General features: G+C 45.0%; 2 protein-coding genes and 1 long non-coding RNA gene across 7 annotated transcripts; 1 reads left to right on the forward strand and 2 right to left on the reverse strand.

The window, feature by feature from the left end:
• Window positions 1-67,020: 67,020 nt before the first annotated feature.
• LOC115898598 lies at window positions 67,021-87,216 on the reverse strand. Its single transcript, XR_004058280.1, has 4 exons — window positions 87,178-87,216; window positions 80,204-80,315; window positions 69,652-69,828; window positions 67,021-67,474 (listed from the first exon to the last, which is right to left on the reverse strand). It is a non-coding gene; the product is annotated as an uncharacterized LOC115898598 (long non-coding RNA).
• Window positions 87,217-224,938: 137,722 nt separating this feature from the next.
• On the forward strand, window positions 224,939-483,421 carry TBL1X (transducin beta like 1 X-linked). Of its 5 annotated transcripts, none has more exons than XM_030933627.1 (18): window positions 224,939-225,105; window positions 264,046-264,109; window positions 401,519-401,606; window positions 414,764-414,908; window positions 415,430-415,537; window positions 447,946-448,091; window positions 451,858-452,110; window positions 455,753-455,885; window positions 456,284-456,425; window positions 457,335-457,398; window positions 457,508-457,605; window positions 461,506-461,566; window positions 468,972-469,093; window positions 472,950-473,024; window positions 473,335-473,462; window positions 475,286-475,451; window positions 478,596-478,697; window positions 479,898-483,359. In XM_030933627.1, the coding sequence occupies exons 4-18, from the start codon at window positions 414,806-414,808 to the stop codon at window positions 479,922-479,924; spliced, it is 1,728 nt and encodes a 575-aa protein (XP_030789487.1). In that variant the 5' UTR covers window positions 224,939-225,105; window positions 264,046-264,109; window positions 401,519-401,606; window positions 414,764-414,805; the 3' UTR covers window positions 479,925-483,359. The 5 variants fall into 5 exon arrangements, with proteins under 5 accessions (XP_030789487.1, XP_010351162.1, XP_030789486.1 ...); XM_030933626.1 differs by lacking the exon at window positions 224,939-225,105 and adding an exon at window positions 226,632-227,083 and having other exon boundaries at window positions 479,898-483,421; XM_010352860.2 differs by lacking the exon at window positions 414,764-414,908.
• A 5,684-nt stretch (window positions 483,422-489,105) lies between these two features.
• On the reverse strand, window positions 489,106-530,917 carry GPR143 (G protein-coupled receptor 143). Its single transcript, XM_010352861.2, has 9 exons — window positions 530,527-530,917; window positions 525,566-525,675; window positions 524,188-524,282; window positions 512,741-512,833; window positions 510,195-510,304; window positions 507,704-507,812; window positions 505,552-505,669; window positions 503,680-503,923; window positions 489,106-489,534 (listed from the first exon to the last, which is right to left on the reverse strand). The coding sequence occupies exons 1-9, from the start codon at window positions 530,774-530,776 to the stop codon at window positions 489,440-489,442; spliced, it is 1,224 nt and encodes a 407-aa protein (XP_010351163.2). The 5' UTR covers window positions 530,777-530,917; the 3' UTR covers window positions 489,106-489,439.
• Between the last annotated feature and the right edge of the window lie 7,813 nt (window positions 530,918-538,730).

Consider the following 538,730-nt stretch of genomic DNA (forward strand, 5'->3'; position numbering starts at 1 on the left):
AACATTAACTGAAAGCCTGCTCTACAACCCACCACAAATGAATTTTCCTCAAAAAGTATTCTTTTCAGTGTGTCAGTCTTGTGTTCCAATTACTAGGGTATGTAACAAATTATCCCAAATTTGTTTGCAAATCTGCAACCTGGACAGGGCTTGTCAGAGATAAGTTGCTTCTGTTCCTCTCCATCTTAGCTGAGAGAATTTGAAGGCCAAGGCTAGAATCCTCTGAAGACTCACATGTCTGGATGTTGATATTGGCTGGCTGTTGGCTGAGATCTTTGCTAAGGCTGTTGGTTGAACAACTTATACATGGCCTCTTTATGTAGTGTGGGCTTCCTCACAACATGGTGGCTGTGTCCCAAGAGCCAATGTTCAGGGAAGAGGTAGAAGCCATGTTGAATTTTATGACCTAGCCTAGAAAGACACATAGCATCACATTTGCCACACTCTATTTGTTAGGATGGTCATGAAGCCTCACTCAGGTTTAAGGAGATAAGAAATAGACGCCACCTTCTGATGAGAAATAGCAAGATGCTAGAAGAGACATGTGGGACTAGAAAGCTTACAATAATTCATGGTCTCCACTCTGGCAACTCACAGGGTGATGATCTATGATACATTCTATTGCATCTTCTAAGACACAAGTGCTTGTGACAATTGTGGAGCCATAAAAAGAGATGTAACCACCACCCAAAGTTCCCTTAGCACCCACAGATCATGAGATTAAAATAGCCTCATGAGAAAAAAATGAGTTATTATTTCTTTATCCACTCATAGCATTAGTACAAGGCAGCTCATTCTGAAACTCATTAGAAATCGTAACATAACAACAGATATTATTATCTGAGAAGATATATCCACTATCCTTGACCAAAAGAATTTAAATGGAAATTGCAGCATTTCTACAAACCAGTATTTCCTTTCTAGCATGCTGGCTTCAACAGCAGAGCAGTGATTTTCAATTTGTTATGTGCTAAATATTTTAATTACATTTTGAAGTAAGCAGCATTCCAGAAAAGACAAATAGTCCAAAAAGAGGTAATTAATTCTTGAAGGTAACCATACTAATATATGCATCTTTCATAGCAGAAATTAATTATTCTCAAGACAACTGTCTTTTCCCCTTGTAAATTAGGACATTTCTCCTCTAATTAGTTGAAAATGCCTGTAGGACATTATCACCACTGAGCTATGGAATTTCCTTCAGCAGGTGATTCCAGTTAGAATTGAGAGGTGTTTTAAATTGAAAGCAGAGTTTTAGGCTTCAGCTTGTTTCTGCTCAGTGGGGTGCAGAATCACAAATATAAAACCATTTACGATTATGAAGGGCCATTCGTCCTGTATGCATGGGTAAGTAAGTGTTTAGTAGGGCGACCTAGACAAGGTACCAGTGGAAGTATCTCTTTCTCATTTATACTGTCATCTTTTATCTTGCAAAAACAGCTCAGGCTAAGAATGCAGGAATGTTTTCCCTGTGGGTCAAGCTGCATGTCATGCTGAGATCCCAACCAAGAAAGAAAGGGCAATGTGTTCACTACTGCATTGTGCCACTTAGGGTGTTACTCAGGTAAAGTTCAATCTAGAACTATCTACCAGTGCTTCTTTCTGCTCCTCGAGGAACAACAGCACTTCTCCTCCTTGCCCCCCAACCCAGTGAGAGCAGTAGAACGAACAAGGCAGCTTCAGCCCATCGGAAAAAAAAGAAAAAAAAAAAAAGAACGCTTCGCTTGTGTGTTCTCAGCCTCAATCATCATTTAGCATGAACTCTGCAGCCCCCTGAGTTGTTGGTGAACTCAGAATTGGTCAATTCAAGGGAAGGAGAACCAGGCCAATTCACTGGCATAAGGCAACATCCTTGAGAGCTGGACACACACATTCCCAGCTAGACCCAGCCCAATTCCCAGTGCATAACATCATCATCATAATAATTAGTAAGTGTTTAGTGAATTTGTAATTAATGAATAAATTATGGCAACTGTCCGGTTTTTTATTCTTTAACAATTGTTTTAGAATTATTCACCAACCATGTACTAGGTCATTATATGGTAGTCAATAAAGGAAGCATCATCTCTGCCTCATGGGACATATATTTCCGTAGAATTATGTTTATTCCACTCAAAGTTATTTGTATAAATAGAGATCAAGTGCACAACCATTTATTCAAACCAACTGGCAGAATTGTCTCCTCAGTTGGTTTTAATGCAAACACCCAGAGACCACTGGAGTTAGTGTCAGTTTTTTAAAAACCTTATAAAATATCTATTTTTAACAAGATATAATCTCCTGCAAAGCAAGGTGCGGAAAGCTATAACACCTGCAAGCTGTCCTCCTACATCAATCTTGTTCCAAGATAACAGAAGAAGATGAAGCTTTCGGATCCAAGATTTACCCACTGGGGCTGTACCAGGTTAAATGAATATAGATAAGACATAATGTGGAACAAACAGAGCCACAAGAACAGTATGTACTGTAGGAGTCTGATCATGTGAGGTTCAAAAACAGACAATGCTAATTCATGGTGATAAAAATCAGAATAATAGTTACCCTGGTTGTAGGGGAGGATGGTGACTGAGAAAAAGCATGAGAGAATGTTCCAGGACACCAGCAATGTTTCTCATTATCAACTGAATGGTGTTTACAGATGTAAGTATATGAAAAAAAATCATCAAGCTGTATAGTTAAGATGTGTGTGCTCAGCTGAGTGTGGTGGCTCATGCCTGTAATCTCGGCACTTTGTGGGGCCAAGGCAGGAGGATTGCTTGACCCCAAGGAGTTCAAGACCACCCTAGTCAACATGGTGAGACCTCGTCTCTACATTAAAAAACTTAGCTGGGCATGGTGGCATGCATCTGTGGTCCCAGCTACTCACGGAAGCTGAGGAGAGAGCATGGGATGGCTTGAGCCCAGGAGGTCAAGGGTGCAGTGAATGGTGATTGCACCACTGCACGCCAGCCTGGGAGACAGAGCTTTTTTTAAAATTAAAAAAAGATATGTGTGCTTTATTATATGAAAGTTACACCTCAGTAGGAAAAAAATAAAAGTGTAGAATGGAAAAGATCTTTATGAACTGAAATTTCCAGGACATATTGTTCAGTGGAAAAAAAAAACAAAGCACAAAGTAATATCTTTATAATATGCTATCCTTCATGTAAGAATGAAGGAGATATAAGAAAATAGTCATGTATTTGTTCTTTCGTGCAAAATAAACAGGAGAGCTGAATCAGAAGTGAATGCAGCTGGTTACTTAGAGGGGTGGGTGAGAATGAAGAAGGAATGAGAAAATGGGAGTGGGGGATCACAGATGGAGGGGTGGAGAGCAGGACCTCTCTGTGTATGTGTTTTGTATGATGTTGACTTTTAGAACTATATTATGTTTCCCTTACTCAAAAAGTAATAACTAATTAAAATCAGCCAGGACAGTGGTGGTGGCAGTAGAGCAGGGACCCAAAAAGGAATTTAAAGAGTAACAAATGAGCCCAACTCTACTACAAATGAATAACACAGACATGCTAAAAGAAGAAAATAACTGATCTAAATAACTTTGAAAAACAACATTTTGACTACATACTAGAAGACTTAGAAGACAAAAAGAAATGTGCATGTATACTATGTTCTAGTTAATACATGTTCTTTTCAAGTGGTATGTGAGTTAGCAATTTGGGGACTGTAAATATGCATACAAATATATGTTAGAGCTGAGTGAATTCATAAATATGTTGAGGGTAATGAGGGACAGATACTTTACTGTTGAAGAATTACAAATGCAGGGGAAGGCTAGAATGAGCACGGTGATGTTAGACTGGAATCAGTGACAGTATAACCTCATGGTCCTTAATATATAAACATAAAGGTATATACACATAGGTGTAGATGGTTATATGTGTATGTCTGTGTATTCTTAGATATACTGGGAAACAGCCCTGTTCTTTAAGAGAGTTAAGAAGAACTGACACCACAGTAGCAATGAGCATGCCAAGCTCCCAGATCTTGTTTTCTAAATTCCTTCCTCAATACAAGGAATGGGGGCTCCTAGGAAACTGTTTATTCCCAGACTGAGGCAAGGGAAATATAAAATGTTCCAGCAATATCATATGGTGCCTAAAATTAAGGAAGTATTTAGAAAATGATGGGGCCATGTCAAAAGGAATTGACAGTTAAAGGATCTCCCTATGGGCAAATCTGGGGACAGTTGCAGCAATAGCAGAAATAGCAAAAAATACTAATACTAGTGAATTATAACCCACAGAATAAAATGATTATCCATGAATTCATTACTACGAAATCAAAGGAGAAGGTGTAACTCTTTCTTATCATAGAACTCCCATTATTCAATGTAAAAGAAATGAAAGAAATAGAATACCACCCTTTGCATGTATCACAGTAATAACTGTTCTTGAAGAAGCCATTACTGACTGTTAACATTAGCTGGTGAAAAAAAAAGTGACAAAAAAACAGGACATTTGTATACTGTCAAAGTATCTCCTCACAATACTTTTTTTATTTCAAAGGAAAAATAGTAACTTTACAGTGGAGAATCCTGGCAGACACAGCTTTAGCCAAATGATCAAGGTTAATATCGCCAGTAATAAAACACAGTGACATCATGTGTCCTCCTGATAAGATGCAGAGAAGGACACAATATCAATTCCTTGGCATTCTTGCAAAAAAAACCATATAACCTAAATTTAATAATGAGGAAACACCAGGAAAACCCAAACTGAGGGGCATTCTACTAAAAAACTTGCTAGTGCTCTTTGTAAATGTCAAGAATACAAAGAACAAAGAAAGACTCAAATTGGAGGAATTAGGGAGACGACACCTAAATGCAATGTGAAGTCTTGCATGCACTCCTGGACCAGAAAAAAACAAAAACCTGAAGAAAATCTGCAGGCTAACTAATAGTATTATACTCATGTTACTGTCTTAGTTTTCATCATCATACAATGGCTACATAAGATACATTTTTTAAAGTTGGGTGAAGGGTATATGTACTATATAAAGGTAATTACTTTGCACTAAAATGTTTGGCAACAATTTTATAAGTCTCAAATTCTTTCAAACTGAGAGGTAAGAAAATTTATTTTTGCTTTATGCACATATTTAACAGTTTTTGGAGAGGTAAGTAGTGTATCTGAATGGCACCTCTCAAAGTCAAATCCTGTGACTTCAAGGTAATTGATACCACGTGACTTCAAGGTAATTGTTTACATCCTCTATCCCTGATTTAATTCTCCATCTGTGCAGTATTTATCATAATTCCCATTTTACAGATGAGAAAGGTGAAGCAGTGTACATGAAGTGGCCACCATTGGGTATATGATGTTATTATTATTAGAATAATGGATCAGGGAATGTAATAATGCAAGTGAAATCATCCATTTCAATTATTTTTTACTAAGAACTTCCTCGCCCTATGAAGAATGAAAGGAAGAAGCCAGGGACACAGTGAGTGGGAAAGTAAAGGAAGAAAGAAGATGGAAGAAGAAGGGAGGGAGGCTCAAGAGAGGGAAGGAGGAGTCAAAGAATAAAGACTGCCTCCTAACTGTGATAAATGTGATCTTCAGTATCATCAACATTAAGCCTTCGAACAAAAAAAATTATGTAAGGACTACATCCCTTTATTCATTCCTTTCTATACCAGGGTTCTCAAAAAGTATATCTTCACACTCATACAGTTAACAGAATAATTGCTAATTAAAGTTTTAATTCACCATGTTACTTAAACACTGTTTCCTCATTACATCAATCACAGTAATTGATCATGATGATAACAAATCCATTTCCTTCAGGAAGCAACCCCAATCTTAACCTCTTTTCTAATACTGTTTATAGAATCACCTTGCCCAAATTTGTGTTTTCTATCTGAAACCTAATTTAGATAGATAGATAAAATGCATAGATGGATGATGGATAAACAGATATGGATGGATGGATGGATGGATGGATGCATAGACAGATGAAATGGATAGATGGATGGATGGATGGATGGATCGATGGATGGATGGATGGATGGATAGATAGAGATGGATTACCGTCAGATGTATACATGCATACTATCATTGGAAGAGTCAAAGAAAATTCTTGGGTGGAGTGACACCCCGCTAATATGAGTATGACATGCCACCAAAATCAAAACTACTGTACTCAGGAATATATCTATGCATTCATTTGTTTATCTACAGTATATATATTATTATATATATTATTATATATTTTATATATATATATAATTTTTTTTCTTTTGAGACAGGATCTTGCTGTGTCACCCAGGCTGGAGTGCAGTGCTGATCATAGCTCACCGAATCCTGGAATTCGTGGGCTCAAGCAATCTCCCTGCCTCAGCCTCCTAAGTAACTGGGAATATAGGCATGCACCACTGCGCCCAGCTAACTTTTTGTAGTTTTTGTAGATACGGGGTTTTGCCGTGTTTCCCATATTGGTCTCTAACTCCTGGCCTGAAGTGATCCTGGCCAAAAGTAACCAGGCATGGTGTCACACACCTGTAATCCCAGCTAACCTGCGAGGCAGAGGTTGCAGGCAACAGAGTGAGACCCTGTCTCAAAAAGAAAAAAAAAAAAAAAAGTGTGATAAGAGGAGAGGGATCTCAGAGAGGAGCCACATGGGAGTGAGTGAGGTTAGGAAAGGTCTCTCGAGAGAATAAAGACCTGTATGATTATCTTGGGGAAAATGGTGATAAGTCAAGAAACTGCAAGTGCAAGACTTGGAGATTGGACTGACTGTGGCAGCCTGAGGAGCAGAGAGAAAGGCAGACTGCTTGCTCAAAGGGAGAGAAGGAGTGGGCAGCATATGAAAGGGAGACAGCAGCCACATCATTTGGGATCTTGTAACCCATGAGACCCCATATATATCACCATTGGATGTACACATGCACACCATCATTGCAAGACTCCAATACAATTCTTGGCTAGGATTACACAGGAACTTGCAAAAACCCATGGGAAAACAGTCTCCTGTTTTATCTCTGGAGTCCACAGGTTCCTAAAACCCATGGCAGCCTGGAAACAGGAGTTACACAGAGCTGGAAACCTTGGCAGAGAGAAAAGCCTTCAGTTGAGCGAGACTCCAGGGCGAGGCAGACTTTTTTTTTTTCCCTCCTTGTTTTTGTTGCTTTTCACATTTGACTTTCTTGTGTTGCTTTCAGACCATCCGTCTATGTTTGCGTAAAAGGGTCAGGGCTACATAGCATGGAAAAATGTAGCTTTCTCTGCTTATTTATAGGCCCAGGCCTTTTAAGGTACGGATGCCCGAAGATCTTCATCCTTACCTGGAAGTGGCAAAAGGCAATGATAGTGGAGCCAAGCCAGCCTCCCAGAGTGTCCAAACCTTATTTAAAGCTATTTTGGAGCCAAGGACATTTCCCTGAATCTGTTCCAAACTAGAATGAAGATGCTGGTGAATGATATTTTTGCAAAATCTGCCGGCTCAGGAATTGACAGTCTTGACATTTACGTCAAATATGAAGAACCATTTACGAATCCTTGTTGCAGAAGGCTGCTGTCAGCAAGCCAAAAATATAGCATAAAGAATAATAATAAAACAAAGCTGGCACAAAACCTTGTTTCCTCTTGAAAAGGCCAATTTTTAGTTTGATGGCAGTGACTCCTAGAACCCAAAAGGAAAACAAATTTCTACCCACACGGTCTGTGCTGCTCTTCTCTTCATGTTAATTTTATCTCACATCTCAAATACATAGTGTTTTTTTCCTATTGAAACTGAAAGGTGTTCTTCCTATTGAAACTGAACGGTGTTCATTCTAAAAATAAGTTGTCTGTATTTAATTCCATAAATGGTTTCTTCCTGGTGAGTGCTATTTTTCAAGAATGTTGCTTGACTGAAGTTATAATAATGACTTAGATACAGTCTCTTGAAAAATTCTTTTGAGATACAGAGTCTTCATGATGTGGAAACTAATTGCCCATTAGCTTTGTTCACATACATAATAAAATATTTCCATGAAGTTAACAATCATCAAACTTCTTTGCTTCATGCTGTTCGAGAGCTAGAAATTCCTTTTCTACCCCCAGTCAAGGGCTATGCACAATGAAAACTCATCAAATGCAAGAGCCACTCAAATCAGCTAGTATTTTTAAAACCTAGCCTGCAAATATAAATTCACCTGATATTTAACTGAAAAACATGTACCTAACATTTTCTAAACACTTCGTTAATTTTAGGCACCATACAATATTGCTGGAACATCTTGGATTTCCCTTGCCTCAGTCCCAGAATAAGCAGTCTCCAAGGACCCCTGGTTCCTTCTATTAGAGAAGGGATTTAGAAACCAAGATCTGTGAGCTTAGTATGCTCACTGCTACTGTGATGTCAATTCTTCTTTCAACTGATAACATTCATCTTCACTCCCACAGTGGGCAGAACATTCTAACAAGTGCTTCTCACTCTTTTAAGTAGGCAACATCCTGCTAGATTTTTTTTTCTCCCTGTCTTCTTGCCCAAAAAAGATGGAGAAGGGGGCACCAACAGGGTGTGCCAGAGGCAGGTGGCAGCTTCCCTGGACCAATTAGCCATTCATTGGTCAGATACTACTCTGCCCATAAAACCACCTCTCACCCAACCTTTCTTTAGCTGCTTTAAAAGTTCTTCCTCTAGATTTCTAAACAAAGACATTGTTCATATCTTCCAAGAATTTTATAGTTTTAGCTCTTACATTTAGGTCTTAGATTCATTCTGGGTTAATTATTGTATATGGTGTGAAGTAGGGATCCAGCTTCAATCTTTTGCATGTTGAGTATCCAGTCGTCCCAGCACTATTCTTTTAAAAGTCTATTCTCTCCCCAACATAATTGTATTGACTCCCTTGTTTAAAATTAATTGACTACAAATGTGAGGGTTTATTGCTAAGACTCTTAATTCTATTCAGTTGATCTACATATTTACCCTCTTACCACTGCCACATTGCCTTTATTACTATAATAAGTTTTGACTGTAAGTTTTATAGAGGGTTTAGAAATCAGGAAGTGTGACTCCTCCATTTTGATCTTCCTTTTCAATATCGTTTTGGTTATTCTGGGTTTGTTGTATTTCCAGATGAATGATAGGTTCTGCTTGTCTACTTCTGCAAAAAAGCCAACTGGATTCTGATAGACCTTGCACTGAGTCTATAGATCTATTTGGGAAGTACTGCCATCTTAACATTATTAAGTCTTCCAATCCATGAACATAGACATGGGATGCATTTTCATTTATTTAGGTCTTCTTTAATCTCTTTCAACAATGTTTTATAGTTTTCAGAGCATACATTTTACACTTCTTCCACAAGATTCAAAAATGCTACAAAGAGGAAATCAGCAAGAAATCAAGTGGTTACTGGATGGCCATGGGGTGGTGGAGAGTTAATGGGACAGAGTTCAAATGTGACTAACTCACAGCTTTCTGACTTGAGAGAATGCAAGGATGGTGGTCCCATTAGCTACACCAGGTGTTTTGTGAATGAAGAAGGGTGAAGTGGGTGTCAGAAATACTGAGTTTCAGGAAGTGCCTACTGTGGGTTGTAGTGTCCGCTAGAGTGGCTTTGGTATAGAATTTGAGTATACATGTTCAAGGCGAAGCCTTGGATGTGGCTGAGATCACCTGGAAAAATGAGAAAACCACAGCAGGACAAACATGCACAGAGAGACATGAATCAGTGGAGAGGCTACACAGGATTAATGAGCAAGACAGGAGCAAAATCCAGTGGGCTTTTTGTCAGTGTAGTTAAAATAAGAGAACATGTCAAGATGGGGTGTCAAGAGGACCCTCAGGAAGGCCAGCAGGAACCAGGCTGCATATGGGGGCCCAAGTAAGCAGGCTGCTATCTGGTCTTTTTGCCAGTCTGTGAACACCAAGAAGACAACTACAAAAGTAGCCCATCTTTACAGCAAGTCTTCACACAGCATGGAGGGAAAGGAGCTGAGTCAGTGGACACATTGCAAGGACATTCAGTGAGTCCTGGCCCAACAAGAAGCAGATGTCCATGTGGGATTAAGAAAATCAAGATGGTTTCAGAGAGAACACCTCTCTAAAAGAAGGGGCAATGCAAGTCTGCCCCCACTTGAAGGATAAAGGGAGGGAAGGTTGGAACATTCTTGACTGATACACAGACTAAGACAGGTTCCAGGCAACCCCAGGGGTGTTCTCAAGCCAATGTCAGTCATATTGGGTCGCTGGTTGGGATTAGTCAGTGAGAAACATGGCCTCTGCACTCCTGCACCAACATTGCAAGGGACAGCAGAGCACAGTAGCTGGGGCCCTTGATCAGTTACGTGCCCTGCACTTGGAGTCTGCCAGATTCCGATTCAAGGCTACCACATACATCAATATCTGGTGTGGGTTTTCCTGTGTTGCTGGAGAACTCACTAGTAGACTAGAGGTCCCTGTGTACCCTGGAACAATTGAGAGAAGCTGAGGAAAGACCCAAGAGATGACAACAAACAAAAGCCAAGAATAAAGAAAGAAAATTATGTTTGGAAAGTAATGGAGCCTTCATACATGCCTTTCTTTCCTCAGAATTTTTTATTTATTTATTTATTTATTTTTTCTGAGACAGAGTTTTGCTCTTGTTGCCCAGTTGGAGTGCAATGGCACGATCTCAGCTCACTGCAACCTCCGCCTCCCTGGTTCAAGTGATTCTCCTGCCTCAGCCTCCAGAGTAGCTGGGATTACAGGCGCACACCACCATGCCAGGCTAGTTTTTTGTATTTTTAGTAGAGTTGAGGTTTGGCCATGTTGGCCAGGCTGGTCTCAAACTCCTGATGTCAGGTGATCCACCCACCTCAGCCTCCTAAAGTAGAAAATTACATTTTATACCTCCTAGACCAAACACCATGAAACTAATATAATTGATTTTTTTTCTCCTGGTAGACTTGAACAATGAGCTTGGGCTTAAATTATCTCTCCAACAAAATGCACACAATAAAATGAGAAGAGGGGGAAAATTGCACCTGATTCTTTCTAGTGCATATCCTATCAGCCGCAGCTAATTAACTAAAGGCCCAATTACCTACTGCTCAAAAACTGTAAAGGAGCAGAGAAGCCTATTCTATGCAGAAAATCTTCATCATAATGAAATCATTAGCTTCAAGAGGAAAAAGAGTTGTACTTCAAACTTGGGAAGCGAGAAGTGTCTGATGGCTTGTCGAATTACAAGTTTCTATTCTACTTGCGGAAAAAAATATTCTGTTAATGTGTTTTATGTGTCAGATGAAAATTGTATCACCTAGCACAGCCTGTCTTACATTCTGGAAATTAATGTTTTAGAGCAGGGGGATTTTTTTTCAACCCAGAGCATAATGTATGCTTTGACAAATGAGCTCTCGCTTTTGTCAATAATATTCAAAAAGTAAGTAGCAATAGGACAGAGGCAGTTCTATCCATGAGAGAAGAGCCAGGTATGTTTTATTGCAGAGAAAGAAAGGGAAAACAGAATAATATTCTGTACAACAAAATTAAGTTTCAAAAGATTCAAATGTAATGTGTCAAGAAACTCTTATTTACAAGTGGAATTTAAAAGGAAACCAAACAAAAGGATCGATACATGTTTCAGCCTCATAAGAGGACATTCCCTTCTCCTCTTTCCTTATAAACAGTATTGATCCGGGCCCACTGCTACAACCATCAGACTTCCATCACAGTCAGCATTTGTGTTTGAAAGTTCTGTTTCATCTTCCCCACACCCTGACCCTCCAAAAAGTTCAGTAAGAAATCATCCTGGGATCAGGAGAGCATCAATAGTCGCTGCTCCTGGTGGTTCCAGCCACTCCCCACCTCCTGTGCAAACAGGCTCCAGAGCTTTGAGTTCGTCACTCCCCGGGGCCCTCTCTCTCCATCAAAACCTCACAGCTTTACATCCCGTCCCATAAAGACCAAATTCCAGCTCTGATATAATTAGCTCCAGCCACAGAATAGTATGCCATAAGTTACACAAAGATCATAGCTGTATACAAACCACATGGAAATGTCTTCCATACATTTTAAAGATCTTTTCCACATAGCACAGCCTTCTTGCAGATAGTATAATTTACTTATTTGTTATTATCACATATTGTCTCTTCCTCTGCTAGCATGCAGATCCATGGTCCTGGGGGAGCTCTGTATGCTTTATTTGATGATCTATCTATCCCACGCCTTCAAGCAGTGCCTGGGAATTTCTGGCAACAGGTGCTCCATAAATACATGTTCAATCAACATGCTGAGTGAGTGTGCTTAAGGCTTTCCATTTTTACTGTACAGATTTTTTAGTAGTTTTGTTTATAACCAACATATATTTGTGCACCCATAGGGAATTCTGACAGTTAAGATTTTTAAAAGGAAATAAGAGAAATAAAAGGTCTGCTAATGAAAGTGAGATAATCTATTATCCTCTATCAATATGACAATAAGTGACAAAGTGAAAATAGTCAATCCGGATCTCAAGGACAGAATGTAGGATTTCCAGATCTTGTCTATGTCCATGCAGAAGATGTTTGGGGTCAAGTGGAGCCTTTGCTCAACTCCGTAGATGTGGCTTTGCCTGGCATGATCCTCTGGAGAAGTCTCGATTTCAGCCCCTCCCCATTCTTTGGGTTTCAAGACAATAACCTTCTTGACTTAATAGGACGCGGCTCATATTGGGAGCACTGCCAACAACATAGAAGCAAAATAGATTAAACAATGGTGTACTGCCCTCAGGCTTCTGAAACTCAGATCTAACGAGGACATTTTTGTCTTCACACCCTTAATGACCTCTTGTCGCCCACGAGACAAACGCCAGTTTTTCAGTTTTCATGGTAAACTTCCATGGCTCTCCAGAACATTCTCCAGCCATTCATCTCCATATCGGAGTTTTCAGATAACAAATCCTTCCTACCTCGCTTCCTTGGGTCACTATTCCTCATGCTCTTCCCCTTCTTCGTGAAAAAGAGTCACACATATGTCATTCAGTTTGTCATAACCCCTAAGGTCACTCTTTGACCAAAAGTCATTCATTGAAAATAAAAAAATGGCAACAGCTATGTACTAGGCACCAGGTAGAAAACAAACAAACAAACTTTCACCTGAATTATTTCATTGCAATCCTCCAAAAAATTCTGTCCACATGATTGTCAGAGTACATTTAGAAGGAAACTGATGTTCAAAATGTAGTAAGTGTGCTTCACTCAAAGACAGATGAAGATGGCAAATAAACGCAGGAAAAGATGTTCACCATCTTTAGCCATTAGGGAATTGCAAATTAAAAATCACAGTGAAATACCACTATCTGCCTATTAAATGGGTAAATTTAGAAAAAACATAAAAGAACAATAACAATGATGTGGAGCAACCAGACTTCCATATATTGCTGGTAGGAATGTAAAATAGCACCGCTGCTTCGCAAAACAGTTGAGCAGTTTTTTTATAAAGGTGAACACACACTTGCCATATGCAGCAATCACACTCCTAGAGATGCATTTATACAAGAGAAATGAGAACGTATGTCCACATAAAGACTCAACTGCAAATGTGTACAATGACTTTATTTGTAATCACCAAAACCTGGAAACAACCCTGTGTCCTTCCACTGAGAAGTGGACAAACATTCAACAGGAAGTACATCCATACAAGGGAATCTAGCCAGCAATAAAAAAGAAAGGCTGGCAGGGTACAGTGGCTCAAGTCTATAATCCCAGCACTTTGGGAGGCCAGGGCAGGAGGACTGCTTGAGGTCAGGAGTTTGAGACCAGCCTGGGCAACATAGCAAGACCTTGTTTCTACAAATCAATTGAAAATTAGCCAGGGATGGTGGCACGTGTCTGTAGTCTCAGCTACTCAGGAGGCTAAGGTGGGAAGATCACTTGAGCCTAGGAAGTCAAGCTGCAGTACGCTATGATCACACCACTGCACTCCAGCCTGGACAACAGAGCAAGACCCTGTCTCTTTTAAACAAAAGGAGAGAGAAAGGCCTACTGACTCATGCAACAACATGGATAAACCTCAACGACACTGTGCCTAAGTGAAAGAAGCCAGACATGAAAGCCTCATACTGTCTGACTGGTTTTATATGAGATTTTGGGAAAAGTAAAACTATGAACAGAAATCAGATCAGTGGTTGCCAGAGGCCAGGATGGGGGCAAGGACAGACGACAAAGGAATATGAGAGAATTCGGGGAGGTAGGGGGATGACGGAACTGTTCCAGATCATGATTGTGATGATGATTGCACGATTATACTGGCTTGTCAAAGCTCACCAAACTATATCCCTCAAACAGATGCATTTTACTGGATATAAGTTATGCATCAATAAAACTTAGTGTAAAAAATAATCAATCAATCGGAAGAAATACAAGCACTTCATCATAGGCTATAAGGCTTCTGAATGGTCAGGCTGGAGCTTGCTCTTGCAATGTGTCTATTTATCTATTTACAAATTACCTGCAAGTGCTAACATCAGTAATATCTCAAAGCACATGTATGAGGCTAGGAAAATAGCTATCATTAATGAACTTGGCCATAAAACTGCATTTCAAATAGTCTCTTGATCATTTTGATTTTTTTTCTGGTCAGCTTCTTGCCAGACCTGATGAAGACAATTTTTGGACCTCTCAATACAGTAAAGAACTCACATCAGGAATACAAATTGACCCCTTTCTTGTGGTCACTTGTGCTTGGAGTATTACTCTTGCCTTTAGCAGGTTGCACATCTTCAAAAGTCTTTTTAAGCTGTTCACCTACGCTGTGAAGGTAGGTTTTACATAAACTCAATGTCATCTCTGGGTTCACATGACCATACCTGGGTAAGGCAGGATACATGCCAATATGTGGGATAATGTGGGATACTGTGGGGTTCCCCACTCTGCCCTTGGATTACTTCTCATTTCATTTCTGACTCGGGACATTTGGCACATGCCTGGGTGTGAGCACCAGTATTGCTCTGTATAAACATTAATAATGCCAAAGATAAAGACTTAACATTTATTCTTTTTTTTTTTCTTGAGACAGTCTAACTCTGTCACCCAGGCTGGAGTACAGTAACATAATCACAGCTCACTGCAGCCTCCACCTCCTGGGCTCAAGCAGTCCTCCCACCTAAGCCTCCCAAGTAGATGGGACTATTTGGGAGGCACACCCCACCATGCATGGCTAATTTTTTACTTTTTTATTTTCATTTTTAGAGATGGGGGGGCCTCACTATGTTGCTCAGGCTGGTCTTGAACTCCTGACCTCAGGCAATACTCCTGCCTTGGCCTCAATTCTTTTTTTTTTTTTTTCAGATGGAGTCTCGCTCTGACGCCCTGGCTGAAATGCAATGGCGTGATCTCAGCTCACTGCAACCTCCACCTCCCAGGTTCAAGCGATTCTCCTGCCTCAGCCTCTCGAGTAGCTGGGATTACAGGCTTGTGCCACCACACCCATTTAGTTTTAATATTTTTAGAAGAGATGAGGTTTTACCATGTTGGCCAGGCTGGTCACAAACTCCTGACCTCAAGTGATCCACCCGCCTCAGCCTCCCAAAGTGCTGGGATTACAGGCCTGAGCCAACACGTCTGGCCTCAATTCTTTATTCTTAAAAATGTTCTAATATTTTCTTCCCACATGCAACAAATTGCTACCAACACCCCCCAAATTATATTCACTCACTATGGAGGCCTCTACTCCTATTAGCCTCCTCTCCCTGATGCAGTTATAAGACCTTTCACAGACTTGAGTCCTGTGGCAAGTCTTATATATCATACTGGATCCATCAGATCTGACATTTGTTGGTCACTACCTTTTCTCAATTATCCTTCCATTTATTGAAAGTAATCTTTTTTTTTCCTGCTATTGTCATTTTAGGACATTTCTTCAAGAATGACATTTCTAGAACATTTCCTTAAGAATAACGTTCAGAAGAAAAATCTATAGTATAGGTTTTTTTGTGGACTTCTAGAAGCAAGTGCAAACAGTAGGCAAATCTCTTCAAGGTTACTGATGTCCTCAATCCTACCTTTCAAGGCTGGCAGTCCTGCAGTTTCCTTTCCTAAAACTAAATGGAGTGTGGAGGTTGTCTCTCTACCTGTAGTTTCATGCCCTTCAATGTGTCTTGCTCATTAAAATCCAGGGACCTGTGGTTCATACATGTAACCTCAAAACTGTGGGAGGTCAAGGAAGGAGGATCGCTTGTACCCAGGGGTTTGAGACCAACATGGGCAACATAGGGAGACTCCATCTCTACAAAAATCTAAAAACTTAGCTGGGCATGGTGGCACTCTCCTGTAGTCCTAGCTACTCTGGAGGCTGAGGTGAGAGGATCACTTGAGCCCAGGAGGTTGAAGCTGCAGTGAAGCGTGATCACGCCACTGGACTCCAACTTGGGCAAGAGAGTGAGACGACTTTGTCTGAAAAAAAAAAAAAAAAAAAAAAAAACCTCAGGGATCCACCCACAGTCACCTCCTAGGTCAGGCCTATTTGCGGTTTCCCACTGCTGTGTTTAGACCTTGACATTTTCTGTTTACTTTTTAAGATGCTGGGTGTATGCCTAAGCCTACAATGATAAAATAGGATTGCTCAACTTAGCACTATTGACATTTGGGCAAGGTGATTCTCTGTGAAGGGATACCTCCTCTCCACTGCAGGATGATGAGCAGCACCTCAGCCTCTACCCACCCCATACCAGGAGCACCCTCTACCCATTTGTGACAACTGAAAATGTCTCCAGACATTACTAAATGTCCCATGCCATAAAGTTACCTGCTTTACTTACAAGAAGCACCAAGGTCCTAACAACTTGGGCTGCTATAACCAGAGAATAACTACCCTATTGAATTTGTCAACAAATTGCAAGTAACCCCCTGAGGACAAAAATTTCTTAGTGTAAGGGAAGTACTCATTTTCCTAGAGAAGATGAGAAATTCTTCCTTCCTCATAAGAAAAGGAAAAAAGACCACTGCAGGCATATGTTCTGCTTCTCTCAAGAAGCGCCTCTGAGGCAGAGGTTGCAGTGAGTCGAGACCACACCACTGCACTCCAGCCTGGGTGACAGTGAGACCCTGTCTCAAAAAGAAAAAAAAAAAAAGAAGAAGAAGAAAAAGAAAAAGCACCTCCTAAAGCCCTCTGTTCCTTCTTTGCCAACATTCCTCCCAGAGATGACAGCTCCTTCTTGCCTCCATGTACAGGGAACAGGTGGGCCACACCCAAAAAATCCTTCCATCTTCACCCCATCTGAACAGTGGAGATAATACTGCTAAATGCCAGCCAGGCACAGGAGCTCATGCCTGCAATCCCAGCACTTTGGAAGCCTGAGGTGGGTGGATCACTTGAGGCCAGGAGTTCAAGACCAGCCTGGGCAACATAGTGAGACCCCATCTCTACAAAAATAAATGAATAAATAAATAAAAATAATATTTTTCAAAAATGCTAGTGCCTACCCAGGCATGTAACAAGGATTACACGAGTCATTATATTACAGCATTTGTAAAAGCACTATTACATATAAATATAATAGGGTAACACCTTTATGGCCAGAAACTACCAGGACTCAATGACTCTATCACACTCTGGCTTTACATCCACCAGAATTTACTAAGCACCTGCACCATGCAGACACTGTGCTAAACCAGTGTCATTGCATTCAAGAAGGTTCTAGTCTATAAGGAGACAGGGATTATGAAAGTGTAGACAAGGTGCAAAGACATTGGTGGGAGGTGGCGCCCAAACTTTTCTGGAAGCGTCAGGGAGGGCTTCCCATAGGAGGCAGTGGTTAAACTGAGACCTGAATGACAAGAGGGAATTTTCCAGGAGCCAAGGAGGATGAAGAGCATTTCATTCAGAGGTAAAAACAACGGTGAAAGTCCAAGGGCAGAAGGTAACATGATATTTTTAGGAAATTAAATTTCCAAATCACCATCAACCAAAAATATAATCAGGGCAGTTACAGAAGAGAAGGCCGAAGAACAAGTTGGGGCCAGCTGACATGCAGGAGAGGCAAGATCAACCAAAACCATGGGAAATGCTAGGTCAAACCTAAAGGAGTTTAAAGTGTCAAAAGTAGTGGTGAGTTTTCAAAAGGAAAGATCATAAGCAGCAGTTCTCAAATGTAGGTGATGATCTCGGAAGTCCAATGTTCAGGGTTCTGAAAGGGATCCGGGTTGGGAAACACTGCTGAGAGAATGACAGGTCATTAAAGACTGATTAGATAAAGGAATTTCATCACCAGGTGTGCACGTGAGAAATGACACTCTGACCTGACCAGCATGGACGGACTGGACGGGATAGGCCCTGAGGCATGGAAAACACTTTCCCAGGAAGGGAAAGGCTAAACCCAGGCACGGCCATGGGTGGTGGGCATGGAGGGGCTGGAATGCCTCAGAGAGACAGAGACGGAGAGGAACAGAGACACCACATTTCCACCTTAAGCAGCAGGTGAGATGGTGGAACCATCCAGAGGGAGAAATCGTAGGAAGAAACTGGTTTGAGGAGGAAGACAAGGATTTCTAGTTAAGTGCATAGAGTTTAAGGTGCAAGTGAACTATCATGAGTATGTGGGGGTGGAGGCTCCAGAGACTTGGACTTTAGATATAAATTTAGGAGTCAGTGATCAAGAACTGGGCAGAAACTATTGGCATCAAGTGGTTCTCAGGATCACCTGGAGGGCTGCTTACGACCCCGAGCTTCTGAGTCATGGGGTCCCAGGTGATGCTGATGCTGCTCATCTGGGGACCCTACTTTGAGAACCACAGCTCTAGATAAAGGAATCCTGCCCTTTCTCCTCTACTTTGGATAGAAATGGTAGGTAAGGAAAGCATAAATGTTTCATCTTTTTCTCTCTCTGGCCCTTGAACTCCAGAAGATCAGAGTACTTAGTTTGACTGCATTCTTATTCCAACTTCAGGAGTCCAAATCTACCACAATTTGCCAAATGTGAGAGGAGTATGGACTGTAAGACACACCTGTAATTTAAGTAATGCTAAGAAGGAGAAACGGATACCAATAATTATGAGATGTGGCTGATTGAAAGAAGCATTCTGATTTTCGAAATAGGAAAGGCTGAAAAATGTGCATTTTAGAATTGACCAAAAGTGGTCATTCCTGTCCTCTGGGGCCACCCTGGAAAAGTCCAAGCTGAAGCCTGTGCACCAGCAGGAGCCAGGATCCTGAATCTTCCTGCTCTTTGCCTGTGGTATATACCACCACATCCACAGGAACCTGCCACACACAAGGGCTTTGCTCCCCATAAGATCTCCCAGCAGCAGGGTCCTTCACCCAAACCTTCCAAAAGTGCCTCATCCCACATTCCCCAGAGAGCTGCAGAAGCTCTCAAAACTCAAATGCAAACATGCAAGGACATTTAATAACAACTCCTGCATTTCCCACTTTCACCCACGACTACAAGTAGTCATACCCAGGATGATCTTGCTCAGAGAGCCTACTACAGAAAAGACCCAACTAGGAAACACCATTGGCCAGACGCAGTGCCTCACGACTGTAATCCCAGCACTTCGGGAGGCAGAAGCAGGCAGATCACTTGAGGCCAGGAGTTGGAGACCAGCCTGGCCAACATGGTGAAACCCCGTCTCTACCAAAAATACAAAAATTAGCTAGGTGTGGTGGCACACGCCTGTAATCCCAGCTACTCGGGAGGCTAAGGCACGAGAATCACTTGAGCTTGGGAGGTAGAGGTTGCAGTGAGCTGAGATCATGCGACTGCACTCCAGCCTGCGTGACACACTGAGATTCTGTCTCAACAAAAAAAAAAAAAAAAAAAAAAAAAAAAGAAGAAGGAAGGAAGGAAGGAAAGAAAGAAAAAGGGAAAGGAAAAGAAAAAAGAAACACCACTGCCAAAACCAGCAAAAGATTAGAGGAAGCAAACATCCTCATTCTATTTCTCCTCTTATGCAGGAGAAATCCCCTGAGTTGCACATATTAACCCACAGTGTCTTTTTTTTCTTTCCAAATTTTTAGTTTCAGGGGTACATGTGCAGGTATGTTATATAGGTAAATTGTGTGTCATGGGGGTTTGCTGTACAGATGATTTCATCATCCAGGTAGTCAGCATAGTACCCAGTAGATAGTTTTTCAATTCTCACCCTCCTCCCGCCCTCCACCCTCATGTAGGCCCTAGTATCCATTGTCCCCTTCTTTGTGCCCATGTGTGCTCAATGTTTAGCTCCCACTTATAAGTGAGAACATGCAGTATTTAGTTTTCTGCTCCCTAGCCTGACACTGCCCAATGTCCACAGCCAAAATCCTTAGGCAAAGCAAAAAGCACAAGTGGCCTTTGCACCTAAAAAACAGTGTCTTCCACTCCAGTCTAAAAGAAACTCCCTGGAAAAATTGGAGCAAAATAGCTCTGTCCTTCCCAGGGTCTCAGAGGCCTCCTCTGTCTTTGGAGAGTATTCTGCTTGTCTCCCTGGGCTCCCCTTTGGTCTCAGAAGTATAAGTTGAAGGCAATCTCTCAAACTTCAAGGAGTATCCCAAAGTCAAGCATCTCTGTTGTTGTCAGGCTGCAATAAATAATCATGCTTTCATCTCCAACATACCCTTGTAAGAAGAACACTTTACATATGTTTTACAAAACGTAAAAATGGCTATGTGGAGGTCTAGCAGATCAGAAACAGCAGAGGCCAAGAGCCTACGTGTCGAGATCCTTTCTGGCTCTAACCCCAAGGCCACGCTTCCTCCCAGAGGACCCACACCTATATGTAGCTACTGCTAAAATGCTCTCAACCCGGCAGCTCCTGACAGAGAGGCCCAATTCATGACATGCCATTAACACAGCAGAAGAAATTTCAACCAAAACAAATCTGTTATGCAAACAGTTACCAACTAACTTAGGAGGATATTCTGAAATGACAGGCGGGGAAACCTGATCCCTACCTGAATATCCCAGGAGGATGTCCAGTAGTAGCAAATCCTCCAAGAGGGTCAAAATTGCCTGCTATTTTTAAAACCTGAAACTTTAAATAATTCCAGACCCCCTCCGCCACATGTTGAGCAATCTGCCAGATAAGTTATACACATGGAGTTGATTCCAACAATCTGCCAAAGAAGGGGATCTCCCAAATCTGGCCACTTCTCATTTCCATATGGGAAGAATTACCATGACTGGGCAGAGATGGAGGGAGAGGGGAAGAGGAGGCGGGAGAGGTGGTGATGATTCCAAGGAGCTGATGCCTGTTATACCATGACATGTGCAGCATCGAACATCGTCACTGTAATCATCATTTCACATATTTAAAGGAAGACTTCAGGAAAAGTTAGTTTTATTCTTTTAAAGATAGTTAATACATTCATTGGAGTTTTTGTGGTTGGTCTTAGTCTTGTTCTCATTCTGTACATAAGAGTTTTGGGGGGGTTTTTGTGTTTGTTTGTTTGCAAATCTGAGAGTAATTAGTCCTTTGCATTCAAGCTCTGGTATTTGGAAAATTCAGCATTCTTAATAGGTTGACTTTGAGCTACCTTTGGAAATTCAGCTCCCCAACATGCAGGAAAATTCTGACATAACATCTGTTTTCCAGTAAGACCCTGTTTTGACACAATCTGATACTCATTTGCATTGCCCCACATGTTAGAAGGTCAAGCAATAGATTCAAGGTCACACTGAAAATGAGGCTCCCTTTTAATTTCCTGGATTCCTCCTGAATGGTTTCAAGAGTAAATGGGTTCCAGGAAACCTGAGGAGAAAGAATGAAATCACTGCAAGAATATCCAAGCTTCCCCATGTTTGGTTTGGTTAGAAGACATTTTTAAATAAAGCATCATTCACACGGTCTTCTTCTGAATTTAGATACCACTTTTCAGGTTCTCTCTGGAATTCCGTAAAATTTTGCAGCTCATCAGAATCATGAACCAGTCTCCCCTTGTTCGGTGCAATTGCCAAATCTATTTATAAAAAGCACATGCTATCTAAACACTTGCTACTCGAAGTACGGTCTATGAAAAAGCACCATCAGCACTTGCTGGGCACTTATTCAAAAAGCAGAATCCCCCTTCCCCAACCCCTGACATATGATGTCATAAAACTGTTCCCGAAGTAATTGGGATGCACTGATTAAGCCAGGGGACAACACGCTGCGAGCCTACAGGCCAAATCTGGCCACTGCTTGTTCTTGTAAATAAAGATTTATTGAAACATAGCCAGAGGCATTAATTTGTCTATGCTTACTTTTGCTGTAATGGCAGAATTGAGATGTTTCAACAGAGAAAGGGTGGCCCACAAACCTAAAACTATGAATTATCTGGTTCTTAACCAAAAATCTTCACTGACACTGATCTAAACCTTTATTCTACAGGGAGGAAGAGGAAGGATGAAGAAAAGGAAGAAGGAGGAAGAAGGGAGGAAAGAGGAAGCAGGAAGGAGGAAGAAGGAGGCAGGAAGGAGGAAGAAGGAAGCAGGAAGGAGGAAGAAGGAAAAAGGAAGTAGGAAAAAGGAAGAAGGAGGTAGAAAGAAGGAAAGAGGAAGGAGAAAAGAAGAAAGAGGAAGGAAGAAGCAGGAAAGAGGAAGAAGGAAGGAAGAAAAAGGAAGCAGGAATGAGGAAGGAGGAAGGAGGAAGGAAGATGAAGAAAAAGAAAAGAGGAAAGAGGAAGAAGGAAGCTGAGGAAGGGTACGTGAAGAAGTACGTGAGAAGGAGATTAAGAGGAGGACAGAGATGAGGGAGGAGAGAGGAGGAAGGAAGAAGAAGGCAGGAAGGAGAAGGAAGAAGGAAAGAGGGAGGAGGAAGAAAGAAGTAGGAAGAAGGAAGACAGAAGGAAGAAAAAGGAAGAAGGAAGGAGGAAATATGAAGGAGGGAGGAGGAAGAAAGAAGTAAGAAGGAGGAAAAAGGAAGAAGGAAGAAGAAGGCAGTAGAAAGGAGGAAGGAGGGAGGAGGAAGAAGGAAGTAGGAAAGAGAACAGGAAGAAGGAAGTAGGAAGAATGAAGGAGGAAGGAGGGAAAAGGAAGAAGAAAAAAGGAAGACAGAAGGAGGAAGTAGAAAGGAGGAAGAAGGAAGCAGGAAGGAGGAAGAAGGAAGGAGGAAGAAGGGGGGAAGAAGAGGAAGAGGAAGGAGGAGGATACACTTTTTACACAGAGTTCTGCTAATTTAACCCTTATGTGAAACAGTTAAATAAAAACCCCTAGTGAGACAGCAGGTGGAAAGATTTGAAGGGAAGCTGTTACTGCCACAAGGGAGGTTTGATGGCAGGACTTGGAGTGTGTATGCATGATGTACTAATTAAAGTATTAGTACAGCTTTTTTGGGGGGAGTCAGATAAGTGTAGAGGAACTCCCTACTCTCCACCTTTGTCTAGGGCAATGTCTGCATCAGAGACTGGTGCCAGCGTACTAATCAGTCTCATAGAAAGTTGGATTCAGAGTCTGGAAAGATGGAAGATAAAATCTTTACAGCCTATGGATAGACCCTCCTTTCCAGACCTTAGCATTTGGAATATTAGTACAGTTTCTATATCAAAGGTGCTTGCCAAATGAAACTCTAGATTTACAACAAATTGTGTTTTGAAAAATATTGTATTCACCAGGCATGGCGGCTCATGCCTGTAATCCCAGCACTTTGGGAGGCCAAGGCGGGTGGATTACGAGGTCAAGAGTTCAAAACCAGCCTGACCAGGATGGAGAAACCCCTTCTCTACTAAAAATACAAAAACTAGCCAGGCGTGGTGGCAGGCACCTGTAATCCCAGCTACTTGGGAGGCTGAGGCAGGAGAATCGCTTGAACTCGCAGGGTAGAGGTTGCAGTGAGCAGAGATCGTGCCACTGCACTCCAGCCTGGGCGACAGAGTGAGACTCTGTCAAAAAGAGAAACAAAGAAGAAAGAAAAGAAAGAAAGAAGAAAGAAAGAAAAAGAAAGGAAGGAAGGAAGAGGGAGGGAAGGAAGGAAGGAAGGAGAGTGAGAGAGAGAAAGAAAAAGAAAGAAAGAAAGAAAAGAAAGAAAGAAAGAAAGAAAGAAAGAAAGAAAGAAAGAAAGAAAGAAAGAAAGAAAGAAAGAAAGAAAGAAAGAAAGAAAGAGAGGAAGGAAGAAGGGAGGGAGGGAGGGAGGGAGGGAAGGAAGGAAGGAAGGAAGGAAGGAAGGAAGGAAGGAAGGAAGGAAGGAAGGAAGGAAGGAAGGAAGGAAGGAAGGAATTTAAGTTGCCCGTTCAAATAAGCCGGTAATAAGCCAAACCACCTGTCTCATAGAGAGCTGGAGAGAGAGAAGGGTCAGGAAGGGAAATGATAAAATAAACAAATCATTGCTATGAAAATTTATATGGCTCACCCCGCCTCTGAAATGAGAGTTCAAAATAGAAATGCTTGCTCCTTAACACTGGTTATCATAACAAGATGCATTTAATACATGAGTTTGCTGGATACCATGATTCAGTCGTGCTGTATTTTTTTTCCATGATAGATTTGAAACATCCATCGCTTCATTTGCTGCCTCTTTCCACAAAGCAGATACTGGAGAGCAAATCTCATGCAGATGATGTTTTGTCTAGAGGCAGCAAACTGTTTTATAATAAGGCAGATGTAGGGATGCAATTTCAAACACACACCCGAAAGCACAGGGCTCACTACCTGTAACTGAGAAAATGAGGCAGAGATGGATGCCCTGTTTGCATTCATGCAGGACACATGCAGAAAGTTCTGTCTACCAGCTATAGGAGGAATATACAAAGCACCTCCCACAAAGCACAGGTGGAATGGCAGAGGAGGGGGCGGTGGCAGCAGTCCTACCTCTATGCACAGAGTTCCATCTTCACAAGTAGGAACTCAAGCAGTTGAAGACCAGCAGCAAGCTGGCCATGCAGCCGCAGTGTAAAAATGGACGGCCTCTCCGCACACTATAGACAAGTCCCGCCTTGAGCAAAAAAAACAATGTACATGATCCTTTCCAACCTGCAGAACCTGCCATTCCAAGGGGGCCAAAAATAACCAACCAACAAAAATAAACAGCAAAAACAAGTCAACAAAAACTTTAGTGCCTTAGAACATCTTCATTTGCCTTTATTTTTCCTCTGCTTTTCATTTAACAGTGCTCTTTTTTTTTTTTAGAAAAATAATTAGTGACAAAAACTTGGTATACTTTAAAATTGTATTTTAAAGGAAAAGGACACCCCAAATGGATTCTGGCCTTCTTTAATTCTGACTTTTCTTAAAATGAACTCATTGCAATTTAGGGGGAAAAAACGTAGATTTTTCCATCTTTCACTACAGAGCATGATGCTGTGCTGATGACGGTGGTGTTTTATATATATATATATATATATATTTGTAAATCTAGAAAAGTTTGATGCATTCCTAAAGAATACCAAGAATATAATTTTTAAAAAAATAGAATTAAGGGCCTAGCACAATGACTCACGCCTGTAACCCCAACATTTTGGCAGGACAAAGTAGGAAGATCGCTTGAGCCTGGGTGCTCAAGAACAGCCTAGGCAATACAGCAACACCCCGTCTCTACAAAAATAAAACTAGCCATGCGTGCTGGCATGTCTATAGGTCTATAGTCCCAGCTATTCAAGAGGCTGAGACAGGAGGATCACTTGAGCCTAGGAATGCAAGGCTACAGTGAGCTATGATCACGCCACTGCACTCCAGCCTGACACAGCAAGACCCCATCTCAAAAAAAAAAAAAAGTAGAATTAAGGGATCTTCCTGCCTGGTTAATTTTTTCCAGATGTCTCCTGCCTTTGCCTCTCCTTGGCTGGCTATAAACTTTAAAGCAAAGAAAAACTAATTCTAGAAGAAAATTCCAGGAGAAATTTCAAACAAAATAACATGTAGAAATATTATATTCAAGAGCTAATGCGGAGCTGTACACAAATAGATAACGATTTGAAAATCATTACAAATCAAGAAGAATCCTGAATTCTCTTACAAAAGAATCACATTCTTGAAACTTACCAACAATACCATCACACTATTCCTATTAAAATATGTACACAACTCCCTTTGTCATTATATTCGTTTTCTGGGGTTGCTGTAACAAAGTGTCACAAACTGGGTGGCTTTAAAAGCCAGAATTGTTATTCTCCCACTATTCTGGCGGCCAAAAGTCTGAAATCTAGGTGTCCAACAGGATTGGTTCCTTTTTGTCCTTTTTATGATACAATAGGATTGATTTTTGTTTGTCGTTTTTTGTTTTTGTTTTGTTTGTTTATTTGTTTGTTTGTTGGAGACAGGGCCTCACTCTGCCAATCAGGCTGGAGTGCAGGGGTGCCATCGTAGCTCACTGCAGACTCCAACTCCTGAGTTTAAGCAATCCCCCCACCTTAGCTCCGGGAGCAGCTGGGACTCCGGGGTGGCGCCACCACGCCTGGCTAGGGTTGGTTTCTATTGAGGGCTGGGTCGGAGAATCTGTCCCGGGCCTCTCTTCTTGCTTCTGGTAGCCTCAGGCTACCTTTGGCTTGTAGACATCTTCCCCCTGTGTGTTCACCTCGTCTTCCCTCTGTGTCTGTCCGTCTCTGTGTCCAAATTTCCCCTTCGTAGAGGGACACCAGTCATATTGGACTAGAGCCCACCCTAATGACCTCATTTTAACTTGATTACCTCTGGAAAGACACTATTTCCAAATAAAGTCACATTCTAAGGTCCTGGGGGTTAGGATTTCAACCTATCTTTTACAGGGTAACGCACTTGCACACATATAATCACTATATGCCTCTATTCTGTGTATTCTAAGACTAAAAAATAGATTATGCTCTAAGCTGCAGTAAGTTCATGTTGGAAGAAGTCAAAGGATGACTCTCCTCAAGGAATAGATCCATTGATGATGACCAAAATGCACATACATCATCATTCGCCATTGAATGCATTTGCAAAGTACCCCAGGATCTCTCCACTGGCAGCCTCTCCTTCTTGTAGTGTTTAGAAACCCACTTTGAAAAAAAAAAAAAATGCTTTTTCCTCCCCCATGAGCCAGTTTATAAAAGCTCTCAACTAATTTACATCTTCAAAAGTAGATCACGTCAGACACTACCAGGCTTTCCGTGCCTCCCCACTGGGATCTGGCCCTAGCCTCGCACAGCTGTCTTACAGGTGGCGCTTGCTGGGCCCTGCCACCCCACATCCCCTCCAGCCATACTATGCTCTTTGCTGGCTTTACCTCAAATGTGCCTTGCCTTTCCATGGCCCTGAGCCTGTGTTCAAGCTGCTCCCTGGCCTTGACATTTTCGACTTTTTTTCTTTACCTGTTAGAATCCTTCAAAGTCCCGCCAGGCCCCGTGGCTCACTCCTGTAATCCCGGCACTTTGGGAGGTCGAGGTGGGCAGATCACTTGAGGTCAGGAGTTTGTGACCAGCTTGGGCAACACGGTGAGACCCTGTCTCTATTAAAAATACAAAAATTAGCTGGGTGTGGTGGTGCATACCTGTAGTCCTAGCTACTCAGGAGGCTGAGGCAGGAGAATCGCTTGAACCTGGGAGGCGGAGGCTGCAGTGAGCTAAGATCGCACCGCTGCACTCCAGCCTGGGCGACAGAGTGAGACTCTGTTTCAAATAAAATAAATAAAAAATAAATGAATACAATAAAAATAAAATCCTTCAAAGTAATTTCCAAGGCTCTGTCCTCTGCAGAGACCTTTCTCAGCCACCTGGTTATGATTCTTCTCTCCTTTTTCTGTTTTCTGCTTTCCTTTCCGCCAAGGAAGCATTTCGATTTCTCTGCCCATGTTATGTCAGCCTCCTACCATCTGCCATCCTGACCACAACATCGTAGCCTCCCTCTTGCCATGTCTCCATAACCCCATACAACCCAGCACACAGCAAGACCTCAAGCAAGCACTACTGGCTGATGGAATGAGTCAAGAGATAGGGGTTGTGGGGCAGAGCCCAGTAGAGTTATCCAGCTGGCTGAAAATCCCAGGTTTTCCAAGGAAAAGGTTTGGGATTTATTTTCCTTAGTTCATGGTCTGTGCTTTGAGGATTCAGCAGAACACATCAGCAGATTAGTAAGTGGGCACCTGATATCCAGATGGGAAGAAATCACACTGCTCACAATGACTATGGACTCGAAACTGCATTTTCAGGATAACTGTGTTCTGGACTGTGTACTCTCATGAAAACACAAGCTCACTTAGCAACAACCAGAGTAGTTGGAGGAAGAATGTGAAAAGATGGCAGAATTCATCTACAATTCCTCTGATACAAAAGAGTAACTAGCCAGTTTTCAGAATTTGTAAATATCACCCCTCTGAAATGCTGAATGAGGAAGGCAATGATCCCAAGCTTTTTCTGTTTCTCTCTGCCAGCACTGGCTTCCCTATTCTTCCTTATCTGGTAAAAGCCAAGATGTCTCAAATTGCAGCTCTCTTCCTGAACCATCCAGCCTGGAGTATCCCCTTCCCTGGGCCAAACTATTTTTGAGTGCCTAGGGGCTACTCCCCTAATTCACTGTCTGCAATTCTTAGTTATATTTTTCCTATAATTCTGTTTAAATGGCTTAACTTGACTAAGAGTTCCTTGAAGACAGGGACAACATAATGTGTCTTTGCATCTTTCGTGTATCTAAAATGTCTCTAACTTCAGCTGAAATTGAAAGTAGAAACCCAAAGCTTTCAACAGTGTTGAAACATCTTCTCCTGCCCCTATATGCTTCCAGAACTGCTGAGTAAATTAAACTGCACATCTGAGAAGGCAGCTCCATTTCTCCATGTCCAGCACAGCTAGCTAGTCAAGGTCGATAGCAGGAAAGAAAAAACATTGTGATAAACACTATTAAATGTCCAGGCTGAAATGTGCCACTAAAGCAAAGAAAAGCTTTCCAATTACAAACTTACTTTGAACTCCTATTTTCATTTCCAACATGTAATTATTACTAAATAAACCAGGCTGAGTGAATTAACACTTTTTTGGAATGTAGTCAAGAAAAACTGTAAGTACTGTATTTCAGTAAATTATTTACAAGAATGGGAAAGGGGCACATCAAGCATTTTGCTCTAGTATAATGTATTGGAAAATTAGTTACAGTGTCTATTAGATTCAAATGTGGAGAAGATTACATGTATACATATAGGTATAGATATATGCATATATACATGTGTATATACACACACGTGTGTATGTGCTTGTTCATTTTGGATCAAGTTTTCATTTGGGTATAATTACTGGAGTTTTGGCAGTGGTCTCTTGTCTCACCTTCAGCTATAAATACTGAACATGGAGTCCTGTGAGGAACTCCAGTTGGGCTTTCTATATTTGAACCTCTCACCCCCGTAGTTTTACAAAGTGTCAGGTAACTTTAATATTTGGAGCCGTCTCTGCCCTCACACTCTTAGATCACATCCCTCCCTTACAGACAGCAAGGGGTCAATCCCACCCTCCAGTTGGTTTCATCTCTCCGTGTCCCGTGGCCTCAAAGTCACAGCCAGGGGAAGGGCAGTGGGCAGTGGGCCCAGCCTGCATTTGACCTCCATGTCTTCATGTCCCCCTGCCCAGCCCAGGGTGGTAGCCTCTCTCTGGCATTTTCAGGCAATGGCTAAGAGCTGCAAGTCCTGAAGGGCTCGTGTGTTTGCTTCTCCTCCCCATCCCAGCCTTGGGCTTCAGTATCAATGCTCTTGGTGGAATTCACTTCAAGAAACTTAGGGGAGCAACACTACAGCTCACAAATGGCCTTCTAGAAAAAAATGTCCACATATTTGTTTGACCTACCAGACAAATGCAAAAATGCTAGTAGTGACACTTTCACAACTATATCAAAGAGCCAATAGTGTCTGGTGGTGTGACAAGGTAAAGCAATGCCTCCAAACAATGCAAAAGATAGCTATGAACACTCAGAGTGCAAGAGCTGGAGATGTCTTCTGAAGGGCAAGGACCATATCTGACCAAGGAAAAGGTTATCTTTAGGCAGACAACCTTGAATTACAAGAGGCAGCTATGTACCCTTCCTTCCCGTACACAAAACAAACCCTAGCTGGCATCAACAAGAACTCAAACTACCGTTCATTTTTTTTTTATTGTACCTGTAAATCCTGTCTTGAATGCTTTCCAGTAGACAAGCATGGTGAACTCAGGTTGTAAAGTCAGGAATACTTCCTCCCAAATGCATTTAACTTCAAATGGCTTCCTCATTTCTCTAGAATAGAGACATGCAAATCTTCCATTTGGATGCACAAGTATCCAGACGAGACTTGTACTCCAGATGCACAGGCCTCATCTTATGGCTTCTGTGCTGTGAGGAGAATTGGCATCTCCGGTGCCCCAGATGGCTCACCATCCTAAGGGCCTGAAACCTAGGAAAATGCACAGGCGATGTATACACACTAACTTCCAGTGTGGGAGCTCAGTGTCCAAGCTCAGCCCCTGTATGCTTAAGCTAAAGTTCCCTGGCTCTCTGGCTTGACTGGGCTTCTACATTGCATTTCCCCAAGGTCGGTTCCTGCACCAATTGCTTGGCAAGCCATTTTGAGCCACTCTCATCTCATCCTGGACAGGATTTTGGTATCCACTCGCCAGCATCATCCAGCATAACCACAGCTGAGGAACATTCAGTCCTCTGCCAGTCCCGTCCCGAAAGGCCTGTCCATGTGGGACCAATTTTTGGGCAGATGGAAACATACATTCTGCAGCTGCACAAGGGTAAATCTTAATTACAGCCCTCAGTCTGGAGTGATCGGCAACCAGTGTGGTCACCTTTTCAGACTTCCGCCTATATAAGCTCTGCTAAAATCTTAGAGCACATAAGCCTTGCTGTTCAGCATGAACCCAGGAGGCGGAGCTTGCAGTGAGCCGAGATCACGCCACTGCACTCCAGCCTGGGCGACAGAGTGAGACTCCATCTCAAAAAAAAAAAAGAAAAAAGAAAGACAACATGAGGGCAACATATACATGAGTGTGTGTGTGTGTGTGTGTGTGTGTGTGTGTGCATGTGCATACTAGGTTTCCCTTTCTACCTAACTCCCAGAAATGCATGGAAGCCCCTCTGCATCCAGACATGAAAGATGTGGATTTATATTCTATTTCAGTATGCTGGACCTTCCGTGTGATTCTGAGTTGCAGCAGCTTAATAGGTTACAGGAGGAGTTTTCGAATTGTGCCCTTAGTAGGCAAGTAGACAGCTCCACTGTGGGGCACAGAAGCAAGTGTCTCTGAAGTCCTGGACATGCTGAAAAGAATTCTGTGAAGAAATCACAATTCATCTCTTGTGACACTACACACAGCTGTACGCACAGCCCCTTTTGTGTCAGGAAGCCCCAGGACTTCTGAGTAAACAGTTGAAGAGTGCAGGTAACAAGAGACCATTCGTCGCTTGTAACAATTTAAAATACCTTGAAGTATGCTTTAGAAAGTAATTTTTTTTCATTTTTGAATTTAAATATGAGAGTGGCAATCTTCTCAAATCACTAACTTCAAAATCAATTTGTATCTTTCAGAATCACTCCCTAAACGAAACAAACAAAAATGCATAATTTACATGAATGTTCATAGCAGCATTATTCATAATAGCCAAAAGGTGGAAGAAACTCAAGTGTCCATCAGAGGATGAATGAATTCACAAATTGTGGTTCATCCCTATAATGGGGTACTATTCAGCCATAAAAACGAATGCAGTGCTGATGTACGCTGCATCATGGATGAGCCTGGAAGTAATATGTTAAGTGAAAGAAGCCAGACACAAAGGGATGAATATTATATGATTCCATTTACATGAAGTATTCAAAATAGCGAAATCCACAGACGCAGAAAGCAGGTTTCTGGTTGCCAGGGGTTGAGGGAAGGAGAGAATGGAGAGGGACTGCTTAACGAGCACGGGGTTTTCTTTGGGGGTGATGAAAGTGTTGAGGAACTAGACAGAGGCAGTGGTTTCACAACACTGAACATACGAAGTGCCACTTCATTGTTCACTTGAAAATGGTTAATTTTATTTTATGTAAAATTCACCTCTGTTTTTCAAAATGCATGATTGAAAATGTATGAAAAACATTTTGCTAAGTAATCTGTAAAGTCTTTATTCCAAAGGGTTTAGGTTTTTTTTTTTTTTTGGAAGAATCCGTTTAAGATACCTCTAAAGTCTTATATTAATGTCACTTTTTTAAATGCCTCTTAGTGGATTCTCAGAATAAGTGGTTCTAAAAAACAAACCAATGGCCGGGCGCGGTGGCCCAAGCCTGTAATCCCAGCACTTTGGGAGGCCGAGACGGGCGGATCACGAGGTCAGGAGATCGAGACCATCCTGGCTAACATGGTGAAACCCCGTCTCTACTAAAAAATACAAAAAACTAGCCGGGCGAGGTGGCGGGCGCCTGTAGTCCCAGCTGCTTGGGCGGCTGAGGCAGGAGAATGGCGTAAACCCAGGAGGCGGAGCTTGCAGTGAGCTGAGACCCGGCCACTGCACTCCAGCCTGGGCGGCAGAGCGAGACTCTGTCTCAAAAAAAACAAAAACAAAAACAAAAACAAAAACAAACAAACCAAAAAAAAAAAAAAAAAAACAACTCTACCCTATGGAGCTGGCAACTGAAAGGCAAAAACGGTGCAGTTTATCTACCCAAAATCAAATAAAGTAAGCAGAGATTAAGACACATAGCTGGGCCATTATATGTGGATTAATGCAAGGACTCTGACATTTTTCCAGGTAAAGAAATTGAGACATCGACATCAGTATAGCCCCAGGCTTCTTAAAGCATGGTCCATGGACCACCAGCCTTGGCATCACCCCAGAGCTTCTTAAAAATGGAGGGTCTCCATCCACGCTAGAACTGCTGAATCACAGTCTGCATTTTGACAAGGTCCCCAGGGCATCCTCATTATAGCTACAGAAAAAGTCAACTGGCCCCTCTCCCTGAAGGTGTATGATTTTGCCTTCAACAAAATGCCTCTACAGGGTCTCTAAAATGCATGTTCCACAAACATGACTGCCCAAAGCTTCCCACCTCCCCTCCAAGGCCCCTAAGACTGTTCTATCCTCCACCTACTCCTGCCCCACCAGACACCTACAATGATCAAGACTGTCAACCCCTGCTGCATTACTTAGAAACCCATCAGAACCTTCTAACCCAGTTTTTACCAACCAAGACTTTGCCTTCGTCCTGGAAAGTAAGTCCTTCCTCCATCCTTCCCCAGCTGGTAAAAAATATCCAGTTGGTTCTATGTCAGGACATCTGTTTTTCACAATGCTCAGACACTACCAATCTCTTTATCTCTTTCCAATTTTTTTTATTTCTTTTTTGAGACGGAGTCTTGCCCTGTCTCCCAGGCTGGAGTACAATGGCGTGATCTCGGCTCACTGCAACCTCTGCCTCTCAGGTTCAAGCAATTCTCCCTCCTCAGTCTCTTAAGTAGCTGGAATCATAGGCACCCGCCATCATGCCTGGCTAATTTTTGTATTTTTGTAGAGGTGGGATTTCACCACGTTGACCACGCTGGTCTTGAATTCCTGGCCTCAGGTGATCCACCTACCCTGGCTTCCCAAAGTGCTGGGATTATAGGCGTGAGCCACCGTGCCCAGACTCTTTCCAACTTTTATTGGCCACAAAGAATCACCTCTAATGACTGGCAATAGGCAAAAAAGCAGGGTTCCGGGTAGCTGAAGAGGAAAGATAAGGTGGCTCAGATGTGTGTACTAGAGGTATTGCCAATCCTCATAGACTGGAGTGGGCTGGAGAGAAAAACAGACTGAAGAAGGACTCCAAGATGGGCCCGAGCTACAAGAAGGAGGGAGATTCCCATCCCTAAGATGAGAAAGGAAGTAGGAAGGGCAAGTTTGGTGAGAAATTCAAAGCATGCTAAAAAATGCTAGAAACAGGCCAGGTACAGTGGCTCAAACCTATAATCCTGGTGCTTTGGGAGGCCCAGGCAGGAAGACTGCTTGAGACCAGGAACTCAAGATCAGCCTGGGGCACAGGCCCCCTGCGGTGCCAGGCTGGAGGAAGTTCTAGAAGGTGAGCAGCTAGGACCAGCCAGAGGTCTTGAGCGAGGTGAGTGATTTGGGATGCCAGACACACTACGGGTGAGCATGAGGAATGGGAGTCAGCTCCCCCCCAGAACCATTTTGTGAAGTATATCTTATCTTCACAAGCCAAACCTGTATTTGCCAAAGCAGGATAACTGCTGGAACAAACAGCCTTAGTGGTTCAGCACAGTGAATGCTTACAGACAGTCCTGACTTAAACGATGGCTTGACTTACAAATGTTCAACTTTATTATGGTGTGAAAACAATATATATTCAGTAGAAATCATGCTTCTCTCTCAATGCTGGGCAGCAGCAATGAGCCACAGCTCCCACTCAGCTACACATTTTTGGCATAATGATATTTTCAACTTATGATGGGTTGATCAAGATGTGACTACATGGAAAGTCAGGGAGCGTCTGTATTTCTTGTTCACATAACATTCCAATGGGCAAGTTCCTGCTCTGACGGTGCTCCTGGGCACCTTTCCTGCTTCTGACTTTTGGACCTGCCACATTCTAGGATTATAAAGGATTCGCCTTCCAGGCATACCAAGAGGGAAAGAGCCAGCATGGAGCATTGCTCAGAAGACTGTTTGGGGCTGGGCCTGCAGCCAGCATAGGTCAATTCAGCCATATCCCACTGGACAGAGCCCAGGCATATGGCTACATAGAAGTGTCAGAGAAACCGGGAAGTGTGGTGTAGCCATGAGCCCAGGAGGAGAAGGACACAAATGTGGTGAGTAACGAGGCAGCTTCTGTCACAAGGCACCAAGTAGTGACCACAAAGACAAGGAAATCGGGCAGATAACTGTCATAGTGGAAAGAGCTTTTTAGAAATGGTTTACCCGATACAAGGAAAGTCTTTAGAACTACCACCGCTCTCTTCACCCGAACTTAAATCATAAAGAATAATAACAACATGATAATAACAATAATAATAAGGTTGGGGGAATGCACTTAAAAGAAATGGCTAAATCCACACTAGAGAGGATATGCAATGAATTAGAAATTATGTTATAGTTGCAGTGTTGGCCATCAAACCCATCAATAACAAACATATAAGAGCAAACGTTAGTTCAAGTCTCCCTGCCTTGGTGGAAATTCGACCCGCATTGTCTTTCCATGTCCTGGTTCTTCTAGCTCTGCTATAATTCCAAGCCAGTGGACAGCAAACCACAGCCTGAGGTCACATCCCACCTACCTACTGTTCTTGCATGGCCTGCAAGACAAGAATGGTTCTGGCATGTTCAAATAATTGCACAAGGTCAGGTGCAGTGGCTCACACCTATAATACCAACACTTTGGAAGGCTGGGGTGGAAGGATTGCTTGAGGCCAGAGTTCAAGACCAGCCTGGGCAACATAGCAAGACCCTGTCTTTACAAAATTTTAAAAATCAGCCAGGCCTGGTAGTGTTCGTCTGTAGTCCCAGCTACTCCAGAGGCTTAGGTGGGAGGATCGCTTGAGCCTAGGAGTTCAAGGTTGCAGTGAGCTGTGTCTGCGCCACTGCACTCCAGGTTGGGTGACAGAGTGAGACCCTGACTCAAAAAAATTTTTTTTAATTTAATTTAAAAAATAAAAAATAAGAGTTTGTCAACCCCAGGTCTAAGCCTGATTGCTTCTACTATTAAAAACTGGTTAAATCCACTGTTTGGACTTCTCAAGGTACAGTCTATTTGATGTTCAAGCTTTTCATTGTCTCTACTTAAACAGAACAACAGGTGAGCAACTCTTCCTGGACCTCCCTTGCTCTTGCTGTTCCTACTGCATCAATTCATACAGCATGGAAACCTCCATAAATACAGCATCTACTGACGTGGGATGCCCCTTTTGTTTTTGATATCTGAACCAGGAAGATTTTACAAAACTTCAAAAGTCTTAAGCAGAAGAATAAATATTTAGGTTTGTGCATGATGTGGAAGGTTTCCCACCATTTCTTTAAAGGGCTTCCCTATAGGTTTTAAAAGGCTTCCCTCTATTTTCTATGTCCCATTTATAAACACCACCACTCCCGGCTATAGCAGTTGGAATTCAAAACTACTTCCTCCGCTGGTGATTTATCATTTCACTAGTTTATACTCACCCTGCATCCATTCCCTAGGGTGGCCATAACAAAGTCAAAGCCAAGATTTACTCAAGTCTGAATTCAAAGCCCAAAATAATTCCATCCCATTAGCTCATTTTCCCAGCACTTTCTCTACCCCAGGATAAAATGCCATGAATCTGTTTACTATCCCCACAGCCCTTATACAGATCCACTGATTTCATGTGACATTTTCTGACCTATGGGTCCTTTTTCTCTGCCTGAAACAAAATATCTACTTAATCTTTCTACTTCAGTCTTCATCAAGTACTTCATCAAGTACTTTAATTCCTAAATTCAACAATGTGACTCCTTTACTCTCCTCTGTAGCTAACAGAATTACACAGACCAATCCTGCAATTAATAATAGCCATGAACACCTTTTTACACCTGTGTAGAGTTTTGTCATTTATTTTATATAAATATATATGTCCCACTGGTTTTAACCCACAGTGAACCTGCCTTGAAATACAGCCTCCCAAAGACCCCTCCAGGTTGGCTACACTACCTGGGCTCACTTCCACGGGCCCACCTTGCTGTGCTCAGGCCAACACACCTTCCGGAGCCTACTGGCAACTCAGCTTCCCACATCACACTGGTTACATAATTCTGCCTCTGGCAACTTTTATTGTCATTTGTAAGTGGCTACTACTGGAGGAAGCCACACATTTTTCCTGAATTTTAGGTCCTTTTTGCCCTCCCAGACACAATTTCCATTTGGACTACCAACAAGTAATTGTTTACCTCCACAAGTTTCCATCATGCCATACACTAACGGCCAACTAGTTATGTAATCATTAAACAAAATCCTCAAAGCTTCAAGGTATTTCAAAAAAATATTTTTATTATAAAGCGATGGATAACCCTTAGCTAAGTTATGAGCCAATTCCTATTTTGTAAAGTTGTGAATTCTATTACACAATGGTTACTTTTCATGCGAGAAAAGACAGAGTAATATTCGCGTCCAAATGCAGAACCTGGAAGCAATGCAAACTACCAAATTGTCTTCAGCTAAAACAAAAGCCAAACATTTCATAATTGAGCCAAGACCCTAATCCAACTCATAACAGTAAATCAGTGGCACAGATGGTAGCCATGGCGACCTTATTTTGGCTCTATATAATCTACATGTCAGATGTCGCACAGGTGAGGTGGGATGTTAGAGTATTACTAAAACAGTGAACAATTAACTCACTTCAGATTTCCAGATTCCTTGACCTTAAATTTAAACTACCCTTTTAAATCGATCTGAAAATATTCAAGACAGCACTCAGGCTTCCTGATTTATGCTAACAATTTGATCGTCCTTCCCTTCTTTTAGCAAAGCTTACCACATTTGAATACACTGAATATTTAACCACCTCAACACATTTCTGATCAAAGCAAGTGTGAAATAATTCCTCCTGCTTTGTACAGCAAAATTCTTTCTGCAAGTAAGTAAGAGGAGATAATGCAATTCAAAAGGCGTGAAGACTGGGCTTACATTATAGAAGATGTATTTGCTAATATAATCATATGAAATTGTTTCTTTTGTTTTCTTAAGCCTCAGTCGGGAGACAGGGGCAACTGAAACGGTGTTCTCACATTGTAGCCTGATCTTCAAGATGCTTTACAAATGAAATTACTTTCTGATAATGAAATCCACTAGACTGTGGGAGAGCCTATTAGGAGAAGCCCATGATTCCCCTCGCTGCTTTGGGCCATTTCAAAGCCGATGCTCAGGGGCCCTTCCCTGACTCTGGAAGGAAAGCCAGCGAGCAGATCCTGCATGGAGAGAGGGAACGCGGGAGCCCTGTCTCCTGGCCTTGTGCTTTAACATCCAATTCTCATTATTTGGGCCTCCAGGGGCAAGGAGCTCGCAGCATCAGGGAGGTGAAACACCATCTGAAATGCAGGAAAATTCTGGGGTTTGTCGTAAAGTTTTAAAATCTGCATCCTTTCTATAGAATTGTCTAAGCTTCAACTTTTTCAGAAGAAAGGTTCTTATCAGGAATAATCTTAGTGTAACTGCACAAGTCTTTACCAAAGCGGGCGGGCAATCTGAACACTCTCTTGCCTGTGCCCTACTCTCCCACGAGTCCTTGGAGTTTAACTTGCATTTTCTGTCCCGTTCAATTCCCTTGGTCCTGGGTTGAGTGGATCTTGTGAGAGAAAAGGACACGGTCCCAGAATCTGCAGAGGGTGTAGAGCTTTCCTTGGAGCAATGAGTCCCATACTTTAGCAGCAAGTATATCAGGATCCCTTGGAGGTATTTTTTCTTTTTCTTTTTCTTTTCTTTTTTTTTTTTTTTTAGACAGGGTCTCACTCTGACAACCAGGCTGGAGTGCAATGGCACAGTCTCGGCTCACTGCAACCTCAATCTCCTGGGCTTGAGCAATCCACCTGCCTCAGCTTCCTGAGTAGCTGGAACTACAGGAGCACACCACCAAGCCCAGCTAATTTTTGTATTTTTTGTAGAGACAGGGTCTCACTACGTTGCCTGGTCTGGTCTTGAACCCCTGGACTCAAGTGATCTGCCTGCTTCAGCCTCCTAAAGTGCTGCAATTACAGGCATAAGCCACCATGCCCGGCCTGGAAGTGTTGTTGGAAAGGGCCGCCCACCCAGGAGTTCCTGATTCAGTAGGTCTAGGTCGGGCCCAAGAATGTGCATTTCTAATAAGCTCCCCAGTGAGGCAGATGTGGCCATGGCGAGCACCACCCTTCCAGAACCGCTAACTTGGAGTTTAATTAAATACGCCGTGGGGAGGATGTGAAAAGCTCTTTGCAAGCTCATTCGCAGAAGCTGCCACTTGATTGGCACATACTGTTTTGTCGCGACATGTTTTCTTTAATACCTGTCTGATTGCACACATTTTCTATTTGGAGAGAAGCCACACTGCCCAGGTTAGAATCACAGCTTCCTGCAAGTGTGTGGTCTGAAGGAAGTCTCTGAATGTCCTGGGGGTCTTAGTAAGGACGTCAGAAGGGGGCAAAGAATGAACTGGGGCAAGTGGAGCAAAGCAGTCAGACTGCCCGGTGTGTGAGACAGCCCAGAAATGCAGTGATTTTTATTCTTATTTTTACCAGCCTCGGATATGAAAGCTATAACATGACCGACTCTGATAAATCAACACCAGTGGGTCGTAATTCCATATAGCATTCATGTGCAGCCCCTACAAGTGTTAAGTGGTTTAGTGTCTCCTTGGCCTAGATGGTACTAAGCGGAAGTAAGAGTATGTTGTGCTATTATGTTTAAGAAGATGACTTGGGCCAGTCACGGTGGCTCGCGTTTGTAATCCCAGTACTTTAGGAGGCTGAGGTGGGAGGATAGATTGAGGCCAGGAGTTTGAGATCAACCTGGGCAAGATAGTGCGAGCCCCATCTCTACAAATAAGAAATTTAAAAAGTAGCTGGTGTGATGGCATGCACTTGTGGTCCTAGCTACTTGGGAGACTGACATGGGAGGATCCCTTGAGCCTAGGAGGTCAAGGCTGCATTGAGCCATGATGGCACCACTGCACTCCAGACTGGGCAACAAGGTGAGACCCTGTCTCCAAAAAAACAAGACGACTTATTTAAAAATTGGGGGGAGATATGGCAATAAATATAAGAAAGCTTAAGGAGGAAATATTATGTCCATAGGAAAAGCATGGTTATATATGAAGGTAAATACTGTGCCCGGTTCTCATCTGATTATTGTGAAGGTTGTCAAAGAAGGAAAGTGATTTTATAATCACTAGAATTTTTTCAAAGAAGGGAGGGAGGAGGGAAAGAGGAGAGAGAGAAGAACCTGAAAGGAAAAGGGAAATGAAAAGAAAAGGAAGTAAAGGGAAAAGAAATCTCTCAAAACATCAGGTGTGTCTTTGTTTAGCTGAGTATAGACTGTCTATGGTGGCTTGGTGTCATGGCGTTTTAACTGCACAATGCACCAATATGATGCTGCACATGCAGTCTAAACAGCTAACTGAAACCAGAGTACCAAATGAATACACACAAGTCTCCTCAGAAGCCGCCTCAACCTGGGCAGCTGCTGCCCTTCAAGGAGCCCTGGAACATCTTTTGTTACCTGAGCCCTTAACACTTGTCTCCAGGCAACCGACGCTCCCTCCCCCCTCATCTAGAGTGGGAGGCGCCGGCCCCCAGCAGGGCTGTGGCTCTCCAGTTTCATCCCACAGGTCCACATTGCTGAGGAGTTATGTTTAAATAACGTCTCTATTCCGTAATCAGTATGCTCCTCCTGACCCATTAATACAACGAAACTGCAGCCTCATATTTGGGGCCTCAAAATCATTTCTGATTGCAGGGTGGGAAAACAAACCACCACCAAAGTTACAGGTTATACACAAAACCCAGACAGAGGCCCACAAAGAGATGTGTATACCTGTATGTGCACACAAACATGCACACAGTACACATGCACGCACATACATGTGTGCATGCAAACACACATGTGCGTATATACACATAAACACACAAATGCACACACAAACATGTAAACGCCATGTATGCAATTGCATACACACATGCACATGTAGGCAGTATCATGTCTGTACACACATGCACACCTATTGTGCATATGGGTATGTGTGCATACACGTATGTATACACAGACACACATACCCATATACACACATGCACATGCATATACACCCACACATATTAATATGGTGAGTTGTGTTTTTCAATGGAGAGACTGAATAAAGTAGGGACGTTTTAAGGCCTTTCCTCAAAGAGGTTCATTGCTTAAAATTGTAGGCCAGGGCAACAACATTCTAAAGACTCGAGGCTTGGAACTCGCACCTCCAGTATTCCAGTCTCTGCTGTGTGCTGCGTCGGGCCCTTCCTTCTCAGAGCACAGGAACAATTAGCCTTGGAGTTCTGGGTGGACCCCTATGGGTTCTCTCTCTTATCGCAATGATGGCTTGCCCCGGGGCCTACCTAGCCACCTCCAACTCCTACGAAGCACAACGAAGCTTTCCATAACAGGAGACCAAGTCAAAGAAAGGCAATGGCCACTGCCTTTCCCATATTGATCTTCCGCTAACAGGCAGATCATAATTGAGCACATCAACCCAAACCTAATGTATTCCGGGGCTTACTCCTTGGCAAAGTGGACCAGCCCTGTTCTCCCTGAGCCAAGGCAAGAAAACTATGTAGAAAGTAGAACATGATAAATCAATCTGATAAAATGAGACCAACTCAGAGAACAGTAAACAGTGACCTCTCTCCCTCAGTCACCTGTCTGCTCTCCAGATTAGGAACTAGGTCTTCCTAGCAGGTAGGCAGGTGCCAGGTGGGGCCCAGGTGTGGATGGCAGTGGGAAGGGGAGAGGAGAACCCACCCTATACACCGCATTCCCTCCTGCAGACCAGTCAGCGGCACTTTGGTCGCTGGATGCGGGGAGCCAAGAACAATTCATTAAAGGCTTTCAGGATGAAAATCCTCACAACAAATTGCCTTTCTCCTCTCCCTCTGAGTCTTCACTCTTATGTAAATGTATTCAAAAAACCACCACTGTGCTTTCAGTGAAATGACACCGCAAAGCTACCAAAGGTCTCCGGGCTGTCTGGGTGCTTGGCAAATGTCTCTAACATCCCTATTAAAACACAGCCCGGATCTGCAGCATTCAAACAGAGGGAGATTAGCCGCGAGGCAGGGCGCCTTCGGACGGAGCTAAGCTGAGCCTTCCGAAGCGTCTCTCCTCTGATCTCTATCAGGCAATTGTACGTAATCAGAAAAAATCAGCTTGCAAATGAAACCTAAACCTCAGAGTCAAAAGTTGAAAATGGAAAGTTTTTTTTGTTTGTTAATGGGTATGGTTTTAATCCAACAGAACACATAGTTATATCCATCAAGTCCTGATTTTGTGAAGAGTTTCCAGTCAATTTTAATGCCAGCTTTTGTTCCAATCTTCAAAAGTCGATAAGATGAACAGTAGGGATGTTCATTAGAGGGTCAAGTTAAATTGCCAGGCTGCCATCAGTAGAAAGAAAAAAGGAGGCCAGCGAGCGTGTGCAAGCACTGCAGTTTCCAAATCGTTTCTATACCTTATCATTTCAGGGATGACAGGAAACATTGTATTTCACATAAGCCCTATCTTCCCCTCAAACAATTTCTTATATAACCATATATTATAACCATAATCAGTTAAATACAACAATGAAATACTTTGTGGTAATTGTCCAAGGTAGAAATTCAGAGTAATATTAGAGTATTAACCCATTTTTGTTTTATTCATGTCTAGTTCATACACAAGCTTACTTGTTGTGACTGGATTCCTCAAGTATCACTCGAATATCATCAGACTGAGAAGGGACAGTCCTTGCTTGCTGGGCAGGGTGTGCTGTTTGATCTGTCCATTATAAGCACCTTTATGATTGAAACCTAATGCCATTTAACTGTGTATCATAAACATGACAAAAAGAGAATGGAAAGGAGGAAGCACCAGTCAATTAACTCATCGAACCCCCGCAAGAACTATCTACCCCCTACTTCACAAAGGAGCAAACAGATTCATAGATGATGAGTAACCTGCCCCAGGCCCCCCTACGCCGGGGACACAGGCTTCAGACCCTGATGCGTCATCACTCACCCGCCTCACCCACACAGACGCACCTGCAGAGCCTTCACTGCCTACAGATGAAAACACACCATCTCTCACCTAATCCATGTGCAGCTCCATTTTGGCTCCTGAGCAGGGATCTAATATCTTTGCAAGCATAAAAGAAAGAAATCTCACCCTCATAAGTATTAATACACAACAGGATGAAGGAGTCTCGATACTCAATTCCAGCAGCCTCCACAGCTGCCCAAAAAACAGCAGCATATCACACCCACACAGGGTCTCAGATGAATTCAGCAAGGAAATGTCTGCTTCCCTGATTTTCCCTAGAGCTGGGATTCTCAATGTTTTAAAGTCAATTCCATTTTTATATCAATTAGATTTTTAAATAGTATTATACTTTATTTTAAATTCTCACAGGGCCGGGCACAGTGGCTCACACCTGCAATTCCAGTGCTTTGGGAGGCCAAGGTGGAAGGATGACTTGAAACCCGGAGTGCAAGATCACCCTGGGCAACATAGTGATACCTCATCTCTACAAAACATTAAAAAATAAAACTTACCCAGATGTTGTGGTGCATTCCTGTAGTCCCAGCTACAGGGGAGTCTGAGCAGGGAGGATTGTTTGAGCCCAGGAGTTTGAGACCACCTGGGCAACATGGAGAAATCCCATCTCTACAAAAAATTAGCTGGGCATGGTGGCGTGAGCCTGTGGTCCCGGCTACTCAGGGAGCTGAGATGGGGGGATCACCTGAGCCCAGGAGGTGGAGGCTGCAGTGAGCTGAGATCACCCCACTGGACTCCAGCCTGAATGACAGAGCAAGATCCTGTCTCAAAAAAAAAAAGAAAAAAAGAAAAAGAAAGAAAAGAAAAAGAAAGAAAGAAAAGAAAAAAGAAAAATGAGGAATTGATGGAAACAAATGATACCATGTCCCCCCATTAGACATACACAAAGTAAAATCTTAAATAAATGTTGCTAAGAAACCTTTCACTTCATGTGGCAGATACTCAGCACCCCAGATTCCATGCTCCCTTATGGTCTTATAAAGAGAAGGATAATTCTGTTTCCCATCATACAATCCTCTATTAAAATATGATCTTCCCAGAATCCATCAAAGCTGCAGATAGCTATACAATATAGTTCGAGCAGATAAGACATAAGTAGAGGTCTTCCAGACATTTCTGGGAAAGAATTTGCTTTCCTGATAGAGACCTCTTGCTTCCCTTCTTTCCTCTTTCTTTCCTTCCTCCCTTCCTTTCTTCCTTCCTCCTTTCTTCTTTCTTTTCTTCCCTCCTCCCTCCCTTCCTTCCGTCTTTCATTTCTTCCTTCCTACCTCCTTTCTTCTTTAGAACACACACTTTGGGTAAGCTATCTTGCAGAAACGAAGCACTAAGCATGATGATTAAGGATACAAGCTGAGGACAAGAGTGGGAAGGAGACAGAGCGTGGGATGCTGGTGAGAACACTGGGTCACAGCACCAGCCCTGCCTGGACTGTGTTTATCTGGATCATTTTCATTATGAGAAGAAGAAATTACAGCAATCTTTGAACAACACAGGTCTGAAATGCACTAGTCCACTTATACGTGATTTTTCTTCGGCCTCTGTCACCCCTGAAACAGCAAGACCAGCCCCTCCTCTTCCTCCTCCTCTTCAGCCTACTCAACATGAAGATAACGAAGGTGAAGACCTTCGGGATGATCCACGTCCACTTCATGAATACTAAGTATATTTTCTCTTCCTTAAGATTTTCTTAATGACAATTTCTTTTCTCTGGTTTACTGTATTGTAAGAATACAGTGTATATAATTTGTAAAACATACAAAATATGCATTAGTTTACTTTTCTGTCTGTTTTTGAGACAGGGTCTGGCTCTGTTGCCCAGTCTGGAGTGCAGGGCACAACCTCAGCTCACTGCAACATCTGCCTCCCAGGCTCAAGTGATCCTCCCATTTCAGCCTCCTGAGTAGCTGAGGCTACAGGCACCCACCACCAGGCCTGGTTAATTTTTGTATTTTTTGTAGAGATGGGGGTTTCACCATGTTGCCCAAGCTGGTCTCAAACTCCTAAGCTCAAGTAATCTACCCACCTTGGCCTCCCAAAAGTGCTGAGATTACAGGCGTGAGCCACTAGGCCCAGCCCTCATTAGTCAACTGTTTCTGTTATTGGTAAGGTTTCTGGTCAACAGTAGACTATTAGTAGTTAAGTTTGTGGGGAGTAAAAAGTTATCCGTGGATTTTCAGTTGTAAGGAGTCCAGGCCCCCTGAGTTGTTCAAGGGTCAACTGTAATTCTTGCTTGGTCAAGACTATGAGCCTAACCCTAGCGTGATTGATATTAGCCCAGTATTGCCCAGACTTATTTGGATGCACAAGCTCTTTTTCCTAGTAGGCTCTATTAACAACATCTCACAAAACTAGTTCTGCTGATCATATTTTTTGAAAAATTGACCATATTTATTTAAATAAAGGGAGCGGAGAGTTCTTCTACTTTGACATTTTAATAGCCCATGCTATTGCTCTTTGGGGGTTGGCGGGGTGAGTTTTAATGAAATGTTACCATAGTGGAAAATAACTCAAAGAATAAAACTCAGAAATCCTGGAAGCATTATGTCAAAAGTGTATTAGTCACCTTTATCTCCAGAGCACAAACATTTTAAATATTATGTTCTACTGCAAAATTTATAACCTAGTTTTTATTACTGATTTGCATTACTTGGACGGGAGTTATCATTTAAACCATCTTCCATGAACAAAATATACACCACAGCTGCTTGCTACTCTGCCTTCTTCTACCTACAGTAATTCAAAATAAGCACCAGTTCTTTCTTGTTCCTATTTTACACATTCCAACACGCAGGTCTGGAAGGCAGCGTGGAGTTGCTGAGATGGGAACTGGAGTAGGACTGAAGGGCTGTCCTGGAGCCGGGCCTTCTGAGAGGGCAGTCACCGGGCGCAGCTAGCTGTTCCACACCGGAAACGTGGCTAGACTGCATGGAGATGCACCATAAGTGTAAAACATACACAAGATTTCCAAGATCCCGTATGAATAAAGAACATAAAATAGCCATTAATAATTGATATATTAATTATGGCTTGAAATCATAATATTTTTGACATATTAGGTTGGCCACATATATTATTAAAATTAATTTCATCTGCTTATTTTTCATAATGGGGCTGCTAGAAAATTTAGAATTACAAATATGGCTTGGATCTGTGACTGGCATTATATTTCTACTAGACAGTGAGTTCTAGACACTTGTTGTTGTTGTTGTTGTTGTTGTTGTTGTTGTTGTTGAGACAGGGTCTCGCTCTGTCACCCAGGCTGGAGTGCAGTGGCACAATGTCGGCTCACTGCAACCTCCGCCTCCCAGGTTCAAGTGATCCTCTTATCTCAGCCTCTTGAGTAGCTGAGACTACAGGCATGTGCCATCATGCTAGACTAATTTTTGCAACTTTTGTAGAGATGGCGTTTTGCCATGTTGCTCAGGCTGGTCTCAAACTCCTGGACTTAAGCGATCCACCTACCTCAGCCTACCAAAGTACTGGGATTATAGGCGTGAGCCACTTTTTTCTCATTATTATGTTGCGACTTGTTAGGAAAATCTTTGGGCCTCAGTTTCCCCTAACCATAGAATGCGGTGCTTGGAACATGTTTTTCCCAGCTTCAGACTTGTGGATTGTAAAACTTGTGCATTTCCTCTTTCCTTTCCCTGTCTCCTAAGAAAAACAGTCCTTTAACATCTTCCTGGGAAGAACACTGAGCTTACAGTCAGAAAGTCTGGTGTGAATCCTGTTTCTGCCACTCCATGGCCAAGTAAGTGACTTTAGAAAGGTCACTGATTTTTTTATTATCAGTTTTGCTGAGAGAAACCCATGTTTAAAATGTTTTTTTGTTGTTGTTTTTTGTTTTTTGTTTTTTTTGAGACGGAGTCTCGCTCTGTCGCCCAGGCTGGAGTGCAGTGGCCGGATCTCAGCTCACGGCAAGCTCTGCCTCCCGGGTTTACGCCATTCTCCTGCCTCAGCCTCCCGAGTAGCTGGGATTACAGGCGCCGCCACCTTGCCCGGCTAGATTTTTGTATTTTTTAGTAGAGAAGGGGTTTCACCGTGTTAGCCAGGATGGTCTCGATCTCCTGACCTCGTGATCCGCCCGTCTCGGCCTCCCAAAGTGCTGGGATTACAGGCTTGAGCCACCGCGCCCGGCTAAAATGTTTTAAATAAAGTCCTCCCCAAATGTTAGGCTGGCTCTGAGTAGACATGTGGTTGTCTTCAAAGAGTGTGTTTATTCACAGAGCCAGAAAACAGTATGTAGGAAAAGTCTTTTGAATAATGGAGGAACGTCTTCCCAGGAGCTTGCAGCCTAAAGCCTAAAATGCAGAATCACAAAAAATGCCTCCCACAACTGCCTTTATGAGTTACTTTCAATCATCCTTCTGAAGACTGCAGCAATTAGCACTTGGGTTCCCAAGGGGAAGTGAATCTAATAAGACAACAAATATGTAGCAGATACTCTTCCAAGTACTCAGAATACAGCAAGAAAACAAAAATTCTGGCATGGCTTCTCCTGCTTTTGGAGATTATGTTCCTGAGATTCCAGAAGTTACAGCATTGCAAAGACCTGTGCAGGAGGAATTAGGAACAAAAGTAGCTAGCACAAAAGACATGCAGGTGGAAAAGGTTCTATAAACATGACAGAAAGTGCCCCTCTATTAAAGTTGGAACTTTAGAGAAATTACACACAAATTGCCTCAGAATTTTGCAGTGAATTGATCTCCTGTGACATAAGTAGGTGACAAATCAGAGATAGGTAACTATAGAATGACCAAGAAGATGAAGTAGAACAGACACCCCTAGTGATGCTAGAAGCCAAATGAGAGGAGACACTGAGGATCCAAAGCAGAAGGGCACAGGCAGGGCTTGGGGCAATTTCCTGAAGTTCAACTTTAGAGTGGGTTTCTCAGACCATGGGCAGCAATTTGCCCAACGTTCAATTTGCAGGTTTAGGAACCAACGAATCACTTCAGAAGCCACTCTATATGTATAATTGGATATTTTTCCTAAAACTTTCTATATTTTGATGCCTTAACTGTTATTAAATCATATGCAATGTATTCACTGTCGTAATCCATGTCACTCAAGGACTCACTGTCTTGGATTTACCCAGAATCAAGTTAAAATAATATATTAAGATATTTTACAGGCCAGGCGTAGTGGCTCATGCCTGTAATCCCAACCCTTTGGGAGGCTGAGGTAGGAGAATAGCTTGAGCCCAGCAGTTCAAGACCAGCCTGGGTAGCACAGGGAGACCTCATCCTACGAATCTAAAAAAATTACCCAGTGTGGTGGCCTACACCCATGGTCCCAGCTACTCAGGAGGCTGAGGTGGGAGGATCACATGAGCCCAGGAGGTGGAGGTTGCAGCGAGCTATGATCATGCCACTCCACTCCAGCCTGGGCAACAGAGCAAGACCCAGTCTCAAAATAAAAGAAAAAAAAAAGATATTTTACAGAATACTAGCTCATGGTGGCCTCAGACCTTCAGGATCAGAATTTGCTCTGCAACAAGATACCCTAGTGATCCATGAACACATGTAACCACCACTGATTTAAGCTCTTTCTCCTCTTTTTGATAAAGTCCTTATTCCAATGACTTCAAATATCATCTGTGTTGATGACTCCCATTATAAGACTGTGTTCATGCCATTATTATACCAAACTGCTGCAACTTCCTACTTATCTTTTTTTTTTTTTTTTTTTTAAGATAAAGTCTCACTCTGTCACCCAGGCTGTAGTGCAGTGGTGTGATCATGGCTCACTGCAACCTCGACCTCCAGGGTTTAGGCAATCTTCTTGCCTCAGGCTCTCGAGTAGCTGAGACTACAGGCATGTGCCACCATGCTCAGTTAATTTTTTTTCTTTTTTTTTTTTTTTGTAGAGATGAGGTCTTACTATGTTGCCCAGGCTGCTCTCAAACTGCTGGGCTCAAGGAGTCCTCCCACCTTAGAGTCCCAAAGTTCTGGGATTACACGCATAAGCCACCATGCCTGGAGTCCTCCTTATTCTGATTTTGGTAGCTGTGTTTTTTTTTTTTTTTTTTTTTTTTGAGATGGAGTCTCGCTCTGTCGCCCAGGCTGGAGTGCTGGAGTGCTGGAGTGCAGTGGTGCAATCTCAGCTCACTGCAACCTCTGCCTCCTTGGTTCAAGCTATTCTCATGCCTCAGCCTCCTGAGTAGCTGGGGTTACAGGTACCCACTACCACACCCAGCTAATTTTTTTGAATTTTTACTAGAGACAGGGGTTTTGCCATGTTGGCCAGGTTGGTCTCAACTCCTGGCCTCAAGTGATCCACTTGCCTCAGCCTCCAAAAATGCTGGGATTACATGTGTGAGCCACTGCGCCTGGCCTGTTAGTTGTGCTTTTAATGTAGAGTTTACAAGTGGTCTCTGTTTCCTGGAGTCACTGACAGTGTGGCTCGGAGGTTGCCATTCTCCTTGGAGCTCTGTATGGTTCCTGGGAGAAGGCAATGCAGAATTAAGCTGCCACCATGTTTCTATCAGAACCAGAAATTGTATTCTCGGACACTTTTGAAATGATTTCTTCTTTATTCTGTTTTTCAGTTTTCTTTTTTGTTTTCTCTTCCTGGAACTGCTATGTTCAGCTACTGGACCTGCTGGCATGGTCCTGTAGTTTTCTCTTTTGTTATCCATTGCTTCTTGGTCTTTTTGTTCTACTTCCTAGGAGATCTCCTCAACTTCATCTCAGGAAGTGAGCCCTGTCTGTACACACCCAGATCCAGCTGTCATGTACATGTATGTCTGTCAGCCTGTCTTCCAACTGCCGACACCAACAACTCTTGGCTTGGGGACTTTCTGTGGTAACCAGATTCCACTCCACTCTTGAGGGTGGCAAGCTGTGAAGAGGGGGGAATTATTCTACTGTGAAGCAGTTCTCAACTAATGACTGACTGGCTTCACTCACTCAGCACGGCTCCCTGGAGATCTGTCGAGTTACTGCCTGCATCAGTGATTTGTTCCTTTCATGGCTGAGTAGTGCTCCACAGCACAGACGTACCACAGTTTCTTTACCACCCATCTGTTAAGGAACATTGGGAGCTGTTTATAGTTTGGGACCGTTATGAATAAAGCTGCTATGAATATTCAGATGCAGGTCTTTATGAGAACATAAATTTAATTTCTCTGCAACAAATGCCCAAGGGGGCAATTGCTGGATGGTATAGTATTTGCATATTTTACAGTGGCAGGATTTTGAAGAATCATCAATGCCAAGCTAGAGGAGTTTGGATTTCAAATAATAGCATGAAAAGTGTTCACAAACCTTTGGGTAGACGGGAAGTGATCAGAGTAGTCACACATGAAAAGTAAGAATCCCTTGCAATACGGAGACTAAATTGGGCAGGAAGAGTCTGGGCCACAGTAATCAAAGGTAGGACAAGGTACATGAACTCAGATGGGCTCACTGAGGGAGGACAAGGGAAAAGGACCCAGGGGCAAGGTTCTTTGAGATCTTAGGGAGTTAATTCCACAGCTGGAAAAAAGATATCCTTGTAAATATGCCTATCTGGACTTCTTCAGCCCTCAGGAAGATGTTCGAGGAGAAATATAAACAAAGCAAAGCAAAATAGAAACTAGTTGTGGTTAAATGTATTTTTAATTAATGTGTCCATCTAACATTAAAAATGATTCCTATAAACAAAAACTATGGCTTCAATAATAGCTGAGAGAAGATTTTCCCCCTCATTTTTTCCAGTCTGCAGCCTCCGAGTACTGCTTTTAATAAAATAAAACACAATGTGCTTCTGTGGGTAAATTATGATTTTCCCCTAATATATTCTAATTCAAACTATTTTCAGAGCCTGATCTGAAAATTGCTCCCATATCTATAAAAAGCACATGTATTTTGAGAAATAAAAGATGAGAAACAAGACGAAAAAGATACTAAAAAAAAAAAAGTTGCAGCCTGTCTGGTTACAACTTGAGCCAAGAATCTGAGAAAGAAAATGTCCTGAGAAAATCGTTCTCTCCAACAGTTTCAAAAAAGAAAGAGCCCAGACAAAAATAAGCCTCTGGCAAATGGAGCCTGTACAAGAATCCATCCAAAAAATCTAATTTAAAAAATATAGTATCTTACTTGCACATCATATTTTGGATACCTGAAAGATAAATTATTACTAAATTTTTTTAAAGAATGATCCCAACTTTATCACAGCCCCCTATCTCTTTGTAGTTTCTTATAATAGGGTTAAAGTTGGCTGGTTTGTTTATTTGGTTTTTTATTTTATTTTGTTTTGTTTTGTTTGTAAAGTTGTTTTTCACAAAACCTTAGAAGTAGAAAGCAAACCTACCATACAATGTTTCAAAGCTGGCTGGTCAGGAAAGCCAGTTTCAGCAAAGAAGAAAAGCCATGCAAAACAAACAAAGAAATAGAAGGCTTGCAAAGATGGATTTGGACTTGGTTTTCTTCAGCCAAAGGGATAGCACAGTTGTTGCAATTTCATTAGATAAAACAACTATGAACAACTCCAGTCAAAGAGACTAGGGGATCCTGAATCCAAACACTGCTTTCCCTAGACTCACATGTTTCTCTAATAGTCTCTTTCTCCAGCCTATTCCTGCATTCTGCTATACAAGGAACACACAGTTCTTGCTCCAAGAGTGTATTTAATGAGACATCAGGCAATGTTTCAGTTGTAGAGCCACCCCCAGAACTCTGAAGCTGATTCTCATAAGGATGTATGAGGTGCATCTCCTAACACTCTGAAGTGGGCAGGTGAGTTTTCTCTGCCATATTTACAAATATCTGCACTCGTCTTCAGAGGCTGCCAAGGGTAGAGAGATTTTATAAAATCTGACACACCAGAATTTTGTAACTAGCTTGCAAATCCGGAATATCCCAGATTTTCTCCCATGTGAATGTGTTCCCTATCAAACCATAGCACATACAAATGTGCTCTGTATCCAATACATTTAGATAAACGTGACCTGTTTACTTGAATTACCATTACAGTTAGTTGTTCGGTGTGCGAGTATACATGACTTGTAGCCAAGCGAAGGGGAAGAGCATAATTCAAACTTAAGTACGATTCCATCTAAAAAGCTTTTAAATCTTTTATCCATTACACAAGGACGTGGCTTTAAAACCACTCTTTTGTTCAAAAGCTGATCACATTCATGATTCCTGAATGGGTGGTTTCTGAACTCACTTTTTTAAAACCTTAATTCTTTTGTGCCATATGCTTATGTATGTCCTGCCCACTAGATTGTGGGGAAATCAGTATATTTACTAAGCACGTTCTCAAATGTAGGTAACAGCATGTGACTGACGCCTACACATGAGGGTAGCCAGCCTCCAATGTGACCCTCAATGATCTTTACCAACTGAAATTCATGCCCTTGAGTTGTCCACTCCCACATCAACCAGGACTGGTCTCACACATCCAGTAGAAACAACAGCGTTTGATTTCCAAGGCTAAGTCCTAAAAGGCATCAACAGTCTCACCTTGGCTTTTGGATCACCCACTCTGAAAATGCTGGCTGCCATGTTGTGAGAACACTCAAGCAGCAGGGGGAGAGGTCCACATAAAAAGAAAAGCTCGCCAGTCACAGAGGGATCCACTGTGGAGGCACTTGGAAGCAGATCCTCCAGTCCCAGTCAAGCCTTCAGATGAACACAGCCTAGGATGATGACTGACTGCAACCTCCTGAGACACTCAGAACCAGAACCACTCCACTAAGTCACTTCCAAATACCTGACCCTCACAATCCCTGAGAGATAAGAAATGACTGCCTTTGTTTTCTCTTAAGCCACTATATTTTGGGATGATTTGTTATACAGCCATTGTAACTGGAATGCACACATACATGTATACACCAAACACAGATTACCCAAAAAAAGACTCAACTCTACTATGAACAAATTTTGCTGAGGTCTCAGCCCTTCCAGCAGATTATTCAGTGGATCAAATAAAATAATGTTTTATTCAAGGTCTTTAAAGGATTCAAACATTGTGAATATTTTGCATGTTAACTATATTTTTCATCTTAGAGCCAATGAATCTCCTCCTATAACGTTCCTCTTTCTTTTTTTTTTTTTTTTTTTTTTGAGGCGGAGTCTCGCTCTGTCGCCCGGGCTGGAGTGCAGTGGCCGGATCTCAGCTCACTGCAAGCTCCGCCTCCCGGGTTTACGCCATTCTCCTGCCTCAGCCTCCCGAGTAGCTGGGACTACAGGCGCCCGCCACCTCGCCCGGCTAGATTTTTTGTATTTTTAGTAGAGACGGGGTTTCACCGTGTTAGCCAGGATGGTCTCGATCTCCTGACCTCGTGATCCGCCCGTCTCGGCCTCCCAAAGTGCTGGGATTACAGGCTTGAGCCACCGCGCCCGGCCTAACGTTCCTCTTTCTATTTATATTCTGATGAAGGGTATGGAGATAGTCTGAATGCCTCTCCAAATTTTTCCTTAACTGTCTACATATGACTGTCCACAACTCATGCGGGTTATGAAATTACGTGATATATCATCTAACTGACGAAAAGTAGAAATCAAATTGACAAGGTATAGAACATGATTCAGTTTTTTTTTTTTTTTTTTTTTTTTTTTTTTTTTACAAAAGCCAGCTTGGCCGGGTGCAGTGGCTCATGCCTTTAATCCCAGAACTTTGGGAGGCCAAGGCGGGAGAATTACTTGAGGCCAGGAGTTTGAGACCAACCTGACCAACATGGCAAAACCCTGTCTCTACTAAAAATACAAAAATTAGCTGGGCATGGTGGTGCACACCTGTAATCCCAGCTACTCAGGAAGCTGTGGCGGAAGAATTGGTGAACCCAGGAGGTGGAGGTTGCAGTGAGCTGAGATTGTGCCACTGCACTCCAGGCTGGGTGAAAGAGCAAGACTCTGTCTCTTAAAAAACGAAGGAAAGAAGGAAGGAAGGAAGGAAGGAAGGAAGGAAGGAAGGAAGGAAGGAAGGAAGGGAGGGAGGGAGGGAGGGAGGGAGGGAGGGAGGGAAAAGCAAGCTTAATAACTTAATAGAGTTTGGGGAAAATGAGATAAAATTTTAAGTATTCTATCAAATACTTACATTGAAATAAAATTAACCTCAAGGTTTTTTGTTTGTTTATTTGTTTTACTGTATGCATGCAATGGACTGAACATTAGCTGTATTAGATGCTACATTGTGGACAAGACTATACTGGATATGCCAAGCCCTTTTTAAATTTTTTTCTTTTCTTTTTTTTTTTTTTTTTTGAGACTGGGTCTCACTCTGTGCCCAGGCTGGAGTGCAGTGGTGCAATCACAGCTCACTGCAGCCTCGACTTCTCCAAAGCCCTTTGTTTTTAAGAAACAATTTCTCTGTATACAATGAGATTCCTATAAACCAGGTTTGCTGCATTTGTTATGTGTTTTCTATCTTGCTACACCTATACCAAGATGAAATTCTTATCATGTTAGCCAAAGTCTCTTTCAGTCAAATACATCCCAAATTATATTCATAAAATCAAATGTATGAGATTTGCTCACAGATAAGTGGAATAACTCAGTTCATGTGAAATTATATGAGCAAACCCAATATCCAGAAGACCCCTAAAGAGAATCCAGCCTGTCATGCACAATAAAATCTAAAACAAAAATTAAGAAGGTTCTCTCACCGTAGCAGGGAGTTTCTCAAGCACAGAAAACTGTCTTCTATATTCTGAGTAATTACCCAAATAAAATGTCTACTCGTCCCTCCTTCAGCCAGATGTTTCTCCAACCGCAGTGCCACCTCCTCTTTGAAAAGTCTACCCTCTAATCCCACAAGGAAACATCTTGTAAAAATAAGGAAAAAATTTTAGTAAGTGACTATCCTGCTTTCTTGTGTATCTGGATTTAATTTTTCATTGTTTACATCAAGGGAAAAGAAACATGGCACAAAGTTTCTTTTGTGTACCTTAAAAAAATTTTTTTTTGTTGACCATTTCCTATGGCCAGACAATGGTTCTAAGCATTCAATTATCCAACTAGGATTGCTCATGCAATGCTATGTTGGGATTAGTACTGTTATCCACCTTTTCACAATAAGGAAACTGAGGCTCAGAGACAGGAAATTTCAGCCAGTTCATACAGCTAGTATGAAGCAGGATAAGAGTTTGAACCTGGGAAGTCTGATCCCAAAGCCTACACCCTTAACCATTATTCTATGCCCCTGGTCATCTGAACTCATAAAATCAGCCTCCAAGGGCATCTGTACTTAGTGGCTTTAAAACAAGCTTTTTATCATCTATCCCACGGTGCAGAACAGAATGGAATTCCTAAGAAATCTGGGAGTCCCCTGTACAGGTGTTGCATACTTTCTACAAGTCCCTCACACCTTCCAGAAGCCTCTCAAAGATGCCGGTGATGCTGCTTCATATTACCAATGTACAAAGCAATGCACTGAAAGGGGTTTTCCTGACTTATAAGACTATCATTGAAAAACCAAGTGCTTCTAATTCAAATACTACAAGAAATTCCAAAAACAGAGTGCGTTTTAAGGAAATGTTTATAGTCAAGGATTAGGGTTGGTGGCTTGGTGTCAAGTCAAGCAGCATCAAGAAAGATTTAATTGTTGTTCTAGTCCTGTGTTCTAGCATTATGTAGTATTCTGTACGTGTTTTGTGTTTTTTTGTTTGTTTATTTGTTTTGTTTTTTGTTTGTTTGGTTTTTTTGGAGACAGGGTCTCACCCTGTTGCCCAGGCTGGAGTAAAGCTCCAGCTCACTGCAGCCTCAACCTCCTGAGCTCAAGCAATCCTCCCACCTCAGCCTTCCAAGTAGCTGAGACTGCATACATGCAATGGACAGATGCATGGCACCACACCCAACTAATTTTTGTATTTTTTGTAGAGATGGGGTTTCACCATATTACCCAGGCTTGTCTCTAGTTCCTGAGCTCAAGCCATCCGCCCACCTCAGCCTCCCAACATGCTAGGATTATAGGCATGAGCCACCACGCCAGGCCTGTACATGTTCTTGGCCAGTTTTAAGATGAGAAACACAACAGTGGCCAACACAAAATCAAAATAAACTTATAAAACATAGTTAATCTAGGGAAATTGATAATTAATATGTAATTAAGGAGAACATAGCAACTGGTGTATTGGAAAGTAACTTGACTTTGCTAATGGCAAGCTGTTTGCTAGAAACACAGACACACAGACACACAAGGTTGTGAAAGGGTAAACAATAAGTGTGGTTCCTTTTGTTACAGGGACTCAATAATTCACTACTAGGAAGTTTTCTAAAAACTCACCCTACAGAGAAAAGAATTTGAATTAATGTAAAGTGTTAAGGCAGTTGATGGATGAGGAATTGTCATATTATCAAAATGCCACGTGATGATGGTATCTGAGTGAGACTGACACCGCTAACCATAAAATAGGTGAGCCCTGCAACAGCTTGACAAGGTTAAGCACCTTAGGAAAGCAATGATAGTAAAGATGAAATAGTAATTAAAATATCATCTTGAGTTTACGCACTCTCCTTGGAAAAAAATACCAAGAAATCATCACTGGATACTATCTAACTATAATATAGCACTATGAGAGATTACTGACTTGTGTTTTTTTCTTTGAGGTGTTCAGTTCAACGAACAATAATTTAATTTAGAATCATTCAAAAGTGTTAGAGCTGAAAGAATCTTTAAAGAGCATGAATGCAATTACTTTGTTTTTAAATGGTGACTCTAAAGCTTGGACAAGCCGACTGAATTACCCCAGATCCTATCTTTATTTCATTTGTGTTTCCGTTCCCTCATTCAGCACACAAAGCGTAAACCAGCAACCACGCCGAGCCAGGGTGATGTTGAGCCTGCACAACCTGTGCCACCACCAGGCAGTACAAAGCTAATGTCAGATCCAGACTTCCTGACTTCTGGCCAAAGATGCACAGAGAAAGCACAAAGGCACCTATGTCTACTGTCGGAGTGAAAAGTCTAGCAATAAAGACAATTATTTATTTATTTATTTATTTATTTTTTGAGAGAGTCTCTTTTTGTCACGCAGGCTGGAGTGCAGTGGCACGATCTAGGCTCACTGCAAGCTCCGCCTCCTGGGTTCACGCCATTCTCCTGCCTCAGCCTCCCCAGCAGCTGGGACCACAGGCACCTGCCACCACACCCAGTTAATGTTTTGTGCTTTTTAGTAGAGACAGGTTTCACCGTGTTAGCCAGGATGGTCTCGATCTCCTGACCTCGTGATTCGCCCACCTCGGCCTCCCAAAGTGCTGGGATTACAGGCGTGAGCCACTGCGCCTGGCCAGGAGACACTATTAATACTGAATGGTGATGTATATGGCAAAAGCACCAACACCGTAGCCATCTCCACAGCGGCCTAAATGATTCTGACAGCCATGGGCCAGTCCATTAATTCCAGAAACACTTATGAGTGAGTTCTGGAAAAGTAAAAGCAATGCCCCATTTTCTTCGAATGTACAGCATGCGGCAAAGCAGTCCACTGTAGAGACCAGAGTACGTGATCACCAAAGATTGCTTGACTGAGCCTAGCAAGTTGCGTTAGAGGGCTTCTGCTGCCATTGTATGTCGCTTCTTGGGCACTTTTCTCATCTTTTTTGATACTGACCTTTAGGAAGAAAGAGGGGAAATTAGGCTAATTGTGGGGAAAAGAAAAGGTAAAATGGCCAATGGTCAGAGAGACTTGCAACTGCCCGAAAACAGACAAGTAAGCACTCTTGTTAAAACAGAGCCACGATGGTGGAGTTAGGGATATCAGCCGATAAAAGCCAAAAGCTAACAGTAAAAGAGAAACACACATGAATGCCTTCATCACAGAAGCTGCTGATCTCTACACACCAGGAGCTTACAAACTGAAAGGGTTAGACCAGCATAGACACAGAAAGTGGATGCCAAAGGAAACAACTGGCACACTCATCCCGGCTGGGATTCAGGGCCTCACTACTCATCACTGGCATCCGCGTTAAAGACACAAAGGAAGAAACTAGAAGAAATGAAGCTACAAGATAGCCTTCACCACAATCATTAACACATGGAATATGCATAGTGTTCATGTGTAGTGTTAAAGCATTATTTGCCCTTCGTTAGCACAAGGCATGCCTTCATTCCTTCATTTGTCACCGGCTGTTTTTTTTTTCTTTTTTTTTTTTTTTTTTTTTTTTTGCATCCCTTTTCTGTGTATCTGTGTTGGTTTAACTCTTTTCATTGGTAAGCCCCTAATGAGTAGAGATCAGCAACATCTATGAATTGAAACTAATGCTGAAAAGTACAAAAAAAAAAAGTGGATGGAAAAAAATAAACATCTTGGGGAGGAAAAGAGCCACTGAAATTTTAAACATGATAGACAGAATCTACTCTAAGCTGGCTGAGCATAGCCAAGAAAAGAAATCATGATTAGCAGGCTGAATCACAAAATCTGGCCAGAACAGACAAACAGTTACAAATTGGTTTAATCAAAGAAATATTGAGGAACTCCAATCCATATCAACCTAAAGTTCCAATCAAAGAGAATGAAAATAGTCCGGGCATAGTGGCTCACTCCTGTAATACCAGCACTTTGGGAGGCCGGGACGGATGGATCACTTGAGGTCAGGAGTTCAAGACCAGCCTGGCCAACATGAAGAAATCCCATCTCTACAAAAAAAAATTAGCTGAACCTTGTGGTGTGCGCCTCTAATCCCAGCTACACCGGAGGCTGAGGTAGGAGAATCACTTGAACGGAGGAGGCAGAGGTTGCAGTGAGCCAAGATCATGCCACTGCACTCCAGCCTGGGCAACAGAGCGAGAGTCCGCCAAAAAAAAAAAAAAGAAGAAGAAGAAGAAGATAATGAAAATGAAAAGATGGAGAAAGTCTTCAATAGCCCACAACATCAGGCCTGAATCACCCTGGAAACTCTTCAATGCTTAACAAATGTCTTGCACTGCATAAACAGGGAGTTTATAAGTGTGGGGATCCATGTTTCTTGCCTTTTTTTTTTTTGAGACGGGATCTCACTCTGTCAACCGGGCAACAGTGCAGTGGTGCAATATAGCCTACTGCAGCCTCAACGTTCCAGGCTCAAGGGATCCTCCCACCTCAACCTCCCAAATAGCTAGGACTACAGATGCACACCACAATGCCCAGATAACTTTTGTATTTTTTTGTACAGACAGGGTTTCGCCATGTAGCCCATTCTGGTCTCAAACTCCTGGGCTCAAAAGATCCATCCACCTCAGCCTACCAAAGTGCTGGGATTACAGGCATGAGCCACCACATCCGGCCACACTTTTCCAAATGACCAACCTCTATATAACTCCTTAGAATTTACAAATCTTTCTTCACTTAGTCCTCTCTTAGCAGCTTTGTGACATGGGTATCATTGTTTATAAAATTTATTTTTACTTTTAATTTTTTATAGAGACAGGGTCTCACTCTGTTACCCAGGCTGGAGTGCAGTGGTGCGATCATAGCTCACTGCAGCCTCAAACTCCCACCTCAGCTTCCCAAAGTGCTGGCATTACAAGTGTGAGCCACCATGCCCAGCCATGGGTATTATTAAACTTATTTCTCACATGAGAAAACTAAACCTCACAAGGAATGTAGATACTTGCTCATCATCCCACAGCTAGAGGAAAATGAGCCATATTTAAATGGTTTTTAAATATGTCCAATATCTTTGACAGTTCTCCTTTCAAAACATGGAGCCCAATTGTTCTTCTTTGAGTGTGGGCTGTATTTAGTGACTTGCTTCCAACAAATAGAATAAGGGTGAAATAAAGGTATAAGACTTCCAAGACTAAGTCATAGAAGGCACTGTGTCTTCCATCTGGCTCTCTCTTGAATCACTCACTCTGAGGGAAGCTAGCCGCCATGTTGTGAGGACACTCAAGCAGCCCATTGGACAGGTCTACTTGCTGCGAATGAGAATGACAATCAAAAGCCAAAGAAGAATTGATGCCTCCTACCAAAAGCCATGTGGGTGAGCCATCTTGGAAGCAGATCCTCCAGCCCCAATTAAGGCTTTAGCTGATTTCAGTCAGGGCTGAAGTCTTAACTGCAATCTCATGAGAGATCCTGAGCAACCCAACTAAGTTGCTCCCAAATTCCTACGCCTAGAAACTATGTGATAATTAACATTTGTTGTAAACTGCAAGGGAGTGACTTGTTACATGGCAATAGGTAATATGCCAGGAATTAAATCCAAAGGTCTCAACCCCAAAGGCTGTGCTTTTTCGTTTAACAACACTACCTTTTCCATGACGTCTTGTGTAAAATCAAAATATTTTGACCATCTCAACTTACATTTCCCTGTCAGTTCAATTTTTGCCAATTATGTCACCTTATTCTGTGTCTAATTATAGGACTTCTTGCATTTCTGAAACACTAATCTCTTCTTCTGAATAATAACGGCCATGAGAACAGGTGATAGAGTAGTTTTGGTCAACATAGCATCCCCAGGATCAAATTTACTGCTCAGTAAGTAATAAGCACTGGGTGTATATTTTTGGATGAATGAATGAATGATGGCTAAAATACATATGACACAACTAGTCTACCACAGGGCTTTGTTCTCGTTTTATGCTGACACAAAAGGGAATAAATTCTATATCTAAGAAGAAACTAGGAAATATGTTGGAGTTGTGATTTTGATTGATCTGAGCTTCCCAGAAGAAGTTTGTTTTATTCAGAAAATACTTTTAAGGGCAAGAAGTATGACTTTTTTCAATAACATGCAAAAATCCCCAGGGCATGCAAAAATAAGAATAATTTCCTAACCTAAAGTGTCTTGTTCAGTCCTCCAAGTGTTCTTCCGCTCCCTGTTCTAGGCCCACTAGAGATTTTGGGCAGCAGGCCCTCAGGCAGGAGTGGTCTGGCCTGCTGATGACCTCATCTCACCCCAGCCCACTTCCAGCTGCAGAGAGGAGTTGTGAGCACTGGGTTAAGGCAGAGTTTTTCTGGGCAAGTTATTTATGCTCACATGAGCCGTAAATCAACATTCAGTCCTAAGTTGCAATGGCTTTTCACTTGGTGGGAAATGCCTAAACATCCAGATTTTTATTCCACAGGCAGGAAAAAAACAACGTGTGAGAGAAACAAAATGCAGAAGCACCTATCAGACATGACTGAAATAAAAATCCCGAGGAACGAGAAATGTTACTATAGTGATGCAGCTTTGATCACGGACCAAACATTTTTCTAGTAACCACTAAAACAGTACATGTCACATGTACATTTTTCATACAGTCCACCCTCCTTCGGCGTTTTACCATCTCGTCCTCTGCCGCCCACTAAATTTCTGTGATGATGGAAATGTTCTGTGCAGCCTAACAGAGTAGCCACTAGCCACTTGTGGTCACTGAGCACTTAAAATGTGGCTAGCATAACTGAGAATTGAATCTTATTAGTAATTTAATTATTAATCAATTATTAATTACTAAATTGATTTTAGTTCAATTAAATTTAAATAGCCGCATGCGGCTAGAAGATATATTGTATTGGACTGAACCATTTCCCACAGAGTTCTGGGCACATTCAAACGCTTGGAGTAATTTAGATCGAAGATAGGCTGGGAATTACAAGCTTTTGCCAAAGATGGATAGAAAGGTACTCAAAACTCCAAAATCTCAAGCTATTTTTCAAAACAATGAGGGAACCCTATGGGTCTACTATTTTCTGGAGTTTCTTAAAATCAACACCTAATCTGAGAGGAGAGATAAGAAAGAGAGGAGACAGTACAGCTAAGGTCTTCAACTCAAGTCCCATCAAGGAAAGAAGGTTCTGTGTGATCTACTATACGAGAACCAACATGCACCTTTGGGGTGAAATGGGGCTGCAACGGGAAGCAGAGGCTGCTTAGAATACAAATCGGATTCCATGGCTGGGTGCAGTGACTCACAGCTGTAATATCAACACTTTGGGAGGCTTAAGCAGGGGGATCGCTTGGGCCCAGGAGTTTGAGACCACCTAAGCAACATAGGAAGATCCCATCTCTACAAACAAATTAAAAATGAGCTGGGCATAGTGAAGCATACCTATGGTCCCAACACTTTGGGAGGCTGAAGCAGGAGGATCACTTGAGCTCAAGAGGTCGAGGCTGCAGTGAGCTATGATCATGCCACTGCACTCCAGCCTGGGTGATGGATGGGAGGAAAGAAGGGAAGGAGGGAGAGAAGGAAGGAAGGGAAGGAAGGGAAGGGAGGGAGGGAAGGAAATGAAGGAAGGAGGGAAGGAGGGAAGGAAGGAAGAAGGAAGGAAGGAAGGAAGGAAGGAAGGAAGGAAGGAAGGAAGGAAGGAAGGAAGAAAGGGAGGGAGGAAGGGAGGGAAGGAGGGAAGAGAGGGAAGAGAGGGAAAGGAGAGAAAGAAGGGAAGGAAGGAGGAAAATAATCAGGTTCCGAAGCCCTTGGAGTATCCAAGTAAATTATAAAGCTGTAAACTGCTTAGGGGTGAGTTCGAACTCTGCAAGCTGCAAGGAAGCACCCACCTGGCCCTGCCCACCTCCTGAGACCCAGCCACCTTATTTCTCTTGGCTCCCCAAGGTGGCCCTGACATGGGCTCCGGGGAGCTGGGTCTCTAAACCCAGGCTGGCACTTTCTTTCCTGCTCTCTGTATGGCTTCCTGACTCTATACCCATCAAGCTCTCTGTGGAGCAACTGGAACCTCGCCCCCTCCTGGTCGGAGTGTGAACTGCTGCCACTACTTAGGGACTGTCTACTACTCTGGAGCATACAACCCACAGAAATTTGCATATATGATCACCCTAAGACATGCATTTGCATACCCATAGCAACAGACTCTTCAAAGTGTCTATCACGAAACATCCCAAATTCCAACAACAATAGAATGGATTAATGTGATATACGTTTACAGGGAAATACTACCAGCAATGAAACAAATGACCTGCACCCCCACGTAACAGTGATATATCCCACAAGCGTGATGATGAGGTAAACGAGCTAAATAGAGCATGGCTCGGTGTAGAGAAAGCACACAAATGGGTACCATGCATTCACACTGCTCAGAGAGGTGGTGAGTGGTAATGGGAAGTGAATGGGGGCAGAAGGTTCCAGGGTGCTGGCAGTGTTATTTTGTTGATATGGCTGCTGGTTAGGTGTGTGTGCTCTGTTGTCAAAAGTTAGCAATGGGCAGGGTCCAGTGACTCACGCCTGTAATTCCAGCACTTTAGGAGGCTGATGTGGGAGGATCACTTGAGGCCAGGAGTTCAAGACCAGCTGGGCAACACAGTAAAACCCCATCTTTACAAAAAATTGAAAAAATAATAATAATAATTAGCCAGGTCTGGTGATGCACACCTGTAGTCCCAGCTACTTGGAAAGCTGAGGTGAAAGGATTGCTTGAGCCCAGGAGGTCAACACTGCAGTGAGCCATGAGCACATCACTGCACTCTAGCCTGGGTGACACAGCAAGACTCTATCAAAAAAAAAAAAAAAAAAAGAAAGAAAAAAGTTAGTAATGCATACCCTTAACAATAAACACACACTTTACTTCAGTAGTTTTCTTTTAAGAATGTTTTATCCATTCTCAGAGTACAGCTGAAAACTCACCACTTGATTCTCATGCCTCAGACTCCCAATTAGCTGGGACTTCAGGCATGAGCCACCACGTTCGGCTAATTTTTTTTTTTTTTTTTTAAGTAGAGATGGGGTTTTACCATGTTTTCCAGGCTGGTCTCGAACTCCTGACCTCAGGTAATCCACCCACCTCGGCCTGCCAAAGTGCCGGGATTACAGGTGTATCTATCAGAATTTAAACACTGTAATTTTTTTTTTTTTTTTTTTTTTTTTTTGAGACGGAGTCTTGCTCTGTCACCCAGGCTGGAGTGCAGTGGCGTGATCTCGGCTCACTGCAAGCAAACTCCGCCTCCCGGGTTCACGCCATTCTCCTGACTCAGCCTCCCGAGTAGCTGGGACTACAGGTGCCCACCACCACGCCTGGCTACATTTTTTTGTATTCTTAGTAGAGACAGGGTTTCACCGTGTTAGCCAGGATGGTCTCGATCTCCTGACCTTGTGATCTGCCCGCCTCGGCCTCCCAAAGTGCTGGGATTACAGGTGTGAGCCACTGTGCCCGGCCAACACTGTGATTTTTAAACCTCTTGGTGTTGAGCCAAGTATTGTTCACAAAACGCATACTTCATAAACTCTTTTAAACCAACCACAGCTTTTCTATTACTAAAACTTGCTTAAATGACAAAAGACAGGTATTATCTCACAGTCTCTGTGAATTTTCAAACAGCGGAGTTCAGTTAAGCACACAGTTCCCTGCACATATAAAAAATGGAAAATATTGCAACAAAAAAAGATCTGGAATTTTCCATCCACACAGCTGTTGCTGCGTGGCATCTGTGGTGTAACCTTCACTTGATGGAACTAACTCCCATAATCCCACGCAAGAGAAATGATCCCATTCCATTACAGTCCTGTCACTATACAGGGCAATAGCATCAGAAATGATTAAGAAAAGAAGAAAAGACACCGCTCTCAAAAAAAAATGTGATGAAAAGTGTTACAGTGCACTAGATCAAGAATTTGAAAACTCATAGTAATTTCTATATTTGTGGGTTTCCAAATGACAGGTGATTACTTAGTATGCCCATTCTATTTATGTATCTATGTATGTATGTATTTATTTATTTATTTTTCGAAACGGAGTTTCACTCTTGTTGCCCAGGCTGGAGTGCAATGGCACGATCTTGGCTCACTGCAACCTCCGCCTCCCTGTTTCAAGCCATTCTCCTGCCTCAGCCTCCCGAGTAGCTGGGGTTACAAGTATGCACCATCATGCCCGGCTAATTTTGTATTTTTAGTAGAGATGGGGTTTCTCCATGTTGGTCAGGCTGGTCTTGAACTCCTGACTTCAGGTGATCCACCAGTCTCAGCCTCCCAAAGTGCTGGGATTACAGGCTTAAGCCACCACGCCCGGCCACCCATTCTTTTGCTCATAAATTATGAGAACAGAGAACAAGAGATATATGACTTCATCAGCTAGTCCTAAATTATGTTAGTCACTTATAGGAGACCTCACCGAGACCCCCACACATACATAATAGGGAGGATTTTCCTCGACAAACGTGGCCAATTCAGATTCATCAGTAGACAACTCTTTCTTTCACATCATATTCCTCACTTCTTTCCTGCTAGTCAAACGCTGCGCACAAAGAGGCTGCTTCTTGAAATGTTCTTATATTTTGCTTGGTTTCAACAGCCCTGCAGAAAGTGGTGGGGAAGTAATCTCCAATCTGCAGAAATGACAGAAGCCAGGAGGCTGTGGGTCTCCTTAAAACTTTCACCTCCGCTCTAAATACCCAGGCTGCCAATCTCCCCATCCCTAGAGTTTAATGGGGGAAGTTCAATGTCATTGCACGTAGCGTCATCTGACATGTTTATAAACACACAGAGGGAAAGCAGAACAGAACATCCGCAGTGTGTTCCTTAAAAAGACTCTTCTCAAACTTCCACAAAGTCACACAAGCCGCATATGAATGTAAAAGAATCCACGAAATCCTGGAACCAGCCTGCCCAGCTAAAGCTGTTTGGAGCGCCATGTGTTAGGCTGACCCAAGACTTTTCACTCGGTAGGAGCTACATAATTGCTTGGTTAATATACACTTGGATTAAAGAAATTCTCAGAATAGTCAAATTTGTCACCTCAGTTCTAAGGAGTGAACTAAAAGCAAAAACTTAAAACACAGATACTTCCTCCCTTTTTCTACCTCGATCCCTCCACCTCTCTCTCTCCTCTCTCTCTCTCTGTCTCTCTCTCTCTTCTTTCTTTCTCTCCCTTTCTCTCTGTCACTCACTCAATCTCAGACATTCACTACCCTGAAGCCCCCTCGGTCCTGCCTCAGGGAAAAGGACTCATGAGGCCAAGGGGATGTAGGGGATGCGCCAAGCTGAAGCCTTCCGCTTCCAGACCGTGCCTGTAGGCCCTAGCACCTCTTCCCTACATGGGGACAAGTGTGAGGGCCCCCTAGGGTATACTGATGGAGGATCTGTACCAGGGTGTGAAGACCTCCCACCACAAAGGTCAGAGCCTGAGGGAGTAGCAGAAAACCCGGGCGTAGCCCAGGGCTGTGCGCTGTGCATCACTTTGTATCTGCATTGCCAGGGAGGCCAAGGAAGCTGCAACCAACCCTGGCTGTCTGAAGTATGGCCTGGAAGGTAGCAGGTTAGAAGAGATTATCTTCAGCAGGTGGTTAGCTTGATTTACGGCTCATGGTGTACACCCAAGGCAAGTGGGGGTCTGTTTGTGCCCCAGCCCTGGACCCTCAGCAACGTTGGAAAGGGCCTGCAGGCCACACCCCAGGTAGCAGGAGAGACAGAAGACAACAGAAAATGCAAAACCAACCAGGCAGAGAACAGCTCAAAGAGGCGCGCATGGGAAAGCCCGAGACACAGCTGCACAGACAGAAGCTTGACCTGGGCGCGTGGAGAGTGAGGGCCCAGCAGTGCCCAAGAAACTGGCCCCACCCAGCCAAGGATTTCACAAGGAACATTCCAAATGCCCTGCTTGTCACCCAATGCCCAGTTGCACACGCTAAATTATTGCACATCTCTGAGCTTCCTATTATAATATTATAACCACTGCCTGCTGTTATCACACTCTTTTGAGCTAGATTGCACCCAACAGAGCGTTTCATTGCTCTTGTCCTGTCTCAGGCTGTTCTTCAGGTGACAGAATTAAAATAAAGAGGTGAGTGTGTGTGTGCATGCATGCAGTATACACCACATGCACACAAACATAAAGATGGACCACCAGGCCAGGCGTGGTGCCTCACACCTGTAATGCCAGCACTTTGGGAGGCTGAGGCGGGCGGATCACTTGAGCTCAGGAGTTTGAGACCAGCCTGGGCAACATGGCGAAACCTCACCTCTACAAAAAAAAAAAACAAAAATTAACCAGGCATGGTGGTGGGCACCTGTAGTCTCTCTCGGTGCTCTCTGAGGGCGCCTCACTGCCCTGGACTTCCCCCTCTGTCACCGGTCCTTTCTTCTAGGTCCCCTGGGGTCCTCTCCCGCCTGGGATGGTGGTGTTTCCCCAGGAGCTCCCCTGCTCCCCTTCTTGTGACCCATTCCTCAGTTTCCCTGGGCCCCTTGACATTCACGGATGACTTCCAGTCTGCAGCTCTATACTGGGGCTTCCTCCAAGCTCTGGACTTTGAATGAACCAGAAATATCTCAAAGTCAATATGTTGGGCATTGGAGTCACTATGGCTCCTTCCTGGCACTCTATTCCATTCCAGTATTATTATATTTCCCCTAGGAGGCAGAAGGGCAGAATTGGTGACTTCCAGGGAGGATGGAGGGACATAGATGATTCGTAAGTTTCAAGCATGCATGACAAATCAAACTTGATGACAAATCGTTCAGCAAGACTTGACTAGTACAGATTACTGATTTTGTTGGCTATACACCCACAGGAAGATGCACTTCCCCAGAGTTTGGGTCACAATGGGGTCTCCTGTCACATTGCAGATACCCAATGAGTATTCAGTGAAAAAACAGATGAGTGAGAATTGATTAATAGACTTAGAAATGACGAGGCAGGTTCCGTTTGCAAAGGACTGAGTCATATTATAAAATCCTCAATTGCAGCATAACTGGATAAGGTGTTTCTGTAATTCCCTGAGTGTTATATAATGGGTAGCGATTAGGGCTCATTTAGTTGCAAATAACAGAAACCAGCACTCTAACCAACTTCTACACTCAAGGTAAGGTAGTAGGCCCTGTAACAGAGAGGCCCAGCAGGAAGGCTAAAGAGAGGCAAGACTTGAACTGGTCTCAGAAAATCATCAGGACCAAGATCAGGTTCTTTGCAGTTCTCAGCTCTGCCCTGTCAGCCTGAGTTTTCCTTCCAGGTGGGGTCTCCCTCGCAGGCCCCCGATGAGTGCAAGCCATTCCGGCTGCTTCCTGCCTCTGGTCCAACAGACAAGAGTCTTTTCTGGCAGCACCCAGGAACGAATAAGGCCTTCCTTTCCCGTTGTCTTTGCGGCAGGTGTCGGTCTCTGGATGCATGAACAGGACCAGCAGGGATGGAAGAGGCTTTGGCTGGGATCCAGCTAATTCACATGTCAGATACAAAAATGGGAGAGAATGAATTCCCCAGCAGGGAATCAGGGTTCTGTCGAGCAGAGTAGTGGGAAATCTCTGCAGAAAATGCGAACTCTAAATGTAAAATCTGCCGTGTATACGTAATGACTGCAAATGTCAAAAACCTAAAGTCAGTGTTAAACATTGAGCAAAATTTTACTTTTCTAAGATCATTTCTTATCTCAAATTGTAACTCTGTCAATTTTTAAGGACAATGGAAATTTTTGATGTCTTGATTGTGGTAGTAACTGCATGACTGTTTGAATTGGTCAAAATTCGTAGAACTTCAGCAAAGTCTAGAGACTTTACGTAAAGGTCTAGATAATAAATATTTTTGAGATTGAGGGCCAATACTGTTGCAATTACTCCAGCTTGCAGTTGCAGCAGCAAGCAAAGCAGCCATACACAAAATGTAAATGAACAGAAATGGTTACATTACCAGAAAACTTATTTTTTTAAAAAAAAGGTCAATAGGCTGAATGGGATCCCTGAGTTGTATGCAGCCTGAGGAGCCCTGAACTTAAAAAAAATATGAATTTTATTGCAGTTAATTAAACCTCAAGAAAAAAACAGAATAAAGGAAGACAAAGGAAAAATAAATGCTCTAGGGGAGAAAACTGTAATTCCTTCAACTTAACCTGAAGTGAAATGTCATCAAAAAAAAGAGAGGGGCTGAGTGAAATAAGTTCATGCCTGTAATCCCATAACGTTGGGAGGTTAAGGCAGGAAGATCACTTGAGGTCAGGAATTCCAGGATCCAGTGATCCGTGATCACACCATTGCACTCCAGCCTGGGCAACAGAGCAAGACCGTGTCTCTAAAAAATAAATACATAAATAAATAATAAAAGACAACAGAGGTACAGTACTCCCCCTTTATCTGCTGTTTTGCCTTCTGAGTTTTCAGTTACCTGAAATCAACCATAGCCCAAAAATATTCCATGTAAAGTTCCAGAAATAAACAATCCCTAAGTTGTAAATTGCCTGCCATTCAGAGTAAGGTGATGAAATCTCTCATCATCCTGCTCCATCTTGCCTTGGATGTGAATCCCCTCTTTGTCCAGTTGGTGATCCGACCAGCTGTCTCAGTGTCACGGTGCTTATTTTACCTAATAATGACCCCAAAGCACAAGAGGAGTGATGTTGTCCATTTGGATATGGACAGCATAAGAGAAGCCATAACGTGCCCCCTTTAAGTGAAAAGGTAAAAGTTCTCGACTTCATAAGAAAAGAAAAAAAAAATCTTATGCCAGACTTGCTAAGATCTACAGTAAGAGCAAACCTTCCATTGGTAAAATTGTGAAGAAGGAAAAAAAATTCATGCCAGTTTTGCTGCCACATCTCAAACTGCAAAGGTTGTGGCCACAGTGTGTGATAAGTGCTTAGTTAAGATGCAAAAGGCATTAAATTTGTGGGTGGAAGACCCGAACAAAAATGTGTTACAGGCCGGGTGTGGTGGATCACGCCTGTAATCCCAGCACTTTGGGAGGCCAAGGCAGGAGGATAGCCCGAGCCCAGGATTTTGCGACCAGCCTGAGTAACACACTGAGACTCCTATCTGAAATATACACATATTGAAAAAAAAAAATTTTTTTGAGATGGAGTCTCACTCCGTCACCCAGGCTGGAGTGTAATGGTGCGATCTTGGCTGACTGAAACCTCCGCCTCCCAGTTCAAGCGATTCTCCTGCCTCAGCCTCCTGAGTAAATGGGATTGCAGGCATGTGCCACCATGCCTGGCTAATTTTTTGTATTTTTAGTAGAGACAGGGTTTCACCATGTTGTCCAGGCTGGTCTTGAACTCCTGATCTCAGATGCTGTGCCCACCTCGGCCTCCCAAAGTGCTGGGATTACAGGCGTGAGTCACTGTGCCTGGCCCATATTGTTTTTAATTTAAAAAATAGTAAGAAGGACGTGTTCTGATTGATAGCAATCTGGTCCAGTGCTATCAGCGGTTTCAGGCATCCAGTGGGGGTTTCAGAATGTACCCCCTGCAGATAAAGGGGCACTGAGAGGGATTTCCTGATGGTCGTTGTGCAAAGGCTGAGCCAGAAGATTTACAAAAGTTAAACAAAGAATGTTTAACTTGGCTTTTGAAGACATTTTATTGACTCACTTGGTAAACTTACTAAGAAGTCGAGTACCCACCTCTGTTCTTGACAAAGGCATCTATCTGCAGCAGGCTGTGTTCACATCACCACTCCAAAACTGAGTTTCGTTAGGTTTTTTGTTCGATTGTTTTTTTCCAGCGGGATGACTTTGACAGTCATTATCTTGTGCTTCTGGTTCTTTATTGTTTGCTCCTTTACAGCATGGCAATCTTCACTGGACAGAGATTGTGAAGGAGAACCAGTCATTTATTCCCTTACTACAAATAATGGCATGAACAACGCAGCTCCAAGGCCATGAGTCCATCCAAACTGAATGGAAAGTCAAACTTTGGGGACCCAGAAAGTGAATGCTCTCAAGAAGGAAAGTAGGGCCAGGCACGGTGGCTCACGCCTGTAATCCCAGCACTCTGGGAGGCCGAGGCAGGCGGATCACTTGAAGCCAGGAGTTCCAGACCAGCCTGACCAACATGGTTAAACCTGGTCTCTACAAAAATTAGCCGAGCATGATGGCAGGTACCTGTAATCCCACCTACTCAGGAGGCTGAGGTGGGAGAATCGCTTGAACCTGGGAGGCGGAGGTTTCAATGAGCCGAGATGGCACCACTGCACTCCAGCCTGGGCAACAGAGCGAGACTCCATCTCCAAAAAGAGGAAGAGGAAGAGGAAGAGGAAGAGGAAGAAGAAGAAGAAGAAGAAGAAGAAGAAGAAGAAGAAGAAGAAGAAGAAGAAGAAGAAGAAGAAGAAGAAGAAGAAGAAGAGGAAGAGGAAGAAGAAGGAGGAGGAAAGGGGTGGTGTGGGGTGGGGGAGGAACGGGAGAAGGAAAAGCAGGAGAGTTCAAAATCAGAGCTCATCAGGCGGCATTCAAACACCCAAATTGACGTACACAAAGTGATACAGGGGTGTTACTGTGCGTGCGGAAATGCAGGTTTTATACAAGATTCACAATCAACCTCTATCATCTGGATTTTTTAAGCTGAAGAACAGATAAAGAATCAAGGTGTTCACCTCATCTTTAAGTAGAAGAAATAGATTTTTAAATCAATCAAAGGTAGCTGATGTGCAGCTCGATCAGCTGGAATTTTCCATGATGTTCCTTCCCCCACACAAATATCAAGCCCTCGGAGCACGTATATTAAGGAGCAACAGTCATGTTAGGCATGGCTCCAGGAAGACAAATAAGACATGATCTACCCTTAAATAACTGAGAGTCCGGTTGGGAAGACAGATGCATACACAAATATTTAAGAAAATCTGTGTTCTAACAGAGTCTCTCTAAATACTTTAGCAACTCTAAGCCAATTTAATTTATAAGAGGTAGGCAGGGCACAGTGGCTCACGCCTGTAATCCCAACACTTTGGGAGGCCGAGACAGGTGGATCACCTGAACTCAGGAGTTTAAGATCTGCCTGGCCAACATGGTGAAACCCCATCTCTACTAAAAATACAAAAACTTAGCCAGGCATGGTGGTGGTGCCTGTAATCCCAGCTACTCAGGAGGCTGAGGCAGGAGAATTGCTTGAACCCGGCAGGCGGAGATTGCAGTGAGCCGAGATCGTGCCACTGCACTCCAGCCTGGGCAACAGAGTGAGACTCCATCTCAAAAACAACAACAATAATAATAATATATAAGAGACGATGTTAAACATGAAAGTAATAGTTCCCTTTGAATCAATACCACTAACAAATATAAGAAGAATTGTGCAAGAACAAAACTGATATATCATTCATTTCCCCCCTCATAAACCTCATGCTTCTAAGGATAGGGGTGCAGAATTTTCTTTCTTTAAAAAATGCTAATAAAGCAGAAGGGGTATTTTAGTTGTTTTGTTTTGTTTTGAGACAGGATCTCACTCTCACTTTGTTGCTCTGGATGGCACTAACATGGCTCACTGCAGCCTCGACCTCCCAGGCTCAAGTGATCCTCCTGCCTCAGCCCCATCAAGTAGTTGACACTACAGGCATGCACCACCATGCCCAGCTAATTTTTAATTTTTTTGTAGAGACGAGGTTTTGCCATGTTGCCCAGGCTGATCGCCAACTCCTGAACTCAAATGATCCTCCCGCCTAGGCCTCCCAAATTGCTGGGATTACAGGCGTTAGCCACCGCACCTGGCCCAGAAGGTTTATTTTAGCCTGATTGCTTTTTGTGTGTTTCTTTGGATTTTACTAAGGAACTTGAAGCTTATATTATTAAGAGGGATTAGAAATAAAGTTAAGCTAAAACAGATCATCAGAGTTAACTTTAGTCACAATCCTGGTCTTAGCAACTACAGAAAGTTTTAAAGACAAAATTGTGATATGGTTGAGATGACCAAACCATGAAGCTAAACTTAGGTTGAAAGCAGAAGGTCACTTTTTCCATTGAGTCATTCCCTAGAATCAGACATAAATATCCCCGACACTCTTTGCACTGGACACAAAATGGTAAGTCAAGAATAGCTCCTACAATTGATTACACTCCCTGCAAGTTTATTTTGGAATGTGCCACCTCATATAAGGAGTTTTCAAATTGTAAAGACACCTCGGAATGATCACCAGGGGTGTTTGTTTCCTAGGTACCACCTCGTAGAGAGCTTGGTTCAGGAGACTAGCATGGGCCCAGGAATTCACTCATCCCACAAAGTGTATCACATTCCTACTGTCACCAGGAGGGAACCATGAGCTACAGAGGCAGTAACCAGCATGTGTAACCAATATGCCAGATGAAGTTAAATTTCATCAATACTATGGCTGCTTTTCCATTAATTTTGTCACTGACTAAGATTTTATTTCCTTAAAGTGACAGCCATTTCTATTTATCTGAAGTTAATGGTTTTCCCTCATCAGCGAAGGAACTATATCAGCATTTCTTTTTCTTTGCACCTGGTACAAAATAGAATCCTGTACCCCCAGCATGAGGCATTTCTAAGGTCCCTCTCACTACAGCCATCTGTAGTGTCTTTTGACAAAAGAAGGAATCTCAAACCCAACTACCTAGAAGGGAACAGACTTTATATGCAATCACACAACCACTTTTTATTTTATTTATTTTTTATTTTATTTATTGATTTTTTTTGAGATGGAATCTCCCTCCGTCGCCCAGGCTGGAGTACAGTGGAGCCATCTCGGCTCACTGCAAGCTCCGCCTCCTGGGTTCACGCCAGCCATTCTCCTGCCTCAGCCTCCTGAGTAGCTGGGATTACAAGCGTGCACCACCACACCCAGCTAATTGTTTTATTTTTTATTTTATTTTTTATTTTTAGTAGAGACGGGGTTTCACCATGTTAGCCAGGATGGTCTCGATCTCCTGACCTCATGATCCACCCACCTCAGCCTTCCAAAGTGCTGGGATTACAGGCGTGAGCCACTGTGCCCAGTCAAGAGATGGAGCCTCACTCTGTCACCCAGGCTGGAGTGCAGTGCCGTGATCTCGACTCACTGCAACCTCCTACTCCTGGGTTCAAGTGATCCTCCTGTCTCAGCCTCTACAGATGTGCGCCACCACGCCCAGCTAAATTTTGTAGTTTTAGTAGAGACAGGGTTTTGCCATGCTGGCTAGGATGGTCTCAAACTCCTGACCTCAGGTGATCTGCCTGCCTTGGCCGCCCAAAGTGCTGGGATTATAGGCGTGAGCCACCACATCCGGCCACACAATCACATTATTTGTTGAGTCCAAGTATGCCAACATCTATTTACGGCTAGCCAGTAACTGATTGGGGCCCATTTGATTTTGCAATGGCAATTACACTGTTTGTTGCTTATCCCTAAGTAAATGACACAGCTGTGCCTAAGTAAACTGGCTGAACGGGAGATTTGGTGATTGTCTAATCCGGGATTGGACAATTACAGACTGATTTATGGTTTTGTGAAAATAAAGTTTTATTAGAACTCAGACACATCCATTCATTTGCATATTGTCAAATGCAACATAGAAGCAGGTTTCTGTCACTTACACTTAAAAGAGCCCTACATAGAAAAGAACAGAAAAACATAGGAGAATAAATATGAAGGACTCTAAATATCCAGGGAGGGAAATGTTCAACCTTTCTAGTAACTAAAGGAATACACATTCTCTTTTTAAAATGGGACTTCAAAAAAATTCGGTGGCATCTCTACCATGTATTTGTGTATGTGTCCTCTGAACTAAAATTTTCTACCTCAAAGTAGTGATACCATAAGCATTTTTACTTCTCTTAATTATACTTTTCTGTATTTTCTAAATTCTTACTAATGAGAATCTGTGATTTCTATATATTTAAAATTTTAATTTTCCTTTTCCCTTTTTTATTTTTATTTATTTTTATTTATTTATTTTATTTTATTTTATTTTAGACAGAGACTCGCTCTGTCACCCAGGCCGGTGTGTGGTGGCATGATCTCGGCTCACTGCAACCTCTGCCTCCCGGGTTCAAACGATTCTCGTGCCTCAGCCTCCAGAGTAGCTGGGGTTACAGGTGCCTGCCACCACGCCCAGCTAATTTTTGTATTTTTAGTAGAGATGGTGTTTTACCATGTTGTCCAGGTTGGTCTCGAAATCCTGACCTCACATGGTCCACCCGCTTTGGCCTCCCAAAGTGCTGGGATTACAGGCATGAGTCACCATGCCTGGCCATTCTTTTTTGTTTCGTTGTTTGTTTGCTTTGTTTGTTTTTTTATTAGATAAACTCATAATACATCAGGTGTGAAACATGTAGGACCTGGAGAGTAAGATATTTTCAAAGAATTCCAAGTATTTGATCACTCATAGGGGGAAGATGAGTGAAGCCTCAATGGTGACTTCATGGTTCAGAGAATATTTTGTTCAGCTTCTCAGCACACCCTGACTGTAGCATATTTATTATTGCTGCAGATTTAATAGCAGTACCAGTATCGTGATTGCATCATATATTTAAGATACTTTAATTTATTAGATCCTGATTTGAGTGTGGTAGCGGTAGTATGCTCACCAATATCCAAGGACCTTCCCTGAAGAAGGACTAAACATCTGCATGGTTGAACTCAGCTGTGGCCGCGTGACTTGTTTTCCCCAATGGAAGATGATAATTAAGACATTTTAGTGGGATACTTCATGAGCCACATTGTGGCTGTCATTTTCCCCCATCTCCATCAGCCTCAGTCCCTACATGACTACAAAAAGCAGAGTCCCCCAGCCAAGTTAGCAACACATAGTTGTAAGACATTGAGCTTATTCGTTCCTGCGCCGTAACAAAGCCTATCCTCACTAACACAAGGGAATCCAGGAAGAGACACCATTGGGGAATCTCTGGAAAGGTAAGCAGGATTGCATGAACTGTGTTGCAAAACGTATCTCAACAATGTGACCTAATGTTCTTTTTTCTTGTTATTTTTACATGCCGTAATTATTATTCTTGATATTTTACTAACTTAGCAAAAGGTTCTAGTGCTTTTTGAGCCTTAAACAAGCAATCTGAGGGGAAACCTTGGCTGTATCAGAAGCTTTAACATTCACAGCACAACTCACACGATGCACTGAATTCCACTGCCATCATCGGAGTAAACCACACGCAAGCCCACATTCTGTAATGTATTACCCAACCCGCGACTCCCTCAGCCCCCAGGCTCAGGAAGGGAAGAGGCTGTAACAAGAACCACACAAGCAGCTATTAGTAATTCTTCCCAGATCTGTTTTATTCCCATTCTAAGCATGAGTTTTGACCCAAGATTGTTGTCTTGTGGAAGCTAATTTAAATCATTTCATTAAATTCAGGCTCAGCTTGTGAAATGTGCATATCGGGGGGAGAGTGTCTTTGTGTTGCATGAGGGATGTGCAAATAGAAAGAAACCATCCTTCACAGCACAGTAAAGGAAGAACGCGTTTCAATATAAATTTAAATATTAATTGCCGGCAATTACCTCCAGCGACCTTGCCTATGAAGGATATATAAGGAAGAGTGAAATTACTTTTTTTTTTTTTTTTTTTTGAGATGGAGTCGCGCTCTGTCGCCCAGGCTGGAGAGCCATGGCCGGATCTCAGCTCACTGCCAGCTTCGCCTCCCAGGTTTACGCCATTCTCCTGCCTCAGCCTCCCAAGTAGCCGGGACTACAGGCACCCGCCACCACGCCCAGCTAGTTTTTTTGTTTTTGTTTTTTTTTTGTTGTTGTTGTTTGTTTGTTTTTTTAGTAGAGACGGGGTTTCACCGTGTTAGCCAGGATGGTCTCGATCTCCTGACCTCGTGATCCGCCCGTCTCGGCCTCCCAAAGTGCTGGGATTACAGGCTTGAGCCACTGCGCCTGGCCGAAATTACTTTTTAAAAATAGATTATCATCATACAGAAGTCAAAGAGTCCCATGGTCCAAACGTTTGTGTCCCCCCAAAATTTCTAACCCCCAAGGTGAGAGTATTAGGAGGCTGGGCCTTTGGCAGGTGATGAGGTCATGAGGGTGGAGCCTCAGGACTGGGATCACTGCCCTTATCAAAGGGACCCCAGAGAGCTCCCTCACCCCTTCCACCATGTGAGGACACAGCGAGAAGTCAGGAAGCCCTTACAAGACACCAACTCTACCAGTGCCTTGATCTTGGAATTCCAGCCTCCAGAACTGTGAGCAATAAATGCCCGTTGTTAATAAGCCACCCAATTAATGGTATTTTGTTACATCAACACAAATGGACTAAACAAATAGCTTCTCACAAGTTAAACTGCCTCATAATAAAGGAATGCACACACACACAGGCACAAACACCACCTACAATGGAGTAATCCATTTATACACACACACACACACACACACACACACACACACCACATGCCATCTTCCATGAGGCAATGCACATGTGCTTATACACAGGCACATATGCCATCCACAGTGGATCAAAGCACACACACAGAGGCCAATGTGCTATCCAAAACGGAACACGTGCACATGCGCAGCCACACACACGGGGACGTGCAGGGACACATACAGAGAAACAGACACATGCACAAAGGCACACACACCATCTGCAATGGACAACAGCACATGCATGCATACACAAATGCACACATACAAGAGATACCATAAGAAGTATTTGCATCACATTTAAAATGAAATTTCTACATTACCAGGGCTTTTCAAAAAAATGCCTGTCTTCCCAAACCACATCACTAAGAGTTTGGGCTGTATCTTGCATGCTGATGTAAAAACTTTCTTGGTTGGTTGTCAGGGAATTTCTACTGTCATAACATTTTCACCATGCTTGACTGTTGACTCAACGAGGTAAACCACAATGTGTTATGAAAATACAATTTCCCTTTGGCCTGGGGCAGGCAAGGTCACCTAGCATAGCAATGCTGTTCAATGCCAAGATTGCCTGAGATGTTACTCTTTGGCAAATTAAACAGCATACATTCTGGCTGAGGCAAGAGATTAGGTAAAACAGAGTGATATCAAAAATATCAGAGCCACGTTTGTGTGTGTGTGTGTGTGTGTGTGTGTGTTTTGCCATGTCATGTGTAGAAGGTTCAAAAGAAACTCTGCCTTTTAAGAGTGATAGCAGCCACAGGGACTCTCATGGGTGAATGTGGGGATAATTTCAGCATTAAAAAAGTAATAAAACAATAGTGATGGTAATTCTTATGCCACGTATAACAAAAAAGAAGCCAGGAATCAAGAGTGATACTCAAAAGCTGAGAGTACAGAAATAAAGCTCTTCTTCATGGAAAGATTTCAACCAAGAACTTTAGAAGAAATGACAGCATTAGCAATGCACCAACTTGTAACCACCAATGGACTACCTCAATAAGGAAGGGATTATGAACAGAACACAGTCTCAAATATCACGCCCAATTGTCTAATTCCTTACACAGGAAAGAAGGTATCTGCACAAGGGCGAGATCGGGTGGACACAACCCTCACCAACAGATCCAACTCAGCAAAAGCAATGCAAGAACAACTTGACCATCTGACCCCTATGAAACTCAATGAAAAGGACATACCAAGTCTTCTTGCCAAAGATGTCCAACCCAAATCAAAACATGAGGACGCAATCTGACAAATATGGATCATGGGACGTTAAAGACAGCTGGCATTCGGGCATGGTGGCTCACGCCTGTAATCCCAGCACTTTGGGAGGCCGAGGCAGGAGGATCACTTGAGCTCAGGAGTTTGAGACCAGCCTGGGTAACATGGTGAAACCCCGTCTCCACAAAAAATACAAAAATTAGAGGGCATGGTGGTGTGCACCTGTGGTCCCAGCTACTCGGGAGGGTGAGGTGGGAAGATCGCTTGAGCCTGGAAGGCTGCGGTTGCAGTGAGCCATGATGGCACCACTACACTCCAGCCTAGGTGACAGAGAGAGACCCTGTCTCAAGTTAATTAATTCATTAATTAATTAAAAGACAGCTGGGATGGACTTTTCCCAAAAAGGTCACTTCCACACAATAAAAACTAAAGGCAGGCAGACTGTTTTAGATTTTTCTTTTAAATACAGTCATAGCCACATGCAGTGCATGACGCTTAACTGGATTTCAGATGTTTCTAAGGCTGTGAAAGGACATCTTGTGCTGACACAGAAAGCCCTGGCAGCCACCCAGTGGACACAGGTGTCCAGATAGGTGTGGCAGTCACTTTTTGCTCCGGAGAGTGCTCAAGTTGGAGGTGCGTGGTGCAGGTTTGTGAGCCCCTGCCTTGGTGACAGCATTTGGGCAAGGCTGAGACCCAAGCTGTCAGGTTAAGGCCAGGTAGGGGGTGCCGGGCACTCCAGGCGTGCCCCTGGTGACAGGTACAGGCAGCTCGCCCAGACGCCCTGGGGCTGAGACATCAAGCACCAGGGTCCTCACAACTATCATTTCATTTTATGTTATTATTTGTATACATTGATGGAGTACAACTGTAATTTTATTACACAGCTTTTAGTGCAGCCATCACCTGAATAATGTACATTGTACCCCTTAAGTAATGTTTTATTGTCCACTTCTCTGCCACTCCCCAACCTTCCAAGTTTCCATCGTCTGTCATTCCACACTCTATGCTCACTGACTACGGTTTTGATGCAGAAGTCCCTGGAAGAACTTAACACAGTTTCCTCTATCGAACCCTGGCATCCTTTTGCTAGTGACACCATTTTTAAAAAGGAAAGAAAAGATCCCAGCAACAATTTCGAAAAGGGAAAAGACAATTTAGAAAGTCTTAGGCTAATATTTGAACACTATCAGACTGATCATTTGTGCCTCAATTTATATCACTTGGAAAGACATCGTAATGATATATAGTTTAGAGAATTAAATTGAATCCATTTAAACTTTGTATTTATATATTAGTTCACATTACTAAGGATTTTGTACTTTTCACATTACTAAGGATTTTGAATTTTAGCACTATTCAAAGGGTAATTTTCAGGATGAAATCATATATGTAACGTGCTGAACTAAGTGCCTACCACACTGTAAGTATACACTGCATTTGCTTACTTTTCTTCCAGTAGAGTATCTAGACTTGTGACAATTTAATGAAGAGTGAGATTGGGGGAAGAGATGTCCCTGAATCTGCACTCGTGTGAGCAAAGCTACTCATGGCAATCCTCCAAGGTTGTAAACTTTTACATTTGAAACGTGCACCCCGACACCAGCCCTAATCTAATCCCACAGGACTTCCCAGCTACTTAAGCAATTACATCAGTTGCAGTGAAATTAAGTTTACACACTGACACTGAAAGGAAAGATAACAACAAAAATTGAAACTCAACTTCAACAATGACAACTGGGCATGATTCATAGACTGCAAAGCCGAAGGGACACGAATTATCTCCAGCTCTTCTCAGCACTGAAGAGAAGAGCATGAAAAGGGCTATAAATCAAACTTTAATTTAGAAATTTCCTGGGATTTCACTTTCATTTATGATCATCTTATTCCTAAAGGACTTCTAAGTCACTCTCATCAGTAAAAGAAACAGATAAGCACCTCACTTAAGTACAAATCATGGCTGATGTGTCTCAATTCCCTAGCTCACCTCGCAAAAATATGTCTGTGCCTGTCATTTATTTTTTTTTTAAATGTGATCCCGAATAAATTTTACATTTCAGGATATGTTCCAATCTGATGAAAATCAATTCTAAATTACATCATGGGCTAGGCACGGTGGCTCACGCCTATAATCTTAACACTTTGTAAGGCCGAGGCGGGAGGATTGTTTGAGACCAGGAGTTTGAGACCAGCCTGGGCAACATAGTAAGACCCCGTCTCTACAAGTTTTTTTAATTAAAAAATAAAATAAGATAAGTTACATCATGCCATACTCTTAGTAGATAAAACGTTTTAATTTGGTAAGGAAAGGGTTTTAGCACAGCAGTTCTTTGTAAAAATTATTTTCCCTTTACCCAAGACCCAAGCCTCCCCATTGCTGTAATTTCATCTTTTTTTGTTTGCTCATTTGAGACAGGGTCTCACTCTGTGGCCCAGGCTGGAGTGCAGTGGCACAATCATGGCTCACTGCAGCCTCAAACTCCTGGGCTCAAGCAATCCTCCCATCTCAGCTTCCCAAAGCACTGGGATGACAGGCACAAGCTCCTGCGCGGCCTCATCTCTTGAACCTGTTAGATGGTGCCACTATGTTTTCAATGCAGTGTGTATTCAGTGTGCCCTCCACCTCTATAGGACTCAGGACAAAACATTACCTCCTGGATTCTCTTTGCCTCTTCATGATGGACGGCAATCCACCCCATCCAGGAGGCTCTGATACAGTAAGGACCCACATGCTAGCAGCCATATGCATGCTTTTTCTTCTCTCTTATTCAAAAAAAAAAAAAAAAAAAAATCAAGATCTTACCAACACTTTTCTATGTAGTACCTGAACCATGTTGCAAAGGGTAAATTATCCATTTAACAATTATTTCTCACTCTGTCCAAATCAATAAGGCTTGGAGACACAAAGATATGCCATTTAAAAATTACACACAAAAAAGCCTACAGAATCTCTAACGCAGGGGTCAAGAAATACACCTGCAAGCAAAATAAGGCTTTATAAATAAAGACTAATTAGCATTCAGCCACGCTCATGTGTTTATATATTGTCTATGGCTGGAGACAACTGAGTTAAACAGTTAAGACAGTGACCCTATCTGCCACAAAACCTACGAGATTTGCTACTGGTCCTTTACAGAAAGTCCACTAATCCCAGCTCTAACAGAAATGAAGTGCAGGTAGCATGTGCAACTTTAAAGCTCTCAGTAGCCATATTAAATCAGGAAAAAGAAGCAGGGGAAGTTAATTTTAATGACACATGTTAGCCCAATATATGCAAAATAGGATCATTTTAACACATAAGGAATATTAAGTTATTAATGAGAAATGTTCTATTTTTTCCATAAAAAGACTTGGAAGTCTGGTGTGTTTTACACTGATCAGATGTCATTTCGATTCAGACTAGCCTCAGTTCAAGTGCTCCCTAGCCACTGGTGACTAGCGGCCACCACACTGGTCCTTATACATCTGAAGAGCATGCCAAGTGAGAAGAGAAAAAGATGAAAAAGAACGCAGTTTCCACTCAAGGCTGCAGCTTCAGACAAGTCCAATTACACAGTGATTGTGAGAATGTACACTTTCTGCTCATCTAAGTAGATCCCAAGTAATATTTGGGACATACACTAAAGCATCATTCGTTGCATTGAATGAGATTCACACACAACCCAGTGTCCTGTATTTTATCTGGCTCCTAAGCCTCTGTCCCTGAACCCTCCTGCTTGTCAGTAAAAACTCAAGTGAGGGGTAGCAAGCAGAGGCCAGGCCTGCTGAGATGCCTCCCCTACCGTAAGCTCTGCCAAAGATGCCGCCAGAAGTCTTTGCTTGGCTCGTGCAGGCATTTAATTCTTTCTGAAAATTGTTCACAGGAGTATACCCACTGGCCTTGTAAATCAATTAAAAATACATTCACCCGGGTACAGTGGCTCACGCCTGTAATCCTAGCACTTTGGGAGGGCGAGGCAGGCGGATCACTCGAGTCCAGGAGTTTAAGGCCAGCCTAGACAACATGGCAAAACCCTGTCTCTACTGAAAATACAAAAATTAGCCAGGCATGGTGGCGCACACCTGTAATCCCAGCTACTCAGGAAGCTGAGGCAGGAGAATCGCTTGAACCTGGGAGGTGGAGGTTGCAGTGAGCCGAGATCGCACCACTGCACTCCAGCCTGGGGGATAGAGCGAGGTTCTGTCAGGAAGGAAGGAAGGAAGGAAGGAAGGAGGGAGGGAGGGAGGGAGGGAGGGAGGGAGGGAGGGAGGGAGAGAAGGAAGGAAGGAAGGAAGGAAGGAAGGAAGGAAGGAAGGAAGGAAGGAAGGAGAAAAGAAGGAAGAAAAGAAAGGAAGAAAGGAAAGGAAAGGAAGGAAAGAAAGAAGAGAAGAAAAGAAGGAAGGAAGGAAAGAAAGAGAAAGAGAGGAAAGAAAGAAAAGAAAAGAAAAAAGAAAGAAAAAGAAAGGAAGGAAGGAAGGAAGGAAGGAAGGAAGGAAGGAAAGAAAAGAAAAGAAAGAAAGAACAGCCAAAAGAAAAGAAAAAATCAGATACATTAAGGATACATTCATCCAGCCCAAGGGCTGCTGGGTGTCATGCAGAAGCCCCTGCCTGCACCCTCTGAAGATGGGTCATAAATGTCATCACCAACAAATGAGTCTGCTAGTCGAAACACAGAAGCCATCTCCCTCTTAAGCAGAATTGCTTAGAGGAAAAAAAAAAAAAAAAAAAGAGTTTTGTCTCACCCAGACTCTAGGAACACTTTACAAAGAATATAAAGGACTGACAGAATCAAGAGTCTACAATAAGAGTTGACTATATGGCCAGGTGCGGTGGCTCACACCTATAATCCCAGCACTTTGGTAGGCCAAGGTGTGCGGATCACCTGAGATCAGCAGTTCAAGAGCAGCCTGGCCAACATGATGAAACCCCATCACTACTAAAAATACATAAGTTAGCTGGGTGTGGTGGCACACACCTGTAATCTCAGCTACTCGGGAGGCTGAAGCTGGAGGATTGCTTGAGCCAGGGAGTTGGAGGCTGCAGTGAGCTATCATCACACCACTGCACTCCAGCCTAAGCAACAGAGTGAGACTCTGTCCCAAAAAAAAAAAATTTTTTTTAAAAAGAGTGACTACAAATAACTTTTCTTATTGCTGTGGAAAAAAATGATAATCACCAATGTCTCCTTTTTGCGTCGAGGGACTATAGGCCAGCCCTTTTAGAATCAGTCAAAATGAAGAGCTTGGGAATAGACAATGAGATGTCCAAAGAGTAATTTTAGAACGTGAGAGCTGTCTGAGAACCCACATACAAATCCAAGTTGTAAAAAGCAGAGCTTGTGTGTTCTGTTTCCCATATCCGAGAAATCAGTGACACAGCTCAATATTTCTCCAACACAGAGCCTTCCAAATGTGGTTTCTTCCTAAGGCCACTGTAACAGAATTGAAAGCACAGGGTGAAAATTGGATTGTGTGGAACAGAGGACTGTCAGGTGAGAGAGCAGTTGGGGTCTGTGGTCGGGGGACACTTTGCAGATGAGTGAATCGGTGGGCAATTGTGGCATAATCAAAGTTGTCTACATGATTCGAATAAGTAAGAACAGACTCCCAAAATGAAGGAAAAGATCTAGTGACAGCCACAATTATGCACTTTTCCTTTTACTCATCTTGAAAAACTATTTGGGAGAAAATTTCTCACAGAAAGAACAGAGAAGATTTATGTCATGCTTTTGCAAGTTAATTTCCATGTGGAGTCAAATTTCTCATCATCAATCCATTAGTTAATGATTGTTCAGAAGACATTTCCATGCAGAATGAGGGTTATCTTTCAGTTGGAACAAATTTTTTTAAAACTCTGTGCACATTAGTGAGGTCAAATGAACATTACAACCTAGAAGACTAAAATAATCCCACTCCCAAACCAGAATGTTTTCTTTTCAGTGTTTCCCTTATCATTTCACCGTATAGTCTCAGCTACAAGTGAGGCATTGGGAGGGCTTGTCAAGTGTCCAGAATTCTGGGGCTATGCATTCAGTTCTCACGAGCTCTGCATTTGTGGCGGTAGCATCTTTTCCTCTTATTTTGCTGACAGCCTGCCCACCTCGTCTTGAGATACGTTTGTCCTACAAACCAGAATGCTCACTCCAAAACAGAAAGCATAAAATGCTCTGCAAAAACAACAGCCCGCATGGTATCAGTAGGCTTCTAAAGGAGTTGTTTCCTTCTCCCTATACCAGAAGAACATAGCCCATCAAATTCTCAAATTTCTCATTGGGCAGAAAGATTTAGTTTTGGCCAGGCGTAGTGGCTCATGCCTGTAATCTCAGCACTTTGGGAGGTCAAGGTGGGAGGATCACTTGAGCCCAGGAGGTTGAGGGTGCAGTGAGCGGTGATCATGCCACTACACTCCAGCCTGGGCAACAGAGCAAGATGCTGTCTCAAAAGAAAAAAACAAAAAAGCAAACGCTTGGCAGTCTATTTTTTTAAAATCTATGACAGAAAGAAATATTTTGTTTGTTTGTTTGTTTGAGACAGAGTCTCACTCTGTTGCCTGGGCTGGAGTGTAGTGGCGCCATCACAGCTCACTGCAACCTCCGCCTCCCAGGTTCAAGTAATTCTGCTGCGTCAGCCTCCCGAGTAGCTGGGATTTATGCTTAGTAGAGACGGGGTTTTGCCAAGTTAGCCAGGCTGGCCTCAAACTCCTGGACTCAAGTGATCCGCCTTCTTCGGCCTCCCAAAGTGCTGGGATTACAAGGGTGAGCTACTGAGTCAAGCCAACAGTCTGCATTTTTTACTTCACTAGAAGTTATCTTGTTCTATGTCCAATCTAGAATTCATTAATAAGAGGAAATAAAATGATGAATGCACTTAATGCCACTGACTTGTGCACTCAAAAAATGGTTACAATAGCAAACTTTATGTTATGTATATTTTACCACAATAAAAAAAACTAAAAGTGAAATAAAGCCAAATAACCATAAAAGGCCACCCTCAACACCAGGTTTATGGAGAGTCTTATTCTTGTGTTCCCAGCACCCAACGGATGCCAAACTCTGCTTTTCTCCCATGAGCTGGAGTTCTGGAAATTCATCTCCCCACTAAGCAGCACATTGTTTGGTCATCCTGGCCATTCAGTCCTGTCTGGGAATGTGGCCATAATTTAAATATGCTGTTAAAATGCAGAGCTATCTATTCACAGCATAGTCTACTTATTTAGCCATAGGGTGTAGACAAACAGAATTCTGTTTAAATATTTCCGCAATATCCAGTTACATCTCCAAATTCGATGACCACAGCTCATGTTTCCCCTTCCTTATTGACAATCATAAGCAATTTCTGGGCAAAGGGAAATGGTGGCTATTTTCATAAGCAATCACATTCTTTAATGAGGTTTTTTTTTCCTTTTTTGTTTTTGTCTACTTGCAGGTAATTTATGAGTAGGTGTATTTTGACTTTTTTTTTTTTTTTTTGAGATTAAGCTTTCCTAATATAATCCCACTCTCCAATCTGCTGTGCTGGTTGACTTTGGGGATGGTTGTCAGTGACTTGGTTTTGTGGCCTCTTGACTGTCTACACAGGGCACTCCATGGACTTGGAGGAAGATGGGAGAGTCCAGAGGTAAGGAGGATATTGCAGGGCTGGGACTAAATAACAAAGAAAAGGCCAGAGAGACTCCGGGAGAGCAAGATCAGTTCACACAGAAGAACGAAGTATATGGCAGGCGCGTGGGGCCAGGAGACCATGCAGCTGTGGCTGCAAAAGGTCAGTTCAGGAAGGGCCTATATTCCTGGCTAAGGAGTTTAGATTATACCCTACAGGGAAACGGGAGACCAGGGAAGGGTTTTCAGCAAGAGGGTATATGGTGAGCTGAATAGCAACTCCCAAAACATACATCTAAGTTTGAACTCCCAGAACCTCAGAATGTGACCTTATTTAGAATTAGGGTTTCTGCAGGTGTAATTACAAGAATCTCAAGGTGCGAACACACTGGGTTTAGGATGGTCCCCAAGTCAAATGACTGGTGTCCTTATAAGAGAAAGGAGAGGGAGATTAGAGACAGGGACAAAAGCACCATGTGAAGACAGAGGCAGAGACTGGAGTGACAGTGAGTCTGCAAACCAAGGAGCACCAAGGATTGCTGGCTCCCCCCACCCCTGGAAGCTAAGACAGCTGAATGGGATGGAGTCTCCCCCAGAAACTTCCAGAAGGGACCAGCCCTGCCGACACCTTGATCTCAGGCCTGTGGCCTCCAGAACTGTGACAAAAGCATTTCTGCTGTTGTAAGCCACCCCCAGTTCGTGGTGATTTGCTACAGCCGCCCCAGGAAATGAACACAGATTCACATTGTCAGATGTGCATTTCAGAAACATTACTGTGGCTTCTGTAGAGGAATATAGCTTGAACCAAAAGAGGCAAGCGTTAAAGGGAGACCAATCGGGACAACTAACGCAATAATTCAGATGAGAATTGAAAACATCCGGTTCCACACAGGGACAATGAAGATGAGGTTTAAGGCAAAGGACTTGCACAGACATCGTCAGATTGTCCCACGTAGGGAAGGGAGAGCAAAAGGACAAGGATAGGAGGTACTAGAGGGGTGCAGGGCACAAGTGCGGGTGACCTGGAAAAAACGGGACCACTGGGCCCTGGAACGGCAGGCATGAAGGGCATGGATGTAGATAAGGTTCCTTGCTGCTAAGTTAAGAAATGAAAGAACTTCCTGCCCAATGACCTCTATAAAGAGGCAAAGCCATCTTCTGAGAACGTGCAGGGAAGGAGTTGGGGGAAGCACTGATCATTTAACAAAGGATGGAAGACAGGGCTAAAGAGGAATGCATAGAATCGCTTGCTCTCAGGAGGGCCCAGCTGGGGTTGAAGATCACAATGCTGTAGTAACACATATTTGCTCAGTTATGCAATTTTTCCTTAGCAGCCATCAACTGCTTGGATGTGGACCAAGGAAGGCAGATGGCTGGGCTGATTCAAGACTGGGCTTCTGCACAGAGTGATGCACATTTCAGTTTGTTTCCAATACGAGCTCTGTTGCACTGATCGACTTCAATAAATTCTCTACAGAAACATCCAGTACACAAGGTACTCTCTAATGGATACATCATGTACTGTCATACGTGGGATGCTATGATAGCATTGAGAATGAATGAGCTATAGTGACAGCCGATAGGAACATTGCACATACAATGTTGGTGACAGATGCAAGACCCCAGAAGATACATGCTGTATGATTCCATTAATACAAAATTAATTCTTTTTGAGGATGTGTACATAGACAAACTGATTTAAAAAAAAAAAAAAGCAAGGAGATGATTTCCCCAAAAGCCCAAATAATGGTAGCTTCCAATGGTGACAGACTCCTAGTAAGATGGTAATCATAGGAGGCCCCTGAGCAAATGGCAGTGTTCTGTCTCTTCACTTGGGAAATCACTGATTCAATAACATGTATATGTCTCTGGAATGCTCTTTAACACTTATAGGTCATAAGTCACAATAAAAAATGAAAGGGAAGGAGGAAAATTCTCTGTGGCTCCAACAGCATCATTCATATATATACATATATATATATATATATATATATATATATATATATATATATACACACACACACACACACACACACACATTTTATTACCTTTTTTGGAGACAGAGTTTTGCTCTTGTTGCCCAGGTTGGCGTGCAATGGTGCGATCTCGGCTCACCGCAACTCCTTCCCGGATTCAAGCCATTCTCCTGCCTCAGCCTCCTGAGTAGCTGGGATTACAGGCATGTGCCACCATGCCCGGCTAATTTTGTATTTTTAATAGAGACGGGGTTTCTCCATGTTGGTCAGGCTGATCTCAAACTCCCAACCTCAAGTGATCCACCCGCCTCGGCCTCCCAAAGTGCTGGGATTACAGGCGTGAGCCTTCGTGCCCAGCCTATAATTTTAATACTCAACAAAATAGAGGTTAGTATTTCAATAAGCCAAGAACCTTTTCCAGTGACAAGCATTCGAAACTAAAGTCAAATGGGGCTACAAGAAAGAAAAAAGGAGGGAAAAAAGGAGGGGAGGGGAGGGGAGGGGAGGGGAGGGGAGGGGAGGGGAGGGGAGGGGAGGGGAGGGAAGGGAAGGGAAGGGAAGGGAAGGGAAGGGAAGGGAAGGGAAGGGAAGGGAAGGAGAAAAGAGAAGAAAGGAAAAAAGAAAAGAAACACATTGGTTCACATAACTGCAAATGTCATGTGTGGCCTTCAGGCGTGGCTAGATTCAGGTATTCCCAAGCTATCCAGGGAGGTCTCACCCCTTAGCTCCATATTCCTCAGTACCATTTTTGGTCTCAAGGAGTGATAAAAATGATGTGTTTTTTTTTTTTTTTTTTTCATCACTGGGTTTACTGGTACCTCTTTAGCAACCCTAGCAAAAAGAACAAACAAACAAACAAAAACAAAATAAACCAAAAAAAACCTTTGTCAAGAATTCTAATAGAAGCCCAGATCTGGCTGTCTCTGGGTCACGATGGGTCAAAGAAGTCGCCGTGGCCAAGGAATATGAGATGCCGTTTGGCCAGACCTGGGCCCCCAGCGCTGGAGCTCTGTATCTCAGGGACTGAGAATAACAGCCTGTGTTCCCCAGAGAAAATGTGAGTTGTTTTAACCGAAAGATAGAGGCCAAACACGGAGTCAGACCAAAACTACCAATGTCCACTACACATATTTTCACCTTCCTTTGGTGCTATCACCAAGCAGCAAATTTCTGTTCATTTCTCACTCGTATATTTCAAACACCTTCCTTCGCTTCCAACCCTCCCTGACTTAAGAAGCTAAGGCAAACAAAATAAAATACACACAAAAGAAGCAAGAGTTTAGAAGAAGGAAACAAAAGGCATGAAAAAAATGAGTGAATGATTATATTTCCCCTGCCTTTGGTCTCTAGTGAATCACCTACTAGAAATTTGTGCAAAAGGTCTGCATTCACTCAGGTACAGAATTCTTAGGAACCCTGATAGAGATTCCTGCTGGCACAGTTCAGTAGAAGAGAAGACTTGGAGCCTCCAGGGACGCTCAGCTGTTCCTTAAAGAGAGAGGTGAGCTTGAATAAAGGGGGAAAGATCGTGAATGGCCCGAAGGACTCCGGAGTGAATGACCCGAAGGACTCCGGAGTGTCCCGGACAAAGTGGATTTCCCCCAGAGGGAAAGGACGAACTCTGCCTACAGCTGACCAAGCCAGACGGCTCCCCAGGGCTTTGCAGGAAAATCACCACCAAAAATGTCTCCACCATCATGTCTGTGGTTCCTTGAATCCTTTATGCTTCTGCTGAAACTGCCAAGGCAGGACTTGAAGGCTTCGCTGTGCAAATTCAAAAGCATTCTGAGATCATCAACTCTCTGGAGTCACCACCATTTGGAACCAAACCTTAAAAAAGCCACCGAGACGAAGCTCCAATACACTTTCGCCTCTAGTCATCTCCTTTCCGAGAAAATCCATGATATCAGATCATCCACAACTTTGATATTTCTCCCCACATTTCTGAGTCTTTCGGCGGCCAAGAAGACTCCCTCTGTTTCTTAATAATTACTGATAATCGTTTCACCACAAAAGATACTACTTTGGATGAACAAGCTTTGTGGTTTCTGTCAAGTACAAACAACGAAGATTAAATTAACATCTTGAAAACCCACAGGGTGAGCTTGCTCCTCCCCTCCTTTAGTCTACAAAATTACCTGGAGCTCCTTCCCAGGTGCCAAGCACACAGATGTGAGCAAGACACTGAGACACCACTGCTGCCCTGCGCTATCACTCGGGAATCCTGTGTCCCTAGCAGCTTATCCAGCTGGCTCTCAGGCTACAGTGAAACTGCAATACAGAAGGAATATTCCAAAAGAGAATTGAAAATGCAGCTCTCATATGGGCAACAGGCCCAAGTCTAGCAGTTAACAGCTACCCTGCCCCCACCCCTCCCACTTCCCTGGGAGCAGCCCTGCTCTCCAGTCTGCAAACCCAGGGGCTGACGGGCCAGGGGCATCCCAAGGCCTGGGTGCCCAAGGGGTGCAAGCTCCTTCCCCACCCTCTCTGCTTCCCTTATCAAGTCTCTGAAGTGTTCTCCCCATCCCATAATGGGGAATAATCCCTAAAATTCAAAGGCTGAAGCTCTAATCCCCACTACCTTTTGGAATGTGACCGTATTTGGAAAGAGGATCTCTAAGGAGGTAATTAAATTAAAATGAGGTCATTAGGGTGGGCCCTGATCCAGTAGGACTGGAGTCCTTACAAGAGGAGGCAATGAGGACACAGGCACACACAGAGGGACAACCACGGGAACGCACAGGCCGTCTACAAGCCACCGCGAGGGGCTGTGGGAGAAAGCAGCCCTGTGACACCCGGGTTTCAAACATGTGGCCTCCAGAATGTGAGGGAATCCATGGCTGCTACTCTGGCATGGCAGCCCTAGCCGGCTCATACGGGCCCATCCCCCACTCACCATCTCAATGTGGAGACCCTACAGGAACTCATGGCCCAGGGATACCTTTTGGTCCCTTCACCCCCATTTTCAAAGCCCACACAGTTAGAATGCAGGGGGGGCTTCTTGCTCTTAAGACTGAAATGGTGCAACTCCCGAGACCAGTCTGTGTCCACGGCCATCCCCCCGTACAGCAAGCTTACATGCGACACCCAGATCCCCTCTCAGATCCCCCTTCCCCCTTCCCCCTTCCCCCTTCCCCCTTCTACAGACACATCCCCAAACCCTTTTAAGATGTTGCATAACCTGGCTCCGGAAGCCAATAGACTTTTTACTGAATCTGGCTTCACATAATGGCAACAGATTGTGAACTAGACATTTGCCAACTTTTCCCCCGTGCCAGACCATTTTTAAGTTATGTGTGCACAGAATGGCATTTAAAGGCCTTAAATAACTCTCCAGGGGAAGAAAAGAGCAGAAAATAGCCCACAAGGCTCCCATAACAGGGGCAGGAACAGCAGAAGCAGAGTTTGGGGCGAGTGTTCCGCTTGTTTTTAGTTGGGGTGGGAGGGGCTTTCCTATTAGGTTGTGTTTTTGTTGTTTTTGCTTTGGGGGTGAAAAAGGGGGACAGAGAACAGAAAGGAACCTAGTTTATAGTGACAGTTACTTAGGAAAGTCATTTCTAGATTAGAGGGGAGAGCCCCTAGTCTAGATTCCACTCCTTGGGGTTGGAGGGGCCGGGTGAGCAGGCTTTGGGGAGTGCCTGCGTGACTACCCCAACCCTGCCTCAACCGCACCCCCTCCCTGTGCACCGACAAATAAATGGTGGCTGTTAAAAAAAAAAAAAAGAATTTTTTTTTAAGCAGTGCTTCCTGTTATGTTCAAGGGAGACTAGGGCCGTTTTATTATTAAGCAATTTTCTCTTTTTAAGTAAACACACACAGGACCACATTGCTACAAGGCTAAAATCTCTTGCCTTACTCAAGCATCGACATTTGCAATCTTCTATTTTCTTAAGCCCTCAATGAAGCCTTCCAAGAGCTTGCCTATGTTTCATTTGCATTCCGAAACAGAAAATCTAATGTGTTTTAACATTGTCTGCTTCAGCTGAAAAGGAAACTGTAAATTTATACAGTCTGGTTTAAAAAAAAAATTGGCCATTGCATCTAAATGAGTCTCCTCCGGAAAAAGGCTGGGTGGCGCCCCTCCCCCTCCTCCCTCTTTCACTTCCCCTCCCCCTCCTCCCTCTTTCACTTCCCTTCCCCCTCGTCCCTTTTTCACTTCCCCTCGTCCTCCCTCTCTCTCACCTCCCATCCCCCTTCCTCCTCCCCTCCCCCTCCCCCTGCCCCTCTGTTTTTCACTCCCTCCCTTCTCCTCCCCTCCCCCTCTGCTTTTTACCCTCCCCCTCCTTCTTCTCCCTTCCACCTCTTCCCTCCCCATCCTCCCCTGCTTTTCACCCCCTCCGTCCTCCCGCCTCCTCCTCCTCCGGTTTGCCTCCCTGCCTCCTCCTTCTCCTCCCTTCCCCCTCCTCTGCTTTTCATCCCCTCTCTGTCCCTCCCTTCCCCCTCCTAGCCTCCTCTCCCTGCATTGGGGTTTAGGCTACAACCTACCTCCTCCCACTTCGTCTTCCAGCCTCCTCCCCTCCCCTCACCTCTCTTCTCCTCCCCTCCCCCAGGATCAGACTCTTGGGGCAGGTCTGTGCCAGCGCCCTACATGGACCGGGAAAGAATTACCGACGACCTTAGAAGAGCTGCGCACTCTCAGCGCCCCGCCCCCACGCCGCCGGCCGCCTGCGCGGGTGTCTCCCTGTGCTCCCAAAACAGGGCTCAGTCTCGCCGGTTCCTCCCCGGGGATCTCAGGGCTGTTGAGGGGGCTGTGGTTTCCAGAACCCCGCGACACTCCGAAACAGGAAAGGGGACGGCAGAGGGGTCCTGCAGCGGGGGAGCCCTTGAGAAGGCCTGGGGAGAGAGGGACTCGGGGACAGAGGTAAAGAAGAGAGTCTCTGAGGGTGGGGAAGTGCCTGGGAAGAGCACGAGGAGGAGTTGGGGAAGGAAAAATCAGGCCCAAAGTTTTAGGGCTCTGTCTCTACTGAAGGTCAAAAAGGGTTCCTGCAGGACAGTGGGAGACCTGCTCCTAACGACCCCGCCCTATAATTAAATCTCTGAGTGAGAACACTCCAGAGTTGGGGCCCAGTAGCTGCTGTGTGCTCCTGCGCATCAGATGCCCCCTAAGCGTACCCCTGGGAGCCTCTGATTCTGTGTCATCAGGGCAGTAGGGGATTCGAGGAGTTATGGAAGACGCCAGGATGGCATTCCTAAGCCATCTGATGGGTGAAGGGGCTTCTTCACTTCGCTGTGACTTCACTACTTACATGTTAAAGCGTCTTCTCTTCCTAATAAAAAGCAAAGTGTAGCCACTTTTCTGTCCAAGAAAATAAAAATTCCCAGAGAAAACCAACGTTGACGTTTGCATTCATGACGTGCCTGGCGTTTTCCTCTGTGTGGAAGAATTTTCCCATCCAAAAATGGGAGTTGAGGGTGGAGGGGAGGTAAATAATAAAATCGGGCTCACTCTGTATAAATAGTTTAGCATTCCGATTTGGTTACCTAGTCTTAAGAAATACATATTTTTCTAGGTCACTAAATATTTTTCAAAATTATACTTTAAATGAGGGCTTAAATTCCACCTCGTGGAATTGTATATGCCAGAATGTAGGAACCATTTCCCTCTTGCACAGCATTCCTCTTGTTTAACGTTTAAGGACGGTATCCTAAGTTATTCCCCATTGTGTAATCACATAAGTCACCTTGTTCTTCACTAGCTTCAGTGCAGGAAATGAATACAGTTTCTTCTGCACCATGGGTCTGTCTGTTGCCATTGCCTGCACTGGGGTTGTTTGGAATTCCTGCTTGAAACTTTCTAGAGTTAAAGGCAGAAAACACTGGCCAAGTTTCCAAGCCCAAAGCTCATTCTTGACCTTAATTAGACCTTATATCAGAAAAGAGGGTGACAACTACTTGGAAAGCTGAGGTGGGAGAACTGGTTGAGGCTGCAGTAAGCCATGATCGTGCCACCGTGCTCCCGCTCGGGTGACAAAGCAAGACCCTATCTCAACAAAAAAAAAAAAAAAAAAGAAAAAGAAAAAGAAAAGAAAAGAGGGTAAGCAAAACAGGTGAGTGGGGGGTGCTCCAGGTGTCTGGGGGGCATCGCCAATATCCCAATATCCCAGAGCCTTGGGAGGAGCCCTCTCTGCCAAAGCATTGCCCTCTGCGTTCTAGGGATGTCCTGCAAAACCTAAATATTGACGGTGGTGAGTGGAAATGTTCCCTTCTGTTATATTCTCTATTAGAATGTTTTGTATATTGATATATATACATATGTGCATTTTAGCAGGATAGTGGATTTTATTTTTTCTTATTTTTGAGATGGAGTCTCGCTCTATTCCCCAGGCTGGAGTGCAGTGGCACAATCTCAGCTCACTGCAACCTCCACCTTCCGGGTTCAGGTGATTCTACTGCCTCAGCCTCCTGAGTGGCTGGGATTACAGGCGCACACCACCACGCCTGGCTAATTTTTGTATTTTTAGTAGAGATGGTGTTTCACCATGTTAGTCAGGCTGGTCTTGAACTCCTGACCTCAAGTGATCCGCCTGCCTCAGCCTCCCAAAGTGCTGGGATTACAGGCGTGAGCCACCACATCCGAACCTGAGATTTTTTTTTTTCTTTATGATGGAGTCTTGCTCTGTCACCAGGCTGGAGTGCAGTGGCACCATCTCAGTTTACTGCAACCTCCAACTCCCTGTTTCAAGGGATTCTCCTGCCTCAGTCTCCCGAGTAGCTGGGATTACAGGCAGCACCACCACGCCCAGCTAATTTTTGTATTTTTAGTAGAAACGGAGTTTCACTATGAAGGCCAGGATGGTCTCGTGATCCATCCACCTCGGGCAGTGAGCCGAGATGGCACCACTGAACTCCAGCCTGGGAGACCCAGCAAGACTCTGTCTTTAAAATAATAATAATAATAATAATAATAATAATACCACCAATCCATCAATTTATGTCACTGGCGATGGATGAGGTTAAGCCCTGCCTCCTTAGGCTTTCCTTGAACTAACCTCATCTGACTCGCATGAGCTCTTTGGTGGTTCCTTCTCCCCCAGGAAACTCCCATCCACAGTAAGAAGTACATTTCCCACAGAAACACAAGACCCACATACACATACATGTGACCAAAATGTGACACGATGCTCGTGAACTTATCCTTTCCCTTGCCATGGACCCATTCTATAATTTTCTGGGCTATCCACTTCCATTTCATGCTTTCAGTGCTAGTCACCACCCACTCAACTGAATGTACAACCAACTAATTTTTGAGATAAGCACCTCAGCAATTTAAAAAGCATTGGTCTAGACCAGTGGCCCTCAGCCAGCAGGCACTTTGCCCCACAAGGGATATTAGGCAATGTCTGCAGACTTTTTGAGTTGTCTCAAACAGATGCAGGGGGTACTCTTGGTATCCCATGGGTGGAGGCCAGGGATGCTCATCAACCCCCTACCATGCACAGGACGGCCCCACCACAGAGCACACTCCAGTCCCAAATGTTCACAGTGCTGATGTGGAGAAACTGTGGTCTCAACTACAGAAAAGGCTCCAGTCTCGGCCCGGTGCAGTGGCTCACCCCTACAATCCCAGCACTATGGGAGGCCAAGGCAGGCAGATTGTTTGAGCTCAAGAGTTCGAGACCAGCCTGGGCAACATAGTGAGACCCTATCTTTACAAAAAATACAAAAATTAGCCAGGGGTGGCCAACCGTGGTGACTCAAGCCTGTAATCCCAACACTTTGGGAGGTCGAGGAAGGCGGATCACTTGAGGTCAGGAGTTCAAGACCAGCCTGGCCAACATGGTGAAACCCCATCTCTACTAAAAATACAAAAATCAGCCAGGTGTCATGGCGGGCCTGACGCCTGTAATCCCAGGTACTCAGGAGGCTGAGGCAGGAGAATCACTTGAACACAGAAGGCAGAGGTTGCAGTGAGCCAAGATGGCACCACTCCACTCAACCTGGGCAATAGAGCGAGCCTCTGCCAAAAAAAAAAAAACAAAAAAAAACATTAACCAGGCATGCATGGTATCAGGTGCCTGTAGTCCCAGCTACTCGGGAGGCTGAGGCAGGAGGATTGCTTGAGCCCAGGAGGCAGAGGTTGCAGTGAGCTGAGACCACACCATTGCACTCCAGCCTAGGGGATAGAGTGAGACCCTGTCTCAAAAAAACAAAAAAACAAAAACAAAAAAAAAAGAAAAGGCTCCAGTCACTTCATTGACTAAACAGATCTTGTAGTTAACTCTAAAATAAGTTGAAAGGAGAATTCTCAGTAATGAATAAAAGAGAACTTGTTCCTGCCTCTCCTTCCCCCTTCTCGCCAATATCTCCGTGCTTGATGTTATTAATCCCATGTGTGCCATGGAGACCCCAGTCAACATTGGATCCCAGCCACAGTGTCTGACTGTACAGTCGTTATTTAAATGAGGGCTGATTCGCAGTGGATTTGCACAGGCTTCCGTTGCCTTAGCTTATGTGGAGGGGTATTGTTCCTATCCCTTCGTCACTGCCTCCTGCAGCGCTAACCCCGCTCACCCCACATCTAACCATGCGTCCTGTGATGCTCCAGTCTGGCCCCACAATGGAGACACTCTGGGAGCTTCAAACACTCCCACGACCCAGGTCCCACTGACAGAGACTGGGGTTTCATTCGTCTGGGGTGTGGCCTACACAACCAAATTCTTGAAAGCTGCCTGGCGGCTTTCAATTTTTTGCCTTTTTGTACTGGCAAGGTTGGAGCTTGGTGATACACCCCTTCCAACACTCCCAAGGTAGGCTGCATGCCTCCACTTTGCTCCCATTGTGAACATTCTCAGACTGCACGTTCCTCTCTATTTTATGATAGAGACAAACCCATAATCGCCTTTTGGGAGGCATTCTCCTATAAGTTAATATTCTGAATTCTGGTTCATGGAAGCTTCTCTTGGGGAAGAAATAATGCTAGATTATTGCTGGGGAATGGAAATGAATAACACTTCTAAAAATAGAATTGTTTATGTAAGTCAGTCCCGGCACCATTGGCATTTGGGACTGGATAATTCTGTTGTGGGGGCTGCTCTGTGCATCGTAAGATGTTTGGCAACATCCCTGGTGTCCACCACTAGATGCCAGGAGCACCCCCCGTTGTGACAACCAAAATTGTCTCCAGACGTTGCCAAATGTCCCCTGGGATGGGAGGAGCAAAATTGCCCCCAGTTGAGAATCACTGACTTAAGAGTATACAGAAATATATTTCTAATTTGCTGATTTTTAACTACATGAAAACATATATATATTTTCTCAAAATATTTTCCAACCAATTATGTAATACCAGAAGTGCTGTGTTTTGTTGAGGTGGGAGAAAGAACCATGCCTATTTGCTGAGGTTACATGGATAACTGCTTTAGAAGATCCATTGGTAGACTGAGTTCTGCAAGTAAATAAAACATTTCTAAATTTTAAAAAAAGAAGAAGAAGACCCACTGTAAGAATAACTGGAAAAAAGACACAATTCCATTCGCAGCAGAGCATAGTAATGAGCTCTATGAAATCAGCAAAGACCAGGGATCTGGCCAGTCCTTGTTCCTGCTGCTGGCTATCGACCAGTCCCTGGGGCACCTCCTGAGTGCCATTCTGCCTTCTCACTAGGCAAATGCACATTCCTGTCTTTGGGGAAATCATGGGATCTCTTCCCTTGCTGAAGTTATCCCTTCCAACACCTGGAGAGTAGCCCGCCTATGAGGAACAAGACCTGGCAGGTTGGGGACAGTGTGTCACTTCTGCATTACAGGGAGCTATTGGGCATGATTCCATCCAACTGCTTGTCCCTGCACAGAGCTGCACTGGGGAAAAAAGTAATGCATAACTATTTTAAAAAATAAACAGAGCATCCATGGATTTTTAAAATTTAATCTGCAACACTTATAGAACTATGTTAGGAATTATCAACTATGTCAGGTGAGCAATTGGCCATCTGAATTCTTTCCCTGTGAATTGTTTGTGTGGGAATGAGTCATCCTTTTCCCCTTTCTTGGACCTGCATCCATTATCCTCCAGTGGAGCAATGTGTTCATATATGACTTACACATGGGACCAGCTGCATGATTTGTGGGGCACAGCGCAAAATGTAAATTTGGGGTCCTTTTTTCAAAAGCAGAAAAGATTTTTCCTTCCCCCTCCCCAGTCGTTCTGGACCTGTCATGGTGTTTTTCACTTATTATTATTATTATTAGAGACAGGTTCTTGCTCTGTGGCCCAGGCTAGAATACAATGCCACAATCATAGGTCACTGCAGCTTTGACATCCTGGACTCAAGCAATCCTCCCGCCTCAGCCTCCCAAGTAGCTGGAACTAGAGGCACACACTACTGCACCTGGCTTTTGCTTTTTACTTTTAATGCAGCACTTTTTTGGGCATAGGGATACTCAGAGGGCCAATGTGGACTCTCACAGGCTCCTGGGGTCCCACCCACGACTTGGCAAGTGGGGCACATGCCTGCTGACCTGAACCTCTCCACGCCTGCCAGAGGGCGGAGGGTAGCCGCATCGTTGGATGGGGGCAGGGAAGCAGAGCACAGAGAGTCCATCCTAGGAGGCAGGGAGGTGGCACCTCCAAGCCCTGGGCTCGTGCTCCACTGTCCCGTCAGACCGTTGCTTTCAAAATACAAACTCGAAGACAACATGATGAGGCATTGCAATATGGAGGTTGCAGAACATTAAACCAGTCCATGTGGGACTGTCACAAGACAGCGAAGTTGGCCCTGCTTACACGTAAAATACTAGCTAATCTCTATATAATCAGGGAAAGGATACATTTGAATGTTTTCCAAATCACAAGGATGATACTATAACCAGCTACCCAAAACATTCATACTTTTAGGTTAAAATTTACATTTTAGTCTCCTTGACGTCTGGATATTTGGAAAAAAAGAAAAAAAAATTAACGTTTTAGGCACTTCCATTTTCCTCGAGAGCCAAAAATTTCCTTTTGTTTTCATTATTAATGTCTACACAATGCAAACATGCATCGTACATTTTTACAATCGACTTCCCTTTTGCTGTTTTTGTAAAACAGCCAAAAAGAAGTGAGGAGTGGTAGCTTATGCTATGACCAAAAAATATACATTTCACAAAATTAAGTTGTCCCACGCTTGAAAATAAAATAAAATCACTTGCCAGTGACTTTGAATGTGGCTAAGCAGTATGGGTTGCCAATGGTGAAGTGTGATGGTAAAGGATTGTCACGCTAAACTTGTCTTCTTTCATTTGATATCAGTTTCTCAGAGTAGGGACCTTGAACCACCTGTACTGAACTTGGAACCACCTCAACCTGCCCAGCTCTGTGGATCCCAGCTCCAGCATGAGATCTTAGGCGACTGCCTTTGTAACACACACCACAGGTGGCTGAAACACACTCGCAGTTTGAGACTCACTGGTCTAACATCACTCTGTCCCCGGAATGTTTTTTTTTTTTTTTTGAGAACGAGTTTCACTCTTGTTGCCCAGGCTGGAATGCAGTGGCGCGATCTCGGCTCACCGCAACCTCCACCTCCCAGGTTCAAGCGATTCTCCCACCTCAGCCTCCCAAGTAGCTGGGATTACAGGCATGCGCCACCATGCCTGGCTAATTTTGTATTTTTAGTAGAGATGGGGTTTCTCCATGTTGGTCAGGCTGGTCTTGAACCCCTGACCTCAGGTGATCCGCCCGCCTCGGTCTCCCAAAGTGTTGGGATTACAGGAGTGAGCCATTGCACCCAGCCTTGTACCCGGAAATTGAGAACAACATAAGCCCCTCCCGGAAACACTACACATCCTCTCTTGTTGTGGCTGCTGAGCTTATTCTGACACATTCCTTGGCTGAAATACCAGCAAGCCACAGACACACCTTGCTTAAAGGCGTCCATACCACCACTGATGGGAGCAGTCACACAGCAAAATTTTGCGGCCACGGGATCCACCTGCTGGCCCACAACTCATGTCTGTGGCCGCTTGGGTTCCAGGTGCACTCAGGAGTGAATCACACACCCTTTCTTCTTGGCTTCTCTCCTCTCCTGAGCCAGGTATTACAAACACAAACACCCATTTCCTTCTCTGTGTTTATGCTTTCTTGGCACAATTCCTACTCGCAAGGTAGGAACAAAAATTCAAAATGCAAATACCCTCAGCTCAGGAATCACATTCCTATCTTTTCTTAGGAGCTGACTTTTTTTAACTTTAAAAAATCTCAACATAAAAAAATGCTTTTGTTACATTCTTGAGACAGAAATCTGCTAACTTGGCAATTTTTAAAAAAGTGTATTTCTTTCATTGTGGTCGCACACACCTTCCTTTTCTAGGGGCAGTAATACTTTGCATTAGATACGATGCACATTTGCTTTCATTTCTCAGTGTCTAAAATACCATCTTCTTGTCACTTCTCTTTATCAAGCCATGCACCTAACAATGACTTGCTCGCTCCAGGAGACTCAGGAAAAGGAGCTGCTGGTCCTTGTTTTACCTGCACATTTCTTGAAGGATCCCATCCAGCAAAATCTCACCTGCCTTCCCTGGAATTTTAATTTTGCCCCAGGTTGTGTGTTGGTTTTATTATTTAAACACATTTTAAATTACAAGAGCACAAGGAGCCCTAGACGCAAAAGAAATTATACAGATGACTGCTTAGAAGCTTTCGTGAATTCTGCAAGGTGGTGATAACTGTTGATGACTCGGCAGGTTTTTCAGAGAAATGTACAGGAAGCGAAACCCACTGTGTGTCTAACGGGTCCAGTATGTCATTGTGCAATGTCCCACAGGCCTTTGATGTCCTCAGAGTTATTTTGTGACCTACACACTGCATGGAGATGCCCCACCTGCTTTGATCGCACCCTCTAGCAAAAGAGATTTCCCTGCAGCTTGAATGGGGCAAAGTAAGTTCTTTGAAACAACAACCAAAAAAGATGCGGGTTGGGGAGAGAAGCTTGACTCTTTCCCCAGACTCTCCGGGTAGCGCGGCTTTCCTTTTTTCTATCCTCCTGGCTTTTTGTTCTCCATCCTTACTCTGAGTCAGCAAGGAAGAAATGGCAAGGGACTCCGGAGAAACATGAGTGATAGGGTGCCTGAGCAAAAGGCAACATCTCATCAGTTCTTTTTATGAATCAATCTTTGATTTGGGGATGCACTGTCCAAAGTGAAAGACTCCTTGGAGACTTGCCTGGTAAGAGAGAGACATGTAGTAAACCAATTCAAGGTCAGGCAGATTGGGCTTGCGTTGCATAGGTTTTTGCAGCCCAGCTCCCAGGCTCTCCACTCACTCTGCAGCACGTATTAGCTGCATGTCTCTTTGCATAGAGTCACTTTTCACAAGGATCCTAAGGTGCAGGGGAGCAGCAGCCAAGGACAGCTGCCCAAAGTAGCCTACTCCCAGGACTGCAGAGAAGTGGAAAGACCAGCATGAAAGGATCCAGTCATAGCCTGGCACAGTGGCTCACACCTGTAATCCCAGCACTTTGAGAGGCCAAGGCAGCCGGACCACTTGAGGTCAGGAGTTTGAGACCAGCCTGGTGAACATGGTGAAACCCTGTCTCTACTAAAAAATACAAAAATTAGCCAGGCGTAGTGGCACGCACCTGTAATCCCAGCTACTCGGGAAGCTGAGACAGGAGAATCGCTTGACCCCGGGAGGCAGAGGTTGCAGTGGGCCAAGATGACAGAGTGAGACTCTATTTAAAAAAAAAAAAAAGAAGGAAAGAAAAGAGTACCCAGTCACACCAACTAACCCATCGATGTCCAACAGGGGGCTACGCTTGGTTACAAAACACATACCTGCATGTTGAGAACCATACAAATAGAAGCATCTGAGCCAGGCACGATGGCTCATGCCTGTAATCCCAGCACTTTGGGAGGCCAAGGCGGGCGGATCACCTAAGGTCAGGAGTTCGAGACCAACGTAGCCAACATGGCAAAATCCCATCTCTACTAAAAATACAAAAATTAGCCAAGCATGGTGGCAGGTGCCTCTAATCCCAGCTCCTCAGGAGGCTAAGGCAGGAGAATAGCTTCAACCTGGGAGGCGGAGGTTGCAGTGAGCTGAGATCGCGCCACTGCACTCCAGCCTGAGTGACAGAGCGAGTCTCGGTCTCAAAACAAACAAACAAAAAACAATTAGAAGTGTCTGTGCAATACTAGCTAATATTCCGCCTGCATTTCCAGCCCTGCTGACTCTTGTACAGGACCCAAGGTCAACAGTTCTTGGGCTCTGAGGAACTTTGCTTCTCTTACTGGCCTCAGCTCCACAGGCTCCACGATCCCAGGTCTAGGGATCTAGTTCACTCAAAGGGACTACAAAATCAAGCTAAGCCACTCAGTATTCTTATCTTATCCTCCTCCAAAAGCAACAAGATGTATGCTCAAGAAATAAGAAGACTCTAGCAAGCAGACCAGAGTGTGTCTGGCATAACTCTTTTTGGAATAAAGTAAGCGCCTTCTAATTAATGGTATTGCTCATGTAGGTTTTCAAGTTTTATTTAATTGAATAACCACTTACGTGGCGAAGCTCTATGCTAGCATTAAGAGAAGAGAGACAGGGATCCTACCATTGAGTGGGTGGCTTTGTAAAAGGATTTGCAATCAGTGAGAGGAATTTACAAACAGCCAGAGCATTCACAAAGCAAAGGAAGAAATTTACAAATATCGGTATCTAAGTAGGTGAGACCACAGGGGCTCAAGATCCCCTTGCATCGGGGATTGGTCAGGGCTTCAGGGGAATCCTTTGGAATCCCATCTCATTAAGGGGTGCTCAGAGCTCTGCCCCAGACATCCTAAGATCCAGTTCTTGAGGAAGTCATCCATCAGTGCCCAGGCAAGACAGGTAAGGGTGGGAGGTCATGCGTGCGGAGTGCCATGACTAGGCCGTGAAGTGCAGCAGCTGTGTAAGGGGGTGATCCACAGTGAGGTGAGCTTCACAGTCATCCTTGGATGTGCACAGAGTGGTGAAAGCCTTTGAAGTTGCTCAACATGCATGTTCCCAGCTGAGGTCAAACGAGGAGACCCTCTGCCTTCCTGTTTCAGCTCTCATTGCTGTAAACCAGTGTCTTTTTCACAGCCTACCTCGTGCCATGTTTTTTGCATGTTTGTACTTCTAACTGATGATTTCACTTATTAATATGGTCCCCAAGTGTAGAGCTGAAGTCCTGTCTTCTGTTCCTAAAACAAGTAGGCTGTGATGTGCCTTATAGAGAAAATACACATTCGACACCTGTTATTCAGGTATGAGTTACAGTGCCGTTGGCTGTGAGTTCAACCTTAATGGATCAATAACATATATTAAATGAGGTGTCTTCAGCAGAACACACACAAAACACGATTATGTATTGATCAGTTGACAAAAATGTTTGACAAGAGGCTCCAAGACCCCGACTTGTGTGTTTCTTCTAGGAGCAGAAGTTTAGTATTTGCTAATTTGGTGTGCATGGAGTCTTTAGAGAACATCGCTACTTTGAATAATGAGAATTGACGGTATTTGTTAAATGAATTAAAGGAAATGTGTCAGAAGAGGGATGAGGAAAATGTTCTGGGTGTTCAGAGATCACTACCAATGGAGGGAACCATGGAGAGCCCACTGGAGGGGACACATGTAAGCTGCGTCTTGCAGAGTGGGTCAGACGTGGATAAAGATAGGTCATGTACGCCCTAAACGGTGGAACGGCATGAGCACAATCCCGGTGCGGGAAACCTTGGCACTTGTACATAGAGCTTGCCCCAAGCTCAGACCCTTTGAGTCTTGATGGCAGTTCTATGACTCACAGGATGTGTGACCTTGAGGAAGTCACTCAGCTTCCGGCGAAGTGGGGTTAGCAATATCACCTATCTCCTGAGATTGCTATGAGGAACAAAATAGATTACATCTTAACCAAGAGCATGGTTGGTGCATTGCTAAACGTTCAAAACCATTCAGTTATTTTTATTGTCATTATTATTCATATTACCGGGTCGCTACATATTTCCATTTGGCTCAATCATAAGGAGTTCGAGGAAAAATTGTGGGAAATAGGGCTGTAAATACGGGATGAAGTCAAGTCCCAGCAGACCTTGGAGTCTAGGTTAAGAAACTGAGGGCTTTTTTTACACCATAGTTCTGGGCAGCAAGAGAGGGTTTTTGAACAAGAGACAGACATGATAGAGTTGTGTTCTAGTCTGAAACTGACAGTGAGAACAGATGGGGAGAAGCGCTGACGGGACTGAGGGACAAAGGAGAAGAGGGCCCAGGAAGCATGAGGGCTCCAGGATAAAGGGGAAAGGAGGACATCAACTCAAAAGAGGCAGAAGGGCGTGCAGGGCGCTGGCAGTGTTCCGCGTCTTCACCTGGTGCTGCTTCCAGGGAAGCATTCTGTTTATGAGATTTGGGGAGCTGTTGACCTATCATAGGTCTGCTTCTCTGTATGTAGATGGACTTTGGTTAATTTGTTAAAAGGTGATGGAAAGGTTTCAGGCAGGATGAGTTAGAGGAGGGAGCGATTTAAGGAAACAAGATGGAAGAGGGACAGAGCTGCGTGGGGAAGACACTGAGTTCAGTTTGCAGCAAGTTGAGGCGGTTTGGATGGAAAGCCGATGGCACCATGCTGGGAAAAGGCACCATGTCAAATCCACCATCTCAGAATCAAGAATCTGGAAGTAGGGTTATAATTCTCATGGTTCTTAAGTGAAGCACAAAAAGGAAGGGAAGGAAGAAGGAAGGAAGGAAAAACTGGCCTTATTAGGTAGCAAAACTCAGGATATTCATTAATAGTCGGGCCAACATTCCTGTCTTCTCACATATGAAGAAATACAGGTTTCTGGGTCCTGTAAAAATCTGGTTCCCAGTTTTTCCTATGAAACAGGGATGTACGGCAGCCTGACTAAAATTCTAACGGAATGCCAAGAAGTTTTGCCAGTGTCTTACTTAGCTTTTACTGATAACCACCACCTGTCCAGGAAGGGAGAAATAGATGTCCACAAAGAAGCTTTTAAATGTCTTCATTCTTCCTGTTAATCAGACTCATCTCACTTTGGGAATTAGGCTAAAGTGGAAGTGGAAGGTGAAAGTAAAAAAGCAAATTCTGGCCGGGAGCAGTGGATCACGCCTGTAATCCCAGCACTGAGGCCAAAGCAGGCAGATCACTTGAGGCCAGGAGTTCAAAACCAGCCTGGGCAACATGGTGAAACCCCATCTCTACTAAAAATACAAAAATTAGCTGGGTGTGGTGGTGCATGCCTGTGATCCCAGCTACTCAGGAGGCTGAGGTGGGAGGATTGTTTGCGCCCAGGAGGTCGAGGTTGCAGTGAGCTGAGATTGCACCACTGCACTCCAGCCTGGGTGACAGAGCAAGATCCTATCTCAAAAAAAAAAGTGAAATCCTATTTGTCATCCAAAACCAAGCCTGTTTTCTGTTTTCACATGCTTAAGCAAGTCATCAGAGATGGCAACTATGTCTGGTGTCCTGGTCTTAGTTAACCTGTGTGTACTCGCAAATAGCAGGGGGTACATGGGGCACTTATTTCAATGAAAACAATTAAACATGCACATTTTGTCTGTTCAGCATTAATGATTCCCTGTTGACAGAGCTGCACACTGGATGCTTCTTGAGTTTCAAAGCAAGCTTATTAAATAGAAACGACTGTGAAGTCTTGTAATTTGGGTAACTGCCAAACAGACCAAGGATGAAGGCAGAAAAAGAAGAAAATAAAGACTGATTACCTGTAGCACTTCTTGTTTTCACTATCAGAAAAATTACGCTGGAGACCCCAATGCTTATCTGCTTTCCCCATACAGCTTCCACGAGGGAAGGCCTCCTGCATACCCAAGTGGGACCATCTGAGCTTCTCTCTAAGCCTGAACATTGTTTCTAAGCTACCTCCAGGGTACCAAGGCCAGGAGGAAGGGTTAATTAGGGCAAATAAATTCAGAGGAAGCACTCTATTTGCATTATCGCCCTTATTCTAGAGCTGAAGGAGTTTGTGAATCCACCGAACTTCCCACCATACCATTTGGGGATCTGTATTTGATTTTCATAGTCTCACTAAAAAAAGATAGCATTCACCATAAACTCAAAAAATATTTACAAATACAGGTTGAAGCTAGGCACGGTGGTGCACACCTGTAATCCCAGTGATTTGGGAGGCTGAGGCAGGAGGATCACTCGAACCCAGGAGTTCAAGGCTGTGGTTAGCTAAGATCGTGCCACTGCACCCCAGCCTGGGTGACACAGTGAGACTCTGTCTCTAACAATATAAAATAAGGTAAAATATAGGTTGAGCAACCCTAACCCAAAAATCTGAAATCTGAAATGCTCCAAAATCCAAAGCTTTTGGGGTGCAAATACGATGCCACAAGTGGGAAATTTCACTCCTAACCTCATGGGAGGGGTCACAGTTAAAATGTGGTTAAGACTTTGTTTTATGCACGAAATTATTAAAAATATTATATAGGCTGGGTGTGGTGGCTCACTCCTGTAATCCCAACAGTTTGGGAGGCCTAGGCAGGAGGATCACTTGAGCCCAAAAGTGCAAGGTCAGCCCGGGCAACAACAGTGAGATCCTGTTTCTACAAAAAATTGTTTAAAAATTAGCTGGGTGTGGTGGCACATGCCCATAGTCTCAGCTACTTGGGAGGTTGAGGCGGGAGATTGCTTCAGCCCAGGAGGTTGAGGCTGCAGTAAGCTATGATTGTGCCACTGCACTCCCGAGTGGGACACAGAGTGAGACCCTGTCTCAAAAATATATCTATATATTTTATGCCATATGCAAAATATACATATGGTATAAAATTCCCTTCAAGCTCTGTGTATGAGGTGTATATGAAACAGAAATGAGTTTCATGTTGAGACTTGGGTCCCATCCCCAAGATATCTCATAAGTACATGAAAATATTCCAAAGTCCAGAAAAGAAATCTGAAATCTGAAACACTTGTGGGCCAAAGCATTTAGGATTAGGGATACTCAACCTGCACTCTATATGCTCAATGAGTCGAACACGTCTCAATCAAAATTGTTTTCCAAAGTCTGATTCCAAGAAAGGACTCACTGTTGATGAAGATGGGTGAGACTTAATTGAAAATGTAACTTCCAGAGTGCATATTGGGGCCATTACATAGAAATCACCCTTAAATTAAAGTGGAGGGCTTGTTAGCCCAGCTGAACGCTGGTCCCAGGGCAATGTAGGATCCCTGTCCAAGGAAGATTAAATGAAGTCCAGCATGCCTAACTTGCTGCAGGAGGGAGGAGGACTGAACTTTTTTTTTTTTTTTAGAGTGTTGCAACAAGGCAGTATCTAAGAGTCTTTTGATGAAACTCGGAAGCCAGAAAATTAACTTCAATTCCACAATCCACCCCCCAAGGCTTAACTGTGCTTTAAAACCTAAAACTGTGTCTTTATCATGTGAAAGATGGATCTGACTAAAAACTAAACAATAAGAAAAAATATAAATAAAATATTCCAAATTGTATTTAACAAGAATTATCATTTGATGAACAGGAAGTCAACAGTCTCCTGCAATTTCTGTTTACCCTCCTGTGAATGGGCCACCCTCAACCTGGCAAACTAGGATCTGGTTTTTGTCTGTGGGTATGAAACCAGTTGGTTTGGGGGCTCTGAATGGGCATCAGTTACCAACATGCCTAACAGAGATAATAGCCTTTGAGCCACGGACTGTTTACTTGGCCGTTGACACCAACACGTGGATCTGTTTATTGCAGGGGTGCTCACAGAGCACAACTGACATTTGGTTCCAGATAAAATAGCTGAGCATGGCGGTGTGCACCTGTGGTCCAAGCTACTCATAGGAAGCTGAGGTGGGAGGAGTGCTTGAGTCCGGGAGGTTGAGGCTGCAGTGAATGGTGATCGCACCACTGCACTCCAGCCTGAGTGACAAAGCGAGACATTGTCTCAAAGAAAAAAAAAAAAGCCAGTCATAACGTTGCACCACACAATCATGCATCCATTTGCCATTCCCCACTACCAGGTTCACAGATCCCTGCCTCTAACTCTAATCCTCGGGGTTTGGACTTCCTCACAAGACTGGTTGGAGCACACACTCAGTTTTCTTCCAGTTCCTCTTCTGTGGGATCTCCAAAGGGAGGAAATACTCCAGCAAATAGCCCAGGAACTCAGAACCTTGCCAACAAGCCCCTTCTCCACCCACAATCAAGGCAAAGGAATTCAATGACCACCATGGAGTCTTTCTTCCCTTACCCTAAGGATGACATAGCAAAGGAATCTGCAAGTTGGCCAACGGACCCACCATATTTCGTTTCTCATTCTGTCATCAGTTGCCTTGAGCAACTCTCTTTATTTCAGCTAAGAAATAAACAATAAAGGCCTGGCGTGGTGGCTCATGCCTGTAATCCCAGCACTTTGGGAGGCCAAGGTGGGTGAATCACCTGAGGTCAGGAGTTTGAGACCAATCTGGCCAATATCATGAAACCCCATCTCTACTAAAAGTACAAAAATTAGCCAGGCATGATGGCAGGCACCCGTAATCCCAGTTACTCTGGAGGCTGAGGCAGGAGAATCGCTTGAACCCAGGAGGCAGAGTTTGCAGTGAGCCGAGATCATGGCACTGCACTCCAGCCTGGGTGACAAAGCAAGACTCTGTCTCAAAAAATAACAATAATAAAAACAAAAAAGAAATAAACAATAAAGGGTTAATGCTTATCATCAGAACCCAGTAACAAATAAGTGTTTGATATGGTTTGGCTATTTGTCCCTGCCCAAATCTCATGTTAAAGTGTAATCCCCAATGCTGGAGGTGGGTCCTGGTGGGAGGCGTTTGGGTCATAGGGGAGGATCCCTCATGGCTTGGTGCTGTCCTTTCAGTGGTTCTGGCGAGATCTCGTTGTGAAGTGTGGCCCTTCCCCCGACTCTTTCTCTTGCTGCTGCTCCTGCTCCTGCCCTGTGAGACTCCTGCTCCCCCTTTACCTTCTGCCATGATTAGAAGATCCCTGAGGCCTCCCTAAAAGTAGATGTCAACACTGTGCTTCTTCTACATCCTGCAGAACCGTGAGCCAATTAAACTTATTTTCTTATAAATTACCCAGTCTCAGGTGTTTCGTTATAGCACTGCAACAGTGGCCTAATACAGTATTTATTCAAAGAGAAGCAGGAGGCTGGGTGTGGTGGCTTGTGCCCGTAATACCAGCACTTTGGGAGGCTGAGGCAGGAGGATCTCTTGAGGCCAGGAGTTCAACCCCAGCCTGGGCAACATAGCAAGACCCCATTTCTTTAAAACATTAAATAAATTTAAAAATCAAAAAATTAGCTGGGCATGGTGGCATGTACCTGTAGTACTACCTCCTTGGGAAGCTGAGGCAGGAGGATTGTTTGAGCCCAGGAGGTTGAGGCTGCAGTGAGCTATGATGGTGCCACTGTACTCTAGCCTGGGTGACAGTGAGACCCTGTCTCTAAAACAAATTAAAAATTAAGAATTAAAAATATAAAAACAAAACGAAGCAGGGCCAGTGAGGACCTGTAGTCAGAGAAGTTTCCAGAGAAGAGAGGAGACCTGAGAGTGACTTTGAAGTATAGGCAGCACACAAGTCCTCAGATGTTTCAGAGAATATGAAAGCAGTAAAATTCCTGGCTCTAGGGGTTTCTAATCTCATATCAAGCTGGCTGTTGCTGATGCCAGTCAGAGAAATTAAAACTCCTCCAGTTACCAATCCATCCTCCTCCTTGCCAGCTGGATTCCCCAGACACGCCTGATTTCTGCCTTCTTCCCACTATCATTTATTCAGCAAGCACTTACCGAGCTGCTGCTTTCTGCCAGAGCCTGAGCTTGGCACAGGGAGTATATGCCTGAACCAAAATGATGGGCTCCTCGAAGCCCTGCAGCTTGCGACCTGGAGGGAGGACAGGCCCACAGAAGTCACGCGGCTACTCGCCAAGTGCATCCCGCAGTGTGCACGCTGATGGAACAGGACGGGATCCAGGGAGAGTGAAGAACGGCAGGAAGGCGGCCTATGCACGTTGTGTGGTTTGGGAAGTTGCCTCTCTCAGAAGAAGGAATATTAAAACTGGAACGTGAAGGATGAAAGGAAACCTGCCAAGCATAGCAAGAGGGGAAGGACATGCTCAAGACATGGAAATCACATGCAAAGGCCCTGAGGCAGGGAGGAGCTGAGGCCATGGGAAGACCTCAAAGAAACTCAGGGTGACTGAGATTTAGAGAATGAAGAGAAAGCATAGCATGAATTTGAAGAGCTGGGAAGGGCCGAGATGGTGCGAGGACTTCTCAGCCCTGGCGAGGGAGTTGGGTTTGCGCTAAATGCACTGAGAAGTCATAAATTTTGTTTGTTTGTTTGTTTGTTTGTTTGAGACAGGGTCTCGCTCTGTTGCCCAGGCTGAAGTGCAGTGGTGCAATCATAGCTAACTGCAGCCTCAAACACCTGGGTTCAAGCGATCCTCCTGCCTCAGCCTCCCAAGTAGCTGGGCCTACAGGTGCACACCACCATGCCCAGCTAATTTTTTAATTTTTTGTGGAGATGGAGCCTTAGTATGTTGCCCAGGCTGGTCTTGACCTCCTGGCTTCAAGCAATCCTCCTGTCTCGGCCTCCTAAAGTGCTGGAATTACAGGTATTAGCCACCAGGCTGGGCCTAAGACTTTTACCTTCAAAGAAAGTAAAATGCAGGTTCCAGGGATTTGGATGTGAACATATCTTTTGAGGGGCCTCCATTTAACCCAGTACACTGACACATAGTGGGGTCATTATTGTGTGTTCTTGTCCTGGCTCCTGCCTAGACTGTGGGTTAATGGTGAACAGGCACCCTCAGTGGTCTGACGGGGTAATCAATGGGCCCAGGATAACCACTGTCTAATTGGGGTACAGGGGCCAGTTGGACTCTCTTTTCCATCCAGAAGCTCTGACCTTACAAAATTAATATGAAAATAGTTCCCACACATCCAGGTTGCTCAGGACATTGGGGTCAGGTGAATATGTCAAGTAGGAGTCACCCAGATGTCAAACGCCTTGCTAAGCACCTACCCTGTTACTACTGCTTTCTCCTGGGTATCCCTTAATTTAAAAACACTGTTTTCACCGGGCGTAATGGCTCACACCTGTAATCTCAGCACTTGAGGAGGCCAAAGCGGGTGGATCACTTGAGGTCAGGCATTTGAGATCAGCCTGATCAACATGGTGGAACCCAGTCTCTACTAAAAACACAAAAATTAGACGGGCGTGCTGGTATGCACCTGTAATCCCGGCTACTTGGGAGACTGAGGCAGGAGAATCGCTTGAACCTGGGAGGCAGAGGCTGCAGTGAGCCAAGATCGCAACACTGCACTCCAGCCTGGGCGACAGAGCCAGACTCCATCTCAAAAAATAAAAATAAAAACTAAATAAATAAATAAAAATAAATAAAAAGACGCTGTTCTTAATGGCTCTTTTCAAAGAATGATTCCACTGCATTTCAATTATGAGTTTTTGAATTCTGAAACAATTGTAAACTCACTGAAATGTTGCTAGGAGGGCACAAATGACTTATTTCTGAACCTTTTGAGATGAAGCTGCTGACTCAGTCAGCTACAAATACCCGAGTGTGTATTTCCCTCAACTAAAGGTATCCTCCTGCATAAACTCACTACAACCACCAGAAGGGAGGCCTCACTCTGAAAGATGCCTACCACCTAACCCTCAGGCTCCACTCCAGGTTCATCAAGTGTCCCTAGAGCATCATTTACAGCTACAGGGCCCAGTTCGGCACCACAAACTGTCATTGTTATCATGTCTTTTGTTTGTTACTTTAGAGACAATCTCACTCTGTTGCCCGGGCTGGAATGCAGTGGTGTGATCTCAAGTCACTGCAGCCTTCGCCTCCCAGGTTGAAGCGATTCTCGTGCCTCAGCCTCCCTCAGCTGGGACTGCAGGTGCCCACCACCACGCCCAGCCAATTTTTGTATTTTTAGTAGAGATGGGGTTCCACCGTGTTGGCCAGGCTGGTCTGGCCAGGCTGGTCTCAAACTCCTGACCTCAGGTGATCTGCCCACCTCGGTCTCCCAAAGTACTGGGATTACAGGCATGAGCCACCACGCCCAGCCTGTTATCATGTCTTCTCAGTATCTTCCCATCTTGAACATTCCCTCAGTCTTTCCCTGACTTTCTTAACCTTGGCACTTAGAAAAACAAACTGTGGCCAGGCGTGGAGGTTCACACCTATAATCCCAGCACTGTAGGAGGCCAAGGCAGGAGGATTGCTTGAGGCCAGGAGTTCAAGACCAGCCTGGGCAACATAACAAGACCCCATCTCTACAAAATTAAAAATTAAAAATAATTAGCTGGGCCTGGTGCCATACACCTGTAGTCCCAGCTACTTGGGAGGCTGAGACAGGAGGATCGCTTGAGCTCAGAAATTGAAGTTACAGTGAACTAGGATGCACTGCTGCACTTCAGTCTGGGCCACAGAGAAAGAGCTTGTGTCTGAAAAAACAGAAAAGAAAAGAAAAAACCTGTGGTAAAGCATATATCCCATAACATTTGCCATTTTAAAACTTTTAAGTGTACCATTCAGTGACATCAAATACATTCATATTATCATGCAACCATCACCACCATCTACCTCCAGAACATTTTCATCTTCCTAAACTTAAAATTCAGACCCACAAAACACTCTTCATTCTCCTGTCCCCCAGCCCCTGGCAACCACCATTCGGCTTTCTGTCTCTATGGATTTGACTTCTCTGGGTACCTCTTAGAAGTGAAACCATACAGTATTTGTCTTTTCATGACTGGTTTCTTTCACTTAGCATAATATCTTCAAGGTTCATCCATGTTGCAGCCTGTGTCAGAATTTCCTTCCTTTCTAAGGTCGAATCATATTACATTATATGGATGGACCACATTCGGTTCATACATCTGTCTGTCCACAGGCATTTGGGCTGGCTCACCTTTCATCTATTGTAAATAATGCCCTAGGAACACGGGTGTATCAGCCCTGATACTTTTGAAGAAGACAGGCCAGACATTTCCCTCATCCGGGGTTTGTCTGATGTTTCCTCGTAATTACATTCACATTATGCATCTTCCCAAGGACATCACTGAAGTGATGCTGTATTCTTCTCATTGCATCCTATCAGGTGACACACAATTCAATTTGCCCCAGGCCTGAAAAGTGTTCACTTTGATCCCTGCTTCAGATGGAGCCTGCCAGGATTCTCCACAGCAAAGTTACTCTATTTCCCTTTGAAACCATTATGAATTTCCTGCAGAGGTCATTTGAAACTGTATAAAGATCTCCTGCCTCATCATACCACTGTTTTGTAAAGCACCCCCAGTCAGTAGTAGTGCGATCCTTTGAGGGTTGCTCAATACAGTGTGCTGGCTGACTCCTCAGAGCTCCAACAAGTCTGGAAAGGTCTGGAAAGGATCCACAGCCTCCTTTTCTTTTCCTGAACTCGGCTCCAGATCAGAGCAGAGATGCCCTTGAAGGGAATGCTGTCATTCCGGAGTCACTGGCCCAAGGGCTTTTGAAGACAAAATCTGAGTAACTAGAGTTCCCTGAAAAACAGGAAGGGAAGTACAACCACACACCAAGTTTCTTTTAGGGCGTTCATACAAACTTGGCCAGGATGGCACAACTCTGTTACATCCACCCCCTTGTTTGGCGAAATGGGTGGCGATAAGCAGAGTCCTCTAGGATGCTATCCACCATCCATGCCAACAGCTTCAGGGAGGAACGTAGCATCTTCATGAGCCTCCCACTGCAGCCATATTTGCTTATGAAGGAAATCAAAATATTTCACCCCAAAATATGACTCCCTGGTACAATGAGTATTTTGAATTAAAAACCCTTAGAGATCAACACTGGAAGAGACTTTTCCCCTATCTACATAAGGATAAGACTGACCCACCAAGGAGAACAATTGTTCTTGTTCCCTTCCCTGTTCTCTTGTTAGCCATTACAGGAAAGAAGACCTAGACATAACTACACCTGAACAGACCCTTTTTCCAGATGATGACTGTCTCCAAGGATCACTTACATTCTAAATAGAACTATTTACAAGTTAATTTCTGTTCCCTAGTAACCATGTATTGTCCCTCAGTAGAATTCCTCTTCTCCCACTCCCATAACCGGTTTTAGCAGAACCCAAGCCCCATTCTTTCTATAACCTCAGGATAGTGCATAAGCTTCTGGAGCTCCCTGGGAAGTTGGACCATCATTCTGAAGGCATCAGTGTATACACATTAAATACATTTGTATGCCTTTTCTCCTATGAATCCGTCTGCTTCATGTCTATGATTTTCAGCAAATCTTTCTAGGACCGAGAGCTCCTGCAAGACTCATCTATGGTGTATGGAGGTCTTACTCTGAAGCATAGCGTTTGTCCTCATGCCTTCAAAGACCTTATGTCAAAGATTCTAAGCTAGTATAATGCTACACAAGAAGTGAATGTGGTAGATAGGTAGACAAGTAGTTAGGTAGACAGATATTCCCCTACAAACACAAGATGATTCATTTTGTTGAAAATCATAAGAAAACATTATTTTCCTACAAAATAATCAGTTGCTTATAGTATGCATTCAAAAAAGTCTATGGCTGGGTATCTGAGATTACAGACTCAATCTTGTTTCAAACCCGAGGCAGGTGGATCACTTGAGCCCAGGAGCTCAAGACCAGCCAGGGCAATATAGCAAGACCCCATCTTTACAAAAACATAAAAACAAAAATAGACAAGTGTGGTAGCACATGCCTATAGCCCAGCTACTTGGAAGGCTGAGGTAGGAGAATCTCTTGATCCCAGGAGGTCGAGGCTGCAGTGAGGCATGATCATGCCACTGTACTCCAGGCCAGGCAACAGAGCAAGAACGTGTCTAAAGAAAAAAAAATCCTTGTGTACTTATTCATTGCATCACCCCTTGGAACAGAAGACCCATTCAGTCAGAGATCTTGTCTGACAGTTAATAATTGTGTTTTCTGCACCTAGAAGAGTGTCTGAAATATCACTGATAATAAATATTTATTGAATGAAATAATTTACTTCTCAAAACATTACATCAATCAGTATTAATTAAGCATGTCTTGCCAGTTCAGTGGTGGTTTAAGCAGAATGAACTAATGGCTCAATCAAGGATTCCTTGATAAAGGGATAGCTCTCCAGTGACAAGGAGGCAATCAAGTTCATATTTAAGGCTGTGGTCAGCAGCACTCTAAGATGGTCCCCAACATTCCTGATCCTTGAGTTTCAAACCCCTTCTCCAAGTTATTCCATCAAACACCCATTGAGGGGCTCCAGTGAAGGGGATTTTGCAGATGTAATTAAGTCTCAGATTAACTGCCTTTAGGAAAGGGGTATCGACCTCAGTGGGTCTGAGCTAATCACCAGAACCTTGAAAGAGGGGAGAGTTTTCCTGGAATGAGACTGGAAGCATGAGAGGGCTATTCTCCGCCACTGATTTTGAAGATGAAGGGAGTCCTGTGGCCTCTAGGAGCTGAAAAACCCCAGCTGACAGTCAGGAAACAGGGCCCTCAGCCCTATGACTGCAAGGAACTGAATTCTACCCCAGTCACCTGAGCTAGGAGAAGAACCTGACCTCCAGATGAGAACACAAGCAGCCACCACAGCCCTGGTCAACAGCTTGACTGTAGCCTGGTGAGACCCTGAGCAGGGAGCTTGGCCACACTGTACCTGGACTTCTGGCCCGTAGAACTGTGAGCTAATACGTGGGTGTTGTTTTAAGCCAATACGTTTGTGATAATTTGTGATGTGGCAATAGGAAAACTAATACAGAGTTCAAAACAACACAGTAATTCAATAAGTGGACCACAGAGTTCACTTTCACATTAACGGAAAAAGGTTTTGGATCACGTCTAACCAAGTGCCTTAGAAATGCATTCAGCCTCACACTTAGTGTGGTATTATTTTCCAACTCTCCCACCAAGCAGAAAGAGCCTTTATCCCTCAGCTATCAGTCCGAAAGTTTTGTTATGTTAATGACGGTTAAGAGCAACACCACCAGGAAAGTGACAGATGTATGTAAGACAAAGACCAAAAAGAGGGAGAAAGTGGGCAGATAGAAATGACCAGGACAGGGTAGAGAAAGGAGACTAGGGTGCAGTGCTGGGCAAACTGGAGAGAGGCTAGGGGGTGAGAAAGGAGAGACTTTGGGGGCATTTACCATTTGTATGTGATAATAAGAAAGAGATCTGGGAGGCCGGGGCAAGAGGATCACTTCAGACCAGGAGTTCGAGACCAGCTTAGGCCACATAAAGAGACACTATCTCTACAAAATTAAAAACGTCAGCCGGGGATGGTGGCATGCACTTGTAGTCCCAGCTACTCAGGAGACTGAGGTAAGAGGATCGCTTGAGCCCAGGAGGTCGAGGCTGCAGTGAGCTATGATCGCACTGCTGCACTCCAGCCTGGGTGACAGAGCAATACCTTGTCTCCATAAAAAGACAGAGAGAGAAGGAAGAAAGAGATTTTAACAAGTCCCACCACAGTGAACTATGAATGAACCCCTAGTTTGGGCATTTTCTCAGTGCAGTACAGATTCAAGTCACCTTAAGTTATTTTTTGGATGCCAGGCTGATGTTTTCTTTTAAAGTGATCTCACAGGGAAAAGGCACTGCCAGTGGTCACAAAAGGTGCACCTTTACACAGGTCCCACCAGTATTCCCAGACTCCACTGGGGGAAGCTGAAAACTGGTTCAGTTTTCCCATCCTTCTCTTTTTTCTCGGTTCTTCCTTACTCCCAACTTGAGGACCCAGATCTGGGAAAATTTCCTGCAGATCCATATACACAGGACAACATAAAAAATGCCTGACTCCATCTAGCAGCTTGCTGTTTGGGGGATCACACCTTCCCTGGGAGCATAGAGGAGAATAGAGAACTGAGGACTCTAAGAGAGGCAGATATGTTCATGCTTCTGTGTAAAGCTTTGTGGCTGAAATGACTACTTGCCCCAATTCTTCCAGCCTCTTTCTTTCATAGCAGTGATGGTGAATGGGGGGTGATTATACCCCCCAGGGAACATTCAGCAATATCTGGAGATGTTTTTAGTTGTCATCCCTGGAGGAAGAGGGTTGCTACCAGCATCTGGTGACTTGAGGCCTAGTATGCTGCTAAACCCACACTGCCCAGGACAGCCCCATAGCAAAGAATGATGGAACCCCAAATGTCAATAGTGTTGCGATGGAGAAATCCTGGTGTGCCGCCCTCTGTGGGTAAGGACCGCAGACCAAAGGCTCCGAAAGAAAGTGAGGGAAGCCAAACTCATCAGCTCCCATGGGCAGGTTCTTATGTTTTGTACATTTGATGCTTTTTCTGGGAAAAGAAAAAAAAAAAGAAAAAATAATTATTTCTCGGGGTAGAGAATATTACGGAAATGCAAACCACATAATGACAGAGTTATCTTGTTTAGCCGGCCAACGAGAAGCCATACAGCAACAGAAAGCTGCCAGCTGGTCTGGGAAGCCTTAGTAAGGCTGCCAGGCGGTGAGATGATTCTCAATGACTCTGCCCGGGAGTCTGCACATCTCACTGGCCTGGTTTGTGCTTGCAGGAGGCCCAGATGGCTATGCCCCTCTGAGAGGTGGGGTGTGTGGGCTTGGGCCCCAGAATTGGGCACCAAAAAGAAAGCTGTGAGCTCTCCTTCTAGGAGGTTCTACGAGAAGGAGAGATGTCATCAGTGGGGACATGGGGAAGAAGGGCTGCCAGAAGACAGAGGACACATAGGCCCACCATGAATGAGGTTCCAGCCAAAACCTGTCTACCTAAGTGGCTTCAAAGCCCCTGAGACGCCGGCGAGAGGAGCCGAGGGATTCATTTTTGGAGGTGCTCTTGAGCCGACGGGTGAGCCTCTCACTGTCTCAACACCCACAGCAGGGACGAGTTTCAGAACAAGGGAAAGCTGAGGGTTCTCTCCATCTCTAAGCCAGGAAATCATGCCCTGCAGAGTCTCAAGAGGGGAGTGGGCAACTGCTCCTAAGACACACACAGAGACACCTCGAGAGATGCAGGAGATGCACAGCCACACGGAGTCAGAGAGACTCAGTGGCAGAGGATGGCCGGGGTCTCTTTCCAGGTGAGAAACAGGAAATGAAAGCGACTACCATAATCAGAGAAAACAACCTTCATGGCACAAAAAAGAAATTCCCTCTGTGTGCTTTCCTTGTTCCCTGCTTTCTTTATGAATGCATACATCTGAAATTTCTGTATGACAGGACTGATATGAGCATATAAAGAGGCAGATAAAGAGTCATTAATTTCATCTTGTCTATTCCTTCTGTTGTGACAGAAGCAACCAGCCTTTCGACAGATCCCCAGAAACTGAAGGCTCCCAAGGCACTCATTCCTTCCGCATTTGCATGCCCCAGTGCTTATAGCCACAGTTCCTTTCTTGGCAGGCATTTGCATAGCTTACTAATGCTCTGAATGCAACCGCACTTCTTAAAGGCCAAAATAAGTCTTTTCTTTTTCTTAATGTTTGTTCAATACCCATAATTTTATACTAATCCTACAATAGAAGCAAATTTATTTCCAGAAATGTATTACAACCATTCACAGATGATTTTGAGCTTTCATATGCCTCTCTATTTTTTATTTTAAGACGGAGTCTCTCTCTGTCACCCAGGCTGGAGTGTAGTGGTGCAATCTCAGCTCACTGCAACCTCCGCCTCTCAAGTTCAAGCAATTCCCATGCCTCAGCCTCCCGAGGAGCTGGGATTACAGGCAAGTGCCACCATGCCCGGCAAATTTTTTGTGTTTTAGTGGAGACAGGGTTTCCCTATGTTGCCTAGGCTGGTCTCGAACTCCTGAGCTCAGGCAATCCACCACCTCAGCTTCCCAAAGTGCTAGGATTACAGGTATGAGCCACTGCACTCAGCCTCTTTTTAATAAAACTCAATGAAACTTAACACTTACTGTGTTCTTGCTGTACCAAGCTCGGTGCTGGGTTATGGGAGTTGGGGTCAGGCATAAAGATGAACCAAATAAACATCTGCCCTGGAAGAACTTTTTAAATTTGTTTTTCTCTCTGCTGAATTCATTCATTAAATGAAATCAATGAATTTTTTTCATTAAGCAAATAAGGCTGGGCATGGTGGCTCACACCTATAATCCCAGTGCTTTGGGAGGCCAAGGTGGGAGGACCACTTGAAGCCAGGAGTTTGAGACCAGCCTGGGCAACATAATAAGGCCCCTGTCTGTACAAAAATAAAAATAAAATAAGAAAATTAGGCCAGGCATGGTGGCTCACTCCTGTAATCCCAGCACTTTGGGAGGCTGAGGTGGGCAGATCACTTGAGGTCAGGAGTTCAAGACCAGCCTGGTCTACATGGCAAAACCTATCTCTATTAAAAATACAAACATTAGGCCGGGGCGGTGGCTCACACCTGTAACCCCAGCACTTTGGTAGGCTGAGGCAGGCAGATCACCTGAGGTCAGGAGTTGAAGACCAGCCCGGCCAACACGTTGAAACCCCGTCTTTACTAAAAATACGAAAATTAGCTGGGCGTGGTGGCAGGCACCTGTATGGAAGACTGACACAGGAGAATCACTTGAACCTGAGAGGCAGAGGTTGCAGCGAGCCAAGATCGCACCACTGCACTCCAGCCTGGGAGACAGAGCAAGACTCTGTCAAAAAAAAAAAAAAAGAAAAGAAAAGAAAAGAAAAGAAAAAAGGAAGGAAGGAAGAAAGGAAGAAAGGAAAGGAAAGAAAAGGAAAGAAGCTGGGCATGGTGACACATGCCTGTGGTCCTAGCTACTCAGGAGGCTGATGTGGGAGGATTGCTGGAGCCCAGGAGTTTGAGGCTGCAGTAAACGGTGATCCAGCCACCGCACTCCAGCCTGGATGACAGAGTGACACCTGTCTCAAAAAAATAAATAAATAAAATATACTGAGTGCCTACTATGATCTGAAACGGTAGTCAAGCCCATGCAGAAGACAAAAACAATTGAGAAAATAGGAGAGGAAACACAACAAAACCATCAGTACCCAGAATTCATCCTATCGGCTCTATCTGCTTGTTAGGGAAAGGCCCTATATTTGGCCTCAAGTTTCCCAACAGCCTATGTAAAAAGTGAATCATGATCACCCATGTGTCCACAATATAAAAAAACAAAAACAAAAACAAAAACAGAGCAAGCACTTGAGAACAAATTCTGCTCTTCTTCCTGACAGAGTGTTCTCTCCCTTTTTCTCTAACATGGACGTCTCCGTGGTGTGGAGCTGTGTAGCCAGAACGCAAACAAGAAACAAAGTTCAGTACCCGTGAATAGAAACCCGCGGGTGCAAGGGTAACATGCGTACAAACAGATAGGAGAGCAGTGGAAAGAGGCCTCGGGAGACCTTGCGGAAAAGGCCCTGAGGGTTGGGTGAGATTTCCAAGGAGAGAAAAAGAATGATGCTCCAAGCAGAGGGCACAGCCTGGAAAAGACATGCAGTTAGAAGGCAACAAAACATCTTTTGATACAGGCACCTTGCAGAGGTGGCTGGAGTGTAGGTCTCATGGGAGCAAGTAAAGGAAGATAGGTTGGAAAAGGCAGATTGGAAAATTTCCTGAAGTCAGGCTGAGGAGGTGAGGCATTATTTTATGAGCTATGTTCTGGATCAAGCAGGGAGGCATGGGGGGTTTATGATGAAAGCAGGGAACCCTGGGGTTGAGGTATGGGGAGAGGAGGAGGTGGAAGACCAGACCCACGGCTGGGGAGTAGTAGTCTACAGATGCCAAGATGAAGTGGGGCGGCAGGCGGAGGAAACGAATATGCATGAAAGAGCTCTGGAGAAGGGGCACTGACAAGCTTTGGAAAATGACTCAATCCCTGGCATGGAGCCTCAGCTTTGAATACAGGCGCTGGAGAAGTTTGCGGGATGAGGAATTACGTGTTGAAGATGGGGGAGAGGTAACACACACACACACACACACACACACACAAAGGCTTTGTACTTTAGAACCTGAGCAGCCAGGAGGAGCCCAGTGCATTAACCAGAATAGGGAAGACAGATGCAGAATCTATCAGACACATTGAGTACGAAATGTTTTTACCACATGCTGTTGGGGTCCAGATTGGTGGCTGCCTGAAGGGCATTGACTGCGAAGGGAGAGAAGAGGTGATGGAAATGTCTCATATCTTGACTGGGATGGTGGGCAGACAAATATGGACCTTTGTCCAAATCCACCCAAGGGCACACCTAAGAGCTATGCATTTTATTACACATAAATTACATACTTCCTTAAGTTGGGATTTTTTTTAAAGGAAGATTCTAGCAGACAAACAAAGGTAAAGAGATGTTGGCCTGCCCTAAAGGAGTTTACACAAGCAAATAAATACAAAGGAACCCAACAAGAAGGGGGAATATAAGGTGCAGAATAAACAAGGCGGAGCTGAGTCCTGGTTGGAGTTTGGAGAAAGCTTCTCACAGGCAGTGATACTTGAGATGGACGTTGAAGAATCAATATATTGGAAATAAAACTGTCAAAAAAAAAAGCAGGAACTCTAATTTTCAGATGACTCATTGCATTAAAAGTTCAAACACATTCATTGCAATGCATTTTAAGGCATTATACAAATATACACAAGTATATTCCTATGAAAGAGACAGCATCCAGCTGTATGGAAGAATTTGGGCTTTGGAATGGGACAGTTCTTGGAGATTTAAAAAAATTTTAACAGTAAATTATTTTGTTATTATTATTATTTTGAGACAAGGTCTGCCTCTGTTGTCCAGGCTGGAGTGCAGTGGCACAATCTCAGCTCACTGCAACCTCCACCTCTTCAGCTCAAGCCATCCTCCCACCTCAGCCTCCTGACTAGCTGGGACTACAGGCATGTGCCACTATGCCTAGGTAATTTTTATAGAGACGGGGTTTCTCCATGTTGCTCAGGCTGGTCTCAAACTCCTGGGCTCAAGTGATCAACCCGCCTCAGCCTCTCAACGTGCTGGGATTATAGGCATGTGCCATGGCACGTGGCCAGTTCTTGGGGATTGTTATTGGTTATGTTGCAATGGGCAAGTTCTGTGATCTTTCTGTGAGTACATACACTAATATCTATATTATCTGGTAATATCCATACTACGTGGTATTTGTGAGAGTTAGATGAGTCAATGAACGTGAAGCTGTTAGTTCACAGTAAGTGTCCCTAAGTATAAACTCATGATTTTACTACATAACAAGGGTGTATGTTTAGTATTAAAATGACTGCTAAAATAACACTAAATGCTACCCACACAGATATATGCTTTTTTCAAAGATTTCAGGTGTAAATGTTTTAAGGTTGGTTTTCTCAGCTGTGAACCCCTGGGAAACTCCTGAATTTAATTTAGGACCCTCCATAGTGTCTTATATTAAATCTAAGCGTATTAAACATTTATCACGGCAATGTGTATCTAAGACAGAAAACATTCTAACCATGTGTGTGGAGTGCGTGTGTACATCATGTGTGCTGTGGGGTTTTTTCCCCTCTTCTGTTAAAAGAACACACATGGAGATCATATGTCCTCGCTGATTGTGTGGGAGGAACATTGCATATTCCAGAGAAATCCTGTTCCCCTCTCTGGGTCTGGAAGGCAAGAAAAATCACAGACATAAGAATCTGTTGGTTTAAACCATTTCTTCCAAAAATGATTAAGCCCCTGATAGGTCTCACCAATAGCATGGACAAGACTGATTTTTCCTCAACCTGATTTCTTGAATCAAGGAAGCCATCTTCCACTCTGTCCCTGGACCACTTAGCAACTCCAGCATCCAAATGATACTTCCAGGGGAACTTTCATCCTGCATCTATTGTATGTCTAGTGAGCTGTGCCTGACCCAGCTTGTCAGAACAATTACTGGGAAATAGAAGTAAATGGTGAGAGAGTGATTCAAGTGATGAATGCTTCTTAAAATGATGATATATTTAGAATACCCAGGCCCGCCCGGTGACTCACACCTATAATCCCAGCACTTTGGGAGGTCGATGTGGGAGGATCGCTTGAGGCCAGGAGTTCAAGACCAGCCTAGGCAACATAGTGAGACCCTGTCTCTACAAAAAATTTAAAATACATATAGAATAGTCCACCTCCCCAGCTTCCAGAATCCTTGGGAAGACTGTGAGATTCCCACATTCATTGTGGGCAGGTATTGGTTTACTCTATTAATTTTTAAAGCTGATGGGTTGTTCTTATCTTTCTCTTGTTATATGGGTGTGGGGGCAGAGAAGGTGGTATCTTCTTGTTTCTATATTGTCTATTAATGATTGTAATGGCAAGAACCGCCTGGTAAGTGGAAATTGCAAATGTGTCCAAGAGCTAGTGAGGGGACAGGTCTACCTCAGTAAAGGTCAAATTCAAGTGGAAGATGAAACCTGAAAATCTTATTTGAGGCAACATAAATAAATGGAATCAGAACTATTTCTGAGTCTGGGAAGTACGCTCTGCAGAGAGGAGAAGTATATGTCAGACTTGAACTATTTATCCCTACGTACTGGGAGGCCGTCTGTAGAAGGAAGTATTCTAATAGGAAGTCATGATGTCTTCTACCAGAGACATCCTCAAAGTGTTGCTGCAATTCTCTAACTGTATTAGTCCATTCGCACATTGCTATGAAGAAATACCCCCAAGCCTGGCTAATTTGTAAGAAAAGATGTTTCATTGGCTTCACAGTTCTACAGCTGTGTAAGACACATAGTGGCATCTGCTTCTAGGGAGGCCTCAGGAAGCTTCCAATCATAGTGGAAGGCAAAGGAGGAGCAGTCACGTCACATGGCAGAAGCAGGAGCAAGAGAGAGAGAGAGAGAGACAGGGGAGGTGCTACACACTTTTAAATGACCAGATCTCACGAAAACTCACTCCTGTGGCAAGGACAGTACCAAGAGGGATGGTGCTAAGCCATTCATGAGAAATCTGCCCCCATGATCCAATCATCTCCCACCAGGCCCCACCTACAACATTGAGGATTACATTCCAATGTGAGATTGGGGTGGGGACACACATCCAAACTATATCACTAAACTTGGGTTTGAAACTTTCAGCATCTTAAGCTGGAGATAACCTTTCAATATTCCTTATCTATTTCAGATCTACCATGCATGGACTACCCAGCATCATTCAACTCCTCTTACCAGCTCCTCAGTCTTCGTCGTCACTCATGCAGCAGTGTCGTATAGGACTCCACTGGGTTAGAGGGCAGCCCATCGCAGTGCAAGCTCAAGCGCTACTATTTAGTACTGCATGCCATCTCTAGTACTAAAGAGAGGCTGTGTATTCATTATTAGCAGCTGCATGATAAATCATTATGAAATTTAGTGGCTTTTTTAAACTATTATTTTAGGTTTAGGGGTACATGTGCAGGTTTGTTATATAGGTAAACTGATGTCACAGGAGTTTGTTGTACAGATTATTCCATCACCCAAGTACTAAGCCTAGTACCCAATAGTTACTTTTTCTGCTCCTCTCCCTCCTCCCACCCCTCACCCTCAGGTAGATCCCAGTGTCTCTTGTTCCCTTCTTTATGTTCGTGAGTTCTCATCATTTAGTTCCCTCTTATAAGTGAGAACACGCAGTATTTGGTTTTATGTTCCTGCATTAGTCTGCTAAGGATAATGGCCTCCAGCTCCATCCATGTTCCTGCAAAAGAGATGATCTCATTCTTTTTTATGGCTGCATAGTATTCCATGGTGTACATGTACCACATTGTCTTTGTCCAACCTGTTATTGATGGACATTTAGATTGATTCCACGTCTTTGCTATTGTGAATAATGCTGCAGTGAACATTTGCATACATGTATCTTTATAATAGAATGATTCATATTCCTCTGAGTATATACCCAGTAATGGGATTGCTGGGTGGAATGGTTGTTCTGTTTTTAGTTCTTTGAGGAATCGCCATACTGCTTTCCATAATGGTTGAACTAATTTGCATTCTCACCAACAGTGTATAAGTGTTCCCTTTTCTCCACAACCTTGCCAGCATCTGTTATTTTTTGACTTTTTAGTAATAGCCATTTTGACTGATATGAGATGGTATCTCATTGTGCTTTTCATTTGCATTTCTCTAATGATCAGTGATACTGAACTTCTTTTATGTAAGCTTTTTGGTCACGTGTATGTCTTCTTTTGAAAAGTGTCTATGTCCTTTGCATACTTTTTAATGGGCTTGTTTGTTTTTCTCTTGTAAATTTGTTTAAGTTCCTTAATAGATGCTGGATATTAGACCTTTGTCAGATGCATGGTTTGCAAATATTTTCTCCCATTCTGTAGGTTGTCTGTTTATTCTGTTGATAGTTTCTTTTGTTGTGCAGAAGCTCTTATAATTGTATCCCATTTGTCAATGTTTACTTTTGTTGCAACGTTTTTGGCATCTTTGTCATGAAAATTTTGCCCGAATTTACCAAATTAAGAGGCTGGAAGCATCTGAAGACTTGATATGCTGGAGGATCCAGGGCTGGTAAGCTGGTATTGGCTGTTGGAGGAAGACCTTTGTTCCTGTGGGCCCCTCTGTAGGACTGCTTGGGCATCCTCACAACATAGTAGCTGATTCTCCCAGATGAGTGATACAAGACACCAAAGAGGAACCTGAAATGCCTGTGATGGCCTCGGAAGTCACTCACCATCATGTTCTTAATATTCTATTGGTCACAAAGGTCAACTATATTCAACATGGGAGGAGACTATGAAAGAGTGTTGTCTTAGTCTGCTCAGGCTGCCAAAACAAAATACCATAAACTGGATGGCTTATAGCTCACAGTGCTGGGGGCTGGGAATTCCAAGATCAAGATGTCAGCCAATTCATTTCCTGGTGAGGGCTCTCTTCCTGGTTTGCAGAGGGCTACCTTCTTACAGAATTCTCACATGACACAGAGATAAAGGAGAGAGTGCTGCTCTCTTCTTCTTCTCATAAGCACATTAAACCTGTCAGAGGGCTCTACCCTCATGAACTCATCTATCCTTTATTATTTCCCAAAGCCCCACCTTCAAATACCATCACATTATGGATTAGGGGTTCAACATATGAATGTAAGGGGCCTACAAACTTTTAGTTCATAACAGATGTGAATACAGGAGGTGAGGATCATTGGAGACTATCTTGAACACTTGCTACCATAGGCAACAAAACATAGCAAAGAGTCTTTTGGCATAGTGGTATGGCATGGCAGGTATAGTATAGTACAGGGTAGTACTGTGTAACATACGTTGTGAAACCACATCATTTGGGTTCACATCCAAGCCACTCATTTACTCTGCAGCCTAAAGCAAATTGCTCAATCCCTTTGTGTGCTCCAGTTTCAACATATTTAAAATATAGTAGATTAGATCATTGTTAGGCAAGTACTCATTCCTGACACTACTTCCTCCCAACCTTCATAGAAGGAGTATACTTCCCCACTCCATCTGTGTTGGCTTGACACTATAACTTGCTTCAAACTCATGTTGGGCAGAGTGTACATCCCCATCTCTTTATTTGAGACTCAGCAATGTGCCTCACTTTGGCCAATGTGAGAAAATGAGACACAAGTGGAAGCTTGAAATGAATTGTGCAGTTTTGCTTGCCCTCTTGAACATCTCCCATGACTATGGGAAAGAAACAGCTGCAGTTGGCCTGCTAGTTTAAGAAGAAAGAGAGATGCCTGGAGCAAACCCAAATCCAATGTGCAGCTCGGAACTACGTGCAGATAAGCTCAGACTAAATCTTGCTGGCTCTCAGCCAAGCTGTGGCCACTCTGGGGAGATTAAATGATTGCTGTGTTCAGCCACAGAAATTGTTTGGAGATGCTTGTTATATGGCATTATTAAGACACTAGCTGACTGACATAGATATCAATGATAGAACCTATCCCATAGGGTTGTAAGAATTGCGTGAGATAATGTATGTAGCACATTTAAAGCACTGTCTGGTGCTGGAGCTTGTTCACAGAGCCTTTGAACTACCTCTCAGAATATACAGTTGCCCCTCCAAGCCTCCTCTGCAGGGCCCCTTTCCCTGGCCCATGCACTCCACAATGTTCCAGACTTCCTTGTCCTTCACTGTACTCAGCTTCATCCTCTCATGCCTTTCCACACCTTTCCAGGTGTTAAGTAGCTGATCTAATTCATCCATGTTAGCACAATAGTGGGAAAATGCTACTTCCACCTTACTGCCTCCCACCCTTCCTGAAAACAAGTGATTTGTTACTTTTGTTTGTTTTAAACATTTATTGGAGTCAAAGGCTCCTTTTGTCTCACCCTGGGGAATGAGTCATGATGAACAATTCAGACAAGGGATGAGGGGATGGGCAGGTTGTTACAAGTTGGGTAGCAGAGGAAGGCTGCTGTGAAAGGGAGAACAGTTTCTCTGAAAAACCTGGTAGAGCTTTGAGGCAACCCAGACCCTCAGAGCATGCAGGGGTCATTCAAATCACCCACAGCCCAGCTCTCCACCTGTGCTCAAAGCCAACCCCATCATTCCCTGTGCACGCAGGTGGTCATCGTTGAGAACACTAACTGATAACCCAAACATCCGAGGAGCCACAGGAAAACTCTTATAAAAGGGCCAAGGGAATGGAAGATGCTGCACTGGCCTGAGCTACAGAAGCCTCCAACCTCGTGATCAGAGGAGGCAGCAGGGGCGGGATACCTCAGGTGTGGCTCACATGGAGACCAGCCAGGACAGGATTTATCACCCTTGGCACTGCAGACACTGGGGGCCAGCTTACTATTTGCTGTGAGGGCTGTCCTGTGCATGTAGGATGTTGAGCAGCATCCTTGACTCCATCCTCTACATGCCAGTAGTACCTCCCCTACTCCCCACAGTTGTGACAATCAGTGATGTCTACAGATATTGTTGAGTATCCTCTGAGGGACGAGGGTCAAAATCCCCCCCAGTTGAGAACCACTGAGCTAGAGGCATGGAGCCAGAACTGAGATCACAAGTATTCTGTCAACAAACACTTCCTAAGCACCTATCATTTGCTAAGCCCTGTGCTAGAATCTGAGAGTACAGGGATGACTAAGGAAAAAAGACCTGTAAATAATGAATAGTAATATCATGTGGTTACTCTCCCATAATCAAGTGGGAGGCGGGCAAGGATTCAGTCTGCTTGGGACAGAAAGAGTCAGGAACCACAGTCAGAGTGGGCACAGACACCCTAACATGCTTCCCTTCATACCTTCCTCTGGCAGCACTGCACACTGGGAAATACCTGCTCCCTCCTCCTCCTCTACAGCAATTTATGCATAATCAGAGCCCCTCACTTCAGAAGATCCCAGATATACAGTCAAGTAATCCTGTGTGGGGTATGAGATCTGTGCCCCAGTTTTTGAATCATTGCTGGAAGTGTTCCTCCCACTCTAGGATTTCATGTCTACTTGCCCTTTTTGCCCCTACATCTCTCTGATGCCTTTAAAAACATGACTTTGGGGCCAGGCACGGTGGCTCACACCTGTAATCCCAGCACTTTGGGAGGCCTACGTGGGCAGATCACCTGAGGTCAGGAGTTCAAGACCAGCCTGGCCAACATGGTGAAATCCCATCTCTAGTACAAATATTTAAAAGAAAATAAAAGAAAACATAAAGAAAATTAGCCACATGTGGCGGTGCGTGCCCGCAGTTCCAGCTACTCGGGAGGCTGAGGCAGGAAGATCCCTTGAACCTGGGAGTGGGAGGTTGCTGTGAGCCGAGATCACGCTACCGCACCCCAGCCTGGGCTACAGAGTGAGCTCTGTCTCAAAAAATAAATAAATAAAAATAAAAACATGACTTTGTCTAATTTGTCCATTTTGTTCCAGTTGTAGAAGCTGTGGCCTGCCCCTAACCCAAAGCAGAAATCAATGTTTTTCCATCTCCCTGGCTGATTCTCATAGGCAACCAGTGTTGTGAAGCTCTGTTTAAGGAAATGCATGGGTCAGGGACTCTCCAAATGTGGCTCCCATCCAGCAAGTCAGCCTTACCTACAAACTTATTAGAAATGCAAATTCCTAGGCCCCACCCCAGATCTACTGCAATGAGAAGCACTAAGAGTGGAGCCCAGTGATCTCTGTTTGAAAAAGGCTTTCAGGTGATTGTGATACATGTTCAAGTTTTTCATTGGCAGCCAGGTGCAGTGGGTCACGTCTGTAATCCCAACACTTTGGGAGGCTGAGGTGGGTGGGTCATGAGGTCAAGAGATCGAGACCATCCTGGCCAACGTGGTGAAACCCCGTATCTACAAAAAATACAAAATTAGCTGGGCGTGGTGGCTTGCGCCTATAGTCCTAGCTACTCGGGAGGCTGAGGCAGGAGAATCGCTTGAATCCGGGAGGCGGAGGTTGCAGTGAGCTGGAGATCTCGCCACTGCACTCCAGCCTGGTGACAGAGCAAGACTCTCAAAAAAAAAAAAAAAAAAAAACACTTTGATTGGCTGCTAGAGGGGCTGTTCTCTGGCTCTATTCAGTTATCACAGGCTCTGCTTACCTCTGCTCTAAGCCCAAGCCTGCCTGTGTTCAACCCACTTACCCATGGCTCTTGAACGGTCTTGCTAAGCGGGAATGCATGCATCCTTGGAAAGCTCTGGCCTCCCAGGTGCAACCGCCTCACTGTGATCTTGGCCCACTTCCCTCTCATAGCCCAGGTTCGATGTCTAGGCTCCCACTTGGTTTTCTATTTTGTACTCAAGTTCTGGATGTGGGAGTTGCCCAACACAGACACTCTGGTGATATCTTCCGGCGTTGTCTCCCTGAGTCTGGATGGGTCCCAACCAAAGTCCAGGGCCACCAACACCCAGAGAAGCTCAAACACCTTGGATGCTACTGGAACTGGAGACATCTACACCCTTGCACACCTACATCGTGCTACTTGCCTCACCCTCTGAGGGACCAGCCCCGGAGTCTGTCTAAATCCAATCCCCTGATGTAGTGCTGGGCCCAGCGCCCCCTCCCCCAGGCAGCCAGATGCCTGGGCAGGACCGAATCATTACTCAGACCAACCTGCCTCCCTCTTCAGCCCTCCTGCTCTTCTGCTTCCTATAGAATTCATGAAGCAGCTTCCTGTGCATTCTTTAGAGAGCACTCTCCTGCCACCCAGAAAAAAAAAAAAATTGAGGGTTGAAGGAATTTAAGCCAGTGGCAAGGATGGAAAAGAAAGATACAGCAAGAGGAAAAGCAGATAAAATTAAGTGGGGAAGAGGTCAGGCCAAAAGAAAAAGAAGGCAGAGAGACAAGGGGAAAAAACTGAATCGCCACGGTAGAAAGGAAAGGAAGAGACATGTGGACATGTGGAGGGAATTACGCATGGATTTTATTTGAAAGTGAGAGGCTAGGAAAGCATAAATAAATATATAGAGATTCAGGTGGAATTTTGATTTCTACAAACCTTCCCACTAGTCCTACAAGGAAAAAAAGAAAAAGAGAATCAAGACAGAATTTAAACCGATAAACTCGTGTGGAAATTAGCATGTTCTCATGGGTTCCAAGCATGGGAATTTGCCTTTTTGAGTTACTCCTACAATATTTGCCTGGCTTCTTAACCCAAGGAACAAAAGACCAAGGTTTTCAAAAGGGATCCTGGATGAATCTTAATGAGGCCAATTGTATTAGTCTGGTGTCCTGGTCGTAAACAATAGTACTTAACTCTAGCTAATCTAAACAGAAAATGAATTTATTAAGGAATAATTAGTAGTTCACAGAATCTCCAAGAGGATACATCAGACATGAAGGCAGCGAGGTTAGGAATGATGTGGCAACATCACAAAACAGCTCCAGCAAAGACCAGACTGAGGTCAAACCTGAAAATGACACCATAGCTTGACCTTGAACAAGAGAGTAGGGTTTGCCTAGTAGACACAAGAAAAAGAATGTGTTTTCCAGGCAAGAGATGGTGTTAAGATGTATCTCTGAATATCCATCCTCCCCTCTTGCCTTAGCAGTGGTTCTCAGCTTGGTTTGATTTTACCCCCAGGGGACATAGGGCAATGTCCGAAGGCATTTTTTTTGTCAGAACTGGGGGTGGGGGGATGCTTCTGGCATCTAGTGTGTGGAGGTCAAGGATGTGGCTACCCACCCTGCAAGGTGCAAGATAGTGTCCCACAGCAAAGAAGTAACTGAACCAGAATGTCAGTAGTGCTATGGTGGAGAAACACCACTCTGCAGCAATAAAACCTGCAATTTTTAGCTGAGTCCCTGGCCACCTACAGTCTGCATCACATTTCCCAGTCTCATTTGCAGCTACATGCATCCATATGAGTAAGCTCTCACCACTGGGATATGGACAGAAATGATGTGTGCCACTCAGAGGAAAGAAGCATGCCCTCCTGTCTTCATCGGTTCAGCTGCTCAGACTACCATGGACTGCGGGGCTTAGACAACTGACATTTATTTCTCCCCATTCTGGAGGCTGGGAGGTCCAAAATCAAGGTGTCAGCAGGTGCAATGTCTGCCGAGGGCTGGCTTCGCTGTCTTCTCATTGTTTCCTTACTTGATGGAGATGAGAGACAGAAGCAGAAGCTCTCTGGTTTCTCCTCTTATAAGGGCACTAATCCCATTGAGAGGTCCACAACCTCATAACCTTATCACGTCCCAAAGGCTTCATCTCCTGACACCATCCCATTGGAAGTTAGAGTTTCAACATATGAATTTGGGCATGACTCAAGCATGTAGTCCATAATAGCTCCTCTTTCTCCTTTTCTCCTCTGGATTACGATGTTATGATTGGACACGGAATAGCGGTCTTAGACCACAAGTTGGACACTGCCGAACCAAGAAAGAGCCACCCAGTAGAGACAGCCTGGCTCACCGCTGGGTGCGGTGGCTCACGCCTGTAATCCCAGCACTTTGGGAGGCCGAAGCGGGCAGATCACCAGGTCAGGAGATCTAGACCATCCTGGCTAACGCGATGAAACCCCGTCTCTACTAAAACACAAAAAATTAGCCGGGCGTGGTGGCGGGCGCCTGTAGTCCCAGCTACTTGGGAGGCTGAGGCAGGAGAATGGCGTGATCCCGGGAGGCAGAGCTTGCGGTGAGCCGAGATCGCGCCACTGCACTCCAGCCTGGGCAACAGAGCCAGACTCAGTCTCAAAAAAAAAAAAAAAAAGAAAAGAAAAGATAAAGAGAGAGCTTGACTCTCTGCTGCTTGCCAGAACGTTGCAGCAGCTCTGAACCCTGCCCCAACTTTAACCTGAGAGAGAAATGAACTTCTGCCTGGCTTGTGCAAATTTGGGACCTCTTGTGTCTTGCAGCCAAAATGAATCAATTTCACTGTATTTACAGGAACCCAAGTTCACTTGCCTGACCTGAGAAGAGGGCACTCGGCACAGGTGAGGAAAAAAGGATGAGGCTGCCTGCGGAAGGGGGCTGAAGCAGGGCTGTCTTCCTGACTGCGGTGGCAGAACCTTGACCTCTGAAAGGAATTGGGCCCCAAACCTTCAGATGTCTCCAGGTTTACAAATGTCTCCAAAGCATAATGTCTTTCCCCTTGCAATGCAAGACAGTATGACTTCTCAAGACTTGACTGCATTTGTGACAAGAGAAGGAGCGCAAAGTCAAGTTGCAATAGTGGTGCCCACGCATGGCTGGTCTCAGTCATCTGCTGAGTGGCTCACTGCAGCACACTGTCCCATTGTACCCGCAATATAACTGACTGCAGCAAAAACAACACTTCAGCTGCTTGGAACCCAGGACCACTCCCAGATTATTGATTCTTCAATCACTACATCCATAAATGCTGTGGATCTCCGATTCCAGGGGTCAGTAAACTGCAGCCTGGGGCCCAAATTCTAGTCCACTGTCTGTTTTTGTACAGCTTAAGAGCTCTGAGTTATTTTCACGTTTTTTAAATTAAATTAAATTATTATTATTTTTTCAGGCAGTGTCTCACTCTGTTGCCCCGGTTGCAGTGCAGTGGTTTGATCATGGCTCACTGCAGCCTCGACCTCCTGGGCTCAAGTAATCCTCCTGCTTCAGCCTACTGAGTAGCTGGAACTATAGGCATGAGCCACCACGCCCAGCTAATTTATTATTATTATTTTTTTTTGTAGAGATGAGGTCTCCCTATGTTGCCCAGGCTGGTCTCAAACTCCTGGGCTCAAGAGATCTTCCTGCCTTGGCCTCCCAAAGTGCTGGGATTCCAAGTGTGAGCCACTGCACCTGGCCTTTTTTAAAAGGGTTAAAAGTCAGAAGAAGAATACTATTTCATGGCACAGGAAAATTTTCTGAAATTCAATTTTCAGCATCTATAAATAAAGTTCTATGGGAATGCAACCATGCTGGCTTGTTTAGGTCTTATCTCTGGACAGAGGCCATCTGGTTCTCAAAACCTAACATATTTACTACCTGGTGCTTGACAGAACAGGTCTGCTGACCCCGTCCTATACCATCAAAACATTCACAAGTCAGAGTATCTCAATTCCCAGGTTGAGCACAGTTAGCATCTTCCAACTCGATTAACTGTCTCACTAAACCATAGCACAAATCTTGATAATGTATCCAATAAATAGGGCCAGCTCTGTGGGCCACTACAGTTGCACAGGCCATGGGTACACTCAATGGACAACTTGGTGGGTGTGGCAAGGCTGAGCATTTCCCCTACCCTGATCCAGATACCTCACACTTTTTCTTGCTTTTGGAACAAGAAACCTTTCTTTAGTGTTTTGCACTGGACTCTGCAGTTACACAGCCAGCCTTGCCAATAAATACTCATTTTTTCATTTGCTATTATTGAAAGGCACTCCAGTTTTATGCCTCTGTGTCATTCTTCAATTGGTCATCTTTGTCCGGAAAGAACCACAAGGAAGTATTTCGTTCCTAGGGCATCTATGCAGAACAGTCTGGTAGTGCTGTGTAGTAACTGATGCTATTGAGTCCTATCCGTGTTATGTTGCCCCCAACCTTGACACACAAAGGAACATGCCTATCTGTGTGCAAGACAAGCCACAAGGGCTGAAAAGTTGGGCTCCTGGAAACAGCACTCAATAAATGACCCTTGGCAGTGAGGGTATAAAAACCTAGGTCCCTTGCCTCTCAGGTGGGATGACTCTGAGGCATGTTCTACATTGTCCCCAGAGGTCTCCAGCAGATTGGGCTTCTGTTGCCAGCAGTGGTCACAGGCTTGGGAATCCCTCTTCATTGGCTGTATTCCCTTCCCTGTCTCACTTCCTGACTCCCTTATGGGTGTCTCCTGGGATTAGCTGAAACATATACTACTTGCACGCAAATCCTGTCTCTGGTCTGCTTTTGGGAAAGCCTAAATCTAGACAGTATCAAACTAAGAGCCCAGCTGAGGCATAAAGAAAACTTGCATAGATTAATATTTTAAAATAATGATAATTCAGCAAGACAAAGTGTGGGCATTTTTGCTCATTACTGCAGAATGTAATAGACTTTTTTCTCTTATGGTCTAAAAAGACGGTGCAGCTTTGACAAGCACAGAGAAACTCTAGATGGTAAAATACAGGCACCGAAGTAGATATAATTAAGGTGTATTTTTTTCCTATTTGGTTCATAAATGTAACATGTGAAAGCTAAATCAATTGCTCTACAAAACAGCAATCTGACCCTTCTGAAAATAATATCTTTGTGGAAAAAAACTGAGAGAAGAGAAGGGAATGGGCATAGGACAGCATATCACAGTCTTGATTACCTAGCTAACTGGATCAGAGTTCTCAAGCAGAAAAGATTAAATATCGATCCTCAGTCTGGGCAGGGAGAGAACCCTGTGCTTTTCTGCTTCCCTTTTCCCTGAATCTGCATTTTTATCCTCTATATAGGGGGAATTTTCAACTCCCCTGCCATGTCCATGACAACTTTCCATCTCTTACAGAATAAATGATTTTTAGAAAAACCATCCTACTGAGATCATTTGCCTTAATTGACACTGAAAAAAAATTACCATGGCCCCCCTGCAGAGAAAATATATCTTTACATAAGTGCAAATGAAATGTGAATGTCAGGATTATCAGCTGTTAGCATTAAAACTTAATGCACATGTTCAGAGTTGAAATGACTTTTATAATCTCTTGTCGTCTCAGGTGGATTTTTTTTTAAACATGATTTGTGTCTATTGTAACAGATGGGGAAGTCACTATTATATATATTAGATAAATGTTAAAAATAAAATCAGCTAGATTTTAAAAGGTACTTCAAAAATGTGCTTCTCATTATGCTTTTCTTCTGAGTGTTCAGGCAGATAATTTTCATTTTTAACAAGGAAGCATATCCATTTCTTGTTATGACTTCTTAAAATATAAAATAGGCAATGGTGGTTCATTTCAGCCATTTTAATCTTTCTATTCACTTTTGTTAAGTAATTGTCAAACCCTGATCCATATTCATACTAAAAAATATAGATTTTTGTACTGAAGTTGAGGGTGATGTTTTCAGCATCATCAGATGCTTCCTGCAATAATGTTAGCTCCTGGCATGAATTTCCACAGGGATTTTTTTTTTTTTTTTTTTTTTTTTTTACATATTTGCAGAAGTATATCAAGCTTTCTTTACTGTTAATCATAAATTCAAAGGAGGACAAAGCAGCTAACTTTTATTATCAGGAGACTTTCCAATCCTACTTTATAGAAGAAGCCAAGTTGAAAAGAGATTCCTTTTTAAGACAGACAGTATGGCATTGGAGAGGAGAATAAAGTTAACATCTTGATTTCTGCCTTTTAGTCATGCCTATTTGAGATTATAATGAAGTCTGCATCCCTCTTGAAAATGAAAAATAATCCAGAACCTTGACCATTTACTGGGTGCCATAGCTGCTGCTAATGGCATGGTTTGTAACTCAGTCAGCACAAGGAAGAAAGTAACTGCTAATGCAGAACTGAGCTCAGCCAAGGTCAGAAGAGCCACCTGGCTGAGCCCAGCCCAAACTGCTGACCCACAGAATTACAAGCTAAATAAAGGTGACTGTTTTGCATCATAAAATTTTGGAACCATTTGTTTAAAAAGCAAGAGCTGACTGATGCAAATACTTTTTAAAAATTTTAATTTTGGCCGGGCGCGGTGGCTCAAGCCTGTAATCCCAGCACTTTGGGAGGCCGAGACGGGCGGATCACGAGGTCAGGAGATCGAAACCATCCTGGCTAACACAGTGAAAACCCCTTCTCACTAAAATACAAAAAACTAGCCGGCGAGGTGGCGGCGCCTGTAGTCCCAGCTACTCGGGAGGCTGAGGCAGGAGAATGGCGTGAACCTGGGAGGCGAGCTGCAGTGAGCTGAGATCTGGCCACTGCACTCCAGCCTAGGTGACAGAGCAAGACTCCGTCTCAAAAAAAAAAAAAAAAAAAAAAAATTTTAATTTTACTATGTATTCAAGAATGGTGCTCCGAAAATTATTTCTCAACTACTCAAAACCAGTAGCATTTTTAATTTAAAAAAATTTAATCAGCTGGGCGTGGTGGCTCATGCCTATAATCCCAGTACTTTGGGAGGCTGAGGCGGGTGGATCACCTGAGGTCAGGTGTTCAAGACCAGCCTGGCCAACATGGCAAAACCCCATCTCTACTAAAAATACAAAACTTAGTTTGGCATGGTGGCATGTGCCTACAATCCCAGCTACTCTGGAGGCTGAGGCAGGAGAATCACTCAAACCCAGGAGGCAGGGGTTGCAGTAAGCCAAGATTGCACCACTGAACTCCAGCCTGGATGACAGAACAAGACTCTGTCTCAAAAAAAAAAAAAAAAAAAAAAACCTTAAAAACAATTTCTTAAAGATTAAATGATCATAGAGGAGAAAAAGAAAGGAATACTATCAAATAGCACCATCTGAAAGGTAATCAGAGGCCCTGAAGGGTTCAATTGTTACATGGATCTAACCTTAAGATACCAGGTATTTATATAAATCACTTTCTCATTTAGAAGTGGCATGATTGCTTTATTTTTTTTCCTTTTTTGGGGGGGTGGGGGGAGGGGACAGGGTCTGGCTCTATTGCTCAGGCTGGAGTGCAGTAGCATCATCTCAGCTCACTACAACTTCCACTTCCCAGGCTCAAGCCATCTTCCCACCTCAGCCTCCCAAGTAGCTAGGACTACAGGTGCATGCCACCTTGCCTGGCTAATTATCGTATGTTTTGTGGAAATGGGGTTTTGCCATGTTGCCCAGGCTGGTCTCAAACTCGTGAGTTCAAGTAATCTGCCCACCTTGGCCTCCCAAAGGATTTTCTTTTTTTTTGCATTTTAAAAATTGATGTTTAGGCCGGGTGCGGTGGCTCACACCTCTAATCCCAGCACTTTGGGAGGCCGAGGTGGGTGGTCACCTGAGGTCAGGAGTTCAAGACCAGCCTGGCCAACATGGCAAAACCCCGTCTCTACCAAAAATACAAAAATTAGCCAGGCGTGGTGGCACATGCCTGTGGTCCCAGCTACTCAGGAGGCTGAGGCAAGAGAATCGCTTGAACGCGGGAGGGGGAGGCTGCAGTGAGCTGAGATCGCGCCACTGCACTCCAGCCTTGGTGACAGAGCGAGACTCTGTCTCAAAAATTAAAAATAAAAATAAATATAAAATCAAATTAAAAAGTTGAGGTTTAGTTTACCTATGGTAAAATGCATATGTGCAAATGGACATTTGGGCTGGGCACAGTGGCTCATGCCTATAATCTTAGCACTTTGGGAGGCAAAGGCAGGAGAATTGCTTGAACCTGAGAGTTCAAGACCAGCCTGAACAATACAGTAAAATTTCATCTCTACAATAAATAAATAAATGGACACTTGGATCAGTTTTGACAATGTGTACACCCACATAACCCACACTTCCACCAAAACAGAACATTTCCATCACCCAGACAGTTCTCCTGTACCCTTTTCTAGTCAATCCTCTACCCAGAAGCAACCACTGATCTGCCTTCTGTCACGAAACATTTTTTCCCAGAATTTCATATAATCACATTGTGTATACTATTTTGTGATTGCCTTCTTTCACTCAGCAAGAAGCTTTGGAAATCTATCCTTGTGTGTCATTGCATGTATAGATAGATTATTCCTTTTTATTGCTGAGTGATATTCCACTCTATGGCTGATGTCACCATTCTCCTATTGGTAGACCACCTGGACTGCTTCCAGCTTCTGGTGACTATGAATAAAACTGCTATTAACATGCTTTCCTCAGGCTGTTCTAGCCATATACTTTAATTTCTCTTAGGTAATTACCCAGGGGTAAAATTTTGGGGCATAGGATTGATGTACGTAAAACTTTTAACATACTTCCAGTTTTCCAGTGTGATTGCACTCTATACATTCCTTCTGCAGTGTATGTGAATTCTGGTTCTTCCACCTCTTGGCCTTCCTTGGGCATGGTCAGTAACATCAGCCAGGCCATGCATGTGTAGTGGTATTTCACTACGGTCTGAAAAAGTCATTTTAAAGGTGTTTCTTGCACATAAGGGCTAAGTAACACTCATTTCACCAAACAACTAATGATTTTGGATAAATAATTGTCAGGATAAATAATTGTTTGGCTTGTAATTGTCAGGCTGGTCTTGAACTCCTGGCCTCAAGCTATCCTCCCACCTCAGCCTCCCAAAGTGCTGGGATTACAGGCATGAACCACCACATCCAGCTGAGAATCTAGTTCTTAACACAAGTGTGCATCTAACCACATCACATTTTTAAATAGTTATGTGGCAAACCTGTACATCTTGTCTCAGTGCAACATGGCTTCTAAGTATTCCAGCACAAGACTAAGCACCACTGGGACATGTATAAATAAAAAATAGAAATGGGGATGTTGGGGAGGGGGAGGAGGAGTAAAGACCAGAAACTAGGTCACTGATTAGTCAGTGTACATTAATCCAGGATTAAATGTGTGTTAAGCCTCTTCATCTTCTACTGTTTTGCTTTAGTCATGGGGTGATGGTTGCACCTGGTAATTTAGTTCATTCAAACATTTATTAAGCCCTTACCTTGTGCTGTCAATTGGGAATATGGTGACCAATAAGGCAGATACTGTTCCTGCCTTCATAGAGGTTACAGTTTAGTGGGAGAAACAGGACAAATAGTAAGGAATTCCAGGACAGTGCAGTGGAGGCTGTGATCAGGGCAGTGCAAAGGGGGACCTATGTGGGACATTAGGGGTCAGAAGTGGCTTCCTAGAGAGAATCCAAGAGGGCGAGTGGCTTAGGTGAAAAAATATAGTGTTCCGTAGGGAGAAGACAGCATATAAGCCAAGTGAGAGGGTGTGGTGTAACAATGCATAAGCATAACAACAGTTCCATCACATAGGCCAGTGTTTCCATGAGACTCTAATAGTATATTTTACTACATCTTTTCTATGTTTAGCTACATTTAGATTCACAAATACTCACCATTGTGTTGCAGTTGCCTACGGTGTTCAGTACAGTCACATGCTGTCCAGGTTACTAGCCTAGGAGCAACAGGCTAGATCAGAGAGCCTAGGTGTGCAGTAGGCCCTACCAACTAGGTTTGTCTAAGTCCACTCTGATGTTCACACAATGACGAGATCGCCCAGTGACTCATTTCTCAGAACATATCCTCATCATTAAGTGACACATGGCTGTATTACATTAGGAGCAAGGAGGACCATATCTGTGGTGGGCAGGGCTGATCTTGAAGATCTTGTCAGACGTGTTAAAAACCCGGACATTACCCAGAGAACAATGGGAAGCCATTGTTTGGATTTACGAAAGAATGTGAGTGGTATCATAAAATGGTACAGCTGCTCTGGAAAACAGTTTGGCAGTTTCTTGATTTGTTAAACATAGAATTACCATATCACCCAGGAATTCCACTCCTGGGTATGTACCCAAAAGAGCACGAGTACTCAAACAAATATGGATACACAAATGTTTGTAGCAGCACTATCTACAATAGCCCCAAATGGGAAACAACCCAAATGTCCATCAGTAGGTGAACAGATAAACACAATGTGGTGTTACAATGGAATATTATCCTGGTATAAAAGGAATAAAGTACTGAGATATGCTACAATGTGGATAAACCTCAAAAATATTATGCTAAGTAAAAGAAGCCACACTAGAAAACACATTGCAAAATTCCATTTATGTAAACTATTCAGTCAGCAAATCTATGGAGACAGAAAAGTGGATTCGTGGTCGCCAGGGGCTGCGGGTGGAGGGCAACAGGGAGTGACTTTTTAATGGGGATGGCATTCCCTTTGGAGGTGATGAAAATATTCTGGAAACAGACAATTGATGCTAGCACAACGTTGGGAATGTACTAAATGTCACTGACAGTTTTCTGTTGTGTATGTTGCACCACAATTTTTAAATGAGATTTGTGTTTTTACATCACAGGGAATTAGGGGCTATAAGACTAGAGTCAGAAAGCACACAGTTAAGACCATTTAATTCTGGGGAAAACAATAGTAGAATAGTAGTTAGTGGTGGGAGGAAGTTCACAATTGGAAGTAACATTTAGAAGTTATGACAGGGCTTAGTTACTGGGTATGGTGGTGTGTCCCTGTAGTCCCAGCTACTTGGGAGGCTGAAGTGGGAGGATCACTTGAGCCCAGGAAGTCGAGGCTGCAGCGAGCTGTGGTAATGCCACTGAACTCCAGCCTGGGCAACAGAGTGAGATCCTGTCTCTAGAAAAAGAAAAAGAAATGATTTTGCTTTTCTCACATCTCTTTTCCCTCTTTAAACTGGCAAGTGTGCATCTTACTCTTGGGCAGTGTAGATTTCCACTTTATACTTCACTGTGTATCCCAAGAACTCTGGCTTTCTGCTGATGGAGACAGGGGCTGAGTCCATATGGAAAAACTCGTATCAACCAGTCCAAAAAGCTGGGCTACCCTTTGGGTAACCCTCACCCCATGCTGACACAAACTGAACTTTTCCAGGACTACACATGTTTAGAATTGTAATTTTCAGTGAAAGTTACAATTTTTCCATATGTTTAAAATCCATCTTGCGGGACACAGTCATATCATAATATCGACCAAAGTGCCCCATGATTCACTCTGTGTCAGATCCCACGGTAAGCGCTTTACAGCAGTTAGCCCACAGGACACGCCAACAATCTAGTGGAGAAGGGAGAAGTCTTAACGTTTGATCAGCTGAGGAAACCAAAGGGTTCAGATACACCCACAGCGAATAAGAGCCAGGGTGGGAGTTGGAGCGTACTTCTGACTCCAAAGCTCGTATTCATGACCTCCTTGTTCCGCTGGGTAGAAGACAGGTTAGACCCACCTGAATTGCAGGAGCAGATTTCTGCTTGATCAGATCCTAATCTCAAATTTTCAGAGGCCCAGAGCTGACCAGGTGTGGTGGCTCATGCCTGTAATCCCAACACTTTGGGAGGCTGAGGTGGAAAGATCACTCGAGCCCAGGAGTTGGAGACCAACCTAGACAACATAGTGAGACCCCGTCTCTACAAATAATAAAAATTTAAAAATTTGGTTGGGTGCGGTGACTCAAGCCTGTAATCCCAACACTTTGGGAGGCTGAGGCAGGTGGATCACCTGAGGTCAGGAGTTCCAGACCAGCCTGGCCAACATGGTGAAACCCCGTGTCTACTAAAAATACAAAAATTAGTCGGATGTGGTGGCGCACATCTGTAGTCCCAGCACACGGAGGCTGAAGCAGAGAATCCTTGAACCCGGAGGCAGAGGTTGCAGTGAGCCAAGATTGTGCCACTGCACTCCAGCCTGGGTGACAGAGCAAGACTCCATCTCAAAATAAATGAATAAATAAACACAAATAAATAAATAAGCCAGGAGTGGTGGTGTGCCTGTAGTCTCAGGAGGCTACTCAGGAGGCTGAGGTGGGAGGATCGCTGAGCCCAGGAGTTCAAGGCTGCAGTGAGCCATGATCACACCAGTGCACTCCAGCCTGGGCAACATAGTGAGGCCCTATCTCTTAAAAAATTAATAAAAATTTTTAAAAAGGGCCAGAACCCTGTAAGGAATTATCATCTTTTGTTTATTTATTTCTCTTCCCTCACTCCTCTCCCTAAGGTAAACAAGAGCTGAGAGAAAAGCCCCATTCAACCTGGAGGCTCTCCAGAGGTTAATAAAGTCCCAAGTCAGGGAGCTGCAAACCTGTTCTGTAAAGGACCAGAGAATAAACATTTTAGGCTTTGCTGTCCATGCAGTCTCTGTTGCAACTACCCAATTTTGTCATTGTAGCCGAAAGCAACCACAGACAATGTTACAAGAATGGGTGTGGGTATGTGTCAATAACATTTTATTTACAAAAATAGGCAGCGAGCTGGATTTGACCCATGGGCAGTGGCTAGCCAACCTCTTCTAAACCAAGGGTTTGGGATCATGTTTTGATTTTTTAAAATTTAATTTTCTTTTCTTTTCCTTTTTTTTTTTTCTTTTGAGACAGAGTCTCGCTCTGTCCACCAGGCTGGAGTCCAGTGGCGCGATCTTGGCTCACTGCAAGCTCTGCCTCCTGGGTTCACACCATTCTCCTGCCTTAGCCTCCCGAGTAGCTGGGACTACAGTTGCCCGCCACCACGCCTGGCTCATTTTTTTGCATTTTTAGTAGAGACGGGGTTTCACTGTGTTAGCCAGGATGGTCTCAATCTCCTGACCTCATGATCCGCCCACCTCAGCCTCCCAAAGTGCTGGGATTACAAGCGTGAGCCACCACACCCGGCTTAAAATTTTATTTTATTTTCTTAGAGGCAACTTCTCACTCTGTCACCCAGGCTAGAGTGCAGTGGCATGATCACAGCTCACTGCTGCCTTAACTTCTGGGCTCAAGCAATTTTTCCACCTCAGCCTCCTGAGTAGCTGGGACTACAGACACATGCCACCACGCCCAGCTAATTTTAAAACTTCTGTAGAGTTGAGATCTCACTATGTTGTCCAGGCTGGTCTTGAACTCCTGGACTCAAGTGATCCACCTGCCTTGGCCTTCCAAAGTGTTGGGATTACAGGCGTGAGCCACCGTGCATGGAGGGATTTTATTCATCAGTGATCTGCTTGGTCCTCACTACCAACATTATCCAGGAGCACTGAGTGGTTGCTGAGGAAGTAGCTGTGGGTCGGGGCCGACATCGCAATCCCTGCTTTGCTCCACAGCAGCGTCATGATCATGACTGTCCTGTCATTAAGTGATCAGATATCACTGAGGAACCAGCCTGGTTAGAGGCTGCTCACTTATGTTCCAGACAACAGTGTGCAGCCCCTGCCTCCAGGCAAAGGAGAAGAAAGGAAAACCATTCAACAAATTAATTCTTTGGTCCTCAGCAATTATACCAGCCAGGACTTGTGAATTATTTAAAACTAGAAATTAATTATTCAATGAGAGTTCGCCAGAAGCATTTCTGGCCATACAGAGGAAAGCAGGCCAAGCTATTGCCGTGGAATTCAGATGCAAAAAAGCAAGTATCCGAGCTTCCTAATGCTGGTCAGGCCTGGGAATGAGCCTGGAGAGTGGGGCACACTCAACCACTGCGTGTTTCCAGAGAGAAAGGGGGTGAATAGAAAAGATAGAAAATTCATCAACTATGTGAGTGTAAATGCCCCTTGCTGTTTGCAGACCAAGACTCTGAGTGATCAAGCCTTCATTGTACATTTGGCTTTCCTCTGTTATAATGGAGGCTTTGAGAAAATGCAATTTTTATTTTATTTGTTTATTTTTTGGGACAGGGCCTCATCCTGTCACCCAGACTGGAATGCAGTGGTTTGAACACGGCTTACTGCAGCCTCAACCTCTGGGCTCAAGCAATCTTCCTGCCTCAGCCTCCGGAGTAGTTGGGACTACAGGTGTGCACCACCATGCCTGGCTAATTTTTTCATTTTTGGTAGAGACAGGTGTCTTACTTTGTTGCCCAGGCTGGTCTTCAGCTCCTGGCTTCAAGCAATCCTCCCGCCCCAGCCACCCAGAGTGCTGAGATTACAGGCATGAGCCACCATGCCCAGCCAGAAAACGCAATTTTTAGACAAATCTACATTAAGCACTGGCTTATCTTAATATGGCCTGCTGAACCTTTTTCTGATAAGCTGGAAGGAGCAGAAAATGATACCCACTGCCCGGTAAACTTTTTTTTTCCTTTTTTTTTTTTTTTGAGATAGAGACTTGCTCTTGTCTCTCAGGCTGGAGTGCAATGGCATGGCCTCGCTCACTGCAGCCTCCGCCTTCTGGGTTCAAGCGATTCTCCTGACTCAACCTCCCGAGTAGCTGGGATTACAGGTGCCCGCCACCACATGTGGCTAATTTTTTTGTATTTTTTAGTAGAGACGGGGTTTCACTATGTTGACCAGGCTGGTCTTGAACTCCTGATCGCAGGTGATCTGCCTGCCTCGGCCTCCAAAAGTGCTGGGATTACAGGCCTGAGCCACTGCACCCAGCCCCGGGTAAAGTTTTTGCAGAGCACATCTATGAACTTATTCAATGAATCTCTTTGATGATTTCCTTAGGAGTCAATGTTTTTCTACCAAATTTTTAAAAACTTTTCATTTTGAAATAATTATAGACTCATAGGAAGTTGCAAAAAATCGTACAGAGAAGCCTCCTGTCCTGTGCCCATCACCCAACTTCCTGCAATGGTGGTATCTCATAACCATAGGGCATTTCGAACCCAGGAAATCAACAAAGGCTTAATACAATTAGTCTACAGACATCATATGGATTTCACGTCTTTTCATACACTCATGATATGCATATGTCTTTGTGTACAATTTTATGAAATGACACTGCAGATACAGATTCATATAATCCCCCACCACTATCAAGACACAGAACCAATCCCAGCACTTTGGGAGGCTGAAGCAGGTGGATCACTTGAGGTCAGGAGTTTGAGACCAGCCTGGCCAACATGGTGAAACCCCGTCTCTACTAAAAATACAAAAATTAGCTGGGCGTGGTGGCGTGCGACTGTAGTCCCAGCCACTCGGGAGACTGAGGCAGGAGAATCACTTGAACCCAGGAGGCGGAGGTTGCAGTGACCTGAGATCCCACCACTGAACTCCAGCCTGGGCAACAGAGCAAGACTCCGTCTCAAAAAAAAAAAAAAAAAAAAAGGACATAGAACCATTTTATAACCACAAGGGAAACCTCCCATGTCACCTCTTATGGTCCCACACTCCCTGTCTTTTCCCAACCCCAGACAATCAACGATCTGTTCTCCATCTCTATAATTTTGTTATTTCAAGGATGTTATATAAATTGACTCATAAAATATATGACCTTTGAGGAGACTGGCTTTTTATACTCAGTGTAATTCCCTGGCGATTCATCCAAGGTTGTATGTAAAAATAAATAGTATGTTTCTTTTTCACGCTGCAAATGCACCATCATTTGCCCATGGAAGGACATCAGGGCTGGTGGCATTTTTTGCTATTAAAACTTTGGCTGCTATGGACATTCATGGGCAGGAGTTCATGTTAACCTAAGTGTTCATTTCTCTACTATAAATGCCCAAGTGTGACTTCCGGGTCACAGTGCTGTTTTCCAGGTTTCCAAAGAAGTTGTAACTAACTTTTAACAGCTTTATTTTTATCCCTCTATTTCAGTTCCAGAGAAAACTATATTTGCACACCTACTATTTGGGATTCTGATGAGATGTATCAGCAGCCTCAAAAATCTTGGAACACCTTGACTTAAGTGATAGAACATTAAGCAATTCATTTATTCTACACAGAAATCCTGGATTAGAAATAATAGGTGATTGGTGCAAGAAAGAGAGAGAAAAAGAGCGAGCGAGCAAGAGAGAGAGAACTTCTAAGAGGTATTTGTCAAGAGTCAAAGAAGTCCAGAAAACAATGTGAGCTTTCATTTGGCAGAGCTCTGGTGAGCAAGAATTTCCCAAGCAGGCATGGATAAGGTGTGACTGGATGCCTTTGTTTATGGGATTTCTTTGCAGTGCCTGCTGGAACTCAGAATCACTAATGAGAACCAACATTTGTATAGACAGCAGTGTTTCCTGTCCAATCTCTTTATGTTGGCCTCAGATCTGAGACTTGTGGCTTGGGCTGTGGCATCTGTTAAGACTGGCCAAAGTGCGTGGCTCACTCCCTCCCAGCTCCTCTCTCTCATGACCCTTAGTCACATTTGCTTGAGTTGTTTCGCTTTTTGTTTTTCTTAGAGACAGGGTCTCTCCTGTTGCCCAGGCTGGAGTGCAGTGGTGTGGTCATAGCTCGCTGCAGCCTCCAAACTCCTGGGCTCAAGGGATCCTCCCTGCCTCAGACTTCTGAGTAGCTGGAACTACAGGTATGCACCACCACACCAGTAATGCACACCACACACGTAATTTTGTATGTGTATTTTTTGCAGAGACGGGGTCTCGCTATGTTGCCCAGGCTGGTCTCAAACTCCTGGACTCAAGTGATCCTCCCACCTTGGCCTTCCAAAGTGCTGGGATTACAGGCGAGTCACTGCACCCAGCCTTGCTTGGGTTCTTTTGACATCAACTCTTCCTTCATGATGAGTAGGGGGAAAAAAGTGCGGGTACTGCCTTCAAGGTTAATTTTGCACTATGTTTTGATTCATTGTTGGTTTTCATTGCCTGCAGTAGAAATTTAGCAACGATTTTTACACACCAGGGGGAAAACAATGCTGAGTAAGAAAGAGTGCTTTTAATGACTTGCTTCTTGCTAGCAAGAAATATTGTGTCCCATGCTCCTGGAGGCAGGAGGGAGATTATCCTGGTCTGTGTAATTGCTGTGTGCATCTCCCCAGCAAGAAGTCTGGTGAGGAGCAGGACAGGGCGCAGCAGAAACAACACTCACCACATTCTCCATTTCCCCACCCGAATGGGTAGAAACATATCGAGGGCCCTGTTTTCAGTGCCCAACAGGCACGATTTCATTTTTTCTCTCAAATGCAGAGAACAAGAACTCTGTTTTGATTATGCTGTAGCCCCATGTACAAGAAAGTCACTGTTAAGGCCAGGCACGGTGGTTCACACCTGTAATCCCAGCACTTTGGGAGGCCGAGGAGCGTGGATCACAAGGTCAGGAGTTCAAGACCAGCCTGGCCAAGATGGTGAAACCCCATCTCTACTAAAGATACAAAAGTTAGCCGGGCATGGTGGCGGGTGCCTGTAATCCACGCTCTCAGGAGGCTGAGGCAGAGAATTGCTGAAACCAGGAGGGCGAACTGGTTCAGTGAGCCAAGATCGCAACACTGCCTTCAGCCATGTAAACAAGCAAGGGGACAAGAGGGAAAGAAAAGAAAGAAGAAAGGGAGAAAGAGAGAGAGGGAGAGGAGAGAGGGGGAGAGAGAGTGAGAGAGGAAGAGGAAGGAGGGAGCCAGGAGAGGGAGGACAGGGAGGAGGGAAGGGAGGAGGAGAGGGAAGGGAGGGAGGAGGATGAAGGGAGGGAGGGAGGGAAGTGAGGTATTTCTTCACAGTAAATTAAGGAAGGAAGGAATTCCTTAACGACCCTAAAGCTCACCTCTTATAAATCGACCGAGAGACATACGAGAGAAGAAGGACGGGAGTTGCTTTCGTCTTTCTTTCTTGTCTTATAATTGATGTCTGCTTCGTTCATTTTCTTTATTTCTTTCCTCCTTCATTCCTCTCATTACTCCTTCCTTCCTCCTCTTCCTTCCTTCCTTCCCCTCCCTCCCTCTTCCTTATCCTTCCCTCCATCCCATCTCCCGCTCTACCCTCCCTCTGCTCCTCTCGCTTTTTATCTTTCTTCCTCCTTTCTTTCTTTCTTCCCTTTCCGTCCTGCCTTCCATTCATTCCTTCCTTCATTCCTTCCTTCCCCTTAGCTTCCTTCCTTCCCTCCCTCCCTCCCTCACTTACCTTCTCCTCCTTAGGCAGTAAGTCCGGAAGAGGAAGTAAGGAGAAGGACGGACATGAAGTGACTTAATGACTGGATAAGTGTATTTAGGGTCTGGGTGCAGTGGTTCACGCCTATAATCCTAGCACTTTGGGAGGCCAAGGTGGGCGGATCACGAGGTCAGGAGATAGAGACCATCCTGGCTAACACGGTGAAACCCTGTCTCTACTAAAAATACAAAAAAATTAGCTGGGTGTGGTGGTGGGAGCCTGTAGTCCCAGCTGCTCGGAAGACTGAGGCAGGAGAATGGCATGAACCCAGGAGATGGAGCTTGCAGTGAGCCGAGATCGTGCCACTGCACTCCAGCCTGGGCAACAGAGTGAGACTCCGCCTCAAAAAAAAAAAAAAGAAAGTCACTGTTACATAGTAGGTGTTCAATAAATATTTGTGGAATGCATTCTGCAGTCATTTGACAACAAAAAATATAATGATCTCACAGATCTTTGTCACTCTGCCATTCACCTTATCAGTGTGGTGAAATGGTTATGAGCACAGAACGGAGGGATGAAACTAACTGGGTCCAAAGACATCTCTACCACATACTAGCTGCTTAGGCTCTTGCACTATAACTTCCTAACAGCAAATCAGGGATATGAACAGGACCTTCTCTACTCGGTTAAATTGGATCCCTTCCAAAAATATGTTACATCCAAGTCCCAACCCCCAGTACCTATGAATGTACCTTTATTTGCCAAAAAGGGTCTTTGCCAATAGAATGAAATGCAGGTGATGTTGTACTGGATTAGAGTGGGCCCTCATCCTATGGCTGGTATCCTTATAAGAAGAAGGAAATTTGGACACAGAAACAGAGGAGCCAGACATACACACAGGGAGTGAAGACAGAGACAGAGATGTAAGCTATGCTGTCACAGGCCAAGGAATGCCCAGAAGCGTCAGAACATAGGAAGAGGCAAGGAAGGGTTCTGCACAGAGTGTGGCCCTGGATTTTGGACTTCTATCCTCCAGAATTGTGAGAAAATAAGTTTTTGGTTTGTGGTAATGTTACAGCAGTCACAAGAAATGAACACGCAGTCCTCGTGGGATTATTGCGAGGATGGAATTCACTGCTATTATGTCCAGCTGAGCAGACCTTGTTGCCACCCCCAACTCCCATCTCCCCCCTCAACGCTGCTCCCCAGGCTGGCAGGACCCTGACTGTACTCAGGGGCCCACTCCGTCTCATCATGGGTCAAAGGATGCCAAGTCAACCCGCAGCTCAACGTGGTCCCAGTCACTCATAACAGTCCCATTTCCTTTGCTTATGATTGACTTAAACGTGAGCCCATGACTCAGTTCTGACCTTGAAGCTGGGAAGGGATGTTGGCTGGGGGGCTTCTGGAAAAAGCCTCCTGTCTATTAAGAAGAAAACAGAAAAAAACATAGTCCCTCTTCTGTCCTGGGACTTAACAATGTCTGGATGCAACAACCAGAACAGCTTTGGAAATCCGGCACCATGCAGGGAGCCCGCCCAGAAAGCAGAGCCAAGCCACAAAGAAGGGCAGATAGGAGAGATGGAAAGGGTCTGGATCCTTGATTGGCACCATTGGTGGTGCCTACACCCACCTTCCTCTAGGCTTACAAGAGTAGACCTGCCATATGTATCTAAACCACAGCATAGTGCTCTAGTTATAGAAAAGTACCATTGTTCAAGCCAGTATGGATTGGGTTTCTGTCATTAACACTCAAAAGCATCCTAAGTGATACAAAAATCATTCACACAAAAATGGAACAATGATACAAAATGACACAATACATGGCCCAGAGTAAATGTCAGTCAGTGCTTTAAAAAAAATGACAAGCCAAACAGGGCACAGTGGCTCATGCCTGTAATCCCAGCACTCTGAGGGGCCGAGGAGGGAGGATCACCTGAGTTCAGGAGTTCAAGACAAGCCTGGCCAACATGGCAAAACCCCGTCTCTACTAAAAATACAAAAATTAGCCAGGCGTGGTGATGTGCGCCTGTAATCCCAGCTACTCGGGAAGCTGAGGCAGGAGAATCACTTGAACCCGGGAGGCGGAGGTTGCAGTGAGCAGAGATCAAGCCATTGCACTCCAGCCTGGGAGACAAGAGCAAAACTCCGTCTCAATAATAGTAATAATAATAATAGCAAGCCAGTCATGATGGCTCACACCTGTAATCCCAGAGCTTTGGGAGGCCAAGGTGGGAGGATCACTTGAGTCCAAGAGTTCCAGACCAACCTGCACAACCTAGTGAGACCCTGTCTCTATAAAAAAAATTTAAAACAGCCAGATGTGGTGGTGTGCACTTGTAGGCCCAGCTGCAGGGAAGGCTGAGGCAGGAGGATTGCTTGAGCCTGGCAGGTCAAGGCTGCAGTGAGCTATGTTCACCCCATTGCACTCTAGCCTGGGCAACAGAGTGAGACCCTGTCTCTAAAAAAAGTAAAATCAAATAAAAACAATAACAGGCAAAGATCCCAGATGGTAGACAGTAAGATAGTGCCCACCACATGGAGGCAAGCCAAGTACTGGGCAGATGGGGAGAGAGCCGTGGAGTAGAATCAAGATGTTCTTGTTGCACACAGTTTCTCTCTGTTTCCCTTTAAAAAAATTTGGTTTCAAATGCCACTCCATCTCAGCCATGTTATGGGTGCTGTGGGATATTAGCGAAAGGTCCATGCTTCTATTGTTGGCCAGAGTGTCTCTTAGGCCTTGTGGATGGGGCAACAGTATCCAGTGAAAAATCCCCAAGGGGAAGGTAAATGCCAATGATGCAAACCCAGGAACATATTTGGCAATATCTGAGAACAGTTTAAAGCTTATACTCCTCTGCTCCAACTATCCTTCTTTGAGAATCCTCCTGCAGTAATACCTATGTGCAAAATAACGCACATGTAGAGACATTCATTATGCCATTGTTTGAGTAACAAAAGGCAAGAAATAAAGGAAATGTCCACCAATAAGGGACCGGGTGAGCTGAGCAGTGCAATGCAGCAGCTATAGAGTGAAAACCCCTTAAATACACTGATACCAAACCCTCGCCAAACTTGTTCTAATAGGCAGAAAACAGTTATGCAATAAAAACAAAACAGTGCTGCTGGGCATGGTGGGGCACGCCTGTGGTCCCAGCTATCAGGAGGCTGAGGTGGGAGAATCACTTGAGCCCAGGGGTTCTGGGCTGTAGCATGCTATGTCAATCAAGTGCCTGCACTAAGTTTGGTACCAACATGGTGATTTTGGCCTGATGCAGTGGCTCACGCCTGTAATCCCAGCACTTTAGGAGGCAAAGGCACACAGATCACCTGAGGTCAGGAGTTCGTGACCAGTCAGGTCAACATGGCAAAACCCCATCTCTACAAAAAATAGAAAAATTAGCCTGACGTGGTGGCAGGTGCCTGTAATCACAGCTACTTAGGAGGCTGAGGCAGGAGAATCACTTGAACTCAGGAGGTGGAGGTTGCAGTGAGCTGACATGATGCCACTGAACTCCAGCCTGGGAGACAAGAGTGAAACTCCAACTCAAAAAAATAAATAAATAAAAGATAGATAGAGAAAGAGCGACCTGCCGGGAGCAGGGAATCATCAGGTTCCCTAAGGAGGGGTGAACTGCCCCAGGATGGAAATGAAACAGATCAAAACTCCTGTGTTGATCAATAGTGGGAGAGTACCTATGAATAAACACTGCACTCCAGCCTGGGCAACATAGTGAGACCCCAGCTCTAAAAATGTTAATTAATAATAATAATGAAAGGATTATGCATAACAGTAAAATTCAGAAAGATTTTTGAAAGAGGTGATATGATTATCAGCAAAAGCATTTACATTGGGAAAAGCGTAGGATTACAAACTTAAGATTTTAGTCATTGTTCTCCTGAGATGGGAAAAAGCTGTGATTCTTCATCTGAAGAGTCTTATCTTGGGTACTACTTGCCATAAATGACGAACTATTTAAATTTGAGGACGAGCGAACTGAATTACATTGTTCTACATGAACTGAGGCAGGTTAGACTGAAAGGATTGTTGACAAAACGAAAAATTAAAAAGGGCAGACAGAGTAGTTGGTTCAGTGAAAAGGCTACAACAGCAAGGACGACACTTGGGAACCAGAGCAGCACCTGATGAACTGTAAGGAATACATCCACGACTTCAACAGACACCACACGGAAAGGCAGAAAGAGAGCACACTGACCAGAACAAACAGTTCCACTCCCAACAATGCTAGGAAACAAATCTCCAGATCCACAAACAGCAGCTTTTCTAAGACCTCTCCTAAGGCACCAGTGATTGGGAGAGACCACGAATCCAAAAGCAGCCAGCTGTTTGCTGCCAGCCAGCAGTTCAGGAAGAACACAGCTCCGTCTCTCTGCAGCCAGACAAAAATGGACCTAGTGAAATCAGGTATCAAGATCCTCATGTCTAAGAGCCCCATTAAGCAGGATGCACTGGATGGCTTTCAGAGCGAGAGCCCCAAAAAACTGGACTCCGAAGACAAGGGTCAGGAGGAATCGTAGTGCCCAAAGTGGCAGTGGAAAAGCCAGACAAAGCTTTATTGGGCCCTGGTGCTGAGCAGGCCAGGATGGGGAGCAAGCTTGGATACACCTGCTAGTGCCTCAGGTGCATGGCCCCGTGACTGCAGCCATGGCCACAGGCCTAGTTGCTAACAGGAAAGGTACATCTACATTCATGGATGCATTAACAGCCAGTGGGACAACCAACATACAGACATCTGCTACAGGAGTGAGTGTCAGCAAAAGGAAATTTATTGACAACAGAAGAGAACAGCCTTTTAACAAACGATTGCATTTCAGTGTGAGGCAAACAGAAAGTGCCTACATATACAGAGTAATTGTGCTCGGGACACAAGATGGCCTCACCACATCTTCTTATTCACTAGATAAACAGGGAATAACTCAGTACATACAGCTGTAATGAAAAAAGTCTACCAGCTCTGAGAACGGCCACTGCCGATTACAGCAAACTTGTACTGTTAAGCACCTTTAACAGCGTCTTCTGTTGTGGACTTGACTTTGTTAATTTTATATGGTGTTAAACAGATGACAGAAAAAGAGAAAGGAGTGAAATGGTAGAAGCTAACAGAAACTTCGTGAATAATCTATGGCCATACCACTCTGAAAGAGACAGAAAAAAAGAAAGGGTTAAATAGGAAGAAGCTAACAGAAACTTCGTGAAAAATGCATGGCCATATCACCCAGAACTCGCTGAGTCTCTTCAGATATCACAGAAGCTAAGCAGGATCGGCCCTGTTTAGGGCTTCGACATAAGAAACTTTGTGAATACTATTGTTGAGATGAAACAGCCTGTTACTGAAGTGAAAAAAGTTGCCAAAAACATCGTGAATAATCTACGACCATGCGACCTTGAACGTGACGGAAAAAGAGAAGGCATTAAAATGGCAGAAACTACTAGAAACATAGTGAATAATCGACAGCAACACCACTGCGAACGCTACCAATCTCGTCCGCTCTGTGAACTACAGAGTAGAGAAGATAAGGCCCAGGTCTGGCCTGCTCCGTACATGGAATGGGGGAACGTTGTAAATGCAATCACGCAGCGTAAGCCACCTATAAAGAAGGAGTCAATGGTTCAGACATTCGACAAACAGCATCTGTATTACCTGGTTGTGATATGGTTTGCCTTAATGAAAACGGGTGGTTTCCAACACCCTCTAATACCTCCACACAGATTCCAGATAGCTGATCTAGCATTACATTTCCCCAGATAATGGGAACACCAGCTGCAAGTGAGTGCCTGCTCAGTGGGTTTCAGCTCATCACACAGGACGCATTTGGCAACGGCCTTTTCTACCAGGGGTTTGGGTCCTGGACCTTCACTCAGGACGCTGGTGACTCAGATTAAGAAGCATATCTCATATAATGCAGTAGTGCTGAGAGAATGTAAATGCTTGGTGTGCAGCAATATGAAGAATGATCTGAAACAGGCCAGTGAGAGAACGTGTGAAGTACTGAAGAAAATCTGGGCTCTGCCCAAGAGTTGGACTCCATGTGAAAGCATTTACACAGGAACATGAATGAGTGTCCAGTGTCAGGCTGCCCACCGTCCACACCAGGGTCTGGCTGAGAAGAACACCACTAGTCCCAGTTGTCCTTATCCACTCTCAGACCCTGAAACAAGCTCACTGGTAGCTTATGCTTGGAAGCAAGACTGGGAACATTCATGCTATTTATTCGGGGTACTGACTCCAGAAAGTACAGCAAGCTTGTACAGCTCAGCGCCATTGGTAGGGTCTGCTGTTGCGGACTTGACCTGATTTAGTTTTTACGACAGCTGACAGAGGACAGAAAGAGAGCAAGCAATAAAACGGCAGAACCTACCACAAACGTCGTAAATAATCTACAGCCGTACCTCCGTGAATGCTCCCAAACTCGTCTGGTCTCTGAAGTACAGAGTAGATGAGAGGAGGCCCAGGGTCGGGCCTCCTCTGTACTTGGAAGGGAGGAATATCGTGAATACACTCAGTCAACTTAAGCAGCCTATCCAGAAGCAGTCAATGGTCCAGACAATCGACGAGGAGCATCCATAATTCCCCTTTGTGATATGGGTCCGGCAAATGAAGAGGCTTGGTTTCCAACACCTTCTTCTACCTGCAGACAGATTCCAGATAGCTGAAATAGCATTACATTTCTGAAGATGATGGGACGACCAGCTACAAGTGAGAGGCTGCTAAGTGGGTTTCAGCTGATCACACTGGAGGCATTTGAGAACGGCCTTGTCTCCCAGGTGTTTGGGTCCCGGACCTTCACTCAGGAAACTGGTGACTCAGATGAAGAAACCTGTCTCATATAAGCCAGTAGTGCTGAAAGAATGCAAAGCCTTGCTGTGCTGCAATATGAAGAATGATCTGAAACAGGCCAGTGAGAGAACGTGTGAAGTACTGAGGAAAACCTGGGGCTCTGCCCGAGACTTGGACTCTATGTGAAAGCATTTAAACAGGAACATGAATGACTGTCCAGTGTCAGGCTGCCCACCGTCCACACCAGGGTCTGGCTGAGAAGAACACCACTAGTCCCAGTTGTCCTTATCCATCCTCACACCTTAAAACAAGCAAACTGGTAGCTTATGCTTCGAAGCAGGACTGGGAATATTCACGCTACTTATTCGGGATACTGACTCCAGAAAGTACAGCAAGATTGTACTGCTCAGCACCATTGGAAGGGTCCTCTGTTGTGGACTTGACCTGATTTATTTTTTATGACAGCTGACAGAGGACAGAAAGAGAGCAAGCAATAAAATGTCAGAAGTTATCACAAACGTCGTGTATAATCTACAGCCGTGCCACCACGAATGCTCCCAATCCCGTCTGGTCTCTAAAGTAAGAGTAGACGAGAAGAGGCCCAGGGTCCGGCCTGCTCCGTACTTGGACGGGAGGAACGTCGTGAATGCAATCAGTCAGCTTAAGCTGCCCATTAAGAAGCAGTCAATGGTCCAGACGATCGACTAGGAGCATCCATATTGCCACTTTGTGATATGGGCTGGACAAATGAAAAGGCGTGGTTTCAAACACCCTCTACTACCTCCAGACAGATTCCAGATAGCTGATCTAGCATTACATTTCTGAAGATGATGGGAAGACCAGCTGCAAGTGAGTGCCTGCTCAGTGGGTTTCAGCTCATCACACAGGAGGCATTTGAGAACGGCCTTGTCTCCCAGGTGTTTGAGTACTGAACCTTCACTCAGGAACCTGGTGGCTCAGATGAAGAAACCTGTCTCATATGAGCCAGTAGTGCTGAAAGAATGCAAAGCCTTGCTGTGCTGCAATATGAAGAATGATCTGAAACAGGCCAGTGAGAGAACGTGTGAAGTACTGAGGAGAATCTGGGGCTCTGCCCGCGAGTTGGACTCTATGTGAAAGCATTTACACAGCAAGATGAACGAGTGTTCAGAGTCAGGCTGCCCACCGTCCACACCAGGGTCTGGCTGAGAAGAACACCACTAGTCCCAGGTGTCCTTATCCATTCTCACACCCTGAAACAAGCAAAGTGGTAGCTAAGCTTGGAAGCAGGACTGGGAATATTCACGCTATTCAGGGTACTGACTCCAGAAAGTACAGCAAGCTTGTACTGCTCAGCGCCATTGGTAGGGTCTTCTGTGGTGGACTTGACCTGATTTAGTTTTTACGACAGCTGACAGAGGACAGAAAGAGAGCAAGCAATAAAACGGCAGAACCTACCACAAACGTCGTGTATAATCTACAGCCGTACCTCCGTGAATGCTCCCAAACTCGTCTGGTCTCTGAAGTACAGAGTAGATGAGATGAGGCCCCGGGTCCGGCCTGCTCTATACTTGGACGGGAGGAACATCGTGAATGCACTCAGTCAACTTAAGCTGCCTATTCAGAAGCAGTCAATGGTCCAGACAAGCGACGAGGAGCATCCATAATTCCCCTTTGTGATATGGGTCCGGCAAATGAAGAGGCTTGGTTTCCAACACCTTCTTCTACCTGCAGACAGATTCCAGATAGCTGATCCAGCATTAGATTTCCGAAGATGATGGGACGACCAGCTGCAAGTGAGAGGCTGCTCAGTGGGTTTCAGCTCATCACACAGGAGGCATTTGGCAACGGCCTTTTCTACCAGGGGTTTGGGTCCCGGACCTTCACTCAGGAGGCTGGTGGCTCAGATTAAGAAGCTTATCTCACATAACGCAGTAGTGCTGAAAGAATGTAAATCCTTGGTGTGCAGGAATATGAAGAATGATCTGAAACAGGCCAGTGAGAGAACGTGTGAAGTACTGAAGAAAATCTGGGCTCTGCCCAAGAGTTGGACTCCATGTGAAAGCATTTACACAGGAACATGAATGACTGTCCAGTGTCAGGCTGCCCACCGTCCACACCAGGGTCTGGCTGAGAAGAACACCACTAGTCCCAGTTGTCCTTATCCACTCTCACACCCTGAAACAAGCTCACTGGTAGCTTATGCCTGGAAGCAGGACTGGGAACATTCATGCTATGTATTCAGGGTACTGACTCCAGAAAGTACAGCAAGCTTGTACAGCTCAGCGCCACTGGTAGGGTCTTCTGTTGCGGACGTGACCTGATTTATTTTTTACGACAGCTGACAGAGGACAGAAAGAGAGCAAGCACTAAAGTGGCAGAAGTTACCAGAAACGTCGTGTATAGTCTACAGCCGTACCACCGGGAATGCTCCCAATCTCGTCTGGTTTCTGAAGTAAGAGTAGACGAGCTGAGGCCCAGGGTCCGGCCTGCTCCGTACTGGACGGGAGGAACGTCGTGAATGCAATCAGTCAGCTTAAGCTGCCTATTAAGAAGAGGTCAATGGTCCAGGCGATCAACTAGGAGCATCCATATTGCCACTTTGTGATATGGGTTGGGCAAATGAAAAGGCTTGGTTTCAGACACCCTCTACTACCTCCAGAGAGATTCCTGATAGCTGATCCAGCATTACATTTCTGAAGATGATGGCACGACCAGCTGCAAGTGAGTGCTTGCTCAGTGGGTTTCAGCTCATCACACAGGAGGCATTTGAGAACGGCCTTGTCTCCCAGGTGTTTGGGTTCTGGACCTTCACTCAGGAAACTGGTGGCTCAGATGAAGCAACATGTCCCATATAAGCCAGTAGTGCTGAAAGAATGCAAAGCCTTGCTGTGCTGCAATATGAAGAATGATCTGAAACAGGCCAGTGAGAGAACGTGTGAAGTACTGAGGAAAATCTGGGGCTCTGCCCGAGAGTTGGACTCTATGTGAAAGCATTTAAACAGGAACATGAATGACTGTCCAGTGTCAGGCTACCCACCGTCCACACCAGGGTCTGGCTGAGAAGAACACCACTAGTCCCAGTTGTCCTTATCCATCCTCACACCTTAAAACAAGCAAACTGGTAGCTTATGCTTGGAAGCAGGACTGGGAAAATTCACGCTACTTATTCGGGGTACTGACTCCAGAAAGTACAGGAAGCTTGTATACCTCAGCGCCATTGGTAGGGTCCTCTGTTGGGGACTTGACCTGATTTAGTTTTTACGACAGCTGACAGAGGACAGAAAGAGAGCAAGCAATAAACTGGCAGAAGTTACCACAAACGTCGTGTATAATCTACAGCCGTGCCACCACGAATGCTCCCAATCCCGTCGGGTCTCTAAAGTAAGAGTAGACGAGAAGAGGCCCAGGGTCCGGCCTGCTCCGTACTTGGACGGGAGGAACGTCGTGAACGCAATCAGTCAGCTTAAGCTGTCCATTAAGAAGCAGTCAATAGTCCAGACGATCGATTGGAGCATCCATATTGCCACTTTGTGATATGGGCTGGACAAATGAAAAGGCGTGGTTTCAAACACCCTCTACTACCTCCAGACAGATTCCAGATAGCTGATCTAGCATTACATTTCTGAAGATGATGGGAAGACCAGCTGCAAGTGAGTGCCTGCTCAGTGGGTTTCAGCTCATCACACAGGAGGCATTTGAGAACGGCCTTGTCTCCCAGGTGTTTGAGTACTGAACCTTCACTCAGGAACCTGGTGGCTCAGATGAAGAAACCTGTCTCATATAAGCCAGTAGTGCTGAAAGAATGCAAAGCCTTGCTGTGCTGCAATATGAAAAATGATCTGAAACAGGCCAGTGAGAGAACGTGTGAAGTACTGAGGAGAATCTGGGGCTCTGCCCGAGAGTTGGACTCTATGTGAAAGCATTTAAACAGGAACATGAATGACTGTCCAGTGTCAGGCTGCCCACCGTCCACACCAGGGTCTGGCTGAGAAGAACACCACTAGTCCCAGTTGTCCTTATCCATCCTCACACCTCAAAACAAGCAAACTGGTAGCTTATGCTTGGAAGCAGGACTGGGAATATTCACGCTACTTATTCGGGGTACTGACTCCAGAAAGTACAGCAAGCTTGTATACCTCAGCGCCATTGGTAGGGTCTTCTGTTGTGGACTTGACGTGTTTTATTTTTTATGACAGCTGACAGGACAGAAAGAGAGCAAGCAATAAAATCGGAGAAGCTACCATAAACGTCGTGTATAATCTACAGCCGTAGCACTGGGAATGCTCCCAATCTCGTCTGGTCGTCTTGTGTCTGAAGTACAGAGTAGACGACATGAGGCCCAAGGTCGGGCCTGCTCGTACTTGGATGGGAGGAATACCATGAATGCAATCAGTCAGCTAAAGCCGCCTATTAAGAAGCAGTCAATGGTCCAGACAATCGACTAGAAGCATCCATATTTCCCGTTTGCGATATGGGTTGGGCAATTGAAGAGGCTTGCTTTCCAACAACCTCTACTACCTCCAGACAGATTCCAGATAGCTGAAATAGCATTACATTTCCGAAGATGATGGGATGACCAGCTGCAAGTGAGAGGCTGCTCAGTGGGTTTCAGCTCATCACACAGGAGGCATTTGGCAACGGCCTTTTCTCCCAGGTGTTTGTGCCCTGGACCTTAACTCAGGACACGGGTGGCTCAGATTAAGAAGCTTGTCCCATATATCCCAGTAGTGCTGAAAGAATGCAAATCCTTACTGTGCTGCAATATGAAGAATGATCTGAAACAGGCCAGTGAGAGAACGTGTGAAGTACTGAGGAAAATCTGGGGCTCTGCCCAAGAGTTGGACTCCACGTCAAAGCCTTTACACAGGAACACGAACGAGTGTCCAATGTCAGGCTGCCCACCGTCCACAGTGCGTTCGGACTGAGAAGAACACCATTGGTTCCAGTTGTCCTTCTCCATTGTCACACCCTGAAACAAGCTCACTGGTAACTTATGCTTGGAAGCAGGACTGGGAATATTCACGCTATTTATTCAGGGTACTGACTCCAGAAAGTACAGCAAGCTTGTACTGCTCAGCACCATTGGTAGGGTCTTCTGTGGTGGACTTGACCTGATTTAGTTTTTACGACAGCTGACAGAGGACAGAAAGAGAGCAAGCAATAAAACGGCAGAACCTACCACAAACGTCGTGTATAATCTACAGCCGTACCTCCGTGAATGCTCCCAAACTCGTCTGGTCTCTGAAGTACAGAGTAGATGAGATGAGGCCCCGGGTCCGGCCTGCTCTGTACTTGGACGGGAAGAACATCGTGAATGCACTCAGTCAACTTAAGCTGCCTATTCAGAAGCAGTCAATGGTCCAGACAATCGACGAGGAGCATCCATAATTCCCCTTTGTGATATGGGTCCGGCAAATGAAGAGGCTTGGTTTCCAACACCTTCTTCTACCTGCAGACAGATTCCAGATAGCTGATCCAGCATTAGATTTCCGAAGATGATGGGACGACCAGCTGCAAGTGAGAGGCTGCTCAGTGGGTTTCAGCTCATCACACAGGAGGCATTTGGCAACGGCCTTTTCTACCAGGGGTTTGGGTCCCGGACCTTCACTCAGGAGGCTGGTGGCTCAGATTAAGAAGCTTATCTCACATAACGCAGTAGTGCTGAAAGAATGTAAATCCTTGGTGTGCAGGAATATGAAGAATGATCTGAAACAGGCCAGTGAGAGAACGTGTGAAGTACTGAAGAAAATCTGGGCTCTGCCCGAGAGTTGAACTCTATGTGAAAGCATTTAAACAGGAACATGAATGAGTGTCCAGTGTCAGGCTGCCCACCGTCCACACCAGGGTCTGGCTGAGAAGAACACCGCTAGTTGCAGTTGTCCTTATCCACTCTCACACCCTGAAACAAGCTCACTGGTAGCTTATGCCTGGAAGCAGGACTGGGAACATTCATGCTATGTATTCAGGGTACTGACTCCAGAAAGTACAGGAAGCTTGTATACCTCAGCGCCATTGGTAGGGTCCTCTGTTGTGGACTTGACCTGATTTAGTTTTTACGACAGCTGACAGAGGACAGAAAGAGAGCAAGCAATAAAATGGCAGAAGTTACCACAAACGTCGTGTATAATCTACAGCCGTGGCACCACGAATGCTCCCAATCCCGTCTGGTCTGTAAAGTAAGAGTAGACGAGAAGAGGCCCGGGGTCCGGCCTGCTCTGTACTTGGACGGGAGGAACGTCGTGAACGCAATCAGTCAGCTTAAGCTGCCCATTAAGAAGCAGTCAATGGTCCAGACGATCGACTAGGAGCATCCATATTGCCACTTTGTGATATGGGCTGGACAAATGAAAAGGCGTGGTTTCAAACACCCTCTACTACCTCCAGACAGATTCCAGATAGCTGATCTAGCATTACATTTCTGAAGATGATGGGAAGACCACCTGCAAGTGAGTGCCTGCTCATTGGGTTTCAGCTCATCACACAGGAGGCATTTGAGAACGGCCTTGTCTCCCAGGTGTTTGAGTACTGAACCTTCACTCAGGAACCTGGTGGCTCAGATGAAGAAAACTGTCTCATATAAGCCAGAAGTGCTGAAAGAATGCAAAGCCTTGCTGTGCTGCAATATGAAGAATGATCTGAAACAGGCCAGTGAGAGAACGTGTGAAGTACTGAAGAAAATCTGGGGCTCTGCCCGAGAGTTGAACTCTATGTGAAAGCATTTAAACAGGAACATGAATGAGTGTCCAGTGTCAGGCTGCCCACCGTCCACACCAGGGTCTGGCTGAGAAGAACACCACTAGTCCCAGTTGTCCTTATCCACTCTCACACCCTGAAACAAGCTCACTGGTAGCTTATGCCTGGAAGCAGGACTGGGAACATTCATGCTATGTATTCAGGGTACTGACTCCAGAAAGTACAGCAAGCTTGTACAGCTCAGCGCCACTGGTAGGGTCTTCTGTTGCGGACGTGACCTGATTTATTTTTTACGACAGCTGACAGAGGACAGAAGGAGAGCAAGCACTAAAGTGGCAGAAGTTACCAGAAACGTCGTGTATAGTCTACAGCCGTACCACCGGGAATGCTCCCAATCTCGTCTGGTTTCTGAAGTAAGAGTAGACGAGCTGAGGCCCAGGGTCCGGCCTGCTCCGTACTGGACGGGAGGAACGTCGTGAATGCAATCAGTCAGCTTAAGCTGCCTATTAAGAAGAGGTCAATGGTCCAGGCGATCAACTAGGAGCATCCATATTGCCACTTTGTGATATGGGTTGGGCAAATGAAAAGGCTTGGTTTCAAACACCCTCTACTACCTCCAGAGAGATTCCTGATAGCTGATCCAGCATTACATTTCTGAAGATGATGGCACGACCAGCTGCAAGTGAGTGCTTGCTCAGTGGGTTTCAGCTCATCACACAGGAGGCATTTGAGAACGGCCTTGTCTCCCAGGTGTTTGGGTTCTGGACCTTCACTCAGGAAACTGGTGGCTCAGATGAAGCAACATGTCCCATATAAGCCAGTAGTGCTGAAAGAATGCAAAGCCTTGCTGTGCTGCAATATGAAGAATGATCTGAAACAGGCCAGTGAGAGAACGTGTGAAGTACTGAGGAAAATCTGGGGCTCTGCCCGAGAGTTGGACTCTATGTGAAAGCATTTAAACAGGAACATGAATGACTGTCCAGTGTCAGGCTGCCCACCGTCCACACCAGGGTCTGGCTGAGAAGAACACCACTAGTCCCAGTTGTCCTTATCCATCCTCACACCTTAAAACAAGCAAACTGGTAGCTTATGCTTGGAAGCAGGACTGGGAATGTTCACGCTACTTATTCGGGGTACTGACTCCAGAAAGTACAGGAAGCTTGTATACCTCAGCGCCATTGGTAGGGTCCTCTGTTGTGGACTTGACCTGATTTAGTTTTTACGACAGCTGACAGAGGACAGAAAGAGAGCAAGCAATAAAATGGCAGAAGTTACCACAAACGTCGTGTATAATCTACAGCCGTGCCACCACGAATGCTCCCAATCCCGTCTGGTCTCTAAAGTAAGAGTAGACGAGAAGAGGCCCAGGGTCCGCCCTGCTCCGTACTTGGACGGGAGGAACGCCGTGAACGCAATCAGTCAGCTTAAGCTGCCCATTAAGAAGCAGTCAATAGTCCAGACGATCGACTAGGAGCATCCATATTGCCACTTTGTGATATGGGCTGGACAAATGAAAAGGCGTGGTTTCAAACACCCTCTACTACCTCCAGACAGATTCCAGATAGCTGATCTAGCATTATATTTCTGAAGATGATGGGAAGACCAGCTGCAAGTGAGTGCCTGCTCAGTGGGTTTCAGCTCATCACACAGGAGGCATTTGAGAACGGCCTTGTCTCCCAGGTGTTTGAGTACTGAACCTTCACTCAGGAACCTGGTGGCTCAGATGAAGAAACCTGTCTCATATAAGCCAGTAGTGCTGAAAGAATGCAAAGCCTTCCTGTGCTGCAATATGAAGAATGATCTGAAACAGGCCAGTGAGAGAACGTGTGAAGTACTGAGGAAAATCTGGGGCTCTGCCCGAGAGTTGGACTCTATGTGAAAGCATTTAAACAGGAACATGAATGACTGTCCAGTGTCAGGCTGCCCACCGTCCACACCAGGGTCTGGCTGAGAAGAACACCACTAGTCCCAGTTGTCCTTATCCATCCTCACACCTCAAAACAAGCAAACTGGTAGCTTATGCTTGGAAGCAGGACTGGGAATATTCACGCTACTTATTCGGGGTACTGACTCCAGAAAGTACAGCAAGCTTGTATACCTCAGCGCCATTGGTAGGGTCTTCTGTTGTGGACTTGACGTTTTTTATTTTTTATGACAGCTGACAGGACAGAAAGAGAGCAAGCAATAAAATCGGAGAAGCTACCATAAACGTCGTGTATAATCTACAGCCGTAGCACTGGGAATGCTCCCAATCTCGTCTGGTCGTCTGGTGTCTGAAGTACAGAGTAGACGACATGAGGCCCAAGGTCGGGCCTGCTCCGTACTTGGATGGGAGGAATACCATGAATGCAATCAGTCAGCTACAGCCGCCTATTAAGAAGCAGTCAATGGTCCAGACAATCGACTAGAAGCATCCATATTTCCCGTTTGCGATATGGGTTGGGCAATTGAAAAGGCTTGCTTTCCAACAACCTCTACTACCTCCAGACAGATTCCAGATAGCTGAAATAGCATTACATTTCCGAAGATGATGGGATGACCAGTTGCAAGTGAGAGGCTGCTCAGTGGGTTTCAGCTCATCACACAGGAGGCATTTGGCAACGGCCTTTTCTCCCAGGTGTTTGTGTCCTGGACCTTAACTCAGGACACGGGTGGCTTAGATTAAGAAGCTTGTCCCATATATCCCAGTAGTGCTGAAAGAATGCAAATCCTTGCTGTGCTGCAATATGAAGAATGATCTGAAACAGGCCAGTGAGAGAACGTGTGAAGTACTGAGGAAAATCTGGGGCTCTGCCCAAGAGTTGGACTCCACGTCAAAGCCTTTACACAGGAACACGAACGAGTGTCCAATGTCAGGCTGCCCACCGTCCACAGTGCGTTCGGACTGAGAAGAACACCATTGGTTCCAGTTGTCCTTCTCCATTGTCACACCCTGAAACAAGCTCACTGGTAACTTATGCTTGGAAGCAGGACTGGGAATATTCACGCTATTTATTCAGGGTACTGACTCCAGAAAGTACAGCAAGCTTGTACTGCTCAGCACCATTGGAAGGGTCTTCTGTTGTGGACTTGACCTAATTTATTTTTTACGACAGCTGACAGGACAGAAAGAGAGCAAGCAATAAAATGGCAGAAGCTACCACAAACGTCCTGTATAATCTACAGCCGTACCACCGGGAATGCTCCCAATCTCGTCTGGTCTCTGAAGTACAGAGTAGACGAGATGAGGCCCAAGGTCGGGCCTGCTCCATACTTGGATGAGAAGAATACCATGAATGCAATCAGTCAGCTAAAGCTGCCTATTAAGAAGCAGTCAATGGTCCAGGCAATCAACTAGGAGCATCCATATTGCCACTTTGTGATATGGGTTGGGCAAATGAAAAGGCTTGGTTTCAAACACCCTCTACTACCTCCAGAGAGATTCCTGATAGCTGATCCAGCATTACATTTCTGAAGATGATGGCACGACCAGCTGCAAGTGAGTGCTTGCTCAGTGGGTTTCAGCTCATCACACAGGAGGCATTTGAGAACGGCCTTGTCTCCCAGGTGTTTGGGTTCTGGACCTTCACTCAGGAAACTGGTGGCTCAGATGAAGCAACATGTCCCATATAAGCCAGTAGTGCTGAAAGAATGCAAAGCCTTGCTGTGCTGCAATATGAAGAATGATCTGAAACAGGCCAGTGAGAGAACGTGTGAAGTACTGAGGAAAATCTGGGGCTCTGCCCGAGAGTTGGACTCTATGCGAAAGCATTTCAACAGGAACATGAATGACTGTCCAGTGTCAGGCTGCCCACCGTCCACACCAGGGTCTGGCTGAGAAGAACACCACTAGTCCCAGTTGTCCTTATCCATCCTCACACCTTAAAACAAGCAAACTGGTAGCTTATGCTTGGAAGCAGGACTGGGAATATTCACGCTACTTATTCAGGGTACTGACTCCAGAAAGTACAGGAAGCTTGTATACCTCAGCGCCATTGGTAGGGTCCTCTGTTGTGGACTTGACCTGATTTAGTTTTTACGACAGCTGACAGAGGACAGAAAGAGAGCAAGCAATAAAATGGCAGAAGTTACCACAAACGTCGTGTATAATCTACAGCCGTGGCACCACGAATGCTCCCAATCCCGTCTGGTCTCTAAAGTAAGAGTAGACGAGAAGAGGCCCGGGGTCCGGCCTGCTCTGTACTTGGACGGGAGGAACGTCGTGAACGCAATCAGTCAGCTTAAGCTGCCCATTAAGAAGCAGTCAATGGTCCAGACGATCGACTAGGAGCATCCATATTGCCACTTTGTGATATGGGCTGGACAAATGAAAAGGCGTGGTTTCAAACACCCTCTACTACCTCCAGACAGATTCCAGATAGCTGATCTAGCATTACATTTCTGAAGATGATGGGAAGACCACCTGCAAGTGAGTGCCTGCTCATTGGGTTTCAGCTCATCACACAGGAGGCATTTGAGAACGGCCTTGTCTCCCAGGTGTTTGAGTACTGAACCTTCACTCAGGAACCTGGTGGCTCAGATGAAGAAATCTGTCTCATATAAGCCAGAAGTGCTGAAAGAATGCAAAGCCTTGCTGTGCTGCAATATGAAGAATGATCTGAAACAGGCCAGTGAGAGAACGTGTGAAGTACTGAAGAAAATCTGGGCTCTGCCCGAGAGTTGAACTCTATGTGAAAGCATTTAAACAGGAACATGAATGAGTGTCCAGTGTCAGGCTACCCACCGTCCACACCAGGGTCTGGCTGAGAAGAACACCGCTAGTTGCAGTTGTCCTTATCCACTCTCACACCCTGAAACAAGCTCACTGGTAGCTTATGCCTGGAAGCAGGACTGGGAACATTCATGCTATGTATTCAGGGTACTGACTCCAGAAAGTACAGCAAGCTTGTACAGCTCAGCGCCACTGGTAGGGTCTTCTTTTGCGGACGTGACCTGATTTATTTTTTACGACAGCTGACAGAGGACAGAAAGAGAGCAAGCACTAAAGTGGCAGAAGTTACCAGAAACGTCGTGTATAGTCTACAGCCGTACCACCGTGAATGCTCCCAATCTCGTCTGGTTTCTGAACTAAGAGTAGACGAGCTGAGGCCCAGGGTCCGGCCTGCTCCGTACTGGATGGGAGGAACGTCGTGAATGCAATCAGTCAGCTTAAGCTGCCTATTAAGAAGAGGTCAATGGTCCAGGCGATCAACTAGGAGCATCCATATTGCCACTTTGTGATATGGGTTGGGCAAATGAAAAGGCTTGGTTTCAAACACCCTCTACTACCTCCAGAGAAATTCCCGATAGCTGATCCAGCATTACATTTCTGAAGATGATGGCACGACCAGCTGCAAGTGAGTGCTTGCTCAGTGGGTTTCAGCTCATCACACAGGAGGCATTTGAGAACGGCCTTGTCTCCCAGGTGTTTGGGTTCTGGACCTTCACTCAGGAAACTGGTGGCTCAGATGAAGCAACAGGTCCCATATAAGCCAGTAGTGCTGAAAGAATGCAAAGCCTTGCTGTGCTGCAATATGAAGAATGATCTGAAACAGGCCAGTGAGAGAACGTGTGAAGTACTGAGGAAAATCTGGGGCTCTGCCCGAGAGTTGGACTCTATGTGAAAGCATTTAAACAGGAACATGAATGACGGTCCAGTGTCAGGCTGCCCACCGTCCACACCAGGGTCTGGCTGAGAAGAACACCACTAGTCCCAGTTGTCCTTATCCATCCTCACACCTTAAAACAAGCAAACTGGTAGCTTATGCTTGGAAGCAGGACTGGGAATATTCACGCTACTTATTCGGGGTACTGACTCCAGAAAGTACAGGAAGCTTGTATACCTCAGCGCCATTGGTAGGGTCCTCTGTTGTGGACTTGACCTGATTTAGTTTTTACGACAGCTGACAGAGGACAGAAAGAGAGCAAGCAGTAAAGTGGCAGAAGTTACCAGAAACGTCGTGTATAGTCTACAGCCGTACCACCGGGAATGCTCCCAATCTCGTCTGGTTTCTGAAGTAAGAGTAGACGAGCTGAGGCCCAGGGTCCTGCCTGCTCCGTACTGGACGGGAGGAACGTCGTGAATGCAATCAGTCAGCTTAAGCTGCCTATTAAGAAGAGGTCAATGGTCCAGGCGATCAACTAGGAGCATCCATATTGCCACTTTGTGATATGGGTTGGGCAAATGAAAAGGCTTGGTTTCAAACACCCTCTACTACCTCCAGAGAGATTCCCGATAGCTGATCCAGCATTACATTTCTGAAGATGATGGCACGACCAGCTGCAAGTGAGTGCTTGCTCAGTGGGTTTCAGCTCATCACACAGGAGGCATTTGAGAACGGCCTTGTCTCCCAGGTGTTTGGGTTCTGGACCTTCACTCAGGAAACTGGTGGCTCAGATGAAGCAACAGGTCCCATATAAGCCAGTAGTGCTGAAAGAATGCAAAGCCTTGCTGTGCTGCAATATGAAGAATGATCTGAAACAGGCCAGTGAGAGAACGTGTGAAGTACTGAGGAAAATCTGGGGCTCTGCCCGAGAGTTGGACTCTATGTGAAAGCATTTAAACAGGAACATGAATGACTGTCCAGTGTCAGGCTGCCCACCGTCCACACCAGGGTCTGGCTGAGAAGAACACCACTAGTCCCAGTTGTCCTTATCCATCCTCACACCTTAAAACAAGCAAACTGGTAGCTTATGCTTGGAAGCAGGACTGGGAATATTCACGCTACTTATTCGGGGTACTGACTCCAGAAAGTACAGGAAGCTTGTATACCTCAGCGCCATTGGTAGGGTCCTCTGTTGTGGACTTGACCTGATTTAGTTTTTACGACAGCTGACAGAGGACAGAAAGAGAGCAAGCAGTAAAGTGGCAGAAGTTACCAGAAACGTCGTGTATAGTCTACAGCCGTACCACCGGGAATGCTCCCAATCTCGTCTGGTTTCTGAAGTAAGAGTAGACGAGCTGAGGCCCAGGGTCCTGCCTGCTCCGTACTGGACGGGAGGAACGTCGTGAATGCAATCAGTCAGCTTAAGCTGCCTATTAAGAAGAGGTCAATGGTCCAGGCGATCAACTAGGAGCATCCATATTGCCACTTTGTGATATGGGTTGGGCAAATGAAAAGGCTTGGTTTCAAACACCCTCTACTACCTCCAGAGAGATTCCTGATAGCTGATCCAGCATTACATTTCTGAAGATGATGGCACGACCAGCTGCAAGTGAGTGCTTGCTCAGTGGGTTTCAGCTCATCACACAGGAGGCATTTGAGAACGGCCTTGTCTCCCAGGTGTTTGTGTTCTGGACCTTCACTCAGGAAACTGGTGGCTCAGATGAAGCAACATGTCCCATATAAGCCAGTAGTGCTGAAAGAATGCAAAGCCTTGCTGTGCTGCAATATGAAGAATGATCTGAAACAGGCCAGTGAGAGAACGTGTGAAGTACTGAGGAGAATCTGGGGCTCTGCCCGCGAGTTGGACTCTATGTGAAAGCATTTACACAGCAAGATGAACGAGTGTTCAGAGTCAGGCTGCCCACCGTCCACACCAGGGTCTGGCTGAGAAGAACACCACTAGTCCCAGTTGTCCTTTTCCATTCTCACACCCTGAAACAAGCAAAGTGGTAGCTAAGCTTGGAAGCAGGAATGGGAATATTCACGCTATTCAGGGTACTGACTCCAGAAAGTACAGCAAGCTTGTACAGCTCAGCGCCATTGGTAGGGTCTTCTGTGGTGGACTTGACCTGATTTAGTTTTTACGACAGCTGACAGAGGACAGAAAGAGAGCAAGCAATAAAACGGCAGAACCTACCACAAACGTCGTGTATAATCTACAGCCGTACCTCCGTGAATGCTCCCAAACTCGTCTGGTCTCTGAAGTACAGAGTAGATGAGATGAGGCCCCGGGTCCGGCCTGCTCTGTTCTTGGACGGGAGGAACATCGTGAATGCACTCAGTCAAGTTAAGCTGCCTATTCAGAAGCAGTCAATGGTCCAGACAATCGACGAGGAGCATCCATAATTCCCCTTTGTGATATGGGTCCGGCAAATGAAGAGGCTTGGTTTCCAACACCTTCTTCTACCTGCAGACAGATTCCAGATAGCTGATCCAGCATTAGATTTCCGAAGATGATGGGACGACCAGCTGCAAGTGACAGGCTGCTCAGTGGGTTTCAGCTCATCACACAGGAGGCATTTGGCAACGGCCTTTTCTACCAGGGGTTTGGGTCCCGGACCTTCACTCAGGAGGCTGGTGGCTCAGATTAAGAAGCTTATCTCACATAACGCAGTAGTGCTGAAAGAATGTAAATCCTTGGTGTGCAGGAATATGAAGAATGATCTGAAACAGGCCAGTGAGAGAACGTGTGAAGTACTGAAGAAAATCTGGGCTCTGCACAAGAGTTGGACTCCATGTGAAAGCATTTACACAGGAACATGAATGAGTGTCCAGTGTCAGGCTGCCCACCGTCCACACCAGGGTCTGGCTGAGAAGAACACCACTAGTCCCAGTTGTCCTTATCCACTCTCACACCCTGAAACAAGCTCACTGGTAGCTTATGCCTGGAAGCAGGACTGGGAACATTCATGCTATGTATTCAGGGTACTGACTCCAGAAAGTACAGCAAGCTTGTACAGCTCAGCGCCACTGGTAGGCTCTTCTGTTGCGGACGTGACCTGATTTATTTTTTACGACAGCTGACAGAGGACAGAAAGAGAGCAAGCACTAAAGTGGCAGAAGTTACCAGAAACGTCGTGTATAGTCTACAGCCGTACCACCAGGAATGCTCCCAATCTCGTCTGGTTTCTGAAGTAAGAGTAGACGAGCTGAGGCCCAGGGTCCGGCCTGCTCCGTACTGGACGGGAGGAACGTCGTGAATGCAATCAGTCAGCTTAAGCTGCCTATTAAAGAGGTCAATGGTCCAGGCGATCAACTAGGAGCATCCATATTGCCACTTTGTGATATGGGTTGGGCAAATGAAAAGGCTTGGTTTCAAACACCCTCTACTACCTCCAGAGAGATTCCCGATAGCTGATCTAGCATTACATTTCTGAAGATGATGGCACGACCAGCTGCAAGTGAGTGCTTGCTCAGTGGGTTTCAGCTCATCACACAGGAGGCATTTGAGAACGGCCTTGTCTCCCAGGTGTTTGGGTTCTGGACCTTCACTCAGGAAACTGGTGGCTCAGATGAAGCAACATGTCCCATATAAGCCAGTAGTGCTGAAAGAATGCAAAGCCTTGCTGTGCTGCAATATGAAGAATGATCTGAAACAGGCCAGTGAGAGAACGAGTGAAGTACTGAGGAAAATCTGGGGCTCTGCCCGAGAGTTGGACTCTATGTGAAAGCATTTCAACAGGAACATGAATGACTGTCCAGTGTCAGGCTGCCCACCGTCCACACCAGGGTCTGGCTGAGAAGAACACCGCTAGTTGCAGTTGTCCTTATCCACTCTCACACCCTGAAACAAGCTCACTGGTAGCTTATGCCTGGAAGCAGGACTGGGAACATTCATGCTATGTATTCAGGGTACTGACTCCAGAAAGTACAGGAAGCTTGTATACCTCAGCGCCATTGGTAGGGTCCTCTGTTGTGGACTTGACCTGATTTAGTTTTTACGACAGCTGACAGAGGACAGAAAGAGAGCAAGCAATAAAATGGCAGAAGTTACCACAAACGTCGTGTATAATCTACAGCCGTGGCACCACGAATGCTCCCAATCCCGTCTGGTCTGTAAAGTAAGAGTAGACGAGAAGAGGCCCGGGGTCCGGCCTGCTCTGTACTTGGACGGGAGGAACGTCGTGAACGCAATCAGTCAGCTTAAGCTGCCCATTAAGAAGCAGTCAATGGTCCAGACGATCGACTAGGAGCATCCATATTGCCACTTTGTGATATGGGCTGGACAAATGAAAAGGCGTGGTTTCAAACACCCTCTACTACCTCCAGACAGATTCCAGATAGCTGATCTAGCATTACATTTCTGAAGATGATGGGAAGACCAGCTGCAAGTGAGTGCCTGCTCAGTGGGTTTCAGTTCATCACACAGGAGGCATTTGAGAACGGCCTTGTCTCCCAGGTGTTTGAGTACTGAACCTTCACTCAGGAACCTGGTGGCTCAGATGAAGAAACCTGTCTCATATAAGCCAGTAGTGCTGAAAGAATGCAAAGCCTTGCTGTGCTGCAATATGAAGAATGATCTGAAACAGGCCAGTGAGAGAACGTGTGAAGTACTGAGGAGAATCTGGGGCTCTGCCCGAGAGTTGGACTCTATGTGAAAGCATTTACACAGCAAGATGAACGAGTGTTCAGAGTCAGGCTGCCCACCGTCCACACCGGGGTCTGGCTGAGAAGAACACCACTAGTCCCAGTTGTCCTTATCCATTCTCACACCCTGAAACAAGCAAAGTGGTAGCTAAGCTTGGAAGCAGGACTGGGAATATTCACGCTATTCAGGGTACTGACTCCAGAAAGTACAGCAAGCTTGTACAGCTCAGCGCCATTGGTAGGGTCTTCTGTGGTGGACTTGACCTGATTTAGTTTTTACGACAGCTGACAGAGGACAGAAAGAGAGCAAGCAATAAAACGGCAGAACCTACCACAAACGTCGTGTATAATCTACAGCCGTACCTCCGTGAATGCTCCCAAACTCGTCTGGTCTCTGAAGTACAGAGTAGATGAGATGAGGCCCCGGGTCCGGCCTGCTCTGTTCTTGGAAGGGAGGAACATCGTGAATGCACTCAGTCAACTTAAGCTGCCTATTCAGAAGCAGTCAATGGTCCAGACAATCGACGAGGAGCATCCATAATTCCCCTTTGTGATATGGGTCCGGCAAATGAAGAGGCTTGGTTTCCAACACCTTCTTCTACCTGCAGACAGATTCCAGATAGCTGATCCAGCATTAGATTTCCGAAGATGATGGGACGACCAGCTGCAAGTGAGAGGCTGCTCAGTGGGTTTCCGCTCATCACACAGGAGGCATTTGGCAACGGCCTTTTCTACCAGGGGTTTGGGTCCCGGACCTTCACTCAGGAGGCTGGTGGCTCAGATTAAGAAGCTTATCTCACATAACGCAGTAGTGCTGAAAGAATGTAAATCCTTGGTGTGCAGGAATATGAAGAATGATCTGAAACAGGCCAGTGAGAGAACGTGTGAAGTACTGAAGAAAATCTGGGCTCTGCCCAAGAGTTGGACTCCATGTGAAAGCATTTACACAGGAACATGAATGAGTGTCCAGTGTGAGGCTGCCCACCTTCTACACCGGGGTCTGGCTGAGAAGAACACCACTAGTCCCAGTTGTCCTTATCCACTCTCACACCTCAAAACAAGCAAACTGGTAGCTTATGCTTGGAAGCAGGACTGGGAATATTCACGCTACTTATTCGGGGTACTGACTCCAGAAAGTACAGCAAGCTTGTATACCTCAGCGCCATTGGTAGGGTCTTCTGTTGTGGACTTGACGTGTTTTATTTTTTATGACAGCTGACAGGACAGAAAGAGAGCAAGCAATAAAATCGGAGAAGCTACCATAAACGTCGTGTATAATCTACAGCGGTAGCACTGGGAATGCTCCCAATCTCGTCTGGTCGTCTGGTGTCTGAAGTACAGAGTAGACGACATGAGGCCCAAGGTCGGGCCTGCTCCGTACTTGGATGGGAGGAATACCATGAATGCAATCAGTCAGCTAAAGCCGCCTATTAAGAAGCAGTCAATGGTCCAGACAATCGACTAGAAGCATCCATATTTCCCGTTTGCGATATGGGTTGGGCAATTGAAAAGGCTTGCTTTCCAACAACCTCTACTACCTCCAGACAGATTCCAGATAGCTGAAATAGCATTACATTTCCGAAGATGATGGGAAGACCAGCTGCAAGTGAGAGGCTGCTCAGTGGGTTTCAGCTCATCACACAGGAGGCATTTGGCAACGGCCTTTTCTCCCAGGTGTTTGTGTCCTGGACCTTAACTCAGGACACGGGTGGCTTAGATTAAGAAGCTTGTCCCATATATCCCAGTAGTGCTGAAAGAATGCAAATCCTTGCTGTGCTGCAATATGAAGAATGATCTGAAACAGGCCAGTGAGAGAACGTGTGAAGTACTGAGGAAAATCTGGGGCTCTGCCCAAGAGTTGGACTCCACGTCAAAGCCTTTACACAGGAACACGAACGAGTGTCCAATGTCAGGCTGCCCACCGTCCACAGTGCGTTCGGACTGAGAAGAACACCATTGGTTCCAGTTGTCCTTCTCCATTGTCACACCCTGAAACAAGCTCACTGGTAACTTATGCTTGGAAGCAGGACTGGGAATATTCACGCTATTTATTCAGGGTACTGACTCCAGAAAGTACAGCAAGCTTGTACTGCTCAGCACCATTGGAAGGGTCTTCTGTTGTGGACTTGACCTAATTTATTTTTTACGACAGCTGACAGGACAGAAAGAGAGCAAGCAATAAAATGGCAGAAGCTACCACAAACGTCGTGTAGAATCTATAGCCGTACCACCGGGAATGCTCCCAATCTCGTCTGGTCTCTGAAGTAAGAGTAGACGAGCTGAGGCCCAGGGTCCGGCCTGCTCCGTACTGGACGGGAGGAACGTCGTGAATGCAATCAGTCAGCTTAAGCTGCCTATTAAGAAGAGGTCAATGGTCCAGGCGATCAACTAGGAGCATCCATATTGCCACTTTGTGATATGGGCTGGACAAATGAAAAGGCGTGGTTTCAAACACCCTCTACTACCTCCAGACAGATTCCAGATAGCTGATCTAGCATTATATTTCTGAAGATGATGGGAAGACCAGCTGCAAGTGAGTGCCTGCTCAGTGGGTTTCAGCTCATCACACAGGAGGCATTTGAGAACGGCCTTGTCTCCCAGGTGTTTGAGTACTGAACCTTCACTCAGGAACCTGGTGGCTCAGATGAAGAAACCTGTCTCATATAAGCCAGTAGTGCTGAAAGAATGCAAAGCCTTCCTGTGCTGCAATATGAAGAATGATCTGAAACAGGCCAGTGAGAGAACGTGTGAAGTACTGAGGAAAATCTGGGGCTCTGCCCGAGAGTTGGACTCTATGTGAAAGCATTTCAACAGGAACATGAATGACTGTCCAGTGTCAGGCTGCCCACCGTCCACACCAGGGTCTGGCTGAGAAGAACACCACTAGTCCCAGTTGTCCTTATCCATCCTCACACCTCAAAACAAGCAAACTGGTAGCTTATGCTTGGAAGCAGGACTGGGAATATTCACGCTACTTATTCGGGGTACTGACTCCAGAAAGTACAGGAAGCTTGTATACCTCAGCGCCATTGGTAGGGTCCTCTGTTGGGGACTTGACCTGATTTAGTTTTTACGACAGCTGACAGAGGACAGAAAGAGAGCAAGCAGTAAAATGGCAGAAGTTACCACAAACGTCGTGTATAATCTACAGCCGTGCCACCACGAATGCTCCCAATCCCATCTGGTCTCTAAAGTAAGAGTAGACGAGAAGAGGCCCAGGGTCCGGCCTGCTCCGTACTTGGACGGGAGGAACGTCGTGAATGCAATCAGTCAGCTTAAGCTGCCCATTAAGAAGCAGTCAATGGTCCAGACGATCGACTAGGAGCATCCATATTGCCACTTTGTGATATGGGCTGGACAAATGAAAAGGCGTGGTTTCAAACACCCTCTACTACCTCCAGACAGATTCCAGATAGCTGATCTAGCATTACATTTCTGAAGATGATGGGAAGACCAGCTGCAAGTGAGTGCCTGCTCAGTGGGTTTCAGTTCATCACACAGGAGGCATTTGAGAACGGCCTTGTCTCCCAGGTGTTTGAGTACTGAACCTTCACTCAGGAACCTGGTGGCTCAGATGAAGAAACCTGTCTCATATAAGCCAGTAGTGCTGAAAGAATGCAAAGCCTTGCTGTGCTGCAATATGAAGAATGATCTGAAACAGGCCAGTGAGAGAACGTGTGAAGTACTGAGGAGAATCTGGGGCTCTGCCCGAGAGTTGGACTCTATGTGAAAGCATTTACACAGCAAGATGAACGAGTGTTCAGAGTCAGGCTGCCCACCGTCCACACCGGGGTCTGGCTGAGAAGAACACCACTAGTCCCAGTTGTCCTTATCCATTCTCACACCCTGAAACAAGCAAAGTGGTAGCTAAGCTTGGAAGCAGGACTGGGAATATTCACGCTATTCAGGGTACTGACTCCAGAAAGTACAGCAAGCTTGTACAGCTCAGCGCCATTGGTAGGGTCTTCTGTGGTGGACTTGACCTGATTTAGTTTTTACGACAGCTGACAGAGGACAGAAAGAGAGCAAGCAATAAAACGGCAGAACCTACCACAAACGTCGTGTATAATCTACAGCCGTACCTCCGTGAATGCTCCCAAACTCGTCTGGTCTCTGAAGTACAGAGTAGATGAGATGAGGCCCCGGGTCCGGCCTGCTCTGTACTTGGACGGGAGGAACATCGTGAATGCACTCAGTCAACTTAAGCTGCCTATTCAGAAGCAGTCAATGATCCAGACAATCAACGAGGAGCATCCATAATTCCCCTTTGTGATATGGGTCCGGCAAATGAAGAGGCTTGGTTTCCAACACCTTCTTCTACCTGCAGACAGATTCCAGATAGCTGATCCAGCATTAGATTTCCGAAGATGATGGGACGACCAGCTGCAAGTGAGAGGCTGCTCAGTGGGTTTCAGCTCATCACACAGGAGGCATTTGGCAACGGCCTTTTCTACCAGGGGTTTGGGTCCCGGACCTTCACTCAGGAGGCTGGTGGCTCAGATTAAGAAGCTTATCTCACATAACGCAGTAGTGCTGAAAGAATGTAAATCCTTGGTGTGCAGGAATATGAAGAATGATCTGATACAGGCCAGTGAGAGAACGTGTGAAGTACTGAAGAAAATCTGGGCTCTGCCCAAGAGTTGGACTCCATGTGAAAGCATTTACACAGGAACATGAATGACTGTCCAGTGTCAGGCTGCCCACCGTCCACACCAGGGTCTGGCTGAGAAGAACACCACTAGTCCCAGTTGTCCTTATCCATCCTCACACCTTAAAACAAGCAAACTGGTAGCTTATGCGTGGAAGCAGGACTGGGAATATTCACGCTACTTATTCGGGGTACTGACTCCAGAAAGTACAGCAAGCTTGTATACCTCAGCGCCATTGGTAGGGTCTTCTGTTGTGGACTTGACGCGTTTTATTTTTTATGACAGCTGACAGGACAGAAAGAGAGCAAGCAATAAAATCGGAGAAGCTACCATAAACGTCGTGTATAATCTACAGCCGTAGCACCGGGAATGCTCCCAATCTCGTCTGGTCGTCTGGTGTCTGAAGTACAATGTAGACGACATGAGGCCCAAGGTCGGGCCTGCTCCGTACTTGGATGGGAGGAATACCATGAATGCAATCAGTCAGCTAAAGCCGCCTATTAAGAAGCAGTCAATGGTCCAGACAATCGACTAGAAGCATCCATACTTCCCGTTTGCGATATGGGTTGGGCAATTGAAAAGGCTTGCTTTCCAACAGCCTCTACTACCTCCAGACAGATTCCAGATAGCTGAAATAGCATTACATTTCCGAAGATGATGGGATGACCAGCTGCAAGTGAGAGGCTGCTCAGTGGGTTTCAGCTCATCACACAGGAGGCATTTGGCAACGGCCTTTTCTCCCAGGTGTTTGTGCCCTGGACCTTAACTCAGGACACGGGTGGCTCAGATTAAGAAGCTTGTCCCATATATCCCAGTAGTGCTGAAAGAATGCAAATCCTTGCTGTGCTGCAATATGAAGAATGATCTGAAACAGGCCAGTGAGAGAACGTGTGAAGTACTGAGGAAAATCTGGGGCTCTGCCCAAGAGTTGGACTCCACGTCAAAGCCTTTACACAGGAACACAAACGAGTGTCCAATGTCAGGCTGCCCACCGTCCACAGTGCGTTCGGACTGAGAAGAACACCATTGGTTCCAGTTGTCCTTCTCCATTGTCACACCCTGAAACAAGCTCACTGGTAACTTATGTTTGGAAGCAGGACTGGGAATATTCACCCTATTTATTCAGGGTACTGACTCCAGAAAGTACAGCAAGCTTGTACTGCTCAGCACCATTGGAAGGGTCTTCTGTTGTGGACTTGACCTAATTTATTTTTTACGACAGCTGACAGGACAGAAAGAGAGCAAGCAATAAAATGGCAGAAGCTACCACAAACGTCGTGTATAATCTACAGCCGTACCACCGGGAATGCTCCCAATCTCGTCTGGTCTCTGAAGTACAGAGTAGACGAGATGAGGCCCAAGGTCGGGCCTGCTCCATACTTGGATGAGAAGAATACCATGAATGCAATCAGTCAGCTAAAGCTGCCTATTAAGAAGCAGTCAATGGTCCAGGCAATCAACTAGGAGCATCCATATTGCCACTTTGTGATATGGGTTGGGCAAATGAAAAGGCTTGGTTTCCAACAGCCTCTACTACCTCCAGACAGATTCCAGATAGCTGAAATAGCATTACATTTCCGAAGATGATGGCACGACCAGCTGCAAGTGAGAGGCTGCTCAGTGGGTTTCAGCTCATCACACAGGAGGCATTTGAGAACGGCCTTGTCTCCCAGGTGTTTGGGTTCTGGACCTTCACTCAGGAAACTCTTGGCTCAGATTAAGAAACCTGTCTCATATAAGCCAGTAGTGCTGAAAGAATGCAAAGCCTTGCTGTGCTGCAATATGAAGAATGATCTGAAACAGGCCAGTGAGAGAACGTGTGAAGTACTGAGGAAAATCTGGCGCTCTGCCCGAGAGTTGGACTCTATGTGAAAGCATTTACACAGGAAGATGAATGAGTGTCCAGTGTCAAGGTGCCCACCGTCCACACTGCATTCGGACTGAGAAGAACACCATTGGTTCCAGTTTTCCTTATCCATTCTCACACCCTGAAACAATTTCCCTGGTAGCTTTCATGTGGAAGCTGTACTGAGAAAATCCACTCTGTTTACTATCAAGTAGTTTGAAAGTACTGTAGCTTTCAAATAAAATAAAATGAAATGGAATGAAATAAAATAAAATAAAGTTAAATAAAATAAAATAGTACTATGCTTATTTGTCTAAGCATCAGTACTTTATACTTATATAGACACAGTGTAAAAGTATAATGATGAGCTGAAGAATGCTCTTAGAAGCTCTAATTTCTGTTGTCTTTGGCTAGTTTCATATAAAACCAGAGGTGTGTTTTATTGATTTTGGTGACAGAAAAATCTTGAATAATGTCTGTTTTCCTCATGTTTTCTTTCTAGAACAGAGAATCTAACGGGGTATTAGCCCACCTCCCCTTCCCTGGCCTACATAGAGATAGAGTGAGCTGAGGCATTGGCTTTTTCTCCAAGTAGGCACAGATACCTGAGATTCAGGTAATTCCAAATCAAAAGTAAGACTTAGCTTCTATGAGAAATACTTCTGATGAAAAATTCACTGAGGAGCGTACTCCTAAACCAGACATATGTTTAAGAGTCATGCTGAGATATCAGTTTGTTTCCCTTTCTTTTTAAAATACATCCAGTTCTTACCCAGTTAATATAAGGAAGCCAATATCTCTAGAAGAAAGCTTGCTTTGCACTATTAGTGAATCATTGAATAGCTTAAGTTTGAATATCTAATTTACAAGTTATTCTTTAGCGGGTTTTAAACAGTTTTTTGACCCTTTTGAAAAGTAACTACATCAGTGCTTCTTGTTGCTGAGTGAGAAATGCTACTTTATATACACTTTTGGTTTTCTTTTTGCAGATATGATTGATGTATGACAGCAAAACAAAGTATTTTTATGTTTATATAGTGTAATTTTTGGTTCACTTAGAGTACATTTTATTTAATAAGTTAAAATTCTTTTGGTACCCTATTAAATGCAAAATCTCCTTTGCAAACAAAAAAGAACTACCTTATATTCTTCATTGAATGTTCTTGGTCTGTGCTTTTATGTTTATATAATATAGTGAATTCAGTATGGTGTCCAAGTTTCCCTGCATGGATCGACACGTGCATTCCTTCCAGGAGGCGGTACTGACTCCAGACTCCACACCTCTCCTTCTAGTTAGGCTTCTGAGTTTGCAATCATATTGAATGTATGATGAGCAAAATAAAATCAAAACCTTCTTTTTGTACATTTTTGAAGTATATACTTAGAACTGACCACCTCCCTGGCCACATGAAGAGCTGTACAGTGTGTAAATCCGCCTTTACCTTGGATTGAGTCATACAGTGTGTTTGCATCTGTGGGACCTACCTTTTCACTCATTAGTTTGAACTATATATCAACTGTACAACCTGTAAAGTTTTTATAGAATAAATATTCACCTGTGAAAACTAGTTAAATAAAACTAATATTTCTTACCCATGCACACACCAAAAAGCATTCCACAATGAGCGTGACAAAAAGTCCCTCTTTCAGAAAGATGCTTCTGAAGTAGAAGGTGGCTACATTAATGCAATGACATGGCCAGTTCTGACCCCCTAACTTGTTTGGGATGCTTCTGCTACATTTTCAAATGACTTCAGTCAGTGGTTCCCACAAATGCAATATTTGCCAGACAAGATGTTGTTGCATTTCTGTGGCTTTTACATTTATTAAACAATTGTTTCCTCCTCCCAGGGTAATAGCCTCCAATCTCCCCACTTTTTCAAAACATTATTGACAATTCTTCTACCATATGTTGACACTGTGTTTCAATTCTTGTATCATTTATTTCCTAGGGCACAATTGGTTCTGCTATGACAATCTCCAGGGTAAGAATTCAATTGTACAAGGTTATGTGAGCTTGCAAATGAAGGAGACAGAGAGAGAGAGAGAAAAAAAAAAAAGAGGTGGAGGAGGGAAGGAGGGGACAAGACGGGGAGAAAGAGAAACTACAAATGGGAGACCTTAATTCTAGCCATTAAAAATGGTGGTTCTAAAAATCCACCACACGGTCAGAACCCAGCTCTTTACATGTGTTCACATCCATACAGAAAAGACATGTTTTGTTTTTTTCCTAGTGAATTCGTGGCAAATACTGTCAGTTGTGAAATACAAGATGGGGAACTCTTTCTCTGAAAACATAGCTGGGGGAAAAATGATGCAATTAGGTGGAGAAATAGCTGCCTTGAAGAATAAGTTTCCTTGAGTTGATGAAACACTAAAGGAGAGAAGAGGTCCCCTTGCATGTCTTCCCCAACTCTGTGTTTATTTGCTGATCCAAACTGATTCCCGTTAAAATATGCATGCCAGCATTTCATTTTCAACAAATGCTACTCCAAGTATTCATTAGCGTCTTATCCACTGTCTCTAAAATAATCTACGGTGACCTGAATAGTTGTGGAATGACAGGAGAAAGATTGCAAGGAGGAGACGTGCATGGGGGGCCCCGAGGGAAAGGCACAGCTTGCTGGCTCTGTGGTAAGGGGTGAGTATCTGGCATCAGCCCCTCAGCAGAGAGGGCAGGACTGAGTGTAGCAAGCAGCTCACAGAAAATGCATCAACTCATTGAAATGTCACCAGAATTGAATTGAAATATCACCGAAGAAGCTCATGGGGGAGAAATTGCCATGTACTTTAAAAAATAATTATTATTTAATCCAACTAAAGTATGTACATAATTGAATCAAAGGTACTAGCAATCCTTGCTCCATCTTTCCTCACCCCCATCCTCCACCCCAGGAGCAACAACTTTCATTCCATTCTGTTCCTTCTAGAATTTTCCTCTATATTTCCAAATAATTTGCGTATACTGTTACTTCTCAATTTATTAATTTTAGTCATTTTTATCAACTTCTGTTATGATACTGGAGGGTTTTTCTGGCCTAACTACCCCAGTTTGCCTTCACCCATCCCCTCAATTTAGATACTATCAGTTAAAAAAAAGTTAATAGTCTTTTTTTTTTTTTTTTTTTTTTTAAAGACAGGGTCTCGCTCCATTTCCCAGGCTGAAGTACAGTGGCACAATCACGGCTCACTGCAGCTTCAACCTCCTGGGCTCAAGTGATCCTCCCACCTCAGCCTCCCAAGTAGCTAGGACTAAAGACACACTCCACCACACTCAGCTAATTTTTAAAACTTTGTAGAGAAGGGGTCTCACTTTGTTGCCCAATTTGGTCTGGAACTCCTGGCCTCAAGCAATCCTCACACCTAGGCTCCCAAAGCACTAGGATTACAGGCATGACCCACCACGCCTGGCCCCTAATAGAGTCTTTCTATTATTATAGCTTCATATGCTCTCTGTTGATCCACGTGGCAAACTATGACTGCATTTCCTTTCGTGTACAACTCTGAGTATTTTCTGGGATTAATAACTGTCTCATGTAATTGCTTAGTTTTCTAGAGATGTTCTCTGATTTTTTTTCCAAATGCTTTCCAATGCCTCGTGATGCTTTCCCCAAATGCTCACACACATTAAATAACCTCACTCGCCCATGTCTCCACCCAAACACTGCCACTGAGAGCCATGTGTCCTCCTGCTCTGCGATATACCAGTTTAGCTTTAAACCCAGCACACAGCTAGTGTCCTAAAATACCCCAACCTCTTTCCAGCATGGGATCTTGTGTCCTGGTTTCCTCGTCTTCCTCCCTTCTTGATTTACTATTTTGTGTTGCTAAAATATATCCTCTAGTAGCTCCTGCAGAGACATGCACATGAGAGATATATTTTTCATCCTTGCACGTTTAACAACCTGTTAACTTTGCCCTCGTCACTCTGCCTGAGTGAGTGCTCTCTGAACTGCACCTTCCTCAGAAATTTACTATTGCTCCACTTCCCCCGCAGTATTAGCCCTAAGGAACCTGCCGCCTTTGAACTGTCAGGTGTGGCCTGTTTTCCTCTGTAGAAACTTTTAGCCTAGTGCTGACCAAAGCCAATTGCAATTTTCCTTCTTTCTTTTTTTAACTTAAAATTTGTCTTTAATTTCCATGTTTCCCCAACTTATTTTTTCTTTGTGTGTGTGTGTGAAGTAGGATCTCACTCTGTTACCCAGGCTGGAGTGCAGTGATGCAATCACGGCTCACTGCAGCCTCCACCTCCTGGGTTCAAGTGATCCTCCCACCTCAGTCTCCTGGGTAGTGGGGACTGCAGGTGCATGCCATCACATCTAGCTAATTAAAAAAGAATTTTTGTTGTTGTTGTTGCCCAGGCTGGTCTGAAATTCCTGGGCTCAAGTGATCCTTTCCGATCAGTCTCTCAAAGTGCTGGGATTACAGGCGTGAGCCACCGCACCCGTCCTCAATTTTTCTTTTTTTTTTTTTTTAGACGGAGTCTCACTCTGTCACCCAGGCTGGAGTGCAATGGTGCAATCTCAGCTCACTGCAAACTCCGCCTCCCGGGTTCATGCCATTCTCCTGCCTCAGCCTCCCAAGTAGCTGGGACTATAGGCGCCTGCCACCACGCCCAGCTAATTCTTTGTATTTTTTAGTAAAGAAGGTGTTTCACCGTGTTAGCCAGGATGGTCTCGATCTCCTGACCTTGTGATCCGCCTGCCTCAGCCTCCCAAAGTGCTGGGATTACAGGCGTGAGCCACTGCGCCAGGCCCCGTCCTCAATTTTCTTTTTTTTTTTTTTTTTTTTTTTTTTTTTTTTTTTTTTTTTTTTTTTTTTGAGACAGAGTCTCGCTCTGTCGCCCAGGCTGGAGTGCAGTGGCCAGACCTCAGCTCACTGCAAGCTCCGCCTCCCAGGTTCATGCCATTCTCCTGCCTCAGCCTCCCGGGTAGCTGGGACTACAGGCGCCCGCCACCTCGCCCGGCTAGTTTTTGTATTTTTAGTAGAGACGGGGTTTCACCGTGTTAGCCAGGATGGTCTCGATCTCCTGACCTCGTGATCCACCCGTCTCGGCCTCCCAAAGTGCTGGGATTACAGGCTTGAGCCACCGCGCCCGGCCTCAATTTTCTAATAGACATAATTTAAATGGTAAAAAGAAAGAAGTGGAATTAGTTTTAATAATGCATCTTATTTAATCCAGTATATCAAAAAATGCTATCATTTCAAGCTGTAATCAATATCAAAATTTTCAGCGAGACATTTTACTACGCCTTGCTATCGTGAGTGTATTTTACAGCTGCTGCATGCCTGTGTAGTTCTAGAGCCTTCTGTCCATCCCTGGTGCTCTGAGGTCCCCACAGTGGTCCTCATTGGCATTTAATCTCTGTGCTTGTGCTTGTGCTGTGTCCCTCCAGAATCTTTCCATAATCACGCCTCCTATGCCGTCATTGCTAAAGTCCCCCTCTGGGACCAGAGCTCCTCCTGGTGAGGCCACGGCTTCTGAACGCCATGGGCATTTGGGGTTCCCGCACACCTTGTTGCACCTAAAGCTGCAAGAGTCCTGGTGCTCAAGTGCTCAAGCGCAGAGGAGGGACTTAAAGACTGCAGCCAGCCAACCTTCCCAGCAGGTGTCGGTCACTCCGGGTCATGTCACTGCTGAGGATTTCTGTTCCCCAGGGCATGGCCTGAGATTCTTGGAATCCTGCAGGATTTCTTAGGGTTTCAACATTTCCTGCTAAAGAACCAACAATTCCTGGAAGGGGCGACACTTCAGCCTTTATTGAGCAATGTGCAGAAAGAAAACTCGTGGGCCGGGCGCAGTGGCATGCCTGTAATCCCAGCACTTTGGGAGGCCTAGGCGGGAGGACTGCTTGAGCCCTTAGCGTATGAGACCAGCGTGGGCAACATAGTGAGACCCTGTCTCTACAAAATATAAATAAATAAGAAGACTGGCTTACAGCCAGCAGAGACAAGACCTTGCCTCACTGGGCCTCAGGCGTGGGGAACTGGGCTCAGGCAGGGAGAGGGATTGGAGAGACAGAGGGTGAGGAGGGAGGAATACAGGGCACACCTTGTCTCTTTCCCATGTCGCTGAAGACATCAAGGACTCTCTCTCTTTCTGTCTCTCTCTCTCTCCTCACACCCCTCCTTCCCTTCATCCCCCTCTCCCACCAACGTCTCTCTCCTCCAGGTTCCCAGGAGGCTTAAGGAGAATATAATCCCTTTACGTCCACTTAAGAGGCAAAAGATTCCTCCCTCATATTTGTCATCTTAAAACAACAGCCAAGAGCATGCCCTCTGTGCATCTGTCAAATAGCGTCTGCCATCAGCTGGACACTTCCACACCCTTCTACAAGAATGACCTCATTGATCCCCATAACAAGCCTAAAGAAGACATTGTTTCTGTCCCTATTTTACAGATGAGGAAACTGAGGCCCAGGGAAGGTCAGGGGGTAGCCCGGGTGTGTCCCTGGGGGTGGCTCCAAACTTCATGCTCTCACCATGAGTGGCAGCTTCCTGTCTCTGTGGGGTGCCTACACAATTGGAGGCAGAGTCAGACATGTTTGGGTGTTTTGCCATGAAATGGTTTACTCTGAAAATAAAGAAAGCCTGTGGGTGTTGGAGTGAATTTTGCAGAGTGGATTTAAATCCAGACTTTTGCAGAGTGGATTTAAACCAGAGATTGAGAGCAAGTTCTTAGTTCTAAATGATCCTGCCAGCTTCCATCCTGACCAGAAATGAAAGGCTGGTGCTGAGACCAGCCCCTAGCCCCCTGCTGCAATCACCCTGAGTCTGGTTCCCTTCACTCACCCCGACCCTGCCAGGAACCCCAGGGAAAGTCAACCAAAGGCAGGAGAACATATCTAACCTCTGTCTGGTAACACCTTCGAATGTGAAACTCCCGCTTAACTATGTTGCCATTACATTTTAGTCCATCCTGTTTTTCAACTGTGAACACATTTTATGTTTTCCTTCCTGCCTTATTCAACTTTCCTGCTTTCAGGGTTTGAATTTCAAACCCATGCAAGTTTTTTGCTAGGTGTCAGTAAGCTCATAATTAATGAGATCTAAGGAATTTGGACTCCACTAATTTGCATTAGGGGATGGTTTTGACAGAAGCTGGCAATATCGAACCTTTGCTGCACGAAGAAAAGGCTTGCTAATCATTTCAATGGCGTCAACATGGCAGGTCATGGAGCCATGTGATTGTTTACATACACGTAAACAGTTCGTGCTGTTTTCTACTTGCTCTTTTTACACGATATCTGCTCTTCAGTTTTCAGGACTCTCAGTGTAGCTACCTCATCCTTGGGTAACTTGAGTGTCCTTTTGCTTTTTGCTTTGCTGTTACATTTGCATTTGACCTGTCATTGTGTCCCAGAAAGCATCTTGTAGGCCACGCCAACATGAGAATGGGTAAAAATGTCCTGTTTTCGTCTCTTAAAACCCTACGCGTCTGGCATTTCAGAAGCTCTGCGATGTTAGATCCTTTATGCAACAACCAACCCTAGGTGGAGAGACTGCTAAAACAGGAAAAAGGTTTTCTGAATCAAGGAGCAAAACCTTGCTGTGAATTTCCTAAAGATGGCACAGACAAGATAAATACAGACTCCCAACTTGGAAACAGGGACATTTGAGGCAAAGCCTCCAGCGCTAGGAATACATATTCCAGTCAGAGGAAAAGAACTGGTAATTGCCAATCTGTACATGAGCTGTGAGGGGAGTCCCCATGCAATGACACTGCAATTACCTTTGAACTAATTGGCAGGAAATAAACAAATACAGGAATGTGGCTTTAGAGTTTTAGTATAATGTTTCAATAACCATCTATGAATAATTAGCTGATTCGGGACAGGTGTTTTCAAAAGTGTATTAAAATATAGCTCTGATCAATTAATTGGCACAAATTCTCCTTCAACAAAGCTAATGAATTGTTTTTCATGCATTAGTAAATATTACATAACTAGAAATTGTGTTTTCCCTTATTGTGGTGCTGATATTGTTAGCATGCATCCAAAAATGTGACCTTGAATATTCCAGATATATTCTTGGATTCTAGCATAGTAATTAGTATCTCATTTTACTGGGTTGTTTTTTTTCCTCCAAGCTTCCCCCAAAAAGTGCTATACTAATTAGGAATTATTCTCATTTGTTCATTAAAGCAAGCCCTCAAAAGATATCCTTAAGATGACGATTTATTAACCTAAACCAGATTATTATATGTTCCCAGCTTAATAAAGGTACAATTGGGCCAGGAGCATTGGCTTACACCTATAATCCCAACACTCTGAGAGGCCGAGGAGGGTGGATTGCTCAAGCCCAGGAGTTGAGGACCAGCCTGGGGAACATAGCAAAACCCCACCTCTACTAAAAATAAAAAAAATTAGCCAAGCATGGTAGAGCACCTGTAGTCCCAACTACTCAGGAGACTGAGGTAGGAGGATTGCCTGAGTCCAGGAGTTCGAGACCAGCATGGGCAACATAGCAAGACCCCCATCTCTTCAAAAAAATTTAAAAATTAGGTCAGGCCCAGTGGCTCATTCCTGTAATCCCAGCACTTTGGGAGGCTGAGGTAGACAGATTACTTGAGGACAGGAGTTTGAGACTCCTTAAGGCTGCGGTGAGCTGTGATTGCACCACTGCATTCCAGCCTGGGTGACACAGCAAGACCCTGTCTCAAAACAAACAAACAAACAAAACTACAATTGTTCTTTAAATATTTTATTTATTTATTTATTGAGACAGGGTCTTGCTCTGTCACCCAGGCTGGAGTGCAGTGGTGCAATCACAGCTCACTGCAGCCTCAACCTCCCAGGACCTAGAGATCCTCCACCTCAGCCTCCTGTATAGGTAAGACTACAGCTATGTGCCACCACACTCAGCTAATTATTTATTTATTTATTTATTTGTAGATACGGGGTCTTGCTATGTTGCCCATGCTGTTCTCGATCTCCTGGGCTCAAGCAACCCTCCTGCTTCAGCCTCCCAAAGCGTTGGTATTACAGGTATGAGCCATCACACCTAGTCATTCTCTATTTTTCTGAATTTTTGTATTGTGGTAAAATATATATAACATAAAAATTGCCCTTTTGGCCATTTCTAAATGTTCAGTTCATGATGTTAATCACATTCATGATGTTGTACAATTATCACCACCATCTGTCTCCAGAACTTTCTCCTTTTCCCAAACTGAAACTCTGTCCCCGTGAAGCAATAACTCCTCATGCCTTCCTCCCCCCAGCCTCTGGTAACCTCTAATGCATTTTCTGTCTCTGATTCTGCCCATTCTAGATATTTCATAGAAGTGCAATCTTATACTATCTGCCCTTTTGGTCTGGCTTATTTCACCTAACCCAATACTTTCAAAGTTCATCCACGTTGCAATATGACTCAGAACATCATTCTTTTTTAAGGTTGAATAATATTCCATTGTATGGATGTGCCACCTTTTGTTTATCCATTCACTTGGGCTGCCTCTACCTTTTGGCTATGGTAAACGACCCTGCAATGAACACTGGTGTGTAAGTATGTGTTTGGGTTCTTGCGTTCAATTCCTGCAGTGTATACCTCAAAGACGAATTGCTGGATCACTTGGTAATTCTATGTTTAACACCTTGAGGAACTGCCCAGCTCTTTCAGCAGCTGCTGCACTGTGTTACATAGCAATTGACCACGTGCGAGTGTTCCGATTTCTCCACATCCTCACCAATACTTGTTATTTTCTGTTGGTTGTTTGGTTGGTTGTTTAATTTTAGCCATCCTAGTAGGAGTGAGCAACACTCACTCTTGATAGAAAAACACACTGAAGACCTAATTTGGGTGCTGCAGAGAACAGGGGGACTGAGTGATTAGGAAGCAAAAGAAGCCTCTGGGAAGGAGGAGTAGAGAAGTGAGGGGTGGGAAGAAAAATGACATGGGACAGGGATCATAAGCTGTGTACTGGGTTTATGTTATCATTAGCCTTTCCAGAATATGGCAGCCTGGCCTATATCCCTCAACCAGGGTCTATACACCAACAGGAAGAAATGCACATGTGGATCTCTTTCACCTTACAATGATCTGAGTAGAGCAAGATAACTCAGAGGGAAAAAGGCTATTTTCTGCTTAACTGACATTACTATCTGATGAGCCCTAGTCTCTGAGCAACACAGGGGGCCATAAATTCACTGGGAATACTGTTCCTACAATCTTGTTCAACCTGTAGCCAGAAACATCCAATGTAAAAACAAAAAAATGGGGTAGTATACTGCATAGCATGTTGTGTATCAGATGTAGTCACCATTGAGGATATTTACCTAGTGGTCTTTTTCCTTTGTTACTACAATAGACAATTAAATGATAAACAATTTTATATCTTTAAGACATATAAATAGAAAAAAATTAAGGGGATTTGGGTGTTTTTCATTATCTTTGTGTGTCTATGATAAAAAACACATAACTGGGCCAGGCATAGTGGCCGATCTGGGAAGATGGCTTGAGCTCAGGAGTTAGAGACAAGCCTAGGCAACATAGGGAGATCCCATCTCTACAAAACAACTTAAAAATTAGCTGAGCATGATGATGCATGCTTGTAGTCCCAGCTACTTGGGAGCCTGCGGTGGGAGGATTGCTTGAGTCCAGGAGTTCAAGACCAGGACAACATGGCAAAACTCCATCTTTACAAAAACTACAAAATTAGTCAGGTATGGTGGCAGAGGCCTGGAATCTAAGCTACTCAGGAGGCTGAGGTGAGAGGATCGCTTGAGCCCAGGAGGCTGAGGCTGCAGTGAGCTGTGATCGTGCCACTGCCCTCTAGCCTGGACAGAACAAAACCCTGTCTTAAACAAACAAAAGTCACCCAGGGGGTAAATATCAGAGCCTGATCTTTAAAAAAATATATTGTGTGGTTGAAATGTTAAAAACCAACCACACCAAGTGTTGGTGAGGATGTGGGGAAACTGGAAATCTCATACACAGTTAGTACAAATGTAAAATGATACAACCATTTTATTGTTTTTTTTTTTTTATCACTTCACAAAGTTTGTTTCTGAAAGAGTTAAACATATATCTATAATAGGATTCAGCCTTTCCAGTTCTAGATACTTATCCAAGATAAATAGCATAGTTCCATACAAAAACTGATAAGCAAATGCTCATAGCAGTTCTATTTGTAATAGCTAAAAACTGTAAAAACCATAAACAATCCAAATGTCCATCAGTAGATGAATAGAGAAAGAAACCATAATGCAACATACAATGGAACACTACTCAGCAATAAAAAGGAATCAATGACTGACACATGAAACAGCATGAATGAATCTCAAAATTATCACCCTTAGTGAAAGAAAAAATCCAGACAAAAAAGAATACAGACTGTCTAATTCCATTCATATAAACTCAAGATAATGTGGCAGGAAGCAGACCAGTGGTTACTTGGGAAGAGAAGAATGGAGAAGGGCTGGAGGGAGGAGTTACAAAGGGTTTGAGGAAATGTTTAGAAGTGATGAGAACAGTAATGGACAGAATCATTGTCCCCCAAAGACTTCCATGTCCTAATCCCCAGAACCTGTAATATGTTACTTTACATGACAAAGGGGAGTTAAGGATGTAGATGGAATAAGGTTGCTAGCCAGCTGACTTTAAGATTATCTTAAATTATCTGGCTGGGCCAATGTAATGACAAAAGTCCTTAAAAATGGAAGAGGGAGACAGAAGCATTCAGAGTTAGAAGGAAGTATGACTACGGAAGAATGGTGTCTTGGTCAATATTGAGTTACTGTAACAGAATACCTGAGGCTAGGTAGTTTATAAAGAAAAGAGTTTTATTTGGCTTATGATTCTGTGGCTAGAAATTCCAAAATTGGGCAACTGCATCTGGTGAGGGCCTCAGTCTGCTTCCACTCATGGTGGAAAACAGAAAGATAGTGGGTGTGTGCAAAGAGACCCCATAGTGAGAAAGGAAGCAGGAGAGAAACCGAGGAAGCCAGACTCTCTTTAACAACCTGCTCTCTCAGAGATCGAGACCATCCTGGCTAACATGGTGAAACCCTGTCTCTACTAAAAAATACAAAAAACTAGCCAGGCGAGGTGGCAGGCGCCTGTAGGCCCAGCTACTCGGGAGGCTGAGGCAGGAGAATGGCGTGAACCCGGGAGGCGGAGCTTGCAGTGAGCTGAGATCCGGCCACTGCACTCCAGCCTGGGCGACAGAGCGAGACTCCGTCTCAAAAAAACAAAACAAACAAACAAAAAAAAAAACCCTGCTCTCTCAGGAACTAATCCATTCCATTCCAGTGAGAGCAAGAACTCACTCACCCCTGAGGGACAGCATTAATCTAATCTATTTATGAGGGATCTTCCCCCATGACCTAAACACCTCCCACTAGCCCCCACCTCCCACACAGCCACATTGAAGATCAACTCACAACATAAGTTTTGGGCTGGGACAAAGCATGTGCAAACCATAGCAAATGATCAGAGAGATGCAACCCTGCTGGTTTTGAAGATGGAGGAAGGAGCCATGAGCCAAAGAATACAAGAAACCTCTTGCAGCTGGAAAAGGCAAGGAAATAGATTCTCCCCTGAAGTCTCCAGAAAGGAGTACAGCCCTGCTGATATCTTGATTTTGGCCCTCCAAGACCCCTTGCAGACTTCTGACCTTCAGAACTGTAAGATGATAAAATTGTGTCATTTCAGCTGGGTGAGGTGGGACGCACATGTAATCCTAGCTACTTGGGAGGCTTGCTTAAGGCCAGGAGTTTAAGACCAACCTGGACAACATATCAAGACTATCTCTTCAAAAATAAACAGGCCGGGCGTGGTGGCTTATGCCTATAATCCCAGCACTTTGGGAGGCCAAGGTGGGCAGATCACTTGAGGTCAGGAGTTCGAGACCAGCCTAGCCAACATAGTGAAACCCCGTCTCTACTAAAAAGCAAAAATTAGCAGGGTGTGGTGGTGGGCACCTGTAATCCCAGCTACTTGGGAGGCTGAGGCAGGAGAATCAGTTGGACCTGGGAGGCAGAGGCTGCAGTGAGCCGAGATCGCACCACTACACTCCAGCCTGGGTGACAAAGTGAGACTCTGTCTAAATAAATAAACAAATATAAAAATAAAAAATAAAAACAATTAACCAAACATGGTGGTGCACACCTGAGCCCAGGAATTTGAGGCTGTAGTGATTTCAGGGCGAGTGACAGAGCAAGGCTCTGTCTTAAAAAAATAATAATAAAATAAAATAAAATTATGTTGTTTTAAGCCACTAAGTTTGTGGTAATTTGTTATAGCAGTCACAGGGAACTTATACTGCTCCACTCATTATTTCTAATGTGGTGATGGTTTCACAGATATATACATATGGCAAAACTTATCAAATTATAATTGTCCATATGCACGGTTTATTTTATGTCAATGGATATCTCATTAAAGCTGTTTTATTTTTATTTTTTATTTTTTTATTTTTTTTGAGACAGAGTCTCATTCTGTCACCCAGGCTGAAGTACAGTGGCACGATCTTGGCTCACTCAGCTCACCTCCGCCTCCCGGGTTCGGCTCATTGCAACCTCAGCGTCCCGAGTAACTAGGATTATAGGTATGTGCAACCACTCCCAGCTGATTTTTGTATTTTTAGTAGTGACGGGATTTCACCCTGTTGGCCAGGGTGGTCTCAAACTCCTGGCCTCAAGAGATCCGCCTGCCTTGGCCTCACAAAGTGTTGGGATTACAGGTGTAAGCCATCAAGCCTGGTCTCAATAAAACTGTTTAAAAAACACTTTTCGTGGCCAGGTGCAGTGGTTCACACCTGTAATCCCAGCACTTTGGGAGGCCAAGGCGGGTGGATCACCTGAGGTCAGGAATTCAAGACCAGCCTGGTGGTCTCCAACATGGTGAAACCCTGTCTCTATTTAAAATACAACAAACTTAGATAGGCGTGGTGGTGACGCCTGTAATCGCAGCTACTTGGGAGGCTGAGGCAGAAGAATTGCTTGAACCGGAGAGGCAGAAGTTGCAGTGAGCCGAGATTGCGCCACTGCACGCCAGCCTGGCCAACAGTCTCACTCTGTCACCCAGGCTGGAGTGTGGTGGCGTGATCTCAGCTCACTGCAACCTCTGCCTCCCAGGTTCAAGCGATTCTCCTGCCTCAGCCTCCCAAGTAGCTGGGACTACAGGCACATGCCACCATGCCTGGCTAATTTTGTCTCCATAAAAAAAAAAAACAAAAAAAAACACTTTTTGCAAAACAGATCTTTGTGATTTCTTTTTTCAATTATCACATGCAGAAATACATAAGAAAATCACCCATGTCAATTCAATGGACATTATGAACAGCATGCATTACATATCACTATATCTCTCATAAGTCTATAAGCTTTACTGTCACTTGTACCTGAGGGATATTATAGGCTGGCTCGATATGTTTGACATTGGATTACTTATAAGAAATTAATCCAGCTTAATAACATAAATATTCATCTGTAATTCTTCTCACTTCTTTGGTATTAAAATAACTAAGTTATCAAATTATATCACAAACTGAACTAAAAATTATCATAAAGATTATAACTAAAGCCAAAGATTATCAACCACACTAAAAATCTAAGTGCACTTACAGTATAAACAAGAGCTCTTCACAGTGAAATAATTATTTCCGTGTGCACTCATGTTCATTATAGATATACTTCATTAGAGTAAAGTGGAGGTCTACCTATAATAAATTGTTAGCTGAGTAAATACAGCCTTCGAATTAAGAGTCAAAGAAGTAGGCAGACCCCAATGTGTACTCAGGTGGGATTCAGTCCTGGTGTATCAGGTAGGGTCCCTGCAGGAAGCAGATGGCATGCCACAGATGGGTTAAGAAAAGACAGTTAAATGCAGAAGCTATTTACAGAGAAAGGTGGATGGAGTTAAGGGAACCCAACTAGAAGCTGGAGGGGAAGGGAGCTAGGTCTGGAAGACTGTACTGTTTGTTCTCAATTGACCTATTCCTCCCAGCCAATGTCATGTGCTCCTGTAGGCAGAATATACTTCCTTGCCCCTTTGACCTTGAGCTTAGCCATATGACTTGCTTTGGTCAATGGAATGCGAGCAGATGTGACAAACACCACTTCTAAGCAGAACTTGAAATGCACTGGTGTGGTTGGCATGCACCTGAGTGTCTGCTTTTGGCCTTGAGAAGAGCAGGTGCCAGATAGGATCTGGCTCCAGGTATGGGAAGAGTGCATGGAACTGAGCCAAGTCCAGTCTGTTAGAACTCAGCAAAGGCAAAGCTGATGCACAGCCTCAATGCCTTATGAACAAGAACTAAATGTTTTCTGCAGGAGCAAACGCTCACCAGATAAACCGGATGGTGCAGGCTGCAGGGACCAGCCTCCATGACACACAGCAGGGCAAAGAAGAGCCGAGAATGGATGTGGGAGCAAACTGAGAAGAGCCATGCAGGAGAACATGGAAGGAGAAATGCAGGGAGATTCATTTCCACGAAGGGCTGAGGACAACAGACTTCAAGCTGTGTGGCTAAGAGGCAAACACCACAAGCTGAATGAGGGGAGAGGAGTGAAGAGAGGGCTCCGAACAGAGAGAGCATCATGCTGACACTTGAATTTGTCTCCTAACCAGGTTTTTCACTGGATCCATATTCTGGTGCCATAAGGAAAGGAGAAACGACAGGGGATCACATGAAGGACTCAGAAATATTCTGGGATACATTGCCAAGCCGGGGCAACGTGGTCCCCTTCTAGCAGGCCACACATACAAGACCACCCTCAGCTTTGACTTGTGAGGGCTTGCAGTATAGCTGGGGTAGTGCCCAAGGAGGCAGACAGAACAGTGGTGCCCTGCATGTTACAGTGGTGCCCCCAGGAGGTCTGTCCTTACAAGCCTGAGGACATTCCTCAACCCCTCTGTGAATTTCTCAAAGTCAGGAACCCACCCTCCCACTCTGCATATATGCGTAGCGCACACTTTAAGAAATATACACCAGTAAATACTTACAGCTGTGTGTGCAAGTGGCTCCTCCCCCAAGAGATTCAATAAATACATGAAATACGGGGGATGGGAATGGAGGATGACTGGGACCTTTTCCAGGCAAAGCCATTTACCTATCACCTTGTTGGAGTCTCTGCAGTTTATGTTGGACAGTGGCAAGAAAATGGATTTTCTCATTTGTCTTGGTGGCAGTCTGACCTCACCTTTGTTTTTTCTTTGAGATAAAATCTTACCGAGAAATTTGATTTTCTAACATTTTAAATTAGGATCCTATATGGGAGAAATACAGAGTCTTAAACAGGAGGAGCTAGACTAACACACAGAGTAAGGGAAGGCTTTGCTGGCGAAGAAATATACACATAGATAGGTAGATAGATGATCGATAGATAATAGACAGAGAGAGACAGAGACAGACACACACAGAGAGATAGAGAGAGAGAGAGAGAAAGAGAGGTGGTCTTGTTCGATTGCCCAGGCTGCACCGAAGTGGTGCAATCATAACTCACGGCAGCTTTGAACTCCTAGGTTCAAGCAGTCCTCTCACCTTGGTCTCCCAAGTAGCTGGGACTATAGGTGCATGTCACCACACCTGGCTAATTTTCTTTTTTTAGAGATAGGATCTTGCTATGTTGCCCAGACTGGTCTCAAACTCCTGGGCTCAAGTGATCCTGCTGCCTGGGCCTCTCAAATTGCTGGAATTACAGGCATGAACCACCACGCCCAGCCAGGGGAAGCAAGAGCAAAGGTGAGATTTAACAGGTTGACACAAGCAAACAGAGCACTGGAAAAGCATTGTAGGCAGGAGGAAACAAGTATACGTAATTCCTGAGAGAAGATGGAGAAAGGTTCCCAGCCTCAGAGGGTAAAGGGATTCAGGAAAAATGTCCTGTGAGGCCATTTTGTCATGTCACACGTGGACTGCACCCACCAAGAAGTGAGGGAAAAAGTAGGCACTGCCCTCAAAATCAGAGAATCCTGCAGAACCTGATGACACACTCTGAGCTTTAAAAGCAAGTGCATCGGCCGGGCGCGGTGGCTCAACCCTGTAATCCCAGCACTTTGGGAGGCCGAGACGGGCGGATCACGAGGTCAGGAGATAGAGACCATCCTGGCTAACACGGTGAAACCCCCTCTCTACTAAAAAATACAAAAAACTAGCCGGGCGAGTTGGCGGGCACCTGTAGTCCCAGCTACTCGGGACGCTGAGGCAGGAGAATGGCGTAAACCCGGGAGGCGGAGCTTGCAGTGAGCTGAGATCTGGCCACTGCACTCCAGCCTGCGCGACAGAGCCAGACTCCGTCTCAAAAAAAAAAAAAAAAAAAAAAAAGCAAGTGCATCCTGGGTCCCACCCCCAGCAACACAAATTTGATTCATTGTCCTGGGATGGGACCTGGGCTTTGGGGATTTTTTTTTTTTTTTTTTTTCCTCTTGTTGCCCAGGCTGGAGTGCAATGGCACAATCTCGGCTCACTGCAACCTCTGCCTCCCGGGTTCAAGCAATTCTCCTGCCTTAGCCTCCTGAGTAGCTGGGATTACAGGCATGCGCCACCACACCTGGCTAATTTTGCATTTTTAGTAGAGACAGGGTTCACCATGTTGCTCAGACTGGTCTCGAACTCCTGACCTTAGGTGATCTGCCTGCCTCGGCCTCCCAAAGTGCTGGGATTACAGGCATGAGCCACTGCACCCGGCTGGGCTTTTGGGATTTTTAATCCCAACACTTTGGGAGGCAGAGGTGGATGGATCGGTTGAGGCCAACAGTTCAAGATCAGCCTGGCCAACATGGTAACACTCCATCTCTACAAAAAATACAAAAATTAGCCTGGTGCAGTGGCACAGGCCTGTAGCCCCAGCTACCCAGGAGGTGAGGTTGCAGTGAGTCGAGATCGTGCCACTGCCTGGACAACAGAGCGAGACTCTGTCTCAAAAAAAATAAAAATAAAGCCGTGGTTCTCAAACTTCAGCATGGATCAGTAGCACCTGGAGGGCTTGTTACAATATGAATGGTGGGGACCCACTCCCAGAATTCCTGATTCAGGAGGTCTGAGGTGGGGCTCAATAATGTACAGTTCTAACAGTTTCTCAGGTGTTGCTAGGGCTGCTGATCCCAGGACCACACTGTGAGAGCCATTCAAAGAATCGAGGCAGGAGATGTTTGAGAAAGATCCAGCTGTAGGAGTCATGGGACAGGGCCTACAGGTAGATAAAAGGTGGTAATTCTGGGAAACTTGCAGGATTAGGGGTAAGGAGGGCAGGGGCAGGGAAGAATTCAATATGGCACTAGAGGGTAGGCATCCCTGAAGTGTGTATACCCTAGCAACTGGAAGCCATTCTTGGTAGGGCGAGGTGGCTCATGTCTGTCATCCCAGTGCTTTGGGGGGCTGAGGCGGGAGGATTGCTCGAGCCCAGGAGTTTGAGGCTGCAGTGAGTTATGATTGCACCCTGCCCTCCAGTTTCAGTGACAGGAAGGAAGGAAGGGAGGGAGGAAGAGGAAGGGAAGACAGGAGGGGTGGGTCATTTTTGCCAGAAGTCCAAGCAAGTAGCCAGGAACAGAGACACCCTTCTGAAAGAAGATCCATCCCTGGGCTGTGTCCCCATCCCTGGAGGCCAGAGACAAGCCTGTCCCTGAGAGACAAGGACAAAGAGAACCCTGCATGGATCTAGTCATTGGGCAGGGGCAGAAGAAGGGGACGAGGCATCAGGAAGAAGGAGAGGTAGAGTTGGTAGAACCCCGCTGGCAGGCAGATGTTGGGGCCAGCAGGAAAGGAGCTGTAAAGTTTGGAGTCCCCAAAACTCATTGAGGGGAAGTCCAATCACCATCCATTGAGACTTTGATTAGGGGCTCAGGAGTCGGTATAATTAATCCATGTGCCTCTCCTCTTCCAGTCTAGGTGGTCTAGATTTGATAACACTGCTGCGGGAGGGGATGCAAAGGGGGCAATGTGGAGGTGAAAGCGATGTGGTGGGAGGAATCTGGAAAGAGTGTGTGGGAAGAATGCTAATACAGCCCAAAGGTGCTCACCCCCGGTGTACATGCCCCATATAATCCCGTCCACTTGAGTGTGGGCAGGACCCGTGAACATTATGAGATGCCATTCCCATGATTAGAGGACTGATTGGTTGTGTTTGAGTCAACCAAACGGGAGATTATCCTGGGTGAGTCTGACCTAATCAGGTGAGCCCTTAAAAAACACAGAGACTCTTCCGCTGGCTTCAGAGATGAAGTAAACAGCCATAGTGTGAACTGCCTGTGGAAAGGAACAGCCTCTAGGAGTGGAGGGGTCGCAGCCCTTCAACAACAAAAAACTGAATTCTGCCAAAATTTGATGAGCTGGAAAAAGAACTCCAAGCCTGGGATGAGATCTCAGACCCAACTGACACCTTGATTTCATCCTGGTGAACCCTGAGCAGAGGATCTGGTTGTGCTGTGCCCAGAATTCTGACCAAGGTAAAGTATAAGATAGTAAATGTGTGAAGCTTCTAAGTTCATATATAATATATATTATATATCATAGTCATATGTATGATTTATTATTCGTTATAAAGAATTGGTTTATGTGATTATAGAGGCTGAGAAATCCCAAGAACTGCAGTTAGCAAGATGGACACCCAGGAGAGCCAACAGTATAAGTTCCAGGTGAGTCCAAAGTCCTGAGAACCAGGAGAACCATTGGCGTTAAGTTCCAGTTGGAAAGTCAGCAGGGTGCTGATGTTTCAGCTCAATTCCTAAGGCAGGAAGACTGATGTCAGCTCAAGCAGTCAGGCAGCAGGAGCTCCCTCTTACTCAGCCTTTGTGTTCTATTTAAGGCTTCAACTGATTGGACAAGGCCCACCTGTACTGGGAGGGTAATCTGCTTCACTCAGTGTACAATGCAAATGTGATCTCATCCAAAATCACCCTCGCACACACCCAGAACGTCTGACAAAATGTCTGGGCACTCTGTGGCTCAGTCAAATGGACAAATAACATTAACTGTCACACCAGTCCACCAAGGTAAACTTCCTCAGTCTGTCACCATTTTAATATATTTTCACAAACTTTATTTATTTATTTATTTATTTATTTATTTATTTTGAGATGGAGTTTCACTCTTGTTGCCCAGGCTGGAGTGTAATCAGACTGTAACGAGTGCTGTAACAGGTGGGCAGAGGGGCCTGGGGGCTCTCAGAGCAGGGACCCTGCCCTTCCTGGGAATAAGGAGCTGCTGTGCTTCCCCGATCTCAGGGAGTGCAGGGGGCCCCAGAAATCTGGGGTTGGAATTCAGGTGCCTGAAAACCTTGCAGTGAACTTCATAACTCTTAAAATAAAACAGCCACCTCATTATGCTAGAAAGTAATATTAAAGGCCTTCCTCCAGGACATTGAGTTCTCTTTAGCCAATCCCCGCTTCATTGAAGTCACACAAATAACTACAAAGTGTCTGGGTGTGGTAGCTCATGCCTGTAATCCCAGCACTTTGTGGGGTGGAGGCAGGCAGATGGTTTGTGGCCAGGAGTATCTGGCCTTCAGTAACCTTCAACTGATTGCACGAGGCCTACTCACAATAGAGAGGGCAATCTGCTTCACTCACTCTACTGTGCAAATGTGAATCTAATCCAAGATCACCCTCCAGGCTGGGCGCAGTGGCTCGTGCCTATAATCCCAGCACTTTGGGAGGCTGAGATGGGAGGATCCCTTGAGACTAGGAGTTCAAGACTAGCCTGGGCAACATGGTCTACAAAAATTAGCCAGGAGTGGTGGTGCATGCCTGTGGTTGCAGCTACTCAGGAGACTGAGATGGGAGAATCACTCGAGCCCAGGAGGCCGAAGCTGCAGTAAGCTGTGATCACACCACTGCACTCCAGCCTCTGAGTGACAGAGTGAGATCCTGTCTCAAAAAAACCAAAAAAGCCCCCAAAAAACTACAAAAGGAGTGTGACCCAACTGTTCTTTTCATGCTAGCAATTTTTTTCAGGGATGGGGGTATGCCAAAACTTTATTGAAAAAAAAGTGCAATGAGATTTGACAACAGCTTAAAAGAAAGAGGAAACTTAGATACCTCCCCTCAAGCACAGGACCAAAGGCAGACTGGACTCTTTCTGTAGTCAGACAGGGTGTGTCCATCTTCCACATGCTAGCAATTTTTAAAAGTTTGTAAAAGGCTGGGCGTGGTGGCTCACGCCTGTAATCCCAGCACTTTGGGAGGCTGAGGCAGGCAGACCACTTGAGCCCAGGAATTCCAGGCCAGCCTGGCCAACATAGTGAAACCCCATCTCTACAAAAAAAATACAAAAATTCGCTGGGTGTGGTGGCATGTGCCTGTCATCCCAGCTACTCGGGAGGCTGAGGCAGGAGAATCACTTGAACCTGGGAGGCGGAGGTTGCAGGGGGCTGAATCATGCCACTGCACTCCAGCCTGGCAACAGAGTGAGACTCTGTCTCAAAAAAAAAAAAAAAAAAGAAATGCGGATACTTGGGTCTCCCTCACACCTGCTGAATCAGAAGCTCAATGATTGGGGCCCAGCCACCTGGGTTCCATAACCCCTCCGGAAGGTTCTGATGTGTGTGCAAGTCGGAGAGTTACTGCTCTAGCCTAATGGTTTGTATTTGGGGGCAGTCAGCCCCTTCATAATTCCCAGGTCTCTTCCCCCCAATTTTTTGGTAGTTGTTTTAGTCCGTATTTTGCACTGAATTCTGCAAAGTCATGTAAGTAATGTTGTGCCTGCTCACATTTGTACTAATTGAGATCCATGTTTCAGTGAATCATCATAGCTTCAATGTGTTGAGCAAACACTGTATACCAAGCCTAGTATTGAATACAGAAATTATCTTGCCCTCAAATCCATCCCGTGAGACAGGTAATGCTAGCCCCAGTTCTCAGAGGCAGAATCCGAACACAGCTGTTTAAGTGACGTGTGTATGTTCCCACAGCAGGTCATGCTACACTTGCAACTCAAAATCACCCTCACACAAACCCAGAACGTCTGACCAAATGTCTAGGCACCCCGTGGCCTAGTCAAGTGGATAAATAACATTAACCATCACACCAGTCCACCAAGGGAAAGCATCCTCAGTCTGTCACCATTTTAATATATTTTTACAAACTTTTAAAAATTGCTAGGAGGTGGAAGATGGACACACCCTGTCTGATTACAATATCCAGAAAGAGTCCAGTCTGCCTTTGGTCCTATGCTTGAGGGGAGGTATCTAAGTTTCCTCTTTCTTTTAAACTGTTGACAAATCTCATTGAACTTTGTTTTCAATAAAGTTGTGGCATTCCCCCCGCCCCCCAACAAAAAATTGCTAGCATGAAAGAACAGTTAGGACACATTCCCTTTGTATTTTTGGGAGGGGTCGTTTGTTTGTTTAAGACAGGATCTCGCTCTCTCACCCAGGCTGGAGTGTCTTGCTTCAAAGTTGGTGTTTGTGACCCCAGACTAAATAGTCTTGGACCCTTAGACTCTGTCTTACAACAGGCACCAATCTCTTAGGGCATCCAAGTATTTTGCAACAAAAAGCAGCTTGATGGAGCTAGCATGAAGTGCCACCAGTCAAGGTTGGAAGAGCAACAAATGGGTTCTTCTTGCTGAATTGTTTAACCATGAAATGTGTTTGTCCTGCAAGCTTATTTGCAAAGCGTACTCTTTTGTTCTGGGGGAAGACCCACGCCTCTTTAAGGAACAGAGCAGACCATGCCAAAAGCACTTCAAGGCCTTCCTTATCTGTGTCAATCTGCCACCCTGTGAAAGCTGCAGGGCCTTTCTACTCAGCTGCAAGTTCCCTGCTCCATCCAGCTGGTCCTGGAATCGGCTTTCTCCGTCTGCCTTCGTGTCACCCTCTCCTACCTGAACTCCCTCCCCAGAGCCTTCCAAGCCCAGCCTTCTCTTCCACTCTAGCCTCCATAGCATTTCAGGCACCCATTGACCATCTCTCTGACATTGGGTGTGGCACCATGATCATGTTTGGGGGTCCCTAAGCAAACCCTGACACATACATGGGCCATTCTGCCTCCTGCCTCCTAGTCCTCACTGATAGACATTGTCACCCAATGCCTGAGCACCATGAAAACTGAGAGAAAGGGGAAGAACTGCATCCTCCTCCCCCTCAGAGGTCTCCGCTGGGGACTGGCTGATTCCTTTAGGGCCTTAAAACATTTCCATTTACAGAATGACCCTAATAAAATGGAGAAGTAAAGCTATAAATCCTTACCGTATTATTTTCAGAGCAAGAAAGATGGTTACAGATGGGCGGGAGATGGGTAGCGATGGACGAAATCAGTCGATGGATAGTAAGAATAGGTCCTGTAGAAATAAAACACAAACATTTGTATATTAATTACTGTATTAAGTCTGTTTAGACTGCTATGACAAAGTAGCATAGACGGGTGGCTTAAACAACATTGATTTATTATCCGACAGTCCTGGAGGCTGGAAGTCCAAGATCAAGGTGTGGGCAGTGCTGGTTCCTACTGGGACCTCTCCTTGGCCTGTAGATGTTGTCTTCTCCCTGCGTCCTCACATGGTTGTCCCTCTATGTGTGTCTATGTCCTCATCTACTCTTCTTATAAGAATTCTAGTCGTATTGGTTTAGGGCCCACCCTAGTGATTTCATTTTATCTTAATTGCCTCTTTGGAAATCCTATTTCCAAATACATTCACATTCTGAAGTACCAGGGCTTAGGGCTTCAATATATGCATTTGTGGGGGGAGCAAAATTCAGTCCTTAACACTTGCCCATTGCCGAGTAACAAACTGCCACAAACGCAGTGGCTTAAAACAACACACATTTGTTATCTCAGAATCTCCATGGGTTGGGAATTTGAGCTCAGCTTAACTGTGCCTTCTGCTCAGGGTTTCACAAGGCTGTAGTCAATGTGTCAGCAGAACTGCATTCTCATCTAGAGGCTTGGATGGAAAAGAATCCACTGTCAAGATCCCTCAGGCTGGGTGTGGTGACTCATGCCTGTAATCCCAACACTTTGGGAGGCTGAGGCAGGAGGATCCCTTGAGCCCATGAGTTTGAGACCAGCCTGGGCAACATAGTGAGACCCCCATCCCTAGAAAAAATTTAAAACTTTGAAAAATTAGCCAGGTATGGTGATGTGCACCTGTAATCCAAGCTACTCTGGAGGCTAAGGTGGGAGGATCACTTGGGCCCTGGAGGTTGAGGCTGCAGTAAGCTGTGATTGCACCACTGTACTCCTGCTTGGATAACAGAGTGAGACTCTGTCTCAAAAAAAAAAAAAAAAAATGGTTTCATGACTCAGGGCACTGGTTTCTTGCAGGCTGCTGGCTGGGGAGCTGTCCTGCGGGGGCTGCCCTTGGTTCCTTGCCACATGGCTGCTTGCTTCTTCAAGAGCGTGCATCAGGGAACCTCGTCATTGGAGTGGCATCCCATCTCCTCTGCCATATTCTCCTGGTTAGAAGCAAAACAGGCCAGGCATGGTGGCTCACACCTGTAATCCCAGCACTTTGGGAGGCCAAGGTAGGTGGATCACTTGAAGTCAGGAGTTCGAGACCAGCCTGGCCAACATGGTGAAACCCTGTCTCTATTAAAAATGCAAAAAAATTAGCCGAGCGTGGTGGCACACGCCTTTAGTCCCAGCTACTTGGGAGCCTGAGGCAGGAGAATCTCTTGAACCCAGGAGGCAGAGGCTGCAGTGAGCAGAGATCACTCCACTGCATCCAGCCTGAGTGAGACAGAATGAGACTCGGTCAAAAAAAAAAAAAAAAAAGCAGCAGCAGCAGCAAAACATAGGTCCTACCCACACTTAAGAGGCCAGAAGGCCAGAATCCCACAAAAGAACAAGGATCATGAAGACCCCCCCGCCCCCCGCCCTGCCGAAAGCAAAGTTTGTTCCACACACCTTGCGGGTAGGAGAAATGAGAGAAAAAATAGTAATAGAAAGCCAGCAGCACAGGGTAAATTTTGCCCCTTCACAAGTTTGCCTGAGGTTGGGCCACATTCACTCACCCATCCCCAAGGTTATCTGTTTAGACCATCCACCCCAACAACCTGGAGCAGTCACTGTTTTGCAAGAGCTTTAGATGAAGACCGAAATGAAACAAGATCAAGGGAAAGATTGGTTTTAAGTATCACTTACTCATCTTCCTCCACCTGCAATTTTCAGCCCCAAAATAACTTGGAGGAAAAAAACCCAAGATTTTTTTTTTTTTCCTGGTTATTTACATTTGCTCTCTATTTTTAACCACTCTTCTGTTTAAAACATTTAATATCTTCTGAAGCCCCATTAGAGGCTATTTAACCTGTAGCAAGATATCATATTTATTTTTGCAGCTATTTTCATCTGCTTAGGGAACTTTTTGTTTTCATCTGAGCTTTCAGAAGGAAGTTAAGCAAGGTCAACAGGCCTGGCTGACTTGTCAACTGGTTGTGCTGGGTTCTTAATCATAAAATGGAGCTAAATTCAGAGCAACTTATCATGCATCTCTTTTTATGTGGCTCAGTTTTTCCATTACTTGAAGTTCCCAAACATTAATAAACCTAAATGCACTATTTTTGGTGGGAATGAATGCATTATGCTTTTCAGAGTTGATGTTTTTTACATAACTAAATCATGTTGGCAAGAGGGAGGCGAAACCACCCTTTGTAGGGCATATATGAGTTGGATTTTTTCCTACTGATCTAGAGCTGTTGAAGCAGGGAATGGAGGAGGGGGAAGAAAGGGGAATTCGGTACAGGGAAAATACACCCACAGATTCTGTTCACCATTTTTACTTGGTATTTTTTGTGCTACAGGTTGCTTTTGCAACCACTAAGCAAACATTTTCAAGAGGCTTTAATGAAAAAGATATGTTTGGAAGAAAGCAAAATGACTCTACAAGACTCTAACAGAAAATACACTTGTAATTCTTTGAGCTGTAGTTAGGATAAACATTTGATCCTAGAGACAATCTAGTCACGTGAAACCAAAAGCCTGTAATCCCAACTACTAGGGAGGCTGAGGCAGGAGTATCACTTGAACCCGGGAGGCAGAGGTTGCAGTGAGCCGAGATTGTGCCACTGCACTCCAGCTTGGGCGACAGAGAAAGACTCCGTCTCAAAAATAAGTAAATAAATAAATAAATAAATAAAATAAAATAAAGACAAAAACCCAATCTGGCCCAAGGCCGGTGTAGTAGACACTGCAACGGAATATAAAATGAGTGATTAAAACTCAACAAGAACCATTCAGGAGACCCATGAGCTGGAATATTCTGTTTTACCCTCTTCCTTCTCTTCCCCACCCCACCACACCTTTGCCCTCCAAGGGTTATTTTTGCTGCACGTTACTTTATTCCTTTTCAACCAGCTTTGGCACAAAAATGTAGTGTTTAAGTGTTTAATATTACATTATTCATATTTCCCTCTTGATGTGTTCTAATTCCACCCTTCAATGTTGGACAAAGACATACAAATTGTATTTCTACACTTTGATCTTGCTTGACAGGTTCTTGTAGCTAACAGCCACTGACCAGAATTTCTGTAGATGGTAGAATCTATAGATCAATACAGCTTTCGATATGTTTCAAATCTGGTATTGCTTATCCTTTTTCTATGAGCTAAGCTGTTATCATTGACTGCCTCTACGAAGGAAGAAAACAGTTATTTGCCCAATGAAGCCCAAGCAATCAACATCCTGGTTTCAATATAGATGGCTGAGGAATCAATGCTGGGAAATATGTGAGGGGACTGAACCTACACTAATATGTATATTTGCAGTAGGTTCTGATTGCAGGTGTTTCTTTTTGCTACTTCTGAAATAAAAACTTGGCCAAACATCAAGTAGAAGGGTCTTTTGTGCTTCTGCAGTCCAGTGGGGAAATGGTTTCTGGTTACTTTATCGTGTATTAAATTAATCTTATTTTGAAAAAAGTTTTACAAAAGTTTTTCCTGTGTTTTTAGTTGAGATGAAATTCACATAACGAAATTAGCCACTTTAATGTGTTCAATTCAGTGGCATTTAGCACATTTACAGACTTGTGCAACTTTCACTCCTGTCTAGAGCCAAAACATTTTCACCAGCCTCCCCAAAAGCCCCATACCCATTCAATAGTCACTCCCCATCCCATCACCTTCTTCCAGCACCTGGTAACCACTAATCTACTTTCTGTCTCTATGGATTTACCTATTCTGGATATTTCATATAAACGAAATCATGTGATATGTGATCTTTTGTGCCTGGCTTCTTTCACTCGGCATAATGTTTTGAGGTTCTTCCACATTGTAGCATGTGTCAGTAATTCATTGAATTTATTTTTAAATGAAAGTAATATTCAAGGGCACTTTCCTGTGTTCAACTAATTATTGATCACCTGTGTGCAAGGCACTGTACTATACATAACATGATGTAAAGGTTGGCATTCTCTGTGAAATAATTGTAGGACACAAGCATATGAGTCTCCTGCCCACAGCACCCCACTCCCAGGCTTCAGTCTCTGACATAAAACTACTAGAGGTGGCTGGTTCCCAAAGTAGCCAATTTCTTGTGACTCACAGGCTTTTCCACCCTCCCTTCTCCCCTTCTTAGACAAGATCCGTTTCCCCCAAGACCACACAAGCCATTTTAGAATTGTCGTTTGAACTCATGATATGTCAATTAACAGAAAGCATAGCACTGTGACTGTCATAAAGAACAGTCAGCCCTCAGGAGAGGCCCAGCTTGCAGGGTAGAAACGCAAAATGCAGACAGCAATGGGAACTGATGACACAGACTACATGGCTTCCTCCAGTATAGAGGGTGGCCCCCAAGGCTCAGGGCTGTGAAAGGCCCCGGAGGCCTCACAGAAGCAGTGAGACTTGGAGGAAGGGGGGACGGGGTGGGGGGGGCAGGCTTGGAGAGGCAGGGTGATGGCCTTCATGGACAAAGGGAATATTTGAACAAAGACTTGGCCGCGAGAATACACGTGGGATTTTAAAAAGACGAGACACAGGCCATTTTGTTTAGAAATATTTGTTTGGAAACGAACATGCGGTGATGTCAACATTGGCTCACTTGAAAGGGAAGGAAACCGGAAAATAACATCCCACTTTCCTTCAGCCCCCGCCCACAACCCCCGCCTTGTACCTGATCTTCTCCAGCCCAGGAGCAACCATAGTAGACCACTAAGACGTCTCCCCGCGTCTTTCCATCATATCTTTCTTCCCAGCCCGCCCTAACGGAACCCACGTAGTTCCTTCAACGGGTCCCATGCGGCGGGGGACGGCGGGGGGGGGGGGGGAGGGGGGACTAACTTTGGGCATTCTTTCTCTCCGTAGTATGGTTCCCATCATGCCCCTCTCCCAAGGTCCTGTCATGGCCCCTCTCTCAACGCAGTTTTCCATTATGCCCCTCTCCCAAGTGAGTTTCCCACCATGGCTGCGTCCCAAAACAGTTTCCAGTGGGCCAGGAGCGGTGGCTCAGGCCTGTAACCCCAGCACTTTGCGAGGCTGACGGGGGCGGATCATGAGGTCAGGAGATGGAGACCATCCTGGCTAACACGGTGAAACCCCATCTCTACTAAAAATACAAAAAAAAAAAAAAAAAATTTAGCTGGGCGTGGTCGTGCACGCTTGTAATCCGAGCTTCTCTGGAGGCTGAGGCCGGAGAATGGCGAACCCGGAAGGCGGAGCTTGCAGTGAGCCGAGATCGCACCACTGCACTCCAGCCTGGGCGACAGAGCCAGACTCCATCTCAAAAAATAAAAATGAAAAAAAAAAAAAAAACCAACAAAACACAGTTTCCAGTCGTGCCCCCTTTCCAAGGAAGTTTACCGTCATGTCTCTCTTCCTTGCCCCTCCCCATTTTTCCTTTATTTATTTATTTATTTATTTATTTATTTATTTAAGACAGAGTCTTGCTCTGTCGCCCAGGCTGGAGTGCATTGGGGGAGAATATGGCTCACTGCAGTTTCAGTCTCCGAGTTCAAGCGATCCTCCCACCTCAGCCTCCCTAGTAGCTGGGACGACAGGGCATGCCACCACGCCCAGCTAATTTTTGTAGTTTTTGTAGAGACGGGATTTCACTGTGTCGGCCAGGTTGGTCTGGAACTCCTGGGCTCAAGTGATCTGCCCACCTCGGCCTCCGAAAGTGCTGGGATTTACAGGGTGAACCATGGCACCGGACCCCTCCCCACTCTTCAAAACCCTCCGCTCCAGCTCGGAAGCAGAGCTCCTCCCTCCTTTGTATTCTCACTTACTGTATCATACTCTTGGAATAACTACTCAACCAATCAAAGAAAGGACATTTTTCCCCACCCAGGTATACCTTGGGCATCACAAATGATGCGGGGACATCATGGACCTTACAACTCAAGCAGAATGAGGTGTAAAGTGAAAGCTTCAGCTGGGATATAAGGCAGGATGTGCTAAGTTCCCTATGGTTGGTAGAGGCCCCAAGCGCTCCCCGATATTCAGAAAAGACAGGAATAGCTGAGCGCCACTGGAAAAGCAGGCGGGAAGTGAAGTAGGTGGGGAGGAGCAGGAGATTGTTACGGATGCATGAGCCACCCGCGAGAACAAAGACGCACCACGGTTAAAGCTGGCTAAAGGCAGAGGGGATTCAGAGACTGTCAGAAGAATCCAGTTATGGTGAAAGAGGTCCTTAGCAGGGGCAGTGGGGCTGGAAGGAAAGGGCAGGTGATACGGGTGGCAAAGGCAGGAGGAGCTGGACGGGAAGCTTGTGGGGACTTCTTGGGGCTGGTGGGGAGAAGTAGTTACAGAAGGTTTCAAGGCTAAGGTTCGGGTAACTTGGAGAAGGTTGTCTACCTGACAAAAGTTGGAAATTCGGTAACAGGAACAGAGTTTCCTTGTTGGGTGAAGGGTGAGATCTGGGCCAGATCATCACTGGGAGTCCACAGATACGACCCCAAGCCCCAGGGGTGGAGTCGCACTCCTTCCATAGAGGAAAAGGAGACAGCAACAGGACGCACAGAAGAATCATAACCTGCTACTAGGCATGACGTGGGACCCCCGTCACATTTGTTTATGGAACACTTAGCTCTTTGGGGTTCCCAGGGACTAAAGTGTGTGCCTCAAAACACCCTAACGGCTGGGTGCGGTAGCTCATGCCTGTAATCCCAGCACTTTGGGAGGCCGAGAGGGGCAGATTACCAGATCAGAAGATGGATAACATCCTGGCTAACATGGTGAAACCCTGTGTCTACTAAAAATACAAAAAATTAACCGGGCGTGGTGGCACGCGCCTGTAGTCCCAGCGTGGGAGGCTGAGGCAGGAGAATCACTTGAACGGGGGAGGCGGAGCTTGCAGTGAGCCTAGATGGCGCCAATGCACTCCAGCCTGGGCGACAGAGCAAGACTGTCTCAAAAAAAAAAAAAAGAAAAAAACAGAAAAACACACCTTAAGATGCTGCCTGTTTCTCTAAACAGGCTAAATGACGCATTAGCTTCAGCCGAATCATTCTCACTAGTGGAAATGGTGACCTACTTCTAGTGACCCACCCTGTGTGCAGAGCTGCTTGGCTTCTCAGCAAGGCCACAGCCTCTCGGCATCCTCAATGGCCGTGGCAGTGGGAACAAAGATGTGAGCGCTGGTGTCCTTGGTCCTCCCTGCCTACTCTCTCCAACCCGATGGCCAGAAATAGTCTCATACCTGCTTTGGTTTTTGGAGAAGGCCAGGGACTGAGTAAGTGCTGGTAGTTATGGTGAAAGAGGTCCTGAGCAGGGGCAGTGGGGTTGGAAGGAAAGGGCAGGTGATAATGAGTGGCAAAGGCAGGAGAAGCTGGACTGAAAACTTGTGGGGACTTGTTGGGGTTGGTGGGGAGGAGAAGTAGTTACAGAAGGTTTCAAGGCTAAGGTTTGGGTAACTTGGAGAAGGTTGCCGTGAGCACATGTCAGACATTCCCCACTATAATCTCCCAGAAATCTAGTCAGCAGATGAAAGCAGGTGAAAGGAAAGGAAGTGATAGAAAGAGTTCCTGCCAGAGAACAGGTGTGTGCTGTTTTGAGTTTTCCAGGCCCGCACTGCAATGGAGATTGTGGAATTTGCAGGCCTCAACATGTTGGTGAACACGGTTTCTTCAATTATCCTCAGTAATTTATGGTGGAATATCATGAAGTCACACTGGATGTGCCTTTCAAAATTAGATGGTTTTCTCCTTTCATTTTAATATTTCTGCATTTCATTGAATAAAATTATAAATAGGGCAATTTCAAAAAGAAAGGAATACAGAATAGCAAACTTTTAGAACACACACTAGGCAAAGTCCAAACTTAGAAAAATAGATATGTAAATCCTTGTCAGATGATTAACCTTCACCCCAAACACACACCCTCATTTCTACTATTTATCACTCACAACTTTTATGAGAGTTAAGAGTTTCTCCTAAGACTCAGGGATCATTTCTATAGTTTATTACTAGAGAAGTTTCTCTGGATGTGTAGAGCACCATAAAATAGAAGGAAAAAGAAAAAAGAATAAAAACTTGAAAAAAAGGGCTTGTCTCCTAAGAGATTATAAGTTTCTAGAAGATAAGGCTGTGTCTTTTATTTTTTTCCCCCACAAATCCATAAAATGTACTCAGTGAATGTTTGTTTGATCAGAATTAAATTTATATTACTAAAAGGGTTTTTGTTTTCAGCTTGTTTATTTTTGCTAGAGGAGCCACTAAGTTGCTATTTTAAGAATAGCTTTGAATCATTACTTAGGAAGTCAGAATTGTGTTAAATGAAGTAGTACCTAAAAACTTCCAGATCCATTAGAAATTATAACTAATGCAATTTGAAAAGAGTTGGATCATTCATTTTATACAAGTCTCTGTTTTCAATGACTTTAGTATAAATGAACCCTAACAAAAATTTTTACCTATTTTTTATTAACTTATCCAATGGTGTTTCCCCTCTAAAATATTTTACATGGCAAATAAAATATACAATTTGGGCCAGGCACTGTGGCTCATGCCTGTAATCCCAGCACTTTGGGAGGCCGAGGCGGGCGGATCACCTGAGGTCAGGAGTTTGAGACCAGCCTGGCCAACATGGGGAAACCCCCGTCTGTACTAAAAATACAAAAAAATTAGCTGGGCATGATGGCGGGCACCTGTAATCCCAGCTACTCGGGAGGCTGAAGCAGAAGAATCGCTTAAACTCAGGAGGCAGAGGTTTCAGTGAGCCGAGATTGCGCCATTGCATTCTAGCCTGGGCAACAAGACCGAAATTCCATCTCAAAAAAACAAAAAGCAAAACAAAACAAAAAAAAAACTTTATGCTTGTAACTACATTTCTGTCATATTTATATAACTTCTGAAATTTGTGCATAGGTTCTGGCAAAATTTTTTTTTTTTTATACCAAGTGAACTTAAAAGAATAGTATTTAAACCTGAATGATTTCTGAGGTTGTAGCAGAAGGATCTCCCAAAGAAGGAAAAAAAAACCCCTTACCTTCTCCTTATGTGCAGTCTCTTTCACAAATACATAATTTAATGAGGATATGTGTAAATTTACCTTGTATATTTTTTAGCTAAATTAGTTTTACATATAATATCTAATGCAATTTTCTCACGAAAGTGGGAAGGTACTATTATTAGTAGTATTCCTTCCTTATTTACAAACAGCTTGGAATTCAGAAGGATGAAGTTGCATAATTTGCTCCATCCACACAACTACTAAGTGGCAAAGCCAGGTGTCTGGATTCCAACGTTCACGGTCTGGTCCAGTGTAAAACATTTAAACTTGGATCCCTTACAAGTCTATAAGTGCTTTATTGAGTATGCTTAAGTAGAAAAATAATTCCTGAAAACTCAGTTCAAAATTAAATCCTTGGAGCTTACACAGTAAAATTCAACATTCACTTTTGTGGGCCAAGAACTCCTGCTTAGGTGCCCTGGAACAGGAACCCCAGTGCCTTGCTGACAAATGGTTTTCACAGAACACAAATGGCCCTTAGTGATGCTAGAACCAATTGTATCACTTGTGTGTATCTTTGTGTGTATCTGAGAAACACAAGGCAGTTCTCCAATCCTGACAGACCAGTCGAGATTCAACCAGAGAACTGGAACCAGTAGAAGATACATGCTAGGAGATTTATTGCAAGGAATTGGCTTATGTCATTGGGTGGGGCTGGACAGGCAGGCCTGAAATTTGTAGGGAAGACAGTTAAGAAGGTAGACTGGAACGCTCTTGGGCACTGGCTGTCCACAGGGGGAATTTCTTCTTCTTTAGGGAAGCCTCAGTCCTGCTCTAGAGGCCTTTCACCTCATTATCCAAGATAATCTCTCCCTAGGCTTAAAGTCAACTGATTATGGACCTTATTTACATCTCAAAACAGCCTGGAAGCAACACTTAGATTAGTGTTTGTAGTGGGTTGGGTTGTGTATCCTTAAAAGGATAAATTCAAGTTCTAACCCCTGGTACCTATGAATGGGGCTTTATTTGTAAATGAGGTCTTTGCTGATGTGATCAAGTTGAATCAAGGCTATATTGAATTAAGGGGGGTGGTAAATCTCTTAACTGGACAATGTATGTCTTTGTAAGAGAAAGAAGAGGGAGATTTGGACACACACACACACGGAGGGAGAAGGCCATGTGAAGATGGCGGCAGAGATTGGAGTGATGCAGCTACTAAGCAAGGAACACCAAGGACTGCCAGCTGCCATCCGGAGCTGGAGGAGATAGGGAAGGATCCTCCCCTAAAGCCTTCAGAGGGAACATGACCCTGCCAACATTCTGGCCTTCAGAAATCTGACAGAATAAATTTGTGCTGTTTTAAGCCATCTAGTTTGTGGTTCCCTGTTTGAGCAGCCCTAGAGAATGAAAACGGTATTTGATGAAATAACTGAGGGCTGTGGCCTAGGCAGTGGACACATCGAAAGACCATCACCCCTCCATTCCCTTCTCTTCTCCTTTCCCTTTCCCGTTCCCTTCCATCCCCTTCCCTTCCATCTCCTCCCCTTCCATCCCCTCCCCTTCCCTCCATCTCAACCCTCTTCACGTCCACTGAGCTCATATTCTGGTTGGGGGAACAGACAATTAAAACTAATGAGCAAGCCAGGCGCAGTGGCTAATGGCTGTAATCCTAGCACTTTGGGAGGCTGAGGCAGGAAGATCGCTTGAGGCCTGGAGATCAAAACAAGCCTGGGCAACATGGCAAACCCCATCTTTACAAGAAAAATGCAAAAATTAGCCGGCCATGGTTGCGCTCGTTTGTAAACCCAGCTACTCAGGAGGCTGAAGTGGGAAGATGGCTTGAGCCTGGGAGGCCAAGCTTGCAGTGAGCCATGGTCACACCACTGCACTCCAGCCTAGGAGACAGAGCCAGACCCTGTCTCAAGAAACAAAAACAAAAAACTAATGAGCAAATGAACATGAACATGTTAGCCCATGAAAGAAAGACTGGTGAAGAGGGAGGGAGAGGGCACCCATCAGAGCAGAGACCGAAATGCTCCGAGAAGCCTAGGGTCCCTCCTGGAGGAGACGTCCCCACAGAAGAAGCACTGGGTGCAGGTGACAAGAAGAAGCTGCAAACATTCAGGGAACAGCATGAGCATAGTAAGGAGTGGGTGGGCAGGGAAGAAAGAAGACCAGGGAAAATGGGAGGAGATGGAGTCTTCTACCACTGTTCTTTTGTTGTTTTTATAAGACAGGGTCTTGCTCTGTCACCCGAGCTGGAGTGCAGTGATGCGATCATAGCTCACTGCAGCCTTGACCTCCTGGTCTCGAGTGATCCCACCTCAGCTTCCCAAGTAGCTGGGAACCACAGGTGCACCACCACACCCTGATAATTTGTTAAAAATTGTTTTTGTAGAGATGGAGTCTCACTATGTTGCCCAGGATGGTCTTGAACTTCTGGACTCAATAGGTCCTCCCACCTCAGCCTCCCAAAGTGCTTGGATTATAGGCATGAGCCACCACACCCAGCTCCTACCATCTGTTGGTTTTTAATTTGCGTAGTGACACCTTTTCTCAAAAAAAAAGCAATTGTACATGTGTGTACGTATAGAAATTTTGTATGTTTCAAAATAATTATCTTTCTTTTTTTTTTTTTGAGGCCGAGTCTTGCTCTGTCGCCCAGGCTGGAGTGCAGTGGCACGATCTCGGCTCGCTGCAAGCTCCGCCTCCCGGGTTCACGCCATTCTCCTGCCTCAGCCTCCTGAGTAGCTGGGACTACAGGCGCCCGCCACCACGCCCAGCTAATTTTTTGTATTTTTAGTAGAGACGGGGTTTCACCGTGTTAGCCAAGATGGTCTCGATCTCCTGACCTCGTGATCCGCCCGGCTCGGCCTCCCAAAGTGCTGGAATTACAGGCGTGAGCCACCGTGCCCGGCCTTCAAAATAATTATCTTTCAAATCAGCTGCAGTGGAGCATTCTAATTTTTTAAGCAAACTTGTAAAATATTAGAATAGTTTTAGTTACAGAAAGATAAGATTGAGAGTTCCTGTGTATAATTCAGTTTCTCCATTGTTAAAGCCTTATGCCGCCATAGTACTTTTGTTACACCTATGAAGCTGATCTTGGTACATAACTAATAACTCAATGCCCAGTTTTTCCATGTATGTCCTTTTTCTGTCCCAGGGCCCCATCCAGGATTGTACACTGCATTAAGTCATCGTATCACCTTGGGCTTCTCTGGGCTGTGACTGGCTTACCATGCTTCCTTGTCTTTGATGCCCTCGACAGCTTGGAGCAGTGCTGATCGGGTATTTTGTAGAATCTCCTTCATTTTAGCTTTGTATGATGCCTTCTCATGATTGGACTGGGGTTATGGATGTTTGGACATTCTTAGGTTTTTATTTACAACATTTCATTGCATACCTAATGTTTCGACAAACATTAATTTATCTTAAAAATAGAATCACGTATTTAATGCAGTTATTGTAATGTCTATCTTTGTCCCCTTTATACAAAAATACAGAAAACTGGGAGAGAGGCAGCCACCATTTCATATTCTTAGCTCATACGTGAAACCTTTCCATTTTAAATTTCTGGGAAGAACTGTAACATTAAAAATTCAGACCACTTTGAAATTATGTAGTCAACTGAAAAAGTTTATTTTAGTCATCTAAAGGGACCTGTGCAAAGGAAAAACTACCATTTTAGAAGCATACTTTTTTTTTTTTGAAACGGCATTTCACTCTTGTTGCCCAGGCTGGAGTGCAATGGCACGAACTCGGCTCACCGCAACCTCTGCCTCCCGGATTCAAGTGATTTTCTCTCCTGCCTCAGCCTCCCGAGTAGCTGGGATTACAGGCATGCACCACCACGCCTGGCTAATTTTGTATTTTTAGTAGAGATGGGGTTTCTCCATGTTGGTCAGGCTGGTCTCAAACTCCCGATCTCAAGTGATCTGCCCGTGTTGGCCTCCCAAAGTGTTGGGATTACAGGCATGAGCCACCGTGCCCAGCCAAAAGCATACTTATTTTTCTCCCATTCCAGAAAACATTCCTTGCCTGGTGCCCTGACCATTGCTGAAACCATTCCTCGAAACATCTCTACCTGCTGATGTCAACCTGCCCAACACCCATGCAGTTGGATAGCTGTGTGCTGCTGCAGCCTTTTGTGAGTGGGGAGAATTTTATTTTAAATAGTTATCTCTGGCTGGGCGTGGTGGCTCATGCTTGTTATCCCAGCACATTGGGAGGTCGAGGTGGGTGGATCACTTGAAGTCAGCAGTTCGAGACCAACCTGGCCAACACGGTGAAACTCCATCTCTACTGAAAATACAAAAATCAGCCAGGCATGGTGGTGCATGCCTGTAATCCCAGCTACTTGGGAAGCTGAAGCGCAAGAATCGCTTGAACCTGGAAGGTGGTGGTTGCAGTGAGCCGAGATTGCATCACTGTACCCCAGCCTGGGCTACAGAGCGAGCCTCCATCTCAAATAAATAAATAAATAAATAAATAAACAAACAAATAAATAGTTATCTCTAAAAACGTGATCGATTCTCACCATTATATCAGAAGTAAACTAAAATGTTCTTTCCCTTCCCTCCCTCCCCTCAGGAACATTTCAAGATCTCTACAAGACCTGTATCTGGACTTATCAAATGGCTGTGCTCTAGTGAAAATAACCACAAGCCATAAAGGCTTCCTTACACAGGTACTGGGGAAAAGGTTGGGCTCTAATTCCACGTAGCTTTACTGTGCCTTTCTCAAATTTGCTAAAATTAATGCTTTTAGAGTACAGTTGGCCCTCTGTATCCATGGCTTCCACATGTATGAATTCAGCCAACTTCAAATCAAAAATATTTAGAAAAAAAATGGATGGTTGCATCTGCACTGAGAATGTACAGACTTTTATTCTTATTATTATTCCCTAAACAATACACTATAACAACTATTTGCACAACGCTTACACTGTAGTAGGTATTATAACTAATCTAGAGATTATCTAAATTATACAAGAGGCTGAATGAGGTGGCTCATGCTGTCATCCCAGCACTTTAGGGGAGGCCGAGGCAGGAGGATCACTTGAGGCCAAGAGTTTGAGACCAGCCTGGGAAACATAGCAAGACCCTGTTTCTAAAAAAAATACAAAAATTCGCTTGGGTGTGGTGGCGCATACCTGTAGTCCCAGCTACTCAGGAGGCTGAGGTGGGAGGATGGCTTGAGCCAGGAGTTCAAGGCTACAGTGACCTATGATTGCAACACTGTACTTCAGCCTGGGCAATGGAGCAAGACCCTGTCTATCAATATAATATGTCAACATGGCCGGGCACAGTGGCTCATGCCTGTAATCCCAGCACTTTGGGAGGCCTAGGCGGGCAGATCACGAGGTCAGGAGATCGAGACCATCCTGGCTAACACGGTGAAACCCCCATCTCCACTAAAAATACAAAACTTAGCTGGGCGTGGTGGCGTGCACCTGTAGTCCCAGCTACCCAGGAGGTTGAGGAAGGAGAATCGCTGGAACCCAGGAGGCAGAAGCTGTAGTGAGCCGAGATCGCGCCACTGCGCTCCAGCCTGGGTGATAGAGCAAGACTCCGTCTCAAAAAAAAAAAAAAAAAAAAATACATTAATTAACTAAATAAAATAAAAATAAATTATACAGGAAGATGTGCACAGGTTATATGCAAATACTGTGCCATTTTATATCAGGGATGAGCATCCATGGATTTTCGTATCTACAGAGGGTTCTGCAACCAATCCCCTGTGGATACTGAGAGATGACTATACAGTTCTATGAGTTTTGACTAACATTGACAGTTGTGCAACCAGCACTACCATCAAGATACAGAACAGCTCAGTCCCTCAAAAATATTCCCCCATGACCCTTTGTAGTCAACCTTTTCCCCAACCTACTCTCAATCCCAACAATGAAGGATCTTTCTGTCCCAGTAGTTTTGCCTGTTCCAGAATGCCATACGAAACCATGGAATATGGCTGAGTGTGGTGGCGCACATCTGTAATCCCAGCACTTTGGGAGGCCGAGGCGGAAGGATTGCTTGATCCCAGGAGTTCAAGACCAGCTTTGGCAAGATAGCAAGACTCTGTCTCTACAAAACAGAAACAAAACACAAAACCATGGAAGATGTCACCTTTGAATCTTCACTCAGCCATTTACATTTGAGATTCATCCATGCTGTTGCACAGATCAATAGCTTCCTCCTTTTCAGTGTTCATGAGTGAACACTGAAAAGTGTATATCCATATAAGGGGATATATCCATATCCATATCCATGTCCCCTTGTATGGATATACTGCAATTTATTTATCCCTTCACTGGTTGAAGGACACCTGGATTGTTTCCAGGTTTTGGCAACTGTGAATAAAGATTTCTGCATACGGTTTTTGCAGGAAGTCAAGCTTTCACTTCTCTTGGGTGTACATGTAGAAGAAGGATTGTCAGGGTATATTATACATGATGTGTGTCCCATCTTATCAAGTGGCTGCTGATTTTGTAAAAGTAATAACATCAAAGAGGCCTTGTGACGAAGGCGCTGGAGAAAAATGCCACGTTCCACTCCCATTGAGTTTCACTAGTGCTTTTCTTAAAGAAATTTATTTTATTTTTTTTTTGAGATGGAGTCTCACTCTGTCACCCAGGCTGGAGTGTGGTGGTGTGATCTCAGCTCACTGCAACCTCTGCCTCCCGGGTTCAAGCGATTCTTCTGCCTCAGCCTCCCAAGTAGCTGGGACTACAGGCACGTGCCACCATGCCCGGCTGATTTTTGTATTTTTTGTAGAGACAGGGTTTCACCATGTTGGCCAGGCTGGTCTTGAATTCCTGACCTCAGGTGATCCACCTGCCTCGGGGATTTTCTTTGTCAATGTGGTGTGGAGCTTGACTGTGTGGGAGATAATTTTTGTGAAGAAACTGTCTATAAAATCCTCCTGTCTCCCATACTTGTTCTCTACAGCCAGTGTTAAAAGTTAAGCATGAAATGCAGAAGTGTGGTTGGGCGTGGTGGCTCCTGCCTGTAATCCCAACACTTTGGGAGGCCGAGGTAGGGGGATCACAAGGTCAGGAGTTCGAGACCAGCCTGACCAACATGATGAATCCCCGTCTCTACTAAAAATACAAAAATTAGCCAGGCGTGGTGGTGTGCGCCCATAACCCCAGCTATTCGGGAGGCTGAAACAGGAGAATTGCTTGAACCCGGGAGGCGGAGGTTGCAGTGAGCTGAGATTGTGCCACTACACTCCAGCCTGGGCAACAGAGTGAGACTCTGTCTCAAAAAAAATAAAATAAAATAAAAAATAAAAAAGAAAGAAAAAAAGAAATGCAGAAGTGGAAACAAATGGTGGGGGCGGGGGGAAGTACATAACTTCTTTCTTTTCTTTTTTTTTTTTTGAGACCGAGTCCGTTCTGTCACCCAGGCTGGAGTGTAGTGGCACAATCTCTGCTCACTGCACTCACTGCAACCTCTGCCTCCCAGGTTCAAGCGATTCTCCTGTCTCGACCTCCCGAGTAGCTGGGATTACAGCTGCCTGCCGCCACACCTGGCTAATTTTTATATTTTTAGTAGAGACAGAGTTTCACCATGCTGGCCAGGCTGTTCTTGAACTCCTGACCTCAAGTGATCCGCCTGCCTTGGCCTCCCAAAGTGCTGGGATTACAGGCCCATAACTTCCTTGAAGGAAATATGGTTACCAAAAGAAAGGGGGGAAGGGGAGGAAACCCTTGAAAAGGATAATGTCTCTTATTTTGTAGCTATAACAGCTGAGTGTTATTTGGGTGAAATTGCAACTCTTGCCTGCCATGTGCTCTTTGAGTAAACACAGGCAGCACTTTGTATTTATTTGATTTTTGGTTTGTTTTCCATTTTGGTCAAAGAGTGGGCTCTGAACATATTCACCCCTTGAGAGACACCAAGGTTGGTGTGGGGTGGGCTGTGGGTTTTGGAATCAGAGGAGCTGGATTTGTACGTGTTCTGCCCCCTTTTAGTGGGAGACATTCTACAAGGCCACTGTGGAAGGCAGAATGTGGTCCCTTGAAATTGTCCATGCTGGGATCCCTGGGAACCTGTGATGACATCACCTTCCATCACAAAAGGGACTGCAGATGTGACTAACATGAAGAGCTTTACAATGGAGAGATTATTCTGGATTTTACAGGCTATAAATCCTGGGTTATACAGGATCTTTACAAATAGAGGAAGGTAGAAGAAGAGGAGGCCAGAATAATGCTGTGTAAGAGGGACTTGACCTTCTGTTGCTGGCTTGAAGTTGGAGGAAGGAGGTCCACTGTCAAGCAATGCCTGCAGTCTCTAGACACTGGGCACAGTCAGGAAACAGATTTTCCCCTAGAGCCACAGAAAGAATTTCTTTTCTTCCTTTTCTTTCCTTTTCTTTTGTTTTCTTTTCTTTTCTCTTTTCTTTTCCCTTCCCTTCCCTTCTCCCTTCTTCTTCTTCTTCTTCCTCCTCTTCCTCCTCCTCCTCTCCTCCTTCTTCTCTTCCTTCTTCTCCTTCTTGTTCTTCCCCTTATTCATCCCCTTCTCCTCTTCCTCTTTCTTTCTTTCTTTCTTTCTTTCTTTCTTTCTTTCTTTCTTTCTTTCTTTCTTTCTTTCTTTCTTTCTTTCTTTCTCTCCTCCTCCTTTCTCCTTCTCTCTTTTTTTTTGATATAGAGTCTCATTCTGACCCCATGCTAGAGTGCAATGGCTCACTGCCCCCTCGACCTCCTGGACTCCAGCAGTCCTCCCACCTCAGCCTCCCAAGTACCTGGGAGTATAGGCACATGCCACCATGCCTGGCTAATTGTTTTCATTTTCTTAAAGATGGAGTCTTCTTATGTTGACCAGGGTGGTCTCAAGCTCCTGGGCTCAAGCGACCCTCTTGCCTTAGCCTCCCAAAGTGCTGGCATTGCAGGCATGAACCACCATGCCCAGTCATGGAATACAGTTTTGCTGACACCTTGATATTACCCAATGTGTTAGTCAGGGTTCTCCAGAGAAACAGAACCAATATTATATATATGTGTGTATATATATATGTGTGTGTGTGTATATAAAGAGATTTATTATTAAGGTATTGGCTCATGAGATTATAGAGGCTGAGAAGCCTGTAATCTGCTATCTGCAAGCTGCAAGGATAGTGGCATAGTTTAAAAGCCTGAGAGCTAAAGGGCCAATGGTGTAGACTCCAATTTGGGTCTGAAGGCCTGAGCACCCGAAGTATAGAGGGCACATCAATGTCTCAGCTCAACAGTCAGGCAAAGGGAGGGCAAATCCAGCCATCCTCTGCCTTTGTGTTCTGTTCAGGCCCTCAGTGGGTCGGAGGGTGCCCACCCGCATTGGGGAGGGTGATCTGCTTTACCCAGTTCAGCGATTCAAATGCTAAATTTCATCTGGGAACATCCTGAAAGACACATCCAGAAATAATGTTTAATAAGTTTTGTGGACATCCTGAGGCCTAGTCAAGTTGACATGTAGAATTAACCATTACCCCCAGTGACACCCATTTGGGATTTTTGACCTCCAGAACCATCAGATAATACATGTGTGCTGTTTTAAACCAGTAAGTGTGTGGCAATTTGTTAGAGCAGTGACAGGAAACTAACCCAGCCACTAACCTCTCTGAGAGTCAACTTTTCTCCCTTGTAAAATGAATATGATCATGACAATATTTCCCCAACCACTTCATACGTTACTATGACAATCAGTGACAGAATGTTTGAAAATGTTTCGAAACTATAAAAGCTTTGCCAGATCGAAAACAAAATCTGCTGCTCCCTTTGATCTAGTACTTTTCCTACCCACTCAGCTCTTCCTTTGCTGGCCGGCTTCTGCATCTCCTAGGGTACATTTGATTTGGCCAATCTTTCCAATGACCTTTACCTTTTCTAAATGGGCGGCTGGGCCCGAGGCATTGACCATTTCTGCTTTTTAGAATCCATCATCGTCACCAAACAGAATGAGCTTTATATAACATTTTGGTATTTTGTTCGCAATGGAGTTTTTGCATCATTTTTGAGTTTTAAAATATGGCATTGTAATATTATGTATTTTGATGACTGCATTTAGAGATGACAACCTCATCTCTATAAAAAATAAAAAATTAGGCCTGGTGCAGCGGCTCACGCCTATAATCTCAGCACTGTGGGAGGCCAAGGCGGGCAGATCACCTGGGGTCAGGAGTTCCAGACCAGCCTGGGCAACAGGGTGAAACCCTGTCTCTACTAAAAATACAAAAATTGGCCAGGCATGGTGGCACGTGCCTGTAATCCCAGCTACTTGGGAGGCTGAGGCAGGAGAATTGCTTGAACCCAGAAGGTGGAGGTTGCAGTGAGTCGAGATCACACCACTGCACTCCAGTCTGGGCAACAGAGCGAGACTCCATCTCAAAAATAAATAAATAAATAAATAAATAAATAAATAAATAAATAAATAAAATAAAAAATTAGCCGGGCATGGTAGCACATGCTTGTAGTCTCAGCTACTCGGGAGGCTGAGGCAAGAGGATGGCTTGAGCCCGGTGGGGGTTGGTGGCTGCAGTGAGCTGTGATTGTGCCACTGTACTCCAGTTTGGGTGACAGAGTGAGACCCTGTCTCAAAGAAAAGAAAAGAAAGAAATCTGATGTATGTTCCAAGCAGGTTGCTATGGAAGCGGATTTTGTTTGGTCTCATCACTACTTTGAAATGATGGAACTTATTAGAATCACCTCTAGAATTTGAATTTAATGTATTGAAAAAGCAGCGCATATATTGCTATATTAGAATTTTTAACAATATTGGATGACTATGTTTTAACACAATTGGGTTTCTTTGTAATCCTATGTATTATCTGATGTATCAATGCATTATTTTACGCATTCAATATTCACTAAATTGCTGAAGGAGGTCTGAGGCACAGACACATTATGATTCTTTCCCTCAATTTTTTTTTAATTTTCTACTTCCAATTTATTTATTTTATTTATTTATTTTGAGACAGGTTCTCACTCTGTCATCCAGGCTGGAGTGCAGTGGTATGATTTCAGCTCACTGCAACCTCCACTTCCCAGGCTCAAGTGACACTCCCACCTCAACCTCCTGAGTAGCTGGGGCTACAGGCATGCGCCACCACATCCAGCTATTTTTTGTATTTTTGTAGAGATGGGGTTTTGCCACATTGCCCAGGCTGGTCTGGAACTCCTGGGCTCAAGCAATGCACCTGCCTCAGCCTCCCAAAGTGCTGGGATTACAGGTGTGAGCCACTGTGCTCGGCCTTTCCCTCAATTCTTTAACCTTTTGAGTTCAATTTTATCATCTGAATATTGGGTCTCCAGGGAGGATCTGGAAGAATCAAATATGATTTGATTCTTGAACACCTCCATGCCAAATGCAAAGTGTTTTCAGGATTCAAATGATAACTACATACAAAATTTGAAATGAAGAAAGAAGAATAGCAACAGCTCACATGCATTGGTTTGCTGGGTCTGCTGTAATAGAGTGGGTTGCTTAAACACCACCCATTTATTTTCTCACAGTCCTGGAGGATCAAATCCAAGGTCAAGGTGTCAGCAGGGTTGGGTTATTCTCAGGCCTCTCTCCTTGGCTTATAGATGACTGATTTCTCCCTGTGCGTGTCTGTGTCCTAATCTCCTTTTCTTAAAAGGACTCCAGTCAGATTGGATTAGAGCCTAGCCAAATGACCTCGTTTTACCTTAATTACCTTCTTAAAGGCCCTATCTCCAAATACAGTCACATTCTAAGATAGTGGGGATCAGGACTTCAACCAACAAATTTTTGTGAGGAAACTATTCATCCTGGCCCATAACATCAGGGAAAACAAACAAAACAAAACAGAAAACAACAAAAAAGTATTGGGTGGCTACCTAGGTCAAGGGATACAAAAGGGGTTTTCATCCACCTTATCTCAGCTCCATGACAGGTGATAGGTCTTTTTATCTTCACTCCTCTTTGTATACTTCTCTAAGTACGACCTCACATAATGCCACCTGTACAAGTAGCTTCCTTCATAGTTTTGGTTCTAGTCTCTCTAAGGAAAATTAGAAGCAAAATTCAAAAGCAAAGAAAGATCAGAGGTTTGTAAATGAAGTTGGAAAGTCCTTCCCCCTTCCTCATCTCATATGGGAAGCTCATGGTGGGCCCTTGTTCAGAGAAAAGTCATCTTCTATAAACATCAAGGAAAGATCATCACTTCCAGCATGCCTTCAATTTCAATATCTTGGGAGAGCAAGAACGGACTTTTGTGCAGCCTACACATATATCTGGAGGTTGCCAAATAACACTTCCATGAGTTTCCCACACTAAATTAGTTCAGGAAACAGATATGAATAATTTGCTTTATCATGAATGGTTCTTTATGCAGAGCAGCTACTGAATACCATTGTCATTTAAAGCAAACTTGGACTTTGCTTTGACTTTTAATTTGTACCTAGGGACCTATTTGCACTGTCTGGTCTTTCTTTTGAGTCATATAACATGAAAAGTTAGGGATATTATTTGGCCTCTCTCCTCTCTAAACAGATGATGATAAGATCTACCTAAACTTTGATTAAAAAAAATGGAGTAGAAGGCCGGGTGTGGTGGCTCATGCCTGTAATCCTAACACTTTGGGAGGTCGAGAAGGGTGGACCCCTGAGGTCAAGAGTTAGAGACCAGCCTGGGCAATATGGTGAAACCCTGTCTCTACTAAAAATACAAAAATTAGCTGGTCATGGTCGTGGGCGCCTGTAATCCCAGTTACTTGGGAGGCTGAGGCAGGAGAATCGCTTGAACCGGGAGGTGGAGATTGCAGTGAGCCGAGATTGTGCCATTGCACTCACTCCAGCCTGGGCCACAGAGCAAGACTCTGTCTCAAAAAAAAAAAAAAAAAAAAAAAAAAAAAAAAAAAAAAGAGTAGGAAAGGGACAGGCATGAAGACTGTAATTTAACAGCGAGGCAAGTGGATCCCAGGAATTTGGGTCAATCCTTGGAAGATCAGGGATTTCTGACTACGCCAGTCATGGAAGCAAGTATTGGCCCATGTGTCAAGAGTCTTTGAAAATTAGATGGGCCTGGGGGCAGTTAGACACTAGAGTCAGTGAAAACCAGGCAGTAAGTCATGAGAATTTTAATATCTCTCCCTCCTGTCTTTTTTTCTTTTGCCCTTTTCTTTTCTTTTCTTTCTTTCTTTCTCCTTTTTGTTTTTATTTTTTATTTATTATTATTATTATTTTAAGAGACAGAGTCTTGCTCTGTCACCTAGGCTGGAGTGCAGTGGCACGGTTATAGCTCACTGCAGCCTTGAACTCCTGGGCTCAACTGATCCTCCTGCCTCAGCCTCCCAAGTAAGTAGCTGGGACTACAGGCTCAGATCACCATATCCAGCTAACTTTTTATTTTGTTTTTTGTAGAGATGGGGTCTCACTATGTTGCCCAAGCTGGTCTTGAACTCCTGGGCTCAAGTGATTCTCCTGCCTCAGCCTTCTAAAATGCTAGGATTACAGGTGTGAGCCACAGCACTTGGCCTGTGTTTCTTTTTTTAAAAAAAATTATTAATAGACTATTTTTTTAGAAGAACTTTAGATTTGCAGAACAACTGAGCTGATAGTGCAGAGTTACAGTGCTTCTTTCCCCAGCTTCCAGTGTTATTAACATCTTAAGTTAGTGTGGTACATTTGTAGTGACTAAGGAGCCAGTGTTGATACATTATTATTAATTAAAGTCCATAGTTACATGAGGGTTTCCTCTTTGTGTTGTACATTCTGTGAATTTTGAGGAATATATATATACACACACACACTTATATGTATAATAACGTGTATCCACCATCACAGTATTACGCAGAATAGTTTCACCACTGTAAAAATCCACTGTGTTCCACCCATTCATCCCTTCCTCCTCCTTGAACCCCTGGCAACTTAGTTGGGTAAATACCCAGGGGCACAACTGCTGACCGTATGGTAAGACTATGTTTGGTTTTGTAGGAAATTGCTGAACTGTCTTCTGAAGTAGCTGTATAATTGTGCATTCCCAGTAGCAACAAATGAGAGTTCCTGTTGTTCTGTATCCTGTCAGCATCTGGGATTGTCAGTTTTCTGAATTTTAGCCATTCTAATGTATGTAGTAGTATCTCATTGTTATTTTAATTTGCAATTCCCTAATGATATATGATGTTCAGCATCTTTTCATATGCTTATTTGCCATCTGTATATCTCTTTGATGAGATTTTTTTCTGATTGTTTGCTCTTTGATTCAGTTGTTTATTTTCTCATCGTGGAGTTTTAAGAATTATATATATACACACACACATATACACATATGTACATATATATGTACACACACACACATACACACACACACACTTGAAAAAATTAGAGACAAGTTCTTCTCTGTTGCCCAGGCTGGAGTGCAGTGGTGAGATCATAGCTCACAACAGCCTCCAACTCTTGGCCTCAAGCAGAGTTTTACAGGTGTGAGCCACTAGGCTGGCCTGAATATTTTAAATACAATCCTTAATCAGATATGGAATTTGCAAATATTTTCTCCCATTCTGTGACTTGTCTTCTCATTCTCTTAACAGTGTCTTTTGTAGACTTTTCAAATTTTAGTGATGCCCAACTTATTGTTTTTTTTCTTTTATGCATCATGCTTTTGGTGTTCTAGCTCCACACTCATTGCCAAACCCAAGGTCATCTAGATTTTCTCCTATGTTATCTTCTAAGAGTTTTTATAGTTTTACCTTTTATGTTAGGGAGTATGTTCTATTTTAAGTTAATTTTTGTGAAAGATATAAAGCCTATGTCTAGAATTTTTTTTTTTTTTTGGCATATGGGTGTCCAGTTGTTCCAGCACCACTTGTTAAAAAGGATGAATTGCCTTCGCTCCTTTGTGAAAGTAGTTGAGTATATTTGTGTGAATTCCTACTGCCTTTTAATTAAAATTTTGGGTATTGTATATGGGGAATGCTGGTGGCATTTGTTGCAAGCAGATTCTTGTTTTCCCCTCCCTCCAGTCAATAACTGAAAATAAGTGTTTGCAACACACACACACACACACACGCACACACGCACATGGCTAGTGCAGTGGGTATCTGTGTACATCATTGTGGACCCCTCGCCCTGTTATCCTTCAGCTTTCTCAGAATACACTAGCTCCTTCCGGCTCTACTTTATTTCCTTGTTTTCTCCCACTTTATAGGACTGCACGTTTGAAAAATCGTTGAAACAGATTAAATAACACAGTCTAATTATCACCTACCTACAGCCCATCTAGCATTTCAAAAAGAGGAATTTTGGTGATTTCATGATCAATGCAGACGTTCTCTCTTCCTGTCTTAGGTCTTACAGTGTCCTTTGGGGCCCTGTGAGTCTATGATAAAAGATATTGACTCTTTATGGGTAATAAGGCCGGTGGGATTATTGGGCTATTACCAAAGAGTCAAGATGAATTCCGAGCTCTTTTGCTTTGTCAATTACAGGAGATCAGCTATAAATCCTGGCCACACAGTGCTCCAGTTTGAGAGTGATGATTTCCACCACTTTCCCATACTTTAAAAGATTGGCATCTGCCAAGTGATCAAAACACACAAAGAGGCCTTTTAACCAAGTTTAGCTTGGAATTTCCAGTTGCTAACCACAAGCAGGTCTGGCAAGCTAGGAGGCCGGTTGGCTGCGCAGCTACTCCAGAGTGTGCGGTAGCCGAGGGCTGCGTCCGCGTAAAGCCCAGAGCTGTAATGATGTCAACTTGTTATTTACTTTCCAAATCTGAATGACTGAGCAAGGCGAAAGGAGAATCAATCAACCACAATGTGACCCTACAGGCGGAAAAAACGCAGCGCTCCCACCAGCAGGCGGTGGGGGAAGGGAAGCACGTGTAGCCAGGGCAGGGTTGCATCATGAGCTCGTTCGCTCGGGTTTTCTATTGCACCCTTCGTTTTTCGATTGCATGTAATACTCAGCATCAGTCTGCACAAGCCCAGGGAGCCCGGGAGCAACGAAGGGCAGGCTCAAGGGAAGGCCCCACCAAGTCCTTCTGGGGGGCCTTGAATGGCAGCTGATACGTAATAAGACACAATCTATTCTGCTGATTCACAATTATGGAGACTGTGTAAGTGTGTATTTTTTTATTGATGTCCTCTAATGATGGTGTAGCAACAGTCGTTTTGCATCATTGACGTTTTACGGCAATATTTTGCAGGGTAATTTTGAGGTCTGCCTTTTTGATGGATGACCGGCCTCTTAAAAACTCACCTCCGGCCGGGCGCGGTGGCTCACGCCTGTAATCCCAGCACTTTGGGAGGCCGAGGCCGGCGAATTGCTTGAGGTCAGGAGTTCGAGACCAGTCTGGCCAATATGGTGCAACTAAAACTACTAAAACTACAAAAAAATTAGCTGGGCGTGGTGGCGTGCGCCTGTAATCCCAGCTACTCGGGAGGCTGAGGCAGGGGAATTGCTTGAACCAGGGAGGTAGGTGGAGGTTGCAGTGAGTCGATATCGCGCCACAGCACTCCAGCTTGGGCAACTGAGCGAGACTCTGTCTCAGAAAAACAAAAACTAAAACCTCACCTCGGGTCCCCCTCCCCCCACAACCAGAACAACAAATGGTCTAGTGTTCGAGGAAGAGCAAGTGAGGTTATAGTTTAGATTGCTGAGTGAACCGGACTCTTAGCACGAAGCTCATTATATAGTAAAGGAAGGGGCAAGAATATTTGAAAAATATTCAACAAGGCTGACCCCAGAGGTGCTGGGGAGGGGGAGTGGAGATCTGTTTAACTGAGTTAAGGCCGCGAGTGGTGGGGAGTAGCCTACGTGGAGGGGAGGAAGGAGTGCTGGGGACTTAAGTGCACCGGGGCCAGGCCGTGTAAGCCATTGCAACATTAAGCGCTTTGCAAGGGCCAGAGGGCTGAAGCCTGGGGGTTGGGGTGGGAGTGCTGAGGCTCGAGGGCCCAGGTCCCCCTAACCTCCTCAGCCCCCACACCCGAGCTCCTGGCGCCTATGCTTCTGTGTCTGAGTTTGTCCCTAAGCGTTTCTGGCTCTTCCTGGGAGGTGTTTTGCAAAGGTCGAGGCTCCGCCGGAGCCCCCACTTTTTGAGGTGGGGTAAAGACTACTGGGGTGTCTTCTAAGACGCCTATTTTGAGGGAGATTCACCATTGGGCAGGTGGCAGTGGGTTCTCTTGGGGCAGCTGGGTGGCTTCCTTATTGGGGTGGGGGAGGGTAACACTTTAGCAGGGACCGAGGTTCCCCTGCCCCCCAGAAACAGAGGGGGTGGCCGAGGTTCCCGTCCCCTCGAGGCAGTCGTGGAAAGGCTGGGTTTGGGATGTGATGGGGGTAGCCCTGGGGACCTCTCAGTCCCACGGAGGCCACGGGGAAGGGACCGGGACCGGAGCAACTGGGGAAAGGCTTGGGTTCCCCTCACCCACCCTAGGCGTGGAGGAGCGGGGCGGGCTTGGTAGGGACGCTGGTTCCCCGACTGTGGGGCAGGGGCTGGGTTGGGACGCGGGTCCCCTCTAGGAGCCGCGGGGGAGGGGCAGAGCCGGAGTCCCTACCCTCGTGGGGGAGGGGCTGGTTCGGGACGCGGCTCCCCCGGGGCTCAGGGGCGGAGCCGGGTGGGACGCCGGGTGCCCTCCCACGGCCGTGAGGGAGGGGCCGGCGGAGGGGGCGGACCCCTGGCGGTCCTCCCGGTTGGGGTCCGCGCGCTCGCGACCGCTCCCAGCGGAGGTCACTGCCCGTGCCAGTCCCTCCCGCTGTTCCGCCCTCTCCCGCCGCCACCGCCGCCGCCGCCGCCGCGCCCGGCTCAGCGCCCCCACTCCGCGCTCGGGAGCGAGGAGTCGCCAGCGCCCCCGCCGCGCCGCCGCCGCAGCGCCCTCCGGCCGCCATTCGCCACCGAAACTTTCCAGCGCCCGCGCCCTCTCCGGGACTCGGCGGCGGCGAGGTGGGGGCGGCCCGGGGGCGGCGCGCGGCTGCTCCGGGGCGCCGGGCCCTCTTCGGCCGCCGCACGGCCGGGGCTCGGAGGCTGCCGGCCGGAGGGAGGTTCGGAGCGCGGACGGGCGCGCGGCGCCGCCACAAGTTGCGCTGTTCGTCGCGAGGTGAGTGCGCGGGGCTCGGCGGGCCGGGCGCAGGGTCCGCAAACTTCTGCGGGGAGGCGGTTCCCGCGCTGACCCTCCAGGGTCTGGCCGGCGACTCGGGGCGCCCGGACGCTCCACCCGCCCCTGGAACTACTGGAGGCGCAGGTCGCCAACTGTCCCCGCGGCGCTCGGACTGGGGTGCGGCGCGCTCCCAGGAGGCTGAACAATACCCCGAGGTGGCCGCTCCCCAAAGTGCCGGCGCGCCTTGAGGGGAGAGACGGAGGTCGGCGGGGGGCTCCTTTGTTTTGGGGAGGGGTAGGTGGCCGGTAAGTTTATGGAAGCGCTCGGCTTTTCCTCTGGTGCCCCTTTGTCTGCCGATCTTGGGGCTTGCTGGGCAAACCTGCGCCACCGCGGGCTCGGGGGACCGGGGTGGAGGGCGGTGGCGGGATTTCCCCGCTGTTGGGAAGAGGAGCCCCATTCATCCCCGGGACGCGGGCCGTCCCGCCCGGACCCTGGTGGAAGCGCAGCCTTACGAAGTGAGGCAAGCGGCGGGCGAGGTGGCGCGGGCCCCGCGTCTGCTCAGTTTCTGAGGCGCAGAAACTGTCAAGGAAGTCAGAAGCCCCAGTCCTCCGCCCGTCTCCCCAGCCCAAGCGCACAGCTGGGCTGGGGGCACCCCTAGCCGGTCGAGGGTCTGCAGAGCGCCGCCCGGAGAGAGCGCAGACCTGTTGCTGCTCCTGGGCTCTGGCGGGGCGGGTGGGGTGGGTCTCGCAGATCCTGGGCCCCGGCTTTGCTACCCAGGGGGACCTTCCCTAAGGATGGGACCGGTGTTCGGAGTGGGGTATGGGGAGTGCGCCTTCGGAAGCCAGCGCTGGCCGGCTATGTGACAACTGTGGGTCGCTGGAGGCCCGCCTGCGCTGGGATAGGGCCTGGACTTCACGTGCGTCGCCTGTGCTCAGTCAGACCGGGGCCAGGACTCGCTCCCTGCAAGGCCTCGTGTTCCCCCAGCCAGCTGCGTTGGACGTTCCACAAAGGTAGGGACTGACGTTTATTTTCCAGTCAGTGATGTTCTGGAGCAAAACCTGAAAAGAAACAAAAACCTATCCTCTATTGTATTTGCGACTGTTTCTGCTTTGCATTGTCATGTGTGACTTGACCTGCCTTCTGGATGTTTTCCTCTCCTGACACATTCGCCGAGTTCCTGGTTTAACCTGGAAGGCGAGGGGGAAGGAAGGCAACCTCCTTGCTAAGGTCCCAGGCAGTGGCTTTGGTGTCGGAAGTGGCACTTGAGGATTTTGTGAAAAGTTTACAAGTCCTTCCTAGAAAAGATGTAATTAGGAAAAATAAAATACAGAAGAATGTTCAGTATGACGCGTTTATTTTAAAGGGTAGTCATGTCTCAAATGTGCTGCACATTTTTGTGGAAAGCCACCAAGCTGGGTAACTAATACCAACAACAAAAGTTTTTCACCACTGGATCACGGGTCCTTAAGGCGATTCCAGCACTTAATAGAACACACACCTGTAGGGCAAAAATGGAGATTTGTGGTGTAGTGCTGCCACCCTCGCTCCCCCACCCAGGCATTTTGCCCCTTTACTGGGCTCAGAGAACTTCTCTCTGCCAGTGGTTTTAAAGAGGAAACAGTTTGCAAAAATAATTTTATTGTAGACATACTTAGAAGTGAATGTTTCAATTTCTGGAGTTTTCCCATCAATTATATCAGTACCACTGGTTCTGTACAACATCATCTTAGTTAGAATATTATTTTTCATCTTTTAAGGTGAGGAACAGAGGCGGGAAAATGGTCCCTGCATAGGGAGGCCATCTCCAGCAGTTCCCAAGTGTCAGGAATTCAGATTTTCCGATATACTCCTGCTGGATAGGAGAACACCTCCTCTAGAACCTGAGCCTGGCCCCCTCCCAGTTTTCTGCAGGGCGTCCAGATTCCGGTGCTCTGCCCCGCAGCAAGTGCCCTGTGGGCCTCCTGGTTTAGCTGATCATCACAGCTTCTCTGCCCAGCGAGGCAGGACCATCCTCGCACTGCTTTCCTGATGCCTTGGATTTGCCTTTTTTCCTCCCTTAGGAAAAACAAAAAAAACCTGGTATGTTACATCTGAGAAGTTGTTAATCTTTCACTGCCGCATGCATTGAAAAATCAGTTCCAACCAGGAAGCAACACTAAAGGCATACTGTAAACACTTTTTTTTTTTTTTTGAGTTGGAAAGATAAACTTTTTTCCCCCTTAACTATTTTTAGTGAGCGGGAGACTGGACTCAAGTTTTTCCCTCTGGTCTTGCCCTCTCCACTCACTTTCTGTGGGGTTGGAACACATGTACCATGCTGGCCAGACTGGCAAACAGAAAGCAAAGCTGGATGTGGGAAGGGGCTGAAGAAGTCCACATGTTTCTAAAGGGCAAAGAGAGCCTAGGCTGAGGAGAGGCGTTTCAGATCTCCAGGGGAGAAAGACAGCCGTTAAGGAGTCCGCTGGGCTGCTGCCTGCCTGGCCAGCGGGAGCCTGACTTCAGATGGATGCGCCTCCCAAGCTGGCCCCCTCCCATACAGCCATCGCCATCCAATATTTACGGAGAATCCACTGCATGCCTGAAAGTTGCAGAAGTGAATTGGAAACCGTTGCAAATGGAATTTGAACAAATTTAAAGTTAAGATGGAAAAGAGAATATGTTGAGTTTTCAGAGGAAGTCGGGTACTGTTTCCTTGTCTCGTGTAGGTTTGTTCTTGGCCAATGGGATCAGAGAGATTGAGATGGGACATGATAGGCGGCAGGTTCAGGAGAAAGGGAAGCTTTAGAAATGAAGGTAGAAAAGATGCTTGCTTATTGGAACAGTATTTTCAACATTGAGCTCTGGAATGTTGCAGCCAACTAATGGTTCTCACTTGGGACAGTTTTGTCCCCCAATTTTGAAGGGGGCATTTGCTAATGTCTGGAGACATTTCCCTTCCTGCAACTGTTAAATTAGCAAGCAGGTTGAGCCAGCTGGGTGTGGACCTGCATTTTCCTCGTGGAGGCCCTCTTCCAAGTGTCATAGGAAAAGGGCTCCCCAAGTGTTGAGATTACAGGTGTGAGCCACTTTACTCAGTCGAAGGAGATAGAATTATTATAATGCTTGGAGCCTAACATGCCTTTTTTGTTTGTTTGTTTGTTTGTTTGTTTGTTTTTTTGAGACGAAGTCTCTCTCACAGTCCAAGCTGGAGTGCAGTGGTGCGATCTCGGCTCACTCCACCCCCGGGGTTCAAGCGATTCTCCTGCCTCAGCCTCCTGAGTAGCTGGGATTACAGGGACTCCCCACCATACCCGGCTGATTTTTTTATTTTTAGTAGGGGTGGGGTTTCACCATGTTGGCCAGGCTGGGCTCGAACTTCTGATCTCAGGTGATCCTCCCTCCTTGGCCTCCCAAAGTGCTGGGCTTACGGGCATGAGCCACCATGCCCAGCTAGCCTAACATGCTTATAGTTTCCTGTTTTCTGAAGTTGGGAATTGGGTCTGGAAAGGTATCACCATCAGTCACGATGGTGTCTGGTAGTTTGCTTGCTTTTTTCCCTTATATTTTTCCTCTTACATTTTAGGGCTGTATCTATATAATTTTATTATTTAAATTACCATATACTAAATTTGGTTCTTTGGGTGTATTATGAGTCTTGACACATGCATAGATTGGTGTGACCACCATCATAAGAGAGAGAACAATTTCCTCAGCCCAGAGATGTTTGTGGCTCTGTCTCCCACAGTTCCTCCACAGTCACCCCCCCCAGCCCCGAATCTGGGGCACCTGCCCATCTGCTGTGCTCTGGAAGTCTTGGGGATCCCATCTGAATGTAACACATGGTGGAATGCCTTAGGTGAATCCATCCACTCTTCCAGCACCACCTTTGCCTCCTCTCTCTGATGACACACAAACTTCATGCCTTTGTATGCTTTGGCCAACCTGCTTTTCTTAGAACAGCACATTTTGCACTGTAGATGTTACCACAAGCAAGGAAAAGAACAGCTTTGCTCCTTAATGTAAGAAACCACAGTGGAAAAAAATCAGGTGTGTTGTTGAGGCTGCTAAAGCTTTGCTCCTTTTTAAATTTTTAAATTTTTCTGGATATGTAGGTGTATATATTTATGGGGTACATTAGATATTTTGATACAGTCGTGCAATGTGTAATCACATCATGGAGAATGGGGGTATCCATTCCCTCAAGCACTTACTCTTTGCGTTACAAACAATCCAATTATACTCTTTTAGTTATATGCTCTTTTTTCTTTTCTTTTTTTTTTTTTATTTTGAGACAGAATCTCACTATGTCATCCAGGGTGGAGTCCAGTGGCGCGATCTCGGTGCACAAGTTCAAGCAATTCTCCTCCTCAGCCTCCGGAGAAGCTGCGATTAGAGGCGTGTGCCACCACGCCCAGCTAATTTTTTTGTATTTTTAGTAGAAATGGGGTTTCACCATGTTGGTCAGGCTGGTCTTGAACTCCTGACCTCAGGTGACCCACCTGCTCAACCTCCCAAACGGCTGGGATTACAGGTGTAAGCCAACGCGCTCGGCCTATTTGCTCTTTGTTCTATGCCAGTTAGTTCTTACTGCCTCATTGGTTCAGATGGGACATTTTCTAATGTCGTATTTTTGTTTTTGTTATTTTGAGATGGAGTTTCGTTCTTGTTGCCCAGGCTGGAGTGCAGTGGCATGATCTCTGCTCACTGCAACTTCTGCTTCCCAGGATCAAGCAATTCTCCTGCCTCAGTCTCCCAAGTACCTGGGATTACAGGCATGCACCACCACTCCCGGCTAATTTTGTATTTTTAGTAGAGGTGGGGTTTCACCATGTTGGTCAGGCTGGTCTTGAACTCCTGACCTCAGATGATCCAGCTGCCTCAGCCTCCCAAAGTGCTGGAATTACAGGTGTGAGCAACCACGCCTGGACTCTGATGTCCTTTTAGAGGATGTTACCCTCACCTTTATTGCACATTCCTACCAAAAGGTACTTCATATGTAATATGTATCAGAAGGTTATAGTCATGGCTTTAGTTTAAAAACAGGATACATGTTCATTGAGAACCTTTGCCGTTTCCCCAGTGGGTTAATCACGTAAATATAAAATAGGCTAAAAATATAAAGTTGTTTTTGCATTTGTTGTAGAAATAAAAAAATGAATTCCTACATCTGTGGTTCTATGGAGCTGCTAACCTGTATTTTACTTTGGGCCATAATGTCGCTTTCTGTGACCTCATGAAGTGGCATGTTTTCTAATATAATCCTTGTCCTGGCGTTTTGGTGACTTTTGTCCTGCCTGAGGTGGTCTGCCTGGTTGTGTGAAGTCACAGAACCTGTGCATGTTCTACCGTGTAGAGTTAAAGGGCTGAATGAGTGGCCTCAAGTGTTCTTCTCCCTCCCAGGTGTGAAGATTTGGTTTGGAAGATGGACCGTGCTTCAAGGTCTGGGAGGCCATGTTTTTTTCAGACTGGTTAAGGATGATGGTTTTATGTTAACTAAACATTGGGATAAAGTGACAGTTGTTTATGACCCGTGCCTAGAGTATCAGTTTTCCCATGATTAAAATAAGCAGTATTTTGGTAAACATTGATAAGTTAGTTGCGCATTTTAGTTTAGAAACCACAGCGAGTCAGAAGGCGCTTTGTGCTGCTGGGTGCCTCTGAGTGATTCCTGGGAGTGTGGCAGTTCTCCAGTCCCAGGAGATCCTGTGAAAGAAGCACAAACAATGCTCACGGCAAAACTCACAGTGTTTATTCTTGACCTGAGTGTCTGCCTTGAATTCTTGTCATTTTTCCTATCGTGGTGGATGTAGCCGGAATGCTTTAAAGAAAACATGAGAGTTTTCTCTGCTTGTTTCCCTTGAGCCTGGAACCGAGATTATGACCCCAGATAGCCTGCACAGGGCTCTTTCCTTTCTGGAACACCTGCCCAGGCTAGAATACGGGAGTAGGGAGGAGGTGAGGCTCTCTCCTGCCCGGTAACCTTCCCAGCCAGCTCTCCAAGACGTCGAAACCTTCCTTCAGGTCTGTTGAAATTGTATCCCCAGCACCATCATGTCGGAGCAAGAAGAGAAGGGCATGTGTCCCCTTTAGGGAAGCTTGACTCATTCCAATTAGGGACCTGCCTGTTGTTAGGCTTTAGAGTCCATGTGAATGTGCAGTATTGTTCAGTGCTGCAAGCATTTCTGCTTGTCTGAATTTCCTGATAGATGGGAATTTGGACAAAAAGAAGCTCATTGTACACGATGCCATTTTATTTCTTGAATCAGTAATAACAAATACTTTATTTATTTATTTATTTATTTATTTATTTATTTATTTATCTTTAGAGATGGGGTCTTGCTCTGTTGCCCTGATCATAGCTCACTGCAGCCTCGGCTTTCTGGGCTCAAGTGTTGCTTCTGCCTTAGCCTCCCAAGTAGCTGGGCCTACAGGCACAGGTCAGCATGCCCAGCTTTTTTTTTCCTTTCTTTTTTTTTTTTTAATTTTCAATTGTTTTCTAGAGATAGAGTCTTGCTGTGTTGCCCAGGATGGTCTCGAGCACCTGGAGTCAAGCAATCTTCCTGCATTGGCCTCCCAAAGTGCTGTGATTACAGTTGTGAGCTACTGTTCCTGGCCAACATATACTTTAATATGGCAAGACCACATAAAATCATTTTAAGAGGCTGGGCATGGTGGCTCACGCCTGTAATCCCAGCACTTTGGGAGGCCGAGGAGGGCAGATCACGAGGTCAGGAGATTGAGACCATCCTGGCTAACATGGTGAAACCCCTGTCTCTACTGAAAATACAAAAAATTATCCAGGCATGGTGGCGGGCGTCTATAGTCCCAGCTGCTTGGGAGGCTGAGGCAGGAGAATGGCCTGAACCCGGGAGGCGTAGCTTGCAGTGAGCCGAGATTGCGCCACTGCACTCCAGCCTGGGCGACGGAGACTCCATCTCAAAAAAAAAAAAAAAATCATTTTCAGAGCTGGAGGAAAATTCAGCAGGACTGAGTCATGATTTCAGTTTCTAGTGCACTGTGGGTAATTGTCTCAACCTGGACGCTTGTGCTCCTTCAGTTGTCCCTGTTATCTTGTCATCTATGTAAAGATGAGAAATGAAGTTGAGTGGAGAACTGTCGCCAAAGTCTGCCATGTAAAAATCGGTAGTGCCAGTATGCAAAGGTAATTCCCAGCTGCTATAAAAGTCCAGGTGGCTTCACAGTTTCAGGTTGTATTTCCCAAAAGCATAGGGAGTTGGTGTCCCTGAATAGGAAATTGATGTCCCTGCCATTTGGTTCATTTGGGGAACGGAATAATCTTGTGTCCTTGCCTTCAGTTCTTTTTTCAACAGAATCTTATCAAGCATTTGAATCCTACACAACTGTAATGCCAGCTCCATATTGATAAAAACTCAAGAAATCAAAATTATAAACTTGAAAACAGCAATTGCCAACTTCTGACAGTAGCAGGACAGTCTGGAGGACCCTGTTCAGAGCAAGTCGGATACTGTTTTCCTTTTCTTGTCTAGGTTTGTTCTTGTCCGATGGGATCAGAGAGATTGAGATGGGGCACGATAGGTGCTGGGTTCAGGAGAAAGGGAAGCTTTAGACATGAAGGTAGAAAAGATGCTTGCGGCCGGGCAAGCATCTTTTCTAATCTCTAATACTTGTAAAAAATACGTCTTGTGGCTCAAGCCTGTAATCCCAGCACTTTGGGAAGCCGAGACGGGTGGATCACGAGGTCAGGAGATCAAGACCATCCTGGCAAACATGGGGAAACTCCGTCTCTACTAAAAAATACAAAAAACTAGCCGGGCGAGGTGGCGGGCGCCTGTAGTCCCAGCTACTCAGGAGGCTGAGGCAGGAGAATGGCGTAAACCCAGGAGGCGGAACTTGCAGTGAGCTGAGATCCGGCCACTGCACTCCAGCCTGGGCCACAGAGTGAGACTCCGTCTCAAAAAAAAAAAAAAAAAAGAAAAGAAAAGATGCTTGCTTATTGGAACAGTATTTTCAACATTGAGCTCTGGACTGTTGCAGCCAACTGATGGTTCTCATTTGGGACAGTTTTGTCCCCCACCTTTGAAGGGGGTTTGGTTTAATTCCCAATTTGATTATGAAGGAAATGTCAGATTCAGCTTGCATTTTCAAGACATGGTAGTTCTATGTCAGCTTCAGCCATTTCCAGGGATCTGTCTTAGGATACTTCAAAAAGCCTAACCTTTGAGAAGCACTCAGTTCAGAAGTTCATGAAAATAAGAATGAATGATTTTCCCTGTCCAGTACATGACAGAAATTATTGTAGACCAGATGAGAACGAGGAGAGATGCTTGTGTATATTACATGTCACAGGATGCTCTGATTAATTTTATGGGACTGTGAGTGTAATTCCTTTAAGCCAGTAGTCTCTAAATTTGGGGGAGGGACAGGGGACAGAAATGACTTGTTTCAGATTTTAATTCCCAAAAGGATCTTAGTGAGTTTCATGCCCTCTGGCAGGTGCACAGCAAGATTTATTGGGATGCAGGAAGAAATTATGAAAATGTCCATTAAAAAAATCTCTAATACTTGTAAAAAATATATTTCTTGTCCATGAAATGCATGTTACTTGAGTATTTTATATATTTAATAAATACGTTACATGAGTTAGGAGCACCTTCTGAAAACTTTTTTACTGAAAAGGATATATGATGAAAAAAGCCATTTATGATGTAGGTCCCCAAAGGCTGGAAGAGGGGGTGATACTAACGTCCCTGCATGCAGGCAGGACACAGTTGTACTCCCCTTTCCTCTGGCTTCAGCTACTAAGGTATGTGTGCGCTTGCACGCACATGTATGTGCATTAAGTAACTTTGAGATCCACCAGCTTAAGGATTGGACATTGCTCTAGAGGTACAGATATTAGTGATTTGGCTTAGGGAAGAAAGAATATGCAATAACGGGGAACCATGCACATACTGGATCTCTTATTGTATTTTGCGTGTTGTTTTTAAAGCTGAAAAAATACCCATGTTTCGGAACTAAATGACAGTACCTCGTTTGCAGGTGCATGAGGAAACCTTGGAACAATGCTATGCTTTTTAAGCATTTTATGACTGCAGTGTTTTAATAATCACTGAATTCTGTTTATAAATCAGCCGATTTCATCAGACGGATGCCCTCAGGGCTCTGGAGAATTAGACGTTTTGCTGCAGAAATTGTTCAGAATTTCAAAGACATCAACATGAGATTGTACCGGAATTGAGTTGTGATAAAAGTCCTAGGGTGCTTTAAATCTTTAAATCTGGTTATTTGTTTGTTTGTTTTTTTGAGATGGAGTCTCACTCTGTCGTCCCGACTAGAGTGCAGTGGCGTGATCTCAGCTCACTGCAATCTCTGCCTCCTGGGTTCAAGCGATTCTCCTGCCTCAGACTCCCAAGTTGCTGGGATTACAGGCATCTACCACTACACCTGGCTAAGTTTTGTATTTTTAGTAGAGACGGGGTTTTGCCATGTTGGCCAGGCTGGTCTCGAACTCCTGACGTCAGGTGATCCACCCACCTTGGCCTCCCAAAGTGCTGGGGATTACAGGCGTGAGCCACCGCGCCCGGCTGTTTTTGTCTTTGTTTTTGAGACATATTTCATCTATCATGGTTATTAAGTGTTTTGGTTTTTGCTTTTCTCATAATTTTTTGTTTTGTTTTGTTTTTTGAGATGGAGTCTGGCTCTGTTGCCCAGGCTGGAGTGCAGTGGTACGATCTTGGCTCACTGCAACGTCTGCCTCCCAGGTTCACGCAGTTCTCCTGCCTCAGCATCCCAAGTAGCTGGGATTACAGGTGCCCACCACCAGCACGCCTGGCTAATTTTTGTATTTTTAGTAGAGATGGGGTTTCACCATGTTGGCCACGCTGGTTTCGAACTCCTGACCTCAAGTGATCTGCCTGCCTTGGCCTCCCAAAGTGCTGGAGTTACAGGCGTGAGGCACCACGCCTGGCCTCAGTAGGTTTTTTTTTTTTCTGAGTTGCTGCTACACTACTGGTGTTTACAGAGTGAATAAACATAACAATTATATTCACAACTCAGACCACATTGTGGGCTGTGGAGGTGAGAAATAGGAATCATCTCTAAATGTAAGGTCTTCTGGCTGAGCTCGTTTGCTTAGAATGGCTGAAAATTTGGTTTGCATGAGATGAAATGCCAACCTCAAGTAGTTCTGGGTTTCCAGACCAGTTATTAGTTTGTTTAACTCCAGATAATTGATATGTCAGCTTTAGTTTTTGTGTGTAATTTTTGGTGTTTGCATCTATTTTCTCCTTTGTGAATATTGAATTCACAACATAACTTTGTTATATGAAATGATGCTCATACACTTGTGCAGTGCATTAAAAAGCCTGCCGGGAGCAGTACTTGTAGATTTCTGTGTACCAACAGGATACCTAATGCCGACCATGATTAATGCTTATCAGAATCTATATAGACCTCCATTTGTCCTTTGATAAACTGAAATATTTATGTCCACTTTTTTAAAAACCTGTTGCTTCTCTTTATAGTAATACTCAGAAGGCGCTCACTGTGAAGAGAGGAGAAACAGGAAGTAGAATTTTTTATTGTCTAGATTGATGCACCTGTCTCCACTCTCCGGAGACCAATGCATTTAGACCCCAGTAAGAAATTTAGTTATAATGAACTATAAAGCAGATGCAGAGTATATTTGGGAATATACCTTATCTGACTCCACAGCCCAACCCCTGTAAGAGGAAAGAGATGGCAGAATGTCTTTTGCTTTTAGCCAGATGCTTTGAGCCTTAGACTGGTCTTTACTTCATATTGGAAGCAGGTCGGTGAGAAACCACTGAATTGCTTCAGCTGTGAGCTGGAATCCTCTCCTGTCTTCGTTGTTGAGTGATGGCACTCTTAATTATTCAGTTGCTTATTTGCTGTCCAAATCACCCTATATAATATCTCAGAAATGTATCTCAGAGAATGACCCTAAGTGGGCTGACCTCTGCAGCCTGCACCAGAGTTGACTTTATTTCCTAAGTGCACACTTTCTGTGCTTTTGAGGGGCAGCTGTCTAGGTTTAGTTTCTGGGAGTTTGAGGCACAGAGGTATGTAGGGGAATGGGAAGGCCTAATGGTAAAAGCCTCTGGGACATGGGAGTAAACTAGACATGAGTAAACTAACCTTGAAAGAGACTATGAAAACAAACTTTAGAGCATTGTTGAAGCACCATCTACATAATTTATATCAATGAAGGCAGTAACTTCTTATTAGGAAGATAGGATTATTAAAATTAGCAGTTTTCATCTTTCTACAAAAATAAAAGGCAAATCAATTTTAGTTCAGATAATTGTATGTGAAGCTTTATAATTGAAAATTTGAAGTTAGCAATATTATATAACCTTAGTTAATTATATTAGTGTACTCAGACTAAATATAGAATAAGATTAGCTCATGGAAACATTTCGTTTTTATCTCAGTCAGTACTGTTCATATCCACCCAGTAGTTAGTTTCTAGTTATGTTTTGTAATTTTTTGAATATCCTGGACATGTTTTTAGAAAAGTTAGTTGAAACAAGATATTGTATGTTTCCATTATTTCCCAGTTCATCTTTAAGCATAATAAAAACACAGAGTATGTTGTCCTTTTTGAATTTTCTTTCCTTTATAGTATGTGTCTGGCACAACAGAGGACCAAGCCTGGGGATCATTAATCCCATTTTTCTGCATGGCGTTTGCTGTGAGAGAAGTTTGGGCTGGATTCGTAGTTTGCTATCTAAAAGTAAATGTTCAACCTTCTCTAATTTCCTGTTTTGTTTGCTTTTCCATTCAATGTTCTGTATTTGGACAAATATATTTTTCTGTATGGGTTTCTGGTGGCCCAGATGTTCATTGGAGTGGAAATTCTTTGGGTCCACACCACTGGGTTGGGCAGTTGCTGGTGTTTGGCTTTCTCTATCTCCTGGAGTTGACTTAGATACATTGTGTATTCAGGTTGGGCACTCATCCCCTTTGCAAGCTCTGTGTTACTTTGTTCCACTTGGCTTTGCCATAAATGTTTGCCCTTGGCCTGCTAAGATGTCAGCTTGTGGTGATATGTCATTTAACTTAGAACTCTTGAGTCTGCCTTAAAATTAAGTCAGTTTTCTTAAACATTGTTATTGAGGTATAAATGACATGCCATAAAAGTCACCTCTTTGAGGTGTATCATTCAGTGATTTTTAGTAAATTTACTGGGTTGTATAGACATCACCATGATCCAGTTTTAGAACATTTTCAATTCCCAATAATATCACTGCTGCTTGATTGTCACCCATTTCTACTCCCACCTCCCAGCCAGGGGCCACCACAAATATCCTTCCTGTCTCTATTATAGATTCCCCTTTTGTGGATATTTTAGAGTTGTATTTCCAAGAATGAGTATCTCTGTGCTTGGTCGAACTTCCCGGATGGTGAGACCTGATTTAGTGACTTTGCCTTCCCCTGCTTCCTCCCCAGGAGAGGAAGGTGGGGAAAGGGGAAAGACGGCAAGTATAGTAGAATAACAGTCATTGTGCCTCAGTTTCCTCATCTGTAAAATCAGGATAACCGTGGACTTGTTGCAGGCTCTAAATGTGAAACCCTGTAGCAAGTAATTAGCTGGGAATCTGGCATACAGGAGGAGCTCATTGTTTGCGTGTTAACAGTGGGAAATAGTAAAGGAGGTGGGAAAAGAGCTACCTGTAGAAAGGTGGCCTAAGTCCCTGGAGAGCTGAGCACAGGATCCCAGGGCGCACACTCCCTTATGCTTCCCCTGTCTTTCATCTTGAAAGCACCTGCCTGTGAACCTCAGGCTTGGAGGGAAGCTGGATGTTTTCCCAGGATCTACCTCTGCTCTATGGTCCTCAATCCAAGGTAGTTTTGAAACCGCCTTTGCAAAAATTTTATCAGTGAGAAAATTATAGCAGTAAGTTAAGCTAACCCATTCCCCATCTTGCTTTTCCTGTAATATTCCTCTGCTATTGGGCCAGGTGAACTTTGGAGGACTTTTAGGCTGCAGTTTAAATGATAACAGGCCTTGTCCCAAACTCAAAACTTGCCCCCAAACTGTAATGCTAATGGGAGGCCATCAGGATGGGCCATCAGGATAGGGGAGGAGAGGAGCCTGATTCCTGCTAAAGCAAAGACATGAACCATTGCCAGATTGTCAAATACGCAAATTCCCAGTTACTCCTGCAGATAACATCACTGTTGTAGAACCTAAGATTGGCCTTTTGAGATATCTTTTCAGGTTTTTACAATTTTCTTTTCGCCGAACTACCTTTGGGGAGATTCTAGATCTTTTAAAAATTGCTTACCAGCTCTTCAGAGAGATACCTCTATACGTTCGTGGTTAATCCATCCCCTTAGTTAAGGCTTATTGATTTCACATAGGAAATTCCCTTTAGTAAAAGGTTCAAAAGCCAGAAATATCCTGGCTGAAATCCAGTAAAAAGAGATCTTAAAATGATTTTTCTTTTCAGAGCTCTGTAGTTAGAAATCGACTTAATTAAAGCTGATATGTGTACAGATACTGTTTTAAAGCCCCTGTTCTCCCTCTAAATGCTTCTATCAATGGACTTCTGTCTTGATTCTTCATTTCTGTCTGTGTATTCGTCTCTGTTACGTAGTGTTTATATAAAACAGCTCTAAATAATTGACTTAGGCCAGGTGGGGTGGTTCATGCCTATAATCCCAGGACTTTGGAAGGCCAAGGCGAGGTCAGGAGTTCGAGACCAGCCTGACCAACATGGTGAAACCCCATCTCTACTAAAAATACAAAAATTAGCTGGGTGTAGTGGCACGTGCCTGTAATCCCAGCTACTCAGGAGGCTGAGGCAAGAGAATTGCTTGAACCTGAGAGGCGGAGGTTGCAGTGAGCTGAGATCACACCACTGCACTCCAGTCTGGGCAACTGAGTGAGACTCTTGTCTCAAAAATGAAATAAAATTGGCTTAAAGAAAAATAAGCACTTAAACATTGTCAGAATATGGAAACTTTAATGGCTTTACATCACATGACTCTGATCTTTCAAAAATAAAGACAGTTTAAAGATTATTTGTAGGCCGGGCGCGGTGGCTCAAGCCTGTAATCCCCGCATTTTGGGAGGCTGAGACGGGCAGATCACGAGGTCAGGAGATTGAGACCATCCTGGCTAACACGGTGAAACCCCATCTCTACTAAAAAATAAAATAAAAAAAAAACTAGGTGGGCGCCTGTAGTCCCAGCTACTCAGGAGGCTGAGGCAGGAGAATGGCGTAAACCCGGAAGGCAGAGCTTGCAGTAAGCTGAGATCCGGTCACTGCACTCCTGGCTGGGCGACATAGCGAGACTCCGTCTCAAAAAAACAAAACAAAACAAACAAAAAGATTATTTGTAAAGTAGAATAAAAATGTCTTCAAAGTTCACACATTTTATCTAAATTAGGCACGTCAGATATTCTTTGCTGGATGTTTTAAGGTCATAAACTGCTTCTGTGACTTTTAATAATTCTTTGACTTGTCTGTCTTACAGCCATTAGATTCTAGGTGAGGCCTGGGGACACATGGAGTTAGCCACCCCCTGGCTAGGCTGGGAAGAATCATGGGTTCTGCAGTTTTATACGTGGTTAAAATTGCTTATTTACCAGGTTTTTCACCAAAAATAAAAGTTGCTGAAAGTTAAGATTGTAACATGTATATTTGAGACTACTGGAGAAAGAGTTTTACATGCAAGGTGTAGAAGGAAAGTAGAATGTGTGTGTGCATGTGTGTGTGTGTGTGTGTGTGTGTGTGTGTGTGTGTGTGTGTGTTTGAGATGGAGTTTCGCTCTTGTTGCCCAGGCTGGAGTGCAATGGTATGATCTCGGCTCACCACAACCTCTGCCTCCCGGGTTCAAGCGAGTCTCCTGCTTCAGCCTCCCCCCGCGTAGCTGTGATTACAGGCATGTGCCACCACCCCCAGCTAATTTTGTATTTTTAGGAGAGGTGAGGTTTCTCCATGTTGGTCAGGCTGGTCTCAAACTCCTGACCTCAGGTGATCCACCTGCCTCGGCCTCGCAAAGTGCTGGGATTATAGGCGTGAGCCACCGCACCTGGTGGGAAACTAGAATGTGTTTTGTGGGAGGCTGTAAGAAGGCATGGGAAAATGGTTTTTGTAAAAGGGAATATAATTTTGTCTGGTTCAGAGGATTTTAAGGATCATCTTAAAAGAGTGATGGGACAAAACGAAGTTTAAGCAAGTCAAAAAGGTTTGTAAAGGATTAATGTTGTAAAGGAAGTTCTGTGGGTATGAGCAAGTTGGCTAAGATTTGAAGGGGATTATTTAGTTTTTCTGTAGGTTGAATATTTTTTGTTTTGACTTTTGAATGAATCACAGAAAAACGAGGAGAGAGGAGCCTCATGCTGTCTTTATTTTGTCCTGTTTGCAAAGTTGAGTTTCCCCTCTATCAGTGAGTGAAGATTTTTGCCTTTTAAAAATTCTTGAGTTATTATGGCTAAATAAATGACTTCTAGTAACCTGGGATTTTATTTTGTAGTATCAAGCGTTTAAACCTTTGATATTTGACAAACCTTCCCAAAGTCAAAATCTAAATTAAGCCCCCCGCTTTTTTCATCTGGTTAACCTTCCAGATACTAAATACTCTAAAGTCCAAAAGAGACATATTTGGCTTATTTGATGTACTAAAACTGTAACAGTAAGCATTGTCAGGTACGCAATAGTGTTTGGCTTTCTTTGGACTGTATTTGTAGGAATGTGTTGCTAGTATGTGTTTCAGAATTGTGTAACATTTCCTGCAATTCTGATATGTCTTAGTATATGTTATCAGTAATAATTATGATTTTATGTTAAATTATTGTATGCCACAGAGATGACCAGACCTTAACTGTGGCTGTTCTGAAACTTTTGTCATCCACAGTTGTTTTACTTTGGTTATTTTCAAGGTGATTTTATAATCAGCTATAGGACTGTGACAGTTTTCTGATAACTTTGGAGTTTGTGACTTTAAAATACAGGAAAAAGCTTCCAAGGCTCCCATTAAGAGCTGATGTGTTCATGGATATTGAGCAGAACAGGAGTTAATTACATGGACTGAACTAATGGAAGACCAAAATAATCTTTTTGTGGCTTTTCATTTGAAACATTGCTAATTCTTTTGTTTTTCAGACTCCAAAAAACCTTTTTTTCTTTTGAGCTATTTATCGCTTTTAACAATTGGATAAAGTATGCTCTTGTGAACAAAATCTGAAGCACATTTCTCTCTCTACCTGATTTCTCTAGAATTTGAAACCTGTTTGCAAGTATACTTAATTTATGATGTTATATTTGTTTGTTAAATACAAATCTGTTCAGTCTTTTGTAGCAGGACACAATTGGAGACACTGGTTATTTTACCAAACCTTTGATTGGAATGGCAGACTTTCAGATTGCTTTAAGGAATCAAAGTTGACTTACAGAGCCAATAAAAGCCCCTTGGGTAAGCTGGCCTCATACCTTGTCTACACAGTCCCTGGACAGGTTCCTGAGTAAAGAATGTCACTTTCTGACAGGTCAGGGAACCCCAAATTATCTTGAGCTCTTGAGGTGAGGCATTCACCCAATTAATAGAAGTAGTTGCAGGCACAGATAAATCTGTGGCTGGGCTAAATGCTTTGAAGTCTAATCTGAGATTTCTTAGGGAATAAAGTTGCAGCAAAGCCAATTTTAAAAAGGAGCCTATATGGCAAATGATTGTTCCTGCTGACTTTATGCAAACACTTGGGCCAAGTATAGTAAGAATAGAACTTATTTTTGCACATAAATTAGTCCTAATGTGATTTGTCTTTAGTAAAAATAGGGACTGGAAAGATAAATTATGTTTCAGAAAAAAACTATAGAACACCTGTTGTTAGAATCTAGTCTTGTTCACTATTTTTGAATTTTTATTGTTTTCTGTCATTTGGACTGAAGCCCAAATTCTTTCTGGACTACAAGTCCCCAAACTAATGCTTTCAAATTTTTCTTTCATTTCTAACTTGCCTTAATAATTGTACTACCTCTTTCCTGAGGTCCTACAAGCTGAAGCTTATTATAAGAGAAAAACATGTCAGATTGCCACCACCTTCCTCCTCTGTAACTAAAGATGTTTTGAGTCTAATGTCTGGATAAATTGTGCCCAATGTTAATCTTTGTTTTTCTTCCGTGTCTATGGAAATGCCTCTTACAGAGGCTTAGCCTATCTGCAGTGCCACCTCCTGATATGGGAAATAGCTGTTTAACTGCTCTAGTCTTAAGACTTGGACACTGACTAAAAAGATATGGGACAGTATATTTAAATTTACTCTTTCCTGTTTATCCCAGTCTCTCTTTCTAACAACCTGTAGTCTACTGTTGACTTAAGTGTTGTACTAGAACCGTGAGTAAGAACATTAACATCTTTGTCATACACCCGTGAGTACATGCAGGTAGCTGCAAAGTGGTGAGTTCACTCCTATTCCCCTGGGACCAGCCCCTGCAACTGTGCCCCCTGTCAGCAGGAAGAAGCCAGAGTGATCGTCACCCTTTTTCTATCTCTATAGCCAGCACCTTAAGATAAGATGTATGAAAGCCAGAGGGAGGATTGAAACCACCTTTGCAAAAGTTGTATCAGTGAGAGAATGATGACAGTGAAAGAGATCTGAACTAACCCACCCCCCATCTTACCTTTCTTTTGATTATTCATTTCCCTTAATTATTGCCTTTCCCTTAGTTATTCCATCTCCCATGTGGTGTGGCTGGCCTTGTGTCTGTTAAACTCTTTCTCTACTAAAATGCCATGTTCTTCATGCAGCCGGCAGGAAGAAGCCCTCAGGCGGTTAGAGTTTTGCTCCCAGGGAACAGTTTTGGTTGTTATAAATGAGGAAAGTGTACTCTTGGTATCCAGTGGGTAGAGGCCAGGGATGGCCTCCTGCAGTGCGGAGGAAGGTCCCTTCCTCTTTCAAGAGAGTCATCCAGCCCCAAAAGGTCAGCATTGCAGAAATTAAGAAACCCTGCCTTAGAAGCTTGGCACCTGGTGATAGCTGTAAATGAGGTATTTACATCCTCTATGAAGATGTAATGAAGTTGAAGGAATAAAAATCCCATGGGGCTTTGAAAGCAATACAAGCATCTTTTAGTTTTCATACATTCCATGGAAATAGGGATTTTTTTCTGAAGCAAAAAGACCAACAAGACTTTGGAGCTCAGTTGAGAAGAAAAAAGTGACTTTCAAACCCTTCAGAAGTATTCGTTTACAAATGAACAATGAAATGACCGTGTAGATGGAGAAACCGCGAGTGCCCCTTGGCTTTGATCTGGTGGTCATGTTCATCCGTGTCTGTTCCCTGAAGAACCAGTGCCCACATTTTCCTGCCTTCTTTACCTAACTCCCCCCAACAAGAGCTGACCCTCCTCCCATCTTCTTGCCTGGTTGGGCTTTTTCCTCCCTCCCCCTGAAGCCTGCCGGGCTCTGCTTTCCACCCTCCAACAAGCCCTGATCTGTGCTCTTAACAAACTCCTATGCGGGTCTCTTTGAAGTCTTTTTGCCTGCCCCTAAGTGCATCCCTCCCACCCCACCCAGGTGATACTGAATCTATGTGAATTTCAAAGAACCCAAGCAGTGTGGAGTTCTCCCTTCCTTCCCCTCTGGCAGGGGATTCAGTCTAGAGTGCAACATTATAGATGTGTTTCTAGCACTTTCAGCTGTCCATATGCTAATAGGTAGTCTTGGGTCTTTATCCGAATGGACTCCTATTATATTTGTTTCACACTATCTGCTTTCCTTATTTTTGTATCTTTACTGAGGTATATCGAAGTACAGTAAGCTAGACTTGTATGCAGTGTGCAGTTTTAATCTGTTTTTTCTTTTTTATTTCTTTATTTACATACATTTTTTAGAGACAAGGTCTCACTATGTTACCCAGGCTGGTCTCAATCTCCTAGGCTCAAGCAATCTTCCTGCCTCAGCCTCCTGAGTAGTTGGGACTGTAGGCACATGCCACCACTCCTGGATGATTTTTTAATTTTTTGTAGAGATGAGGGTTCCCTATGTTGCCCAGGCTGGTCTCAGACTGCTGGGTTCAAGTGATCCTCCTGCCTTGGCCTTCCAAAGTGCTAGGATTACAAGTGTGAGCCACCGTGCCTGGCTCGTTTTTTCATACACACACACACACACATATCCATATTTGTGAAACCAGCACCACAATCAAAATAAAGAATATTTCCATCACTCTCCAAAGTTTACTCGTGCTTTTTTGTAATGTCTCTCCCCCTGCCTATACTCCTTTCCCCAGGCAGCCTTTGGTGGGCGGTCTGTGACTATTGCATTTTCTAGCAATTTGTATTACTGAAATCACATGGTATGTACTCATTATTTTTGCCTGGTGTCTTTCCCTCAGCATCATGGTTTTGGGGCTTCATGTTGCACGTGTCACTAACTCATTCCTCTCTATCGCTGGGTAGGATTCCATCCTGTATGAATGCACTGTGGTTTGTGTATCCGTTCACCAGTTGTTGAATATTTGGGTTGTTTCCTTGTTTTTTATTGTGACAGTTATGAATAATGCTGCTGTAAATGTTTACATGGCTGTACAGTGGTTCTCAAACTTCATCATGTATTAGAACCACCTGCAGAGTTAAAACACAGAGAGCATCCAGGCACAGTGGCTCATGCCTGGAATTCCAGCGCTTTGGAAGGCTGAGGCAGGAGGATAGCTTGAACTGAGAAGTTCGAGACCAGCCTGGGCAACGTAGGGCGACCCTGGCACTACAAAAAAAAAAAAAAAAAAGCCAGGTGTTGTGTGCACTTGTAGTCCAGCTTCTCGAGAGGCTGCAGTGGGAGAATCATTTAAGTCCAGGAGTTCGAGGCTGCAGTGAGCTGTGATTGCCCTTGTGTGATAGAGCACAAGACCCTGTTGCATAAATACTCCCCTCAAACCCCAGAAAATCCAACACACAGAGTGGCAGATCCCATCCCCAGAGTTTGTGATTCATTGAATGAGGGGCTAGGTTAAGACTGTCTTTCTAATGGGCTCCCAGCTGATGCTGGTGCCCATGGTTCAAGGACCATACAGACTTCGAGGGCTGCTGCCTTAAAGGAAGTCTTTGTAACTTATGATAATTAATCGTTTGTTAGTTGTTCCAGGTATTTCTCTTCTAGACCATTCCTTGCCATGTAATGTTGCTTGTGGTTTGAAGCATCAAGCTCCCATGTTTGTGTAATCGAATGTGTCAGTCTTCTTTGGGCTTCTGGGCATGGCTTCGTTATGGCAAGGGGCGGATACCAAGAATAACTTGGAGTGAGGCAGGTTCTGATGTTAGCAAAACACAAACCATGACACTCCCCCAAATGGGAGTCTGCTCTCATTGGGCCTAATTGTGCCCTCTGCTGCAGATGCTGGGATGGCCTTCTGATGGGATGGCAGGGCTGTGTTGTCAGCACCCGCCCACATGGGGTGAGTTTGTAGCTGTGCCTGGTGCCAAGAGCTCTGAGGTGCTACTATGCCCCCTGCAACCTTTGGGCAAAGCGTAGCTAGTCATCAAGCTTGCCTTTCACAAGCAAACAAAATCCATCCTTTCTTCATCCCCCTACCCTGCCAAAATCAACCAGTCTCAAATCAGTTCACAAAAGGGGGCCAATTTGCCTTTTGGGTGTCTGATCTAACAAGCCTTGGAGCAGCTAGAAAGTTACCAGAAGATGTGTATGATCGATGTATTTGTTACTTACTTTATTTTATTTTTTAAGTTTGGAGAAAGGTAATACTTCTGGTCAACCATCTGAATGGACTCCGTCCTCTAGGCCAGGGCACTCCATAGTTAACCTGAAAAACTGGTTCAGGCCGTGACAGGAAGGGGGTTTGAACATGCTTCATTATGCCTTCCTCCCTTTTGGAATTCATGAACAGCCAACAGCATTTAACATCAACACAGACCTTGAGTCTGATAAGAAACAGTTACAATCTATTTTCTCTGAAGCCTACTACCTGGAGGTATCATCTGCATGGTAAAACCTAGGTCTCTGCAACCCCTTGTGGTACCCAGACATTTTTTTTTCTATTGATAATAGCTTTTTTTTTTTTTTTTTTTGTATTACTGAGACAAGGTCTGTTGCCCAGGTTGGAGTGTGATGGCATTGTCACAGCTCACTGTAGCCTTGACCTCCTGGGCTCAAGCGATCCTCCCACCTCCGCCTCCCTAGCCGCTAGGACTACAGGTGTGTGCCACCACACCTGGTTAGTTTTTGTATTTTTTGTAGAGACGGAGTTTTGCCATGTTGCCTAGGCTGGTTTCGAGGTCCTAGACTGAAGCAATCTGCCTGCCTTGGCCTCTCAGAGTACTGCGATTATAGGCATGAGCTACCAGGCCTTGCCGATAATAACTCTTTCAACCAATTGCCAATCAGAAGAATTTTGTCCTAGAACCGCACCCCCCCCACCCCCAACAGCCTCAAGTCGTCCCACCTTTCTGGACCAAACCAATCTATATCTTAAATGTATTTGATATCTCATATCTCCCTAAAATGTATAAAACCAAGCTATGCCCCAACCGCCTTGGGTACATGTTCTCAGGATCCCCTGAGGGCCGTGTCACGGGCCATGGTCACTCATATTCAGCTCAGAATAAATCTCTTCAAATGTTTTACAGTTTGACTTTTTTCATTGACGGAGAGCAGCTTTAAATTACTGTGGACTCTTTGTTGCAAAAGCATCTTCTTGAATTTGATGATAAAGCCCTGCTCTTCCACTTTGTCCCTGAGTGCATTCTGCAGGTACTTCTGGTCACCGCTCCTTACGTTTGCTGTTGACCTCAGTTCATTCCTTTCAGATTCTTCACTCAGGAGAAGTGGTGGAACAGATTCCTGGAGGATTCCAGGCTCTGTAAGGAGGCTTATCTCCTTAGGATGGTTAAATTTTGGATTTGCAGTGACTTGTAATCATTGGCTAATATCCTAGTTTCTTCTTTTCTTGTTTAATGACCGCTTTACTGAGCATACACGCAACTCATTCCTCTAAAGTATATAATTCAGGAATTTCCTAGTGTATTTACAAAGTTGCACAACCATCACCACTGTCTAATTTTCGAACATTTTCATCACTCCCAAATGAGACCTTGTACCTGTTAAGACATACTGCCCCTTCCCCTTCTCCCCAGCCCCCCGGCAACCCTGAATCTGGTTTCTGCCTCTATGGATTTATCTATTCTGGACATTTCATAGATACAGAATCGTGTGATGTGTTACCTTTTGCGCCCGGATTCTTACTTCATATTTCTGAGTTTCATCCATGTTGTAGTATGTGTTGTTCTAGTTTCTTGCAAATGTTCTGTCAAAACCCCAGGTGATTAAGGAAGGTGGAAGAATGTTCTGAGATAAGTCAGCCAGAGACACAGGCTGCTCCTCCCTCCAATTACATTTAAAATGGAAAATCGTTCACAAATGGAACATTGTTCATAAAATTGTTTATAGTTCAGCTTCTATTCTAGCATGAACTGTAATTTTCTCCCTTCCCATTTGCTGTAGTTTCTCCACATTTCTCCGGCTTTCCTGTACCTAAAGGTCAATGTAGAAAACAATTTTCATCAGCTAGAACTGGGCCTGCAGGTCTCTTTTGTGTTGCATCTTTTGGGTGGAGTCAGAAGGTCCTTTCTTGGCATAAGAGTTAGGAAGCTTGCGTTTCCCAAAGGGGTTGTGTGATGTTCCTTCCAGAGCTGAGGTCGTGGGATTCCAAGCAGCAAGACTTAGGCTGTTTTCTACGGCGTCCCCAATGTCACAACCCTGACTGACCCAGGAACAGAATCATAAGGTTGTTTACTTTTCTGAATTTATCAAACCTTTTGTCTGTGTGTGACCAAAATTACTTTTCCCGGGTTGGGTTGGAGAATATGGAGGGTGATTTTCTAAAACCATTCATGGGACATGATTTTCTGGGGCATCTGTACCTGCAATGAAGGACTTACTGATAAGACTGAAGGCCATCGTACTTTACTGGTTGGTGTTATAATTGATCACATTCGTTTCTTGTCACTGCTGTGACAAGTGACTGCATTTACTGGCTTAAGCAAAAACTATTATCTTATGGTTCTGAAGGCCAGAAGTCTGAAATGGGTCTCACCGTGCTAAAATCAAGGTTTAGCAAGGCCACAACTTTCCTGGAAGCTCTAGGGGAGAATTGGCTTCCTTGCCTTTTCCAGCTCCTGGAGACTGGCCACACTCCCGAGCTTGTGGCCCCTTCCTTCATCTGCAGAGGAGCAGCGTAGCACCTCTCTGACTGTCCTTTCATAGGCATATCTCTCTCAGACCATGGCTGGGAAAGGCTGTCCACTTTTATGGGCTCCTGTGATTACATTGGGGCCCACCCGGAAGATCCGAATAATCCCCACATCTCAATATATTTAATTTAATCACATTGTAAAGTCCCCTTTACCATATAAGGAAGCATATTCTCAGGTCCCAGGGATTCGGGCATGAGCATCTTTGGGGGCCATTATTCTGCCTACTACATTGTCAGTCTTCAAGGAGAGCCTTACTTCCTTTGTTTCTGTCTCTTAATTTGCTCCTCTGAAGCCTGCAAGATTCATAGGCTTATTTAACATTTGTGTTTTGTCCCTTGAATAATTGAGAAATCTGGTACTGTTGAGTCATTTGGTTTGTATTGCTCACTCACTGAGTCTTGATTGATTGGTTGGTTGATTGTGAGTGATTAATAGAGACAGAGTCTCACTTACCTAGGCTGGTCTCAAACTCCTGGTCTCAAGCGATCCTCCCTCCTTGGCCTCCCAAAGTGCTGGGATTACAGGTTTGAGCCACCATGCTTGCCGTCAGTGTTGATTCCCTCTGAATGAGCCGGGATTTGCTTTCCATTTTGGAGAGCCCCGAGATTGCTGAACAGTTCAGAGACACACTTGTGTGTTGAGGTCCTCTTTCCTTCCCAAGAACCCCCTGCTCTGGGCCCTGCCACTCTCGGTTTGGGACTTTATCAGGGACTCTGCCAGAGCTACTTTTCTGGACTTGGAGTCTCAGAGTCTGTGTCAGCTGTGGATAAGGAATGAGACCACCATGAAGCAAGCAGAGGTGGCAGGTGGGGCCTGGCTCCCAGGACTTTGCAGATGCTGTGTGTGGATTTCTGGGGCCTGGATCAAGAGCCCCTGGGTTTGTGGCTTCACAAAATGGTGGAGGAAGACTGGTGGAGTTAGGGACAGAAGACTCAACAATAATTAGCTTGTTAATCAGCATTTTGGCCCACAAATAGTTTGGGAGTGTACTGGTCAGCTTTCTGCCATGCTGATGTTGCATAACAAACAGCCCCCAAATTCAGTGGCTTAAATCATTTCTTGCTCACTAGTCAGTGGTTAGCTGTGTCTCTCCTGGGCTTATATGGGAATAGGAAGGCCTGGTCAGGTTCTGGGCTAGTCTTAGGGTTGAAATGATGTGTCTCCTTATCAGGGGACCCTGGGACATGTTTGTGCCTCTCCCATCAGGTATAGGAAACCAAGATAAATCATGCAGGCACTTTTAAAGTCTTTGTCACTACCCTAACATCCCATTGACCAAAACAAGTCCCATGGTGAGGTCCAGCCTCCACGGGTTGGCGAGGGCTATTCTAGTCTGAAATCCCTGAAAAATCACATGGCAAAGGGAGCAGCCATAGACTTCCATTATGGGAGAATGGAAGAGTTAGCATTGCAGTGCCTCTGCTATGTTTGTGGGTGGAAGGGAAGATGATCCCTGTGGAAGAGACTGTGAATGCATCCAGTGCTACCCTAGAAAATCAGCTCTGTTGGCGGATTTTTGAAGCACTGTGTGCTTGTTATCTTTTTATTATTGCTTTATTTTTGAGACAGGATCTCACTCTGTCACTCAAACTGGAGTGCAGTGGTGAGATCATGGCTCACTGGAGCCTCATCCTTCTGGGCTCAAGTGTCCTCCCGCCTCAGCCTCCTGAGTAGCTGGGAATACAGGTGCACACTCACCTCACTCAGCTAATATTTAAACTTTTTTTTTTTTTTTTTTTTTTTAGTAGAGACAGAGTCTCATCATGTTGTCCAGGCTAGTCTTGAACTCCTGGGCTCAAGCAATCCTCCCACCTCGGCCTCCCAAAGTGCGGGGATTACAGGTGTGAGCCACTGCACCTAGCCAGGGTGCTTGTTAAACCTGTAGCTTTGCTGATTCCATCTTAGAGCCCTGTTCTTGTCTGGAAACATTTTTGCCTTTCACAGCTGGGTGGGGGTTGCTCCTGGCATCTAGTGGGCAGACGCCAGGGGTTCCACTAAACACTCTAACGTGCACAGGACAACCCCCCTCAAAGAATTATCTGGCCCAACAAATGTCAGTTGTGCTGAGGCCAAGAAACCCTGCATAAACAGGCAATTTTCAGGTGATTTTCATGCACTTTGTAGTTTGAGAACCATGTCCTGCAAGACTTTCAACTGGGAAGGGGAATTGGTGATTCTTTCCATGTAAGTAGGCACAGACACATCTAGGAAGGAAGGTTTAATATCTCGCAGATAGTTGTGTGGAGAGACGAATTCAAACCCAAGGGTCTTAGCTAGATCTATTACTTCTGTAATTAAAAAATATCTTCTGCTTGTCTTGTATTAATTCTTTGTTGTATTAAGTATTTGCTCTTGCTGTTTATTAGTAGCTTAATAAATGGGCCATTTATTTGGTGTGGGAAAAATCTGTGTTTTATTAGATTTCTATTATGAGCTTTTTTTTTTCTAAGTGGCCTTTTGCCAGCTGTTTCTTCTGTCCTTTTATTCCTGCTCACCAGCAAGATTGTAAATTCTTTAAAAAATTTTTTAATTTTTTTTTTTTTTTTTTTTGAGAAGGGATCTCACTCTATCACCCAGGCTGGAGTGCAGTGGCTCAATCATAGCTCATTGTAGCCTTAAACTTCTGGGCTAAAGCAATCCTCCTGCCTCAGCCTCTTGAATAACTTGGGGCTATAGGTGCATGCCACCATGCTCTGCTGGTTTTTAAATTGTTTTTGTAGAGATGGAGTCTCACTATTATTGCCCAGGCTGGTCTTGAACTCTTGGGCTCGAGCAGTCCGCCTGTCTAGGCCTCCCAAAGTACTGGGATACAGGTGTGTGCCACTGTACCACTGCATCACTGCACTTGGTCAGTATATGTGTGTGTGTGTGTGTGTATATATATATATATATATATATATATATATATTTTTTTTTTTTTTTTTTTTTTTTTTTTCCTTTGAGACAGACTCACTCTGTCACCCAGGCTGGAGTGTAGTGGCATGATCTCGGCTCACTGCAGCCTCGACCTCCCAGGCTCAAATGATTCTCCCGCCTCAGCCTCCCTAGTAGCTGAGACTACAGATGCATACCACCACACCCAGCTAGTGGCCAGTAAGTTCATAATCGCAATGATCATGCTTTATATTTTGTTTCTACTCTGCACAGTACTCAGCACACGATAATGATCAGTCAGTTGCTAATGGTATCAATTGCAATGTGAGTTGTGCTCTGTGCTCTGTGGTTAAAGACTCATTTATCAAGTATGCGTGGACCAGCTTTTTATACCTTGCTATAAATCCTGTTTTCTAGGCTTTTGGGGCTGAATGGTTGGCATATTGATGCTCGGTTTCTGTGTGGCAATTAGGAGAAAAGGGCCTTGTCATTGGCAAGCTGACAGCCTCCTTTCTTCTCCTACCCTCAAGTTGTTTTGGTGATTGAAATGTTTCAGATATTAAAAAAAAAAAAAACCAGGAATTGCTTGCTGATAGGACAACAGAAGTACAGTTCAGGGAGTTAAAGCCTCTCCATTCCCCACCTCAATTGTACACAGCAAGCAAGGACAGATTTCCTTTTAGAAAGTGTGCGGCAAGCATTTCTATGGAGGATGCTGTGTTACCTGAAATTTGCTATGCTCAGATCAGCCAAGTATTGCCTCTGGGGGCTATACCAGCAAGTTACAGAAATAACTTTGTTATAAAACACTTTTTTAAGGGAGTGTTAGTATTGATTCACTGAAGTGGTTCTCCTTGTGTACATGGAGTAGTTGTGAGAGCAAGGCTTCTGTTCTTCCTTGATCCCCATGTGGGAAGGACAGTTAGTGGTTTGTGGGATGCAGGGAGAGGAACAGAGTCCATCTTTCCGTTGCTCTTTTTACTATTTTATTAACTTGCCTCTCATCCCTTGGCTGTTAAGACACTAAGCTGGTGTGTCTCACAAGCAGATGACCTAGAAATTCACGCGTAGTAAAAGAGAAGATGAAAATAGAAGTATGTGAACTAAATGAAGAAGAGGACTTGGCTTCATTAAAACAATGAGAAAGCCATGTTGCGCTTTTTTTAACTGCCACTTTTCCAAGTGCAGGACTAACAGTTTCAGATGTCATTATGCTGCCAGTCTTGGTCATTTCTAATCATGTTTTGTCTAAAGAAACTGTACATTAAAATGAGCCAGCCTCTTGAAAGTCAGATTTTAGTAGTGAGAAAACCAGTGTCCGTTTTTGGAAAGGGAGCCCTCACCTCAGCTGGTGTGAGCATTTTGTGGCGGCCTGCGGTGTTTGTGACTTGTGCCAGAGGCCTTGAGCTAGAGGCAACATATGAAGGAATCAAACTTCCCTTTCTGTTCTGTATGCCTCTGTACCAAGACGTTTTGTTGATTGATTCATAGCACGGTGATACAAAGTGCATGGTATCAGATGCAGGGAGTGGAATATTGTTGAGATTGGGGCTAGAGGGTGTGTGTGTGTGTGTGAAGGGGAGGAAGGAATGGAAGGATGAAATCATTTGGGAATGTGCTTGAAGACATGCTTTTGAGGACAAGCAATGCGATTTTGGCATTGGCTGGGTTTCTGAGCCAGTGATGAATGTAGTGCATTACTATGTGACTGGGAGTGTGATAGAGAGAGATTCTGCCGGTCATTTCCCTCCACCTGCTTCTTATCAGTGCCATAGGGCAGAGTCTCAATTCCACTTGCCAGAATGCTTTCTAGGAACTCTTTATGCTCAATGGAGGTGATGTTTTCCCACTTGCTACGCTGTGCCTTAGGGAAAAGGAACTGGCATTATCACATAAGCAATCTCTAAGTCCCTTGGAAGATTGTCTCATTCATCAAGAGGGAGAGGATTCTGATTTTCCTGCCTGGCTCCTCTAGGAAGTCTAACTTCTGCGGGGAACCTGTTCTCACGGCCCCCTTGTACAGCATGTATACAAGGAAATGAAGACTTTTGGGGATTAGTTGATTCATTTCTTTGGAAATTGGGGTTATTTAAGCCCGATTTGAGTTCCAGGACTCATCTATGATTGCCTGGATTAAATCAAGGGAGACCCATGTAGCCTGGACATGATGGCTCATGCCTATAACCCAAGCACTTTGGGAAGCTGAGGCAGGCAGATTGCTTGGACCTATGTGTTGGAGACCAGCCTGGGCAAGATGGTGACATTCCATCTCTACTAAAAATACAGAAAATTAGCCAGGAGTGGTGGTATGTGCCTGGTCGCAGCTACTTGGGAGGCTGGGGTGGGAGGATCACCTGAGCCTGGGAAGTTGAGGCTGTAGTGAGCTGAGATCCTGAGATCATGCCACTGCACTTCAGCCTGGGCAACTGGAGTAAGACCTTGTCTCAAAAAAAAAAAAACAAAAAACCCGTGTAATTGTAGATTTTTGTTGTTGTTTGATATACTGGCTATTTTCTTGGAAGGAACCCTCTCATGGGAGCAGAAATGTTGAGTTTAGTCCTGATGCTGTCCCTAACCACCCCTGTGACACTGGTCCCAGGAAAATATAGGAATAGTCTCTTTTTTTCTGTCATATCAGGGCTTGGGACAAACGTTCTCTGAGGTTGTTTTAGCACCGTACTGTGATTCATCTTCGAGACTGTTCACAGCCCTTGATCTGAATTGATGGAGCTATGGGTGATCATGCCCCCACTGCCAGCGCTGAGAGCTGCATGTGGTGTGGTCCAGTGGCTACAGCGTTGTCTTTGGGATCTTCACTTGGCATCACAGCGGATTTGTATAATTATTATGTTGACTGGAAGTTAGAGTGACTCAACTGCCTTGAACAGGAACCAAGAAAGAAAGGAACCAAATTCCAGAAGAGAATTTGCCAGAACACTCCAGCGTATTCCATACTCTAGGGTTATCTTATAGGGTCTGAGGGTACTTCTTGGTTATCTGCTCATGTGCGTCTGACATAATTAAAAGCCGACTTAGACCCTATCGGAGAAAATCAAGTTCAAACACTTAGTCTAAATGGAAGTAAGGAATACGATTACCTTTATCTCATTATCTTAGTTCTCTTTGGAAGATATACAAGCTCAAACCATGGTGACAGGTGTTGCCTTTAAGCATGGTGATAGGTGTTTTCCTTTAAAGTCCTTGGAGAATCAACTCATAGTCTTCTTCAACTTAAAAAAAAAGTTCTAAAAAAATTTAAAAAATATTTAACTTGAGAATCTTCATTGAAAATTGGTCATCTTTTGTGAATTTGCTTAAGCAGTCTTTGATCTCTTTTTAAAGGATTCCTTCCTGCCTGATACATTTGGTCCTTTTAGAATTCGGGCTAGAACAGTTCTCCATGAAGGTGAACGTGTTAAAACCTATTTGGTTCATTGTTAGGATCACTCACATTACAAGAGAAATTTCGGTCTTGAGTCTTTGTTTTTGCTCATTTGCTTTCTTGGAAACGTTTCCACATCAGGTCTTAGAGGAGTTGTACAACAGGAAGGAGGAGTTGACATGCTGTTTCATAACCAACGCTTGCTTCTCGCCCTGAGTACTACATTTTTTCCATCCATTTCCCGCGTAAAACATGGAGACAAACACCAGAGCTGCTCCTGAGAGATGCTGAGTCATGGGAATTGAAGGGGGCTGTTGGGGCCTCATGTGCGGGATAAGCTCAAGAGCTATCAGTCTACAGAGGGAAAGGTTCATCTCTGCCCCTCATTGCCTGCAGTTTCTCCTTGGCCCTGGCACCTGCCCTTGACTTGACATTCATTTTAATCAAATTTCACCTACATAAAAGGGCTATGGGCAGAGAGGCTTCTCTGATGGAGCGTGGCTATCCTACAAGTATGTAGCCCTGATTTAGTAGAGAAGAGGCAGGAACCATCGAGGGTGGAGGAGCAGGAGAAACAGTGCATAAGGGAGGGGATAGTGACGGGTCATTCAGGGATGTCTACGGAATGTGAAAATGCGGCAAGATGGGTTTCGGTTTCTTTTTTTTAGGTCCGACAGATTACTGGGATAGCTACATCTTCATGTTGTACACGCGCACGCTTGATTCCCATTATTCACGGGAGCTATGTTCTGTAAAGTCGCTGAGACTTTATAGAAAGCATCCCCCCTAGGGAAAATACACAGTGAGGCTTCTGTGAACCTCTGGTCACAATGTTGTCAAGCAATCAGTGCATAACTTTGTTGTATGTGTTTCCATTGTGTGTTTCTGCTGGTTCCTTTACATTGCACTCACGCCAGCAGCACTGTGACTCACGCCTGGACGAACCTCATCTGACGCACGTATTTTCCCCCTAAGACGCATCCCAGCCTTGTGCTTCAGAACATGAGACAGCACTGCAGCATCTGGGGGCCATTTTAAGCAGCAAAGTCACCCAGAAACTACAACATTTCAAAAAACTGGCACTGTGAATAGACTGCGAAAAGGACACTTGTTCACAGAGTGAGAGCCTCGTTCACCCTCAGCTGGGAACACGTGCATTTGGTGACACAGCCGCTCTCTGCATGTTTGAGAATGACTATGAAAGTGCTGCAGGTACTGATTTTGGAGCTACAAATAAATGTTAGCTAATAGGCAAATTCACAGACACGGAATCCGTAAATAACAAGGCTTGGCTGTGTGTGTATACGTAGTGTAGTGTTGATAGTGTGTGTACACAATACACATTGATATTTTGGGAGAGATTTTGAAGGAGTCACCATGAAAGCCAGTGTGTCACTTTGGCCCTCTGGAAAGCATGCAGTGAGGAGGAGTTGGGGTACAACTGTTTAAATTGAGGACATGGCCTGAGGAGATGAGAGAGGTGGGGACTGACTAGGGAAAGCCCCACACTGCAATGCATAACGGATAAGGTTTTGGCCAACAAGCCAGGGAACCCTAGAGCAAAGAGTGCCCCTTGCTTACAGCCAGAGGGCCTTGCTCTGTGATTACAGGGGGCTGGGAGTGGGGAGGCATCTCCGAAGGAGCACGGTGGATTTGCAACTCTAACTCTGTCTTTCTGGAAAGGATAGGAGAGTCTTGCCCTCTCCCCCAGGGCTGACACAGTTGGAAACCAAACTTTTGACTTCAGTTGTACATACCAATTATTTTGCACCCACGTTAGATTGAACCAAATGACACTGGCTCTTTTAAATTAAAAGTGGTCAAATGCAAATGCTGGCAGCCTCTTAGGGTTCAATTCAATGGAATCTTTTAAAGGTGCAATAATGCTGTTTGAAATGAGGAGAACTCCTGTGTGTTGCTTGCTGAGAAAAATCCACTATCTCTTATTCAGAAGATGATTACACCCATAATGGAAGCCAGTCAGTGGCATGAGGAATCATGGAGATGATTCTCACCTGGTTGATGGGATCAGCCATTCCTACCCTAAATGAGGGTGGAAAGGGAACCAAGAGATGAAGTGGATTGTTGGGTTTATGAGAGGACGGTGGTTATCTGTAGTTAAGGTTGTTTAAACTCATGACCATGAGAGGACGCTGGTTGTCTGTCTGTGGTTAAGGTTGTTTAAACTCATGACCATGAGAATGACCTTTTTCTGGACAACTCTTTCCTTTTCCTTCTAATTTTGAGAGTGCTGAAAACTCAAGTCCCGTATTTAAAAATTCCATCGTTGAAAACATGTTCCAAGGACAGATGACACACTTATGATTACAGCGTCTAAAGTGATGAGCATATTAAATAAACTTTGGTTGGACATGTAACCATCAGGGCTGCAAAGTAAATAAGTCTCCACTTGGTCTTAAGACCAAACGCACACAGTTCTTGTCATTAAAGATATCCATGGCCTGGCACAGTGGCTCACGCCCGTAATCCTAACACTTTGGAAAGCCGAGGTGGGGGGATCACTTGAACCTGGGGTTTGAGACCAGCCTGGGCAACATGGCAACACCCTGTCTCTACAAAAAAATACAAAAATTAGCTGGGTGTGGTGGTGTGTGCCTGTACTCCCAGCTACTAGGGAGGCTGAGGCAGGAGAATCACTTGAACCCAGGAGGTGGAGGTTGCAGTCAGGCAACATCCTGCCATTGCACTCCAGCCTGGGAGACACAGCCAGACTCGGTCTCAAAAAAAAAAAAAAAAAAAAAAAAAAAAAAAAAAAAAAAAAAAAAAGACTTACACAGAGAAAGCCTGAAAGCCCACAAAAGCAGTTAGCAAAAGGAACCCTAACATAACAAATACGGTGATGTCCAAAGACATCAGCAGCCAGGTAGTTAAGCTCAGGGGGAGCTACGTTTCATAAACTTGAAAGCTACATTGGCTACGAGTAACACAAATGTAGGTGCTAATCACAGATAGTTGGTGGGTATTTCAAACTTTCTCTTCATATCTGTGGATACCCAAAACAGTGTGCTTCCATTGGGAGGCTGAGACAGGAGGATTGCTTGAGCCCAGGAGATCGAGATTAGCGTGTTCCTCCCTTCCTGCCTCCCTCCCTCCCTCCCTCCCTCCCTCCCTTTCTCCCTCTTTCTCTCTCTCTCCTTCTTTCCTCCCTCCCTCCCCTCCCCTCTCTTCCCCTCCCCTTCCTTCCCTTCCCTCCTTTCTTTTCTTTTTCTTTTCTTTCTCTCTTTTTCTCTCTCTTCCTCTCCTTCCCTCCCCTCCCCTCCCCTTCCTTCCTTCCCTCCCTCCTTTCTTTCTCTCTTTTTCTCTCTCTTTCTCTCCATCCTTCCCCTCCCCTCTTCCCCTCCCCTCCCCTTCCTTCCCTTCCCTTCTTTCTTTTCTTTTTTTCTTTTCTTTCTTTTCTTTCTTTTTCTCTCTCTCTTTCTCTCCCTCCCTCCCTTCCTCCCTCTTTCTCTCTCCTTCCTTCCTTTCTTCCTTCCTTCTTTTTCTTTTTCTTTTCTTTTTTCTTTTCTCTCTCTCTGTCTTTCTCTCCCTCCCTCCCTCTCTCCCTCCCTCTCCCTCTCTCTCTCCCTCCCTCCCTCCCTTCCTCCCTCCTCCTCTCTTTCTTCTCTTTCTTTTGAGATGGGGTCTCCCTAAGTTTCCCGGGCTGGTCTGGAACTCCTGGGCTCAAGTGATCCTCTTGCTCCGGCCTCCCAAAGTGCTGGGATTACAAGCATGCATGAGCCACTGTGCCCGGCCTATTTTTCCTTTCCTGCTCTTTACTCCCAGCTAATGCGTTTCTAAAATTTGATACAAATTAATTTTTCTTTTTTTGTCTTTTGTTCAAATAATGATTTGATTTCTGTTCTCTGTCTGGGTCGTTTCAATAACGTGGATACCTACACATAGTTTTATCAGTAAAAGTCATTGACATAATCAGTGTGTTACGAGAACAAAGATAGGCCCTCATTTAAGTTGCTCCGTCACTCATTTTATAAGGCAAAGAAGGAAGAGGACAGCGTCCTGTGTTTTCAGATGGCTGTTGAAGTGAGTGAGAGTGACGGTGAGCAGCATGCATTGAATTCTAGCTGGAAAGAGGGTTTTTACGCCTGCCTTTGAGCCTGCCCTGAACTAATAAGGTTGGAAACCTATAGGCCCTAGAGAATTGGAATGAGGAATCTGCTTTCCCTGACAGCTCCTTGATAAACAAACTAATGGATGTGCAGCATGCAGTCCTGAGCAAAGGCCTGGCAGCTCTGTGGCTGAGCCCTGGAGGGCTGAGCTGGGCCGGGGCTCCCAGCAGTTTGTTCAGGAGCACCGAGAGCCACAGCAGGTGCTGATCCAGCCCTTGCCTTCTTTGCGTGTATCTGACAAGTCTGCAGAGACCACAGGAGACTGGCTGCCCCTTGAGGTCACTGTCTTGGAGCAAGCCTGTGGGGGAATCACATTGCCCCCTGCTCTACTGCCCTTTGGGGACATGGAGGCAGGAGTTTCCCGATTTGCAGTTAGGGTTTGCGTGCTGTCTGCGAGCTGGGTTTCCTCTTCGGGTTGCACAGTGCTGAGATCTGAGCCCAAGGCAGTTGGGACATTAATGATGAGATAGAGGAGGCTTTGCTGTGTTCCACATCTATCAGGCCGCTTTGCCCGGGGAGATGCCCCCCTTGCTTGAGGTCTTGGGCTTGGGTAGGGGTTCTGGAATGTCTCCCCTCCAGCAGGCGCTGCTTCCTTGGCTCCCCTGATGCAGAGAGCAGCGCGGTGGCTTTGTTGAGGAGCAGTCCCTGCGGAGGCGCTCATGGGTGACAGGCTGTCACTGAATGGTGGACAGCCCTGGTCGCCAACATTAACATGGTGCAATAGAGCCTTCTTATGTGTTCCTTGGTTCCCACTGCCCTTTCTCATGATCGGGTGTCCTGATTGTCTGTGGCTAGACTGTGCCAGTGTGATCAGTGCCCTTCCCAGAACCCCTGAAAGAGGGTCATAGATTGAGATGTTTGTCACCACTCCTGTCCATTGCAGAGTCACATACATGCTAGAGACCAGCTTGCCCTTGATGTGACCTGAGGACCTCACCCACTAGTCATTACAGGGAGGGAAAGGACAATGAAAAGATGAAAGAGAGTGCTGTCCCTGGTAATGGAAGTTACTCAGCATTGTACCAGTGGGCAGCCACATAGGTCGGAGGAGAAAGGGGAAAGAGTGAATAAAAAACACTGATGTTTGTGAGGCTGAGAGAGGAACAGAACTATTACTGCTGGTCAAGGGGGCCATCCAGTTAAAATGTTCGCATCCTGTTTCAGTCACAAGCTGGCCAAGATCATCACATAAAGGGACAAACGTCAGCCCCAGAAAGAACTCATGATCATCTTGAGTCAGGGCTGTCTCATTTGATGTCAGAATTCTTAAGAGCTGCTCTGGCAAGGTGCAGTGGCTCATGCCTGTAATTCCAGCACTTTGGTAGGCCGAGGCGGGTGGATCACCTGAGGTCAGGAGTTCGAGACCAGCCTGGCCAACATGGTGAAACCCTGTCTCTACTAAAAATACAAAAATTAGCCAGGCGTGTTGGCAGGCGACTATAACCCCAGCTACTTGGGAGACTGAGGCAGGCAGGAGAATCTCATTGGAACCTGGGAGGCAGAAGTTGCAGTGAGCTGAGATCAGGCCATTGCACTCTAGCCTGGGCAACAAGAGCAAAACCCTGTCTCAAAAAATAAAAAAATAAAAAAAGGAGCTGCTCTTGGCTGAGTGTGGTGTCTCACACCTGTGATCCCAGTGCTTTGGGAGGCTGAGACAGGAAGATAGCTTTGAGCCCAGGAGTTCAAGATTAGCATGGGCAACATAACAAGACCCCATCTCTTTTTAGCCGGACATGGTGGTGTATGCCTGTGGTCCCAGCAACATGGGAGGCTGAAGAAGGAGGATCACTTGAGCTCAGGAGTTGGAGGCTGCAGCGAGCCATGATGGCACCACTGCACTACAGCCTGGACAGCAAAGGAAGACCCTGTCTCAAAAAAAAAAAAAAAAAAAAAAAAAATCCGGTGCGGTGGCTCATGCCTGTAATGCCAGCACTGGGAGGCCGAGGCAGGCAGATCACTTGAAAGTGGTCAGGAGTTCGAGACCAACCTGGCCAACATGATGAAACCCCATCTCTACTAAAAACACAAAATATTAGCCGGGCGTGGTGGCAGGTACCTGTAATCCCAGCTACTCGGGAGGCTGAGGCAGGAGAATCTCTCAAACCCAGGAGGTGGAGGTTGCAGTGAGCCGAGACTGCGCCATTGCACTCCAGCCTGAGCAACAAGAGCAAGACTCTGTCTCAAAAAAAAAAAAAAAAAAAAAAAAACAAAAACAAAAACTACTCTCCAAACAGAACCTGCACCTACCCAATTGTGGTGGGTGCCCCTCCTGGGGCTCCTGCAGTAGCGGTGGTGTGGGAATTGAGAATCTTGCAAGTGCTGTGAGGGAGCTGAGACAGTGTGGCAGGGCCCTGTGCCCAGAGCATGCACAACCCATCCTAATGTCTGCCGGGGAAGGTGGGGGATGTCTGTGCATTGCTTTTCAATCAGAAAGGTAATTTTTGTTCCCCGGGGACACTCGGCAATGTCTAGAGACGGTTTTGGTTGTCGCACTGGGTTAAGGAGTGCTACTGTCATCTAATGGATGGAGAGCAGGGGTACTGCTGAGCATCCCACAGTGCACAGGGCAGCCCCACAGCAGCCAAGACCATCTGGCCATCAGTGTCAGAGGGGCTGGCAGCCAGAAGCTCTGTGAGTCTGTGGGAAGCCCTAGATGCCCCAGTCCTCATTCATTTTCTTCTCACCACATAGGACAGTGTAGCTGGACAGTACACAGGACTCTTTCAGGGGATCATGAGTGGAGACCTCATAGCATAAGGGGGGTCAAGTACAAGGACTTTGCAGTCAGACTGACCTGTATTTCAGTCCCCACCCATCCTAATGGTGTGACCGAGAGCAAGTTGGGCATAGTAACATCTGTCTTGATTGACTTTGGAGTTTGACAGGCAATACATGCAAAGCTCTCTTTTCCCATGTCACTCAGAGTGAGTGTGCAAAAGATACCATTGTTGGCATCCATCGTCATAACAAGAGTTACTGTGAACATGGATGAGCCCAGCACCTTGTGGCCCTGGACTGTGGTGAGGGACTCAGACAGCTTGATGATTGAGTTTGGGCCTCAGTGAGATGGCAAAGCTATGCTTCTCTTGCTCCTTGGACCATGGTGATCTGTGATGACCCCTGGGGGCTGCCTTCTCCACTGTTGCAGTTCAGGGAGCTAATGCCAAAGGCTACTGTGATGGTGGACTCTGGGGTCTCCCTGGTGAAAAGGAAGGGACCTTGAGCTTTGGAATGCCCTGGGCCAAGTCTTGCCGCCTGCAAGTTTGTTAACCTCATCATGCCTTGTTGTTAGCACAACAAAATGGGATAATACTGACTTTATTATTGATGTACTATTAGGCTCTTGTCAGGTATGTGACACTGCTATTTTACTGTTTCTCCCAGATTTCCGTGAGGGTGGAGGAAATCATATCAGATGCCTCGCAGAGCACCAGGCCCACCGTGAAAGGTACAGCAAATTATACTTCCCTCTTCTTGCCCTGTTGGAAATTCTTTCCTGTGAGATTTTCTCCTCTCCGCCCTCCGCCCCTTCTCCCATAGCCTACAGCCTCCTCTGGGAGTTCCTTGGATTATTTTGTTGCCATGTAGCTTTGCAATTTCTAGTATGGTAGCCATGGGCCACATGTGGCTGTGGAGTGCTTGAAATGTGGCCAGTCTAGATTGAGATGCCTTGTAGAAGTATAAAATACACACTGGATTTCAAAGACTTAGTTCAAAAAGAAAAAGTGCAAGATATCTTATTGATAATGTAATACGGTTTACATGTTGATATGATCACTTGGATACATGGAGTAAAATAGAACATATTATTAAATGTAACTTCACCTGTTTTCTTTTGACATTTTCTTGTGGACCTAGAACATTGATAGACAGGTGGGTCTCCTTCACAGTTACACACTTATCTTGCTCAAGACCAGCCCTGCTTCCTCACTGGCTGCTCAGTCAAATGCCTCCTCCAGTTCAAGCTGTCTATCACGGGGCCACCCATTATGTATCCATCTCATATTCTCTGCTTAGTGCCTGTGCAGGCAGCTGGTGTTTCTGTCCTCCCGCCCAGCTTTGCTTATGATGCTAGTCTTGAGTGCAGGCTGCTGAGCTTCTCACCTTTCTTCCCATACACGTAGAACCTCCCCTCCAGAAACATGGGTTACTTACCAGCTGGCAGGGAGCAGAGCTGGGGTTCACATTCATTTCTGTCTTGCTCCAAACCCATGTCCCTAATAGACTACTCTCTCCAATTGCTTTGTGGATGTGAACACATAGTAAGTTCCTAGAAGGCAGGGACCATTTTTCTTTCTTTCATCTCTGCTGTTCAAGGCCTAAAGCTTTTTTGAAAGAATGAAGATTTCTAGTCTCTTGCCCTTCCACTTTCTGCTATGTGAAGACACAGTGTTCCTCCCCTTTGCCCTCTGGATGATACAGCGACAAGGTGCCATGTTGGAAGGAAGCAGAGAACATCCCTCACCAAATAATCAATCCTGCTGGTGCCTTAATCGTGAACTTCTCAGCCTGCAGAACTCATGAAGGTCATCACCATATGTAGGCTGATTGATCTTGGACTTCCAAGCCTCCAGGACTCAAATCAGTGAATTTGAAAACATTTTATGGAGGACGGGGCCAAGATGGTCAACTAGAAGCCACGGTGTTCAGAGGCTCCCATCAGAAAAATCCTTAATAAGCATGTGAATCCTTCACCAGCAACCAAGGTATCCAGGTTCTCTCATCAAAACTGACTAGAAGGCTGGCGTGACCCCCAGAGAGAAGGAAGAACAGTGTGGTGTGGCGGCCCACCTGAGGGCCACACGGGGAAGGGGAACCCCCTCACCCCAGCCGAGGCAGGCAGTGAGTGAGCACACTACCCAGCTCAGGGAACTGTAAGACCCATGGATTGGAAGATCCCACTTGTGAACCCATGCCACCGGGACCTAGCATCCCAACCCCGGAACATGCAGATTCTTACAGCCTCTCAGCTGGAATCTGCTTAAGTTTACGGAACTCCTTGGGGAGGGGTGACCAGTACCGGCTGCAGCTGCCTGCTGTCTAAGCCCTTTGAGCTCCTGTGGGGAGTGGTAGCAGGCAGCACTGGCACTGGCAACTGCCTAATATGCTAAGCTCCCTGGACGGGGGAAAGGGTGGCACCCATTTCTATAGCCACAGGCTATGCTTTTTCCCTCCTAGAGCCAGGGAGGCTGGACAACTTGGCCCCAAGACTTGTCCCCACAGCCCAACACACCGACTGTGGCAGTCTGCGGCCAGAGTGCCTCTTCAGGCCCAATCCCTACCCATCCTTCCTTAGTTGGGGTGGGGGGGGGGCTTCCCTGCAGGATCTCCAATAACTCCAGCCAAAGGCTGAGGGACAGAATTCGGATCTCCTGGGCCTCAGCCCGTAGGGGAGGGGTGGCCGCAGTCTCTGCTGACCAGCAGACTTAGCTTTTCCTCCTGGTAGTTCCAAGGAATCTGCCAGCCCAGACAAGTGGGTTTCCCCCAAGCAAAACACACCCTCTCCACCAAGGGGCAGAGTACTCCATGAAACTGGTCCTGCTCCCTTTGCCACCTAACTGGGTGAGACCCTTCAACAGGGCTTGTCAGGTACCCTGTGCCGGAGCGATCCTGCTGGCATCAGGTTGGTGCCCCTTGAGGGCAGAGGTCCCAGAAGAAGGAGTAGGCACCCATCTTTGCTGCCCTCCAGCATCCTTGAATGACATCTCCAGGCACGGGAGCAAATCAGATGAATAAGGACTGAAGGTGAACCACCAGCAAACTGTAGCAGCCTTACAGAAGAGGGACTAGACTATTGAAAGAAAAGCAAGCAGAAAGTGACAACAGCATCAACAACAACAATAAAATAAAAGGTCCCCACAAAAATCTCATCCAAGGGTAGTAGCCTCAAAGACTGAAACTAGACAAACTCACGAAGATGAGAAAGAATCAATGAAAAAATGCTGAAAACCCAAAAGACCAGAGTGCCTCTTCTCCTCCAAATGATTGCAACATCTCTGCATCAAGGGCACGGAACTGGACGGAGGATCAGATGGACGAACTGACAGAAGTAGGCTTCAGAAGAAGGGTTATAAAAAAACTACAATGAGGTAAAGGAGCATGTTCTAACCCAATGCAAAGAAGCTAAGAACCTCGATAAAAGGTTAGAGGAATTGCTAACTAGAATAACCAGTTTAGAGAGGAACATAAGCAACCTGGTGGAGCTGAAAAACAGCACGAGAACTTCGTGAAGCATATACAAGTATCGTGAAGCACAAACAAGTATCAACAGCTGAATCGACCAAGCGGCAGGAAGGATATCAGAGTTTGAAGACCACCTTACTGAAATAAGACATGCAGACAAGAATAGAGAAAAAAGAATGAACAAAGCCTCCAAGAAATATGGAACTTCATAAAAAGACCGAACCCACGATTGAGTGGAGTACCAGAAGGAGATGGGGAGAATGGAAACAAGCTGAAAAACACACTTAAGGATATTATCCAGGAGAACTTCCCCAAACTACCAAGACAGGCCAACCTGCAAATTCAGGAAATACTGAGAACACCATTAAGATACTCTATGAGACGATCAACCCCAAGACACATAATCATCAGATTCTCCAGGGTCAAAATGAAGGAAAAACTAAGGGCAGCTAGAGCGAGAAAGGCTAGGTCATGACCTACAAAGGGAGGCCCATCAGACTAACAATGGACTTCTCAGCAGAAACTCTACAAGCCAGAAGAGATTGGGGGCCAATATTCAACATTCTTAAAGAAAAGAATTTTCATCCCAGAATTTTATATCCAGCCAAATTAAGCTTCGTAAGCGAAGGAGAAATAAAATCCTTTCCAGACAAGCAAATGCTGAGCGATTTCGTTACCACCAGGCCTGCCCTGCAATATCTCCTGAAAGTAGCACTAAATATAGTAAGGAAAAACCGGTACTAGCCACTGCAAAAACACACGAAAATATAAAGACCAATGACACTACAAAGAAACTGCATCAACTAGTGTACAGAATAACCAAATAACATCATTATGACAGGATCAAATTCACACATAACAATATTAACCTTAAATGTAAATGGACTAAATGCCCCATTAAAAGACAGACTGGCAAATTGGATAAGGAGTGAAGACCCATTGGTATCGTGTATTCAGGAGACCCATCTTACATGCAAAGACACACACAGGCTCAAAATAAAGGGATGGAGGGAAATTTACCAAGCAAATGGAAAGCAAAAAGAAGAAAAAAGAAAAAAAAGCAGGGGTTGCAATCCTAGTCTCTGACAAAACAGAGTTTAAAGCAATAAAAATAAAAACAGACAAAGAAGGGCATTTACATAATGGTAAAGGGAACAATTCAACAAGAAGAACTAACTATTCTAAATACATATATGTACCCAATACAGGAGCACCCAGATTCATAAAATAAGTTCTTAGAGACCTGCAAAGAGACTTAGACTCCCACACAATAATAGGGGGAGACTTTAACACCCCACTGTCAGTATTAGATCAATGAGACAGAAAATTAACAAGGATATTCAGGACTTGAACTCAGCTCTGGATTAAGTGGACTTAGTAGAAGTCTGCAGAATTCTGTACCCCAAATCAGCAGAATATACATTCTTCTTGGTGCCACATGGCACTTATTCTAAAATCAACCACACAATTGGAAAGAAAACACTCCTCAGCAAATGCAAAAGAACTGAAATCATGACAGGCAGTCTTTCAGACCACAGTGCAATCACAGTAGAACTCAGGATTAAGAAACTCATTCAAAACCACATAATTTCATGGAAATTGAACAACCTGTTCCTGAATGACTCTTGGGTAAATAATGAAATTAAGGCAGAAATCTAGTAGTTCTTTGAAACCAATGAGAACAAAGAGACAATGTACCAGAATCTCTGGGACACAGCTAAAGCAGTGTTAAGAGGGAAATTTATAGCACCAAATGTCCACATCAGAAAGCTAGAAAGATCTCAAATCAACACCCTAACATCACAATTAAAAGAGCTAGATAGGTAAGAGCGAACTAATCCAAAAGCTAGCGGAAGGTAAGAAATAACTAAGATCAGAGAAGAATTGAAGGAGATAGAGACATTAAAAAACCCTCCAAAAAACCAACAAATCCAGGAGCTGATTTTTTGAAAAAATTAACAAAATAGACCGCTAGCTAGACTAATAAGAGAAGAATCAAATAGACACAATAAAAAATGATAAAGGGGATATTACCACAGACCCCACAGAAATACAAACTACCATCAGAGAATACTATAAACACCTCTATGCAAATAAACTAGAAAATCTAGAAGAAATGAATAAATTTCTGCACGCATACACCCTACCAAGACTAAACCAGGAAGAAGTTGATTCCCTGAATAGACCAATAAGCTCTGAAATTGAGGCAGTGATTAATAGCCTACCAACCAAAAAAAGCCCAGGACCAAATGGATTCACAGCTGAATTCTACCAGAAATACAGAGGAGCTGGTACCATTCCTTCAGAAACTATTTCAAACATTTGAAAAGGAGGGACTCCTCCCTAACTCATTTTATGAAGCCAGCATCATCCCAATACCAAAACCTGGAAGAGACACAGCCAATGTCATACTGAATGGGTGAAAGCTGGAAGCATCCCTTTGAAAACTGGTACAAAACAAGGATGCCCTATGTCACCACTCCTATTCCACATAGTATTGGAAGTTCTGGCCAGGACAATCAGGCAAGAGAAATAAATAAAGGGTATTTAAATAGGAAGAGAGGAAGTCAAGTTATCTCTGTTTGCATACGACATGATTTTGTGTTTAGAAAACCCTATCATCTCAGCCCAAAAACTTGTTGAACTGACAAGCAACTTCAGTGAAGTCTCAGCATACAAAATCAGTGTGCAAAAATCACAGGCATTCCTTTACACCAACAGTAGGCAAGCAGAGAGCCAAATCATGAGTGAACTCCCATTCACAATTGCTACAAAGAGAATAAAATACCTAGGAATACAAGTAACAAGGGATGTGAAGGACCTCTTCAAGGAGAACTACAAATCACTGCTCAAGGAAATAAGAGAGGACACAAACAAATGGAAAAACATTCCATCCTCATGGATAGGAAGAATCAATATCATGAAAAGAGCCATATTGCCCAAAGTAACTTATAGATTCAGTGCTGTTCCCATCAAACTACCATTGACATTCTTCACAGAATTAGAAAAACCTGTTTTAAATTTCATATGGAATCAAAGAAGACCCCTTGTAGCTAAGACAATCCTAAGCAAAAAGAACAAAGCTGGAGGCATCACGCTACCTGACTTCAAACTACTACAAGGTTACAGTAACCAAAACAGCATGGTACGGGTACCAAAACAGGCATATAGACCAGTGGACCAGAACAGAGACCTCAGAAATAACACCACACATCTGCAACCCATCTGATCTTCGACAAATCTGCCAAAAACAAGCAATGGGGAAAGGATCTCCTTATTCAGTAAATGTTGCTGGGAAAACTGGCTAGCCATATGCTGAAAACTGAAACTGGACCCCTTCCTTACAGCTTATACAAAAATTAACTCAAGATAGATTAAAGACTTAAATGTAAAGCCCAAAACCATAAAAACCCTGGAAGATAACCTAAGCAATACTATTCATGACATAGGCATGGGCAAAGACTTCATGACTAAAACACCAAAAGCAATTGCAGCAAAAGCCAAAATTGACAAATGGGATCTAATTCAACTAAAGAGCTTCTGCACAGCAAAAGAAATCATCAGAGTGAACAAGTGACCTACAGAGTGAGAGAAAACCATCTCACGCCAGTCAGAATGGCGATGATTGAAAAGTCAGGAAATAATAGATGCTGGCGAGGCTGTGGGGAAGTAAGAACACTTTTACACTGTTGGTGGGAACGTAAATTAGTTCACCCGTTGTGGAAGACAGTATGGCGATTCCTCAAGGATCTAGAACCAGAAATACCATTTGACCCAGCAATCCCATTACTGGGTATATACCCAAAGGAATATAAAACATTCTACTATAAAGATACATGCACGCATATGTTTCTTATAGCACTATTTACAATAGCAAAGACATGGAACCAACCCAAATGCCCATCACTGATAGATTGGATAAAGAAAATGTGGCACATGTACACCATGGAATACTATGCAGCCATAAAAAGGAATGAGACCATGTCCATTGCAGGGACGTGGATGAAGCAGGAAGCCATCATCCACAGCAAACTAGCACAGGAATAGAAAACCAAACACCACATGTTCTCACTTATAAGTGGGAGTTGAACATTGAGAACACGTGGACACAGAGAGGGGAGCAACACACACCAGGGCCTGTTCGGGAGTGGGGATGAGGGGAGGGAACTTAGAGGACGGGTCAATAGGTACAGCAAACCACCATGACACACATATACCTATGTAACTAACCTGCACATTCTGCACATGTATCCTGTTTTTTTTTTTTTTTTTTTTTTTTTCTCTAAGAAAAAAAAAAAAATCTCTAGTGGATTGCCTAAAAGAACCCTTGGATGAAGTCAGACACATGGGTAGTACAAGACCCCAGATGGCATTATTTTATATGTATAGGATCGCTTTTTTTTTTTGAGACGGGGTCTCACTCTGTCACCCAGGCTGGAGTGTAGTTACGTGATCATGGCTCACTGGAGCCTTGATCTCTTGGGCTCAAGTGATCCTCTTGCCTCAGCCTCCCGAGTAGCTGGGACTACAGGCACACGCCACCAGACCTGGCTAATTTTTGTATTTTTTGTAGAGATGGGGTTTTACCATGTTGCCCAGGCTGGTCTCGAACTCCTGGGCTCACGCAGTTGGCCCACCTCGGCCTTTCAAGGTGCTGGGTTTACAGGTATAAGCCACTGTGCCTGGCCTAGAATTGCTTTTAGTGGATGATTTTTTGCTGTCACCGTTATGGCGTGCATTTTCTGAGTTACCAGAGATGGCCCTGCATGCTGTGAGGCTGTGTTGACTATACTGTTGCTGTGTGTGTGGAGGGCAGGAAAGTGCTGTCCTTGCTGTAAGTTGTGTTATTAATGGTATGGACACTGTGAGTTGCTTCTAGAGAGCTACACCCTCACTTCTGTGTCAGCAAATGAAGGCCCAGGAACTGACAACGTTCCCTCTAGCTTTAATTGCGGTATAATCACCACACCCCAATATTCTCCTGTTTCACCTTTGGCAACATCTAGAGAGTTTGGTTATCACAGCTGATGGGGTGGGGGTGCTACTGACATTGGGTGGGTAGAGGCCAGGGGTGCTGCTGGGCATCCTACACTGCCCAGGACAGGCCCCCAAATTATCTAGCCCTACATGTCTACAGTGCCACAGGTAAGAAATCCTGGACTGTAGGGTAGACAGATTTGACTGGAGTGGAGAAATTGTATCCTGGGGTAAGTGGGATTTGGATTGCAGTTAGTGCAGAGCTTGTGTGTGTGGAACTCCTTGGACACTGGACTAATCCAAGAAGTTGGGTGGGGAGGAGGGAGCTTTTTCCTTAGGTCCTGGAAATCATTAAAAACCTTTGAAAAGGTGCTTTAGAAAGACACAACTGGCATCTGTGTGAAGGATGGATTACAACAGGCACCAGCAGACTGTGGCCGACGGGGCCGTGTCCAGACTTGGCACACAACCACGCCCATTCATTCATGGGTTGTCTGACTGCTGTGATGGTTAACTTCATCTGTCAACTTGGCCAGGCCACAGTTTTCAGATATTTGGTCAGGTACTTGGGAATGTTGTTGTGAAGGTATTTTTTAGATGAAATAAACACATCAGTAGACTTTGAGTAAGGCAGATGACCTCCATAATGTGGATGGACCTCATCCAATCAGTTGAAGGCATTACGAAAAAGACTGAGGTCCGCCAAAGAGGAGGGAATTCTACCAGTATCCTGCCTTTGGATTTGAGACTGTGACATCTGCGCTTCCCTGGGTCTCTGGCCTGCTCTGGAAAGTTTGGACTTGCCAGCCTCCACAATTGTGTGAGCCAATTCCTTAGAATCTGTCCATCTGTCCGTCCATCCATCCATGCACACACACACGAACAAACCCTATTGGCACTGTTTCTTTGGACAGCCCTGACTAACATCACTGCTTTCTTGCCACAGCAGCCAAGTTGAGTATATATTTGTTGTAAGTACAGGGATCGTGTGGCCCACAAAGTAGAAAATATTTACTCTCTGGCCCTTTACAGAAAAAAGGCCAAGCATTGGATTTGATAAGTGAAGTCCTTCCATGGAACTGAGAAGTGCTGAGTCAGTACTCACTGGAGTTAAAACAGAAACTGTGAAAGCAAGAGGGCTCAGGATGGTGATATCATGGTCTTTCATTCTTTTCTCCTCTGCACATTTGACCCACTGGCATGCAGGAAATTTAATCTCTAATCCAGAATGTGTTTTAGGGAATGCTTGCCTGGCTTGTGGGTTGAAATGTTCTCTCCTCAGATGTGGCTCCTGCAGTATCATCTCACCTGATGACAAGAAGTGGAAGCCATGTGACCACCTGAGACGCAAGTTAATTAGGGTTTATTAGAAAGACAACCTTAACCCCTGTGGGATGTGCTGTGGGGGAAGATAAGACACCAGTATTCTATGATTCCAAATAGGTGATTTTAAAATTTCTACCCCGGGAGGATGGATTGGCATTTGTCTTCCAAACATACGTTAACTAACGTTTTATTTCTGACCGTTTTGTACACATTTTAATCATTTTCCAGCTCACAATTACAGTTGGTACTTCTCAATTCTCAGTGAGTTGTGTAGTGAAATTGTTTGCAACATTATACTTTGGAAATGACATTGGCAATTAAAGTTTTGGTCCAAGTTTAATAATGAAGACTGTTTGAAAGGCCAAAACTTATGGATGCTTTTGAGATGAAATAGACATTTGGGAAGCAAATGAGGGCAGGTTGTCCACTTCTTAACATTTATCTGGTTGTTTTTTTTTTTTTTTTTGACAGGGTCTTGCTCTGTTGCCTGGGCTGGTATGCAGTGGCACGATCTCAGGTCACTGCAGCCTCAACCTGTGGGGCTCAAGTGATTCTCCCACCTCAGCCTCCCAAGTAGTTGGGATTACAGATACATGCCACCTCGCCCAGCTAGTTTTTAAAATTTTTTTGTAGTGATGGGGTCTCCCTATGTTGCCCAGGCTTCTCTTTAACTCCTGGTCTCAAGTGATCCTCCTGCCTCAGCCTCCCAAAGTGTTGAGACTACAGACATGAGCCACCTTGGATTACAGGCGTGAGCCACCACGCCTGGCCTTAACATTTATCTTGATGCCAGTGAAATCATTGATGTGTGCCAGGGGGTTCCTTTTCCTAAATGGAAGCTCACTGTTTTGGGTATCCATGACTTCATCATAGATATGAAGAGAAAGTTTGAAATGCCCACCAGCTGTCTGTGTTAGCACCTGCATTTGTGTTACTCATGACCAATGTAGCTTTTGAGTTTGTGACACGTAGCGCACCCCCTGAGCTTAACTATCTGGTTGCTAATGTCTTTGGACATCACCGTATTTGTTATGTCAGGGTTCCTTTTACGAATTGCTCTTGTGGGCTTTCAGGCTTTCTCTGTGTAAGTGGTTTTTTTTTTTTTGGAGATGGAGTCTGTTGCCCAGGCTGGAATACAGTGGCGCCATCTTGGCTCACTGCAACCTTCGCCTCCCGGGTTCAAGTGTTTCTCCTGCCTCAGTGTCCCTAGTAGCTGGGACTACAGGCATGCGCCACCACGCCTGGCAAATTTTTTGTAGTTTTAGTAGAGATGGGGTTTCACCATGTTGGCCAAGCTGGTCTCAAACTCCTGACCTCAGGTGATCCTCCTGCCTCAGCCTCCCAAAGTGCTGGGATTACAGGCATGAGCCACCGCACCCAGCCAGTGTCTTTTGAAACACAGACACCTAGTACCTCTCCCGTGAGTCTTTCAGGGAAAAGATTGAGTTCCGTGTCAGGTTGGAGTTTCTGTTCAAGCGACTAGACTGCTTCCTAGCCCCCTTTATTCGAAAAACCAGCGTGGTCTTCACTTTTCCCTTGAGCCTACAACCACAGGGTACCTGTTCATGTGTTTCCAGGACCTTGTGCGGCTCCTTTGCTTTGCTTATTCCGAGAACCAAGCCTTGGGACTGTGCATTTTGAATACAAATGAAGGCCCCTGGAGGAAGTCCCCAGAGTCTCAGCACAGTTGAGGAAACGAACAAAGCATGCTACACGTGCAGGAAGATGCCTCATTAATTCCTATGATGACCTCTCTGCTTTTTTATTTTTTAAGTTAAAAGGAGTCAACGCTTTGGGTTTTGTTAGACTGGACAAGGTAGCAAGTCATATTAAACTAACCCAGGTTGTTGCTTGAGTTTTCATTGAACTTAGAGTCTACTGACGAGTATAGTGAAGCAGAAATTCCCCTCACTAGGTGGCCTGATGGTGCACTCCAGTGAGGGGTGCAGAACGTTTAAAGGGATCTGCTTCCTGACTGGGTCAAGTTAACCTCTTTCTGCCTTAGTTACCTCTTTGCACGTCCTAAAAGCACCTGCTTCTCAGATCCTTGGGAGGATTCACTGAATTTGTCCACTTGGAATCCACATGGAAGGCTGCCTGGCATGTAGGAGGTACCCAGTAAATTTTAGGCTTCTGTTGTTTTTGCCAGTTGGATTCAACAGATGTTTGTTCCCTGGACTAGTGTTTCTCACCTGGGGGTGATCTGCACCTAGGGGACATTTGGCAAAGTCTGGAGACATTTTGGGTTGTCACAACTTGGGGAGGGAGTGTTACTGGCATCCAGTGAATAGAAACCAGGTATATTAGTTTTCTGTTGCTGTAAAGGAATACCCGAGACTGGGTAATTTAGAGGTTTATTTGGCACACAGTTCTACAGGCTGTACAAGCACAGTGCCAGCATCTGCTTGGTTTCTTGGGAGGCCTCGGAGCTTTTGCTCATAGCAGAAGGCAAAGGGAGAGCAGGTGTCTCACATGGCAAGAGAAGGGAGCAAGAGACAGAGGAAGGGCTAGGCTATTTTAAACAACTAGCTCTTGCATGAACTGAGGGAACTCATTCAGTACCAGGGGGAGGGCACCAAGCCATGGTTCCTCCATGAACCAAATACCTCCCACCAAGGCCCCACCTCCAGCAGTGAGGATTACCCCACAACATTTCAGTGTGAGATTTGGAAATGACAGACATCCAAACTATGTCACCAAAGATGCTGCTAAGCATCCTACAGTGCACAGAGCAGCCCCCATAACAGGGTTACCTGGCCCCAGAGTGTCAGTAGTGTTCAAGTTAGGCTACACTGTAGTTCACTTGCTTGTTGTGTGTAGGAGGACCAGAGGCCAGTTACCTGGTAACGACAACAACAGCAACAACAACAACAACAAAACCCCCTCAAACCCGAAACAAAAAAACCCCACATGACACTGTGACATTTTTTTTAATTTGCAGGAGATTTAGTCTCAATCCAGTAGAAGGCCTTTATTTCCTTGCTAGTTATAGAGAGGCTTTTCCGGGTTCCTTGCCTGTGTTTGTTGCAATTAGTTTTTATTTACCTTTCTAGGGTTCATGTGTGCCCCTTGGGTTTGCCATGTTTTGTTCTCCAAAGCCCCAGGAGGATTCCCCAGTAACAGAGACTGTGTTCGATTTTTAACATTTTGTTTTAAATGATTTCTTTTGATTAATTACAGACTCACACTGCATTGCAAACACAGTGCTGTCAGATCCCAGTACTGTGTCCTTTACCGGCTTTCCCCAAGGGTAGTGGCATCTCACAGGATCATAGAGCAGGAAAACCCGGGAAATCCCCGTTGGTGCAACACAGTTACCTAGTCTTGGAGCCCTTACTTGAATTGCACCCTTTTTGCTTGTACTCATTTGTGAATTGCATGTTAAAGATGAGAGTCAGTAATATATTTCCAAATGTCAACAGAACATAGATTGAGCAGAAGAGTTTATAATGAGATGGAGGACGGAGCAGAAGAGCTCATAGCGAGCCAGGGCCGACAACCTGGCGAGGAGCTCCTTGACTTCATCTTGGAGGCCGAGGTGGGAGCGTTGGTGACAGCCTCCAGGAAGGCAGATGTTATCGGGAGTTAAAATGAGATGTGTGTACTGCTCATGTGCGTATGGGGTGTGCCCCTTTTGTTTTTGATGCTGAAATGAGACAAATCATTTCCCTTTCAAGCTCCAGGCAGACTGATAGAGTGGGGAAACAACACCCAACTTCCTGCAACCTGAAATCCTTTGCCTTGGCTCCTCTTACTTACTAAGTTCCTATAGTCCTTATTTTGTGAACTGGTAAAACAACTTTTCTCCCTCAAGTGATGATCATCTTGTGTTTTATGTTAATTAACCCCATAAAGACCTCCCTTTGGAATTCCTTCTTCTAATCTGCTTGGCCGGTTTGCCAGTTAGTCGCCTTACTAGGAGAATCAAAATGTAAACTCATAATAGACACGAACCAAACATCATCAGCACAGGATGTGGCAGAATGATTTTTCTTTCCCACCTCTTGCTGAGAAGGTGATGAGATTGGAAATGGTGAACACCCCAGAGTTCTGTAACTCTGAGTATGGAGGAGGAGGTGACAGCCCTTGACCTCAGTAGCGGAGCCACATCATCGAACATCCCTGTCCAGGAATCTGGACATGCACTGGTCAAGAATTCAGCACAGTTGCCTTTGGTCTGGGAATTGGGAATCTCTTTTTGTAAGTGAGGCACGGAGTGAAATTGCAGAAGCCTGTGTGACTTGTAGAAACTGAAGCCAGGCTTGTTTACTGCCTTGCACAATGAAGATATGATAAGACTGGGAACTTATTTGTGAGTGTCGTCGATGCCAAGGAACCTGTCCAACATTTATAGAGGCGTTTGGGCTAAATGAAAAAAGGTTTAATCTGTCTGTGGAGACAGAAAGTAGATGAGTGGTTGCCTATGACTGGGGCTTTAGGCGGATAAGAGGTTGTCACTGCTAAAGGGTACAGGGTTAATGGAAATTCTTGAAATTGATTGTGCTGATGGTGGCTGCACAACTCTGCAGGTACTAAAAGTTGTTGAGTTGTACTAGAAATGGGTGCATTGTATGGCATGTGGTTTATATCTCAATAAACCTGTCAAAAAAGGGTTCAGGACCACTGTTTTTGTACATGTCCTCAAAATACTTCCTGTAATCTAGTGTGGTCACAGCTGGTTCATGTGCACAGACATAGTGTCAGTGTCATTGTGGAGATAGCAGTTTCAGATTGACTGGTTCCAGAAAATGTGTCCCTGCCTGTTATCTCCACATTGCCACAATTAGGAACCAAGGGTCCATAACAAGCAGTGAAACCATGGTTGATATCAGAGGAAGTGGGGCGGTGTCATCTCTTTTGTATTTTTCTCTTTTCTCTTCCCCGCTGTCTTTGCCCGCTTCCTTCTCCAAAATAAAACAAAAGAGAGAAAGCAAGAGATAAGTGGCTGAGCTGAATGTGTTCCAGCCCTTTAGAAGAGGGGAGTACACATACCAGAGGGAAGATAAGCGAAAATGCAGCCTTTCTCAAGGGCCAGCATGGATAGAGATAAAGAGAGAGCCACAGGCACACTGGCCAAGCGTCAGCTCCTAAAGTATCCATCTCACTATTCAGGGTGGGGAAATATTTGATACCTCAAGTCCTCTTTATCATTGCTGATGAAACTGACATAGGTGATTTCCTTTAGGAGCATTTAGGGAGAATGCAAGGGAAATTGACAACACACTTGGTGCAGTTGGGTAACCAGTCTTTGTGTTGCCCTCCAATGACTCTTGCTTGGAAATGATTGGAAGCCCATCGTTTTAAATCTTTGGAATGACTGTCCCCTTCATAAAGCATGATGTAGCAAAATGAAAAACATGCTTCTGGTGAAAAGTGTTTTTCAAAAAAGCTTACGACATTGAGGAGGTCATTTCATATTTCCTGATATTCAGCAATTTTGCTGTGAGCTTTGTAGAATTGGCCTGGTGCTTAGTTCAAATAAGAAAGGGATTACTGAAATTGCACATTAAGTTAAAAACCATCAGGGTTTTGGGTCCTGAGACATGTTATCTAAACATCTGTCTTGCTATTTTGTTACAGAACAAAGTAGGAATTGTAAAACATCTTCGTTATAAACTGAGTACTACACAGTCTCTGGGACAGCAGAAGAAACGTGGTAGGAAGGAACCACCCAGGGTGGGTAATGACAGAGTACAGATAGGGCCAGAGACAAGGCCAGGAAAGGCGAGAGGAAGAGCCTGCAGGAACGAGTTTCTTGCAGGTTTGAGAGCTGGACCTGCCAAGAGGGTAAGGCCGATATCTGTGTGTGTTCTTTGAGGAAACCCGAGTAGCCTGCCCTGCCTTTGACCCTCTGCTCTTTGAACTATGGATTCCTTCCCATGCACCTGTGCGTTCTCAGTGCTGTGGTCGATCCCCAAACAGACACCAAACCCTGACCTCTGAGGCCCAGGCAGAGATGTAACCCAGCCCCAAGGGGAGATAAAGACAGAAATAATCAGTATTATAGCAGGGACCTTTTTCAGGAATCTGCCTTCTGCAGGGCAGTGCCGTATGTGCATTCGAGCTAGCATAGCAAATCCACATCACTAGAAAGACTCTTCCCATTTTACAACTTGGGAAACTAAGGCCAGGGCAGTGACAAGTGCCAGGTCCCCAAACTGAACTGCAGATCTGCATGCTGAATGGTGGCAGGTGGGCCAGTGTGATTTTAAAGCCATGTGCTTTTCAGGGCACCCTGGTGTTTCTCCAAATGCCAGAAGGGTTTCTCCAATAATTCATAGCACTCTTCAGTCAGGATTCTGCAGTAAAGTGCGTTGGGGAGTGCATGAGTGGATGGTTCTGTGGGTAGAAGCCACGAACTGAAGATAGTTTTACATGTTTAAAGAGGAAAGAGACTGGGAATGGTGGCTCATGCCTGTAATCCCAACACTTTGGGAGGCCGAAGTGGGAGGATTACTTGAGCCCAAGGAGTTCAAGACCAGCCTAGGCAACATACCAAGACCTTTCTCTAAGAAGAGAATAGAATAGAATAGAATAGACCAGACCAGACCAGACCAGGCATGGTGGCAGTGCTCCTGTAGCCCCAGCTATGCAGGAGGATTGCTTGAGCCCAGGAGTTCGAGGCTGCAGTGAGCCATGTTCGTGCTGCTGCACTCCAGCCTGGGCAACAGAGCCAGATCCTGTCTCAAAAAAACAAAACAAAACAAAACAAAACAAAAAAAAAAAACAGTACCTTGTTGATACATGGAAATGGTGTGACATTCAGATAAAGTTTTACTGGAGCTCTGCCATGCCCATTCATGGACATATTTTCTATGGTTGCTTTTTCACTACAAGCGGTGTTGCAACCATGGCAACAGACACTGTCTGTCTAGCGAAGCCTAAGATATTTGCTCTCTGGTCCTCTGCAGAACTAGCATGTAGTTCTGAGTGCTTGAAGGCACCACCTCGGTGGTGTGACTTGGCCTTTCACCTGTCCTGATGCCTTCTTCGTTTCCACCCTGTTCTCATCTCGCCTTGCTTGCAGAAGCCTGGAATTTTACAATTCGAGAGTCATTTGCTTGATGTGAAGTCTCTTCCCAGTTAAAGTGCCAATAGTCCTGGGAGAGGTAATACATTGAACCTTGTCAGTTATTTATGCCTCAGGATTAGAAGGGATTGTTGCTGGCTTTGTCCTGTAACAGCTGTGACCAGAAGACAGAGCCCAAGGACTGTTGCATGAAATGAGGGAGGTGTGGGTCACCTCTGTGCAGGGCATGAGAAGAGAGGAGGCTGGGTCATCTGAAAGATTACCTTTGTTCATGGCCTTTTTCTGCATCCTCCTCAGTCACCCAGAAATTGGGATTGTTGGTGACAATCTTTTGGGAATTGGTGTTAGCTTCTGAGAGCCACTTAGCCTGAAGACCCTCCTTACCCCGTTACCATAGAACCAGAGTGGTGGCCACATGTGCAGACTGTCCGTGCTGACATGTAAGGCAGGGCCCATAGGTAGGAGGTGGTGGAGCTGGGATTTTACATGGACAGCCTTCTGCTCCCCTGGTGCTTAGCTACATTCTAGTGTCTTCTGTGCAATGCCAGCTTAGCATACATACGAAGGGTACTGACCCATTTCCTGCTTTTGCATTCACTGTTCTAGATGGTTGTGTCTCCTTGAGCCTGGGCTAGGGAGATAACACGTGAAGGCGGATGCCACGTGGTTTCTGTCTTGTCCATGGTACATGGAACACATTCCCCTCAGTAACATTATGGTTGAGACACGGAATGCCACAATGTACAGTTGCCACCATATGGTATACTACATATATATATATATATATATACACACATATATTTTTTAATTTCATTTTAATTTTTTTAGAGACAGAGTCTTGCTCTGGTGCCTAGGCTGGAGTACAGTGGTGCAATCATAGTTCACTGCAGCCTCGAACTCCTGGGCTCGGTGATCCTCCCACTGCATTGTCCCAAAGTGCTTGGATTACAGGTGTAAGCCACTGGGCCCAGCCTACTTGTATATTTTTCATTGCAAATGCACATTTCATTTATGTCCTGGGCTTTAAAAAGCCTTTCTAGGCTAGTTGGGAATTTGACCCTATTTTTTGCAGCATAGTTTCTAGGAGAAAAACATTTCTGAGGAAGTAACCAAAGACTTGGGCTGTATCCCATTTGTAATTTAGAGACCACTCTCATTTCAAAATTTCTTCTCTCAACATGTTTGCTTTTTGAGACATGAAGTAGGCAGGCAGGATCTTTTTTACAGTGGCTGTGGTGTCTTTGGGAAGCGGCTTCCTTGGTTTGCCTCTCCGCGTTTTCTTTCTTGACTTCTCCAGGCATTCAGCTGCAGGCATGTACCTCCGCTGCTGGGGGAGTGGCAAGGAGAGGGGGTTGGAGGAACGGGGATAAAAATTAGCTAGAATTCAAAAGCAGCCGTGACAGCCCAGATGATTTTTCATGCTAACCTACTTTAAAAGCTGCCAGAATAATTGTGGAGTGGGAAATCTCTCATTTCTCCTGTCCTACTCTGACAAGATCTAAAAATAACTTTGAGGAGATGGGCATGTGGCCCTTTGATCTCCTTGGCCTGGAGTATTTCTTGGTAGGAGCAGAGCTTACAGGAAGGTGTTCTTCAATGAGTGTTCTGGCAGTCGGAGTTGTGGGTGGGGCTGATTACTGTAATCTTCCTTCACCATTGAACGATTTCATCTGCCCCTGGTTTCCATTACTTGCTGCTCTAAATATTCCTCTCCCCGCACCTTCCTTTTATGTAGCCACAAACTGGAATATGTGCATGGAAAACCCAAAGGAGGCAAATCACACTTACACTCTAGAACTTCGGTGCTGGATTTAGCGGCTGTTTACCAAGCACCTCCTCTACCAGAATAAGTAGCACAGATCTTTGACCCCCCCCCCCGCCCCCCAGGGACTGTGGTCTAGTTGGAAGACACAAGGCAGAGGTGTAAAAAGGGAGCTCTGGAGATAGGAATTTGAAATGGGGCTGAGAGCTGATGAGATGGTCTGGGGCTAGAGGCCAGGGAGATGGGAGGAGGAGTTCTTGGAAGAGTGTGCCCCTGAGAGATCCTGAAGAGTGAGCAGAGATTGACAAGAGAGGTGAGAGGAGACCTAGAGTTATCAGGGCTGCAGAGGTGTCCTTGGCACATAGAGGCCATAGTATCCACGCTGGCTTCCAGGGTAGGGGCAGTGCATCTGCAGCTGGTTGAAGATGGAATAAATGGGATAGTGGCTAAAAAGATGGTGGTATTGGGGATACACCTCTCCTTGGAGTGGTCCTCCTTGCAGATAAGGGGAGACGTAGAACAGCACTTGACAGGGAAGCTGGTGTGGGGGAAGAATTTTTTTATACTAGGGGAGACTTGTGGTTGAGTTAAACAGGTTCTAGAGGGCCGGGCATGGTGGCTCATGCCTGTAATCCCAGCGCTTTGGGAGGCCAAGTTAGGAGGATTGCTCGAGCCCAGGAGTCGGAGACCAGCCTGGGTAGCAGCAGCATAGAGAGACCCTGTTTTTACAAAAAATACAAAAATTAGCTGGACATGGTAGCACGCACCTGTAATCCCAGCTACTCGGGAGGCTGAGGTGAGAGGATTACTTGACCCCAGGAGTTGGAGGATGCAGTGAGCTGCAGTTGTGCCACTGTGCACCAGCCTGGGTGACAGAGGGAGACCCTGTTTCTAAGGAACAAAAATGAAGTTCAAGAGATAAGATAAAGAATGAGGGGAGGGGACGTATTTTTTGCAGGAGGGAAATTTTGAGGGTTTAACCTTGGGAAAGGAGCAGAACAGATGGGAAGGTCGTAAACGTGGAACCTTTGGAAGCAGAAAGGAAGATGATTTCTCTTAAAAGTTTTGCCTAGAGATGACTAATGTGAAGGTCTTGGTGTTCTAAGGGAGCAGGGAAAGCCGGAGGTGGTGGGTCCGGTGGATGCAGGAACTGACCCAGGCTTTCAGATTGTACATTGGGGAGCAGAGAGTACGTGCTTGGGGGTGGGGAGACTGCTGGCCAGGGCCGACCTCCCTCCTCCCATGACCCCTGCCTAGAATCAGAGTAGCCTCATTTAGTGTATTTGAGTCAAGGCTTTCTGTTTAAGAACTTATTTGAACTCATTACAGTCATCGCTTGGTATTCTTGGCGGTTTGGTTCCAGGACCTCCTGCGGATACCCAAATGTGTGCACACTCAAATCCTGCAGTCCACTCTACAAAACCTGCTGATAGGAAAAGTCAGCCCTCTGTGTCTGTGGGTTTTGCATCCCCAGATACTGTATTTTCCATCTGAATTTGGTTGTGAATGCAGAACCTGCCCATAAGGACGGCCGATTGTATTTATTGAAAAAAATCCATGTTGTTCAAGGGTCAGTTATAGTTTGAACTACCAAAAGCAAGCAGCCAAAAACCCTGAAAACCAAAGCTTTCATTGGTTAAGTCAGAGCAGACTGAAAAGGACGACATGCCCAGTGGAACTTTCTGTATAGTCTGGTAGCCATGTCTGGCTATGAAGCACCTGAAATGTGGCTCATGCAACAGAGGAATTGAATTTTAAATTTTATTCCTTTTAAATATATATTTTTGTCTTTCTTCTTTTGTCGCGCTTTGTCGCCCAGGCTGAAGTGCAGGGTCGCAATCACGGCTCACTGCAGCCTTGACATCTTGGGCTCAAGTGATCCTCCTACTTCAGCCTCCCAAGTAGCTGGGGCCACAGGCGTGAGCTACCTTGCCCAGCTAATTTTTTAACTTTTGTAGAGATGGAGTCTCACCATGTTGCCCAGGCTGGTCTCAAACTCTTGGTCTCAAGCAATGCTTCCACCTTGGCCTCCCAAAGTGCTAGGATTACAGGTGTTGAGCCACAGCACCCAGCCTAAATATGTATTTCAGTAGCCCCATATGGGGAGATGTCTTGGATAGAGCAGGTTAGCCCATGAGACTGTCTGGTCCCTGAGTGAGAAGGAAGGATGAGGGCTCGCAGATGATCCCAGTGGGCTGGTTCCAGAAGCGAAACCTGCAGGCCCCTTGGCTTAGGGAAGGCTGACCGTAGCAGGTGGGAGTTCTCTGAAGACCAGGGCTGAGCACTGGCGGAGGAGAACAGGGCCGGTGCTCACGTATCCCACACCCCAGAACTTGGTGTGCTGGATTCCAGCCCTGTGTGTTTCTCATTATAACTATGTAAACGCCAGCAGGGTTGGGACTGTGTGATTTCTCTTCTTGTTTGGATGCTCTGGAGTTCTTCGTTAATTAGTGAAGGAAAGCCGGCTCTAAGGAGAAGCAGTTGTAGTGCAGTTCATTGTCCCCACTTCTCTGCAGCAGAAATGCCTTGTCCCTCCTGCCTCAGTCGAACTCACTTTCTCAGGCTCCCACCTTTGAATGGAGGCTGTTACCAGGCTCTCCATCCCCAGTGGCTCTGTTGACATGTCCCCATGGGAAAGGAAAAGACCATCTGAAAGTTTCCATCTGTGCACAAGGTTTTCTGAACGTGTTGACAACGTGGGTTTAATTTTGTGAGGTCAGCAAGAGTTCTTGTGGTTTGGGATTTAGTAAAAACTGTAGGCTTTTTATGGGAAGAAAGTCTCTCTCACCTCTGTCTTCTATTCTTCATTCTCTACACACTCTCCACTTGTCTTTAGCGCTAAAAACACAAACAAAGCATTAAGTTTAAAAAAAAAAAAACCAAACCCCAAGTCTAGTAGCTGATTGCCCTGCTTTGACTTTTCTCCCTCGTCATCATTCTTCAAAGAAAGACTCCACTCCTTTCAGCTGTCACCCTTTCACCCTTCACTGCATGCCGTCTGGCCTCTGCCCCCACTTGAAAGAAGCACTCTTCCCAGGGCACCTGGGAACTCGGAACTGGGAACCCCCAGAGTCTGCCCAGCCCCTCTGTCCCTGCCTTTCGAGCAACAGCGACTGGTGCTGTGACCTGGGGTCCCCCTTTCCCTGGGCAGCATTACCCACACCGGGCCACAGTGGGCCAAGTCACCCACCCCAGGCCACACTGGGCCAGGTCACCCACACTGGACCGTATGAGGCCACGTCACTCACAGTGAGTCATGTCACCCACCCCAGGCCACACTGGGCCATGTCACCCACACTTGGCAGGGTCCTGTCTTTCTCTACTCTGGTGCCTCCTTTATCTTGATGCTCAAGACTCTCTCAAAACACCCACCAGTGGCTCAGCACAGTGTGGGGACAGAGACTTCAGCGAGGCGCCGCCAGCCCCACCCTTGAGGGGAAGTAAGCGCAAACTCCTTGTACCTGAGACTCAAAGGGTCATGTGCCTTTATTGGGCCCCTTGCTTCACATCAGTGTGCTTAACCTTTCTGTCTGTACGCGTGGCTCTCTGTAGTCATCAAGTGAAGCCGCAGAGGTCTCAGAATCACATTCTAAAATAAAAGTAGAATCACAAAGGAAGGGATTAAAAGTGCAATTGTCAAAATATCAAAAACATGATTTGTTGAATAGTGCTTTTCTCTTTTCTTTCTATTGGTAAAATACATGTAATATAAAATTTTGTCATTTTAAACTTTTCTTTTTTTTTAGACGAAGTCTCACTCTGTTGCTCAGGCTGGAGTGCAGTGGCACGATCTTGACTCACTGCAGCCTCCACCTCCCAGGTTCAAGCAATTCTCCTGCCTCAGCCTCCTGAGTAGCTGGGATTACAGGCACGTGCCACCACACCCAGCTAATTTTTGTATTTTTAGTAGAGACGGGGTTTCACCATGTTGGCCAGGCTGGTCTCAAACTCCTGACCTCAGGTGATCCGCCCGCCTTGGCCTCCCAAAGTGCTGGGATTATAGGCGTGAGCCACTGTGCGCAGCCTGTTTAAACCATTTTTAAGTGTACAGTTCAGTAACAGCAAGCACATTCACACTCTTGCGCAGCCAACCTCCAGAACTCCTTTTGTCTCGTAGTCCTGAAACTCCATGCGTAACTGCCCACTCATTTCCCCATCCCCAGCCCCTAGCACCCACCACCTTTCTGTTTCTGTGTGCTTCACAGCTCTGGGGCCTCAGATAAGTGGAATCCTACACTATGTGTCATTTTGTGACCGGCTTATTTCACTCAGCGTAGTGTCCTCCAGGTTCGTCCACATGGTGGTAGCATGTGTCAGAATGTCTTTCGTTTTTAAGGCTGAGTGCTGTTCCATCGTATGGATAGGTCACTTTATTCCTATAACTGTAGATGGATACCTGGGTTGCTTCCAGCTTTGTACTGTTGTGAATAATGCTGCTACAAACTTGCCTGCGCAAATATTTCCTTAAGATCCTGCTTTCAGTTCTTTGATGTGTGCTTTCTAAACCTTTTTTTTTCCCTTTTGTTTTGAGATGAGGTTTCACTCTGTCCCCCAGGCTAGAGTGTAGTGGCACGATCATGACTCACTGTAGCCTTGATCTCCTGGGCTCAAGCGATCCTCCTGCCTCAGTCTATCAAGTAGCTTGGACTACAGGCACATACCACCATGCCCAGCTAATTTTTGTATTTTTGGTGGAGATGAGGTCTTGGTATGTTGCTCTCAGGCTGGTCTTGAACTCCTGGGCTCCAACAATCACCTGGCCTTGGAGGGAGTTGGCAAGGGAAGTGGGTTGGCTGTTGGAGCCCATTAGAATATTCCAGAGGGATGATGACTCCTTGGACCAGGGTGTGGTCCAGGAGCTGGAGAGATGGGAGTCAATTACAGACAAGACAGTGGGATTTATTGGGATTCTTGATTTCCCTCAGTGAGAAATTTCCTCTTTCCACACACCTTCCATGGAAACCCGGAACACCATAGGTCCCCTGTAGGCAGTCTTAAGAGGACGGCTGTTTTTGTTCTCCTTCCAAATTCCCATTAGACTTGAGGTCAGAGTCACACTTACTTGTTTTGAATATTTAAAGTAGTATACCTAATAGCTGAATAGACTGTATGCTTTTATTTTTATTTTTTGATCTCACATTCCTAGGTATTTGGACAAATTTCTCCATAAGAGAAGTGAACACATAACTCTAACTTGTAATAGCAAATACCGCAGGAACACTGGGAGCCACATACTAAGATGTTATTAGACCTTCCCTGGAGTATCCAAATGGTCTATAATTGCTTAATAAGGAGACATTTTTGCTGAGATTTACATGATAGAGATTTGCTTTTTTAAAAGAAATTATCCAAATTTGAATGGAAAAATTACGTAGTCTCCTGAGTGTTGTTTTGCCTTTGATTCTGTACTGTTTAAGAACTGATTATGAGCAGGAGGAAATAACTCACTTCAGCTGTAATATAAATGTGCCTTGGTATTTAAGCATCTGTGACACATAAAACAATACCAACTTGGCCAGCATTTAAATGTTTATGTGAATTACATTTTTGGACAGGCACTTTCCTCTCTTTATTATTGTGCAGAGAAAATAATTTTTTCCCAAAGAGATTTTGTGTTAAAAAAAATCCCTAATACTAGTATTAGGAGTGTTAGATACCTTCAATGTGGTTTTCCTCTTTTGGCCTGAAAGACTTGAGTGCTGAAGCATCTAGTGGTATTCTTGTGTCTGGGAACGTTCCTGCCTCATTTTTGTTTCTAGTCCTGTTTCTTCCTGTGTCGGAAATAAGACTCATGGGTGCAGCTGCACCTATAGTTCAAGATGAAGGAGTGTGTGTGAGAATGTCTGTGCATGTGTGTATGTGTGTATGTGTGTGAGAGAGAGATGGGCATGGGGGGAGAGAGAGAGACAGACAGACAGACAGACAGTGAGGGAGAGAGAGAACAAAAACAAGAACAAAAACACAGCCTCTTTGTGATACCTGGTTGACTCAGTGAAGTCTGGCTCTCTGAGCTTTACTGAATTCCTCCTTACTTATTTTGGGGCTGGAGGTGGAGATGAGTTCAAAAGCAGATAAAATTTGCCTGTCACCTAAACGAGCAGAATAGATTGCACGTAATCTTTCCTAGATGAAGCCTGTGTTTTTGACATTCTGCTCTCAAGTCCTCTCTGAGCTGATCTGAGAGTGAACTGGAGTGTTAAGTTGAGAGAGATGTTGATGACTCTGGTGTGGTCTTTTCTTTTCGGAGAAGTGGAGATGAAACGACTTGCCCGGGGTCCCTGGGAGGCAGAGCTTGTGCCAAGATGTAATTTTCCGGTTCTAAGCCCTGTGGTCTTTCTTCTACAGCAAGGTGGGTACCCTTTTTCTGTAAGGGACCAGAGAGTATGGATTTTAGGCTTTTGGGGCCAGTCTTGGCAACTATTCACCTCTGCAACTCAGCCACATTGTGAGAAGGCAGCCCCTGCACATTGTATAAATAAACAAATGTGGCTATATTCCACTAAAACTCCATTTATGGCCACTGACTTTGGAATTTCATAGACTATTCTGTAAGCGTGTGTCGGCAGCTTCCTCTGTGCGGGCCCATGCTCGGAGGTAGTCGCGTTGGGGAAAGTTGCTTTCTGCCCTCCTGGAATTGGATAGACTTGCAGGGAGGCAGATACTGGAAAGCAGCCACAGACACACTGAAGGGGGAGTCCCCAGTCATGGGAATCGTGATGGGGAGCAGCCCTTCCCTGTGCGTTTAGAAAGGCTCCGCCATACAGAACCATTGGGAAGCTGAGGCTCGGAGATTGTGTGGGATTTGAGATGAGCCAGGCGTGGGCAGGGAGATCACACAGGGGAAAGGAGGATCGCCGTGGATCACACAGGAGAAAGGAGGTCCTGACCTGTCCACCCCCCAAGCCCTTTGCTTCCCTTGCCTTGTTGGTGTGGGGTGGACCCAGAGAGGCCGCAGTGTGAGGAGTGACTGTAGCTGCACTCAGTGACTCAACATCGCCTCGGGGGGAAACCAGCCTTCTCTACTTGCTACGGGAGTTTATTTCCAGTGTGGGAGAGGGACTATCGAGAGAGAAGGACAAGAGGCAGGTTTGCCCTACAGATTCCTTTGGGGAAAATTACTATAGGGGTCTCGTCTCTGTTGTACTTATTGTAGCACGACCTTTTTTTAAGTGATTCACCATAATCTCTCTAGGCCGTATTTAGGCACTGACCCTAAATGTGCATTAAAAAAAAAAAAGGTTTGGGATATTTTGGTTTATTTATTTGTGTGTATGTGTATAGTTGTTAAATTGGTGTCCTTGGGGTGGGGGTCGATCAATGGAACCTTCTCTTCTGCTGTCTTGCTCCGCCCCATATTTTGGTTTGTTTTTGTTAGGGGTCAGTAAACCTTTTGTTGTTGATGGCCAGATAATCAATACTTCGTGGTTTTAGAGCCCTGTAGTCTCTGGGTGTTGTATGGCAGAAACAGCCATTGACAACATGTGAGTGACTGAGCGTGTTTATTTATGGGCACTGAGGTGCTGGGATCTCCTATTCACACTGTTCCACCGCCATCACCGCCATTCATAACTCCAAAACTTTTTCTTTTTCTTGGCGGGGGAGTGGAGCAGGGTCTCGCTTTGTTGCCCAGGCCGGAGTGCATCATGGCTCCCTACAGTCTTAACGATCCTCCTATGTCAGCCTCCCAAGTAGCTGGGACCACAGGTGCGCATCACCATGCCCGGCTAATCTTTTAACTTTCTGTAGCGACGTGGTCTCCTTAGGTTGCCCAGGCTGGCATCAAACTCCTGGCCTCAAGCGTTCCACCCATTCCCGCCTCCCAAAGTGTTGGGATTACAGGTGGGAGCCACCGTGCCCAGTCTCAGAACTTTTTCATTATCCCATCCTGAAACCCTGTCCCCATGAAACAGGAGCTCCCCATTCTCCCTTCCCCCGCAGCCCCTGGCACCCACCGTTCTATTTGCTGTGTCTGTGGATTTGACTAGTCTGAGGTGCCTGCCTCATGTCAGTAGTCATGCTGTGTTTGTCCTTTTGTGTCTGGTTTTTTTCACTTAGCATAATGTCCCTGAGGTTCTCCCATGTTGTAGCCTGTGTCAGGACATTGCAGCTCAGTTCATTTCCAGGGAATTGTCCTACATGCAGGGGGTCTTAGGAACACAGGTAACTTCACTTCTCATTTGAAGAGCGAGGATTTCTCCTGAGGTCCTGAACAGAAAGAGATTGTGAGGCATTGGCGTTTGGAAGGAAGTGTCTCTGAATTAGAAATGACTGTCAGATGAAGAGGGACAGTTCAATGTGGTACCCGGGCCTGCCTTTCCAGAGATCCCCAGCCTCTTTGCCTAGTTCCCACTCTGGGCCCCTGGGCAGGTGACCCACAGCTGCACATGGGTTTCCTGGGAAGCCACAGTGCTGAGGATCTTGGGAGAGAGGCTCAGGATCAGAGCCTGGGGAGTGCAGGAGCTGGGGGGGTGGGGGGGATGCTGCTTTGGGGATTGGGAGGAGTGGGCTGGGGCAGGATCACAGAGTCTTTAGCTGAACCCAGGGGTGCTCTGGGTCTGGGCTTGTCCTGACTCAAGTCAAGGGGCCCAGGCCTTTGTAAAGGTCCACATTGCCCATTCACTGGGGCCTGGCTTTGGGTGAGGGTGGCAGTTGGAGATCGGGGGGAAGCCCTGAGGGGGGATCTTGGCCACACATTGCTGCATCTGCAACACCAAATTCTATCCCACCTGTTGTTGGCTGTTCTGGAAACCAGCACTGAAAAATACGGGAGTGGAAAAGTTTTCAAATTTTTTTTCCTGCTTTGTTTGGGTTTTTTGGAAAACAATTTCAAAATTAGCATATGGCTTGTTAAAATTAAATTACAAAGGAAGTGCCTATGGTAACGTTTTGATCAGGCTCTAGGTCTGTGTGAACCACAGCTCATATTTGAAAATCCAGCTTTATTGGGACATAGCCGTGCCCATTGTTTTCTGTGTCCTCTGTGGCTGCTTTAGCGTGCCACCAGGGCAGACTTGGGTGGGTTGCAGCCAAGATGGCATGGCCCTTCAAGGTCCAAGATGTTTACTCTTTTGCCGGTCCTCTGTCATCTCTGGTCTTTGTGGTTGCCACAGCTTTCTTGGATCCATGAGTTAAAGGCAGTCCTGAGGGGTGATGGCTTCATCTCCGCAGTTGCCTGGAATACTGAATTTCAGACATGCTAAAGGAGGGGTCGCAGACATTGTGTGGAATGCATTCAAACCCCGGATGTGGGTGTAGGAAGGCAGTGTGGACACCTCCCATGTGCCTGCCACACTGGGCATGGCATAGCCAGGTAGAGACTGGTTTCCAGGCCCAAAAGGCCTTCAGCAGCTGTGTGCCTTGTTTCTGATGTCGTTTGGGAGTAAGAATAATGTAGACATGGGGGGTCATGAGGCTCAGGGTAAAAACTTCAGTGAAACCTCCATGGCATGGTCGGGTGCAGTGACTCACGCCTGTAATCCCAGCACTGTGGAATGCCAAGGTGGAAGGATCGCTTGAGGCCAAGAGTTGGAGATCAGCCTGGGCAGCATAAGGAGACCCTGTCTCTACAAAAAAGAAAAAAAAAAAAAAAAAAAAAAAAGACCGGGTTTGGTGGTGCACTCCTGTGGTCCCAGCTACTCAGGAGGCTGAGGCGGGAGCCCGGGAGGTTGAGGCTGCAGTGAGCCGTGATTGCACCATGGCACTCCAGCCTGGACCACAGAGCAAGACCCTGTCTGAAAGAAGAGAGAGAGACAGAGAGAGAGAGAGAAAGAGAGAAAAAGAGACCTCCATGGCAGATGCATGGGGGAGTGGGTTAACATCTAGAAATAACGCTGAGTTGTGGAGTAAAGAAAACCCACAAAAGAATAGAATACCTGATGAATGTGGGGAAAGCACTTGTGAGCTCCTCTAGTTTTAGAAGGCCTAAAAAGGCGATTTAAAAAAACGAACAGGAGAGCCCTTTTATTGTTGATGTCTTCCAAAAAGAACGTGCATTTATAAGCCAGGTGGTATTTTAATGTCACGAGGGGGTCCATTCTCCCATCTGTCTCCTTTGCTTTTGTTAGAGTCAGTAGCTCCTGGGTCTGCTTGACATTGGAGAGGATACTGAATGCAGAAAATTTTGTTTAATTATAATGATTTGATTTTTTCCTTCTGTATTCAAGTTTGCCTGCTTCTAATGAATTGGCAGAAATGAAGAGCTTTCTCAGATTTTGCCAGGACCATTTAAAAGCAATTAAAATCAATTTAGTTATTAAATTTGAAATTATTGTCTGGCTAAATGATAGTTTAAAATTCAGTTTATACTGGCACTTACTTTTTAATGAACAGACCACGTCACACGTTTTTATGTTCTCAAATTATCTGTGGCTTTAAAGCTGTAAAAAAAAAAAGGTGCTCTTTTTAAAAAGCCCTGCATGTTTCCTTTTTCCTCTCTACTTCCGCTAAAATATTTACATGTTTCTTTTAAAATAAGGTGAGAAAATCCCCTTGACTTCTCAATTTTAAGAAACTATACTTATCTTTTCATCACAAATGTTCATTTATCTGTGTTGAAGTCAACCCAAGAAATCTTAAAATATAACGGAAAGAAAATGTTTCTGGATTTTTTCCCTAGAATACATATACTTTTAAATGGCACGTTTTACCCATTGGCCTTCATTCCTCCCTCCCTCCATTACATTTTTAGATGTGTTCAATGAAACGTAGTCCTCCCCCTTTAAAAAAATGGACCGAGCATCACGTGTGAGGCTGCAAAAGAGGCTCCCTGCCAAAGCATCTTATCTGCCGCTGGTAAAGCCCCGCCCCTCCGTCAGCAGCTAACCCTTGAGCGGGATGTGTGCTTGTGCCGGGTGCATTGCATTAAGAGAATGCAACTGAATAGAGAAGGATCAGGACCTTTTGTGCAGAGGTGGGGAGTGTTAAAAAGGGGGAGGCCTGGGTGGGAGGGTGGAGTTAGTGGGAGATGGGTATGCTTAGTGCTTAAATTCCCTGCATTCCCTAACATGAATTTAAGAAACTCACACAGTAAATGAGTCAGGGAGAGAGAGACAGGGAGAGAGGGAGGGGAGAGGGAGAGTTCCTTTCATTCATGACACGATGAACTTTGCATGCGTCAGAACAATTTACATTTTTCCTTATTTCTAGGTACTTTTTTGAACTAAGAACCTGGAGGGTGTGTGTGTGTTGGTGTCTGTGTGTGTGTTGGTATGTGTTGGTGTGTGTTGGTGGTGGGGATTTTTTGCCTTATATTTCATAAATACTTCTTGGTTGATTAAATGTCAATAATCTCATTTTTGGTTTGTAAAGCTGTTACCTGATCCTTGAATACCACGAATATTTTGTACATTCAAAATAATTGAGAGAAAATAAAGAACGACAACAACAAAAAAGACACAAAATAATAAGCATCTCCAGTTATTTAAGAAGAGTAGATCTCTGCTGGGTGCTGTGGCCCATGTATGTAATACCAGCACTTTGGGAGGCCGAGGTGGGAGGATCCCTTGAGTCCAGGAGTTCGAGATCAGCCTGGGCAAAATAATGAGAGCCTGTCTCTTATTTTTTTCTTTTTGAGACACGGTCTCACTCTGTCACCCAGACTGGAGTGCAGTGGTGCTGTCTCAGCTCACCGCAACCTCCACCTCCCGGGTTCAAGTGATTCTCCTGCCTCAGTCCCCCGAGTAGCTGGGATTACAGGCGTGCACCACTACTGCCCAGCTAATTTTTGTATTTTTAGTAGAGACGGGGTTTCACCACGTTGGCCAGGCTGGTCTCGAACTCCTGACCTTAAATGATCCACACCCCCTTTGGCCTTCCAAAGTGTTGGGATTACAGGTGTGAGCCACTGCGCCGGGGTGTGAGAGCTCTCACACCCCGTCTTTTAAAATAAGTGCTGTCTGTGGAGTGGGAGGAGAGGAGAAGTAGATCCCTGGCCATGCTGAAAGGTTCATGCGGCAGCCTCCTGAGCTGCGCACATGCTTCTGGAGCTTTGGGTGGACATTCAGTCTGTATGTGGATCTCTGTCCAAGCCTGCACTGGGAGGCCCTGCCCCAGGAAGCGAAGGCTGCATTTCTTTTATGTCAGTTAATGGATTTCTGTCCCACCCTGGACATCTGAGCATTAATTGATTTGTAAGGGAGGGTTGAGGGAGGGTAAAATTACAATTCTGTATCTTAACATTGGGGGTGAAGCATTTTTACCCTAGAGGAATTCTATCCAAACTCATTAAACACTTTTAATAAGGGACAAAGGGTTGGGACTCAGCGGTTAGGGGGCAAGCCCCTGAGCCTCACTCCTTCTCCTCTCTCTCCAGGAATTGAAGAGGGAATCCTTTTGCTCAGCATTCCCACGCCGCCCACGGACCTGGCACTGAGCCCGCAGGCTTGCCTTAGTCTCCTGGGCTGCCCTAACGCAGCACCACGTGCCAGGCGGCTTAAACAGCAGCCAGTAATTCTCCCACAGTCCTGGAGGTTCTAAGTCCCAGATCGAGGGGTCGACAGGGTTGGTTCCTCCCTAGGCCTCTCTCCTGGGCTTGTAGACACCATCTTCTCCCTGGGTCCTAACGAGGTCATCCCTCTGTGTGTCTGTGTTCTCATCTCTAGTCCTGTTGGATCAGGGCCCATCCTAATGACCTCGTTTTACCTTAATCACCTCTTGAATGGTCCTAACTCCAAATGAACAGTCACATTCTGAGGTCCTGGGGCTTAGGGCTTCAGCATATGAGTTGGGAGTGGGGATGTAACGTGACTCATGTCCACAACAGGAAAACCCATAGAGGCAGAAAGTGGGCTCCTGCTTGCCAGGGCTGGGGATGGGCAGTGTGGGGTGACTGCCAGCCAGCACATGGTTTCTTCTGGAAGTGATGAAAATGTTCTGGAATTAGACAGCAGTTGCACAACTCCGAATATATTAAAAACCACTGAATTGTACATTTTGAAAGAGTGAATTTCATGGTATGTGAATTGTGTCTCAGTAAAGTTGTTATAAACAAAAACTGTGAGGGTGAGAGGTAAAAGGAAGGGAGTTGAAAGCAGCATCAGGTGTGAACAGCCCATAATTCAGCCCATAGACAAGCGCGAACTCCTAGCACAACTGTATGTTGAAGATGTGTGTGAATGCTTGCTTTCCTCACCCTTCGGCCTGGTTTTCTCTACTTTCCAATTTCATCATACATTCTCTTCCTTCCTCCCCCTCCCCACTTTTTCAAAACGTTTCTTCTAGTCCTTACCTGTGTCTACACAAAATTCCATAAACATAATGCCACAGTTCAAAGAAGTGTTCTGATGTTAGGGAGATAACTTAGGAAAATATTTGACCTTTGGGGAAGTTTTGGTTTACTTCTGAGTGAAAACCCTCCATGAAAGAGAAACTTAAATACAGTTTTCAAATGCTCCTGAGACATTCCCAGCTGCTGCTTTGGGGAGAAGTGAAGGCAAGACAATTTCCAAGGCAAAGAAGGACCTATTGCAGACAGCAGACCCCAAGTAAAGAAAGGCACAGTGATGGTGGGTATTTGTGCAGTGTTTTGAAAATGTGGAGGTCAGGGATGCTAGCTTACCAGGCCAGCATGATCGAGTTATGAGAACTGGAGACCAGGACACTGCCTCTGCTGGGTGTGCTGCTCCGGGCTCCTTCGAAAGGGGATTCAACTGGTGGACTTACTTGGGCTGTGGTTAAATTGGGCTCCCGTAGGTGCTATGAAGGCTCTGCAGAGCCAGGGATGCTTGTACCCTGGAGAGACCTTGCTCCAGGAGCTCAGGAGCTGGTAGGGGCAGTGACAGTGAAGCACTGGCTTGCCGTGCCCAGTGCTTGGGCAATGCTAAGCTCAGAGGGAGGAACCCAGAATCATGCGGGAGCAAGGGAGGGAGGCAGGTGAGGAGAAGGGTTGCCCAGGAGCCTGCAGGCTGGGTCGGTGTTTTATCAAATTGTCTTTTCCTGCTTTGCTGTCTGATCCCACTAAAGACTAGCCAGAGAGATGCAGAGGTGAAAAATGGTGGACAGCCATTTTTCTCCCTTTCACTGTGACTACAATGTCTGTTTCATATCAACAGCAACATCTGTGCAGGCATCCTAATGAGTATAAATAAGGTTTTCAGAAAACTGGGTTTGTGAGGCTCCTGTCATCTGAATTTTTTTATCATTTAAGTGTGATTCTTTACTTATTGACATTCAGTTGTTATTTAGTGGCCACATATTATTCATATAGGGTTCTTTATGTGCTTTCTGTGTACATTTGTTTTCGTGCTCATCGTATTTCAGTGTGACTTACATATAATAAGATGCACCCATTCTTAGCTATTGTGGACTTTTTTTTAAAAAAAAAAAGGTTTATAGAGATATGATTCACATACCAGATACCCATTTAAGTGCCTAATTCAACAGTTCTTAATACCTTAATTAATAAAAAACAATACAGCGTTGAGTATTTTCCTTTTCTCCTTTCTCACTAAAGTGGACTCAGGATTGGGGGTAACTGTCAGTCCCTTGGTGTGATTCTTGGCTGCCAGTGTTTACTGGGGACAGGTGTTGGTACCTCCCTTAATAGGATATTGTTAGAGTATTTTACAAATTCTGGTTAAAAAAAATCCCACATGAGATCTCCACTCTTCCCCCCTCTCTGAGTGTAGGCATTGTCAGCTGCAGTTGTCCAGCATCTCCAGGACTCTTTTCATTTGCAGGATGGAAACAATGTACCCTCTGAACAACTCCTCCCTGTTTCTCCTCCCTTCAGCTCCAGGCAACCACTGTTCCACTCCCTGCTTCTTTGAATTTCACAACTTGAGGTAGCTTGTGTAAGTGGAATTATTTTAAAAGCTGGTTCATGTTAAAGTGCTTAGAACAGAGCTTGGTGAGCATCCGGTCAACAGTAAGTACTTTTATTATTCTTTTTATATTACTCTTTACAAAAAAAAAAAAAAAAAAAAAAAAAGAGGCCAGACACATGGGCTTCTGTCTTTTCACAGCTTGGGATCTATGCAGACCCAGGCTTCCAGAGGCCATCCCACTTGAATTCTTACTCCCTTTTCCCGTAAAAGAAGCTCTGAAATCCTAATTGTCAAGAAGGCTTTGCCTGCTGTGCATGCCTGAGTAATGTTATTTTTGTCATTATTTGAGAGACAGGGAGGAAGCTTCCAGTCCCCTGTAAGGAAACGAAATCATTGTGCACAGATGTGGTTCTGTTTATAGAGGGAAGGAAATGGAGGTGAAGAGTGTGTGTGGCTTGCAGCCAGGCTTGCGAGTGTGCAGCGGAATAAACGTTTTTGCCTCCTGAGTTTTAACCGGAAACGTGTCCGAATTCTACCTTCTGGGCACACTGGCCTGAGGTCTCCCCTGCATACCTGATCGTGAAGGTCTTCGGGTGTGTTTGTGAACACGTAGCCCCCCTTATGTGAGAGTCAGCACAAACTTCTAAAGATGCGATGATGAATTCTATCAGAGAAGTCTTTCTGGTTTTGTGAAAATAACCTTGCACTCTTTAATTATATCCAAATGATCGAATCTAGCTCTGATGTCTTGTTAAAATTAATGTTAAAGGACAGTGCCCTTTATATTTCACTTGTCTGGGTATAAACATCCTAGTCTTTAAAGTTGAGTATGTAGGACTACCTCTCTACTTGATTACTCTGAAAAGAGTATGTAGCGTGAGTTTTTAAAATGGGATTAGTGGGCATACGAGGATCAGAGTGACATTTAACAAATTCTTCAATAGATAGTGCTGGTATGAGGATTGGTGAAACTAGAGGTGGGGAATGAGCATTTTTGGTCCTATATCATATTCCCAAGACATTTTCGAATGATTCACCCTTTGCCTCCATCAGAATGGTTTGAAATCGATCAGCCTGAATCCACTAATGTGGGTTGCAGCACATGAATTTTAATACTAGAAGCACACAGTTGTGCTGTGTTTCAAATGAACTCTGGCCATTTGAAGTGAACAGGCATAGGCAGTCTTCTGTCCTGTGATAACCTCAGTACATATCCTTCCTGTTTTTTAAAGTACCTTACAAGCTGCTGCATTACAGTCGTTATTATTGGGCCATTACAAAAAGCTATCCAATTTTAAGTGTCTTGGATAATTCTTGTTTGCCCTAGCATCAGAATTGAGGATTTTTTTTTTTTTTTTTTTTTTTTTTTAAAAGATGGAGTCTTGCTCTGTCACCAGGTTGGAGTGCAGTGGCACGATCTCGGCTCACTGCAACCTCCACTTCCCAGGTTCAAGCGATTCTCCTGCCTCAGCCTCCTGAGTAACTGGGACTACAGGTGCACGCCACCATGCCCAGCTAATTTTTGTATTTTTTAGTAGAGACGAGGTTTCACCGTGTGGGCCAGGATGGTCTTGATCTCTTGACCTCATGATCTACCTGCCTTGGCCTCCCAAAGTGCTGGGATTACAGGAGTGAGCCACTGTGCCTGGCCAAAATTGAGCACTTTTATCATGTAGTATTCATGTCTTATTGGCAATGCCCTGTAAAGTTAATAAGTTACATTTGTTGTGCACAGGTAATAATTGTGAGGTAATTTCTATAGAATCCAAGTGCCTCATTGACTTAGCTATAAAATCAAAGCAGAGCTAATTCTGATAAGACTAGACACATGTTACTCTTAAAATGGGCTGTCTGCTGGCCACTGTTGTGCATTTAACCTCAGCAGAAGGGGAACTGGGCTGCAGAGTGAAATTACCCGGAGGTCAAATACTGCTAATTTGACTTTTATCATAGAGACATTTTCTCCTCTTGCACCAAGGCAGTGGCTTTAATCCCTCTTCCAGTGGTGAGACAAGAAGTGCAAAGCATTTACAAAAGGCTTTGTCTTATTTTGAATGCGCCGAGAAAGATTTTGAGGCCGTTAAGTTACCAATCCTTCTTTTTAAGTCTTGAAGCAATTACTGTAAGGTCAATCCACTAATTTCCTTTCAGAGTTACCAAAGACCTCTCGTGTAATCATTTGGTACTTGTTGCCATGTAGCCAGTATCATTGAGTGCTTTTACTGTGAGCAAAGCACAATGCGTTGGGCAGGGAGGGATCCAAAGGGATCTTGATTTTTACCTTTGAGCCATCTGTGGTCTTGAGTGATCTACATGATCTACAAGAGCAATTAAAAGGTCCTGATACTCTCGTTTGGGCATATTGAAAAATTTGCTCTTACAGGTAGGTTTCCTCTCTCTACCCCCTACCCCAAGTTTTTTTATTGTGGTAAAATACATATAACAGAATTTGCCATCATAACCATTTCCAAGTACGCTGTTCAATGGCATTAAATAGTCATAACATTGTGCAATCCTCACCACGATCCATCTGCAGAAGTTTTTCATCATACCAAATAGAAAACTGCCCCATTAAACACAAACTCCCTGTTCTCCCCTCCCCACAGCCCCAGCAACCACTGTTCTACTTTCTGTCTTTACGATGTTGACACTCTAGGGATCTCTTATACGTGGGATCATATGGTATTTGTCCTTTTGTGTCTGGCTTGGCACAATGTCCTCAATTTTCATCCATGTCATAGCATCTGTCAGAATTTCCTTCCTTTTTAAAGCTGTATAATATTCCAGTGTATTGGATGGACTACACTCTGTTTATCCATTCATCTGTCAGAGGACACGTGGGTGGCTTTCACCTTTTGGCTGTTGTGGATAATGCTGCTATATGAGCATTGGCATATGTTTGCTTCTCATTGATTTAAGTTTACATAGCCATGTGTGGCTAGTGGCTGCTGTATTGGACAGGACAACCCTAGGCTTGATAGCCCTGAGGACCTAGTTTGGGTGGGAAGGCAGGGGTGGCCTGCAGTGAGTTGTGGGCTGGGGGCCTTGGTGAGAGCCAGATCTGGGTTGTGAGGCCACTCGAGGCAGGGGGAATGGTGTGGCGTGAAGTGAGGGCCAAAATGAGAATTTCAGAGTTGAAAGCTTTGGAAGTAACATGATGCTCTATGACTGTGACCAGACTCAGACTGCACCAGCGTGTATCTGAGATCAGGTCATTGGCGTTGAGGGCCTGGTGGGGGCGCCAACTCCAGTGAGCATTATGAAATGCTCACTGCTTGGGACGTTTGCACTGTGCTTGATGTCTGGAGGTTCCATTAATGTTAAAATAGCAATTATGGGACTGAACATTAGGTTTAATGTCTGGGTTTTTTCCACTGTCTTCAAAAGCCCAGGTCTTAATAGTAACCGTGCTGCTCTCCGTTTTAATAATTTCAGCCTGGTTTATGTTGCTCAATAGCAGAAAAGCCGTTCAAATTTCCCTTGGATATCATGGGCCATGTTTGCCCAGGTATCCTTTATTATTGGGAGCTATGACATAGTTAACACAGATTTCTCCAAGGGCATCGACTGGGAAATTAGTTTACCAAAGATAAATTTGGTAAAAGGAAAGTTTTTATGTGTGCTATCCTTAAACTAAGACACATCTGTTGAAATACTAGGACGTGTCCAGCCTCCCATCCTCTGCTGAAACTTTAGACTGTATGTCCTTCAGATATCTTCTCTTTGGTGCTTTGTTTGTGAACAGATTAGCCTCATACTTCCTCACTTGTAAAACTGCTATCCTATCTCTTGCTCAATGCTTTTCTTGTACCGAAGGGTGAGGGGGAGGTTCCAGCTCTGTTTTCTGTATCAGTTTCCTGGGTGATGTTTGTTTGAGGGTGCCTTGTGTCCAGAGCCCCAGAGGGTGTTTCCGTTCTCTGATGAGCCTGAAGTCCGCATGCTTTGCCTTTGGTAGGGAAAGGCAGCTGGGGAAAGGTTGCATGACCCAGTGCCAGGGTGCCAGAGTGCATGTGCACCTGCTGGGGAGAAGCCTGCTGGGGCCCCTCCTCTCAGGACAAGATAAGGCCTCAGGCAGTGCAGCAGATGGAGGGCTTAGCTGTCCTTGCCAGCAAAAGCTGCTGGGAACGTGGCGCTCAGATAACAGTACGGTTGAGAAGCGGTGAGTTAGGGTTACTCTGATGGGAGATACTGAGAGGAGGGGACGACAATCTTGATTTCTGTTCCCTTTGTGAATCTTTTGGTGGCCAAAATGAGGAAAAGGATACATTGTGTTTGGGGATGACAAGGAACATCTAGGCACATTGCATACTTGATTAAATGCACAAAGAGCTTCTTGTGACCTTTATCACAAGAGTGTGGTTCCATGAAGGTCGTAGGTACAATAGAAATTGTGTTGGTCTGAGAGTTACTCAGATTAGGGTGCATTGTGTCACCACCATTTTGCATAGCTGTGGCACCTTGTCAAGTTAACCTTTTCCTGCTTGGTTTCCTAATCGGAAGAATGAAGTTGACCATATATCCTCCATAAGGTTGTTGTGTGAGGTCAATGAGATTGCATAGGCAAAATCTTGGTGCAGGGGCACTTGGTAAAGTTTAGTTTCTGTTATAAATGTGGGGTATTCTGTGATGGTTCCTACTCCCCTTTTCTCCTCATGGCTAAGGTCTACTTATTCTTTGACGGGGCTCAGATATCACCTTCCTCAGGAAGCCCCATTTCCCACCCAGATGGCTTTGTACTACCCATCAGTGTTCTGTAAAATGCTGAGAATATTTTTTATAGCACTTCTGGGTTGTTTTGTGATAGTCTTTTGAGATATCTGTCTCCTCACCAAACTGTTGTTTGTGTCATGGGCAGGCCCACGCCATCCTTTTCTTTGTAGTCCTGCACCTGGCACAGAGCCTGGCACATAGCTCAAACAGGTAAAGACTGGGTTATTACGTCTTCCCACTCCAACCCCTTCATTATCAAGTTGTGGGCAGGGCATGTCCCACCAAATGCAAACCCTACTAGACAGTACAGCTGAGACTTGGAACTAGACTAACCAAGTGACTCAGGAATGTGCCACAGGACATACTTGGCTCTAGATGGAGTCTTAAAAGACATTCATAGTTGCAGGCAGAACAGGATATCCAGAATAGGTGCAGAATAACCTGTATGTACACAGTAGGTGGTAGTTGCAATGCAGGAAGAATTTGGCGCAAGAAGTGTTACAGTTTAAAATGAAGTTGTGGGCCCTATCCACACTGGGGACAGAGATAATAGTAACTAATCATCATCATCGTCATCACTTGCCCATTGTCAGAGGTAGCACTGAACACTTATGCACTAGCCAAGATTCAGGTTCTAGAGGGTCTAGTGTAATAGGTGGGTTACCAAGACAAAGATGCAGGCATGGGGTGCAAGTTAACAAAGGTTATACGCTAGGTGGCAGCTGACTCACAGCAGCAAGGCATGCAGAGCCTGGTTATTGCAGAGGATGTGGCCAGAGCCAGACAGGTGTTCTGATGCCCCTCAACTGTGTTGAAATTTGTTTGAGGCCAATCAAGTCAGCTGGCGAGGGGGAAGGCAAGCCAGAGAGAAATTGTGAACCAGAAAGGCCCACCTCTGGCGGTGGCTCTTCCATTGGAGATGAAGTCTTCCTGCCCTGATTTTCTCTTTATAAAGTGAGCCATTTCACAAGGGAAGTTAAATTAAACTGCGCTTGTTAGCACGGAGCTGGGGCAGCCGAGGGGAGTGATGCCAAAGGCAATTGTTGGTCTTTCCTTCAAATATGTGCTGACTTAGGAAGAGCAAAATGTTTTATATTAACAGTTAACAAAAGACTGAGTCTTCCATCACAAACAAGTCTAAATTCAGTGGTTAGGTCAGGATTATATTTTCCTATAGTTTTAAATAAGATGCTTATGTACTCACTAGTGCTTTGGATGTTCTTTGGGAAAATGTCCAATTTAGTGACAAGCCCCAGGAAATGTTACTGTTAGTTGGTCCAGCATCCTATATTGTTTGTGAAATCCTCTTTTATTGTCTTTTAAAGGTTGTAAAATGCTTTTTCTGTCAATAATCAGAGAAGGATGCCATATTCATATTACCCCAGTTTCTAACTCAAACCTCTCCTTTCTAATTGAAAACAAAAGTCAGAATTCACTTTTTGTTATGAGGCGTTAAGTAGTAAACAAAGAGAGATTTCACTCACCAGGGGAAAGAAGGAGCCTGCAAATCAGACAATATAAAAACATAACCAAACCATACAAAAACACAAAAATGTTGCTTGACAGAATTTAACTATAATTAATTGTACTAATTTAATATTGTAGACACAAATGATCAGAAAGCCATATAGTATAATCTTTTTGTTCATGAATTTCTTATTCATCAAATGTTAGGTACGTAATGTGGGAAAGTCAGTATGTTGGGCTTCATGCTACCAGGGCTAGAGTTGACCAGTTCAGCTCTGTTTCTCCAGCGACCAAAAAAAAAAAAAAGATATATGCCTTGCACATGAAAACACTGGATGGTTAGATTGGATTTAGCCAACAACAAGCAGCAGAAATGGGTTCTGGCTAACTGAAGCTCGCAGGGTTTATTAGAGTTGTTGGAGCTCGTGGGAACTGATGGAGGGCAGGGAGGCTGTCATGCAGGAGCAGCAGGAACCAAGGAAGCTTTGCAGAGATGAGAAACAAAAAAACAGGGAACGCAGCAACATTTGCTATGGCAGGAATGACTGCCACTGGTGGCCTGGACACCATCACAGCCGCAGAAGGTAGTTAAGACACATTTCTGTTCTAGTGTTGGTAATTCAAGATTCAAAGTATGTGTGAAAGTGAGTGTGTGTGCCTAGGCATAGTAAGCTAATTGGTTGAGTTGGGGTCCATGTGCCCACCTCCAGGTTGGACCAGGGAACAAGCCATGCAGCCTTTTGGTCACCCCTCACTTGGCAGTATTCCCACCAGGAATGACCCTCACTCGGATTCGAGGGGCCTGGAGTCACTGCTTACTAATTTTCTTAAAAGTTGACAACCATCACAAACTTCATGGTCTGGGAAAATGTGAATTAATTGCCTGATCCACCTCCATATCTTTTTCTTTTTTCTTTCTTTCTTTTCTTTTCTTTTTTTTTTTTTAAACAAAAATCTGTGTATTCATAGATTGTCTCTTCCTCTGCTAGTGGTTTTGCAGTAGCATTTTCAGGTGAGGAAGCAGCAAGAGAGTTTAGGGTCCAGTTTTGTCATTGCCATTGTTGTAGCAATTTACAAGTTGTTACTGGTAGTATGAACTTTTGCCTAGTTAAATTTTGGAAACTTGCCTGTAATTGCATTTGATGGATGATAAAAATTGATAAATGACTTGATAAGTGATAAAAATTCTACGGAAGAATTTTCCACGGACTGGCTTCTGGCTTTGATCCTTTCCAACTGTGCTTCTCCTACCCTCAGGCTGCCCCTATCATGCTGTGCTTGTCTGGCCCCACTCACCCTGTCCTGACACTGGATGATTTATTTCCAAATGAATTGCTCCTGGAAGCCATTCCAACACCATTACCGCCGGCAGCAACACAGCTGTCTTGGATACTCCTGGACCATATAGATAGATGTAACCACAGCATTTCGGTAGCTCCACTTCCCCAGCATTTTCTTTTAGAATGGGGGCATCAGAATTGAAGGAGGAGGGGCCACCATGATAACTGTGGATAGTGTGTCTTGTCTTTGGAAATTTTTGTCATGATCTGAGCTTGTGAACACGCTGCCTTGGCCCCGCCTCGCACTTTGGAAGAGACTGGAGCAGGAGCGGGCAGCATTGCATTCGCAGCATGGTAACTTCTCTCAGCGCTATTTGTAAGGCAGAATGGGAAAGGAAACTCCCCAGAGGGAGACTGGGACCCTGTTAGGTAGGGCTAGCAAGAGGTGGTTAAAACATAAGTATCCGCTGCACCAGACTGGATTCTCCACGACTGTATGTTTTTTGTTGTTCACAAGAGCCCCGAATTGCAATGAGTGCGATTTCCCCGGACGCTGCAGTGTATGGAGAAGCTGTCACTTGTCACATGACAGCTCAGTCATTCGATCCCTGGGTGCTGCAGAGAGGGAAGAATTGCCTCGCAGTGGAAGTGAGTGCCAGCCCGTGGCCTGTCCCCTGCCACGTGTCACCATACCGAACGTTTGTGTTTGCTCTGTGTGTTTTCAAAACACCTTCATGTCACCTGCCCTGGACTCATCCCTGTGAGCGAGGAAGGGTGGGTGTTAACCATCCCTTCAGACCAACAAGGAGAGAACAGCTTGAGACCCTCGGGGTGGCTTCCCCGTGGCAGCAGAGGCATAGAAAGTGGAGGCATGGGATGCGAATCTGTGTGCTCGGATTCTGGCCGCCTGTGCCTGCCGATCACCCTCAGTGCCTCCCTGGATTTGATTCTGTGGCTCTTCTGGGTGTGCATGTGAATGTGTTGTGGGTAAGTCTGTTGTCGAGGGGAAGGAACGGGAATCAGCCGGCCAGGAATCTTTGTGGGGAGGTCGGCCTGAGTTGGCCATATCCAAGCTCTGCGTGTGTCTCACTTTTCAGAGTAGCAGGAAGGCCGGGTGACTTTGAAATCAGATGGGTATTTTCCTGATTCCAAGAGACTTGGCTCCTTCCCCCGCCCCTCCTTCTCCCTCCTCCCCCCTCCTCCCCCTTGCCGGCTCACAAACTGAGTGGGGCATCCCAGCCCACCCGTGAGAGGCCAGGAGAAAGTGGAGGCAGAGCTGTCAGAGTGTGGCCCTTTGTCTTGGGGGTATGCAGGTGACCGCTCCTGCCCCTTGATGGCTCTCCTGTGTTGGGTATAAGGGATGTTGTCCAAACCATGTATGGGACTCTCTGTTGACAATTGTTTTTAAATTGCCTATTTGATTGAGCTTCTCTAAAGTCTTCTTTGTGCCAAGTATCGGGACAGGTGATAGAAAATTCGACACAAATCAAAAATTCCAGTATCAAAAATGACACCAATGTACCCTTGCCCCTTAACACAGCCAAGAAACAGGGGTGAAGGATTACTCTCCACATATGGAGCAGGCCACCACCCTTGAGAGACAGTAGCCGAACACAGAACATTCTCTGCAGATGTCACTGAGGCTTAAACTCATTATGTTTTAAAAGGATAATCTGCTATTCTTAAGAAAACAAAAAACAATCACAAATCTCCCTGCCCTCCCCACCCCTGCCCCCACTTAGATCCTGGTAGGGTCTGGCAGGGGGAGTTTTGCAAGGAGTTGGGGCAAATTACTCCAACAGATACTTCCACCCAGCATCCCAAGAAATGTGTGTAAATGCTGTTGTGAATTATTTAAAAGTATTCCACTTTGGGAGGCCGAGACGGGCGGATCACGAGGTCAGGAGATCGAGACCATCCTGACTAACACGGTGAAACCCTGTCTCTACTAAAAAATACAAAAAGCTAGCTGGGCGAGGTGGCGGGCGCCTGTAGTCCCAGCTACACAGGAGGCTGAGGCAGGAGAATGGCGTAAACCTGGGTGGCGGAGCTTGCAGTGAGCTGAGATCCGGCCACTGCACTCCAGCCCGGGCGACAGAGCAAGAATCCATCTCAAAAAAAAAAAAAAAGGATTCCGAACTCCTACTAATTATGTGTTTGCTCAAGTCAAGATCAGGAGAAATACAGGCATTACTATCCCATGGGGTCTGTGAAACTCTGGTGAGGTGTCCTAGTCGAAGAACTTGGGGCCCCATGGTGTCTGGAAAGCGGGCTCCACTGGAGATTCTGGCTGTTTTCAGCTTGATGCGTGCAGGGTTCCCTGGAGAATGCCAGGCCCGCCCAAATGTGCAGAGGTGAGGGATCCTCATGCCTGCCCAGCACGTGTGTGACTGGGAGACTCCAGACAGACATGCAGAAGTGTGCTGTTAACTAGACAGCATGGCACAAATGCAAAGTGAGTGGCGTTTTTTTTTTTCTTAAATGACATTAAACATTTATTTCAGTATTTATTTTGCTTATTTTAATATTTTACTCAATATTTATTTATTTTTATTTTTATTTTTTTGAGACGGAGTTTCGTTCTTATTGCCCAGGCTGGAGTGCAGTGGTGCGATCTCTGCTCACTGCAACCTCTGTCTCCCGAGTTCAAGCGATTCTCCTGCCTCAGCCTCCCAAGTAGCTGGGATCACAGGCATGCCCCACCACCCCCAGCTAATTTTTTTGTAATTTTTTGTAGAGATACGGTTTCTCCGTGTTTTTGTAGAGACAGGGTTTCTCCATGTTGGTCAGGCTGGTCTCGAACTCCTGACCTCAGGTGATCCGCCTGCCTTGACCTCCCAAAGTGCTGGGATTACAGGCGTGAGCCACTGTAACTGGCCTCAATATTTATTTCAATACAGAAACTGACTTAATTGGGTATTTTGTTGAAGGCAAGTAGTAGCAAAGTGGGACTGGTGTGAGGCAGTGGAATAACTTAGTTAAATCCAAGGTTTATGTAGTTATTTTCCCTTTAATTTATTTTTTATTTTTTATTTTTTTGAGATGGAGTCTCGCCCTCTTGGCTGAGGCTGCAGTGTGGTGGCACGATATCGGCTCACTGCAACCTCTGCCTCCCTGATTCAATCGATTCTCCTGCCTCAGCCTCCTTAGTAGCTGGAATTACAGGTGCCCGCCACCACGCCAGGCTAATTTTTGTATTTTTAGTAGCGATGGGGTTTTGCCATGTTGGCCAGGCTGATCACTCCATTTTTCTAGTTTGAAAAATTTTGAACACTGGCTGGGTGTGGTGGCTCATGCCTATAATCCCAGCACTTTGGGGGACTGAGGCAGAAGGATCGTTTGAAGCCAGGAGTTCGAGACCAGCCTGGACAAATAGCAAAAAAAAAAAAAAGAAAAGAAAAAAGAAAAATTAGCCAGGTGTGGTGGTGCACATCTGTAGTCCTACTACTTGAGAGGCTGAGGTGGGAGGATCACTTGAGCCCAAGAGTTCAAGGCTTGTAAGCCTTGATTGTGCCACTGCACTCCATCCTGGGTGACAAGGTGAGACCCTGTCTCAAGAAAAAAAAAAAAAAAAAAAATTCAAACCCTCAGAAAAGCTGAAAGAATAGATTCATGGATCGTTAAACGTTTTTCCCAAATGTACCTTTTCTCTTATTACTCTGAGGTTTCTCCCTTTCCCCCCTCACTTTCCTCTTCTCCTTCCTTTCACCCCATGGATGTGTAGGACATTCTCCTACAAAACCATAGTACTTACATTCTTGGGGTTGTCACACTTCATAATTAAACATATGATGTTTTTATTAAGTATGCTGTCACATGTAAATTTCTCCCGTTGTTTGCTCCAAGTTGTACTCATGGATAGTGTATTGTATTTGATTTTACGTCTCTTTAGTCTCCTGTATTCTAGAGGAGTCCCCCAACCTTCTTCTATGACATAGGAGTTTGAGGATTTGTCTGTTTCCCAATGTGATTAGAGTGACGTTGAACAGTTTTGGCAGGAACGCTGCACAGCTGATGATTATACTTCGCATTGCATCCCCTCAGGAGCTCGGAATCTCGTTCTCCATCCTTGATGAAGGTGTATCCACCAGATGGCTCCCTGTTGAAGCTCCCTTCTCTCTGTAACCAATGAGTAATCTGTGTTATGATACAGTGAGATGGTATGATTATTCTGTTCCTCACGATGGTTTTCCTTTGGTGGTTTTAGTATCCATTGATTACCATAAATGGCAAACTATGGCTTGCCACGGTGACTCGCGCCTGTAATCCCAGCACTTTGGGAGGCCGAGGTGGGTGGATCAGAAGGTCAGGAGATTGAGACCATCTTGGCTAACACAGTGAAACCTCATCTCTACTAAAAGTACAAAAAATTAGCCGGGCGTGGTGGCAGGTGTCTGTGGTCCCGGCTACTCAGGAGGCTGAGGCAAGAGAGTAGCATGAACCTGGGAGGTGGAACTTGCAGTGATCGGAGATCGCACCCCTGCACTCCAGCCTGGGTGAGTAAGCAAGACCCCGTCTCAAAAACAGAAAAAAAAAAAAAAAAAAGAAAACTCCACCAAGTCTGTTCACTTATGTGTTGTCTGTTAACGGTTGCTTTTGCACTACAACAGCAGAATTGAGTTGGGACAGAGACCAGATAGCCAAAAATATTTACTATTTAACTGAATCCCGATCTAGTACATTTTTGGTCAAAAAATGATGCACTTCTAATTCTTCTATTTTTCATTTATTAGTTGGCATTCTTAAAGAAGAGCTTTCTGTTTTGACCTTTAAAAATCACTATGAACTCATTTATTCTTAATGTTTAAAAATGTGTCATACATTGTTGTCATTACATTATTCTTTTAGATGCACAGTGTTGCCCTAAATTTGTTCAATGGGAACCCCTTCAGGATGGGCACTGTGTTCTTCTGTCATGCCCCCTTCAGGATGGGGCCTGGGTTATTTTGTTATGCTCCTATTATAAGGGCCCTTTAATCTATGTATGTCCTTTCATGTTTTTTGTTTGTTTGTTTTTGTTTTTGTTTTGAGACAGGGTCTCACTCTGTCACCCAGGCTGGAGTGCAATGGCGCGATCTTGACTCACTGCAACCTCCACCTCCTGGGTTCAGGCGATTCTCCTGCCTCAGCCTCCCAAGTAGCTGGGACTACAGATGTATGCCAGCACACCCAGCTAATTTTTGTATTTTTTATAGAGACGCGGTTTCACCACATTGGCCAGGCTGGTCTCAAACTCCTGACCTCAAGTGATCCACCCGTCTCGGCCTCCCAAAGTGCTGGGATTACGAGCGTGAGCCGCAGCGCCCAGCCTCATATCTGTGTCCTTTCTTTCTGTGACTGGAAGAGGTTTCAGGTTCCCAGTGGAAATTCCCTGCCCCTCACCCTGAATCAGCCTTTGGCCAAAGAGCCTTGGAGAATGATACTTAATATTTTAAAACTGAGAACTGAGTGTGCTCATTGCTATGGGGATATCATTGCTCCTGGGCTCCTTGGGTGCAGAGACCCAGGGAAATAGATGTTTCTATGTATGCTTTCACACTGTCCCTCCCTCTCAAGCCCAACTCCACAGGATGCTTCCTCACCTTCCTCTTGCCATCTAGTATCACGCTTCTGTAGTGAGAATCGGCTGCCTACAGCAACAACATATTGACACATCCATTCTCTTCTATAAGACACAAAAAAAGGTTTCAGATTCATGCTGCCACCACCACTGCTACCAAAACAATGAAGTAAAGTTCAAGATTCCTTGAAATTCTCTTGTCCTTAGGACGTATCTCACTGTGGGTGTACAGACAATATGCAAAAGTTACTTAATTTTTCTCTGATGTTTGTATTACTGATTTGATACATAGGTTAAATTATTCATCTTTACTGAATTTTAAGATATGCGTATGTTATCCTCTTTGAGTTAAGTATTTTTCAAATATAGAAAACATTTACGTGGTCCAAAGTCAAAACTCCATTAATAGGTTTGCTCAGAGTTCTCAGCTCCCATCCTTATCCCACTACCCCGTTTTCACTCACCTCTTCAGTTCATTGCCCTTACTTTTTGCTTTATCTTTTTTTGTTTCTTTTTGCATCTACTTAGTGCTTTTAAGCCGCCCATTTAAAGGTCTAATGCTGCGTCTTACATGTATACCAGCAAAAATGTCACCTTTTTAAGTAGACTTTTGTGACCAAAACCTTATTATCAAAACGTGAAAGTTGAGACCGTCTAGGGAGTTTTCATCACGGTGGTTAGACAGTGTGTGGAATTGAAATGTGTTCAGCATTTGTACATGCAGGTCAGTTACTGAGAGAACTGATCCGAAACCATGACGACTGCCAATAAAATATACTTTACCAAATATCTGCTCAAAATGCCCATGTCTCCTTAATGTCAATACCTAACACATGGGTGCATCCAGTTTTAGTCTAAAATGTTTTAAGATTTATTAAGCTTAGTTTGTAGGAGTTTAGTGTTTTTGGAATTAGAAGGGTTTCTCTAGTGATGTGCTGAGAAGAGATAAACCTGGGACCTTTTGTGTTTTCTTGATACTCACATTCATGTTGTGTGCAACACAGGAATTGTCAGGAACCTGCAATGCAGTCTTTCTTGATTTAAAATCTTGCAAAATGTGGAATAAAAAGTAAAGCGCAAAGTTTAAGTGGTAAGCGTTATCATTCATGTGAACAATATGATGCTTTTTCTCATGCTTACTTGAAGACAGCAACTGGCCCTTGAGTTCAGTCTCTTAGTGCAGACAGCCTCCAAAGAAAGTGCATTGCACTAGGGAAGCCCTTTTCATCTCATAAAGGGCAAAGTCTGGATTGCCCCTCCTTTCTCTGTTATCTTTGCCTGTTGCTCCCTGGACCCCAGCCAGTCTCCCCAGGCCTGGAGGTGGGTCAGCTGGGTCTGTGGCCAAGAGGTGGGGGTCCACATCCACTGTGCTCCTCAGTGGCAGGTTCTGCAAACTGCAGCCATGGGTCAGACTCCACCTTCAGCCTGAGTGAGGCCATCCAGCTAAGAATGGCTTTGACATTTTAAATGGCCAGGGTAAAAACTCTAAAAGAGGATTATGTCATAACACATGAAAATGATGTAAAATGAAAGTTTCGACTGTCATACATTTTGATTTTTGTCAGAGTTTCAGAGAGATTTATTTTCTCTTGATTTTGCCTTCTGCTCACTGAAGCTAAAGTATTTACTGTCTGGCCCTTCCAGAAAGAGTCTGCCGACGCGCACCCCCCACCACCGTGGTGGAATGAGAGCTTCCAAACAGATGCAGAAGACTGTGCATCCCAAGCAGTTGTAAAAGCCACTCACTTTCTTAGGTTTAATGACTGAAAAGAAAGGGCGCTTGTTCCCTCCCTTCCTTCCCGGGCAGGCCTCTTTGTGGAATGGAGTTTCGTTATACAGAAAGTTGTTCTCACTGTGCAGAATTCTGCGATGCCTTCACTTGATGGCTGTTTCTTTGGGGATGGGAGGGCTGGGGGTCACAATCTGATCTGACGTGAATGGTTCAGAGTCTGGACTTAGTAGCTCAGAGCAGTTCACTGATTTAGGATCTCTGGAGGAAAAGAGTACTGAGTCGCTGGCACCTTCTGCTCAGCTCCTGACAGCAGTGTAAAGGATGCTTTCATGACACCCAGCCTTCAGCCCAGGAGGGTGGTGGCAGATCAGACAGTTCTGGAAATGCAGGGTACAATGTGCAGAGGGGGTACACCACAACAGCAGTCACTCGGTGCCTGCCTGGAGCACTGCTCTCATTTCCAGAGTCCCTGTATTTCTGATCTTGGCTGCTTTAAAAAGGAGGTGTGGGCCTGGGATCCCAGAAATATTCCTCTGTGATTCTGCACCATGGCTTTACCTTAATTGGGGGTGTAGGGGGTGGGGAGAAAGAGGCAGACAGATAAAAGCAGGGAAATCTTTCTTGGAGTCATAGTTAAAAGGATAAAACAAGAGCTTTAATGTAGCCTCTGTTTCCAGCAGTCCATTTTATTCTTTGTCCACAAGCTGAATGAAAATAAACAGTCATTCAAAAATGATATTTATGTAACCTACAAAAATCTCAATCAACCAAAGAAAAGATGTAATGGGGCTTGATACAATATAGGGCTGTCTCCGGAGTTCCCTCCCTTAATTACAGGCCTTTGGTGTAAAGCTCCCGAAAGAAAACAACTTTGATTTTTATTAGACTCTTCAAAATCATCTCGGTAAAATATTGACCTTTTTTGTGTGTGTGGAAAAATGACTTCCACAGAATTCTCTTGTAAGAGTGTACATTTTGGTCGTTTTTATGGAATGTAGGAAAAAAATGTGATGTACCCTTTGTTACATTTTTAAGACCTTCCAAAGAAGATAATTCTGATTGTAACTCATTATAATCTGGGAAAGTAGATTGTTCTGGTTTCAAGGACTGCGTATGCTTTAAATAATCGCAGGCTGCTCTCAGACTTGGGAACTTTTGGTAGATTACAGCAGTGGTTCTCAACCAGGGCAGTTGTGTTCCTTGGGGGACATTTAGCAGTGTCTGGAGACATTTTGGGTTGTCACGTTTTGGGGAAATGGGTGGTGCTCCTGGCATCTAGTGGGTAGAGACCCAGGATGCTGCCAAACATCCTACACTGTGCAGGACAGCCCCTGCAACCAAGAATGATTTAGCCCCAGATGTTCATAGTGCCAGAGGTGGAGGAACTGCCTTGGGGGATGTGTAGGAGCCTTACTTTATGGGTTTTTAATGTAAAATGTATGTATAGACACATACACGCATACACGTGTACATACACACGTAGATGACTCTGCTCAGCACACACGTGAAGTATGCAGTGCACCTGTCCCCTGGGATCTGGTTATACGATGGGTGTCCAGCCTGTGCCCAGGGGATCAGTTTCCTTTGTGCTGCTGCAGTACCTTGTCAGCATGGGGAGGGGGAGGTCAGTTATGAGGAGGCCCTTTTGGGGTAGAGTGGAGGAATGGTGCCGCTGGTCAAGGCCTCTCATGGGGTAGTGTTCTTTGTACAGTGCTAGGTGAGGCAGTGAGCACATTCCCATGCATTCTTCATGGTGGTGGTGACGCTGATGTTAAGATCAAGGGGTGTCTCTTGTTCTGCTGAAGGTTCCAAGTAGAGTAGGTTTTCTATTTTCAAAATGTAGTTCACAGTGTCCCAATTTTTAGTGCAGCATATTTCAACAAAATGTCCTTTTGCACATATAAATGGCTTCTGTTGCGAGGTCTGCCTCAGCTTCCCGGTGTGGAATCAGTGGTGGGTAAAGGCAGAGAGGCTCTCAGGCTGGTATATACTCCCTGTGAAGATGGGGGAAGAACTGTGTTGGCCCATGGCTGTTTGGGGAAACACTTGTGTTCCTAGGTATTTGTGGAGAAGATACGCGATGTTTTTCCATGTTGGGCTTCAGATACGAAGTTTAAGGAAGGAAAATGGAGTCCTGGTGCACACCTCTCATAAGCACACGCATGACAGCCACTCTGCTGGCTCCAGAGTCGTCCAGAGCATCGAGCATAGTTTCTCCCCGGGAGACTCTCCAATCTGGTCAGATAGGGAGGCTGCGAGTCTGGTGACCCCCACTGCAGGGGGCAGAGCTGGTGCAGGTGGTGCTGAGCTGACCAGGAAAAGAAGGGCCTGCAGGACCGGCTGCAAAGCCTTTAGGGGGAGGGAGGAGGTGAGGAGTTTGGTTTCCTAAACGGGTGGGCCGAGAGAGGCCAGGTTCATCCCTGTGCAGTGAGCGGGCACTGGAAGGAGGGAGTCCCAGATGGGCTACCCTTTGGGGCTATAAGTCTGGTGGTTATATTTCTCTTGCCTTCAAAATAACATTTCTAGTTTGGGTGTTTGGGGATGACGAGGTTGGGGTGTTTGGGGATTGAGGTGGCCACGTAGGCATTGGGGAAGACACTGGTGCTTCGTTTGGTCAAAGGGGAGTGGTGTGGAACTCAGATCCTAGCTCTGATCCTGTGTGGTCTTGGGCGATCATCCACCATCAGTCTATTTATTTGTGACTTGGGGGTAACAGTACATGTGAGCGTGAAATAAGATAAGAGTATAAATTGCATCAATGTTTGTGTGTCAAGGTTGCCTGAGGAGGAGTTGGCCGGGCTTGCACTGACGCCTGCTTCTTTGTATCACTTCAACCTAAACCACGACACTTCCAAGGCGGAGTCTAAAGCCTGTCCTCTCACAGTCTTCTACAGATGAGTAGGAGGCCGTAGACCTTGTGAATACAGAGTCCTAAAAGAAGGCGGAAATGTGTGAATCTGCCCAAAGTAAAAAAAGGGTGCTACTACTGGTCAAAAGAGTTGCAAGAATGCTGGCTTTTACCACTCCTGTTTCTGCTGCTGTCACCTGGTGCTTGTGTCTTGTTTCCTGGGCTCCAAATCATTTTCACATTTCTCAAAATGGTCCTTGGTAGCTGTGGTAGATGGAATAATGGCCCTCAAGGTGTTATCTCCATCTTAATCCTGGAACCTGTGAATAGGTAGTTCTACATAGCAAAATGGACTTTGTGGATGTGATTTAAGGATCTCAAGGCCAGGTGCAGGGGCTCACGCCTGTAATCCCAGCACTGGAGGAGGCTGAGTTGGAAGGGTTATTTGAGCCCAGGAGTTCAAGGCCAGCCTGGGCAACAGAGAGAGACCCTGTCTGTAGAAAAAATTTAAAAATTAGCTGGGCATGATGGCATGCGCCTGTAGTCCCAGCTACTCAGGATGCTGAGGTGGGAGGATTAGTTAAGTCCGGGAGGTTGAGGCTGTAGTGAGCCATGTTCGCGCCACTGCACTCTAGCCTGGGCAACAGAGCAAGACACTGTCTCAAAAAAACAAAGACACAAGGATATCGAGATGAGGTTGGGGAGGCTGTCTGGGTGGGCCCAGAGCAATCGCAGAGGTGCTTCTCAGTGGAATAGGGAAGCTGGGGGAACAGAATCCCAGAGGAGATAGGAGGATGGGCACAGAGGCCCCAGTGATGTGGGCCCAGGAGCTGAGGGATGCTGGTGGCCTCTAGAAGCTGGACAAGGCAAGGAATCGGATTCTCCCCTGAAGGCTTTAAAAAAGGACACAGCCCTGTGACCCATTTTAGACACTTCACATCCAGAACCTAAGAGAGTGTATCTATGTTGCTTATGGTAGCCGAGCTGGAGATTCTCTGTGACAGCAGCAACAGGAAACGCAGACAGTGGGTGAGCACCAGATGGTAGACTCGAGTTTAATACACTGGAGCAAGGAGGGTCAGCTAATCACTGGCAGAAGATCAGGGCCTGGGACTTTTGCTAACTGTTTCTATGGATTCCTCCTTCCTCTTAGAATGAGAAAGGACAACCTCGTGGTGAAATTTGTTAGCTGTTTATCATTTTCATTGATCTGATTCTACTAGTGTGATTTATGCTAAGCATAAATGACCAAAGTTGACTGTGGTTTGTTGAAGAACATTGGAAAATAAACCTATAAAATTCTGTTTTTATAATAATGGTTCAGTCCAAAATAAAGGAATATATACATAGAAATTAGCTAAAATTATAGAGGATGAGTTACATACATCTTCTTCTTAAAGGTGCTGGTACTAATACTGGAAGAAGCTGTACAACTGGGCAGGTTGTTTTTTGTTTTCTTGTTTTTGTTTTGAGACTAGGTGTCACTGTCACCTCAACCTCCCCAAGCTCAGGAGATCCTCCCACCTCAGCCTCCTGGGAGTAGCTGCTACTACAGGTGTGCACCTCCACACCCGGCTAATTTTTTGTATTTTTTGTCGAGATGGAGTTTCACCATGTTGTCCATGGATGAAGAGCCCAGGTCTTCAACTCCTGGGCTCAAGCGATCCAGATGCCTTGGCCTCCCAAAGTGCTGGGATTACGGGCATGAACTACAGTGCCCGGTCTCAGTTTCTAAAAATATATTTTACCATCACTTTCCAAGCCTTTTGTCCTATGTGAGAACAGAAAATTGAATTTCTTAATCCACTTACATTGAATTTAAAATCCACTTAGGAAAGCGGGCTTCAGGTATTAGAATTATTAACTCCAAATAAGCAGATATTCTAGCATATTTTGTCTTCCAGATTGTGTTGTGATTGTAACAAGACACATTTTATGCATTTCAGTTTTCATCACAAACTGGCTGAAAATCGTGTTATGTACAAATATGACTTGATTCAATACAATTTATTGTTTGGGTATAATTTGAATTAGAAAGCCATTTGTGTACCTCTTACTAACTTACATTATGCTATTATGCTTTTGACATCAGAGGAAATACACTTACTTAAAATCCTCGCAGATCCCAGAGCAAATGAAGAGTTTTTGTTCTTTCAAAAATTGGAAGTAGTTTAGTTTTCTGATTGTATAGTAACAATGTAATATATATTGTCTTTATCATTTATACACACATACATAGATCATCTTTCCTTCAAAGATCTCAAATCACTTTTCTAAAAAACAGCTTTACTGAGGTATAATTTACATACCATAAAATTCCCCTATTGTAAATGTACAGGTTCAGTGAATTTTAGTAAATTTATAGAGTTGTACAGACGTCAACACAGCATAATTTTAGAACATTGTCATCACCCCAGGAAGCGTCCCTGTAACCACTAGCAGTCACGCCCTCCCCAGCCCCTGGCGGCCACTGATCCATTTTATGTCTCTGGATTTGCATATTCTGGACATTAGATATAAATCCAATCATATAACATGTGGTCTTTTATGTCTGGCCTCTTTCATTTAGTTTTCAAGGTTTATCCATGTTGTAGCATGGATTGATCCTTCACTTTTTATTTTATTTTGTGTTTTTTAGAAACAGGGTCTTGCTCTGTTGCCCAGGCTGGAATGTAGTGGTAGGATCATAGCTCGGTGCAGCCTCAAACTTCTGGGCTCAATCAGTCCTCCCACCTCAGCCTCCCAAATAGCTGGGACTGCAGGCAGACAACACCACGCCTGGCTAATTTGTTTTTAGTTTTGTAGAGTGTCTTGTTATGTTTCCTAGGCTGGTCTTGAACTCCTGGGCTCAAGTGATCCTCCTGCTTCAGGCTCCCAAGGTCTTGGGATTACAAGTTGAAACCACCACACCTGGCCTGTTTTTTATTGTTAGATAATATTCCCTTGTTATGAATATCCCACATTTTTAGATTGATTCATCAGTTGATGGACATTTGGTTGTTTCCATTTTTTTTTGCTGTTATAAATAAAACTGCGGTGAGCCCTCGTGTACAGGTGCTTACATGCACATATGCTTTTATTCTTCTGGGGTAGATTTCTAGGAGTGGAATTGCTGAGTCATATGGCAACACTATGTTGAACTTTTCGAGGACTGTTAGGCTGCTTTCTATAGCGGCTGCAGCATTTCACATTCGCACGCAAATGTATGAGGGTTCCAGTTTCTCTACATCCTCACCAACACTTGTTATTCTCTCTCAGAGAACTTTCTGAATCTCTCTTATAATGCCTAGAGGGTTCCTTGTTGAAGATGAAATTAGGGACTACCATGAACTACTTTAGGAAACCTGGAAGAAAGGAGTCAGGCCCCTCTTTCATATCTATGTGGTGTAACCGGCCTCTCAGAAAGATTGATTGGAGTAGATGGGAGAATACAGAAACGAATGGGTTGGGTGCAGTAGCTTACACTTGGAATCCCAGCACTTTGGGAGGCTGAGGTGGGAAGATCACTGATCCCAGGAGTTCGAGATCAGCCTGGGCAACATGGCAAAACCTCATCTCCACAAAAAAATACAAAAATTAGCTGGGCATGGTGGCACATACCTGTGTTCCAGCTACTTGAGAGGCTGAGGTGGGAGGATTATTTGAGCCTGGGAGTTAGAGGCTGCAGTGAGCTGTGATTGTGCCACTGTATTCCAGCCTAGTTGCCAGTGAGACTGTGTCTAAAAAACAAACAAACAAAAAAAGTACAAAGTGTTCAGTGCTGTCAGATGTTCTGAATATAGTACAATGAGAATGCAGTGGTGGGGGAGAAGGTGGATTAGTTTCTGTGGCTGCTGTAACAAACTACCACAAACCTAGATGCTTAAAACTGCATGTGTTTACTATCTTAACAGTTCTGGGCTGGGTATGGTAGCTCATGCCTGTCATCTGAGCACTTCAGGAGGCTGAGGTGCAAGAACTGCTTCAGCTCAGGAGTTCAAGACCAGCCTGGGCAACATGGCAAGACCCTGTCTCTAAAAAAAAAAAAAAAAAAAAAAAAAAAAAGCCAGGCATGGTGGTGCACACCTGTAGTCCTAGCTACTTGGAGGCTGAGGCAGGAGGATCACTTGAGTCCAAGAGGTCAAGACCGCAGTGAGCCATGTGGGTGCCCCAGCCTAGATGACAGAGCAAAACCTTGTCTCTTTTAAAAAGAAACTGGAAAAAAAAAAAAAAAAAAAAGTAGTTCTAGAGGTCATAAGTTCCAAATGGATCTTACTCTGCTAAAATTGAGGCATCTGCAGGGTGGTGCCTGAAGGCTCCACCTGAAGGCTCAAGGGTTAAGTGTCTGGGTTTTGTTTTTGTTTGTTTGTTTTTTTGCCTTTCTCAGTTTCTAGAGGCTGCCCACATTCCTTAGCTCATGGCTCCTTCCTCCATCTTTAAAGCCAGCACTGCTTGTTCGAGTCTTTTTCACATTGCGTTTCCCCTTTTACATTGAAAGAACTCTTCTGATGAACCACTTCTGTTAAAAGCACTCTTAGGATCCAAGATAATTTGCTTTTTTTAAAGACAAACTGATTAGCAGCCTGAATTTCATCTGTAGCCTTCATTCCTCCCTGTCATGCAACTTAACTTGTTCGTGGTTTCTGGGAATCAGGATGTGGACACCTTGGATGGGGATGGACCTTAACTCTGGCTGCCACCGATGGCGCCTGGTCAAAGTATTCTATAGGATTTATTCTTGGAAAGGGCATTAGCCCCAAGACCCTACTTTGCTGGCTGTGTAGGAAGCACGAGGTCAGTGAGGCAGTAAGAGGAGCATGGACTTGTTTTCTGAAACAGCGACACAATCCGTTACATATTTTTGAATGACGAGATGAGATCAGACTTATGCTTTAGGAAGAGTCACAAGGTTTTGTGGATTTGCAGGGGAAACAGGCAGGCAGAGGGAGTTCTGTGTTACCGTCCAAAGGCCAGGGTGCCAAGGAGGGCAGTGGCAGTGCACTTAGAGAGATGCAATGGGGCTGCTTTGGGGCTGTGGCGACAGGACTGGGGTCTGATTGATGGAATACCAGGAGGGGGATGGGAGAGGGAAAGAGATGAGTCCAAGATGACAGTTGGAAAGTCTTGGACTTCGGAGTAAAGGGTAGCGATTGAGGAGTTAAAGGGTAGAATCAGGCTAGGGAGAGCAAATTTACTTTCGAAATAGTGACCTTTGGATGCTGGACAGGGAGATATGAAGCAAGCAGAGGAACTATGGGCGTGAAATAGAGCTTTAGCATTTTCTGCAAAATAGAGCTTTAGCATTTTCTGCAAAGAAGCCACCACATTCGGTGACATGACAAGGGAGTGATGCCAGAGGGAAGAGAGGTACAAGGGCAGAACGCTGGGGAAATGCCTGTGTTTAATGGGCATGGAGAACCCGCTTAATAAATAATCAGAATGTATTGCTGGACTGAAACAAAAGTCCTCATTAGCTCATTAAATTTTTCCTGGAATTCTCAGTCAAATCTGTGAAACAATTTTAATGCTAGATGTTTTATAAGTATTTCTCCAGAAATCTGGAAATTTGTCCACAGACACACTAGGCATTGTTTATAAACTGAAGTCAGTTGACTCAAGTATTTTGCAAATGTCTATAGACCCTAGTGTGATTAATAGAAACACAAATTATTTTAAAGGTGTCACTCAATTTACAGTCATTCTGTATTTTTGCCATATGGTATTTTTTCCTGAAACATTACATAATAAGAGTGCAGCATGCTTGCTTTATGTAGGTGATCTGTGAAACTTTTTGACACTTAAAAATTGGTTTTTGGCCAGGCACAGTGGCTCACACCTGTAATCCCAGCACTTTGGGAGGCCGGGGAGGGCAGATCACCCAAGGTAAGGAGTTTGAGACTAGCCTGGCCAACATGGTGAAACCCCGCCTCTACTAAAAATACAAAATTAGCTGGACGTAGTGGCGCACACCTGTAATCCCAGCTACTTGGGAAGGTGAGGCAGGAGAATTGCTTGAACCTGGGAGGTGGAGGCTGCAGTGAGCCGAGATCTTGCTGTTGCACTCCAGCCTGGGCGACAAGAGCGAAACTCCATCTTAAAAAAAAAGAAAGGAAAAATATATATATATACACGTATATACATATATGCATATACATATATATGTATATGAAAATTGGTTTTTGCTTTTTGTTGCAGTATCACTTGCAGTTACAAAGAGGTGAACATAGTGGTTACAGATTGGGTAGTAAGGCAGGACCTGGCCATATGATGGGTTACTAAGCACCTGTTAAAAATAGTACTGTGGAATGGTATATTTATTGGCATGTCCATGTGTTTACAATATATTACAGTGGTGTTACTGTAATCCCCAGGAGACCAGCAGCCCAGTTGGGACTCTGAGATCTCTAAGATGTGTCCTTGGAGTAAACCAAGCTGCAAGGAGGTCTGTACACTTCTGTGTTGTTTATGCACTCATAAATTTGATTTACATAGCTGGACTTTTGTGTCGTACAGTTATCTCATATTGAGGGTTATTTTAAGAAGTGTCCCAAGGAACTGTGTCGTGTGTTTACTGAGGATAGTGTTGTATGTAGTCCACAGTTTCCTCTTTCTGGGAGAAATTTTGCACATGTGTCAGAAGTCTGGGTGCTGTGTTTCTGATATTTGTATCTTCTTTACTGTTTAGATACTGTGAATCCAGCATCTAACTATAATTCCTTCTTTGAGGTCTAGGAAACTTAGAATTGGATTGACAATTCCCTTACATGTGATTTCAGGTTGTATCCATCTGCAAACTGGGTACCGCCTTCCCCTCTCAGCTTCATCTCCTTTGTCCTGTCATGATCTTCTCTTGGCCCCAGTTTACCCAGTGAATTACTTTATTTCTGCTATTTTGTATGTGTTTTTGGAAGCCACCCCCAGTTTTTTCTCTTCCTTTCCTGGGTGGGGAGTTAGAAGTGTTGCAGTGGATAATAGTGCTGTGGCTTTTTGGAGGTTGTTGGTTTGCAGTAGCTTTTGAATTCTGGTGTGTTAGTGGCATCTTATTCTAATCTAACTGCTTCCTTTTGAAGTACATCAAGACGAAGTATATTTCTCAATTTATTATGATGAATACTCTTATCAAAAGCAGCTGGTGCTTAGGCCCTAGGTAGAGTTTTAAGATAAAGTTCTTTAATACCAATTTAGAAAAAGAAAGATTCTTAATGATTAATGGAGCTCCTGCATCACTGAATTTTGCTGGAATCAAAAAAAATTATTGGGCTTAAAGTTACATTGAATGTAGTGGAAATTCTTTTTCTTATCTCCATTACTGTTGGGGAACAGTTTCCTCTAAACCCATTGAAAACTGGGCCTCATCGCCTTCAATATACTTCATAACATTTGTTGGAAAGCAGAAAATGAAAACGAAGTATTTGAAGTAAAAGTTCCTAAATGTGTCCCAAGAAATGAGGATTACTGTGGAAAGAATGGTTAGTTATTTCTCGAATTATAAGAAGGAAATATCTGCAGCCTTTCTTGCATCGGTGCAGCAGCCCTGGTTGTTCTGTTAATCATGGCTGGTAATAATGCCCTCCGGTTTATAGTTTTGATGAGCCAGGAGCTAGGCTACGTGTTTTACATATAGTATCTCTGTTCCATCAGCTGCCTAACTTAGGTATCCTTCACCCCATTTTTATGAGACTCATGGATTCTTGTCTGGGACCATGCACCTAGTAACTGACAAGATTGCAAACTAGTTCTGTCACCTGTGGAGTTCCACGACAAAGGCAGTTCTAGGCAATGTTTATGTAGTGTTCCTTGCATGCCAGGGGAGTTCTGTGCTCTTTCCATGTGTGAATGATAGCATCCACCTGCTAACTTTGTTGGGAGGGTTCAGTTATCCTCTCTGTACAGGTGAGAACAGGAGGTACTGAGGACATCTGGCCCAAGGATACTACTGCTGGCACGGGGTGGACGATGATTCGCCCTCAGTCCTTCTGGCCCAGCATCTGTGCTGTTTGTTGCCAGGCCAGCTGCGTCCCAGATAGAGTGACAGGATCTGTTCGCGTCACAACCAGAAAAGGCTCTGAGGCCAAGCTCCCTGCGTTGCTTCTCACTTTCACTCTGGAATCAGAGGTGTGTGCCTGGAAGACTTAACCGCTGCATGGACAGCTGGTAAGGTGTCACAGAGGGTGAGGTGGGCCATTGTAGCAGAGAGTTGTTAAGAGTTGGTTATGTGGGTTTTCTCGCAGGGTACAAGGCTGGGGAATGGGAAACCAGTTAGGAGACCTTGTTAATAGCGTGGACCAAAGATGGGGAGTAGGTCCAGACAGATTCCGCAGTGTTCATGAAGCAGGTGTAGATAGATTGCAGAGCTGTTCATGAAGCTGATTTGCCGGGGCTTTTTAGGGATGGAAAACCCCTTTTCTGTGTTCATTCTACCTCCTGTTGTTGACAGATGACACCTACACAATCAGGTCCTCCCAACTCCTTCCACCACCCAAAGTGAAATACGCAAGTCCCAGAGAACTGTCATTCTTACCAAGGTGGCTGATGTAGGATGTCAGAAACATCTCCCACCCCAAGTTGTGACAACCTGAAACATCCCCAGACGTTGCCAACTGCCTCTTGGAGGGGGCACAGTCACCCGCAATTGGGAACACAGGCCTAAAAGCTTGGAGCCAGGGCTGACTGTCTGTGTAGGCTAGAACAGAATTCCCGACGACGACCCATCCCCGTGACATTTGACACTCCAACCAGCCCCCCCCCCCCCCCCCCCCCCGGGACCACCACCTTTTAAAAATTTCCATTTTTGGAAAAGGCTGGGGCTTAGAAGTCATTATGAAGGCACCCATTTCCAGAAGGGTAAGAATCAGAAAGTTGGCTAATTCGGGTCTCTGCCTTGTAGGAGTTCCGCAGTGTCTTTCAGTAGAGTGAAGCACCAGTATTTGTATGAGTGTTGAGGTTGTTTGGTGGTGCGGGGTAATGCAGGAGGAGAGAATTGGGAAACTGTTAACCACCACCCAAACAGGCTGTGGAGAAGAATGCCAGGAGACTTGACTATGATGGAGACAGGAGCACTGAGGTTGGAAAAGCGATATCTGGGTTCTCTGTAAGTTCTGATTTCTTCTGCTAGGATGAGTATAGAAACATGTTCTCTGGGGTGAAAGTGAAGCCTTGTGAAATTCATACGGGTGAAGCTGCTGAACTTTATGGCCTGAATATGGAGGTGGCGGTTGAAGCAAGTTTGGTTTGTAAATAGAAATACACATGTTCATATGTATGTGTGCACGTATGTGTTTGTGCATGTGTATGCTTTAGGACCCAGTCCTTGAATTAGCTGATTATTTCTTTCCCTCTCTATAGACATTGGTGACCTAGGTTTTGAGATACTTATGTAAGTGAATGGTTGAATTTGTTTGAGCATATTTAATTGCTTTCCTGAAGGGATTTGCTGGCTGTTTTGTTAAATGAAATTGAAGACAGTACTGTTGACCTTTCCAGGTGAGGAGGGAGTCAGATGTGTTTTGCACATGATGGAAACTGAAACGTGAGTACCAGGACCATATGGTGTTCAGAAACTTTTATCATAACTACAGTGAATAAATAAAGTGCTTGACAATTAGATTTAAAATTAAGCTTCATCCTCATTGCAAAATGTGGAGACAGTGCTTTGGGACAAGAGGAATAGATTAATTAGGATTCTTTTCTACCTCATGATGCACTATGTGAACAAAAAGCTGATTGGTATTACGTGAGGATTATCTTCATAAAGTTCAGAGTTGTATCTATGGGGAGAGATTTGAATTGCTGTTAATTGACAATTTGCTGAATTGGAAAGATCATATTACCTTAATACTTTAATGTATCATCTTTAAATGTGATTCTTTTTCTTTCTCTCTCTAAAGATTAGTTTCATGCCACTAAATAAAATTTAATCTTTCACTGTAATTTAAATAATAATAAGTGCTTATAAGCATATTATCCAGCTGATAGCTTGTTAAAATTTCCTCTGGGCTTGTTTTTTGTTTAGAAGTACTGATTTTGCCAGTTGTACAAGCATGAAATATTGTTTATCAAGCCTCATAAAACATTAAAGAGGAAATCAAGTTTGTGTGACTTTAGTGTCTCTTTTTTTCCTTATTTCAGTGGCTCGTACTCTTACCCTGAACTTGTAAAATCTACAAGCTTAATAAGATTCCATATTTTATAGGAACTAATGAATATTCGATGCCTTACCTGAAGAGTAAACTAAGAAAATGTGTTTCTCCATGAATCTTTACATAGAAAAATGAACGATTTTCCCTGAATATTTCTCAATATATACAGCATTAGTATGTCTGTTTTTCTTCAAAGTAGAAAAAAAATTAGTGATTGCCTTTGGGTTTTGATCTTGCTCTATATTTAAGTATACACCTATTACATGCCCACTGTATTCTAGGCACTAAGCTCGAATGAAAAGTGGTTTCCAGTCTCATTCGAATGGAATAGGAGGCTCGTGCTTTGGAGTGGGTATACAGAACTTTTGCAGTTTGGTTTTATTCTACTTTCTGTCTATGTCCTTGGCACTAGAATGCCTGGACAACAGTTTGTTGTATCTGTGGTATTTATGGAATGAGTGAAACATGCAAAGAGAAGGCCCTGGCTGCCGTTCTGGCTTCTGTTCTACCCAGAGTATCCAGTATACAGAAGCAGCGTTTCTTACCGCAACGTGCGAAAAAGACGTGGAATAGTTGGCTTGCCATATAAGGAAGTTGCCTTCAGTGGCCTTGTTCATTTTAGGTGTTTTTTAATACTTGCTTCTCTTATAATACATGTTACTGTTTCGTGAGGAGGCCTCAGTAGCTCCCTTAAGGGGAAAAAAGGAGGAGTACTTGAAGGAGCACTGTTTATACTTCAGGGGCAATAAAACCCATGTTTATGCACAAAGGGACCTTTCTACTTGTATGGTAACCATTCTACAAGGCCCTTGAGTTCCTGTGAGGAAGGAAACGCCATAAGGAATGAAATCACAGAACCTTATTATGAAAATAGTAATGGTGGGATTTGGAAATTATACTCAGTTCTTTTCTTCTGAAAACAAATTGAGTATCACCAGAGAGTTGGTGCTAAGGCCCTGATTTTCGTATTTTAAAAAATTTTTGGCATAGTCTTTGGATTTATGCTGTCCTAATATTGTAGCCGCCAGCTATGAGTATTTAAGCTTAACTAAAATTAAGTAAAATGTAAAATTCAGTTTGTCTCTCGCACTAGCCACATTTTGAGTGCTCAGTAGCCACATGTGGCCAGTGGATACCTTATTAGACAAGGAAGATAGAGTGCAGAGAGTTTTATTGGACGGAAGAACAATGGTTATTCAGATATTTGCCTAGTGGGAATTCCAGGGAAGAAAGGCAAAACTGAAATCTGAAGAAGAAAAATTTTATACCAAGGGACTAGAGAGCAGTGCAAAAAAATTAACCACATCAAAACAATTTACTACATCAAAGCTCATTCTCATGACGTATTAGAACCTTAGGATAAAGGAAGTATCTACGCACTTTCCCGGGTTAAAAAAAAAGTCACATGAAGGATCTTGGAATCAGAATGACATTGGATTTCTTAACAGCAACACATGAAGTTAGAAAACAGACTGAACATAGACTATTTTGAAAATAATTTTCCCTCAGAATTTTGAAGGTGTTCCTCCACTAATTATTAATTAAAGGTAGAATAACGATGTTTGGGCCGGGCGTGGTGGCTCACGCCTGTAATCCCAGCACTTTGGGAGTCCCAGGCAGGCGGATCACTTGAGGTCAGGAGTTCAAGACCAGCCTGGCCGACACGGTGAAACCTCGTTTCTACTAAAAATACTTTCACATGTCACTTCTAGGAAACTTGTGGAGAATATGTCCCACCAAAGTGAGGGAGTAAACCAAGAACGGGGGAGGTTTGGGATCTCGGAAACAGAAAGAAGCAGAAGGAATTCTCAAACAAAGGTGTTTTCAGGGCAGTGACTCTTGTAGTACAGACTAGAGCAGGAGACAAGAAATTTTAGGAGGAGGCCAGGCACGGTGGCTCACTCCTGTAATCCCAGCACTTTGGGAGTCCCAGGCAGGTGGATCACAAGATCAAGAGATTGAGACCATCCTGGCCAACATGGTAAAACCTCGTCTCTACTAAAAATACAAAAATTAGCTGGGCGTGGTGACACGTGCCTGTAGTCCCAGCTACTTGGGAGGCTGAGGTAGGAGAGTCGCTGGAACCCAGGAGGCAGAGCTTGCAGTGAGCCGAGATCACACCACTGCACTCCAGCCTGGCAACAGAGCAAGACTCCATCTCAAAAAAAAAAAAAAAAGAAAAAAGAAAAATTTTAGGAGAGAGTTTGGTGTTAGTGTATTGGTTGAAGGTGGGAGGGAAGGGGGTGGGTGCTGGGGGAGGAAGGGCATGGAACTGACAAATTATCCAAGAGTTTTGATCCTGTAAAAAATGTGATAGACTGTTGGAGAGTGTTGGAAGGATTATCAAAGAGTACAAAGAAAACCGAAATGAAAACAGAGGCAAATAATTCTAGGAGAACACAAACAGTGTACTAAAAAAAACTCATAATCATACTATACTGGCCACTCAGCAGTGTCCATTCCATTGTCACAGTAATATATGTGAAATATAGATTTAGCCGAAAAAAAAGTTATGTGAGCTATTGAAAACGTGGAAGGGTCAGTACAAGATTGGTGGTGTGTGAAAATCTTACCTATGTGTGTGAAAATCAGTAAGTGATATCTAAACTTGATTTATTGATTAGAGTATCATAAACAGACTATTTAGAAACATGGAAGTCTGGCCAGGCTTGGTGGCTTATGCCTGTAATTACAACACTTTGGGAGGCCGAAGTGGGAACATCACTAGAGCCCTGGAGTTTGAGACCAGCCTGGGCAGCATAGCGTGACCCTGTCTCTGCAAAAAATTTAAAACAGTAGCCAGGCATGGTGGTGTGCACCTGTGGTCCCAGCCACTGGAGAGGCTGAGACAGGAGGATCACTTGAGCCCTGGAGGTTAAGGCTGCAGTGAGTCGTGATGGTACCACTGCACTCCAGCCTAGGTGACAGACCCTGTCCCCAAAACAAACAAACAGAAAAACAAACTTGGAAGTCAGTATGCAGGGAACAGCACCAATAACAGAAACAGCTCCGAGAAGGTGGTTGCTTTGGGAAGTAGATTTGGGGACAGATGGTGCTAAAAGGCATGTAATTAATAAAAGGAGCCTTTTGCCTCACCTATATTTTTTAAAAAATTTTGTACATGTATGATTTTGTAAAGACTAAAAGTGGTTTGGAAAATGAAAGTATAGGATACACTATCTGTAGAATTACAGACATTTTGGCATAGTTACAAGCAGGGTTTCACAACCTTGGCATTGATTGACATTTGTGTCAAATAATTCTCTTTGTTAAGAGGACCTGTCCTGTGTGTTGTGGGATGTTCCGCAGCATCTCTGGCCTCCACCCACTGGATGCCAGTGACATTCCTTCCCCAGTCCTGACAAATAAAAATATCTCTAGACATTGCCCAGCGTTTCCTGGGGATCAAAATTAACTGTGAGAACCACTGGTTTTGAAGGATTTTTAAATATGTCATTGAATAAACCTCAGTATATAAACCTGCTGTTTGATATTGGTAATACAGGAAACAACAGCTTCCTTACGCAGACCTTGAACCTTGGAGCAAATGAAGCAGTTTGGAATCCTCTGGCACTGGAGCACCCGCGATGCTCATGCCGGTGCATGTATTAGTCAGAGTCTGGCTCTTGGCCCGGTTAATTCAGAGCTCACTAAAAACAGAAAAGGGATCAGGAGGAAACTGCAGCTTTTCTGTCATGCTTAGTGGCTTCTGAAAACATATTTTAGATTTTTCATGTTGCTTTCATGATGGTACAACTTGAATTTCTCTGGAGTTGAAATGTTAATCATTATGGCAAAAATATTGCACCCTTTGGATGCATTCCAGTGCTCAGTTGGCTGCAGGACAGATCCTCTATCTCCTTCCCTCCACAATTCTTTTGCAAGTTCTTAGTTAAGTTATTGTCAAGTGTTTTTTCCCTGGAATTGACACAGGAAGTCAACAGGAAAATGGTATCCCAGATTTTTTGATGTGGATGAAACCTCATAGTTTAAAACCCTCATTTCACAGCTGAGGAAACTCTGGTCCAGAGAGGGTTTTTTACAATTAATTGGGAGCACAATGGGGCCTGAAACTCTGTTCTTCTGTTTTACTCTTTCTTTTTAAAATACAGCATGTGTGCCCAGTAGTGCTGGAGGAGGATGATAGAATGGGCTGGGGAAGGGCTAGGGCATCTGGCGGGTCATGGGAGTTTGTCAGGATTTTCACACTGTTAGAAGTTCTCAGCATCCTCTGTCAGGGGTATGTGCCCTTAGTAAGCTTAGAGAAAATGGCACAGAGAGGCAGAGAGTGTAGTTTCCATGATCTTTCCAGGAGGTGCTCCTGTATCTCAGTTCCTGATGGCCCAGAACTGGGTGGGGAGTGTAGGCTGGTGCATCGGCGTGTCTGACAGGGAAGACCCTGGCCTGCTTGTCTTGCGGCTCTTGCTGCCAGGGCACTCACAGAGCCAGCGTGCACCGCCACTGCAGCTGTTCTTGAAAAAGTGGCCGAAGAGTGCAATTGGCCCATTCTGGAAGGGTGTGGAGCTGCTGCTCTGTGGGTCCCTGCATGACTGCCCTGTTCCTTCCCCTGGGATCGATCTTGCTCACCCCACATGGTTCAGCAGATGAGGGTTAAGTCTGCCCCAGCTTGGGGGACGCTGGTGTCCCACTCAAACCGTTTGTCCAGTATTTTGGTGCTGCGCCGGGAGAGTGCCATCTGCAGTCTGCAGGGCTGTCTTGCCCAGGTGGCCCCTTCTTCCCTCGGCTGGATGGGGCATGCTGTTCTGACCACCACGTCTCCTTCCAGGCCACATCCTCTTTCCTGAGCACTGTGAGAGCATCACCCCACAGTTTTAGAAACCTCAGCGCCCCTCTCTTGCCCCCATCCATTGCCTTTGGCACCACTTAAACTACAGTCTCATTCTGTTCCTCCTCGCCTGAGTTCTCCAGCCAACTCAAGTACTGCCTCCTCCATGAAGCCCCTGTAGGTTTCCTCCACTGGAACAAGGACGCACAGAGATGAAAGGTAGAGAAGTCCAGCCCTGGGACTTCCAGGCAGTCAGTTCAATCCTTTGAGCCTCTGTCTCCTCCTCTGCACAGTGGGGCAGTTCAGCTCCCCCTTAGTGCCTTGGCACAGTGTGCTGATTGGCCTGGGCACTGTTGCAGATGCCCAGTCAGTGCAAGTTCTCTGTCTCCCTCCTGGTTCTTGTCCTACTCCCTGCTCCCTGTTAACAGCCTGGAAGTGGTTGGATGGTTTCCCCTGGGAGTCTTGAGAACCCCAAGGAGGCCATGCATTCTCTTGTCCTCTTTTTGTGGCATGTTGTGTGTTGTGTGTGTGTATCTGTGCAACGTGCTGTGGCATTATGTGTGTCTGTGTTTGTGGCGTGTTGTGGTGTTGCATGTGTCTGTGTGTGTTGTGTGGGTCTGTGCCCGTGCTGTGTGTGTTGTATCTGTGTGACGTGCTGTGTATGTTGTATGTGTCTCTGGTGGGCTGTGTATGTTGTGTGTGTCTCTGGTGGGCTGTGTATGTTGTGTGTGTCTCTGGTGGGCTGTGTATGTTGTGTGTGTGCACATGCTGTGCAGCGTGCTGTGTATGTGTATGTTGTATATGTCTCTGACGGGCTGTGTATGTTGTGTGTGTCTATCTGTGGTGTGCTGTGTATGTTGTGTGTGACTGTGTGTTTTGTGTGTCTGTGTGGCTATATGTGGCGTGCTGTGCATGTCGTGTCTATCTGTGCACCATGGTTTGTGTGTTGTGTCTGTCCGCGTGGTGCACTGTGTATGCTGTGTCTGTGCAGTGTGTCTGTGTGGTGTGCTGTGTGTGTGTGTCTGTATGTGCAGCGTGCTGTGTGTATGTGTGGTGTGTGCTCTGTGTATGTTGTGTCTATCTGTGCAGTGTGTGTGTGTGTGAGATGTACTGTGTGTCTGTGCAGGGTGCTATGTGTATGTCTGTGTATGTTGTGTCTGTGCAGTGTGCTGTGTGTGGCGTGCCGTGTGTGTTGTGTCTATCTGTAGTGTGCTCTGTGTGTGTGAGGTGTGCTGTATGTGTGTGTCTGTCTGTGCTGTGTGTATGTGTGGTGTGCTGTGTGTGGCGTGCTGTGTGTTGTGTCTATCTGCAGTGTGCTCTGTGTGTGTGTGGTGTGCTGTTTGTGTTGTGTCTATCTGTGCAGTATACTGTGTGTGTGTGTGGTGTCTGTGCAGTGTGCTGTGTGTGTGTGGTGTGGTGTGTGTGTGTGCAGTATCTGTACAGTGTGCTGTGTTGTGTCTGTGCAGTGTGCTGTGTGTGTGTGGTGTGCTGTGTGTGTGTGTGCAGTATCTGTACAGTGTGCTGTGTTGTGTCTGTGCAGTGTGCTGTGTGTGTTTGTGGTGTGCTGTGTGTGATGTACTGTGTGTGTGTTGCATGTCCTGAGCTCGTGCCTTCTGTTTTCCCATTTGAATGTGATTATCCTTTTCGAGGCCTGAGTAACAGGAACAGGGCTGGGCCTGCTGACTCAGGCCTGTAGTCCCAGCACTTGGGGATCATTTGAGCCCAGGAGTTGGAGGCCGCAGTGAGTTGTGATCGAGCCACTGCACTCCAGCCCAGGTGACAGAGTGAGACCCTGTCTCAAGAAACAAGACCAAACAAAACAGGAATGGGTGGCCAGTTCTGCCACTTCCTTTTTATTTGTGAAATCTGAGCACACACATAATCCAGGTAGTTGTCACCAAAAGGGGCCATAACTCAAGAGAAGTGGTGTCCTGGAGCCTAAAGACTTTCCCATTAGGATAAATTAGAACTGGAAATTGTCATAAAGACAATGCAGGGTTTGTGGATTTCAGCTGGATGAGTAAAGACCAGCCTGGGCGTGAAAGATTTTCATAGTCAGCTGCTAAAGGTGGTGCCTCAGGAAGGCTATTTGGCAGGCGTGGGGTGGGATGGGGCTGGAGGTGCTGCTAATCTATCTTATTAAAACCCGGGAAGCTTCACAGGCGCCTTCCAAACCACAGCTCGTTGATTTAAAGATGTGAATTCCACGTGTGTAAGCCAACAGAACAATTACATTTTGTGGTCTCTGGCTGATGAAAAGTGCCTGATGAAGTGCTGTTTGATAAAACGATTCCTCTTCATTTTCCTCCCTTCCAATCTGTGGTTCACATTTATTCAACGTTCTTTTCTTTCAAACAGCAGTTGTGCGTAGTAGCCAACACACATGCATGGAGTGCTGCGAAATCTCTGTGCGTTATGTGGAAACCTGCTTTCTCCAGAAAAGCTGGCTATCCACTTCCTGTGCTCTCAAGCCCAGGAGACAGGAATGGGACGTAGGGAGCATATACCCTCTCCTCAATGAACAGGTTGAAAATCCAGTGGATTTCTTTATGATGGAATTTGAATCACTTGGATATTCATTAGAATATTTGGGCAGGATTAAGCCCTTAAAACTAGCTCTAGATTATGTATGGTTGTAAAATGGCCTCAAAGGGCCCTGAAACTAATGAAAGAATTCTTCCATTTCTGACATGGTTCACTCCCTCTGGCTCTTATCCCAAATCAAAGAATGTTGGTCTTTTTAGTGTTTCCTTTATAAACAAGGATGGTTCCCAAAATTTTCTCTTTTTTTTGAGATGGAGTTTTGCTCTGTCACCCAGGCTGGAGTGCAGTGGTGCCATCTCGGCTCACTGTAAGCTCCGCCTCCCGGGTTCACACCATTCTCCTGCCTCAGCCTCCCAAGTAGCTGGGACTACAGGCGCCCGCCACCACACCCGGCTAATTTTTTGTAGTTTTAGTAGAGATGGGGTTTCACCGTCTTAGCCAGCATGGTCTTGATCTCCTGACTTCGTGATCTGCCTGCCTCGGCCTCCCAAAGTGCTGGGATTACAGGCGTGAGCCACCGTGCCCGGCCCAAAGTGACTCTTCTACTCCATTATAATTATGAATTTGGAAAACAGTAAGGATATTATATTAGTCTGCTCAGGCTACTGTAACCAGAGACCATAGGCTGTGTGGCTTAAACAATAGAAATTTCTTTTCTGACAATTTTGGAGGCTGAAAGTCCAAGATCAAGGTGCCGGGAAACTCATTTTCTGGGGAGGCCTCTCTTCCTGGCTTGCAGATGGCCGCCTTCTTGCTGTGTCCTTACACGGCCTTTCCTTGGAGCTTGTGTGTATGGGTGGGGTGGGGGGTAAGCGCAGAGAGCTTGCGCACTTTGACAATATGACCATCTATCATAGGCATCAATTTAACTTCATTTCATTTACAGGGTATTCACAAGGAAAATCATCTGCATAATTTGAGCTTTTTCATAGTGAGTAATTCTGACTCTAATTATTTTTAGTTATTACGGAATTCTCTGGATATCCCACCTTAAGATAGCCATATGCACAATTAGTCATTTCTTAAGGGAGCCCCCAGTGTGAAAAGAATTTCCCAAGAAAAGACTACCTGAAAGATCTTGGCCTTTACATAAGTCAAGTGTACACAGAATTATTTTTATTGTGGTAAAATATACATAACGTAAAACTTACCATCTTACACAGTTTAACTGTACAGTTCAGTGGCATTAAGTACACTCACGTTACTGTGCAGCCATCATCACCATCCTTCTCTAGAACTTTCCCAGCTTCCCAAGCTGAAACTCTGTCCTCATTAAACATGAGCCTTCCATTCCTTCTCTCCCCACCAACCACCTGGCACCCACCGTTCTACTTTCTGTCTCTCTGAACTTGATGACTCTGGATACCTCCCATAAGTGGAATCCTATAGAATTTGTCCCTTTTGTAACTGGCTTATTTCACTTAGTAGAATGTCCTCAAGATTCATCTGTATTGTAGCATGCGACAGAATTTCCTTCCTTTTTAAAGCTGAGTAATATTCCCTTGTGTGTATAGACTACATTTTGTTTATCCATTCATGCCTCAATGGACAGTTGGGTTGTTGACAAGGAATTATTTTAAAGTTGAATCCAGGGTGACTGGCTTGTGACTACTATTTAGATGCGGACAGTGATTCCAGGTGGTGCGTGGTGAAATCATGTCACACTCCCATGGAAAACTGCAGCTTTCCTCATGTGCCCTTTTGATCACTTCTCTGCTGCTTTAGGAACTACTTTTCTTCTGAGGTGACCTCTTTCTGTTCCCTTCAGTTTTTTAAAAAAAGAATAGTAGAAGTATTAAAAGCAGCAGCAGAAGTCCAAATGGTACCCTGTGCCAGCCCACATCCACCTGTGATCTCTGGCAGTGGGGTCTCCTCTGCCAGCTTCTCCCAAGCTTCCTGCCAGAACCCTGTAGCTGGCCTTCACCGTGTCCCTGAATTTGCTTTCCTTTTTCCACCCTCTACAACCTTCCTTTCCTGCAGAAGTATAAACTTTCACTCCGTGTGTATAAACTTTGGGGACACTTCGCAATCAGCATGATGAAGTTTTATTTTTATGTGAAAACTCTTGATGATTCTGAAATTGTGGTGTCTGTAACTTAAACATCATCTACAAAATCACTGCTCTATCTTTGGATGTGAGTTAGTTCTAGCATGTTATCACAGTACCGAATTCCAAAGAAACTGCTGTTTACTTACCAAGGGTAGCTTTCAACTCAGATGAGTTTATGACTTTATTTACATGGAATAGTCAAAATGGACTTCTGACATTTGCTGCAAAGTAGGACAACATAATTGATATTCATGGAACTACTCATTTATTCAGCAGATAACGAAGGCCTTCCGATTGCAGGTGTTGTGGAGAGAGCAGGATATTCATTTGCTAGGGTTGCCATAACAAAGTTTGATTGGATTTTTGGTTGGGGATGGAAACTGTGTAGGAGGCAAGCATGGAGCTTGATGTGAGCTCCTTGAAATAATGAAAAACCAGTTACAAAATCTGTATTACCCGTAGCAGTACACATTCTCCCAAGGCATTCTGTTGGCATTTTAAAGTCCTTTAAAACACACAGCTGCTTTCTGTTACTTCAAACTAAATAAGGTATTATCTTCACCTTTCCTTTTGTTAACCTAAAGAAAAACCTTCATTTGTAAAGCAAATCGCCACCGCAGGAGGATTTTCTTGTTTATGCACTAGGGTGCATTTAATCTTTATTTTACACTGCTGATTAACTTTAAGTATGATTCAAATTTTAACTTATAGTTTCTTTTTAAATTAATTACATTATTGGGTGCTTTCGTGATTTTTGCTAAAAACCTTCCTGTTGGATGCACTACAATTGACAGTGATGGACTGACTTTCAATATTTTTTTGCTATGTGACCACAGTGTTTGGTTTATAAAAATTTTTCTCTAAAACACCAACTTTTTGCTGCAAAAACCACCTTTTCACTTGGGTTCTTTTAACAGTGTTTATTTACTCTGGGATATTGTCACTTTGCACCCTGTAGCTATTTGTCTTTGTCAGCAAATGTAGGTAAAATATTAATCTTGTATGAAATTCAGATAAGCAGGCAACAGATGGATTTATGGTGCTTGAAACCTCTGAACTCTGCAGCTGTGGCGAGTTGTTGAACTGTGAATAAAGAAATTTTGGACGGTGGCTAGCAGGGGCTGGCATGACCTTATTTGCTTCACAGTACCTCACCGTGCTAGGGATGCGTTTCTTGCCCTGTGCCGCCTCTGGTTTGGTCCTAGTGCTGTGGGGTCGCAGAGTGGAGCTGGGCTCCCTTTGAGGAAGGCACCAGTGCTGAGAGCCCTCCTCACGGGTGAGAGTCCAGTGGGATGTGTCTGAGCAGCCCATGCTGGGCATGGGCCGGGGCACGTTGTGTCCCAAGCATGCTTTAGGGGTCCCAGTGGCAAAAGCACATTTGTGGTTGCTTAATCTCTGGAGGTGGAAGATAGCCCCAGCTCCTGGGTCAGTCAGCTGGGGGAACAGGGTAGGCCAGGAGAGACAGCACTCCACCCTGCTGGGCATCTTATTAAATGCCGCCCAGTACATTCAATGCCAGCATCACTACTTCATGGGAAAGGATACAGCACTTACAGCAGGTAGTGGGGTAGAGTGGCCGTTTGGGGATTTCAAAATGGAGGCTTAAGCGATGCACTTTGGACTCGCTGGAAAGTGCCTGGACCTCTGGTGAGTTCAGCCTGGGAGGTCAGAGCACCACAGAATTTGCTTGCTGTGGCTGGGTGCAGTGGCTCACGCCTGTAGTCCCAGCAGGAGCTCAGGAGTCCAAACTCAGGAGTCCAAGACCAGCCTGGGCAACATCCTGTCTCCACCAAAACAAAACCAAACTGGCTTGGTGTGGTGGTGCGTGCCTATAGTCCCGGCTACTCAGGAGGCTGAGGGGGGAGGATTGCTTAAGCCTAAGAGGTCGAGGCTACAATGAGCCATGATCATACTACTGCACCTCAGCCTGGGTGACAAAGTGAGATCCTGTCTCAAATGAAAAAAAAAGTGCTTATTGCCTGGCCACAGGAAGGTCTGTGTGTTGGTTTGTTTGCCTTCCCAAACCTTTGTTGGAGAGACTTTTTATGCCTCCATAAGCCCCAGATTCACTAACAAGAAGGAAGTATTCTATTCTGTGTAGGATGTGCAGAAAACAGCCTTGAAAATGTTACCAGTCACTGACCTTCTGAAACAAGCTTCTGTGGATATTGGGAAAGCACTCAGACACCATTCCCCTCACTTCTGTTTCTGCTCCTCCCCAGGGTGGAACTGGCCTGTGCTTGATGGTGCCAGTTGTCGTAAAGAAGTCATTGAGCATCCCTGCATTTCCACTGTGTACCCAGCACCATGGAGTGATAGCTGCTTTAGCCAAAGCAGGTTTTCAGCTTTATTGAGATGTAATTTACATACCTTCGGACTCCCCCCGAGAGTGGTTTTTTATTGTGTATTCCCACAGTTGTGCAATCATCACTACTGAGTTTAGAACATGTTCAATACCCCATGCCCACTGTATTAGTCTGTTTTCACGCTCTCATAAGGAACTACCTGAGACTGGATAATTGATAAAGAAAAGAGGTTGAATTGACTCTCAGTTCTGCATGGCCAGGGAGGCCTCAGGAAACTTGCAGTCATGGTAGAAGGCAAAGGGGAAGCAAGACATATCCTACCACAGCAAGGCAGGAGAGAGAGTGAGGGGGGAAGCACCACACTTCTAAACAATTAGATCTCGTGAGAACGAACTCGCCATCACAAGAACAGCATGGGAGAAACCCGCCCCCGTGATCCGATCACCTCCTCCAGGTCTCTCCCCTGACATGTGGGGATTACAGTTCGACCTGAGATTTGGGTGGGGATTCAGAGCCAAACCATATCACCCATCAGCAGTCGCTTCCCATTCTTCCCTCCCTGCCCCAACCGGTGCAACCAGCCATTTACTTTCTGCCCCATGCATTTCCCTATTCTGACATTTCAGGTACATAGATCTCACAACATAGGGACTTTTGTGTCCTCATTTCACTGAGCATTGTGTTTTCAGGGTTCACTCATGTTGTTCCCCGTGTCGGTGCTTCATTCCTTTTCATAGCCAGATTATACTATCCGTTCATCAGTTGGTGGGCATTTGGGCAGCCTCCACTGTTTGGCGATTGTGAATAGTGTTGCTGTGAACATTCAGGCACACGTTTTTGTGTGGATGTATGCAAAGTCACTTTTTTTGACAGCCTCTTACTACACGATTGGCTAACTTCCATCAGAGAAATGTTGTTTGGTGGAGTTAAAAACAGATTATCTGTGTACTATATTAAGTTGGGTGAGGAATGATGAAGTGTAAATTATACTTACATAAATATTGTAATGCTATGCAGAAACTCTCAAGCTATCATTCTTTTAGAAGATGAATTTTATGAGCTTGGGACCTTTTCGTTGACCAATCCGAGAAAAGTCTATTGTCATTGTGGACGTATTTTACCTTTAAATGGAGGAGGGGAGAGAATCTTTCAAAAACATTAATATCAGTGAGATTAATACCGATCTGTCAAGATGACCCAGTGAACAGTTGGCTCTCAAAGTAAGAAGGTTTTTAAAAGGAAAGTGTCTATTTTTAAAGATCTTGAGTAAATTATGCTTTTAAGTATGTTTTGATATTGCCCCCCTCCTCCCAAAGTGTAGCATGCCCCGGCACTGTCATGTTTAGGAAGTGATGGGTTGGGGTTAGAGGGTGATTGACTGTTAGCGAAGTGGATTGGGATGAACAAGTGCACATGAGTATGCGCTGCACAGTGTAGGCATCAGGCCACGTCGGTGTGTCTCCGCATTTGGGCAGATGCCAGGACTGTTGCAGGCAGCGTAATGTCTAGGAGCAGGTTTATGGATGAACCTGGGCAACTCTCGGAGCACAAACCCAGACCACACACCCATCGGGAGAGAGGGACCTGAGTGATGAGCTAATGCATATCATTGAGATGGGGCCAGATATCTTGCTTAGATGAATAATTGGAGTTCATGTCAACCGTCTGTCCTTTCCCATAATTTAAAGCCAACTTCTATATTTTCCAGGTTCATAGTTTTTTTTCATTAATTGCATGTAAAGTTGGGGTGAACACCTTCTTTCTTGACTTCATGTTTAAAAAAATTACAGTTCTTAAAATTATAAGCTTATTCAGGATGGAGTGGTCAGTTTGTAGAAAAACTAGTTCTTTAGATCTTTTAAAAGCACTACATTAAAAAACAAAAGAGGTCGGACGTGGTGGGTCACACGTGTAATCCCAGCACTTTGGGAGTCCAAGGTGGGAGGCTCGCTTGAGCCCAAGAGTTTGAGACCAGCCTGGGCAACATGGTGAGGCCCCATTTCTACATAAAATTTTAAAAATTAGCTGGGAGTGGTGGAGTGCACCTGTAGTCTTAACTACTTGTGAGGCTGAGGTGGGAGGATCGCTTGAGCCTGGGAGGTCAAGGTTGCAGTAAGCCGTAATTGCAACATTGCACTCCACCCTGGGTGACAGAGCGAGACCCTGCCTCAAAAAACAAACAAACAAAAACAAACCCAAAGAAACTCAAAAACCAAAAAAGAGGTATCCTTATTTTCCCAGGCCTCAATCATGAAATGTGCCCAGTGTTCATTTGAATGTGCCCATCAGTTAGTCTTTTCCTGATAATCTCAGAGAAGCATGCATACTGTACGGAATGTCTTGGGTGACCTAGAGTGGTGCCCCAATAGGACTGCCCTGTGAACATGGCCCCACATTCAGCTCTTGGGCACTTGAAAGGTGTGGCCATTGTGACTGAGAAACCGAATTGTGAATGTTACTTAATTTTCACGTGTTTAAGATGTGGCCAGAGCAGACAGATGAACAGTCTGGCTTGGTGGATGACTGCAGGGAGTTTCACGATGCTGGTAGGAGGCACAGTGAGCTTCTGGAAGAGCTGGCCCCACCTGGGCCTGATTTTGGTGGCTGCTCAAAGCTGCTGGTACTGAATTCCTTTAGAATAGTGCTTCTCAAAGCGGGTGACTTGTATCCTCCCCACCCCCCAGGGGCCATCTCAGGCATCTCACAATGTCTGCAGACATTTTTGGTGGTGACAGTGGGTGCTTCTGGCATCTGGTGAGTAGAGGCCAGGGGCACTGCTCAGCATCCCACAGTGCACAGGATGGCCTTATAACAAGGAATTGTCTAGCCCTATATGCGCCGCAGTGGAGGAGCCCTGCTTTCTGTTCCCAAGACCAGCAATCCTAAGATACAATGTGGACAGCGCAGGCCCAGTTTTCTAAGTGAAGAGATAAGGCTTGAGCAGGCAGCAGCCTGGCAGTGCCAAGGCCAGGACAGTTAGCTAGGTGTCTGACTCCATAGAGCTTCTCAGGCAGTGTTCTCTTTTCTCTTCTGCTATTCCAGTTTATATGAAGTGTAAGAATATGAAGTTGATGTTTGTCATGAGTCAAAACGGTGACACAGCAGCAGTCTTTCGTGCTTTGGTCTAATAGCTTTATTGTTAAAGGAGAGAAACAGAAAACTCGTCTTTGCCTCTGCAGTTTTCTCTGAAATTGAATTTAGGAAAAGCAGACCCTAGACCATGTGTGCCCTTTCCACCAGCATCGCTTGTGGTTTCCACTCGTGGGAGATCGATAAGGAAGTGGGGATGGCCACGATGCACGGAAGTGTTCTCATCGCTTTTGCACTTGCTTATTTAACCCATGATTGTTAGAAAGCATTTAGAAAGTTGGTCTTTGCAAACCAACCTTGTTAAGTGCTGAAATGAAATTCTTAACTTTTTTTTTTTCCTTCTTAGAGATAAGGCATCACTCTGTCTCCCATACAGGAGTGCAGTGGCACAATCAAAGCTGACTGCAGCCTCCACCTCCTGGACTCAAGCAGTCCCCCCACCTCAGCCTCCCAAATTCTTAAACATGCTAACAGTAACCCTCACACACAAAAAGTGCTGCCATTAGAGATGGCACTGGTATTGAGAAGCACGTGCTATCAGTGTCACAATTGGTAATGCACACCACGCTTGGGCGTAGAAATTGGAAATCCAACTGCGCCAAGCTGGAGCCTGCAGAAAAGAGCACGAGGAGACAGGGAACAGCAATGGAGCTCTGTCGACAGCATTAAGTAGAACCAGACGCTGCAATAAGACAAGTGTCCCCCTGTGCTCAGTACAAATGGGTCGCCTGTGACAGATGCAGGGGTGGCTTTGGCAGGGAGATGGCTCCTGGCATCATGGAATTGAATTGGCTGTTTCTTTTAAAGATACTGCAAATTGCTGCAGCATTTATCATCCTAAGGAAGCCCGCGCAGCTTGCCAAACAGATATTGATGGTGATAACAACAATGATAAAAGGAAACCATGATGCCTCTATTCAATGAACATCATTTTTATCCTATTTGCAAAAATCAGAGGTAGGACAGATGTGTCAGCATCTTATTAAGACAGTTATTCAAGGAGTTAAATTTCGAAGTTATTCACATACCCAAAATAAGCTATTTGGCAAACCTGAAGACCCAGGGGCCTTTGGATCTATCTTAGTGTAAAATTTCTTGAAGCAGAGACCTAGTAGGCACTCTCTTGCTTATGGTTCCAGGCAATTTATTGTTTTTTCTTCCCCCTAAATATTTGTGAATGTGTGAAGTACCCTGTGTGCCAAAGATGGAAAGTAAAACCACAGGAGCGGGGTGGGGGGAGATGTCAGCCAAATTCCTTTTCAGCAGAGTTGAAGCATCTTGTTGTAGGAGTCTAGCTCCACAACAATGGGATGCAGGAAACTGTAACAGCTGAAATACCCAACAGATGTTTTCACCATCAGTGCATTGGGAAACCCTCTCAGAAGTGTCATCACAAATGATGATCTTAACTTTTGTATGACAGGATCTTTAGGTCACCCAACAGTAGGTGCACGGTTTCTGTGATTTCAATTTTTCCACTCCTGGGGACTTTTCTTCCCATTTCTTATATCAGTGCCTTACTGATGGAGTTGGAAATTGGAACCAAAATAATTAGATTGGCTCTCCAGATCCCTTACATGAGCCAGGAAAGGATTCAAGAGCATGCCCTGTTTCCTTCTTGACAGGCTGGGAGAGGAAGTGACCGGGAAGTGAATTGCTAAGATGTGGTCGTCATTTTCCTTCACAGTACAGAGCCTCTGCGTTTGGGAACTGCAGGTTCATCCGAGGCAATGTCAGAAGTGCCGTATGTCTACTGTAGTGAAGATCCTCTGTTTCCTTCGGGTCCTGTGGGAAACAGCACTGCTTGTTGGGTGGTTTGAGGGTGAATGCCATTTTACAACTTGTGTCCCCCTTGACACACTACCTTTTAATTTTAGCATGGAGCACAGAGCCGTTTCTCTCCTGTGCTGGATTTTGAATGTTCTTTCAACCACCATGATAGAAAGTCCAAGAAAGGAACAAAAGAAGAGGCAACTAAGGGAATCTTTCAGTGGGTTCATAAACCATGCTGCTCCTGGCTTTGGCAGGAGTTCAAATCATAGGTATACCTAAACCACTGTCATTATTAGAGTTGCTGTTACTGTCGACAAAAAGAGTCAAACTCTGTAAAATATTTGAAGAGATTTATTCTGAGCCAACTCTGAGTGGCCATGGCCTGTGACACAGCCCTCAGGAGATCCTGAGAACATGTGCCCAAGGTGGTGGGGGCGCGACTTGGTTTTATACATTTTAGGGAGAACACAGCTTGGTTTTATGTGTGAACCCCCAAAATCTGAGACAGGTCTCAGTCAATTTAGGAAGCTTATTTTGCCAAAGTTAAGGGTGTGCACCCGTGACACAACCTCAGGAGGTCCTGACGATGTGCCCAAGGTGGTCCAAGCACAGCTTGGTTTTATACATTTTAGGGAGACATGAAACATCAATCAATATATGTAAGATGAACATTGGTTTGGTCTGGAAAGGTGGGACAACTCAAAGTGGGGAGGGGGCTTCCAGGTCGTCATAGGTAGACAAGGGACAAATAGTTGTATTCTTATGAGTTTCTGATTAGCCTCTCCAAAGGAGGCCATCAGATATGCATCTGTATCAGTGAGCGGAGGCTATGTCTTTGAATAGAAGGGGAGGCAGGTTTGCCCTAAGCAGTTCCCAGCTGGATTTTCCCTTTAACTTAGTGATTTGGGAACCCCAAGATTTATTTTCCTTTCACATACACATTTTCGGGAGACATGAGACATTGATCAAATACATTTAAGGTAGACATTGGTTCAGTCCAGAAAGGTGGGACAACTTGAAGCAAGGGTGCAGGGGGAAGGGGAGGTGCTTTCAGGTTATAGGTAGATTAAAAAATTTTTTTGATTGGCCATTGGTTGAAAGAGTTATTACCAATAGAAAGGAATGTCTGGGCTACCTTAAGAGGTTGTGGTGACTAATGTTTTATCCTGCAAATGTAGCCTCCAGGTAGCAGGCTTCAGAGAGAATAGATTGTAAATGTTTATTGTCAGATTTGAGGTCTGTGATGATGTTCATGCTGGAGGGACATAATGAGGCATGCCTGACCCCCACTTCCCAGCAGTCATGGCCTGGTCCAGTCTTTCAGGATGAATTTAGTTGGCCCTGGCCCAGAGGAGGAAGTCCATTCAGGTGGTTGGGGGCTTTCGAATGTTATTGTTGGTTTACATTATGATTGTCATTGTTATTAAAAAAACTAAGGGCTGTAGAGAAATGGTTGCAGCATCCATCACGTGTCCCTAGAAATTGCACATAGCTAAGTGAGAACCTCACAGAACCCTTTTCACATGCAGCCCAATGCTGTCATTATTCATAAACAATTGTATTTTACCTTCCTGAAAGGCCATCTGAGTTCCATTAAACTTGCATGCTTCTGTATCTATACATTCTTTCCTCATGGTCTCTCTGTGGATGCTTTGTTTTACCATTTGTTGTCCATCAGCTTGAATGATAGGGGGAAGAGTTCACACTCTGCCCCCCGTGTAGCAGAATAGCCCACAGTTCAGGCATGGCTCTCCAGTAAGGAGCTTTCTAGGGCTCTGATGCTCACCAGTGGGGGGATTGGGCACCCCTCCGCAACCGCCAGGGGAAGTGGACAATATCTGGAGACATTTTGGGTTGTCTCAGTAGGTGTGTGCGGGATGCTGTTGGCTAGTGGGTGGAGCCCAGGGATGCTGCTAACATCCTACCATGCATAGTATGGCCCCAACAGCCAAGAGTGATAGCTCACAAATGCCGACCTTATAAACCCATTCTAGGGTACCTTTCATTTGCTCAGTGCCACGGGAAGGTTTATCTGCCAAAAGATCATCATCTTGGAGAGGGCCAAGATCCTGTACTGGACCGATACGCAGGCATTCAAATTCTGAAACACCCTTGGAAACATGAGGCTTGGATCACAGAAGCCTCCTGTACGTAGAGCAAATGAGAGCTGGAGGCCTGCTGCCCAGCCCAGCTGAGTCCTGTTTCTTATTTCGATTTTCCTTTAGATTCCACGGAGGTTTCTCTGAAGGATGCTGACTCAGGTTGCCCCTCTTATTCCATTTCTTTACAGGGCAGTTTAGATGAAGCTGGAACACAATGTTCCCTGAGGAAGCATTATGACAATTAAGCCCTGCCTTTGCTAAATGAATGTATCAAGAACCTTCAACCTCTTGACAAGAAGCGGGATAACCATTTTGCAGAGTACTGTGCTTTGTAGTAGTGCATGGCTTCTGTTACACAGTTTCAGTGTTGCAAAGGTCCCCAGCCAGTACAGTCCCACCCTTAATTACTGCTTCAGAACTGCCAGTTAACGTTTAAAGTGTTTTCACAGTAGCTTGAAGTGTGATCTCCCATATTACGGTCATATCCTTGGACTTGGCCCATGTTACATAAATTAGACCTTTATAAGCAGCACACTTCTTTGCAAGCAATTTGCTTCCCTTTGGGAATCTGATTCCATAGAAAACAGTAGTATTTTAAACATGTTGATTCTAGTACTTACAGTTCTATTCATGTGCTCCTGGTGTAGTACATCTAATAAGAAAGAATCCCTTATTTTTACTTTTATCCAAATGCATGTATGTTCTTTCAGCTTGAGATATAATTTGTCTGACCAAGTATATAGGGAGATGAGATTGACAATTAAGATTTGTTCCAAGAGATGAGATTAAGAATTAAGATGTATTTCAAGAAACTCAATTGCATGGTTGTTCGCATAAGCTGCTATGCAGTGGCAGCTTTAATGAATGGGGTTCCAGTGTCTTCCTTACTGTTTTCAAGAAGGTAGTGAATAAAATTAGATGTTAAAGTGAATTGCATTGTGTGAAGATTGGGACAGATGCCACATAAATAGTTCAGATGCTTGTCTGCCAGTCCCTGAGATACACTCTTAGCTTGTTAATATGGAAATTGTCAAACATAGTCAGAGGTATACAAACTATCTTGGTATATTCCTGTGTACTTTTCACTCACCTCCAGCCGCTGTTAGCGTGTCACAAGCTTGTCTCATCATCCCCTCGCTGTTTTTTCTTTAGAGTAATTTAAAGCAGATCTCAGACGTCATATGATTTTACCTATAAACATTTCAAGTTGTATCCCTAACATAGAAGAATTTTTAAAATGATACTATTATCATTCTGTAATTGTTTCCTGTTTGCCATAACGAATGGCCACAGACTAGGTGGCTTAACATAGCAGAGATGTATTGTGTCATTGTTGAGAAGGTCAGCAGGGTGGTCAGGCGGCAGCAGGGCGGCTTCCTTTTGGCGGCTCTAAGGGAGAGCCCCTTCTATGTCTCTCCTCCAGGTTCTGGTGCCTGCAGGTGCCCCTTGGCCTGTGGCTGCATAATTCCCATCTCTGTCTGTTAGGAGGACACTGTGTTTAGAGCCCATGCAGTAACCCAGAACGCCTCATCTCAGAATTCTTAATTTAATCACATCTGCAGTGACCCTTTTTTCCAAATGAGGTCACATTCAGTCTTTTACTATATAAGATCATGTTCACAGATTCCAGGGATCAGGTTGTGGACTTAATCCTGTTGCTTTCGTGCTCATGGGAATGTGTGAGTTAGGGGAATACAGATTGTGTTTTGGGGTTTTCTTAAGATTATAATGATGTATTGAAAAAGAAGGTCAATGGCATATAAAGGAAAATGTCATTGATAAATATAAAAAGAAATGCAAGTTTTTTAGGCCAAGCAGAATGCTTATAGGAACCAGTGTCTTAGATTAAAATTATATGTGAACCTCAAGTGTTATCTATAAAGTTAAGGTAGCCATGAATTGCCTCTTAGATTGTTGTGAAGATAAAAATGAATACAGCATTAACACAGTATATAAATGCTAAGCATTTAGTAATTATAATTTGCCTCTTTTTTTTTCTGGAGGCTCAGAGTTGGTTGTAAATGTCAAACCAAGAAATAATACTAGATTCTAGCAACATGTAATGCAAAGGAATGATTCCTGTGATACATGAAGAACTCCTCTGAAGCACTAAGGAAGATGACCAGCAGCAGGCCATGAGGAAAATGAAAAAAGACATGAACAGTTTTCTTAAAGGAAAATAATGAATAGCTCTAACATGTATGGAATGAAGCCCAATCTCCCTCATGACATGAGGAATGCAGATGAAAAGTGTAAGGTACCATTTCAGCTTTCCCATTAGCAGAGGTCAGAGGCGTGACAGTGTTCCGCTGACAGGAGCTCAAAGAAAAGCGGGTGTTGTCTCTGGCAGGCATTGCAAGAGGTCAAGCCTCTTTGGGGAGCAGATTGGCAAAATGTATCAGACCTAGAATTGTCACTTCTTGGGATTTAGCTCGTGGACATAGTGTAAATACGTGCAAAGAAGTACTCACATGATATTCACCAAAGGCATTGTTTGTAAAAGCAGAAGGATGAAAGCAACCACCCACAGTGAACTTGTTAGATTATAATAAAGGCATAGAATCTATCAAACAATAGGGAAAAAAAGCATAATTCTGTATATGGAATGAACTCCACATGATGCTCTTGCACGTAAAAAGCAAGACAGATACCTAATTGTGAGTAGAGTTTAATACTAAAGTTCTATGTCAAAGTGGGAGGAGCTATATGGGCTGGTCTAGGTAGAATATGTCTGGAAGGAAATACCAAAAATCAGACCTCCCTGTTGGGGAGAGGTGGATTTTAGAGATGGGGCAGTAGTGGCTTCTCAAAAACCAAGAGAAAGCTTCGCATTTACAATGGGATTATTGGAAGCAATAGGAGACACCCATTTTTGTAAAATCTGTGAGAATGTGTATACTTGGTAAAAGTATAGATATTCAGCCATTAAAAGGAATGAAATATTCATATATGCTACATTGTGAGAATTGAAGACATGCTACATTGAAAGAAACCAGCCACAAAAGACCGTATAAGGTTCCATTTGTCGAAAATACTCAGAAAACCTTGGGGGAAGAGGGGACAGGAAGTGACTGTTTAGTGGGTACTAGATCTCCTTTTGGGGAGAGGAAAATTTTTTGGAATTAGATACAGAGGTTGGCGGCAATTGTACAACATTGTGAATGCCCCCAAATGCCACTAAATTGTACACTTGAAAATGGTTAATTTTATGTCGTGAGCGTCACTTCAATTTTTTTAAAAAATCCAACTGCAATGGAGAGAAGACTCTCTACGGAATGGCTTGTCAAAGCATCCATGTCAAAGGGACCATTTAAAAATTTCCAGTCTGAGATGGGTGCCTTTGTAAAAAGCAATTAAAATGTATAACTAGAAGAGCAATCATGTCTCAGACACCAACGCAAGCACAACTTGCCCTAAGTTTTCTAAGCACTTCTTACCTCATTCATTCATCACCAGCGACAGACAGTTCCCAAGCCAGAATCCGCACCTGGATGCAGCTTTTTAATACATGGATCTAGAGTTGTGTTCTTCCAGCTCTAGAGGAGCTCCATGCCTGCCCCACCCTCCACCAAAGCTTGTAAGAAATGCAGATCCCAGGCTGCCTCTAGGTCTGTTGAATGAGAATTTGCATTTTAATAAGCTGCCTAGGCAGCTCAGAAGCACATTAAAGTTTGAGAGGGTAATTTGGGGACAGTAAAGTGCAGTCGGAGGAGGATGGTTTTGTGGCCCTTTGGACTGGCCACTTAATGATGGTGACCCTGGGCAAGGGACTGGGTTCATTCCCTAGGCTCCTGTAACAGAGTGCCACAGACTGGTGGCATACGGGATAGAAACATATGCTCTGCAGCTCCAGGGGCCACAGGTCTGAAACCGTGGTGTTGTGGGGTTGGCACCTGTCCCAGGCCTCTCTTCTTGGCTTGTAGAAGGCTGTCTTCATGTTCACATGACCTTCTCCCTGTGTGCAGTTCTGTGTCCAAATTCCCCATCTTAATGACGTCATCTTCACTAATCACATGTGCAGCGACCTTATTTCCAAGTAAGGTCACATTCTGAGGTACTGGGCGCTAGGACTTTAACATGTGAATTTTAGGGGAACACAGTTGAACCCGTAGCAGTTTCAATCCTTTCTAATCCTCAATTTCATCATCTTAAAAATGAGTAAACTACACATTAAGGTGGGTACCATCAAAAAACCCAAAATCAAAAACCAACCTAAAAAATAGTAAGTGTTGGCAAGGATGTGGGGACATTGGAACTCTTATGCACTGTTGGAAGGAGCATAAACAGGTAAACACTATAGAATATAGTTCAGCAGTTTCTTAAAACTAAAATTATCGGATGATCCAGGAAATCCACTTTTGGGTATACATCCAAAAGAATTGAAATCGGAATCTCAAGAGACACGTGCACACTCAGGTTTAGAGCAGCATTATTTATAATAACCAAGAGGTGGAAACAGCTCACATGTCCCTCAGCAGATGACTGGATAAACAAAATGTGGCCTGTCCACACAATGGAATAGTATTCCGCCTTGAAAAGGAAGGAAATCCTGTCACATGGCGCAATGTGGATGAAACTTGTGGACATTATGTTAAGTGAAATAAGCCAGTCACAGAAGAGAAATACTGTAATCCCACTTTCATGAGGTATCTGAAGTACACAAATTCATAGAGACAGAAAGTGGAATGGCAGTTGCCAGGGTCTGGGGGAGGTGAAATGGGGAATTGTTGAATGGGCATAGAGTTTTAGTTTTGCAAGATAAAGAGAATTCTGGAGATTGGTTGCACAGCATTGTGAATTTAACACTGTTGAACTGTGTACTTAAAAATGGTTAAGAGGCTGGATGTTTTGGTTCACACCTGTAGTTCCAGGGCTATGGGAGGCTCAGGTGGGAGGATGACTTGAGGCCAGGAATTCAAGACCAGCCTGGGCAACATAGTGAGACCCCATCTTTTACAAAAAATAAAAATTAGCTGGGCGTGGTTCTGCATGCCTTTAGTGCCCAGCTACTTGAGAGGCTAAGGTTCGGGAGGATCATTTGAGCCCAGGAGGTCAAGGCTGCAGTGAGCTATGATCACACAGTTGCACTCCAGCCTGGGTGACAGAGCAAGATTCTATCTCAAAAAAAAAAAAAAAAAAAAAAAAAAAGATGGAGAGGAGCATTATTTTTTGTGTGCAGGAACGATTGCTGACTGCAGAAGCTGGCTGGCTAAAATTAGATTTGCCTTGTCAGTATAATAGTTGTAGGCATTTTTGGAGGGGAGGATGCCTGGAGCCTCGCTGGGTTATTTCCGCCCTTGGAGTGAGCCAGGGCAGCTTAGAGGGCCACCCGCGTGCAGCCCCAGAAGGTACCGAAGGAGCCCTGGAGGCACGGAGCACTGGAGGCCTCATCCCTGAACGGCTTGCCCTCTTTCTGGTCGGATGGCAGGGCAGAACCCGTCTGTGTCGAGAGTGAGAGCTGTTGGCTGTCCACGGCTTGCCCTTGGAACTTTTCCTGCAGTCCAGTGAGAGCAGAAGAGGCCAGTGACTTCCATGGAAACACCCCCAGTGGTGGGGAGGGAGGTGGCATCCCTTGGAGGTAGGGTTGGGGCCCCTGCTGTGGCCCATTAGAGGCAAGGAAGGGCTTGGAAGTTTCATTTCGCCTTACATGAGTGAGTTCACATTATTTGCTCATTTGTGTTTGTTTTTATGTAATCATAAGGACATCAGTTTCCATTGATAAACTGTAAGGAAGATGTGCCATGTTTACCAGGGCCAGAGTGAAGAGACTGAGGCGCTTGCTTTGGGAGAAAAATTTGAGGGGGTGACAAATACCACAGACATGAAGATAAATTATCTATGTGTATTTTAATAGCTTTATCGAGATACGGTGCACAGCCATACAATTCACGCATTTAAAGTGCGCAGTTCAGTGGTTTTTACTATATTCACAGAGGCGTGCAACCGTCACCACAGCCCAGTTGAGAACATTTTCATCACCTGGGGAAGAGACACCCACCCAGTGGCAGTCACTTGCCACCCCACCTCCACCCCTGCCGCCGTGCATTCTGCTGTCTGTAGATGAATGCGTTTGTCTACTCTAGGAACCTCATACAAGCAGAGTCATGCAGTGTCTGTCCTTTTGTGTCTGACTTCTTTCACTCTGCATGTGTTCGTGCTTCATTCATGTGGTAGCACGTGCCAGACATTCCTTTCTGTTGCACAGTACTGTATGTATCGTATATGTACACAGCCGGCTGTTCATATCCACGAATTCTGCTTCTATGGATGCAACCAACCGTGGATTGGAAGTATTTGGGAAAAATAATAATGCAACAATAAAGAAATACAAGTTTAAAAGTGAATAGAGCATAACAAATATTTACATGACATTGACATTGTATTGGGTATGATACATAATCCAGAGGTGATTTAAAGTGTAAGGGAGGATGAGCGGTTATATGCTGATGCTACTCCCTTTTATCTAAGGGACTGAAGGACCCTCAGATTTTGGTATCCTCAGGGGTCCTGGACCCATCCCCTGTGGATGCTGGGGGGCGGCTGTACCACATTTGATCTATGTGTTCATCTGTCAGTAGATGTTTGGGTTGTTTCCATTCATTTTTTGGCTAATTGAATAATATTTTAATGCAATATTTTAAAAATTAAAATGAATGCAAAAAATTCCATGAGGAACAAAATATTAATTTTAAGCAAAGACCACAGGACCAGTATTTCTGAAGTTTCCTTTTGCCTCAGGATCTGGTATGGCTCCATACATTACTGATCCTGTCTCTCTCTCGAACATGTTGACATTTTGTCATGTACTTTTTGCATTCATTTTGATTTTTTTTTTTTGAGACAGTCTCTCTCTTGCCCAGGCTGGAGTGCAGTGGTGCAATCTTGGCTCACTGCAACTACCGCCTTCCAGGTTCACGGGGTTTCACCATGTTGGCCAGGCTGGTCTCAAACTCCTGACCTCAGGTGATCCACCTGCCTCGACCTCCCAAAGTGCTGGGATTACAGGTGTGAGCCACCGCTCCCGGCCTCATTTTGATTTTTAAAGATAATATATTACAATATTGTTTCTTTTGATGGTTGAATTTTCTGGCATCCCCTTCAATTTTACACCAGAGGTAAATGATCCTAATCCCTGCCCTGACATTTTACACTGTGCTGTGAATACCCCAGGGCATGAGGAATAAAGTTTGAAAGTATATTTCAGTGAGCTAACTTGCCTGGACAGAATACCCATGGGTTATCCTCACCAGTGGTGCCATATTTATGCCTTTCAACGATGCTGTGATGAAACTCGAGTCCAGTAAAATTATCATTATTCTATATTAGTTTTGTAGAACTTCTGTAACAAATTTCCACAAACTGAATGTCTTGGCTTAAAACACCAGAAGTATATCTCCTCTCACGGTTCTGGAGTCTAGAAGTCCAAAGTCAAGATGAAGGCAGTGTTGTTTGCATCTGGAGCCTCTATGGGAGGATCCTTCCTGCCTCCTCCAGCTCTTGGTGGCTCCAGGCTCCAGTTCCCTTGTAGATGCTACAAGGGAACTTTTGTTTATAGTCGGGATAAAAATTACACAAAACCCAGTCTTGATTGAGGACACCTTTTGGAGTACTGGCAAGTTGCCATGTGGACTGAGCCTTCCGATCGGAGTTGGCTGTCTTGCCGATGATCTGCCTGTATGCCGGTGCACGCACTGATCCTTGAACACACTCAGCATTGTGCTTGCTGTTGTTTAACTTTTCATCCATGATCGAACTTAGGAGTTCTTTTTTTTTTTTTTTTAATGGCCATTTTTAAAGATTTCTTTTTGGGAGTTTTTTCTTCTGAAAAGAATACCCATAAAGCAAACTATTTAAATTATAGACTGAGAGACATATGTTCATTCTTGTATCCATAACATTTAAGACCATTACCTATTACTAGCATAGGCACAAGTGTCTCCTCTAAGACATTCGTTAATTACAAAAGGGATGAAAGTAGTGACATGTGGGGAAGAAACCCAGCAGATACCACCTAGGTGGTCAAAGTCAACATCATCACTAAGAAGACATATCGACATCTTGTGACAATCTGAGAAGGACTCAGCACCACTCCTGTGGCGTTCCTGCCAAAAATGCATGAGAGTCTAATCACAAGAAAAATTAGACAAACCCAAATTGAGAGGCATTCTGCAGAACACCTCTCCTGCTCCTCCAAAGCAGTAGGAGTGACAAGGGAAGAGCGGGGAACCGTTACAGGTCGAAGTGGGGATGTGCTGACTGTAGGAATGTGGGCTCCTGGGAGAGAGAAAGGGCGGAAGGAGAAACTGGTGAAATTGGAATAAGTCTGTAGTTCACTTAGTTGTGCTGTGCCAGGTCTTAACGTTTTTATATTTTGCTAATTGCTATGTTTGTGTAAGATGTCAACATAAGTGGAAGCTGGGTGGCAGTTATATGCAACTCTGTGCTATTTCTGCAACTTATTGTAAGTCTAAAAATATTTTCAGGATTAAAAGTTTTTTTTTAAAGTCACTCAGATGAAAACACGAGTAAGAATAAGTAAAAAAAAAAAAAAAAAACATAGAAAGAGAGAAGAAAGGAGCCATTTATATGATTAACTTTTTGGTTGGGATCGCCATAAGTTTTTTCAGTTCAGATTCTTAGTAAAGGATGTGGATCAAAACAACTCTTCATAGTAAAATATCAGCAGAGACCTTATTTCATTTGAACAAAATATCATGAAGTCAGGATTCATTTTGCATTTGATTCTTGAACATTTAAGTTTTTTAGGAAATTTGTGGTGTTCTCCTTGAAAGGAAGCCCACATATGTTCAAAATACAGTATCTTTTAAATGCATTTGAAGTTTTCAAAGTTTTGGTGTTTGTCGTTTTTGTTTGTTTATTGCTTTTATTTTTCATGAGCAGTGCTGTTCAGGGGTACTGTGATTGTCAGTTTTAAATCACTGCTGCAACACACTCCATTTGATCTTGAGACTTGCCATCAGTCTTATTGTGGGGGTGGGGAGGAAGGGGAAAGAAACCAGTGAGTATGAGTTGACATGTCCCACAGAACAGTGGGTGGACACTTCAGGGGGCTGTGCCTTTCTCAGAGACTCAAGGGCTATGCCCAAATCATTATGCAGTGTGTATGTGTGGGGGTGATAGTGGGGGTGGGGGGACAGGTATGGGGAGAGAAATAATCTACCAGGGACGACCCAGGACAGATCCCAGAGCCAGGAGTGAGGGTTGGATCTTGGGCAAGGCCATCTCTGCCATGACTGCTTGTGGGAATTCCTGCTTACTCCCTGTGACCTTGAGCAAAAACCTCCAAGTTTGAAGCCTCAACTTTATGCTCTGTCAAAGAAACTAGTGTTTCATCCTCCACCGGAGGATGGAGCATCATTCTACACGTGAAGCACTCAGCACAGTGCCTGTCCCCTCTGCAGACACGATGCCAGTCTGTGATGATGTTCTCTTCTGTCAGCATTTGACAAAGCAGATGAGATCGTTCACTTGCACAGCCTGCTGTCGACCTTTCTTTTCTCAGATGCCTTGCTGTAGATCCCAGTCGACTGCTTTTCCTTGACCAGCCGATTCATGCGGTCTCTTTTGCTTACTTAATACTGTTGATATATTTAAATTATTGTTTAATAAATACTTATTATTCTAGAGTGTATTTGTTCATGCAAGGATGGTTTACTACTGCTTGCTTTGTGCTGGTTATAGCAGGTAAGGGGGTGGGTGTGTGTGCAGAGAATCAGCTGGTCATCAGCCATCTTGTGGGAATGTCCAGTGGGAGGAACAGCAAAGCCTACCCCTTCTATGGAGTGTGAGGGAGGTGGGGTTGGGCAGAGGCAGGACTGCACCAGCCTTCCAGAGCTCAGAGAGGTGATGCCTGAGCCAAGTGACACACACATGATAAAGAGGAGGTTTCTGGAGTCCAGAGGAGGAAGGCATCCTTGGCTAAGAGGGCAGCATGAACTCATAGGGTACCTCCAGGAATTATTCCCCTGGGCAGTAGGGGCAGAGAAAGGTACCCCAGGGCAGGGGACAAGGACTGGCATGGAGCATGGGCTCAGTATCAGCCTGCTGATTTTAATGAAAGCCGTTTGGTCACCTGAAGAACAGCTTTGATTTTACTTCTGTGATCTAAACTCTTTTGAATTGGAATATGAAATTCAATGTTCCATGTGACAAAGGGGTTTTTTAATTGGTCATTCCCTTAAACATCTTTACATTTTCGTATCTGTTGATGTCATTTTTTTCCCCATTGCTGACTCCTGTTCCTGTCTTCTATTTCTGCTCTTGACTTAATAGTTCTTGGCTTCTTGACGTTTATCATTGCCGACTGCTCTGTATCCTCATCTTCCCTTCATTTATTTCCATTTGTCCGCTCTGTTTACTGCCTGAGATGTTGACCTTTTTTCCAAGCATGCACTAAACGGCATTTTAAAGAAGCAGTGTCATGTCATAGCTCCTGGTAGTGTGGCTGGGGCTTTTCATCTTGGGGCTTCCTTATCTACCTTGGTTGTAGGTAGTTAAGAAAATGTTAACCCTTGGGTCATTATTTCTACAGTGGGTCAAAGAGATGACCACGTTACTAAAACTTTCATATCTAGTTGCATATTCTATTTTTTATTGTGGTAAGATACACATTATACATTTGTAAGTGTACGATTCAGTAGCATTAAAAACATTCACAATGTTGTGTAACCACCCTCTTACACCTAAACATTTTTACATTATCTTTCTCCAAGACTCTGTGCTCATTATACAATAACTGGCCCTACCGCACTTCCCTCCCCATACTCAGTCCCTGGTGACTTCTCTTTTTTCTCTTTATTTGCCTATTCAAGGTACCTCATAGAAGAGGAATCATGTAACATTTATCCTTCTGCATCTGGCTTATTTCCCTAAGCATAATGTTTGCAAAGTCCATCCATGTTGTAGCATATATCGAAATGTCATTGTTTTTTTGTGGCCGAATACTAATCCATTGTAGGGTCACTCACACGCACACACGTAGAACAGTGGTGAGTGCAGTGCCCAGATTGGTAGAGAGAGGCCACAATGCTCACGAGCCTGTCCATTTTACATGCTGTACCATGTGCTGCATGGGAAAGATATGGCTTCTGTGAGTTTTCATGTACATTGCTTGTTTTGTTTTCAGACTTCTAAAGGGATGGTTGTGGGGATGTGGTGCTGTGTCTCAGGTATACTCTGCTTATAAAATAGCGGGTGTGATGGAAGGATGGAGAAAGGGAGTTGGATAATAATGTCCACCTGGGGTCAGGTGCGGTGGCTCAGGCCTGTAATCCCAGCACTTTGGGAGGCCGAGGCAGGCAGATCACCTGAGGTCAGGGGTTCAAGACCAGCCTGGCCAGTGTATTGAAACTCCGTCTCTACTAAAAATACAAAAATTAGCCAGGTGTGATGGTGGGCGACTGTAATCCCAGCTACTCAGGAGGCTGAGGCAGGAGAATCGCTTGAACCCGGGAGGCAGGGGTTGCAGTGAGCTGATATCACACCACTGCACTCCAGCCTGTGCAACAAGAGCGAGACTCCATCTTAAATAATAATCATGTTCGCCTGGTTGAAATGGCCTCTGTATTGAAGAACACCACCAGGTGAAGTTTGCTTAGCAGATCTGAGCTTCCTGTTACCCAACACCGCCAGCCTTGACCTACCTCTGAAAGCCAGTGGGGTGAGGTCTAGGGCCAGGTGGGAACCTTGGGAAAGGCATGTCCTACTGTTTGAACAGGGGGATGAGGAGGCTGGGTACTCCAGTGATGGAGACCCTTTCCCCACCTTTTCTCTCACCTCTTCTCCACCCAGTGCCCCTTCACCTTTCCTTTCCAACCGCACACCCATCCTTCCACCCCACTTCCCTCTGCTCTTTCATTTCCATGCCCCGCTGCCTCCCAAGCCCTGCCCTCAAGCTTCCCCTCCCTTTTCTCCCATGCCCATTGCCTACCTGGATCTCCTCTCCCTCGTCAGGCCCACTTCCCTCCACCCTTGGGATCCTGGTCACCCCCTCCACTGCAAGGGGGAAAAGGGCTGCACTGTGTGGTGGGTTCTCCCTACCTTGGCTGTGTTCTGGGGATTTCCCACCAGCCCTTGTGCTGCACTGGTGATGCCCGATGTAGCTGAAACTCTGCCCCACTCGGGGTTACTGGCCTGGGATCAGCATAGGAGATGGGTTTAAAACAGGATGCAGGGAGGCTGCTGGCAGGCAGTTATTTGAGGAAATGCATTTCTTAGGATATAGCTTTCAAAAAGGTGCTGTTATTGTGCCTCACATATAGGGTGGCCTTAATGCGCCAGGGCAAATGAAAATTGTGTTTATAAAATATAGGGTACCTTGTCAAGATTAACTTGTGTGAAATTCCCAAGAATATACCTCAGACAGTTTTTTTGTCAGTGCATCATGGTGTAGTAACTCTCCTAGTTCTAGATATCTTTATTTTAAAAGGGATACTTGTGTGCAGACACATTTTTAGGTGGAGGTTAGTATGTTTTAGTTCTCAGGAATTTCTAGGAGAATAAATAGCCGGAACTTGATAGGATTGGTATGAATAGTACTTGGTCTTGGGAAGTTTTCTTTATGAAAATGTTTCATGTTGACGTTTTGCTCCCTCCCATCTTGGTTTTATACTCATTCTTCACAGAACTGTCATTTATAGGAACTTTATCCCCGGCCATCTCTATCGGTGTCTTTCTTGCCCAGATAAGGTGAGAATCATTTTGGAAACCAACTTCTTGAGAATCCACAAGAAATGGGTCTTAGCCACAAGGGATCATTGCGTTACATTCTATAAGATGAGAGCTTCTAGAAGAAAAAATTCTGGAGTCAGATATTTTAGGGAAGACAGGGGGCTGACAAGTGAATTGTTGTTTTAAATGGTTTTCATTTCCCCTCATCCTGATTTAGAAGAGGAGAAAAAACTCTCCTTAGAATCAGTGGGTAGTCCTGACTTGAATGGGTTTATTTTCTTTTTCTCTCCTGAATTACCGGTGTATACCTGTGTCTTTCTTGGTTTATCCTTCATCCCCATCCCTCCGGATACCCCTATTTGCATTTAATCTGTTTGGTCGCAAAACCTCTCAGGTAGCGATCTTGGAGGTTTCAAAAGTTCACATTTCATTTTCCCCGCTGGGCCAGCTACCAGTCTGGAAGCACCACTGTTTCCAAGGTTAGGTTACAGTGAAGGCACTGGCTGTTCCTGTCTCCTGCAGAGCCAGCGTCACTGTGCAGTGGGGTGTGGACCCCGGCGCCTCCCCAGGCTCCCAGGCCTGCAGCTGGCACAGGGGTCCCCAGAACCTGTGAGGGGACCTTCCCTCCGCCCCCCGAGGGACTTGGTGATTCTTAGTCCTCTCTAACAGAGGGAGAAGACGCTGTCAAAAATGTGGTGTACCCAAGCCCACATAGAACTGGGAAAGGGGCCAGTGACTCAAAAAGCGGAGATTTCCTGGCCAACAATCAGGTTGCATCAGTGCACTCCATGTGGATTCCACTGGGTGCCGGCCTGGTGACTGACCCTGCCTTTAGAGGGAACTCATTATTGTGTATTTGAAGTGTAAACACCTCTTTGCCCAGATGTTAATCTTGTTTCAGATTTTCGATGGAGAGGGTTCACATAATAAATAATTCCCTCCCGAACCTGCTTGCGTGGCTCCTGAGAGCCGCTGGTCAGGGCCCCTTCTGGTCGCTGTCTCACTGTCTTTTAGCAAAATGGAGACAAAGATGAAAGGGAAACTTTAATTATAGCTTGAATCGTTAGGGTGGACTAAGCACTCAAAGTCTTCCGTGCAAAGCAGTGTGTCTTATAAATTGGAGGTATTTTTCTTTTTAAGTGGACCAGCACCCGAATTGGTTTGTCACCAGCAAAAGAATTTAACACAGTGCCCGATTTGCACAGCTGAGATTTTGGCAACAGTATCTTACACATCTGAATGGGTGGAGTAAGATGGAGCATCATTCTATGTTCAAAATACTATACCCTGAAATGATGCAGTAAGTGTTGGAGATATTTTCCAGAAGTCTTAGGTAATTTGTTCTCATGTTTAAATTGTTTCCACAAAGGCATTCTCTTCAACATAAGGAGAGCTAAAAATCAAATGCACAGAAATTTTGTAAGTGTGTTGTCTTTTTCTTTTCCTGTTTAGACTTTATAACATTACACCATTTACCTGGGCTAAACAAAATAAATTATTTTGTACATAAAACCACAAGGAGATTGTTTAGCCTGCTATGGGACCAAACTGTTGTATTAGCCAGTGTGGGAGAATATTGCAGAGACGTGTGGCTTCATCAATGAAGATTAGATGTAAAGTCTTTTCAAAATGTATGAAAATGTTGAACTAAAGATGATTCAGATGGGACTCTTCGCGAGTCGCTTGAGTGTAGAAGGCAAAATAAGAAATGTTTGTAATTGTTACATAGGCCAGCCTTCCAAAATCCCAGCTATCCATAGAAAACAAGGGGTCAGCAAAATTGACCTTCTGCCTAGACTGGTAGGTTGTATGGCTCTGAACTAGAGGCAGTTTTTCCCCAGGGGACATTTGGCAATATCTAGAGACATTTTTGGTGTCACCTTGGAGGAGGGGTCGTGGCATCTGGTGGGTGGAGACCAGGGATGCTGCTCAATATCCTACAATGCAGCGGTCACTGACAGCCCGCCCTTCCCCGCCACAGCCAAGAATGATCCACCCAGTAGAAGCACCACCCCTCTTCCACTGGTGACATCCAAACATGTCTACAGACACTGCCTAATGCCTAATGCCTCTTGGGGGGCATAATCACCCCCAGTTGAAAACCACTGCCCTAAACTGAGACTCTGAAATCAATCATTTAATCTCCTTCCCTCTGAGCTCAGGAAAGAGATGTGACTCCTGCGAATTGCCTTGGCTTTTTGTAGGGGCACAGGTAGAAGCCATCCCCTGACACAGTGCCCTGGGTTCTGTGGTGGTCTCTGAGAACCCACGAGTAAGGATCCCAGGGAAACCTTTCTAGGTCATGCTACTTTAATATTATTTTAGATGCCGATTTAAAGTCATAAAGGAAGAAGAGCTAGAACTATGCTGGAGGACCCTAAAGCCCATGGCCCATGGTTTCCTATAATGCTAACCATGCCTGGAGTATCCAGTTATAAATAATTGTGCTGAGGCCATAAATGTTTGACATTGGTTCTCAAATATTCCTAAGAAAAAAGTCATGAAAGCCCCTGATGGTAAAAGGAAGAGAGTTGAGACTAAGTGGATAGAAGACGCAGGAAAAAGCAAGTTAGAAATACAGTTCAACCCCCACAGAAGAGGATAAAATGGGTCCAAAAGACTTGGGCTTTAGGCACAGCTACCTAAGGACAAAAAAGTAGAGAAAAGATCAAATGTTGAGAAAAGATTGAGCCATGCGGAGAACGGGCAGGCCGTTCAAGTACCTGCTGCTCTCCTTAAACCCAGCATGCTATTCACTGCTTTATTTTAGAGAGTGGGTGTAGTGGTCTGTTTCAGAAGACTCAAGTCTACACCGCCTCTGCCACTGAAGTTCCTTTTGACTCTGCAGAAGTCTTTGCCTTTCATCTCCTTTCTGAAATGCTGTGAGCATTTTTCCTCCCAGAGGCATTAATTGGGAACAGCAGTAAATGCCCAGTTCCTTGCAGTCCTTTGGCCCACACGCATTTCCAGCTGCCCACTGGCCAGACTGGATTCTAAATGCCAAAAGCTACAGGCACTGACAGAGTGCTTTTGAAAAGAAAGAAATGCATGAAATGCCCCACGTTTATGGGAAATATTTATACCCAGCAGTCCTTGAGCCATGCGTGTCCTTTAGGAATGATGCTGCCAGACAGCCGTTGGCATGGCCTTGCTCCTGGTAGTGCAGGCTCTGATGTTCTACTGATGTGAGCCCAAGAGAGGAATGACCAGGCAGCCTGTAACCCCAGCTCCAGTGTTGTTAATGAGTGGCACTGATCAGGTTTCAGACATTAGTCAGTGTCCCGGCTCCAGTGTTATTAATGATGGCCACTGATGCGGCTTCACACGTTCGTCAGTGTCCCGGCTCCAGTGTTAATGATGGCCGCGGATTGGGCTTCATGCATTAGTCAGTGTCTCTGTTATGAGCTGAATTGGCTCCCTGCGAAAGAGATGTATTTAAGTCCCAACCCCTTGCATCTCAGAATGTGAGCTTATTTGGAGGTAGGATCTTAACTGAGTATGACTGGCATCCTTAGAAAAAGAGGAAATTTGGACACACTCATACAGGGAAAAGGCTGTGTGAACAGCCACCTCCAAGCCAAAGAGACAGGCTCAGAACAGATTCTCCCTCACAGCCCTCAGAAGCAACCAACCCTGCTGACGCCTTGATGTCTCTGAATTCTGCACTCTAGAACCGTGAGAGAGTCAGTTTCTGTGAAGCCACTCGGCTTGTGGTACTTTGTTATGGTGGGCCTATGAAATTCATCTACTGTTACTAACCTTTCCCAAATATTTCAGTCCATGAAATGCACCCAGCATGGCAACTCCTCAACTTACAGAAATGGAAAAGAGAAAGAATATTGTGCTTCAGCTAATTTTCTCAATACCCAGAAAAGAAAAGGCCTGACCTCTGAAACCTTGAGGAGTCTGTTTTTAAGATGCCAGAGCCTGTACTTCTGCCTGATCCAGGCAGGGTTTGCTCGCTACCCTGAGCATCACTTCTTACTGCCCAGGTAGCACTGGATGATGTCCAAGACTGGCCAGATCTGGATGGATTCCATAAGTAGCTCGTGCTGTTTCTGGTCAGTGAAGAAAGAGGAAGGCAAAGCCGTGTGCATAAGTTTGTTGTGGCTGCCATAACAAAGTGCTGCTGGAGTGGCTAAAACAATAAACATTTTTTGTATCCCAGTTCTGGAGGCCAGAAGTCCAAAATCAAGATGTCAGCAGGGTTCTTCCTCCTGAGGGCTTGAGGCAGGATCTGTCCTGTGCCCGTCTTCCAGCTTCTGGTGGCTGCTGGCAGTCTTTGGTGTCCCTTGGCTTGTAGCTGCATCACCCAGATACGTGCCTTCATTTGCACATGGCCTTCTCCCTGTGTCCAAATTTCCACCCCCCTACTTTTTTTTTTTTTTTTTTTTTTGGAGACGGAGTCTCCCTCTGTCACCCAGGCTGGAGTGCAGTGGCACGATCTTGGCTCACTGCAACCTCCGCCCCCTGGATTCAAGCAATTCTTCTGCCTCAGCCTCCCGAGTAGCTGGGATTACAGGCATGTGCCGCCATACCCGGCTAATTTTTGTATTTTTAGTGGAGACGGGGTTTCACCATGTTGGCCAGGCTGGTCTCGAACTCCTGACCTCAGGTGACCCGCCCACCTCAGCCTCCCAAAGTGCTAAGATTATAGGCGTGAGCCACTGCGACTGGCCAAATTTCCACTTTTTATAAGGACGCCAGTCACATTGGCTTACAGCTCTATCCTGATGAGTTCACATCTGCAAAGACCCTGTTTCCCAATAAGGAGTCACTCCCCGGTACCAGGTGTTAGGGCTTCAACATACGCCTTGGGAGGGGCAGTCTTGAACCCATAACACCGTCAATTAAAAGGTTCTGCTTTCATTGCCGCCAGCTTGGGAAAAGTTTACCAGGGTGGGCTTGCTGGAGGAGGGTTTCTCAGCAGGGCAGGGTCATTACAGTGAAAAGGAGAGAGAAACAGACACACAGAAGCAGATAGATTCCCTTGGCAGAAGTGGCCAGCCTAGAGTCTCTGAGTTTTGTAGAGAGATCAGTTGATTACTTCTAGAAATGTCCTCTTCAAAGTCTCTGATTTTCTCTTCCACTTGCTCATACAAAGCTTCAGCCATATTACTACTTCTAGCACAATCGATTCAATGACTTTGGCATGTAGGTTTCCCCAAAGCTAAAGCTTTAAAAAAAAAAAAAAAATTCATGAATATGCCACAAACTTTGCCCATAGATAAGACTTTGTGATTTACAAGCAAAATCTGATTGGAAAATAAAATACATTATATGTTAGAATACCAGGAAACTTCTTTTTGGGGAGCGTCTTTATGAAATGAAGTGATGCTAATCTTGCTGCGACTATTCATCAGAATGTGCTCCACCCCAAAGTCTAGGAGAGGGCAGGACAGCCAGTGACTCTCTTCTGTCAGTAGACACACTAAACCTGAATCCAGGATGGGAAATCAATGTTTGACACAGCTGTATCTCTTTCCATTGGATCAATAACACTCACTAGGACTTCGTTTGCTTTTAACTGCCTACGATGAAAACCTGGCAAGACGTCTTGGTCTGATCGGGCTGCTGTAACAAAATACCGTAGACTGAGTGGCTTATAAAAGATGAAATGTATTGCTCATAGCTCTGGAGACTGGGAAGTCCAGGATCAAGGCACTGGCAGTTTTGGTTTCTGGTGAGGTCTGCTTTCTCACAGACAGCATCTTTTTGCTGTGTTCTTATATGGTGGAAGGGGTGAGAGAGCTCTCTGGGGTCCCTTTGATAAGGCACTAATCCCATTCTTGAGGTCCCACCCTCATGACCGCATCACCTCCCAGAGGCTTTACCTCCCAACACCATCACATTGGAGGTTAGGTTTCAACATGGGAATTGGGGGTGGGGATGGTCCACAAATGTCCGGACCATAGAATAGGACATTACAGCTTGGAAAAGCACCAGAGAGAATGACGTTGTTCCTTTGTAACACAGAAAAGCACTCACCTCTCAATTTAGCTGAGCCATTTTGACCCCAGTTGGTTCTGGAAATCCTTGTTGACAAACAAAATTGGAGAGGACCATAGCCTGCCTGCTTTTCCCTAGGCCCGGGGAAAGCTTTTTCATATGGTGTTATTATAATGTTAGGTGTAACAATAAATGAAAGTTTTTTTACGGTCTGATTGGGTAGGACAGGCCTGAACACAGCCAAACCCGTCTGCACAGCATGCTCAATTTAGTCAGTGTACAAACCCTGTGTCATGGGAGCAGAGAGAAGGGTCTGCTTCCATTCCAGAGGATGACAGAGGCTTAAGGACGGTGCTGGCATTTCAGCTGAGCCTTTAAGAAGTGGAATTTTATCCAGAGGTGATCTTCTTGGAATAGAGAGAACAAACAGGTCAGGGCATGCAGACTTGATTACAGGTGCTCTGGGGACCACTGGAATTTTTGTTGAACGGAAGATGATGAAATAAATCAGTGTTTTAGTGTGTTACCTTTGGGCAGTGGCGAGGTCAGAGTCTCCATAGTGAGCAAATCAGTGCACAGACCAGGGCACAAACGCAGGGGAGCATTTGGGGCCTGGAGGGTGGTACCCAGGCCAACACTGTCCCCTTTTTCCAACTCATGTCTGTCCATACAATTGGGCCAGTGTAGACATCTGGGTCATATAGAGAGGGATTCCGGTGACCCCGTGTGGTTTCTGTGGAGATCTTCAGGAAGGGGTTTTGGGGTGAGAGTTTGTACCTTGTGACAAGGACACACTCCCTGGGCTAGGTACATATGGGTGGTTTCCTTGTCCTACGAGTTGCAAAGATACAGGGGTAGCTGTTCAGCCCTGGGCAGCCTCTGTGGAGACAGAATGTGTATCTGCTTGCCTGCTCCTGGAAGCCAGTCACTGAGGCAGACCCCTTTACTCATCCAGAAGCATGACTTGGGGATGATTATAGTTCAAGGACATGAGGCCTAGTGGTATCTTCCATCAGCGCCCCCCATTTTACATTTCTGGGATCCCGCTTTCTCTTTTACTCTGATCTGGGCTCCCTTCCACCCCTCTGGCCACTCAGGTGAGGAGGTGCCAGATCCCAGGTGGGCGGGAAGGAATCCCATTGAATGAGATCTTTGGAATTGCAGCGTAGCCTGGAGCTGTGTGTTCATTTTAGATAGAAATAGTGACACTATCAACACTATTTGGCTGGGCACAGTGGCTCACACCTGTAATCCCAGCACTGTGGGAGGCAAATCACTTTGAGGCCAGGAGTTCGAGACCAGCCTGGCCAACATGGCGAAACCCTGTCTCTACTAAAAATACAAAAAAATTAGCTGGGCGTGGTGGCACACATCTGTAATCCCAGCTACTCAGGAGGCTGAGGCACAAGAATCCTTTGAACCCAGGAGGTGGAGGTTGCAGTGAGCCAAGACTGCGCCACTGCACTCCAGCCTGGGCGACAGGTCAAGACTGTGTTTCGAAAAACCAAAAAGAAAGAAATATTGACACTATCTGTCCACAAAAGGTCAAAGGCATAATTATAGTATGATTTTGTTTCCATTTTTTTCTTATTATTTCATGCAAATGCTGTCTTTTTGAAAGAAGTGGTTATAAGCACAGCGATATTCTATGCTATGTACAGTTCTCATATATAGAACTGTCTAGAATGGCTCATGTTACCATTAAGTCTCAGTTAGGTGACATCAGGGTTATAATATGTAAAATGAATGATCATTAAGTAGAAATCCTGGCTGTGTCTTCCAAGTTCCTTTTTTTTTTTGGAGATAGGGACTATCTGCATTTCAGCTTAGCTTGCCACCAGTGTTCTGGTTTCTTGACCACGCTGAGTAGTTTTCAGCCACACTTTGTATCCCTTAGAAGCCCTTCTTGATTCTGAGATATGGGGCTCAGAAAACTTTGTCGTGGGAGGTTATGAATTGGGAAATATGAAAATCAGAACAACAGTGGCTGGTCCTGACTGCAGGGCTCATCTGCCTGGCGTAGCTTGAAGTTGAATGTTAATATATACTTTATGTATATATAAATTGCAGTTGCTTAATTAGGTAAAGTGCACAGGTGACTTTCTCACACTAAATGGATGATGAGTATTGGGAAGAGTTGACTAAAATTTCTCTATCTTTTGCCCATATACAAACTCAGTGAATTTTAACTCTTATGAGATATGTGCTATTTAATAAATGATGTGGCTGAGTTTTCTCCCTTTTGGAAATGTCAGGAAAGTCTCAATGATTTTAAGTATCTTTTATTTTATAATAGCAATAGAATCTAGAATTTCTAAAATCAAACTGAGTTCTTGATTAAATATTGAAATGATTGTCTCCATCCACCTGGGAGCAGTCGTTGTGAACGAGAAGCCCCAGTGCATGAATCATTGAATGATACATTGGAGAAGTCTTGGAGTAAAGGAAGATTTGTTTACTTTTCAGACATCCTGGAAGGTGAACATCAAAGCAGGTGAATGGCTGGCTCTTGGATTCAAGCTTCCTTGATCCTCTCCAGAAATGTATCCTTCTCCTTTAAGAGAAGTCATGGCAGAATTTTTAATTAATTCTTCAGGAGGACTCATTACTGGGAAGGAAGAAAGAACTCATTATAGTAATGGTTTCACATCCATTCTGTGGTTTGGTGACACAGGTCCCTCGGGTCCAGGCTAAGCCGTTGTTCCGGGATCTCTTTTATTGATCTGAAACCCACCCACCACCTTTGTTTTTAGAATAATTAGCTAGTGATGTCACACACAATAACAATTGTACTGTTTTAAAAGATCTGTAAATGCATGTATGGCCGCTTGTATATTTAACAGTTGCATACACAGATGTACTTATTTATAGGTATACATTTGTGGACAAGAGTTGGTTATCACTAAAATATCAAGTCTATGATTTTGGATCTTGTACACTCTCACAGAACACGGAGGGACACGGTAGATGCACGCTGGACCCAGGCCGAGCTTGGTAACCATCTGGAAGGGACTGCAGAGGTTGACACCCAGGGTCAGAGCTCAGCAGAGGGGCCGTTTCCTACCTGCAGTTTCCTTGGAAGAGGAGGGTTGAAGCTTACCATGTTGGTGGTGGTTTGTTTCCTGGGGCTGCTGTAGCAGCCTGCCACCAACTGACTGGCTTAAAACCTGTATGGTCTCCCAGTTCTGGAGGCCAGAAATGCAGAATCAAGGCGTCCGCAGGGCCCAGCTACCTCTGAGGCCTCCAGGGGAGGATGCTTCCTGCATCCCCTTGCTACTTCTGGTGTTGCTGGCAGTCCTTGGCTTGTGGGCACATCGCTTCCCTCTCTGCCTCGGTGACTACATGACCTCCCTGGGTGTCTCTGTCTTCTTGCAAGGACACCAGTCATGTTAGACTATGGCTCCACCCTGCTGCGATTTGACCTCATTTTACTTTTAACTAACTATCTGCAATGACCCTTTCTCCAAGTGAGGTTCTGAGGTGCTGCACATTAGGACTTTAGCATGTTATTTTTGTGGACTCAGGTCACCCCGTAACAGTGGTTATGCCCTACCCCATTCCACTCCACCCTTCTCCTGATTCCCCTGGTGTACTCCAGGGTGGCTCTGTGGCCACACGTGACCCAGGCCCACTGGCCATTAGACACTTTGGCAGGGTGGCCAAAGAAATTCTTTGTGCTGAATAAAATTAATGTGTAAATGCAGCAGTGCTCCAAGGGCAGTGTTGCGTGAAAGGGCAGTAGAACCATGGCTGCTGATAAACAGAAGCCTGTTAAGCAGCAAGGTCAAAAGCCAGACGCCGAAGTCAGAATTAGCCGGGTAGACTTTTTATTTCACTTCCCCCCTCCCGCCTTTTTTTTTTTTTTTTTTGCCAGTGGACTGCCAACTATCCTCTTAGCAGAAGGGCAGTTTTTGAGTAAATGAAGCAGGACTTGATCTGGGTTGTCATAAATTGTCTCTCCCTCAAGAGGTAACTTCTTGTGTTTGCCGGTTCAGAGGTGTAGGGAGATGTCTCTGATGTGTAGAGGTCCTAGTTTGGGGTGCAGGGTGGCTTTGGGTCTGAGAGCCTGCTCTTGGCCACTTGCTGCGCGTGGGCTTTTCCACGTGACAAGACGGGAATGCTGTGAAGGAGGCCGCTGTTCCGCTTGGGATGTTGGCCGAGCGCTGCTGGCCTGTGTCCCTGGAATCCTCTCTGATTCAACCATTGAACATTAACTCTGCAAGGTCACGGCCACCAGCGGGGCTTCTGAGTCCGGCCCTGTTCTGGCTGTAGAGGGTCAGGAAGAGAAGACATTTCACCCTTGGATTTTCTGTGTTTGGAATCCAAGGCCTTTCCCGTGGAGTCTTGTGAGGTTTTCTCGGGAAGAAATGATCCTGTGGGAGAGGCTCGGGTGCAAAGTGAGACATGTTTCAAGACTCTGTGGCTCTTTTCAGGGAAGTGCTAAGCCAAGCAAATGTCCGCTCAGAAATGTTCTGTATTTGGAAGTCTCAGAGTGTTAAGGGAAGCCTTGACCCTGGAATGTCCTCTCCTGGTGGTGGCAGCGTCACGTGGTAAGCAGGAGGTAACTTGGGTGCCATGTCACCCAGGTGACATGACTCAGGGCCACGAGGATCAGCTTCCAGTGGTAGCTGTGAAGATAGGGGATACGATTGCACATCCTCATTAGAGCCTGCAGATGAGATCCAGCTTTATAATTGGAGTCCCAGATAATAAGCATGTGAACATCCGTCAGTTCCGCCTATTCTGGGTATGATGTCACACTCATAAACAAGCTAAGCACACAAACTGGAATTTTACTTTGGAGGAAAACAATCCCAATTCTGTTAGGAGATAATACAAGTAGTTTAAAGCCACAGAGGGTCTCTTTCATTCAGGTAAATCTGTTCTTCTGTGTTCATGCAATATGATGGAACAGCTTCTTGCATCTTTATGTCAAGAATTTGCTAAAATAAATCAGACAAGTTTAGGATTTACCTCATAGTAAATCAAGAACTTTAAGCAGGGGCTTTTCTTCTGATTAAAAATGTCATGTATACCATTTAGACATGGAAATGCTTAGGTAAGTGGAGCAAATTATTCTCTGGGGATTTAGAACAAAGAAAATCAGTCTGGTTTCTGTGGCTGCATGAATCTGGAAGGTAAATTATTAACCCAGTAGAGTAAGATTTTACTAAAAACAGACTAATTTGTGGTGGCAAGACAGATCCAGTCTGTTTGCTAGGGCTTTTGTTTGCATGCTTGCTTGAAGGCAGACAAGTCAAATTAAACAATAATTATTGGCTTGGAGGGGGAGCAGATGTTTTGGATTAGTTTCTGTGCCATATTCTCTCATTTCCACCAGTGCACTCCAGTTTCAGCCCTTGTATCAGTTATCTATTGATTGCTGTGTAACAAATGACCCCAAAACTCAGCAGGTGAGAACTGCAAACATTAATGATCTCACATGGGTTCTGAGTGTCATGAATCCAGGTGCAGCATAGCCAGGTGGTTCTGGCTCAGGGTCTCTCGTGAGGTTGCAGCCTGTGCTGCAGCCTTTGAGACCTTGTGTGGGGCTGGAGGGGCAATTCCAAGCTCACTTAGGGTGTGGCTGCAGCAGAAGGCATGCACCGTCATGTGCAGCAATTCTCTTGGTCCTGTGGATCAACCTGGCTAATGTGGGACAGGCCCATACTGGAGTGTGAGTGCCAGGGCTCACAGGCACCGTCTGAGAAGCTGCCTATCATGTACGTCCGTCTTTGTCTTTTACACCCATGGGTGGACACCTTGGTCAGAGAATAACTCCTTTTGAGTCCATAATTGTCTATCAGAAAATGCTGGGAAAATTACTTGTTGATTTAGCCACGTTCATGGCCTATGTTTGGAGCCATCAGAGCCCACAAATGGAGACTCTCAACAGCTTAGCAGTCAGTTCATTAGAAAGTATTACTACTGTAGCCTGGGCAACATAGTGAGACTCTGTCTCTACAAAAACACAAAAATTAGCCAGGTGTGGTGGTGCATGCCTGTAGTTCCTGGAACTCGGGCAGCTGAGGTGGGAGAATCACTTGAGCCCAGGAGGTAGAGGCTGCAGTGAGCCATGATGGCATCACTGCACTGCAGCCTAGGTGACAGAGCAAGACCGTGTCCCAAAAATAAATAATAAAGAATCACATACCTATTTTTTTTTTGTTCTTAATTGTGTTTTTGAACAGAAAAACAGTTTTCCCTGCAATCAAATGCAGACAGTTCCTGAACCCCTAATGGACAAGCCTCCTCAGCTCCTACCTGCACCATAAATTTGTGTTAATCTTCCAGTTAACTTCAGAACTGCTGCTGTCTCTCTGTGCTCCTGCCTCAAGACATATAGGAAATGTCAGCCTTTCCCTTTCAAAAGAACAAAACAATTGAATAACCTACTACAGTCTTCTGTGCAAAGTTACCTTCAAATATTATTGAGAATTTTTTCTCCAAACAAATGTTCACAACGTTTACAGAGTTTTCCCTTTTACTCAGGATTTCAGCCCCTTTGTCGCTCTTGGCTCTCACAGCACTAAGATCGTCTGTCCACTCATTCATTGGGCAGATGTTGGGCCCTGCAGTCAGGGCCGTAAAGACAGAGCACAGTCCTAAGGGCAAACAGCTTTCTCAACAGGGATGTGAGGCCCGTGAGGTTTGAACAAATGAGCCTCGTGAGTGCCAGTTCTGGACATTCGGCCTGACTTACTGGACATTTCACAGGTTCCTAAGATTTTAGAATTGGGAGAGAATCTTTGAGATTCACTTGTAGCCCTTACGTTTTCTAGACAAGGCAGAAGTCCAGTGGGATGAGGCAGTGCTGGTGCTGGCACCGCCTCACCCCGGCACTTGCATCACCTGGAAATAAGGCAGAGCCCACTAGGGCCCCCGGGGTCCAAAGCCTCCAGCTACATTGCTGAATTCTAGCGTTGGAGTTGCCACTCCCACGCTTGCCAATTGCTTTGGCATGAAGCTTGGTGGCACCAGTGTGTTTCTGTCTTCTCAGCTCGTGGCCCTGGCCCTGAGACCTGAGGCTTGGATGGCACTCCCACTTCTTGCTTTATTTCTTCCCTGGAGAGTTCTCACCTTCCCTGCTTCCCAAGTCCAGCTGAGATGGGCAACTGAAATTTCCCAAGGGAGAAAACAGCTGAAAATAGTAGAATGTGAAAGATGATGGCTTTTCTTTTTTCTTTGTTCCTTTTATTTTTTTAGATTGATTAATTAATTAATTTATTTATTTATTTAAGATGAGGTCTTCACTCTGTCACCCAGGCTAGAGTGCAGTGGTGTGATCATAGCTAACTACAGCCTCAACCTCCTGGGCTCAAGCAGTCCTCCCACCTCAGCCGCTCAAGTAGCTGGGGCCACAGGCGCACATCACCTTGCCTGGAATTTTTTTTTTTTTTCTCCGTATTTTGTAGAGACAGGGTGTCAGTGTGTTGTCCAGGCCATTCTCAAACTAACTGATCCTCCTGCCTTGGACTCCCAAAGTGCTAGGATTACAGGCATGAGCCATGTGCCTGGCCGAGAATGTTCTCCGATTTGGGCTTGTTCAGTGTTTTTCACATGATTAGACTGGGGTGGTAGGTTTTGAGGAAGAAGACCCCCGAGGTGAAGCACCCTTCTCACCACATCATATCAAGGGTACGTACTACCAACCTGACTCATCACTGTTGCTGTTGACCTTGACCACTTGGTTAAGGTCATGGGTGTTGGGTTTCAATTAATGTTTTTCCATTTCCATGCGGTATTCTTTCAAATTCCCCACTCAAGTGGAGGATGGGTGTTAAGCATCTCTTCCTGGAGGTTGTTTGTTTCGGTTTTATGTTAAAAGATATCATTGCAGATCTACTCACCCATCTCTTGATAGAGGGAATAGGATTTTTCTTGGGACGGGGATACTTAATTCCTAGTTTGGAGTCAGCTTTCCCCATTCTCGATGGTGCAGCCTCTACAATGTTTGTCTCTTTGAAGTGGAGTGGGAATTTAAAGAGATTTATGAAACCATCTCGGTAGAGAATCTAGGATTTTTTTTTTCTTTTCCCAAATCCGTTGAGGCGATCTGTCTTGGTTAAGTCTCTTAAAAAGCAGTCAAAGTGGTTTTTGTAGAAAAAATAATTTGGGGGTACTCCTAGTTCACCATTTTATATAATATTTAATTACTTTTCATAAATGCAGTAACGAGGCCAACTGACATAAGTGAATTTGAGGCAGTCAGCAGTTTGGGTGTTTCAGACTCAGGTAGGCAGCTCAGGCGGGAGATTGCAGGGGAAGCTCAGCGGGCAGCTGCCCGCCTTGGTCAGTTCAGCCAGGTTCAGTGGAGGCCTTGCTAAGAGAGTTTCTCCTCTGAGTGTTTTTAGAAGCAGCAAATATCAGCTATAAATATTTAATGTTGTGTTTATAAACTTTAGCATCATAAAAATACAAAAAGGTGACTGGACGGGGGTTGGTCAGTATATACCTAGGGGAGAAAAGAACTTCCTCAACACATCCCACTGCATAAGGAAACCCGTCTTAAACGTTCTTAGAAGAAAAGTCAGTAGGTAAACAACTATTGTGTAATCTGATGAATACCCACCAGAGGAAGCATTAGTCTTTGCTTGCCAGGGTTTTCATAATTCTTTTCCAGTTATGAAAATTAATATGCTGTAAGCAGTTTTAAAAAATAAAATTAAGCATGAAAAGAAAAACATCTATAAACCCACCCCTAGAAGTTTTGCCCCAGCATTTTGGTGTGTTTTCTTCCAGGTGTGTGTGTGTGTGTCCTGCTGTACTCTGAGCTTTGTAGTAAGCATTTGATCATCCAGCAACATCGATTGAAAATGTTTGTATGCATCCCTTTCATCAAGTACATGTTCCATCATCTACATCACATGTGTTGCTGGAGATTTCGATTGCTTCCATTTTCCTTTAGGATAGATTGCTGGAAATAGAACTGGAGGGCTCTTGAGACCGATTACCATATTGCTTTCCTGAGAGGTTGTGCGGGTTGCATGGCAGTGAGGACGGACGGGGGTAGGTGGAGGGGCTGGGGCACAGGCCTCTCCAGCACTTCATGTGAACATGGTCAGCTGAGCCGGGAGTGCATGACATCTTTATTTTTCCCCCTGCATTTCTTTAATTAATTCCTAATGAGGTGGAATATTTGATCACATTTGTCAGCTATTTGCATTTCTTTTTCCATGTATTAGACCTAAGCCGCTTTGAAAGGTGTATCTCAGGTTCTTTCCAATATTGCACTTTGTGAGTTTCTCTTGAATCCCAGTTATTTTAAGGATTGCTGTGTTGGAGTTTCAGCTGAAGGGGCCATTTCTGATGTTTGCTGGTCCATTAGCCTCCTGACCTGAGCCAAACCGTGCATCTTCGTGTTAGAGTTGCATATGAAACAAGAGCTAAGTCCAGAAAGCAAGAACAAGCTAGCAGATTGATTTTCCGAGACGGAGCATACCAGGGCACTTCTGTTGTTGACTGTACCACTCTCTCCTGAAGGACCCTGGTTGTGTACCGCAGTTGGGACTGCTGATGCGTTGGGGTGTTACAAGAGCATGCTGAGGCTGCTCCTCTCCTGTTTCCTGGTGTGCTGGTCAAACTTAGAGAATGACAGTTGTAGGAAAAGCACAGATTCTTACGTTAGCCAATAACAGATTATTTTTTAATGTTATTATAAATTGGCAAGCTTACTAATTTGTTTCTACTTGTCATTAGCCAAAGTTCAGTGTTTCCCAAGGATACATGTGAATGTGTGTCTGTATGTGACATCTGTTGTATTTTTCACATGAATTAATTGAGTATCTATTATGTGGCAAGCTGTGTGCTGTCTTTGAAGCACTGAGCTGTCTTATAAATACACACAGGATGAGGAGAGGATTGTTTTCTGTATTTCTGTGAAGTCCTTTTTCAAATTCCCATTCTTTTGCTGCTTCTGTATCTCCTTTGACTGCTTTAGGGCATTGCGGGTAGAAAGCTTACCTAATGTCAACTCCAGTTCTTCCTTTTGTAGTCTTCGTTTTAAGCATGATTTCTGGGGTTTTTTTTCCCCCTCAAAGAGAGCTTCTCAAACTTTGAAATGAAAACAAATGAAAAGAGAGGGAAAAGATTCAGAAATTATTGATAGGTTGCTAAAAACAAATGCTATGATAATTTTGGGTTGGAGCATCTGTCGTTTTACAGCACAACAGATTTAGCTTCTTAATGATGTTTGTGTATTTTTCCTCAAAAGTATATTGACTAGGTAGGAGTTGAGCCAAGCCTTGAATGAATCATTTCCTGCCAAATTCAATAGACTGAGCAAATCCTCGGAGAAATGGCCATATTTCTCTAACACTGGGTTCTTTTCAGGGCTCAAGGTTCCATTTTCTCTTAGTACTTTGCTCCTGCAGACTAGGAGTCCTGTTCGTGCTACGGTGTGCAGTGTGCATGGAAACTGTGAATGGAGGAGCAGCCGTTCTTGCTGCCAAGTTTCTTTCAGAAGGTGGCTCCTGGTGGATGACTTTCAGTCTGAACTCAGTGTCGCTGGGCGTGTGTGTGCCCACACATTGCCAGTTTAAGCTGTGGACAAACAGAACGGATATTCTCTGACTGAAATAAACATACAAGCAAAACACTCTGTCTTCATTCAGCATCATTTGTGTCCTATAAAATAATGACTTCTCCTTAATGCCCACCTTTCTTATGGGTGGTTCTTAATTAGTTCCAAACAGAACTTAACTGGCCGTAATATTCCACTTGCTAAAACAAGGGCAGTCAAGTGTTCGATTTGCCGTCATGGATTAGATGCATGCAGTCACCCAGTGCTGTTTGCCCAAGCATCTGTAGGCGTGGATTCCCCAGTGCTTGTAAGGGGCAGGACTTAATTAAATCTTAAAGTGACAGCTGAAAATTTAAGGGTCAGGAAGTCATGTCTAAAAGGGGATTTAGTATAACAATAATAACAGCAGTGACTAAGACTAATCCTGGCTCAGTCATTTTGTTTGGGGTCACCTGGTCTTAATTAGCAGCACTCTGGGATTTGAGTGGAGCTGTGCTGTTGCCCACAAAGCCCATCAGTGGCACCATTGCCTGTGTCCTTCGGGGCAGTCTGTTAGGGAGGGTGGCACAGGTGTTGGCACGGTCATCTCCATTTTATAAGTGAGGGAACCTCAGCCAGGCAGTATCCTTGCCCAGATGCTCTGTGGGGAGCCCCGTGAGTTTGTAACCCTCCGTGCAGCCTGCCAGGTCAGCGGCCCCAAAATGGAGAGATATGGAGGGCCACCGAAGTGTAAGGCGGGGCGTTGGCTAGTGACACAAGCCGCCTTTCTATCGCCTGGGCGTTCTGAAGCCCACAAACATTCGCCTGGACCTTGGTCAGGTGTCTCACAGAACCTACAGTAAATCACTCTGTCAAGAATAACTTCAAACAGAAAATTGCTTTTTGTTTCCTAGAGAAGGCTAGTCTTCAACTACAACAACTTGTGATTTTTCGTCTGTTTCACGCTGGTCGAGGGAAAAAGAAAAGATGTTATGGGCGTGTAATTAAAAATTTGTCGGCAGATACAATTACAGGAAGAATCATGTGGCCTAAAACACTGAAAGCCTCCATATGCCTCTTCATCTTGCCAGCTACAGTCCACAAATTGTAGAGCCTGCGGGCACTGTGGAAGCCAGCTAGATTTGCCCTATCCAGTAGCAACAGATTGGGAGCCATACATGGAATTTATACTTTTCTAGCAGCCACAGGAAAAGAGTACAAAGAAGCAGGTAAAATTTATATTGCAACATCTATTTTACTGTGTATTAATATTGCAATACCTGTTTTAATATATAATAATGCCATAATATATCTTATTTAACCCAGCATATCCAAAATAGCATCATTTCTACAAGCGATTCCTATTTTAAAAATTATCCGCAAGATATTTTTTATGTTCTTTCTTTTTTGTACGAAGTCTGCAAAATCTGGTGTGTTCTTTGGTCAGTGACATCTGAGATCCCAAGCTCCGATGTCTGTCTGAAATTATGAAAATCAAGTCATAATGTGAAAAATAATTTTTAAGCTGAAAGTTACACTGTGTTTCTAGGAGTTTTAAACTAGGATAGTTTGTGGTTATTAATCTGTTCGGAATTAGTCCAGAAAAAAATGCTGTGGATCAGTAACTTGAAAATGTGCTTGTGGACCACTTAAAGAGGAATCGTGTGGCTAAATAGTCCCTGTTACCTCTCCACCCTGCAGACTCCAATGGGAGAATTTCAGCTGCTGCAGACTCTCCTTGGTGGCCAAGCTGCCTAGCGCTCTCCCATCCCACCAATGGTGTGGCTCCTATCACTGAGGAACAGACCTTACCATTTCATTTCCTTTTAATTAATTTAAATTTAAAAAGCAATACTTCCTTGGTTACTGGAATGTTGGGAACCATGTGGGAATGTGCATCTGTATTTTCCAGGGTCTGTTTTATTACCTATATTACCAGTTTTGTATTTCCAGTGAAAATGTAACTTGTGAATTGAGATATAGTAAAAGTATAAAATACATACACTGTGATGATTGGGGAAATTTAGTAGGAAAAAGGAATGTAAAAGATCTCAGTAATTTTTAAAACAGAATACAAGTTGAAATGATACTATTTTGGATACACTGAGTAAATTAAAATATATCAAGAAAATTAAATTAAATTAAATTACAGGCTCACACCTGTAATCCCAGCACTTTGAGAGGCCGAGGCAGGCGGATCACCTGAGGTCAGGAGTTCAAGACCAGCCTGGCCAACGTGGTGAAACCCTGTCTCTACTAAAAATACAAAAATTAGCCAGGTGTGGTGGGGCATGCTTGTAGTCCCAGCTACTCGGGAGGCTGAGGCAGGAGAATAGCTTGAACTCGGGAGGCAGAGATTGCAGTGAGCTGAGATCACACCACTGCACTCCAGCCTGGGCGACAGAGTGAGACTCCATCTCAAAAAAAAAAAGGAGAAGAAAAGAAAAAGAAAATTAATTTAGAATTACACGTAAGGCTTGCCTTAGATTTCTGTTGGGTTGTGCAGATCTAGACCACAGTTGTCATGTAATAAAGGAAGGAGAGTTTGAAATTACAGGCTCACAGTTAATGATAAAATTCCGACTTGAGGCCGGGCGCGGTGGCTCAAGCCTGTAATCCCAGCACTTTGGGAGGCCGAGACGGGTGGATCACGAGGTCAGGAGATCGAGACCATCCTGGCTAACACGGTGAAACCCCATCTCTACTAAAAAATACAAAAAACTAGCCGGGCGAGGTGGCGGGCGCCTGTAGTCCCAGCTACTCGGGAGGCTGAGGCAGGAGAATGGCGTGAACCCAGGAGGCGGGGCTTGCAGTGAGCTGAGATCCGGCCACTGCACTCCAGCCTGGGCGATAGAGCGAGACTCCGTCTCAAAAAAAAAAAAAAAAAAAAATTCCGACTTGAGCCCAAGACCAGATATTCCAAACACTCAAGTAAGTCAGTCTGATGATTTGTAAGCCTTAATGTTGAGCCATCTTCAAATGTGATGACCTCATCTTAACTCTTTTCCAAGCTCCCACTTTGGGTGTATCAAGAGGCTAAGTGTAGTAGCTCACATCTGTAATCTCAGCACTTTGGGAGGCTGAGGCAGGAGGATTACTTGAGGCCAGTCATTTGAGACCAGCCTGGGCAACACAGCAAGACCCCATCTCTACAATTTTTTTTTTTTTTTTAAATTAGCCGGATGTGGTGATGCATACCTGTAGTCCTGGCTACTGATGAGGCTTGGGTTGGAGGATCATTGAGCCCAGGAATTTGAGGCTGCAATGAGCCAGGATCATGCGACTGCACTCTAGCCAGGGAGACAGAGCAAAACAAAACAAAAAAATGAATTGGCCAAGAGAAGTCAAGGCTCTTCTGGCTTGGAAGGGAGCCAGGTCCTCAGTCTATCCTGTTTTTCTCATCCTGGCAGCATCCCCATGAGATAAAAATGATTATTCCTATTGTACACTTAAGGTAAAAGGTCTGAAACAGATGAAATAATTGCACCATGACTATTGAAACTAGTGAGAGTCAGCACCTGGAATTAAGCCCAGGGCTGTCTCCTTTGACACTGGCCAAAAAGCAGAAACCTCCTTTGATGAAGGGGCTTACTTCAAGCTTTGTTTATTTGGTGAAAACACCCCAGGGCTCCAGAAACTTAACATTTGGCTCCACATCCAGAAAAGTAAATTTACAAAATGGTACTACAAGTGATGATCCTCGTTCACCTGGGATTGCTAGGGTATAAGCATTCTGGCAATACCTGGGTTTCTGATCAGGATGTCATTCACAGCTGTAGATGGTGATACTCAGTCACCTGGACTCTGGGAACACCTGGGTTCCTGACCAGGAAATCACTCAGAGCTATAGATCGAATGCTTTACCCCTTTTCTCCTGTATTACATGATGTCGGTTAGCACCTTTTAACCTTTTTAGAAGATAGGTGGGAAGTTGAGTTAGCTAAATCAACAGGTAGCTGATGGCCTAGAATACAACTTTCTGTAGCTTTCAAGGTGAGGATGAGGGGCGTCTTGTTCCCTAAACTGCTGCCTCATGATGGGGAACCGCAGCATTGTCTTGCCTTGTGTCTGAGTACCCATGTAAAATTCGGTATTTTGTTATTAAAAGATAAAGGGGAAGAAGGGATAACAATTGACGAAGAGATTCCATCCTAGTCCCCATCCTCATTCTGGTGAGAAGTTGGCATTACTCAGACAATCACACACTCAATGCAGAATCGTAGGCTGTGGACAACAGAGCTGTAGATGGTGGACTGATAGCTGCTACAAAGGATGCCTCTGTCCTACCTTTCATGCCCAGCTTTGAGTATATCGTGTCTCTTGCTCATTACTGATGCTGAGTTTTAGCCACATAACCAGAGGCCTCTTTCTTTTTCCACAGATGGGACTATGAACTATGTTTTAATGATTAGAGGGAGCAGTGAAGATTTTCGCTGTGAGCCTTCTCACTCCCTTTCCCATCCTTGGCCAGAGAAGATCTCACATGGTCTTAGCAGGAGTGCATGTTGCTTATCTTGGGAGCTTTTTGCACAGGGAAAGCCTTTGTCTTCCAGCTCTGTGAATCCTTCTTCGCTGCATAGCACCTTGCAGAACATTTGCACATATTAGGCTCTTGGTGAGCACTTAGGTTCCTCAGTCATTTGCATTCATGTTGTGTTTCAATAACACATTCAATGAACCAGCAAGTATTTATTGAACATCTACTATGTGAAACACAGGGAAGACAGCCATGAACAGACCAGGCACAAATCTTACATGCTAGTGGATAAAAATGTACCCCATGGATGACACTTTGGGTATTATGATGCAAAGAATGAAAACATATTAAATCACTTTGGTATTTGCATTAGATTGTGTCTTGTTTCAGATTGGCGTATTTGCTAAAGGGCAGATAGTAACAATTGTGTGTACGCCCCCACTCACCAGAAAAAAATACAGTAAAAGTGCTAAACTATTGAATATTTTTAAATGTTATATTTGAAACATTTGTTTGTAATTTTGAGCCATGTAATTAGAAAACTCGGGGTTCTTTAAATTCTTGTTTGAGAGAAATATGTAAAGCCACATTTCCTTTTATATAAAGTACTTGGTTGAAAAAAAACAATTTTTTTCTAAAGAAAAAAACACTCTTTAGTATACCTTTGCCGATTAAAAGATAGTACAGAGAAATTGATTCCTCCTGGAGTTTGTGTAGAAATTAGCAAACGTGATGCTTTTCCCTAGGCATGAACTCTCTTAAAACTACTGAGAATCTTATAATCATGCAGGTTGGAGTGAATAGTGGTTTAGAGAATTGAGCTGATTAATAAGAAGTCCCTGATTTTGTTTTAATAACATGTTCTGACCCAATAAGGAAAATCTGCACTGTTTTCCTACAGTGATGGTGCTGTTAAAACTTATACAAATGGGACACCTTTATTACTACTAAGCCTTTTACAGTCTGTTGCTTCCCAGGGAGCTTTGTAAATCATTATGTTTTCCCAGTCTATGGGTTCTGAATCCTCCTGTTGTCCTGTGAGGCGAATTTCCATTTGGTGAAGGTGATACTGTTAAATGGAGGTGTCTACCCCATAGAAATTAAGAAGAGATAAATGCAGACAGACCCAGCCCTTGGAAATTCTGCTTTGTGATAAATTATTTCCTTACACTTATGGTGAACTTTTTTACCCGTGATGTACACAGGGGCCCAGAATCAGATACGGTAAGTCCTTCCATGTGGACTCCATCCATATGACACCATGTTCACCAGTTGGAGCCTTGGAAATCCAGTGGGAATGATGAGATGGTGTGAACAGCTCCAAGGCACCATGTTTTTAACGTAACCCATTCGTTTCTGGCTGAATAGGCTAGTTGTTGATGTGGTGGACATTATGAGATGGTGTTAATGGTTGGGCCACAGCATTTCAAAGAGATGCCTTATAAGTCCTGAGCCCATTGTGTGTCTCTGATCATTTTGGTTTTCATTTGCTCCCCTTGCCCACCATCCCTCCACAGAGCATTCTCTAGAAGCGCTGAGGGAGCAGAACAGGGCAGGCCCACGTAGAAAAGGTCCTCTTGAGAGTAGAAAGTCAGGTTCACTGAGATCTCTGACTCAGATCACCCGCACCCGTGCTGTTCGTTGTGATGAAGAAGGTGCTCTTATATATACACATTTGTGTAGTAGTTACTGCATATCGATAGCAATGTTACCGTACCTGTTAATGAATATAACCAAATGGCATAGCTACAGTGTTTTATTCTAGTAAAGTTTAGGAGAGTGTATTTGTTCTCAATGGGAATTGATCTGGGGAGACCCAGAGAGTGGGGACATGAGGGTTATTTGTGGAGGGGATGACACAGTAGCTTCAGAAAGCAGAAACATTAATGCATTAGGCTGCTGGCCTATGGGATCACACTTCCTTCAGTGACGCCCTTAAGAGCCTTGGAGTGCCGGAAAGTATAAGCAACGCTGTGTTCCTGTCAGTATCACGAAGGCGTCTTTTGGATAAGAGAGGAACCAGAAAGATTAAACTTGTGTAGAAAGTGAAAACTGAGCTTGAGGGAACAGACACATTCTTGTGGCAATAAGGTAGATAGAATGGGCCGCTCAGCCTCTGCACTGTGGTCAGTTGGAGCTGGAAGATGCTTGTGGTGGGGCTGTCTTGTGCACTGTGGGATGTTGAGCAGCATCCCAGGACCCAGGAGATACCAGTAGCACCCCCTCCCCCAGTTGGGGCAACTGAAAATGTCTCCTGATATTGCCAGATGTCCCAGGGGGCCATGGGGGGAGCATGCAGTATCATTGCCTGTTGAGAACCTCTGGAATAAATAGGTAAATGCATACAAATATAAGGATCTTAGTCTTGCATTGGGAGGTGGCGTCCGACATGTAAAGACACCACTAGAACACATTGAAGTAGGTTCTTTCAGAGCATTTCATGCATGATACCCTGGAGCCCAAGGAGAAAATGATCAGGCCATGCCTCCTGGAATCAAGAAGGATTGACTTCACGGCCTGGAGGAGGTCAGTTTCAAACTGATCCTTGAAGGTAGAGGTAGGTGAGGAACTAGATGAAAGGATCAGTATTAGATGGACTTTTAAAATATTTTCTGGCCGGGCACAGTGGCTCATGCCTGTAATCCCAGCACTTTGGGAGGCCGAGGTGGGTGGATCACCTGAGGTCAGGAGTTCAAGATCAGCCTGGCCAACGTGGCAAAACCCCGTCTCTACTAAAAATGCAAAACAAATTAGCCGGGCATGGTGGCGTGCCCCTGTAATCCCAGCTACTTGGGAGGCTGAGGCAAAAGAATCGCTTGAACCTGGGAGGCGGAGGTGAGCCAAGTTCGTGCCGCTGCACTCCAGCCTGTACAACAGAGTGAGACTCTGTCTCAAAAAATAATAATAAATAAAATAAAATAGAATTTTTCTGAGTATTATGTATGCTATTGAAAAATTTATCATTTCATAGATCTATCTCACTTTGTATCTAAGAAAAAACTATGTGCATAAATGAATTTTTATTATCTAGTCAATCTAGTCAGTGGAATGGAGTATTATTTCCAGAGTTCCACTTTATATTCCTTGGTAATATTGAGATGCTAGTTGTAGTAAATACTCTTAAATAAGGCATGTTGTAGGTTTGGAGTTTAGATGCCTGAATTTCATGAAGGGTCTTCAAAGCATTGGAGGTGTTTGGTGTATAGTAGTGATTTTTCTTGCGTTCATTTGACATTTTAAAGTGATAGACATTTAGCCTTGGGCTTTCTCAGGACTCTAGAATATGAGTGATCACTGTTAACTGTTTAGAAACTCATGATGTAAGCCCATATGGCTTAGGGATTTATGCGCATTCTAAACAGATAAGCATCACACAAATGTAACTTGGGTTTTCTATGAAAGGACAGTGGGACCTCCCCACCACCCCCACCCCCACCCCTGCCTCGCCCAAGTCTGGCCTGAGCATTGGTGTTAATTGAAAAAGTCAGTAAAAGCTGACTGGGAATCATAAAAACTGATACCTACACGTCTTACTTTGTGTTTGTTTGTTTGAAGTGAAAGCATGCGAATATGCAGTCATCTGCCAATACTTTGTGGGCGAGCCCAGGCCTCTGCTCTGAGGATGGCCCACAGTCTGGAATCCCCCAGTGATCCCGGCACTGTCCACACCCGGGGTGCATCCCTCCTGGCTTCCAGTTTCCAGTTAACTTAAACAAAGCTGCATAGACATCTCACTGTACATCTCTCTAGATTTATACCTCCTCTCTCTACCTTCCCCGTCTTGCTGCCCACACCTATCCTTAAGGCATTTGTAAAAACTGATTCCCACTTACCCTGCCTCTCATACATTCTATGTTATTTTCATTTTGAAAAAAGGCTGTGACCCTGTGTATACTCATACTTCATCCGTCTGTGTAATACTTAAAGTTTGTAGTTACAATAGTGAGGACAGTGAGTGAAATGGGACTGGGAGCAGACTTGGATCAGCTTTGGGAGATGGTGCAGGCAGCAATGGGGACAGAGGTGCAGGTGCGGCCCAGAGTGCCACCTTCCAGCTGTGAGCTTGCATCCTCATGCTTGGGTGTCTGTCCTTCAGTTTCTTCTCCAGTGCCACGTCACCCGCCTGAGCTGCCTCAGATTTGCTCCCTGCTGCTGTGCACACGTAAATCAGTGTCTGGTGGGAAACAGGCAGACGCCTTTACAAGAACTAGTTGCCATTTATCTTTTTATTGTCAGACCTCCCAGTAATGTGTGAAGTCTAGTAATTGCCTGTGTGTCAGACTAACTCAGTTGTAAGCTCTACATTATGATGCTATTAATCTCTTCAATGTAGGCAAAATGGGGACAGTGGCTCCCGCAGCAAGCCCATCTGCTCTACCCATGTAAGTTGGGAGGGATGTGGTACCATGTGGCTTCTCCTTCACCATCCACTTTACGGTTGGTGTTCATGCTCGTTGTAAAAGCTGTGCAAGACCTAGAGATGCTGTGAGTCCTGACGAAGGAAAATGCAGTGTTCCATGGGGTTGTGCTGTCCACTACAGGCTCTTGAGTTCTGAACTTTCTTAAGTTTGTATATTTATCCGGGAACTCATACTTCCCTAGCTGTTTATTACATTTCTTTCCTGAGTCAGGCACCCTCCAAGGTAAGGGCTGTGGCTGCAGAGGCCCCTGCCCTGATGGAGCTTGCCTGTTATTTGGGAGACCTGTAGCAAACAGAGGAATAAAGAAACAAAATAATTTGATGACAGTAACACATCCTGTGACAGAGATGAACAAGGTGACATGGGTTGGAGGGGATTCCACATTAGAGGTAAGAAGGCTTCTGTAAGGAAGAGATGGATGAACTGAAGTGTGTAAGAGGCAGGCGGAAGAGCCAGGAGAAGAGAGTTTCAGGTAGAGAGGCCAGCACGTGCGAAGGCCAGGCACCCAGGAGCCTGAGGGAAAACACAGGCCAGGCCAGCATGGTGGAGCGAGTGACCAACAGAGCTGAGGTCAGAGGTGTGCACGGTGAACAAACCCTACAGTGCTTTGCAGGCCATAATACAAAGAGGATGAGTGTGGACCTGAAACCCCGCAGCAGCTTCCTACCACACTAACCAGTGACTGGCTGCTGGCTGAGGGACAGACTGTGATGACTCCAGCTGGGTCCCAGGCAGGGAGCTAACCTCACCTTCCACTAGCATAGCTCAGTGGAGCCAAGAAGGGGAGAGAACAGATTTCAGGACACTCTTCAGCACAGAACATCAGTGGACATGCGTGTGTCCTGGCAGGGGAGTGAAGGTGTGGCATGTGAGCACGGAGTGGGAGGGAGGTGTGACTTACGGAGACCACAGGCTGCAAGAGAGACGAGATGCCATGGTTGGGTGGGTGGAGGTCTCCACTGTGGGCGTGTCGCGTTTGAGATGCTGGTTGGACCTTCAAGTGGCCAAGTCATGCAGTGCATGCAGGGATAAGTGAGGAGCTATGGAGGGCGGGGGCTGGAGACATCTGGAATGTAGACCTGGAGACTAGATTCGTTCACTGGAGAGACAGATGGCGGTGTAGCCAGCGAGGGACACTCAAAGGTCAGGAAGATGCCTTTCAGAAACTCAGGGTGCCCAAAGCACTTCCAAAATCATTTAATACCTCCTTGCATTTTCACAGGGACTTGGAACCTCTTAGGACATAAGAATATAGGGAACCAGCCATCTGGAGACTTCTGCAGAGAATATACATTAATGTCACTGTCTTATTCTCACCGACTCCCCACCTTTTTAAAATAAGGGAGATGGCCTAGACTAGGAATTTTGCTTAAATTCTATCCCCCTCTCCTTTTTTTTCTGACTCTGCAGTTTTCATCTGAGGTAGAGAGAAATGATGCACTTAGCTAAATTAGACCTGATACCTGTTGTTTTTCTTAGACTTTTGAAGTTTTTGCTAACAACCACAAGCATAGTCCTGAACATGGTATAACAGCATCATTTGTTAATTTTTTGAATGAATTTTGTGATTAACCTTGGTTTAACAAGAACACCCAGCCCATTTCCCAACGACCAGATTAATACAAATTTAGTGAACCGAAGCGTGCCCTTCTGCTGCCACATAGCTCAGTACTCCAGGGATGGAAGCTGGTCTGAGAATTTCTAAGTTTGACGAACATTCAGATGTTCCAGAAACTATCAAGATTCTGAGACTGTTTCTAGGAAAGGCCACAACTATACTGGGAAGTATATCAGAATGACATTTTTGAATCTGAAAAGAACTTAGTCCTGTACATTTTAAATTTTAGTTAAGAATTTGAATCTGGCTTAATACATTCTTGACTTGCTAGTTTGAAAACAAACTGGTTGATGCTCATTTTCACTCTCATAACCATTTTGGTATTTCTGATTTTTTTCTTTAACCAACAGAGGGGTCTTTGGAAGACATATGTGCTTTGAAGTTTCAATTTCATTGCAATTTTGTTTGTGATAAAATGCACATAACATAACATTTACCATTTTAAGCATACAGTTCAGCGGCATTAAGTACAGTCACCGTCTACCTCCACAACTTCATCTTCCTGTATTGATTCTCCATCCCCCCCCTCCACGCCACCCGAAAACCACTATCCTACTTTCTAGCTCTTGTTTTGCTTACTCTGGTGACTTCATATGGTGGAATCATACATTAATTGTCCTTTCATGTTGGGCATATTTCACTTAGTGTAGTGTCTTCAAGGTTCACACACCTGTGTCAGAATTTCATTTTTTTTTTTTTTTTTTTTTTTGAAACCAAGTCTCGCTCTGTCGCCCAGGTTGGAGTGCGGTGGTACAATTTCAGCTTAGTGCAGCCTCCGCCTCTCAGGTTCAAGCAATTCTCCTGCCTCAGCCTCCCGAGTAGCTGGGATTACAGATGCGTATCACCACACCCGGTTAATTTTTTGTGTTTTTTGTATTTTTTGTATTTTTAGTAGAGATGGGGTTTCGCCATGTTGGCCAGGCTGGTCTGGAACTCCTGGTCTCAAGTGATCTGTGCACCTTGGCCTCCCAAAGTGCTGGGATTACAGGCGTGTGCCACTGCGCCTGGACAGAATTTCATTCCATTTAAAGGCCAAATATGTCATTGTTCGGATAAACAGCACGTCGTTCATCCCCTCATCCATTCATAGACATTTGGGTTGCTTCCACCTTTTGGCTATTGTGAATAATGCTGCTGTGAACATTGAGGAACAAGTGTCTGAGTCTCTGCTTCCACTTCCTCTGCATATACCTAGAAGTGGACTTGCTGGATCACATGGTAATTCTGTTGACTCTTTTGAGGGCCTGCCATACTGTTTTTATGAAGGTTTAAGTTTTTGTGAGATGTGATAAAGGTAGGGTCCGACCGTGACTCCTATGATTTGATGTAAAGGTTAACCCAATATATCCTGCAAGCCAAATTTAGCCCTGCTAATTCTGTAGAGGCAGCATGCTAAGGATATTTTTAATATTTTTAGATGGCTAAAAAAAATGAAGGATAATATGTCATTATCCATGAAAATTCAATGGAATTCAGATTTCACTTTACGTAGTTGAAGTTTCGTTGGAACACGGCTATACCCATTGTCTGTTGTCTATGGAACAGACTCTGTGTGGCCCATGGAGTGGGATTTGCTATGGCCCTTCAAGAACAGATTTGCAGGCCTAGCATGGTGGCTTATGCCTGTAATCCCAGCCCTTTGGGAGGCTGAAGTGGGAGGATCGTTTGAGCCCAGAAGTTCAAGACCAGCCTAGGCAACATGGCGAAACCCTGCTTCTACAAAAAGTACAAAAATTAGCGGGGCATAGTGGTGCATGCTTGCAGTCCCAGCTACTTGGGAGGCTGAGGTGACAGGATCACTTGAGCTTGGGATATAGAGGCTGCAGTGAGCCGTGATTGCACTACTGCACTCCAGCCTAGGCAACAGAGTGAGACCGTGTCTCAAACAAACAAACAAACAAAAAACACATTTGCAAACCTGGTTAAAATGATAAGGAGTCCGACAAAGCTTACATCTGTTGACTGCTCTGCCCAACTCCATGGGCTTTTCCAAGGGTCTGAGTAGGTGCATCAAGCTGTCCACCTAATTAATCACACCATCCTACACATGATTTGTCACTTTTTTGCATGTAAGCACCGATCCCAGTTGCTTAAGCCTGCAGGGGGCATTTCCTTCAGTAGAAGATGCAGAGTGTAAAAACTCCAACCCATTTGCATCTTGCTTATTTCAGGTACATTTCTTTTCCTGTTTGTAATTCCAAAGTGTGGCTTCCTGTCATGCCTTTTAAGGAACTATCTATTCCCATTGACTAGGAGATAAGTCTCTGTGTAGTGGAGGAACCAAACTGAGGAAGACTTCTCAAAATTGTTCTTTTTTTCATACACTTTTTTGGGACAAGGTTTATAGCCAACTAAGAGGCAGTCTTCTATTTTTAATCTGTGATATTTCTGTAAAGTCATGTAAATGTCATAACTGCAGTGTTTTCAAGTTGTTGTTTTTGCAAAGAGCTGTTCTCTGCAGTGAGGGCTGAATGTGACTTGTTAAAAAGTGAAATTCACATAGCATCCGTTTTCTTCATTAGCTTCTTTCATTTAAAGGACATCTTCAACATATCATTTAAGGGCAACACTTGGTTCATAGTGTTTAATTTGTTGTCAGGAGTGTCACCCTCAGAACTTCTTAATATGCACACCCATCTCTACTGTGGGTACCTATATAATTTACATTTAGCCTATTATTTTATTTTATTCATGAGGGTGATCTTAGGACCTGAGATAAATTTGAACAGGCTCAATACAAATCAGATTATGTTTAAACCAGGAAGCAGACTTAAATTCTATTTTTCTTGTATTTGGGTTTTGTAGGAAATGGGGCATCGTGTTTTCTCTTTTGAAATTGGGTTTGAAGTGATATTTGCATGAAGAAGCAGCCTGTTTTCTATTAGACTAGTAAAGTGGGAATAGTAGAAAAGAGAAAGGCGGAATTTGGGCAGTATGACATGAAGATGTTGTTAAATAAGGTATGCATATAATTAAATGTGGCAAGAACAATGCTACTTAGATATGGAAGCTGCTAACATATTTTAATGTTCTCTTTACAAAAAAAAAAATTAAGAATTTTAACATCTGCTAGAGCTCAATCTAGTCTGAATTTTTTTCTCATCTGACCTTTCTAGTTTTTCCTTTCTCAAACACACTTGCTCATTTAAAAAAATTCAGTTTGAGAACCAAGTAATATGTTTCCATTTAAGAAAGCCACAGATAAATATTATGTTCCATTTGAAACTACAGCTTCACTCACTTGATACTTTTACTTGTATGACTATTTTAAGTTCCTTTTAAAGAAATGGCTCAAATTTACCCTTTTGAGAGGGACTGGTGAAAACGGCTGCACGTTCATCTTGGTTTTTAAATTTTTATGTGTTTAATTGTGGTAAAAATACATAAAAGTTTCATCTCGCTTTTATGTTTGCTTTTAAGGTCTGAGAATATTAATAGAACAAAAGGAACACAACAGCATTCCAATGACCAGTGAGTGTAGCTATTCCCACTGTGTGATTATATTGTTTTTTTACAAGCCTACATATATGGCTTTACCTATATTTGAATATGTAAATTCTTACAGTGTAACTATAAAGCATTGTGCTCACTTAGTGGCACAGAGAGGTTAAGTTATTGACTGGGGGACACGGAGTCCTCAGCACGAAATTCTGGGATTTAGCCGAGGACAGCCTCACTCCAGGATCGTGCTACTTCTCAGAGTTTGCTAGCTTGCACTGTTAGAGTGTAATGTTTGGAAAACAAGGCCATACTGAAATCCGGAGGAGAGAAAGATGGCTTACACTAGGTATGAGTACAGTGTGGTTGAGATGTGCAAACAAGATAAAGGTAAGGTAAAAGAAAATGCAAACTAGGCCAGGTGCGGGAACTCACGCCTGTAATCCCAGCACTTTGGGAGACTGAGGCAGGTAGATCACGAAGTCAGGAGTTCGAGACTAGCCTGACCAAGATGGTGAAACCTCTTCTCTACTAAAAATACAAACAATTAGCTGGGCAAGGTGGCAGGTACCTGTAATCCCAGCTACTCGGGAGGCTGAGGCAGGAGAATCGCTTGAACCCAGGGAGCAGAGGTTGCAGCGAGCCGAGATCATGCCACTGCACTCCAGCCTGGGCAACAGAGTGAGACTTTGTCTCAAAAAAAAAAAAAAAAAACAGCAACAACAAAAAACAAAAAAGAAAATGCAAACTAGTAGAAGAATGAGTTACCTTTTTTTGGTTGTTTTTATTTTTCATTTTAAGATAAGTCATGTGGTGTAATGGGAAGCTGATGGGACTTAGGGTCAGACCACCTGGGATCATTCCTAGATTCCAGTCTCCCTGGCAATGTAGTGAAAGGTCTTCTCGTCTTTGAGATGTCAGGGGACGGTGATGCAGTGGGGGCCAGAGTGTTAGGGAAGACTAAACTCGTGTAACACTAAGCATGACGCACATGTTGCATGTGTCTCTTTGTACCACGATACCCTTGGACATACATATTCCTGATCTGGTAAGATGAGATTCCATATGTTTTTTGTGACCTCAGCATCCCATGCCCAGACACTGAAGTCAAAGGGGACCATCAGAGTCCCCTAGTAGTTTGGAAATTCTGATCACCAGTCAGCAAAGATATTTGACTGTTGAAAATGTTTTAAATGGTGAGCTCTCTTTTTCTGTTTCAAGATTCAGTCATCCTTTCTGATAGTAGACACAGAAGTCTTTTTGACAAAGGCAATGCAAGGCCCTGCACTGGCTGACACTCCATGCGGTATACTGTCCTTCCATGGCCTGTGCCGTTAGTTTACAGAGGTCAGTAATACCTGCCTGCCTCACAGGGTTTGTGTCCAAGTGCTTCATCGTGGTAGAAGTGGTTTTTAATGAAATAATAGATTTCTTGGTTTTGCTTCAAGTGAAATGCCTGAAGTGTTTGCTTTCCCAATGATTTCATGCTCTCAACTGCCTTTTTGTGGCCATGGTCCATGAACATAAAGCAGCATCATGGCTATTCAGGCACATAAAAGCCAGATAGAAGAAAACCTCACTATTTAGCCATCGTGTCAGAGAGAGCCAAACTGCATGTCTTTCTGGGCCCTGGTTTTTAGGGGATTGAATGTCACCCAGACCTTGAGTCTTAGTTAATCAGTGTTGCATAGCAAGAAAGGGTACTGAGGAATCACAATTCTTACAAGGGTGGCAACGTTTATTTTATGAATTGAAAAATATTCCTATTCAGCAACTGTAGTCACACAAAATTAGGCCTGATGTAAGGTTCCACACTTTTAAAGAAGCATTGTATATATTTAACTAGGATTCTGTAGTCATTTATATTAGGAATATTGTTGCTAGGTGTTTTGCAAGTTTCCGGTAGCTGTAGTGCAACTAGGGAAGCATTTACATATTGAAGGCAGGATCCACCAATAATATGGGGATTTTAACAGTAATTAGGGTTTCTGGGAATTGCACAGGTTTCATTCTCAAAAAGTTAACTGAATTCCACAGATCAAAAGTGAAATTCATTCACTCATCTAACCATGCACTCTGTTGCTTTCTTGGTGAGAGGGATGACCGACCCACTTGGTCTTCATGGAGCTCGGTCTCCTCATCTATAAATAAGATATTAAGTGTTGACCTAAGAATCTATGAATCTGAATTTTACATAATGAGCGAGATGTACATGTGAGTGAAAAGCAAAACCCTGTGATAACTCATTTTTGTTTCAGCTACAATATTGTTTAGACACTGTGGACTAACTATAGCCAAGACGTATCTGAATCCAGAAAAAAGTATCATAGAAAATCCAAAAATTGGCCAGGCGCGGTGGCTCAATTCTGTAATCCCAGCACTTTGGGAGGCCGAAGTGGGCAGATCACGAGGTCAGGAGATCGAGACCATCCTGGCCAACATGGTGAAATCCCGTCTCTACTAAAAATACAAAAAAACATGAGCTGGGCATGGTAGCGGGCGCCTGTAGTCCCAGCTACTCAGGAGGCTGAGGCAGGAGAATGGTGTGAACCCGGGAGGCGGAGCTTGCAGTGAGCTGAGATCACGTCACTGCACTCTAGCCTGGGTGACAGAGCGAGACTCTGTCTCAAAAAAAAAAAGAAAAGAAAAGAAAAAAAAAGAAAATCCAAAAATTAATTGAAGGCAGTTGCTTGTAGGTACAGCCCAAGTGATTGCATAAATTTTACACCAACTAAAAGTGTTAAAGAGTAACAAAATGAAGGGGTTAGAATGATTTGTGATGGATACATTGTGCTTTGGAAATTGTAAGACTTCCCCAATAATTGTGTTTCAGTTGCCCAATTCCTGTTTATTCTCATTGTACAGAAGTAAGTTACTACTCCCTTCAATATAAATTACTGTAAATTGTAGTTAATTGCTTTTGTCTAAAACAATGAGAGCACTCAACATGAAGCCAGAACTTGGGGTTCAAATCATACCACTTGTTAGCTGTGAAGCCAGCCTAGATTGTTCACTTACACTCTTCAGAAAGCAGCCTTTTTATCTACAAAATGAGAAGAAACAGGGTTGATGGGATGGTTCAGTCATATAATGGACATAATATTAAATAGACTCTTTATTTCTGAATGGGAAAGTGAGGAGTTACTGCATTTAGAAGATGCATAACCAGCCTTGCTGTTCAAGAATGTTAGGAATGAAAACAGTTGATATGTGGTTCTCATGACTCAATTAAAAGATGCTATGTTTGTGTTAAAATTAAGAATACACCTGTACTGAACTTGTGGAAGAAGCTTAGAGCAGAGGCTGCCTGTGCATTAAGACTGAGAGGACTTGGAAAGAGAAGATTTTTAATGTTTTCCTTTTACATTAGGGTTTCCTAACTGTGGCACTGTTGACATGTAGGGCTGGAGAACTATCTGTGGGAGGTCCATCCTGTGCACCGCAGGAGGTTCAGCAGCATCCCTGGGCATCCCCCGCTGGATGCCAGCAGCAGCCTCTCCTTATGGTGACCACATAAGTGTCTCCAGACATTGTTCAATGTCCCCTGGGGGGCAAAATCACATCTGCTTGAGAACCAGTAAAAATTTCCCCAATAAACATATGTTACTTCTATAATCTTAATGGCAACTTAAAAAAAAAAGATATCATTTCCAAACTGACAAGGCTAGTCGGTCCAGCTTCACATATTGAAGACTCAGAAGAGTTGGACTTTTTTTTTTTTTTTTTTTTTTTGGAGACAGTCTTGCTCTGTTGCCCAGGCTCGGAGTGCAATGGCGTGATCTCGGCTCACTGCAACCTCTGCCTCCTGGATTCAAACAATTCTCCTGCCTCAGCCTCCCAAGTAGCTGGGATTACAGTCATGCGCCACCACGCCCAGCTAATTTTTGTATTTTTAGCATAGAGACGGGGCTTCTCCACGTTGGCCAGGCTGGTCTCAAACACCTGACCTCAGGTGATCCTCCCATCTCGGCCTCCCAGAGTGCTGGGATTACAGGCACAAGGCACTGCACCTGGCAGACTTGGATGTTTTTATGAGGCGTTTTGGGCTTGTGTTCTGAAAGCATCAGCTTAACAGAAAGTGATACTGCATGACTGCCCCAAGGACTCCTGGTGGCAGCTGTGAAAGTGTCCAGGGACCAAAACCTGTGCTGAGGTTGCCCTCAGGCACCTGTGGGCTTGTCAGTGTGGCCATTCTAAGTAACCAAGACAAACCTGCTCTACTTGTGGAATCCGGCACTTCTTCTGCATGTTAGTTGTCTGGGGTCACCTCGATGATATTAGGAGGTTATCTATTCTGCTTTAGTAATGTGTTAGGAGTGCACAGCTTAATCAATCTAATATGATACTGCTCTAAGGTAGGGCTCAGCAAACTACTGCACATAGGCCAACTGGCTTGCAGCCTGCTTTTGTAGGTAGCTTTATTGGAACACACACACGTCTGTTTGCATAGACACACCCATTTGTTTACAGATTGCCAGTGGCTTCCAGGTACAGGTGACTATGATGGCTGCGAAGTCCAAGATCCTTGCTGTTTGGCCCTTTAGAGAAAACGTGGACCTACCACTGCTCTATGGTTCTGGAACTTTCTCCCCTTCGGTTTCCATATCTAGGTATATCTCCCATCTGTTAATCTCAATTTCAGAAAGGGGGAGGATAGTAAACAGCATAGCCAAACAAAACAAATTGTGATAGAGAGCACTGTGACTATTTCAACTTTATTCAGTGCTTTTAGCGAGTATCCGTGTGTTTCTCTGCATATCAGATGCATGTAATGTGTACCAGAGTGTATTTATGAAAATGCCTGGCTCATGTACTTGTTCATGAAAGAAGCAAAACACCATCGTTTTCCTTGATTTAAAAACATGATAGCAGCAATCGCGCTGGAGAACTTTGGTAGAACGTGACAGTTGTGCGTAGGATATTGGACCAGACAGGCTGTTGGGGCCAGAGTTTGAAGAGGGTTTCTCAAGAAACAGACCGTACTAGGATTACATGGGAAGTGAGTGTGGAGTACCTCAGGATTGCTGATTGCCGGTTGTATGGGAGTGAGGGGCAGGATGGGGTTCAGTGGGGAGCTTTCTGGAAAGCCAGTCCTGCTCTTCCCTGCATGTCTACTACGCCCGTCCAAGCATTTCCTTGGCTCTAACATGTCCTCATGAGTAGGGCCCATGAGTTCCTGGTGTTATCTTCTGGAGAATTTAATACAGGGTTCAGGATATTCGTAAGTCCCATAAAGGTTTTAAGTGAACAGCTGAATGGCAACCTCAGTTTGATGATGCTCTGTCTCCTGGAGGGGCCTAATGTCTAGCTGTCTCCAGTCTCTTTCCAACAGACTAGCATCATCGTGTTGTGTTAAGTTCACTTATGAATTCTCTACCAAAGGCATCTGCACTTAGTGTCCAGAAATCACTCGATGTTTTGTTTCTTCTTTTATATTTTCTTTGCCTCCGAAATATCTTCCACAGATTCCCTAAGGAGGTAAGGAATTGTGAAGGAGGAGAACTGTAAGCTGAATAGAATACAGTCATCCCTTGGTATCTGTGGGTATTAGTTCCAGGACCCCTGCATATACCAAAATCCGGGGAGGCGCAAGTCTCTGATATAAAATAGTGTCCTATTTGCATATAAACTATGCACATCTTCTTGTAAACTTTAAATCATAGATTACTTGGAATACCTAATACAATGTAAATGCTGTGTAAATAATTGTTATATTGTTTTTAAAATTGTTTTTATTGTATTGTTTTTATTTTTTAAAAAAATATTTTTTCTTTCTTTTTTTGACGCAGGGTCTTGCTAAGCTCACTGCAGCCTCTTTCTCCTGGGCTCAGGTGATCCTCCCACCTCAGCCTCCCAAGTAGCTGGGACTACAGGCGTGAGCCACCACACCCAGCTAATTTTTGTATTTTTTGTAGAGACTGGGTTTTACCATGTTGCCCAGGATGGTCTTGAACTCCTGGCCTCAAGCAGTCCTCCCGCCTTGGCCTCCCACAGTGCTGGGATTAGAGGCGTGAGCCACCACACCTGGCCTTAAAAATATTTTCAATCCTTAGATACAGAATTTGTGGATACAGAGGGGTGACTGTTCATATTTTCAAAAACTATATATCAGCAACATATAATCAATATATAACATATATGAGATATATGGATAATATATATACATATATTTAGTAACAGCATATACGTGTATTCAAAGTAATAGGTTTGTTATAGACAGCATAGAGAAGACTCTGGCTTTTTAAGTCCAGTTTCACAATCTCAGCCTCTTATTTATTTTGCTTTTATTTTTATTTTATTATTGAACTTTTAGGTTCCGGGGTACATGTGCAGGTTTGTTATATAGGTAAACTCGTGTCATGGGGGGTTTCTTGTACAGATTATTTTGTCACCCCAGGATTCAGCCTAGTACCCAATAGTTATCTTTGTTCCTCTCCCTCCTCGCACTCTTCACCCAGCAGTAGCCCACAGTGTCTGCTGTTCCTGTCTCAGCCTTTTCGCTGGAGTGGTTATACCATTTACCACTTGCTCTTTGTTTTCTCTTTGTACCACTTACTGTGTTTCCTTGTTCCTCTGTTCCTGTGTGCTTTTGCATAAATTGGAGCTTTTTCGTGACTATACTTTTCAGTAAGCTTATTGGCAATAACTCATTGCTTTATTTTTTAGGGTGTTGCTCTAGTGTTGACAGTTTTCATGTTTAACCTTATCACAGTCTATGTTTGAAAGATATTTTACTTCACATATGAGAGCCTTACAACAATGTGCTTTCATTGTCCTTCCATTCTTAGTTCTTTGTGCTACATTTGCCGTACATTTTACTTCTATACGTGTTACAAACACCATAATACATCGTTACTAATTTTGTACTAAGAAGTCAATTACATGGAACATAATTCTTTTAAAGAGAATAAAATATTTTTATGTTTATATTTACTGTTTCTGCCACTCATCATTTCTTTGTGAGAATCCGCATTTTCCAGCTGAAGTTTTTCTTCCCCTTCATGGAATCCCTTCAGTCTGTCTTGTAATGCAGGTCTACAGGCAGTGAATTCTCTCTGCTTTTGTTTGGTAAAGTCCTTATTTTGCCATCATTTTTTGAAAGATATTTCATCTGAGTATAGAATTTTGCATTGATACATCCTCTCAGTTCTTTAAAGATTTCATTGTCTTCTGCCTTGCATAGCTTTTGACAAGAAGTTTGCAGTTTTTACTATCATTTTTCCTCTGGATATAACTTTTGGGTTTTGTTTCTGGCTGCCTTTAAGAGTTTGTCACTGATTTTTAAGAAATTGATTGTGTCTTGTTGGGGTTTTCTATTTCTTGTTGGGGTTTATCCTGCTTGGGGCTTGTTTAGCTTTTTGAATCTGTTTTACTTTTCTTAACTGAGAGTTTCACAACTTTACTTGATCTTGGAATCCTTAAAATGCATTTTTGGTTTTTGTGTTTTTTTTTTGAGACAGTCTGGCTCTGTCACCCAGGCTGGAGTGGAGTGGCTGCGATCTTAGCTTACTGCTACCTCCGCCTCCCGAGTTCAAACAATTCCCGTGCCTCAGCCTCCTGAGTAGCTGGGACTGCAGGTGCATGCCACAATACCCAGCTAATTTTTTTGTATTTTTAGTAGAGATGGGGTTTCGCTCTGTTCGCCAGGCTGGTCTCGAACTCCTGGCCTCAAGTAATCTGCACACCTCGGCCTCCCAAAGTGCTGGGATTACAGGCGTGAGCCACTGCGCCCAACCAAAAATGTGTTTTAAGTAACATATTTTATCATCTCAGTACTAGTGTTTTATTAATGAACACTAAACCCAGTGAGGGAAACACTGATGAAAACCAGTGTTTATTATTTTTACATATTTTTATAACTCCATATTGGCTCCTTGGACCTTTTAGAGTTGGGTTACCAGAAAGCAGTTGGGCATTTGCCTGGTATTGTGTAGAGGGTATGCGAACACGATTAGCTTGTGGAAAAGATACCAGTAACAATTGCCAGCGTAACCACCAGCTTTACGGGAGTGCTCCAGTAGTAACCTATTTCCTTGTTTCAGCTATAAAAGCTGTTACCACAATCTATCTCTCTCATTTTGTACAGTAATGATCCATGAACATACTAAAGGGAAATTGATGGCATACCCAGGATTACCATTTACAGATGGCAGTACTGAAATGTTAATTTCAAAAACATTCAAACTCTAGTTTTCTTCTGTAGACATAGGACAAGCAATTTTTATCATTTAATCATGCAGACTTGGGTTTAAAAGAAAACTCTTTTAAGATATTCTTTGGTTTTTATTTATAGCCTTCTAGTTTGCTTATAACATATATGCTTATTTTTAAAGAACATTAAAGGTTAGGCCTAAGGAATTCGTGTGCAAAACTGGTCATTGATTATTAAGAAAATAATACAAAACATTTTTTCGATGTCATAGATATAACTTTAAAAGGGAAGGGGACTCTTCGGAGTTGCCTCTGAGGAGCACATATAAAAAAGAAGGGCAGAGGTTTACTACAGTGGCAAAAAATAATCCACCTAGATCAAGACTATTCCAAAAGTGAATTTAAAAAGGAAAAAAGATGAGATGGTAAGATATGAAGAAATAATGAATGCATTGTGACTTTCCACCTCCCCATACCCATTTTCATAATTTGGTGACTAGAAAGAGAAATGAGGGTGCTGGCCCGATTTTGATTCCCAATGGATGACGCTCACACAGAACTGCCCTGCTTCTTGACACTGTTATGATATTAAAAGTAACGTGTATTTTTATAAGTTATTACCATCTTGGCACACTTGCATTCATTTTAGTCAAGTACTGTCACCTTTAGATTTCAAGCTTGCAGTCTTAAAAAAATACACGTTGGAGAACACATAGTCTTCTAACAGTAAAACCTCAGCGTATTAGAATGTTTAGTGACTGAGGTATTCAGAGTCAGTCAAAAAAGTATCTTTAGGATTTCAGCATGTGGAGATGTCTTTCATAGACATCTCCTGGGACACTCAGGCAAGCCCTAGCACGTTGAGCATGGAGTATCCTCGTCTGCATGGGCACTTAGACACCTGGACAAGTCCTTTAGCAGTAAGGCGGGATGGAGGGGTTCACAGGATACGTGCAGCCCAGAGCTGGGAGAAATCATGAGGACCGACTGGCCATTTATCGTACAGATGCACGACTGGCTGGTATGGCCTGAGATGTGGCAGTGAAGATGCACCATGAGGTTGTGGGAGGTGGGATTCATGGTAAATCCTAAGTTTTTCATCTTTGCACTCACGATGCACAATAGCTGATCAAAGCTTTTAGCAAACTCTGCAGCAAATTAAAAGGCGGCAGAACCTCATGGTGACAACTGCAAACCCTGGAGCCAGGCTGCAAGCATTCACACCCCAGCTCCACCAGTCCCCAGCCCTGGGACCTGGACATGCAGCTACATGTCAGTACGTCAGTTCCCTCTGTATGAGAACAGGATAGTAACCTCACTCCCTCACACGCTCCTGTACACATGGAAACCACCACTGCCATCTGACACAGTATATGCTGTAGAAGGACTTAGTGTGCTAAGCACATTAAATATTTAAAATTATTAATTAGATGGATTAAATAAGCTCAAAGCTCTCAGAAGAGAGCCAGGCATGTAACAGGTGCAATATGCATGTTAGCTATTATTATTTAATAGAGATGGGGTCTTGCTATGTTGCCCAGACTGGTCCTGAACTCCTGGCCTCAAGTGATCCTCCCACCTCAGCCTCCCAAAGTGCTGCAATTACAGGCATGAGTCACTGCGCCTGGCCTATTATTTTTTAATAACGTTATTTAACCTGGTGTTGCCAATTGTTTTGAAGTGTGGAGCCGTTTTTCAGATGACACATACTAAACATCTACTAAACAGCCTGAGAAACGGCACTCTGAAGAGCAGGCCTTGGCAGACACTCCCCTACTCACTCTAAAACTCCAGTCAGTTGGCTTCCAAGTTCACTTGGTTCTCATTTTTCCTGGCAACAACTCTGCAAATTATTACCCCCATTTGATGAGGTGCTGGCTGAGAAGGCCCCTTGCCCAGGTATGTTTCCAGCCTGCCTGTGACAAGGTGTTAGATTCTGAAAGCCGGGAGTGCTGGCCTCAGTTAGCTGAGTGATACCAGCGTGGGGGTCTTTCAAGGCTGCAGGCAAGATGTCCGCCCACCTAAAGGCAGGGTGGGGGCTGGAGGGGCCGTGTTCTGGTGCCTCCCTCCTGTGGCTGCTGAGTTGGTATGGCTGTAGGCAGGGGACCTCACTGTTGTACCGTGCTGGCCTCACCATGAGCACCCGAAGGAATTTTATCATACAAATTTGATTCTGTTGTATCAGGAGATGCCAGTAGCACCTCCACTTCCAGTTGGGACACCCCAAAATACCTCCAGACATTGCCTAATATCCCCTGGGAGATGGCGGGGGGTGTGGGGAGGGGGCGGCAGCGGGCACTGTCACCCCTGCTCCAGAACACTGTATTAAAATACAGAAACGTGATGCCAATCCCATGCTGTTATTTGGGATTAAATGTGTAGTACATATGCTTCTGAGTGGGAAAACTTTGCTCCAAGCGGAAAATGATGCATCCTTTGTTGTCATTGGGCAAATGTTTGGTAGGGATTTGATCTGTGTAGAGGAATGCTCAGTCTGCAGTGGCAGCCAGGTAGTGAGCGTGTGCAGCCTTGCACACAGCATGAGCCTGTCAGACAGACAGTGCTTGCCAAGCAGGGCTCTGGCATGCGGTCGTTGTTGGCTATGGCTCTTCCATGGGCAGGCTCCCGGCTCCTCCTTACAAATCCATCCCCTTTGTTGGCCACCCTGCCTGCTGGCCCTAGGCCTTCTGCTCCTTTCCCCAGGTACTGACTCTCTCCAGCTTGGCCTCTCTCCGCCCATCCTGTGGACCTTTCATTCCTGGGGAGGAGAAGACTCAGGTAAAGAAGGGTAAAGGCAGAACGATGCCAGGCAATTCCACTGCTAGCCGTTGCCCCAGGGACATGAATGTTCATAGCTGCATGGTTGACCCAAGCCAGGTGCCTGTCAGCCACTGCCTGGAAAAACACAATGTGGTCCAGCCATGCAGTAGCATAGTATTCAGCCATAAAAGGAGTGAAGCCCTGGAACGTGCTACAACATGGATGCTCCAGGAAAACATGTTCAGTGAAAGAAGCCAGATGCAAGAGGTCACATATTGTATGATCTCATTTAGTGCCCCAAATAGGGAAATTCATAGAGCCAGAAAGCATTCTGTGGTCACCAGGCCAGGGGGAGGAGGGAATGGGAGTGACTGCTTAGTGGGCACCAGTACTCCTTTCCAGGTGATTGAAAATGGTTTGGAACTTGACATAGGTGGTGGTTCCATAACATCTGAATGTACCACTAAATTGTACACTTTAATTTGACCGGGCTTGGTGGCTCACACCTGTAATCCCAGCACTTTGGGAGGCTGAGGCAGGAGCATCACTTGAAGCCAGGAGTTCGAGACCAGCCCGGGCAGCATATCAAGACCCCCAAATCTACTTTTTTTTAAAATAAGAATTTTTTAAAAGAAAAACAATAAAATGGTTAATTTTATGTTGTTATTTTTACTCCAACTGAAAACAAGGCAAAAAAAAAAAAAAAAAAAAAAAACACCACATATGGTCCAGGGGAATGTCTATGTTGGGCCTGAAGTGTGCTGTTCTGGTTTTTCTTAGGTGAGTGGGTTCTGAAGGCTGTGTCAAAAGGGGAGCCTTTAAAGTTGCTAATTCTTTCCTGATAGGAAAAGAATATAATTTCTCAAAATGACTGCTTTCGAGGAATGCCCCTTTCTAAATTTGAAAACATAGTATTAAAAAGAAGAGTTTCTCAGTGCTTTAGATTATTATTTCTTGTATTCAACTTAAAAATCCCTTACAGTGGTTTTACAAATCTGCAGAGGAATTCACAAAGCACGATTGAAAAGTGATGTACAGGATTTATAACTGACTGGGAACAAACCAGCTGATTTGCATATAGGATGAAATTTAGCTGAGGGTGCTATTGAGTTTAGACAACATTTGGCTGGACCTTTGTAACTCTTCAGCTCTGTGAAACAATAGTTGTGTGAAGAATTAAAAGGTGAAAAATGAACTGTATGTGACTGGCTCACATATGCCTAGGTCTATTTCTAGGCACAACGAGCAGTGAAATGATGGTGTCGGTGAGGCACCAGTTCAAGGAAATATACAAAGACTGCCTACTCATAAATACACAATGGAGTGATAACTGGTGCTTACCCTTGGAGATCTAGAATTCTAAAACATCGGAAAACAATTAACAGACCGTTCTGTGTCCTTTTCTTTAAAACTATCTCTTGAAATTTTCGTGCTTACCCCAAGAACATCCTCAAAGATGCCAGTAAAAATAACTCCACAGGAATCTTTCTGAATTCCAATATCCATGGGAAAATGCTGCATTTTCTTCTGATTTTTCACAATAGAATTAAGACAGACATCATGAAGAAATGAATGTGTAGAGGACTTCCAAAGTTTATATTAACATGTGTAATCAGCAACTGTAATGTTTTGAAGGATTATGTATGGTACAGCCTTCATTCATTAAGCTAACTTTTATCAAGTATGTGTTATGTGTCAAGCCTGGACTGTAGAAATGAACTTGAAGAAGAAAGGACTCTTCCTCCTGTTCGGGTAGAAAAGGTGTAATGTGTGTTATGGATGATGTGACAAAAGGAAACACTGGATACCATGAGGAAAATTGAGATCATCACCCAGGGATTCTGTATTCTACTTAGGGAATAGGCTAAACATCAAAATACAGCCATTTGAGACAAAGGCAGGCGGTAGTCCCAGAAGGGTAGCTGTCAGATCCCCAAGAGCATCGGGGGTTCCAGGTTCCTTTTGTGTTACTATCCTGCCTTCCTAAAGGTCAGACAGGCTCTCCAGCAACCCCCATGACCACAAGTTGTGCACATCCTTCCCCAGCTCTTTTCACCTACCATTGGCAAGAACTCAGTAGTGGAAAAGAGAAATTTTGAGGGAGGAGCAGGCTGGTAAATTTGCAGTTTCTAAATTATTTTGCATTTTATTTGATTACAGTGTTTGAATTCAGTTTTTTGAAGAAATGTATGTGGCACCAGAAGCTCTATTCTAACCTACTTTCTATGGAGAAGCAGGTACATGCTGTGTTGTATCAGCTTAGAGAGCCCCTTCAAAACCTCTTCGTGTTCAGTGTGGAGGGACTGTCACTATACATGCATGGCACACCACGCCAAGAGCAGAGGACTACCAGAAAATTAGAATCCCTTTTACATTTGTCACATACCAGCATTTATTTAGTTGTAAAAATAAAGAGCATATGGCATTTGTTAAAATCGTTTGCATTTCACACAAATATTTGGCAATATGTAAACTTTCTTGCCAGGCTTGTTTATTGTGGTTCTATTTGTGTACTAATAATGGGAAAATCAGTAATGACCAGGTGTTGGAAGGTCTGATTTCTCATTTAAATATATTGTTTCTAGCAATAAACTAATTATTTTTGACATGTTTCATAACCAGAAGAATGTTATTAACCGAAATCATAATTCCTGTTTTTGTGTTGATCACACACAGATGATAAGTTAATTATACTTATTGAATTTAACAACATATATAAGAGATAATCTCAAATTTCAAGACTCTCATTTGTGGGTTACCATCTGTTTTGGACCAAAGAATAGGAATTTGATTGCAAGCTTTCTTCTGAACAGCTTGTAATAAGAGCTGTTTGTATATTAATTACTTATTGAATTATCGTGGGTTTTAATGTTTTAATTTACAAGCAATTTGGAACTTATTGTGGTGACATCTGCTCATATTTTGATACTTTATGGTATTTAGCAATTTCATCATAAGGCTATTTTTTCCCCTGGTAATTTATAACCCAATCCTGAAAACAGTAATTTGGTCTTTCCAGCTCACTATAAGGAGTATTGTCCTGTTTCATCTCAACTGCAAATTTTTTTCCATAATTAAAAGTATATTTTATAAGCAAAATCAAGATTCCTTTGTGCCTGCTTCCCTGGTGCCCTTTCATTTCTATTCAGAGTTACAGATGAATTTAGTTTCACTCTCATTATTTTACTTCAGTGGTAGATTTTTTACAAATTGCCCTGGTTATTACTTTCATCTTGAATATCCTTATGGTTTTTGTTTTCAGTGTACTGTAATGCATTTTAGAGGCCTGTGAACGTGCTTGTAGATTTTTTTTAATCTCCTTCCTTTAAACAACATAACTATAAACATGACTCAGTGGCAATAATTTACTTGAATTTCCTTAAAACACTTGAGTTTCTATATAAACTCCCTAATAAGAAACACCTTCACTCATAGCTTCACTTCTGGACTTCAATTGTATTAAACCTGGTACCTTTTTATTATCACTTAAGACTATTAAATAAGAGTTTAGAGAAAATGGTGGACATTTAATTTACTTAGTTCTTGAATTTGTCGAGGATAGAGGATAATTTATACTCTCTAGGAGGCTGGAATCATTCACAACCAAAGAAATTTTATAAGGTAAATATCATTAGGTAAATGGTTTATTGATTAGTATTTATAGTGACTGAGAAATAGAAACAATTTTTGATATAAAGGATTATCATTTTATGAGCTATAAACCTGACTTCCTCATAAATCAGTGCAAATGGAACCCTTGTGAAACAAAGGTCTGCAAAAAGTAAATGAAAAGTTGAGATGTTAGTGGGTGCCTTTGGTTTTCTTGATTTTAGGGGAGCCAGAGGAGAAAGGATTCTGACCCGTTTGTGTGTTTTTATGAGCACAGTACATGAGAATGCGTATGTGCACACAAATGTGCCTGCCAGAGTTATTGGAAAGCTAGCCCAAGCGATGGGGAATGTTTAGCTAAAGCGTATTGTCTTCTCCCGAGGGTGTGCACAGGTTCATGTATCAGCTGCATCAGGCCCTGTTCCAAAAACAGTGGTATTTCAGGGGAACCTTAGTGTATCTTTAAATTTAATTTAAGATTAATTTATATCTTTAAATTTAATTTAAGATTAATTTAAATCTTTAAATTATCTTTAAATAATAGCAGTAGCAATAGCTGAGCTAACATGAATTTTATCTATTTTGAGACACTTTTATTTCAGAACTTCTACATGCATAATAATGCCTGACTGGCCACTTTTAATTTCTCCTTTTTTTCACTTTGCAAACAAAACCTTACAATCTGTGCTATGGACTAAGACAGAAAATAAGAACCAATAAAATGTGTTAAGTTTGAATTAGGATGAAAAAAAACCTAAAGGAACTGGATGGGTGAGAGGTAAACACACCCCAACGAGTTTTAAGTCTTTTGTTTTAAACCTTTCCCTTTCTCCCTAGGCTGGTCTCCGCAGACGCCTTGCCATTTCTGTGACCGGATGCTGGGAAGCCTGCTGGTCAACAGGTCCACACATGAAGTCATCATAAGGTAAGCAGCCCAGCGTGCCATTGGATCCTTGTCCTTGTACCTGAAATCCGTTTGAGGAGCAGAACTGCATTTTCCCAAAACAGAACCCCTTTTGCTTTAAATGATGTTTTCAGGGGAAGTGCCCGGTCTTTCTCCTTACTGAAGGTTGAAGGTAGTAGACAGACAATCATTAAATCATTGTGAGCTGCATAGTCAATTCCAAATGAGAAATTTGCCTTTTTACTGACTTCTGGGAATTTGGGGTTGTGTTGTGTTGTGTTGTTTTGTTTTGTGTGTGTTTGTTTGTTTGTTTTGAGACAGAGTCTTTGCTCTGTCACCCAGGCTGGAGTGCAGTGGTGCGATCTCAGCTCACTGCAACCCCCGCCTCCCAGGTTCAAGCGATTCTCCTGCCTCAGCCTCTCAAGTAGCTGGGATTACAGGCACCTGCCACCACACCCGGCTAATTTTTGAAACAGTTTTAGTAGAGACAGGGTTTCACCATGTTGGCCAGGCTGGTCTCGAACTGAGCTCAAGTGATCCGCCCACCTCGGCCTCCCAAAGTGCTGGGATTACAAGTGTGAGCCACTGCATCTGGCCTGCCTTCTAAGAATTTTGGATCCTGAAGGAACTATAACAAATTTTTCTGGGTCTTACCAGGTGAGGATGACACCTTGTAAAATCAACCTATCTTGTCAACATTATGAATTACAGTTATGCAGACAAGTTAATTATAATTGGGTGCGTGAGTATAGATTTTATTTGGCTCCTATATCTTAATTCTATGCTTTATCAGTTTCTTAATATGATTTGTGTGTGTCTCCAAATTGATTTGCTAGTTAACTTTGAAACTTACTAGAAAATCATGGAGATTGCTATGTGTAAATCTGGTGAGATGCTAAGGTTTCCTGACTAGCAAACCAATGGTATGTGCACAGGTGTCAAGAGTTGAGAAGCCCATAGCCCAAACTAGAACTGAGACCCATGCCTCAAAAGTTCTGTAAAAGTTACCTTATGACCTTTTGGTACATGGGAATTTAGTTTCGTTTTACTTAATTGTTATTTAATTTTCTGTTTCTTTCTCTAACGCCTTTTTAGTTTTTTTAAAAAAACAAAAACCTATAGAACTTGGGCAATTTTAAAGCATAAAGATAGAATTTTGAGAAAGCTTTTTGATTTACTGTTTTAAGAGAACCAACTAGAACTAAAATGATAGACTTAAATTTAATTAAAATAAGCAGCTTACTGTTCGAGGTACTTTTGTTTAAAGCCAGACATACACATATGTAGATTGTTTTAACAAGTTACACATGTATAAATATTTTAATGAAAAGTGTAGTTTGTTTATAAAAACAAAATTTGTAATGTATTAGTGAATTTGAATTTTCTGACTGGCTCTTTCACTCAGTATGTTTTCAAGGTTCATGTGCATTGTGGCATGTGTCATTTCTTTTTATGTCGGAATATTCCATTGTGTGGCTAGATTATGGATAGAACGTATTTGATTCATGCATCAGTTGATGGAAACTGGGGTTGTAGTTCTCTTTTGGTTGTTATTAAAAATGATGTCACACACACACAAAAAAATGATGTCACGAACACACATACACAAGTTTTTTTGTGTGGACATATGTTTCATTTCTCTGTGGCATTTACTTAGGAGTGGGTCATATGGTACCTCTGTTGAACATTTTGAGGAACTGAATTTTTCCAAAGTGACTGTTACACCAGTCAATATTTTTCGAAATGCCATTGAACCATATTTTAAATGTCAGAGGGAAGATGGGAGGGGATCTTTATCTCATCAGTGTTTTGAGTGGGTTTTATTTCAGTACTTTGGGAACATAAGCTTCAGTTTCATTGAATCCAGCACACATTGAATTTCTCCTGTGCATGAGGTGTCTGTGTTTGGCTTTCTACATGACTGAGTGTTTTTGTAGCCTTTGATAACTTGTGTGGTTTATACATGCAGATAGTCATTTGGCATTATCCTCAAAAATGGTGCTCTGTTGCTATAGTTCATCAGTAAGGTTGGGAATAACCTATATAACATAACTATTTCTGCCTATGTTGCGTGCCGCACCTCAGAAAGTGAGGGCTTATAATGGTTTCCTTGAGGTGTGTGTGGTTTCAACACATGTCCTCCTTTCAAAGGCATCCATCACAGACCTTGGTGATAGTGTTTTTTGTAGTTGGTATGATTATGAGGAATGTTCACATTCAGGGGCGTTCACTGTTGAAGTTCTCAGGCAGGAAGATTCCAAGCCGAGAAGGGACTAGGCAGTTGTTCTGGGATGTAGAGGTGGGAAAACCTGTGGCAGAGCAGGAAGGACTGAGAGCAGGCTCAGCAAGCATGTTCTGTGATGGGCCTGATAGTTAGGGGCTTAGGCTTTGCGGGCCAGGCGGTCTGTGTTGCAACTGCTCTACTCTGCCATTGCAGTGTGAAAGCAGTGTAGGCCCTACGGAAATGAAGGAACATGGCTGAGTGCCAAGAAAACCTTTATTTATAGACACTGATACTGGGCTGCAGTTTGCTGACCCTAACCTAGAGGAACACAACTGTTTTCTTTCCACCTTTTCTAATTGTGGCCTTTTGAGTTGGAGGCCACCTGGAGGGTGAGGCTCCAAGAGGCCCACCCAGGGGCCATGATGTGATGAAGACAGAATCTAAATTGTGGTCACATAGCGAAGGCACTGCAGGTATTTGGGGCTCACGACTTTTACATAAGGAATTTGAGGGCCTTTCTGCCACATAAGAGGGAGTGGCTCTGGGCCTGTGTAACTACCCTAGCTTGGGTTCTCACCCTGGGGGAATCTCCACCCCCAAGGTACCTGGGAATGTGTGGAGACATTTCTGGTTGTCACCAGTGGGGTAGTGGGTGCTACTGGCATCTAGTGGGTAGAGGCCCAGGATGCTGTCAAATGGCCCGCAGTTTACAGGACATTCTCCCCACATTTGTCAATCGTGAGGAAACTGAGGAGTCCTGCTCACCACTGCTTCAGTCAGCACTTTATTTTGTACTTGTTGTCAGTCATACGGCTGTGAAATTATAGGCTATTGGGGCATTTCATTACAAAATTTAGTACCTGTGTTTGCTGACATAAACATGAGGATGGTTGGACTCTCATCTACTATTTGGGGTTCATGATGCTTTTAGTTTTTTCCTTTTTTAAAAACGTCTTTGTCATTTATTTAAATGTAAGTCTCAAAAGTTGATACAGGCCAGGCTCAGTGGCTCACACTTTGTACTCCTAGCAATTTAGGAGGCCAAAGCAGGAGGATCACTTGAGGCCAGAAGTTTGAGACCATCCTGGGCAACATAGTGACACCCCCATCTTTACAAAAAATGAAAAAAATAATAATTAGCCAGAGGTGGTAACACATACCTGTAGTCCCAACTGCTCAAGAGGTTGAGACAGGAGAATCGCTTGAGCCTGGGATGTTGAGGCTTCAGCGAGCTATGATTGCACCACTGCACTCCAGCCTGGGCAACATAGTGAGACCCTGTCACTAAAATAGAACACAATGCTGATATAACACCAAGATTTATATGAGATCCAGTCCACATTGGGGGATGGGGCACCACCTGCCTTTCTATCTATAGAGTAAGCTTCAGAGTTTATTTTTCACAACTTCCCAGGCCACATCATATGTGTAGGTGAACCCACTGCTGACTCCATCTACTGCCAGAAAGAGACTTATCATGGTCAAATTAAATTCTTCATATGTAGGTGAAAAATCACAGTGTCTATCATGACCAGAGTGCATGTATTCCCGAAATTTGTTTGAAGGCCCAGTGCACATTGTGTAGAAACTGTGTTCAGTCTATCTTAAAGATAATTAAAATCCATAAATTAATTTCTGGCTGGAAAATAGGTCATAATGGCTCTGGATATCAGAAGTGCTAGGTTAAAGACCACGGTCAGCAGGAAAATAGGATGAGCTCCTGCTCTGTGGAAGCAGTAGCATCACTGCCTTCCAAGGCAGTCTGCTCTGAAGTCTTGGGCACGTGCATCTGTGTTGAGCTGCGGCCAGAGGAGGAGGAGATGAAAGGAGGACAGTGCTCTTTTTCTTACATGCGTTGTCCGGCTCCTGTGATGTGGATTTCCCTGGTAGTAGCTTGCTCTTGCTTAGGTGGAACATTTTCAAGAGGGCTTCCTTCCTGTCACCACAGCATCTGCCATTGACGTGCATGTGGGCTTTGGATGAAAGCCCCAGCCAGCCACTAATTAACCCAGAAGGGTGGCGGGGCACAGGAAAGTCCTTTTCTGAATGCCTCATCACGGGGATTTTTTTTTTTTTTTTTTTTTTTTTTTTGAGATGGAGTCTCGCTCCGTCATCCTGGCTGGAGTGCAGTGGCACAGTTGGGTCACTGCAACCTCCGTTTCCCAGGTTCAAGTGATTCTCCTGATTCAGCCTCCTGAGTAGCTGGGATTACAGGCGCATGCCACAACACCCAGTTAATGTTTTTGTATTTTTAGTAGACATGGGATTTCACTATGTTGGCCAGTCTGGTCTCAAACTCCTGGCCTCAAGTAATCTGCCCGCCTCAGCCTCCCAAAGTGCTGGGATTACAGGCCACCATGTCCCACCAGGGGTGATTTTATTCTGTGAAAAGCGGTATTCCTTTTCTAACACAAAACCTCTCCTCTGCTCTGCCCTCCCAACCCTGTAGCCTCATTTCCTGTGTAGTTGTTTTCATACTGATTATCTCTGAAGACATTGCCAGGTTCTTTTTGTTTGTTTTGAGACAAGGTCTTGTTCTGTCACCCAGACTGGAGTACAGTGGCGCGATCTCGGCTCACTGCAGCCTCCGCCTCCGAGGTTTAAGTGATTGTCGTGCCTCAAACTCCCGAGTAGCTGCGAATACAGGGGTGTGCCACCACACGTAGCTAATTTTTGTATTTTTTGTAGAGATGGGTTTTCACTGTGTTGCCCAGGCTGGTCTCGAACTCCTGGACTCAAGTGAGCCACCATGCCCAGCCAACATTGCCAGGTTTTCTTTACATTTTAATAAATATGAAAATAGTCAATGTTCAGAGTAGAAAATACACAATATGTAGAAAGATACACATGCAATTGGGAGCCGTGCTTTTCCCACACAGCCCCCTGTCATGGACATTGCCCCTGCCTGAGATGCTGTTTTCCTGGCCGCATCTTACGCCACTAGTTTATTCCATATTTAAATGGAGGTGTCACTGCTCGGCATTGGAGCTCCAGTAATGAAGAAATAATTCTTTGATTATATTTATCATTTCAGACCACTGACTCCAAGTAAATAAATATAACCATAAAACTAATGGGAAATTTTTCTTTGCGGGGAATATTTTCTTACAGAAAGTATTATATATCTGATAGTGGGTAAATGGAGAGAAGTATATGAAAGAAAGCAACATAAAATATTTTTATGCATTTCTCCCCAAACTTTTCCTCTATATGTGTTTTCCTACAGGTTTAGGTCAAACTGTAACCTTGTTGGCCCTCTTTTCTGTTTTGTTATAGTCCCCTGCAACCCAGTTTGGGACGTATCATAAATATCTTTCCATTAAGCTAGCTTTGAAATTTTTAACTTTCGATGGAAGAGCACAGCGTTTAATGTCAAGCAATGTAACTTTCAATCCTGACTTCGCTGGGATTTAAGTTGGTTATCTTCCCTAAGCCTTTATTTGTTAAACCTATAAAATGGTAATAATAAGAGTAATGGTGATACTTATCTCTTGGAGTTATGACTGGTGAGATCGATCGTATCCTGCACGTAGCACTCACACCTGATAGCTAGTGTACAATACATGCCGTGCGTTGGTTTCTAAAGTAATCTTCATGGTGGCCTGATAGTTCCCGTATGTGTTCACTGCCATTTATTTCAAGAACCACACATTGACTTCTTTACAATTACATAGGATGAAAAGACATGCAAAGTGGTAAAACAAGCCTATGTCAGCCCGCAGCTAAGCTGCTCCCCAAGCAGATGTTAGAAAAGCTGTATTGGGATTTATATGTAAACTTTATACATACATTAAAAATTCTGTCTTAAGCTAGCTACTGATTGTGAAATGAAAATAAACTCAGTTTACATCTGAGCAGAGAAAAGAGCCGCTGCCTCCAAGTGGGCAGACTTTGCTCATTTCCGTGAAGCTACTTGGAGAAAGAAGTGCCCTTTAGAGGCTGAGGTCAGTTCAAGCAGCTCTTCAGTGACCCTGGCTCGGTCCAGTCTGCATGGAGACAAACCCTAAAGACCTGAGCCTTGTCCAGACCATCCTTCCAAGCAATGGATTCTTCCAGCACAGACGCCAACAGCCTAACTAATAGCAGAAATGACACTCACTCTCTCAGGTCCCTTCAGAAATCAAGGGCTGCTTTAGAAGATCTTAAAAGACGTGTACATAATAGGGCAAATGACTGAAAGATAAAGCCTCCCCTCCAATGATGTCGGAGGAGCTCCCGTGCATTGCCCTTCCTGCAGTACACGCCCCCTTCATCAGCTTATGCTTCTTTCGCTGTTTCAGAACACGGCTGGCCTCTTGGCAAGAAACAAACTTGCCCTTTCTGTCCTTAACTACCAGCACCAGCTCACCAGCAGGCCCCATGTGATTCTACTTTTTAAGATAATTAAAACAGCAATTAAGATTTTTGTGGTTTGGGGCCAGTGTTCTCCCAGAGAATGATGGCATATTGAGTGCTCTAACTACATACTCAATGAAATGAAACTCTTAAACAGCCATTTCTCCTGGGACTAAATTCTGAACTGTTTTGTGAAGGGAACTGCGAATTAATAGGACTTTTGGCCACCTTGAAAGCAAGGCTTAAAAAAAAAGAAATACTATAAATAATTTCCCCTTCAGCTTCTTGACGGCTCTAAACCCCAAATTATCACTTATATTGAATTATTTATCTTTAGCAGAGAAACTTCAGAAATGCCATCAGCCCATGCTCATTTGTTCTTCTTTGCCTTCTGTAAGCAGCACAGTGAGAGAATGTTGTGGCTTTAACCCAAAGTGGAAGGTGGTGGTTTCCTTTTTGCGCAGTCACAACTCCAAACACCTCAAATCAACCTAATTGAAGGTGTCTTTAATCAAAGCTGGGTCAGGCAAGAAAATAAACACAGTTGCTCTAATTAAGACTCCCCTCTCCTCCCGCTCCTGTTTGGGGCCAGGGAGGAGCTGTGAGTGCTGCCAAAGCTCTCCTTTATTTTAGAACTGGAAAAATTGGAAAACATCCACAGGAGTTCTCAGAACTCGAAGGCTGGAAGCGGATGCTGTTCGGGAAACCAGTTAGGTGTTAGAATGCGGCTTGTGTCTCCAGCTGTACATACTAGAAAAGAATGCCCAAACACAGGCCTCTGGTGGTAGTTCTTTTGGGGGGGGGGTTGTGTGTGCCACCTTGCCTGCCTGACATTGCTGATGAGCCAGAACGAGGAATTGAGCCCTGAGTGGTCATGGACAAGGCAGGTGTGTGTTTCCCTGATCCTCTCCTACTGACCTTTCAGGTCTCTCTTGGGGAATTGCTGGAGGGGCTGAGATATCAGCTCCCACATACGGGATATTTTCTATGCATTGGGCTCTGCATAAAAGCATTGACTCCTCACACTCTCCCCTTGACATAGGGGCTATTTTTACTCAGTTTAGAGATGAGGAAACAGCCATGTAACTGACCCTCCAATCCCAGGGCTGGAAAGTGGTAGAGCTGCCCCTAGAAGTCAGGGTCTCTGGCGCTTAGCCAAAGGCTGCGTGAATCCCACATCTTTTCCTGTTCTCCGTGGCTCTCAGGACATGATCTGCCTTATCTCTAGCCAGTAAGACTATACGGATGGGGACTCTCACTTTGATTTACCCTAACTTTATTGTAATAAAGTCATAACTGTCATAAGAAGTAATAGTTGCAATAAAAAGTAGTAATTCTAATAAAGCATGAACGTTCCAAACTCCATGTTACTTGTCCACAAAAAATTGTTCTTGGCACAGAAGACAAAGGCAGACTTCTCCCCACAGACTACATAGCTGTCAGTGGCACTTTGCTTTGAACCTTGGTATAGAGGGCAGTCCTCATGCCCTGGGCTGAGGGGTGCATGTGACACATCATTAAAAGTCAAAACATTTTCATAGAGCAGGTCCTCCCCACATGTCCACACAGAGCTCCTGTGCTTCTCTCCTCTTTCTCTGACTTCTTCCAAAATCGTGGGTCTCGTCTCCAGAATTTAACTTGTCTTTCTTCCAAAACGTCCCTCCTCTTCAGTGAAGAAAGGTGCTTGTGGACTGGCCTTAGGAAATGTCGCCCAGACAGGAACGGCACACCAGTGTGCCATCACTCAACCCAGAAACGAGGTTTGCAGTGGCCTGCTCTCTGCTTGAGAGTTCTGCTACACTACGAGTACCACTATAATATTTATTTGTGGTAAAATTAAACCACAAAGCCCTGGGTGGGGGATCCATCATTTACCATCTTCCTGTGAAATTTAGTTCTGGTCTTGGAAAAAAGAGGAGGAGGAATCTTTATTCCCAGCCTTGTGTGTGTGGTGAGGTTTGTCTGGAACAGTGGTTCTTGCAGAGGAATACTGGCCGGGTATTGACTTGACTCAAAAAACGGAAAAAGATCCATGAAAACAAGCACCACCTTCAAGTGAGCCGCTTAGAGATAAGCACAGCCAAACACCGGGACACCCAGCTGATGGACGCTTTCTCTTGATTTTGGTGTGATGAAGCCCACAGAGCTGAAGGGCATTAAATACAGCTGTCGGGGTTAGGGATCCATTCAGAGAATATTCTCATGCTTGTATCTAATAATCTAAGAATATATATGTAGATTCTACAATTTTTGGAATTAGATTTTAAAAGAAAAATAAACATTTGAAAGCTAGTGAAGTAAATGTGTGTTGGGGGAGAAAAGTTTGATCCAAATATTAAATCAGTCTTAAAAAATTAATATATGTTCTTGAGATGGAGCAGTCAGTCTTACCAAACAACATTACGTCCTGGCTCGATTGCAGGCCAGAGATAGTTTTTGTTTTGTTTCCTCTGCTGCTTAGAAATCAAAAACCCTTTAGAAAGTTAACAATGTATTGGGGAAAGCATTCCAGTCCTTGGACCCTAACTTATTATACATTTAAAGACAATGAATCTGTGATCAGAAAGCAGAAAGCCAGAGCTGAAGCAGAAGGTTTTCTAGTTGGAAGAAAGAAAGATGCATAAAGCAAATTAGAGGAATGGACTATTAAAAATGGCCTGTAATCCCCATCTCCTCGGGATCTTATATTCTCATTCTCCATAGTTCTATACAAACACATGTACAGACACCTGTATTTATCACAGATGCTCCTGGGGTGGGGAATATTAACCAGGCTATGTATACAGGTGTTTCATCTCCACAAATCAGGATATCTTCTCTTCTTTTGAGGCAAGATCTCACTCTGTCACCCAAGATCTCACCCCACTCACTGGAGTGCAATGGCATGATCATGGCTTACTGCAGCCTCAGCCTCCTGGGCTCAAGCAGACCTCTTGCCTTAGCCTCATGAGTAGCTGAGACCACAGGCATGTGCTACCACACTTGGCCAATTTTTTTATTTTTTTTGTAGAGACGGCATCTCCCTATGTTGCCAAGGCTGGCCTCTAACTCCCAAGCTCAAGCAGTCCTCCCATCTCGGCCTCTTAGAGTGCTGGGATTACAGGCATGAGCCATCACGCCCAGCTGGTACGTTTTCAATGATCAGGTCACCAAGCGGTGTCTGAGCCGGCACCAGTTGCCTTACTTTATAAGTGGAGTTCATTTCAAACACAAAATGCTAATTTTTCCTCTAAAGAGCAATGGTTCTTGGCCAGCTGCAGTTTTGCAATGTGGGACATTTGGCAACGTGTGCAGGCATTTTGGGTTGTCACCACTGCAAGGGGGTAGGCGGAGTCCAAGGATGCTGCAGAACATCGTGCTGTGCCTGGAACAGGCTTGCTTTTTTTGTTTTTGTTTGTTTTTTGGTTCTTTTTTCCCAGAGTAAAAGAGGAAAGGAGCTAGGCAAACAAGATGGGAAGCTGGGGTGTTTGCCAGGTCCTGCCAGACATAGTTCCTCTCTGTGCCTCAGTTTCCTCTTCTGTAACATGCAGAGATGAGATGAGATGCTCTCCAAGATCGGTCCTTTCCAGCTGCCCTCAGTGGGAGGTGGCACCGTGCCCTGCTTCCCAGGCTGACTCGTCCTTTGTAATTCTCATCCTTTCCACGGGACTCCAGATTCATGCCAGTCCTGCTAGCCCTGTTGCCCTGTTCCTAAGCCTGTCCAGAAATCCTCGGGACTAAGTGAGGCTGAAGCTATAGCGCTCTGCTCTTCCTACCTTTTTAAGAGGTTCTTACATTTTAAAACTTCAATTTTTCAAACACTCACTGGCCTACAGAAAAAGATAAAATAAAAAGCTGTAATTGTGAAAATGTAATTGCTCAACTTCAGCTCATGCTCCAGATCAGTGATTTTCTCTTTTTAGCCAAACTTCTTTATAATTATTTCCTTTAGTTTTATAATAGATTCTTCAAAATTAATTTCAAAAGTCCTTATCTACAGTCTTTCACAAATGTATGTATAGCCTAGAGAATTTTGGTAATAATTTTGTAATACATTTATATTGAGATTTGTAGCTGCCAGCCTTTTTTTTTTTTTTTTTTTTTTTTTTTTTTTTTTTTTTTGAGAAAGGGTCTCACTTCCATTGCCCAGACTGGAGTGCAGTGGCATGATCGTGGCTCACTGCAGCCTCGACTTCCCAGGCTCAGATGATTCTCCCACCTCAGTCTCCTGAGTAGCTGGGACTACAGGCATGCACCACCACACTCAGCTAGTTTTTTTGGGTTTGTTCGTTTGTTTGTTTTGTTTTGTTTTGTTTTTGTAGAGTCAGAGTTTTGCCATGTTGCCCAGGCAGATCTCAAACTCCTGGGCTCAGGCAATCTGCCTGCCTCGGCCTCCCAGATTACTGGGATGATAGGTGTGCACCACTGTGCCCGGCCCAAGATGTTTTTTCAGTCCATTCTTTTTGCTCCTCCTGGTAACCCTTCGTAGCAACCAGCCTTCCATTGTTCAGTCACCAGAAGTTAATGATAGAAAACCAGAGATTTTCAGCTGTGCCGGATGTAGAGAGAAACCTAAACTCTATACATTTGCTATTGGCCCTGTGTTGCCGCAGTCACTGCAGCACTCAGCATCACCAGAAGCCTGCCCAGTGCTGCGACATTCTTTAGATAGATTTTTGTTGTTGTTTTATTTTGTCTCCTTAAATAATATCTAACTTTTCATTAAATGGTCATGCTGTGATTTCATAGCTTCTTTAGTCTCTAATATTTTCTTCTGCATGCTGTCTTTGGAGAGACCTCTCCAGAGTTCAAGCACAAATCCTAGGACAGATGTGTATTTTGACTGTCAAATTTTCATTGCAGGATGTGCAGAAGTACAGAAATGGCACCAAATTAAGCAAGGAAGATAAGAATTTTTGAATGACAAAGTTCTGGCAACTATAAAATAAAGTCTATTAAGAGTGCAAAGTGAGAGGTGGAATGACGCCAGGGCAGCTGCATTCATTATCTCTTGCTGGATAACAGACGACCACACGTTTAGCAGCTTGGAAACAACACACATTCATTCTCTCACCATGGCTGCGGGTCAGGGGTGCAGGCACAGCACAGCTGGGGCCATTGCTCAGTGTCCCACAAGGTTTGGTCCAGGTGTCAGCCGGGCTGCACTCTCCTTTAAGCTCAGGGCTTTTCTTCCAAGCACAGGTTGTTGGTGGAATTCAGTTCCTGTGGCTGCAGGACTGAGACCCTCAGCTCCCTGCAGGCTGCCTGCCATTGCCCGGACAGATCACGCAATGTGGTGTTAGTAATCACGGGAGAGAAGTATGGTCAACCTTGCCATATAATGTAACCTAACCTAGGGAGTGGTGCCCCATCTCCTTGACATATTCTGGAAGCAAGTGACACATTTTGCCCATCCTCAAGGGTCGGGAGTATACCAGGGCAGGACTTTGTGGGGGTGAGGTATGTCCCTGGCGGTAACCACTACTTTGAATCCTCCTATTAAATATAAAATATCTTCCATCTTGAACATATACTTTGCACTTTTTTCCTCTGAGCAAACAAAAACTTAATCCTCATTCAACAATGAAAGTTTTGCTGCCTGTAAAGATACTTGAAAATGTGTGATACAGACACCGAAGGCAGTTCCCAAACAGCCTAAAGATGTTTAGTGCTGGCTGGGGGTGGCAGCTCACGCCTGTGATCCCACCACTTTGGAAGTCTGAGGCAGGTGGATCCCGTGAGTTCAGAAGCTCAACACCAGCCTGGGTAACAGCAAAACCTTGTCTCTACAAAAAGAACCAAAAAATGAGCTGGGCGTGGTGATGCCCACCTTTGGTCACAGCTACTCGGGAGGCTGAAGTGAGAGGATTGCTTGAGCCCAGGAGGTGGAGGTTGCAGTAAGCCCAGATCATACCACTGCTCCCCAGCCTGGGCAACACAGCAAGACCCTGTCTCCAAAAAAAAGACAGAAAAAAGAAGAGGCCAGGCCTGGTGGCTCACGCCCGTAATCCCAACACTTTGGGAGGCCAGGGCAGGCAGATCACGAGGTCAGGAGATCGACACCATCCTGGCCAACATGGTGAAACCCCGTCTCTACAAAAAATACAAACATTAGCCGGGTGCAGTGGCAGGCACCTGTAGTCCCAGCTACTCAGGAGGCTGAGACAGGAGAATCCCTTGAACCCAAGAGGCGGAGGTTGCAGTGAGCTGAGATCGTGCCACTGCACTCCAGCCTGGCAACAGAGCGAGACTCTGTCTCAAAAGAAAAAAGATGTTTAGTGTTGGTGACATCATTGACATTAGTTGTGGCCTTTCTGGGGCTGCCCAGCTGTTTGGAGTGAACAGCTCTTACTGATTGATGAATTCTGGTTTGTTCACGGACAGCAGAGTTCTTTCCTTGCTTGTTCCCTTTGGGCTGGTTTGCTCTTGTGTCTAACCGGGTGGTGTCTAAGAAAACCAGACTCTGTCTTGGCTGTCTCACACAGAAGCCCCTGAACGTTTTACTGCCCATCCTCCCTCCCCAGATTTCTGCCTGCCTCCTGGGCACCAGAAGTCTTAGCCAGACAGATACAGCGGGTTCTGTGGTGAAACACAAATGACAGAGGTGCTCCCTGCCTTCTGTGTTCTGGTTTTCCACCAGGAGCCCTGGCCTCCTTGCAGAAACATCGAGGTGACATGTAGCATGACCGAGCTCGCTGGCGCCTCTTCATCGTGCTGCCACCGCCCTGCAGGAAGAGGGGCCATGCAGTCAGTCTTGCACCACTTTCAACGTTTACGAGGGAGAGGTACTGCGGTTCCTCATGTGGCCAGGACCGTGTGGTCACTCTTTGGGGGTGTTGACGTGGCCGCGGGTGTACTTGGTCACCTCTCCATGTGTCCAGAAAAGTGCTCAGGGTTGAATTCAGCCACGTCTGCCTGAGTGCACTTTGGGATTCCATTCCTGCCGCTTGAGGGGCGCACTGCAGATCCCTGCATGCACAGAGCTTTACTGAACACAAAGTCAGTTGTTCGTTGCCGTGCTCTGTTGCCCCTGCTTCTGGCTTTGTTCATGTGGTTTTTGCTCAATTCTTCCTTGGCCTTAGAAAATAGGCCAACTCTTGTTTTTTCGGAAAACATTTCACCTGGGCATGTTTTTATATCTATAATTATGGAATTTTTATGTAATCACATAATTACAAAATATAACACAATCAGATGTTAATTACCTTCATGTGTATAATAGCATGGATATTATTTTCTTTAATCATCTCAAAGAAAAGAGAAAAATACAAGCAGTGTTTCAAAACTCTCTTCTCTTTTTGAACAGAGGGTGGCTCCCACTTCATCAACACCTCATCGCCGCGAGGTGAGGCTAAGATGAGCATAACCAGTGATGAGGTGAACTTCCTGGTGTATCGGTATCTCCAGGAGTCAGGTAAGAGGCTTGGTTTTCTGTTGGGAGGAAATTTATCTTCAGCATCTCACAAGCAGAAGGATCAACGCTTAATTCAAAACCAGGCTGTAGAAGAAGAAGAAGAGCTAAGAAGGTTCTTAGTGCTGATGGGGAGAAGAGAAGGTTCTGGAACCGTGCCATCCCCGGGTGGAAAGAAGGAATGTGTTCTTTCTTCCCTTGACACTTCTGTGCAGATGAATCAGGCGGGAATCAAGAGTGGTTGTGGTGAATGTGGAAAGGACGGAAGCAGTGTGGGGCCCTTGGCCTCCACCTCGACAAGGGCATGCATGAGCTGGGGTGTGTGTTTGAATCTCTTCAATTCTGCTCCAGAGATTTATTCAGCTCTCCAGCCTCTCCTACTCCCCGCCCCCAAATGGGCTGCTAGGCCGTTTTCTAAAACTTAGGAATCGTCCTAGCATCTTCCAACATTTTTCATGACCACTGAGACATTACTTTATGGTTAGTGAGTAAACAGCCGATCACATGTATTCCTTGTTGACAAAACAGACCTTGAGCTGAGCAGTTGCCCTCCTCCGCCAGCAGAGAAGTGGCAGGAGGAAGCCACAGAGCCCAGGGCTTGGGTTCTGGCCGGGCTTTTAGCCTGGGTTCGTGGGATTCCTCCAATAAGTCATTTAGTTTCTAGAGTGAAAGCTTATTTTTTACATTTTAAAACTTAGAAGATACGTAATTTAAGACTTACAAAACAACATTGGTGCCAAACGTCCTGATACCCACCTACCCATTCCACTTAAGAAACAAACCTCTCAGGTGCATTGGAAACCCCGCCCATGTGTGCCTCCCCCCTTCCTCGATGATAATGACCCTGGTGGGCTTGCTGAGTGTTATCTCCACGTGTTTGCTACACGTAGCCGTTTTCCTAAGCAACATACAGTGCAGGTGAATTCGTTTCCTAGGGCTGCTATAGCAACGTACCGCAAACTGGGGTGGCTTAAAAAGAAATATGTTGTCTCCTAGTTCCTAAGGACAGAAGTCCAAGATGAAGGTGTAGGCAGGTCGATTCCTTCTAAGGGGAAGTCTCTCCTGTGCCCCTGCCTGGCTCCTGGGGCCTTGCTGCAGTCTTTGGATTCCTTGGCTTGTAGGCGCACCACCCTCGTCTCTGTGTTCAGATTTGTCCACATTTCCCTGTGGTTAAAGACAGATTGGATTCGGAATTTTCCCTCCTCCAAGACAACCTCATTTTAGCTATTGTTTTTGAATACAGCAATAATTACATCTGCAGTGACCCTGTTTCTAAATAGTGTCACATTCTGAGGTGCACTGTTGGTGAGCACTTCAACCGGTGAATTTGTGGAGGAGGGGGCACACTTCAACTCGTAACAGTTGGTTTGGGATCTTTTTAAGCTTCGTGTCCTTGATATGAGATTGTATATATTCTGGAACTTGATTATTTGAAAAGGAAACCCCAGTTCCTACGCCTCCTCCTCCCAGAGATGCGTGCATTCGATTTGAGGGAAAACCAGTCTGCGATCCTCTAGGTGTGGGTTCTCTCACAGCTGGCCTGGTAGGGTAGGATGTAGGCATTGGAGCCACACAGAATGGCTCGAGCTCTGATCCTCAAACAAGTCTGAGTGAGGCCTATTCATTAGAGCCTGGGTTTCCTTGACCAGGCAAATGTGGTCAAGTATGTCGGGCATGTAGCACATTGTAAGTGTGTGCCTTCCCCATCCAAGCCTGGGTCTCTGTCCTGTGCACTCCCAGCTAGTGTTATTCATGGAAAGGACGCGTTCTTTCTGCATATATATCAGATGCCTGCGATTGGCTGTTGCCAGAACATAGTATAAGAAACTGGTATACAAAACAAAATATGTACTGCCTCACCCCTGGAAATCAGGGAAATGATATCCGCTCTGCTAATACGTCAACCTCAGTTCTTAGAGCAGCACAGGTGGTCTCCCGCCTCAGAGCTCAGAGCTTTCCAGAGGTGCCTGCAAATGGAAATCACATGTACCAAACCCTGCTTCCCCGTCGACTTGTGGCATGGAATTTGAGATTCTTTCCATTTAGCAACACCTCTGCACAAGGACACGATGAAGGCCAAAGAGACTCACAGCTCTTGTGTAAACAAGTCCCAGGCTGGAACTGTCGGGTGTGAAGGACCACGTGCTCCGTAACCTGGAGACAGCCGTGCTGCTGGCTGGTCCCCAGGGCCACGGAGCATGAGCTTTGCTGGCTTCTTGAAATAAACACAGAAACCCCCATCCCTCCCCAGAAAGGTCGGCTTCCTTATTCCGTGTTTGTTTATGAAGCTTCGCTAACTAGGCAGCTGAGAGGGAGAATCGGAGCACAACAATGCATAGACCTTGGCAAATGTCAACTGTGTGTAACATCTGTGAGCTCCGCTCCCGATTCATCAGTGTCACTAAAGTATAATAACACTTCTTAGGCAGAGTTGATATCGAAGAGAGAGACTATTGCACTTTCTTCAGCTCACTATGTGCATTGTGGAACTTTTTAGAGCACCCTACAAGGTTATATTCAAAGGAAGAAGGGAGCAAAGAAATACTTAATGTTGAAATGTTCATTCTGGAGTTATTTTCTGTTTGTCTCAAGTCCTAAAGTTTTGGTTAGGTCAATAGTCATTGAGCCCCCATCAAGAAAGCGTACCTTCTCAGCCTATCGCTCTCTCCCTTCTACCTTAAATAAAAAGGAAGATATTTCCCTGATCATGCTTCCTCCTCAAGCACCTGTACTCTCATTCCTGCACCTCGCCAAACTCATTAAAAACAAGTTCTGCGTCTCAGAAGATGATTCATTCCTCAACTCCTTCCAGTCTGGCTTTCTCCACTAGAAGTTGTCAGTAAATTCTGGGTTCCCAGATCCAGTGATCTTACTGCAACTGGCATTCCTCCTTCCCTGGTCATCCCTCCTTACCTGTGTGTGGCAGGAAGCGGGTGGGGCTGGGGGTGGGCAGTGAGGAAGGGAGTAGGTGTTTCCCTGCAGTGCAGTAAGGACAGCTGCTTCGTGGAAGGTCTACTTAGAACACTCAACCCCACCTTCCAGGTGCAGTGACGGACAAGTTTTTCAGAGTCACCAAGCATGTAGCCTGAGCCCTGCTTCTCTACCCTGGACCCAGCAGACCAGTTGCCATTCCCGTCCATCCGTTCATCTCCTTCACCAGTGTCTCTCTTCCTCCCCTCTGCCAGTATCCATGGTGTCAGTTAGGATGCATTAGGCTGCAAGGAAGGGAATCCTCAGTGGAGCACTGATGACCTCAGATAGCAGGGAAGCAGGGTGTTGAAGAAGGATCCAAGACACATCTCTTCAAACTCGGGAAAGAACCTCAAAAACAGACGTGTTTTGTTCCTCTGCCCACAACAGGCAGAAGTCAGGTCATCTGGCTTTTAGCAAACCACATATATTTCCCTACCTGTGTGGATTAGTGGATTTTCATTGTTGCCCTTGTTACTTGTCCAAAGCAAGGGCTTTGCCCATCAGAAGCACTCAATGGATGTTACCCACAGGTGACATCTCATAGCAGCAGACTCATGGCAGTTTGAAAGAGGAAACTAGTTAAAGCAAGAATGTTAAGTAGTAGGGAACTTCTGCATTACCAAACTCTAGTGCCAAAATGGATTTGTTGGGTTTTGCATGAGTTCAGCAGTCTGGCTTTGACAGGTGATATGGTTTGGCTATGTCCCCACCCAAATCTCATCTTGAATTGTAGCTCCCATAATTCCCATATGTCATAGGGAGGGACCCATTGGGATGTCAGTGAATCATGGGAGCAGGTTTTCCTGTGCTGTTCTCGTGGTAAGTGAATAAGTCTCACGAGACCTGATGGTTTTATAAAGGGGAGTTCCCTTGCACACCTTCTCTTTCCTGCAGCCACGTAAGATGTGACTTTGCTCCTCATTCACCTTCTGCCATGATTGTGAGGCCTCCCCAGCCATGTGGAACTGTGAGTCCATTAAACCTCTGTCCTTTATAAATTACCCAGTCTCAGGTATGTCTGTGTTAGCAGCATGAGAACGGACTAATACAATGCGTGAGTCCATTGGCCTCTGTCTTACGGGATCCATTGCCCGGTCACTTGTGCTATCTGGGCAGTTTTTAAGAATCACATGGTGGCCATGTGCCTTTCCCATGAGCTCATGTTACCATCCCAGGAGAAGAGAAGCAAGGGAGTGAGCCCCTATAAATGTGCACAGCCTGCACCTGCTGTAGTGAGCAGCTCCCCCAAATGCTTGGGGAATCGTGAGTTGTTTGCCCCCGCATATTTCTGAATACAGCAAGGGAAGTGGAAGTCCGTTTTCCACTTAGTATGGAAAGAGAGAAAATTTGGCACGTGAGTCCCTGTAAACATATTATTTCCTCTGGGACTTCATCCCAAAATCCAAACTATAAAGAAAACATGTTCTCCCAGACCCACATTTTTAGCATAAATTAAATAATTCACAGGAACTTGCAAAACAGTATAAGGAATACAGGGGAACAGAACCACAGATTCAAACTGAATTTAACTGAGAAAGAGCTGCCTGCAAGATAATCGGGTGATAGATTCAGGAGAAAGGAAGGTACTATGAAAAATTTTGTTTTTTGAGTGAGACCCTCACGTACACTGAGGGTCTCACTCTGTTGCCCCAGGCTGGAGTGCAGTGGCACGATCACGGCTCACTTCAGGCTCTACCTCCCAAGCTCAAGTGATCCTCCCACCTCAGCCACCCGAGCAGCTGGAACTACAGGCTTGTGCCACAAGAAATTATGCCCAGCTAGTTTCTTATTTTCTATTTTATTTTATTTGTAGAGACAGGGTCTCACTGTGTTGCCCAATCTGGTCTCAAACTCCTGGGTTCAATAGATCCTCCCGCCCTGGCCTCATAAAGTGCTGGGATTACAGGCATGAGCCACCACATCACCTGGCCAAAAACATTTTTTAAAGAAAGAGAAGATACTGTCTGAAGAGGAAAGAAGGAAGGAATGTATAGAGCTGGCTTGAGCATAATGAACACACAGAGCAGTTCTGTCATCAAAATTGCCTTGTGTCCCTTTGTACTCAGCTCCTCTTCCACCCCCGCCCTGCCCCTGGCAACCACCACTGTTCTGTCCCTAGAGTTTTGCCCTTGCAAGAATGGCATAGAGATGGCATCATACAGTGTGTAGTCCAGAGAGTGTGACGTCTTTCACTCAACCTCATGCGTTTGAGATTCATGCGTGCTGTTGTGTGCACCAGCCATTCATTCTTGAATAGCTAAGTGGTATTCCATTTTGAATGCTGTTTCCACGATTTGTTTATGCATCCTCACATTTGCGTTCTTTCCAGGTTTTGGTGATTCCAGCATAAAGCTACAAAAAACATTTTCATACAGATCTTTTGTGTGAACGTAGGTTTTCATTTCTCTTGGGTAAATATCTAGGAGTAGGGTTAATGGGTCATGTGATAAGTATAGGTTTCACTGTATCAGAAACCAGTGCATTCTTTTCCATCTAAGGCAGAGGCAGGACACATCATAAACATGAGTGGTTTTATAGAGATGAGCTGAGTCACAGAGCTCCTTTGCCTGTCACACAAGGCATATTGGAAAGTATGTAAAGGGATATTAGCCCTGGCATATATATCTGCAGGATGCTCATGGAGTGTGATTCTTCTTTGAGGATTTGCAGCTAGCCTTGTGGACTAATTTCATGAACCTGTCAGGGTCACAGTTTCCATGGGCAGACGTGAATGTAACCCAGGTCGACTGAGTGACAGAGCGTCCTTGTTTGCATACCTTCCCCTCCTTAAGCAGTGCCGTTGGTCTGACCTTCTGCTTAAAAACAGAAAACTCTATACAGCCTCATCAGTCCTCCGGTGGATACACCCAGGCATCTGGGCATGGCAAAGGCCGGGCTTCCAGATAGCGCGATTCTGCAGGCTGGGCCCTATGGCAGCCGCGAAAGCTCTCTGTGCATTTGCCCACATACGCATGGTATCAAAGTCATCAAAAACCCAGGGAAGTATTTCCCTACCTGGAGCTTTGTGACTGATGTCCACCCACTGCCAGGAACAGGCAGATGAGTAATAAAAACCATGTGATGATGGTGGTGGCGACAGTACTGAAGAAAAAGCAACACAAGTAGAAATAGAATTTCACTAATGTTGTGTCCAACACAAGGACGTTACCAAGTTCTGTGTCCATGACGGCAGTAATTTTAAACACTGTAGCTACTAAAAGGAGCTTGTCGCCATAATAAATGGTAAAAATTCACTTCTCACACACGTTGAATTCCCAGAGTGAGGAACTTCTGGCTTAGCTGTGAAGATTTAAAGACCCTAGAGGATGATTGAAAACTCCTTATTCAGTGGAACTTATGGTCTGATTTGCCCTGATTTGTAGCTGAGAGGCCAATTTTTTATACATATTTCTTGCCTCCATTAATGTCACCAAGCATGGGTTATTCAGACTGAGAGTATCACTAGTTATCAAAAGTGAGCGTCTACACTCTGGGCACTCTGTTTTCCTAAAGAGCCCATTTCTGCACACACAACTACCTGGGTAGAAGTAGGCATGCTGCTTTTGTTTACATAATGTATCTATGGCTCTGTGTTATGTGTCATCCTTGCTCATGAGGAGGATAGTGCTATGGTCCCAACGTTTCTGTCTCCCCAAATTCCTGTGTTGAAATCCTAACCCCCAAGGGGATGGTATTAGGGGCTGGGACCTTAAGGAGCTGATGAAGTCATGAGGAGAGCTCCTTTGCCCCTTCCACCACGTGGGAACACAGTGAGAAGGCGCCGTCTGCGAACCAGGAAGCGGGTTCTCACCAGACACTCAGTCTGCCACGTGTTGATCATGGACTCTAGCCTCCAGAACTGTGAGAGACACATGTAATTTATAAGCCACCTACTCTGTGTATTTTGGTAAAGCAACATAAACAGCGTAAGATAATAGTGAAACAGTACATCCACATGCCCAGACTTTCAGGGTTGTGAATATATCTTAGTGACATTTGTCATTCATTTTGTGAAGCTTCTATGCCAAGAAAATCATTAATAAGAAAGATTTCTACCCAGTGTGGTGGCCCACGCCTGTAATCCCAGTACTTTGGGAGGTTGAGGTGGGCAGATTGCTTTGAGCCCGGGAGTTCAAGACCAGCCTGGGCAATAAATACAAAAATTAGCCAGGTGTGGTGGTTCATGTCTGTAGTCCCAGCTACTCAGGAGGCTGAGGCAGGAGGATTGCCTGAGCCTGGGAGGTCAAGGCTGTGGTGAACCATGATTGTGCTATTGCACTCCAAACTGGGTGACAGAGTGAGACCTTGTCTGAAAGAAAAACAAGAAAGAGTCTTGCTGGGTGACACACTTCACCTGCAGTGCTTCTCTCTGGTGGCCATGCCATTCAGGTGAGTTAGCGTAAGAGGAGTGCATGGAAGAGTGAGACCTCAGCGGCCTCCTCTTTCCACAGCAAACCCAAGCACAGATAAAAGGCTGTGCTGAGCGCCCAACACACAGCAAGGTTATACTGTCCAAAAAGAGTACCTGGCAGATGACCCAGCAAGTTCACAGCGGGTAAGCTGGTGTGGATCTTGGTTAGAGTGAGGTGGGGTGCAGGGAAAGGTTCCCTGTTCTTCAACACTTTCTACAAAAACATGAGACTGAGGGTGAAGTGGTCCCCTCTGAAAAAGCACCAGGTATCTTGTGGGGGCCTGATGCTAAGGGATAGGCTGTAGCTCATGCCCTGTAGAAGAGAACACTGCTCAAAGTCAACCAGTCTGGATTCAGGAGGGGTCTTGGGAGCTTCAGTCTGTCCGTGGAAGAAGCACTTCCCTGAGGCTTCCCTGTGTTCCAGTGCCCTTCATATCCTAGGCCTCTGAGCAGGGTGCGGTCAGTTGAGTGGGTGGTTCCCCTCACCTCCTGCCGGCCTGGCATTTCATCATCCTCGAGTTTCTGCCAGAGTGGAGGCCAAGCTATGTGCTGGGCTGATTTCCTCCTGTTGCATCTGTGAGCTGCTATTGTGAGGATGGTGGCTTGAGAGAGCTGAACAGAAAGACATGCCCCCTCCTTTCCAAGACTGACCTCGCACTGTAGAGGAGCAGTACAGGGTCCTTTAGAAAACCTCAGCGGAAGCAACCCAGATGTCCATTGACAGAGGAAATTCCATCAACAGAACGTGTCCATCCATACAGTGGAATATCGTGGCTCAGCTTTGAAGAGGAAGGAAATTCTGACACAGGCTCCAACACGGATGACACTCGAAGACATTATGCCAAGTGAAATTAGCCAGTCACAAAAGGCAAATACTGTAGGATTCCACTTAGAAGGGATACCTCGAGGAGTCTAATTCAAAAAGACAGGCAGTGGGAGGGTGGTTACTGGGGGATGGGGAGAAGCGGGAGATGTGGAGTTGCTATTTAATGGGTACAATTTCCATTTTGCAAAATAAAGTTCTGGGGATGGTTGATGGTGATGGTTGCACAGTAGTGTGAATGCCCCTAATGCCACTGAACTGTGCACTTAAAAATGGTTAAGATGGAGGCCAAGGTGGGAGGATCACTGGAGGCCAGGAATTCAAGACAAGCTTGGACAACATAGTAAGACCCTATCTCAACACCAAAAAAAAAAAAAAAAAAAATTCAAAAATTAGCCGGACATGGCTCACACCTGCAGTCCCAGCTACTCAGAAGGCTGAGGTGGGGGGATCACTTGAGTCTGGGAGGTAAAGGCTGCAGTGAGTTATGATCACACCATTGCATTCCAGCCTGGACAAAAGAGTGAGACTCTATCTCTCTCTCTCTCTCTCTCTCTCTCTCTTTTTTTTTTTTTTTTGAGACGGAGTCTTGTCTGTTGCCCAGGCTGGAGTGCAGTGGAGCGATTTTGGCTCACTGCAAGCTCCGCCTCCCGGGTTCACGCCATTCTCCTGCCTCAGTCTCCCGAGTAGCTGGGACTACAGGTGCCCGCCACCACGCCCGGCTAATTTTTTGTATTTTTAGTAGAGGCGGGGTTTCACCATGTTAGCCAGGAGAGTCTCGATCTCCTGACCTCGTGATCTGCCCGCCTCGGCCTCCCAAAGTGCTGGGATTACAGGCGTGAACCACCGCGCCCGGCCGACCCTATCTCTTAAAAATTGTTTTTAAAAACTGGTTAGCACGATAAATTTTATGTTATATATATTTTACCATGACTTTAGGGGAAGGCCATGGTATTATAGGTGAGAAGTTCCATGTGTAGATTGTTTTCAGAGTTTGTAAAATTAGTCTCAAAGGGAAGAGAGAACCACCTGTATTTACAGTAACATTAATATTATTAATATTACATGATAAGGGCTTTTTCATAGTCCTATATCAGTGTTTGGGGCAAATCCCTGGCACAGCTAGTATCATTTGTAAGCTACATTGGTGTCTGACAAAATCTGGTTATTTAAAAAATTAAGCAGAAAATAGTGGCTTATTTATAATAACAATATTCTGGACTTATGACCTGTGTCCCTCAGTGGGCGTAGTTGAAGCAAGCTGTGGCAAGTCTGTGCCACAGAGCACCGCTCAGCTGTGAAAAGGAAGGAGTTGTGGGGTAGGCGCAGCAAGCTGGAGGAACCCCCAGGGAAGTGCACTGAGTAGAACAGGCCACGTCAGAAGATTGCAGACTGGGCCAGGTGCGGTGGCTCATGCCTGTAATCCCAGCACTTCAGGAGACCTAGGTAGGCAGATCACTTGAGATTAGGAGGAGTTCAAGACCAGCCTGGCCAACATGGTGAAACCCCATCTCTACTAAAAATACAGAAAAATTAGCCAGGCGTGGTGGCACATGCCAGTAATCCCAGCTACTCTGGAGGCTGAGGCAGGAGAAATGCCAGAACCCAGGAGGTGGAGGTTGTTGTGAGCCAAAATTACACAACTGCACTCCAGCCTGGGCTACAGAGCAAGACTCTGTCAAAAAAAAAAAAAAAAAGGGAAGAAGAAGATTGCAGACTATATGGTTCCATTTGTAGGACATGCTTAAAGTGCTGAAAATATTCAAGTGGACACCAGATCAGTGGCTGCCACAGATCTAGAGTAGGGATGGGAGGCAGTGCTTAGAAAGGATGGTTATAGGAGAGTTCTTTTGTGTTGATGGAAGAGTTCGGTACCTTGACTAGAGACGCAGTTCCACATCTCTACACGTAGGATCAAACTGCATAGATTATACATACACAACCAGTGAGTACAGTGCAGAAAGGATGACGATAGTTTGTGTTCCAGTGAGCACTTCCATCCTGCCTCCTACTTGGTGGTGTTGATCCTCTTTGACAGTAGTGTAAGATGCCAAGATGGGAGGAGACAGGATGAAAGGTGCACAGCAGTTCACTAGTTTTGCAATTTTCCCTGAGTCCGTAGTAATTGCAGAATTATTTAATTGTAAAAAAGACTATACCAAAAATGTAATTCAGCGTTTCTATTGTCTGCAAAGCTTTGTGTGTGTGATAAACGGTGGTCCATAATGCAAAGGCAGCCAAGACATTTTTATTATATTTCGCAGGTCATTAGCCATATTGCAGGCCTAGGGCTGGGTGGGAGTGCTCTCTTGTGTAATGGATTCGAGTGGCAGCCCTATTAACTGAGAAATGGATGGCCACACAGACACTATGGGGCCATTGAAAACAGAAGAATCAGCTGGAAGCAAACAGCAGTTGTCATATGGACATTGCTTGAATGTTTGCAGATTGGGGACTGTCATCTCTGGGTGGGCTGCATTTTTACTGGGGGAAAAAGTCGGTGCATGGCTTCTCCCCTGCTCACTTACCAGTGAGTCTTAGAATGCTTCTAAAATATCCACTTACAACCTTCAATGTGGAGGATTCTGTTAGATTTATGTGTTCAGCCTGAGAGAAGTGGGCAGATTTGAGGGTCTTAACTTCTGAAGATGCTGTGAATGGCCATAACATATAATGCATTAACTCAAGATTTTCAGCCCATTCATTGAGATCAGGGTTTCTTGGCCCTGGCACTATTGACAATGGGGGCTAGATCGTTCTTCATCTTGGGGGGACTGTCCTGAACACTATAGGATGTTCAGCAGCGTCCCTAGCATCTGCCCACTCTCTGTTACAATGGGGAGAGAGTGGGCAGACATTTGTCAAATGTCCCCTGGTGGGTAAAATCAGCGCCAGTTAAGAACCACTGATTCATATCCTTTAGTTGTAGGATTTTTTTTTTCCTTCCAACTAGTTTTTCCTGGGAAATGGAGTTTTAATGGCATTCTGATTTTTTGCCCTTCATCTTATGTTCTCCTTGGGCTGCATTTTGATTCCCTCACCTGCAGAACTCAAATAGAGTTTCACGGCAAGCAAAATGCAGTCCTTGTTATTATTAAAATTTTGCAGGTATTTTTTCCCTTGAGGAAGGAGAAAGTCTGCCAGAAGCATTCTCTGGCAGATAATAAAATAATTGAGAGTAGCAGACTTTCCATTTGATTTTTCTTTTTTGGCTTGGCTCCTGGTGAGTAAGTTAGTTAACCAGGAAAAGGGTGTTACTGAAACTGCCTTTGCAAATATTGTAACAAGAAATTATGACAGTGAGAGAAATCTGACATGGCTGACTCCATCTTGTCTCTAGCCTCACAGGCTAGCTGTCTTTGCTCATTCCTGTTAAAATCAACTTAATTAAAAACTGATATCCAAGATAGATAGATAGATAGATAGATAGATAGATAGATAGATAGATAGATAGATAGATAGATAGATGGATGGATGGATGGATGGATGGATGGATGGATGGATGGATGGATGGATGGATAGATGGATAGATAGATGGATGGATAGATAGATAGATGGATAGATAGATGGATGGATAGATAGATAGATAGATGGATAGATAAATGGATGGATAGGTAGATGGATGGATGGATGGATGGATAGATGGATGGATGGATGGATGGATGGATGGATGGATAGATAGATGGATGGATGGATAGATAGATAGGACAGATAGATAGATGATAGATAGATAGATGGATGGATGGATAGATAGATAGATGGATAGATGGATGGATGGATGGATGGATAGATAGATAGATAGATAGATAGATAGATAGATAGATAGATAGATGTATATGTATGTAAAAGGCTGTGGTGCTTTTTCACTTCTTAGATCTTGTTTGTTTAAGAAAAATTTTTCTTTGTTTTTCTTCTCAGTCAACTGAATTATTTCCCCAGTCTGTTTTATTGCCACTCTTGATGCCTACATGAGAGGACCTAAAGTAATTTCTGACAGCCCAGGGCTCCTTGGGAAAAACACAGGAGGTGCCACATACCCTGTTTTGAGAAAAACCTATGTTTTCCTCACGGAACCCCAGGAATTGAAGGAGGCTAGATCCCTCTCAAAATCTAAGGCTCTCCTCCGTGTTACCTGATATATTTTGACTTTGGGAGGTATCAGAAATGACTTTGCAGGAAGAAGAGCTTTTAGCCTGTGTATGTAATAACTAGGTAGGAAATATCCTTTCAGGTAGGGCTAATGGCAGTTATGGAGGGATACTCAGCTCTTTGCACTTTGGGTTAGAGAAGCATGCTCTCAGCCACCTAAAAGGTATGGAAATATTTCTACCCCACACTGAAAGATGAGACTCTCTTGGGGGATGGGCTGATTGGGTTTGGATTGCCTTGTAGTGGAATGCAGGTTAAAAGCATTGCACTCTCTTCTCCCATTGCATTCCCCTCTTTTTGGGGATCCAAGATGTGGTATAAAAATGGGACCCTTAATTTGGGGGATCTGTTTTTGCCTTCCAGCTATGCCTGTTTTTTGGGCCCTAGAAACTGCATGCTTTCCTGGCCCTGTTCCTGTAAGGGCTCCACCCTGAAGCCAGTAATCCAATTAAAAAACTTAAAAATTGGCAGATAAAAAATCTTACAACTACCGGATCCCCTTCTGTCTATTTATATGTGTTGTGCGTGTGATGTCTATATAAAACATGTTAATGTTCCTATTAATTGACTTTTAAAGAAAAGCGCTAAAAAAATTGTCAGAAAAATAGAAACTTGAATGTGTTTAGGTCATGTGACTCTAATCTTTGAAAAATAAAGGCAATTTAAAATATTATTGGTAAAGTAAGATAAAATGTCTTCAACGTTTATACATTTGGTCTAAATTAGGCAGATCATATACTGTTTGCTAGATGCTTTAAGCTCATAAACTGCTTCTGTGATTTTTAATAATTGTTTGACTTGTCTGTTTTACAGCCATTGGATTCTAGATAAGGCCTGGGGACACGTGGAAGTAGCCAGGTGCCCTAGCTAGGCTGGGAAGAGTCAGACATTGTCTGCAGCTCTGTCTTTGTCCTGGGCTCTATAATCTGATTCATGGTTAAAATTGCTTACCTATCAGATATTACACCGCAAATTAAAGCCACTGAGAATTAACATTGTAATGTACTGGAGAAACAGTTTTACCTATAAGGTATACAAGGAAAATTGAATGTGTTTTTCGTAAAATGTTATAAGAAGGTATGGAAATACGGTTTTTGTTAAAGGGAATGTAATTTTGTCTAGTTCAGGGGGTTTTAAGGATCATCTTAACCTAAAAGAGCAGTAAGACAAAACTGCAAGTTTTAACAAGCTATAAAGGGTTTGTGAAGGATTGATCTTGTAAAGGAAGTTCTGTGTGTATCAGGAAGTTGGCTAAGATTTGAAGGAGATTATTTCAGTTTTCGGTACATTAAACATGAAAATAAAAGCACACTGATGGCAGGGCTCAAATCTGGGCCCATGTGTCTGAATAATGGTTTTCTTAGGAAATTGATCAGCTGTTTAACAGAAAATTATAAAGGGTTTTAAAGGGTTTTTGAAAATTTTACCTTATGGTCAGATGAATTAAGATTATATGGATTTGTTTATAAGGTTTTATTACGAATTGGGTTTAACATTAATAGTATACAAATGCAAAGGTGAAATTTTGCTTTTTCTTTTAAACAAGGTTTTCATGTAATATTAAGGGATATGAAAGGTTTTTGTTTGCCCCTTTGAGTAAATGGCAGGGGAAAAGGAAGAGGGGAAAGAAAAGAGACAGATTCAGTTGGCTTCATGCCATCTTCATTGGGTCCTGTTGTTTGGAAAGCTGAGGCTCCTATCAAAGTAAAGACTTTTTCTTTCATAAAATTTTTGAGTTATCATTTTGGCTGAATGAATGACTTAGGTATACTGTGACCTGGGATCCTATTTTGTAATATCTAGTGTTTCAAACCTTTGATATTTGACATACTACCAAGATCAAATTCTAGGTTATGTTTTAAAAAAAAATTAGGACACCTAAAGTCCAAAAGAGATATATTTGGCTTATTTGATACATTAAAATCATGCAGGAAGCATTGTCAAATATAAGATGGTGTTTAACTTTCTTTGGGTTCTATTCATATAAATATGCTATTAGTATGTGTTACAAACCTGTGTAAGATTCCTATAATTCTGATGTTTCAGTGTATGTTATCATTAATAATTGTAATTGTTATGTTAAATTGTTGTGTGTCACAGAGATGACCAGAATTCCTTGTTGACTGCATCTTTATGGCTGTCCTGAGACGTCTGTCATCCATAGACAATTATTGTCTTGTGTTGCTCCTTTTTAGAAGGCAGTTGTTATATTCAGCTATAGGACTCTGACAGGTACTCTTGAATGCAGGTCTCTGATAACTGTAGAAATTGTGCCATTGGAATAGGAAAAAAAAACCCAAACTTTTGGGACTCTCGTGGAGAGCTGATGTGTTAAACATTGCCAATCCCTTTGTTATTCAGAATCAAGAAAATGTTTTCTTTTGAGCTATTTACCACTTTTAGCAACTGAGTAAGATAAACTTGTGCAAAATTTACTGTGAGCAAAATTTGGAGCATGTTGCTTTTTCTCTACCTGATTTCTGCAGAATTTATAGAAACCATTTGAGTATTCTCACCTTATGGCAGTATAGTTATTTGCATAAGTGCAGTAAGAATCTGTTCTCTTTTGTAACAGAACAGAATTAGAAACACTGGTTATTTTACCAAGGCTTTGACTGGAATGGCATGCATTCAAATATAAACAGACTGCTTTAAGGAATCAAAGTTGACTTATAGAGCCAACAGAAGCCCCTCAGGAAAACGCCTCATACCTTGTCTGTGCGGTTTCTGTACAGGGTTCCTGACCTATGGTAAGTAAAGAATGTCATTTTCTGGCAGGCCTAGGGAGCCCCAAGTTATCTTGAGACCTTGGGTGGAGGAAAGAGCCTATTATGGCAAATAATTATTCTTGCTGCGCTTTATACAAATAATCAGTCCAAGCATAATAAGACTAAGACTTATTTTGCAAGTAAATTTGTCTCACTATGATTTGTCTTTCATAAAAGTGGGGACTGGAGAGAGAAAAATTATGTTTCAAAAAACTATAAACTTTTTGAGTTTTCATTATTTTCTGTTAACCCCGAATTCTTTGTGGGCTACAAGTCCCTAAACTAATGCTTTCAGATTTTTCTTCCCCTTTTCCAACTTGGACTCAGTAAAATGCTACTACTTTGTTCGTGAGGCCCTGCAAGCTGAAGCTTATTCCTCGTAATATAGGCGACAAAAACATTTCAGATTTTCACTGCCGCCTTCATCTATAACTGAAGAGGCCTAACCCATCTGCATTGCCACCTCCTGATATGGGAAACATCTGTTTAATTAAACATCTAGTCTCAGGACTAGGAAACTGACCTAAAAAGAATATGGAGCGATATATGTAAATGTGTTCTTTCCTGTCCCTCCCAATTTGTCTGTCTAACAACCACTGGCCCAGATCTCTCTGCGAGCCGCCCCATGTCTGATTGGTTCTCAGAGATGTTCTTCTCCCTGAGAGAGATGTTCTCCCTCAGAGCTTAAGGTCAAGTCTACAAAGGCTTCAGAAGCTAGGACTTCCACTCTATCCTAGGACCTTGTAGTTCACTGTTCACTTAAATGCTGTGCCAAAACTACAGAGGAACATCCTAATGCCTTTGTCATGCAAGCCTTGAAACCCCAACCAGGCACATGTGAGTACATGCAGACAGCTGCAAAGGGGTTCCACTACTTTTACCTTGGGGTCTACAGCTGCACCCACTCTGCCCACTATCAGCAGGAAGAAGTTAGAGCAGTCGTCTCTTCTTTTTCCATCTTCATAGCCCACACCTTAAGAATAAGGTGTTATAAAACCCAAAGGGAGGGATTGAAACCACCTTTGCAAAAATTATAATTAACTGAGAAAGTGTTGACAGTGAGAGCAAAGTGACGTGGCTGACTGTCTTGCTTCTAGCTCACAGGTTGCCTGTCTCCGCTCTTTCCTGGCCATGGGCCAAGCTAACTTGGGGGGAAAATTTAGTTTATAGTTTAAATAATAGTCCTTCCCCAAAACTAAATGTTGTTTGTAAAACTAATGAAAGGCCACCAAGTTAGAATGAGAGGGGCTTGAATTCTAAGTAATTTACCGTCATGCCATTATGCCATAATAATTGGCCATTATGCCGGCAGTGAAGATTTGCATCTTCCCTAATTACTCTTGAAGATAATATCACTGTTGTAGAACCTGAGATTGGCCTTTGAGATGTCTTTTCAGGTGTTTGCATTTCTGACAACCAGATTGCCCCACTTGGACCTGTGAACAACCGGTCCTGTGGCCCCCCCACCCACCGAGGAACTGACTCAGCATAAGAGGACAGCTACAATTCCCTATGATTTCATCTCCAACTCAGCCAGTCAGCATGTTCCCTACCGTACCCCGCTGCCCACCAAACTATCTTTAAAAACCCTAATCTTTGAGCTTTTGGAGAGACTGATTTGAGTACTAATAAAACTCCAGTCTCCCATACAGCCGGCTCTGCATGAATTAAACTCTTCATTACAATTCCCCCTGTCTTGATAAATCAGCTCTGTCTAGGCAGCAGGCAAGGGGAATCCATTGGGTGGTTACATTACTCTTAATATTTGTGAATAATTGCATCTACAAAAATGATTAAGTGGCTTTGCCCACTGTAATCCTAGTAGCTGACAAATTACTCTGTAGATTCCACTGTGTTTCCTAGGGCCGTGGAATGCCTTCTTATGCAAGACACGTTTCCATGGATTCAGGAAATCATTTTAATGGTTTAGCTATCTTAATTTAAACAAAAGTTCAGGGCTTATTGTTCAGCTGAGTCTCTAAAAATATTTTTTGACTGCAGCGGCTCTTTTACATTGCTAATGTGTATCTTTGTTTAAAAAAAGAATCTTTATGAAACAGTGAAGGCCAGCATTTCTTTGAGGTGTCGGCAGTCTTTGCTTTAGGAATAATAAAGGAAAACATTAGTTTCATCAAATAATAAAATAAGGAAGACCTGAATAAAATGTCCACATTAGTAGGGGATGAAGGTACCCTGAAGCTCTACAAGGCAGTAATGTCTTATACCTTGATGTGATCTCATTAAGTGAGAGCAGCACATTTTGCTGGTGTGTTGGGACCCCCAAGATCACCCTCAGGCCCAGTGGTTTGCTGAAATGGCTCACAGACTCAGTACCTGCCACACTTGTGGTTTATTACAGTGAAATGATACAGATGAAAGTCAGCAAGGGGAAAAGGCACAAGGCACGAAGTCCAGGTGAAACTAGGCACAACTTGCAGGTGGCCACCCCCAGTGGAGTTACAGAGAGGCTCTCAATTCTCCCAGAAGAATATATGATTGGCCACGTGCAGGAGAGTGGCCAGCCAGGGAAGCTCACCTGAACCTTGGCGCTCAGGGTTTTTATTTGGGAGCCATTCCTATGGACATGCGGCCCATGCCGAGGGGTTCAGAAGGAAAATAGGAGAATACATGACTATCCACACCACTTCAGGCCCAGGCCACATGGAAATCTGGGTGAGGTTCTGTATCTGTCATTTGTGCATTTATGCATATGTTAGATGTCAGTGTTAAAAACTAACTTCTACGAATGCGTAGGAGTGGGTAAGTAGCTGGAGAACGTGATACCCAGGCCTTTCATATAGAAAAGAATAGCACATCACCCTGGCCAGCTGTGCGGCATGAACAGTTGATCCTCCTCCACCAAGTACGTCTATTCTCCCTTTGCTAAATACAGTGGTGGAGGTTTGCAGAGCCTCTGCTCACATGGGAGGTTATGAAGGGGCTAATTGTTCAATTACCAACCCTCTCATAACCGTGCTAGTTGCAAACAAACTGTTTGAAAAGACTGTTTTGCTAAACTGTTCTCTTGGTGTGATTATAACCACTTACAGTAGCAAAATGCAGGAATCCAGAAGTTCTTACGTTCCAGATGTTCATAACCATTCCACTCTCCCGGTTCCAGTACAATTTCAGTTGTGCGATCTTTTCTAAGTTTATTGTTCTAAATTAAGACTTGCCGTTCTTACACTCATTAATTTGTTACAGGGAGAAAAAGCAATTAGAATGAAAATCAGATGAGTATAAATTACAGTTGTTTAAGTATACATCTTGTCAATGTAGTCAAAAAATCTCCATTGGTATTGACACCCACAAAAAAGGTTAGATTCTGTTGAAGATGCACATAAGCCTTAAATTTCACTTCCTACTTTAAAAATTGGTGACGATGTGAAAATGTCTAAGAGAGTCCACATTTCCTGTTTTAGATAAGATGAAATAGCCAGTAACCAAGGTGCCTGTCTTCCAAGTTTATTCACCGTTACATTCAAGACTTGCCTGCTCTGAAATTCTAATGTGACCTTAAAAGTGTCCAGCATTGATATGTTCTATGCCAAATTCCATTTCCTTTCTTGCTTTCCAGACTGAATAGCAAGCGAGTTGTCTGAACTGTCAGACACAACACTGTCCCTCTTCCCTGAAGTCTCGGTACATCCCTTTGCTGGTGCCTCCTTCTCCATTCACTTCTCAACTACTACTGCCCCCAAGAGGATGTTCTTTTTTCCCCTCCCACATCTGTGCCTAGAGTAATATGCCACTCCCTTGCTCCTCAAGTCTGAGTCCCATCCCCAGTCTCTCTACTGATCCCCCAGTCTGAGTGTCCCCTCCCAATCTCTCCAGTGACTCCTCCCCTCCAAGTCAGGATGTGTATCCCCAACTTCTCCATTGCCATCCATACTGATATTTTGAATGACACTTCATGGGCACTCTTTAATGTAATCTCACACTTGGTACCATCACCATTTCCCTACCACGGTCTGTCCACTCCAAAGATAAGCTTCCTCCACCCTATGATTATGTCACTCTTTGTCTTAGCCCATTCGAGCTGCTATGACAAAATATCATAAACAACAGAGATTTTTTTTTTCTCACATTTCTGCAGGCTGGGAGTCCAAGATCAGGGTGTGGGAGATTCAGTGTCTGGTGGGGACCCGCTTCCTGGTTCATAGATGGCGCCTTCTTGCTGTGTCCCCATGTGGTGAAAGAGGCAAGGGAACTCTCTGGGGTCTCTTATATAAGGATACTCATCCCATTCATGAGGGCTCCACCCTCATCACCTCCCAAAGGCCCCACCTCCTAATGCCATCCCCTTGGGGGTTAGATTTCAATATATGAATTTAGAAGGGCAGAGAGAAGCATTCAGAATTAGCACTGTTCAGTAGAAAAACATCAGGATTGTGTTCAAACATTTTTTTCCATAGTATCTTTCCTACTGCCTTCTTGTCTGGCACCCAGATATCCCACCCTTGTCAGTGTTACCCCTATCCCCCCATCACTGCTTTGTTGTAGTAACAATATCTTGCATGTATCAAGTATTTGCTGTGTGCCAGGCATGATTCTAAATATTGACAGATGAAACTGTTTATTCCTACCAATCCCTAGGAAGTAGAAACAGCTCCATCCTCATTTACAGATGAGAAACCCAAGGTACTGAGAAGGTCCTGGCCTACCCAAGTCACCTCAAGGAGGTCATACAGCTGGGATTCAGAACATCATCCATCTGGCTTTGGAATCTTTCTCATTTTTTCATTTATTCATCATTCATTGAAAAAATGTAATAAAAAGTATATATATATGTATATATAGCTATCATGTACTACATGATGCTTTCAAATACAGTCGACCCTCCACATGCACAGGTTCCCCATCCACCAATTCAACCAACTGTGGATCAAAAATAAATTGGGGGCTAGGCACGGTGGCTCACACCTGTAATCCCAGCACTTCGGGAGGCCGAGGTGGGTGGATCACCTGAGGTCAGGAGTTTGAGACCAGCCTGTCCAACATAGTGAAACCCCATCTCTACTAAAACTACAAAATTAGCTGGACATAGTGGCGCATGACTGTAATCCCAGTTACTTGGGAGGCTGAGGCAGGAGAATCGCTTGAACCCGGGAGGCAGAGGTTGCAGTGAGCCGAGATCATGCCACTGCACCCCAGCCTGGGCAACGAGCAAAATTCCTTCTCAAAAATAATAATAATAATAAATAGGAAAGCAACAATTAAAGATAACGATACAACAAGATAATACATATATTTCTAATTTTTAAAAAACAGATTTATTACAGGAAGTATGAAAATATGAATTAAGATTGCAATGGGCAGCACAGCAGAGAAAGGGCTGCCTGCCCTCCTCCCCCTGCCCCATATATATTTTTTGTGTGAGACAGGGTCTCACTGCGTTGCCCAGGCTGGAATGCAGTGGCATGATCTTGGCTCACTGCAGCCTCAACCTCCTGGGCTCAAGCAGTCCTCCCACCTCAGTCTCCCAAGTAGCTGGGACCACAGGAATGTGCTACCACACCCAGCTAATTTTTCATAGTTTTTATAGAGGCAGTGTTTCACCATGTTGCCCAGACTAGTCTCGAACTCCTGGGATCAAGTGATTCACCCACCTTCACCTCCAAAAGTGCTAGGATTACAAGCATGAGTCACTGCACCTGACCTATTTATTGTTTTTTAAAGACAGAGTCTCTCTCTGTTGCCCAGGCTGGGAGTGCAGTGGCACAATCATGGCTCACCGTAGCCTCAGCCTCCTGGGCGCAAATGATCCTCCCTCCTCAGCCCCCCGAGTGACTATGAGTGCAGGCACGTGCCACCACACTCAACTAATTATTTTTATTTTTTGTAAAGATAGGGTCTCATTTTGTTGCCCCATCTGGTGTCAAACCCCTGGCTTCAAATGATCCTTCCACCTCGACCTTGCGAAGTGCTGGGATTACAGGCATAAGCCACCACACCCAGTGCCAATCTCAGTTCTTTGCTCGTTATCTGAATTTTCACTGTATTTGCATACACCTGGAGTATTTTCTTAATATTTGTCTTAAATTGAAGCAGTTGCCTTTTATTAAATATACCAATACATATTAGTATACTAGTTTCATTTAGTTTTGTTGTTCGCATAACGTACGTTCAAATAGCTATTACATTTCAAACATTTGCCCTCACGCTACTTAAAATTATTTTGAGTACCATCAGAAATGTGGAGGGCCCCAGAGAGTACTTGATGTCCAGTTAGAAGCCATTGATTCATTGTTGAAAGATAAAACTGGATGTAGTGTGAGTAAAGGATGACCTACCTGCTTGGTGAAAAATTAGTAACCACAGAGGTGACTGTCAAAACCAACCAGCAACCAGGGAAAATGCTTATAGTGTGTTAGGTAAAAGAGAACAGGGATACAATACTCTGTGACCATGATGATTGTACATATAAATTAAGATGCACAGGCCAGGGGCGGTGGCTCACACCCAGCAGATAATCCCAGCACTTTGGGAGGCCGAGGCAGGTGGATCACCTGAGGTCAGGAGTTCGAGACCAGCCTGGCTAACATGAACTGAAACCCCATTTCTACTAAAAATACAAAAATTACCCGGGCTTGGTGGCACACACCTGTGATCCCAGCTACTTGAGAGGCTGAGGCAGGAGAATCACTTGAACCTGCGAGGTAGAGGTTGCAGTGAGCCGAGATTGTGCCATTGCACTCCAGCTTGGGCAACAAGAGTGAAACTCCATCTCAAAAAAAAAAAAAAAAGAAACTAAGATACGTAGAGAAAAGGGACTGGAAGAAATCCCCCAATGTGAGAACAGGAGTTGTGTTGATTGTTTAACAATGTGAGTTAATTTCTCCATCTTCCAAATTGCTTTCTCTTCTATTCCCGAAGTCATATCTTGACTTTTGTTTGAGTGTGATTTGCAATGGTGCTATCCATCGTAAATCTCTGGTTTAGCATTCATGCTGTCTTCCAGTTTCGAAATGTTGAATCCAGAATTCATGAGGGTTCCAAGCTGCTGGAGAGCACACTGTAGGGCTGGAGGACACGAGCGTCTCTGAGCCTAGCTCTTCCTAGTAGTTGACTTGCAGCAGGAGCTGAGGCTTCTCCTGGCATCACCTCCACTACAATGTGAGCATTTCCAGGAAGCAGAAACCCCTGTCCCAGCCGAGGCCCCTCCAAGGTTGTCTCATTGTCCTAGCCCCCCATTGCCCTGGGAGGAAGTAGCCATGTGAGTTTATGGCCTGAGTAATGCTTTTCCCTCCTGAATGCTCCCCACATCTAGAGGATATGAAAATAGTCTTGGCAAGGGCGCCTGGTCTGAGCTCGTCAGCGGCCTGAGCTGTATTCAGCCGCCACCCTTGGGGTCCAGGCCAGATGTTATGGCAAAACCCTATTTTAACGAGATCCTTCTGGTATTTCTTTTGGACGCCATCCGAGGCAGCTTCATTTTACACTAAATTCCATGTTACGGTGGGTCATCTCAAACAGGTCTGCAGCACGTCAAAATGTTCTCACTGCACTCTGTTCTCTGTAGGAAAATGTTGTCGGAGGTTAGGATGGGAGTTGAGGACTGGGCCTTGAGGATTTTTTTCATGTAAACACATTAAAATGGAAAGCTGATATGAACATGTTCAGTGATATAGACTGCAAAGGCACAAAGAATTCTCCCCAGCATATTTTTTGTGCTTTTTACCATGGATATAACTGGAGTTTACATATGATAAGAACTGCTTCTTGGGCAGAAAATGTAATCCTCTGGTGAGACTAATCCATCACTGTTGAAGTGAAGGGAACCGGTAGTGAATTCACCCCACAGATGAAGATAGGATTTCTAATTCTCTTGCCTTTTCTGTTTACTGTTCCTAACTCCATGAGAGTGTACGTGTGTCTGTGTTTTCTTCACCATTTGATTTTTCATCCCAGCTCCCACTTCCTCATCCTTGGCCTCTCTTCCATCTTTATTTTTATCACACCCGCCCCACCTCCACCACCTTGTCCCAGCACTGAGAGGAAAGTGGGCAGCTCTCCAGGCAGCTGCAGTCCTGCTGGAGAAACCTTTATGATCCGGGAAGTGTTGACTGAGGAGAAGCTGTGCTGACTCCGCTATGAATAGGGAGGTTGGAAAAATGTCAGCATTTGCAGAAACAAAAGGAAGTGCTACATGTACGTTCTGGTTTCATAATGACTATATTGTAAAACCCCTTCCCTTTAGCCCACTAGATTGGACAAGTGTGTTAACCAATGGCTGTTGGGTATCCATTGATCATAGAGCTAGACCAACAACCAAAGTTGTTTACCTCTCATAGGGTGGCTTTCGCAGGCATGCCAAAATCACATTATAAAACTGCCAGCCACAAACTCTAACATGTATTTTCACTTCCTATCCAATAAGGGATGTCCCCACCCCTTTACTCCCTGACTACTGTAGTCATAAAGGTACACTCCTAGTTCCTCCCTCTCTCTTGGCTTCTTGGTCCCTGTGTGTGATAAGGTTTCTTGTTGCCCTGTATGGTATGGTGTGGCATGCCCCAGCATACTCCCTTCCTTGGGAACTGAGTAATAAATTCTTTCAATGGCATTAGCCTCTTTGTGTTGTCACTCAGTCACCTCCATAAATTAAAACCCTTCAGGTTTTGTTGGCACCGTAAGGTAATTCATTTTCTCTACATAGGATTTTAGAATTGAAAGGGACCTTGTAGATCATTGAATTCCACCTGTCCATTGGTCAGAAAAGGAAGCTGGGAAAATTGATAAGGGCAGATCCAGGCCTCAGAGCACCTGGTTAAATGTGTTCTCTCTATAAGTCTAAGAGATGGTACCAAATTCTTACGTCATTGCATCCGATATGATCCTTCCTTCCTTCTTTCTTCTCTTCTGTTTCTTTCCTTTGCTCTCAAGACTGGTGTATCACTTTGTCCCCCAGGCTGAAGTAAAGTGGTACAATCATAGCTCTTTTCAACTTCCAACTTCTGGACTCAAGCAGTCCCTCTGCCTCAGCCTTCTGGGTACCTGCGGCTACAGGCAGACGCCACCACATGTGGCTAATTTTTATTTGTATAGAGAGAGAAAGTCTCACTTTGTTGCCCAGGTTGATCTCGAACTCCTGGGCTCAAGTGATCCTCCTATCTCGGCCTCCCAAGTGCTGGGATTATAGGCGTGAGCCACCATGCCCAGCCTCTTTTTTCTTAATTTAGCTCTCTAATATGTGAGCTTTTTGGAAGATCCAATTTATCTCTGCTTTTTGTAATATGGGAAGCATTCAGCCTCATTGTCACAAGGTAGACCTTGTTTGCAGCATTTTTTGTGCTGAAAACTGTAATATAAATGGTGTTGCTGATGAAGTGGTTTTCTTCCTCTTTTAAAAGGATGATATTTTAAACCAAAGGTTTCCACATTTTGGTAGTGTGTGGTATATGGGTTAAGAGTGTGGAGTCAGGAGTCAGAGGGCCACTTGCTATCTGGGTACCCTCATGGAAATCACTTTACTACTCCATGACTCAGTTTCTTCATCTGTAATATGGATTTATTTGAACTGACTCATAGATTATTGCCAAGTCTCTATGATTTAATTCATATAAAGGACTCCAAGTAAGCACCCAATGTCATTACCTTTATTGTTGTTATTCTTGAGTAGTGTAATAGTTTTTAATCAGGTATGTATACGGTCAAGAGCCTTCTTTGGTGTTTAGAAACTATCATTTGTATGACAGTCCTCTTTGTCAAAAAACTCAGTTTTTTTTTTTTATTTGCTGTTGGGCCTAAATCAATTCTTGTCCTTTTTCTTCCAAGTTCTCTATTCTAAAAGTATTGAGGACTTAGTTTTATTCAGTTTTTTATCACCCTTCATTGACATCAATTGACCAGTTTCTTTGAGCCATTTATCATCAGTCTTCTCAGCAGTACTAAGGAGGACTGGTCTGTGTGTTACAAAGTGAATTACAACAGGTTTCCTGCCTTCAAAGGGTGTCAGTCTTTTCAGAAGCCAGGAGATGCATGGGAAACATAGGACGTAGCACACGGCACCATAATAAAACACAAGGATGGGGAGGAGTCCTAAGGGAGCTCGGAGAAGAGGGCAGTCATATCTGTAGAGAGCACGAGGAAGGCTGCTGTGGGGAAGGGAGGCCTGGCTGCAGCCATAATCACTGAGAAGCTTGGCAGGGGTGGATAAGGGAATTCTAAAGCAGAGTTTCCTGCCCTTGCACTTTGAAATTTGGGGATGGATCTTTTTTTTTTTTTTTTTTTTTTTTAACAGATTCTTAACTCTGTTGCCCAGGCTGGAGTGCAGTATCATGATCTTGGCTCACTGCAACCTCTGCCTCCCAGGTTCAAGAGATTCTCCTGCCTCCACCTCCCAAGTAGCTGGAACCACAGGCATGTACCACCTGCCTAGCTAATTTTTGTTTTTAGTAGAGACGGGGTTTCACCATGTTGGCCAGGATAGTCTCCTGGTCTCAAATAATCCACCCTCCTCAGCCTCTCCTAAGTGCTGGGATTACAGGCATGAGCCACTGCACCCAGCTGGGGCTGGATCATTTTTTGACATGGTAGACTGCCTTGTGGATGGTAGGATGTTTAACCACATCCTTGGCATCCACCTGCGTGTTGCCTGTAGCACTTGGACACCCACCCACCCAGACATTACCAGATGTCTTCTTCTTGGGGACAAAAACAGCCTCACTGGAGAACTATTGGTCCAGATCAAGAGACCAAAATGAGCGAAGTCATCCTATGGGAAGACAGGCATATGATTGGAGCATGGTGAGAGCTGGCTCAGAACAGTGTACCAGAGGCTTGGAAGGCCATGCTGAGGTGAGGGAGCTCGTTCAGGCCTGCTGGCCCTCGACTGCTTTGGAAAAGGAAAGCGATAGGTGGCTTATGGTGATCAGGGAAGTTACTGCAGTGGTTTTGTGTTGCATCGGGCAGCACACGCAAAGCTTGCATGCTATTGCCTGACACCAAGAAGGTGCTCACTAAACACCAGCTATCACTGTTATTGCTATTATTGTCAGGCATATTAGAAGGGGAGAGATGAACAAAGGGCTGAGAGAGGATGAGGTCCCAGGACCAGAGTGGTGGCAAAGAGAAGACAGGTGTATAGCAGAGATACGGAGAGGACAGAGGCAGGGCATCTGGGAGGCCATGACATTGACTTACTGGTACTATATGCGTACAGTCATCCCTGGGTATTCATGGGGGATCAGTTCCAGGACCTCCTTTAATACCAAAATCCATAGATACTCAAGTCCCTGATACAAAATGGCATAGTAGTTACATATAGTCTATGCACATCCTCCTGTAAACTTTCAATCAGCTCTACATTACTTATAATACCTAATACAATGTAAATACTGCGTTTGTTACATTGCATTGGTTTTTTATTTGTATTGTTATTGTATTTTTGTTGGTTTTTTTCTGGATATTTTTGATCTGTGGTTGGTTGAATTGGTGGACACAGAACTATCGGATATGGAGAGTCAACTGTATATAAAATCAGGTCAGCACACTTTTCCTGTAGAGGAGCAGATAGTAAATATCCTCAGCTTTGTGAGCCATGTGGTCTCTGTTGCACCTACTCAACCTCTCCCATTGTGGCGTGAAAATAGCCATAGATAACACATCAACTCATGGGTGTGGTTGTATCTCAATAAAACTTTAATGACACACACTGGCAGTGAGCCAGACTTGGTCTGTAGGCCTCAGTTTGCAAGCCCATGATCTAGACAATGCACAGATAGCAGCAGATGGTGCCCATCAGCTTTGGATAGTTGTCGGTATTACAAGTGTGTAAATCTGTTAAATACTTAATAACAATTCCAGTTTTAATGCTACAAATTGATACCCTTGGTATTTGTTTTAGCTGAAGATGCAAAACCAACCCCACAGCTGCCTGAGTATTAAATTCTACTTTTCTCTGCCAAATAAGCAGTATTTCTGAAGGCCAGTGACTGATAACTTACCAGATTTTGCTGATGAATCAGGCCAACATTAGCTGGGCGTAGTAGTTCACTATATAACTCAAATGGTTTGTGAAGTCATTTGTGAGGGGTATGGTTTAGCAGTGTCATAATTGCAAGAAACATAATACATGTACTTGGTTTGTTTTAAATCTGTTTATGTTGCCTAGTTAGATGAGACAAATTCTTATACAGACTGTTCTCTCTTGTGAGACTATTACAGCTTTTATTCCAAATGGACAGGACTTCACATGGAAGATCCTACCATCCTTTATAAAATGTCGTCCTTTGTGTAAGCCTTTCAGTTTATCATGATTATACTCATTTTTTCTCCCTGGGAATAATTTTATCTCATCTGATTATGCTCTGTTACTGTGTGTTATCTAAGGTCTATGACCAATTGCATGCAGAGGGTGGCTTGCTTTTCAATAGCAACAAGCAAGAACCAAGCAGAAATGTAAGGAGAGTAGAGCTGGGGGTAGTGGCCTCTCATGGTGTCAATTCCCCAACCATGGTGGGGTTGATGGGACAATATCTGGAAACATTTTTGGTTGTTACAGTGGGAGTGTGCTATTGGCATCTAGTGGATAGAGGCTGGGGGTGCTGCTCAACATCGTACAACGCATGGGACTGTGTCCGCCACAGCAAAGAATGAGCCAGCCTCAAAGTCAGCCATGCTGTGGTTGAGAAACCCTGCTGTCAGGAGATTCATCAGGGATATGACTCCTAAGTAGGTGGCAAGCCTAGTGTCTTCAGGAATGTCTCTAGGCTAGCCTACTGGTGACACCAAGGACACTAACGCATCACCCTCACACGATCTTTCATCAAGGTACCACCAAGCCCTTTATTCTCCTGCCCTTTAACTACTTCTGCATCTGCCGCAGGGGCAGTCCTTGGTGCTTTGTTTGTCATTGACATTCTGGTCTTTGTTCCTGTGGATGTCTTGTTGGGCAGAAGAGATGTGTTCAGAGATGCGGGAAAGCAGAGGAGGCACAAGGCACCGAAGTCTCACCATTCTGGCAGACTGCAAATGAACGCGCCCATTAGCCCTGGAGTCCAAGTGTGAGGGGTGAGATGCTGGCAGGCATGGAGGCAGGCATTACCTTCCGCAGTACCCTGCTACCTAATTCCAGCAACTGTGGCCTAAGAGGAAGTGGTCAAGCAGCCTCTATTACATAGTCCTTGGGCATTGTCTTAGTTTGTATGGGCTGTAACCAATACCTTAGACTGGGTAATTTATATACAACCAAAATGTATTGCTCACAGTTCTGGAGGCTGGGAAGTCCAAGATCAAGACGTCAGCAGATTTGGTGTCCAGTGAGGTCCTGTTTCTCATGGATGGCTCCTTATGTGTCTTCACATGGTGGAAGGGGCAGGGAAGCTTGCTTGAGGCTCTTTTATAGGGGCGCTGATCCCATTCACGAGGGTGGAGCCCTCATGATTTAATTGCTTCCTGAAGGCCCCACCTCTTAATACTGTCACGTTGGGGATTTGTCTCCCACATACAAATCTGGGGGAGACACAAACATTCAGAATGTAGCAGGCATCTTCCTGTCCCAGAATGAATATCAGAACTAGCAAATAATCCTAGTGGCCATTTCATCTGACATCCTTATCGTTCCAACAAGGAAAGCTGGGACAGCAACCTTTCCACTCACTGTGGTCTTCTCTCCATCAAATGTTTCGGGAGTCTGGCTGCTGTCCCATCTATGTGTCTTATCAGCACCTCAAGGTACATTTTATCCCTACACCACAGAAGAGGTAATGGCAAGCCCAGCCAAATGAAGCGACATGGGCCAGGCACCCAGTGGCAGAACAAGGACAGAACCCAGCCATCCTGCCTGCTGCTGACATTTTCTCCATCCAGCCCTCCTGCTTGCCTTCATGAGACCACATGGCCAGAAATCAGTAAGAAAATCTTGCAAGCAAATGGACTGAAAACCATTGCTCTAGAGGCCGTGTAGAGATCCATTCAAAGAAATGCAGCTAGTGAAAATTTCAGCAAATAGGAGGACTTCTGTTAACCATGGCATGGAATGCACATCTCCCAGGTCTTTATGAAAGTGCCTAATTTCCAGTCATGACAACCTACCCTTTCCAAAAGAGGACCCAAGTTGATGAAAGACCTTCAAGGTACCCCTGTAGAACTTTATCCTATCCTGCGTATTTGTCATTGTGCATCTGCATAGATATTCCTTTCAGCAGGTGACTTTCAGCTCTTTGCAGAAGTCTCAGGCGCCACACCCTTTGTCCATCTTTACTGGTTCATCTCTTTGTTCCAAGAAGACTTAATTGAATGTGAATACTGTTCTCCATATGATCTAGAAATGAAATCTATGTTGGAGAGCATAAACATGTAGAGAGAGAAAGTTATGCAGCCAAATCATGTACTGAACATTAAAAACCCAGATGAGAGAGAAATCAAGGGCACGCTCTCGCCGTGGGTTAGACTGAGCTTTGCACACCGTTCTTTGTGAGTTGCCTGAGCTGCACCCAAGTTGGCTGCCGTTCAGAGCTGCCAGTGGTCTAGCTGAGCAGCCAGGTGGAAATGGAGTCTGTGTCCATGCAGGGAATTCAAGAATTTTGGTTCCTGTGCCTGTGTGTGGGTCTTGGAGTGTAAAGTAAAAAGCGGAATCTCGGAGTCACATAGTCTACAGTCCACAGTTTAGTTCGGCGTCGTATCACATGATCCTTGGGCGGGTTACCTGATGTCTCCAATGTTTGTCCTTACGTGTGAAACAAAAACAGTACCAACTCCAAACAGCTGCTACAAAGACTGAGGTAGTGGACAGAGTGTCCAGATTTGGTTGAAGATGATAATGTGGTGAGAATCGGCTCTGTTTCACAGAGCATGCGACTGCAGGTATCAGTTCTGTGGCCCAGTGCTGCTTGCAGGAATGAATGAGTGAGAGTGGATGAGTGAAATATCCCAGGAGTGTGAGACTTTCCTTCCACAATTGCTCCATCAGCCATGAGGTTTGCTTGTCAGGAACCGTCATCAGCACCTAATGCTGCGTTCTGGTGCATTCAGTAGATGTTTCTAGACACTGTTTCATGGTGGCTAAGAGTGGTTTCTGGCTGCCCAGGCTTAGATCTCAGCCCCACCCCTACAAACTGAGCAACAGGAGCCTGTCAGTTACCCTCAAAAGATCTCAGAGACCTGATTCAAGGGGAAAGGGGCAGTGACAGAATGATGCTGAGAGGCTTAAAGCCATTGAGTAGGAGCCACGTGAGTGGCCCCCATCAGCCATGAGAGTCATGATGTCTATGAGAGAGAGGAATCACTGTGGCCCAGAATAGATAAGGAAGATTCCATGTAGTGGATCGTCAAGCCAAGAATGCAGTGAGGTCCTGCTTTATCCATTGACTGGGGTTTTTCTCTTCCACACTTTGCCAAAGAGCTCAATGATAAAAGCTTGCAGGTAAAACTCTGTATAGCATGGCGGAGAATAGAGACGTTGGTGAATCCAAGGGTGGGTTGCTTCATTTTGGTAGGAGTGGGTAGGGGAAAAGGAAAGTGGATAGAGAGAGAGAAAACAAGTTAGAAGGAAAAGGTAAGGTTGTTGTAAACAGCCTTGGCTTATATCCTCCAAAAACACAGGGACGGAGGAACCCTTGGGGATAGGGGAAACTGGAAAGGACTCCTTTGCAACCTAATGTAGGTGGTTATAGTTTTGTAAAAAAATATGCAAGGCTCTGTGCAATTGATTGTAAAATTAATAGCAGCTACCCTATTACCTGTTAGATAAATCTGAACTACACATTTGATATATTCTTTACAACCTGGCGATGGGGACAGAACAGAGGGTGGATTGAGGAGGAGGGAGAGTAGACAGAGAAAAGTGAAGTGTCAGAAAGCAGCAAGGAGAGCACTGCGCAGAGCTCCTCTCCTGGAGGAACATTCCCATCTGGTGAGCAATTTGTTTATTGCAAGGTCAGTTTGCATTTGGATAAGGAGAGGCCGAAGGGCACTGATACGGAAGCAGAGGGAAGCCGGCTGCCAATGCCCCCCATTGGCTGAATGAAAAACGGCGGAAGAGGAGCACTTGTCCAGCAAGGCTGACAGTCCTGCCTCCTGGGATAAGCAGATTCTCAGCCTGCAGAGTGGCCTAACCAGCGAGGCAGAGTGGCTGCTTTCTGAACTCCCTGCTTCCTGCTCATTTGCCTCATCCATGGGAGATGTAAACAGTGTGAGAGTTGAAAGCCACACCATGGGAATGCCTTGGTGTCCATCCCACCTGTTTCCAGGGAGCCGAGCATTGACGGTTCATGTTCCTCACACGAGATCCCCCCATGACCTCCACCTCCCAAGGATTTCAAGCTCCTGTGCACCCCCAGGCCGCCTCTGCACCAATCAAAGTGACCCAGCCCTGCCGGGCGGGGTTGCCTGTTTTAGGAAGCTCCCTGCAGCAGCCTAGGCTTGCTGGCAGTAGGATGCTACCTCCCTCTCTCTCCTTGATGAAGGGCTGTCGCAGCTTCCTCATCACCCCCCGACTTCCACATAGATGCCCAGCGTCATTGCCTTCTTTCCTTGAAGCAGGCGTCATCCACAAGAGCAAGACATGGCTTTCTGTGTATTCAGTCCTGACCCCCTTCCCAACAGCTTCATTCAAGAGCCTTCATCCAAAGCTGATCTGAAAACACCTTTCAATTGCCAAGCATCATTGATGAGCAGCTTCCTAGAGCGGCAATGAAAGAGATGCACTGGGGGAGGAGAGGAAAAGAGCCACCATCCATTAGCAGAGAGAACATTCCCAGTGTTTTGAGAAAATGACTCAGTGCCACACCAGTCAGTCCAGAACAGCCTCTTCTCCATCCTCAGTTGTTGGGTTGTGATACACTTGCCCCGCGTGCCGGGAGCACTCGGGGCCAGCGTTTGCTCTTCCCTCATCTTGGGCTGAAGAAAGGTACCCTGTGTGCTTTCAGGGGGTGACACAGAGAGGCTTCAGTGTGAGCTTCTGCAGAGTCTTACGAACCACGGAGTTTGGGGGGAGCCTGGAGCCGAATTTCAGTAACAGAAATGTCCAACTGGGGCATGCAGGGCAAACTGTTGTCTGTTCTGCTTTGTTCTTAATAACACTGAAACGGTTTTACCATTAAAGGCCCTTGTTTCTTCACATACCAATCCTGGTCTTCCTGGGTCTGAAGTCCCTTCCTCTCTCCCTGCCCTTTCCCACCGTACTGAACCCGAATCAGAAGCATTCCTGGGCATTCTACAGCCGTGTCTGTCCCTGCAAATTAAGTGTGTTTGAAGTCCGCGGGCCACCTCCAGATCTCAATGGCTGCACCTCCCTCCTTCCATTCGAGTCTCACTCAACCTCGGCTTTCCCCTCTTGCTGCAGGTTTTTCCCACTCGGCTTTCACATTTGGGATTGAGAGCCACATCAGCCAGTCCAACATCAATGGGACGCTGGTGCCACCGGCCGCCCTCATCTCCATTCTCCAGAAGGGCCTGCAGTATGTAGAGGCCGAGATCAGTATCAACGAGGTACGTAGCTGCTGGGCCCGGCCCCCAAACAGCAGAGCCCTGGGAAGCTGCAAGAGCTTGGAACACGTTGGAAGCTAACGTGCATTTCCCTCAGGCATTTGGGATTAGTTCTGCGACAGGGTGCAGTGGCTCATTCCTGTAATCCCAGGACTTTGGGAGGCCGAGGCAGGAAGTCTACTTGATCCCAGGAGTTTGAGACCAGCCTGGACAACATGGTGAAACAGCATTTCTACAAAAAAAATTTAAAAATTAGCCCGGTGTGATTGTATGCACCTGTAGCCCCAGCTCTCGGGAGGCTGAGGTGAGAGGATCAGATCACTCAAGCCTGACAGGTTAGGCTGCAGTGAGCTATAATTGCACCAGTACACTCCAGCCTGGGCAACACAGTGAGACTCTATCTCAAATTAATTTTAGAGATAAGAAGAAGAAAGTAAGTTGGGTTTTTTCCCACTTTGTGTTAATACCGGTTGTGTGGATACACAGCAGCAAGCTTCCAGTGCCCCTCCGACATGGCTCCGTGTTTTTGACTTAAATGTAGAATCACTGGCTGTTAAGATCTTCAGCTGCTCTGGGCTTCGGAGTGGACGTTTGCCTTGCACTTACACAGACTTGCGCTCTCTTCTTGATTTCCTGGAGCAGGCTGGTTAGAGAGGGGCCCCACACATGGTCAGGTGGAATCTGTATTTCAGTGGAACCCAACAGAGGGCATCACCAGAGGCTGCGTCAGGGCAGAGAGGTGATGGCTCTCGTGTTAACGAGGATCTCAAGGGATGCTTTCATTACCGGGCTTGTTGTAGAGCAGATGGGGTAGGAAGATGGAAAGATAAACGCACATTAAAATTGTGCACTTGGCTTGGAACCCCTCCCACTTTTTAGATTAGTCCACAGTGAGCAGTTGTGCCAATTTTATACCAGTTTTGGTTTTAAACCACACACCTCACCCTCTCTTGTCCCCTCCAATTCTGGTCTCATGATTCTGCAGTGAAGATCCTCATGACTTCTGGGGAATAATGGGATCCACAAACTTTCTTGCCACCTTCACCTGAGTCCCTATTTTATTTTTAAAATCTCACACTGTTGCCCAGGCTAGGGTGCAGTGGCACAATCATGGCTTACCGCAGCCTCGACCTCCTGGGCTCAAGTGATCCTCCTGCCTCAGCCTCCCAAAGCACTGGGACCACAGACAGTCCCGGTTCCTGATTTCTCAATCCCCTGCAGCTTCCTCCCTCTGCCCCCTTTCTCCTACTCTGACCCAGGCACATGATTCTACTGAACTTTTCCATAATGTACTGTGATCCATCCCACCTGGCAGTCACGTTCTTCCAGGATTCCATTTGTCCCATCTTTCTGGGAACTGGTCTTGCCCTTACAAACCCTTCTCCTTCACAGCGGGTTACGCTGCTTTCTCTTTACCTTTTAAATAACTCTTTTAGAAAACCACAAAGTAATATATCTTGTTTTCTTTTTCTTTTCCTTTTTTTTTTTTCTTTGAGACAGGGTCTCTCTCTGTCACCCAGGTGGGAGTACAGTGGTCCAGTTATAGCCCACTGCAGCCTCAACCTCCTGGCTCAAAAGATCCTCCTGCCTTAGCCTCCTGAGCAGCTGGGACTTATAGGCACACACCACCACATCCAGATAATTTTTTTTATTTTTTGTAGAGATGAGGTCTTGCTGGTCTTGAACTCCTGGGCTCAAGCGATCCTCCCGCCTTGGCCTCCCAAAGTGCTGGGAGTACAGGCGGGAGCCACTGTACACAGTCCCTGTTTTCTTTCTTGCACTTTTGCCTGCCATTTTTCACAAAGCTGTGGCTTCAGAAATTCTGGTGTTTTTTCCTGTCTCGTGCTCCTTTTTCCCTGGCAAACCCCTGGTACCCGGGATCTTCCGCTGACTCCTTCTGGCCCTGTCTAGTGTCTTCACTGCAAAACACACACACATGTGTGTCTGAGAGGACTTGTCCCCAAGTCCAGCCAGCCCTCGGATCTCAAGGCGGCTGTGAGTCTGTTTTTCTGTGCTCATTGCCTTCTACCTCGCATCTGTTGAGAAGCCTTCATCGTTTCCTTTCCTTGGTACTCCAGATTCTAGCACTCTAGGGGCTAATGAAAAACCGTCCCATTCGTCACAGTGGTTTCTAATCATTAAAAAGTGAGACATGCCGGGGCGGTAGCTCACATCTGTAATCCCAGCACTTTGGGAGGCCAAGGCGGGAGGGTTGCCTGAGGCCAGAAGTTCTAGACCTGCCTGGCCAATATAATGAGACCCTATCTCTCCAAAAAAAAAAAAAAAAAATTAGCCAGATGCAGTGACACATGCTTGTAATCCCAGCTATTCGGGAGGCTAAGGCAGGAAGATCAGTTTGGTCCAGGAGTTTGAGGCTGCAGTGAGCCATGACTGTGCCCCTGCACTCCAGCCTGAATGACAGAGCGAGACTCTGTCTCCAAGGGAAAAAAGAGACAATGTGCCCGCGGAGTTTAAATGAGGACATGTTGTTACTACCTTGGACAGTTACCATGTTTTGTCATGTGCTTGTTCATTTGGGTGTGAACATATGAAGGAGGGAAGGGGGTGTGGGAGCATCTGGACCCATCGGTCACCATTGCCCACCCCATGGCCGGAATCAAGGGCCGAGAGTGCCTGAGGTGGTGATGCAGCTAGTTCTTTACATAGGTTGTGTTGGTTTTTTTATTTTGAATATTGTCTTGTAATTAGAAATCATCTGGAGTGATGTTTCATTTAGTTATTGTTCAGCTGAAACCTGAGCCTTTCAATTCTTCCTCACTTCTGAAGTAATTCAGGTTCAGAGCATATAAACATGTGTTTGCACATCCAGATACAACCCCAAGGTGTATTGAGGTTCACCTGATTTGAATATTTGGCATGCTTCACAAGGAAAGAACCTCCTGCTGTATTTTTAAATGTGTATGGAAAGTTTTTCATGGTAAATGAAAATCAGAGAATCAAAGGATGGTCAAAAAAACGTGAATCAAAACAAAATGTCACTTGTGTCCCGGCTCTAGTTAGTCTAACTCTGAACCCAAGGAGTCATTTCAGGTAGCAGCAAGTGCTTATTTTATTAAATCCCATGGACAGGTGGACCCAGAATCCAGGCCTAAATGCTGTGGGCATCTCATTTGGGCTCTGCTTCTGAAGCGTTACCCTCCCATATAATGGATGGTCATTTGCAGAGATTTTGCACACTCGCGATAGCACCTGGGCAAGGCTTCTCCACCGCGGCACTCAGTATTTGGGGCTGCATGTTTCTCTGTGGTGGGGCCATCCTGGGCACTGTTGGATGTTGAGCAGCATCCCTGGGTTCCACCCACCAGATGCCAGGAGCACCTCTCCTCCCTTAGTTGTAACAGCCAAAAAAGTCTCCAGACGTTGCCTAATGCCCCCCAAGGAGTCACAGTCACCGCCCCTCCCCCCACGTTGAGAGTCATGCCATCAGGGAGAGCACTTTTTGTCAAGAATAAATGGCCTTTTTGTCCTCAGTGCCCCAATTGGATTTGACACTTAGAACAACTGTCACACTTAGTTCTTACCAACAGCTTGTCATGTCCCCTTCCCTGCCCCCCTGCCCACCATGGGATCCCTTCACCCCAGGCTTCCAGGCTCCAGGTCCACGCTGCTTCCCCCGTGGCCCCCTGGTTGCTGGGAGCCAGCTGTTTATGCCCCACTTCCCTGCGCTTCTCCTGTCCAGAGAGCAGAATCCTTTCCCAGAGCCCTCACCTATGTGAGCTGACAGCTGTACCTTGGCTTGCTTCCCCAGGATGGCACAGTGTTCGACGGCCGCCCCATAGAGTCCCTGTCACTGATAGATGCTGTGATGCCCGATGTGGTGCAGACGCGGCAGCAGGCATTCCGAGAGAAGCTCGCTCAGCAGCAAGCCAGTGCGGCGGCAGCGGCGGCCACGGCGGCAGCAACTGCAGCCACCACGACCTCAGCCAGCGTTTCCCAGCAAAATCCATCGAAGAACAGAGAGGCCACGGTGAATGGGGAAGAGAACAGAGCACATTCAGTCAGTGAGTGCAGGGGCTCTGGGAGTTCCATGGGCCTCTCTGGGTTCATTGTTTTCTTCTTGGGCAAATCCGAATGCCTTCTTAAAACCCTGCCTGCTGTAAATGTCTTAGAAGCTGCTCTCTAGTGTTTGCTTATGATCTGGCCAGAAGAACTTCCCGTTCCATTTTTTCCATCACAACCCTTGGACCTGACCTTCTTTACCGTCATTTTCCACTTTAGGAAATCGTACTGCGTTGCTAATCTGAGAACTCTCGTGTAACACATGATTATTGCCCATGATAAACAACAGTGTTTCGTTCATGGACATCTTTAGTCTCAGCCTCCAACTTTCCATGCTGAGGGGTTTTGGCCTAATTATGGTATAATTATTGAGCTTGCAGTTCCTGCCAAGGGCACTGGGCCCCAGACACTAGGCATAGGCTTATTTGGTCTTTTTTTTTTTTTTTTTTTTTGAGACGGAGTCTCGGTCTGTGGCCCAGGCTGGAGTGAGTGGCCGGATCTCGGCTCACTGCAAGCTCCGCCTCCCGGGTTTACGCCATTCTCCTGCCTCAGCCTCCCGAATAGCTGGGACTGCAGGCGCCCGCCACCTCACCCGGCTAGTTTTTTTGTGTTTTTTCAGTAGAGACGGGGTTTCACCGTGTTAGCCAGGATGGTCTCGATCTCCTGACCTCATGATCCGCCCGTCTCGGCCTCCCAAAGTGCTGGGATTACACCGCGCCTGGCTAGCTTATTTGGTCTTTGTAAAACCCCAGGACATCAGTCCCTGTTAGGTGATTGCCCATGAGTATGTGGCAAGTCAGACAGAGAGCCCAAATTTCTACTCAGAAAACTTGCTCCACTTAGACCTACTGCTCTATACACCCGTAGGGACGCCACTTAAGGGTGCAAGTTCAGAGCGAGCATATGCACCGTGTATGGTGCACTGTGTGTGTGTGTGTGTGTACTTGCGTGCGTGGGTATGCATGTGTGCATATGTATGTTGTACATGTGTATATCTGCACGTGTATATGCCTGTGCGCGCGTGTGTGCATGTGAGTGTGTGCGTGTGCGTGTGTGTGCACGCGCGTGTGCGTGTGTGTGTGCACGCGTTTGGGGGTGTGTGTGTGTGTGCATGCACCTGTACCTGTGCATGGTATAGTGTATGTGTATGTGCATGTGCGTGTGTGTGTGTGCATGCGTGTGTGTGTGTGCATGCATGCATGTGTGTGCATGCGTACGTGCCTGTGCATGGTGTAGTGTATGTGTGTGTGTTCCTCCTTATTTGAAATCGAGCTATGATGTTGGTGTCTTAAACCTGGTACGTCTTGGCTCCACAACTTCCTGGTGTGTAGAGAGCCAGCCAGATGCCTCTGATGAGGCTGCAGCCCAAGCCAAGCCCTGTGACAAGTTACCATCCACAGGCACCAGCTAACAAATTCCCTGGAGAATCAGATCCAGCATTTAATGGAAGGTTCCCAGATTGTTAATAACGTTTCTAGTGCAATAGGGTGACGGAAAGGCCACCTGCCTCAGGTAAAAGGAAAAAAACCTCTCACCAGCCTTTTATTGATAAGGTCCCACAATTGTGGGGCAGGAAAAGAAGAGTCTGGCCCCCCTCCTCGGTGCATGTGACCAGTTCACCCTGGTTGAAATTTTGGAACAGCCACCCCAACCCCCTTCTCATACCCCACATCTCGTGCCTGACCCACAGCCCAATCTGTGGAGACAGGAGCGTTGGAAGGCCACATTTTGATAAGAGTGAAAATACTGGCTGCCACGCCTGCCTGGAGTTACCAGGCCCCCAGCCACTGCGTGGCTGGCTAAGTTGCCAGTTTCCCTCTTGCCATTGCCAGGGACAGTGGATCTGCCACACACAGAAAGATGTTTTTCCTCTCTTCCAGCCAGATGGCACTTTAAGAGCATGGAAGAAACACCAACATTGAAGAGTCCCATTGTTGTTTGAATCTTTTGTATCAGGCTTCTCGAGCCAAGCAGGACCACCAAGCATTTTATTTTTTACATAAACAGCACTCCTTACTTAGTGACAGGTCTAAGATCACATTGCTTTTGTTTCCCAGGTTTTCTACCAAAGCACCTTTATGAAAGACATATGACGAAGCATGCTCAATTCCTCACCATTTCTCCGTATTGTGAAACTGTTAACCATAGCTAATTGTTTGATGATCAGGCTATATTGCTGCTTTCTCAGGAGTATAAACCAGGGGCTAGCAAACTTTCTTTACAGGGACAGACAGTAAATGTCCCAGGCTTTGAGGGTCATGCAGTCTGTGTCACGGCTGCTGAAGTCTGTCATAGTGCAGAAGCCGCTGTGAGAGTCAGCTCAGGCTGCCATAACAAAAGGCCACATGCCAGGCAGTTTAAGAATTTGCTGTCACAGTTCTGGAGGCTGGAGGACTGAGATCAAGGTGTGGGCAGGGCTGGCTACTTCGCAAGGCCTCTCTCCTTGGCGTGTAGAGACCATCTTCTCTCCACGTCTTCACGTGCTCGTTCCCCTGGTTGTGTCTGTGTCCTGATCTCCTCTTCTCATAAGGACACCAGTCCCATTGGGTTAGGACTCACCCCTGGGACCTGCTTTTACCCTGCTCACCTTTTTGAAAGCCCTATCTCCAAATACAGCCACATTCTGAGGTCCTGGAAATTGGGGCTTCAAGATATGAATTTTAGGGGGACATAGTTTGGCCCATAACAGTAGCCATAGGCAATTTGCAAACATGTGGAGCGGCTATGTTCCAGTCACACTTTATTTATGCAGAAGCAGCCAGGGACTAGGTTTGGATCATGGGCTGTAGTTAGCTGGCCTCAGTTATAAAGAGTAACTATCACCCAGGCTGGTGTGCAGTGGCACAATCATAGCTCACACAGCCTCAACCTCTTGGGCTCAAGGGATACTCCCAACTCAGCCTCCTGAGTAGCTGGGACTACAGGTGTGTACCACCATGCCTGGCTAATTTCTTGTTTTTTGTTTTGTTTTGTTTTGTTTTTTTCAATAGAGATGGAGTCTTGCTATGTTGCCCAGGCTGCTGTTGAACTCCTGGTCTCAAGCAATCCTCCCTCCTCAGCCTCCTGAGACACTGGGATTTTGGGTGTGAGCCACTGCACTTAGCAAATTGTTTTTATTCCTCAATGAAATTTAGAGACTGTCAAAATATAAAGAAACCTAAAATATTTACTAAATTGCACTAAAACGACGATTTCTTTAGAATCATCAGAGGTAGGCCAGGCGCGGTGGCTCACGCCTGTAATTCCAGCATTTTGGGAGACTGGGGTGGGTGGATCACTTGGGGCCAGGAGTTTGAGACCAACCCTGGCAACATGGTGAAACCCCGCCTCTACTAAAAATACAAAAATTAGCCAGGTGTGGTGGCACATGCCTGTCATCTCAGCTGCTTGAGAGGCTGAGGCATGAGAATTGCTTGAACCTGGGAGGTGGAGGTTGCAGTGAGCCGAGATTGCGCCGCTGCACTCCAGCCTGGGCGACAGAGCAAGATTCCATCTCAAAAAAAAAAAAAAGAAAAGAAAAGGGGATCATCAGAGGTAGTATTACTTAGTACATAAAAACAAATACTTCTGGAAACAAAAGCGCCCTTTAAGTGTGTTTCTCTTGTATTGGTAAGCCATTTGTCTCTTTGTGTTTCCTGTAACAGATAATCACGCGAAGCCAATGGAAGTAGATGGAGAGGTTGAGATTCCATCCAGCAAAGCCACAGTCCTTCGGGGCCATGAGTCCGAGGTGTTCATTTGTGCCTGGAATCCTGTCAGTGATTTGCTAGCTTCCGGGTAAGGATGTCAGGATGGGGGCGCTCCAGAGTTGGGGAGATGGGAGATGCGGGCTGCTTGCCCTTCTCTGGAGTTCTGCCTTAAGGAACACACACTCCACTTCTTACCCCAGTGTGGGCAGACCGAGGAATGGGTGGCTCTATGAGCCACTTCTCTACATGTCTCATACTGTGGAGAAGCCGTAGTTCCGAGTCATTTTCTTCTTGTGGTGATGAGGAACACAACAGCATTTAAACTTACCAAATGCAGAGATGGCAAGGAGGGAAACAGGGATCCAGAGGTATGAAAAAGACAGAAGAGCACGTGCCGACAGTGCCATCTGGCCAGGGAGTAAGCTGTGGAGAGCTTCTTACCCGTTCGAACCAAACGCCAGAGGCTCCTGTGTTTTTCTTCTGCAGATCCGGAGACTCAACTGCAAGGATATGGAACCTGAATGAGAATAGCAGCGGGGGCTCCACCCAGCTCGTGTTGAGGCACTGTATACGAGAAGGGGGCCACGACGTCCCAAGTAACAAAGATGTCACCTCACTGGACTGGAATGTAAGCATCTTCCACCCCCTGGGCACTTTGAAATTGGTAAAATCAGCCAGCCACCAGGGGAGGACTGCAGCGATGGAGCTCATGCAGACATAGGAGGCAGGTGGTCCCGTGTGCTCAGCCCCACTCTAATGGGCTGCCAGAGAGGTGCTCTTGGCTTCTTTTTTTGTGTAGGCTTTCTTTTTTTGAGACAGAGTCTTGCTCTGTTGCCCAGACTGGAATGCAGTGGTGTGATCTCAGCTCACTGCAACTTCTGCCTCCTGGGTTCAAGCAATTCTCTTGCCTCAGCTTCCCAAATAGCTGGGGTTAACAGGCTCGCGTCACCACACCTGGCTAATTTTTGTATTTTTGGTGGGGATGGGGTTTTCACCGTGTCAGCCAGGCTGCTCTCGTACTCCTGACCCAATGTGATCCTCCTGCCTCAGCCTCCCAAAGTGCTGGGATTACAGGCATGAGCCACTGCCCCCGGCCAGTCTTGGCTTCTAAGAGGTATTAACAAGGCTGCATTTGGCAGGCAGCGAGCTGTGTGTTCGGTAGCCGTATCTTTGCATGTGAGCATGCCGTAGCAAAACGAGCCTGTGACCTCGTGGCGGGAAGGTAGGCTGGGAGCCCCGAGGTAGTTCTCCTGGAGAGATACGATGTGCAGCCCAGGAAAGGTGACTCTCCACCTTGGGATTTCAGCACCAGGTATTCTATGCATTGACACATGGGATGCACACAGTTTGGCTGCTTTTTATTTTCTACAAAGTTTCACGATAACTTTCAGCATGATATTTTTAATTCTGTCATTAAAGAACACACAGTGGCAAATGGTTCCAGTGTAGCGGGATTCTGGGAGAGGCTCTTTGAACTGCTTTGGTGCTGCCACTCCTAAGTTGTTTTTGTGTATTTCTGTCTCTTTCTGGCCCTCAGACCAATGGAACACTCTTGGCTACAGGTTCATATGACGGTTTTGCAAGAATATGGACGGAAGATGGTGAGTTCTGTGTCCCTCGAGCTGAGGTCGGGTAAGAGGAGTTGCCGAACTTAACCCTTGAGTGAACAGACCGTGACATTGAAGTCAACATGTTTCTTTTTACTAACAGGTAACCTGGCCAGCACCTTAGGCCAACATAAAGGCCCCATCTTTGCCTTGAAATGGAACAGAAAGGGGAATTACATTTTGAGTGCTGGTGTAGACAAAGTGAGTATTAGCTTAAAATACATCCCTTTGATCTACAGGTGGTTATATATTTTTAATCTCAAAATAACATCGTGGTTTCTTGGAACTCTTAGGCTTTGTACTTCCCCTTAAGAAACGAAAAGGATTTGTTTAGGCTTTGTTTTTTTTTTTTTTTTTTTTTTTTTTTTTTTTTTTTTTTGAGACGGAGTCTTGCTCTGTCACCCAGGCTGGAGTGCTGTGGCCGGATCTCAGCTCACTGCAAGCTCCGCCTCCCGGGTTTACACCATTCTCCTGCCTCAGTGGCACAGGCTGTGTGTGTTCTTCAGGCTTCGGCTTTCCTCGTTTGATAAACTGCTGCTTCCCACCATAGACTGCAGATTTCTCTGAGCAGCAGTCAAGCAACCTGGCTACAAGGGCACACTCTCCCAATGGCCCACAGAGTCAGTTTAGAATTGGCTTGCTCTGCACCTGCACAGGGCTGCAGGGAGACACGGTGGCGTTAACTCCAGGTGCATTTAAAAGCCATCCATGGGGTGGGAACCCAAGGACAAAGAGTAAGGAGATGCAGACTTCATCCCGGGCCTGAGTCTGATTCAGCCAGAAACCTCAGCCTCTATGCATTTCACTTCCCTCACTTGTCCAGCGACAGGGCTGGCTGGAGTCATGACTCCAGACAGCCTTCGTGGAACAGTTGTGCGTTCCCGAGACTCAGCAGGAATTCTAAGTCATGGCTTTGGAAAAGAAGCACATTATCTAGAATTGAAAAAAAAAAAAAAAAAAAAAGATGTGTTTTCACATCAATTTGTGTTTCTACAACAAATGGAAACATTGCCTGAATACTGGATGCTCGGGCCTCCACAAATCTTTGCATTTTGTGATGATTTTAGGATAACTTGAAAACTTACTAAGTCTTGAAGTTCGAGACCAGCCTGGCCAACATGGTGAAACCCAGCCTCTACTAAAAATAGTAAAACTTAGCCGGGCATGGTGTCAGGCACCTGTAATCCCAGACACTTGGAGACTGAGGCACGAGAATCTCTTGAACCAGGGAGGCAGAGGACGTTGCAGTGAGCTGAGATTGCATCTCTGCACTCCAGCCTGGATCTGGAAGAAGAGTGAGACTCTGTCTCAAAAACAAAAAACAAAACAAAACAAAAAACCTTACTAAGTCAGAGCTTTCTAGTCTTTCTAGTTCTGAAAGTTATTATAAAATGATAGACTTGGCTGGGCGCGGTGGCTCATGCCTGTAATCCCAGCACTTTGGGAGGCCAAGGCAGGCAGATCACCTGAGGTCAGGAGTTCGAGACCAGCCTGACCAACATGGAGAAACCCCATCTCTACTAAAAATACAAAATTAGTCGGGTGTGGTGGTGCATGCCTGTAATCCCAGCTACTCAGGAGGCTGAGGCAGGAGAATCATTTGAACCCGGGATGTGGAGGTTGCGGTGAGCCAAAATCGTGCCATTGCACTCCAGCCTGGGCAAGAAGAGCAAAACTTTGTCTCAAATAAATAAACAAATAAATAAAATGATAGACTTGACCTCTGAACATCATCCCACTTTTGGAGAAATTGCTAAATTAAATAATTGCATTTGGCAAACTGTGGCCCACACAGGCCAAGCCTGGCTCCTCACCTGATTTTTTAATTTAAATAAAGTTGTATTGGAACACAACCACACCCCTTTGTTGAGACTTCTCCTTGGTTGCTTTCATGCTACAGTGGCAGAGATGAGCAGTTGCAAGGGAGACCGGATGGCCCTCAAAGCCTGAAATTCCTACTACCTGGCCCTTAACAGAAAAAGTTTGTGAAGTCCTGCACTAGGGTATAACTAGGTCAACAAATCATTCATTCATAATTGCTCTCTCTCTTTTAAGCCAAGAAACCTTTCTTTCAGACTTGGTAGCCTGGTTTATGATATTTTAAAAGCTGAGTTGCTGTGGTTGACACATAAACGTTCTTATGTAGCTACTATCGGATTTTTGCCAAGATGTTCTAATTCAAGTAACATGCATATGCAGCACTTTGCTGTGCATTCAGTAGGCTCTCAGTAATTGCTGCTTGAGTTATTAAAATAACTCATGAAAATGACAGCATTTTTCTTTATCAAGCACTTCACTACTGCCTGTGTTAACCCATCCAGTACTGCCAAGATAGGAGGCAGGCACAAGTAGGATCGCTCCCATTCTATAGAGGACGAACTGGAGGCCCAGAGAGGGTTATTAATTTGCCTAGGGACACACAGCTGGTGCAGAGTGCAGAGGGATGGGAACTCAGGCCCTGGTCACCGGTAACTACTGCCCTTTAACTTCCATAGAATTCTAAATTTAACAAAAAATTCTGTTTGTTAAATAGCCGGCCTCCTTCCTACATGGAGACTGTTAACATTCGTGATTGTTTTTCTCACTGATTTTCAGTCTTAACTCCACCAGGTGATGGACTGTGTGATCAGTGAAAATGCATATGTGGAATTATGTTAGTCTCTTGGGTTGGGTGCGATCCACTATCATTACTTAGTCAACCACAGCAAGAGTGAAAATAATGTCCTTGTACGTAACACTCGGGAGAAAATGTAACTTAGGGGATGCTGGTGCTGACCAACACAGAGTGACTAAAATGTATGTCACATTCTTCAAATGTTTGCATAACTGTTTTCTTTTGTCCAATGTATATTTAACATAAACATCAACTATAAGAGACCCAGTCATTGATGTAATATGTGAAATGGTGTCAGAACTGTGAAAGAGTTTATATATTCTCTGCAGTGTTAGATTTGTTTTTGCGTGGCTAAATGAAGAAGAGTTACACCCCAACAAAGAAATGTGAATTGGTCTAGAACTGATCCAAAACCCAGGAGTACCGAGTTTCAAAGACACTCACTGCTTGCTTTCCTCTGAAAATGTCCACAGTCAACACAAAATAGAACTCTTTCTTCTTAAAGCAAAATCTTGACTGTCACTAACAGAGAGGTGTAAAGTTTCCAATTAAGTTGAAAATTCCAGTTGATGAAGATGTAACTCCAATGCTATTCATTGAGCTGGTTTTCAAAGTATCTTCCTAGCATCAGTAAATTAATAAAAATTCATGATTTCCTTTGTTTTCCAAGGGAGAACTCACCTTTCTACTTACTGTTAGACCAATACATTGGTGCCTGGCCCCAGTGCAAGCCAATGGCTCTGCCATGTCTAGTGTCCCTGGTTTATGGAGGGATGGGCAGAGGCATTTTTAGAAATGCTTGTTTCTGCAGCCCTTCACTTGGAAAAATGCCACAAAGATCTTTAGAGATGCTTTGTTCCAGGTTTTTCAACAGTTTTTGGCATTTGGGGATGAGCAGGAATTCCTACCAATTTTGGTAGTTCTTGCACGTATTGGTTAGGGATGCTCTGTCCTTAAACCCTTTTATGCCTAGTGTTCCATTATCGGAATGCTAAGCGTGTGGGAGTTATTTATATCCTACTGCTCAGGGTCATTGCCAAGGTCTGATTGCAAGAATTCAAAAAATTGCAACCTCAGGCATAAATGAGTTAAGGGAGATGCCAGCATATGTGGCTGATGGGTTCATCAAGCATGGCTATCCAGATTGCTAAGTTTGAAACATGCTGTATTTTAATGATGTGGTATGGGAGAAAAAGAAGGCAAATATCCCAGCAAGGCTTTGATACTGATTACATGTTGAAATGGTAATATTTAGGGGAATACTGGAGTTAAATATAATAGATTGCTAATGAATTTTACCAGTTTCTTTCTTCTTAATGTGGATCCTAGAAAAATTGAAACTAGCTCATAAGGCTCACTCTCTATCTCTATCGGACAGTGCGGGTTTATAAGGAGAAGGGCTCACTGTCTTTTTCTTGTATGATAAATGTTTCCAGAGAAAACTGCGAAAATAGTTACTAACTTTTTCCTTTGTTTGCCGAGCACAGACAACAATAATTTGGGATGCCCACACAGGAGAAGCCAAACAGCAGTTTCCTTTTCATTCGGGTGAGTTTTTTTGTTTTTTTTTTGTAATTCAAAAATAATAATTCAGGTTGAGCCCAGTGGCTTACACTTGTAATCCCAGCACTTTGGGAAGCCGAAGCAGGTGGATTATATGAGTTCAGGAGTTCAAGAGCAGCCTGGGCAACATGGCGAAACCCATCACTACAAAAAATACAATAATTAGCCAGGCACGGTGGTCCACACCTGTAGTCCCAGCTACTCGGGAGGTTGAGTTAGGAGGATGTCTTGAGCCCAGGAGATGGAGTTTGCGGTGAGCCAAGATTGCGCCACTGCACTCCATCCTGGGCAACAGAGCCAGACCCTGTCTTAAAAACTAATAAGAATCCAAAGTTAGGCTTGGCACTATGGCTGATGCCTGTAATTCCAGCACTTCGGGAGGCTGAGACAGGAGGATCACTTGAGCCCAGGAGTTCTAGACCAGCCTGGGCAACAAAGCAAGACCCCGTTTCTACAAAAAATATAAAACATTAGTCAGGTGTTGTACACACCTGTAGTTTTAGCTACCTAGGAGGCTGAGGCAGGAGGATTGCTTGAGCCAGGAAATCAAGGTTGCAGTGAGCTGTGATTGCACCACTGCATTCCAGCCTAGGTGACAGAATGAGATCCTGAAATGCCCCTTAAAGTAACTGAATGCACAGAGTGTGGAGCCCAGGAGGCCTCACTGGTCAGAAGGAGACCCATTTTGTGGCAAGCATTGATTGCTCTTAAGGTTTGCGAGATAGAGATGACCTCAGCACCCACCTGCTCAGAGCTCTGAAACACTGCAGTGAGCCAGCCACAGAAGCAGTGCAGCCTCCTTTCTCTTGCTGTTCTAAAGGGATGCTGTTTTGGGGGCTCCCCAAAACCACTCCCAGGATTGGTGGTTTGCTGCAAGGACCCCCAGGACTCAACATACTCACAGCTAAGATTTCTAACAGCACAAGAATTTAGTGCAACATTAGCAAAGGGAAACGGTGCACATGGCCAAATCCAGAGCTTCGAAGGCTCCTCTCCCAGTGGACTCTCACAGGCCACACTGAGTTCTTCCAGGAATAAGTGTAACTATGCCTGTGAAGTGCATACCAGGGAAGCTCCATAGAGTCTCAGTGCCCAGAGTTTTTATTGGGGGTTGGCAGTGTAAGCACCCAGTGCCTACTACAAGCCAAAACTGCAGACCCCCCAGAAGGAAAGCAGGTGTGCAGCATAAACACACTGTTTGCACAAACAAGTGTTAGCAGAGTGAGCCACTTGCGTCTGTAGGGAAGGGTGGGAACTGTCTAGAAATCGAAATTCTCAGTTGCTAGCCAAGGGCCGGCCTTGAAAGCAAGCCTCTGTAGGGAGAGCAGCCTCGGGCCTGTGGCGGTAGCGCCTTCCTACGCCGATGTGTGGCTGCTGCTCTGGACACAACTCCATCCCTTTGTGCACTGGAGCCAGGCCAGGCCACATGCGGCAGCCCAGGGGTCTATAAAGATTCCAATTTTCCAGATTCCCACCTGATTCTTCGTGGGTTTTTGTTCTTTGTTTTTTGGTTTTTGGTTTTTTTGAGACAGTTTTACCTGTTCAACCCAGGTTGAAATGCAGTGGTGTACTCTCAGCTCATTGCAGCCTCTGCTTCCCATGCTCAAGCAATTCTCCTGCCTCAGCCTCCTGAGTAGCTGGGACTATAGGTGTGCGCCACCACGCCCAGCTAATTTTTGTATTTTTAGTAGAGACAGGGTTTCGCCATGTTGGCCAGGCTGGTCTCAAACTCCTGACCTCAAGTGATCTGCCCACCTCAGTCTCCCAAAATGATTCTTCATTTTCTTTCCCACCTCCCTCCTCTGTGTAACTCAGTCCTGATGTTAGACACAGCCTCTTAAAACAAAGACAGATGGCCACCCGCAGAGCTCATAGACTACTGGAAGACGTTAGACTGGCTTAAAATGGACAGAAGTGGCTGCGTGCCACTTCCCTTAAGGGCAAATGTCTGATCCATCTTGAAGGAATCCCTAAATATGTGGGGCGAAAGTTGACTGTTCTATCAGCTGTCCCTGGGGCATGTCCGGGAGGAGATCCGAGTGTCTTTCTTCTCAGGCAGCTTGGGGTGCTTAAATGATGTTCTGAATGGGAGGGCTAACCCCAACGACCGTCCAAGACAGAACAGCTCATTGGTGCCTGGGGAGGGCTCCAGGCAGGGGACATGGGCCCTGCAAGAAACAAGAGCATGAACCAAAGGTCCTGTTGAGGCACAATTGTGTCAGATGCATAGGCACCCACGTCTGTTATTTTCCATGCAGTACTTCAGCAGGGACTCCTCATACAGGCAGCTCAGAGAGTGAGGGAGACTCAGGGAGGACACTGTTTCTGCTCTGCTGCCCTGGAGAGGGAGAGCCACTCCTGCACAGCTTGGGACCCACAGCAAACACACCTCTCAGGGCTGCCAGGGCAATTTGTTACTGGTGTTGCTTTAATTGAACACTGTTGATCAAGGTGCTGGGCATATTAGAGACAAAAGGCTCCCAATGCAGGTAGCATGTGCACTAGATCCTCCAGAAAGTGTTCTTCACCCCAAAGGGAAACCCTATGCCCATTCCATCTTTCCCCCGGCCCCTGGCAACCCCACCTACAGCCTGTGATCTGTGTGTCATCTCCATGCCAGACACTTGCTATTCTGTGCTCTAGGCTGCAAATCAAAGCAGGTGGCTAGTGAGAATGCCCTTCCCAATGGAGTTCCGTCACGTTTGGCTTACGTGCCAAAACCTACCTTTGTAGGCAGGAAGGATGTCGTGACAGGTTCACAGCCCTAGAATACCAGACACGCAGACCCCGGGAGTGAGGCGGGGATGTCTCTGGCTTGTTTTTCAGAGAAAAATACGCCTGAGGTAAACATCAATAAGGTTCCTTTAACACTTGTATCTTAAGAATTCATCTGTAAAGTGTTTCAGCAGAAAAGAATCTTTCCCAAAGTGTCCCCAGGGCCCTGTGGAAGGGTTTTCTACCCAGCTGACCCGGGAAGACCACAAACCGCATTATTCTGAATTGCGTGAGCTTCTCACCTGTAATCTGGCTGGCCATGAGGTAGACCCAGTTCCCGTCGGCAGGTCACATGTATCCAGGCGTTACTTGCTCTCTTTTTCGTGTCAGTCAGTGTGTTAGAGAACGTTCAACATGAACGTTGAACTCTTCCAGGTAAAACGCAGCTGGGAAGAGCTGTGAGGAGCGTCTTTCTGTGGCTATGGCAGGTTTGGTGTTTAATGGGGCGATAGGAGACATTGCCTTGCCCCACTAGCTTTTCCCCACTGATACCTCATGGGGGCGCCCTTAGTCACCGCAACAGGAAGCCTCAGCTCAGAGCCTCATGGTGCAGTGAAACTCAGCCGCGGAAAGGAATGAACTGTTGATGCACCACAGCCAGGAGAGATCTCAAGGGCATTTTGCTGAGTGACAAAAGCCAGTCTCAAAAGGTTGCATGCTCTGTGCTTTCATTTATGTAACATTCTCATGATGATGAAATGATGGAAACCTGGGACCCACCAGCGGTGTGGGAGTTTAGGAAGCATGTGAGGAGCGGTCGTGTGCTGATACAGTAGCTGAGGGAGATCTTAGTGGCGACGGAACAGTTCTGGTCTCAATTGCAGCGATACACATCTACCCACGTGATAAAATGACAGCACTCTACAGGCAAATTGCACCAGTGTCAACTTGCCAGGGTTGATACAACGCTACAGCTATGCAAAATGTAACCCTCAGGAGAACCTGGGTGAAGGAGACACAGGACCTCTCTGTGTTACCTTTGCAGCTCCCTGTAAATCTCTACGTATTTCAAAAAGAAGATGTCTGGCTGGACCCAGAAGAATGAGGGCTATTAAACCAAACTGGCCTATGCATGGGAGAGAGGGCACAGAGCCCCCCAGTGTAGCTCAGCCCTGTTACCGGCCATTCACCCACGTGGTGCCAAGCATCGTGGCTGCAGGAGCTGACTCAGAGTGGGGCTAACCACCTGAGCATGGTGGCGGGCGGGGGGACCTCTCTTTAGATCACGAATGTCCAATCTTTTGGCTTCCCTGGGCCACATGGAAAGAAGAATTGTCTTGGGCCACACATAAAATACACTAACACTAACAATAGCTGATGAGCTTAAAAAAAAAAAAAAAGAAAAAAAAACCTCTTAATGTTTTAAGAGAGTTTACAAATTTGTGCTGGGCCACATTCAAAGCCATCCTGGGCCGCAGGTTGAACCAGCTTGCTTTAGATGGAGGAGTCATCAGATGCTGGTCGCCATCTCCTGGACCGCTCGCCAAATTGTCACATTTCCAGGTATATTAATCACACGCCCAAGTGCAGAGGCCGGACCAGAAGTTTGCTGTTTAGCTGAGGTGATGTTGTAAATGAGAACCAAGAAAATGCGTCAAGAACCGTGGGGCTGTCACGAAACACGCTGCTGGGGATGGAACAAAAGAGAGATGATCTCAGATGTGGAAAAGACCACTGCTGACACCCGCGTCCTCCCACCCACACCTTCCGCCTGGTGGGGCAACTGGATGGGGAAGCGAATGGGGTTCCTGTGCTTATGAAGGATAAACACATGGAAGGTTGCACCTCTTAAAGACCAAGGAAGGGCAGGGGCAATCGATGGTTAGCATTCAGAGAAAGTTGGATTCTTCTCAGTTCAGTGCTGCCTGGCTTTAAGAAACACACGTGGCTGGGTGTGTTGGCTCATTCCTGTAATCCCAGCACTTTGGGAGGCCAAAGTGGGAGAATCACTTGAGCCCAGGATTTTGAGACCAGCCAGGGCAATACACCAAAACCTCATCTCTGCCAAAAACATCTTTGAAAAAATGAGCCGGGCATTTTTCAGTGGTGGCGTGCACCTGTCGTCCCAGCTACTAGAGAGGCTGAGGTGGGAGAATCACCTGATCCCAGGAGATTGAGGGTACAATGAGCCAAGACTGTGCCACTGCACTCCAGCTTGGGTGACAAGAGCGAGATCCTGTCTCAAAAAAAAAAGAAATTTACTGGGCGTGGTGGCACACATGTATAGTCCTAGCTACTCGAGAGGCTAAGGCAGGAGGACTGCTTGAGCCCAGGAGTTTGAGGCTGCAGTGAGCTGTGATTGTGCCACTGCACTCCAGCCTGGGCAACAGCAAGACTTTATCTCCAAGAAAAAAACAAAAAACACATATGAGTTTCTGTATTGGTCGATCAGTAAGGACATGGTGGCCAGAGCCTAGCAGAAGCTAACCCTCTCTTTACCCTAGAAGCAGTGCTTCATTATTGGCTAATTCAGTGTTTGCAGCTACCTTGGAGAACGTAACTTGGCAAATAACAGAATGGACCCTAGTATCTAGGAAAACCAATGAGAGTTCTTGGCTGGGCAGACTTGTAGAGTTGCCCTAACCCCGCCTCCTCTCCTGGGGGCATCATGGAGCGCACTCAGTAGCTTAAAGTAATTTCCATGGGCTTGCATGGGAAGCGCAGGATTACGAGAGGTGGTCAGATGCAAACGACTAGCTCTTGAAACCCCAAGCTCCCTGCCCCGTAAGACATTACCCCCTTAAATTGGCATGAACTTAAATTGGCCCTTCCCTCCATTTCACATGTAATGGAGCACAGTACGTTTCACATCCCTAAGTCATTCCCTTTGATAGCCGGGGTTCCAGACACAGGGCTGGTTGTGGATGTCCTCTCCGCAAAAGAAGCCTCATGATGATCCTTAGTAAGAGGGTGGGGTTGCTCAGAGCCTTCAGGGGAAGGGAAGAGATCACCAGAGAAGCTGCCTCTTCCCCTGTGCCCTCCCGTCTCAGCATTGCATGGCCTTTTCTGCTGCTCATCAGTTCTCTGGCATGAGGTGGGAAGAAGCCCGGGGAACGTGATCTGCTGCTTTGGCCCCCACGGTGGAAAGAGACCAGAGACCTGAGCACAGCGCCCTTGCTGGCCCCTAGGAATGCGGGTGACCCCTGCAGCCCGTGGACGCCTGAGAGAAGTTGGAACAGATGCTCGCTGCCAGCCACAGACCCACTCTTTGCTAGAGGACAGGAGTGAGCAGTTGAAGCCACGCTTCCCCAGAAACAGAAGAGGATGAGAGTGCACGGTGGCCGCCACCGTGGGACCTTCCACACCTCCAGTGCACTCCCTGTCCCAGGCACTGCTGATCCCCTGAGATGCCTCGTCTCGCTCCCCCTTGTCTGGGATTACTGGCAACATCCACATGTGTAGCTGAAACTCCAGGAAACCGTCAGCCTGCAGCTGCACGTCAGTAAAGAGGCAGAACGAGGAATGTGGTCCAGTTGCTAGTACTTCAGCACCCTTGCTGTCACCTGTGCTTCCAGTGCCTCTCAGGGCATGGTCCAGCCCTGTGGAGTCAGACACTCTGAGGACAGAACCAGGGCCTGGCTTTTAACGAGTGCCCTGGCCATTTTGGTACATTGGGAAGTTGTTGGATTCCCAGCTGCCATCCTAGAAAAGAAATCAGAAGGTAGAGAATGAGACCCATAGCTGTAACTAAACGACAAGGGGAGGTCAGCTCCCCGTTGTTCTGTCTTTGTGACCCTGAGCCACCTGGACTTGGAAAGACGCAAAGTCAGGGAGGGTGTTGGTCACAGGCCCTGAAGCGCGCGTCCCATTTCATCCCCAAAGGGGTTCTCATTGACTCTAATTATCCCATAGTTAAGGGGATGCCTTAATGTGTTACGGGAGAGTATTTTTCATATTGAGGTATCATGAACATAGGACATGAACTCTTTCCTATTTTCTCCTCTCTGTCTAAAATCACATCAAATCAGCTCACTGTAGCAGTGCCGCTGGAAGCAGCAAGGTACAGAGCAGGCAGGGCGGCCCTCTCACCTGCCCTTCTTAACTGTGCCATGGGAGCGGGAGATTCTGCAAGCCGTGGGGTGCAGGAAGTGTCATGGAGCCTCTCTCCCAGGACGTCTTGTCATCCCTGCCAACGTGGCAGGAGAGGGTCTTTAAAGTCTTAGAAAGAAAGAAAGACTGTGTTCACACTTGAGACGTTTTTATCATGTCAGTAAATGGGGCTTCTTGGCTGGGTGCAATGGCTCACACCTATAACCCTAACACTTTTGGGAGGCCGAGGCGGGTGGATACTTTGAAGTCAGGAGTTCAAGGCCATCCTGGGCAATATAGCAAGAATTCATCTCTACAAAAAGAAAAAAGTTAAATTAGCCACGCGTGGTGGCATGCGCTATTCGAGAGGCTGAGGTGGGTGGATCCCTTGAGCCCAGGAATTCTAGGCTGCAGTGAGCCATGATCGCACCACTACACTCCAGCCTGGGTGACAGAGCAGGCCCTGTCTCTAGAATAAATAAATAAGTAAACTAAAGAGGCTTCTTGACTGTGCTGTTCATTATTGTAAATTCATGGAGCTGTGCACACAGTGAATAACTGCAGATGTCCTCCCTCCCTGCTGCAGCGCCTGCCCTTGATGTGGACTGGCAGAACAACACGACCTTTGCCTCCTGTAGCACAGACATGTGTATCCATGTGTGCAGGCTCGGCTGTGACCGCCCAGTCAAAACCTTCCAGGGACACACAGTAAGTGAGAGTTCTTGTCACTGGTCTCGAGTTCGTGAGAATGTGATGTGGGAGCCGATTCTTGTGTGCCTGGAATTAAAAGATACTGCAGCAGCAGACCAGCTCTTCTGTGCCCCTTGGCTATTTGAGCTGTCATGGTTACCCCGTGGTAACCATGGTGGTTGGATTGACCCAGTTTGGGGTCAGCAGTGAGAAGTTCGCTCAGAAATGACCTAGATGGTGGATTTGGCAGCAAAGCCTTTAAGGTAGCTATGAGAAACATGTAGAGGACATCAAGGAAACAGTGCTCACAATGAATGAATAGACGGGGCACATCTGCAGTGAATGGAAAAAGATACGTCATTAAAAAACAAATGGAGACTAAGTGTGGTGGCTTATGCCTATAATCCCAGCACTTTGGGAGTCTGAGGCCAGAGGATTGCTTGAGGCCAGGAGTTTGAGGCCAGCCTGGGCAACATAGCAAGACTCTGTCTCTACAAAAAAATTTTTAAAAGTAGCTAGTTGCGTATGATGACGCACACCTGTAGTCACATCTCAGGAGATGAAGGCTGCAGTGAGTTACGATAGCACGACTGCACTCCAGCCTAGGCAACAGAGCAAGACCCTGTTTCTTTAAAACATAAAAAAAAAAAAGGAATTGAGAACTGAGAAATATAATGTTTGAAATGAAAGTTTTAATAGGTGGGGTATATTAGGCAGTTCTCAATTCTCTCATTGCTCTAAGGAAATACCTGAGACTGGGTAATTTATGAGACAGGAGGTTTAACTGGCTCACAGTTCTTCAGGCTATACAGGAAGCATGGCAGCATCTGCTTCTGGGGAGGTTTCAGGAAGCTTCCAACCATGGCGGGAGGTGAAGCAGGAGCAGGCATCACACATGACCAGAGCAGGGGCAAGAGGTGGGAGGAGTGGCAGATGATCCAGACACCTCACACCAGGCACCACCTCTGCATCGGGGATGACAATTCCACCTGAGATTTGGGTGGGGACACAGATCTAAACCACATCAGTGTTTACCAGCAGGTGGGAGATTGCGGAAGTAAGGTTAGAGAGCATAGAAATTGGCCAATTTGAAGAATAGATAAAAGATCGAAAAATTGCATAAAGGCTTAATGACTTACGGGACACTATCAGGGACCCTAAACCTATATGTGTGATGGGGAGAGAAGAAAGAATGGAACAGAAAAATCATGTGAGGCACTAACGGCCAAGTTTTCCTAAATTTGGTGGAAAACATCAACATTTAATCCAAGAAGCTCAGCGAATTTCAAGCAGAACAAATATAAACAGAACCACACCTGTCCACCTAGGCATATGGTCATCAAACACCAGAATCAATGACAGAGAAAATCCTAAAGGCAAGCAGAGGCTGACAACAAAAACCCATGATATACCAGGGAACAACAGTGTGAACAACAGCTGACTTAGCAAATTCCTTAGTGTGGCCATGTCGCCTCTGAGGGCTTCCCGGTCGTTCACCAAATCTCTCTCAGCTTAGCCAGTTTCTATGGTCTCTAACCTTCTACAATCTCCAATCTGCTGGTAAACCCATTCACTAGCCTCGACCTCCAACCTTGACAGGAGGAGAAGGCCTCCCTTTCCTGGGCCACCTGGGCTAGTGTCCAAAAACGCCCTGTACCTCTGTCCTCCCAACGACACATACAGCCAAGCACCTTGACCCACGCTGAGCCTTGCCTGGAACCACAGCAGAATCCTCCCCACTCTCCAGGCCCATTCACGTATCCTCTGCATGCCCTGGGGAGGATTCATGGCACCCCTTGAGCTCCCATTGACCACGTGAATGCCATAGCCCTGGCAGTAGCTGCTGGCCTGCATGTCTGCCTCTCCCAGAAAATGCAGAGTGCATCAACGCTGGGACCATGGCATCTTGCCTTTCTCTCACTAGCACCCAGAATATCTCTGCGGTGGCGGGGGGTTCCCTGTTAAAGCAGGGGAGGATGATCACGGTCCCTGGAGATTTGCCATCGTGCCACTAACTTAACTGATGTAAATTCCCTTGTCCTCATTCCCCTAGTGTCTACCTCTCCCTGCCCCTGGCCCAGGGGTCCCTGTCCCAAAGGAAGGCGCTTTTGGAGCATAGGCACCTATCGTCCTGTTAACATCTGTTTGGCTCCAAACTGACTCTCTTGTCCCAGTCTAAACTTATTTCTCCTCTAACCCTGGACTATCTGCAAATTTTTAACAGCTGCACACACTATCTGTGGTTCCCAGGTGTCCTGCCCAGGCCCTTGCTGCCAGCACAGGCCTTGGCCCTTTAAGTGGGTCTTAATGCAGCTAATGGCCCTGAACAAAGCTCTAGCTCAGTGGGGTTGAGTGGAGACCCATGAGCCAGCTCTGGAGGTGGCCCAGGAACTTGGGCTTGCATTGCAGAGCGAGGGATCCACTCCCAGGAAGTTATTTGTTCCTTTGCGTTGGTTTGGCTAGGAACAGCCCATGGTGACCAGCTCCACATTCCTGGGCCCGTAGGTTTTCCTCTGAACGGCTGCAGTCAGAGCCACCCTTGCTGGCCTTGGCATACACATTTCACCCTCGCAGACACCTATGCGTGCGTGTACTCACACCCCTCAGCTCCCTCTCCAGCATGAGTATGAAATTAGTTAATTGTTAGGCCGGGACAGCAGGTGTCACATAGTGGGACTGTACTGGATATATGGGGCCCGAGGGAGCCCCAGGCTGGTATGCCATGTCCCCTCATTTCTCCTGGGCAGGCTGTTCCCCAGCTGAGCCTTTGCCACAGGTGGTTCTTTTATACATGCCTGTCTCGGGAGTGTCCCTGTCTCCGTTGGCCCCCGGGTACATTCATTCACCTTTATTCTCCAGGGTTTAGTCTCGTGGTCCCCAGGTGTCCTAAGTCTGCGCTTTTTGCTACCTAGCTGTGCTGATCATGAGCCCCAAGCCAGGATTTTGCCTGTGCCGTGTGTGTTTGTGCCACTCAGCACTTGCCTCTCACTGTCCTCGCACATGTGTGTCCACCTGTGTGTGCATTTGGGTCGCCCACCTTCCACCTGGATCAGCCCTAACCCCGCTTGAACTCCACAATAGCTGAAGGTTCACTTCTCGTGTTTACCCCTCCCTCCATCTCCACTCGCCTGCAGGAGAGAAATACCTTCTAATGGGTGTGGTCACGGGGAGGAACTGTTGCACTAAAAGTGTGTAAGAGGCCTGGCATGGTGGCTCACACCTGTAATCCCAGCACTTTGGGAGGTCGAAGTGGGAGGATCGCTTGAGCCCAAGAGTTCAAGACCAGCTTGGGCAACCCCGTCTCTATAAAAACACCATACATACATACATACATACATACATACATACATACATGGCATGGTGGTGCCTGCTTGTAGTCCCAGCTACTTCGGGGGCTGAGGCAGGAGGATTGCTTGAGCTCAAGAGGTTCATGCCGCAAGGACCTGTGATCCTGCCGCTGCACTCCAGCCTGGGAGACAGAGTGATACCCTGTCTGAAAAAGAAAAGTGCATAGGAAAGTGATTTTCAAAGGCCAATTTAAAAAGTGACTGGTTTTACTGGTTTTATTTGCTGCGTATTATGGTATGTGAATTCTTCGCTTGCCTTCCTTCCTAGCAGGGAAGGTTTTTTTCTTAACGAAATATGGATGAGGGTGGCTGGTGATGTGTGGTATAGGGCTGTGGTTTTATATAAATAAAAAAGGCAAAGTGAGAAAAAGAGGAAACTAGACGGCTGGTTGGGCTGTGCTCTTGGATGTCAGGGTGAACCGAAGACCTTCTGCAGTGACGGTGACGCACTGCTGCCCCCTGCTGGAAGGCGACCTCATCTGCTCACAGGCCCTGATGTCTTTTTCAGACTCTCTGCTCTCTTTCAGAACGAAGTCAACGCCATCAAATGGGATCCTTCTGGAATGTTGCTGGCCTCCTGCTCGGATGACATGACATTGAAGGTAGAGTCAGCATGGCAAGGGGTGGGCTGTTTAATCCCAGACAACCCCAGGCACTTGATGCCGGTCTCACAGTCACTCTTCCATGAGGATTATTTATTACTGACCACCCTCCCTTCCTCTGTCATCCGGTGAACTTCGATTTCTCAGTCGTGGTTCCACTGAGAATCCCAGCCTCCCCACAGCCTTTCTCGTCACTGTGCACCCCCGACCCTGCCATGGGCCCCATGTGCGCCCCCAGGAGGAATGATTGCACATCGTTCCCGGATGTAGGGAAGGCTTTTGCTCATGTTGTGGCTGCTGTATTCTGTAGATCTGGAGCATGAAACAGGAGGTGTGCATCCACGATCTTCAGGCTCACAATAAAGAGATCTACACCATCAAGTGGAGCCCCACCGGGCCCGCCACCAGCAACCCAAACTCCAACATCATGTTGGCAAGGTAAGGGCAGGCGGCACAGCCAGCACAGCTCTGTGCTACGCAAAGACAACAGGAAATTTTGCTAAAGCGTTTCCACGCCCATGTGTTGAAGCCCTTCAGAGGAAGCAAAGTGGTAGCTCACTTTGAAGGGGCCAGGATAGAATTATCGAGTAACACCTGCCTTTGAGGTAAGGATGGTTTTGAGTCAGGCAACAGTGGCTTATGCCTATAATCTGAGCACTCTGGGAGGCCGAGGCAGGAGGACAGCTTCAGCCCAAGAGTTCAAGATCAGCCTGGGCAACACAGTGAAGCCCCGTCTCTACAAAAATTAGCCAGGCGTGGTGGCCTGTGCCTGTAGTCCCAGCTACTCAGGAGGCTGAGGCAGGAAGATGGCTTTGAGCCCAGGAGATTGAGGCTGCAGTGCGCAGTGATCACACCACTGCACTCCAGCCTGGGTGACAGAGCAAGACCATGTCTCTAAACAAAAAGAAGAAGTAGAAAAAAAAACCCACCCAACATGAAACATGACTGCAGAGCCACAGCTGAGGGGCAGCAAGCCAGGCAGCACCAACTCTTGTTGACAGTGCTCGAATTAAGGTCCTCTCTTAGAGAGGACAGGATGGAATTCCTGCATCCACTGAGAGATGGAACCAAAAAAGCAACAGATAGGCCATAATTCTCATATTTCAAGTAATTGTCATAAAACCCACTTAAATAACTGTAATATAGTACTACACACGCGAGTCATTTTGTGATGACTCAGAAGGTGCTTTTGCGTCACATGGTACTATTAGGAACATAAATTACCCTTTTAGTCAGCAAGTATAAAAGGGGCATCCTGGTACCTAGTGGGTCCCTGTTGAAAGAAAGCCAGATAATAGCTTTGTGATAGATATTGCTGTTTTAAATTTGAAAATAACTAAAATTTGCAGCTTTCAATCATGTGATTACATATGTGGGTGTGATTGTATTTTAATTCTTGTTTGATTAAATCTTTTTTTTCTTTTTAGAGACAGGGTCTCCCTATGTTACCCAGGCTGGTCTTCAACTCCTGGCTTTAAGTGATCTTCCCACCTCGGCCTCCCAAAGCACTAGGATTACAGGCATGGTCTGCTGTACCTGGCCTAAAAAGTTTTTTAAATGTTTATTCACTTAATTTGCTGTTTTTCCAAATACGGCTATCTGTATTAATTTAGTTAGTAATAACATGTCATGTTTTAAATTGTAGGGGCATTTTAGGAAACTTGGTAAATATTCTACAAAAATATTTACCATTTATGTGTATAGAAAACATAGAAACAGGGCTGGGCGCAGTGGCATACACCTGCAATCCCAACAGTTTGGTAGGGTGAGGCAGGAGGACCTCTTGAGCCCAGAGGTTCAAGACCAGCCGGGGCAACACAGTGAAACCCCGTCTCTATAAAAAAATAAAAAAATAAAAATTAGCTGAGCGTGGACCTATGGTTGCAGCTTCTCTGCTGAGGCTGAGGCGGGAGGATCACTTGAGCCCAGGAGTTCGAGGCTGCAGTGAGTCATGATCGCGCCACTGCACTCCAGCCTGGGCAACACAGTAAGACCCCATTTCAAAAAAAAAGGCAGAAACAAATGTAGATATCAAATTGTTTCCCTAATACGACCATTAAAGCTTTTTTCTGTTGAATGACTATGGCTTTGTTTTTAATACTTGGAAGTTATATTTTAGAAGACAAGAAACCCCTCAGTTGATGGTCTTTTGAAGCATAAAAGCTGGGAGAAGCAGCTCCCGGAGATGCGATACATGTTATGGAGGACTGTTTGAAACCACCATGTGTACATGATTTTGCTTTTCTCTCCCGCCTTGCTAGCGCTTCGTTTGATTCTACCGTGCGACTGTGGGACATAGAGCGAGGCGTCTGCACCCACACGCTCACGAAGCATCAGGAGCCCGTCTACAGCGTAGCTTTCAGCCCTGATGGGAAGTACTTGGCCAGCGGATCCTTTGACAAATGCGTCCATATCTGGAATACTCAGGTAAGCTCCCGACCCCTATGCCAAATCCTTTTAGTAAGGGATGCCCAAATAGCCACAATTCCAGTGTCTTGCTTCAGAGCAGTGCCTCGGAGGGAGTTGAGCAAGCCCAGGCTCTCCGGGCAGACCCAAGTGGATGCTGTCCACCTTGCACCCCACCTGGGTTGTGAGCTCTTCCCCCACCAGACACCTCCAGCAGCTCCCCTCCCTGAGGAAGGGCGTCACGTCTGCCGTAATTAGGGCTCTTGGCCATTTGATTCCAAACCCTCACCTTGGCACATGTTCTTCCTTGAAGGAGCCACTGTCTTCTGTTCACTTTTCTGAGTCCATGGCATGAAACCTTCCACCTGCCTCTTCCTCTTCTTAGCAGTTATAATTAAATGCTGCTCTCTAGATACTGAGGTTGGAGGGTGGGAGTGGGGCACCAGCTAATGGGGTCGAGGCCAGCTCCACTTCCTCTGCCCCCACCAGCTCCTGCAGCTCCCCCACGGAGCAGACCAGGGAGTGGGAAGGAATGTGCGCTTGCTGTTGTCATGGCACTTCTGTTTTTCTTTTCTGTTTTGTTTTCTTGTTGTTGTTTTGTGTTTTGTTTTGTTTTGTTTTGTTTTGAAACGGAGTCTCACTCTGTTGACCAGGCTGGAGTGCAGTAGCATGATCTTGGCTCACTGCAACCTTTGCCTCCCAGATTCAAGCGATTCTTCTGCCTCAGCCTCCCGAGTAGCTGGAATTACAGGCACCCGCCATCATGGCCGGCTGATTTTTGTATTTTTAGTAGAGACAGGGTTTCACATGTTGGCCAGGGTGGTCTTGAACTCCTGGCCTCAGGTGATCCGCCCACCTTGGCCTCCCAAAGTGCTGGGATTGCAGGTGTGAGCCACTGCGCTCAACCTCGATTTTTCAAATCAAAGTAGGTTCTGTTTAAGGACATAAGGTATGTCAATATTGGGTTGTCCTTTTAGCAGAGATTGAAAGGACATAGGATTTAAATAAAGGTGGCTGCTGTGGGTATCTTGGGCCACACCTGAGGATAGAAGAATTCAAGCTGTAAAGTGTAGAAATGGATGGGAAGTAGCACTGCATAGCATAAAAGATTGTATAGGGCCATCAGCACTTGATTCTATTCTAAGGGAAGAGAGAGAGGGGATGATATGCTAGGAGCTGTTGAAAATAATGAAGCGGTCCCTTTCGCCTCAGGAGGGAGGAATCACACAGCCTGCCCCTGTCCCCTTTCATCTGCGCTGCCTTCTTGGTCCCTTTTGGCTTGGTTGACATTCAGGTGGATTTACATCCTCAAGTTCATTCCCCCTGTGGACTCATGGGTGATGAGCCCTGTTCACTGGCAAGGGGTCCACTGAGATCACAGGCTTCCCAGGGAGCTCATGTGAACCACATCCTCTCAGGGAGGGAAAGGAAATGGTGGGCCCTGCGTCGAGCCAACCCGATGCCACCCAGCCCCACAGCCCTAGGTAGCCCTCCGGGAAGCACACATCTCAGGACTAGTGTGCAGGTCTCTGTTCATGAAATCCCTGCTAGAAATAGTAATGGGTGGACTTGCAAAAACAACACATCAATTATCAACAAAAATGACATGACCAGTTAGGTATAGCCTGTTAGCAAGAACTCACTGAATTGTTTCAACCCTTTTTTATAAATCAAAGAAATCCTTAGGATTTTTCTTTTTTTTTTTGGATCGGAGTTTCACTCTTGTCACCCAGGCTTTAGTACAGTGGCACCATCTCGGCTCACTGCAACCTCCGCCTCCCAGGTTTGAGCGATTCTCCTGCCTCAGCCTCCCGAGTAGCTGGGATTACAGGCATGTGCCACCACCACGCCCGGCTAACTTTTGAATTTTTAGTACAAACAGGGTCTCACCATGTTGGCCAGGCTGGTGTTGAACTCCTGACCCCAGGTGATCCACCCACCTCGGCCTCCTAAAGTGCTGGGATTACAGGCATGAGCCACCATGCCCAGCCAAGAAATCCTTAGGATTTTTCTTAAGAGAAATCTTAAAGCCCACTGTAATCTTTCTCCAAGTATAAAAATACTTATCTATAATACTGCTGACATACACCTTTCTCAGTTCATGGAACACCACCCTTTAAGGAGCCCAGTTGAGCAGAGGATTTGCAACAGCCCTCCTGGTCTCAGTCCTCAGATTTCTCCTGCCTGTCACCATTATTGAATCATGAGTGAAGGTTTATTCTACTCTTTCTCTCTCTTCTATTTTTTAAAATTAATTTTTGTAGAGACGAAGTCTCACTATGTTGCCCAGGCTGGTCTTGAACTCTTGGGCTCAATCAGTCCTCCCGCCTCGGCCTCCCAAAGTGCTGGGATTACAGGGTCAGCCACCTTGCCTGGCCTTATTCAACTCTTTCAAAGGCCTCTACTTCCCCTACCTCTTAGATTTGTCAAGTTAATGCTGTTTTAAACCAGAAACCAATGGTCTGTGGTGTTTTCCATTACATGTATATTATGCATTTGTTCTTTCAGATGTCCCAAAATAGGTACATTTTAACATCTTGGCATATTAATACATTTAATCGTGAATTACAGTCAATTTCATTGCTACTGGGGTGGAGGTATTCATTATGTTGTATTCATTCAGGTCCTCCAAGGAACAGACACCACAACAGGATTAGATGGGCAAGAGATTTATTGAGGAGCTGTGATGGAAACAGGGAGGGAGGTAGGGGGAAGGGAGAATTCAGACCATAAGGCCAGTCTGACCCTGGGAAGGAGACAGGAAGGGTAGGAAGAGTCAGGGATGGCCCTGCAGGTCGGTAGAAAGTTTTGGCCATGCTGATGGAGAGTCCATGAGCCACTTATCCACCAGATGAGTCTGAGTCTCAGCAGATGACTGCCATGGTCTCCTGCCTCCGTCAGTCCTCAGCTGGGCGCAACCTCAGAATCCACGCAAATGTGGTGGTAGATTCCACAGGCATAAGTAATCAGGTTTACTCCCTTGGTGGGAAGTCCTAGAGATACATCTCCACAGCCCCCAGAGTCCTTACTAAAAACCCTTAAATTTTACCATGCTTGAAAATGTTCGTGACCAAACATCAGGGCAGGAGGAGCACACATTCTACAGCTGCATCTGTCGCGGGCGCCCCTTGCATCATTGTAAGTGACAGCTGCTTTGCTTTGCAGAGTGGAAATCTCGTCCACAGCTACCGAGGCACTGGCGGCATCTTTGAAGTGTGCTGGAATGCCCGAGGAGACAAAGTGGGTGCCAGCGCATCTGACGGCTCTGTAAGCAGCACCTCTGGTTTGCTGGGGAGTGGGGTGTTGGGGGCAGCGTTCGTGTCCTGAAGGGCCTAGCCCAGTGCCAAAGGAAGCTTCTGGGCTGGATCCCATCTGAGTTTGGTACCACATCTGGGAATGGCCTTCTCCTTGTCCCTTCCAGAATGTCCTTCTAGTCAACATTTTCTCAAATTGTTGGTTCTCAACCAGGGTGATTCTGCACCTCTGAGGACATTAGACAATATCTGGAGCCATTTGAGGTTGTCATTACAGTCATGTGTCACTCAATGATGTTCCGTGTTGGGAAATGTGTCATTAGGCACTTTTATCTTGGTCTGAACATCACAGAGTGACTGACACAAACCTAGATGACAATACCTGTCACACACCTAGGCTGTATGGTAGAGCCTGTTGCTCCCAGGCTACAAACCTGGGCAGCGGGTGGCCATACTGAATACCGTAGGCAACTAGAACACAATGGTAAAAGCATTTGTGCGTCTAGGTCTATCTAAACCTAGAAAAGGTTCAGCAGAAATAGAGTTACAATCTTACAGGACCACTGCGGTCTGTGCGGTGCGTTGTTGCTGGAAATGTCATTATGTGGCCCATGACTGCTTAGATGGGGATGCCACTGGCATCTCGTGGGTGGAGCTTAAGAAGGCTGCTAAACCTCCTACCGTGCACAGGGTGGCCACAGTTGTCACCCATGCTGCGGCTGACGAGCCCAGGCCTCTGGTGGCCATCCTGCAGGTCTCCTGGGCTCTCCTGTCTTCCCATGGGGCATCTGGATTTCTTATTTTCCCCTGGACTTGAGGTTGCCCTGACCTCTGGGCAAGCGGCATTCTGGCTGACGGGCCAAGTGTCAGTGTAGTCCCCAAATGTTGTCAGAGGCCGTGTGCTTGGGCTCGTGTTGTCATCTGCCCCACCCCCTGCCAGTGGTGTCTGCCACTCTGTTAATTCCTGTCATTACCCTTAACCTGGCCTTTGTGCTCTGTGCCGTTTGCTTCAGTTTGCTCGGTCCGCTGTCCAGATGCCAGTCTGTTTATGAGAGCTTCTCTGACCCTTCATGACAATGTTCCAATAAACTTTACTGAGAAACATCAGTGGAGCGCTAGATGGGGCGTGGGGACCGTAGCTTGCCGACTTCTCACTCTAAAGGCATCTTTGTTTTGTCTCTCGAGATGACAGGTGCTTTGTGTTTCCTTCCAGGTTTGTGTTTTGGATCTGCGGAAGTAACCGCAAAATACTATCAAAAAAAGAAAAGAATTCTAATGACCAGCCATGAATGTGTAGGGTTGCAGCTCTGTTCTCCAAAACTGTACAAACTTGACTTGCGTTAGAGTATACTCTGAAACCAACTCGTCTCTGGCTGCAGGAGTCTATATGTTTTCGTAATCTTCATCAAGAAGTTTTTTAAAGGCAAGCAAAAACAGAAGCAAATCATATCAAACGGGGATAGAATGGTTTCCACTGAGGACATTCAGCCTGGGAAGCAGAAAGTCACCAGCTCGAGGCGTGTGGATTGGTTTCCACCCGGAACAGGCTCTGTGATGGCTGAATGGAAAGAAATGTAAAAAGCTGTGCCAAAAAAAAAAGCAAAATGCTGTGATAAACCAAACAGGGAAGGGGGGAAACCTCCTCCTTGGGATTTTTTTTGTTTTGTTTTCCCTAACAATTTGGACACTACAGTTGCTCTCACAGGATGTTCAAAGACCAGTTTGTACCGATGACATGTGCAACTTTGTAATCCCAACACTTTCTATTTTCTAGAATCTTCTTTGTTCATTGGGTGGTTTTTCTATCGGCTGGAATTCTATCTTCTGGGGGCCTTCCGTCTGAGATGGAAGCTGTCTTGGGCTTGTCGTCTCTTCCCTCTGTTGCTCCCTGCCCCTACCCCTGCCTTTCCACTCTGTCTGGTCAGCTCTGCTTTTTCAGTGCACCCTCAAGAGACGCAGCCCAGTTCACATGAAGACACAGTCTCCCATGGACAGCTTTCCCCTTTCCGCCCTCTCATACCCTCTTCTCCCCTCGCTCTCGCGCTCGCGCTCGCGCTCGCGCTCGCTTTCTCACTGGCATTCTCTCTCTCTCTCCCCCTCCCTCCCTCCTCCCTCTGTACCTTTCTCATAGTTGCTTCAGATCTTAGGTCTCAAGGGCACTTTGGCGCGTAGTAAGTGCTTTATGTAAGAAGGCAGGGCAGGGGGGCTTTTTACAGGAGAAAAAAATGACTTATAAGAGAAAGAGCCTGGAGTATTTTTGGAAAAAAATAATATTTTTATGTTAAAACAGTTTTAAAATCTTAAAATGGCCATCAGACATAGAGAGCTTTGTGTGATTCATGTTTTCAAAAGAACTGAAGAAGCCACAGGCAGGGCCTGAGGGAGTCCCTGGCTTTCCCCTCAGCCTCAGGAAAGGTGGTCAGGAAGACTCTGGCTGGACAAGGGTCAGCCTTAGGGGTCAGCAGCGAGATTGCACTGCAGCCAGTGAGGGAGGTCCCAGCCATGCCGGTTGGAAGAAGAACCTTGCATCTTTTGGTGTGTACGCACCTTGGCAGCCAGCAGGAAAGCAGTGAAGAGCCGTGCGCCCTCTGGCCTCAAGGGAGCATTGGCAGAACCATAAGGTACTGCAGAAGCCGTCACAGCTCGGCTGGATTAGGCGTGTTGGCTACGTCTTTCCCACAGCCGTATAATGACCGATGGTCATTTCTCAAAGAGCAGACTTGGCAAGTCCTTGCAGAGCTGACAGTAGAGGCTCCCGCATGTCACTTAGTCTAACGCTGACAGAAACGAATGCAGAAGGAAGATTTTCAGTTCCGAACATGAATTACAGAGCTAGAACGTCGCTAATAATTTCTGCCATCTTTATAATTTCTCTCACAGAAGACTAGGAGAAAGGTCTTTTTTAAATAATCAATCTTTTTGCTGTTTTCCAAAAATTAAACAAGGCTTTGTGTTCCTAGAAGAGCTTCATTTCAGTGAATCTGGTGACCTTCATCTGCTTGCTGTCATAACCCGACACTGACTTATTTTTTTCATTAGCAAGGGGGAAAAGGCCGAAGGACAAGGGCCTCTTTTCCCGTTGCTTTTCCTGTGGGCAGAAGGGCTGAGGAAGTTGGCCCGGCCCGTGGGGGCTGCTGTGTCACCAGCAGTGGGTAGGGTGCAATCTGCTGTGTGTTCCAGCAGCGAGACGGTGTTCTTGTGAAGGTGGCATCCATCTGCAGAGCCAAAACCCAGCCGTCGGGGAAGGGTCAGGGCTTCCTATGGAACTTGGAATGTACCAGGACCACCTACAAAAGCCAGGTTGCGTTGATCATTCTCAGATCATTGATTGGCCTCCACTTGGGTATGTGAATTATTCATGTCCCAGAAGACCAAAAAGTGCTCTGGTTCTGAGATGAGTATCTTATTCGGGCTCTGTTTCTGAAACGCTTAGCAAAGAAGGTCACAGTGATGTGGAGTCGCCGCACCCATCTTTGAAGATAGCCAGTGTCCCTGGATGAGGTGATGATTTCCCATCCCAAGGACTCCGTTAAGTTTAGGGTACAGTTTGTTGGGGTCCAGAAGACACCATCTCTACCCCCCCCCAATACAAATACACTCATCTCTGCAGAGCATCTGCTGTCAAGGGCTAGCCTGTCCTTAGACATGGCTTGTGCTTGACAAACCAGAAACAACTGTGGGATGGTGATGGTGGGATGTGTCGCAAGCGATTCACTAGACAATCTTCACATGAATGTCGGTAGCCAGGGTCTCTCCCAAGGGATGAGTTTAGTCTTGATGAATGTAAACCACATCGGAAATGTTAGGTAGAAACCCGGGCTGGGAGGCCTCGGACCCCAGGCTCCATCCCTGGCTTCCCCAGCCTGCAGCTGCAAGCAAAACCAAGCATGAGATGCAGCTAGCATTCACATCCATCCCCGTTCTCAGCAGGATGACACCATGGACAGCCGTTTCCGGAGCCTCCAGCATTTGCACACCACTACTTAGCCTCTCTGCTGCTGGAATGTTGGTAGAGTCATCCCTGTAATCAAGAAATGGCCTGTGGAATGTTATTGTTCAACGTTGTTTACAGCTCTTAAAACATGGTGAGGAATGCCTAAGTCTTAGTGACCAAACTTGACCTTGAAAGCAGACATAGCATGACAGACCTTCCTGGAGTCTTGGTTGGGTTCAAAGTGACCAAGAGTCAGGTCCAGCACACACCTGGGAAAGGGATGCTGCCCCAAGGGGGACCAAAAGGGCCGGACGTTACAGGGTGAAACCCTCTGACCCCTCGCGACACCATAGGACTTGACTTTTGTTTAGTCTTTCTAAGAAATAGATCATAGAGCCAAGTGAAGTGCACTTTGTCAAATGTAAGGGTCTGCTTTGTTCTTGTTGCTTTTCTCTTTTTTAACCTTTTGTTCCGCCATTTAAAAAAAAAAAAAAAGCTTATGTTTCTTGTCAAATGCAGAAATGTTCCTTCCGCCACTCACTGAAGTTTTGCATTCTGGCTTGTGCAGTTTTTATTGTCTGTGTCAGACGTACAGCCAGACGTGTTCTCTATTGGCATTTTTCCTATTCTGTTCAGATGACATCAACCACCGTTTCATTCCCCCCGCCGCCTGTACTCACCCTCACGCTCTTTGAAGAAAAAAAAAAAATCACCTTGCGTGTTGTAGCTCATTTGTTTCAAGAGAGAATCAACAGATCATATTCAGTGTCTTGAATAAATTGCTCTATTTTGATATTAGAGAACTTGGTGGATGTGCTTTCTTCCTCTCGCCGTGGAACTCTCGGGCCCACATTGACTGAATGACTGAAGAGCTCTGTATTTTCTCCAGAAGGAAGTCCCTTGAGTAGGAAGTACCTTGAATGCCTCTGTTTAGGATTGCTGTGTGAGATAGGGAGCTGGGGGCAGAATGCAGTGACATGGCGGTCACAGCAGCCACCTGCTATTCTGAAGGGTGGTTCTGTCCAGGGAGCGTGCTTTGTAGTGTGTTTCCTTTCAGGCTGGCTGTTGGAAAAAGTCAAAGCAAATGAATATTCTCTCATCAGCAGATTGATTGACCGGGAGTTTCAGTTCCCGAATTACCCCTGAGTAGCAGAACCTATCAGGATGGGGCGACTTTGGACATGGACGTCTGCATGGTGCAAACCAACATGTGGCAAACATTTATCGACATTTGCTCTGTGCATGTCTTCATTTATGCTGCTTTAATTAATAGGTGGCTGTTAAATAATGTAATTAGTGAATGGATATTGCTATCCGCATTCTTTGAAGGAGGCTGTAGATTCCGGGAGGCGAAGAGATGGCCTTACTCTTAGTCTAAGGTTTCACTTTGCAGATGAGCGCCAGACAAAGTCACGGTGCCGTTTCCCTCAAATCCTGCTTGTTCCGCACTAGGACAAAGCAGATGGCTGGGGATGTAGAGGCTTCTGTGGTGATTCCCTGGGAAAGATCCAAGCATGCCTGTGGCCTTCACTGATGATCCAGATTTTTGCAGGGACCAAATCCCAAATTCAGGTCTTGAATTGGCAACTGAAGGCTAAAAATTATATGAGCAATTGTCACCTTTAGAGAAAAACCTATCCCATCTCCTGGTGTTTTCTGGGGTTCACCTGCTCATTTTCATTTTTCTCTTAGGCCCTGCCAAGTGGAGCAAGTGTGTTGCCAGGTGGTGGATTTGGGGCACGCTGAGGGGTACTGCAGAACCCTGGGACACCTTGGGAAGAACCACATGGAAACAGTGGGCAGACCACAAAGCATGCAGCAGAGTCCCCGGGATAAATGCATGCGTGGCGGGTGGCTTTGGTGGCTCCCCTAAGAATGCCGTATGACTAGCTCTAAATGGGTTTCTTCGTGATATAGAGGAAACTTGATTGGGACCACGATTGCCAGAATTTATATAACTTAGATCTTCAGATGGATGGAACCCTTCCCTGCAGTGACTCTCAAAAGGTCTCCCCTGGCCATTGAAGCTCCTCCTTTATTTTAGGAGTCGAAGTTTCAGCTCACTAAACAGATCTCGCTTTTTTTTTAAATTGCCCCATCTTGGTGCTGTTTCAAAAGGGTATCAGAGAACATTCTCTGTGTTCACAGAAAGCTCTCTGTGCACAAACTCTCTCTGGAAGCTGACTGTTGATGTTGGGTGTCTGGTGGAAACCTGGAAGTCCCTTGTGAAGTACAGGAAAAGGGTAGGAGGGGGTAGAGAACAGATTTGTGCCCTTAAAGATGACTGAGCCACTTTTTGTCCAGTCTGGGTCCTTTGTCTCTGAAGTGTCTCATCCACAGCATGGTAAGCAAGGCAAGAAGTTCCATCTGGAGAATAATGTAGAGAAGGAACAGTGGGTACGGGGAGGGAGGATGTTATCTGTAGGACCAACCTTCAGCTAGAACGTGAAACAAATACTCTGGAGAATGGAGGCTTTGGTTAGGAACAGAGTTATTATGCAAAAGGTACTTATCTTGAGACACTGTGGGAAACAAACAGCTGGGTGTATGCGTTCTTTCGTAACAACACACTTGTACATGATGATATCTTACTGTGAAATGGGGGAAATTAGTAGGCTACTAAAAAGTTTTTTACCCTGAGCAACATGGTGAGACCCCCATCTCTACATAAAAATTAGCTGGGCATGGTGGTAAGTGCCTGTGGTCTCAGCTACTTGGGAGGCTGAAGATCACTTGAGCCCAGAAAATCGAGGCTGCAATGAACCATGATGGCGCCACTGCAGTCCAGCCTGGGTGACACAGCAAGACTCTCTCTCTCTTTTTTTTTTTTTTTTTGAGACAGGGTCTCGCTGTCTCACCAACGGGGCAGTGCAGTGGTGCTATCCTGGTTCACTCTAGCGTCTGCCTCCCAGGCTCAAGCAATTCTCGTGTCTCAGCCTCCTGAGTAGCTGGGATATAGGTGTGTGCCACCATGCCCAGCTCATTTTTGTATGTTTAGTAGAGATGGTTTTTTCACATGTTGGCCAGGCTGGTCTTGTACTCCTGGCCTCAAGTGATCCACCTCAGCCTCAAAGTACTAAGATTAAAGGTGTGAGCCACCACGCCCCGCCAACCCTGTCTCTTAAAAAAAAAAAAAAAAAAAAAAAAAAAAAAAAAAAAAATTGTTGGTGGAATTGATAAACTGGCCAGGAAATTCAAATCAAGTGAAAGCTATCTGATGGGAACAGTCTCCCCTTTCCACCCAAACTATGCTCCCAGCTACACCTCTGTTGTTGCTTTCTTGTCACAGGCCAACCCAAACTCCTGGCTGTAGATCCCAGTTCCTTCTCACTTTTTCAAGAACTTTCCTTCCATCATAATCATTGCTTTCTCTCCACTGGATCATTCCTGTAGCACCCCAAGGTACTTGAGCACCTGCCATCTTTAAACAGTAACAGAACAAGCACATCCCCTGCAGTAACCAGCCTCACAGGGAAGTCACTCAGAACCAAGGCTGGCCATCATCTCAGTTCATCATTTGTTTGCTCCGTTGTCTCCTCATCCCCTAGGTTGCCTTAATACACATCCTGATAATTTTTCTGTCCCTAGTACCTAGGCCTGGCCCAGTGCCTCACCCTCTCACTCAGCTCACTAGGTTAAAAACATATGCATGAATATCAGCTGGTGATGCTTGGTGCCCCATCTGGGAGTCCTCATCTTGGCTGGATACTCAGGTCTCAGGGTTCTTGTTTGAGAGCTTCAGAACCTGACTCTAGCTAACGTAAGCCCACAGGAATGAATGAGCCAGATATTGGGCAGCTTTAAGAAACCAGAGAACTGGGATCAGAGGCCAAATAGGAACCGCCAAGAGCAGTCTACAGGACTAGGCTCATGAAGATGAGAGATGGAACTGGGTGCTGCCCACACCCCAATACTGGATGCTGGACTGGCCATGGAGGCATACCCAATGCTACCTCCCAAAGTGGGCCTGCCTGCTGCCAGGATTTCAGAAGTGTTTCTCTGCAGCCCATTCCCTGAGGCACAAGCTTCTAACATTTAAGACATGCCTGATTGGCTCTGCCAGGTCACATGCCTTGCTCTAGCTGCAAGGGAGGCTGGAAAAGCCAGCAGCTGGCCTCTTTGCTTTTTGAATGGGGTGGTGGGACTCCCTCATCAGGTAACAGGGGATCCTCAAACAGAGGAAGAGCTTCTGATCCTGGGGGAGAGGGAAGACAGAATGGCACTACTGAGATGAAGGATGCAGATTCCCCTAGAAAATCTAAAACTTCACATCTCCTTGATACCTTTGATCAAGGTCAGCGTGGCCTAGCCCAGGCTCACCCTGGGAAGGTGAAGCAATGGTTGTCCAGAGAGCTGGGACAGCCCTGGGCAGGCACTACCTCATGTTGTGTTCATAATTCATCTGCAGCCTTGTGACTCCACAAGTGCAAATGCAGAAACTTGCTGGACTCTTCTGGAAGAAAAGGAGTCCTAATCTTGATATGAAGGGAGGTGTCACATGGCAGAGCTGTCTGCAGTGTCCTGAGAAGATAGTTCTGTCTTGCTTTTCTGTATACATACTGGTGGATTATAATCCCACTGCATGCTGCAACATTTTGGGGAGAAAAAAAGCTTCAAAAAGTTCATGGACATACATATTATGAAAAAACTACACATGGATTTCAAAAACGTTTTGCATCAACATAAACTCATACTAATTTGTTATAACCTGTCTTAACAGGATCTAGTTTGAGGCACTAAAAAGGATAAGACAGCCTGAAAAGAGCCTCTATCAGAGCAACATAAATTGTTAAAATTGAAATGAGAACAAGCATCAAATTTATGGAGTTTGAGTGGACAAATGGTGAAATCATTGATGCTTTATGAATAGTTTATGGGAACAGTGCCCTAAAGAAATCAGTTTACAAATGGTGGATAACTCATTTTAAGAATGGATGAGATGACGTTTAAGATGAAGCCCACTGTAGCAAACCATCCACATCAAGGTGTGATGAAAAAATTTATCTTGTTCATGCCCTAATCGAAGAGGACAAGCAATTAACAGTACAGACGATAGCCAACACCATAGACATCTCAACTGGTTCATCTTACACAATTCTGACTGAAACATTAAAATTGAGCAAGCTTTGCACTCTATGGGTGCCAAAACTGTTGCACCCAGGTCAGCTGCAGACAAAAGCTGAGCTTTTGATGGAAATTTTAACCAAATGGGATCAAGATCCTGAAGCATTTCTTTGAAGAATTGTAGCAGGAGATGAAGCATGGATTTCCCATTACCATCCTGAAGACAAAGCACAATCAAAGCAATGACTACCAGGAGGCAAAAGTGGTTCAGTCAAAGCAAAGCAGACTGGCCAAGAGCAGAGGTCAGGGCAACAGTTTTTCAGGGTGCTCAAGGCATTTTACTTGTTGACTTTCTGGATGGCCAAAGAACAGTAACATCTGCTTGTTATGAGAATGTTTTGAGAAAATTAGCCAAAGCTTTAGCAGAAAAATGTCCTGGAAAGCTTTGCCAGGGAGTCCTCCACCACAGCAATGCTTCCGCTCATTCCTCTCATCAAACAAGGCCAATTCTGCAAGAGTTTTGATGGGAAATCACTAGACATCCACCTTACAGTCCTGATTTGCCTCCTTCTGACTTATTTTTCTTTCCTAATCTTTAAAGGGCACCCATTTTTCTTCAGTTAATAGTGTAAAAAAGACTGCACTGACATGGTTAAATTCCCAGGACCTTCAGTTCTTTAGGAATGGACTACATGGCTGGTGTCGTCACTTACAAAGTATCTTGACCTTGATGGAGCCTATGTTGAGAAATAACGTTTCTGTTTTTTATTTTTATCCTTTCATTTCGTTTTTCAATGAACTTTTTGAAGTTCATTGAAAACTTTTGAAGTTCCCTCATATATCTTAATGACCATGATGGAAATATGGGCATTAGTCAGGTTCTAAGTATTCCTTAGACTATGTCATTACTCAACACAGCATAAGGCTAAATTTGTGAGCAAAGTCATGCTGTCTTCTCTGCCCTCTAGTGTGTGTTAGGAGGCCAGGCTGTGCTGCTGCTCCACGTGGCCCTGGTTCCCTATTCATTCTGCTGCATCTCTGCCTTGCTGCTGTTTGGCATCATCAATAAGCTTAGTCAAGAGCATTTCCTCTAGAAATCACATCTTTACTGCACCTTTTCTATGTTTGGGTGTGTTTAGATACACAAATACCACTGTGTTACAGTTGTCTACAGTATTTGGTACAGTCACACGGTGTTCAGGTTTGTAGTGTAGGAGCCATAGGCTCTACCGTATAGCATAAGTGTGCTGTAGCCTGTACCGTCTAGGTTTGTGTAAGTATGCTCTATGGTATTCACACAACAGTGATATCACCTAACGATATATTTCTCAGAACTCATCCCCATCATTAAGCAATGCATAACTGTACATACATTTTCTTTTGCTAGAAGTGTTAAGACAGAATCCAAGTCAGGCTGGGAGCCCAGTCATAACTATTTTATTTAACTAGTTTCCCAAGGACTTGGATCTTACACTTACTTTACAGCCAGCTTCAGAAAACTTCCTAGTGGCAACTAAGAAGGTAGAGAAGCTGTAGAGTGGTCTGGAGGGGGCTCTTCCATTCCCACACGCATGTGCATGAATCATTTCTCCTATCCTAAAGGCTCTTTGGGAAGAAGCTGTAACTGGTGATGAGAGCAAGGTTTGGGGGCTGCTACACTTTGGCAGTGCAGTGATGGGAAGGTGAGAACACAGTTCTAAAGAACAAGAATTGTAGAGTCTGAAGAATATGGGGTCTGGATCCCCAGCACATCCCCTTCATAGGTCTCCATGGGTTGGGAGAGCAGGGTCAGCCTCATTTTTGTTGCAGGATTCACTTGCAGTGTGAATTTCAATTGTACTGGCATCAGAACCTGGAGAGGAAAAGACAAAAGACTGACTGTGTCTGCATCCTAGCAGGTTTGTCATCAGCTTCAGAAAATGCTCAGTATTCAGTGCAGGGAGGTTTTCATGTACCAACTTTGGTCAAAGTCCTAGCATTCATCTCATCTGCAAAAAAAAAAAAAAAAAAAAAAAAAAAAAAAAAAAAAAAAAAGTGGGAGGTGTGGAAATCTACATCAACTTTCCATCTACATTTTATTAAATCATTACAACGGATGAAACAAGCCCTACAGAATCATCTAGGCTAGTTGATAGGTGACTGCAGCACAGATGCTGCAGGTGACACAACTGATGGTTTAGGAAGGTTTTGGAGCCCCAGGACACATGCTGTTTGATTTAGGAGCAGAGCACACTCTTGTGACCACTGGTGCAGCTTCTACTGAGGACGGTAACTCACACAACAGGGACCCTATGGTTGCCTGGCTACCTACACTCAATTCCAGGAAGTGCCCAAAGGGAGGGAGACCACCACTCTGTAAAACTACACCACCTCCCAATTGTCCTTTCATGGACGATGCCATATGGTTTTAGCAAGTAGCTCCTCCCTGTCAGCATCTAACTCTACTCATGGAAAACTCATCTCTCAATGCCCAACTAAATACACAGTAGTACATGCCTGGTAACTCTGTCCAATTGGGCTCATTTGTTCTGATTGTGACCCTAGATAAGATGATAAAGTGATGAATGATATTTTTGTAAATACCAGAATGTATTTGTCCAAATATGCTTAGCATTCCCTTCATGAGAAATTGCTGGAGACATTTTTCTCAGGCCTGGATTTCAGGGCAGTTTGCTTCCATGCACAATGTTTTCTTTTAAATCATGAAGAATCTTGTAACTGGTCACATTTTTCTCTTTCCTCCCCATCTTGAAAGCCCAAAGCCAAACTACTAATACATTTTAACTACGTGGGGCTAATTCTACCTGGCTTTCTTTTGATTTCATTGTTATTTCCTTTTGTCCTGTTTTCTTTCTCTATTAATCAATTTTCCCCTTTCTCCTGTCCTCCTTCCAGAATGTGACAAGATTTACAAAAAGCAGACACACTACAAAGAGGGAGAAAAACGTAGGCAGCCATAAGCAGTATGAAAGTTAACACCACTCCCATTGAAAGAGTAATCCTGGATGTCAGTCATCATTCTGATAGTGACAGGAGGCAGCCAAATGCCTAGGCAGATAGGGGCGGGTCTCTGGTTTGGGGTTTCAACCCCACCTTCAAGCCAAAAACAGCCTGAAGGCTGAAAGACTGGACTGCTGGTCCCAGATGAAACCTGCAACCCAAAGTGAGAACTTCTGTTCCTGCCCTTTCTCAATTGATTCTTTCTGAATAATGCCTTTTAACCAATTGAACATTCCCTTTTCCAATACTACCTAAGGCCTGCCCCTCCCCAGTTCTGAGCCCATAAAAGCCCTGGACTCAGCCACATTAGGGAAACTTTCTTGCCTTCTGGTAGGGGGACCACTCCTGCATCCCCTCTCTGCTGAAAGCAGTTTCATTACTCAAAACTCCCTGCCTTGCTCACTCTTCTATAGTCAGTGCATCCTCATTCTTCTTGGGCATGGGACAAGAACTTGGAAACTGGTGTGCAAGCCAGACTTGGCCCAGGCGAGCTGGGTGGGCAGGCCATCTGCTGCGACAGGTAGCATGGCCGAGCGAGGCCTGGGCGGGGCATCACCAGTCAGAGGTCCCCAGCTTGCAAAGTGACCGAGAATAAAATCCTGCATCAATTCCAGCAACACATCTTCCTTCAGAATCTGTGAGACCCTTTGGAACCAATGTCAGAATTATTCTTTCAATCCCCAAATATCCTAGAGTACTTGCTCCAGCCGCAACACAGGTTATGGGCTTTAAGTGGGGAATACAAAGGTGGAAGACACAGCAGAGGGTGGCCTTCCTAACAACAGATGGGGCAAGTGACTGCACTCCAAAAAGCCTCCAAAGCCCTCCACCCATAGGCCTTGCTGACAATTGCAGCTTAGTCTGTGTCCCTCTCAGTTCCCTCACACCCTTAAGCACACTGCCTCTCTCCCTCTCACTCCAGGCTTGGTCCTGCCACAGGGCATTTGCACCTCTCTTTTTCTGCCTGTAAAGCTCTTCTGATTTTCTCATGGCTCCTACACTTCATTAAGGTCTCAATTCTAATATTACGTCATGCTCAGGGAGACTCTCACGACACCCTCTCTAAAACCACGCCCCTACCTCCTCCCTGGTTTTTCTTCGTGGCATGTCCCACTACCTGGCTGGAATACAATGTCATTATTTGTGTTTTCCATCCTGTCTCTGCCACTAGAGCAGAGAGTCTCAGTGGACAGGGAATGTGTCTTAGTCACCATAGTGTACCTAATGCCCCAGACAACACCTGGCGTGTAGAGGATGCCCAATAAACATGGGGAATGGGTCAGTACAGTCATGTAGGTGCCTTGACAGCAACAGGATGCAGCACTAGTACCTTGGAGCACTCACTAAGACATGAGTATAAAGAAGGGCAGGAATAAGCACAATTTTAAAAGACCTACATGCAGAGTTTGAGAGGACATATTAAGGAACAACAACAACAAAAAAGAAACATTAGACTTATATAGAAAAGAGGAAGTGAGAAATTGTGACATCAGGAGAGATGTGCTTGGAAAGGATTAGGGAAGCCTGAGCTACAGCAAGAGATGACAATATTACCAAGAAGGCAAGTGTGGGCTGGGCGCAATGGCTCCAGCTGTAACCCTAGCACTTTGGGAGGCCAAGTCAGGAGGATCACTTGAGTGTGAGGCCAGCCTGGGCAACATAGACCCTATCTCTTTAAAAAAAAAAAAAAAAAAAAAACGCATGATTGCATGTGCCTGTGGTCCCAGCTACTTGGGAGGCTGAGGTGGAAGGATCTCTTAAGCCCAGGAGTTTGAAGTTGCAGTGAGCTGTGATCATGCCACTGCACTCCAGCCTGGGCAACAGAGTGAGATCCCACCTCAAAAAAAAAAAAGGCAATTGCAATATGTGTCCCCCCCAACACATACACATGCACCTGCCCACACACACACAAGCACTATGGGCTGTGGGAGGACATGGTACTCAGATCTTCCTCTCAGGTTTGGATTAAGATGAGTCCTGGATAATCTTGGTCTTAGTAACTCAGATCAAGTGTGATGAGCTGCTTGAAGAGCAAGTAAAGGGATTCAAGGATGTGGGGAGGATGGATCTGGCTGTAGATCGCCCAGCCAGATCCTGAGGAGAGTCTGGGTAGCCGACAAGGATGGTGGAGAGGGTGGTTTTGTTAGTGTGGTGAACCTGCTTTTCCTGGAGCCCAGACACCAGCTGGGAAAACTTCTAAAGGAGCCTTCCAGTTCCGGAGCAACATTCTTGCTGGAAGGGGGCTGGTGGCACTTCAGAAAGACTTGATTCTAACAGGGTCACACACTGTTTATGAGGACATCTGGATTCATGGGAACTCATTTGTGATTTCTGTGGTTCTTTTCAAATAGACTCCGGGCTGGGGTGTCACATGGTGGCTTGTGATCAAGGCCTGGACTGAGGACACTCCCCCGTGACCTCACACTTTGGGACATGTTCTGGGTCCTGTGGCTTTGAAGAATTTCTAGTGCTTTCATCCTCTCCCTAGGGCTCCACAGAAGAGAATATTTACGCATGACAACTTTCTTGAAGCAAATTCTGCTGGGAGGGAGCTGCCCCAGTTCAGCCTGCCTGTGCTCAGTTCAATGAGTGCTTTCCAGCAGCCTTGAATTTCCAAGGGTTTTCTCTGCTGGTCTTAAAGGTCTCTGTGAGCAGGGAACGTGCTGGCTGAGCAAGTCTCTGAGAAGATAATTCAACCAGGCTGTTGGAAGATGTTGACTAATTCCCAATTGTTGCAAAATCTGTGAAGATCTAACATCCCTGCAGGAAATGCACATCCCAGTGACCTCATGGTACCCAAGGGCCAACCCCCTTCCTCATGGCCCCCTTTAATGAGCCTTGCAAGTCCAGGCAGGTTGTTTGTATTCTCTCGGCCCCATGCAGTTCTGAGATTTGGACATACAGCCATGCACCATATAATAACCTTTTGGTCAACAACATTCCACATATATGACAGTGGTCCCATAAGATTATAATACTGCATTTGTACTGTACCTTGTCTATATTTAGCCATGTTTATATATACAAGTATTACTGTGCTACAATTGCCTACAGTATTCAGTGCAGTAACATGCTTTACAGGTTTGTAGCTTAGGAGCAAGAGGCTATACCATCTAGCCCAGGTATGTAGTTGGGTATACCCTCTCGGTTTGTTTAAGTGAACTCTGTGGTGTTCACACAGCAATGAAATTGCCTAACATGCATTTCTCAGAATGTATCCTCATCGTTAAGGGATGCATGACTGTATATTGGATGTACCTTGTGCCCTCAACTACCTTTCTCAGATCCCCTGAAAACTTTGAAGTCCTAGAACTGAAACCCCAACCAGCGGGCACTAAGCATGAACCATAGAAAACATGACACCGGGCCCAACTCCACTTCAAGGTGTTAAATTTGATCTGGCCAGCTCAACAAAGTCCAAGGCCCTAGGGTATGTTCTCTTCCACACCCTCATAGCAACTACAGTTGATGGAGACACCAGGTGTTACTTTTAGGGAGAGGGGAAGTAACAGCAGACCACTGAGGGGAAAGCTGATCTCCTAGAGCCCAAGCTGAGACTTCACGTGAGCTGGGTGGGTTTTGCAGAGGAGTGGAATAATGTCCAATTCTTGGGCAGTGTCTCAGGGTGCTACTTGGAGAATAGGCTGCTGAAAAAATTCTGTGTATGCATGGTGCTAGGTAAGGGGCCTTACCATTGGGAGGGGGCTGGTCTAACAGCTTACTAGAAATTTTGCAAATTATGGAGGGGAAGAGAAGTCCATGCTAACATGATGGCTTTTCAGAGGCAGTGAAAAGAAGCAGCCTTGAAAGGCAGCCCACTGAGTGCCCCAAAGGCTCCTGTTTGAAGTATGACTCCTCCTGTTCCAGAAAAGGGTCTGTCCCTCACAGGTACTTCTGCCTTTCCTACCTTCCTCCATGTGCCCACATTTATCTCTACAGCTTACTTGTAGAAACAAACTCCAACTGGTCCAAAGCACCCCACTCTCTCCCACTCACTTGTTGCTGTCAGTATTTGAATGAATCGACAGGGCTCCGTTGAAACTATGAGAAGGTAACAGGCACCGGAAGGGGAAGGGCTGAGGCTTTGGGTGTTTGCTGTCTTGAAAGAAGTGCTTTGAAAGAACACTTATTTATATTTCAAAAGCTTTTTTATTTTTTAAATTCCATATCCCAACAGACTTCTGTTTCACTGGGTTATTAAAATCCAGGTATACACACAGAAAAGGCTAAATAACATCCAAAGGACAACAGGGAGACAGAAATTGTGAGAAAAACAAGGGACTGTGAGAGAGATAAAAGATTATGAGGGAGGATGATTGTGGGAAATAATGAGAATTCTGGGGAAAATGAGGAATTACAGGAGACAAAGTGAATTTGGGAAAGTGAACTTGGGAAGAGATGGGAGCTATGGAGGAGAATGGAGAACTGTGGAAGAGAATGGGGAACTGTTAGCAATAAGAGGAATTTTGACAATCACAAGGAATTAGGAGACACAAGGAATTGTGTGAGACAATGTACTGTGGGAGACGCAAGGAATTATGGAAAATCATAAACAGGAAATAGTGGGGGAATTGAGCGAGAACTGTGGAAAAGAAGGAATTGTGGGAGAGATAGAGAATTGTGGGACAGAACAGAAAGGAGTGGGGAAATTGGAATTCTGGGGAGAATAATTTCCTTTGTGAGACACAAAGAAAATTTGGGTAAAGAGAATTTGTAGGAGAGACAAAATGCGATAGAGAAAGGAGAATCTTAGGCTGGGCGCCGTGGCTCATGCCTGTAATCCTAGCACTTTGGGAGGCCAAGGCGGGCAGACCACTTGAGGTCAGGAGTTCAAGACTAGCCTAGCCAAAATGGTGAAACCACATCTCTACGAAAAATACAAAAAAAGTAGCTGGAACTACTAGGGAGCCTGAGGCAGGAGAATTGCTTGAGCCCGGGAGGCAGAGGTTGCAGTGAGCTGAAATCATGCTACTGCACTCCAGCCTGGGCAACAGAGCAAGATTCTGTCTCAAAAACAAAACAAAACAAAAAAGGAAGGAGAATCTTAGAAGAGAAACAGTGGTGATGTACAAGAATGATGGAGAAATATGGAAGATAATGGGAAAGTGTAGAAGGGAACAGAATTTGGAGGGAGAGGAAAGAATTATGGGAAAGGACAGAATCATGGGGGGAAAATGGTGGAAAACCGAGACTTACAAGAGAAAAAGGATTATGGGAAAGACAGGGTATTTTGGGAGAGAAAAGAAAAATGTAGAAAAAATAAGAATTTTAGTGAGAATGAGGCACTGTGAGACAGAAAGAGAATTTGGAGAGAGCCAGGGAAGTGTGAGGAATAAAAAAATCATGGGAGAAAATGGAATTATAGGAGAGAACAGAAATTTGTGAGAGAGAGCAGAGAACAGAGAATTGTGGGAGAGAATAGGTAATTGTGGGCAATATAAGGAATTGTGGACGAAAGGAATTGTGGAAGGCAAGATATTGTAGAAAAGAGAACTGCGCCAGGCACAAAGGATTAATGGGAAAGACTAGAGAGTTGTGGGAAGGTGATGAAATTGTGAGGAAAAGTCAGGAATTGTGAAGGAGAATGTTGAATTTGGGGAGAGAAATTATGGCAGAAAATGAAAAATTATAAAAGAACTACATGTGAGACAATTTAATAGACAGCAGAATTATAGAAAAAGAGATTTGTGAAAGATAAGAATAAAAAATTGTAGGAGAAATAGAGAATCTGTGGCAAAGAAAAAGATTGTTGGATAAATGGGGACTTAATGAGAGAAACAGGGAACTGTGGGAGAGACCAGAGAACCATGAGAAAGACAGGGATTGTGAGATGAACAGGGAATTATGGGAGGAAACAGAGGATTGTAGGAACGACCAAGATTGTGGGAGAAATAAGGAATTATGGGAGAGCAGGGAATTGTGTGAAGGACAGGAATTGTGGAGAACAGAGAGTTGTGGGAGAAACAAAGAAGTATGGGAAAACAAGGCATTGTGGGAAAGACAGACTTGTAGGAAACATACAGGACTATGGGTGGGAATACAGAATTGTGGGAAAGAGCTGCAATTGTGGGAAAAGCAGGAAATGGCGGGAGAGAATACTGAATCTTGGGAGAAAATGAATTATGGTGCAGAATTAGTTGTAGGAGAAATGGAATTACAGGGCAGAGAGAATGTGGTATAGAGAGAATACAATTATAAAAGAAAGATTTCTGAAATAGAAGAATGGAGAATTGGTCAGGCACGGTGACTCACATCTATAATCCCAGCACTTTGGGGGACCGAAGTGGGCAGATCACTTGAGGTCAGGAGTTTGAAACTAGCCTGGCCAACATGGTGAAACCCCATCTCTACTAAAAATACAAAAATTAGCCAGGCATGGTGGCGTGCTCCTGTAGTCCCAGCTACTCTGGAGGCTGAGGCACAAGAATCACTTGAGCCCAAGAGGTGGAGGTTGCAGTAAGCTGAGATCGTGCCACTGTACTCACCCTGGGCAACAGAGTGAATGAGACACCATCTAAAAAAAAAAAAAAAAAAAAAAAAAGAATGGCAAATTCTGAGAGAAAGAAGAGACATGTGAGAAAGAAGAAATTGTTAGAGAAATATGGTATAGTGGGAGAAACAGGAAATTGCTAGAGAAAGACAAGGATTGTGGGAGACACAAGGTATTGTGGAAAACACAAGGCATTATGGAAAACTGTGAAGCCGTATTGTGGGAGAAAAAAGGAATCATGGGAAAGATGAGGGTTGTGGGAGACTCAAGGTACTATGGGAGAAACACAGAATTGTGGGAAAGACAAGGCTTGTGGGAGATTCCAGGTATTATGGGAGACACAAGGCATTTATGGAAAACCATGAAGCCATATTGTGGGAGAAAAAAGTAATTGTGGGAAAGATGGGGGTTGTGGGAGACTCAAGGTACTGTGTGAGAAACAGAATTGTGGGAAAGACAAGGCTTGTGGGAGATTCCAGGTATTATGGGAGATTCACAGCATTATGAAAAATTGTAAAAAGGGATTGTGGGAGAAACGAGGAATTGTGGGAAATATTAGGATTGTGGGGGACTCAAGGTATCGTGAGAAAGAGAACTGCAGAAAAAACAAAGGATTATTGGAAAGAATGGAGAATTATGGGAAAGAGGAGGAATTGAGGGACAGGCCGGAATTGTGGTAGAGAATGGAGACTTGTGGGAGAGAACAAATTAGAGCGGAGAATGTAGAACTGTAGGAGAGACAGATTGTGGTAGAAAACAGATTATAGAAGAGGCCTGATGTGGTGGCTCACACCTGTAATCCCAAAACTTTGGGAAGCCGAGATGGGCAGATCACAAAGTCAGGAGTTCCAGACCAGCCTGGCCAACATGGTGAAACCCCGTCTCTACTAAAAATACAAAAATTAGCTGGGCGTGGTGGTAGGTGCCTGTAATCCCAGCTACTCAGGAAGCTGAGGCAGGAGAATGATTTGAACCCAGGAGGCAGAGGTTGTGGTGAGCTGAGATCACGCCATTGCACTCCAGTCTGGGCAACAAGAGCAAAACTCCGTCTCAAAAAAAAAAAAAAAAAGAAAGAAAGAAAAAGAAAATAGGTTATAGAAGAAAACAGATTTTCAAGAAAAAATAGAATGGAGAATTGTGGGAGAAAACAATTGTTAGGGGAATGTTGTTGTGAGAGAAATAGGGAATTATGAGAGAAAAAAGAATTGTGAGACAGACAGGTGACTGTGGGAAAGAATGCCAAATTATGGGAGAGCCATGGAACTCTGGGAGAAATACAGAATTGGGGAAAATACAGGGTATTGTGGGAGATACATGGAATTGTGGGAGAGACAGGGAATTATGGGAGAAACAGAATTGTGGAAGAGTAGGGAGGATTGAGGGTCGAACCAAGAATGGCGGGGTGGGTGTAGTATGGAATTGGGGAGATAAAAGGCATTGTGGGAGAGACAGTTATGCTCCTTTCTGGCCATGTTCCTGGGCTCTGAATGGGCCTCGCCCCACCTGTGTGGGAACACAGCACCTGTGTTCTATCCTAACCATGACCTCTCCACTCCCAACAAGCCCTAAGCCTCAGCCTCACCGGCCTGGGCTTCTCCCCAGGATGATCCCTAAATCTTGCAAGTTTGTGTACTAGCACATTCGTCTTCCAGGAAAGATCTATACTCTTGCTCCCACTAGAAATGCCCTGCCCTTAGTAGCCACATTCCCCCTGCCAGACTCTGCCCCTTCCCTCTCACCAGGTCCCACCCCAAAACACAGTCCCAGCCAGGCCCTATAAGCTCCACCCAGGCCCCACCCCTCCTGCCAGGCCATGCCCCCCTGGCTCGCTCCCTGGAGGGAAGCCAGGAGGTACCAAGGGGCTGGGTCTCCTGAGAGCCAACGCAGGTCCAGGAGCTGGGTGTCTGCACATCTAGGGAGTCAAAAGCTGTTCAGGTGCACAATCCTCCCCTAATAATGACTCTCTTCAGGATTCTCCCAGATCCAAACACCTCGACTTGATGAGCAGAAAGTGTTTAGCAACGAGGCACAATGGTGACTGGGTGTGGAACCCAGCTCCATCCAGCAGCTCTCCGCCTTCCTAAGCGGAGACACAGATCCCCTCAATGGAAACTGCTGCCACAATCACAAAACACGATGCATTACGTGTTTTCTCCCACGCCCACGCACTGGGCTGGTCCTACAAGCAAACTGCAGTGTCTCTCCACTTAAAAACCTTAAATGGCCTTTTCACTGGCCACCGGATAAAGCCCAAATGCCTTAGCAGAATCTTTATAAACCCTTCACCACTTCTCCAGCTTCCCGCAAGGCCTCCATACCACGCTGAGCCACAGTCATCCTCAAACAAGAGGCAGACTTCCTGTGCTAACTCAACACTGCGTCTTCCTCATCTGAATTTTCTGTCTCCTCTTTGCCCATGCTGTTCTATCATGTAAGACCCGGCCCACACGTCACCTGCTCCAGGAACTCTCACCAGTGTTCCAAAACCAACGTAGTCCTGCATTGCCTGTGTTCCTTTAACTCTTCACAGGTTTTTAAAAATAAAAAATAGTATTGTCCTTACTTACTTGTGAGTTTCACAAATTACACCTCTCAGGAACACTCACCCATCCCAGCTAAAATGGTGTTGAATATTTGCTTAAGACGAAATTCAGTTAACTTGTGTGAAGTACCTAGTAAGTTCCAGACACCATATCAGATACTTAATAAAGCTCAATGCCAGCCTATTGGTCTTGTAGTGAAACCAAAGGCAGTAGGGTCTGAAGGGTATGATGAACAAGTTGAACTTTATCTCCATGGTCTACATAGGGAGAAGCCCATGGCTAACTTTTTTCTGTATCGGCCATAGTAATGATCAGGTGCAGCCAATAGGAAAGCGGCCCTGGTAAGGGGTTTTCCTTGACTTTATGCACAGAAGTAGTATTTGATGCACACTTAACTTACCCAAATTCACCTCTACTTAGTGAGGGGCTGGGGAGGTATGGCAGGGTGAGTAGGTGAGGATTTACATAGTCCCAGGGATCCTGCTGCCTGCAAGCTGGTAAAGCTCTGGTAGGAAAATCTGAATGACACCTGCGTTTCCCCCGCCACTGACAGAAGGGAAGCACATTCTGGGGTGACAGGTAAGTGGCCCCAGAGACATACCCACCAGGAAAGATTTAGAAGGGATCCTAAAACTGTCCCCAAACAATACAATGGTGATGAGAGCCAAAAGTCAGATGTGGAAATATTAAAAAATGTGAGGTGTCCTAGGCAGCAAATTAATTTTAATTTCTGAATAAAAGCCTTTTTAATTATTTTTAGATTAATGTATGCAAATTCCTGCATAGGGTTACCATACAAAAAGGTGATGACTGCATGTTATGGGCAATTTTAAGATATTCGAAGGGTGACTAGATGCAAACTTATGACCCTAACCACCACCTCAGTACCACTACCACTTTATACTTTTTTTTTTTTTTAAGAGATGGGGTCTCACTATGTTGCCCAGTCTGGACTCCAACTCCTGGCCTCAAATGATCCTCCTTCCTCAGCCTCCTGAGTAGCTGGGAATACAGGTTCATACTACCAGGCCAGGCCACTTTATACTTTTGCAGACGTTTGTTGTTAATTTTGAAAACTCAATCTGTGCTTCAGGCTCTGTCCTCAAAAAGCCTAACAGATGTTACCTAATAGTATGTCACTTGGAGTTCTAAATCGGCAGCTGCCATTTTTACAGGAATTCTTCCCATAATAAAAAAATACTGATTGTATTTCTCGTTTTTCTCAAAAGGCTTTCCTTTTGTTCTTTCCTTTTCCTCCAATGTTTTCTCCAATTGCTATTTTCATTGATTGTTCTATTATTAGAATAGAATGATTTTTTAAAATATTTTAATTTTCCCCAATATACTGTGAGATCCTTGAGGGCCAGGTTTACACATCTCCAGTATCTCCACTCCACTCAGCTCCTAGTACACAGCCTGGTAGAGTTTTGGGCAGTCATAAGTAGTTATTAACAGAATTAGAATGGGCCAGGTGCAGTGGCTCAGGCCTATAATCATAGCACATTGGGAGGCCAAGGTGGGAGGATCATTTACAGGAGTTTAAGACCAACCTAGGCAACATAGGGAGACCCCAACTCTACAAAATAAATTTTTAAAAAACACACACATAAAGCCAAAGAAAATTAGCAGGATATGGTGGCGTCCGCCTGTGGTCCTAACTACTCAGGAGGCTGAGGTGGAAAGATTGCTTGAGCCCAGTAGATCAAGGCTGCAGTGAGCCATGTTCATTCCACTGCACTTCAGCCTGGACAACAGAGTGAGACCCTGTCTCATAAATAAGTAAATAAATAAATAAATAAATAAATAAATCAAAGAATAGGTGTATCCATACAATGAAATATTATCAATCCATAAAAAGAATGAAGTTCTGACACCTGCTACAACACAGGTGAATCTAGAGAACAGTATCTGAAGTAAAAGAAACCAGACACAACAGGACAAATATTACACAACACCCTTTCTATGTAAGATCCAGAACAGCAAAACCATAGAGACAGAAAGGAGATTCATGGCTGCCAGGGGCTGGGGAGAAGAGATGGGAAATGACTCCTTGGGGACACAGGGTTTCTTTCTGCAGTGATGAACATGTTCTGACTTAGATAGTGGTGACGTGTGCACAACCACTGAAATGTGCCATTTAAAGGGGTGAACTTTGTGGTATGTGAATTATATCTCAAATTTTTTAAAAAGCCAAGGGGCCGGGTGCAGTGGCTCAAGCCTATTATCCCAGCACTTTGGGAGGCTGATGCAGGAGGACCACTTGAAACTAGCCTGGGCAACATAATGGGACCTCATGTCTCCAAAAACTAAAAAATAAAATAAACTAGGCATGGTGGTGTGCACCTGTAGTCCCAGCTACTCAGGAGGCTCGGATGGGAGGATTGCTTAAACCCAGGAGGTGGAGGCTGCAGTAAGCCGTGTTCCTTCCACTGTGCTCTAGCCTGGGTAACAGAGGGAGACCCTGTCTCAAAAAACAAAAACAAAAACAAAAACAGGGAGCCCTCACAGACAGCAGCCTCCAGGAACGGCTGCTCTGCTTATTTTTCTATTGGATCTTTATTTGCTTTTCCTAAAACCTCTATGTGAAAACATCCAACCTTTGAACGGCAGATCTAGGCAACAGCTTGCTGGAGGGAGTGGAGGTAAGGAAATGCTGATGGATTTTGTTTGGCGGTGGTGATTGGGGTGGGGTGCAGGGGAATTTTACTGTTATTTCTAGTGTTTTATTTGACTGTCAAATATCTGCTCGGCCACTTTGAAACACCAGGATGGGAATACAAAGCCAAATAATTCAAGATAACATTTTTGGCTTCATTCCCCAGATGGTATCAGTAACTCTACAGACTAACAGCAGATCCAGCTGGTGGGTTCCTCATGCTTCGTGAACTATTTGTACCAGATGGAAAGTCTGTAAATACATCCTCTCTGTGTGCCTTTTAGCTTCAGCCAGAACCATCTCTTTCTTTTCGTGACTCCCAATTTCAACCAGACAATATTGTATCATGGAATCAATTCATCAGTTCATCACCATATTTTTTGGCCTTCAAAGTAAACCAAGTTTGTCACCTGAAAGTGAACCTTCCTTCAATGTATTTGTTTGGTTTTGGTTTTGTTTTGTTTTTTTAGACGGGGTTTCACTCTTGTTGCCCCAGCTTGAGTGCAATGGCATGATCTCAGCTCACTGCAACCTCCTCCTCCCAGGTTCAAGTGATTCTCCTGCCTCAGCCTCCCAAGTAGCTGTGATTACAGCGTGTGCCACCCCACTGGCTAATTTTGTATTTTTAGTGGAGATGGGGTTTCACCATGTTGGTCAGGCTGGTCTCGAATTTCTGACCTGAGGTGATCCGCCCACCTTGGCCTCCCAAAGTGCTGGGATTACAGGTATGAGCCACCACACCTGGCTATTTTTGTATTTTTAGTAGAGATGGGGTTTCACCATGTTGGTCAAGCTTGTCTCTAACTCCTGACCTCAAATGATCCACCCGCCTTGGCCTCCCTTCAATGTATTTGAATAGTAGGAATGGAAAAGAAAATGGAACTCCTTAAGCCATTGCCAAACATCTTTCTACATATTATTTTTCTTACTCCAAATTTCAACATTATTTTGGTGCACCCCATGACGGGATTGTGTGGTATTTGTCTTTGGTTTTGTGTTTGTGTGCATTTAGCTCAGACAACATCTGGAAAAAAATTACATTTTTAGATCCAAGCCTAATTATTCTGAGACACTGGTTGTGAACTGGGGGCCACTGTGGTCCCCCAAGAGACATCTGTCAATGTCTGGAAAGAGTTTTGGTTGTCACAGTTGGGGGAGTGCAACTGGCAGCTAGTGAGTCCACATGAGGGGTGCTGCTAAACACCCCACCATGCACAGGACAGCGCCTGGGACAAAGAATCCTCTAAGGCTTTCCAAGGGGAGCCCTGGGACCCCAAAGTCTACCTGCTGTGGCAGACAGGGCATTACCTTCAGAAAGCATGCTCAGGGCTTCATCAGAAGTCTGCCTACCCACTCGAGACACCTTCCTGGAACCAGAGTTTTCCTGAGGCACCTGGGAGTCCAGCGGGGATGGGTGAGCCCCATCAGCAGCCGAGGTGGTCAGTGATTCCCACTGGATCTCCTTCCTGGGAGACTGAAAACCCAGGCTACATCCTGTCCAGCCATAGAAGGCCAAAGACAAGAGAAATCCCTGGGCTGGATTCAGGATTCCCTGGAGAGAGGACAGAAAGACACACGGCAGTCAGTGCAGTGTGGCAGGAGTCAGAGCCCTGGGCTGTCACAGAGTGACACACTCCCCTCAGGATGCCCACAGGGCTGGGCTCCCTTGGAAGTGACCATGGGTTGGCTGGTGGCTGGTTGACTGCTTGGTGGGTTGGTTTGGGGCAAGATGAAGATTGGCCACAGTAGGTGCTGTACCTTCAAGGGTGCCTGAAAGTAGAGGGGGGTGGGGAGAGGAGAGGGCGGGGAGGAGCTGGAATAGATAAGGGAAGAGAAGGGACAGAGGATGAGAGAGAGGAGGGAAGGCAGGAGAAGGAGAAAGTGGGAGGGGAGGGTGGGGGAGGAGAAGAGGGCGGCAGTAGGAGAAGGGGAGAGGGAGCGCTGTAGCACAGGGACTGAACAGCCAGCTTCTCCCGTAGCCTGGGGGCCTCTGTTCTCCCCAGTTTGCCACCCTGTGCTGCCAACGGAGCACTTGATGTAATAAAGGTTCCTGAGGCTCAGACAAAGTCTGGGAAACATCCCTCCACTCGTGTGTTCTGAAGACACATGAAGTTCACCACAGGAACCCAGCCAAGCTCCAAACCACATGCAGGGATGGAAGGGCCGGTGCTGGTTCCATTTGAAAGTCTTTGTGAATGAGCCTTTCCCCATTTCAAAAACAATATAAATATGGATTCTGTGTAGCATAATATGCACCTCCCTGCCAACAACACGTGTGCATTTCTTCTTATAAAGGTGAGAGAATGACAGCACTGGGGCAGCCTGCCCATGGGACTTCTACCCCATCATTCTCTTCATGTATGTCCATCCAATACATATATTTTTTTCTATTTCTTTTTTTTTTCATTGTTTCCCCATTGAAAAAAAGATAAACACATTTTTCTGTAGTTGTAATTGGTATAATTGTATATATTTGATTTCTCAGTTAATACCAGAGGTTTCATAATCATCATTTTTAACATCTGAGTAATATTCCATCAAGATGAAAGACCATAATTTACTTAACCATTTCTTTCTTTCTGTCTGTCTGTCTGTCTTTCTTTCTTTTTTTGAAATCTGGGTTGCCTATAATGCTTTACAATTATAAAGGATAATGCTCTCAGGAATATATCCATCTGTGTGGCTTTTTCATGGTCTGAAACATTCCTTCAAGATCCACGCTCTGATATTGAGAGACTGCCAGGAGCTTTGATACACTGCGCCAAACTGGCTAACCAGAGTTGAAGCATTTAATAAGGATCCCAACAACAAACAAAACAGCCAGCTAGCACACTAAGGCCAGGAGTCTATTTAACTCATTCTGTATTTAAATACAATATATTGTACTTCTGACTGCTTCTTTTTCTTCTGATTTTTTTTCAAACAGAAAATGTTAAATCTAGATAATTAAAAAAAGAGATTGGGTCTCCCTACATTGCCCAGGGTGGTGGCATACACCTGTAGTCCCAGTTACTCAGGAGGCTGAGACAGAGGATTGTTTGAGCCCAGGAGTTTGAGGCTGCAGTGAGCTATGGTGGTGCCACTGCTTTCCAGTCTGGGTGACAGAGTGAGACCTTGTCTCTAAAACAAATACATTAATTAAATAATTAACTAATTAAAATACAATACGGATTGACCTACCATAATAAACCATGTGGTCTTGGCTGCAGTTCTGACAGGTTTCAAAGAACCTCCATTGATATCTGTTTGCATCTCAAGATAGAATAAAAGGCTTTCATTGATGATATTCGACAACCAACTATTAGAAAGAAAATGGCAACAAGTAAAGAGAACATGCAATGAAACTCGTTTTTAAATGCTGGGGAGTCAGAGAAGAATTTCTACCAAGACCTAAAAGTACTAACTCTCAGTATAGACATGGCCACTTCTGCAGTAAGAAACTAAGAGGGCCAGGTGCAATGGCCCCCTCCTGTAATCCCAGCACGTTGGGAGGCTGAAGTAGGAGGACTGCTTGAGCCCAGGAGTCCGACACCAGCCTGGGCAACATAGTGAAACTCGTCCCTACAAAAAATAAAAAATAAAATTAACCAGGCGTGGTGGTGCACACCTGTAGTCCCAGCTACTTGGGAGGCTGGGGTGGGAGGATCACTTGAACCCTGGGAAGATCACTTAAGCTCAGGAAATCGAGCCTGCGGTGAGCTATGAATGTGCCACTGCACTCCAGCCTGGGGGACAAAGTGAGACACTGTCTCAAAAAGAAAAAGAAAGAAATGAAACTAAGAGGAACCGGCACACTAAGAATTTAATTTAAAAAATATAATTTGTTTTCTCAGTCTAAAGCACAGATCAGCAAATCCTTCCAAGGGTAACACTCAACACCGCATCATGGTATAAGGTTCTAGCACTGTATCAAATAACCCAGAATTCATTCGTTGTTTGAAGAGCAATGTACAGTTTTGATGGAGATCAAAACAATTTTTTCTTGACTATTTTAGCATTTTTCAATGTTATTTTAGGTGGCTCAGTGAAATATGAAATGTTGAACTGAGTGTATTTTTAGTAGGAGATGATTTATATATCTCCAAGAAAGGTGTCCAAACAAAGCTCATATCAGGTGAATTATTATTACTATTATTTTTTAGAGACAAGGTCTTGCTCTGTCACACAGGCTGGAGAGCAGTGGCATGATCATAGCTCACTGTAACCTCAAACTCCTAGGCTCAAGTGATCCTCTTGCCTCAGCCTCCCAAGTAGCTGGGACTATAGGCATGTGCCACCATTCCTGGCTAATTGTTGTTGTTGTTGAGTGGGAGGTCTCACTAAATTGCCCAGGATGATTTTGAACTCCTGACCTCAAGGAATACTCCTGCCTCCAACTACTAAAACGTGAGCTACCTCGACCAGCACAGGTGAATTTTTAACACCACAAGTACTTGCCCTGTCCTGCAAGGTACTGATTCACCACAGTGCAGCATGTTCTGATTCCAGGTTTTTTTTTTTGCATTGGTTACAGGTCTATTTTCAAGGTATCCACCTGAAAGGTTTGGACAGGATACCAGTGGTGGGGAAAAATGAGGAGAGAGAAACTTCTCAGGCTGTTCTCCAACCTTCTTGACCAAAGACGTGTCCTTGCCCCTCTGTCAGGCACAGGAATTCTGGTGTCAGGAGTGAGGCAAATGGGTGAGTTTACAAAGCATGACCAGCTGAGTGTGGTGGCTCACGCCTGTAATCCTAACACTTTGGGAGGCCGAGGCAAGTGGATCACTTGAGGTCAGGAGTTTGAGACCAGCCTAGCCAACATGGTGAAACCTCAACTCTACTAAAAATACAACAATTAGCTAGCTGTGGTGGCATACACCTGTAATCCCAGCTACTCGGGAGGCTGAGGCAGGAGAATCACTTGAACCTGAGAGGTGGAGGTTGCAGTGAGCTGAGATTGTGCCATTGTGCTCCAGCCTGGGTGACAGAGTGAGACCTTGTCTCAAAAAAAAAAAAAAAAAAAAGCATACACAACCCCTTTGTTTTGGCTAACCCCCGCCCCCCAGCAATGCACATGGTTGGGACATTTCAAAACTAAATTTGGGTGTTTGTTTTCTAAGGACTTTATAAATAATTTGAGTAGATTTCAATGTTTTTCCAGAAATTCATGAATTTTGGACTTGCTCCCCTGTCCTCTGTGCCTTTCCTTAAAGGGCACCTAGCACAGTCTCAAAGATTTCCTTCCCAAAGGCTCTTCCCTTTGGAACTTCCAGTCACACATGCAACATGGCAAGTTGTTTCCACAGCCCTTCCCACTGGCAATAAAAATACACATATATAGAAGAAAAGTTACCAAATAATTAAAACCAGCATTATCTTGAAATATCGGATCTTGATCATGGCTCCCATCCTTCTCTCGTTCTCCGTGTAAATGCCTTGTCTTCCTTTAAGTAAAGAGGCCACTGTGAAGAACAGAAGGAACTATGTGTGGTGTTCATTATTCATGTTTATGGAGTGACAGAGAAGGCAATGGAAGCAGGTGTGAGCCCACAAGCAAGGCCAGAGGGGCAGGAAGCAAAGCAAGTCACTGACATTCATTTCCTCACAACTTCCAGGTTGGAGTCCTCATAGACCCTAAGGAATATACATATTTTTAAACTTCTGCTTTGAAATAATTTTAGATTTACATAAAAGTTGCAAAGATGGCACAGAGAGTCCCTGTATACCCTTTACCCAGATTCCCCTCAATGTAAGCATCTTATGCAACCATGGGGATGTTCTTCACAACTATGAAATTAACACAGATACATTACTATGAACTAAACTCCCAATTTTGGCTGGGTGCAGTGGCTCACACCTGTAATCTCAGCACTTGGGAGGCCAAGGTGAGTGGATCATTTGAGGTCAGGAGTTTGAGACCAGCCTGGCCAACATGGTGAAACTCTGTCTTTACTAAAAATACAAAAATTTGCCGGGCATGGTGGTGCACGTCTGTAATCCCAGCTATTCGGGAGGCTGGTGCACGAGAATCCCTTGGACTTGGGAGGCAGAGATTGCAGTGAGCCAAGATCATGCCACTGCACTCCAGCCTGGGTGACAGAGCAAGACTCCACCTCAAAATAAATAAATAAATACATTCCCAATTTTATTTGAATGTTCCTAGTTCAGAAACTATATTTTTAAAGGCTCATTTTCTCTGTTATAAAAATAGAGGTGCAGTGGCTCACACGTGTAATCCTAGCATTTTGGGAGGCTGAGGCAGGTGGATCACCTGAGGTCAGGAGTTTGAGGCCAGCCTGGCCAACATGCTGAAACCCCATCTCTACTAAAAATACAAAAATTAGCTGGGTGTGGTGGCAGGTGCCTATAATCCCAGTTACTCGGAGGCTGAGGCAGGAGAATTGCTTGAACCTGGGAGGCAGAGGTTTCGGTGAACCGAGATCACGCCACTTCATTCCAGCCTGGGCAAAAGAGCGAAACTCCATCTCAAAAAAATAAAAATAAAAATAGTGCACACTTGTTAAAATATTGAAAAAAATTTGATTCCTTCTTATAGACAAGTTAGAAAATATTTAAAAGTTTAGAGAAGTATGAGTGACCCATGGTCCCTCCACCCAGAGATAACCACTGTTAACATCTTAGTGTATTTCTTTTCAGTCTTTTTTCTATAAGTCATTTCTATTTGTTTTATCAGCTAAAATCACTATTTTTGATGAGATTTTGTTTAAAAATGCTATATTTAACACACTATATTTAAATGTAGATATGCACCGGGCGTGGTGGCTCATGCCTGTAATCCCAGCACTTTGGGAGGCCAAGGTGGGTGGATCACCCAAGGCCAGGAGTTCAAGACCAGCCTGGCCAACATGGCAAAACCCCATCTCTACTAAAAATACAAAAAAAAAATTAGCTGGGCGTGGTGGCACGTGCCCATAGTCCCAGCTACTTGGGAGGCTGAGGCATGAGAATCACTTGAACATGGGCGGCAGAGGTTGCAGTGAGCCAAGATCACGCCACTGCACTCCAGCCTAGGGTGACACAGCAAGACTCTGTCTCAATGAAAAGAAAAAAAAATGTAGATATGAAGAGAATAGTCCAAAAAATCACAATAATTTCATATTACCAATGATAGAGTACTCTCAACAATGTTTTTAAAAAGTTCAACAATCAACAGGTGATCTTCAAAGGACCTCTCAGTTAAGGCAAATTTCCTTATTCCCATTCTGTCCTTGAGAGATCTCTGGCAGCCTGAGGAGGTGGGAGGCTCACTCCAGGACACACTTCCTTGAGGGGAAAGTAGGGGCTGGACCGCAGTTCTCCAGCCCCAGCCTAGAAATCTTTCCCAGACATGTTGTCAACGACTTCATTCCTCTTATCCTTTTCTAACCATTGACCTTGACTCATTTCCTGTGCTCCACTTCCTGTTTCCTGCCCATCTGAGAAAAAACATCAGCCAAATGCATTATGGGACTGGAGCCGCCTCAGTACATACTCAATCCCTTCCCCCTCCCCTCTCTTCTCCTTCTGTTCCTCTTGCATCTCCACAGTCGTCCAAGGGCACTCCTGCAGCCAACCCAGGAGAACCCCAGTACAGAAGTGAAAAGTCAACTAGTCCTGGCACTGAGCTAACAAACGATGGCACAGAACTTGTGTGGGCAGAGGCCTGCACATTTTCATTGATTGAACCTGCTTACTTCCTGAAGCTGTGATCTGCTGATGTCTCCAGAGGATGACAAATGAGGTCAGCTGTCCTGGAGAATTCCAGGACATGTGTCACTGTCTGAGCCCGAGGCATGGGGCCGCTCACAGTGGCCGTGTACCCAGAGAGCTTCCCTAGTATTTACCTGCAGTCACTGTCTTTTGGAACAGGATGGGGTTGGCCATGAGAACCAGCAGCAGGGGCAGGTACATGGTGACATAGTGGGGGATGGCATGGTCCAGACCCTGCTCACACCTGAGAGAGGAAAACCAAAGTCATTCTTCTCAAAAGCAAAGCTTTGGCTAAAAGACATCTACTTATCTGGAAGTCAAGATAAGAGGATGAGAATGAAAAGGGAAATGCATAAATCTGCTTCTGGCTGCCCAAAGGAAATGTGAGTCATTTCTCATGTCTGGAACGAGCCGTAAATTGCAGGAGAGTAAGGGAGATCAACCATGTTTCTGTCTCCGAAATGGGAGGACCCTTAAGGCATTCCACTGGAGGAAGCTTTTAAAGGTTCCTGCTGGGAAAAGATCGGAAAGAAAAACACCCTGGGATGGGGGATTCCCTGCATTGGGTCTCAAGGAAAAAAACGCAATTCAAGTAGAGACAAAGGCACTCCATTAAATAGTTAGGTTTTGAGTACTTACTACATGGTTTTGGGCAATAACATGAATAAAATCCAGTCCCTGGGCTTGAACAACTCAAAATATGCCAGCTCCATATTTCAGAGGAAATATGTTCTCATGGTTATGGATAACAATAGTTTCAGAGGTTCTTGTCAGAGAAAAGGACAAAGATTTCTACTGAGGCGTCATAGGAGTCACTAGTCACCACAGAATGTGCTGGAGGGCCTCACAAACATGTTACCAAGGTAACAACTCTCAGCTGTGAAATGCTCAATGTAGGAGAGAAGCAAAAAGGCACAGAGGAAGAGGAAACAGAAGGCAAAGAGGAGGGAGGTCTGCTCCAGCTCAACCAAAGAGGGAGGCGGAAAAGGGGCTAACCAAACAGCTTCATGGCCACGGAAGAGGGAATGACAAAAAATAAATGAAACACCCTTAATATTGACAGAGTTGTCAAACCAGAGGGGAAAGTGGCAGAAAATGTGAAAAAAAAAAAAAAATCAGGTAGGAAAAATGCAATACCCGTCTCGTCTTGCCATAGGAAGAATTACTATACCACCTCTCAACGCTGCCACCTTCTTTTAGCAGGCGGTTTTATCTTTAGCTGTAGAGGCTAAAATTCAGTCTGGAAAGGCTTGAAAGGAGAAAGAGAAACAAGAGGAGAAAGAGAAACAAGAGGAGAAAGAGAAACAAGAGGAGAAAGAGAAGTGACTCTGATGTAAAGACAGAAATGAAATGACAAATAAGAGAGTGAGACTGTGAGCATGAAGAATGCTGAGCGCCCTGGGTCAGGCGTTGTGAAAATGAAGAGATGATTAAGGATAAGATGCTTAAAAGGAACAGCTCCTAAAGACTCTGGAGCACCTCAGGGATCCCTGTGCACCCTGCAACAATGGCGCCCTAAAGCTCAGCTGCAACTTTGCCAGGAGCCTCCGGGGTCCCACAGGCGAGGGAGAGCCACAGAAACTCCCTTTCCAACTAAGTGCATTCCGTTATAACAGCTGCTGACACTGCATCTGTTCTTTTAAAGTTCCTCAGAAAAGCAGACTGTATGGATGGATCTACACAGAGCTCCCTGCTCGTATTCATGGTTGACAAGGCAACACCAATTTGGAGACATCCTCACTGAGTAGCTGCAAGAAGCCAGAAAAGAGGGAGATAAATTACTGACACCAATTTTTTTTCTGTAGATTTTTTTTCTGTAAAGGAACAGATAGTAAATATTTTCAGCTTCATGGGCCACACTGTGGTCTCTGAGGCAACTACTCAACTGATGTTGTCGTGCAAAAGCAGTCAGACAGTACATAAAGAAATGAGTGATTATATTCCAATAAAACTTTATTTACAAAAACGGAAGAAGGCCGGATTTGTCCCGGGGGCTACACCGTGTTGATCCCTGGTATAAAAATCACAGACAAAGACACTGTCCACTTCTCTTTTCCAGTTTTCCAATGGAAGTTAGGGTATATATCCTTGGAAAGACCTTGGCTTTGCAACTGAGGGTTGCATGGACAGGAATGTAAACTTGAGGAAATGCCTGAGACAGTTTCAGCGGCCACATCTCACTCTGTGTGGAGGATGGAAGAGAAGTGAGAAAGGGTAGGAAGCAAAGCTAGAGAATAAGCACTGCCCAGGCATCCTTTTGGCCTCTTCCACATTGTCCCACACTCATTCCTAGAATGTTAAGCTCACCTGCTCATCCAGAGGAAGCTTGAAGACCAAATACTTAAAAGTGGGCATGAGAAAACTGTACCAATACAGGGGCTGGGGATACACCTTACGTGGAGAGGAATATGCGGAAAGCTTTGAGTGCATGCTTGTGTGCATGGGCGCCTAGGTACACAAACGAGAAAGGCAGAGCCAGGGAGAATGACTCCAGGGTCATTCTCCAAGCTATTGTAGTCAGTCCTCGGGCTGGGCCATGAGCATGGCCTCATGTGGCCCTGAGACAACGGCCTAACCTCCAAGGCACCAACTCTGTTGGTCAGGGCTCATGTATTCCCTGCAAGAGAACACACAATGAGCCAAGGATGGGGCTGTCTGGGGCGCTGGAGTCCCAACTTACCTGGACACGGAAGGGTAGTAGAGCACGGCGGCTCCCTCCACACAGAGCAGGGTAGCCAGGCCCCACGCCATGATGTGATACAGCAGGATGGTGCTAGGGGACAAGCACAACAGCAGCCACAGCTCAGTGGGGCACAGAGGCCTGCCTGGAACTGCCAGGCCAGCTCCTGCGCTCTGGAAAGGTCAGGAAAATGTACACAAAGGAAAGCCCCTCGGCAAAGAGTTTCCTCATTCTGCTGAGGTTGGTTGGTTGTTTTCCATTGAGGTGAAATTCACATCACATAAAATTAACTATTTTAAAGTGAACAATTAAGTGGCATTTAGTACATTCACAGTGCTCTGCAGCCATCACCACTGTCTCCTTCCAAAATGTTTTCATCATTCCAAAAGGAGACCCCATATCCATTAATTGGTGATATGGTTAGGCTTTGTGTCCCCACCCGAATCTCATCTTGAATTGTAATCTCCATAATCCCAAGGGATAGAACAAGTTGAACTAATCATTGTTGGATGGAAGTCAATTGGTTAGGTGATTGGAGCATGGAAATGACCAGGTGGGGGTAATTGAATCATGGGTGTGGTTTCCCCCATGCTGTTCTCGTGATAGTGAGTTCTCACGAGATCTGATGGTTTTATAAGGTGATTTCCCTCCCCTCCACCCAATCGCTCGGCTGCCTTGTGAAGAAGGTGTCCTGCTTCCCCTTGGCCTTCTGCCATGGTTGTAAGTTTCCTGAGACCTCCCCAGCCATGCTGAACTGTGAGTTAATTAAACCTCTTTCCTTTATAAATTACTCAGTCTCAGGCAGTTCTTCATAGCAGTGTGAGAACAGACTAATACAAGTGGTCACTCCCCTTTGCCCATCCCCCAGTCCCTAGCAGCCACTAATCTAGTTTCTGTCTCTGTGGTTTGCATGTTCTGGGTATTTCATGTAAATGGAAATATATGCTATGTGGCCTTTTGCACTTGGCTTCCTTCACTCAGCATAATGCTTTCCAGGTTCACTGATGTAGCATGGATCAGTTTTTCATTCCTTTGTTTCTTTTAATATTTTGTTGAGGCAGTATCTCGCTAAGTTGCCCAAGCTGGTCTTGAACTCCTGACCTCAAGCAATTCTCCCACCTTAGCCTCCCAAATTGCTGGGATTATAGGCATGAGCCACTGTGCCCCTTTCTTTCCTCCTTTTGTGGGGGTTGGGGTGGGGGGTCAGGGTCTTGCTCTGTCATCCAGACTGGAGTGCAGTGGGGCAATCTCGGCTCACTGCAACTGTCCCCTGAGCTCAAGCAATCCTCCCACCTCAGCCTCCTGAGTAGCTGGGACCACAGGCACACACCATCATGCCCAGCTATTTCTTTGTATTTTTTGTGCAGATGAGGTTACGCCATGTTGCCAGGCTGCTCTTGAACTCCTCAGCTCAAGTGATCTCCCCGCCTCGGCCTCCCAAAGTGCTGGGATTACAGGCGTGAGCCACCGCGGCAGCCCTTTCTTCCCTTTTTCTGACTGAATACCATTCCATTGTATACATGGGCCAAGATTCACCCATCAATGGACATTTAGGTTGTTTCCACTGTGAGTAGTGCTGCTATGAGCATGTGTTATGTAACAGTATTTGAGTTTCTGTTTTGTTTTGAGACAGTCTCACTCTGTGGCCCAGGCTGGAGTGCAGTGGTGCAATCATAGTTCACTGCAGCCTCCAGTTCCTAGGTATAAGCAATCCTCCCACCTCAGCCTCCCAAGTAGCTGGGACCACAGGCATGCACCACCATGCCCAGCTTATTTTTGATTTTTTTGGTAGAGATTTTTTTTTTTTTTTTTGGGTAGAGATTAGAGATTTTTTTGTATTGCCCAGGCTGGTCTCAAACTCCTGGCCTCAAGCGATCCTGCCACCTTGGCCTCCCAAAGTGCTGGGATTACAGGCATGAGCCACTGCACCTGACTGGGTTCCTGTTTTCAGTTCTTTGGGGTGTATACGTAGGAGTGGAATTGCTGGGTCAGATTTTTTTTTTTTCCAAGATGGAGTCTTGCTCTGTCACCCAGGCTGGAGTGCAGTGGTGCAATCTCGGCTCACTGCAACCTCCACCTCCCAGGTTCAAGCAATTCTCCTGGCTTAGCCTCCCGAGTAGTTGGGATTACAGGCGCCCACCACTAACCCTGCTAATTTTTGTATTTTTAGTAGAGACAGGGTTTCACCATGTTGGCCAGGCTGGTCTTAAACTCCTGACCTCAAGTGTTCCGCCTGCCTTGGCTTCCCAAAGTACTGGGATTGCAGGCGTGAGCTGCCGCACCGGCCATACATTTCTGCTGTTTATAAGCTGTCGCCAGTCTGTGGTGTTTGTTATATAGCAACCTAGACAAACTAAGACTGCACCTCACAGGCACAGCACTCGCCAGGTGCTCCTCCCAGCCTCCCGACTTACTCCTCTTACAGCCTCATCCCGGGAAGATGCTCTGAGGCTCAATAGGTTTGAACCGAATGCAAACACCTGGCACATTAATTAGCTGCATCACCTCCGCCAGACCCACTTCTCAGAGCCATGAGTTGCTCCTTTTAGCTGGGTGAACACGGAAACCCTCTGCGGATTTCCTGTGCCAGTACGCTAAGGGCCAGGTGGATGTCAGGCCCGGCTGCTTTCTGCTACTTACGCTGCCTTCCAGGGCAGGCTGGCCATCCCCGCCCGCCTCCACTTTCCCACAAGGCTGGGCCTGCCCCGGATGCCCAGCTGTCTTCACTTTGAGGACAGTCAGGAGGCCCCAGCAGTGGGATTTACCAGCATCCTGTGCTCAGGGAGGTGGGGACATGTACTGGACCATCAGCGCTGTTACTCTGGAATTTCCCTTCCAGTGCACATTCTCTCCAGAAGAGGGGCCGGTGATAGGAAACGCTTCCCACACCCTTAACCTACAAGATGGCTGTCAGCACGTGCAAAGGTAACATTGAGTTGAAATGAATGTACTGATGCATGCTACTCCATGGGTGAACCTCAGAAACAATGCTGAGTGAAAAGCCAGACACAAAGGGTGCACACATTGTGTGATTCTGCAGACATGGGGGGTGACTGCTAATGGGTGCGGGGTTTCTTTTTGGGATGGTAGAAATGTTCTGGAACTAGTAGTAGTGGGGCTAACTGATGTATAACTTGCAGATGGCACTAAAAGCCACTGAACTTCACATCTTTAAAAGGTGAATATTACAGCATTTAAGTTACATCTCAATTAAAAGAATCAGAGTTGTATCAGCGCAGTATGTCTCACTCAGTGTACATTGGCTGAATGTTTATTGAGCAAAGATCATGCCTTTTCCAGGCACAGGAAACAGTCCCTGCCTGCATGGGGGTGACCATCTTGAGAGGATAACATAGAAGAATCAGTGTAATGTCTCAGCCTGTGCCCCTGCTGGGGGCCCGCCCCAGAGGCCATAGCTGGATGGAGAAGATTTTACATGAAGTCAGGCTCGTAACCGTGATTAATCTAAGAGATGAGACTATGTTTGTAGTGGTTGTTGTTTTAAGAGACAGGGTTTCCCTCTGTCACCCATACTGGCATGCAATGGCACAGTGATAGCTCACAGTAACTTCAAACTCCTGAGCTCAAGCCTGCCTCTGCCTCCCAAGTAGCTAGGACTACAAGCACTCACCACCACACCCAGCTAACTTTTTTATTTTTAGTAGAGATGGAGTCTTGCTATGTTGCCAGGCTGGTCTCAAACTCCTGGGCTCAAGCAATCCTCCCATGTCAGCCTCCCAAAGTGCTAGGATGACAGGCATGAGCCAACATGCCTGGCAGAGACTATGTTTATAGGTTAAAGTGGACGAACACTTGTGATAACCCAAATACATTTCCCTGAAGATGTCCCTGTCCTAATCTCTGGAACCTGTGAAAATGTTCCCTTATATGGCAAAAGAGACTTTGCAGGTGTGATGAAGTTAAGGATGTTTGAGATAAGGAGGTCATCCTGAGTTATCTGGGTTGGGCCAGTGTAATTGCCAGAATCTAGAAAAGCAGAGACTATTAGCTGCAGAGAACCAGAGAGGAGGGAATTTGAGAAGGACATAACCCACCATTGCTGGCTTTGAAGATGGAGGAAAAGGCCACAAGTCAAAGAATGTGAGCAGCAGCCTGGCCTGGAGGCACACACCCGTAGCCCCAGCTACTCAGGAGGCTGAGGCGGGAGGATTGCTTGAGCCCGGGAGTTGAAGGCTGCAGTGAGCCGTGATCATGCCACTGCCCTCCAGCCTGGATGACAGAGTGAGACATGTCTATTTAAAAAAAAAGGAATACAGGCTCCTTCTAGAAGCTGGCAGCTGGGTGTGGCTGGTGAGAGAGGACAGAGGGAGGGCCGTGTGTTGGGGACTGGGTCACAGAAGCCTCTGTGGGCCACACGGGACCATGTCGGTTTCAGTGTAAGTCTGATCTACTGGAGAGCTCTTTTCATTTCTTCAAAAATTGTTTCCAATAAGATAAACCTTAACACTTGAAAAAGACCGGGCGCAGTGTCTCATGGCTGTAATCCCAGCACTTTGGGAGGCCAAGGCGGGGGGATCAGGACCAGCCTGGCCAGCATGGTGAAACCCCATCTCTACTAAAACTACAAAAATTAGCTGGGTGTGGTGGCAGGTGCCTGTAGTCCCAGCTACTCAGGAGACTGAGGCAGGAGAATCCCTTGAACCTGGGAGGCGGAGGTTGCAGTGAGCCAAGATCGTGCCACTACACTCCAGCCTGGGCGACAGAGCAAGACTCCATCTCAAAAAATAAATAAATAAATAAAAATAAAATGGAAAAAAACAGAATCTGGAAAAAAAAAAAGTTATAAAAGATGAGGGAATAGCTTAGAGAAGAAATCAGCCAATATCTGTGACTACAAAGTTTCTTATGGAGATGTCAGAAGGGGAGGAGGAGCTGTGCTTGGGCTTTTCTGGTTTGCTCTTTCCTACCTCATCCTCTGGCATGGAAGTGAATCCAGGTGGATCTGCAGCAAACCTTGACCTGAACCTGAGGTTTCCTAACAGAAGGACATGAACCTGAGGCTCCTTCTCAGCTGTGTGAGCCCTCACAGCCCCTCAGCGAGAGAGGCCTTATGCCTCCTGAATACTCAGCTCACCCAATAAGCAAGGAGCTCCTATCCCCAAGCCCCCCCAGAGTCACCTCCACACCTAATAGCCAAATCTGAATGCTCAGTCCCACCTGGGAAGGCTGTCTCCGCAGAACCAGCAGCTACTACGTGCTTCCCGAAAGGAGAGCGGGGGCTTGCCTTCTGCCTCCCAGCTCCCCGTTCCCTGCACAGCTGGCATTCTTGCAGTCTCTAGCTTTCATCTTTGTACTTCCATATACTCCACCCCATTTCCCCCAGGAGTTGAGGCTGTAGCCTTCCAGATGCCTCAGGTAGACTGAAGATGGAGGGGCTGCAGAGCTGACTGGTGCTGTCCAGTCTTGGGTTTGCCTCTCCTGTCTGATGGGACAAGGTGGGGTTGGGGGCTGGGGCTCCATGGGATGAGTGGCTGTCGCTCAAAACTCTACCAGATTCCCAGCAAATATCATAACCCCCACCCCATCAGGACTTGAACTTGGAAGATCAACTGTGTAGACAAAGGGATCTGAGTGAGAAAGGACACCCTTCTACAATGAGACAAGAGAAAAGAAACACTTCCAGCATGCTTTGCCTCCCACACTGTGACTGGTTCCTGGTGTGGCCCTTCCATGGCCTGGCTGGGCTGGGAGCGGGTTAGGGTTGGGGGTATGTCTTAGCAACGTGGGCCAGGAACTAGAAGCTTTGTGTGAGACTCAGATAACTAACGGAGAGGCTTTCTGCAAAGGGCTGGGTGTTGGAGAGTGCAGAATCTCTGCATTCCAGACCCTGACATCAGGCTGGGTCTCTGAAACCCACACCGGGGCAGAAGTCTGAACCCCAATCCACAGCAGATCAGGAGAAGTCTATGCCCCCCACGGGCTGAAGACCCTCAGTCCTTTACCCACACTCGAGGCAGTTTCCGTGCCCAGGTGTGCAAAGGTCTCCCCGGACCCCGTTTCCTTTCACACGTCCATTTTCTTACAGCAAAGAAGTGACTTCCATTCAAGACCTGCTCCAGGATTCCAGGTGCCTTCTGTTATTGTTTAAAACCTGTACATCCCACACCTCGAACCAGAGCAGTGGTTTAACTTTTAACTTTAAATCTGTCTTAATGACATTTCTTAGGATTAAAAGAAAAAATATTCCCGTGCCAAAGAAAATAGCTAAGTCCTGAAAGGATCTAGACGGGAATGTGAAGTTTAATCCAGCCATCCCTGCAAAGCTGGGCCCTCTGTCCTGGAATTTTCAGGAGACCCCCAAATCTACCAGCTGCAGTCTCTTAAAGGCCACTAGCAGAATCAACCCCACCCACAGCTCTGGAAACAAGCTCTCTCTTGAGAGGTACAGAATCTTTTGAAGCCACCCTCTCAGCCCTGGCTCAAACTACCCAGTGTGTCCCCTCCGAGGCCTCACAAGCAGGCAGGCTCCAGGGGGCAGGACGTCCGCCAGGTGGTAGGTGGGGGCTTGGTCTCCTGGGCTATAGCACTGATTTCTCTGACGTCGGCCCGTTCCTCTTCGGTGGAAGTGCCAGCTTCACTCTGGACACAAGGTTGTCCCAATCCTGGAAACCCGCCCTTGCTCTGGCCTTTGGGAGGCGTCTAGTTGTTCCACATCCTTGGACACTCACCTTCTGGGTGATGGCAGGTCCCCGGAAGCCACATTCTGCCCAACACCCTTTAGACTTTAGACTCTAACACCCCCAACATCCTGCCTTCTGATCCCTGAGCTCCAAATGAACTCCCAAACACTGTCCTTGAAGTGAGGAGGGCTTCATGATTGCCTGTCCCAGTTTCTCAGGGCCCTGTCTGTCCTCTGGGTCCAGACAGTTCTCAGACTGCCCCGTGGGACCCCATCCCCCACCACGGGTGGAGGTGAAGTAATGCATCCTCCTATGGCAGCAGGGGGCATTACTCTTCTCCCAGCTTCCTTCCAGCACCCCGAGACCCTTCTACCCATAACTAGCATCTATAAGATCTACAGTTGTGTCAGACCTCCAGCCTCTCCAACACTGAGGGATGCTCAGACAGAGACGTGCCAATCACGAGAGCTTCAGGGCCACGGTTTTATCATACTGCTAATTACCTACTCAAAGCCATATTTCCTTTTTCAAAACCTCAGTAACATAATCTGGATGTCATGAGGGCAGCTGCATGCTCAGCTCACAGAGTCTATTTCCTACCTCCTTTAGCAGCTAAGTGTGGCATGAAACTAAGTTCTGGCCAGGCACGGTGGCTCACGCCTGTAATCCCAACACTTTGGGAGGCCGAGGCAGGTGGATCACCTGAGGTCAGGAGTTCGAGACCAGCTTGACCAACATGGTGAAACTCCATCTCTACTAAAAATACAAAAATTAGCTGGTTGTGGTGGCAGGCACCTGTAATCCTAGCTACTTGGGAGGCTGAAGCAGGAGAATCACTTGAACCCAGGTGGTGGAGGTTACAGTGAGCCAAGATCATGCCATTGCACTCCAGCTTGGGCAAAAAGAGTGAAACTCTATCGCAGGGTGCGGGGAGGCGGGTGGAACCTAAGAGTGAAACTCCATCTCAAGAAAAAAAAACTAAGTGAAACTCCATCTCAAAAAAAAAAAAAAAACTAACTTCTGGCCAATAATATGTAACTGGCATTGTATGAAACTCCCAGGACATTACTTAAAGCTGGCTCAGGGGAACACAGGCCTCTACTGCATTGTTCTCTTCCAGCTTCCTGATGCCCAGAATGTAGGTGTGATGACTGGAGCACCAGCAGCTATATTGGGCCATGATACTTTGAGAATGGAAGTCACACAGTATGATAGTGATGCAGGAAAATCCAGGGAACCTGGGTCCCTGATGTCCATCACAAGTGTCCTGGATTGCCTACCTCTGGACATCTTTAGCATGAAAGAAATCTCTACCAGGTTGAAGTCATTATTATTATATATATTTTATGTAGCCAAAATGAATCTTCAGTGATACACCTAATTAGCTGGCTCTGACCTTAACTATCTTCCCTGGAGAATTTTCACAACCAGGCATATCTCAGTTTGGTTCAGCTGTGTAAGAGTTTGGGAGCTAAGGTAAAAAGATGGAACAAGCACAAAAATGAAGTAAGCACTAAACTTCAGGCCAGAGAGACCAAAGTTGATGATGTGATCTATGTAAGGAATGTCAATGATTTTAGAGCAGGGATCTACTGGGATTACCCAACATATTCTATAGCCTACATATGATCTCTATTTACTGTTATTGGCTTTAAAAGTAAATTTATTCAATAAGTGGTATGGGGACAACTGGATATCCATATGCAAAATAATGAAGATGGACCCATTAGTCACCTGTGCACAAAAATTAATTCTAAGTGGACCTAAATTTAAGCATTCAAACCATAAGAAAACATAGGTCTAAATCTTTGTGACTTTGGGTTAGGCAATGATTTCTTAGATATGACAAAAGCGTAAGAAATCAAAGAAAGAAATAGAAAAATTGGACTTCATCAGAATGAAAAACTTTTGTGCTTTGAAAGATATCATCAAATAGGTTTAAAGACAAACCACAGAATGGGAGAAACTATTTGTGAATCATGTATGTAATATGCTACTTGTATCTAGAATAAAGAACTACAACTCAATAATAAAAAACCAAATAGCCCAATGAAATAATGGGCAAAAGAGGTGAATAGACATTTCTCTAAGAAGATACATACATGACCAATAAGCACATGAAAAGATGTTTGGCATCATTAGTCATCAGTGAAATCAAAACTATGAAGAGTTACCAATTCACACGTGCTAGGATGGCTAAAATTAAAACAAACAGATAAGTGTTGACAAGGATGTGGATAAACTGCAACCCTCACATTACTGCTAGAATGTAAAATGGTGCACCCACCTTGGAAAGCAGTTTAACAGTTTCTTACTCTTACAAGGTTACCACATATCTCAGCAATTACACACCTAGATATATACTCAGGAATATGTGATGAAAACATACATCCACACAAACAGTTGCATACAAATGTCAATTGCAGCATTATTCCTAGTAGCCAAACAATGGAAGTAGTCAAAACAATGGAAGCACACAAAATGTCCATGAACCAATAAATGGATAAACAAAATGTAGTATAGCCTTACACTGGAATATTATTTAGCAATGAAAAGAGATTGTTTGAGTCCATTTAGGCTGCTATAACAAAATATCACACACGAGGTGGCTTATAAACAACAATTATTGCTCACAGCTCTGGAAGCTGGGAGTCCAAGATCAAGGTATGGCAGATGTGGTGTCTGGTGAGGCCCTGCTTCCTGGTTCATAGATAGCACCTTCTTGCTGTGTCCCCACATGGTACAAGGGGTGAGGGAGCTCTCTGGGGCCCCTTTTACAAGGGCACTGATCCCACTTATGACCTAATAACCTCCCAAAGGCCCCGCCTCCTAATACTATCACCTTGGGGGTTAGAATTTCAATATAGGAATTTTTGGAGGAACAGAAACATTCAGACCATAACAGGAATGAAGCACAGATACGTGACAACACAGATAAACCGTGAAGATGTTACACTGAGTTAAAAACCCAAACACGAAAGGTCATGTACTGTGTGATTCCATTGCTATGAAATGTCCAGAACCTGCAGCTCCACAGAGACACAGTAGATAAGTGGTTGCTGGGGGCTGTGGGGAGGGGGTAGTGAGGAGTGACTAATAACCAGCACAGAGATGTAGAGGGGATGATTAAAATGGTATAAAATCGATGACGGTGATGGTTATGCAATTCTGTGAATACACTAAAAACCACTGGATTTTAGGCTTTAAACAGGTGACCTTTATAAAGCTGGGGTTTTTTTGTTTGCATTGTTTTTTGAGGTAGGGTCACACTCTGTCGCCCAGGCTGGAGTACAGTGACACGATCATGGCTCACTGTGCTTCGACCTCCTGGGCTCAAGCCATCCTCCCACCTCAACCTCCCGAGTAGCTGGGACCACCGTTGTACCCCACCATGCCTGGCTATCTTTTTTTTTTTTTTTTTTGTAGAGATGGGGACTCACTATGTTGCCCAGGCTGGTCTCAAAACTCCTGGGCTCAAGCAATCCTCCTGTTCAGCCTCCCAAAGTGCTGGGATTACAGGTGTGAGCCACTGTGCCTGGCCTATAAAGCTGTATTTAAACAAAAACAAGAACAAAAAAACCAGCAAGGAAGGGTTCCCTCCAAAAGGGACCTGAATCAAGTGGACCATGAACTCGGTGGGGGCAAATGCTTCCTGGATTTGGAGCCCTGCCATGCCATGTCCAGCTTCTCTGTGTCAGTTCAGCTCTATGTGTGGATATTTCTTCAACATGTGTGCATCCCACCTACTATAACAGCTGATAGGTATCAAGAGCCTGCAACATGCCAGGACTGTTCTTAACCATATACACGGATTATCACATTTACTCTTCGCAGTGACCTTGTGTGGTGGGTACCATTTCACAGCTGAGAAAACAGAAGTCCAGAGAAGTTAAACAACTTGCCAACAGTTACACAGCTCACGAGTGACTGGGCATCAGTTCAAACACACCAGTGCCCCAGGTACTAACCACTGAGTAACTCCCTGCCAAGCAGCCACCTCCAGCCCCAGCATTCTCAGGTTCCAGATTTAGCATGAAGTGTCAATATATACATCCCTTGAACCTTTAAATATAATAAAAAATTGTTTATGCGGTGGCTCATGCCTGTAATCCCAGCACTTTGGGAGGCCGAGGCAGGAGGATCACTTGAAGGCAGGAGTTTGAGACCAGCCTGGGCTGCATAGCAAGACCCTATCTCTACAAAAATAATAAAATTAGCCAGATTTGGTGGCACATGTCTATAGTCCCAGCAACTTGGGAGGCTGAGGTGGAAGAATCACTTGAGCCTGAGAGGTTGAGACTGCAGTGAACCATACTCTCACCACTGTACTCCAGCCTGGGTGTCAAAGTGAGACCCTGTCTCTAAAAAATAAAAAATAAACAGTAAAATTGTCTATATACATGCGAATTCTGTTTTAGTATTTGTCCAGTTCCAAATATTTCACTTATTGAATTACTTGCTTTCAAGGTTTTTAAAATCCTCAAGATTTTATTTTGTTATTTTGGAGATGGACTCTCACTGAGTTTCACAGGCTGGTCTCAAACTCCTGGCCTCATGCAATCCTCCTACCTCCCAAGTAGCTGGGATTACAGGCACAGGCCACTGTGCCTGGCTAATATTTTAAATGTGCCTTTGGCCTCTTATGAAAATGAGCTGCCATGGATGTTTCTAGGCGGAGGGGCCAGCTGACAGATTCTGAATGACGGTGTCTGCAACACTGCAAAATACTTTTAAATGCTCAATGCCATCTCTAATCTTTCCTCTAAAATAGAACTAGGGCAGAAATCCCATTTCCTCGGTGAATACCTCAGTCCTGCCGATCTCCGGATCACCAGATAAGCATCCACTGCATAGCAAAACAGCCACCAGAAGCAGGCACTGTACAACAGCTGGATCCACATCTGCAATCGGGAAGAGCCCTGCATCAAAATGTCTGGAAACAGGTACAAGAAGCCCAGCCCATCCTTGAGACAGCAGGGCAGACACCAGCTTCCTCTGACATCAGGAAGCCGCATGTGACAGCTCTCAGAACACAAGTGGGCACAGCCCCTGAGACCAAGGAGGGTGTGGCCTGGGATGGGTGTAGGCATTTGGATTTGACTAAGGAACTCTGCCTTCTGCCCCACTTGTATGCAGGGAGGATGAAGTTCAAGATCTGTCATTTAAACTGGGGTGCAGGCTCAAGGGGGCTTTGAACTCGATAGAAGCTCTTGTTCTGAGGAAGAGTGAGTACGGGGAGGAGGGACTCAGGCAGTCCTTCCAAAGAGAAGATGGAGGAAGGGGACTCCACTGTTAGAAATGACACAAGGTCAAGATGTCTCGCCACCACGGGCTGAGACAGAGGCTCATAGATGCAGTTAGGAAGCCACCGAGGACAGGGAAGCGAGGAAACTGGCAATTCTGCTCCAGCACAGGGCAGTCAACACAGCATCAGGGAATGCGCTTCAAATCACTCACCTGAGCACCACCATGACGGATGGAGCATAACATGTGTATGTGTGTCTGTGTATATATGATATCTATTATTCAATAATTTCTTTATATATAATTATGTGGTTTTATTTTTTGTCTTTGAAGACGGAGTTTCACTCTGTCACCTAGACTGGAGTGCAGTGGTGCGATCTTGGCTCACTACAACCTCCGCCTCCTGGGTTTAAGCAATTCTCCTGCCTTAGCCTCCTGAGTAGCTAGGACCACAGGCACACGCCACCACACCCAGCTAATTTTTGTATTTTTAGCAGAGATGGGGCTTCACCCTGTTGGCCAGGCTGGTCTTGAACTCCTGGCCTCAAGTGATCCACCTGCTTCGGCCTCCCAAAGTGCTGGGATTACAAGTGTGGGCTACCGTGCCCGGCTTGTATGTTTTATTTAATATATTTAAGTATATATTTAAACAAAATGCATCCAATGAATTGATAACTTTTTCTGTGGCAGCTTGTTTTGCTTGTGGCCGCATTTAAGCAGAGGATGCATTTGTGAAGGGGAGGGAGAAACAACACTGGAGTGTCTGCGGCAGCATCCCCTGGAGGGTTTTGTTAAAACACAGAGAGGGCTGGGTTCCTGATCAGCAGGATGGGGCGGGACCTGAGAACCTGCATTTCTAACAGACTCCCAGGGTTTGCTGCTGCTGCGATTTGGGGAGCATAGGTAGGGAGGAGAGGGCATGCAGAGGGGGTGGACTCACCGCACTCCCCACGCAGAAAGCAGCAGGCCAAATTTCCGTGCGGTTCATATCTGAGATGCTGTCAACAAAATTTGGGAATCCTAACCACACGGTGGACCGGATCACAACACCTAAGAGAGAATTGGATAATGCTTTGTATCTGATCCTAATCAAATCTAAAGCTGACTTCTTGCTTTGGAAAAATGATAGATACATAATAGAGATAGGAAGAAAGGAAGGAAGAAGGAAGGAAAGGAAGCAAGGAAGGAGGGAGAGAGAGAGGGAAAAAGACAAGGAGGGAAAAGGAAAAAAAGAAGAAAAAAACATACATATTGGTGTGTGCAGAGAGAAACAGAAGATTGAAACTCATAAAATAACGTTTTTTATTTTTATTTTTTTATTTATCTTTTTTTTTTTTTTTTTTTTTTTTTTGAGACAGAGTCTGACTCTGTCACCCAGGCTGGAGCACAGTGGTACAATCTCTGCTCACTGCAACTTCCACCTCCCTGGTTTAAGTAATTCTCCTGTCTCAGCCTCCCGGGTAGCTGGGATTACAGGCACCCGCAACCAAGCCCAGCTAATTTTTGTATTTTTAGTAGAGACGGGGTTTCACCATGTTGGCCAGGCTGCTCTCAAACTCCTGACCTCAAGTGATCCATCTGCCTTGGTCTCCCAAAGTGTTGGGATTACAGGCATGAGCCACCACGCTTGGCCTCAAACTCAGAAAATAACTCTTATGGTAGGAAAACAAACGCAGGCACTTTAACGTAAACCATAGCTGGCCACAGTCTCATCCCTATTTTGTCTGTTTGTTTACTTGCAATATGTGACTAGCAATCTGTATTTCTCGGCTGTATTTTCAGTGTCTATATTAGTTATTCCTCACATAAAAAAGAATTTTCAAAAAGCTCAATTTAGAAGTTCAAATATATAGTTCCTTCATTCTTTTTTTAAACACTACATTTAAAATTTTCACAAATTAGTTCTCAATAATTTGCCTCTAACATTTATTCTTTGTGAGTTTCTCTTGCTATTAGACCCAAATGTCTAACATCCTCAAAACGGTATGCACACTCATGGTACATATGATGGTTCTTTGTTAGGTAATGCAATATCCTTTGTTTAAAAGCACACTAGGGTCTGGGCATGGTGGCTCACTCCTGTAATCCCAGCACTTTGGGAGGCCAAGGCCAGCGGATCACTTGAGCCAGGAGATGAGACCAGCCTGGTGAAACCCCGTCTCTACAAAAATACAATAATTAGCTGGGGGTGGTGGCATGAGCCTGTGGTCCCAGCTACTCAGGAGGCTGAGGTGGGAGAATCGCTTGAGCCCAGAAGGCGGAGGTTGCAGTGAGTCCAGATCGCACCACTGTACTCCATCCTGGGCGATAGAGTGAGACCCTGTGTCCAAAAAAAAAAAGAAAGAAAAAAAGAACCTGGCACGGTGGCTCACACCTGTAATCACAGCACTTTGGGAGGCTGAGGTGGGTGGATCACCTGAGGTCAGGAGTTTGAGACCAGCCTGGCCAACATGGTGAAACCACGTCTCTACTAAAAATACAAAAATTAGCCAGGCATGGTGGTGGGTGCCTATAATTCCAGCTGCTCAGGAGGCTGAGGCACAAGAATTGCTTGAACTTGGGAGGCCGAGGTTGCAGTGAGCCAAGATTGTACCACTGTACTCCAGCCTGGACAACAGAGTAAGACTCCGTCTAAAAATAAAAAAAGGCACTAGGTAATATAAAGGGGAGAACTGTAAATAACACCAAGCTACATGCTATGTAGTAGTGCTCACTGGTATACATGCTATACACCACTAAACACACACTATGCAATACACTACTAAAATCACATCATATACACAATGCACACCATGTGATACACTACTAAACAAACGCTACGTAATATACTACTAAACACATACCATGTAATATACCACTAAACACACACTATGTAATACACTACTAAAGGACAACTGTGAACACTAAAAAGCTCAAGACATCTTCTCATTATCAAGCCACTGCCAACAAAAACAATGCCTTTCTTCTCTACAGTGCCTTAGAATTTTCAGCATTTATTAATCCTTTGAGCTTAATAAAAGCCCTATCCCACAGGCATTCAAATTTCTTATTTTTCAGTAAGGGGTTCCGATCACCCAGCCTTTTCCTGACTTCTGCTTATTTGCTCACAACCTCATCCACTTCCCTTCTAAAGGCTAACAGATATGCAAGTGTTATTCACTAACCCTTAAAAGATGTTTGGGTACACCTTACTTTTTTTGGGACAGGGTCTTCTTGGCTCTGTTACCCAGGCTGGATCACGGCTCACTACAGCCTGGAATTCATGGTTTCAAGTGGTCCTCCTGCCTTAGCCTGCTGAGTAGCTGGGACCACATGTGCATGCCACCATTGACAGGCTTTTTTTTTTTTTTTTTTTTGTAGAGCCTGGGTCTTGTTATGTTGCCCAGGCTAGTCTTGAACTCCCAGGTTTAAGCAATCCATCCACCACAGCCTCCTGAGTAGTTAGGATTACAGGCGTGAGCCACCACACCTTTAGGAAGCCGAAGTAGGAGGATCACTTGAGCCTAGAAGTTTGACCAGCCTGGGCAAGATGGTGAGATTCCAGCTCTGAAAAAACAATACAAAAATTAGCCAGTGTGGTGATGTGTGCCTGTAGTCCCAGCTGCCTGGGAGGCTGAGGTAGGAGGATCCCTTGAGCCCGGAAGTTCAAGGCTGCAGTGAGCTATGATCATGCCACCACACTCCAACCTGGGCAACAGAGTGAGACCCTGTCTCAAATAAAAATAAAGTGACAATGATATTGGGGTTGCAAATGTTTAAAATTATTAAGTTTTAGAGCTCTCTCTCAGATCTGAATGGGCAGGATGATGGAGCCTGAGATTTGCTTCACATTAATCTAGTGAGGAGGGTGAAGAGGGGAGCAGATGAGCCGGGTACCTGTACCCCACGAATCCCACATATAGGGATTCACTGTAAGTGTTTCTGTTATAGACTGCATTTATGCGTGGTGGAAATGTTCCAAAATAAAGCTAAACAGAATGGCCAAATCTAGGTTAGAGGTCTGTATAAAGTGTCACATAATAGTTTCAAGCAGATGTTGGCAAACTCATTCTGTAATATTTTTGGCTTTGGGAGCCATACTTTCTCTGTCCAATATTCACACTGCCCTTGTAGGGTAAAGGCAGCCATGGATAATTCACAAATGCACATGAACAACATAGCTGCATTCCCATCAAACTTTATTTGTAGACATTAACATTTAAATTTCAGTAATAGTCACATGCCAGGAAATATTTTCTAATTTTGATTTTTGAAAACATTTTAGGGCTGGGTGAGGTGCCTCACGCCTGTAATCCTAACACTTTATGATGCCAAGGGTGGTGATCTCTTAATTAAGCCCAGGAGTTGGAGACCAGCCTGGGCAACATAGTGAGACCCCATCTCTAAATATACATATATAAATATATGTGTATATATATTTACCCTACCATGGTGGCCTGTGGCTGTAGTCCCAGCTACTCGGGTAGCTGAGGTGGAAGGATTGCTTGAACCCAGGAGGTCGAGGCTGCAGTGAGCTGTGATCATGACACTGCACTCAGCCTGGGCAAGAGGGTGAGACCCTGTCTCAAAAAAATTATTAATTTAAAGAAAAGTAGGATGTAAAACCATTCTTAACTAGTGGGCCCTAGAAAACGGGCAGGATTTGGTCTGAGGGCTGCAGTTTGTGCACCTGTGGTGTAAAAATCATACCCAAAAAGCCTGGATAGGGAAGGGATTTCAGCTTACAAAATACTTGAGAGAATATATAGTGCACAATAGAAAAGAATTCACACATGCACATGCGCGCGCGCGCACACACACACACACACACACAGCGAGAGAGAGAGTGTGTTAATTGTTAGTCTCTCCCTGGTGCAGTTGGGCAAAACCGAGGAAATCTTTTCTGGTCTGGGTTTTGCTTAACTGCGCCATCTGAAGTTTTCCCTGTAACAAACACAATAAACGGATTTTTAAAACTCATCGTCCCTTGGATGGGAATTTTACCGACCATCTGTTTGCAAAACTACCTAGTCGGCCGGGCGCAGTGGCTTACGCCTGTAATCCCAGCACTTTGGGAGGCCGAGCCGGGCGGATTACCTGAGGTCAAGAGTTCGAGAGCAGCTTGGCCAACATGGTGAAACTCCGTCTCTACTAAAAATACAAAAATTAGTCGGGCGTGGTGGCCCGTGCCTGTAATCCCAACTACTTGGGAGGCTAAGGCAGGAGAATCGCTTGAACCCGGAAGGCGGGGGTTGCAGTGAGCAGAGATCGCGCCACTGCACTTCGGTCTGGGCGAAAGAGCAAGACTCCGTCTCAAAAAAAAAAAAAAAATCCTAGTCGTCCCGTCCGGTCCCTAGGGAACCCCCTCCGCTTTCTCTTTTCTCTGTGGTTCAAGTGTGCGCCCGGCCCAACCCGCGAGCCGTGTGCCATCACCCAGGCACCGATCAAGTTCCAACCCGCGGGCTGTGGGTCCTCACCCAGGCACCGATCAAGTTCCAACCTGCGGGCCATGCGCCCTCACCCGGGCATCGATCCGGTCTCAACCTGCGGGCCACGCACCCTCACCCGGGGACTGAGCAGGTCCCAACCCCAGGGCCTCACGCCCTCACCCCAGCACTGAGCAGGTCTCAACCCGCGGGCCGTGCGCCCTCACCCGGACACCGATCAGGTCCCAACCCGCGGGCCTCAAGCCCTCCTCAGCCAGGGACCGAGGAGGTCCCAACCAGCCGGCTACGCGCCCTCAGCCCTGCACCGGGCAGGTTCCAACCTGCGGGCCTCTTGTCCTCACTCCACCACGGAACAGGTCCAAATCCACAGGCCGTGCGCCCTTATCCGGGTACCAGTCGGGTCTCAACCTGCGGGCCACGCGCCCTCACCCAGGCACAGATCAGGTTCCAACCCGCGGGCCGCGCGCGCCCTTACCCAGGCAGCCTAGAAGGTCGCAGGCAGTGGCAGCGCGCAGGATGCGGACCGAGGCCGGTGGGGACGTCGCGGGGGACCCGGGGCCCGCGGGCCGGCGGCCGGGCAGCAGCTGCAGAAGGCCCAGCGCCAAGCGGAGTGCGCCGCTGCCCAGGCAGAGCGCGTGGAAGGCCCGCGGCTGGAAGCTCAGCACGAGTTGCGTGGCCGCATCCCGTGTGGGGCAGCAGAAGGTCCCTAGGCGCGGGGAGGCCATGGGCTGTGCTCACTGACGCGGCTCGGGTGTGCCGGGACCCCGCCGGCCTGCCTGGGTCATGTGCTGGGCGGGCTGGGGGCGGCATCATGTGCCCTGGGCCTCTCCCCCACCCCAACCCCCAGCGCCTGCAGTAGAGCCAGGCTCGGTGGGGGCCGAGCGCACTGGGCTAACGCCACGAGGCCTCACGAGGTGATGCTTGGGTGGGCGGAGGAGGAGGACAGAGAGAGGGAGGGCTGAGAGGAGAGGAAGAGGGAGGAGGAGGATGGAAGTGGAAGGAGAAGCCGAAAAGTTGGGAAGGTTACCTTTCTCCCCATTTACCAAGCCTTTCTGGTGGTTTCTCTGGCACCTAGAGCGCCAAACCTGCCATCTTTACTGGTCTTCTAGAGAAACAGGCCTCGTGGACTAGATCTTTCCTATTTGGGACTCTGACATCCTGATTTTGATGCCTTTAAGGTGCCAGAACATGTTCATAAACTGTGACTGATCCCTATAACTGCATTTCTCCTAAGTAGAGATGGTCGTCCAAATAGTGCTTTTTTTATGGCCTCTCTCATTCATGGAAATAACCCCACAGAGGCAGGATTTTCCTTTACAATTAATGAATGAAACAACCAGATCAATGTTAAAGAAAGAACAGTAGCTCACACCTGTAATCCCAGCACTTTGGGAGGCTGAGGTGGGCAGATGGCTTGAGCTCAAGAGTTGGAGACCAGAGTGGGCAACATGGCAAAACCCTGCCTCTACTAAAAATACAAAAATTAGCCCAGTGTGGTGGCCCAGGCCTGTGATCCAAGCTACTCGGCAGCCTGAGGCGGAAGGATCACTTGAGCCCAGGAGGTAGAGGTTACTGTGCGCCAAGATAGTGCCAACTGCACTCCAGCCTGAGCGATAGAGCCAGACCTTGTCTCAAAAAACAAAGCAAAACATAACTTAGGTGGGCGTGGTGGGGCGTGCTTGTAGCCCTAGCTTCTGGGGAGGTTGAGATGGGAGGATCACTTGAGCCCGAGAAGTGGAAGTTGCCGTGAGCGGAGATTACACCACTGCACTCCAGCCTGAGCAATGGAATGAAACCCTATCTCTCTCTCTCTCTCACACACACACACACACAAAATTAAATTTAAAATTTAAAAACATTAAAAAAAAGGGAAAAGTACTCAGCATAAGTACACACAGACACATTTTGCACCTTAACTTTCAGTTCTATTTATTTGGATTTTTCTTAGTTGCGTTAATTTTTCTATATGTTTTCTCATACATTGAAAATCTTGCTTTATTCTACACATGTAAGTTTCAAAATAATATCAGTGTTAATTATTACAATAAGCATACTGTGAGATTTTTTTTTAAGTTCTTCAAAGTTGAAAATAGAAGTGCTCTTTCCAGATTATGGCCTTTATTTTAAAAAAAAAAAAAAGAAAGAAAGGCCGGGTGCGGTGGCTCAAGCCTGTAATCCCAGCACTTTGGGAGGCCGAGACGGGCGGATCACGAGGTCAGGAGATCGAGACCCTCCTGGCTAACACGGTGAAACCTCGTCTCTACTAAAAAAATACAAAAAACTAGCCGGGCGAGGTGGCGGGCGCCTGTAGTCCCAGCTACTCGGGAGGCTGAGGCAGGAGAATGGCTTAAACCCGGGAGGCGGAGCTTGCAGTGAGCTGAGATCCGGCCACTGCACTCCAGCCTGGGCGACAGAGCGAGACTCTGTCTCAAAAAAAAAAAAAGAAGAAAGAAAGAAAAATCCAGCTTCATCATATGTATCATCTTCAACAAACCTCATTGGCTCTTTGTGACCACACAAGAGACGCCCTTCCTCCTCTCTCCTGGTAAAATGGGCCCCTCTCTGGGTTTTTTTCAAGCAACCAAAGCGCAGGTGTCCCCATTGTGTTCATGGACTCTCCTTACTTGGCCTCCCACCCCAGCAGCCCAGCTGAATTTCCCCACCAGCTTTGCGGTTTTAAGGAAGGCATGATCTGTGTAGTCTTCTTCTAGGGACAGCAGGACTGGCCTTCCCTTGGGACCCCACAGAAGGCAGGCGGGAGGCTCTACTGCCAGACAGGAAGCGGAGCCTTATTTAACAACAATGGGCTGCAAACTCCACCACTTCAAAAGAGTCCAGATCTGGCATGTCTATAAAGGCAGCCTGTTCATTCCACAGCTGCCTTCCTAGAAGTCAGAACAGACTGACATCTTCAGAAAGCTTAACAGCTCTGCTGGATTACACACTCCATTGTAAAAACAGTCGGAAGCACCATAGAACTACTCCCCAAGCATTAATGTTTAAAAGCTTGAATTCTAATATCTAATTTGGACAATGGCTCTCTTTCCTTCTGCCTTGGTAAGCAGAGTTGCTTCTGGAGGTTAGTGTAATGGAAAGTGCTTTAAAAGATAAAAATTAAGAGTGTCTGTACATTTGCCTGAAGGCTGACGGCCAGTGGGCCAGGCAAAGGGGTCCCTGCATTTGAATCTCTATTTCATGCCCCAGAAAACACACTCCACCTCTCTGCTTCCTACGTGATAACCTGGGAGCACTCTCCAGGGGGCTCTGGCTGTCTCTGGTGCCCACTACTCAAGGTCAGTAGTCAGAATCTCATCAGTGAGAAAATGGATATGAATGCAGATTCCTAGGCCCATGGCACAGATGACAATGGTAAAGATGAGCCTCAGAGTAAAGGTGCAGAAGCATGGGTGTAAGACTAAATTTAAAACCCTGTCATCAAAGTGAGAGGAAACTAGAAATTGGTATGAGAGGCTGGGCCCAGTGGCTCACACCTGTAATCTCAGCACTTAGGGAGGCTGAGGCAGGAGGATCACTTGAGCCCAGGAGTTTGAGACCATCCTTGGCAACATAGTGAGATCCCATCTCTACAAAAATCCAAATTAACAGAGCATGCTGCTGTGCACCTGTAGTTGCAGCTACTGGGGAGGATGAGGTGGAAGGATCACTTGAGCCCAGGAGTTTGAGGTTGCAGTGAGCTGTGATCGCACCACTGCACTCCAGCTTGGGTGAACTGAGATGACAAACTTTTTTTTTTTTCTTTGAGACAGAGTCTTGCTCCATTGCCCAGGCTGGAGTGCAGTGGCATGATCTCAGCTCACTGCAACCTCAAACTCCTGGGTTCAAGTGATTCCCATGCCTCAGCCTCCTGAGTAGCTGGGACCACAGGTACATGCCATCACACCCGGCTAATTTTTTGTCCTTTTAGTAGAAATGGGGTTTCGTCATGTTGGTCAGGCTGGTCTCGAACTCCTGGCCTCAAGTGATCCACCCTCTTTGGCCTCTCAAATTGCTGGGATTACAGGCATGAGCCACCATGCCCGGCCTGACAAACCTTTTCATGAAACAGTACAACTACAAATCTGAGAAAAGTGAAGCAAATATACACACATGCACTTGGGAGGCAGTAACATCTGGAAGTTTCGTAGATACGGGAGATCCAGGGATGGCAGTGCTGAATATGAACTTTGAGGTATGTGTGCAGAAACAATCGGTCTTTGAGTACATGAAGGTACATCTGTTTTTGCATGAACTCTTCCTCCTTTTTTCCCTCCTTCCCAGTTTAACACCTGAATTCGCTCTCCATTTTCACAGTCTGGGCTGCCTAGGGCATCTATTCCCTGGAAATGCTCCATCATCTTGGCTTTCTCTCATTCCACAATCCACCATTTACGCACCATTCCCACTTGATCAGATGTACTTGATCAACTGCTGGAAGACGGTTCCTGGGTTTCTCTCCCAGGCAGTTTATTTTTCATGGTGAGTCCCCTGGCATCGAGATGTCTCAACCAAAAGGATGGGGTTTATGGTGAGACTCAGATATCCCTTAGAATCCAGTAGAGGAGGTTGCTGGGGGCAGATGGATGGCAGAAACGGCCTAAGTAAGGAGACTGCCATTCACAATAATTTGAATTTAAATAATAAATAAGGTTTATTTATTTATTTATTGAAATGGAGTCTCACTATATCATCCAGGCTAGAGTGCAGTGGTGCGATCTCAGCTCACTGCAACCTCTGCTTCCCGGGTTCAAGCGATTCTCCTGCCACAGCCTCCCAAGTAGCTGGGATTACAGGCGCCTGCCACCACACCCGGCTAATTTTTGTATTTAGAGTACAGACGGGGTTTCACCAAGTTGTCCAGGCTGGTCTCGAACTCCTGACCTCAGGTGATCTGCCCGCCTCAGCTTCCCAAAGTGTGAGGATTGCAGGCATGAGTCACTGCCCCCGGCCTAATAAATAATTTTTAAATAATATAATAATTTATGGAGTGTAGGCAGGCACTGTGCTTTGAACATTACATTCATTGTCTCATTTAATATTCAAAATGAGCCTTCCAAGTGAGTTTTACTGATACTTAAATTGACATAGCTAATACGTGGCCAGGTGCAGTGGCTTGTGTCTGTAATCCCAGTACTTTGGGAGGCCAAGGTGGGAGCATTGTTTGAGCCCAGGAGTTCAAGACCAGCCTGGGGCAACATAGGGAGACCCTGTCCCCACCCTCCCCCACACCCCCAAAAAAAGCCAGGTGCGGTGGCTCACACCTGTAATCCTAGCACTTTGGGAGGCCAAGGCGGGCAGATCACCTGAGGTCAGGAGTTCAACACCAGCCTGGCCAACATGGTGAAACCCCGTCTCCACTGAAAATACAAAAATTAGCTGGGTGTGGCGGCGGGCGCCTGTAGTCCCTGCTACTCAGGAGGCTGAGGAAGGAGGATCGCTTGAACCCAGGAGGCAGAGGTTGCATTGAGCTGAGATCACACCACTGCTCTCCAGCCTGGGTGACAGAGGGAGATTCCTTCTAAAAATAAAATAAAATAAAATAAAAAAATAGCTTGCTTGATGGGGCCCGCTTGTCGTCCCAGCTACTCAGAAGGCTGAGGTGAGAGGATGACTTAAACCTGAGCCCGGGAGGTGTGATCGCGCCACTACACTCCAGCCCGGGCGACAGAGCAAGAACAGGAAAAAGAGAGAGAGAGAGAGAGAGAGAGAGAGAGAGAGAGAGAGAGAGAGAGAAGGAGAAAGAAAGAAAGAAAGAAAACAGACCAGAGAATACATAAGTCCATGGGTATGGCTGGGTGCCAATAAAACTTTATTTACAAAACAGGTAAAGGGCCATAGGCTGCAGTTCCTGTAAGTCTACCACCTGAGGCTCTGGGTTATCTAGCAGCTGCTCGAAAGGCTGGGCAAGAACCCAGAAATGGAGGAGGATTAACACTTAGTGGGGCAGACAAACTTATTCCAATGAGAGAAAGGAAGCAGGAAGTCACTGGCAGATGTATTGCTCACCCTTCCTTCCTAGGGAGGTTTCTGAGGAGTGGTTTCATATGTTCCTGTGTAACCAGCTAGGTTTCTTGGGAATCTTGTGGCCAGTTCATAAATGACACTGCTCTTAATTTGCTTTCTTCCTTCCTTGCCTCACCCTGCTTTTGTGCTCACTCCTAGAGTCCTTATAGGCACACAATGTGCCTTAAACTCTGTGCTCAGCTGCTTTTCCTGAGAAAGGATTTCAGCTGCTCCAGCCACAGCCCTCTTTTGGGTCCACCAGATGATCAACAGCATCTCTGCCTTTCATTTAAGTGCAATTCAACGGGAGTTTATGAGTAACATACACAAGTTGATTGAACAATGGTATAGATTCTGTGTCCAATAAATCAGGTAGTGTCACCAAACCTTAATGAAGAAGAAAACAGGCCAGGTGTGGTGGCTCATGCCTGTGATCCCAGCACTTGGGGAGGCCAAGGCGGGCAGATTGCCTGAGGTCAGGAGTTGGAGACCAGCTTGGCCAACATAAAGAAATCCCGTCTCTACTGAAAATACAAAAACTAGCTGGGTGTGGTAGTGCGGTCCTCCTGCCTCAGCCTCCTGAGTAGCTGGAACCACAGGCATACACCATCATGTCTGGCTAATTAAAAAAAAAAAAAAATTGTAGAAATGAGGTCTTGCTATGTTGCCCAGGCTGGTCTCAAGTTCCTGGTCTCAAGCCATCCTTTCACCTTGGCCTCCCAGAGTGCTGAGATTACAGGCCTGAGTCATCTTACCCAGCCCAAATTGTACATTGTATATTTTCTTAAACAGGGAGACGTGAAGTGGCAGCAGGCCTGAACATGGTATGAGTTCCACTTCACTGTGCATTCGCGTGCAGATCTTGTGGAAAGGTAGATCCTGATTCAGGGTTTCTGGGGTGGGACCCAAGACTCTGCATTTCTTACAGTCTCCAAGGAGACGTGGCTGCTGCTGGCCCATGGCTCCTACTTTGAGTGCCAAGACCCTAGAGCTTGTATCTTATCCTGAAAAGCAAAGAAAACTCCCAGGCCATATTTGAATTTGTGGAGGACTTGGTTCAAAACAGATGCAGTAAAATTGATTAGCATCCAACTAAGCCATGGAGCATTCTCTCTCCTCTCTCTCTCTCTTTTTTCTTTTTTCTTTTCTTTTCTTTTTTTTTTTTTTTTTTTTTTTGATGGAGTCTCGCTCTGTTGCTCAGGCTGGAGTGTGGTGGTGTGATCTTGCCTCACTGCAACCTCCGCCTCCTGGGTTCAAGCGATTCTCCTGCCTCAGCTGGGATTACAGATGCGTGCCACCACCCCTGGCTAACTTTGGTATTTTTAGTAGAGATGGGGTTTCACTATGTTAGCCAGGCTGGTCTTGAACTCCTGATCGCAGATGATCCACCCACCTCGGCCTCCCAAAGTGCTGGGATTACAGGCATGAGCCACCGCGCCCGACTGGAGCATTCTCAATACAGTGGATGAGTCAAGGAGGGAATCATTAGTTGGAGAATGGTGAGCAACGTCTTTCCTCTTGGATTCTGATGTGTTTGGGACTAACCTGGGACAGAAGTCAGGATGCAGGGAGGAAAAGAGAGTAAAGGGAACAGGAAGACAACAGATAAGGACTGAGAGAGGCAAACACAGATTTGTGTTGAAAAATAGAATGTCCTGACAATTTTCTCCTGTTGAAACTTAAAGGAGCGTTTCCATCCTGGTCTGATAAAATAGGAAGCCAGTATTGTGATAAACTCCCAGGAGAAGCTCTTGCTCACGTGGGTAGCACATTGCCCTCCCATGGACCTATCCATGGCTAAGCTCCTAACTCATCGCACTCCATTTTAAATACTTTCTCCATGAAAGTCCACTAGTCAGTTGTTAACTGTGAGAACAAGTGAAAATGGAAGGTAAAACAGGGTTTGCTTCACGGTGATTCGATTACCAATTCACAATTAAATTTGGCGGAACACGTCTATTTCGAAAAGAACTATTGAACTGGGCTCAGTGGCTTACGCCTCTGGAAGGCTGAGGTGGGAGGATCGCTTGAGCTCAGGAGTTCAAGACCAGCCTTGGGCAACATAGTGAAACCTTGTCTCTACTAAAATGCAAAAAAATTAGCCAGGTGTGGTGGCATGCACCTGTGGTCCCAGCTGCTGTTGGGGGCTGAGGTGGGAGGATTGCTTGAGCCTTGAGGGTTGAGGCTGCAGTGAGCCCTGATAGTGTCACTGCACTCCAGCCTGGGTAACAGAGCAAGATCTTATCTCAAAAAAAAAAAAATGATATTGATAACAGTCTGATGGAGTAAATATGCCAAAAGTAACAATTTTCATATAGCTCAGAGTTGAAACTGGCATTTGTGATGGAATAAATAGCAAGTAGAATGAAAAGGAAACAAGACAGATATGAAAAGCTGATTGTGGTATGAGTGGTTGATGCTGTTATTTTAAATGTTCAATGACTACCACAACAGAGCCACAAAAAATGGACGAGTACAGACTATTAAAGATAGTTCAATGTTTATTTAAATTAACGTCAAGTGCGGTATTTTACATGTAAATTCACATTTCATGCTTTTTCTGATGTGCAAGAAAGCATACATAATTCTACACTCCTTCATGGTGAGAATCGTGCTCACATTTGCCTTCCTAAAGACATGTGTCTACATTTCTTCATGAGAATGTCAGAGTTTCAGTTC

Source organism: Rhinopithecus roxellana, chromosome 7 (genome assembly GCF_007565055.1).
Source record: "Rhinopithecus roxellana isolate Shanxi Qingling chromosome 7, ASM756505v1, whole genome shotgun sequence".
In the NCBI taxonomy this organism is placed as follows: Eukaryota; Metazoa; Chordata; class Mammalia; order Primates; family Cercopithecidae; genus Rhinopithecus; species Rhinopithecus roxellana.

What these genes read in the sequence shown, in the direction of transcription:
- TBL1X (XM_030933627.1), top strand. Translation starts at nt 414,806, where the DNA reads ATGACCGAGCTCGCTGGCGCCTCTTCATCGTGCTGCCACCGCCCTGCA. An exon ending in TCAACGTTTACGAGGGAGAG is followed by an intron (nt 414,909 to 415,429) that starts GTACTGCGGTTC and finishes CTTTTTGAACAG; the next exon opens with AGGGTGGCTCCCACTTCATC. An exon ending in CGGATGACATGACATTGAAG is followed by an intron (nt 473,025 to 473,334) that starts GTAGAGTCAGCA and finishes TGTATTCTGTAG; the next exon opens with ATCTGGAGCATGAAACAGGA.
- GPR143 (XM_010352861.2), bottom strand. Translation starts at nt 530,776, where the DNA reads ATGGCCTCCCCGCGCCTAGGGACCTTCTGCTGCCCCACACGGGATGCG. An exon ending in CTTTCTGCGTGGGGAGTGCG is followed by an intron (nt 524,283 to 525,565) that starts GTGAGTCCACCC and finishes TCCCGATTGCAG; the next exon opens with ATGTGGATCCAGCTGTTGTA. An exon ending in TACTACCCTTCCGTGTCCAG is followed by an intron (nt 510,305 to 512,740) that starts GTAAGTTGGGAC and finishes TTCCTCTCTCAG; the next exon opens with GTGTGAGCAGGGTCTGGACC.